Source organism: Rhinatrema bivittatum, chromosome 8 (assembly GCF_901001135.1).
Source record: "Rhinatrema bivittatum chromosome 8, aRhiBiv1.1, whole genome shotgun sequence".
Classification (NCBI taxonomy): Eukaryota; Metazoa; Chordata; class Amphibia; order Gymnophiona; family Rhinatrematidae; genus Rhinatrema; species Rhinatrema bivittatum.
In genome coordinates this window covers 129,236,528-129,813,243 of record NC_042622.1, presented here as the reverse complement: position 1 = coordinate 129,813,243, position 576,716 = coordinate 129,236,528, and the positions used below count along the sequence as shown (strand labels likewise).

Genomic DNA, 576,716 nt, shown 5'->3' with positions numbered 1-576,716 from the left:
TAGAAAGACTAGGGGGCACTCCATGAAGTTAGCATGGGGCACATTTAAAACTAATCGGAGAAAGTTCTTTTTTACTCAACGCACAATTAAACTCTGGAATTTGTTGCCAGAGATTGTGGTTAGTGCAGTTAGTATAGCTGTGTTTAAAAAAGGATTGGATAAGTTCTTGGAGGAGAAGTCCATTACCTGCTATTAAGTTCACTTAGAGAATAGCCACTGCCATTAGCAATGGTTACATGGAATAGACTTAGTTTTTGGGTACTTGCCAGGTTCTTATGGCCTGGATTGGCCACTGTTGGAAACAGGATGCTGGGCTTGATGGACCCTTGGTCTGACCCAGTATGGCATTTTCTTATTTTCTTATGTTCTTAATAAAACATAAATAATAAAATGACCGTTGTATTAAGGAAGAACCATGAGGAGTGTCAATTAAGGATCAAACTTGACCCCAAACCTACTGACCACTTCTTTAAGTACAATAGTATAACCAGCCATTACTGGAGAGGGATAAACTTGCTGAGTCTTACTTCTGTAGCACCAGGTGGCCTCAGATTTGTTTATTCAGAGTGAGCCAGTTTGGGATCCCAGAGAAACGTTTATTAAATTCTGTCAAAGATTTTGGATTTTTGGAATCAAGAGGCCAGAATCTGAATATTATTTGCAAAATATACCACCCATAACCAAGGCTTTCTATTACAGTAGCCAGAGGAGAGATATAAATAGGGTAGGGGATAGAATAGCCCCTTGAGAAAGTTTCCCTTGTGGAATGGTCCTGCTCCTGGCCCTTCTACAGTGAACACAAATATCTCTATTCAGTGTTCACTGCAGAAGGGCCAGGAGCAGGACCACATAAAACGAACACAAATAGGATGAAAAATGAAGTAAATCTCAAATGATTTTCAGAAAAGTGTTTGTGAGGAGCTAACTCAATTTAAAGTAGATAAAGCGATGTGGCTGGATGAGATACGTCCAAGGGTTTTAAAAGAACTTAGAGAAGTTCTGGCATCTCCACTGGTTGACCTTTTCAATACTTGTTTAGAGTTGGGAGTAGTTCCAGAGGACTGGAGATAGGTGGATGTCGTATCTATTCACAAAATAAGGAGGAGGCTGCGAACTACAGGCCGATTAGTCTGACCTCTGTGGTGAGCAAATTAATGGAATTGCGGCTAAAATAGAGGATAGTGCAGTTTCTGGAATGCAATGGATTACAAGATCCGAGGCAGGATGACTTTATCAGAGGTAGAGCTTGCCAGATGAATCTGATCAATTTAATTGATTGGGTGATCAGAGAATTGGATCAGGGGAAAGCACTAGGTGTAGTAGTGTACCTGGATTTCAATAATACTTTGACTTATAAATAAATTGAATACCCTTGGTATGGTCCCTAAACTGATTGAATGGGAAGCAACAAAGGGTAGTGGTAGATGGAGTTCACTCCAAGGAGAGGGATGCTACTAGCAGTGTGCCACAGGGCTCAGTCCTTGGACCAGTTCTTTTTAACACTTTCATGAGCAACAGTGCGGAAGGATTATTGGGAAAGGTTTGTCTTTTTGCCAATGATGCCAAAATCTGCAACATTTTTAGCTTGGAGAAGAGACGGCTAGACTGATAGAGGTTAATAAAATAATGAGTGGAATGGAACAAGTAAACATTAATCAGTTATTTACAAAGACCAAGGGACACACAATGAGGTTACTAAATAATACATTTAAAACTAATAAGAGAAATTATTTTTTTATCAACGCATAATTAAGCTCTGGCAATGTGTAGCTGTGTTTAAAAACAGTTTGGACAAGTTCCTGGAAAAAAAGTTCATTAATCATTATTAAGGTAGCGTTGTAGAAATCCACTGCTTACTCCTGGGATAAGCAGCTTGGAATCTATCTACCCCTTGGGATCCTGCCAGGAACTTGTGACCTGGATTGGCCATTGTTGGAAACAGGATACTAGGCTTGATGGACCCTTGGTCTGACCCAGTTTGGCAAATCTTACGTTTTTATGTTCTAAAAAAAGGAGCTGATCTTGCCCCTGTATAGGTCCCTGGTGAGACCTCATTCGGAATTCTGTATACAGTTCTGGAGACCACATCTTCAAAAGGATATAAACCGGTTGGAATCGATCCAAAGCATGGCTATTAAAATGGTCAGTGGTCTTCATTCTAAAGCATATGGGGACATACTTAAAGAGCTAAGCATGTATGCCCTAGAAGAAAGGCAGGATATGGGAGATATGATAGAGATATTTAAATACCTTCAAGGTTTCCAATCACAGGAGGCAGGCCTGTTCGAAAGGAAAGGAGGCTCTTGAACAAGGGGTCATCTTGGGATGAAGGTGAAAGGCGGTAGACTCAGAAGTAATCTAAGGAAATATTTATGTACGGAGAGAGTCATGGCTGCACGGAACAGCTTCCCTGTGGAGGTGTGTGAGGGAGCATGTAAGGAACTCCCTCAGAGCATTTTAAAGGACCGGGTACAGCTATCTGTACCGTTCCTCCTTAAATCCAAACCCAGCAAGGGATTTTAGGATAAGGTGGATCACTGCAAGCGGAGATAACAGACCAGGGCCAGAGAGATGAGGGAGGCCCAGGGAAAGAGATAGAAGCCTCAAGAACACGAACTATAAGTTACAGTTATTTTGTTGAAGTGCAAAAACCAGCTAACTTGTTTTGTTTACTATTGTTTAATAATAAAGAAGCTTACAAAGATTGTTACCAGAGTCCAGCCTGTTCTCTGGCTAGTCGTGACCACTCGGCATCACAAGGTGATGGAAACTAGGATGGTGTCTGAACTCAAGAAAACTTGGAATAAACAGAGGATCTCTGAGGGAGTGGTAGGGATTGTAAAGCTGAATGGTGGGTATGGATAGGCAAACCAGATAGGCCATAATGATCTTTTTCTGCCATCATGTTTCTTTGTTTTTTCATTTTCCAGGATTCGACTGAAAATGCATCTAAGGAATGCTTGAAATCAATTGTGTGAAAAACAAAGAACAAAGAGAAAAACAAAGTGAACAGAGAATACAATTAAAAAGACAGGACAGAGAGAGAGAGAGGAGAGATGGAACAGAGATACAGATCAAGTCTGCACAAAGAAGGCAGAGAGATCTTTCAACAGCTGCCTGCAGGCCCTGACTTGTCAGAGGAGGGTTTTCCCTTGGACGCAGAGCAGAGGAAATCTTCGGCAAACCAACTCCTCGGTGTTGTGAATGAGGCAGATGTCCGCCAGTGTATCAGAATGAGCCCCCTTCAGGAGGATCTGGGGAGAAGGTTCCTTGGCACACTGACTGTAAAAATATTGAACTGACTCTATCCTGCCTGGGAGGTGCTGGAAGGCTTCCTCCACCCGCCCAGCACGTATGCTGGTTTCGGGAGTATGTTTATAAAACGAAGCCAGCCTGTGCCTACCTAAGAAAAGACAACACACGCGTGCAAGCGCGCACACACATGCACGCAGGCCTGCATGTACAAACTCAGTGCAGGGTTCAGGTCGCTGCATTGGTCTGGGAAGAAGAATATAGGTTGCCATGGCTTTTAATGAGCCAGTATAAGTGATTCAGAGATACTGTACAGGAGCCTTTCAGACCATCAGCAAGGGTATGCATGGGGGTTGGGGTAGGGAAATAATTTACCATCCCCCTTCCCTCCTCCCGGTTTTTAATGACCAATAGTGTTTGTAACTTTCTATAATTTTGTTTTCCCACATCTTTCTTTTTTTTTTTTTTATTTCCCCTGCCCCTTCCCCCCAAAAAAAAAATTGTCTGCGGGCGCCCCAGACCACCAGATCCATGCATCAGTTTCACGCAGAGCCTGCAACCCACCAAGAACAACCCGACATTTGACTGTGTGAGAAGCAAAGAGAGAGACACGGATGAGAACGGCAGAGGGGGATGCAGTCCTAAGCAGATATCAAAAAGCAAGGGAGGGAGGCAGGGCTAGTACAAGGGTTATTGGGTATCCTAGGCTCCCCTCCCCTCCTCCTGGCCCAAACACAAGTAAAATGAATGCATTTATAATAGATTTTATATGAAAAAAATATTCAAAGTAAAGTTTTTTGAGATAAAATGATCACAGCAGTGCATAGTTATATAATATTCCAGAAAACCCCGCTAAAAGGCAATCAAAACCCTTGGAACCCATATGCTATTAGACCTATTGTAATGCGTGTTGGGTGTAGGCTTGGTACTCAAAGCCATGAGTCAAATATAGTAAACCTCCCACACTGAAACAGCACTAAGTACCAGCACTCAAACAGTAACAACCCTACCCATGGAAAAGCAATGCTGTGTTTCCTCATACGAAATGGTTAAAAGATACTGTTCTGAAAATGTAAAAATGTTACCCCTGAGCCTGCCTCCGATTCACAAAGTATGTTACATTTCCTCTCAGAAACACACTGTTGCATCCCAGAAAGGAGAGGTCGATGTTCTAACTCCTTCTCATGGGTGAGATGTTTCAGCCTTATTAGAAAATTCTCAGGTAGATATTGTTTCAAGGGAAACCTTACCCGTAACTTTTGCATTGGAAACGGAGAGAGATCTGGTATTGGAATTCTTTTTCTGTAATAGATCGTCGCTTTACTGGGAGAGAAAGTTAAATGTTTTACCTGACTTTACTAAGCAGATTCAGGTTCAGAGGAAAATCTTCTCTTCAACTAAAGCCTCAAGTTCTTGACTTGGGGGCTTCTTTCTTTCTCAAATTTCCCTGTAAATGTATTTTAATTTATCAGGGAAACAGATTTGCTTTTTATGAACCTGCTCAACTAAAAAGATTTCTGGAGGACAAGACAAGGTCAGTCTAAGATAATAAGTTAATTTTGGAAGGTTGCATCGATCATATTATTGAATCTTACTTACTAATCAGATACCCTCTGTCTCCTCATTTACAGACTATTGTTCCATCATGCAAATTATATTTTGTTGTTTCTTGCTTTCCATATTTGAAGTATTGTATTCTTATTACCTGTCATGATTAGTACTTTTTAAATACTACAAAGTATTTTTTTTTGTTTGTACTGTTTTGAAAATTTAATAAATAGATGGCTAAAAAAAAAAAAAGGCAATGGTGTTTTTTTACACCAGGCCCTAAAACACCAATACACCTGCTAATAGAAACAGAACAAGCCTAGCTGGTATAGAACCCTATTCAGAAGCTATGTGCTAGCAGACTAATTCAAGTTTGAGCATACATGCAAAACCCAAATAAAGAATAAAGAGTGAAAAATAATTTTCTTCCATTTGTTTTAAATGAGCTACTTGCTAACTTCATGGAGTGCCCTCTAGTCTTTCTATTATCTGAGAGAGTAAATAACCAATTTACATTAACCTTTTCAAGTCCTTTCATGATTTTAAAGACCTCTATCATATCCCCCTTCAGTCATCTCTTCTCAAAATTGAACAGCCCTAACTTCCTTAGCCTTTCCTCATAGGGGAGCCGTTCCATGCCCCTTACATTTTAATCGCCCTTCTCTGCACTTTCTTCAGTGCAACTATATCTTTTTTGATATACGGTGACCAGAATTACACACAGTATTCAAGGTGCGGTCTCACCATGGAGCAATACAGAGGCATTATGACACCCACCGATTTATTTGCTATTCCCTTCCTAATAATTCCTAATATTGGGTTTGCTTTTATGATCGCCACAGCACACTGAGCCGACAATTTCAATGTATTATCCACTGTGATGCCTAGATTTCTTTCCTGGGTGGTAACACCTAAGATGGAACCTAACATCGTGTAACTACAGCAAGGGTTATTTTCCCTATATGCATCACCTTGCACTTGTCCACATTAAATTTCATCTGCATTTGGAAGCCCAGTATTTCAGTCTCTCAAGGTCCTCCTGCAATTCATCACAATCCGCTTAAGATTTAACTACTCTGTATAATTTTGTGTGAAAATTTGATCACCTTACTCATCATACCCCTTTCCAGACCATTTATAAATATATTAAAAAGCACCGGTCCAAATACACTGTTTACCTTTTTCCACTGTAAAACCAAACCATTTAATTCTACTCTCTGTTTCCTGTCTTTTAACCAGTTTGCAACCCACAAAAGTACATTGCCTCCTATCCCATGACTTTTTAGTTTTCTTAGAAGCCTATGAGGGACTTTTTCAAACGCCTTCTGAAAATCGAAATACACCACATCTACCAGTTCACCTTTGTCTACATGTTTATTCATCCCTTCAAAAAAATGTAGGAGATTTGTGAGGCAAGACTTCCCTTGGGTAAATCCATGCTGCTTATGTCCCATTAAACCATGTCTATCTAAATGTTTTGTGATTTTGTTCTTTATAACAGTTTCCACAATTTTTCCTGGCACTCAAGTCAGTCTCACTGGTCTATAGTTTCCCAGATCACCCCTGGAGCCCTATTTAAATATCTGGGATACATTGGACACCTTCCAGTCTTCAGGTACAATAGATGATTTTAATGATAGGTTACATATTAATTGTAATAGGTCTGAAATTTCATTTTTTAGTTCTTTCAGAACCCTGGAATGTATACCATGCGGTTCAGGTGCTTTACCACTCTTCCATGTTCATTTGCTCTCACACACGCCCTCATTCACTCAGACAGGCCTCCTTCTCACACACACACAGGGCCGGATTTTAAAAGGTTTACGCGCATAAGGTACGAGCGTAACCCTTTTAAAATGCCCCTGCGCGGAGCCTATATTGCTGCTTGAATAGGCTTCCGGCGCACGCAAAGCCCCGGGACGCGCGTAAGTCCCAGGGATTTTTTGGGGTGGGCGGGTCGGGGGTCGTGACGCGGTCGGCGCGTCATCGGGGGGCGTGTTGGGGGAAGCGTGACGCGGTCAGCATGTCATCCGGGGGCGGTGCTGCGAGCGTGGTTTCGGCCTGAGGGTGTTCCGGGGGCGTGGCCGCGGCCTCCGGACCAGCCCCCGGACCGGAACATGGCACGCGGCAGCTGGCCTGGCACGCGCAAAGCGACAAAGGTAGGGGGGTTAGATAGGGCCGGGGGGGGGGGGTGGGTTAGGGAGGGGAAGGGAGGGGAAGGTGGGGGGAGGTGGAAGGAAAGTTCCCTCCGAGGCCGCTTCGATTTCGGAGCGGCCTCGGAGGGAACGGGCAGCGCGCACAGGGCTTGGCGCGTGCAAGTTGCACAAATGTGCACCCCCTTGCACGTGCCTGGTGCGCGAACAAAAGTACGTGCGCGCGCTATGTTTTAAAATGTACCCCACAGGTTCCTTGTCTCATTCACACATGCACCCTCACAATGGCTCCTTCCCTCTCGCTTACTATCACCATCACTATCTTGTACACACACAATCCCTCTCACACACCCTCATACAAGCTCCCTCTTTCTCTCACTCACATACACATTCCCTCATAGAGGCTCCCTCTCTCACACACACACACACACACACACACACACACCCTTACACAGGCTCCCAGGGCCAGCGTGTCCATTAGGTGGGACTAGGTGGTCGCCTAGGGTGCCGGCAAATGAGGTATGATGAGAGCAGTCATGGAGCATGAGCCACAAATGAGGCGGCAAGTGTAACATGGCGGTATAGAGAGAGAGAGCCAGAGCATTATAAGGAGAACATGACTATATATCTACCATTGTACAAGATCCACCTTCAACTCAGGGTGAGTTTTGAGGGGGCAAGGGGGCAGTATTACATTGGTCTGCCTAGGGCGCCTCAGACCCTTGCACCAACCCTGCAGGCTCCCTTTCTCTCACACACACATGCACTCTCACTGCCTCACACAGGCTCCCTCTCTCTATCTCTCTTCTGCCACGGACGGGATGTTCTCCACCCATGCCCCTGCTGCCACAAATCTTTGACCACGAGTGGGATGGGCTCTACTCGCAGCCCCCTGATTCTCTGCTCCTCTTGGCTGTGAGTGGGATGAGCTCTGTTCACAGCCTGCTGAATCTCTTCTCCTTTTGGTTGCGAACGGGATGGGCTCCACTCGCTGCCTCACATGGCTGCTCTTTGCGCCCCTTAATGGTTGGCGCCCTAAGTGACCGCCTAGTGGATGCACCGGCCTTTTCTTGGACTCCTTTCTCTCTTTCCCCACAAGATTTACTGTGGTGGGCTAGAGTGGAAGCTATATGAGTAATATTGGAAATTTATCAACTATAACATTTCTGTTTGAAAAAAGTAATAAAACTCGTCTCAACAGGACAGACGCTACCCAATTAATCTTATTCTCAAGGCCAGATGCTGCAGTTCCCATGTGTTGGGATGTGGGATATAATATTGTATATGTTACCACAGTGCCCTCTTGTGGCAGTGACTGGTATTCCTGTCGAATGCCTCCATCCAGCTTCTGTGAGCACTGGGTATTCTGCTATCTTGTAAGCTCATTAAGTAAAAATAAAAAAAGTAGAATAGGGGTATGTGTATATTATGTAGCAGAGAGATGAAGGGGTTTTCCTTCTTTTCACTTTTGATTCCAGGCGAGGGGAAAGAGTCTAAATTTAGATGTTGTCAAATAGAAAAAAAAATATGGCGTGCCCTGTTCAAGATACGCGTAATACTTTCAATGAGCTAAGGCAGTTTTGTACAGTATACACAAATATTCTTCGTCTAAATTATATTTATATACTGATACTTATAGGTATCATCCAATGCTACAATATTCAATAAAATATTGTGCCAAAAAATAATGCTAATTAACTTTTATGTTATACATTTCATCCTAACATGTTCTACATTTATAGCATCGAATCATGAATGCAGACACCTCTGGGTTGGAAACCACAGAAATTAATTTCACTGACTGAGCACAATATGGCTGCTGCTAAAAGAGAGGAAACTGAATATAGAAACAGAGAGCATGTCAGAAGATAAAGACCATATGGTCCATACAGTCTTCCCATCCACACTTCCTAGTCAGTTTTTTAGTCCCTTCCTTTCCCTCAGAGATCCTCTGTGCTTGTTCCATGTTTTCTTTAATTCTGATATGGTCCTAGTCTGAAGTTGGGTAAACTGAGATAGTAAAGAGATCATGGAACTCATTCCGGGGTCATCCAGTCAGTGACACAGCCACATGTCAAGTGTATCTTAAGAGTCCTAACTCTTATCACTTCACATCCACTCTGCCACAAAAGAATGTTTGTTAACCTACTCAGACAGTCCACAAGTTCTCCTAGAAGTCCACATACCCTCTTTCTCTCTCTCTCACACACACACACACACATGAGCTCACTCACAAACATTTGTGTGTGTGTGTGTGTGTGTGTGAGAGAGAGAGAGAGAGAGAGAGAGCCTGCTGTGTGTGTGAAAGAGAGAGGTGTGTGAGAGCATGGGCATGTATATGAGAGGAGTATGTGAGAGAATAAACATGTGTATCTGTTTGTGAGAGAGGGTGGTGTGAGAGCCTGCATTTGTGTATGTGTGTGTATGTGTGTGTGTGAGAAATAGAGTTCCTATAAATGTGTGTATGAAAGACAGACAGCCTGTGTATGTGAGACAGAGGGAATGTGTGTGAGGACATGAGCATGGGTATGAGAAAGGGAGTATGTGAGAGAATGAACATGTATGAGTGTGTGTGTGTGTGTGTGTGTGTGTGTGTGCATGAGAGACAGAGAAAAGATAAAGTGTGAGCAACCCCACCTCTCTCAAACCACAACAATCTCATGGTAATTGGAAATCAAACGATCCCAGTATGGAGAGAAGGAGATGTTTTACATCCTTATTAGTTTTAATTTTTGGGTATTTGATGTTTCTGCTGTTTTGAAATATTTTATTGGTGTTTTGGGAAATTATTAACTTTTAAAATATTAAATGTTTTATTCATCAGATGTTTTGAAATATTTATTTTTATTAGTATGGTTTTGCTATTATGATTCATGATTTATATCTCTTGATTTTATTGTTTTAAGAGAAATGGTAATGTTGCACTTAGGGGCGGCTCAAGGCAATCTGCTGCCTGAGATGAAGGATGAAATGGTGCCCCCAATCACCGAGTGCCAGGGCAGGGGGAAGGCAATGGAGGATGAAGTGACTTACCCAAGGTCACAAGGAATGGCAATAGGACTAACCTTACAGCCTTTCATTCCCCCTTCCCTCCCCTCCCCTCCCCACACAACTGACGGTATATAAAAACCAAAACTAATCAATCAATTAATTAATTAATTAATTAATTAATTAAAATGTATGCATTCTTTTCCATTTTAAAATTTATTAACTTCCCCAATCTAAAAAGGCAGATTGCGTATGAAAAATAGACATTCAAAGTATAATCTTCTGAAGTAAAAATATCACTTACAACATATATATTATATAGGCATATACTGCAAAAAAATCCACACGTTCAAAAATAATAGTTTAATAGACTTAATAAACTACCTTTCTCATAATAATCAAGGCAGTTTACTAGATCCCATATGGTATTAGGCATATGGTAAAGACTTGGCCTACAGAATGCCAGGAATAAACTGAACTACAATTCCAATATAGTAAGCCTTCCATATCATAACTGCCAGCACTCAACCTATGAAAAAGCCATACTGCAAATATTCCATCAGGCCCTAAACACCAATACACCTCCTATTAGGAAAACAGATTAAAGCCAGGTTGTTGTAAATCCCTTCACAGAAACTACATACTAGCAGAATACCTAAAGCCTCAGTCACAGAAGCAGAACACAGATAGACTCTCACCGAATACAGAATAAAGAGATCATAAAATATAAATTGAAATGTGCAGACAAAAACTGAACTGGAAATCGCAAGAAGCCAAACTCTGTAAGCAATGCAAACACAATCAAGAAATATAAAACATTAAACAAAACAATAAAAAGAATGTCAAATCTGCTGATAAATTCAGCCAATTAAAAACACATATAAAAATGTTTAAAATATTACCAAACACTAATAAAATATTTCAAAACAGCAGATGCATCACATCCAATAATTAAAACTAACAATGATAAATAAAAAATCTCCCAATCTCCGTACCTGGGAACTTTAGATTTCCAGTCCTCCTGAGAATGTCGTAGATTGGAGGAGGCTGTACAAACTTTAACCTTTCTCACACACATAGGTACAGGTACTCTCACACACATGTGCACAGGCACTCTCCCTCATAGACACACACATACATAAATAAACACAAAAACTCTCTCAATTATACACATACACACACAAACACCCTCTCATATATTCACTTACATACACACTTCCCACCATCAACTCATACACACAAATACCACCCCATCACCCTCTCTCACACACACATCACCACCCTCTCATACATACACACATCCCCACCACCAACCTATATACACACACACATCAACCCCACAACCCTGTCATACACACACACACACACACTCACTACCTTCTCATACACACACACCCTCATCCACATACACCCCCTCTCATATACACACAGGCTCTCACCCCCCTCCAACACACACACAAGTAGTCACCCATCTACCCAGGCAGGCAGTCACCCTCCCGCACACACATACAGGCAGTCACCCTGCAGGACGTCTGCATCGCCTCCTGCCCTGAGATCCCTCGAGGACTTGTTGGAATTGGCTTTAGAAAAAAGGAGAGTGGCATTTCCTGCACCTCAGCATCCTGCAGGAAAAGAGATCGCCTGGCATCACAGGTCCCTAACCCCGGGCAGCTGGAGTCGTGTTTATCCCAACATCATCTCCTGCTGCTGGGGGCCCTGCAGCTCCGACCTAACCGTGGGGCCCTGCAGGGGTCCCATCCCTCCTGGGCTACCGATCGCAGTCTCTTTTTTTCTCTCTTTCTCACTCTGCCCCTTTGACTGACAGGTCGGAGCCTGAGGTGGTGCAATCAGTAACCCAGGAGGGATGAGACCAATGCAGGACCCCAAGGTAAGGTCGGAGCTGCGAGGCCCGGTATTGGTTGGGCTCCTGGCAGGTCACCGTCCCATCCGACACCCCTGCCCTTTGGCGAGCCCTAATCTCAGGACCACCAGACAGGGCTGTGACCTGTGTCACTTTCATCCGGGGCACAATCTCTGGCCGTGGGGGAGGTAGAGTGCCAGGCAGGTGTTTGTCTTCTGCCGTCCCTTTCCTGGGAGAAAGGGTCAGGTGTTTGGGTCTCTTATGCCTGGCCCGATAGTTAGGGGAGGGAAAATAAGATGCTACATGGAGAGCTGGGGAGGGCGTGACTGGTAAATTGGGGCGGGACTTAGGGCAAGTTTCATTGATGGGGCAGGGATAGTGCGCAGGGGAGATTTTGTAGAGGCAGCGTGGATAGTGCAGATGCTACGGGGAGGAGTGGAGTGGGTTTCGTTGAGGGGGTGGGAATAGTGCACAGTGGTTGTGTTTTCTTGATGGGGTGGGGATAATGAGCAGGGAGGGGATATCATACAGATGGCCTAGATAGTGCACGTGGAGAGTGGGGAGCTGGATTTTGTTGATGGAGTGGGGATAATGCGCAGGGTTGGGGGTTGGGTTTCATTGAGGGGCGGGGATAGTGCACAGGAACTGGCCCCTGGCAACAGGAGATGACATCAGGATAAATACAACTTCTGCTGCCCAGGGTTAGGGATCATCAAGGTAAACGTATACTCTGGGTAAATAATCTCAAGATCTCTCCCGTTACTTTGATAACTAATACACACAGGGAGTATTCTGATTTTTCAACATTTATTTATAACAAACTTTTTATTATCATCAATTCTATCTAGACAAATAAAAACTCACTACCACACTCAACACATCCACACACACACCTAAAAACATGTTAAAAACATTTACAATACATTGTGATTGCAAAAATACTTTTAACAATTTCTATAAATTTCAATTTATCATAGCACCATTTATTATATTAACAAATCTTTATTCGCCGTTCACAATGTTCATTTCCATCAAAATGTATCCTCAATGTTAATCGCAATATGTCCGACAAAAGATCTTTGTTTCTCCCCTCATGGGGCTTCTTCAGGGACTTATGTTCCACTTAAGAATAATTCACTTTTCAAATAACGATTACCATTGTTCATTTCGTAAATGTGATTGACGTTACGTTGCGTATGCGCCGGTTCGACGTATGGTTGTATGCGGTGGCATACCCTACACAGAAATTATGAATTAAAAAAATTTTTTGGAAAACGCAAACATGATGAATTTGAGGAGAAGATTGTGGTAGAAGTTACTTTGAAGGTTTACGAAATGAACAATGGTAATCGTTATTTGAAAAGTGAATTATTCTTAAGTGGAACATAAGTCCCTGAAGAAGCCCCATGAGGGGAGAAACAAAGATCTTTTGTCGGACATACTGCGATTAACATTGAGGATACATTTTGATGGAAATGAACATTGTGAACGGCGAATAAAGATTTGTTAATATAATAAATGGTGCTATGATAAATTGAAATTTATAGAAATTGTTAAAAGTATTTTCGCAATCACAATGTATTGTAAATGTTTTTAACATGTTTTTAGGTGTGTGTGTGGATGTGTTGAGTGTGGTAGTGAGTTTTTATTTGTCTAGATAGAATTGATGATAATAAAAAGTTTGTTATAAATAAATGTTGAAAAATCAGAATACTCCCTGTGTGTATTAGTTATCAGGGTTAGGGATCGGCAGGGGTTTAGTTTATCCCTGCCCGATCCAAAGCTTGAGTTTGGAGGCAGGGTGAGGCGGTAGCTGCGGTAGAGGTGTTTTGAAGGGGCAGTTTTTGCCGCTTCAAAATTCTGCCACCCAAGGCCGCTGCCTCACCCTGCCTCATGACAGAACCACCCTGGTTGCACTGCATACTGCGTATGGCTTTTTACGATTGCCAATTCAGTTTTTGTCTGCACATTTCTATTTATGCTTTATGGACTCTTTATTCTGTATTTGTTTCCAGCAGTCAACTAACATCTGTGGTTATATTTTGTGTAATCTATGAGATACTAAATATCATCTGAATAAGATCTTGTATCCATTTTCTAAAATTGTTGATGCAATGCTGTCAAATGATTTAAAAAATAGTTTTTTGGGGTAGGCTGTCTTTATTGTATTGCATATAGGGCCCTTAGGAGTAGTTCTTGTAATGTCTTATAGCCAAGTTGCCAGATATAGTTATTGGCAGGTCAAGGTATGCATAATCTATTTGTGTGCTCTACTTCTTGGTTATTTAGACAAAATTTGAAATTTGAGTTGGAAATATTTTGGCTCAATTCTGTTGGTGATAAGTGATCCAAAGATACGCGATTGATAGAAAATGAAAAAATGTGCCTATATCTAGAGAATGCGTATTTCTGTATTTCTAAGGGCCAGCACTGGAGTAGTGAGGGGGAACAGGTCAAGTGCTGAGGTCAGGAAGAGAGAAAACGTGTGCCCACCGTGGCTAATCCGTGTCAGTCTGGGGGGGGGGGGATTTCGCTCTTCTCCCAGTCTGCCTTCCTTACCCTTTGCCCCTGAGTAGAAGGGATCAGTTGTAGGGGGGGGGGGGGGGGGAGGTCCAGAGCACCATCAATGATTTTCACACAGGGCACCATTTGCCCTAGAGCTGGCCTTGAGTAAAGTTATAAAACATTCTGGCCAGTGGAAACAATGAGTGTGTAAGCCATACTCTGCTCTTTTGTTAATTAGCTGATGTAGTTTCTTTCTTAATTCACTTCCAGTTCACACCCATGAGCAGCAGCAGATGGTGTGCAGATTCTGTCTCCCAGTTGTTCGGATTGTGTGATGTGCCCCTGATCTGGATCCATCACAGAGGGGGCTGCCAGTGGCTATAGCCCCTCTCTGCTGGTTTCACTTGATACATGCCCGTTTCTTCCTCTGCCGTTCATCCTTTTCTCCTCCTGATTTTTATTTTGCTTCCTCTTATCTCTGACCCTCCCTCGCTTCCCTCTCCTTCCCTCCCTGCCCCCTCCACCTCACCTCCCTGATCCCCAAGCAAGGTTCAGTTTTAGAGAGGAGCTGAGCACACCGGCATGAACGTGTTTCTCTGCAGTGACAGCCCGATGGTGCAGCACCTGAAACCCCCTTGTGGCTCTCAGCAGGACAGCCTTTATTATACAGAGACTGCAGTCGTGCTGCCGCACAGCCTGCAGGCTCGCCTTCTCGTAAACTAAAACATCCCTATTTATAAACATCCTTTTCAGAAAACCTGGGACAAAGGGATCACACACAATGGAAGCACAGCCCTAGCCTCAGTGCAGTCTCTGCTGGATGTATGTGGGTTTTGCTGACTGGGATAACATGGAGTGCCTGCTGAAGGCTATGCTCTATGACCAACTGAAGAATTGCCCATGACGCAGATAAAGGTCAAGGCTCCAACACAGCGATGAGATGAAGTACGGCCTCAAGAAATTCCGCATTCCTCCTCCTGCCTGCAGGCTGATCCTTTATTTACCACCCCAGATGGAAGCCTCCTTCCTCCTGCACAGGGTTCCTGAGTCTCCTGCTTGCGGACTTCACATGGGAAAGAGGGACCAGCAGCACCCCCTTGAGAATGGCTCCTTGTGCGGCTGCACTCGTTGCACACCCCAAAAGCCGGCCCTGAGCACGAGAGAAACACCTTGGGAGGAGCCCCTTAATAAGTGAGGTCCTTAGCATTCAGTATAATAGAAAAGGAACAGAATGCAAAATACAGAAATTAGAATTGCCTTTTATTTGTCTTACAGGACATCTCTTGCCATGTGTCAAAAAGATTCTGAGTATGCAGTCAAGTTACCATTCTTTTTTTTTTTTAAACTTATATTTTATTCTAAATTTTGTGTTCATAAGATGACTACTTGAGAATGTATAGGAATATTGTACAATAGAGAAATGATCAGGGGAAAGGGGACACTAGAGGGTACAAATATATTTATCATTGTAGAGGACTGCACAATTTCTGCCCTTAGGAAAATGTCCCTGCCCCTTAGAAAAATGCAGTATGTGGCATCAGCTGGTTTGAGTGCCCTTAGTGACAGAGGCCTTGCTAGACCTTGCCTGCCTGGGATTTCAGTATAGGGAGGGGTGATAGGAGAGTATAAAACCCCTGCTCCCACATGAAACAGAGAGTCCAAGATCTGGAGATTTGTTTGAGGTGTGGGGCTCAGAGGAGTTTGAGGAGAAGGATTCTAGGATAGGAGTTCCTGGAAGTCCAGAAGAGCTGAAAGAGAAAGAGGGTCCTAAGAGCAGGGCTGGAGGGTGCTAGGAGGAGTCAGAGGAGAGGCATCCTGCCTGGGAGTCCTGAAAAGAGAATTTCCCTGGAGAGTGCGTGACTCGGTTTCCTGGGAAGGGCAGCCTGCTTGGGAAAGAGACTGATTCAGCTACAGCCAGCTAAGACTCCACAGGAGGGAGAAAGAAAAAGACAAGAAGCCTAAGGAAGAGACGACAGCTAGTAAACAGCAATTGGGAGGAACCAGGATGGAAGGAGTACCTGTTTGGATGAAGAGCTGAAGAGAGCCTGATTTCTGTTTTTTTGTGATTCTGGAGTGATTTACTGCCCTAAGTGTACTTTTCGGGCTTTGTGTTCTGCCATCAGTTTATTATTAAAGACTTTATTTTTTTAACAACAGCACCATGTGGAGATTGTTGTTTGGGGTTTTTTGTTTTTTTTAGTGCTTGACCGGTGAGCAGGAAGAGTCCCTCTGTGGAAAAATCATAAAGGCCTTGAAAAAAAACCCTCTGCTTCCCCCCCCGTGCGGGAACCTCGGGAGGTCATGGACCAGAACAGGACGGGGGCCACATGATGAAACTACCAGAACAATCTACTGTTAGTAGCTATTTAGGGCCAACTTTGAAAAGTGTAGACATGGGCCTTTTCCCTGCGGACTTTGCATCAAGTCTCAAAGGGATAGACTGCAATGCTTTCCCTTTCAGCACTGCCCAAGGAAGAAGCACTGTGGAGATTTCCTCCTGCTTTTTCTGCAAATACTTTTTTTCAGTGAAAACAACAATCAGGCCGATACAGTAAGAAAAATGTGAGAGAGCGGGCGCTCCGTGTTGTGCGCCCGCTCTCCCGACGCGCGCCTAGGCCGCTCTCCTGGGCGCACTGTATTTAAATGAGGTGGTGCGCGGATCTGACAACCAACACGCTATTTTACTTTTTTTTTTTTTTCAAGTTTTGGTTTCTCTTACTTAATATCGCTAGGATATTATGGTAAGTTGGAGGGTGTACAGAAAAGCGGTATTTTCTGCTGTTCTGTACACTTTACTAGGGATGTGCAGGGAAAACGTTTTCGTTGCGTACGTGATACGTATTCGTGGGGGGTCAATTCCGTTTCATGCGGAAGTATGGAGAATTCCATAAGTTGTCGATCTATAAATACGTTACTACGGTGAGTTAAATTATTGTCCCAGCTAAAATTAAAATTAACTACAACCCCCCACCCTCCTGACCCCCCAAGACTTACCAAAACTCCCTGGTGGTCCAGCGGGGAGTCCGGGAGCCATTCCTTGCACTCTCACACCCTCGGTGCTGGTTTCATCATGGCGCCGATAGCCTGAGTCACAGGGGCTACCGCTGCCATTGGTCAGCCCCTGTCACATGGTCACCGGCCATGTGACAGGTGACAGGTGACAGGTGAAGATCCCCATGCAGCCCGGAGGCTGCCTGTGCTGCCCTTGTCCTCCGTGGTCGGAGCCGCGGTCTTCTTCGGGGCTGGGACCGCCCCCGACGCTGTCTTTTGTCTTCGCGGCGTTTAGGCCGCATCCCCGGGATGGAGCCACCCCTGGGGCTCCCTGCAGCAGCTGGAGCCGCTGCCGACCTCAGGGCCTGCTCCTCAGGCCCTGCCCTGCGTCTGCCGCGATTACGTCGGTGCAGGCCACTGTCCACGGTCCTGCACAGTTCCTGCACTCTCCTTAGGCGCCGGCGCGCGCCTCTCTTCAGAATTTAAAGGGCCAGACACAGGAAGTGTCTTGGCCCCACCTCTGTGACTGTTTCCTGCTTCAGCCCTATAAAGGGCTGCTCCGTCAGTTGTTCCTGGCCTTGCATCGTGGTGACTCCGCTCTGGAGGCTCCCGCCTGCCAGAGCCTGTGTAAGGTCTTCCAGTCTTCAAGGAGCTCCTTGTCTCGTCCAGTTGTTCCATGTCCAGTCTTCGTGCCTGAGGTCCCTGTCTAGGTGTCCTGATCTTCATGTCCTGGTGTCTCTCCTGATCCTCTGTTCCTGATGTTCCTAGTTCCTGGATGTCCTGTTCCTGCACCTCGTCTTCGCTTTTGAGCCTTCTGGTACCGGTAGGCCGGGGGTCCCTCAGATGATGTGTGCCTGAGTGGACTAGCCTGCTGGTGGACGTCTGTCCTGTGCTCCTGAGCCGTCATGCCCTGCCAGCCATTGTGGAGCTCCGGGTGACTTATGGCTCCGTCGTCGTGGTTCCGCCATGACTGGACTCTTTCCTGCATCTGTCCCGTTCCTCTCGTGGTCCGTGACCAGCCTCTTGGGGCTGTGTAGGGCGCGTGGCGGATAGGGAGGTCCACGACCAGCCCATTGGGTGCGCCCATGAAGGTGGGCTGAGTAGGGCGCCCTGAGAGACAATGCAAATGTCTTCCCAGCCATAGTCAAGTTCCAAGTGTCTCGTCTGCGATGCCGTCTGCATTGATCCCAAGTGTCTCATCCGCGATGCCGTCTGCATCGATCCTGGTGTCACGTCTTCAGCCCAAGTGTCTTCGTGCCATGTGATGCCGTTGCATCAATCTCCTTGTCTTCGTGTCAAGGCCCGTCTTCCCTCAACCTCAGGCCAGGCCTGCTGCTCTATGCTGCTCGCAGCAGGTCTGAAAGGGCCCGGAATGGTCGCAGGACCATTCAACTTCCAACGTCCTCGGATGTTGGCCTTGGGAGTTTGCCGGCCTGGCAGAGGGTAGATCATCAGCCTTGCGGAGCCACCGTCAACCCTTGGCTCAGCCCTGAAGGTCTGGGTCGGGCTGAGGCCCATGGGCACACGAAAAACACCGTTCACATAACACTGACACCAGTTGGCAGGGTAATGGTACACAAGAAAAATGCAGAATAAAATTATGAACACAGCATTAACAACAGAAACAGAAAATCTGCTGTGGAAGCAGGATAACAGTGAATAAATAGAAAAACACCTATGCAGACAGGACACCAACATCAGCAACTAGGTGGAGGAACTAACTGAACATGCTCATTCCAAGATGGCATCTCAAACTGTGTGCAAGATGCAGAACATATACACTTGCCCACACTAGTTAAGTCTCAACTTAAACATTTTCTATCCAGCTCCCATCAGGAGCCATTAGACACACCCTCATGTCTCTCCCCCAAACAGTCCATTCAATCTTCTCAGCAAGTTGCTTTTGGTAGTAGCTGCTGCTGAGTGCAGGTTACCATCTCGCCTTCTGTTAAGGGTAGTAGTAACTGCTGTTTCGTGCAGGTTACTCTCCATTCAGAAATGTTACACTAAAGTTAACATAGATTACCCCATTTTCATGTCCATCCTCTAGCCTGTAGAGATCCACAGTATTTTTCCCATGCCCTTTTGAATTCCATTACCATTCTCATCTGCACTATCATCTGCTGGCTCTTCAAACTGATGTGCAGCTCATGTCGTTCCAGCCATAGAAGACTGAAAATGACTGGAAAATGTGATCTGTTAAAATTAAAAACAAAGAGTTTCCTGATGGTCATATATTGTAGTTAAGACCAGAAGTTCCATTTCAGTGGTTACAAGCCCTGATGATAAGGGTGAGCCACCAATGGTCTCTACCCTTCTGTTGTATAGAGACCTGGTGCTGCTGAGCAAACGTGAGGTCCAAAAAACAGACATCAGCATACCATGGTCTCCTGGGCCAATCTGGTGCCACCAGAAGCATCATCCCTCTGTGATTCTTGACCCTTTGAACCATTCTGCCCAACATGGGTCACGGGGGAAAGGCATGCAGCAAATTGTCTTCCAGCCATTCCTGCACGAGAACATCGATACCCAATAACTTTAGATCTCTCCTGCAACTGAAGAATCAAGGAACCTTCACATTGTGAGAAGTTGCCAGCAGGTCAAGAAACGGAAGGCCCCAGTGATCCACTATCAGCTGAATCGCCTCGTCTGACATACCCATTCTCCTGGGTCCAGACTCTGTCTGCTGAGAAAGTCTGCTCTTACATTGTCTTTTCTTGCAAGGCTCCTAGTAGACTCCCCTTTCTGGTTTCCAGCACACAGGAATCTGTTGTGGCAAGATCCTGATCTTCATGAAGATCCAAATCGATTTTGTCTTATGGTATGGCCCTTGAGAGGGCTTGCTTGCTGAAGCGTGGATATTCTACTGCGGTGATTGTCACCTTGCTATGAGAAAGAAAGTTTTCCACTTCCTTGGCCTATGTGCAGGTTTGGCGAGTGTTTCAGAGTTGGTATGAAGACAGAGGTATTCTTCCTCATTCAGTTAAGATCCCGCTTATTTTGGAGTTTTTACAGGATGGATTGAATAAAGGGTTGGCTTTTAATTCCTTAAAGGTGCAAATAGAAACTCTTGCTTGTTTCAGGGGTCAGGTGAATGGTGGTCCCTTGTCAGCTTATACAAATGTGGCCTGTATCTTGAAAGGGGTGAAATATAAGAACATAAGAACATAAGAAAATGCCATACTGGGTCAGACCAAGGGTCCATCAAGCCCAGCATCCTGTTTCCAACAGTGGCCAATCCAGGCCATAAGAACCTGGCAAGTACCCAAAAACTAAGTCTATTCCATGTAACCATTGCTAATGGCAGTGGCTATTCTCTAAGTGAACTTAATAGCAGGTAATGGACTTCTCCTCCAAGAACTTATCCAATCCTTTTTTAAACACAGCTATACTAACTGCACGAACCACATTCTCTGGCAACAAATTCCAGAGTTTAATTGTGCGTTGAGTAAAAAAGAACTTTCTCCGATTAGTTTTAAATGTGCCCCATGCTAACTTCATGGAGTGTCCCCTAGTCTTTCTACTATCCAAAAGAGTAAATAACCGATTCACATCTACCCGTTCTAGACCTCTCATGATTTTAAACACCTCTATCATATCCCCTCTCAGTCGTCTCTTCTCCAAGCTGAAAAGTCCTAACCTCTTTAGTCTTTCCTCATAGGGGAGTTGTGCCATTCCCCTTATCATTTTGGTAGCCCTTCTCTGTGGTTACCAGTGCCCTTGTGGAGTCTTAATCTGGTTTGGATTTCTTAGCGGGCTCAGACTGAGATCTCCTGAAGATGCACTTCCGTCCGTTCCATAAGTTGGTCTATCTCCTGTGACACTTGCTGGCTCTTGGTTCCTCCCTGCCGAGTGATGTAAGCCACTGTCGTTGCATTGTCCGACATTATCCAGACTGCTCGACCCTGCAACCTGCCGCTGAACTGGAAGCATGCCAGCCAGACTGTCCGGGCTTCCAGCCAATTGATGTCCCAGAGAGCCTCTTCTGCACACCAGCATTCTTGCCCTGTCATTTCCTGACAGTGAGCTTCCCAACCCTGGAGGCTCGCATCTGTTGAGAGTACTAACCAGTCCAGCAATTTTAGGGAAACTCCCTTTCTTAGATGATCTGCTTATAACCACTACAGTAGTTGAGAGCAGACCCCCATGGCAGGTGGAGCTGAATCAAATAGTCATAAGACTGAGAGCTCCAACGAGATAGGGAGCGCTGAAGAGGATGCATATGTGCCCTCACCCACGGCACCACTTCCAGGTTCGCTGCCATCAGTCCGAGCACCTGTAGATGGGATCACACTGTCAGGCGTATTGTGTTCATCAACAGAAATACCTGCACCATCAATTTTTTAATACGACCTTCTGGCAGGAAAACCCTGCCCTGCTTCGTGTCAAACTGAACACTGAGATATTCTAGCGACTGATCTGGCTGAAGACTGCTCTTGGCCAGGTTCACCACCCAACCGAGCTCCTGTAACAGGGAGATCACCTTGTGGGTCCCCAGGTGGCTCTCTTTCCAGAGACTTCGCCTGAATCAGCCAATCTTCCAAGTATGGATGTACCAGGATCCCATCCTTTCTGAACACCACCACCACCACCACCATAAACTTGGCAAAAGTTCTGAGCACCATGGCTAGACCAAAAGATAGAGCACAAAACTGATAATGGTATCCCAAACCGCAAATCGCAGAAAATATTGATGTTCTAGTCAGATGGGTACGCCTCGGACAGATCCAAGGAGATCAGGAATTCCCCCGAATAAATGGCCATTATCACTGAGCGCAATGTTTCCATGTGTAAATGAGTCACCTGCAAATGATGGTTGACCCCTTTGAGATCCAGGATGGGATGAAAGGAGACCTCCTTCTTAGGCACAACGAAATAAATGGAATATCGACCCATAATTTCTTAGACATGGGATCTGGAACTACAGCCCTCAGACTGTTCCTGGGGGTGGGTCGGCAAACCTTCATTGGGAGGCTCGGGAGGTTCCACTACCCGAGCCCACGCCTTGTCTGGGCTGTCTGGGACAAAAGGACTGAGACCTACTGAGAGGTTGAGACCTCTAAAAGGTTGCATCTCTGTAGGGTCGAAAGCGCTTGGATCCCCTAGTATGACCTCTCATGCCAAAGGAGAGCGGCGTCTGCTTCTTATCCTCTGGCAACTGAGGAACTGGGGATTCACCCCACTTATTGGTCAGTTTCTCCAACTCGCTCACAAACAAGAGTGAGCCTTTAAAAGGCAATTTCGTAAGGTTAGCCTTGGAGGTTGCATCAGCCAACCAATTTCTCTGCCATAACAGACACCTGGCTGCTATTACCAAAGCTGGCTGAGGTGCGGATTAAATCGCAGCTCACATCTGCCAAAAAGGGGGTTACTGGCTCCATAACCACCCTGGAATTCACTCCAGATTCATCAACCTCCTGAGAGAGAAGTAAACAAGAGTGAGCCATCAGGGAATAACAAGAAGCTATCTGTAAGGTCATCACCACTGCTTCAAATGCCTTCAAATGTGATGGCCTCAATTCTTTTATCGTGCACATACTTCAAGGCCGCTCCTCCCTCCACGAGGATAGTCGTCCGCTTGGAAACAGCACAGACAAGTGCATCTACTTTCGGAAAATGCAAAAGCTCTCTCACCAGTGGATGCAGGGGCTACATGCCTTCCAAAACTCGACCCTCTTTGAAATTAGCCTCTGGGGCACCCCACTCAAGATCATTCAATTCTTGAATGGCCTCCATAAGAGAGAAAAAAAGAGGTTTTACGCAAAGAAACCAAAATGGGATTTTTATTTGGCTCAGATATGGAATCAGGTTCAGGTACTCCCAGGATCTTTAATGATTGGGAAATCAGAGCCGGTAACTCATCTCTATGAAAAAAACACAACATAGTGCTATATGGTTCCAATCCCAGAGGAATTCCCCATCCTCCAGAGTCAGGATCGGCCTCCTCATCCATGCCATCTGGATCTCTGTTGGGAAGACCTGCTGCCGATCTGAGTACTTCTGCGCTTAACAGTAGTACCGGGTGAGTGAGAGGTCACCACCTGCGATTCTGACCTGGCAGGATTGGACAGGGCTGAGGACTGCGCCTGAAGAAAGGATTGCAATCTTTGAAAGAATTCTACCCAAGAAAAGGCAGAAGGATCCACGCCAAAATCAGAAGGCACCTATGCTGGGCTCACTGAGCTACCTTCCCCCGCTGACGAACCAGTTAAGAGAGTTCCAAGGTCAGGCGCCCCTCCTGACATGTCTTTACCCATGCTGTCACCAGGCCGGGAAGAACCAGGCTTAGCAAAATCAGAGGAAGATAATGCTCCCTGAGGCTCTAAGCAGCCCTGGCACAAGTTAGAGGGCACACCAGACTGAGATGCCCGAATATGACAGGCTAAGCATCTTTCCCTCTGTGCTGCCTGTCATATTCAGGCATCTCAGTCTGGCATGCCCGAATATGACAGAGGGAAAGATGCTTAGGTTTCTTAGCCACAGGCGCCATCAGTCTGTCAGTTCGCTTAACAGGAGATTGAAAGTGTGCATCCAGCTGAATTCACATTGTAAAATATATATGCGTCCAAAAGTTAGGTACCCAAAATGTAGGCGTCCCAAGGTTAGATGTCGCAAAGCTAGGTGTCCCAAACTTAAACGCATAACAGTGCACCTAAATTGTGCACAGGCAAGTGTGCACCTAACACGGAAGCCGCTATCAGCTGGACGCTCAAGCAGGCGGCTGACTAAGCGTCCAAAAAAAACAAAAAAACTGAGCGCACAACCTGGACGCACAGCCAAACACACTTTCACGCAACGCCGGTCCTGAAGAGGGCAGCCTAATGCGCAGGAAAAGGCGTGCAAAAATGCTGCCGCGGCCTACCACGTGGCACACAGAGAAAAGCCTAACAGCAGGGCCTAGCCCACACGGGGAGCTCAACCCGCCAGGCTGCCCACATCCCTTAACCTCCCTCAGGAACAGGAATGAACGTCGGAACGGCATGCCAAGCACGGAGAACAGAGGAAGAGGGAGGCCTTACAAACAACTCTTCTACTCTGTCTCTGTCTTTCTTTTTCTTTAAGCCTTACCTGAGCTCAGCCCTTCCCAGCTGAGTACAGAGATGGTCTTCAGCTGCAGGGGAAGAGGGCATGTACCCTCACCGCCATGCTCAGCTTCCTGCACCCGCTGCCTTTCAGCTGTTTTAACAGCTAAGTCCACGCCGGCTGAGAAAACCAACTACCGGACCAAGGCACTCTTCTGAAGAACTATAGAAATCACTCAGGAATTCTCAACTGGGGGAGGGACCATTTGGTATCACCGCAGGAAAGCAGGGCGAATTAAATTTCCTTTCTTTATTTCTCCTTCTAAAACCTGAAGCAATCTCCAGTAGGGAGATGCACTTCCACCAGCTGCTGGAGATGGAGAATAGTGGCGGACTGATGTCACTGCAGGAGTATATATTCTGTGATGTCAGCTTTGATCCATCTCCATCTGCTGTAGAGGTTCATAACCCACTGGTTGTGGATTCATCTGACTAGACGCTAAGAAATGGATTGTTGTATTTGTTTTCTCTTTGCAGATGCTGCTGATTACTGCTGAGAAGCCTAGCTGCTCACTCCCCTGTATACATTACTCATGGCAGCAGAAATCCGACATAATGAGGTGCACACGGTAATAGAAATCCGACATAATGAGGTGCACACGGTAATAGAATATACATTTGGCATTTTGTAAAGTTGATTCCACTGCCTTGACTGCTCTAGAGGAGCACTATAATATTTGTCAGAGAAGGTTGCAGATATCATCATGCTATGCCGTATGCTCTACAATATTGTCCAACAGCATGGCATTCAGCAAGGCATGGATCTGGCCCTGCCGCAGATGGCGATAGTGCAAAAGAATGAAACCAATCTGTTGTGTATTGTTCTCCTGCCTTATTATCATGTATTCGCTTTTCCTTAGCACTTCCTGGTCTTTTATTCCCTAATGCCCAGTCATAGGACACTGGGTGCAGGGAGCTCTTCTCTTAAGCCTGGCTTCTTGTCTGTTTAGTTGTTTCAGAATAACCCAACCCTTCTTTCAGGGCCAGTGTAAGAGTATTAGGCACCCTAGGCAAACCTTACAGCCTTGTGCTCCCTCCTACCCTAAAGATCTCCCAACACACAATTAAAAATTATGCATTTATAGTAGATTTTACATGAAAAAAATGAAATTTTCAGGTAAAAATAATCACAACATATATATTATATTTACATGCACTAATGTGGTGCCAACCAGAAAACCCTGGGAGTGATGTTTGGAACTCATATGGTATTAGGCCTATTATAACATATGTTGGATATGAACTTGGCACTCAGAAAGCCATGAGTAAACTGAGTTACAATTTCAAAATACCAAAAATGCGTTTGACAAAGTTCCTCATGAGAGGCTTCTAGGAAAAGTAAAAAGTCATGGGATAGGTGGCGATGTCCTTTCGTGGATTGCAAACTGGCTAAAAGACAGGAAACAGAGAGTAGGATTAAATGAGCAATTTTCTCAGTGGAAGGGAGTGGACAGTGGAGTGCCTCAGGGATCTGTATTGGGACCCTTACTGTTCAATATATTTATAAACGATCTGGAAAGAAATACGACGAGTGAGATAATCAAATTTGCAGATGACACAAAATTGTTCAGAGTAGTTAAATCACAAGCAGATTGTGATAAATTGCAGGAAGACCTTGTGAGACTGGAAAATTGGGCATCCAAATGGCAGATGAAATTTAATGTGGATAAGTGCAAGGTGATGCATATAGGGAAAAATAACCCATGCTATAATTACACGATGTTGGGTTCCATATTGAAATCGTCGGTTCAGTGTGCTGCGGCAGTCAAAAAAGCAAACAGAATGTTGGGAATTATTAGAAAAGGAATGATGAATAAAACGGAAAATGTCATAATGCCTCTGTATCGCTCCATGGTGAGACCGCACCTTGAATACTGTGTACAATTCTGGTCGCCGCATCTCAAAAAAGATATAATTGCGATGGAGAAGGTACAGAGAAGGGCTACCAAAATGATAAGGGGAATGGAACAACTCCCCTATGAGGAAAGACTAAAGAGGTTAGGACTTTTCAGCTTGGAGAAGAGACGACTGAGGGGGGATATGATAGAGGTGTTTAAAATCATGAGAGGTCTAGAGCGGGTAGATGTGAATCGGTTATTTACTCTTTCGGATAGTAGAAAGACTAGGGGGCACTCCATGAAGTTATCATGGGGCACATTTAAAACTAATCGGAGAAAGTTCTTTTTTACTCAACGCACAATTAAACTCTGGAATTTGTTACCAGAGAATGTGGTTTGTGCAGTTAGTATAGCTGTGTTTAAAAAAGGATTGGATAAGTTCTTGGAGGAGAAGTCCATTACCTGCTATTAAGTTCACTTAGAGAATAGCCACTGCCATTAGCAATGGTTACATGGAATAGACTTAGTTTTTGGGTACTTGCCAGGTTCTTATGGCCTGGATTGGTCACTGTTGGAAACAGGATGCTGGGCTTGATGGACCCTTGGTCTGACCCAGTATGGCATTTTCTTCTTTCTTCTTATGCCAGTACTTTATTCCGTAACAATTGTACTTTTGAAAAGGCAACACTGCAAATATTACACCAGGCCCTAAGACACCAATACAACTCCTATTAGGGAAACGGTACAAGTCAGGCTGTTATACATCTCAATACAAAAAATACACGTTAGCAGAATACCTTACTTTGATCACACATACTGAACACAGACAGACCCTCATCAAATACAGAATAGAGACCATAAAGTATAAATAGAAATATTCACACAAAAACTGAGCTGGAAACCACAAGCTTGACTCTATACAGTGCAGCAATGGAAAAACAGAATCGACCAACAGTTCTCATGAAATATCAAAAATCAAGAAACATAAAAAAATCATAAAGTAAAACCATACTATAAAAATTATTTCAAAACAGCTAGCGAATAGAATAAGAGGTAATGCAGGATAAAGTATTTCAAAATAGCAGACACAATAACCACCAAAATCAAAACTAATAAGGATTTTAAAAATCCCCTGGTCTCTAAACCTGGGAACTTTTGATTTCCACTCATACTGAGATTGTCGTTTATTAGTGAGGGGTAGTTGGAGGCACAAACTTTCTCCTCTCTCACACACACCCGCACATGCTCATGCTCACACATACATACACTCATGCTCTTGTTTTTCTCACACATACACACACACTAATGATCTCACACTATCACACTCCGGGGGATGTGAGTCCTTGGGCCGCTGCTAGATTGATGCAGCCTGGGGTGTGTGAATACGGACCAGGGCAGGCTGAAGTCAGGGCTAGCAGTGTAAAGCAGCATCGAAATCAGGCACGGGTCAGAGCTAGTAGAGAACTAGCAAGGCAGGTGTACAGGCAGGGGTTGAGGCAGGCAGAGATCAAGCAAGGTCAGAAGACAGTTCATGTCAGCAACAGAAAGGTCCGAGGAAAGACTGACTAGAAGACAAGGCAAGGCGAAGCAGGGAAGGGGAACAAGCGAGGGCTGCAGGGCAAGAGGCAAGGCAGGAGCATGGCAAGGCAAGGCTGGACAAGGCAGGAACAGTAGCGGCCTAACATGGATGACTAGCACAGAAGACCTGTTGCTGAAGCTCTAGATGGCTGCAGAGGACTTCCTTATTTACTTAGACAGGATGTGATGTCCATACCTGGGAACTCTCCAGATTTGACCGGGAGATTCCGGAATTCTAATGGAATTGCCAGGTCTCCAGATCAACAGCTATAATCTCCTGGTGTCCAGCAGCCAACTTAGAAAGCGTCTCATTGGCTTACACGGCCAATTGCCACCTTCCTTTTTCCTGCCCTGTGACCAATCAGAGGCCTCCTTTCTTCTTCCTGAGCCTGCAGACCAATGCTGGCAGGTAGGAAGGGCGGAAGCCTCCAATTGGCCTGTGGGAACAGGAAGACTGAAGGAGGCCAGTAGCCAGTAGTGCTGATCATCAGAGCCATCCTCTGTCAGGATGAAACTATACCAGCTCTGACGCCTCTCAAGATGCCAGTTCAGTGCAGCACCTTCGGGCCCCTCTAACGTCCCTGGATCCCGAAGGCTTGCTCTTTTCGAGATGACCCATGAGAGCTCCTGCTACCTTGCGGAGTCGCTCTGCATTGGGCCACCTCTCAAGAGTCTTGTCCATTCTATATTTCCAGCTCTGATTAACCAGCAGAATCCTATCCAGCTCCATCATGGAGCTGTGTAAAGACCGGTCCGATAGGGCCTCGCCCCCCCCCCCCCCCCCCCCCAGGTGAAAAGGACCGGGATATCTCCTTCTGGTGCGCTGGAGGAGATACGAATGTCCGCGGGCATTGTACCGTCACAGGATTGTACACTATTGCTAGTGGTGCATCTTCCCCCTGGGTCCGGTTGTGTCTCTGCCCTGACGGCGGTGTTTCAGTTTACGTCAGCAGATTCGCCGGCTACCACTGAGGGGAAGGTTGAGCAACCGGTTCTGGGTCGGCGATAGCCTTACCCATATTCCCGTTGCCATCTTCCCCGTCACCGGACTGGGCCAGACCCACCCTCCCCCCCACCAGGGCCGGGTGCCCCAGGGATAAGCCCGGGGTCAAGCCTGGCTCCCCGCCTTTACCAGGCTCCTCTCCCGAGGGGGTCCCCCTCCCTTCTCCTGATGTGGCACTAAAGCCGTGCTCCGCATCAGGTGGTGACGAGAGGAGAGAGGGAGGAGGGTCCCTCAGGAGGTCGGGAAGAGGACCAAAAAGGAAGGGTGTATTCGTTACCTCAAGTTCAGGATCCAGGATGGAGTCACAGCTCAGATTCGGACAGGTCAGGGCTTCCTTCCCCGAAGACGTGGTCGGAGTTAAGTCTGGCTCCCACAGGTCTGTACTCAGGGGTTCGCCTGGAGTGGGTATCAGCGTCTTCCTTTCGGCCTTCATCCGGGCTTTGGCTTGATGGTCACTTTTACAGGTTTTTGCTACCTGGGCTATGGGTCCTACTACGGTGTACTGATGCCTTTTCCGCAGACGTGGTAGTGCGGTACCAGAGATGCCGTCAAAGGAAGGAGCTGAAATGACGCCATCCTGTGATCCTCCAACCGGTGGCATCAGTCCCGACCTATGTTTCTTCACCGTAGCCTCTGATTCCTTTTTCCCACATTCTTCATGCCCTTCCGAGATGGGCTGAATGTCCCCGGGGGACATTGTGGGGTCAGTCTCCCCAGGATTAGTAGGCTGGATGTTATTGTCGAGGGGGGTAGGCCCTCGCCTCGACCCTGGATACTAGCTTTTGGGGAGGAGTCAATTGGTTTGTCCTCGGGGCGGGGAGCCCTCCCTTAGGTGTTGCACCACCCGAGTCTTGCGCACCTTGATCCCTGGTCTGGGGTCTCGGGTGCTCCTGCGATGTTTCTGCTAGGGGAGGGGTAGGGCCTTCTTGGACTCTGGCGTCAGCGACAAGGGAGTCAGCGGGCCCCGATCTTCTTTTGCGGGACTGGGCACTCGCAGATGTTACAGCTGGGGCTGGTGTCGTGGTGATGGTGGGGGAGCTAGAATCCCTCCCTGTTGTCGAAACGCCGGTTTTCTGACTGCGCCTGGAGGGGTCCGGGATTTTTGCTGAGGGGCTGGGCGGGCCACCGTGGCTGATGTGCACAGTGCTGCAGCCGTAGAGAGAGTAGCCTTGTTGGTGGGTTTGGCCAAGGGGCACGCCTTGCGGGTGTGCCCTACTCCCTTGCAGGAAAAGCACCTCGCCTCCCCTGCCACGTAGTACACTCGGTACGTGAATCCGTTATAGGGGATGATGAAAACCCCCTTAGCCTCCTCTTGCCCTTCCTTCACCTTGAGAACTGCTTCCCCCCTGTACGATTCAATGTGCTTCAGGGCGCGGTTGGTATGTCCCATTGGGATCGTGGAGGCTTGGTACTTGAGTTCCCCGAGGGAACTGAGATGCGCTGCCAGTGTTTCGTTTGGAAGAAAGAGAGGGACATTAGACAATATGACTTTGGTCCCAACTCCATCTAGGGGTTCCAAAGGGTGAAAAGCCCCGTTTACCACCAGCCCCTCCACGAGCGCCTTATGCGTAGAGGCAAGGTTTGCTAAAAAAATGATAACCTTGCCATACATCTTCCCGCAGGATACTTTGCTCCTAGGGCCCACCAACTTCGCCATCGCCGACACAGTCCTGGGTCTCTTCTCCTGGTCTTCCTATCAACTCCAGGAGGAGGTTGCCCCTACTGTTGAGTTTAGGGTGGGGAGAGGTAACCAGTGAGAGGGGTATTTGTGCATGTGTGTTTGTATATAGATGTGAGGGGGCACGTGTGTGTGTGTGTGTGTGTGGATGTGGATGGGTGTGTGCATGAGGGAGGGAGTATATCAAGGGGAGGGGAAAGAGCATGTCGGTGAGAGTGTGTGTGTAGGAGGAAAAGAACTGAAAGTGTGAATGAACATGGTGTGAGGGTGAATGGGCATGTGTGGGTGTGTGTGGAAGAGGGAGAGAAGTGAGTGAGCGAGCATGTGTGTGTGAGAGAGGTGTGTATGTGGGAAAATGAGAGGAGTGAAGCTATGTGAGCATGTGAGAATGTGTCAGAGAACGAGGAATGAGAGCATGTAAGAATGAGCATGTGTGTATGTGGAAAGTGATCGTGAACATATGAGTGCTAATTTGTGTGTGTCATGAAAGTAAGTTTGTGCACATTCAATCCCTCGCCTCTGCCCCCCATTGCATTCACGGTAATCTCAGGGTGACTGGAAATCAAAAGTTCCCAGGTATGGTGATGTCATCAGCCAATGCCCCAAGAAGTCCCAGAAGCAGGGCCAATAAGAGGCTCTCCTGGCCGTTGGATGCAGCATGAAGCATGATGCTATCCTGGAAGCGCTTGGAAGTAATGGGTGTTACACACACACTCTCTCTCTCTCTCTCTCTCACACACACACACACACACACATACACATACACACACACTTTCTCATACTCTCTCACATTCCTTCTCTTCCACTTCCTGGAATGCTTAAGCTGCGGCAGTAGCAGCCTCATCATGGGCAGGGTCCACAGTCCCAAGATCTTCTCTCTCTCCTGTTTGCAGCTGCATAGGCCCAGCTGCTCCTTCTCCTGCTCAGTACTCTGCCAGTGCTTCTTGGGCCACCGAAGCTGCTCCTGTTCCTGTTCGGTGCTCCTCTTCTGCTGCTGTCGTACAGGCCCAACTGCTGCAGCTCCTCTCTTGGGCTGCTTGGGCAGCTGACACTGCTCCTGCTCCATGCTCCTCTTCTGGCTCTGCCTTCTTCAGCCACTCAGGCCTCACACTGCCCCGCCTCCAGAATCCTTTCTTCTGGCCCACAGGACTAATGCCCTTCCTGCTCCTTAGTGTCACTGCGATTGATCCTCCTTCTTCCTGCCCCTGCAGCCCAAGCAACATGACTTCCTCATCTGATAGCCAGGGTGGGAAGAAGAAGATCCAATTATCATAGTCCTGCCACCAGCCAAGAGTCCCAAGGTTGTTCAGCTTTCTAAAGGTGATGCCTAAGCAAACAGAATGTTAGGAATTATTAGGAAGAAAATGGCAAATAAAACGGTGAATGTCATAATGCTTCTGTATCGCTCTATGGTGAGTCTGCACCTTGAATATTGTGTGCAATTCTGATCACCACATCTCAAAAAGGATATAGCTGCACTGGAGAAGGTGCAGAGAACGGCGACCACAATGATAAGGGGCATGGAATGGGTGCCCTATGAGGAAAGGCTAAAGAAGTCAGGGCTGTTCAGTTTGGAGAAGAGACAACCAAGGGGGAATAAGATAGAAGTCTACAAAATCATGAAAGGTCTTGAACAAGTTAATGAAAATTGGTAATTTACTCTCTTGGATATTAGACAGACCAGGGGGCTCTCCATGAAGTTAGCAAGTAGCTCATTTAAAACAAATCAAAGAACATTCTTTCTCACTCAGCACATAGTTAAGCTCTGGAATTCATTGCCAGAGGATGTGGTTACAGCAGTTAGTGTAATTGGGTTTAAAAAAGGTTTGGATAAGTTCCTAGAGGATAAATCCATAGACTGCTATGATGGTAATTAAGAAGCAATAGTAGCTTGTGATTTATCTAATGTTTAGGGACTTGTGACTTGGATTGGCCTCTGTTGGAAACAGGATACTGGGCTTGATGGACCCTTGGTCTGACCCAGTATGGCATCTCTTATGTTCTTAAGTTCTGGTAGAAGTACTAGGTCGCCCCCAAACCTATGATGCTCTAGGTGGCCACCTGATCTGCCTATTGCTTCCATGGGTCCTACCTTCTATGTAACCAGCTGCTCCAAACAATTGGAGCATCTTTCTATAATTTGACAGTGGCAAAACAATTAATAATCTCCTAAATCAAAACACTAAAATGAGTGCATTTGGAAAAGTGGGTGCAAGACCCCAGAAAGAAGAATGGACTGAGGGTAGCTGTAATTTTGGGCTGGGTTTGGTTCTACTTGCTTGGACCAACGGGAAAGCAAAAGATTCAACCGAGTGCTATGTCAGTCTCTGGACTGAGGGTGGATGAGGTGGTGCAGCTCTGCTCTTGGAGCTGTTAGTGCAGCCGGTGGGCATTCTTTGTTTTAAATACTTATATGCAACCCTATCTCCAGTTCTAGGCAGGTGGCAAACCCAAATCTATATGACTCAATGAGCAATCACAAAATCAAATAAATTAATTTAACAATCCGATGTGGGTAGTTTGGAGAGTTAGAGCAAGGGTAAATAACGCTTCTCTCCTGCCTGCAGTTTGTATAGGTTTCACCAGTCCAAAATATACGTCAATAGCATAACCCCTTGCCTTCAGGTTATGTGGGGATTTGTTATCCCTGACAAACGTTCTCATTTGATATTGATAATGCTGTTATTTTTTTTGTCCATTGTATTTGCTCTATGTGTGTGTGTGTGTGTGTGTGGTGGTGGTGGTGGGGGGTGGGCGGGGACATGTGGAGGAGATCATGGAGCACAAGGGAGTGAGAAATAAGAACCTGAGGGAGGGGAGGTGCACGGCGATGTGCAGAGCAGCAGCCCAGTGATGAAAGCATCACAAGGACTCGGTGATTGGTCTGTTAACCTGTGACGTCCTAAAGACCATCTTTCGCTTCCCTATTGTCACCCCCCCGTTTCCAGCCTCCCTCCTCCATCCCTTCAACACCCCCCACCCTTCACCATCACACACCTTCATCCTTCTCGCCTCCTCCTCCTCCCCGCAATCAGCTGAGAGCAGTAGTCACGGCGCAGTCTGCAGTAAGAGAACAAACAAGGGATCTTACCCAGTCCAGAAGCAGCAGGCACCATGGCACCCATCGGGCTGAAGGCTGTGGTGGGAGAAAGTAAGCGGATCTCTTTCTGTCTGTTCCCGGTGCGATTTGTGTTTCCGATGAGAGATGCATGTTTTCGCGGAAGTTGGGCTGTGTGTGGAGCGGGCGGGCGAGAGGGAGGGGGTGAAATAGATGTATAGGCAGAACCCTTCAAATCCCACCCCCAGAGCAGACCGGCATTTTTTGGATGGAGATGGAGAAATTGTCCGATGTGAAAAGGAAGGTGGAATTAGCTGGGGTTTGGAGATGGAGTCGGGTGCGATCTGTTCTTTCCGCTGTCAGATTGGAGGGGGGGGGGGGGGGGGGGAGACAGCACTGCAGATGCGCCATTCCGGCCGTTTTACGCAGGATAAACGCCCAGATCGAGAAGAGGGAGACTGCAGCTCAGTTTCGCATAACGCAAGGAAAAAAGGATGTAGGGGCGAAAATATATAATTAGGATCTGATTTGTAGAAACGGAAGATAGAAATGACAAAGGTGTTTTTTTTTCCTTTTCCTGGTGTGGTTTATTGGGTAGGCTTTACTGAAGGGGGAGGAGCGGTGAATGGTTTTGACCAAAATTAAAAAAAAAATGCAAAAATAAATAGCAGAGAGAAAAAGAGAGAGAATATCAATCGAGGTACCTAACAGCGAATGGGGATTATTTATTGTTTCTGCAATGACATACAAAATGCAGGGAGATTTTCACCCTGTAGCAGAGATGCCTGAAATCTGTATGAGAGGGAAATCTAGGGGAAAATTCTGCTAATTATGCCCGAAAATTGAATTAAAATTGTGGCGACTCTGAGGATTCTCAGCCATAAATCACACTGATTTCCCTGTCCCTTGGTTCCTCCTGCACACATTTAACCCATCATTTACTTGAAAAATATTGAAATTCCATATTCCTTGCACTAGTGCTATAAATAACATAATTTCATAATAGATTTTTTCGTTGCCGACTACTTGTGCAGAAATCTTTCACCATCCCTTATATTCCCAGTGTCAGATAGGAGCACTGGAATTTAGCTCCATAGCTCCACTTTTGGCACTCATTTGCCCGTGGCTGGATGGGGAGCACTACTGGATTGATTCCATTTGCTTCTTGCATTGTTCCCAGTCCCTTGAAAAGGACCAAGGGCTCTGCAGCCAGGTCCCCAGATATTTGTGCTGTCACCAGAGCTTTACCTATGGGCTATTCTTCCAGTCTGGACAGAAGGAAAGTGAGGCAGAGTTATTAGATGTGCAGTCTGTGAAAACATTGCCTTTTTCCTTCCCTCCCTGGAAGTGTATTGCAGGGAATCTTTCATTTTTCTCCATATCTGATTGTGTTTCATGTAATTTCTGCTTTCATCGGTGCATGTGGTCTACAGAGGTTAAAGGCATGAGTCTCAGGCTCCCTGTTTGCTTTCTCTCTACTCTGCCGGGTATATCCCCAGCTTCTTGTGCTGGCTGGGCACCATCTTTACCTAAATCATGGTACATACCCCTATTCTGTAAAAGAGCTTCCTCCTACCCCCACCCAATATTTTCCTTTTCTTCCTTCCTTATTGAAACTGTATAATAATAATAATAATAATAATAATAATTAAAAAAAAAAGACAAAAGTCCTCTCTGGCTCTTGCAAAGGATTTCACAGCAAAGTGGGAATTACGGAGGCAAGAAGCCTGTCTTAAAACAATTCCTTCCATGATGTTAATTTATTTGGTGCCGGTGTTTCTAAATTTCAATGAGAGCAGTGGTGCCTGCGAGTGGGCTGGCCCTCTCTTGCCTGCTTCCAGAAATGCCTCTCACAAGGAGAGTCCCTGGATCAGACCACATGCTCATGTGACCCAGAGGCAGGGGGTGTGGAAATCAGGCACTTGTTAGTCAGCCGAGAACCTCCTGAAGTGCCTCAGGCATATCCGAGGGTTGGTTACCTTTGCAGGAGGTTACCACAGTTATTTCACTTTTATTTTCACAATTAATTTTGGATTTTAGCGCACCTTTCTAAAGGATGCTCAAGGCAAATTACAGCACTATAAGAATTCAGGTCCAATAATCCCCTTCCCTGAAATAGAGCCTGAAATAAAGAGACTTGACCAAGGAGTGCCCATGGGAGAAGAAGGATTTAAACACTGGTTCTTAGCCCATTGGTCTAAGCATTGGGTCATTCCTTCTCAACAGTTATTACCTGATACGTTGGGTATTATTGTTATTAATTTGTCTATATATTTTTTTTTAATTAAATGTGAGTCTTTAGCAGCAGTTGGAGAAAAGTTTGCTCACTAATGTCTTCAGTGTAGTAAAGAATTGCTATTAGTGGGCTGAGGCCTTCTGGTAAAGTATAGATTTGCATATCCAGTACACCAAAATATTAAATATCTCTTAACGTTGACCTGTTAGAGACATTCACAGCACTGAATCAGGAGAGCTAATGATATTGAAGAGGATGATGTTACCAGAGTCCTACAGAGTTGACTGATGTGGTAGGATTGGCAATTACGGTCTTCATAGGATGTGGACCTCAAAGTGAGAGTGAGGAAAAAGGACAGAGATGATATATACTCCGGGCAAGGGCCAGTGGAAGCACTAGGTGAACTACACAGCTGCATAGAGCACTGGGGGGGGGGGGGGGGTGGGGGTGGCGCCATGCATCCTTTCCTTCCCATCCCCATGGCCTAGAAGAGGACATGGACCGCGCGCGAGATAAGATCACCACTGCCCTCAGACACAGGAGCACACTGCAGCATTGGCAGTGTGACGGAGAGGAGACGTATCGGGTCACACGCTTAGCAGGAGGAAGAGCGAGCTGGGCCTGTTCAGCCGCTGGGAGCAAGAGGAGCAACCTGCAAGGCTCCAGGAGCAGGAAATATGGGCCGGGCCTGCATGACCCTCAGGAGCAAGAGGAACAGCTGGGTCTATCACACCCCCTTGGGAGAAGGAGGCAGAGCGGCATGTGCACTGGCATCCGGAAGAAAGGAGAAGAAGAGTTCGTTGGCTGTGGGGGCTGCAGGAAAGGGCGAAAGTCAGTGAAAGGGCGCGTGAGTGTGCGTATCAATGAAAGAGCGTGTGTGATTTATCACAAAACATAAATCAAGAACCCTTGAATTTAGAATCAGATAGATGATCATTAAAAAATTGCTAACAAAAAACAAATGAATAAAGAAATACACCCAAATAACCATCCATATGTAGCCCACAAATGGGGGAGCAAATGCAAGTACATTTCCAGGAAAAATCCCAATTGATTCTTATTAGTTTTAATTATTGGTTGTTATTCTATTGGTCAGCTGTTTTGAAATATTCTTTTTATTAGTTCATTGCACTATTATTAATTTATATTTCTTGATTTTATTGTTTGATGTATGAGGAATGGTAATGTTTCTGTTTTTCTATTGTTGCACTGTCTACAGGACTTGGGGGTCATTTACAAAGCATTTTTCCCATAGAAACAAAATGGGAGAAAACCTTTAGAAAATGACCTCCCTTGGCTTGTCGCCATTTCTAGTTGTCTTCATGTTTCTGTTTATACATATGGTCTCTATTCTATATTTGGTGAGGGTCTATCTGTGTTCTGCACGTGTAACCAAGGTGAGGTATTCTGCTAGCATGTAGTTTCTGTGTAGGGATCTATAGCAGCTTGACTTGTTTTGCTTTCCTAATAGGAGGTGTATTGGTGTTATAGGGCCCGGTATAATTGCAGTGTTGCATTTTCATAGGTACGGTGGTAGTTTGAGTGCTGGCAATTAGTGCCGTTTTGGTGTGGGTAGTTTACTATATTGTAATTGTAATTCAGTTTATTCATAGCTTTCCTAGGGCCAAGCACACACCCAGAATGTGTTACAATATGCCATATGGGTTCCAAGTGTCTTTTTTTTTGCAGGATTTTCTGGTTGGTACCACAGCAGCACATATAAATAGAATATACATATTCCAAATATTTTTAACTCAGAAGACAGTACTTTGTTCTTTTTCTTGTAAAATATGTTATTATGAATTAAACTTGTTCATTGTGCATGTGGAGGATGCCCAAAGCTGTAAGGTTCACCTAGAGTGCCTAATACCCTTGCATTGGCCCTGCTCAAGACTAGTGCATCTTGAAGCTGGGTGGTTGAGCTCCTCCTGAACCTTCTGGATTTTACGTAAGAACTTAAGACTTGCCATACTGGGTCAAACCAAAGGTCCATCAAGCCAAGTATCCTGTTTCCAACAGTGGCGAATTGAGGTCACAAATACCTGGCAGAATCCCAAGGGGTAAATAGATTCCAAGCTGCTTATCCCAGAGTAGCAGTGGATTTCTGCAACTCCACCTTAATAATGGTTTATGGACTTTTCCTCCAGGAACTTGTCCCAACCTTTTTTAAACACAGCTACACTAATAGCTTTCACCACATCCTCTGGCAATGAATTCCAGAGCTTAATTATGCATTGAATAAAAACATATTTTCTTCATTGTCTGTCCCCTGGTCTTTGTACTCTTTGGAAGAGTAAACAACTGATTAATGTGTACTCTTTCTACTCCATCATTATTTAATAGATCTCTATCATTATAGACCTCCTGCCCCTTTGAGCTCCCAGCTCAGCTGAAATCAGCTTTTATCAGGCTATGCACCATGAGCCTTCATTCCCAACTACCTGGGGATTTTTCCCTTACTTTATAACTCCCCAGCTCACTTTGCCTAGTCATTACATTAATAGCCCTTGGCCAAGGGTTGCGCACCAGGGCTGTATTTTGGAACTCTGCAATCATAGATCCTAAATCTGATCACTGAATGTTGCCATAGCATGACTGGGACTCTTGCCCCGGGGCTGTGAATGCTACTTCTGCAGCATCTCCAGCCCTGAACAGCCCTGGGAACAGAAGACCTAATCCTGAAATGGAGCCTAGATCCTCCGCATGACAGGATGCAGTCTGCTTCTGAGCCACTAGGTCCATCCTGGATGCTGGTTTTATTTACAGTATTACATGATATAGAATTTATTCTAACCATTGATTTCCTTGGGTGCTGGAGGCCCTCCTTTTTATATGTGCAGGACAGGACCATTTTCAGATTGGCCAGGGCACCACATCATGAGATCGTGTACCAATGCACCCATGATCTTTTATAGCTTGCACAAAAGATAGAGAGGGCAGCCTCTAGGTATCTCCTTGATTTCCTGATGGAGCAGAGAAGAGATTTAGCCAATCAAACTGATATTACACAAACGTTCTATACAGATCAAGGCAAAACTCTGCCCTGAAAGGCAGAAAATATTTCCACTGTGTTGTATCATGCGCCACCTTACAAGAGACGTACTCTCCAGCAATTATAATGGAGCAGAGGGTGTAATATAATATAATAGAATGCAGAAAAGAGACAGACACAGCTAGTAATTACACAGCAGGACTGAAGAGAGAAGTTCTGAGTAGTGATAAGAAAAGGAAGACAGAATTTCAGACTTCCAGTTCATTTTTAAGAATCCTTTGTAGGATTTTTTTTTCCCAAATAGCAATTTAACATCCCCTCCTGGCATCTTGTTACACAAGGAGAATGTGGGGCTTCTTTTCTTAATTTGGGGGGGGGGGGGAGGGGAGGGAGATTAACTCTCTTAAGACCCTCTAGTGAATTGTAGGCTTCTTAAATAAGTTTTAGTTTCATTTTCACGATCAAGACACTGCGCACAGAATATGCCATTCTGAAAACAAAGTCTTTTTTACTTGATACAAGTGACAAAGAAACAGCATCTATACACTTCTCCTTAAAAGGAAGAGTTCAACACACAGGTAAGCTACTTCAGAAAGGTCATTCCTTTTCTTCAGCAAGACTTCTACTTCTCACCGACCCATGCAGTAATTTCTATTATTTGTTTATGTATTTATAAAATTTATAGACTACATAATCTATAAAAAAAAAAAAAATTAAAGTGGTATACAATATCACATACATAACGATAAATACATAAAGAACAATATACAAACTATGTACACCATGTTACATAAAAAATACACAAAAAAAAACAACAAAACAGATAGTCCCTTGCTGCTCCTACCAAACTCTCCATAGGTCCTTTTTACCACCTTTCCAATTACAGCCCTCCCCAAGATTTCCAGATATAAATTAATCCCCCCCAATACAGCCTTAGTATCAAGTTTCCGATGGAAATAATAGTTCTTTCTTTTGAAACTTCAACTAATTTAGCTCACCTCACACATAACTAGGGAACATGTTCCAAACCTGAGGCACTGCCCCAGCAAATGCCCGCTTGTTCTGGATTTACACATCTGATCTATATTCAGCTGATAACCCTGAGATGATCTAAGGGCTTGACCCAATTTATACCAACTGAGGGCCTGATTTACTAAGGCTTTTCTTCTATTCTGTGACTATGGGAAAAATGCTTAGTAAATGAGGTCCTAATTGTTGGAGAAAAACTTAGGGTCACTAGCTCTCGTACAATGGAAAACCACCATTAGCAGTATGAACCGAGCTTGCTCTACTATTGGAATCCAACGTAGAGCAGCAAGCAACGGGGACACTCTGTTATATCTGGTCCTACCACATACCAATCTATCTGTGCTATTCTGGATCAACTGAAGCCTCCTCACCAGCCATGCCAGCAACCTCATCAATAAAAAATTACACTAATCAAGAATTCCTATTACCAAAGCCAGCTTTAGTGTCCAAGAAGAGGCGTAGTTGATGAACCATTTTTAACTGCAAATATGTTCAGTGGCAAATCTGCCCAACAGAAACCTCCATCGAGAGAGCAGAGTCGAAAATCACCCTTAGACTCTTAACTTTGGTTGAGATTGCCAGAGAATGAGCGTCCAGTATTGGCTGCACTAACAACTGTGGTGGAGTCTCAAAAAGTCATCCTACTTCCCGTATCTGTTTTTGACTTGTTTAACACCAGTTTATTACTCTGTATCTACGCTGCAATCTTTACCAGACAGCCATTCAGAAAACTGACTGCCTCATCTACATTGGACTCTGTTGAAATCAGAAACTGGATGTCATCAACATATATATATAATATATATATAATATATAATATATATATCCTGTGATACCCAGCTCTTGCAAAAGCTCTGCCAAAGGTCTCATAAAGATGTTAAACTGCAAAGAAGGATTATCTTCAATCCGCTTGAATACTCAGGGGATTTGGCAGTTTTTCCCAAGCCAAGACTATTAACAAGTTATTCAGACAATCTGTAATCCAAGGTGCAAGATATTTACTGATCCTGAACTGGAGAAGTCTAATACTAGATGCAGTTTACTCCAAAGACAGTCCTCAGGGCAGGGAATTTCTGCAGGCATAACTGCTGCAAATAAACTGATCAGATCAGTTCTCTTCCTCTCTCCTCAAGGGCATTACTAGGCACTTTAAAGATCTAGGGCACAGACCTCCATTCCCCCACCTCCCCAAGCTAGGCCTCAATTTTTGAGCTGGGGGTAGTTCTTTCCTTGATTCCTGCCACTTCCCAGGTGGCTGGCAGATTGAACTGCAGCCTAGGAAGCCCCACCCCTGGAGTAGGGACCCAGCAGAGCACAAGCGGCTTGACGTCCTTAAACCATCCCTGATATTGGAGCAGAGCAGACCAGAGCAGCAGAGCACAGCAACAATGGATAGAGCATGGCTGCCTGCAGTGGCTTCCTGCAGGCAGGATAAGTTGGGCACTGAAAAAATAAATTTAGCAGCAGCTGTGGCTGAGACTTTGGGCATTGATCTTTGGACTCGGAGCATGGGCCTTGTATGCCTGATGCTAACAACACCCCTGTCTTTCCTTCAGTCTCTGGAAATTGTGAGGATTTAATGCTCTTTTGCCAGGGCAACCTCCAGCTCCTTCATCAGCTTTATGGAAGAGCAACTATCTTTCCCGTGGTGAGTGGGACTGATTTAAGGTTTAGTTTCTCTTCTAAACCAGGTGAAAAATCAGGCTGAGGCTCTCTCCTTGAGAGCTCAAACTCGACCTCCATTCTCAACTGTTTTACTTTCAGAAGAGCTATTTTTCCACACTCTGGATCTTTGCACTCTCTCTCTCAGAGAAATAGCAGAGCCCATCATTCCTCTTCCAGGACCGGCTTCAGAACCACTAACACTCCTACTGCTAAGTGTATCTCTCCACTCCCTCTACTGCAGGGATCCTCAAGGGCCACAATCCAGTCAAGGTTTCAAGATTTTCACAATTAATATGTGATCTATTTGCATGCATGGTCTTCATTGTAAGTAAATAGATCTCGTGATTATTAATTGTGGAAATCCTGAAAACCCAGTTGGGTTGTGGCTGTCAAGGTCCAAATTTGAGGATCTTTGCTCTACTGACAGATCCAGATGACATCACTCCCAAAGGAGGAGGTGCAAAACTAGAGCAGTCTCTTTACCAGTATTTCTCAAGCCACCCTCCTGGCCATTCTGGTGCTCAGGATAACCGCAATAAATATGCACAAGATAGATTTGCATGTAGTGGAGGTAATACCACTCCATTCCTATTAAACATAAGCACATGACCTGAGCTTCCTATTGGACTCTGCTTTGTCCTTGCGCCCACAGATTAACTCTCTGGTTCAATCCTCCGATTTCAAACTGCAGCTGCTACGCTCTTTTAAACCTTTCCTTGAATTCTCTGATTTCCGGTTAGTCATCCAGTCTTTGGGTCTCTCTGTATTGGATTACTGTAATGCCCTGTTTCTAGGCCTCCCACATTCACATCTGAAAGTTCTGCAACTAATTTGGAACTCTGCTGCACGGCTCATCTCTGGCACTCCCTCACGTGAACATATTTCACCTGTGCCGATCTCCTTACGCTGGCTTCCTGTGGAGTAGAGGATCAGATTTAAGGTTCTCATTACTGACCATAAGGCCTTGCACAACTCAGCTCCCCCTTGTCTCCGACTTGACCTCTTCCGATATGCTCCCATGTGCGTCCTCTGCTTCTCCTCTCAGCACCTCCTTGAAGTGCCTACGATGAAACATGCTCATCTGGCTTCTACCAGAGAACTGTATGTTTAGTATAGCTGGTTCGATTCTATGGAATGAACTGCCCGAGAAGCTTAGAGCTGAAAATGACCTGCTTCGCTTTAGGGAACAACTTAAAACTGTTTGCCATGGCTTTTGCCAAAAGACAACCATGTGCAGCTCTCTGCTTCAACGGCAGGAGGGATGAAAAAAAGAGGATTTATATTCAAACAACCAAGGACTAAATCACACAGGCTGGGTAAACAAATAGACGTGGGAGTAGCTTGCTTATTGCGGCGGTTACTACCACTAACCATTTAGGCTTGATACTTCACATTGATGCAGCTCCAGCACTGCTCTCTACATCAATAGCAGGGGTGGAAGGAAATTAGAACCAAAAGGTTACCAATAAGGGTCCTGACCTCAGCAGTCAGAGTAACAGATAAGTATGAGAAAAATAACTACGAAAGCTTGCTGGGCAGACTGGATGGGCCATTTGGTCTTCTTCTGGCATCATTTCTATGTTTCTATGTGATTGTAGTCTAGGATCCTCTAAGCTTGGTTACACAGCCACTTTATGTTTCATTATGGCTTTGTTGTACTGTATTGTATGCTGATATGTTTAGTTGTTTGTTGCTGTTTGATTGTATTTTATGCGTGTATTTTCTGTTACCCGCTGAGATTTGTGGATCAGCAGGATAGAAATTGTATAAATAAATAAATCTCTGCATCTGGTGGAAGGGGGCCTGTGGTACTCACCCTTCTAGGAATTGATTTGGATAGATCCTCCAAGATGGAGATTTCCACTGCACGCTCTTCCTCCTCCTTCTCTCTCTGCTTGACTTTGTGAGAGTATCTCCAGAAACTTCCAGACATTGCCCAGCTAAACCTTAGGTTCTATCAGTAGGGGTCTATATTCAGGGGAGTAGTGGGACAAACCACTTTAACCAGGAGTTGCACATGCTTTGAGATTTACAGTAAGCATATCACACTCTGAATTTCCTACTTGTGGTTCTAGCATGAAGGATTCTAGGCTTCTGCAACCTTCATCTCAAATAAAGCACAGCAGGTTAGTATTGTGATAAAATTTTATTTTGTTCATGCTAAAAGTAGTCAAGACATAACTAAAGCAGGATGATCAGGTGACTCCAAGAGCACTGGGACAAACATCCAGTCCTGTTCCACTAAATGTCCAGCCAGAGTTTTTATTTGCCCTTTTGAAGCAATAAGACTACAACCCCCAGAATGCTTTGGGATAAGAATTGAAACAACACCCTGATACTCATAGAGACATTTAGGACCATTTTCATCCATTGTTAGGCCAGCAAAATTAGCTGGATAAATTTATCTGGCTAACTTTGGCAGGGTATTCAGTGGCTAAGCCACACCATTGAATATACTTGACTATCTTAAAATTAGCCAGATAAGTTTATCTGGCTATCTATAGGACTGCTCTATGGCACAGAGTTAGCTAGATAAGTGTTATCTGGCTAACTCTGAATATTGGAGATAGCTGGAAACATATCTGGCTAACTTAGCTCCTCCTCAAATGCCATTGAAACGTCTCTGTGTTATCTTCCTAAATTTTGGCTAGATAATGAGTTATATCAGGATAAAATTTAGCTGGATAAGTGGCAGAAATATTCAAAAGTTGGCATTTAGTCAGATAACTTACAAGTTATCAGACTAAATGTCCCTGAATATGGGCCCCTTTGGTCATGCTGAAGTAAAGACATACTGCAGACAGCTTTTATCTTTTGGGGGGTAAAACACACCTGGGTTTGACTGAGTCATATTGGCTGTTGAGTTAAAACAAACTCCTGGCTTTGACAGGGACTTGGAGGCTGGTGGAGGATTACCCCTGATTTCTTAACGTTCTGTATGAGTCTGCAGCTAGCGTGACTTCCACTGAAGATGTGAAAACGCAGCAGTGTGTCTTGGATCTATGTCTCACTCTCCTTCTCCTCCTCTCTCGTTGTCTGTATTCTCTGCTATGGTCCAGGTGACCTACATTAATGAGTAACCTTGAATGTCTTCCTCCTGTAGTCAGCAGAGTGTTCAGCATGGCGCAGTCAAGAGATAATGTGACTAAGCTGAAGGGCGGTCAAAGAAGTGGAAAGGTGACCATTAAAAGGTCGTCATGAGCCTCCTGCTGGCTGAATGTGGAACAGCACTGTGAAGTTTCTATATGTCCTCCCTAGCATGGGTTTAGGGTGGAGGGCACCATGGACAGGGTTGTAAAATTCTCCCCATAGTCATGTTTTTCATCCTGTCCATGTTGTGTGAGGATGCATTTGAAAATGTCTGTAAAATTGAAGAAACTTTGCAAAATGCCAGTGAAAAGTAATAACATTAATCCTCCCTGTTTGCAGAGAAGATTCACAGTGAGGTCCAGTTTTCATTCATGCACAAAATGGGACAAACCCATTTGTAATTCTGGTTTATAATGCATACTGAGGTAGAATAAGTGAGCTGTGGTCTTCTTATTTTGATTAAAAAAAAAAAAAAAGAAGAAGAAGAAGAAAAGGATTCATTGTGCTCCCAAAACCTTGTTCATAGTCAATGACAGTCTGCTGCGTCCAGAAAATTAAAGTGCTTAGCTGGGGATTTTCTCGAGCTCTCTGTGACCCATTTAACAACATCTGTGAGTCCTGAGCTTTCACCTGTGTTTAGATCATCTCTCTAGGAGCCGTCTGTCTGTGTGTCGAGCAGACAGTCAGACAGGAATGGTTCTAATTATGTAAGGTGAAGGTGCAGGCCTACCAGAGAGACACAAGATCCTTGGGGAGCACTTTATCACTTTGCTGGAGCTGCATAACATTTGCATAGAGGAGATTTATGTCCTGGGAAAGGCCAGATGTGCTGTTCTGATTGACTAAGAGCACAGCGGGGTATGTGTGCTCCGAAAAACACTTGCATCTGGAATGCCCTTGTAGTAGAAATGTTGACTTTCCTAAGCATCCAATGTAGTGCTTCATGTACTACTTAAGGTTCCTTTCTCTCATAACTAACAAACTAACAAACCATACATAATGGTTACCCATTTTTTAAACACGCTAATCTCCTTACTGCATCCGGCGCTAGTCTAGGGCATCCAAAACATGCGTCCAACCGCGTGTAAACCCGTGCGCTAGTCTGGGCACTCTTTATTGCATCGGCCCCTCAGCGTGCTTTGCAGGTTGCACCATTTTTCGGTGGCACAAATTTTGCCCCGAGCTTTAATGAGGGCCGGTGTTTGACACACTGGGGTTGAGGGCCAAAACGGGCTCAGCCAGGGCCAGGCAAGTTTATACCCTGCCTCAGTGACATCACTCAATTTCGGCAAGGGAGGGGGAGGGGGGCGCCTTCCCTTCCTTAAGCCCCGCCTTCAATATCCTGCAAAAATCTGGAAGGGAAACATTTCCGAGGACAAAATGGTGCAAGCAAAAGCTTCTTCCCAAAATGCTGAGGGACTTCTTCCGTTGAGCACCAGATTTGCGAATCATGCAAACAACTCGCACTCCATCCTGAAACTGGCGTGCAGCTACAGCAGCCTGCAGGGGAGGCCAGCCCTCCAATGCCCAGGAGTCATGAAGGGAGGACTCGATCTGCCCCTCCTCCTGCCTAACATGGCTTTGGCAGCAGGCCCTGCGGACGGCTTTCATGCGGGAAAGCCGTTTCACCCTCAGCCTGCTTAGCCTTTTCAGACCCCCATCCGGCGACGCGATATTGTGGACGATCGCGCCGGCGGAAGTCTTGAGCTAATCTGATGAAAGACAGGCCCCTCTTTGCTAGGGAGCTCGGCTCTGGAAGCTCCGAGCAGGGCAGGAATGGATCCAGCTCTGTGTGCTGTTTAACAGGCAGCTGCGAGAGTCTCTTAGGCTCTAGCCAGCAGCCGTGCACCTGCTTCCCTGTGCCACTGCAGTGGTGGAAAAATTGCTGCATCCCACCCTGAGGGCAGCAGCAGGAGGAGGAGGTGGCGGGAGGGAACAGACCTCATCAGTCTCTCCAGCCCTTTTCTTCTTCAGCTCATCTCTCCAGGCAATGCAGCGCCGCAGCGGAGTCGGTGCAGGTCTAGCTCTGGTGCCCGGCAGCGGCTCCCTGCACGACTGAATGTGCCCAGGGTGAACAGATGGACAGGACAAATTAGGATATGTGTGACCAGAGCGAATCGGAATAATTTGCAGGTTGTGAAACATTTATTGGACCACTGAGCGTGAGCTCTTGAGACCACGAGTGTCCCGTCCTCAGGACCAACATAGCTACTCAGCCCTATCCTCTTCACAGAGGAAAGTCTGTTCGTCATTTTTTCCTCTTCTTTAAGATGGGGGTGATTGTCTTATTTAATACGGGATTCATGCACATGACCAAAGCAGCACAAAAAAATAAATGGAATGACGGTAAAAAAAACACAGAAAATCCAGCGTTAGTGGGCTGGCTCAGCGGCAGGAGCTGGCTGGGTGCTGCCATGTGGAGGACGTGGCTTCGATTCCAGAGTAAGGTCTTCCGTCCTAGCATCTGCGGCGGCGGCGGCATGCACAGCTTCTGGGGTAGAGGGGATTGTCCCAGTCATCACGAGATGGTGACCCCTGGCAGCTATGCTGAGGCTCTGCGTTAGATGAGCTGAGGAGGGAGCTGATATTGGTGCTCTGATGGCTTGGGCTGGAGAGGGGTGGTGAGTACAATATGAAACAAAGCCCAAGCAGCTGTGCATGAAGGTGAGTGGTAACAGAGCACAACAGAAGCCACCTCTGAGTAAGCTAGAAGTCACAAAAAAAAAAGAACATTCAGACATACTGTAGTATGTGACGTCCTACAGCAGATAGCCCTGTACACTGAAACTGCTTCCCCGGGTGGCATTAACTACTCCAGGATTAACAGAGCTACCTAGTTCCAGAAGAGTGACCTTTTTGGGGGCCAGCCCTGGTTTCGAAGTTGCGTTCCAAAGCATGCTGGTGTTTGTAGTCCCTGATTTTATCCATTGAATTCAGTGCTGCTGGACCCACAATGTACCAAGATGTGGTTGTCAGAAATCCAGAACTGGCCTAGAATCTCTCTCTTGGAACTGGGTAACATGGCAGCTCTGGATTAATGTGGAACTTGCCTCCTGATCTCCTTCTAGTGTGACTGCAAGCAGCAGTGAGTCCAGAGTGAATGCACAGTCGCTGCTGATTTAGAGGTGAGTGTGAAAAGAGCAGAAAAGAAGCAGGGCGATAATGCCATGGGGCTAAAACCAGGACTATCCTGACAACGTGGAGCCGTCATCATATGCACCCTTTTTAGAAACAGATGCCTGTGTATCTGATAACTAGCTCCACATAGATTTAATCCAGCCCTTCTGGCTTCACCTGAATTCAGCTCCCTAATAGTCATGAGGGAGTTGGGAGCAGGGAAGCGATCCCATAAGTTTTATGAAGAGAGACTTCAGGACTTAAATGACAGAGAGGAGGGGGCTGGGAGATATGATAGAGATATTACATTGCAGCTGTTACAGAATGCAGCTGTTTGCTTAGTTTCCTGCTGCAGAATTAGAAAGCAGATAACACCTGTTTTGTTTGACCTCCACAGGCTTCCTGTTCAGTGGAGGATCAAATTTAAATTTGCAGTGCTCGTGCACAAACTGTTACCTCTCCCTGGATTAATGCCCTACTTCGGGAATGTAATCCCATGAGGACTTTGCAGTCATCACAACAGGGCTTATTGGATGTGCCATTGGGCTCAGCTGGCTGTCACAAGAGAGCATGCATTCTCTATTGCCGCTCGCTGCTCCTGGAACTGCGAGTGACGGGCTGCTACAAAATCTTTAAGAGCATGCAGAAGACATATTTCTGCTGGCAGGCGTTTCTGTAATTTTGAGTGACCTTGTACAGGCAGGATGGCTGCATCATGGATTTTGTATTATTCCTTAATCCTTAATCTTCTGTTTTAGTCTGTTTTGTTTTACTTATTATATATGTTTCTTGTATGCCGTTTAGGCATAGGCGGTATATATATAATTAAATAAATATTCAAAGATGTAAGTAATGCACCAAATGCAAGCATTTTTAAGTGGAAAGGGAATTGTAGAACAAGAGATCATGGTATGAGGCTGGAAGAGGCAAAATTCAGGATTAACTTAAGGAGATACTGCTTCATGGAAAACATGGCAGATGCACGGAGCAGCAGAGTTGCTGAAGGCAAACACAGCATCACATTTTAAGAAAGCCTGGCAGAAGCACAAAGGAGTTCTGACTGGTGAAAATGAGGGTAAAGCTGGAGATCCGGGACGGCCTGCAGTATTCAAAAGGAAGGGAAAATGATCAGACCAGATGGGTCTTGTAGTCATTACATGCCACCATATTCCATACTTTCTATGTGGGGGCACAGCTAAGGAGGGAAAAACATTTTTTTTTACTTTGCTCCAACCCCCCATATTATAGAGAAAGCAATTGTTTAATAACAAACTCTTTTCTCCTCCTAAAGATGTAGTGCTGCAATTTGGTCTTACACATCTGCTATATGGCGGTACGGTATTATTATTCAAAGTTAAAATATAACTGTGTAACCCCCCTCTGTGGGGTTGTCCTGAATAGGGGGGTACACGGCTGCCTCGGGGCTACAAACTCCCTCTCTTGCGCACTTCCTCCTTTATCTCACAGTCCACAGGTCCCGGGTGCTGGGGTTCAGTTTGGTGGGCGGGGGGGGGGGGGAGAGGGGGGAGCAGAATTCAAATTCCAATGCCCAAGGCAAACAGGGGGTGTTAGCATATAGTCTATCTGTCTCTGTCTCACTCAGATATACTCACTATTCGGATGTCCTTGCTTTAGGGGTACCTTTGATTCTCACAAAAGATACTAGACATGCGGGTGGGGTGTTCCAACAAACATTTTTACTGCAACTCAAAAATATCTTCAAGCCAATTAGCAGCAAAAATCTCCACTTGATTTTTGCAAACTCCAAAATGTACTTCTGGTCTTCATCCTGCACAGCTAAGTTAGTGTCCCTTCAGGTGGCAGGCACTAGGCAAAGACTCAACACTCTTAGAGATAGAATGTGGGTTCCTAGTGAGGCGTGGGATCTCTTGATAAGAACATAAGGTTTGCTATACTGGGTCAGAACGAGTCTATCAAGCCCAGTACCCTGTTTACAACAGTGGCCAATCCAGGTCACAAGAACCTGGCAAAATCCCAAATTGTAAATAGATCCTATGTGTCTATCGCACATATTTGAACAATGACCTGAGAGATTTCAAATGCACATAAGTTTGCTTTAAAAATACCTGGTAAAGCCTGCCTGTGCAATGTACACTCACACTTCTGTGGCTGTGCAGACTGTAATAAGATTGCCTTCCCTGTGAGGTGAGGAGATGGTCTTGTTCCCATATGTCAACATTGGTTAAAAGAAAATAATCGGTGCGATCACTACTTCAGTTGTAGGTTTCCTGGGATGACCATAAGGCTCCATGACAAGATGGCTGAGCAAGTTTGGAACTCTAGTTCTGATTTCCATAGTGGGTCCTTCTGGTCATCCCAATGTGCCAGCAGTGCAGGGATGTTTTGATGCAGTCATTTGAATGACTTCCTGCATGTATTTTCACATGTTGGGTTTTACCTAATTTCAGTTACCAGTATGTCTTGTAATTTTATTTATTTTTGTTATTATGAAGAGTATGAAGCCTCCCTCATTCAACAACATGGGGAGGGTCACTTGCTGGGAAAAGTTCAGGATAACTTGCCCAGATAGCTCTATGTAAACAGGGTATTTCTTCTCTCCTGGTTTTACAGCTGTTGCAAAGCATTCTGGGGTTTGTAGTCTGTCAGTCATTACAGAGAGAGTAATTTTTAAAAGCGATTCTACAGGGAAAAGAATGCTTTACCTGTAGAAGTGACACTTTTGAAAATTGCCCGCTTGATATGTGCATAATTTTATGCACATATTGGGGAGGTGTTTCTGGTTTGGAGTCCGGGGTTTAGATTTATGTGCATATGTTTCGATTGTGAGAAGGTGCCTAAATTTTCTTGGAAAAACTCCCTGCACTAATTAGCAGGTGTAACTTATGTGGGGAGTTTTGCCAGGAGCATTTTCAAAGCAGAATGACGCACATAGCTCTGCTTTGAAAATTGGTGTAATTGGTGCATGAGGCGGCCTGCTAATATATGCAGGCTATTACAGATTTACACTCTTCATGGAGTAGATTGGCAATTGTCGTGCTAATATAAAGTTTCCTGAATCTGATACAAGCTAAACTACAATGATCGGCTTTCTTTGGAATGAGGCTTAACAAAGCAAAAGAAAGTTGGCGTAGGATTTCCTGTTCTTCTAGAGTCTTCTGGCCACCCTGGCTTGGAGAATTACTACTACGAAAGAGAGGGAGACAGCCAGAAACCATAAAGGCAGTGAGGTATCACTACCTGTGGTGTAAATGGAGGTAAAGGGCAAAATGCAATTATTAGGCTTAGGATTGGCGCTTCTGTCTATAAAGGTCCTGGTGCTTTCTTGCTTTCCATACAACAAACAAGATACAACTACACATCAGGATCTCCTTCCAATGCTATCATTCAAGACTCCACTGCTGGGCATCTTGCCCTCTTGGTTTTGCCCCATTCTGTGTATGGATTTGTGCTTCCAATTTCTCTTAGATGCGCTGGACTGCAAAGTCCATGGATGGGACAAAACTAGGGCCAGCTCAGCTTACTCCTGATAATTTGTGCCACTGGTCACTTAGCAAGCCAGGTGTCCTGTGTGCAGCCTGCAGTCTCATTGCATGTGAGGGAGGTAAAGAATTCAGGGCTTCATTTACTAAGGCTTTATTCCCATTCCCTGTCTATAGGGGAAAAAAAAGTTTAGTAAATCAGCACTAAACCTATTAAACGATTTGCTGTAATCTGGGTCTATAGATGAAAGGGCCTTCAGAAGGACAGAACAAAAGGAGCATGTTCCAAGAAGGTTTAGTCTGTTGCAGGCAGCTTGGTTTCTGTGTAAAATCATCAGAACTAGTGGCTACAGGTGAGCTAGTGCTCTCCAAATGCACTCTGCTATGGCTTTTCTACTACACAAAGAAAGGACTACGACTACCAGAATGCAGTGGGTGCTTAGATAACATAGCTCTAGCTCAGTGGTTCTCAACCCTGTCCTGGGGACCCCCCCAGCCAGTGGGGTTTTCAGGATATCCACAATGAATATGCATGAGAGAAAATTTGCATGTTATGGAGGCAGTGTATGCAAATTTTCTCTCATGCATATTCATTGTGGATATCCTGAAAACCCGACTGGCTGGGGGGGGTCCCCAGGACAGGGTTGAGAACCACTGTAAATCTAGCTGTTCTTTCCAACATAAAGGAAAGAACATGAGGTCAATTTGTTGGCATGCAAAGCAAAGCTGCAGCTAGTGAGACAGAGCACCAAGAGAAGAAGGGCACAGAATAAAATTATCCACATCTAGGACTGGTTCTCAAACTGGAATGGGGGGTAGTGGCAGCCGTAGAGGATGGAAAACTGGGCAACTGCCCAGGGCCCCAAAATTTTTCAACACATTTTTCTTTTAGTGGAGGGTGGGTTTTTTTTTCCCCAAGAAAATGGCTCTATTTGCATTTTAACATTCAATTATTTATCTTGTTTTCCTGTGTAGCAGTTTTTTGAAATTTCACTTTCATGACCACAAAAATCTCTGCGTTCTTACTTTGCTCCTCCTTTTTCTGCAGATACAGGAAGGTGGGCCCAAATGACTCTCTTGCCCAGGGCTTCAACAGCCCTAAAACCACCACTTGCATACCTGGGAATTCACTGGATTACACCCAGGCTCAGAGAATTTACATCAATTGCCAGGTCTCCCAGGAAACACCAGAAATTTCTGAGCATCTCTGTTTCTTGCTCCAGCTCTTCACCTTCAGGAAGCCTGCAGGGAACAGGCAGTTAGGAGTGAGTCTGGAGCAGACACTGCAGGCAGCAATGTGGAGAGAAACTGGAGAGGGACTGCAACATACACAACTCAGTCTGCAGCTGTGATTCCAGAACTCGTGATTCAGCTGAGGGACAGAGTGAGTGAGCAAAGAGTATTGGAGTCAGAGAGAGAGAGGAAGGGGAAAAATGCTGGGGATCATCCTTGGAGGGGGAAAGTAGTGGTGGGGGAAAGAAAGTGTGGCTTAATGGGAAGATTGAAGGCTCATACGCAATATTTCCTCCTCCCTATCACAGCAATCCCTATCACAGCAATCTCAAGGTGACCACGACTCAGAAGTTCCCAGGCATGTCTGTTTGGGAACAGGAAGGATCATGTTTGGTTGGATGTAAATGTAATTGCAATTTTAAACAAAATAAATTTTTGGGCAATGGCTAAAAGTATCACATAGAAGAAATAAGGGGACATAACTTAAAAGTTTCAGAAATCCTGATCTAGCGTTCTGCCTCCTGGACATGACTTTCTTTACAGCAAATACTCCAGCTGATATAGTATATGGTCAACTGGTCATTTGTTTCAACACAATAATTTTTTTATATTTTTATAATTTATAAATTTGTAGGACCGACACTTTAACAGCTTATAACATCCCAAAGCTGTTTTTAGTTTAACGTCCACTTTACTATATTATTCATTCATATCTAACTTTGTATAAAAAATACTTAGTAAACAGTCCAATCCAGTTAGCAATAATAATCACTCCTAGCAATCCCAATAACGGGAGCAACTCCAACTTAAAAATTACTTATCTTGCCACAACGTAAAGATCACACACCCCAACATGGATCCAAGTCCTCGCTGATCACTTTACTTTTACCAGAGCTTAGTCCATTAATCACCACGCTGTGGGTTCTGGTTCTTAGCCAGCTCTCCATCCAGTTAACTTTCTGTCCTATTCCCAGACTAGCTAATGCATTTTCCAGTCTTCTTTATGAAACCATATCATAGGCCTTACTGAAATCCAGAGACAATACTCACTGTACCTTCTTGTCACCTCATCAAAAACATGACGTTTTTTTGACAAGATCTTCCCTTTCTGAACTTATGCTGTGCAGAATCCTGTAATCTATTTGTTTCAAGGGAGTTCACTAGCCTTTTCTCTAGTAATGTTTTCTTGACTTTATACACTATTTTTTAATTTTTTATTTATGTAAAAATTATTTCTTAACTGCACATTCCGGTGATCACAGTGATATATAACTAAAGACATACATAAAATAAAATAAATACATAACGTAAATACCAAGAACTCAGCCAGAACTTAATTTGTTCTACGGTTCTATTGTCTTCAGTCAATTTACACACATTCCAAATTTGCTCTACTCTAGATCCCGAGCTTCCTTTGTTAATTTTCTGTTCTGAAGACCTGCTAAAAAAAAAAATCATGTTTTCAGAGATTTCTTAAAAAGCTTTGTAGCTGTCAGAACCCGCAATTGCTCTGGCATGCTGTTCCAAATTAGAGGGCCAGCTACAGAAAATGCTCGCAATCTATCCTCTCCAAGATTTATTTATTTATTTATTTATAATTTTTATATACCGATGTTCCTGTATACAATACATATCGCACCGGTTTACATGATGAGCCTGATGAACTGTGGGGACTTCTAATAGTCCCTTATTTGCTGACCATAATGCATATTCAGGGGATTATAACCATAATGCAGTTCTAAGCCATAAAGGAGCAGCATTATAGATAGTTTTGTGGATTAACAGTAATGTATTGAATTCTGGAAGCTATCTGTAACTGAAGTTAGACCTGCAGATCAAGAAATTACTTGGCTTCTCTTTGTTCCCATTTTTATGGACTGGAACTATATCCACTGTCCTTCAGTCCATCAGAATCTCCTCTGTCTCTAAACAGCTGCAAGGGTGCAGTCAATTCTTCTTGCCTTGTGACCTATCTTGGCCACCTGTCTTGCCTTGTGGCCTACCTCGGCCTCCTATCTTGTTTTGTGGCCTTCCTTGGCTTTTGTCCTTGCCTTGTGGCCTTCCAGGTCTCCCTGCCTTTCTCTGTGGCCTTTCAGGAAAATGGAAGAAAAAAATCATTGAAAATTATTAGAAAACTATGAAAGATAAGGTCTTTTACACTTATTTGCTGCTTATTCCTTACTGCATGCTGTTGCCTTGCTATCTACAGACCGATACTGCAACTTTTAGAGAACAGTTTTGGAAGTCATTTACCTGCATAAATTGACCTGTCAGTCCGGCAAAAAATTCACTTAGACTTCTAAAGCATCTGCATTTTTAGCCGGATTGTAAGGGGGGGGGGGGGGGGGCGTTCCCAGAGCGAGTTTAGATCAGGGGAAGAAAACAGCACGTGTAAATGAATTTTTGACAGTGTGCGTGCTATTCTACTCCCACCCAAAAAAAATTCACTGATGCAAAGTACGGAGGTGTTTTTAATGCACATGCTTTACAGTCATTTTCAAAAAGAAGCTACCCACGTGTCCATACACTTTACAACTATAGGGGCTATTTGAAAATTGTCCTCCTTAAAGCCCTGCTCATCAAGATCTTTACAATCTTTTCTGTTTTTCCAATTCCCGTTCTACCTGGGTACACCATGAAGGTGAGCTTGATGGCTGGTCATAGTGTGTACTGTGGGAGATGGTCGGATTGGTGACTGCTGTGGGATCCTTCAGGTTGGGCAGAGGAATAGCTGCTTCTTGACCTTTTATTTTATTTTTTTTTATTTTTAATTTTTATATACCGGAATTCCTGTATACAATACAAATCAGTCCGGTTTACATGGAACGAAAAGATAGCCCTGGTCTGGGAAGTCAGATCAGGGTTTTTTTACAAAGAACATTGAACAATAACATATAATACATTCATAATACAAAGAACATTGAACAATAACAATAAATCCTTAAATATTTTCGTAATTTAATTAAAATTAGGCCAATGGCATGTTGAACTTAAATTAAATGTAAGGTAAATTGAAATTTAATTTTGCATAAAATTGCATATTATTAACTGTAACACAGAATATTCCCAAGTTCAATCAGGATGCGGCGCTTAGTTACATTCTGGAGATTGGAACGCTTGCCTGAAGAGCCAGGTTTTTAACTTTTTTTTGAACTCTGGTAGACTGGGTTCGAGGCGAAGGTCAGGGGAGAGAGCGTTCCAATGGTGTGGTCCTGCAGTTGAGAGTGCTCTTTTTCTTAGTAATGATGTTGCTGGAGGGGTGAATAATGTGCCTCTGTAAGCGCTTCTGATGGGTCTGGAGGATAGGTGTGGACGAAGTTGAGTTTGGAGTGATATAGGTGCGATGTTGTGTATTGATTTATGAATAATGGTGAGGGTTTTAACCTCACCATTATTGACAGATGATCTCTCTCTCTCTCTCATATGAAATCCCAGAATAGGCTCTGTTGAGGTAAGTGGGATGGGCAACTTGAGTGCAAAACAGGCAAAGCTCAGGGAAAAAGAGAAAGTGTTGTGCATTTTAAAAATATATTTATAATCTGAGCGACTTTGAAATAGGGACAGACAGGCAGCTGAAAATTAGCAGGAGAATATCGGCTGCCCTGGGGAAAGACACTTTCAAAATGTTTCTAGTTAAGTTATTGATCATCCTTGGAGCATTCAAAATAGGTACAAAGGGATTTTTAATTAGAAATAGCACTGGACAGAGAAAATAGGCAGCCGTTGAGTACGTTAGAGACCCTGGATCTGGTGGAGTGAGCCCATTTTCTCTTTCTTGCAGAGATTATGCATGATGTGATTCGAAAAGTGAAGAAGAAGAGTGAATGGAAGGTAAGAGGGCTGCGGAAGGTCACACAGGGTCATTTAACCTTGCACCTCTAAACTCTGAGCACTACAAGGGGGTGGGGTGCATAACTCGAACGGACTAAAGGTACATTAAGGCTGACTTTCAAAAGCAGCAGAATTTGTTGTTTCATTTTGTATCGTTTCTGATCCAAAATGACACACACAGAAAAAGAACTTTGTTTCGTTTCATCATTTCATTTTAGCGCACACTAAAACCAATCAAAAATGAAATAAATAAAAAACAAACAAAAAAGAACATTTTCTTTCCATGCACATGCCCTAAGTATATGTCCTGCACCCGGTCACAGAACAGAAAGTAAAGGATTCTCTTATGCCCTCGGGTTGGAGCAGCCACACTAGGGTAACCAAGAAGCAATACAATACAGAGAGGTTTCTGTGATAATGGCTTTTAACAAGCCTATCCAGAGTTTCATCTCTGCTGAGGGCCTAATTTAAAAACGGGGCAAAATCAGTGCACAGCATCAGTTTAGTTGTGTTAATTCTATATCTATGCACAGGAAACACCGTGGGACTCTGCCCCTAAGCGCTATATTTAAGGATTGTGCAAAAAGTTCTACAGTGTTTTTTCCTATATTTTCTGTTTAATTTTTTTCTGTGAAAATGTTCTCGTCCAAAATCTGTAGAAAATTCCAGCCTTGGGCAAAAGATGTGCGATTTTAAATTTATGCAAGCAAAGTTACTTATTGGCCTTTTGTACCTGTTTTTTGCTCTTCATTTGTGTGATCCTTAAACATGGCCAGTAGTCTCTGTTGGATTACGGTTGCCACTTGGCTAATCCAATCCTGGTTTTTACCATATTGAATGCTTGGACTTGTGTTCAGATTTTCCCATTCATTTACCTAAGAAAATCAGAACTAGAAATCCAGGCCAATATTGGCGAAGGAAAGCCCGCCTGCTTCTTATGACATGGAGCCAGGTCACAGCGCTACTGTGGAAGGTAATGCCAGCTGCTCACTGGGAGAGGAACTTTTGAAAATCAGGGCTGAAAAATTGGGTAAAACTACCTGTGCCACAAAGGGGTGGGGCTGGGTGAATGTGGATCTTGCCAGGAACCTGAGGGATTTCGTTTTTGTAAAACCCACGCTGCTTTGCAGTGTAGATTTTTCACCTGCACATTCCATGGGTAATAAAGCACCCACAGCACTACAACCCTGGAATTTACAACGGGAAACCCAACCACAAAGTGGGCCTGATTTTAAAAGCCCTACGTGCGGAAAACCACGGGATTTATGTGTGTAGGAGGCCTTTCGGACACTGGGCCTATTTTAAAAGGCCCAGCCAAGCGTGTAAAGCCCTGGGACGTGTGTAAGTCCCGGGGCTTCAAAAAAGGGGCGGCGAGGTCCGTGGGGCGGGGCGGGACTAGAGGGCCTCGGCACAGTGGCCATTTGCCACTGTGCTGGAGGATCACATGCCGGCAGGCTGCTGGTGTGTGCAACCTGCGCCTGCTTCGAGCAGGCGCAAAAGGTGAGACAACTTTTTGGAGGGGTTAGGATAGGGCTAAGGGGCGGGAAGGTTAGGGGAAGGTGTAAGAAGGATAGATTAGGGGGTAGGGAAGTTCCCTCCCAGGCCGATCCTAAATTGGAGCAATCTGGGCGGGAACGGGGGAAGGCTGCGGGCGTCGGCGTGCACAAGTTGCACTAATGTGCACCCCCTTGCACGCACCGATCCCCCAATTTTATAACATGCGCACACCTGCGCGTGCATGTTATAAAATTGGGCATCCGTATGTGCATGCCAGGTAGCGCGCACACATGGACATGTGCACTCAACCTTTTAAAATCTACCCCAGTATCTGCAGATCCACGTAAATTAAAAAAATGATTCCTTTTATGTATCTAGGCATACAGGGTGTATCTGTAAACTGAGCATACTGGATGGGCCCAATGGAACTTATCAGACATTATATTCTGCATTCCTGTGTCTATAATACAGCTCTCTGTTAGCCTGCAAATGGGATAAATCAGCCCCCTGCTACCCCCTTAGCCTTTTTGGCTCAGAGATTTGTTTTGTCCTTTCTAGGTGCTGGTGGTGGATCAGCTTAGCATGCGGATGCTGTCTTCCTGCTGTAAAATGACCGACATCATGACAGAAGGGATAACAAGTAAGTTTGTTGTCCAAAGTTAGTCGGTGGGACTTTAACCCTCTGCTAGTTCTTACCTTTCTCACAAAACCAATATCAAACTAATTTTAAGGATGTCATCAATCATTCATCTGGGTCCAAAAGCCAAAGAGGTCAATTTTCAAAGGCTTTATGCTCCTATATTAGCCTTTTGAAAATTTACTAGGGCTGAGTCCCTAAATTTAGGATCCTAGTTTCACTAGGCCCCTACATTTAAGAGCCTTTAAAAGTGAGTGGCTATAGGTGTGGCATTAGGGCTTAGGGACAACTTTTAGCACTAGGCACCTAATATAGTACCTGATTTACTAAGGCTTTTCCCCATAGACACAGAATTAGGTTCTTAAATTTAGGAGCTCAATTTCTTTTGAATATTGACCTCTAAGTTCTTTTTTTCTGTTCTATTAATTCTTGTAATTTGCATCTTCACCATATGCAGTACAGGATCTTATTCAACTTAATTTTTGCACAGTAGTAGGTCTAGACTCATAGAGGTACATATTCCACCTCCATGCAGCTCTGCTAGTTAGTCAGTTATACTTAACCGACTAACTAATGCTGTATATTAAATGGCACAGTCGTGCCAATGAAGATATCTGTATAACCGGCTAACTTTAGGACAGCCCTTTGTTCTGACCAGAGCTGGCCAGCCAAATCAGCAGCTAACTCTGAATATCGAGTTGGCCATTCAATTTATCTGACCAACTCGACTCTTCCCTGATCTGTTCATTCCCTGCTTCCGTCTTAGCCGGCTAAGCCACTTAATCCAACTAAGTAGTGCCTGCTGACCATAGCTGGATATTCAGCAGCACCACATATTTGACAAAGTGACACTTAACCGGCTAAGTGCCATTTTTAATATGAGGCTCATAATTTAGGCCCTTTCTGTTATTAGCTTACTTAAGAACATAAGAATATAAGACTTGCCATACTGGGTCAGACCAAAGGTCCATCAAGCCCAGTATCCTGTTTCCAGCGGTGGCCAATCCAGGTCACAAGTTCCTGGCAGAATCCCAAAGGGTGGATAGATTCCATGCTGCTTATCCCAGAGATAAGCAATGGATTTATGCAACTCCACCTTAATGATGGTTTATAGACTTTTCTTCTAGGAACTGGTCCAAACCATTTTTAAATGCAGCTGCGCTAATAGCTTTCACCACACCCCTGGCTATAATTAACCGCCTCTGAGGATTTCTTGGTCAATAGCCCCAGAGTATGGTCCTTTGTCAGTCGCACCCGAGTAAGTAAAGGTCTCAGGTACGAGTTGGAGCACTTGAAGCGTAACGTCATGTTATGATTTTATATTATCACATTCCTAGATATTAATTCTTATCCCCCTTTCTGTTTTTTTCCCCACTGTAGTTGTGGAAGACATCCATAAACGAAGGGAGCCAATCCCAAGCCTGGAGGCCGTGTACCTCATTACCCCTTCAGACAAGGTAGATTTCCCATTCGACCTTTCTCATTGCAGTGGGGATCACAGCTGCCAGCCTGCACGTCCACAGATGTATCTCATGAATGCTGTTCGTAAAGATACCCTGAAAACTGGACTTGAGTAAACTTGAGGATCAGGTTGAGAAATATTATTGTAGATGACATTCCCCTCAGTCCTAGCAAGCCAAGTTTCAGGCAGGAGGCAGAGGAGAATGATGGGGAGATACCGACTGTGGAGTCGTAATAGTATTGTCTTGTCAGTGCAGGTTAGAACTGCAGCAGTGTGAGCTTCCTCGCAGCAGTGTCCTGTTAAAGCCTTTCCCTGACTGGCATACCATACTGACACCACAGGAATTTAAAAAAAACTGTGGGCTGGCTGCCCTGATCTCACGGTGAATGAGATCAGCACAGCCGGTCCGTGGGTTTTGAAAATGCTTGTTGTGCCAGCATTGTAAACCAGCTGGAGCATCATGCACAGCGAGGCAGGAAGATGCAGGATTATATCTCCCCCTCCCCTCCCTGGTTGATTTCTTAGAGGGGGGGGGCACCCACCACCTTCCACCCCCCCCCCCCCCCCCTACTCCCCAGCAACTTTCTCCGGAGGTGTCATGGGCTTTTGGACACTCTGCTAGAGAATGCTGCCAACCTTTTCTCCGCTGTGTCTTGGCTCTGGCAGCTGATGTTATAGTAGTGTGAGGTTCCACATGAAACTGCCATGACAGATTAAAGGGAGGACCAATTTTCCAAAGACCTTGTATGGGTAAATTTGTGTTTAACTGTGCGAATCGGGTTTTACAAAATTGCCTGGCCTGGAGGGTCATATGAGCAGACGTGCCTGCTCTGAGCTCTTTGGGGCTTGGGAAAATATCCTTATTAATTTGCTGTGTATTTGCACATATCTTCTAGGCTAAATATGTCTGAGGAGACTTCTAAAAACTGTCTTCCTGTTATGTGGGCTGATCATTCTGGTAAAGCTCAACAGACAGGGAAAAAAAAAATCACGCCCTCAAACAGGCCTCAGATGAAGAATGGCCTGCTCCATCCACTCACTTCCTTACATATGGCAAAAACATCACAACATATGTTTGAGACATTCTTAGATAAACTCACTACCAGCATTATTAATAAACTAGGAGTGGTGGTTGAGGTAGTGGCAGCATTGGTAGCTAGGGTTGCCAACTGCCTGGTTTTGGACCGGACAGCCAAGTTTTCAGCTGTGCTGTACAGTGTCTAGTCAGAAGTACTGTCTGGACATTGAAACACTGAAAATCTGGTTTTTGTAAGAGGCTCCTTCTCTTTCCCACAGCTTCCTGGTTACAGGGAAAGACAGAGCCAAGAGCTGAGCTGTGTCCCTGCTCGCTTGCCTCCTTTCCTGTGTTGTGATTGCATGGGATGGAGAGAGGAGGCAGGGCGCAGTCCAGCTCTCAGTTTCCAGTGGCTCCACAGATCTCTGCAGCAATGCTTTCTGGGTCCCTCCCCCTCCCTCTCTGAGTGGTGGGCCAAGACCTGAGGGAGGGACTACAGCGAGCCAGCCAAGGGGATACAGTCACAGAGGAGGGGAAGGTGGAGAGAGAGAGAGTCACAGGGTAGGGAAAGGGGAGAGAAAGAGGAGACACAGGGAAAGGAAGATAGACACATGGGGAGCAAAGGAGGAAAGAGACACAAAGGGGTATTGAAGGAAGGAAGGTCTCAGGGAAGGAGAGAGGCACAACGGGAGGATGAGGGAAGGCAGGAGACATAGATGGGGTAAGAGAAGGAAGAGACAAGAAGCACAAAAGAGACAGGGATACAAAGGAGGAAAGGAGATAGAGAAAGAGGAAGACACTGGGGAGGAGAGGGAGACAGGAGGGAAGAAGGAAGGAGAGAAAGACAAGAGCATGGGGAGGGATGTGATTAGAGACAGGAGGACAGCATGAGAGGAATGCACAGACGAGGGAGAGCATATTGAGAGACAGGTGGCACAAGGGAAACACATGAAAAGCTGGAAAAATGTTAGGGAAAGGGAGAGTGAACCATGTGTTTGAGAGAGGAGGCTATGTGTTTGGAAGTGTGCCCGTATGTATGAGATAGGAGGATGTATGTTTGGGCGTGTGTGTCTCTATTTATTTTTTATTTATTTAAGTTTTTTATATACCAACATTCAAGACAATAGTCCCATCATGCTGGTTCACATGAAACAGGAGTGCAAAATAAGCTTAAACTTGAACAATTGTGCGGAAAAAGCAGTTACATGTAACAGGGGAAATTGAACTTGGAGTAAGAAGGAAAAAAAGGAAAAGGAAAACCAGATAATTACATATAATTACATTGTAAGAGGTAGCTAATAGTGATATTGATGGTGATGTGTGTTGATTGTTATGAGTTAAATAAAATTGGAGATATGGAAAAGCCTGCATGAACAGCCAGGTCTTGAGTCTTTTCTTGAAGGTTGAGAGGCTGGGTTCCATTCTAAGATCTGGGGGGATGGAGATATAACTTCCCAAAGATATAACTCCCAAAGATATAACTTCCTCTATGAGAGAGGAAGTTATATCTTTGGGAGTCTGCATGTGTATATGAGAGAGGAGGCTGTGGATTTGGGAGTGTGTGTGTGTGTAAAATAGGAGGCTGTGTATTTGTGAGTATGTGTATGAGAGAGGAAGCTGTGTGTTTGGGAGTGTGTGTTTGTGTGTATAAGATAGACTGTGTTTATGGGGAAGTATAGAGGAGGGTGTGTATTAGAAAGGCTTTAATTGTGATAGAGAGCAAAACTGCATCAGAGAGGCTTTGGTCGATGTGTTTATGAGGATAGTTGAAATAACATTTTATACAACAAAGTATATTGAGGGGGGTGCTTGAAAACCAAGTAATGAGTGGATTGACTACTGACAGTAGTCTGTAACCTTCCGTCCCCCGCCTCCCCTCCCAAAGCATGAAGTTTAGCGGGATGTCCAGTTATGCTCCATGGAAAAGTTGGCCACCCTATTGCTAGTGTCAGTGCAGGAGAACTCTATGTGAATTGATGCTGTGATGACAAGAATGAAAGAGCTTGAAGTTTCACTGACCAAGACTCACAGAAAAGTAGATTTTCTTGAGAGGCAGTTGAAAGAAATGTCATACAAGATTGATGACATGGAAAATCATGGCCATCATAAGAACATCCCTATAGTGAGCCTACTGGAGGGGGAGGAGGAATCTAACCCAATTGCCTTCTTTTCGTGATGGATCCCTGAAATTCTGGGATGCAGGTGAAGAACAATCTTCTTAAAAAAAACAAATATATCGTGCACTAGCCTGTCCCGGTGGTTACCCGTATGCAGCTGAATTGCTTCCCTGATAAAGTAAAAATCATAGATGTTGTATGCTCTGAAGAAAAAATTCTTTACAAGTATCAGAAGATCACAATTTTCCAGGTGTTTTCAGTAATTTTTCAATCAAAGAAATCAAGCTATGTGTGCCCATCAAGAAAGCTCTGCAGCAAAGAGAGCTATCATATATATGCCTTAATATACCCTGTTATATTCAGAGTCCTTGATAACAACAAGCAGCATTTTTTCAAATCTCTGGATGATGTTTAGTGCTTCCTAGATCAAGCAGGAGAGGCCAAAGTCATTAAGAAAAAGAAGACAGATGGCAGATCTAGCAGAGAGTGATAGCATATGTGATCATCTGGTGACTGTGCATTATACTGGGGCCTAGGTTGTTTGGAGCAAATCCTTTAATAGTGTCCCTTCAGTTAGGCTATGAGTTCACTGTTGTTTTTTCATTATATATCTGGTTTGTGGAGGGGGGGGGTGTTTCTGATTACCTGTTCGATAGTTTGTGTGGGATAGTCTGGGAGGGGGTGGATAGGATAGGAGGGGCAGTGGGGGGATTGTTACAGTGCAAATGCAAATTTACCGCATTGGTAAGAACATTTCAATATGGAGGTGGTCTGAGCTGTCTGCGTGCATTTACGCAGTGGCCTTATTCCTGTGGAAAGTAGAGAAGTGCAGTACCCAGATGGACGCTGACTTATGGTGTCTCTACTGCAATGCAGCTCAGCACAGGCATGGAGGCCTGACATGGTGGAGCACCAAACATGCTTTCATTCACCAAGTCTGGGTAACAATGAAACTGTCTTCCTTTTTAATTTTTTCTAAACTGATAGCTCAGTTATTGAGTTTCCAGACTCTTTCTCACTAATCTACATACTACATATAAGGAAGTGGTTCCATTGCTGTGAGAAGTCACTGGAATTCCTATTGAATTGCAGATTAGCCTGTACTTCTCACCTCCTTGCGACTCAATACTACTTTAGGGTAATGCCTTGAGTTAGTAGGTGTAAAGACCCTTTGGATCTCCGCTAAATGGCCCTAGTTCCACAATGGGGTTAGAGAGCTTAGGAGAGAGGCATACCATTCAGAGCAGCAACCTCCATGAGGCTGACTGGAATGGTGAGCTCCAGTTTCATAAGAGAGGAGAAGTTTAGGTAGTAGTGTAGCATTTTAGAGTTTCTGTTGGAAGGGTCAGGAGTATTTTGGTGTTCTTTCCAAATTTAGGCCCTATAAAAGTTGGCTGACCTGTGGGCTATATGTCACAGAATACACAACACACTTATTCACAAGTATAGACGTTTACTTATAAGTATGAGAATAAACAATAAAAGCATACAAGATTAGAGTTTTGCATTAAAGAATATACACAAAAATACTTCCCCTCACAGTTTCCAATGTGAGTCTGATATATCTTTGTGAAGACGGAAACACAGTGCCGGGAAACCAGGAAAACTTCATCAGTCACTTCATTAACCACTGTAATGTCCAAAAGCTTTTCCTCTGATCTGTTCTTTCTCTTATTTCAAACAGTTTCTCATGTTGCTCTTTTTAAATTAATTCTTCTGATTTTTGATCTAGTTTCTTCTCTCGTGAAATTAGAACATGTGTTCTTGAGGTCCCCATGTGTTCTTGAGCTCCCCACTGTCTGACCTTATCACATCAGCAAATGGTTAGGTGTGGCTAAGTGGCTACTGTCCTGTTTTCCTCTGATATCTGGACAGTTAGCCTCCTGAGTAACTGCTTTCTAATATATCTGATCTCATGACTTGTTTCTTATTACGAGCAGGTTAAGAAAAATGGCATATTTATTCTCAGAATTTATATCAAATAATCATACTAGTTATATCAATGATTCTCTGCTCCACTAATTTCTGTTGCGGTACAAAGTTCTTTACGTAAACTAAATAGCTCCTTGAAATAACTTCCCACAGGCCCCTGCCTAGATCAGGAAGGGAGAGGCACTGCCCTGCTAGCTTTTTTACAGGGCAGAGAGTTTTTCCCCTTTTTCTGAGATTTTTGGAATCCTTTTTCTGTGCCTTACTGGGAAGCTATTCCCACTGCCTAGGATTGCCAAGAGGATCCTGCATACCTCTTCACTGAGATCAAGAAGATGCTGTAGTGACCTCAAGGTAAAGAGAGAGACCAAGAGATTTTTTTTCAAGTTTTTGCTTTTTTCTACTAAGTTCAGGGAAGGAAGTTTGTTTTTCTGCCGCCATTCCTTACCCTAAATCTGGGAAGATTTAACAACTGTCTTCCAGGGAAGGCCTTTCATCCAGGGATGTCATCTACTAAAGAGAGTTTAGAGAGAAGAATTAAAGAATGGAGAAGAATATTTGGAGATTCCCAAAGGGATCTTCACCCTGGGTCACAGAACACTGACAGGTTTTGAAGAGATGGAGTACACTTGGACCTCAGATACGTCTAGGACCCCTCTATGCCCACTTGGGATGCTTATCATTTCACTTCCTGGAGGGTAAGACAGTCTCAGGATCCAGCACTTCCACAGGGATAGGACACGTCCACAGAGCTAGAGAGATATTAAATCTGTTCTCCAAGAGAACAGCTAAACCTGGATGAAACCGGACATCACCTTGTTTATGCAATTTAATAATTCTGCATCTAACCACAGTAAACTTTTTTTTCATTGAACACCCTACCAGTTAGTCCAGACTGTTCTTTCAGTGTACCTGCCCCAAGAAGCTGATAGTAACACACAAAAAGGATTCTGCTTACATGCACTGGACCTAGAAAGATATCCTTCCCCCTAGAGATCAAGAACCCACACCCTAGGGCAAAAGGACTAGTAACAGTAACATTGGGACCCAGTCCTGGGATTTTTATGGCCCCAGTGGAATTCAGCACCCAACCTGATTTGAGGTTACTTAGGGAAGTCTGGGTGAGTACTTGGGGAGGATTGGAAAACAAGGAGAGGGAGGAGGAAGGGGGATAGGTGGTGGGAAGTGTTGAGACTGTGCCCTGAGGGTTCTCCTAACCAGACAATCTGCTTCTTTTCTGTTGTGTGGGATATTTACTTCAGGTTGTAGATGGTCCTGGAAAGGATAGGAAAGAGGTGGTTAGTAGTGGGGAACTCCTGGATATCTGTTCTAGGTCTGGAAAGTTGTGCTGGGAATGGGGTTTAAGGTGGGTTCAGGAGGGTGGAGGGAGTTATGTGGTGTATATATTATTAAGCAAGTATATTTTGTGTGCTGCAAGTGCAATTTTTCTCTAGCTGTTTTCACAGTTAATTCATGGTTAACATCACATATATAACCTTTACTGTTCAAATGACTAGAGCAACAGTGAATTTTATTACATTCACTGTGCGTGGCATATTATCACACATAAAAAGGAAGAGAATCTTTCAATTTTTAAAGAACCATAAAGCAAATATAGCTGTTTGGAGGGAGACAAACCTAAGAGTGAACATGAGAAACTCAAGAGACTGGATTGGGCAAATTTATGCGTTACATAACTCTAGCATAGGGAGTTATGTATCTTGTTGCATAAAGCCCGTTCCACACGTGATCCAAATGGCTGCTTAGTTTTATTAGGGGGAACACTGTATGAATAAAAATTGCATAAGTGAATATTTATGGACCAAACAAACCACAACACTTTTTATCAGCATATATTACAAGAAATAACTGAGTTTACATCCTGTCCTATAATTCCAGCCAGTGATTGGAATGTCTGTGTTTTGATCCCCTGTTAGATAGGTCTTCACATGTTGTGCTCCCCATGGAACAAACAAAGGAATTTGTTGTTTTCTCAAGAGTCTGGGGTTTCAGGATGTGTGTCAAGTTCATTACCCACATAGTAGAAACTTCACCTTCTTTTCTGCAGTACATAATTCCAGGAGCATTGCTAGGTGCTTCAAAGATACAGGGCATGGGTCTATAGGTCCTTTGCTCCCCACCCCAACCACAATCGTGTTCCAGTTTCCATAGGCGAGGACTGGACATTTGAGGACTGGAGAGAGGAAAGATACCTGGCCCTCCCCTTATTTGCATAAATGTGCCACCACTGCCCCTGCCTTCTCTCTTTTGTTCCTCTGTTCTTTCTATTCTAGTATCCCCAGGATGGTGGCAATGGACAATCTACTAATAGATCAACAGAACCAACAGAGCTATCCATGATGAATGATTCACTCATGAATCTATTTCAAACACCATAAGAATGATGGAGCATAATCTGCATAGATGCATGCATTCTCCTAGGACAAGCAGGATGGTAGTCTTCACACATGGGTGACATCATAGATAGAGCCCAGCATGGAAAGTTTCTAGAACTTTGACTAGGTACACTGAGCATGCCCTATACCATGCATCCTATACCATGCCCTATACCATGCATCCATGTGTGGTCCCTCTTTAGTCTCTTCTTTTCTACGGAGCATTCACATTGCGGTTTCTCTGAGCTCATGGCATTTTTTCATAAATTGCCTTGGAAAACATTTTGCACCAATTTTTTTCAGTCTTTTTCATGTCTCTTCTCAGCACAGGTCCCTCTCTGGTTCCTCTTTAGCTTCTAGCTAGGTTTTTTGGCAGTTCGGTAACTTTTGTTTCACTTCTGTTCCCCCTGTGGTGGCGGTGCCTCAGTGCCCACAAGCATCAGTGGGCTGCCATCACTGTTCTCTGTTTCCCTCTTCTTTTCGCTTTGACATGGTCGCGTCGGATTTCCGTTGATGCCCTCAGTGCCCGAGAGCTATGTCCATCACAGACTCATACAATGTGTGTATCCTCTGACTGGGGGCATCACACAAATTCGGGGGTGCCACTTGTGCAACCATATGATCCCAAGGGATGCCGCGCTTGCCTTGACAAGTTGGAAAAGCTCTTCGGAGCAAGAAAGTCTGAGCCATTGAAATCGGCATCGGGAGCATCAACGCCGAAGGACCTTGGAACTGCACCGATGGACATTGAGCCATCGACATCGGCAGGGCTGTCGGTTCCATCATTGCTGCCGGCAGATAGGGGCACCAGGGACCGGCTTCTGTCAGTCTCATCCAGGTTGAAGACATCGGGTTCAATGTTATCGATCTCGACACTGAGGAAAGACCAGCCGAGCACTGTTGGAAATCGAGGAAGCATCGGCACAGGTCACCTTCGATGCATGGTGCTGGGCTCAGGAAGACACTGGCTCCTGCCGTAGTGCCTATCCTCCATCAATACATGGGTTCACAACAGTTTCCACCGGTCCTGGTGTCAGTTGCCGACCCACCTTGGGGATCCGAGGAAGATCTGGCTTCCCCTTTGCCTCCCAGTCCATATTGGCATTGGCAACTTTCGAGGAGGAGTTGGAGCAGAGAGACCAGCTGGCAGTCAATCGGGCTCTGCAGAGCATTGAGCCAGTTGCAACGACGGTATCAATGCCCACATTCTCCCTGCTGGAATCGCTGCTGGAATGGCTCAACGAGCTCATTGGTGTGTCACTGACCCAACTGGTGTCAGTTCCTGGGAGGCCACCAATGCCCAGCGGGGCACTGATGATTCCATCAACCGATGTGGTGCTCGTTGCCGATTCCTCTGAGGAGGAAGCTCCATTAAGGCTGGCAGTGGCACTGAGGCCTGCAGCTCACCGTCAGGCTTTGCCAGGGCTGGTACCGGTGCCTAAGCTTCTGGAAAAGGCATTGCCTTCTACCTGCTCCACATGAGCCAGTACACTCACAACCTCTGGAAGCAGGTACAGGAGGCGGCCGAGCGGTTGCCTCCACAGTAGCAAAACTCCTTCTTGTCGCTGATGCGTCAGGGCCTGGAGTGTGGAAAACACTCGGTGCGCTCCACCTATGATGTTTTTGAAATGGCAGTGAGAGTCTCTGCAGCAGGAATCAGCGTCTGCAGAATGGCATGGCTGTGGCCTTAGATCTCCGATCACAGGTACAGGAAAGAATCGCCGACCTGCCATATCCAGGAGAGAATCTCTTTGGAGATAAGGTGAGGGATCCGGTGGCCCAGTTACGGAATCACCATGAGACTCTCCAGCATCTTTCCACTGGCACTTCAGACCCGCCCTCCTCAGCTAGGAGGTCTGAGAGGCAGAGTCAGATGAGGTCTTTCTACCACCAGAGGAAGTACTATCCTCTGGCCTCTCACTTCCTTTCACAGACGGTGAGCTCCCAAAGCTGCCTCAGGCAGCAGCGAGCTCCCAAGCCCCAGCCGGCGCTCCAGCCAAATCCTGGAATGGGATTTTGATTGAATTGTAGGGAGCATAAGCCAGCCACCTGTACCCAAGATGTAGGCTACGGTTCTTTGCGAATCAGTCCAGTATAACCTTGGACCAGTGAGTTTTGGCCATCGTTCGCCAAGGGTACCGATTGAACCTATTGGGTGTCCCGCCAAATTCTCCTCCGTGTCTGTTTTGGGAGTCGATAGTACATCAGGAGGTACTCTTACAGGAGCTCTCCACCTTTTTAATGGCCAGAGCAGTCGAGCCTATCTCACCAGGGCAAAGAGGGCAGAGATTCTACTCCCAATACTTCCTGATTCCAAAGAGAACAAGGAGACTCCATCCCATCCCAGACCTGAGGGCCTTGAACAAGTTTCTAGAAAAAGAAAAATTCAAGATGGCTTCTCTGGGCACCTTGGTTCCCCTCCTGCAAAAAGGGGACTGGCTATGCTCCCTCGATTTAAAGGATGCATACATGCACATCGAGATCTTTCCAAGTCACAGGAAGTATCTCAGATTTGTGGTGGGAAAACAGCACTTCCAGTACAGAGTGTTGCCGTTTGGGCTAGCGTCGGCCCCACGTGTCTTTACAAAATATCTAGCCATGGTGGGGGCACACCTCCGTAGGCTGGGAATGCATGTTTTCCCTTACTTGGATGATTGGCTGGTCAAGAGTACCTCTCGGGCAGGGGCAGGTTGGTCCTTGCACTTGACCATCTGGGTGCTGAATTCACTAGGGTTTGACATCAACTACCCGAAGTCCCTTCTCGGCCCGTCACCTCAGTTGGACTTCATAGAAGCCCTGCTAGACACAGCTTAGGCAAAAGTCTTCCTGCTTTGCTCCAGGGCAGTCACCTTAGCCTCCATAGCGGCAGTGATTCAACAGAGCTAGCAGGTGTCAGCTCGGCACATGTTGAGGTTGTTGGGCCACATGGCCGCAACCATCCATGTCACTTCCTTGGCACATTTACACATATGCAGAGCCCAGTGGACCTTAAGGTCACAGTAGCGCCAGGCCACCCAGGACCTTCAGGCTCACATACACATCACTCCATCTCTCCGTGACTTTTTGTCCTGGTGGTGAGTTCTCTCGAATTTGGAGCAGGGAATATCTTTTCAAACTGCCCCTACCCAAATTGTCTTTACCACGGATGCATCTACCCTGGGGCGGGGTGCCCATGTAGAGGAGCTTCATACTCAGGGCCTATGGTCCAGCCAGGAAGCACAGTGTCAAATCAACTTTCTGGAGCTCCAGGTGATCAGGTATGCTCTATGGGCTTTAAGGGATTGGCTATCCAACAAAATTGTCCTGATCCGAACAGACAACCAAGTAATGATTTGGTATGTCAACAAGCAGGGAGGCACAGGGTTGTACCTCCTGTGTCAAGAAGTGGTCCAGATCTGGTCATGAGCTATGTCCCATGGGATGGTGCTCCAGGCCATGTATCTGGCTGGAACGGAGAACGTAATAGCAGACAAACTGAGTCGGGCCTTCAGGCCCCACAAGTGGTAGCGAATTGGATCTTCCACCTCTGGGGAAATCCTCTGTAACAGGAATGTGACTCAGTTCTTCTTCCTGTACAGGTCAGTCAGCAAACCAGCCTCGGATGCCTTTGCTCGCAATTGGGGCATGGGTCTTCTGTACGCGTATCCTCTGATTCCTATCATAACAAAGATTCTCCTGAAGCTTCAAGAGGACCGAGGGACTATGATCCTCATAGTGCCTCATTGGTCGAGATAGGTCTGGATCCATTCCTTCAGGCATTGCCCTTCCGGAAACCAATCAGCTTGGGGACTTCCCCAGATCTCATCATGCAGGATCAGGGAAGGCTCTGGCATCCCAGCCTCCAGGCCCTGTCGCTCACAACCTGGATGTTCAGAGGCTGATTCTGCAGCCACTTGATCTTTCCGAAGATGTATCATGGGTCCTGGTAGCTTCTAGAAAGCCTACTACTAGAAAGTCCTAAGGGCTGAAGTGGCGGAGGTTTTATGTGTGGTGTGAGCAGAAGGCCCTAGGTCCGTTCTCCTGCCCCACACCAAAACTGCTTGATTACATTCTGCACCTATCAGAGGCTGGCTTAAAAACCAACTCTGTTAGAGTCCATCTAAGTGCCATTGGCACGTTCCATCAAGGTGTAGATGGTACGCCCATCTCTGTACAGCCTATAGTTGTATGCTTCATGCGGGGCCTGCTTCAGTTGAAGCCTCGCCTAAGGCCTCCTGCTATATTTTGGGACCTCAACATGGTGCTCGCTTAGTTGATGAAAGCTCCTTTTGAGCCAGTGTGCATCTGTGACCTGAAGTACCTAACTCGGAAGGTCATATTTTTGGTGGCGGTCACTTCAGCATGCAGGGTCAGAGAGCTCCTGGCCTTAGTGACTTATCCACCTTATACCAAGTTTTATCATGACAGGTTGGTGTTGCATATGCACCCCAAGTTCCTGCCTAAGGTGGTGACGGATTTCCATCATAGTGTTATGGCCAGGCGGAACTGCATCTTGGGGGTCATGTCAAGGCTCATTCTGTCAGAGCGATGGCAGCATAGGTGGCCCATTTGCGAGCAGTTCCCATAGAGGAGATCTGCAAGGCTGCGACGTGGAGTTCTCTCCACACATCACACTATTGTCTAGATAGGGATGGCCGGCGTAACAGAAGGTCCAGCCAGTCTGTTCTCAGAAATCTCTTTGAGGTGTAGAAACCAACTTTCCCTGCCTAGGGCCCATTGTTTGGGTTCAGGCTGTCCCCGCCACTGTTGCCAACAACACTATGGTTGTTGTGCCCATTGGCACCTGGTTGGTTTCTATTGGTCCCCTTTTTGTGTTGGGAAGCAGCCTGTAGCTAGAGATTCACCCATGTGTGAGGACTATCTTCCTGCTTGTCCTAGGAGAAAGCAGAGTTGTTTATCTGGGACAGGTGTTCTCCTAGGATAGCATGATGTTAATCCTCACAAAACCCGCCCACCACCCCACAGAGTTGGGTTTCTCCTGTTGTTTATTATTTTATTTTTATCGTAATTCTATGTTACGAGCCTGAAGAGGGACCCTGCTTGGATGCGTGGTGTGGGGCATGCTGGGTATGCTCAGTGTACCTAGTCAAAGTTCTGGTAACTTTGACACAAGTTTTCCATGCCAGGCTCCATCCAATGATGTCACCCATGTGAGGACTAACATCCTGCTGTCCTAGTAGAATACCTGGTACAGGTAAGCAACTCTGCTTTCATTAATTGTGTACGCACATGTGTATTATGGGTCCATTGATCATTTTTCCCAATGTTATGGAAATATGAGTGGATCAATCATCCACACCTTTCATTGATCTCTTTTCAAAATGCATTCATAGCTGGTTGAGGGACCCAGATACAGCATAGCACAGCACTTCACAGGCAGTGTACAGTGGCAGGTAGCGTTCAAGCGTAGTCAGGAGTCAGGCCGAAGTCAGAACAGAGATCCATCCAAGGGCAGGTGGGATGGACAGGCAGGCAGATAGGTGAGGAACAACACATGTGGGCAGGCAAGGACATTGAAGACATGAAGAACTGAAGACTGATAACAGACGAAGACCATGGAAACAAGGAATAAAGAAGACCAGGAACTGAAGAGGTAAAGACCAGGAGCAGATGATACGAAGACCAGGAACACTGAGGCAACTCACTCTACTTCTCAGTAGTGGACCTGTTGCCAAGGCAAGGAGGAACTGCAAGTAGTGGCCTTTTATAGGCCTACATCTGTGAGGTCATCATCGGGTGCTGCTGGCCTTTTTCCGCCGCAGCCCTTTATGAATAGCGATATTGGGTGCACATGCACCTTAGTAGGGCTCGGGGAAGCAGCGGCAGTGCATCAGGAGCAGGAGAACATGGCAGTCTATCATGTGTCCTTTTGAGGGCCTTCCCTGGCATCAGGGCTTCTTCCACTGGGCTCGGGGCTGGAGGTAAGCTTGGCGGTTCACGGGCCCATCCTGCAGACCACCAAATGCAACAATACGCCTACCGCACATAAGAGTTCTCCTAATTTTAAGCCGTTACTCAAGCAAACATACTTAGGTATCTTTCTTTGGTCTTTGTCGGCTTTAACACACACAGATAAGCGGATTTTAAAACATGCTCGCGAAAGACATTCCCAGTTTTACCAAGTACTCCATCAGTTTGCCCAGTCTATCTCGAGGTCATTCTAGACCCTCTAGTAGTTCTTCAGCCTACAATTCCCCCAGCTGACTCGGACCCCCTCACCCTGTCATGTTAGGCCTAAAATGCAATTTCTGAAGATGTACACCTCATCAGGAGCAGCAGTAAATATATGCGGCTAACAAGCCGCCACGTGCTGCGGTCTCCGGTTTCAAAATATGGATTTACTTGCGTAACTGTTCACCTTGCCCCAGAACAGCCATGATCTGCCCATGCTCTGCTCCTTTTCCTCCCCTTTTTTTTTAGCTTGCTCACATGCATATGCACATGTAATTAGTGGCTTTTAAAATTCACGTCGCTCATGCTTGGCCCACACACTTGCTTATATCAGCCTTATAGCATGAGCAATGCTTTAAAAATTTGACCCAAAGTATCCATTTATAGTTGCAGGACAGATTTAAAGATTAAGCTGCTGCACAGGACTTACAGATGTCCACTGTTTTGGACAAGATTCTCCCCCTTCTCTTCCAAACTTTGTTGGAGAGGCTGTGGGCAAGAAGGATCCTATCTTCATATGTGGTGGACATCCCCTCTAATCCTCTAATTAAGGTCTTCTGGGCTCAAGTAGAAGCAAAAATAGGGGTCATTTTGGGGCTGAGGGTAAATTTCCTTCTGACTCTATGTCTCTATCTGGAAGGATAGCACATCAGATATTTTGTGGGCAACTGATTCACACATCTAGATTCACGATTATTATCTTCTGGGAACTTACTCCTTCGCTGGTGCACTGGAACAAACAAGTACATGAAATTGCTCTATTTGAGAAACTTACATTCATGCTGCAAAATAAGAGTGCCATATATGATAAAAATTTGGGGCAAAAACTAATCATATATTGGACTTTAAATCATATTATTTAATTGTTCCTGCTGTAGAGAGATCTTTCTTGCCTGTTCACTTCATTCTGTATGCCACACTCCTATTTGTTTCTGTATAATCGTGCACTGATTGTTATTGTGTTGTTGATTCTAATACCTCTACATGTTAAATAAAATGTTAAAAAAAATTGATTAGTTTTACTGCAGGTAAAAGTCTGTGCACTGTGTACTTGGTAGAATGAATCAGGAAAAAGATCTGGACTTATCAATACATAAGAACATAAGAGGTACCCTGTTGGGTCAGACCAAGGTCAACTGAGCCCAGGATCCTGTTTCTGACAGTGGCCAGTCCAGGTCACAAGTACCCAGCAGATTCCCAATTGTTAATCTTTTTCTTGTATCTCATTCCCAGGGATAAGCGCTGGCTTTCCCAAGTACACCTGGCTAATAACTGTTTATGGACTTTTCATTTAGTAACTTGTCCGATCCTCTTATGAACCCACTATGATAGTTGCCTTGACCACATCCTCTGGCAACAGATTCCTTAACTTGATTGTGCCATGAGTGAAAAAATACTTCCCATGATTTGTTTTAAATGTTCTGGTTTCTAGTTTCATGAAGCATCCCCTAGTCCTAGTGTTGTTTGAAAGAATAAATAACCATTCACTATTTATCTTTTCCACCCCACTCATGATTTTATAAATCCTAATCATACCCCCTCTCAGTCGTTTCTTCTCTAAGCTAAAGAGTCCTGTCACAGGATGGCTGGACTTGGCAATCAGGCCTGCCCTGAAGGGAAGGTGTTTATTTGGAGAGGCAGAGTGGAGACACTGTGGCAAGGTGAAGAGCTGGAGAGACACCAGGAGAAACACATGAAACAGGAAGTCTGGATCTGGACACAAGCAGGACCCTGGAGACTGAACTGTGAAGCGGAAGCTGGACGTGCAGGAGTACTGTACATAGATCCAAGTGCAGGAATCTTGGAACACAAATACGTTAACCAGAGGAAGGCTTGAATACTTAGACAAGGCAAGGCTTGGAATTCAGGAAACTAGCCACAGGGCACATACCAAGATGGCTATTGAACCAGCACTGTGTGTCCTCTGAGCATGCCTTATATACCTCTGCGACAAAAACACTAGAACTCCTGGGAAAGGAGGCAGGTTCAGGGGTTCACATCCCATTTACCCTGACAAGCCCTGTCTTTATCAGAATGTTTAATCACCTAAGGCTGTACTAAGCGATGTACATAAAACATGCATAATAAATAACGTAAAACCAAAATAACAGAAATACATAAACACATATAAATATAACACAAAATTTGACATAACTTAAAACTAAGGGAGCTTTTCTTTCCCCTTTATCATTTTTTGTTGCCCTATTCTGTACCTATTCTTTGTCCACTATGTCTTTTGGGTTGTTTTTTTAGATATAATGAGCAGAACTGCACACAGTAGTCAAGGCATGGTTGCACCATGGAGCTATACAAAGGCATTATGATATTTTCAGTTTTATTCTCTATTCCTTTCCAAATATTCCTAACATTCTATTTGCCTTTTTGACCACTGCCACACACTGAGCCAAAGATTTCAAAGACTCCAAGGTCCTTTTCCTGGATGGTGACTTCTAACACAGAATCAACTGAGAATGAGTGCACCAACTCAAAGTGCAGCAGTCAAAGTTTGGGGCATTTTGGTATGCATTAAACAGGGGATGGAAATTAAGGAACAAAGATGTCAGCCTTCTATTGTACAAGACAGTCATCGAGCTATATTTGCAGTATGGGGTTCAGTTTTGGATCCCCATTGTCAAAAATATATCCAAATGTTGAAAAAGATATAAGAAGGGTTACTGAACCAGTAAAGGAGATATGCCAGCTTAGGATCAAACCAGCAGCTGGGTCTGTCTAGTAGGTTGCATGTTCTATAATTAACTAGAACAGGGGGACCAACTCTGGTCTTCAAGAGCCACCAAATAGGATTGGTTTTCAGGATATCCACAGTGAATATGCATGAGGTAAATTTACATACAGCAAAGGCAGGGCATGTAAATCTATCTCATGCATATTCATTATGGATATCGTGAAAAACAGACCTGTTTGTGGCTCTTAAGAACTAGAGTTGGCCACTTTTGATCTAGAAATCCTAGTACAAAAAAGGCAGGTACTCACATAGCAGATTCTGGCTGGCAAGCTACGCAGAGATCAAGGAGGCCAATTGTTTGGGGATCAGGCTCACTAGTACTGCTGGCTATTTAAATTATTCCAGAGCTTTATGGTTAGGCATGAGAAAGATCGGTGCTGGAGGGAACTAAATGGGTATCATATACGCACTTCTACCCAAGATGGTAGAATACAAAGAAGGGAGATGAAAAAAAAAGTCTATCCTGGATAAGGAGAAACCTTGTAAGTGCTCACACTCTGTGGCTGAGAGCTGGGATGTATATTTAACAAGTGGACAGAATAACCGGTCAGACTGGATGGGCTGGATGGTCTTTTTGTACCGACATTTGCTATGAAAGAATGTCCAATCTTACAAGAAAATAGTTGAAAGTGAATTTAGTTGCTCTGAACAGAGCTTTGCAGGTTATCTTTTTACCCCAGGAGCAACCAGCAAAACAGAAGGACATTCTCTCAGACATAGGGGAAAATAGGCTTCAGCCTCTTCAGGGGAAAAGATTCTTCACTCAGACAGGAGTGAAATTATCTTGCCAGAGACAGTCACTGCTACGATACAAAAGAACTTGAAAGAGAATTTGGACATGTTGTTGGAGGAAAAAAAAAGATATGGGCTAGTGCACTGGGGCAGTTGAATTTCAGGGAGGGTTCTGATCCAGGAATGCAATCCGGTCAACATATTTGGCATTGGTGACGTTTCTGCATTTTGCGGCAGAACTGGCTACAGATGGGCCGTGTAACGATAACTGTTAGACAATTAAATAAATACATGCCTTCAAAAGGTTTCTGGTCTTCTGTCAACATAAGGAACTATGGGGTCAATATTCAGCAGCTGAGCAGCTAGTTAAGTTAATCAGTTAGCTACAATACAGCTGGGTAAGTTGGGGGCATTCCGGGACAAGCAATAAGCGTTTCTGGGAGGAGTGGAGTTAGCTGATTAACCTAACCGGCTAACTCTGGCCATGCTGTAGGGCAGGTCTAAAGTTAGCCAGATAAACCTATCTGGCTAACTTTAGATAGCTGGGTGTATTCAGCGGCTCAGCTGCGTTACAGAATATCCAAGTTAAGTTAGCTAATCGGGAAAGCTGGGAAAAAGTTTTAAATTCACGGTTTGGCCATTTAGACAGATAACTTTTCACTTATCCGTTTAAATGGCTTTTGAATATCTATCGCTATGTAACTAGTTTGTGAATGGATGCATCAAAAGATTCAATAACCGCTCAAAACATGGATGATTATTTTTATGACCATTGAATATTACTGCTTTAATACAGCTAGCTAGTACTGCTGCTACAAGGCTGCTGGTAAAGTTGAAGCCGCCTTACCCCCTGTATGTATAGGGTAAAATCTAAACCACCTGGCAGCCCCATGAATTCATTAAGATGAATCACAGGACTGAGACCATTACCAACTTGTAGGTCCTAGAATTGTGAACCAGTTCATTGATATTTGGTGCATTCCTGTCAACAACTGGGAACTTGTTAAGAGAGATTTGAGAGAAGAATAAAGTACAGTACTTACTCCTTCAATGTTTTTTATTGGAGCAAAAAAAAAATATTGTTACCCATCTCTGCCCTCTCGTCCTCTCTCCCTCTGACCTCTGCAGGATATTTTGACTAAATAAAAAGAAGTCTCCTTGCTGAAGAGAGAGGCAGGATAGCAGTTTTATTACCTTAACTGGTAAAACAAATGGAGCCTGTATTGGCACCTCTAGATCAAATCCAGCTCAGGCTGGTGGTAATGAAATTCCTACTACCTCAGATCCATTCCTTGGCCTATGACAGATCAGTCAGTGGTCTCAGTCCAAGTCCCAGAGGAGCAGTTCAAACCACTGTAATCGGCACCCTTTTTAGCTATCTCAGCAGAGAGGCCAAGGACATCGTGGACATGGAAACTGGATTACCCCTTCACCCCTTCCAGTTAGTTCTTCCTTCTGAAAGAAGGACTGAGGCACATTGCCAGGGTAGCCTCTGGACGCTGGCAGTGCTGGTTTCTATACCATACCTGTGCTGAATTAGTCATGAAAGGAAGACTTCAGCTTTCAGTGTTGTTACTTTGATCTCTTTCAGAAGCACTAAATTCACTAGGAAACACTGAAAAAAATGTCTAAATAAAGTCTGGTGCTAGCTATCAGTGAGGAGCTGCACTGCCTTTGTGTGTCTATTAATCTTAAATGTGCTTTTTGTTTTTCCCTTACTCCAGTCTGTGCATTCCCTCATTAGCGACTTCAAGGACCCTCCTTCTGCCAAGTACAGGGCGGCTCATGTCTTCTTCACAGACTGTAAGTGCTGCTTTAATCGTTGTCTGTCTACATGGCATGCTCTATATCTTTATGGACCAGAAGGGTACAGCCATCTCCCTTTCTTCCCCTCTACCCCTGTCCTTTGCCTAGTGCGGTTCAGGCCCCCTTTTGCTTTCTGGACAATTGATAAGTGCATGTGATGTATGCTTCAGAAAAGAAAGCAAACCACATTAGCTGAATTTTGCCTATTTTTTGGTCTAACCTCTTCCCAACCCCCTCCCACATTTTCTCTTTCCTTTTCTCTTCAAACTCTTCCCATAAAAATGACTCTTTCCTCCTTTCTGGTGGGACTCTGTGCCTTTGCTACTGTTTAGTCTGCATAGGCATCATTTACATAGATTGCTTTATCCTCCTTTTCCTCCCCCATTTTGTCTGGCAAGGTTCAGTTCAGCTGAGAAGTCAACTTCCCTATTTTTTTGTGAGCTGGATCCGAGGGATACTTCAAAACAGAAAGAAAATTATGCCCAGGGATAACATTACAGAACTTGAAAGCCATCTAGTGCTCCAGAATTCAGGCAACAACAACAACAAAACAAAACTGTTTTGAATCCAGGCACGTCCCTTTCTACCATCTCTTTCTCCAAGTGACTAATACAGTCATTGCGATCTGAAAGTCATTTGTTGGCCTATGTGGAATGAGTTGGTGTTCTCAGTCTGACTCAGAGGTGCGCACAGATGTTCATAACGCTCAAATCCACCACGACAAGTCATACTACTTGGAGTGCTTGTTAGCAATCACAGCAGAGAAGCCAAGGATTGAATACAGACCAAATTACCCCTTCACCCTTAGATGTAGCCCCCTCCTGCTGAACACGGCCAAAGCACGCTTGTTGAAGCAACGTGGGGGAGGTGTGCACTGCTATTGCAGAACCAGCTTTTTGGATAAGTTGAAGACTTTGGTCTCTGGTACTGTCGGTTCTCTTCTTAAACTTATGTACCACTCTTTTATCTGAGAGTCAGAGTGGTTTACAACACAGTAACAAACAATAATCACAGAGTTTACAGTAACACGAAATGCATCAAATATATCAGCATAAAATGCAGTATTCCAATAGAAATAAGAAAATATAAAGCACACTAATAATCAAATTGTCCATAAATATCTAAACTAAAATATGCCAATTTATATATACTAATTGTATATAAATTGGCCAATGCTGCAAACCTGACTCAGTCTCTCAAAACAAGGACCCAAAATTAACATCGGTTGTCCAAATCTCCAGAGCCCATTCTTTTCATGACTCCTGCAGTGGCTTGTCATACCCCTTTGATGCTGGCCCACCACCCTCAGTGGGCGGGAGCGGAGCTGGTTGGCTTGGCCCTTCCAACCAAAAAGGTGTTCCACTGCCCCTGCCTGGTGCATGTTTTGAGCTCCTCCCAAGAAGCTCTCTTACACGTTCCAACCTCACAAGAAGCTCAGCTCACTAGGACCAGATAGAAAATCTGCTCATTTATGGAATATTTACCTGACAAAATATGATTATGCTAAGATTTCTGGGATTTTATAAAGGGTCTGAAAACTTAGCTTTTTAAAAAGACCTTTGATTTTGAGATAATGTGGTCTAGGGATTGATAACATTTATTGCAGACTTTTTTAGACAGTAGAGTGAAAGATAGTCAGGCATGTGTTGGGGTGGGTTGATGAATTTTGGCTGTTGTAAGATTTACAATAAGTTATTTTTATATGTATATGTTTTAATTATATGACTGGCCACACTGATAGTATTTAATTGTCTAAAAGAGGACATTATTATTTACTGTTCTTAAATTTTGGATCCTCACTATTTTGCATCACAGTTGTTTGATATTAATTATATGTTGTACATCTCTTAGAGCAACGGTAATGTTGATAGTGAGATAGATAACTATTAAAATAAATGCACATTTAAAACTTTGTCCTCTAATTCTGTTATCACCATTATGTTCTAGAGCAGTGGTTCTCAACCCTGTCCTGGGGACTCCCCAGCCAGTTGGGTTTTCAGGATATCCACAATGAATATGCATGAGAGAAAATTTGCATGTTATGGAGGCAGTGCCTGCAAATTTTCTCTCATACATATTCATTGTTCTGAAAACCTGACTGGCCGGGGGGTCCCCAGGAAAGGGTTGGGAACCACTGTTCTAGAGAGAAACCCTGGGTTGACCCTAAACCCAGAAAGGACATGCTTAAAACAGAGCCCAGTTTTCTTTTAATTACAGGGCAGTTACAGCCACAACGAGTCCCTCTCCTACCTTTCAGTTCTAGTTTGTCATCTTACTCTCAGATAGGTGACCACTGCCTCCCCCCACTACCTTGTCATAATTTCTCTGTATCTTCCTTAAAGGAGACACCACAATGGCATATATAAGTATTTTTCTCTTTTCATCTATTTTCTTACCATTTCTGTTTGAATTCAGCTTGTCCGGATGCTTTGTTTAATGAACTGGTGAAATCTCGTGCATCAAAAGTCATCAAAACCCTCACAGAAATTAACATTGCTTTCCTGCCCTATGAGTCCCAGGTGAGTTTCATAAATGAGCAACCAGAAGTCATTTTTAGCCTTGGTTCAATAGAACAGTTAGGTTTATGAGATGGCAAAATGTCCATGTGTGCTACAGTTTGTGTCTTTATGTGCGTGCTTCCCAGCACCAAACTTTCCCCCTCCCATAACCCCTCATCAGAAGTGCTCCCAATGATTTACCTCCACACAAACAGGTTGATGCAGAAAGGTGTGGCGAACTGCGCCAGATAGCCGGAGAAGTACTGACTTATCTGGCTATCTGGCAGCTGTTACCCTCTGCCAGACAGCCAGATAAATCAATATTTACCTGGTGAGTGGCAGCTGCTGCCGCCACTTACTTAGAACCAATCTACCTGTCAGTGACGCTACCCCCTCCCTTTCTCAAGTGAAAATGTGCATTCAGCCTGTGCCAAGCATATTTTCCATGCCTAATGCATTAGCATATCATTAGCTTGCTGTATGAGGAATTCATAAAAAATTTTAATCTGAGCATTGAAAGTGTGCACTGAAATCCAGAGAAAATTGCTTTAACACCAAGAGCAATCTGCATCAACCTGTTTGTGTGGAGGTAAATCATTGGGAGCACATCTGATAAGGGGTTATGGGAGGGGGAAAGTTTGCAGTTTTTTCCTAAGAAATATGCATGCCGCCCCCCTTACAACTTTCAAACAGATGGATCTAGCTCTACTATTCTTGGTGCGGAGATGTCCATTGATGGGGACAACAAACTTTGCCACGTTCAAAGTTGGTGAGTGATTCGGGTGGGAGCAAAGGTAGTGGGCAAAGTTATTATGTTTAAAAAAATAAAGGCATGGAGGAAGGGGGGAGGGTTTGAATAGAGGCTATCTAGAATTTTAAATCTTCTAGGTGATGTAAAACCATGTTACTTCCAGGCTAAGAAGTAAACCAGCAGTGACATGTTCATATTCAACCTGATGTTCAAAAGCATTTACTTGCTTAAAACTGCGCTTAAGTGGAAATGTACTTTACTTGTCTAAGTGAGCTTTTGAAAATTGCTACAATATTTGCCATTGAATTGTCCTTAGGTTTTATTTGCATAAAGTGCACTTACGTACATGGGTAAATGGCTTTTGAAAATTGCTAAATAAATAGCCACAGTATAGCGCTAGAAAATGTTAGGATCCTTGAAAAATCAATCAGTGCCAAGGTTCAGTCAATGAGAAAGCTAAGAATTCCATCTTTTATTCAAAAGTGCAGCAGATTTCGATCTCCTGACACAGACTGTGTTTCGCCACTTAAGCTGGAGGGACAGAAGCCCAAAACTGCCAACAGATAAAGGGAGATAAAGGGATATTTAGCATCCCCAGATACTAGCAAAAAAGGGGAGGGAAGGGGGGGGGCGCGGGGGGAAAGGGGAGGGGGAAGGAAGAAGGAGGGAGGGAAGGCAAGAAGGAAGAGGGGAGGAGAAGAGGAAGGAGCAAGGGAAAATAACAGGGAAAAGGGCATACAACAGTGTATACAATGTAAAAAGCATACAACGCTATTCATTTGAAGCGTCTCCAAACACTAACACAAAAAGGGGGTGGGGTGGGGGTGGGGGGAGGAGATCCAGGCCCGCACTATGTTGGCGCGGATTTCCTTATAAACTTTTGAAATGGGCTACGAAGCGTGCATAATACACCAATTGTGAACTTCTGTTAACTCCAGGGAACAGGTCCTCATCATCTGACACTTGGGTTCTCCCTTGTTTTACCAAAGTAGGCCGAGTTTGCTCGCTAACATGTCAGTTTTAGAATGTCCTTTCATCACATGCACCTCTCCCGTTTTGCACTCACTCGCGGCCGTGACCTGCGGGACGTGCTAGTATCATCTGATCTACATGCTGTACAGATGGACGCTTCTGACTCCTTTGGTCAGGCTCCTTCTGGCTCCCCTGCTGTCTGTCCCTTTTCAGAACGTCTACGGGTTTTCAGCCATCCCATCGCCGGCCGGGATTTTCCCTAGGCCATGCCTCCACTTGCTGTACTACAGGCAGGGTATACCTTGTTTCTTGCCTTGCCCATTATTTTATGTGGGTAAAACCACCTGGGCACTGAAAACCCACATTTTTTAGCACATAAGCTGCATATGCAACGCTCGTGAAGAAGCCCCCTTAGTCTTGCACTGGCGCGATTCTCATCACCGCATTGAAGATCTTTGTTTTTTTGCCATTGAAGTCCCCACCCCACGTTCCCTTGGAGGAGAGTTTGTTAAATGGCTGATCCAAAGGGAACAGTGGTGGATTTTCACTCTAAATACTGTACAGCCCTCTGGTCTTAACCACAATATTCAATGGTCTGCCTTTTTTGAACAAGCTCCGTTTATACTTTCTGCCCTCGGGGTTCCTTCTTTTCAGCTCCCTTGCAGCATTTCTGGATTACTGTATATTTACCCTCTTCATTGATTCCTTCCTGTCTTTCTCTCTTTTGACCTGCTTTTAATGCTAGTCCTGCCCCCTGTTTAAGCCTTATCTTGCTTTCTGCTGTCACTCAGGCCGATACAGTACAGCGTGCTCCGGCCCTCCCCTCAGCAGCCAAAAGTGTGCACATTGTGTTGGGCTGGAGGAAAAAGGGGCAGGAAGGAGGGCAGGGGAGATGAAGAACGTGCGGGGATTTCACTATGAAATCCCTGCATTTCCTTTGTTCCTGCTATAAAGCAGATGTATCGGTGGAGCGCAATGTTAGCCGGCATTTGGACGCACGTTTTCGAAGCGCTAGCTTTACCCCTTATTCAGTAAGGGGCAATAGCGCGTCGAAAACGCTTGCCCAACCCCCTCCCCCCCCGAGACTAATAGCGCCCGCAACATGCAAATGCATGTTGATGGCTCTATTAGGTATTCCCGCGCGATTCAGTAAGTAAAATGTGCAGCCAAGCCGCACATTTTACTTTAAGAAATTAGCACCTACCCAAAGGTAGGCGCTAGTTTCTGCCGGCGCCGGGGAAGTGCAAAGAAAAGCAGTAAAAACTGCTTTTCTGTGCACCCTCCGACTTAATATCATGGCGATATTAAGTCGGAGGTCCCAAAAGTTAAAAAAAGTTAAAAATTTAAAAAAAAATTTTTTTAAATCAGCCCGCGGCTCGCGGGTTGAAAACCGGACGCTCAATTTTGCCGGCGTCCGGTTTCCGAACCCGTGGCTGTCAGCGGGCTCGAGAAAGACGCCGGCAAAATTGAGCGTCGGCTGTCAAACCCGCTGACAGCCGCTACTCCTATCCAAAAAGAGGTGCTAGGGACGCGCTAGTGTCCCTAGTGCCTCTTTTTACCGCTGACCCTAATTTAAATATTTTGTTTTACTGTATTGCACGCACAGGACACTGGCCTGTGCGCGCGCCGGGAGAGCGGGCACTCGCCCGCTCTCCTGCGAACTTTACTGTATTGACCTGACTTTTATATGCTCTCCGTTCACTTGGTTCACTCGGTCTGGAATCCTCCCAGCGGTAGGTTTATCCTTTTCCGTTTCTTTCATGCTTCTGCCCCCTGCCTCCTTCGGGGCTGTAATCTGTTATGCTTAATTCTTGGTTTCCCTTTGCAGGGTTGTTCTATTTTGAAGCACGGGGCTCCTTTTTACAAGGGTTTTTAAATAACTGCTGACACCCGCCTCTGCTTCAATCTAATCTGTTTCGCGGGATCTACCCCTCGTTACAAACTCTTGCATTTCTTCATCCATTTCTAGCCTTTGGATGAATGCCAACTGCAGGCTCACCCAACCTTTTTCGCACTCCAACTCGTCCTTCTGATTAATGCTCATATCAGAGCCATCCTACCCTTCTCAGTCTTATTTGAAATTGTCGTGCAGCTATAAAGTAATAATTGGAGGGCATCCTTGTGTTTTCATTGACAAAGACCATTCCATTGCATATTGTGTTTTAATCTGGATATGGGGCTTTACAGTGCTGTGGTACTGCAAGCACATTTGTGAGTGGAGGGGTAGCTTCTTAGTGGTTAATGCAGCAGGCTGAGGACCGGAGAAGCCAGGCTTCAAATCCTTGTGACATTGTTTGTGATTGTGGGCAAGTCCCGTCACCTTCCATTTGCCTCCATTACCAAGGCTTTTCTCCCATTCTGTGTCTGTGGGAAAAGTGCAGATGAGGCCCTTAGATTGTAAATCCTTTGGAAACAAGGAAATACCTGCAGTACCTGAATGTAATCTGCTTTGAAGTAGCTGGCCAGTCACAAACAGTGGAATAGATATCAGAAATTAAATTAAAATCCGTTTAGCTGCTGGGGAACACTGCTTGCATGGATTTGCGCCTGCTGTAAAGGAGGCGCTAAGGTACCCAAAGAAAGTACGTGCAGGGCTTTTGAAAGTGAAAGCCCCAGGTGTACTTTCCCCGTCCTTGCTCCTCTTTTGACGTGGGTAAAAGCACCTGAATGGGGGGAACTTTTAGCAGGCTTTATACATGGGTAAAACCATTCATCCGCACAAAGGGGGTAATTTTCAAAAGCAGTTACATGCGTAAATGTAGCTACTATTGTAGCAATTTTCAAAAGCCATTTACTCAAGTAAAGCGCACTTATGTGAGTAAATCCTATAGACAAGTCAATGGCATATATTGTAGCAATTTTCAAAAACCCACTTACTCAAGTAAAGTGAATTTACTCCAATAAACCTGGTTTTTACTCGAGTAAATGCTTTTTAAAATCAGGCCCTAAACGTTTAGAAATGTACCCTCTCTGTGTCCAGAGGCTGATGGAGCTTTGAATTTGATGAGGTACCTGCAATCTGTCTGAGGTTTCCAGTACACATGTAGAGGGCAATTGGCGAAGAGATTTACCCAGCTAACAATACAGCTCAATACAGTAAAGTGCGGCCGCGGTTACCCTGCTCCTAACCGGCTTTCTACTCACTTTTCGGCCGCGTTAGTCCAACCTGCGATACACTATCCCCTTTAACCTACTCCTACCGCGTCCTAAAATCACCGGGCAACCCCTTCCGCACGCGGCATGTATATTGCATGTAAACGATCGAATTAGCTATTCCCTACCATCCAGTAACGCGCGCCCCGATTATCGCTACTTTACCCTGCCATTTTTCCGCGCATTTAACCTGCTAACTTACCGCCTACCCTTACCCCTGCGTTAGAGGCAGGGGTACGGGTAGGTGGCAAACTTTCCCCCAGCCCCCGCTCACCTGCCCTGGCTGCGTTCATGGGTGCTGGTCTCCGGGGCAGCCCCAGTCCTCTCCCCTCCTCCCGAAGCAAAAAAAAAAAAAAAGTGAAAAAAAAAGTTGCAAGAGAGCGAGGGGAGAGAGGACGGGCAATCCTATGCTCGGGATTGTCAGCCCTCTCCCCTCCTCCCGAAGCAAGCAACCAAAGCGGAAAAAACGAAAAAAAAAAAAAAAAAAAGTAGCAAGAGAGCGAGGGGAGCAGCAGCCACCCTCTGGACATCGGAGAGGACGACCGCGGCTCCCCTCCCCTGCCTCCAGCTGCCCGCGATGATGGACACCAAAAAGTGAGAGAGGGGAGAGGACGGGCAATCCTACGCTCGGGACTGCCAGTCCCCTCTCCCCTCCTCCCAAGGCAGGCTCGAAGAGCAGCCTTGCTCCGGGAGGAGGGGAGGGGGGACTGGCAGTGTAAAGCGACGAAGCGACTTACTTTTTGCAGCCCCCTCCGGACATCGGCGAGGACGACCCCCTCTCCTGCCTCCAGCTGCCCGCGAAGATAGACGCCTGCACGGGCGAAAGCGGCCCCTGTTCGTGCAATTGGGCCGCTCAAGGCGTGACGTCACGTCTTGAGCGGCCCATTATAAGAATTTTACGTCTCCTTGATTAAACATTGAAAAGGACTATCTTGTGGCATCCACTTCCTGGTACCTGTCATTTCAAATGTTATTTGAAATGACATTTGAAATGACAGATACCAGCGTGGCCGTGAAGCGTTAGGCCCGCGCACCCAGGTTACTGTATAGGCGCTGTATAGCGCTCTATACAGTAAAAATGGGTTGCGCGGGCCTAACGCTTCACGGACACGCTGGTATCTGTCATTTCAAATGTCATTTCAAATAACATTTGAAATGACAGGTACCAGGAAGTGGCCAGTTCTCCGACGCTCGGGATTGTCAGCCCTCTCCCCTCCTCCCGAAGCAAGCAACCAAAGTCAATCCAGTGTTGGGCTGGAGGAAAAAGGGGCAGGAAGGAGGGCAGGGGAGATAAAGAACGTGCGGGGATTTCATTATGAAATCCCTGCATTTCCTTTGTACCTGCTATAAAGCAGACGATACTTTTATATTTGTGGTCCCTGCTGGCCCCAGGTTGGGGGTGGGGGCACGGTGCAGTCCATGGGTACAAGCTAGCTGAAGGCATAGAATTTACCTGTGTGGTTTTAAAAAATACAGCTGAAAGGCCTTTAAAAGTATGTTCAAGTCAGGTAACCAGAAACGTGGTATGTCAAAGAAACATTACTTACTGTGTCCAAAAAAACTCCAAGTGTGTCCCCGACAGGGTTTGTGTTTCGCAATTGTTGCATCAGCTACAGATGATTCTAAAACAATATGCAATCGTCAATACAACGCTTGGACAGTAGAAATCACCGACCGCACATGGTGGCCAGATTTAGAGCCCGTATTACGGGGTACCTGAAGAATCCCTTGTATATGGCTCCAAGCCTCAGGACTGTTACTGCAGTGACAAGATGAGGAAGAGTGGGAGGGTCTATTCATATAGGGAGAAAAATCCCCAGGGAGTTATGAATGAAGGATCATGGTGCCAGGACCCCAGCCCTGGTTTTCCAGCTGAGGAGGAATAAAAAAGGAGAGAGGAGAAACTACTGGGCCAAAATAATTGTCTCCATACAGTATTTTTTCAAATACTTGATCTGTCTCATCTTGCCCAGGTTTTCTCCTTGGATTATCCTGATTCTTTCCAAAGCTTCTATAGCCCTCACAAAGCGCAGATGAAGAACCCAATCTTGGAACGTCTGGCTGAACAACTTGCCACCTTATGTGCCACACTGAAGGAATACCCAGCTGTCAGATACAGAGGGTAAGGTCAGCATAGTGCTAGATTTGGATGGCAAGCTCACTGTTAAAATCCTGATTCCCCTGTCCACACCCTTAAACCATTCCATGTAATTGGGCAGAAACGGACTTGAGAGTCTGAGTTGATATGGAGATAATATTCCTCATTCCTTATAAAGAATCTTGTGGCTAATCCTTTCTTTTTGTGGTTTACACTTGCCAGGGACTACAAAGACAATGCCATGCTAGCCCAACTTATCCAGGACAAACTGGATGCCTACAAGGCTGACGACCCTACTATGGGAGAGGTGAGCATCTCATATGGTATTGGAGTTAAATAATTTTGCACTAAATAGGCGATCTCAGCAGCCCGTAAGACCTGGAGTAAAAGCTTAGATTTGGATTTTGTTTTTAAAGAGGACTGGAATATGTGAACAAGTATGGGTGTGACTGAAGGTTTGTGTGGCACCCCAAATGCATGATGACCCTGCTCTTTTTTGCATTGCAACTTAGCTGCCAGAGGCATCTCTGTGGCTTGGTGGCAGTGTTGTGCACTGTTGCAGCCCTGGACCTGGTCTGATTCCCAGTTCCCTGTACGCACCCAGATCAGTCCAGACTTCTTGTTTTGGCCTCCCTGCCAGCAGATGGAGGCAGAGAAAGTTTAACTGACAGTGTACATAACCCAGTGTGCCACCTGCAGTCCCTCAGTATTTCTCTGTCTCCGGCAGATGGTAGATGGTGTAAACCCTGCAGTCTAGAGAGAGAGAGAGAAAAAAGACAACATTTCTGGATCCTCCCAGGGGGTTGTGAGGTCCTGGTGGGGCCATCCCCCCTGATTTGAGGTGGAATAGCAGAGGATTGGTGACCCTTCTGATAGCTCAGTCCAGAGGTCCATGGGGGTGGACATCTGGTGGTCCAGATCCCTCATCCCCCATGAGACAGTGGTGGAATCTGCTGGCAGTTCTGCACTGCAAACCCCAGTGGCGCAACTATGTATCTCTATCAGTCCAGACAGTGGGTTGAGCCTCCTGTCCAGCAGATGGAGACAGAGAAAAACTCAAAGGGTATCTTATATCAGGACAGTGCTCCCCCTGTGTCCCTTCAGTGTTTCTCTGTCTCCAGCAGATGCAGATAGCAGAACCTGTGGTTCCCCTTCTAGTAGCAGTTTCTTGGATTGGGAAAGTTTCTCTTCCTTCCATTCTTTACTTTTAAAGGATCAAGCAAGTATTTCTTCATCTCAACCTGTTAAAAAAAAAAAAAAAAGTTTCTTCAGCAGGAGCAGCAAGTCCTGTCTCCTCGCTCTTACTAGGGCCTAGGGGGAACCCTGTCCCCTTGAGTACTTCAGCCTAGGACCCTTTCCCGGTAGCCCATTGCCTGGCTCTGGGGTGATACTGGTGGTCCAGTCCCTCCCCCATTGAGACCCCTGAGAAGATTCATGCCTCGGGTCTTTGGCTGACAGAGAAGTTTATTCCTCTGTTTTCTTTCAGCTGCTGTTTCTTTAAGCTTTAAAAAAAAAAAAAGATTGCACGGGAGACTGTTTATTTTTCAGTCCTTGGATAACTACAAGCAGCTTCGGGGGAAGCAGAGCTATTTTTACCCTCTCTCTCTCTTGCAGACAGGCACAGGGGACCTTGCCGTTTTTTTCCCATGGCAGCAACCCCCCTCCCCCCCATGCCAAGGTCTCCATTTTGTAAAGCTTGTGGAGAGCCTGCCTTGAGGGTTTCCGGTGAGGGAGTTTGCTCGAGCTGTTTACCCAGCGGGGAAGGGCCATTGGCAGTGCAGGAGAAATCAGCTGTTTGAGGCAGAGCTTGCAAGCGCACTGCCAGGCCGGCCCCATTCGCAAAAACCGCGGGAACGGCGGACATTTTGTCGGCATACACCGAACCTGTTTCTTTACCACAGGGGGGAAGGGATTTGGAATTTCCTCTTCCCCCCCCCCCCAATTTAAGCCCCGTGGGTCCTTCTGATGTGGTCCCTGACCCCCTGATCGAGGTACCCCCTCCTTCAAGGCCAGGAAAAGCCCCCACTCATTTCTCCACGGATTTTGTTCTTTTGCTATATAAGGCTTATGTGGCCAGCTTGCTGCAGCAGGAGGAACCCTGCACAGACCCTGTGAACCTTCCTATGGGTCCTCCATCCGCCAAAGTGCCCCGGGTATCTGCAGACCAGGGATCCCAGCCCCCGGTCTCCCAAGGGACCACTCGGATTAGGACCATACCTGGGGGGCAAAACCCACCGGATCCTCCTACAGCTCCCCCTCAGATTCCAGACCCTGATCCGGATGCTGATGCTCTCACTCAAAACCCGCCGGTCGAGGGGGATGACCCGCGGGTCTTACACCTGTTCCAGCGGGAGGAGCTGGACCCGCTTATACCTTTTGTTGTGGCCGAGCTGGGCATAGATGCCCCTCCGGAGGAAACACCGGCTACCCTGGGTTCTAGCAACGTAGACCCTGTCCTGGCTGGTTTGAGAGCCCCTCCGCGTACCTTTCCTTTTCATCGGAAGTTGGAGGTTCATCTCAAGAGGATTTTTGAAGACTTAGCTCTCGGCGTTCGGGCGACAGTCTGTTGCGCAAGGAAGTATCTCTTTTATACGGTTTGTCCTGGGCTGGGTCGCTAAAGTTTGGTGAAAGTAAATGAATATAGCCAGTGATCAGGCTCTTTTCTGATCTGTCATGCGGCCTGAGCTCCTGGAACCTAAACCTCTGCACCAAAGGAAAGTATTGATTTCTCTGTATCTTTATTTGTTCTCAGAGAGTAAAAAAAAAAAAAAAAAAAGAACAAGGAATCAGTGAAGCAGCGGTTCCAGGGGGGAAGCTACCTTAGCAGCTCAGGGAGCTCAGCATGAGGTTTTTCAGCAGCTTCTCTGCCCGCAGAGGAGACCGGGTGTTGACTCCATGGCGCTGAGAGAATGTTCCCCTGCTTGCCGCTGAGGTGCTGGTGGTGCCGCAGGTGCAGGGAGGAACAGCGTCTGCGTGCAGCGTAAGCGGCATGGCGTTTGGGGATCTGTGTCGAGCATGACCGCACCTGTAGAGCAAGCCTTGCGGGTGACGGGGTCCACTGCTGAGGCTTTCCCCGTCGGCACAGAATCGGCAGCCATTTTCGATTCCCTAGCAGCGTTGGTGGGAGAGGCAGGGGAATCTACCCCTCGACTGTCGCTGGCAGTTCCCTGTCCCGCAGAGGTACAAAGAGGCACTTGCACTGAGGTGGAGTCTCTGGTTCTGGTAGAGGTCTCCTGCCGATTTTAATTTGCTTATTCACAAAGCGTGTTTAGCGGGATGCTGGCTCTTGGCCCCAGTCTCCATGGATTCTCGGCCAGTCAAAAGACCTAAACTGTAGAAAAGCTGTTCAGGCCGACGATTTTTGATGCCAGATGTTAAACGTATCCGGACCTAAACACGCTGAAGGTGCAGGAGGGCTTTGCTTAGCCATGTGGTAGGCTGCAGCAGCGATTCTTTTCCCGTGTGTGTAGGCATGTGCGTGCATTCTTGCCATGTGGCGGTTACATGCACAAGGCTGCGGCCTAGATTTAAGCGCATAAGTCTGCACCTAGATTTGAGCGCATATTTGCGCAGGTACTTGAGCGCGCATTTGCGTAATTACATGTGCATGTAAGGCCGCGACCTAGACTGGAGCACATATTTGCGCATGTACTTGTGCGCATACGACCGCGACCTAGTCTTGAGCATGTATTTGCGTGCATCCTGGAGGGGTATGCGTGTATGCTCGGGTGGTATTAGTGTGCGCACAGGAGGCTGCCTAGAGCCGAAGTTCAGGAGAGCTAGGTACTGGGGACGAACAGGTCCGAGCGCCTTACTAACTGTGAGGCTTGCCATTTGATAGCAATTCATTCTTTACTCTCTCTCTCTGTTTGTGTCAGTGCTGTTTAGAAGCTCAAAGCAATTTGACTACTACAACTTTTGCCCATGTTGGAACATCCCCTGCCCTATAGTGTCTCTGGAGGGGAGTGGAGTGGAGTGGGAGGCGAGGCAATGGTCAGTTCTCCTCCTCCCTTGTTCCTGAGAGTAGAAGCTTCACAGAAAGAAAAAGGTTGGAGAGAGCAAGTCTGGGCTATGGGCTCTGGTATAGATCCATCCTCTTTTTCCTGGGTGCAATGTTTCCAGAGCCTGCAGACCTTTCTGCAGGGGCACCCAGCAAAGCCGAAGCAACCTTCTATATAGGGATTGCATGCTTGGGCCTCCCATTTATCAGTCATGGCAGGCAAATGCCGCAGGGAAGCTGTTCCTGGTAATGTTCAAGGGGGTGTGGATCATGGACGTCAGAGGATTCCGATAGGGCATTAGCTTTCTCACCTCTAGAAGAGGGAGAAATTGCGTATGATTGACAGCCGCTTTGGACTGTGCTCAGATTTTTTCTTTTTTCACAGGGATGTCTTGCTGAGAATGTTGGCTCAGATTCTAAACACGCTCGGCGTGACCAGAGTCTGTTGGCTCAGACCCTGAATACACTTATTGGGGTCAGAGGTAAATTTGAAGTCAAATGTCCTGTTTCTTTTCCCTCCGTATCTAATTCAAGAGATATTGGATTTAAAGAAGGTAAACTCTGAGGTCCAACTCTGAGGTCTGTCTTAGAGGCAGTACGCAAGGGATACTTCTTGGCACCTCTCGCCTTGATAGAGGTGTATCTGCACATAGCCATCAGGCTGGAGTATCAGAGATTCCAGAGTTCATGGTCGTAAGGGAACATTTTTGGTTTCGAGCCCTTCCCTTCGGCTGGCGATGGCTCCATGTTCATCAAGGTGATGGTGGTGAGGGTGGCCGCATTGAAAAGGAGGGTGTGTTGGTGTATCTGTATCTGGATGACTGGCTCATTCATGTGTAATCAGATGAACTCTGTTGACAATCAGTAAAAAAGGTACCGATAGCTTGAAGTCTCTAAGATGGTTGGTGAACCTAGCAACGAGCCATTTAGTTCTCTTACAAATTCTGGAGTATCTGGGAGCTCAGTTCAACACAGTAGCAGAGAGATTGTTTCTCACTGAGAGAGACTGGTGAAATTGCTGAGTCAGATTAGGCTTCTACTAGAGCTTTCGGTGCCCAGGGTCTGGGACTATTTACAGGTCCTGAGTTCTATGGCATCAACACTGGAATTAATGCATTGGGCGTTTGCACATATGTGGCTTCCGCAGGGGGCTGTTCTCTCCCGCTGGAGTCTGTTATTAGAAGAGTTTCATCTTCCTCTTCTATTAGAGAAAGAAGCCAGGGACAGACTTTTGTGGTGCTTACTCACACCAATCTTGAGCGTGGTGTGGAACTGGAGATTCCAAATTGGATAATAGTCACCACCGATGCAGGCCTCTCCAGAAGGAGGGCAACGTGACAAGATCAGTCGGCACAAGGCCAGTGTTTGAAACAGGAGGCCTCATGGCCTATCAATCGGTTTCAGATGAGAACGGTGCATTTTGCATTGCTTGCCTGTCTGCCAAGGTTACGTGACCATCCACTGCAGATCCTATTGGACAATGCGGCAGCAGTGGACTACATCAACATGAAGGCAGAATCTAGAATCAGGCAGTGACTCGAGAGGCCCCAGAGTTAATACTCTGGGAAGAGCAGCACTTGGAGTGTCTCACATTGCTGGAGTTAACAACATTCACTTGGATTATATCAGTTGGATAAAGTTAGACCCAGGAAATGGGAGCTGACAGAAGCAGCAATGTCTCTCATTCACGGAAAATGGGGGTACCTGACCAAAGAGAACACCAAGGTGTCACAGTTTTACAGCCCCCAAACAGAACACGGTAGAAAGGAATTGGAGCTCTGGTGCTGCCATGGACTCGAGGGATTCTTCTTTGTCTTCCCTCCCATGGCCTCTGGTGGATAAGGGATTTTTGGCGGATAGATCAACATGGCCATAGATGGGCCCCTGAGGTCTGGACATTGGTCGACTGTTTTCCATGAGAGCCCAATAATTTTGGGTCAGGTGGCTCACTTCTGTTGCGTGGCTTCGCTTCTGAGAGGAGACATCTGAGATGGAGGGGATATTCCGAAGTGGTTATTTCCAACTTATTGCAGGCTCGGCGATCTTCTATATCCTTGACATATGTATGAATTTGGAGGATCTTCAAGTCCTAGTCTTCTGTTGATGAAGTGCAGCCTCAGTTGGTTCAGGCTTTGGTGTTGCATATTTGGGCTTTTCTACAGAAAGGTTCTGGTCAAGGGACTGGCCTATAACTCTCTGAGAGTCTAAGTAGTGACACTAGGTTGTCTCCGGGATAAGGTGCAAGAGTATCCTCTGTCCTCACATCCGGATGTTATACGGTTCCTTCAGGGAGCTAAGAACTTGTGTCCTCAGGTGGTACTTTATATATAGTGCGAGTTATTGGAGATTTTCAATGCGGATTGCTTATGTTAAATTTGGGAAACGAGTTTTTCATTGTCTTTTTGGGCAACTTCACCTTCTTCCGACTCATTGGAGGGGAGTGAGTTTGCTTAGAAATTTATGGTTGTTACTGTCATCTTGGCTTGGGTACAGGTCAATACTGAGGGACTGCAGGTGGCACACTGGGTTATGTACACTGTCAGTGAAACTTTCTCTATCTCCAACTGCTGGCAGGGAGGCAAAACCCAGGAGTCTGGACTGATCTGTGGTACTACAGGAACGAAAATTAGCAGATAAGAACCAATTTCCTATTGGTCTTCCACTCCCAGCACCAGCCAGGCAGGGGATACTGTGGAGGCAGCATTCACAGCCCCTCAGGGATGGGGTGGAGTGGAAATAATGGTCATCAATGAAAGCAGCGCCTGGTGGCTAGAGATGTAGAGATGATAGTGTATGACCTCCGGCCTCAGGAACAATGAGCAGACTACAGTGGGAGAGAGGGTCTTTTAAAACCCTGAGATATTTGTGAATGAAGGCTGATGACACCAGACTCCCAGCACTAGTTCCGACTGAGCTAGAACTGGGTCCAAAAATAAAATCTTAGCTGATAACCCTTAACCACTCCTCAGACTTCTTTAGGTGACTTCTTATGTTGTCTACCCCTATTCACTGGGAGTGTCCACTCTATTGTAGATCTTAGTGCGATCTTCGAAAAACAAACGTTTCCTATTGGGGATTTCACAGTATCATCTGTACACCCATTTCTACGTGACAGTAGTTTTGTGTCTTCAGAGGTTACAAATGTTTGAACCGGGGGGTGGGGGGCAGGAGGATCAGTCATGAATTTTGTCCATTTTTTTCTATTATTTTTCTAGGGTCCAGACAAAGCTCGCTCACAGCTTCTCATTTTGGACCGTGGGTTTGATCCAAGCTCTCCAGTGCTGCATGAACTTACTTTCCAGGCCATGAGCTATGATTTGCTGCCTGTTGAAAATGATGTGTACAAGTGAGTTGCAGGATGACGTGCCACAGGGCATCATAACAGGATTTGACATGTCATGAGACGTATGTATTAGGGAGCCTTTAAAATGACTTAATGTAACACAGGGCAGAAAGATTAGAGTGTTTCTAGGAATACTGTATTAGATGTAGGGTTAGTAATTTTCTATTACATCCAAAAAACTCCGATAAAACACACCCAATGGGAAAATTGAGTTTTTTGCTTTTAAGTAACCCCTCCAAAAATAAACCTACCGTGTGGATTTCGATGAGGTCATCCGGCCACTGCAAGTCAAGAAGAGGCACAAGAGCAGCAACCAGCTGACTTCATCGGAGCAGGCTGGTGAGGATCCAAAGCCCTGTCAGCCCAAGAAAAAATGTGATGCCGATGAAGGAGCGGGCCGCCGAGGAGCCCAAACTCCGCCGCTCCAAAAAAAGAAAGAGGCACGGAGGGAGGAGCAGGCTGGTGAAGAGCCCAAGGCCTGCCAACTCAAGAAAGAAAGAGGTGCTGTGGGATGAAAGGGCAGATGGGAGTGGAAGTAAGTTGAGTGGGGAGGTGACGGGGAGTTGGAGGAATGGTTGAAGAGGGTGAAGGGGAAGTTTGAGTGCAGTGGGGATGGACCATCCTCAGCCACACACACCAGCTGTCTCCTAGCCACACACACCCTTACCCCATGCCATCCCTGAGCAGCACACACATCTACCTCACCCCACTGCCACCTCCAAGCCACAAATATCATCTCTACCCCTAATCCATAGCCAATCCCCAGCCACACACTTACCCCTACCCAGCCACATATAACCCCCACATACTGCCACTGCCCCAGTCACAAACAACCACCCCACACCCCACCCACTCTCACTACCCCCCCCCCCCCTTCCAATATATAATCCTCTCTTCTCCACCCTCACCCTTGTTTTGTTAAAATTTATGGTAGGCTTTTGTAGGATTCCTTTTTTTTAATAAAGTGAATCAACCTAACAATGCCCCAGAGGTATTGCTTGTTACACAAAAACACAGATAAACACCTAACTGTCTGAAAAATAAGCACCTAAATTTGCAATTTATAAACCCTTGGGATGAGAACCCCTAGTTTTATGATGCAGGGCATGGAGTTGAGAACATTTCCACATATTTTTGTGGTGACCTCCATGAGTTGACTCCTTTTTTTCTGGGTTGAAATGTAAAAACCATTTGGGTGGGGGAGAACCTGGCCTCATCATGTTCTGACATTAAAATATGGGTTAAATAGTTATCATGGAGTACCACGAAATGACCACTGGATGGCATTTTAAGGGAATGAGTCAAGATGTACATTTGTTTACTTAATGCTCTGGCATTCTCTTATTGGTGGATTGTAGAGATCAGGCAATATAGAGGGGGAAAGTTTTGGTGGAGTTTTTTCCCTTTCCTTCCCTGCCCTCTCCTGTATAGGATGGGAATTAGGGACCTCCAGCTATGTAATCGCCTGGGGGATTCTGCCTGTGGGGAGTGGGACCCTGCAGGGGCTCAGAGAAGGCATGGGGTGGAGTCCTTCCTCCTTCATGGTTAGACTGGAGCAGAGGAGTCCCGGAGTGGCAAGGAGTGGGTTCTTTCCTCCCAAAAGGAGAAGTACAGGAGAGGGTGAGTTAACCCACTGAGGAACTGTCTTAGTGTGTTCTTGATGTGTGGGGTCCGGGGAATCTAGCACAGACGGAAAGGCAAAGTTTCCTCCACCCTTACCGTTGTGGTGAGTCGAACTGAGGTATTGCCCCAATATCTCTTTGCTAGTGCTGTGTTCGGAGAAACCAGCACCGAAGAATAGTAATGTGGAGATTTATAGAAAGAGGTCCAGGACCAATGTGAGGTATGAATAGTGGCCTGGAAAAAGTGATGGTGTACCAAAATACCATGGCTTTTTAGAATTACGTATTTGGTAGCCATTGGATGAGAATTTTGTTATGGGTATGCCTGAAGGAAAAAACCAGCCCTGCCATAAGGCTGAAGGAGAGAAAAGACAATGGAGAGGATAAATAGATTGACACTCTTATCGTCAGCAGGAATTGTAATATTCACCGTATGGAAGCCCATGATTTTCTGACTTGTTCAGTATGTCATGAAACACCTTCTCAGCCATGTAAATAGTTCTTGGCTGGCTGGATAGTCCAGAAAATAAAGTTGCAGTTTGCTGTTTGGAATTTGATATAATGTGTCAGTGTCCATTGCGGAGCCAGCCTGATCTGATGGACGTAGTCAGAGATCATGGAGGGCAAAAGAGCCAAGGAGGGTTTTGGTAAGAGCCTGCTGTCCCCATCAGGTCAACTCCATCATGTGAAAAACCCACGCAAGAGATGGAAGGGATGACTCAGAAGCAACAGGGAATTCGCCCCGATTATTTTATGTACCCCATCAGGGGGTTACATTTTTAACCTTGATCATAGAGCCCAAGACTTAATGGCCCCCTTCAAAGCTGTAAGGACAGATGTACTAAGGGATTTTTCCCATTTTGTGCTTACAAGAAGACTGCTTAGTTCACCTGGGCCCTTTAAGCCTTCAGACTTCAAGAATATGCCACTTGTTGGTTTTTGATGATCTGATGCTATTCTAAAAGACTTGAAATGGAAATGTGATAGATACATGGGACAAAGCTGGAAAAGATGGCAGTAGGACGGTAAGAGGGGATGCTTGAGGGCAAAAAGATGGAAGTAGAACAAGCAAGAAAAAAGAGAACCTGCAAAAGCTGGCCCACACGAAAATATCAAAGCATCAAATAAGGATACATGGCGGACAGCTAGGATTATAACTGTAGAGAAATGATCTCTCGATTAGGAAGGCAGCCTTCCTAATTCATTTGGAGATTTTGATGTGAAAGAAGAGCCTTACCTGAATCAGATAAGTCCCCCTGATGCAGGAGATCCGAAACGCCAGCTGACGTCGGGATTTTGTATCTCTTACATCAGGCCAATTTCTCTGAATTTTATGTACACTTGAAAATACTTAAAAACATGATTTCTCATTACTTTTACTTTGTTGTTTCTACATTCTTTCTGGGTGAATGATTGAAAGGTCCGGGCTACCGCCTTATAGGTGGTTTTCCACCAGCTCCCAGCTTGCTGACACCCTTCATTGTTAAATTACTCATTTCCCTACAGTTATATTCATAGCTGTCCGCCTTGTATTGCATATTTTTTTGTTGGTCCTTATTTGACGCTTTAGTAGAAAAGGCAAGGCAGTGGTGTGAAGTATCAAGACAGAAGAAATAATATGGTGGCAGGGATCAAGGAAGTGAGAGGAGTGGAATGAAGAGGATACTGGTGAAAAGGGTGGAGCAATGGTGGAAGATGGTGGTGCGAGAGACAAAAATGGGAGAAGGCCAATGGTAGGAAGAATGGAAGCAGAGAAGTAGGATGGTCGTAAAAAGGATGCAAATGACAAGAGTGAAATGTTTTTGATTTTGAGCATTCTATCTAGGTATGAAACGAGTGGCATCGGAGAGCAGAGGGTAAAGGAAGTTCTGCTGGATGAAGATGACGACCTCTGGGTGACCTTACGCCATAAGCACATTGCAGAAGTGTCTCAGTATGTATTCCTATCGCTTCTTAGGAGTTGAGTGTCTCAGGTCGTAATACAGAAGTCCATCCGGACCTCCTGAGCAGTTTGTCGCACCCTGTTTTATACAGAGAACCTTTCAAAGATTGTATATAACACGTCTCTAATACCACTGAGTTATCAAGGACCAAAGTGTCGCCAGCTTCTTTCCATGTACTTTTCCTGTAGGGACGGCCATGCTACTGACATTCCTTCCTTCAGTTCCAGAAACAAATCAATTTATTTCCTTCTCTCTGTCCTTTGTGTGCAATACAAGCTTATCTAGTATGTGTTAGAAGGAGAGTGGCTGAGTTCATCAGAGCTGTAGCTGTAAGAAAAAGTACATTTGATATGAAAATCTAGATGGGGTGTGCTGAACAAATCCAGTCTCCCTTCTGAAGAGATCAGAAACTCTGGGCTTCGTGGCACTAGAGAAACAGAAACAGTGGAAAGGTGCTACAGAACTAAGTCACTCTTTACAGCAGGGGTAGGCAACTCTGGTCTTGAAGTGCCACAAACAAGTCTGGTTTTCAGGATATCTTCACAGCCCAGATGATATGGGTAGGATGGCATACCTACCTTCCCACTCCATGCCAATGGCAGAGAACCTTCTGTGCCCGACCATCACAGCTTCATTACCTAGGTCCTGGAATTCTGCATCTAGGTGTCTCAGGTAGATCCCGGTTCAGGGACTGAAAGTCCCAGTAATCCTCCTTAATTCAATAAGCAGAGCCATGGATAACTCTTTTCATTAAAAAATAAAACTTTCTTTCCTTTATTCAGGGAGGTGACTCGTTCACTGAAGGATTTTTCGTCCAGCAAGAGGATGAACACAGGCGATAAGGTGATCCAACATTTCTTAAGGTGTTGATTGTGAGATAGGATCTCCCAGCTCAAAATCAGAGGCTGACAAGAAGCTCTTCAGTTTCCATGTAATCTTTATTCCTGCATTTCAACCAGTTGGAGGGCTAGGTTCTTCCTGCTATACACCCTCACGTAGTCCCTATCCATATCGACTCCGTTCTATGTTATGGAGCTTCAGGAGTTCTTTATGAGCCTGAACAACCCTAGGCCATCTAATCCTTTTATCAGGGACTGAACAGCACTGAAAGTACCAGAATGTATTTGAAACAGAGCAAGAAAAACAAGTGCACCTGCTAGCCATTACAAAAAAATTGGTCAAGCACATTTCAGGTGGTCTGATATAGTTGAGTCTTGGACTCTTAACCATCACTGATAGTATCATCATGGATAATGGCAGAAAACCATCTAGTCCATCCAGTCTGCCCAGTTATTCTATCCATACTGCTAAGGATACAACCCAGCTGCTGGCCACAAACTGCGACCACCTGCAATTTTTCTCTTATCCAGGATAGGCTTAGTTCCCCACTTAGTTCCCTCCAGCACCCATGTTTCTCAAGCTTTGTAATAATCTAAATAGCCACCAATAATAATGAGCAATATATGTGTTCACTCATGGCCTTGCTAAGTGGATAACCGTGGTGACATGACCATTGTCAGAAGAATAGGTGTGGAACACTTACACAGAACTCTCACACCTTCAGGGAAAACCTATTCCTGATATTAGCATTTTTAGAGTTCATATAGTGCTCTTTTGGACATTTTTATTGAACTTTTCCAACATATTAAAAATAAAGGTAGCTTTAGCATCCCTAGTAGAACTTAATGTATATATTTAATTTACACTGGAGTTCACGTGTATTAATCTAATATACTACAGCAAGTTGCATTGTCTTGTATGGATACTTTTGTAGAATACGCATGAATTTTTTAAACATGACTTCGGTGCAGCCAATGAGTTCACGGAAATTTGTGGAAATTTGTTTTCTAGCAGAAATGATTTGAATATACAGTTTAAATAAGATTTGTAAGTGGTAACCAACTGGCATTAGTGAACTGTAACAGAAAATAAACTAACATTTTAAGGAACTGCAATTCCAGTTACCCAGAATTTCTGCAGATGCAAATAAGTACAAATGTCCTTTCACTCTTGTTCAGTGAATTATTGAGATTTTTGGACAATTGTTAGATTTAGATTGTGTAAAATATTCTTGGGATGCATAATTGTGTAGTCTGGGTTATCCATTTTAGACCAGTTGTGGCTTGCAATATAGGACTTAAAAATTTGCTGACTTCCCTTTTTATAAAATTTAGTTATTTGTGCCAGTGAAGTTATTTATCACTATCTCTCTTTTTGAGTGTGTTCTAATATTATCAGACATTTTCTCCTTTTTTTAATTGAATGTTTTATCAAATGCAACATTCCCATGGATTCCAACATTTAAGCATTAATCAACTTCACTCATTTTCCAAATGGATAAACCCTTGACAGTTCTAATATGTTGTCAAAAATAAACTATATGACTTAACAAACAAGGCCAGCACTGAGTTTTCCTCTGCAGTGATGAATTAAATGGTTGATTCTTGATTGAACATCATGTTCATTTAGAAGAGATAAGGGGTTTCACTATGTTATGGATGTGAACCCTTGGTCCAAGATGAGGTTGATGCTACCTGCAGAGAGGAGCCCTGAAGGTCCTCATTGTCGGCAGGAGGAACTGATCGGTGCAGAGACCCAACAGGACCTTCACCAATACCAGCCCTAGTTCCCCGCAGGTTGAGCCCTTTGGTGCCGGGGCTGGCTGGACTTAGGTGCAGGTCTCCAATGAGGAGGAATCCTACAGTGAACGGCAAGCAAAGTCAAACCGTTCCAGGGGTCAAGGCAGCTGCGATCAAGCGAAGTCCAAGAGACGTGCCAGGAGTTGGCAGGTGAAGATCAAGCGAAGTTCAGGAGTAGTACCAGGGGTCAAGACAGGCAGCGATCAAGCGAAGTCCAAGAGACATACCAAGGGTCAAGACCAAAGAAGCAGTCCAGGAGGAAGTCAAGACAAAATCTGGGAGACAGGAACACGGAGTCAGGAACAAGCAACCAGCTACTCCTAGGAATTCAATCTGTTGCTGAGGAGTCTACTGCAGGTCTGACCAGGCCTTAAATAGGAGGGCCTGGGTGACATCATCAGAGGGCGCCATGGGAAGTTTCCTGCTGTGGGCTCTTTAAATTGGCACGCCTAGGAATGTTCACACAGCTGAGCAGTGTTCCTGGTGCGGCGTGGCCCTTTGTGCACAGTAGCCTGCTGCATCTGACGCCGGGAGAGCGTTGCAGCATCGGCAGTCTCCACGCTGCTCGGGAATCCCAGGTAAGCGCAGCCGACTGTGGGGTAGACCCGATGTAGAGTGGTGCCAGTCTCATAGAGGGTACTCTTAGCCTGATATAGTGAGTATGTAAACAAACCCTGTCCCAATCTTGAACTTTGGGGCAGTTTGTCAGTGGGTGTCTGACGTCTCCTTTGCTTTCGAGGCAGCTCTCTAGATCATCGCCTCTGTTCGAACCCACAACTTCTGAAGTTCCTGTGCTGTTAATTGGGGTTCTGGGGACGCGACAGACAGCGGAATCGGAAATGGAGGGGCCGGCTGCCACCCATATACTATAAAAAATGGAGATGATCCGGTGGCGGCATTCACGTGAGAAAATTCCCACCACGGGAGAAGAGTAGTCCAGTTGTCCTGGTGTTCATTGATGAATGACCTGAGGAAGGTTTTTAGAGTGCGGTTGGTCCATTCCACCTGACCTTTGGCTTGAGGGTGGTATGCTGTGGTAAAATCCAATGTAATATTGAACTTACGGCATAAGGAATGCCAGTATTTGGCAGTAAATTGAGTGCCTCGATCCATGCAAGCGGAAGACATGGATGATAAACAACCTTGCCAATTTGGGTGTAGATGGTAGGCCAGGAAGGGCAACGAAGTGGGCCATTTTAAGGAAACAGTCAATTACGGCCCAGATAATACGGCAGAGAGGGGGAGGTCCACCACAAAGTCAGTGGACAAATGGGTCCAATGGTTCCTTGGGGGCTGGCAATTACTGTAACAGCTCCCAAGGTCCCACCAAAGGTTTTTCCTGGGTGCAGGTCAGACAAGAGTCCCCATAGGCCTTGAATTCCTTTTGCATCTAGGGCCACCAGTAATACTGCTGGAGGAGTGAGAGAGTCTGGGCCAGACCAGGATGGCCAGCGACACGGGAATCATGGGACCATTCCAAAACCTTTTGACAGAGTCTGTATGGAACAACCGTCTTTCCTGGAGGGACGGTCATGAAGGTAGCCAGGAGGATTTACCCTGGATCAATGATGTGCCTAGGAGGGTTAGGTGTGTCTTCTACCTCGAAGGACTGGGATAGGGCGTGTTCTTGTTTGCCAGCCTATATCTCACCTCAAAGTCGAAGTGGGTGAAAAACAAGGACCACCGGGCTTGGTGGGCATTCAAACGTTGAGTATGGCGGAGCTGTTCTAAGTTTTATGGTCAGTGTAATCTGCAATGCGATGTGCTCCTTCCAACCATTGTCACCATTCTTTATGGCAAATAATTCCTTGTCCCTGATGTCGTAGTTCCATTTGGTAGGTAAAAATTTTTAAGAGAAGAAGCAAGGAGAAAGGACCCCTGTATCTGAGTGTTGACTGAATATGGCCCTTATTCCCACGGAAGAAGCGTCCACCTCAAGAATAAAAGGACGTGTGGGATCAGGATGACAGAGGCAGGGTTCTCGAAGAAAGGCTTGTTTCAGTTTGAGGAAGGCATTGACTGTCTCTGGGGGCCAGTCCTTGGTATTTGCCCCTTTCTTGGTGAGTACCATGAGAGGTGCGGCAATCTGGGAGTAATTGGGAATAAAGTGTCAATAGAAATTTGCAAATCCCAAACACCTTTGCAGGGGACGAAGGCAGGTGGGCTGTGGCTAGTTCTGAATACAGTCTACCTTTTCAGAGTCCAGGCGAAAGCTGTGGCTGAAGATTATGTATCCTAAGAAGGGTAGACTCTCCTTTTCAAAGGAATCTCGAGTTTGACCTACAATTTGCTAGAGCATAGGCATTGAAGAGCTTGCCTGACATCCCGGCGATGAGAAGAAAGATCTTTGGAAAAAATGAGAATATTGTCAAGGTAGACTACAATGCACACATACAAGAGATCTCTGAAAATCTCAATCACTGTGTTTTGAAATATCCTGGGGGTGTTGCATAGACCAAAGGGCGTTACCAGGTATTCAAAATGGCCATCCCATGTGTTGAATGCCATTTTCCATTCGTCACCTGGCTTAATGTGGATAAGGTTGCACGCACCTCGGAGGTCAAGTTTTGTAAATATCCTGGCTCCTTGAAGGTGATCGAGAAGTTTGGAAATAAAGGGTAAGGGGTAACGATCCTTCTTCATTATTGTATTTAGTAGGGGTGTGCATTTGTTTGCAACGTATTGGCAATCCGCAACGAATATGCCATATTCGTTGTATTCGTGGGGGTCACGAAACGTATGGCGAACCCCCACAAATACAACGTTTCACTAACGAATAAATCCCTACCCTCCTGACCCCCCCAAGACTTGCCAAAAGTCCCTGGTGGTACAGCGGGGGTCTTGGAGCAATCTCCTGCACTCGGGCCGTCGGCTGCCTGTATTCAAAATGGCGCCGATAACCTTTGCCCTTACTATGTCACAGGGGCTATCGGTGCAGTTGGTCGGTCCTTGTCAAATGGTAGGAACACAAGATGGCGCCGGCCGTCCATTGTTCCTACCATGTGACAGGAGCGCCAATTTGAATACCGGCAGCCGACGGCCCGAGTGCAGGAGATCGCTCCAGGACCCCCGCTGGATCACCAGGGACTTTTGGCAAGTCTTGGGGGGGTCAGGAGGGTGGGGGGTTGTAGTTAATTAAATGTAAAGGGTTGGGATGGGGTTTTATTTGGGAAACGAATGCATATGTAACTAATGAACGGATCGGGGTCCCCCGAGAACGGATGCAACGGATTTGGGTCTCGACGAATATGAATACCGAATGGGACGAATCCATCCCTGCTGCACATCCCTAGTATTTAGACCCCTGTAGTCTATGCACAGTCATAATGTACCATCTTTCTTTCACACAAAGAAGAATCCTGCCACAGCCGGGGACTTGGATGGTTGAATGAACCCCCTCTCGAGATTTTCCTGGATGTACTGAGAGATAGCCTTAGTTTCTGGTAGAGATGGGGGGTATACCCATCCCCGAGGTGGGGTAGAGCCTGGAAAAAGATTGATGGCGCAATCAAAGGATCAATCTTCCAGTAAGGTCTCTGTTTTCTTCTTAGAAAATACATCCTCAAAAATCAGTGTACTGCAGTGGCAATCGCATGGAGATCAATGCTAGCAGAACATGAGATAAAGGCCAAACTTGACAGAGGCAAGAGGTATGGCATTGAGGACCCCACTTTGCTAGTTGCAGGATTCCCCAGTTGAAAGTGGGGAACGAAGCTGCATCCAGGGCAATCTCAAAGATGAACAATGTTATCTCCTCTAAATGTAGGGCTCCAGTGTGGAGGCATAATGGGGTGGTCGATTGAAGTGATCCTGCCCGGGAGGGGCTCCCCATCAAATACATGATCTTCCGAAGTGATCTCCACAGGAAGAGTAAGTTGGGGAGCGGGAACAGTATAGCCTAGGGACATCTCCCCACTGGTTCCTAGGCTCATCAGTTTCCCTGTTTTACAAGGCATTTTGCCAGAAGATACCCCTTCCCTGTGCAGTAAAAAACAAAGACCCAGGGTACAGTGACACTGCTTCTTCTCTAGTGTGATGTGGCTCTGCCCAAGCTGCATGACCTCCTCCAGACGGACCGAAGCAGGCATTGATGCCAAAGCTGGCGTACGAGGATATGAGATTGACGGAGCCAATAACACCTGCCTGTGTGGTACTCGCAATTCCCAAGCCCACTGTTGAAGCCGCCAATCAATCCTTCCAGTCAGATCAATGAGAGTGTCTAGGGAGTCAGGCAGTTCTTGGGCGGCTATTTCATTTTTAATTCGGGAGGGGGGGGGGGGGCGGAAATCCTCCTGCCAATCTAGTTCCGTGGCCATAGTGCGGAACTCGATGGCATAATCCATCAGGGATCTGGAACCCTGCCGCAAGTGCAGAAGATCCGATCCGACAGTGGCTTGACATCCCGGCTCATCGAGTACCTGCTTATAGGCCTTGAAGAATTTTGTAGGTCTTGAAGTAATGTGTCTCCATACTCCCTGAGAGCGGAGGCTCAGGCTAAGGTCTTCCCATCAAGAAGAGAGAGAATGATCGTGGTTTTAATAGTGTCGCTGGAAAACTGTGCAGGCTGAAGAGAAAAGTGCATAAATCACTAATTTAAAAATCCACGGCATTGTTTAGGATCCCCCACGTACCTGGGTGGTACTGGGAGACGTACCATTGGGGAAACCACCATGGTTACAGGTGCCGCCGAAACCCCGGCACTTGTCAAGGTGGTGGTGGTGACAAGCTGGACGCTTCGCCGTTCCATTGAACTTGCCAATGCTTCCAGGAATTGTTGCTGCTGCTGGATCTTCTGAGCCAAGACTGGAATGGCTTGGAGGCCTGAGAGCTCTGCCGGATTCATTGCCTTGGCAAACTGTTACGGATGTGGACCCTTGGACTGAGACAAGGTTGACACTACCTGCAGGGAGGAGCCTTGCAGGTCCTCGTCATCGGCAGGCGGAACTGACCAATACAGAGACCCAACAGAACCTTCACCAATAGCAGCCCTTGTTCCCCTCAGGTTGAGCCCTTGGGTTCCAGGGCTGGCTGAATTTAGGCGCAGGTCTCCGACGAGGAGGAGTCCTAGGTGAACGGCAAGCAGAGTCAAAGCGTTCCAGGGGTCAAGGCAGGCAGTGATCAATCGAAGTCCAAGAGACGTACCAAGGTTCAAGGCCAAAGAAGCAGTCCAGGAGGAAGACAAGACAAAAGCCGGGAGACAGGAACATGGAATCAGGAACACGGAGTCAGGAACAAGCAACCAGCTACTCCTAGGAGTTCGACCTGTTGTGGAGGCATCTACTGCAAGACTGGCCAGGCCTTAAATAGGAGGGCCTGGGTGACATCATCAGAGGGCGCCACGGGAAGTTTCCTGCCGCGGGCCCTTTAAATTGGTGAAAGATGTGCGTGTGCCTAGGAACTTTCACACAGATGAGCGGCATGCCCGGCGCGGCCCTTTGTGCGCGGTGGCCTGCTGTGTCTGATGCCAGGAGAGCATTGCAGTATCGGCGGTCTCCCCGCTTCTGGGAATCCCAGGTAAGTGCGGCTGACCATGGAGTAGACTCATGACCAGTCGAGCGAAACACACTATTTTTATCCCTTCTCCCCTCCCATTATCATCTACATTTCACAGCAACAGTTTTTGGTGGGGTACCACACCCTTCAGAACTGGGTATGGTACCTTACCATGCACACCGGATGTGCATGCTAAGTCTCAACCGAAGGCGTTGCTGTCACATGGAAACATAGTAACACAGTAACATGGAAAATGATGGTAGATAAAGACCAAATGATCCATCCAGTCTGCCCAAGAAATGGCTTATGGTAGTAACTGCTATTCTGTGCAGGTTACCCCATGTGGAAATTTTACACCTAAAATTAAAATATAGATTACTTAATATCTTCATTTCCATTCTTTAACCTCTAGGGATCTGCAGTGTTTATCCCATGTCCTTTTGAAACACAGAGATTATCAACAGAAAAGCACCATTTGATTCATCCAGTCTGCCTACCATGCTGATACAAGTCTTACATTGCCTGTTGTACAATGGCTGGGGTTTCCCTTCCACCCTTGGGGCTGAACCTAACTCAGCTCTCCCATAGTACTTTCACCGATGCATTGGGCGCAGTGTTTGCCTGTTTTAATGTAAACCTTTTTTCAAGTCTTTGATTACACAACAGACTAAAAAGCCTGGAAAGTACAAACTTAAAATGGAATGTAACGCCAGTTACTTGTAATCCCTGTAAATGCAAATAGATGCAAAGTTTGGGCTGAAGGAACCGCTCTCAGAGGACACAGGTCCTTTGGTAAGGTGGTATCCCTCATCAAGTGCCCATTGTCAAGACCTCCGAGTGACCCCCGGAAAGAACTTCCACAATTGTGCGTACAGGCCAAAGAATCACTTTTTATCAGGGTGAAGATAACCGAACCATATGAACAGTAAACGATTATATAATTGAAGTCATAAAAACACATGCTCGGTCCTTTATATGAAGTCTGATTACAGTCTACACAAATGTATGTAGAAAAAACAATGAAAGTATAAATAATGGAAACAAAAATCACCATCTTGTCTTCCTAGACAACCATGAGAGACTTGTCCCAAATGCTGAAGAAGATGCCCCAGTACCAGAAGGAACTCAGCAAGGTACAGTGATCAGACAGAGAGAGATTAGAAAGAAGGCCTACCATTATTATTATTACTCATTTCTATATTATTTAGCAGTACAAACCGTACCATTAGTGAAAGAGTGGCAGTTCACAGGGGGGACTTGAATCTCAGGAGCTGTTTCAGATGCATCCGATCAGGGGTGATGATGAGAAAGATGAGGGAATCAGCAGGATAACTGAATGGCAAAGACATTGAGGGCCAGATATACTAAAGGGCTTTTCCCATTTGTAGGAGGATTCTCAAATGGTTCAGGCTCCTAACTTTGGGAGTTAAGGGCCTAAATTGGCCCCTTCGAAAACTAAATAGGGCTGAATTCCTAAATTAAAGGGCCTAGATTCACTTGGAACATAAAAAGAGGGCAGGCGTAGAGGCAAATTTAGGGCAGGAAAAAGGTTAGGAGCTTACCACTGATTTTCAGCATCAGACACCTAACTTACAGGGTCATTTATCTTTTCACGTTAGGGCCTTAATGCTAGCATAAAGGCCCATTTGCACACGATAACACTGTAACAGCAACGTGGGTTTTAATGCTGGAAATAACTACACCTTTTCTCTGTGTGTTGTGACCTCGTTAGTGACCAAAAAGGTTTTTATCACAGGTGTCGGGAGGGCTGGGAGGGGAGAGAGAGAGAGAGACTAATATGTAACTTTACTATTTATACCACAGTAAGAGGAGGCACTTTTAACACTGAATTGGGTAGGTTGGGGGGCAGTTTTGCGTACACAGTCAGAGGTACAAACAGCAAAGTTGACATCACTGAAGATTTTCTGTCATTTGGAGCAATGAAAGGTAAAAGAGTTGTACAAGTCTTCAGTGATGTCAACTTTGCTGTTTGTACCTCTGACTGGGTATGTAAAACTGTCCCCCCCTAACCTACCCCACCCCCAAACCCCACCCCAAGTTAAAAGTGCCCCCTCTTATAGTGTGTCTCTCTCCCCCCCCCCCTCGAATGGCATGTGCGATAAAAACCCGAGCATGGAAATTAGTCTAACCATGCCCCCCTTTTTTTTTTTATCTTGGGCGCTATTTCGCTATATTTATAGCATTTTGATAAATCTAGGCCTTAGGATCCTAAATCTAGGCAAATGAATAATAATCCTAAATTTGGGAATCCTAAGTTTTAGGACCCTAAATTTAGGTGGATTTTGAGCTGATAACTTTGGCTCCTATGTTTGGCTGAAAATAGGCACTTAACTTCGATGCCTAAATTTAGGGACTCAGCCTTTTTTGCATATCAATTTCTTTGTATTTATGGGAGAAAGGAAAGCTTAGTACATCTGTCCCTAAATATACTCTGTTGATAATGCACACAGTTTGAACTTAAAAAGCAAGAGGTGATTGATCTTCACCCGCATGAATCCATGTAGCCTTCAAGGTTAAATGGTGGTGCACAAGGTCATGCAGTAATATCTAGTAACTCGGTTCTCAAAGCAGCACACATGAAAGCAGCATTAGTGCTAAGTATATCTTGTCTCATGTAAAAACAGCATACAGAGAGGACACGTCTGAGAGTGATTTATCTGGGTAGAGTGTCCTGTTAGAAAATTACCCTCCCACATCCCAGAGCAGGGGTTAATTTCTGAGTAGTCCAAAAAAGTGAACAGGAAAGCAGAAAATGCTGCTTTTCTGAAAATCCTCCGACTTAATATTGTGGTGATATTAAGTCGGAGAACAAACCGGTTTAAAAAAAAAGTGCCAGTGGTCAGGTTAGAAAAAGGGACGCTCAATTAACGAGTGTCTATTTTCCTAAACCATGGCTGTGCACAGGTTAGGAAAACGGATGCTTCTTATAAAATGCGAGCTAGGGGAGTGAAAAGTTCTAAGACGTTCCTGGAAATATGGGGAAGTTACATACAGAATCTGCCAAAATGTATTCGAGATACACTTTGCTTGTGAGATATCTTCTAGGAGGGATTTATGAAAGATTCACTATGTTTCTTTTACTTATTTGCTGGGGGTTTTTTTCTTCTTTTATATCCAGCCGATGGAATATCTCTGTTCTTACAATTGCACTATGTTTCTAAGGTTGGGTTTTCTTTCTTTTCTTGGGGTATCATCAGGCTCTGTAGTAGTGAGGAGGCTGTCTGACTTTGTTACTATGCTTCTCACTAGGGGTGAGAGGGAGGGGAGATTAATCAGAAGGGCTGCCATGTATACAAACATTTGGATATGTTTCTTTTTCTACAATTTATTTTGTGATTTGTGATTTGTATTTGGCTTATTTAAAATATAAACACATTTATAAAAAAAAAAATTGGAGCGTCCGTTTTTCTAACCTGCTGATAGCCACCTCTTCTAGGAGCTGTCAGCGGGTTAAGACATGTTTGTCCCTAGCGCCTCCTTGGCAGTGCGACCCCTCAGGAGAGGTGGCTGGGCACACGTTAGGAAAGTGGGCGCTCAACACTGAGAGCTCGTTTTCCTCACGGCTTTGTTGTATCGGCCTGTTTGAAAATTAACTATAAGAAATGCAAGTGTTATAGTGCAGGAGTGCTCTTCAATCCTGCAGGCTGCTCATAGTTGCCCCCCCTATAATGTGTAAACTCTGTAGCCCGTGTAAGTACTAGCAGGTACCATCTGAAAGGTCCTGGCGTTAGTAATGCACTTGTATATCCTCAGTATTCGACTCACCTGCACCTGGCCGAAGACTGCATGAAGCATTACCAAGGAACAGTGGATAAACTCTGTCGGGTGGAACAGGTGCGTCTCCAGTAATGCCATTCGCACTATTGTTTTGAAATATGTTATTGATATTTGGGGAAATATTAAAACAAAGTTATGCAAATTTTTAACTTGTTGGCTGTTTTTAAATATTTATTCTTTTTCATAGTATGGGTTTACTATTATGAATGATGTTTTATATTTCTTGATTTTGTTTGAGGAATGGCAGTGAGTCTTCCTTCCATTGTTGCACTGCATAATACAGATGGGCTTGTTGCAGTTTCCAGTTTAGTTTTTGTCTGCATATTTCTATTTCTACTTCACGGTCTCTTTTTTTTTTTGTTCTGTATTTGGTGAGGGTCTGTTTGTGTTCTGCATGTGTGAGGTATTCTGCTAGCGCACAGGTGTCCAACCTGTGTCGTGTGAGCTTTATGCACTGGCTGTGGCACCACTGAGTCTCCTGGAGAGTGTGGGTGCCAAGAAGGGGTGGGAATAGAAAAGGGAGGGGCTACTGCAGACTGTAGGACTGGCAGCAAACAAGAACTTTACATAAAGTACTGGAGCGAGGAGCAGTACTGGAGTGAGTGAGCACATGAGTACAGCAGCACAACATCAGAATGTGCCTGTGTGTGTCTTTGTGTCAGAGAGAGAAAGAGAGTGGGTGTGTGTGTCTTTGTGTCTAAGAGAGTGAGTGTGTGTGTGTGTTTTGAGGTCTGAAAGAGAGAGTTAGCCTTTTTTGTGTGTGTGTGTTTATGTGTGTGTGTAGGGAGGAAATGGCTGGTGAGATCTCTCTCCTGCCTGTGAAAGGCATGGCAGCTCTCTGCCTTTGTGAATTGTTTTTATTGGCTCTCAACATGTGAAAATTTGACCACGCTGATCTTGTTGCGCCGGAGGTGGACCCTTGGGCCGAGGTGGGGTTGACGCTACCCGTAGGAGGGATCCTATGGGTCCCCACCATCGGCAGGCAGAGAGAGCTGACGGACGGAGGCCAGATGGCACTTCACCAAAAACCAGCCCTCGTTCCCCGGGTTGAGCCTTTGGGTGCCGGGGCCGGCTGGACTTAGGTGGCCTCCTTCAGTGGTCGTCGATGGGTGGATTGAGGTCAGCCCAGAGACAGCAACTAGTATAGGTATCAGTCTGTACTGGATGAGGCGGAGTCCCGGAGACCCAGGCGCCAATAGGAACACAGTCTGACAGGGGGCGCCCGAACAAGAGCAGGCCGAAGCCTAAATGAACTACGTCCAGGACAAAGGCTGAAGAGGTGTCTTTAAGCAAGCTGGGTTCAGGGCTGGCGGCAATCTGGAAGCAGTGGCAAGCAAGGCTGAAGTCTAGATGAGGAGAGAGTCAAAGGATGGTCAGACGAAGCAGGGGCTGGAGAGAGGCAACGGAGTAGTCAGGCAGTGCAGAGGTCAAACCAGGTTAGCAATCCGAAGGAGAGACGAAGGAACAGGAACACAGGAACAAGGAAACAGGAACGAAGGCAATCAGGATCAGAAACCAGGAACTGAAGAGGCAACGAGTACTCGATTAGCGAGGGGTCCTGTTGCAAAGGCAATTTGAGAGAGCGGAGCCCGGGCTTATATACCGGAGCTTAGCTGACATCATCAACCGGGGCTGCGGCCAGATTCCCCCCGCGGGCCCTATTAAAGGATTAGCTGTGCACGCGTGCACGCCTAGGGAGGGGTGCGGGGCTGGTCAGGACGGCGTCTCTCCGCCGGCCACGCAGAGAGGCCCGACGCGGAACATCAGGAACTGTAGCAGAGCCAAAGGCCCCAGGGGCAGCCCAAGGACGGAGCTGGCGGCCCACAGCCGCCAGAGACAAGGGACCAGGTGCTGGATCATTTTGAAAGAGGTGAGGGGGCCGAGCCGCGGGTCTGCTGCAGCCGGCGCGTGTAACAGATCTAAGTGGTTAACTAGGGATTACTTATACGCCTGTATTCTGGATGTGAGAATTGCCATAGGCAGAGCGGCCAAATATGATGCCTACGCTCGAGTAGTTGTTCCCAGGGGAGTGTATAGTCCGGGGAAGAAGAATACACCTGTAGAATTATTATTATTACATAAGAACATAAGAACATGCCATACTGGGTCAGACCAAGGGCCCATCAAGCCCAGCATCCTGTCTCCAACAGTGGCCAATCTAGGCCATAAGTACCTGGCAAGTACCCAAAAACTAAGTCTATTCCATGTTACCGTTGCTAGTAATAGCGGTGGTTATTATCTAAGTCAACTTAATTAATAGCAGGTAATGGACTTCTCTTCCAAGAACTTATCCAATCCTTTTTTAAACACAGCTATACTAACTGCACTAACCACATCCTCTGGCAACAAATTCCAGAGTTTAATTGTGCGTTGAGTAAAAAGAACTTTCTCCGATTAGTTTTAAATGTGCCCCATGCTAACTTCATGGAGTATATTAGTATATTAGTATTCATGTATCTGAATACTAATAAAGCTCAAAGGTGACTTGAGCATCATTTGGAAAGACAGGGTAAAAACCCAGAAATTATTATAAAAATATAATTATATTTTCAATTCTATGCATGTCAATATTTATCTGAAACCCAGGGGCGGATTGGCCTATCGGGGGATCGGGCTTCCCCCGGTGGGCTGGTCACTCCCATCACGTGATTTTTTTTTTTTTAACTTCCCGGCTAAAGACAAGAACAGGGTCTGCTGGCGCTGCGGCCCGAAGAGAAACCTGCGGGCAGGGCCAGTGGAAGCACTAGGCCTGGGCCTGGGGCGCCGCGGGCAGTGGTATCCCGAGGGGAGCCAATGCCCCCGGCACAAGGAGGCTCATGCGGCGCTGCGACAGGCAGATGGGCAGGGCCGTGGTGAGGCTCACGTCACCACGGCCCGAAGAAAAAGATTGCGTTTAAACGCGCTGATGCTCCTCCTCCTTCCTGCCTGTGCGGCCCCGGAAGTAAACGTTGCCGGAGCCGCGTGGGCAGGAAGAAGGAGGAGGAGCATCAGCGCGTGCAGAAGAGGAGCAGCGCTTACGGGCCGCCGTGAATCCCAACGGCCTGAGAAGAGGAGGAGGCCCGGTAGCAGGGCCCCCGCGGCCCGAGAAGATCAGAGCCGCTGCAGAGCCCATCCTGCGGCGACCCGCGAAGAGGAGGCCCAGAGGTGAGAGAGATGCTGAGGGTGTGAAGAATGTGTGTGTGTGTGTGTGCGCGAGATGAGTTGAGAGACTGTGTGTGGGAGTGAGGACCTGAATGTTTGCAGAGACAGCATGTGAGAGCCTCTGTGTGTCTGAGAGAGACAGCATGTGCCAGTGAGAGCCTGTGTGTGTGTATGAATGATTGTATGAAAGAGAGCATGTGCCAGTGAGAGCCTGTGTGTGTGTATGAATGATTGTATGAAAGAGAGCATGTGACAGTGAGAGCCTCTGTGTGTGTGTATGAATGATTGTATGAAAGAGAGCATGTGACAGTGAGAGCCTCTGTGTGTGTGAGAGAGAGAAATGCATGTGAGAATGAGAACCTCACTGTGTGTTTGAGGGAAGAAGATGGAGAGAAAAGAAATAGAAAAAAAGACAATATAAAAGGAATTGGCAAAAAAAATAAAAAAGGGAAGGTGGAAAAAAAAGCCCGTAACCAACCAATTAGAAAACTAAGATCAGACAGCAAAGGTAAAAAAAAAATAAATTACATTTTTCTGATTGGCACAGTAATCTTTGGGAATGTGCAAGAATAGCACTTTCTCTATGCGGATCTCACAATGTACGAGATCAACATGGAGGAAGTGGAAGCCCACGGGGCCTGCACAGAGGAGGCAGCAGAATGGGCTTCAATGTCAGTAGCAGCAATCGGCACCTCCCCAATAGCCATGTGGCAGCAGTGACAGTGGCAGCAGAGGAATGAGAGAGGTTACGAGGTTGCTGGCAAAAGAGAGGGGGGTCTGCCTTTAGTGTGTGCACATGTATGAATGGGACTGTGTGTGTGAGAATGAATGTGTGCATGCCTGGGGGATGGGGAGGGAGTGGTGTGAAAATGAATGGGAGCCTGCCTGGGGGTCAGTGTGTGTGTGTGAGAATGACTGGGAGCTTGCCTGGGTGTGTGTGTTTGTGTGTATGTGAGGGAGCCAGTGAGTGTGAGAGCATGAGTGTGTATGAGAAAATCCAAGGGAGTAAGAGTTTGTGTGTGTGTGGGGGGGGGGGGGGGGGAGTGTGGAGGGGGAGAGAGTGTCTTAGAGCCTGAGAGTGTGTCAGTGTCAGTGAGAGTGAGAGGTTATGGTGGATATAAGAGCATGAATGTGTATGTATGTGACAGTATATGTGTGAGAGAGAGTGGATAACCTCCTAATCCTCGACAATATCAGGGTGACTGGAAATCAAGAGCTCCCACAGAAGGGGACAGCAGGGGCTTTTTAAAAACCTTATTAGTTTTAATTATTGAATATTTTTTGATGTCTGCTCTTTTTGAAATATTTTATTGGTGTTATATACAAATTTTTGAAAATTTCCCTGAGTTAAATTACTGGAGGTTCTATTCATCAGCAGTTTTGAAATATATATTTTTAGTATGATCCTATTGTGATGTTTTATAGTTCTTGATTTTATTGTTTGATGTTTTATGAGGAATGATGGTATTTTCTGTTTTTCCATTGCTGCATAGCATACAATCTAACTTGTTGTGATTTCCAGTTCAGTTTGTCTGTGCATTTCTGTGTATATTCTATGGTCTCTTTATTCTGTATTTGGTGACTCACCAAATTGTATGTGTAATTGGGTACCCATAGGCCAGTATGGAGAAAAATCCTCTGGGCCACTATTTTCCCACAATCCACCCCTGCTGAAACCCCAGCCACACAAATAGCAGCTGCTAAGTATATGGGCACTTTTGCAGCCATATATCTTTAGGGAATTCAAAATAAAATGAACCAGGTAGTTTCTATTCAAAAAGCTTACTGAAATTATGCAAGTACAAACTGCCCATGTGCTTTGTCGGTATGCAACTTATTCAAATTTGCCCCTATGTATTTTGAACACATACACCAGACGGAGGGTAATTTTATAACTCCCCACATAGTGGTAAAGTCTGCATATACAGTGTACACAAAGGCATTACCGAAGATTTTGAAATCCTTCCTTAATTGTCTGGGTGTGCATGAAATCGTTCACGCACAAATTTACAGCTACTTCAAGCAGGGTGTTGTAATTAACACGCACACTTTCCAAAATACAAAAAGCACGTGCATAAGTTGTAGCCTCACCCCATCTCCACCCTCTGGAAGGCCTGCTCCCAGTGCATGTAAAAGTATGTGTGAAACTGCGTTACATTTTACACACCCTGGTTGAGTTTTAAAGCACCACTTACAGACATAAAGCGGGGTCTTGTGCATGTAAGTCACTTTGAAAATCTGGCCCAGAAAGTTTATGACCAGGATTTTGGCTGACAATGGATTTTTTTATATTTTACAGATAAAAGGACAGCGTGATGTATTTGGGCATACTCATAGGTCTAATATAAACTGTCTTTCTAGTAACTAAAAAAAATATTGCACAGCTCACTGGCAAAGGAGAGGGACATTGGAAGAGGTAATGTTAAAGACTGAGGCCCACCAGATCCTAGAAACCTTGACTAGGAGGGCAGATAAGGACTTAGTCCACTGCTTCCCAAACCTGTCCTGTTGACCCCACAGCCAGTTGGAGTTTAAGGATATGCACAATGAAGTTCTCCCTTCTCCCTTTTCATCAGCACCCTAACGATGAGCCTAAGAGCAAATAAATGACTTGACACTATAACTGTGGTGACCTAGTCCAGGGTAGCGCTCTGCAACTTCTTACTCTTAAGTAAATCAGTGTTTGGGTGTGCCTTCCTCTATTTTTTGCAGGACCTGGCCATGGGCACAGACGCCGAGGGGGAGAAGATCAAAGACCCAATGAGAGCCATAGTGCCAATCTTGCTGGATGGAAATGTCAGCACCTACGATAAAATCCGCATCATCCTCCTCTACATTATCTTAAAGAATGGTAGGAAAACCAGTTTGCTTAGGGTCCAGAATTGTTGGCTGAAAAAGGAGATATTTCTGTTTGTGGGGAAGAAAGATAATTAGTCCCAAACTAAAAGAAAAATGATCCAGGAGAGGCAACCCACTGGCACAATGGGACAGACCAAGCAATTTAAACTGATTAATAATGTGAATTCAACTGTTGGGCAATGAAGCAGACACACTATATTATTATAAAGGAAGTGGCACAATCACATGCCATGCTTCTTGACTTTTGGGGCTGCTAAAGAACCAGTGTGAGCAAAGGTGATATAAGGGAACTAAAAGTAATTGGTTTAATTGGTGCTCTCAGGTGATAGTGATGGTGACAGAAGGTACAGTAATTGTTGCTATGATGATGGGAGATTACAATGATGGTAATAGCTGGTGATCTGGATATGGCTTCTCCGTGATTGCATTCCTAGGCATCACCGAGGAGAACCTGAACAAACTGATCCAGCATGCCCAGATTCCCCCAGAGGACAGCGAGATCATCACGAACATGGCTCATCTTGGAGTGCCTATCATCACAGATGTAAGCTCAGAAAAGCTTATCCCGCATAAACAAAACACTCTTGACACCTGATCTGGATCCTACTTTAAGGTCACAGCCAATGACACTGCTTAACTGCAGTAACAGAATTCAATAAAGCCTGCGCTAAGCACAGAAAATCCTTAGATGCAAAGACGTGAAGGGTAAGCCAGAGATTAACTGGGATTTATGGCATTGCAACAAGAAGTGCATTGGGCAGACGGGTTGGGCCTTATGGTCTTTAACTGCCTCCATACTCTATATTCCTATCAGATGTGTGTCTCTTCAGCATCATTTATTGGCTCTTCCCAGTGCTGGACTGTGTTTGCTGTGGGCCAGTTTGGTTACAGTAAACATTGTGTCATCACGTACATAACAGAATATGCAGCTCTTAGTTCTAATTGTAGCTGTTCAGAATTTATAAGGGATTCAGGAAATGGGCATACTGAATCCTGATAGGCTGTGACCTTATTACAGTAGGCCCTTGCTAAAGTTGTTGACCTATCATTTGTAACCCTCCCTTCCATCACACAGAACTAAAGTGCTGAGAAGCTGGGCAGTCTACTGTTAGTGATATATCCAGTAACCAGTTTCAAACATCGGTGCCCATCACAGATAGCAGGGGTGGCCAACTCCAGTCCTCAAGAGCCACAAACAGGGGGTAGCAGGGGTGGCCAACTCCAGTCCTCAAGAGCCACAAACAGGCCAGATTTTCAGGATATCCATAATGAATATGCATGAGATAGATTTGCATGCATTGTCTCCATTATATGCAGATCTATCTTATGCATATTCATTATGGATATCCTGAAAACCTGGCCTGTGTGTGGCTCCCGAGGACCGGAGTTGGCCACCCCTGACATGTCAGATGGAGGTACAAAGCACAGACTGACGTAGCATATGACATGGTGGTAGGCATACTGTGGAGATTTAATTAGGTGCATGCCCAAGTAATACTCAGTTTGAGATCTAAACTAGGCAATCCCTTTAAATGATAAATTACTGGTCCTGAAGGGAGTGGTGGACAGCAGATGGCATTGGCAGGGCTCTCTTTTTTCTTGCAAATGTTTTCTTCCCCAAGTTTAACATGGGAGAGTCCAAAGGACAACCTTGTGTGTTTCCCTCTACAAAGATGACTCTTTTTATAGGCTAGATTGACAAATTTGCCATCCCAAAGTCAGCTGGAGAAAGACCTGGGTTGCAACCAATGGTGATGGAGTTGGGCTGGTTTCAGATGGCTCTGTCTTCCAGGGAGACCACCCTATAACCCCAGGGATTGTTGATGAGATCTTCCAGTGATTTACTCACAGCAGGCGCTGCTGTGATACCACATACACCACTGGAGCTTCAGGGGAAAGGCACTGGTGAAAAGCTGGAGCTGTGCCAGATGTTTTGAATCAAAGTATGTTTGGGGGAGGAGGAGTACTCTCCCACACAGCTAGCCCCAAAGTCGGTGATATGGTTGAAGGAGCTGGAGCTAAGATGTTACTAACAACTTCTATTTCTAAGGGTGAGAACAATTTGGGATCTGGGATGGAAAGCTCTCCCCTACCACCCTATTTTCTTAAGTTGGTCTCTACTGTGGACCCAGCCCCCAGAAAATCTAATTGGAGGACATATGGAAGGTCATTAGCTTCTCAAATTTGAATCTGACTACTTCCATTGTTGATTCATTTTTGCAAATATCAAAAACTAGAACTGTTATCTCAGCTCCATAATACTTATCTTAAAACTTTGGAAAGGAAGACTGAATAGCTTCCAAAAACATGAACAGCTGATTGCCATAGGTAATCAAGTATTTAAAAATTTTTTTTTTAAAAATGCAATAAAAATATAGGGGTAGATTTTCAGAGCCCTGCTCGCCTAAATCCGCCCAAAACCGGGCGGATTTAGGCGAGCAGGGCCCTGCGCGCCGGGAAGCCTATTTTACATAGGCCTCCCGGCGCGCGCAGAGCCCCGGGACTCGCGTACGTCCCGGGGTTTTCGGAGGGGGGCGGGCCCGGTCGACGCGGCGTTTCGGGGGCGTGTCGGCCGCGTTTTGGGGGCGGGTACGGGGCGTGGCTACGGCCCGGGGGCGTGGCCGCGCCCTCCGTACCCGCCCCCAGGTCGCGGCCCGGCGCGCAGCAGGCCCGCTGGCGCGCGGGGATTTACGTCTCCCTCCGGGAGGCGTAAATCCCCCGACAACGGTAAGGGGGGGGGTGTAGACAGGGCTGGGTGGGTGGGTTAGGTAGGGGAAGGGAGGGTAAGGTGAGGGGAGGGCAAAGGAAAGTTCCCTCCGAGGCCGCTCCGATTTCGGAGCGGCCTTGGAGGGAACGGGGGGAGGCAGCGCGGCTCGGCGCGCGCAGGCTATACAAAATCGATAGCCTTGCGCGTGCCGATCCCGGATTTTAGTGGATACGCGCGGCTCCGCGCGTATCTACTAAAATCCAGCGTACTTTTGCTTGAGTCTGATGCGCAAGCAAAAGTAGGCTGTTCGCGCGCCTCTTAAAATCTACCCCATAGCGTAGTTCAAACACTAGTACAAATAAAATAAACACTTACATATGCACTGCATCATTGTTTTCTTCTAAACACACAGGGCGCGCGATATTCAAAGTCTGTGCAGCACTATTTAGCCAGATAAGCGGGACTTATGCTGTTAAGTAGCAGCCACTGAATCTGTGCCTATGTTCAGCGGCTGCCGCTTAGCCGTATAAGTCCCTTATATGGCTAAAAGTTAAACGCACAAAAAGTAGGCATGTACTGGGCAGATTAGAGGCAGAGCAAGTTAGCCATATAACTTATACCAGTGGTTCTCAACCTTTTTTCTGTTGGGACACACCTAATAGATAGTTCCCACAAGTGTGACACATTGAACACATGACAGTCACAAAGCTAACCCCACTCCCACTCCCACCCCCAACCCTCAGCAATGGGTATAGAGCTGAACTAGAACATTCCCCGTACAACTCACCATACAAAAAAGATATTCTGGTGTTATCTCAGTTCTAGCAACACAAACTCCCTCTACTACCAGGCACAATAGCCCTACTTATAAAAAGACAGCAATTCACCACCAATGCATGTCCTATTGAGAAAACACAACAAATAAGGTGAGGTATTTTCCTAGCCTACATGCTAGTTAAATACCTCACCTCAGCCATACACACAAGATCGACCTTCACCAAATACAGAAAGACCACAAATTACAAATATGGAGACAAACTGGAATGAAAACCCCAAAAAAGCCACTCTGCATGCAGAGGAAACTTGGAGAAATAGAAACAGAAATCTAGCATTTAACAAAGTCCCAGGATCAGCAATAATGCACACAAACTAATCCGCACAGTTATACCTGCATTATGGCATGCCCTCAAATGGAACAACCCTACCTATAAAAAGGCAACACTACAAATATTAAACCACAAATATTAAGCTGCTATAGATCTCCACACAGAAATAATTGTAAAACTATATGAATAAATCTTTCAAAACAGCTGATGAACAGAACAACATCTAACAATTAAAAATTCTACAAACGCCAGTAGCCAATAATTAAAATGGCAGTCAATCAAGAAAAATGAACTTAAAAAGCCACCTTTATTTACCCTCTCCAGCAGTTCTCCTACTCCTTTCCCTTGGAGGCCACACCAGAAGCAGCAGTAATTGCTGAAGCTGTCCTCACGGTCCTCTTCCTTAGGGACCACAACCAGTCTCTTCTCTCTTGCACACACACACACATACACACACCAGTCACACCCTCAGGACCAGTTTCTATCTCTCACACACCAATCATCTCCCCGACCAGTCTTTCTCTCTCTCTCACACACACACACACACACACATACCAGACATCTCTCTGATCAGTCTTTATCACATACACACGTCACCTCTCTGACCAGTCTCTCTCAATCACACAATGCTCTCTCTTTCTTACTCAGGCTTTCAATCACACTCATGCTCTCTCTGTTTCAATTACACCCAGGCTTTTATGTTTAAATATTTTTATTAATTTTCACAAATAATCAACCACACTTGCATGTCACAAGGCAAACACTGCAACGATGAGAATACAATACAGAAGGAAACTTGGCGATATATGCCTAACAGATCCCAACATCCATCCCCATAGCCCCCCCCCCCCTCCCTTGAACATACCTGGTGCGAAACACAAAATACGTGGAGAGGCTGAAGGGTCCTTCTCAGCCCCCCCCTGTAGAGCTGTACCCCCCCCCCCCCCCCCTTGGCAGTCACCCAGCATCCCACCCACCCACCCTGTAGGCCCAACTGAGAACTAAGCACCATAAACCAACAGCGTGAGGAATCTAAGAGGCAAAGTCGGTGGACATATTGTTCAGTATTAAACTACATGCCCCGTGAGGCAGCGACTGGATATAGGCGTCCAAGGTGGGAAGAAAGGGCTTAGATTTACGAACCCCATCAATGCGTTCCGCCACCTTCCCCGTCAGGCATAACAGGTTGATTTGATTTTTCCAAAGTGTCAGGGTAGGCAGGTCCGAGCCCACCCAAGTCAGGAGGATGGATTTTTTTAGCTAAGAATAGGACTTTCCAAATCCACAGCCGGATGTATCTCTGTCCCAGTGCGATTCCCCGCAGCTGATCAAAAAGAAGTACATGTGCCTGGGCCAGTAACTGCACGTTAGTCACTTGGAAGATGTAGGCTCTAACCGCTCGCCAGAAAGTCTGAATTTTGGGGCATCCCCAGAATTTATGACCCAAGGTACCCGGCGCAAGCGCACACTTCTCGAAGATAGGGGAGTTAGTAAGACCTATAAGCTGCGCTCGGGGCTGAGAGTTGTAGTACGCAAGAGGAATTTGTATTGTGCTTCACGCAAGTCCTGGCCTCTCACCAATGTAGGTATGCGCTTGAAGCTGAGGGCGTATTGTGCCGGAGTCATATCTAAGGGGAGCTCGCCTTGCCAGCATAGGAGAAGCCCCTCGAAATTTAAGGAGGGCTTCAATTGCATCAGATGCTGGTAGTAATAGGATATAGAGTAGGGGCCTGGGTCAGCTGTGTCCAGGACATCAGACAGAGAGTCCCGCTGGGCACTGTTCCAGTCGGGGGTTCGGAGCGTGCGAGCATAACTGCGAAGCTGTAATTAAGCAAAAATTTGCGTCGCGGGAAGACCAAATTCTGCGCATAGTACAGGGAAGGTCTTGAGCTCTCCATTCTCCGTGAAGAGTTGTCCCACCCATTCAAGCCCGCATGCGGCCCACTGTGAAAAAGGGCTCCTGACCATCCCAGGTACAAAGGCAGGATTGTCACATATGGGGAGATAGTGGGAGGTTGTGCTGTCGAGCATGAAGGCCTTTCATAAATAGCGCCATGCCTGAAAAAGGGGAAGATATAACAAGCTGCTGGTAAAAATCCCGAAAAATCCGGCAAATGTCTGGGCCCGAATTAACCAATTGCCCCCCGTCCAAGCGCATAGTGGTCAGTAGAGAGATCCCCTTCGCCCGTTTTGTTAGGTTGACTAGCGTTTTGCCCACCTTATTGCTGTATAGGAAAAAGTGTCCCTTGTAATACATCAAGCCTTTCTTCGCCTGTTGGTGAAGCAGAGTGTTCAGAGTGGCTTGGATCTCGAGGAAGGCTTTTTGTTTAGTAGGCACGGGGTCTGCGTCGTATTGCTGTTTGGCCACGTATAGTTGTTTTTCTAGAGTGAGTATTTCTGATGTGAGTGCCTTGCGTCTGTGGGCCGCATACGAAATTACGTCTTCCCTGAGCACTGCTTCTGCGGTTTCCCAGAAGAGGACAGGGGAGTCAACATGTGCCTCGTTAAGCTGCGCATAATCTTGCCATTTTTGCTTTAAGTAGGAGCGAAACGCCTGGTCTTTCTAGAGATATCGCGGAAAATGCCATATGCGCTGGGTGGAGGCCTCTTGGAAGCCATCCAAATCCATCCAGACTGAAGCGTGGTCAGATATAAGAAGGGAACCTATCTGGGAGTCCCTAACTTTGGGGAATGTGCCCCTATCTACTAGCGTATAGTCCAGGTGAGACTGGAATGCGTGGGCTTGTGATAAATGTGTATATTCCCGCTCTAGGGGGTGGAGAGCCCGCCAGCTATCTTATCAAATCCAGGGTGGTGCACACGTAGGGCACCTCTTTGTGTGAGTGCTGGGGGGGTGGGGGGTTGGTGGGAGGATTGTTCTATCCAGACTGTCGTCCCCAATTGAAATCCCCTCCCAGCACTACGGACGTGTGGTGATATGGGGCTAAACGTTTTGTGAACTGGGTGAAGAACGTATGGAATTCTGGTTTGGCACGTAGATGTTGCAGAGGACCAGCGGCCTCCCCCCTAGAGTACTCTCCACCATCACGTATCGGCCCTCTGGGTCAGCAAGCACCTGCGTCTCCTGAAAGGGTACCACTTTCCCAATTAAAATTGCCACCCCCGCTTTCCCTGACATAGCGTGTGCAGCAAACACCTTGCTCACCCATTGACGGCACAGCTTCTGGTGTTCAGCTTGGGACATATGAGTCTCCTGAATCGTTGCGAGCTGTGTTTGCCAGCGCTGCAATGCTTGCAGTACTTTAAAGCGTTTCGTGACACAGCCCAGGCCACACACATTCCAAGTGACCCAGGGTGTTGGGGTAGTCATCAAGGGATGGCCAGGAGGTAAAACTTAAAAGAGATAAAAACACTATCGAGCCTTGTCTGGACCAGGGTCCCCCAGCCTGGACCCCGATTCCCTCCCCACAAGGGATTCGGGGAAGCCAACTAGACGGAGATTGCTCCGATGGGAGCGGTTCTCTAAGTCCTCCAGCTTACCCTCGTGTCTGGCTAAAGCAGCTCGCACCGTCTGTAGCTCCACCTCCAGGGCCTGCGGCCCACAGACGCAAGGCACTCACATCAGAAATACTCACTCTAGAAAAACAGCTATACGTGGCCAAACAGCAATACGACGCAGACCCCTAAACACTAAACAAAAAGCCTTCCTCGAGATCCAAGCCACTCTGAACCCTCTGCTTCACCAACAGGCGAAGAAAGGCTTGATGTATTACAAGGGACACTTTTTCCTATACAGCAATAAGGTGGGCAAAACGCTAGTCAACCTAACAAAACGGGCGAAGGGGATCTCTCTACTGACCACTATGCGCTTGGACGGGGGGCAATTGGTTAATTCGGGCCCAGACATTTGCCGGATTTTTCGGGATTTTTACCGGCCCCAACTCGCGTCTCTGCCTCGGTCAGCCGCCGCGTGTGTTCCGAAAGCAGGGATTGCAAATTGTCAAATCGGGTGTGTAATTTGCCCAGCTTCTCATCTAGCGCGGTTAGGATCGTGGCTGCGAGGGAACTGTTTCCTTCGGGCGGCTCGGGAGCAGACGCCGGAGGGCTCGGTGGGACCCCCATAATGGGTCCCGCGGCTGTCTTCGTTTTGGTCGCCATCTGATAGGTTTTTCGACAGGCTGCAAGGCACACTATGAAGGAAAACAGCCGGTGTCCAAAGGTAGGGAGGTTGGCCACCACTTAGCTAGTGAGAGGATGATGGGTTGCGATGCAGGGAGTGGGGCCCCGGAGCGAAGCAGGAGATGTCCGCTCGCTCTCACTGCATCAAGTGACCTCCCTGATATTTTTATTTATTTATATATTTTATTTAATTTATTTATTTAATTTTATATACTGACATTCAATCTGACATATCACAGTAGGTATTTCCCTAACCCCAGAGGGCTTACAGTCTAAGTTTGTACCTGAGGCAATGGAGCCTGAGCTCCAGCGCACGCTCACAGGTTCTGCAGTGGCCCCAACTTTTCATGAGTTTCTGCGGCAACAGGAAGGCCTCCATGAGGAGGGATTGGAGTCACTGCAGGGCCTGTGAGCTTGCATTGGTTCCCAGGCCCAGTGCCGACTTTCATTACTAAGGCTCCTGCCACTTGCATTGTCGGGCTGAGGAGGGGAGGGAAGGGAATGGTTGAATGCGCATGAGCTTATGAAGATTACCAGGGCGTCTCTCCCCTCACCCACATGTCATCAGCCAGCCCTCTCTTCCCCACCAGTTGTCAGCCACCTTTAGCCCAGGACCCAAAGAAAAATGTTGCCACTGGCCCTGGCCCAGCAGGATGTCCTGAGAAGGGTCTGTCTGATGGGTGAGATCAGATGCAGAATGGGTTTGAGAGTTGGCTTTGCGGTAGAGGGGTTGGCTGTGGAGGGTGCGAGAGGATTGACTGGAAGATATAAAAGAGGAGCTGGGGCATGAGAGGGGATCAGCTGGGAGGATATGAAGGAAGGATTAGAGAGGAGAAGGTGAGGCTGAGCAGTGATAGGGATGGGGAGAGTGAAGGTGGAATGGAGGATGGGGTGAAAAGGAGGGTAAAGCAGAGGAACAGTTGGGGGTTCTAAGAAGGGTTTGTGGGTGAAAGAGGATCAGCTGGGGGATGTGAAAAGGGCTGGGAAGGTAAAAGGAGCCGGCAGATGTAAGACGTTGGGAGAGGGGATCAGCTGGAGAGGTGCAGATTAAGAGAGGCGATCAGCTGGTTTAGAATGCAGGTCCTCTGGAGAGCAGGGGGGTGAAGGTTGAGAGGATCAGCTGGAGGGTGGTAAAGGTGAGGCTGAGAGTGAAGTGCTAATTTGTTTTGGCCATTCTCTGGAGTCATGTGAATTTTCAAATGCTAAATTAGGGTCACATTGGCTAAAGGTTTGAGAAGCCTTGCTCTAGAGAACTCTACCTGACTGAGGGGCCGATACAAAAAAAGAATGCGGAAAGCGGGCTCTGAGTATTCAGCGCCCGCTTCTCTAGCGTGCCCCCCGGCACCTCTCCACGCAATATTTAAATTAGGGGTCGCGTTGTCAAGGAGGCGCTAAGGTCACTTGCGCGCCCCTAACGTCTCCTTGACAGCGGGAGCGCGCGAGCAGTCGGCTGTCAGCGGCCATCCACCGGTTAGGAAAACCAATGCTGAATTTATCGGCATCCATTTTCCTAATCGGCGCACAGCCACGGGTTTGGGAAACGGACACTTGTTAACTGAGCGTCGGTTTCCCGAACCTGTCTGCTGGCACTTTTTTAAACTCTTTTTTTGTAAAACTTTTTAAGTTTTCCTTCCTCCCACTGCTTTTCTGTACAACTTTTGGGAGCGCTCAGCAATTAACACCTGCTCTTGGCAGGCATTAATTTCTGAGCACAAAACTGTGCGTTTTAGACGCACATTTTTTATATTTGCATTTCAGGTGGTAAACTAATAGCCTCATTAGCATGCATTTGCATGAGATGAGCGCTATTAGTTTCACTCTTATTGCATAAGTGGATTAGATAGTGCCTTCACAACCCGCGTCCAACTGCAGGTTAAACAGTGCTCTCGGCTGAGCGCACTGTATTGCATCGGCTCCTGAGGGTCTTATAATACCAGCAGAAACCCTTCCCCCACCAACATCTAATGTGTGTTACTTGCCCTAAGTGAAGGAGAATAGAAGTGAGCCAGGCCCCTCAGTCCTCATAAGACACCCTTAATATATGCAATATACTGGAGGAATCCAACAGTGATCTAGCATCTAATTCTTCTCTGATAGTTAATTTTATTCTGGCTCCAGACAAAGGGTGGGTTTTAAAAATGGTTTTCCTGCCATATGTTCAGGGTTTCTCTGATGTTTTGAAGTGACTCAGAAAAGGTGGAAAAGATTTTTGGAATTGAAGTCCAAAGTTTTACTGCTTAGGGCAGGTGTTCTTTTAAGATTCCCATGCAGATGTCTCCTGATATAACAAGAGAAGCTGTTATGTTTTCTGTAGACCGAAACAATTGGAAGCTTTTCTATGAGACAAGACTATGTAGTGTATTATCTTCCTCCTTTAAATTCTTCCTAGGTCCAGCTATTAGCGTGAAATTTAAGGTATAAGCTATGTTCTCCCTGTGCGGTTATGCTTTTGTTTCTTTGTATAATTATATTCTTTTACATTACAAGTTGTCCCCCTGAAATAGTGGATCAGTTTTAATGACTCCAGCTTTCAGTAGGAAAAGATAATTATGCTGGTTTTTGTTTTGTGTATCTTGATTTGTTTTCCTTTCATTTTGTCTGGAGTCTGTTCCTTTGCTGATGGATATGATATCTTGAGTTGTTAACTTCAGAAACGTAATAAATAATTTTTTAAAAAGGATCAGTTCCCCTTTGCTGATTAGAATGTGGCCTTGTTACATCCCAGTGTGGGGGAACTGATCCAGTGCAGAGCTCAGTAGCAGTTGTGCTTGACTGGATAGTCGGTCACTGCGGTGTCTCGGGTGTGCATGGCATGGTGTTGCCTATAATAGGCAGCTTTCTAAAACTTTTACCTTTTATTCTATGGTTCACAGTACAGAACTTATCCCAATTAGCTGTGCTGCTGATCACCCATTACATATTTGTGTAATAGATAATTTGACATGCCTCATTTAATGCAGTCACCCTTTTGGGCACTTCTCTCTCCAGGCTATTTTTTAATATAAGAGCAGAGAAACCAACGACACCTGCATCTGGCGAAGTGGCCTCTTGCCCTCGAAAGCTCGCGCCTCAATAAATCAGTTACTCTCTGAGGTGCCACCAGCCTCTGCATCGTTGGCAGAGCGAGAACTCCAAGTCTTCCTGTTTTTGATACCTGCTTCAGTACTCCAGAGCCTGCTTTAATCACCAGTTTTGGCTTCACCTTTTCAGCATGAAATATTCTCTCTGCTTCTCCCAGGCCTTCTTGAATTCTAGTTTTACTCTCAGCAGCTCCATTCTTGTTTCCTCACACGTCTGCTGGTTGGTGGAGTGAAGTGGGCAGAATAAGCCCTCTTACTAACTAAAGGTTTCTTTGGGGGTCTGCATGACTGAAAGGGAGCTATACTATACTATCTATATTACTACAGCTACTTATTCTTTTTATATTACTACTAAATGTATGCAGTGCTGTACAGACACACATAGGAGAAGGTCCTTGCTCCGTAGAGTTTACAATCTAGTCAAGACACATACACAAGAAAGAGGAGGAGACCCAGAACTGAATCCTTGCAGGACTCTTGACTGCAGGAGGAAAAGGATCAGAAAAGGAGTCATCATAAAATAACAGAGAATGAAGGATTAGATAAGATGCAACCCGGTCAAAGACTCTTCCTGATATTCTCAAGGGAATGATCAGCTGTGTCAAAAGCCGATGACACATCTAGCAGGATTCGAATGACAGGAGATGGTTAAAACAATAATTGATGAAGGCCAGACTCAGCCCAAAAGGGATCAGGAACAAAGAGGGGGGAATAAAAGTCAGGGCGCTAGCAATAAACTGCAAGACCCTGTAACTTTAGAAAGACGAGAAATACTTAGAGTACCTGACTGTAATTCACTTTGAAGTGCTAAAAAGCGGAATGTAAAATAAATAAATAAAAATAGGACAATAGTTAGAAATGATGCAATGAGACAATTAGGGGAAAGGAGGCAGAGCCCAGAGGTAAGAGAAGAATGGAAATAAAACAAGGATTGAAGGAGGAAAATGTCAAGGTTGGGTGGCAGGACAGGAGTCAGTATGGACTCAAATGGCCAAGTAGAAGGGATTAAAATTGTGACTCCACTGAACTACTTGCATAACAATGGTTTGAGACACACTACAGCTCCTCATTTGTCAGTTCTTCAACAGATTTTCTTTTAAAGGTGGGTATTTTTTGTAAAATCTGTGCAGTGCTAGTGCCCAGCAAAGGGGGAGAGGTGGCACCGAAGTCACAGGCTTATTGTGCAGAAAATCCATAGACCTGTATAGAGTTGCAAATCATTGTCTTGGTTTTGAGGCCCTCAGCTTTACTGAACCTTTCTTTGTGTCCAGTCCACCTTGCGTCGCAGGAGCAAGCCAGATCGGAAGGAACGCATCAGCGAGCAGACCTACCAGCTCTCGCGATGGACCCCTGTGGTTAAAGACATTATGGAGGTGAGTGCAGCAGGATGGGTGGAGCTGGCTGACCTGTAAGCACGCAGCATGAACCACCCCATCAGTCCTTTTTGCTCACTTTGAGAAGGCTTTCCAGTGCATTTATTAGCTGTAAGCCCAATAGATTTTAGGCCACTGGTTGCATGCACTCTAAGGCAGGGCTTCCCAAACTGTGGGGGATGACAATCACAATAGTGTAGGGCCATTGATTGAATTGAACATGGCAATGGACCAGAGAATAACTCAAGGGAAATCTGAACGCGCTGTACTGTGAATTGAACCCCTGCTGCAGCACAGACAAAATGTGATATCACTTCGGGCAAGTCACTCTTTTGGTGAAAGGAATCCATCTTCCCCCTAAAGATATGCAGGGAAGTTATTTACATGCTTTCCGATTTTATTTGCAAGATAAAAAAAATGTTAAAAAATGAATAATCATTTTTACCTCATATTGAAGTGGACCAATGATTTAAAACAGGATCCGAATACGCTTTAAAGTTGAAAAATCATTAAGTAACTTGAGCATAGGTTTATGATCGTCCTTCATGTTACAAATTATATATTACATTGAACGTTTTGATACTGAATGCTCACTTTGGACAGTTTTTGAAACAGATTTGAGACGAGCCATGAGGGGAGGGGAGGGCCGGGTGTGCATGGGGGTCAATGGACGTTGCCACTGCTTCTTTCTTCCCTCTCCACCGCTGAACCTACTCAAAGAGAAAAATGTTCCCCCTAGAGGATGGGATGAGAAGATCTGTTGGGGGTTAAAAGAAGGGCTTGGGGTGAGAGAGGATCAGCTGGGGGAATGTATAAAAGGCTGGAGAGTATGGGTGAGGAATGGAGGGGAGGTTGAGAAAGGAGACCTGCTGGAGGGGATGGCGGTTGAGAGAGAAGGCCTAGGTCTGAGGTTGAGAGGGGAATCAACTGAAGTGCAAGGAAAGGTGAGGAGGCGTGGGTGATTGCAGAGGAGGACTGCACTGCTTCTAGTTTGTTTTGGTCATCTTCTGGGATCATATGAATTTTCAAGTGGGAAAATGGGGTCACGTTGGATAAAGGTTTGGGAAGCCCAGCTTTAAGGGCTTTTTGAATAATATGTAGGCAATTTTATGAATGCTGCTGTGTTCCATGGGCCCTGTAGTAACCTCAAGATAGGAAAGAGGGACACCAACTTCTATATCGATAATTATAAAATTCTGATCAGAGATCTTTAAGAAGTGGACAAAGTAGGAACTTGAAAAGCCAAGTAGCGCGGAAAAGTCAGTATGACAGCAGAAATTGGTTGGGATGTGGAGAAGTTGGGGGGGTGGAGATGAAACACTATTTCTGGTTTGCAGCAGTTTTATGCTTTGTGCGTCACTGCGCTGGGCGCAGCAGTTACAGGAAAACATGGATCTGTCGCCCTCCGAGTCTCAGCAGGCGGAGCACCCGGAGGCCGCGGTCACTTATGGTGCAGTAAAGCTTACAGTCACTGTTAGATACTTAGTAGGTACTTAAAGAATGAAAGCATGTTTCAGCTCTTTTTGTACTCTAGTTACCTATGTGAGTGGAATAAATGAAAATGAGACTGTACATGTAGTGCAGGTTACTCTGAGACAGAAGCACTTCAGCCCCAGTACCACAGAGAATAAATGTAAAAAGCAGTAAGATTCAGAATTAAACCGTGTCCAAACATTAACATGTAGAAAGAGCAACATATCACAACTGTGCTGAGCTGCTCCATCCTTTGCACTGTTCTTCAGTAGCTAGCGGTATTCTTACTGAACTATCAGGGAGAGTCTGAGGGGTACTGCCAGTGTCCGGTCATGAATGAGGTGGATATGTAGCACTTCTGCTCTCGGTGAAACCAGAACGAGTCCCTTAGTGCAGGGTGATTCATCTAAACCTGCCACCTCTTGTCCCTGAAGGCATCATCTAGTAACTCCACAAACAGTAATGGTAGTAAATAAATATGGGGAACAAATATATTTTTGACCTTTTCCCAAATGCACCAGACATTCTCCTGGCTGCAGTCTGATCTCTCTAGTTCATCAGAGAGCAGGTGGTGGAGGAAGATCTTTTCAGCATTTTTACAGTGTTGCCAACTCTCCCTTTTCAGGTGCAAATTCCCTCTTTTTTGTCACAAGGTTACTGTTTTACCAGCGTCTGTTTCTTCTTGAGCTTGTCCATTATTCAGGGTTTGTGCTGATGTGGTTCACTGAAATAAAATGCTTAAAGCCAACAGCTGTGAAGAAAACAAACTTATTTTATTAGAATGTTACAAAATAATATAAGGTATACCTTGGAGAGAAAGGCAGCATGCTAAGCAAAGCACCAATATAACACTCTCTCTCAAGTGATTTTACTGATAGCAAGACTATATATAGGATTTCTACTCTTGTTTCATCCACTCTTGAACTAGGTTACATAATTGCCAAAATTTCTACGATTGGTTTTCTATTATAAACAAATAATCTAAATGGACAAATGGTAATTTGCTCTCAGTCTTCATGCTAATTATCATCGCCTCATATGTAAATGATGTTATCTATGGCTCGCAGTTAGATGGAATGTCCTCATCGCTGTTCAAAAATGTTCTGTAACCTTGTAGCTCAGCATCTTTATCTAACTTGCAGCATCTGTTTATCTAGGAAAACAAGTACAAGACTGAAGCACAAATGTCATGCTTATAACTTAGGAGAATAAGAACAACGACTTCATTTGTAACATGTCAAAAAGTGTTTCACTGCCTCTTTACCGTTGTCCTTTACAGGTCATGTCTGTAATGGGGTTGTAAGCACCACAACAGTGCTCCCGGGTACCTCTTGGTACACAGTTTCCAGTCTTGAGACCTGGCCCGGATTTAGGCACAGGCAACACAGGTTATTTGCCTTGGGTGCCAAATACCTGAGCCAAAGAGAAGCCTACTCCTGCTTGCTTTAGGGCAATGTTCCATCATTGATTCAAAGGGATCCTGCTGTAACACTCTGGCCCACTCTCCATCTCCCTGCTGTCTGGTGGAAACCACCAGACAGCAGGGAGACTAGAGACTATCTAGTCTCTAGTCTTGCCTATGGCCTCCAGATCTTAAATCTGGCCCTGGTTGAGACCATAAGCTTTAACTCCACCTCTCCCCTAAAAAACTCTTTCCCCCAAGCTATTTCCATCAATGATCAAGAAATTGTCCTCTCTACAGCTTCTCGTGCTGGTGTGTTTAGTCTTTGGGTTCAGAAAGCCTCCACAGTGAGAGAGAATGGACTCTGATACAGTCCAGAGGAAACTGGAGGCCTTGCCCCAAGATATACCAGTTTTAGTGCTCAGTGTTGCAGTCTCAGATTGGTGTGCACTGCTCCATTTTGACCCCTCATCTCTTGTTTCTCTGCACAGGACATCATTGATGATAAGCTGGACACAAAACACTATCCCTACATCTCTACCCGCTCATCCACCTCCTACGGCACCACTGCTGTCAGGTAAGTATCGCTGGAGCGCACTCACTGCTCTGCTCGTACCTGGGCATTGTGGAACTGTTTTTACTGCATTTGGGCAGCTTGTAAATTTACTCTCCTCTCAGGGTAAGTTTGTCCTGTGACTCTTATCATGGTGTTACTGCCTCTCCTTAGGAAAGACCTGTTCTCTGACTCTTGGTCATGGGACTACCGCCTCTCCTCAGAGAAAGTCTGTCCCGTGACTCCTGGTTATGGAGCTATTGCCTCTCCTCAGGGAACATCTGTCCCATGATGCCTGGTCACAGAGTTACTGCCTCTTCTCAGGGAACATCTGTCCTGTGGCTCCTGGTCATGGAGTTACTGCCTGTCTCCTGGGAATTAGTTTTGAAGTGGTGTCAGTGCAGAGCTCAGTATGTAAGTGACATTGCATTTTAAATATTGATGAGTGAAATCCCATATGTCTAACTGGCCTTTGCAACTGCAGCAGTTCATTGACCATCATGACAGGCAGAACATTAATAGTAATAGTTGTAAAATACTGTCAGTGAATACAGCACTGTACATGATAAATCCCATAATAAAACTCCCTGCTCCATAAAGCTGCCATCTAAATTTCTGAAGGTTCCCTGAGAAGGGTGGAGGTAAATTTCTGAAGGTTCCCTGAGAAGGGTGGAGGTATGTCTTCAAATTTCACCCCTGTGCATCACTGCCAGTATAAGCTAATAATATCAGATGTGTCTACTGCAGTAGTTCTTAAAGTCAGACCTGAACACTTTCAGCCAGGTCTGCTTTTTTAGGGTAAATAGAATGTGCAAATTACCCTAGCCAAATATAGCTTCTGAATATACATTATGAATGTCCTGGAAACCAGACCTTTTTGAGAGTCTGGAGGACATAGTTTGGAAACAACTGCCCTAGGGACAGATGACCTGAGGTGAGGATCTCGCCGCCTTCTTTGGGCCTTGTTCTTTGGAAGAGAATGAGCATTATCTTGTGCTTTCCAAACATTGTTCTGTGAGGTGACTGTGGCATTAAATTTGACCTTCAGTGCTCGTTACGGACATTGGCACAAGAACAAGGCCCCTGGGGAGTACAGGACCGGGCCCCGTGTCATCATCTTTATCCTGGGAGGCGTGGCCTTCAGTGAGATGCGTTGCGCTTATGAGGTGTCGCAAGCCAATGGCAAGTGGGAGGTGCTAATAGGTGAGTGCCCGCCAGCGGAACGCAGAGAGAGGCGCAGCTTCATGAAATTCAGGCTCATCACATCGCTTCATCCCATCCTGTGCCGAATGATTTTATTTTTTTTAACGTCTTTCTGTGGCTGCTCCTCGCTGTGACAAATCCAGTTTGCAGACTTGGGCAGGAAAAGATGCTGGGTTCAATGTATCAAAAGTAAAAACTTTTTACAAGGAACATTTCCTGGTCAGGAGGTGGGGTCTGGGTTGGAAGAGAGGGAAGAGTTATAGTGCTACAAAAGTGGCAGAATTCCATCTGTTCAGAAGTCAGGTAATGTCTGGTGTATACAGTTAGTTCAAATGAGACATTTTCCCTGCATGACACTGCCACAAATTATAGTAGGACCTCTGTATATCTAATACTTCCACTAACTGTGGAAAGCCTTCTCTATATCTGACAATGACACAGACTGCCAGAGTCCCTCATTATACCATACAGTAACAGATAGTGGAAGGCCCTCCCTATACCTGACTCTAGCACAAATTATGGCACTATCTATACCTGATAGGAGCACAAAGCATAGAAAATGCTCTGTATTCCAGACAGTAGCAAAGACTTCAGGAAAACCTTTCTAAACCTGACAGGAGCACAGGCTGTGGGAGGTTCTCTCTATACCTGACACCAGCACAGGCCACAGAATGCCCTCTCTACACTTGACAGTAGCACAGGCCATGGGAGGTCCTCTCTATACCTAACAGGAGCACAGGCTGTGGGAGGCTCTCTCTATACCTGACAGGGTCACAGGTCACAGGAGACCCACTTTATAACTGACAGTAGCATAGGCCACAGGATGCCCTCTCTATACTTGACAGTAGCACAGGCCATGGGAGGTCCTCTCTGTATCTGACAGGAGCACAGGCTGTGAGAAACCGTCTCTATACCTAACACTAGCATAGGCTGCAAGAGACCTTCTCTAAACCTGACAGTAGCACAGGCCACAAGGGGCCCTCTACCTGACAGGGGCACAGCCACAGGACTGTAGGTTTGCTGCTGTCATTTGCAGAGTCCGTAGGTGCAGGGCTAGTGAGAAGGCTGAGAACGGGTCCTAACTGATAACTAAGGGCTCTGCTTCTTCTTTGCTGTACTGCTTGGCCCGACAAAGAGGTGATACACTGGCAGACTCTGCCTACCTTCTGTCTTCTGCTCACTGGATTTTGATGGCAGGGACTCGCTATCATGTATCTGATGATTTCAATACCATTTCTCAGTGCCGTCTGATATCCTGTCGATGTTCTCATCCGAGTTTAATGTCCGATGTGTGAGTTCTGTTAACTAAACCTTGCATGTTGTGATAAAAGCATCTTGAATTCTCCCGGGGTCACAGCTGCTTAACCCTGGGCTGCTCCCTCGCTGTTTTAAAGGCCGATTCCCCGTCCTCTACTTTTCCCTTAAAGAGATTCAGGATGGTGAGGCTAGGCGTATCTCTGGGCTATTCTTTAGTCACCTACAGTAAGTCCAATATGATAGATCAGTAACTGGCCTGGGCACGTTTAAATTGCAACCAGAGAGACCTACTCTCCATAGGTCTTGAGCACAAACAGTAAATGGTATCTTTCTACTACCATTATTCCCTGTTCTCCCATTCCTCAGCATGCCCTCCAAGTCTCTGGAATATTTATCCCATGCGTTCTGCAGTTTGCTAATCTTTCATAGGGGTACACTACAATTATCATATATATATATATATATATATATATATATATATATATAGCTCCAAGTCCGGGGGGGGGGGGGAGGGGGGGCTGGGGAGCTGAGCCTGCCCTGGTTCTTCACCCAGTACAAGAAGGGGCTTATAGCTCCTGCTTCTTAAACAACTGAAACTACAAATCCTTGCCTGCACTTTGTGTAAAGCCGGGACTGATTCAGTTTCTCTTTGCTGACATGGAGCTGTGTGATCACCTTTATCTTTCAGCATGGAGGGGTCTATTAATATAGCTCCGTCTCCCTCAAACTTCCTGAGCACCTTCTATTGTGAGCTGAAAGCTGAAGTATATGCCCCAGGAGAGATCCTTTCCTGGCACCAGTAAGAAAAGCAAACTCCCCGTAGGTAGAAATGAGTATTATGCTGTGGGGGGTGGGGATTCCAGGATACACTGAGACACAGCCCAACAGTACTCCAATTAAAAACAAAATAAAACAAGGACTTTGAAAATAAGAATAAGTCTATTTCTGACTCGCTTTTCCACTGTGGTGGAGAATGATTGCCTGGGTCCAGGTCACAAGGAACAAATGAGTCAATCCATCTCCTGTTCCAAGGGGCCTTTTATGTATTCAGAATCTCCCAGAAAGTTTGGGATTGACTCCCAAAATCTCCCAGAAAGTTTGGGATTGACTCCCAAAATCTCCCAGAAAGTTTGGTAACATTCAGTGATAAAAAAACGGCTTCTCTGCTCCTTAGGAAATGGATCCTTGGACCCTATCAGGATGAGACCCCCACCAGGATAAACCTGGAATCATGTTGCTCCCCTTATTTTAAAAAGACAATTGTTTTTCAGTTCCGTTTTTTTCATTCTTTTTGCCAGCATATTTTAGGGTTTGCAGTCCTGCCTTCTCAAGAGGAATAGCGGCGCCGGCAAAGCCCAGAATACTTAGAAGTGGGAGCTGAAAATTCAGAAATAATAAAAAATAAATAATAAATAATCAGAATAAGTTCTTCCAAAGAGTAATCTTCTCACCTTAGTCAAAGTCTGCCAGGATCTCTTTAAAGCAGCTTGAGGGAGCTCCACGGGTAAAGCGCAGAAAACCCCGGCTGGCTTCATCCAAGAGCGCATGAGCATTGCTTCCACATGTTCATTCTCGCTGCGCGTGGGTCTGTCGGTCTGTCCGTCTCTCACATCCTCATCGACGTCATGGTATCAGTAAATAAAGCGTTAAGAGCAAAGTAAGTTATGGCATGCTGGATCCTGATGTCTTTCTCTGCAAAGAAGTCAGCCCGCCTCTGTTCTCTCACAGGTTCTACTCACATTCTAACTCCCACCAAATTTCTCATGGACCTGAGACACCCAGACTTCAGGGAGTCCACTAGGGTGTCTTTTGAGGATCAGGCTCCCACAATGGAGTGAGAGCCAAAAGAGAGAAAAAAGTAAAAGAAGCTTTACTATGGAAAGAAACTCTTCCACTCTGAAGGCGTTTCTTTGACTATTCTGTCACTCTTGTTCATTTTTGGTCATTTCGATGAGAAAATGCTTGCGGTTATTTTGCTTTTATTTATTTATTTTACTAGTGATTGAAAATGTGTCAAATGATGTATGCCTATCACCCTGTCCTCAAACCGTCTTCTGCTTACCCTTTGCTTCTTAGTTTATTGGAGTAGCTGGAGAGTGACGGGCGTTTTGGAAGTGGAGGGTTAACAAAGTAGGTTGCCCTGTTGACCTATAGATGTGAGGAAGCCAAGCAAGTAAGAGCAGGGAGCAGCTGAGGTCAGGCTAATAGAGGGTGCAGGCCATCATGGGCAGCTGTAGTTGGTCCTGGTTTTCAGTTCTGCTGAATTCTACAGAAATGCCTGGATGCCGTCTGCTTGTGTAGGGTGCTCACCTCTGGCAGGTCAACCTGAACAGACTGACTCAGACCTAGCTCGGCTCCATTGCATGCTTGGAAATGTAGTGTCTACATTTGATAGGGAAATCAGAACTACAATTCCATGCATACAATGGGGAAAAACCAGAACTGGCTCAGCTTGTTCAAGTTGACCTGGATGAGCTAGCAGCACCAGGCATATGTATCTCCCATGTAAAATAAACAGGTGTGATTCACCCAAATTTGAGCCTTAGAAAGATTTTAGAAAGAAAGATATAGGATGATCTTGAGAAATAAAATTATTTAGATTTTATGTTGAAATAGAGCGTAGAAACCCTGTTTCTCCTGGGAAAACCAAATGTATGTCTTTGGAAAACCAAATAAACTCCCTTTACTCAGGGTTTAGACTAGCTCTCATTTGGATCTATTTAATACATTATCATCTTCATTATAATATGTCAGGGATGGCCAACTCTGATCCTCGAGAGCCACAGACAGGCCTGATTTTCAGATTATCCACAATGAATATGTATGAGATAGGCAGTGCATGCAAATCTATCTCATGCATATTCATTATGGATATTCTGAAAACCTAGCCTGTTTGTGGCTCTTGAGGACTGGCGTTGGTCACTCCTGCAATAGGCACAAGCCTCATTATCCCTTTCTAGGATTGCCTCCTGATCCAAGCCAACCCTGGCAAGCTGATCCAGTCCTGGTTTTATCCCCCTTGGCATCTGAACTTGTAGCCCTATCTGTCCTATAAAAATAAGAGAAATTGCTCCCAAAACCACATGGAATATAAACTGGGAGGAATAGGAAAAAAGTGAACAATAAGAAATTTAAAATAAAATAAAAAAAAGAATAATAAAGTGATTACTAAAAATGAAAGAATAAACATGCACATTTTATATAAATATTTAGACATATATACAAGAATGAAAAGCAAAAAAATACAAAAAGAAAAATATAAAAGAATGCAAAATAAAAATTAATCAAAATTTAAAAATGAAAATAAAATAAAAAAAATATATAAAATATTTTAATAAATAGCTAGAAAATTTTCCTCAAAATGAGAAAAAAAACTTTAGTATATGAAGTCACTAGAAGTCTTTTTCATGGGTAAAAATAAAGTTAACTGCAGAAATTGTCCATATGTGGGAAAGTGGATTTTCAATCACTTTCATAATGTGCACAAACTTGGCCACGTAAAAAAGAGGCTTTTGGGGAGGTGATTTATTAGATGTACGCACATACCTTGCATTTCAAAAGCTATTGGCCTGATTTTCAAAAGCATTCACACACTTGAAACTGGGTTGTACATGTGCAAATGCACATTACCATTACCTCCCCAAAAGCCTCTTTTTTACATGGCCAAGTTTGTGCACATTATGAAAGTAAGCTTTTGAAAATTGTTATAATAAATGCCATTGAATTATCAGTAGGTTTTCTCCACATTAAGTGCACTTAACATGGATAAATGGCTTTTGAAAACTGCTACGAAAGTATGTTACATTTACATGTGTAACTCCTTTGAAAATTCACCTGTATGTGCATAGAGAGCATGCTGCTAACACATCTAGCTTTATACATAGTAACATAGTAAATGATGGCAGATAAAAAAACAGAATGATCCATCCAGTCTGCCCAGCAAAGTGTTTAGCTGCTCTAGGCAGTTTACCCTTCTGTTTAGGATTACTTTCTCTAAATGTATGTGTGCATGGTTAGCTGCTTAACAAACTAATTTTCACTTTCAGTTTTGTACTTGAAAGTTGGCTTGTTGTGTGTGGGCTTTAAAGTACAACTACTACTACTTAACCCTTCTATAGCACTATTTTGATATATGCAACACTGTAGAAAAAACATATAAGAGACAGTCCCTGCTCAGTAGAGCTTACAATCTAATCAAGACAAACATACAGAGCAAAAGAGACTTGGAGAATTTCATTTATTAAGACAATGATTAAAAATTGAGGCTGTAAATGGTTCCCTGTCTCACGGAAGTGCAGAGAGGTACTTGCACCGAGGAGGAGTCTCTGGTTCTTATGTGCAAAGCTTGTTTAGTGGGATGCTGGCTCTTGGACCCAGTCTCTATGGATTCTCGGCCAGTCAAGAGGCCTGAGTTGTTGAGAAGCTCTTCAGGCCTTCAATGATTTCTGGTACCAAATGTTGAACGGATCTGGACCTAAATGTGCTGAAGGTAGGCTGTGGAAGTGGTTCTTTTCCCGCATGCATAGGAGTGTGCGTGCATTCTCACCGCATGGCAGTTGCATGTGCAGGGACCTGTGTGCGTAAGGCTGTGGTCTAGACTTGAGCACATACGGCTGTGACCTAGACGAGCATGTATTTGTGTAGAACTTGTGCATCTAAGGCCATGACCTAGACTAGAGCGCGTATTTGCGCAGGTACTTGTGCGCATGAGTGCAACCTAAACTTGAGCGTGTATTTGCACATGTACTTGTGCGTGTACGACCGCAACCTAGTCTTGAGCATGTATTTGTGCGTGTCCTGGAGAGGGGTGTGTGTACACTCTGGTGGCAATGGTGTGCATGCAGGAGGCCGCCTAGAGCCAAGGTTCAGGAGAGCTAGGCGCCAGGGACAAATAGGTCCAAGCATCTTGCTATTTGTGAAGCTTGCCGTCTGATAGCAATTTAGTCCTCACTCTCTCTCAGTTTGTGTCAGCGCTGTTTAGATGCTCAAAGCAATTTGACTCCTACAGCTTTTGCCTATGTTGGGACATCCCGTTGGCTTATGGTGTCTCTGGAGTGGAGTGAAGTGGGAGGAGAGGCAACAGTCAGTTCTCCTCCCTTGTTCCCGAGGGCAGAAGCAACCCCGAGAGAGAGAAGTTGGAGAGAGCAAGTTTGAGCCTATGGGCTCCGGCATAGATCCATCCTCCTCCTCCTAGGTGGAATGTTTCCAGGGCCTGCAGACCTTTCTACAGAGGTGCCCAGCAAAGGCGAAGCAACCTACTATGTAGGGATCGTGTTCTTGGGTCTCCCATTTATCTGACACCATGGGCAAATGCCGCAGGGATGCTGCCCCTGGTAATGTTCAAGGGGGTGTGGATCATGAGACATCGGAGGATTCTGATGGGGAATTGGTTTTCTCACCTGTTGAAGAGGGAGAAATTTCATATGATTGAGAGCTGCTTCGGACTCTGCTCAGATTTTTTCTCAGAGATGTCTTGCTCAGTTTGTTGACTCAGAACCTGAACATGCTCAGCGTGGCCAGTCTGTTGGCTCAGACTCTGAACAAGCTTAGTGTGGTTGAGGTCAATTTTAAGTTAAGCGTCCTGTTTCTTTCTGTTCTGTATTCAATTCAAGAGATATTTGATTTAAAGAAGGTAAATGCAGCTCTCAAGGTTCCCCATTTCCAAATGGAAACTCTGAGTTCCAACTCTGAGGTCCTTCATTGTGGTGGTACGCAAGGAGCATTCTTGGCATCTCTCGCCTTGATAGAGGCATATCTGCCCACAGCCATCAGACTGGAGCACCAGAGATTCCTGAGGTTCATGGTCCTAAGAGAACATTTTCGGTTTCAAGCCTTTCCCTTTGGATTGCAACAGCTCCAACAAAATGATAGTGATGGGGGTGGCCGCATTGCAAAAGGAGGGTGTGTTAGTGCATCCATATCTGGATGACTCGCTCATTCGTATGAAATCAGAGGACCACTGTCGACAATCAGTACAAAATGTACCAAAGCTCTTGAAGTCTCTAGAATGGTTGGTGATCCTAACAACGAACCAATTAGTCCTCTTTCAAACTGGACTATCCAGGAACTCAGTTCAACACGCTGGCAGAGAGAGTGTTTCTCCTGGAGAGAGATTGCTGAAATTGCAGAGTCAGATTAGGCTTCTGCTAGAGCTTTCGGTGCCCATGGTCTGGGACTATTTACAGGTCCTGGGTTCTATGGCATCAACATTGGAATTAATGCATTGGGCGTTCGCACATATGCAGCCTCTGCAGGGGGCTCTTCTGCTGGAATCCGTTATTGAAAGAGTTTCATCTTTCTCTTCCGTTAGAGGGGGTGGCTTACTTAGACCAATCTCATTATGTGTGATGCGGAATTGGAGGTTCCAAATTGGATAATAGTCACCACCGATGCAAGCCTCTCCAGATGGAGGGTGATGTGGCAAGATCAATCGGCCAGTGGTCGAAACAGGAGGCATCATGGTCTATCATTCGGTTAGAGATGAGAGCAGTGCATTTCGCATTGCTTGCCTGTCTGCCAAGGTTACATGGCCATCCAGTATGGATCCTATCAGACAATGTGATGGTGGTGACCTACATCAGTCATCAAGGTGGAAACAAGAATCAGGCAGTGGCTCGAGAGCCTGGGAGTTGATTCTTTGGGCAGAGCAGTAATAGGAGCGGCTGGCAGCATCTCATATCACCGGAGTGAACAATGTTCAGGTGGATTTTCTCAGACAGAGAAAGTTAGACCCTGGGGAATGGGAGCTGTCGGAAGCAGCAATGTGTCTCAATCATGGAAGATGGGTGTATCCCGACCAAAGAGAACACCAAGGCGTCACAGTTTTACAGCCCCTAAATAGAACACGGTATGGAAGAAATCGGAGCTCTGGTGCTGCTGTGGACTCAAGGGATTCTTCTTTTTCTTCCCTCTTTGGCCTCTGGTGGACAAGGAATTATGGTGGATAGAGAAACATCCAGGCGCTCCAGAGTGGCCATATCAACCTTGATTCCCAGATGTAATCAGCATGGCCATAGACGGGCCCCTGAAGTTCAGACATCACTTGACATTTTTCCACCGGGACCCAATATTTTTGGGACAGGGGGTTCACTTCTCTTGCAGCTTTGCTTCTGAGAGGAAATGGCTGAGATAGTGGCGATATTCCAATGTGGTTATTTCCAACTTATTGCAGGCTAGGCGACCTTCTACATCCTTGACGTATGTGCGAATTTAGAGAATCTTCGAGTCCTGGTCTGTGTTAGGATCCCCGGCCTTGTGAGACCACGACTGGGTCCACTTACCTGGGCAGGCAGGAGGCCCGTTCCTGCTCGTTCCGTCACCGCCTCCCACTGCCAATGCCGACCACCGCTACAGCGGCTTGCTCACGCAGCACCTCCACCTGCCGCCGCCAAGTTCTGCATCCTGCTCCCTAGGCACGCGCGTGTGCCTCTGCAGGCAGTTTAAAGGGCCAGTGGCGGGAAAGTTCCCCATGGCCCACGAAGATGATGTCAGGGAGGTTGGGTATATATACCCTGCCCTGCTACCATCACTTTGCCTCAGCAATAGGTCCTGCTCATCCATTGAGTGCAAGTTGTCTGAGCATTCCTGCCTTGTCTCCTGCTTCTGACTCCTGGTTCCAGCGTTCTTGTTACTCGCCTCCAGTCCCTGCCTTGCTCCTCGTCCCTTCGGATTGATCTTCTGGTTCTGACCTTGCTTCGCTTGATTGTGCTTGACCTCCGCCTGCCTTGACTCTTGCCTGGTATCTCGACTCTGCTTGATTTCTGCCTGCTCTGACCTTCTGCCTGTCCTCTTGTCTCTGCTTGTTCGCTGCCTGCCCCAACCTCTGGCCTGTTCCTGTTTCCACTCATCCGCTGCCTGCCTCGACCATTGGCCCATCCGACACTGCTTCAGCTTCTCATCTTACAGTTCCACGCCTTGAGAGACCCGCGCCTAAGTCCTGCCGGCCCTGGTACCAAGGGCTCAACCTGTGGGGAATGAGGGCTGGTATAGGTGAAGGTCCTGTTGGGTCTTCTTCTCCTGAACCGCCTCCCGACAACAAGGACCAACAGGGGCCCTCTCCTGGTGGTAGCTACAACTTCGTCTCGGCTAAAGGGTCCACCTTTCCAACAGTCTGCTTTGACAGAGTGCAGCCTTAGCCTGTTCAGGCTATGGTGTTGCATATTTTGGTTTTCCACAAAAAGGTTCTGGTCAAGAAACTCTCCTTTAACTCTCTGAGAGTCCAGATAGAGAAATTGCATTGTCTCCAGGATAAGGTGCAAGGGTATTCTCTGTCTGCACATCCAGATGTTCTATGGTTTCTTTGGGGAGCTAAGAACTTGCGTCCCCAGGTGTGGAACATATGTCCATCTTGGAATCTGAATCTAGTCCTTAGAGGTCTGTGTGATGCTTGGTTTGAACCACTAAAGAGAGCTACGGTTAATGACTTGACTCTTAAAGTGGTTTTCTTGGTGGCTATTTGTTCATCCAGGAGAGTTTCAGAGCTCCAGATGCTGTCTTGTTGAGATCCCTTCCTACAGATGTCTGATTCGGGGGTATCTTTATGCATGGTGTCTTCTTTTCTGCCTGAGGTACTCTCAGTGTTCCATCTTAGTTAGTCAGTGGAGCTTCCAGATTTCCAGATTTGGATTCCTCTACGCCTCATGTGGGGGAGCTTAGGCTCTTAGATAGGAGGCGTGCATTATTGAGGTATCTGAAGGCCACTTATGATTTCTGTAGATCGGATCACCTCTTTGTACTGTGGAATCATCCAAAGAAGGGAAATAAGTCATCTAAGGCTACAATTGTGCGGTGGCTGAAGGAAGCGATCGAGTCAACTTACGTTTCTAAAGGGTGCCCACTGCTGGGGGTTTAGGGGTGCACTTGACATGTTCTCAAGCGATTTCCTGAGCTGAGTCACAATAGGTGTCTTCGCATGAAAGTTGTTGCGCAGCTACTGGGAAGTCGTTGCATACTTTTGCGAAGATTTATTGCTTAGATGTCGGGGCTCCAGCTTCCATATGCTTTGGTGAGAGTTTTCTACGAGCAGAAATCTCCAGATCTCACCCCGAGTTAAGGGGAGCTTAGGTACATCCCAGGTGTCTGGACTGATCTGGGTATGTACAGGGAAAGGAAAATTGGTTCTTATCTGCTAATTTTCATTCCTGTATTACAACAGATCAGTCCAGAGACCCGCCCATTTACTGGGGAGGAGAGTCTGCCACTTGTACTGTTGCTTTGTATATAGTGTAGAGTTGTTGGAAGTTTTCAATGCTGATCGCTTATGTTAAATTTGGGAAACGAGTTTTCCATTGACATTTTGTGCAACCTCACCTTCTTCCAGCTTGTTGGAGGGGAGGAAGTTTGCTTACTATTTTATGGTTGTTGCTGTCATCTTCTCTTGGGTACAGGTCAATACTGAGGGTCTGAAGATGGCACACTGGGTTATTTCCAATGTCAGTGAAACTTTGTCTCCATCTGCTGGCAGGGAGGCAAAACCCAGGAGTCTGGACTGATCTGTTGTACTACAGGAATGAATATTAGTAGCTTAGAAGCAGTTTTCCTATTGTCAGCATAAAGATGGTATTGAAAATCATGAGAGTAAATTAGAGCATCAAGGGAATTACTATACAGAGAGAAGAGAGCCTAGAATAGAACCCTGAGGTACACCAATTGATAATGAGTTGGCAGTAGAGGAGGATTCACCAGAATAGACACTAGAAGTGTGATGGGAGAGGTAAGAAGATTATAATGTTGTTACATGTACATACTATATATGTTTTAGCCTACAAACCATTCTGTTCTTTTCTTGGGAAGGACGGTATATACTGTAAATACCTGTACATAAATAAATAAGAAGAGAACCAAGACAAGACAGAGTCCTGATATCCAAGTGAGGACAGAATATCAAGGAGTAGGTGGTGATCAGTAGTGTCAAAAGCAGGTCAAGGAAGATAAGATAGGTCAAGGAGAATAAGGACTGAGTAAAGGCCATTGATCTTAGCCATAAAAAGGTCATTGGAGACTTTGGCAAGGGCTGATACTGTGGAATGTAGAGGGCAAAAACCATACTAGAGTGGGTCAAGAATGGCTTGAGATGAAGCAAAGTCAAGACAACAGTGATGAATGGCATGTTCAAGTATTTTTGAAGCAAAAGGGAGATGGGACAATAGTTGGCAGGACAAGTAGGGTCCAGTAAGGGTTTTTGAGGAGTGATGTGATCACAGCATGTTTGAAGGCTGCAGGAACAGTAGCAGTGGAAAGTGATAAAGATGTGAGAGATGGAAGGGTTGGCTGCAGTGGAGATAGAGCTGAGAAACTGGGTGGGAATAGGTTCAGAGGAACAAGTAGTGAGTTTGTAGAAGAAGGGAAGATGGGCAGTTTCCTCCACTGTAACTTCAGAAAAGGAGGGGAGAGAGTGGCAGAGGCCAGGGGAAGGGTAGAGGAAAGAAGTGGACAAGAGGGAGGAAGATGTGACCTGGTTGAGAACTCAAGACTAATTTTATGAGTTTTGTTATGGAAGATGTCAATCATGGTCGGGGCAGAGAGTGAAGGGGAAGAGGGAAGCAAAGGAATTAAGGAGATAATTGAGTATGGCAAAGAGAAAGCAAGGGTTGGATGTAAGAGAGTATGTCAAATGGACGTAATAGTCTTGCTTGGCAAGTGCAATAGCAGACTGGTAGGAGGTCAGCATGACTTTGAAATGTATGAACATTTTAGTCAAAGATGTTCTGCAGAGCAGGCACAGGAACTTTCTAGGCTGGGGTTTACAGGACAGGTAAGGAGAGGGGTAAGAGTGTCTAATGCAGAAGAGAGTATAGTGTTGTAAGAAAAAACTGCTTTGTCAACTGAATCAGACAATGTAGTGGAGGAAAGGAGAGATAAAACAGTAGTGGAGTGGATACAAGGGTTGATAGCTTGGAGATTCCTGAAGGTGTTGGTGGTGACTGGACAAGGCTATGGGAGAGGGTAGTTAAGTATGAAAGTTATCAGATGATGGTCTGAGATAGGAAGAACTAAAGTGGACATCAGTTGGAGGAAAGAACTAGGTCAAGGCAGTGGCAAGGCTAGTGAATAGGGGCAGTAGAGAAGATTTGGAGGTCAAATGAGGAGGTTAAGGAAAGAAGTTTTGAGGCATAAAAGTCAGAGGCGTCATCAACATGGATTTTAAAATCGACAAGAATAAGGGAAGGGTAAGATGGTTGAAGGAAGAAGGAAAGCCAGGAATTAAAATCAGTGAGAAAGGAGGGGGATTTATTAGGGGGTTGATAAATGACAGCTACCTGGAGAGGTAGTAGGATGAATAGGTGGATGGAGTAGGCCTCAAAGGAAGAAAAAGAGTGGGATTGAGATGAAGAAGGGGTTGAAACCTACAGGAGAGGGAGAGTAGCAGTCCAACACCACCACCACAACCTACTGTGTGAGGTGGTAGTGCTGGACTGCAGTTAGGTACCCTACTGAAATATAGCCACTTCCCTGTCCCAGTTACAGAATTGAAGTGAGCAGAAGTCACATTTAGGGAGTCATGGATATTTGAAAAGGAGCCATGATGGATGCAATGAAGTACTCCACACAATGGGTTGGGATACCTAGTGGCTTGTATTTTATTTTGAGGTAGCTATTTACATCAGTAGGAAAATAAAGTTTTTTATAGGAACAAATTACAATTCTTGAGAAAGAGATACTTCCTCTTAGCAGGGGCATCTCCTCTTCATTATGCAGGGAAAACTTGGAAATATCAGGGCTCGGATGCCACCACAGTACTAGCAAGGTTAGCCAGCTGGGGTTCAGGCCATCTCTCATGAGGCGTAGGACTGCTTCCAGTTGAAGGGTACTGCTGGGGAGAATGGGTTATGAGGTCCTGTGGAATCCCCACACTTGCTCCTGACTTCTCTGGCATCTTCTGTCTTAGAATTCTTATCAACAGTTCTTTTAAGGAAACACACTAGAATTATCTATGAAATCCCAGTTAGCTCCCCTCCATAAACAGCGGAATAGGATGGGTCATGGCTCAGCCAACTTTTTGCTCCACATGGTATCAGCAACTAGAAAATTGGGTGTGGGGGGGGGGGGCAGGGGTGGTGGATTGCTTATATGGCCCCCCCCATCGAAAAAGATGTTCCACTGCCCTGACTCCCCTTGAGGGAACGGATCACATATTTATTGTCCCATGATTGCTTTAATTTAGCTCCACTCTATCTCTGTTTTATTCTCCATTACTTTCCTAATTCCTAGCATTTTATTTGCTTTCTTGGCTGTTGCTGCACACTGAGCAGAAGATTTCAATGTAATGACGCCCAGATTCTTTTCCTGAATGGTGACTCCTAATGTGGAACCTTGCATTGTGTAGCTATAATTTGGGTTACTCTTCTCTAAGTGCATCACTTTGCACTTGTCCACATTAAATTTCATATGCCATTTGCATGCCCAGTCTCCCAGTTTTGCAAGGTCCTCTTGAAATTTCTCACACTCCTCTTGTGATTTAACAACTTTGAATAATTTTATGTCACTGGCAAATTTGATCACCTCACTTGTTTCCATTTCCAGGTTGTTTATAAATATATTAAAAAGCAGTGGTTCCTGAACAGATCCCTGGGGCACTCCACTATTCTCCAAGGACAAGCAAGATGGCAGGCCTCACATATGGGGGTGACATCATCTGATGGAACCCAGCATGGAACTTTGATCTCAAAGATTCTAGAGCTTTCAGCTGCTCTACTGAGAATGTGAAGCTGTAGCCCCCTCCCTGTTTCTCAGGCGGAGTCCCTCAGTCTTTCTTTTTCCGCGAAGCTGTGTGGTCGTGGGTTCAGCTTTGCTCTCCTCACAGCTAAGGCTGTGATCCTTCTGGACCTGCAAGCAGCTGTTTTTTTCAGGCAGAGCCTTGGTGTTTTATATTTTGCCTTGTGGTAGTCTATGTTTAATTTGTTTTCTCTCTCTTTCAAGCACCTCTCTATTGGCTGCATGGTGGTCCTTGTGCACTGTGCAGCCGACAGAGGTTTTTCTCCTTAATAAATAATGCAGCATCTGCAGCTTATTGCCTATTCTCTCCTTAACTTTTTGCCTTTGTTAGGTGCTTATTCGGGCTGGCAGTGTGCAGTCTACTATGGTCAGAGTAGGCTGCTGGCCTGACTTACCTGGTTTCCTACCCAGGCAGGAGTTCCAGGAAATTATGTGCAACCGCTGGGTATCAATGGAGGCTCAGACCATGGAGAAATACAGGACCAGATGTTCCCATGGAGAGGAGAGCTCATCCTCCCCACACTCTGGGGAACTAGTCTTTTAGGCAGGTGCTCTGGATGATGTGGCCTCCCCTCCTGCATGTCAGATCAATCTGGTAATTCATCTCCTTCGGACAGAGGGTGAGCAGCAGCCTTGGCGATCAGCTTTGCCTATGCACCATCAGTACCATACACTAAAATTCACCCGGTGTATCTTTAAGTATTTTTTATGCACGGGTGACCCTCTATATACCAGCTCAGCAATGTTAATGATAATAATTTCTCATTCTATATAAAAGATTTTTTTATATCTTCAAAAAAATTTTTAGGATGGCAGGAGATGGTTTCATATATTATATAACACCATCCAGGTGTCAATGTTTTTTCTTTTAATCATTAACACACCTAGTTAGATTGTCATAATATGCACCATCAGTGCCATGCCTGGAATCGATTGCCTGTGCACATGCATGCCAGAGCACTAATGGCCCCAGGAGTGCATTGAGTACCAAGGGTGCAGCGGCTGCCATTGAGCACTGAGGGCATCATTGAGGGCTATGGCTGCCATCAAGCTCCATAAATGCCGTTGAACGGCATGGGTGTCATCGAGTACCATGGCATGGCGGCTGTGACAGCATGGCGCCCTCAATGCCTTCGAGCACCATAAGTACCTTCAGGTGCTTTGGGCATCATAGATGCTAGTGGGTGCCACTGGCACTATCAAGTACCATGGGAGCCACTGAAGCCATCAATGCCATTGAGCAGCATTGTGCCGTTGAGCACTATAGCAAGATGGCCATCAAGCCATTAATGCCACAGATGCTATTGAGCACCATGGGGACAATCGAACACTGTGGGCATAATCGATGGATATTATCAAGCACTATTGATGCCTTTGGGTTGAATTCCATGGACACTGTCGATGCCTTTGGGTCGAGTACCATGGGCATTGGCAAGCTCTGTGATTTCCATCCATTGCCATAAAAGGGGCAAAGTAGCATCATTGGATATGTCCAGATGGGCACCGAAAGTGCCATAAAAAGTCATCTTGTCACACCTGCCATTGAGCGTGCTATCGTTGCCTTTGGCACCATGGAGGCCCTTGACACTGTCAAGAGCCTTGACTGCCTTTGGGCACTAAGGTTGCCCTCACTGCCATTGAGCACCAGGGGCACCATTGGGTCTCCATCAGATGCCTCAATATTGCATGCCTTGGACAGAGGTGCCATGGATGCCATCAAGTGGTGTGGGCAGCTTTCATACCATTGGCCACTTGTTTATTTAGATATCTATTCCACTTTCGCAGCACTTCAAAGTGGATTACATTCAGGTATACTGTAGGTATTTCCCTATCCCCAGAGGGCTTACAATCTAAATTTGTGTCTGAGGCAATGGAGGGTAAAGTGACTTGCCCAAGGTCACAAGGACGACAGCAGGACTCAAACCCTGGTCTCTGGTTCTTAGCCCACTGCTCTAACCACTAGGCTAATCCTCCACACTTGTGGTGCCATTGTCTCCAATCCTGCACATAGGGCACCATTTTCACCCCAAGCACCTGGGCACCGAGTGCCAGGGCTGCTACCATGCACCATGATCACCTTGGAGCACTATGGTTGCTATCACATGCCATGGATGATGTCGAGCACCATGGTCGCCGTCGTATGTCAGACACGTTGATGGGTGCTGGAGGCATCTTCCACGTCTTGAGTGCCACAGGTGTCCTTGTCATTGGGCGATTAAGCATTGTAGGATACCAGCAATGAAGGGGGCACCATGGAAATGCCACCTGCAAAGGGCGCCTCCAAGTGACGTAGGGCGAAACAGCACAGTTGCCCTTGTTTGCACTCTTTGAACACTGCTGCTGCCATAGTGTGTCATCGAGACAGTGGAGCACTGGCAGTGGGGTTGCAATTGGTGAGGGTGTCTATGCCTTCATTCGCACACTGCCGGGGCGCTACTATCACTGTCAGCAGCATGGAGTGCTGGGGTGCTGTGAGTGGCGGCACTACCATATCCCAATATCAAAAAAACTGGTGAAATATGTGATAGAATACCAACAAAATACAGAAAAATCACATATAACAACGTGAACTTATCAAAACGGGCTCACCCTCATATATGAGCAGCTATACATATACGCTGAAACAGCGTTTCAAATCTTTATGCAGTTATTATGAATGTGCTAGCTCGATTTTTATAATTATAGGGTGTCCCTGGTTTTTCTTTTTTATATCCTTTTTTTAAAATCACGTTAACATATGCCGCTAATATAAGCACAGAAGTTTTTTGAAAAAGATGCCCTTTTTTTTGTATAATATAAAAGCTTTAACTCCAATCCAGTGCAATTTAATGAAGGAAAAGTCCACTTATCTTTTCCAAAGAAAACAGTCTAGAGCAAAAAGCTTGTCAGCTTTGCTCTACCGAATGCCCGACACCACTGGTGTTTCGAAAATCTCTTCTTCAGGGGCTTTAGACACTAAAAGAAATATCAAAAGCATGTTAAGCACACACTCCATCGACCATTGCCCAAAAATGTTATCAAAACTTACAAATTAGGAGTCAAAAAGCAAATTCCTATGTTGTACGGCATAGAGTGGGATTCGCCATCTTGTAACTGGTGCATTTAAAGCTGCATACAGCTTCAAATACCGGCCAATCGGATTTAAAACCCGGCAAACAAAGAGATGCTATTGGAAGATTAAACTGCCCTTTAAATCAATGAAGTCCACTCGATGGCTTCGTTCATGCCTCGAGGGAATTCCGTACCAAGTCTGAAAATCCATCTTTGCTCCCTGTAATTCAACAGGGACTTGGTGTCTCCCCCTCTGATATTTTCTGGGAACATATCCAAGAGGGTCCACCGGAGGTCTGAAAAATCATGGCTGGCTAGCAGGCAGTGTTTCACAATTGGTGCTTCCACATTGCCTGTGTTGAGTCTACTTCTATGTTCCCTTAAACGCGTTCTAACAGGTCTCGACGTGCGACCAATGTATAATAGAGGACAAGAACATTGTATCAGATACACAACATGGTGCGAGTCGCAATTAGTAGAAAATTTCTTTTTGTATTCAAATTTGGTAATTGGATCCGTCCAAGTCCCACCAGTCATTGCATTCTGACACATGTCACAATGACCGCAGATTTCGTGATGGCCAATTGTACATGTTTGAAAAGAAGGTGACAGAGCTGCTCTCACTAAATGATTTCTAATATTGTTTCCTCTCTGGAACGAAATTAAGGGTGATTCCTTAAACATAGGGTGAAGTTGAAGGATGTGCCAATGTTTGTGTATACTTTTAACTATGTCTGATGCATGATTGGTAAATTGTAGTACATACACTTCTCGAGACTCAGTTCTCCATCTTTGGTACAATAAAAGTGCCTCTCTCGGAGAATATAGCACCCTTTTGTAAGCCTCTCGGATAACCTGTAGAGGATAGCCTTTCTCAAAAAACCGCTTGGCCAAATCATATGCCTGATGTTTAAAGTCTTTCAAAGATTAACATATTCACCGTAGGTGAAAAACTGGCCCACTGGGAGGCCGTTTTTGAAGGCCCTTGGATGAAAACTCTGGTATTTCAAGAGATTGTTCCTGTTGATGTCCTTCCGATAGAGAGTGGTGCAAATCTGGTTTCCATTTTTGATAATCATAATATCTAAAAAAGATAATTGCTGATTATCCACTTTCGATGTAAATTTCAGGTCACTATCTATTGTATTTAACCAAAGCAGGAAACGCTGCAGGTCTAATGGATCTGATGTCCAAATGAAAAAAAGATCGTCGATGTAACGAATCCATAGGCATACATTCTGAAAAAAGGAGATTTATAAATAATCTGTGTCTCAAGTCTATTCATCACCAGATTTGCAATCGTGGGGGCAACTGAAGACCCCCATTGCTATTCCATGGGTTTGAAGAAAAAATTTCCCTCCAAAGAAGAAATAATTACGCTTCAATACTAACTCTGTTAGCTTTAACAAAAATGATGTTGGAATCCGATGGACCAGAGTGGATAAAGTTTCTTGCACCACATCTAAAGCCACTAAAGACACGTTTGTATATAGTGAAATTACATCCATTGAAACTAATTGTATTTGATGTGACTGGCACCTGGGGGATGCAATTGAATACCAGTTGTGACACCTTACACATGGCTGTGGCATGGTCTGCTAGCCCCATGGGTGCTGCGTCTTTCTGTGCATGTGTGTCGCTGTCGGCTTGATGGAGTACCGCAGCGAAGGTGCCCAGCACTGCTGTTATAGGATGCAGATTTAGCGCAGGTACCACCATTACTAGGTACAGTCTGGCGTGTGTGCATGTGTTCTTCTGGTGCCAGCAGATATCCCAGTAGCCGGTGTGCTGGGAGGTCTTGGCTGAGAATACAATCCTATTCACTCCATTTTGGGATGGATACCATGGTACCTTCCACTTTCAGGAGGGGACAGGACCCTTACGGGCTTCCAACCTCATTGGCTTCTGCTCTGAATCCCCTTTAGGGGGAACCTCCTGGACACATTCCCTCTCCGGTGCGTGATACCGACCAGGGTGATGCTATAGCCTTTGATTTGCATGAATCAGTGCAGCAACGTGGACCATTTGGGTCACTTTCTGGGTTTTCCGGTGCCTGGTTGGCCCTATGGTCCACCTAGGCGTCTACCAGCAACTGTTCTGGTCACCATGAAGACCTCATAGGTCAACAATTGTGCCCGATTATCATCCGGAGAGTGGAAGAGTTTCTGGAATCTAACTGATCTGATTGAACAATGCACTCTCCCCCCCCCCACCTTGGGGGTGAGAGGTCTGACTTTTGACTTTGAGAGGTGTCTTCAGTAGGTTCCCTCTCAGTGCCTTGCTTTCTGTTCAAAGAATGGATTGTTTTTCACATCCCATCCTCCAGGTTGGCTTAGCTTCTGAGAGGCAGCTGCCCTCTGGTTTCACACAGGATCCGAAAACCGCCCATCAGGAGCTCTTGCTTCCCCGTTGCACTATTGCGCAGCGGGGGTGTCTTGTGGTGGGCAATGAGCTACCCAGATCAAGAATCCTTATAGAGTCGGAGATTCCCTCTCCTGGAAATCTACTCCCCAGTAGCAGATGAGGATTCCTCTTGCATGGGTGGAGTGCTTCTTTGGATACCTGCTGAGCACAATCTACATAGTTTCATTTCATGCCACTTCTACTCTTTGATGTTGAGTTGGGTGGCACTCTATTTCTAAGCAGAGGTTTCTCCTCCCTCTATTTCTTCACTGGCAGATTTGCCTTCCGACAGCTCACTCTATCTTGGGCAACTTGGATCAGGGATGGAGGATCAGGCAAAAGCGGCTCCCCACCCATATTGCAGTTACTTGCGGGCTCTTTTCTCCTCTTTTAGAGATGACCCTGTTGGTAGACTCGTTCGTTGGTAGACAAGGCAGTCCTTATCCATGTGGTCGGTTCTGCTGATGTGCCACGTAGTTATTAGTTGGAAAAATGGGTAATCTTGGTCCATAGGTTTGATACCTAGTCTCAGTTGGTGAGCAATCTGCTCCACAGATCAGACTGTTCCTTCTCTGGTTCCCAAATCAGTGAGGAAGTCCTCTTCCACAGGGGCTGCCTCTTGCAGCTTTCCTGCTTTTGCTCTCAACAGAGAGATTTATGGACTTCTTCCTCAGGTTGTTCTCATCTTGCTGAAGTCTAGGACTCTCAGTATCTTTACTGAGGGGAGATGGGCCCTGTGGACTGTATCTGCCTCAGCGGCAAAGCCTTGCTGGGATTGGCAGGGGGTTCGTATAGTTGGAAAGTCTCCCATATGTATTTTTTACAAGCTAGAGGCTGTACCCTTTGTCCAGCAGCCCAGGGGTCTGCCTCCTTGTGTTGTTGTTATAATTCTTCCCTGTCCGGGCAGTCTCTCCACCTTCCTTTCATTTCTTTAGCAGCCCAGGGGCTGCCGCCTTTCTCAATTTGCGGCTGGAGCTGTGCTGCCATCTCCCAAGGCCGCCGACATGTTTTCCACTTTTGGCGGCAGGAGACGTGCTATTTTTATCTTCAGCGGTTGGGGGCCACCAGCGTTGTCACAGCGTGGTAGGAGTCGTGCTGCAACACCCAGTGCGGTCCGGAGCCGTGTTGCTGCATTCTTTTGTGGCTCAGAGGCCACCAACGTACCTGGGGCCTTCTGGGAAAAGAGGGCCTGAAGCCCCAGACTTTCCTGCGGCAGGGAGCTGCCCTTCCTCCATCTTCAGCTGCAAGGGAGCCGCTTCCGGTGTCAAGTCCTGCCCTGAGGCCTTTCTTCAGCTTCTTCAGCATTCGGTGTGTAGCAGGGCCGCTGTCCAGGGTCCTGCACAGCTTCCTCCTTCCTCCTAGGGGGCGAGGCCGGCTTTTCTCTCCCTATTTAAAGGAACAGCATGGGAGTGGTGCACTGCTGATGTCATCAATGGATCCGCCTCTTCTGCAGTATAAAAGGCTTCAAGCTTCATTCCTTCCTTGCCTTCGCAAGGAGCTAGTCCTCATTAGGACTCTCGTCTTCCAGCTTCTCAAGGCTTTCGTTCCATGTGGGATCCCCCTTGTCTCTGACTACTTGTTCTTCGTTCCTTGGTCTCTTGTCTCGTCAAGCTTCTGTGCTCCAGATGTCTTCACGTAACCTGACCTTCATCGCCAGATGTCTTCACGTAACCTGCCTTCGTTATCACGAATGAACTCTATCCTAAAACTTGTTCCGTCGGTGTGGTCCGCACCTGGCCTTGATTGGCTGTGGAGGGCGCCCCTCGGAGCAGGCCTTATCGGAGTCTTCGTTCAGAATCTTCTAACAGTCTGTATTGGGAACCATCACTGTGGTCCACAACCAGCCAGGCTTGGCTGGCTTCCTAGACAGTATTGTGGACACTGTGACTCTGAGTCCTCCTATTTTTAACCTATCTGAGCCCTGCCTCTGAACACCTTCTTCAACCTATCTGAGCCCTGCCTTAGACCACCTTCTTCAATCTATCTGAGCCCTGCCTCAGACCACCTTCTTTAATCTATCTGAGTCCTGCCTCAGACCACTTTTCCTACCGACCAAACTTATCTCACCTTCTCAACCTGAGTTCATCTACCTTCAATCAAGTACCCATGAAGCCCTCTCATTTCCAGTCTTCATCTAAATGTCTTCATCCGATGACCACCATTCGCCCTGTTGCAGTTGCTGCTCTGTGCGGCAGGTCTGAAAGGGCTAGGAGTAGTCGGAGGACCACTCATGAGACCAACATTGCATTGTTTGGATCTCTTCTGCTGCGTATAGGTGCGTCGGTGGTCAAGGTCAATCTTATCAGCCTACACTTGGACGCGTCTCACCTGCTGCGGTGCTTGCTGGAGCTCCTCTACAGCTGCGTCGTCGCCCGAGGGCACACGTTCCACCAGAGATGGGTCCGCTACCGGCGGTCCCACAACAGTTGTTCACCTTATCTGACTTTCAGTCAGACAGTCCAGGAGGAAACCCGTGGTTGCATGGGAGTGGTCATCGCATATACCTTCACAGAAGAGTATATGATCCTTTCCCTGCTTTGGCTAGTTCACTGGCTGAGGTGCTTCCCTTTCGCCTGGCATCATTCAGCTGAATTTTGGCAGTGTCTCAGTGCCCTGCTCAGCATCTTGGTGTGGGGCTCCCTGAGGAAGAGTAGCCCTTCATGCCTCAGCACTCGGGGGTTTTATCCCATCTAACTTTGGAAGTCAGATCTTGCACTTGTAGTGTCTGCTGCAGACCCAGATACTTCTTGATGCTACTTCTCTGGATGAACATGTGGATTACATGCTTGCTGTTCCTTTTGGACATACTGTAGGCATTGCTCTGCATGCCCAATCCTTCTTGTTATTCAGTTGATGATAAACCGCAGTTTTCTTCTGCTGGGCTCTCCAGTCCCATCTCATTTTCAGTTGTCTTGTGACTCATACACACAAAAAAATCTTTGCAGTCTTGATCCAAGTACTTTTTTCTCTTGTACTTGGAAATTTGTGCCTCTGCTGTACCCTCTGGTCCTAGGCCTACTGGTGCTAGTCAGAGTTCACTCTTAGGAAGCTCTTGACTGTGTTCATTTTAGTGTGACTTAGTGGGCTTCTTGCCCCTTGCTCGCATTCAGTCCCTGTCTTCAGACACCTTGCTGAGTATCGGAGTTTGTCCAGTCTCTTTGAGGTGAAATACCCAACTCTTTTCCCTCCTAGAGCCTTTATGGGTCGGCTGCTTCACCAAAAAAGGGAGGAAAATGGTGATGCTTTCCCCCATTTTTCCTGTTTTCCAGCAGCCTCTAGCTTGGGAATCACCCATGTGTGAGGCCTGACATCCTGACTGCCCTCGGAGAAAACAGAGTTGCTTACCTGTAACGGGTGTTCTGTGAGGACAGCAGGATGTCAGTCCTCACGAAACTCGCCTGCCTCCCCTGGGAGTTGTTTTTTCCATGTATCTGCTGTATCATGGTCTGAGGGACTCTTCCTGAGAGACGGGGAAGGGACTACAGCTGCACAAGCTCAGTAGAGCAAGGTGGAAGCTCTAGAATTTATGAAATCGAAGTTCTGTGCCGGGCTCCATTGGATGATGCCATCCCCATCTATGAGGGCTGACATCCTGCTGTCCTTGGAGAACACCTGTTACAGGTAAGCAACTCTGCTTTCACCTTTCTCCATAGGGAAAATTTAACATTTAGTCCTTCTCTCTGTTTCTATCTTTTAGTCAGTTTGCAATCCACAATAGGACACTGCCCTCTATCCCATAACTATTTAATTTCCTAAGAAGTCTCTCATGAGGAAATTTATCAAATGCTTTCTGATCCTTTTTTAAAACATGGCGTTACATTGGCAATTCTTCAGTTTTCAGGTACCATAGACGATTTTAATGGCAGTTTACAATTTACTAATAACAGGACCTTGGAGTCCTTGTGGACAAAAAATTGAAAATCTTCTGCTTGGTGTGCAGCAGCGGTTAAAAAAAGCAAATAGAATGTTAGGAATGATTTAAAAAAAAAAAAAAAAAAAAGAAAAGAAAAGAAAACGGAAAATACAATGTTGCCTCTGTATCGAGCCAGGGTGTGACCATTCCTTGAGTACTGTGTGCAGTTCTGGTTGCTCCATCTCAAGAACGATATAGCGGAACTGGAAAAGGTGCAGAGGAGGGCAACCAAAATGATAAAGGGAATGGAACCTCTCTCCTATGATGAGAGGCCTCGCAGACTTGGAAAAGAGATGGCAAAGAGGGAACATGATAGAAGTTTATAAAACCATGAGTGGGACAGCATGGATAAATGAAGGACGGTTATTTACCCTTTCAAATAATACAAAAACAAGGGGACACTCCATGAAACTAACAACCAGCAGATTCAAAACAGATTGTAGAAAGGACTTTTGCAGTCAGAGCATTTTCAAGCTGTGGAATCTGTTGCCAGCGGATGTAGTCAAGGCAACTAGCATAGAGGGATTTAAAAACGGTTTGGACAAGTTCCTGGAGGAAAAAATCCATTACACAGCCAGGTAGACTAAAAGTAGCTATTACTATCCCTGGGAGTGAGTAAGAGGAATTGGACTACTTCATGGGATTTGCCAGGCACCTGTGACCCGGATTGGCCACTGTCAGAGGCAGAATGCTGGGCTCACTCGATCTTGGTCAGACCCGGCCTGGCAATCCTTATGTTCTTATAGTTCCCAGTTACTGTGTACAGGCAGTGGCCCTTGGCCATCCGATTTGTTATCTTTTTGCAGAGGGAGTATAAGCACAGAGCAGAACTTGAGGAGTGGCTGGTATGGGGCTCATCTTGGTTGTCAAGATTTTAGTCAGTGCTTAAAACAACAATCGGTAATGATGCTGCCTCCTCATCCAATGTAGAAAGTAAAGTTAGCCTCACTGTGGGGTGGAAATGTTTTATTTTTAAGTGCTCCAGGTAATCAACCCAGGACATATCTCAAAAAGCCATCCTCTCCCAAGGTAGCAGATAATGTGTCTTTTCATGCTTTAAAAAAAGCAAAGAAATGGAGTGCTCTGCCACCAGTAGACATCCTGCCCTCCCTCTTCCCCTCTCCCACCCCTTCCCTTCTGGTTTCCTTGTAGCTAAAGGACACACATTTTCAAATTACTTTTGTTTGTATTTTCCCCTCCTCAGACACTGGTTTTATTTTTTTTTCTCTTTGCCACCCAGGATGACTTTCTTTTTCACACACCCCACTGCTGCATGTGTCCATGTTCACGCTGCACTCCTCCCCCTCCACTGCCACTGCTCTTCCTCACACTATGGGCCTTTTTCTAGTCCACGTCCAAGCCATCAACACCATGCTTTTTATTTTACCACACCTGGTTCTCTCCAGTGAAAAGGCCTGGCATATACCTATTCTTTTAACAGCAATACTATAATTCCATGGGTCACAATTTGCAAGCATTTCCAACCTACTCAAAACTCTGTATGGGTGGGGGAAGAGTTTGGAGCTTCCAAGCATGTGGGGAGCTCCATGTGTTGCAAGGAATTATGGGTAATGTATGTAAGCATCACTGCTGACTTTATCTAGGGATACTTTGATTTTCACTGCTAGAATGATGACATGTGAATGGACCTGTGGTGGAGGTCCTACTCTCACGAAGCTCCTGTCCCCATCAGTTAACGTCTCGGTGAACCTGACCTGTGAGTTGTGTGTAAAGCCTGACTGGGTATGTGCACACTGGTGAAACAGAAGCACGTCTTCATCTTTCTTTCATGCCCCTGAACCTGATCCAAAGCCATTGACTATAATAAGATAGATACACAAGGCCCACGGAGCTTCAGCTGTTATGCCCACCCTTTTTGTCTGAGAAGTCCTATTCCCTGCCACCAGACATTTCAGTCCCTGTAGCCAAAGAACAGTAGTTAAAAAGTACTGTTTCAAAGCTGCACCCTCTTCCTTTCTTGCCATTTGTGCAGAATAGCAGATTAACTCTGCACTCCCCTGCAGCCCTTGGTGACTCTCAGTTCTCCTCAGGCTGAGAGATTCGGTGCTTCATTTCAGTGTTGCACCGTTTCCATCGTCTCCTTTATGACCTAGAACTCCCTTTCTTGAATTTGAGCTCCCCATGTAGACACGTCACTGCTCCAGACTGATCCAGCGTGCTCTCTCTCTAACCTGTAACCACTCGCACATGCAGGACTGATGCCTGCAGTACTTCCTATGGTGACGGCTCACCTTCTCTGGTCCCCCTACTCTCAGGACCTGTAGCGGCACCACTCACATCCTTGGTGGATTATGAAGGTGGTCCTCATTTTTCAAACCTTGTCCATCTGAAGCTTTATTTTTTTGTAGCAATGCTTCGATGCAATTTTATTTACAGGTTTAGTTATGAGGGATTTCAAATATTAAAGTCACCTCAAAATGACCACTGTTATGCCTCTGAGCAGTTCTCCCCCTTCTCAGAAGTGTGCGGTGCATATAGCGAGAAGGGATGGAGAGAGTTAGTGAGGTGTCTGTTGGTGACATGCAACATAGCAGGCACCATTTGGAAACTGCAAGTTTTTAAATCCTAACGAACAAAACTGTAAAAAGAAAAAAAAACAAACATTCAAAAAATGTGTTGGGGCTGGTTTACAGCCCAATTCATTCATAGTGGCATGCCACTGATGGATAAGGTGCGGTAAACATGGGGCCTCATTGAAACAAACCAGTACCCTTCTGTTAAGGTTCTTATTTTGGTTGCTGCTCAACCCGAGGTAAAGGAACTGGGAGGGGAGAGTATCACTTAAAAATCCCGTTGATGTTTCTGCGCCAGTGGAAATTCAGACTCGTAGAGCACACACACAGTCAGTTTCCTAGTCCATAATGCTTTTCTAAATTTCCTGTGTACCCAATTAATCACTTTCCCCACCATGGGTCACCTGAATCCATGAGCCGGTAAAAAGAGAATATCAACCAACTTCAGAGGTCACGTAGGCTAGGAAGTGCGCGTAGGTGGTTCCCCTTTCTTCTGTCACCCTAATCAACGTTACTGGTAGGGTCCAATAGCTGTATACTGGAACAGTAAATGATGACTTTCACTAAACTCTGACTCAGTCTTGGGGGAGGGAGGGCAACTGAAGTAACCAGCCTTTTCCGAGACGTTGTCGGTTTGCCTGAGAGCCGCCGTGCATACGATGGAATACGTAACTCATAGGAGAGTGCTGCCAAGCCCATGGGGATTACTCACCCTCCTCTCCTCCCTTCTTCCCCTCCAGGTTCCACTCACATCCTCACCCCACAGAAGCTCCTGGATGCGCTGAAGAAAATGAATAAAACAGACGAAGAGATCAGCGGTTAAGCGCTTCCCTCCCAGGGCTCCACGCAGCCCCCTTTCCCATCCCAAAGGTTTATGTGGCCCATCGCTCCATCAAACAACCCCCCCACCCCCTTCCTAGTGCCTCTCAGCCTCTTTGTGTCCATGGAAAACCCACCCCCTTTCAGTTTCTAAAAAAAAAAAAAAAAGAAGAAGAAAAATCTGCAATGTGAATCTAATGCATATACTGTGTTGTTAAATGCAAAGAAAAGTCTTTTCCCTATTGTTGCTATAGTCTTCTTTGGATGAATGGATGCAAACAACTATTTATATGTGACCCTGTAACAGGAATGCCTGCAATGAAAATAGCTAAAATCATTTTGATTTGTTACTGTGCATTTACTGTAGATTTTATGTTCAAGGAGGAATACGTTGAGCTTGGGACTGTTCATTTCTTTATGCACACCCCTGCATGCACCCACCTGGGCCTCATCTCCTCTGATTTCCTGCCCAAATCCTTTCCACATAGCTCCATGTCAAAAGAACAGTCCCCACCCCTTCCCACTGCATGGTACTGGGGACCTGCTTTTCTTAGAGAAATCAAAAGCACATCTCCCAGCCTGCAATGGGGGTACAGCCTGGGCTGGCTCAGCTCTGGCCTTTTGAACATAAGAGCAGGGGGTGACAGGCCTGCAGCACAAGTGGATTGCTGTTGGGGGAAGGCAAATGGGATTAAGGTTTCAATCCTTGCATCCCTCCCCTCTTGGCGAGTATACTGCCTTGCTAGAGTTGTCATGCAAGCCCCCATGAATGGTAGAAGAATTTGCAAAGCACTGGTAGAACAGCAAAAGCAGGACTCCGAGGCAGGCTGGGATTTCTCACTGGGCCCGTGCCTAAGGCTGCCTGCTCAGTTTGGGTGGCCCTTGTCTGTCGATAGGCTGCCACTCAGCTAACTCCGTGCCTGAATGTTGCATTGGAGGGAGGGCTGCCCTTTGATTGTGGCAGTGAGAGAGAGAACTAAGAGAGCCACTATCTTCGGAAGGAACCCCCTTCAGCTTCCTGAGGGGGTGCCAGCAAGGGGATAAGGCACTGAAGATCCCGCAACTAGCAGTGTACATAAGGCCCTGATCATAGGGCCTTATGTACTAAACTTTTTTTTCCCCATAAACACAACATGGGAGAAACCTTTTGTAAAAAGGCCCCTTAATTAGTAGCATTAATAGTAGCTGTTCTAAGAAATAGTGATTGAGTGATTAATTAGGGTGAGGGAGTCAACCGTATCCAAAGTATGCAGATTAGTCACCTAATTCCTTGCCACTTGATCATTCTATATCTTCCTATCTCAAATATTCCGGATTCTGTGATCTTATTCCTTATTTTCTGATTAGGAGAAGCAAAACTACATATCCTGGAATCCTTTAAGATGGGTGTATAAAAAAAAAACAACACCCAGTACTGAGCTAGAGGTTTAATGATGGAGAAGACAGGGAGCAGAGTTAAAAAGCCAGGACAACCCCTAACATTTCCTCCTGCAAGTTGCCCCCTTCTGAACATTCCTTTAATTTTTAATGTATCGTGTCAAATGTCAATTGTTCGTGAGAGAAAAAAGATCACCAGGAGCCATTTCTATTTCAGTATTGACGTGAAAATGATAACAATATATATTTTAAAAAACTGCTGTTTTCCACTCACCCTGTCCCTGCTCTTCTTTGCCCCACTTTAATTCATGCTTTCGTTGTCCCGTTGTGACCCAGTTTTGACTGTGAATGTTGCTTTCCACAATCCCCAAGTCCCAGTATTTCTTTTTGCCTTGAGGATCATATGTAAAATACTAATTCTGTAGATGTGATGTCTTAAGCTCAGTGTTGTAGTTTGTGAAACTTCCAGTTTATTTTTGGACTTCAGTCTGGGATCACTACTTCAACCAGCTCAATCCCCATCCTGATTTTGGCTCCTCCCTCCCATAGAGCTGTAGTTCTGATTTCCCAAAGAAAAGTGTGAACTACATCTCCCAGCATGCAATGGGGCAGAAACAGATCCAGATCAGCCTGTTGTGTGTTGGCCTGGGCGAGGCAGCAAACTTACTTCCTTTCTGTCCCTCGGTTCCTTTTACACACACTGTGATGGTTAGGCAAATTGAAATGTCAGGAAGCCACATGGCTACCATGAGAACCAGTTGCCAAATGTCACATTAAATTGCAGAGAAATCAAAGCAGAGGTACCTGGTATTACATGTAACAGCATATGGAAGGAATGTGTTCAGAAAAATGACATTGAGGGCCTGATTCCCATTCTGTCTCCATGGGGCAAAAGGTTAGTGAAATAGGTAAAAAATACAATTTAACAAAAGCTGCTGAGAGCATTGCAGAGGAAAAGCAGCAGACTCTCTCACATCGCTTACCACCCAAATGATGTGTTTTACTATTTGAACAGTAAAAATGTTTTGAGTTTTCCTGCATTGCTGGCGCTGTAGTATGTCCGGTGTTTTTGTTTTGGCAACACACTCTGCAATGATTCCCTTTTCTTTCCTCTCATCCTTTTACAAGCATTGAATTTCTTCTTCCCGTGGCCACCTCACTCAGGTCAACCCACACAAGCTGAAGCCCTCTTGGTTTTGCCCCACTGCATGCAGGGAGTTCCTCTGATTTGCCTAACAAAAATGGAACTACATCTTCCTGCATGCAGTGGGGCAAAATGCAGACTGGATCAGCTTGCTTGGGTTGGCTTGGCTAAGGTGAGCACCCTGTCCCAGCTCCTTATTCATTCTTCATTTCATCTCTTTCCCCTCTGAAGTGATTCTCAGGGAAAAGATGGTAACAGATTTGTTATTACTGAATTAATTATTTTACTTTGAAATGGTGATGCAAATGCTTCCAGATCTTTCTTAGTGGATGTCGTTCCTCCCTTCCCCCCATTATCTCTGTTGCAATTATTTATATATTATATATAAATATATATATATATAAAAATATTTATGAGAGGAAATTGAATTAAAAAAACCCAGCTTGTCTGACTCCAGTTTTGTTTATTTGAAACCTTAGGATATAAATGTTCAGTGTTGAAGCACAACGTGTGTCCTATCATGGATCTGCTCTCTGTTCTTTTCCAGTGTACTCTAATAAACACTTGAGTTCTCATACCTAGTGTTGTGGGCTGTACCTGTCTGTATAGACATCTCCCTGTGCATGTATCTCCATGTCAGTGTTTGTTGGCGCATTAACCTTGCAGAGCTTAAACCTTTCACAAATGTTCATCGAATAGGATCACTTAGCAGTTCAGTGCAGAGGAACCTGGGATTGATTCCCGGTACAGGTCTTTTACCCCTGGGGTTGCAGATGCTGCAGAGATAGAGCTCAGAGCCTCTGCAGGGAGAGAGCGTTCTATTCATTGCACAACAGTGACACCTAGTGGCCAGATTTAGGGCCCATGATTGCAGGGTTTAGGAAAGAGCCAGTTATGGGCTCCAGCTGAGGTCTGGAATAGATATAAACAAAGGGGAAAAGACTCCCAGTTAGTTGTAAACAAAAACTCCTGATGGGGGCTCACAACCTGATTCTGACTGAGGTAGAAGCCCAAAGGAGCAGAAAGAAACTGCTGGGTCAAAAGAAATGCTCATCAAACCCTGTAAAATATAGGTGCATCATTGCTAGCACAGAGGACTGCTGTGTATCCTCATCTCTGCTCGTGCACAGATGTTCTGGCAGTGTGTGTACAAAGGCTTTATGTGTACCCCTTATTTGATTTTGTCCATTGTCCATGTGCCCATGTACATGCAATTGCAGACAGATGACTCTTGCGATGTGCTTATAGTGTGAAATCTTGTACATTTGGATGTTTGATAGCCTGTGTGTCACTGAGTTACCCATACTTACGTCTTTATCTGGGTCCAGGTTTTTGCATATATATATGTATGTGAGTTGTTCTGTGTTGAACTGTCCAGCTGTACATGCACTTTTGTTTTCTCTGCTGTCTTGATGAATCTTCCTTTAGTGAAAAGGATTGCCCTAGACAAACTGGAACGCAAGAAGCAATGGATTGAAAAATGGTGACAGCAACGTAGGGGGTAAAAAGCCCTCCCCATTTCTGGTTTCTGCTTTCCAAGGTTTCCAGCCTTGAGATGCCAAGTCCTAGAAATGAAATGCCCTGTATATTTAAAACACTTTCCCTAACTGGGGGTTGAAAAAGTCATTTCCCTATGTTTTCCTTGTGTAGCACTAGAGGGGAGCATATACCTTCCATACAGACAGGCATATTGCTTATTAAATTACAGAAAATCACATCACAAACAAGTTTAAAGTTGAATGGAAGATATTTCGGGCTGGTCCTGTTGGGTTTCTAGCTTTGCTGTCTCTGAAGAAGAATCAGGATTACGAATGGTCCATGGCTTGATGAGCCACAGGAATTAAGGATGACTGAAGACTAGGAAAGACTTTGGAGAATTGTCATTGAATGTCCACTGGAAAGAGTACAGGGTAGCAGGCTGGCAAGCCCCATGGGAGAAAGCCTTTAGTAGTGACCCAGGCAGCTGCGTGTGACAAAGCTTGCGGTGATGGCTCAGGCAGCCTCATGAAACAGCTTATAGTGAAGGCCCAGGTAGCTTGGCAAGAGAAAGCTTGTAGTAGGTCAGAACTGCAAGGGAAGGAGGCTGCAGAGCAACCCACCAGAGACAGGCAACAAAACCTACCTCAGAGCAGCAAAGTGGGGAGAATGGTAAAATGCACAAAGGCAGTTTGGCACGATTCCATAGCAAATTCCTTGGGTACATGCAGGACTCAAGAGAAAGGCTGGCTGGGGGCCTTGGGTACAGGACTCCAAAGAAAAGATGGTAGGTGGCGCCTGGTCCTAAAGACTAGGAGCAGGGATTAGCAGCTGGAAAGAAAAGCCAACTTTAAAAGGCATTTCCATCTTATCCTGCTACGCTAGTTCAGCCCTTGACAAGTGGCTTCCAAAGCTTACTCTGGCTTGCTGGATAAAGAAGACTATTGTCTCAGCTTTTGGGCTGGACTGGTGTAGCAGGACTAATGGAAGAGAAATTAACAGGTAAAATTTCTCCTCCTTGACCAGGTAGTGAAAGAGCCACTCTGAAGTATGACAGCTCTTTCAAGTAAGGTATGGATTAATATCTGCCTCAGTTATGTACAGAGGCTTGCTGAGGATTTTACCTGTGCTCAGGGGGGAAGGCTGATAGTGTGGTCTGTCCTGTAAAATGGGCAGAGTCCCAGAACCATTTCTGAAATGTCCTGTGCAATACAGTGAGGTGCAGTATGTTTACCTATAGCTCCTTGGAAGCCTTTTTTTTTTTTTAATGCACTGGTTATATTACAACTGAGTAAGGCCTGTGTCTGTGTAAAAAAGCTTGAGGCATGATATAGTGTGTTTAGGGATGCAACTTCATCCCAGATCAACCAAACAGGCTGATTCAGTCATGGTTTGTCCTATTGCATGCAAGGAGTTGTAATTCTAGTTTTATCAGGGAAATCAATGGAAAATAAAATCAGATCTACACATCCATATGTGTAATGGAGAAATTTCATTACCTGTTAAATTTCCTTTCCATTAGTCCTGCTATACCAGTCTAGCCATGACAAGTGGTTATTGCCCACTGATAATAGAGGAAGACCATACTGTTTTCCTGTTTGACATCAAAGCCACTACTTAGGTGGTGCTAGCAGCAGGAATCCAGTATCCTGACAAAGCTTCAACTCAGATCCCATCAAATGAAAAACAATCCAATGTCAACCAGAAAATTACTACAAAATGTCCTTATAACCTGCATCAGGAGGAAAATGAGAAAACAGGCAAAGCCAGGCCAAAAATACACAATGTGATAGTGAAAATGAACTGTTGGAAATAATACAGTCTCATTTCCCAGGTGGGTCCTGGACTGGTGTAGCAGGCCTAATGGAAAGGAAATTACAGGTGAGGAAATTTCTCCTTCCATCTCGTCCTGCTCCATCAGTCCAGCCATGCCAAGTGGGAAGTACCAAAGCTTCATCTACCCCAGTGGGAGGAACATAAGAAATTGCCATGATGGGTCAGACCAAGGGTCCATCAAGCCCAGCATCCTGTTTCTAACAGAGGCCAAAACCAGGCCACAAGAACCTGGCAATTACCCAAACACTAAGAAGATCCCATGCTACTGATGCAATTAATAGCAGTGGCTACTCTAAGTAAACCTGATTAATAGCCGTTAATGGGCTTCTCTTCCAAGAACTTATCCAAACCTTTTTTGAACCCAGCTACACTAACTGCACTAACCACATCCTCTGGCAACAAATTCCAGAGCTTTATTTTGCGTTGAGTGAAAAAGAATTTTCTCCGATTAGTCTTAAATGTGCTACTTGCTAACTTCATGGAATGCCCCCTAGTCCTTCTATTATTAGAAAGTGTAAATAACTGATTCACATTTACTTGTTCAAGACCTCTCATGATCTTAAAGACCTCTATCATATCCCCCCTCAGCCGTCTCTTCTCCAAGCTGAACAGCCCTAACCTCTTCAGCCTTTCCTCATAGGGGAGCTGTTCCATCTCCTTTATCATTTTGGTTGCCCTTCTCTGTACCTTCTCCATCGCAACTATATCTTTTTTGAGATGTGGCGACCAGAATTGTACACATTATTCCAGGTGCGATCTCACCATGGAGCAATATAGAGGCATTATGACATTTTCTGTTCTATTAACCATTCCCTTCCTAATAATTCCTAACATTCTATTTGCTTTTTTGACTGCTGCAGCACACTGAGCCTACGATTTTAAAGTATTATCCACTATGATGCCTAGATCTTTTTCCTGTGTAACTACAGCAAGGGTTATTTTGCCCTATATGCATCACCTTGCACTTAATCTTGCAGTCTTGCAAGCTCCTCTTGTAAAGTATCACAATCTGCTTGTGATTTAACTACTCTGGATAATTTTGTATCATCCGCAAATTTGATTACCTCACTCATCGTATTCCTTTCCAGATCATTCATTCATTCATTCATTTATTTATTTAGTGTTTTTCTATACCGGCATTCGCAAAGGATATCACGTCATGCCGGTTTACAATTAACAAAGGGGGTGTAAAAAGAAGATACAATAAGAACACTAAACCTGTGCGGAACGAAAAACATTGCAATTACAATAAAACAGGGAAATACACAACTGGGAGCAGTGAAAAATATAAATATATTGAAAAGCACCGGTCCAAGTACAGATCCCTGAGGCACTCCACTGTTTACCCTTTTCCGCTGAGAAAAAGTGAGGGCTGCAGTAGGAATTGTCATGCCGTAAGATGAATCCTCCAACGCCATCACGTCCAGCCGCTAATGCTTCACGAAGGTGTGCAGTCTGGACAGAGTGGCCTCCCTGCAAATGTCGGCCGGCATGAGTGCATGCACCTCTGCCTGAGACTTGGCCTGGGCCCAGGTGGAATGCGTGCGAAGCAACTCCGGAAGCTTCAAGCCTTTCCACACGTAAGCCAACTCTCCTTTATACAGTCGGCCAGCTCCCCTTTACATGGACCTCCAAAAAGGACAATTTGACCAGCGGAAAGCATTTGTGACCTCCCAGTACTGCAGAAGTCTGTGTACAATTTAAGCACCTGAGAGAAAAATATTCTGGTCCACACTCCTCCCAGATGAACGTGAGAGAGCTCATCTGATTGATATGAAATGCCAAATTCACCTTTGGCAGAAAAAAAAAAAAGACACTGGTCAAAAAAACCACCGCATCTGATGAAATCACAAGAAAAGGGCCCAGACAAAAGGCTTACAGCTTCAAGACCCGCCCTGTGGAACAATCAAAACCGGGAAAGCTGTTTCGATGCACCCCCCAAAAGCGCTGTCTTCAACAGACAAAGCCCCAAATGCAAAGCCGGCAAAGGAAGGACCTTTTGTTTACTTTTTTTTTTTTTATCCAACCGCAGGAGCTGGAATGAGAAAAAGGGGAGGAGGGAAACGGGAAGAGAGCAGAAACAGGAGGAAAACAGGAAACCCTCCCAGAATAAAAATAAAAAAGTAACTCACTTATGAGGCACTCTCTTTTTGTTTTTTAAGCTGCTCCTCCGCCAGGCTCAATCAAAACACCCCAATAAAGGCTGGGAGCCCCGGAATGGGCTCACACTGCTGGCCTAAGCCAGTGGCCTGAAGCCAAAGTCTGATCACAGATGTATTGACGAGCTTTTGCACCTCCGCCATCTGCCGGAGACAGAGTAAGACTGAGGGAATGTGGGTGGCACCTTGGTATATATGGCAGGGTTGTTTAAAAAAACTTCTCTGTCTCCATCTGCTGGAGGGGAAGCAAAACCCAGGTGTCTGGACTGATCCAGGTACGTACAGGGAAACCAGACTTACCAAGTCCCGGAAGCGGTTCCACCACCACCGCCCAAGTAGCGGCTGTGATGTCACACAGGAAAACAGTGTCGACAGCCTCCATCTGCTGGTAGAGGGAAATAAGCCATTTGTCATGGCTGGACTGGTGTAGCAGGATGAGGTGGAAGCTTTTGTTTTACTCCGCCGAGATCTGGTTAAGGATCCGTGGAATATAAATGATATTAACTAAATAAATGAATGCAGCGGGGCAAAACCAGAACTGGATCAGCCTATTTGGCTGATCTGAGGCAAGATGGCAACCATTAAGTGCACATCTACCACCAGAAAGCAAGGAACAAGGTTTTGCAGTTTTGTTTTTAAAAATATTTATTTAGTAAAAATAAGTATTAATTATATTATCTCATTACAAACAAAAAAACAATATAGAAGTTCAGAGAGCAGCTGTATAGCTAGATCATTTTTTGCATTCTGTACAAACAGACATATTCCCAGCATGCAGAGATAACTGATGCCACATTCTTACATGTACCTAGCCTTCATTCAATCCCCGGGATATTTGCCACAGTCTTGCCAGAAGAAAATAGGATAAAACGGGTGCGAGTATTTTCCTAGTTGGGTTACAAGGTTATCCGAATGTGCCATCTCAGCACTTCCTAAGCCAGCAGGCTGTGCAACGGACAAGCACTGTATTTAGGGTTGCCAACTGTCCTGATTTTTCTGGACTGTACAGATTTTTGAAGTACTTTAAGGAAAAAACAAGAAGTGCTAAAATGTTTGGAAATGCCTTGATTTTACCTCTGAGATTACACCGTACAGTATGTGCATTGCAAGCTACTCTATATTCAATGTGTTGGATTAATTTGTGTCACTTTAACAGAGACATCAGTCCATGATTTAATCAGAGGCCTACAAGAATTTAAAATACAGTAGTTTAGTCCCTGGGCTGGTAAAAGCAAACCTTTTTCAGAGTAAAATCCTAGTGGTCATTCTATGAGGCTGTAAAGGTGTAGACTCAGGAGTAACATTAGAAAATATTTCTTCACAGAAAGGGCAGAAAATGAATGGAACAACATCCCAGTGGAGGTGAAAGAGGCAAAAATAGTAACAGTTCAAGAAAGTATCAGACCAATACAGAGGATCATTAATTGCAAAGAAGTTAAGGGAAAGCCAGAGATCAACTGCGGTCTATGGAATTGTTGCAGGAAGTAAACTGGGCAGACTACATGGTCCTTATCTGCTAATCTGCTATTATGGTCCTGTGTTTTTCTAATGGTGAAGAATGGCAACACAAGCCCGTTAGAGAAGCTATTAAACAGCATTTATAAGTGTTTGGAAATTTGATGGTTGAAAGTTGGCAACCCTAGCTGTATTGTGCCATTGCACAAAAAAGGAGGCATTGCTTGCTGCTTATTTTAATGTAGTTAATAGAAATGGACCCAGTTGCTAACTGATGGAGGCTTTTGTCTATCTATCTGGAAATTCTGATCTCTTCCTTTCTGCTTTATGAGATGCTTCCAGAGGACACTGCCCAAACCACTCAATGTTTCACAATGTAATAGAGCCTGAGTCTACCAATACTGCTACTACTACTTTTTATACTAGCACCACCAGTGGGCACAGTATTGTACAGGATAATGATCACACTAAGTGGTTTGATGAGGGAATCATTCTGAGGTTTCAAAGGGTTCTAACCACTAGAATTCACCAATAGCCCAATATGTATCCTCTACTTTTTCCTGGTTCTTGTGTCGGCAACAAACCTTTTACTAGCCTCCAAAATAATTGGTACAATTCCATAAAATTAATTACTTTTATGCTGGCCATCCCTGTTTGATTAAAAAGTCAAACCTGCTTCAAGATCAGACATTTGCATTTCTAGTTTGGTCCCCACTACATATAAAAGTTTAAGGACAATTGCTTGAAGATGGGCAGCATCCTCCGGACATCCTCCTGGGGGTGAAGGAACTGGCCCCACCAGTTATCTACCCCCAGCAGCGAAAGGACCGAGCCAAATCAGGATCCCAACCTCCTGCTCGTCCACCTCAAGACCAGAAGAGATGGTCCCACCAGGACCTGCCAACCTTCTGGGAGGAAATCCTCTTCTTTTCTTTTCCCTCTCTATTTTTCTTACTATTCTGGACACATACAGGGAAGGAGAAATAGGACATGAGGTTCAGTTACTTTGAACTCAAATGGACGTTCCTTCCTGTTCATCATCTTGATCTCTCTAAACACACAGTTGCCCCTTTCTCTCAGTATGTATCACAGAAACAAATCTGTCATGTAACTGGGGGGACTACAGCTAAAAATGTTTTGTTATATAGGGTGCTGTCTCTTTTCTTACCATGGGGATTCTCTAGCCGAGGACATCAGGTTAAAGACCTAATGCCAGTTCTTGGTGGGCCAAGGTTTCAGCCCTAAAGGCTCTGATGGATCTGTGGTAAAGATGGCCATCTATGATCTTCTGCTCAATGAAACCAAAGAGAAGATAATGCACTGTGACATCAGGTTAAAAAAAAAGAAATGGAATAAGACGTATGCTGCCTTCTTTACTACAGATTCATATGAAATATTGACAATGGACACTGTTCTTCAAAAGCATTTAATTAAGATACACTTCATTTTGTAGTGAATGAGTGTGGAACTAAAGTTATAGAATACCTGAGGTCAAGATGTATCAAGCTTTTAAAATGTTATGAAGCATCACAGTGCAATCTGTGCCATTCAAAAAGCTTGCGTGAAGGTATCCCTTAAACAGATGCATCCCTAGGGACATTTCTTCATTTAGTTCCTGGGATACATCAGTACACAGTACTAGTGCTGATGTAAATCAAGTCTAGCTCATATCACAAGAGGCCCCCACAGAGACTACCATACCTCTGGCATTGTCAACTTTTTTCAGATCAAGGCTTTTTCAAAAATTAAATCTCTAGCATCCAGGGGTGGGACCCTGTCACTTAGTGGCCCATTGTGCTGCTATCCCAAAGAAGGAGGGCTTCTGTTGTTAATAAGCCCCTGCTGGCAGAACCATGACATCAGGTCTCAGGAACATATTCCCAAGGTTGGTGGTCGGAGTAGCCTTGCACAGTGCTTTTGGGAGTACAACATGACTTGCCTTGGCCTCTGGCTAGTGATACATCAGGTTCACAAATCAAGGCACAGAGCAAATTGCTTCCTTCAAATCTGATATTTTCTTTTGCAAATAAGACAGCTTTTGACAAAGTAATAAATTAAAAGAGACTATGAGAAATACAATCAGAAAAACATTTGTACCATTCATAGAACAACAAATCTGAAAGAGAATATTTGGTCACTTACAAAACTCAGAAACTTAGAAAACTTTAAATAATAAAAAACCTAAAAATGTCATTTCCAAAAATTCACACACTGCTACAAGCTAAAGCATATTTGGTTAAAAAAATAATATATGAAAAAAAACTTTGTTCATGCCCCCATTCCTATGCAATAATGATATCTGGGGTACTTCAGGTCTCTTTCACATTCGTCTGTAGAATTGTTCTCTTATTTTATTTAAAGAGTGCAGAAGGCCTGAAGGTACTTAGATTAATGAGTAGTACGGCAGCAGAGAGATACAGGACCTGGGTCACCGGGGGTTCCAAGAACAGAAGGAAGACGTTTCTCAGTGAAATAATTCTGCATGGAAGCAGCGATATAAGGTTTGATATAAAGGAGATAATTCACAGGCGGCAGCATATGAATATCTCACTTTACAGGAATGGGGAGAGAATCCAAAGAGCAGGAAGGAACAAGAGAGGAAAGAAAAAATAAAGGAAGAGAGAAATGGGAAGAAAGAGAAACAGACAGAGGGAAAGGAGAAGTAGAAATGAAGAAAAATGGCTCGAATCTAGCTGAGGTGGGTCATCACCAAAAGTCATTTCCATCTGAAAACTGCTGGGAGGCCTGCTTGAAAAAAGTTGGTGGACTCAGTTCATGTCACTACAGCACCACCATTATAGTTTGGCACTAATTTGCACCCTAAACAAGGAGCCCAAAGATCGCACCCTCTCACTCTTAGAGGGGTTCCTCCAGAGCAGGATCAAGATGTTGGCAAGGCAGGGCCGTGGAGCTTGTGCTGCTGCTGTCAGAGCTACACCTGCTCTGTGGATCAAGAGAGGACGCTGGCGTCCAATGCTGTCAGCACAACACCTTCCAGAATCGCTGCATTCAGTAAGGGGGGAGAGAAAGAGGAAAAAGATAGAGAAGACAGAAGAGAAGAAGACCTCTGAAGGACATTAAAAAGGTACACATACTTTCTTCTAGTATGTGTACCTTGCCCATCTGAATGCCACTACACACTGACCCCACAGATTTGGGGCAACTGAAAAAAATCCCATCTGTTATTCTGCTCTTCTTTCTATTTCAAAACTGCTGCTGCTGCATGTTTAGCTGCCTGTCATCACCAGATTAAGACAAATATAAAAACAAACTCAGTCTTTATAGGGTTTTTTTTCCCATCTTTAGGATGAAAATAGAAAAATACTGAAAAAACCTCAAAAAATCTTCTATTACAAGCTCTGAGGCAAATATTGTTCCAAATGCCATCTCAAGTGCGTACTTATTGCAATAAGAAACACCAAAGCAGGATACGGCTTACCATGTCCCAGCCTTGTGCTGCATTATCTTAGAATTAGTAAAGGGTTTGGAGCACTGGAGTAACCCGATAGGTCAATGCACATCCCAACCTGTGCCAACGCTGCTGGAGAAGCGAGAGAGTATTTGAACAACCAGCTCCTGCCATTGGTGTGCCTAGGTTTAGCACCATGTTAATGTGGATGAGGGGGCCTTCCTTCCACCCTGCTACCACCAGCTTCATGCACCTTACTTCGAAAAAAAAAAAAGGCCTCAAAGCAAAGTTGCAGCAAATGGTTCTGACGGCCAAAGTAGATGCGGCAGGTCCCTCTTATGACCAAAAGACCTCTACCAGCTACGGTGACGCATTATTGATTACTGGGGGAAGGGGGAAAGGAAAAGACAAAACATGGCAAGAGTATTGTTAAAAATATTGATCTTCCAGTATTCACCCTGCATGAAGCCATTAACTTGTCCAGGAGACCATCTTAGCTGCTGAAGGTTTCATTCACGGCACGCTTAAGGCATCCAGCAGGCTGCCTGCATCACAAACTGGAGTGCACCAACTCCCATGGAGGACAAGACATTGCATTAAACTGGTAGCAGCAGGGCTGCAGTTGTCAAAAATGTCCCTCAGGAAGTACTTTCATGGAGGTATTTTTGTTTTTAAATTACAAAAATAATAATACTGTATCATTTGTAAAGGCAAAAGATTGCATTTTGAATGTAAGGTCTTTTTTCCCCTCAAATTTTTGAAAATGTGTACATTTTTTTGGAAGTAAAAAAAATATTACTAAATTTTGTAGCAAAAAATATGTATTGCCACTGGAAAGCCAGTATGAAATGAGCCAATCTAGCCCTTCTACAGACAGTTCTGAGGAGAGAATCAGCTTCCGCAGATGAGGAACCAAGCTCTCCTGTCTTCAGTAGTCACCTAGACTGCCTGATAGTCCCAACCCTTTAACCTTGCCACCTGGATACAGCAGCTGGGAGTGGTACATGGATATTTTATCTCTGAATCACACTAAAGTAAAAAGGAATAACCCTCATAGGCTTCCTGAAACCCAACTGCATGTGAAGGCATGGAAGACCCTCAATTCCTTGCCCTAGTAAAATCCATTGCTGCCATGTAGTTTTCTTTAGAGCAGCAGCACTGCCTATGGTACACCAGCCTGGCCGCAGGATACAGATAGAGGGAATATCCATTTTATAAGCATGACAACACACCATCAGGGGACGTATAACCTTGGAGCCTGATGCAAATATGAGGACGAGGAGTGTGGTTATCATAGCATGAATGTATACACACATCCAAGTGTTATTGCTTACTATTAATCCAGCATAAAAACCTCCGCCCCACAGGGAATTCCTTGCAGGGACCCAGTGACCCTAAGGCCCTCTGGGGCAGGTAAAACGTCATTAGCTAAAATACAGGTTTGTCAGAAATGGAGGTAACCAAAGAGAGGAACCCTTCTGTGGAATGTAAGAACTGGTTCTAGAAAGCAGTATAACAAATTAAAAAGTGCAGAGCAGACTTTGCATTGCCTCCTTATACGGGGAGGATGCTACAGCAAAGTCTCCCTAATGCCAAGAATCCTTAAAACAAAAGCCTCTCACCAAGCTTCCCTGGCTTCACAGAAGCGGACAGGCTTCACAGTTTTCAAGTCTTCATCTAGTGCAACAAGCTCAGCCTGCTCTGCTAGCCCTGAGATAGTGGACGTGCAGTAAACACTGCACCATTGAAAGCCATCCGTGTCATAACCAAAAAGTGGTTTTTACTACAAATGGCAAAAAGGATGTGAGAAAGGGAACCCGCAACAGATGAGAAGAAAGGTCAATCCCAGACAGCAATGACTTTTTCCCAGTACAGAAGTCATCCTGGGAGGCTTTTCATCACAAGCCACAGTCTGATGGGCTTTTCTGCTGCAGAGAAGACATTCAGGACCTCTGCCACACACATGATGGAAAGAATGAAGCTCGTTTCTTACTCTTGACAAATGGCTTCGGTGATCAAGAGGTTTGTCCATGACCTTCTCTTTTCAACAAGTTGCAGAGAAATGGTAAAAATGAGTGCCAGGGAAAGCTTTCTGGCCCCCTTCAGAAGAGACAGGACCCTCTCAAGCTCCGGCTGTAGCTCAGGTCAGAGGTGAGAGAGTGGCTTATTTTCTTTGTTGTCCTTCTCACGCCCTTTGCAGCTTCTAAGGCTTGGCTCAGAGACCAGCTGAGCTCCTCCAGGTCCTCAGCACCCAGCATCACGGACTGACGGTGCTGGCGGGCGGCTCGAGGATGCAGCTCTGTCACTTGGTACCCGCTGGTATAATAGCGATGAGAAGAAGCAAGAGGGGGTGAGGTAGATGCTGGTGCAGGAGAGTAGCTGAGGGAAGAAGAAAAAGATAAACAAGACAATAAACAGAAATGAAGGGCCAATTCTTTATTAAATGCTGAGTACTGATATCCACACCACCCACAGCCCAGCAGGAATGTATTCACCATTAACGTCCATCCACTCATAACACAGGTTAGGAAAACTTTTTATAAGACAAATGATGTGATTGGTCAGGAGACCTCCAACCATTTGTGCAATATAAACTTATTGGGAAGGTTCAGTATCGACCACCACCAATTTGTAGCTGGGCTTCAATGGAAAGTTTGTACAACTTACAAATTTATCTTGGACCTCCTATTTTAGACATCCATTATTTTGCTCCAAATATTGACCTGCTGGTGGTGACTTGTGTGCTATTGTATTCCACCTTTGGCAAGTTCACTGGAAAGGGAGTCAAATCAATAATTAAAAAATTAAAGCTCTGGCATTAAAAACAATAAAAGAGACCTCTGCAGACCCTGCAGGACTAAGCACCTCTTCCCACCTCACCTCAGGTTTTATGACTCAGATGTAAAACACACCCTGCAGCAATACAAGTAGTGAGGTGAACCTAAATGTTTCTTATTCCTGAGAAGTCCGCTCATCTGAGATGTGCAAAACCACTCACCCTGCTCATTAACTAAAAGAGCTGGGGGGCAGGGGTGACTTCCCAAAACAAAGAGGGAGATTTCATCCTTGTACTGCGCTAATGCCATTGCATCATGAACATTTGCGACACCATCAGGACTGCGACGTGACTTGAGGTTTGAAGGGAGACTTCTAGCCATTTGCGACTGGTAGTCCCATTTCTTCTAGTTGAAATAAACACTAAAAAAAAAAAAATTAACATGGTGCAATAATAGGATGGCATTAAGAAAGCTAGAACTGGGCAAAGGCCTCCCTCTAAAATCTGTATCGCATTACATCCCTGTAACACTGACGTCTACTGGTCGGAGGTCCGGAGAAGAGGGTGGCAGGGTGGAAGAGATGGGAGCTGGCCTGCAGGTGCTGGAGAATTGCCAACAATCCTACATAGACTTCCTTCCATTACATAGAATCCAAACTTTCTAGCACATGTAAAGCAGGAAGAATACCTACCCCAAGACAAAAAAAAAAAAAGGAGCTAACCCTTTTTCAAACACTCCACTTAAAAGAAATATATATGTATATTTTTTTATTTATGCTGAACTGAACAGTCACACCGATGGTGGCAAGCGTTTCACATTAACTGCTGCTTCAGGGTGTTATATCTTTTAGGTGGAATATGTTCCACAAAATTCAGCACATTTATTTTTTTTGTACATGGAGCTGCTCACTCTCTAAATCATTTAGAGAGTGAGCAGTAATCAATTGTGCTGAATTTTGTGGACCATATTCCGCCTAAAAGATATATCATCCTGAAGCAGCAATTATTGCGAAACGCTGGCCACCGTCGGCGTAACGGTTCAATTCAGCATAAAAGAAATATCTGCATCCATGAAAGAGATAAGTCTTAAAAAATTTTTTTTAATATATATCAAAAAATCCTAAAAAATTGTTTGGAACAATAAATAGTCTGTATTGGAGGTTTTTTGACCAGTGATAAGATTATCTCAAGCAAGCTAAAAAATTTTACTTGCCAGATTCTGAGGTCTTTTCCTCCATTTATATAAACTTGTTTTCACCACAAAAATATTAATTAATCAATAAATATTTTTCTTGGGAGTTCTATATAGAATTGTGTGTTTCACATATCTCCCTTCTTGCCTACGTTAGGTAGAGTTTTTATCTAAATATCTAGTATAAAAGAAGTGATCCCACTGTAAAAATGTAGTTCCAAACATGAAAGTACCCGATCCACAAAGGCTCTTCCTTCATTCTGTGTCTAGGTGAAAGAAGGATGAATCGGGTCCTAAATTTGCCGACAGTTTTCACAGCTCTGCTCCTTTGGGTTTCAGTATTTAGAGACAGGTCTATTAGTCACTGCTGCTTTTATACTTCATGTGCATTTCCAATCATTTTTTTATTTTAACTTTACAGCAGGACATTTTAGACTGAACTGGTGAGAGAGTCAGGAAGCCCAGAAGAGAAGGGAGGCTAGCTGAGCAAACAAAACCCCCAGACCCTTATCACCATGTGCTACATTTAGTAATAGACAGAGCGGGGAGGGGGAGGGCAAACAAGAGAGGAAGAAAGAGAAAGACAGAAAGGAGGGACAAGGTGAGTAAATAAGAGAGGAGAGGGAGACAGAAAGACAGAAGGGAAGGACAAAGGGAATAAAGAAAGCATGAGAGTGGGGGGGGGGGGGGGAAGGAGGAGGTGAATAAATAAAAGGGAAGGGAGAAGGTGAAGAAGCTAAAGAGAGACAGGAAGGCATGTTGTCCAGTAGCTGCTAGACAATGCAAGTCCAGCTTGTACAGTTAAAGGACCAGAAATATTCAACCCAACACAAAAAAGATCACCAGGTGGAGATGTTCCCTTTTCTTGGACATTACAAATTTCCTTACAAAGATTCAATAACTGATTGCCATCTTTAATCTGTCTCTTTAGAGGCCTTACAATTAATTTTGGGCCTGATTTACTAAGCCTTTTTTCTTCCCATAGCCACAGAATGGCCCTTTGGGAGGTGATGACAGAACAGAATAAGGGCGAGGGATCGTCTTCATAGCCGCTGATGCTCAGAGGACCCTGTAAGAGGTGGAGGCCCCTACACTCTGTGGGCAATATCAACATTGTAGCAATGGGACCCTGTGCAGAATAAAAAAAAACCAAAGTGGACCATGTCCATCTCTTACACTATGTGGGAGGAGTAAGGCACAAGTGGAACTGTTGGGATATAACTCATGGGCGTAGTCGCGATGGGAGCCCCAGGCATGAACCAGAATCCACATTGCTGCTGCTGCTCTTGCTGCTCCTTCTCAGCTTTTTGATTTGATCTGGAGATCTGAGGGGACGTGGAGTCTGTTTCTTCATCTGGCGCTGCTCAGAAGCAGAGGAAGGGGGCACAAAATCAAAATCACTTTCAGCCAAATACTAAATGTTCTAAGAAGTTATCCAAGAGCATGGAGGAGGCACGAGCCCCTCTTACTGTACTGTTCCCAAAAACAAGACTTCCTATAAGGAATTCTTAAAGGCAGCGGCTGGAAATGAAGGAGACTAAACTTCTTTCCCAACAAACTCTGCTACACATTCATTACAGTGACTCCTACTGAGAGAGACTGAAAGTGAAGGAGCAATGACCACATCGATTCACTCAGAGCACTTCAACACCACCCCGCACAGTGCACCTTCACCTGGGAGACACCGGACCTGCCGGAGCGGTAGGGGCTCTCAGTCAGTACCTTTCTACCTCTCCCCACAGAGCCTGCTCCTGGGAGACTCTGGGACTGTAGGAGGAGCAGAAATAGGGGACCTTAGTCAGTAGTCCTCCAGCAAGTATACTTAGACAAAAGTTTATAAACTTGGGTAAAATCTCTGAAAATACCCTTTAGAGGGAGCAAACTGGTATCTCACCACGTGCTGGCTTCTCGCTGGTTGTCCTGGTGGCATCAGTCTTGCTCCCCCTGCACAGTGGACATGATGCTCTCTTTGGAGTGCTGTGCTGAGCAGATCTCCTTAGGTCTCCCATGGAAACAGACCTTATAACTGGTAGAAAAAAAATTATGGGTTAAAAGCCCTAGAAATTTCATGCACTGCAGAGAGAATCCCTATGCCCAGGTCCTACCTGGGTAGTTTCCCTTTGAAAATTGCCTACCGAGTACCCATGGACTTGGCACCTCCTGTTTCAGCAGGTCAGCAAACCAAGGCACAGCAGCGCATGCAAATGTGAAAAATTAAATCTATGCATGTTTTCCTATCCCCTGCCCTGCAAGCTAACCATACCCCCAGGGAACACGTTTTTTTGAAATCTGGCTAAAAGTACACACATTGTGAAAGCCACTGCATACCTTCACCTGCTGGGGGAGGACAATTTTCCAGCAGGAAAATCCAACTTGGTAACAAGATAATTTTGAAAGCTATCCTGTAAAGGAAAATTGGTCTTACCTGCTAATTTTCATTCCTGTAGTACCACAGATCAGTCCAGACTCCTGGGTTTTGCCTCCCCTCCAGCAGATGGAGACAGAGAAAGTTTTACTGACACTGCCACTTAACATGAGGTGCCCCCTGCAGTCCCTCAGTATTGAACTGTACCCAAACCAGACGAAGAAACAAAAGCAACACCTTAATTAACTAATTTCCCCCTAACGTGCAGTGGGAAGAGGAAACCTAAGAACGCAAACCATACCCCCACAAACCCTGTGTAGGATCAACAAAAAGCATGTGCCATTCTTCAGAAAAATCACAAAAAGCAATTGAGCGGACTCTCCAATGCCCCCTTTCTTCCTGTGGGCAGGAACTCTGGATTGATCTGTGGTACTACAGGAACAAAAATTAGCAGGCAAGAACCAATTTTCCTTTCCCTGTACGAACCCAGCTCAGTCCAGACTCCTGGGATGTACCAAAGCTTCCCTAAACAGGGTTGGCCTGCGAGAGTCCCACTCACAGTACACTTTCACCAAAGCCCATGGCTGTCGGGGCCTGGACATCCAAAGGGTAATGCTTGTGAAAGTGTGCAATAATTTCCAAGTAGCCACTCTACAGATCTCCTGTAGTGAATGCACTCGCAGCCTCTCCGGAACAGGGCGATCTCGATAGATATATGCAGAGCAAATAGCCTCCTTCAACCACCTCTCTATTGTGGCTCTTGATACCTTATGACCCTTTTTGGCACCACTCCAAAACACAAAGATGATCCGACAAATGGAAGCCGTTTGTGACCTTTAGGTGCTGCAAAGCAGCACGCTTAATGTCTGTCTTAACTCTTTCACATTTGCAAGGACACTCCCGCATCAGAAATTCTCAAAAAGGGCTTCCTACATGATAAGGCCTGAAGCTCAGCGTTTCAACGAGCTGAACAAATTGCCACCAAGCGACCACTTTTTGAGATCCTTCATAGTAGTTCGCTTCAGAGGTTTGAAAGGAGGTGCACACATGCTCTTAAGTACCACATTAAGGTTCCAGGAAAGGCAAGGTTTCTGAACTGGAGGGCGCAAATATCTCGCTCCCCGAAGAAAAACGCACAACATCTGGATGTGCCACTAGAGATACTCCTCGAACCTTACCACGAAGGCAGCCTAAAGCCGCCACCTGAACCCTGAGGGAATAAAAGGATAAACTTTTAACCAAACCCTCGTGTAGAAAAGGCCAAAACATCTACCACAGAGTCTTGCCTAGGATCAATGTTCTACCCCATACACCAAGTATCAAAAACTCTCCAAACTCTCACATACACCAGGGAAGTGGAAGTCTTTCTAGACTTTAAGAGGGCAGTGATGACCCCTTCCGAATAACCCTTATTCCTCAATCGCTGCCTCTCAAAAGCCAAGCCACTAGACAAAAGCGATCTGCCTGATCCAAAGAAACGGGTCCCTGATGCAGTAGATTGGGCAGATGAGCTAGCCGTAATGGACCATCCATTGCTAGGTAATCACTTCACCTGGATGGACCTCTATGAGTTGCGAGATCTTGCCTACCAACAGCCAAGGAGGAAACACATACAGAAGGACACCCGTCGGCCAAGGCAGAACTAAGGCATCCACTCCTACTCCCGTTTCTCTTCGTCAACTGAAGAACTGCGGGGCCTTGGCATTGACAGAAGTCGTCAGATTCATGCACGGCATTCCCCACCTGCAGCGGATAAGGCATATTGCCTCCTCGGATAGCTCCCACTCTCCTGGGTCCAGCTGGTGTCGGCTCAGAAAATCCGCTTGAACCTTGTCCGTGCCCACTATGTGGGAGGCCGCTAACTGCTCCAGGTGCTGTTTTGCCCAGCCAATCAAATCCTGGGCTTCCTGAGCCACTGCCAGGCTTTTGGTGCCCCCCTCTTGATTGATGTAGGCTACCGTTGTCGCATTGTCCGACAAGACCCTCACAGACTCCCCCATCACCAGGGGCAGAAACGCCTGTAGAGCTAAACGTATGGCTCTTGTCTCCAAACGACTGATGGACCACAAGGCTTCCTCTGGCGACCACCGGCCTTGCACACAGTGGTTCTGACACACCGCTCCCCAATGAGAGAGACTGGCATCGGTGGTGATGATCATCCAGGTCGGGATCTTCAAGTCCATCCCTCGCCTCAACTTGTCCGGCTGGAGCCACCAAGACAGACTGGACCGAGCAAATTCTAAGCGGAAGAGGAAGCTGAAATTGTTCTGACAACAGGTCCCAGTAGGATAGTAAAGCTGACTGCAGAGGCCTCCTATGAGCAAATGCCCATGGAACCAACTCCAAAGTGGAAGCCATAGACCTGAGAACTTGCAAGAAATCCCAGACCTGCGGTACTTGCATCTGCAATAATCCGTGAACTTGCTTGCAGCTTGGAAATCCGGTCTTCAGTGAGGAAAGCCCTCCCCACCTTGGTCTTGAAATGCCCCCCCCCCCAGGAATTCCAAATTCTGAGAAGAAACAAGATGACTCTTGGCCAGATTGATTATCCAACCTGGCGAGTGCAAGCGGTCGAGAACTACAGCCACTGCTTTCAGACAAAAAATCTCCGACTTTGCCCGAATCAGCCAGTCATCTAGATAAGGGTGCACGAGGGCACCGTCCCTCCGGAGAGCCGCTGCCACCATGATCATCACCTTGGTGAAAGTCTTGGGCGCCGTCACCAGACCGAAAGGCAGGGTGCAAAATTGAAAATGCTCCCCCAGAATCATAAATCCCAGAAATCTTTGATGATCGGGCCGGATTCCTATGTGCAAGTAGGCCTCGGTCAAATCAAGAGATGCCAGGTACTCCCCTTCGTGAACTGAGGTTATCACCGATTGCAGGGTTTCCATCCGAAAATGAGGACCTTTTAGAGCTACGTTTACCTTCTTCAAATCTAGGATTGGACAGAATGTGCCCTCTTTCTTGGGGACTATAAAATAAATGGAATAATGGCTCATCCCCTGCTCTACCAGGGAACAGGCACAATGGCCCCAAGCTTGCAAAGACGACCTATGGTTTCTCGCACTGCCAACCTCTTTTCTCGATAAGTGCACGGAGAGACAAGGAACCAGTCTCTTAGCAGCCAAGCAAATTCTAAAGTGTAACCTTGAGTTATCACGTTTAAGACCCACTGGTCGGAAGTGATCTTGGTCCACTCCTTGTAGAACAGAGCCAACCAGCCCCCTATAACTGGAACCGAGGAGTGGACCAGCATCACTTCATTGTGCGAATTTGGCTCCACCTCCGCCAAGAGAAGAGCTATCTCTGCCTGTCCTACACCCCCGAAAGGTCAGGTTCCATGACGGATACCTAGCTGAGGACATGCTCTGAGCGGCCAAAACCGCTGATTCCCTCTAAAGTGGGAATGGGGATGAAAGGAGCTTTTCGTTTTGGGCTTATCTTCCGGCAATTTATGGACTTTATTCTCACAGAGAAACTTAATCATCTCCTCCAAATCTTTATCAAAGAGCAACTTCCCCTTAAAAGGCAGAGCTCCCAACTGGGACTTGGACGAAACATCAGCCGACCAGTTCCTCAACCAGAGGAGTCTATGAGTCGAGACCGCTGACATCATAGTCCTGAAGGAGGTCCTGACAAGATCATATAAGGCATCCGCACCATATGCCACCACAACTTCCAGATGTTCCGCTTGTCTCGTCTCCGATTCAGACAAGGACATGTCAGCCTGTAACTGCTGCACCCAGTGTAGGCCGGCCTTCAACATAAAACTGCTAGACATAGCAGCTCCAACACCAAGGGCCGACACCTCAAAAATCATCTCGAGGTGGACCTCCAGCTTCCTATCTTGAAGGTCCTTCAAAGCCACAGAACCAGCCACCGAAATGGTTGTCTTCTTAGTACCTGCCGAAACCGAAGTATCCACTTTCGGGAACTTCAGAAGCTCAAACGTATTCTCTGGCAAAGGATATCCATGGCCCTACTGACTTTCAGGCCTGTCGAGAGTATCCCACTCCCTAAACAGCAAGGTGCTAACAGACTGTTATAGTTTCGAGGTATTTGAGTGGATTCTTGGGTACTGTGGGAGATGACCATGCCCACAGGGAGGAGCCCCGTGGGGTGCCACAGTACTGGGCTAGACTCGGGACACACAAACACCCTGGGGGTCCTCCTCAGTGCCTGAAGGGGGCCCTCCAGCATCTGGACCTCCCCTGGAGGTCCCTGCCACCAGAGACAAAGACAGAGGGAAATCGCTCTCAGCGGCCAGCGAGGCATCCCTGAGATTGGTCAATATGACTGCCATTTCTGCACTCAGCAGGAAGGGATCGCTGACGGGCTGCTGTGCTGGCGAGAGCCTCCCAGGCTCACAGCGACGGACCTGCCTAATCTCTGCCGCGCTCCCTGAAAAGCATCCCCACTGGAGAGGCACCAGGAGCATTTTCCGTCATAGGATAGCCATGCGCACAAGTCCCCACATGCTGCGCAGCATGAAGACAGTCGTCAGAAAGCAGGAACAGAGTTGAAAGCCACAAGAGGAAGGGGAGAATAAATAGAGAGCCACCGGAATGTTAAAACAGCCGAGCCAGGGTAAAGTTGTGCCGTCCCACGGCAATTACCCACCTGCTTAAGAACATGCCATACTGGGTCAGACCAAGGGTTCATCAAGCCCAGCATCCTGTTTCCAACAGTGGCCAATCCAGGCCATAAGAACCTGACAAGTACCCAAAAACTAAGTCTATTCTATGTTACCATTGCTAGTAATAGCTGTGGCTATTTTCTAAGTCAACTTAATCCTTTTTTAAACACTGCTACACTAACTGCACTAACCACATCCTCTGGCAACAAATTCCAGAGTTTAATTGTGCGTTGAGTGAAAAAGAACTTTCTCCGATTAGTTTTAAACGTGCCACATGCTAACTTCATGGATTGCCCCCTAGTCTATTATCTGAAAGAGTAAATAACCGATTCACATCTACCCATTCTAGACCTCTCATGATTTTAAACACCTCTATCATATCCCCCTCAGCCGTCTCTTCTCCAAGCTGAAAAGTCCTAACCTCTTTAGTCTTTCCTCATAGGGGAGCTGTTCCATTCCCCTTATCATTTTGCAGATGATGTTTTTTTCTCACCTCCCCACGCCAATCCTTACCAGCACTCTTAGCCCTTTTTCAAATATATGAAGCGCTTTCTGGTATGCGAATTAACTGGGACAAATTTGAAGCACTAGCCTTTCCGGAGACCCTTCGGGAGAGATGGGGGGGGGGGGGGGACTAAACTTTAATATACAAGAAAGTAACACTTCCCTTAAGAATGGCTGCAGGCTCAGGCTGATCCTCAGGTCAATAGAACTGGGACTCCCAGTTGTCAGCCCTGTCAAGCTAAGAAGGACCGAGCAATAAAGGATCCCTGACCCCCTGCTCGTCCACCTCAGGAACCAGGGGGCTGACCCCACCAGGATCTAACAACCCCCTGAGAGGTAATCACTCCTAATCTCTGTAAAATTTGTCTTCTCTCTTTTTTTTTTTTTAAACCTTGGACTGCAGGCTTTGCACCTCCACTATCTGCAGGAGACAAATACTGAGGGGCTGCAGGTGGCACCTCGTGTTAAGTGTCAGTAAAACTTTCTCTGTCTCCATCTGCTGCAGAGGAGGCAAAACCCAGGACTCTGGACTGATCTGGGTACCTACAGGGAAATGGGAGGAGATCTGCTAATAAGCAAACACATTACCACTCCAGATTACAATTTTTCCTAATAACATATCTAATTCAAAACTGGCTGGGTAATACAGATGCAAATTCCCCTCCAGTGCCATGGTTTCCTTTTCTTGCTCCACAAATGTCTTCTGTTGTCTCACTTTCCCAATCTCTGTAAGAAACAAAATCTGTTTATTGAGCAAGAAGGACAGTGCAACAGATCTGAACCCTTTTGTTCAATTAACATGTTATTTCTTACGGAGATCTGTATATATTAAAAAAAAAAAAAGAAAAAAAAAAAAAGGGAGCGAACATGAGAATTGTCATAATGGGGAAGAGGCACAATCCATCTTGCCCAGCATCCTGCCTCTAATGGTGACAAACAGGGGTGCTTAGAGGAAGTCTATAAGGACAGAGCATGTGTAGGGTGGATGGTCCCTTATCAGACCCATCCAGTGGTCAAGTTTTCAGGATGCCCTGAAGCTCTTATCTGGCTCAGCAAACCTCACTTCACAGTGGTGTGAGTACAAGCCCATGATCTAATTTGTGTTTTACCCCTGAAGAGAGTCTCTCTCACAGAGGTAAAATCATCTTCAAAAGCACTATAATGCATTTTTTAAATGTGTAAGAACCCAGGCCTAGCAGACTATCAAAGTGGGTGATTGCCTTCAACAAAAGTCATCATAATGCTGACATAGAGCTAGGAAGTGCAGGAGGAAGGTGAGTTTATAATCGCACTGCCCAACAGCAGTATATAAAATATCAGTCACCAAGGTGAGGATAGGACATGACAAATAGCTTCTCAGCTGATGCCCTTGCTCTAATCCGGTGGTTTTTACATAGTGGAAACTGGGAATAGCAAGGAAAGTGTGCATTACAGCTACAAATAATTGCTACAGTACTGTGTGTTACAACTTACACATTGTTCTGAATAAGAGAAGGCATGCATGTACCACGGGGATGAGCAGATGCACGAAAGACACATGGCTGAATACCTATAAAAAATGTGCTTCTATATGGTAATAGCAGGACATATGGTATATTTATGATTCCTACAACCTGCCCTAATCTTGGTACCTACCTTAAACAAGCCTTCAAATGACCTGGACCATGCCGAATACCCTTATACAGGACAATGTACTCCATCAGCATTCTTTAATCATAGGTGGTTCGTTAAAGGAAAATTGGTTCTTACCTGCTAATTTTCTTTAAGAACATAAGAAAATGCCATACTGGGTCAGACCAAGGGTCCATCAAGCCTAGCATCCTGCTTCCAACAGTGGCCAATCCAGGCCATAAGAACCTGGCAAGTACCCAAAAACTAAGGGGTAGATTTTTAAAAAAAAGCACGTTCGCGTACTTTTGTTGGCGCACAAGGCGCAAACAAAAGTACGCTGGATTTTATAAGATACGCGCGTAGCCGCGCGTATCTTCTAAAATCCTGGATCGGCGCGCGCAAGGCTGCCGATTTTGGGCAGCCGGCGGCCTCCGTTCCCTCCGAGGCCGCTCCGAAATTGGAGCGGCCTCGGAGGGAACTTTCTTTCGCCCTCCCCTCACCTTCCCCTCCCTAACCCACCCCCCCGGCCCTATCTAAACCCCCCCCTTACCTTTATCCACGGATTTACGCCTCCCGGAGGGAGACATAAATCCACGCGCGCTAGCGGGCTGCTGGCGCGCCGAGACCCGACCCGGGGGCGGTTCCGGAGGGCGCGGCCACGTCCCCGGAACCGCCCCTGAAACGCCGCGCCCCGCCCCCAAAATGCCACGTCGTTCGGCCCCGCCCCCGACGCCCCCTTCAAAAAACCCCGGGACCTACGCGCATCCCGGGGTTCTGCGTGTGCCGGCGGCCTATGGAAAATAGGCGCGCCGGTGCGCAAAGCCCTGGCGCGCCTATTTTCCGGGCGGATTTACGCGAGCAGGGCTTTTAAAATCCGCCCGTAAGTCTATTCCATGTTACCATTGCTAATGGCAGTGGCTATTCTCTAAGGGGTAGATTTTCAAAAACGGCGCGTTCATGTACTTTTGTTGGCGCTCCAGGCGCCAACAAAAGTACACGGGATTTTAGTAGATACGCGCGTAGCCGCTAAAATCCTGGATCGGCGCGCGCAAGGCTGCCTATTCCGTGTAGCCGGCGCGCGCCGAGCCGCGCAGCCTGCCGCCGTTCCCTCCAAGGCCGTTCCGAAATCGGAGCGGCCTCGGAGGGAATTCGCTAACGCCCTCCCCTCACCTTCCCCTCCCTTCCTCTACCTAACCCACCCCCCCCGGCCCTGTCTAAACCCCCCATACCTTTGTTGGGGGATTTACGCCTCCCGGAGAGAGAAGTAAATCCCCGCACGCCAGCGGGCCGCTGGCGCGCCTAGACGCAACCCAGGGGGCGGTTTCGGAGGGCGCGGCCACGCCCCCGGACCGCCCCGGGCCGAAACCACGCCCCCGGGCCCGCCCCTGAAACGCCGCATCGCTCGTCCCCGCCCCCGACACGCCCCCCTCGGAAAACCCCGGGACTTACGCGAGTCCCGGGGCTCTGCGCTCGCTGGTAGGCCTATTGAACATAGGCGCACCGGCGCGCAGGGCCCTGCTCGCCTAAATCCGGGCGGATTTACGGGAGCAGGGCTCTTAAAATCCGCCCCTAAGTGAACTTAATAGCAGGTAATGGACTTCTCCTCCAAGAACTTATCCAATCTTTTTTTAAACACAGCTATACTAACTGCACTAACCACATCCTCTGGCAACCAATTCCAGAGTTTAATTGTGCGTTGAGTAAAAAGAACTTTCTCCAATTAGTTTTAAATGTGCCCCATGCTAACTTCATGGAGCGCCCCCTAGTCTTTCTATTATCCGAAAGAGTAAATAACCGATTCATATCTACCCGTTCTAGACCTCTCATGAAACAGGAGAGTTAGGGCATCCCAACAGAGAGGTTCCATTAAAAGCAAACATAGTCCATATGCCTATATGTAAAAAATCACCAAAGCTAATGATTTCCGAATTATCCCTATCAACTGAAAAGCTTGTTAATACAAACAAAAAACACACTTTAAAATGTCTGTATTCCAATGCCAGAAGTCTAAGTAGTAAGATGGGAGAGTTAGAGTGTATAGCAGCAAATGATGAGATTGATATAATTGGCATCACAGAGACTTGGTGGAAGGAGGATAACCAATGGGACAGTGCTATATCAGGGTACAAATTATATCGCAATGATAGGGAGGATCAACTTGGTGGGGGTGTGGCACTTTATGTCCGGGAGGGTATAGAGTCCAACAAGATAAAGATCATACAAGAGACTAAATGCTCAGTAGAATCTATATGGGTAGAAATCCCATGTGTTTTGGGTTATAGTATAGTGATAGGAGTATACTGAAACATGGCTGAAATATACAGACATTGCCCTAACCAACCAATTATCACTACAGCTCTACGACATATTCTCAATACCCAGACAAAAAAAAAAAAAAAAAAGAGGTGGCGGCATACTTTTTGCTGCGAAAAAAGAGCTAAGATTAATTCCTCAAAATTTGAAAACTGTCTCCAGACTAGAAATTGGCCTCTTCAAATCCAACCAACTACAAAGCTACCTAATCTACTCCCCCCTGGGCTCCTAGACTCAGACCCCTTCCCTCTCATTGAACCCATCGCCAAACACGTCAACACTGACTCCCCAGCTATCATCTCGGGGGACTTTAACATCCATGTAGACATGACGCCACCGACTCCCAACTGCGAAGCCCTATTATCCTCCTTCAAGGCTATGGGATTCAAGCAAATCATCAACAATCCCACCCACAAATCTGGCCACACCCTGGATCTCATCTTCATAAACTCAACCCTTCAAGCAGGAAGTTCGCATGCGTGGCATTTTAGAAGTTGGTGGCACGAGGATTGGTCGAAAATGATATATGTAAGTGTTATATGCTAGAGTTGATTAATCGAGAATTTCTAGTAAAATGTTTATGCTGAGTAAATTTTGATGTGGGGCTTCGTTGGCACTTTACAGTCGAGAAGTTTTCGTTGCACGCTGAGCATATTTTTGATGTTGGATCTTTCCAGCAGTTTACAACTGAGAAGGTTCCGCTGCACGCCGAAAAGTATACATTGGTGAAGCCTGGAAAGGTTAATAATGTCGGCGCAGCTTGCAGGCGCGGTATTGCTGAGAATTATTGTGTCGGGGGAAATATTATTAGAAAACTGAAGAACAAGTAAGTTGTTATAAAGTTGTTTGGGTAATTGCCAGGTTCTTGTGGCCTGGTTTTGGCCTCTGTTGGAAACAGGATGCTGGGCTTGATGGACCCTTGGTCTGACCCAGCATGGCAATTTCTTATGTTCTTATTTTAAACATCTCTATCATATCCCCCCTCAGCCGTCTCTTCTCCAAGCTGAAAAGTCCTAACCTCTTTAGTCTTTCCTCATAGGGAAGCTGTTCCATTCCCTTTATCATTTTGGTAGCCCTTCTCTGTACCTTCTCCAATGCAATTATATCTTTTTTGAGATGCGGTGACCAGAATTGTACACAGTATTCAAGGTGTGGTCTCACCATGGAGCGATACAGAGGCATTATGACATTTTCTGTTTTATTCACCATTCCCCTTCTAATAATTCCCAAAATTCTGTTTGCTTTTTTGACTGCCGCAGCACACTGAACTGACGATTTCAATGTGTTATCCACTAGGGATGTGAATCATTTTTGAACGATTAAAATTATCATCAGATAATTTTAAAATAGTCCAAAATCGTTAGAGTGCACGATACAATACAAATGCCCACGATTTATCGTCAGGGGCATTTGTATTGTATCGTTAAATAGGGCACACCAAAAAAGCCCCTAAACCCACCCTGACCCTTTAAATCGACCCGACCCATCGCTAATTATTTTTTTACGGAGGCCCGCGCCGCAAAAACCCCCAAAAAAACCCATCCGACCCTTTAAATCGACCCCCCCCCCACCCCCCCCAAAACCTTTTAAAGTTACCTGGTGGTCCGGCGCCATCCAGTGCTCCTACCATGTGACAGGGGCCGGCCAATGGCACGGATACCCTGTCACATGGTAAGGGCAAAGGGGCATAGGCACCATTTTTTTTTTTTTTTAGAACAGGTGATGCCTGGGAAATCTTTCCCCGAGGCCCCCCTGGATCTCTCCTCTCCCCGAGGTCCCCCTGGATCTCTCCCCGAGGTCTCCCGAGGCCCCCCTGGACCACCAGGTAACTTTAAAAGGTTTTGGGGGGGTCGATTTAAAGGGTCGGATGTGTTTTTGTTTTTTTTTGCGGTGCGGGCCTCCGTAAAAAAAAAATAATAGCGATAGGTCGGGTCGGGGGGGGGGGGGGGTTGATTTAAATGGTCGGATGGGTTTTTTTGTTTTTTTTGGGGCACGGGCCTCCGTACAAAAATAATTAGCGATGGGTCGGGTCGGGAGGGGGGGGGGGTCGATTTAAGGGGTCGGATGGTTTTTTTGTTTTTTTTGCGGTGCGGGCCTCCGTAAAAAAATAATTAGCGATGGGTCGGGTCGGGAGGGGGTCGATTTTAAAGGGTCGGATGTGTTTTGTTTTTTTTTTGCGGTGCGGGCCTCCTAAAAAAATGTGAATTGGAATCAGAAACGATTCCAATTCACATATCTTAACGATCAGATTCGAGCCCCCCCGCAGCCGAATCTGATCGTTAAGACGATCTGGCACACGATTCACATCTCTATTATCCACTATGACACCTAGATCTCTTTCTTGGGTTGTAGCACCTAATGTGGAACCCAACATTGTGTAATTATAGCATGGGTTATTTTTCCCTATATGCATCACCTTGCACTTATCCACATTAAATTTCATCTGCCATTTGGATGCCCAATTTTCCAGTCTCACAAGGTCTTCCTGCAATTTATTACAATCTGCTTGTGATTTAACTACTCTGAACAATTTTGTATCATCTGCAAATTTGATTATCTCACTTGTCGTATTTCTTTCCAGATCATTTATAAATATATTGAAAAGTAAGGGTCCCAATACAGATCCCTGAGGCACTCCACTGCCCACACCCTTCCACTGAGAAAATTGACCATTTAATCCTACTCTCTGTTTCCTGTCTTTTAGCCAGTTTGCAATCCACGAAAGGACATCGCCACCTATCCCATGACTTTTTACTTTTCCTAGAAGCCTCTCATGAGGAACTTTGTCACAGATCAGTCCAGACAGAATAAGCGCACCACCCTAGGGTCATCTCTTTCCATGACGGGAACCTCGTCCAGATCTGATAATTCCTTATCTATATCAGATACCTCGTCTGCCAGCGCATCCGCAGGATCATCTGGACTATCTCCTGGATCATCCCCCAGATCAACTTGTCCCACATCCAAATCATTTAACGCAGCCTTCTCTTCTCCTGAAACCCATCCAAGCTCCAGGAGATGAAGAAGCCCCACTGACCTTGTCGGCATAGCCAGTCTAGCCTTCTTAGCCGAGTGGTGGGACTTCTGGGAGGTCAGACACTTGCTCCCTGCTCCCCTTATTGCCAAATAGGTCTTATGGAGCAGCAAGACAAAATCTGAGGAAACCCTCTCTGAAGCACTGGATTCATCACCTATCACATCCTCATCTGGCCCCTGCCCCTCCCCCCCCATTCCTTCCCAGTCCTCCACTGAGGAAAGACCCACTGGAGAAAGTGGGGGAGGGGAGTCCTTGGGCTTCCTTGTAACTGCATGCTTCTTGCCACGTGGAGGCAAGTTGGCTGCCGTTTCCCCAGCCCACCCAGGGCTCACGGAAAACAGGACCTGCCAACTGTATAACCTGCTTGCCGTTCGTAGCCTCCGTGCAGGTTCCTTCCTGAGCTATGGCTGGAGCACAGCAAGGCTGCATTGAGGCAGGATTGCCGGCACACTTTCCCACACCAAGCGGCAGCTGCCGTAACGCAATTACTTGTGCTGCGGTCACCCTAATGTCGGGAGCAGAGCTAAGAGCCATGCTCCCTGTTGGCGCGACAACGCGCCTTGGTCGCTGCCCTGGGAACCCAGTGCTGCCTTGGAGACAAAAGTGCCTGCTTTTCATCCCCTGCTGCTTGGCTCCCAGCATCCGATCAGCCCTGCACTGCTCTCTCAGCTTTTTATTTTTAAAGGAACAGTACCAGCAGTAAACAAAGAACCCAGTAAAAATGAAGGGTATACTTTCCTGCTTTGGCTGCCAGCTGGGGGAGAGAAGACCTCAGAGGTAGGGAGGGAACCAGGACTCCTGGGTTTCACCTTCTCTGGATGCTGAGGGCAGAGACCAGTCAGGGATCACCAATCCCCCGCTTGCCCTGCTCTACCTGCTATTTTTTCCTTTTCCTTATTTTCTTCATTTCATTTTTTTTTAAATCTAGACTGCAGGTTTGCACCTCTACCATCTGCTGGAGACAGAGAAATACTGAGGGACTGCAGGTTGCACTCTCAGTTATGTAGCAGTGCCTGAAAAGTTTTTATTCTCTGCCTCCATCTGCTGGTAGGGATGCAAAACCCACTTGTCTGGGCTGATCTGGGGGTATGAACAGGAATTACAGATTCATCTGAAGGAGATAAAACTGGAAGATACATGAAGTGTGCCTTCTGCAGGTTGTGGAGAGAGAGTTACCTGGAGGCTGTGTTCCAGTGCCCTGACAATGAGAACAGGAGATAGGGTCTAGGTCCTCTCCGGGGCTCAGGGAACCAGGAGCTTGCATCTGGTACTCTGTTCCTGTGAAACACATAGGGAACACAGTCAGCGAGGAGAGAAAGTAACAAAATGCCTTTGTCTCTCACACTCCTGCTATAGATAGAGGAGGAGAATGTATGGGGGTGTCTCTACTGCAACAGGCGAGTGTGAAGTAATTTGGATTGAAATACTACCTGTGTAAGGGCCCCTGAAGATGAACGTGTCATGCAGTCTTTGGGGGTGCTGCTCCATGGACCATGCCTTTCTGTATTTCCGATCTTGAGGCCTCAATAAGGAGCGATCAGATTCCGAACCTGAACCAAATCAAAAACAAAAAATTGAGAAATGGCTTTGCAACTGACTTAATCACTGTAGGAGGCATGTGCAGCCCAACTCTTTGAGCCAATGTGCAAATGAAGGAATGCAGGTGTGCAAAGAAGGGCAGTGTTTCCAATAAACAAACACACATGATTTGAAGGAATAACGTTTAAAAACTATTCCCACACAGTGGCGGATTCCCAATGAAGACCGGCCTGGGGATTCGCCGCCCAGGCAATACCACATGGTCTGCCAAGCGCGGCTCTGTCACGGCTGTGCTCGGCAGACCACGTGACTAGCATGACCGGCCCACCGGGGGATGCCCGATCCCCCCGATAGGCCAATCCGCCCCTGTTCCCACAGGGTCTACATGTATAGAACTTACAAACCGACTAGGAATCTAAGGTCAGCTGGACACTGCCTCGTCGATGTTCCTTCAGTGAGCTCTGTTCATATGGAGTTTTGGGAAGGAAAACACAAAAACAAAACCCCCCTTTGCAGTTGCTGGTCCTCTATAATGGAACTCTGTGCCTGAAGAGCTCTGGAAGGAGCCCTACATTTTCTACATTTAAAAATCACTTGAAAACTTTTCTGTTTAAAGAAGCTTTTGGATTGCTGTAAATTCTTTGCTCTCCACTAGTCCTGGATCTTATGAGGACCACAGTGCACTTTAGTTCAGCATGGCATTCAAATACAATAGGAGGCTTTTATTTTATTCTGCAAGCTGAGTAATAATCTGTTAGATCTGTTATTGTATAATTTTGTAGTCTTGCTGCAACTGTTTATGTTTTATTGTAAACTGCTTAGAACCCTGGATTATGCAGCCTGTAAATATTTTAAATAAATACGTGGGAGAGGTATTTGTTTGCGATGGTAAGGACTAAGTTACTTTCCCAGGTAGTAATGGTTTTTATGTCCACAGAAACTGTTTTGTTCGCATGAAGCCCGGTTAATTTAGGTAGCCCCTGCTAATGCCGACAGACACGTAAGGCAACAAACCTGAAGTAAAGACTAGCGAATGGCATTCCCGCAGAACTTTTCAGCTATCACATTAGACTATGCCTCATCCCTGCATGTGCAATCTCAAATTTTTCCTCAGTTTATTCTCTAATTTGTCTGCTTAACTGAGGTCATAGACAAACAGACGGACTGACATGATCTACTCGCTAGGCATTAGTTCTTTTACTTTATAAATAAACTGGATGCATGAAGATGTCATCCTCATTAAGGATGTTCCTCTTCCCACATCCCTCCTGCCTCTTTCACAAACACTGAAGAGATTTTATGTCACCATGCTTTGTATTATCTCCCATGTGGATAATTTTGGGACTATTCACTCTGTTCTGTTGATTCTGTGTGCAAAAACTTTACAAAATTATTCTAAATTCAAAAGCCATCATACTTACAGTGTCTCTCAGTAAGTTAAAGGTATATGTGTATGTAACTGTGGATGAGGTGCGTTGGTGGCAGTTCTGTGCACTGTAACACTACGACACAGGTACACAGCAGTATCCTGGGATTGGCAAGCTGTTTTAGAGATAAGAAAATTGGTTCTTATCTGCTAATTTTCGTTCCTGTATTACCACAGATCAGTCCAGACTCCTGGGTTTTGCCTCCCTGCCAGCAGATGGAGACAGAGAAAGTTTCACTGGCACTGTACATAACCCAGAGTACCACCTGCAGTCCCCGAGTATTGACCTGTACCCAAGCCAAGATGACAGCAAGAACCATAAATTTCTAAGCAAGCTTCTAAGCAAACTCCCTCTCCTCCAACAAGCTAGAAGAAGGTGAAGTTGCCCAAAAAGACAATGGAAAACTTGTTTCCCAAATTTAACATAAGTGATCAGCATTAAAAACCTCCAACAATCTGCACTATATACAAAACAACAATACAAGCAATGGACTCTCCCCCCCCAGTAAATGGGCGGGCCTCTGGACTGATCTGTGGTACTACAAGAACGAAAATTAGCAGGTAAGAACCAATTTCCCTTACCCTGTGCATACCAAGTTCAGTCCAGACTCCTGAAATGTACCTAAGCTCCCGTTAACTTGGGTGGGACCTGGAGCGTACTGCTCATAGAATCTGTCACCATAGTACATGGAAACTGGAGCCCTGACATCCAAGCAATCATGCCTAGCAAAAGGGTGCAACAAATTCCCAGTAGCCGCCCAACAAATTTCATGCGGTGATGCCTGTTGTGACTCAGCCCAGGAAGTCGCCTGAGAACATGTCGAGTATGCCCCTAAACCCCCGACAGTGGGCGCCCTTTAGATATGTAAGTCAACTTGATTGCTTCCTTCAGCCACCACACAATTGTAACCTTATGTTGCGCCGGAGGTGGACCCTTGGCCCGAGGTGGGGTTGATGCTACCCGCAGGGCAAGCCATATGGGTCCCCACCATCGGTAGGCAGAGCTGGCTGATTGATGGAAGCCGGCTGGAGCTTCGCCAATACCAGCCCTCATTCCCTGCAGGTTGAGCCCTTGGGTACCGGGGCTGGCTGGTCTTAGGTGGGTCTCCGTCTGAGGTCTTCCTGGACGTGGTGAAAGAAACAGCCAGAGGTCAGCAGCGGTAGCTTGGGTAGGAGGACAAGTCCAGACGAGGCAGAGTCCTAGAGACCAGGGTGCCAAAGGAGAACAAGTAGCAAGACGGGATGCCCAAGCAAGAGCAGGTCGAAGCCTGAGAGGCCAAGTCCAGAGTAGATTCAGCTGAGACGTAGAAGATGAGGCTGTGGTCGGGACAGGTGGCAAGCAAGAAGAAGCGGTAACACGAGCACAGATCAAACCAGGAGTCAGTCCGAGAATGGTCAGGCAAGGCAAAGGTCAAACCAGGAATCAAACAGGAGCGTAGTCAGATGAAGCAGGCGTCAAGCCAGGAATCAATCAGTAGCGTGGTCAGACGAAGCAGGGGTCAAGCCAAGAATCAGTCAGTAGCGTAGACAAAGCAGGGTAGACCCGGAACACAGGAACAGGGATGGGAACGGATACCAGGAGCAAGGCAGGAACAGGAACCAGGAACCAGGATCACAGATGAAGCACAGGAACGAGCAACTAAGCACACGACTAGCATGGAGACCTGTTGCCAAGGCAAGGAAGCACTGGCTGGGCCCAGCCATAAGTAACGGGACCCGATGACGTCATCATCCGGGGCCGCGGGGTGGTTTCCCACCACGGCCCCTTTAAAAGTAGAACAGATGCGTGTGCCTAGGAGACGGCGTGGTGCGAGACAGTGGCATCTCCCCGCGGGCCACGCAGGGAGACCCGCCGCGGAGCTGGGAGATCCGCAGAGGAGCCGGGAGAGCTGGAGGCAGCTCGGGTGCACAGGCGGTTGCCTACGGCCGCAATAGAGGAGGAACCGGGAGCTGGAGCAGGCAGATGGGGGTAAGTGGGCCCGCGGCCGGCACACGCAACACCTTAGACGCAACACCTTCCCTTCTTTGGACCACTCCACGTTACAAAGAGGTGATCTGATTTATGGAAATCATAAGTGACCTTTAGAAACCTTAATATTTATTTATTTATTTAAAAACTTTTCTATACCGTCGTTAAGTTGGTTAACCATCACAATGGTTTACATAGGGGCACAACAATAAACATAATAATAATGCATGCCTCCCATCTAAGAGTTAAGCCCCCCCCCCCTTGTAAAGCGTAGAAGAATCCAAATCCAGAAAAGGTGGAAGCTCCACTGTCCAACCAAGATGGAAGGCCGAGACTACCTCAGGCAGAAAAGAAGGCATCATGCATAAAGATACCCCCGAATCCAACATCTGTAGGAAAACCTTCCCCACCTTGGTATCAAAACGCACTCCTAGAAATTCCAAATTCTGAGTAGGGGAAAGATGACTCTTGGGCAGATTGATTATCCACCCCAGAGATGTGGGGAGGACCAAGTACAATGCCTGCCGGCAAAGGACTTCTGACTTTGCCCAAATCAACCAGTCGTTCAGATAGGGATGAATCAGGATGCCTGTTCTTCGGAGGGCCACAGTCCTGGGAGCCATCGCCAGACTGAACGTAAGGGAACAAAACTGAAAATGCCTTCCCAGGCCATGAATCTTAGATATCTTTGATGATTGGGCCATATTCCTATATGCAAGTATGCCTCTGTTAAATCCAGGAAGCTAGGAATTCCCCCTTGTGCACTGCTGCTATTACAGAATGCAAGGTCTCCATCGAAAAATGAGGCACCTTGAGAGACATGTTGACCTTTCTTGGGGATGACAAAATAGCAGCCTGTCCTGCATTCCTCCAGGGGGACCGGAACAATGGCCCTGAGCATCTGAAGGCAACTGATGGTTTGCTGTATCACCAGCATTTTTTCCCTCGTAAGTGCATGGGGAGACCATGAATAAGTCTCTTTGCGGATGAGCAAATTCTAAAGTGTAACTTTGCCTTATCACGCTTAAAATCCACTGGTCCGACATGATCTTGATCCACTCCTTGTAAAAAAAAAAAAAAAAAAAAGTCAACCGACCCCTGGTAGCTGGAACAGAGGAGTGGACCAGCCTCTCTTCACTGGGTGGATTTGGCTTCACCACTGCCCTAGCTAGAGCAATTTCTTTTGGCCTTCAAGCATGAAAGGACTGGTTCCAGGACACTTGCCTCCCTGAGAACTGTCTCTACATGCCACTTGCAGCCCTGTCAGGATGAAAACACTTATTGCCTCTGAAACAAGAGCATGAAGGAAAAAGACCCTTTCCCTTTCGGTTTATCTCCAGGCAGCTTATGACCTTTACTTTCCCCCAGGTGTTTAATCAATTCCTCCAAGACCTGACCAAAAAGCAGCTTTCCCCTAAACGGTAAAGCTGCCAACTGAGTCTTGGATGGCACGTCTGCCGACCAGTTCCTCAAGCAAAGGAGTCTCCCGGCTGATACCGCTGACATCATTGTTCAGGAAGAAGTCCTAATGAGGTCATATAATGCATCATCTTCATAGGCAACCACAGCCTCCAGCAACTCTGCCTGCTTCGCTTCTAAGTTAGACATGGACTTGTCCACCTGCAACTGCTGCACTCGGCGCAGACCCGCCCTCAGCATAAAACTGCCACACACCGCAGCCCATATGCCGAGGGCAGACACCTCAAAAATCTTCTTGAGGTGAACTTCAAGCTTCCTATCCTGAAAGTCCTTTAGCACAGCAGCACCTGCCACCGGAATTGTCATTTTCTTCATGACTGCCGAAACCAAAGCATCCACCTTCAGGATCTTCAGGAGTTCAAGTGTGTCCTCAGGCAAAGGATATAATTTGTCCATCACTCTGCTAACCTTCAAGCCAGTCTCAGGAGTATCCCACTCCCTAAATACCAATTTTGACTGATCCTCACCTCCGGAGATGTAGCAGGAACAAAGATCGCCACAGGAAAGTCGTGCACGCGCTTCGCTGCACACCATGTAGCATGATGTCGGGGCAGCGGGGCTGCAATTACAGTCAGGCACCCAAGGAACGGAACAAAAAAGGAAGCCGCTTCAGCTCCTCTCATGAAACACAGCTCCACTGCCGATTAAAGAAAGGAACACTGCAAGACTTCACTTTCTCTTTTTTTGTAAACTTTACCAGTGCACAGCAGAAGAACAAGAAATTACTTCTCTGAAACCTGAAGAAAGGCAGCAGGCTTTGTCCGTCCTCCAAAGGGTGAGGGAACTGGAACCACCAGCTTTCAACCCTGGGTGATAAAGGACTGATCAATGATGGGTCCCCAACCCCCTGCTTCTCCGCCTCAAAAACCAGGGGGAATGGTCCTACCAGGACCTACCAACCACCTGGGAGGCAATCTAAGAAAGATCAAAACTTCTTTCCCTACATTTTTTATTTATTTATTTATTTTTACAAAAACACAGACTGCAGGGTTTGCACCTCCACCATCTGCTGGAGACAGAGAAATACTGACGGACTGCAGGTGGCACCTTGAGATATGTGGCAGTGTCAGCAAAACTTTCACTGTCTCCATCTGCTGGAAGGGAGGCAAAACCCAGGAGTCTGGACTGATCTGGGTACATACAGGGATAGCACCTCTGCCTTCCAACTGCCAGTGTTCAGTATTTATTCTTGTAGTGGGACAGCACTCACAAAAGACTCTACCCTCCTAACTGAAACCCCTTATGTACCGTTATCCAAAACTCATTACCCATATAATGTAGGTAAAGCTTGAATGACTCTTCTGAGAGTTGCCCCCAATAAGCAAGTGCTGGAGAGGCAGAAGAGGTGGGGGAGCTCTGGGCTGGGGCCTGAATTATCTGCATGGTCAGGGTGAAGTTCTCCATGGGGACTCAATATAGATGATAGCACATTGCAAAAATTGTGTGCGAAAATGATTAGCCCTGTTGGTCACTTACTCAGGTCCAGGTTCAGTTCTGGCCCATTCGGAGGCAGCATTGGTAATTGCCCCTGTTCTTCCAGCTTTATCGTATGAGCAGGCTGCCTCATCTTTTCTGGACCCGCTTCAGTGGATTTCCTGTCAAAAGAAAAGGACTATTTTGCTTGTACTTTGCTTGGGAAGACAGGAAAGGAGATACAGAGAAAGAGGATTTCAAAGGGAAAGAAAAAGAGCAAGTACCTGATTTACTAAAGTGCGCTACTGTGATAAAGGAAAATTGGTTCTTACCTGCTAATTTTTGTTCCTGGAATACCACAGATCAGTCCAGAAAAGTGGGCTTATGCATCCCTACCAGCAGATGGAGGCAGAGAACAAAACTTTGAGGCCCTGCTACATATCTGAGTGTGCCATCTGCAGTCCCTCAGTATTGACCTATACCCAAGACAAGATGTCTAACCCCAATCTCCAAGACCTCTTCCTCTAAAAAAGCTGGAGTACAAGTTGCAAACTCCCAACCAAACTGACCCCAGAACTAGAGGCAAGAAAAAATAAATGTTGTGTCTCAAACAAGTGAGAACTATATACATTATTATTCTTCAGCACACAACTTAAGTCTGCATCACCAGGAGCATCCAGAATCAGGAGAGGTCTTTCGAAAAGCATTATAATGGGCCGGGATTCTGGACTGATCCAGATTCCAGGAACGAAAATTAGCAGGTAAGAACCAAATTTTCCTTTCCTGTTCACAGTCCAGGCAAGTGGGATATACCCAAGCCCCTCTAACCTGGGTGGGATCTCAAAAGACTTGCATGCAGTACACTCTCAAATGAGCCCTCCTCTGAGGCCCTGACATCCAAATGGTAATGCCTGGTAAAAGTGTGCAAAGAGGACCAAATTGCCGCCTGACCGATCTTCTGCGGCGATAACAACTAACCTTCCACCCAGGAGGCTGCCTGTGCCCTAGTAGAATGTGCACGCAATCCCTCAGGGATTGACCGACCTTTACTAATATAAGCCGAAACTATCGCCTCCTTCAACCAATTAGCAATTGTACTCCTAGTCGCTTTGCAACAATTCTTTGGTCCACTGAACAAAAAAAAAAAGATGGTCCGAGCACCAAAATCCATTGGTCACCTCGAGATACCTAAGGAAAACCTGACGCAGATCCAAAAGATGAAGCTCCCTCGCATGGGGAGAATTGGGCATCAGGTGGAAAAATGGCAGCTCCACCATCTGGTTAAGAAGAAAAGAAGACACTACCTTGGACAAAAAAGAAGGAACTGCCCATAACGCGACCCCCCTCATCAGAAATTCGCAAAAAAGGCTCTCTGCACGATAAGGCTTGAAGCTCAGAAATCTGTCTCACCAAGCAAATCGCCACCACGAACACTGCCTTCAAGGTAAGATCCTTCAAAGTAGCCCTTCGCAAAGTTTCGAAGAGAGGACCACACAGTACTCGTAGGACAAGTTAAGATTCCAGGACGGACAAAGTCTACAGACAGGAGCAAAGCATTTGCTTCCTCCATTCAGAAAACACACTATGTCCAGATAAGATGGTAAGGGTCTTCCCTGCAATCTCCCTCTGAAACAACCCAAGGCAACCATCTGGACTCTGAGAGAATTATAGACCAAACTCTTTGACAAGTCCTCCTGCAAAAAGACCAAGACCTGCATCATGGACCCCCTACCAGGAATGAAACTCTCTCCAGACTCTGATATATGCCAAAGTAGAGGATCTTCTAGCCTGAAGAAGATTAGTAATCACCGGCTCAGAATATCCTTTCAAGCAGAAAAGTCACCTCTCAAAAGCTGTTGCGTCCGTTGGTCTTAGACTGCTTCACCCCGCCTACCTCTCTCTACACTCGGATCCTCCTGCTCACCTTGGACTGATGGCCGCGGCGGCATCTGCTTGCCGTTCTCTCCAGCGTCCCCAGACTGGCTTTGGTGCTGCCTCCCGCCATTCTCCTTCAAGGTATCTCTAGGGCGCGCGCACGCATGCCGCTCTCATCTTTAACTTCACATTGGCGTGAACCTGTTCTGACGTCACGTCTTCCGGGTATATCTGCCTACAGTATTTACTAGCTTGTTGAGTTAGCAACAGGATTTGTACGGATGGGATTCGCTCTCCTTTCCTAAGCTACTCTGCCACTCCAGTGCTATCTGGAACTCTTACTACCCTTCGGGGTCTCTAACGGGGTACCTGGTCCTCGGGGGCCTCTCTGCTTCTTTCAGGTGCTATCAGGAAACCGGTACTCGCTCCGAGGGCCATGTTCCCTGAGTCGCTGCCTGCAACCTCTAAGCTTCTGCTTGGAAGAACTGACTTACAGTTACCATCAGTGAGTACAGATACCATCTCTCTCCACAGTACTGCTTCACTGGAATCAGGTCCTCGCTCCGAGGGTCTGCTCTCTACTCCGGTGCCAGACCTCTAGTCTAGTGGAATCTCTGCTACTGCTAAGTGAGTACAACACTATCAAGTCTCTCTGCTCTAAGGGATCAGGTACTCACTCCTCGAGGGCCTGCTCTCCCTGTCTCGGAACTTCTCCTATTTCTACATTGGGACTCTGAATGTTGGTCTTATTGTGTGCTCATAACTCTCAGTCTCTTTCCACTACAGCACTGCCTTGCAGAAGATCCGCTGTTCCAGCGTTCTGTGAGAGACGCGCCCAGCCGGGCTCTACAACCACTACTCACTACCGCCACCTCTGGTGGTTAAACTGTCTAATAAAAGATTCAAAATCTGTGTTTGTCTGTCCGGAGTCTAGCCTGGCACTGTGGTCCCTCACAGGACTGCCCCCTTTGGGCGAGGTCAGCTGCCACAGTGTCCAAGGATCCACCCAAACACCATTAACCATAACAAAAGCCAAGCCGCTATCTAGAAGCAATCTGCCTGCTCTGACAAGATGGGTCCCTGACATTGCACTCCCCTCAAGAGGCTTAACCAAATGGGCCCATTTACCGCTAGCTGAACCAGATCTGCAAACCACGGATGGCACCACTACTCCAGCATTACCAGGATTACTCGTCCCTGATGCCGCTTGATGCGACGCAACACCCATCCTACGAGCTGCCACAGAGGAAAGACATAGCAGGAGCCTTTCTAGCCATGGCTGAACTAGGGCATCAATCCCTGCGGAGTCAAACTCCCTTCGGCGGCTATAAAACTTAGTCGCCTTGGCATTCTTCCTCGTTGCCATGAGACTGAACTGGGGTTCGCCCCATCTGTGCCAAATGAGCACAAAAGCCTCCGCTGACAGCTCCCATTCTACTGGGTCCAGCCTGCACATTGTCCAACCCTGCCACGTAAGAGGCTAAAGTGCTGCCAGATGAAGTTCCGTCCAGGCAGAGTTTGTGAACCTCCTGAGTCACCAAGCGACTCTTCATTCTGCCCTGTCGATTGATATAGGCCACTGTCTATGCATTGTCCAAGAACACACGTACCAGCCGACCCTGAATCAGAGGAAAAAAGAACAGCACCCTCCGGACTGCCCTTGTTTCTAGACAGTTGATTGACCAGGACACTTACATCGGAGACCACTGCCTTTGGGCTGTAGATCCTTGACATATCGTTCTCCAACTGCTCAGATTGGACTGGGTGGTAGTAACCACAGATGCCAGAACCTCCAAATCCACTCCCTTCTCCCACGACAGCCACCATGAGAGACTGGACCTGGATTCCTCCTGGAGCAGTAATCTCAGCTGAAACTCCTCCGACATCGGATTCCAAACGGGACAGGAGTGTCTTCTGAGGTGGACACGTGCACAAACACTCATGGCACCAAATCCAGCACAGAAGCCATAGACCCTAGCACCTGAAAATAATCCCAGACCTTGGGGACAGACAGCCGAACCACTCGCGACTGCAACTTGAGTATCCTTTCCGGGGTAAGAAACACGTTGCCTAACCAGGTGTCAAATCGTGCTCCCAGATAATTCAAGGACTGGGAAGGTTCCAGATGGCTCTTCACCCGGTTTATAACCCAGTCCAGGGACTCCAAGCACTCCATCACTTGCCGAATGGAACAGAAACACTCCACCTCAGACTTCTCCCAGGTACTGATGCACCAGTATCCCTTCTCTTCTGAGGGCCACCACCACTACCACCATCAGCTTTGTGAATGCTCTCGGAGCAGTAGCTAACCTGAAGAGCTCAAAACTGAAAATGCTCCCCTAGCACCAGGAAGTGTAGAAACATCTAATATTCTGCTCTGATGGGAATGTGAAGATATGCCTCCGTAAGATCCAAGGAAGCCAGAAACTCCACTTTGTGCCCCACTGTAATCACCGTTCGTAACATTTCCATCCGAAAACATGGCACCCACAATGCTGCATTGACCCTTTGCAGATCCAGAATGGGCCAAAACGAGCCCTCCTTCTTGGGAACCATGAAGTACACAGAATACCTTCCCTGACTGTGTTCCTCTTGCGGCACCAGGAGGATGACTTCCAATCGCTGCAGCCGCAGCAGAGTGTCCCACACCACTGCCCGCTTGCTGGGCGTAGCGCAACGGGACACAAAGGCATCTTTGAGGGGGGGGCGAGAAAATTCTAAAACGTAGCCTTCCCTTATTACTTCCAACACCCACTGGTCTGAAGTGATTCTGGTCCACTCCCCAAAAAACTGGGATAATCTTCCTCTGACTGCCATCAGGGAGGAGTGGACCAGCCTGCATTCATACCTCTGGAGCCCTGTCCGGAACTCTCTCTGGCTGGTCTACGGGTCCCTCAAAAGGACTGCTGCCTTCCTGAACCCTGCTTCTGCGTAAATCTGAAGAACCTCTGCTGGAGCGAAATCTCCTCATTTCATGGAAGCGAGTGTGAGGCGGGAAGATCTTCTTAGTTCCCTTATCTTCCGGCAACCTATTCCCTTTAGAATCTGCCAAATGCTTCATCAGCTTCTCTAGATCCTCCCCAAACAATAACCTTTCTTTGAAGAGGAGATTGCAAAGCTGCACCTTTGACTAAACATCCATCGACCAGCTACGTAGCCACAGAATCCTTTGAGCGGCTACCGCGGACACCATATTCCTAGCTGAAGCGTGAAGCATATCAGAGGGCATCGGCCACATAGACCACGCCCGCTTCCAACCAAGCATTCTGGCCAGGCTCCGCAGAGGTTTCCGCTGCTTTCACCTACGCATTCTGCACCCAGCACAAACAGGCCCTCTGCATTAGACTAGCGCAGACTGCAGCCTAAGGCTCAGAGCCGAGACTTCAGTCTCTTCAACAGGATCTCCAGCTTCCTGTCCTGGGCATCATTCAAGGCTGCCAACCCTACCACAGAAATCTTCAGTTTCTTTGTGACTGCTGACACCGCCACATCCAGTTTTGGCAGTTTCCACAGCTCTAACGCGTCATCTGGCAGGGGATACAACTTGGCCATAACCCTGGCCACCTTCAAACCAACTTCTGGGAAATCCCATTCCCGGTCAATCAGCTTCTTTATCTGCTTTGGCAAAGGGAATGCCCTTGGAGATCCACGCAGTCCCTCCAACACCAGGTTTACCCCTTCATTGTCTGAATCCTCCCGTACAACCTTAATCCCCAGCTCCTCCAGAACCTGAGGGATGAGAGGCCGCAATTCCTCCTTAAGGAATAACCTGACCACCCTTGGGTCAACCCTTTTGCCAGAGGGACCTCATCTGCATCCGGGTCCCCCAGTGGATCAGTCACTGGACCCACACCCTGACCAGAGCCCTTACCCACCTGCAGGTCCTTCAGCGCCAATGGAATCCTCGGAAGAAAGATCCTCCCCTCACGATCAATCCAGACCCAACAGATATAAAATGCCCCCCGTCCTGGGAGACACCTCAGCTTGGACCTTCCTGCCTTGCCTCGGATCATCTGAAAAGCTGGCCTCTTTGCCGCCAGCTCCTGCCTAGCAAGGTAGGCCTCATGCATCAATAAAACAAAATCTGCGGAAAGTCCGCAGCAGTCTACCCTCTCCATGAGTGCCGGGTCCTCCCCTGCATCCGCTAGCACATCTCCCCCTCCTCCAGGCCCCTGATGCAAAGGAGAAAGGGGGAGGGGAGTCCCTGCCTTCCCCATCCATATCAGGGCTCCTGCCATGTGGAGCTAAAATGGCCGCCATCTCTTTCACCCCCCTGGGGCCTTCTGCACAGGACCTGCAGCACATGTGCAGTATCTGCCCCCTGATCCTTTTGCCGAGGCTCCCTCGCCGCCAGAGGCATAGGCAGGGCAAAGAAGGGCCGCACTGAGGCAAGAGTGCCTCACCCCACAGGTGTTCAAGGAGTGGAAAAGGTAAAGAAAGGGTTAATGTTCCCAAATCCGGTTCTTGGGGGCTGCAACCCAGTCAGGTTTTCTACTATAATTATGCATGAGATCCACCACCTCCACTGTATATGCAAATATACCATATTCACTGTGGAAATCCTGGAAACCTGACTGGGTTGCAACCTTCAAGGACCAGATCTGGGGATCCCTGGCTTAATGGAAAGGGAAGGGATAAAGAGAAGAGTTTAGAAGACAGCATACAAATGCAGGTATAGGAAACAATGAGGTAAAGGGAAGGTTAGGAATTGGAGGCTCAAAAGAAAACTTGTGAAAGAAAAACTGCAGAACTGCAGGTTCAGCACCCTGTGTCATCTGGTGGAGACAGAAAATACTGAGGAACTGCAGATGGCACTGGGGTTTATGAAGTAGTGTCAGTGACGTTTTTCTCTGTCTCCATCTGCTGGCAGGGATGCATAAACCCAGGCGCCTGGACTGATCCGGGTACATACAGGGAAAGGGAAGGTTAGGAATTGGAAGGGTGGAGACAGTGCATGAATACATCTTGGGAGAGAAGAGCAAAACAGAATCCTCTCACCTACCTGAAGGGTGTGGAGCAACCAGGTGACAAGGATTCCCCTGCTGGCTGCCCCATGGTCCCAGAAGTCTCTGCCAAGTCACTCTGGGATCTATACAGACTGTCCTCCAGCCTCCGTTGGAGCCGTGACACCTCAGTTTGTAGGGCTTGGATAGCCTGGCTGTCAAGTGGGGGAGGGAGGGGACATGAAGAATGCACAGACATCAGGCTGAGAATTTGCTTGTACTGTACCTAGACACTACGCACGTGACCCCAGAGCACCTGAGAGTCACCACATGCCCGCTTGCTCCCACAGAGTCAAGAAACTGCAAAGAGCATCTAAGCGGAATCAAGGTTTGCACTTACATTTTCTAGCTACGAGGGAATAAAAAGAAGTTTCTCATCACAACATTTAAAAATGTCCCAGTGTGCTGAAGAATGGGCTTCAAACTTTATTCTTCCCTGGCTCAGGGTGGAACTGCTGTAGATTTCTTCTTCTGTCTGTCTTACCAAATGTAAAATTTGCTTCAGATTTTTCTTAAAAACTTTCTGCTAAAAATTCCAGGATATTTCCAGTGATAAATGTGGAGCAGAGCTTGGCCCTCTCAACACCCAAGACTACCTTTAATTCCCTTTCACCCAACTTTGCAGAAAAGGTGACACCAGTTACTGCAGACATTTTGGCACAGGGCACCTGCGGCATTGTTTCATTCTTGATGCTTCGTTCTGGATGCGTTTTAGTCTACTCAACACTTTCAAAATGAACCTCAAAGATCACATTGAAGGGTCCTGCGTGAAGTGTAAGCCTAACAACTGAGCAGGGAGTGATTAGAGTTGAAGGACACTACGGTCAATTTTATTTAACTCCCAGAGTGGGAATGCTTTTCTCTTGAATTTACTGCTCTCCTGTACTTCTCTAGGTTTACTCAAACCCTGCTATTCATGGAATTGTGTTAGTGCAGTCCCATGGAGGTTAGGGCTCTCTCACTTCTGAGGTCAGAAAATCTGGACAGTAATCACACACACACACACACACACACACACACACATACCCACCACAGTCACATACATGAAAAGGGTGTGCAGGTCCTGTGATTCTGAGCACCCTGTAGTTCCTCAGTAGGACACCCCAGTCCCCCCCCACCACATCCTTCCCATCTTGATGGCAATTTTCAGCCATCAGCTCTGGTATAGGAATGAATCCTTTAGATTCCTGGAAACCTCAACCTGAACTACCTGTATAACTAGTACCAACCAGTTCCTGGCATTCAAATGGAATATGCACCACAACTCTGAAAGACACTGTGTGCAAGATGTCCTTTTTATAAGTGTCTCAGCACTGGGCTCACAGTTTAACCAGCTGCTCTCCTGTGAGCCACTAATCTGGCTGTATCCAACACAGCTGTATGTCCTAACAACTGGCCCCACAGTTACGTTTGCCAAGGACTGTGCAATGGAGTTGGTATAAAGGAAGGGCCTGGCACTGCAGACCTCCTCCTGCTCTGCTAATCCCCTCAGACAAGCCCTGCAGAAAGACTCTTCTCAGCTCAGCATTACATGGCTACCAGGCTGCTTTCTACAACAGAAAGGGATTTCACAAAGGCAAAAAGCCTGCAGCCTGATCACAGCTTACCCCTTTAGGCTTCCAGCTGTGCACAAATAGCCATAGTAGAATGTGTACGCGCAAAAGAGCGAGGGTGTCCGAAAAAGACTGGAAGTCAGTACAAAACATTTTTGTGAACTGGCGCCCCTCAATCCCAGTCGTCAGGCCTACTGGTCGGTGAATGGCTCGAGATGTGTGTCACATTTCCCTGCCATATACTGAGAACAACAATGTACAGAAGAGCCCATGTAGACAGCACTGATGACAAGGAACCAGCAGAAATGGGATGAGGTAGAACAGAAGAGAGCACATGACTACCAGCAGACTTACTCTCGAGCCGAGCGGGAACAGAGGACATCGGCTCGGATGCCTATCCTCCTCTGTGGCGGGGAAGGTGAAGGGGTCCAGGATGTGCTCCGCGATCTTCTGCTGTCAGGAAGGGGTTCACAAATGCTGGTTCCGCTTTCTGCCTCCTCTTCTGAGTCCGTGTGAGCTGCAGCAAACGTGGGGCAGAGACTATGTTAATAATGAAGGCAATTTTCAAACTGCCTACATTCCTGCTAGCTTGCGGGAGCTTTTTACCCATGATCTTTGCACCAGTTTTCAAAATGAAAGCACACGTGTACTTGCACTTTGAAGACTGCTAGGAGCAACAAGCATCTGCAGACATTTATTTGCACCTGTTTTCCTGTGGATACATTTTACATGGAAAATAATGTGCACCCGTTTGAAAATGCAATTGACATGCATTATTTTCCTCCCTTGATCTAAACACGACCCCAGGAACACCTTCTCCTGATGTGGCTAAAAGAACCTGCACTGTGGAAGCCTGCACATACTTTTAGCCTGATAAAGGGTATTTACCTGAGAAAATGGGTTTGTAAAAAAATTTTTCTTGATACGATTGCAGCGTGTGCAGTTTGTAAGGCTATCCACACTCTCCAGCACCAAGATGCAATGTCCAGGCTTGGACATCGCCCACTTCACTCCATGATCCTCAGGTAGCCTGGACATTGTGCATCTGTTCACTCCTAGACAGCCCAGAATGCAGCAGTGGCCACTGCTGCATTCTGGGACCATCTCATTCAACAACCCTTCCCTCCGTGACATTGAATGAAAGAATACCCAGTCTGGTGCCAACTCAGACCTCCCCTTGTTTGTCTACCTCCCACCAGCTGCCGTACACAGGTATCTTGTACTCACTGCTATATGCGTGCTGCCCCATTTCGCTTCCCGCAATGCTGTTTGTCCAGTGGGAAGGAGAGCTCTTTTGGCATGGATTGCTCACTAGAGTAGTATCCCGTGTCACGCTGGGCCTCTGGGCACTGGCCCTCGGATGGGTGCTCCTGACTGCAACTGATGTTTTCACTGGCTCTTTTGCAGAATCTCCCGGCTGAATGCCTTGCCTGGGAAAGGTCTGGCGTGGTGAATTCGTGGACGTCTTGACCAATCTGTCTGCCAAACTGGGGATTCTGAGAAGGAACAATCAGCTGTAATTGACAGTGTATAATGGAGGGTTGTGCTTAGTGTGAAGGCAGATATTAGCAAAAAGGGAGAAGAAAGAAAAACAAGGGAGAAAGGGAAAAGGAGACAAAAAGAAGGAGAAAACAGAGAAAGGAACAAAACGAGAGAGGAAAGGACGATGAGCAGAGACAACAGAAATCAAAGGATGAGGCATGGAGATGGGGAGACAAGGAGGAGGTATGGAAAGAGTCAAAAGAAGGATAAGAAAAAAAGGATGAAGAGAACAAAGCAGAAGGAAAAAAAGTGGAGCGAGGAAAGTGTTCCGATGTACCTGGCATGAGAATTTCGATGCTCAGGAGTCTGGCTGAGGGGAGATAGCCTGCTGCTCTCTGACCCCACAAACCCACTGTCCGTCTCTGGAGACACAATACGCTCCTGAAACAGAAAGAATTTCAAAACGGAAAGAACTGAAATCAGACACTTGGCATAAAAGGAGAGAATTGAAATGCAAAATTTTGATCCATGATATTTCCCATCAGGCTGCATGGCATCTGGATCTCCAATTGCTCTTGGCTGGGATACTAGGAGCTTCCCCAGCTATCCCTGGATCTGTCACCAGGGAGATCCTTTGCTGCATGCAAGTGCGATACTCAGAGGTAGAAGACTTACCTCTGAATGGAGCATCTTAGCTTGTGGGAAAGCTTTATGATGGAGACTCTGAGAAACAGGACTGCCCGCCATGCTGCTCTGATGGGAGACGCGTCTTTGCGGGCTCTGGGATGAGGATTTGGGATTCACAGTTAGGGCTCGTGCATTTGTTGCAGAGCTCTGAGGAAACAATTCTTTTCCCTCAAGGGAAGGAGGGTGGCTATTTTTCAATACAGTCTCTTGGCTTTCTCCCAGGGGACTTGGCTTCCTCTCCATGGGCTGCCTGAAAAGGACAAAAACAAGGAATCTTCACTGGCAAAGAACTGCCCTGCCTAACCACTAAATTAGAATCAGTTCTCTATTTTGTAAAGTGATATCAGAGTTCAAGATGCAACGCTAATATTGGGTAAGGAGGGTGCTGGGGGTACAGCTCATCTGTACCAAGGTGTAGAGTACAAAGGAGGAAGATGATAAAAATTGTTTTGCATAAGGAGCGATATCTTACAAATGGTCACACTGTGGCTGGCAGCTGGGCTATATCCTTAGCAGAATGGATGGAATAACTGGGCAGATTGGATGGGCTGGCTGGTCTTTTTCTGCTGTCACGTATAATTTCATTATGTAGGGAAGGCTTGGACTCTACTCTTCTGAGCCTGAAATGCTTTGGATGACAGATATCATAGTGGCCTTTTCCACGACACATATAGCAAATCTTGTGATGGTCCGTTATGGATATTCTAGGCTTATCCTCTAATCACCTCTTAGTAAGTGCATTACCCTTTGACAGACGAGTGCTTGTCACATGATCTGGCAAAGAGTAATGACCAAGTCACTGTACATACTAAGAGCTGACAAAGAAGTGAGAGGAAATGGATTAGAGGGTTAGCCTAGAATGAAGACAACTATAATAACTAGGGATGTGAATCGTTTTTTGACGATTTAAAATATCGTCCGATATATTTTAAATCGTTAAAAATCGTTAGAGGCGCGATACAATAGGAATTCCCCCGATTTATCGTCAAAAATCGTAAATCAGGGGAGGGGGGAGGGGAAGGGGGAGGGCGGGAAAACCGGCACACTAAAACAACCCTAAAACCCACCCCGACCCTTTAAAATAAATCCCCCACCCTCCCGAACCCCCCAAAATGTTTTAAATTACCTGGGGTCCAGTGGGGGGGGTCCCGGTGTGATCTTCCACTCTCGGGCCATGGCTGCGTTAATAGAAATGGCGCCGGCACTACCTTTGCCCTGTCATATGACAGGGCAAAGGTAGCGCTGGCGCCATTTTGGTTCCTGTCCCCCGACGTCACGAGCGCAGGAGATCGCTCCTGGACCCCCGCTGGACCCCCAGGGACTTCTGGCCAGCTTGGGGGGACCTCCTGACCCCCACAAGACTTGCCAAAAGTCCAGCGGGGGTCCGGAAGCGACCTCCTGCACTCGTGCCGTATTGCAAAATGGCGCTGGCCGTATTGCCGTATTGCAAAATGGCGCCGGCTGTATTTTGCAATACGGCCATATGGCACGAGTGCCAGCGCCATTTCTATTAACGCAGCCGTGGCCCGAGAGTGGAAGATCACACCGGGACCCCCCACTGAACCCCAGGTAATTTAAAACATTTTGGGGGGGTTCGGGAGGGTGGGGGATTTATTTTAAAGGGTCGGGTGGCTTTTAGGGTTGTTTTAGTGTGCCGGTTTTCCCGCCCTCCTCCGATTTACGATTTAAACGATTTAAAAAAAAAAAAAAAAACCGCGACGATCAGATTCCCTCCCCCCCCAGCCAAAATCGATCATTAAGACGATCGATCACACGATTCACATCTCTAATAACCACATAATTTTGGGTTTTAAAAAGTATGCACATAAGTTATGCCCTTTAAAGAGAGGATGTAATTTTATTTGCGCATACTGGTTTAATTATCCAAACACTTTCAAAGTGAATTTATGTGCATAAGTTCACTTTAAAAGTGTTGGCTAAAATCTGCAGGCCCGATATTCAACAGCCACTTAGCTAGCTAAGTTAGGACTTATTGAGACTTATCTGCTAAGTTAGCTGGATAAGTTAGACTTGCTATTGAGCAGGTCTAAAATTAGATGGCTAAACCTATCTGGCTAGCTTTAACTTATCCATATATATTCAGGGGTAGGGCCATGCCACTGAATATTCCAGACAAGTTAGCTAGATAAGTTTATCTGGCTAACTTATTCAGCCGGATAGCAGCTGAATATCAAGCCCTGTGTGTACAAGTTGCATGCAGACTTTATCTCTGCCCACACAGTTATAAAATGACCCTCCCTAAGCAGACTAGTGAGCTGTGCATATAAAATACTCATTATGTATCTTTGGTGTACCTTCTAATTTGCCAGGTCTCTCATATTGAAAATGGGAACTCCAGATAACTTCCAATTCTTCCCTGACTCTGCCCCGGGGAAGCCTCTCTGCAGTTTGCATAAAAGTATGTGCAAAATTGGGTTATGGGCATACTTTTATGTGAACTGAGCCCTGGGCTATTTTATAACAGCCATTTTCGCACATAAAAACAAGAGTTTTATGCATGTAAATGACTTTGAAGATTACCTCCTCATCCTGGCCACAGAGCTTTTTGGGTTAAGGCAATGGAGGGCTTTGGTAGTAAGTTCTTTCTCTTGGTGTCATACTCTCTGCAGTATACTGTACTATTTTCACTTTTCAAAGTCTGGAGCGGATACTCACGGCTGGGGGGCTCTTCGGCTTCTCTCCTCTCTTAAAGATGGCTGCCTGGAAGACCTCCGGCTCATCCAAGGATCCCCTGCAAAGTGACATGCTTTCTGTTGGTTACCTCGGTCTTCTTGGCCCTTCCCCAGATCTACTGCATCTGGCAGCGTCTTGAAGTTGTTGTACCTGGTGTGCGACAAAGGTTTAGTGCAAATATTTTGGCAGCTGGAAACCCAGAATTACTCAGATATGACTCAGGGAGGGCAGTTTTCAAAAACATTTCCACAGGTAAAACTATTTTACTCGCAGAAATGGCCTTTTTTTTTTTTTAAACTGTCCACCGGATATGCAAGTAAATGTATGCATATGGCCTGTTCAAAGGTTTACACGGCCCGAGTGGAGGCATTCCTGGGACCGACGTTGGGGAGCGGTTTGAACTTGTGCACATAAGAACTGATTTTCAAAAGCATTTGCATGCTTAAAACTGGGGTTTTTTTACATATATAAATGCACTTTACCCACATTTAGGCCGATGCAATATCTGTGAGCCTAAAAAAGACGCTCATGTTTGAGTGCCAACTCTACCTCTCCCGGGTGCCCAATTTAATATTTAAATGAGCTGCCACAGTAAAAACAAGGCACTCAAGGAAATTGTGGGTCTCTAGCGCCTCCTCGGCATAGGGTGCCATTTTTTTTCCCCCCCTTACTCCTTTTTTCAGTTCCTCCGACTTAATATCACCACCATATTAAGTTGGAGGACCTTTATGGGCTCTGAGGCAGGCGTTAATTTTTGAGAGTAAAAATGTGCGCTTCGGGCACGCTAAACCCCAGGAGGCTGAATATTTAAGTAAGTAACATGCTGATATGTTTAAAGGTAATTTTTGATCTTTATAAGAACAAATAGGAATACAAATGTTGGTTTCTTTTCTTCTAGAATACATCTGGCAGGTTAGTTAAAACGAAATAATTGTTGCTGCAGTGATCATGAAAAACCACGTTGGATTAGTGAGCTTGCCACGGCAAGGAACACTTATATCTCGGTTTCATGTTTTGTCAGAATTCTATGATGCAATGGTCTCCTTCATGTAAAACGGATGTATCGTGTTGTAATAAATGCTGTATTGGCAGTAAGCATTTATATGTATTAATGATGTTGCAATTGTAATTAATGGAGTTGCATTTCCTTGAGTATTTTTCCTGTGATTCTTCTAGTACTTTGGTAAAGCAGTCTTGAAATAAGCCTTCAAGAAAGGGGTAGATGCAGAGGCGAAGTAAATCAAACACAAATTCAGGATTTACTTTAATATTCTGAGGGTAGGTAAGCTTTTATATATACGCTTTGAATATACATTTTTTGAATCTATTTTTTCAATATGCTTTTCTCTGTTTTGTTTGTAATATGTGTATTAAATTAGTGAAAATAAATCGCATACAATTCGCAACACAGAGTACATTACAGCTTATTACATATCTCAGATAACAACACTAACATTTCAAATTCTGAAAGATTATGAACTCTGAAAGATTTTTCTTTAATGAACCCATCTCCTTCCCAATCCCTTTCCACCCACCCCGGCAAGTGTATCTAACCAGATAATGAAAGAAATAACCTACCCATGGTAAAGGGAACACCCATATTAAATTTGATAGGACTATTTTTCATACAATGAATACACTGCAAAAAAATCATTAGCATCAGAGGCTTTCTGACAAATGAGATTTGAAACACCTTAACAAATGTAAAACTTCTTACATAACGATGAAGTATTCCTATAATCCTTGACATTAGTGAGTATCTTTCTCTTCATAGGTAGAGGGATGCCAGATTGCCTGACATCTAGCATCAGATTTCTCCAGCTCTCCCTTAATGAGACTGGTTTCTAACAAATAAACATCTGTAAATACAGCCGTCCACCTTTCCAAGGTGGGCCCTGAAGGTTTCAGCCAATACTGTAGATTTAGTCTCAGAGGTACCATACATCTTTTGATGAGTAACAAGATGTGTCGGGGGGGGGGGGGGGGGGGGGGGGGGAGGGTGCATCAGAATATGCTTGTCTCATTTTTTAATATTTCTGTATATTGTTTTTCTTTACAGTTGATATAGTAAGCATATTTATGCAGAAAATTTACAACTAAAGGAACACTTGGATTCAAACATACAAAACTGTTGTTTCAAAGCATTGAGACAGGAAGATGTAATGAGCTACATCTATTTAGATACTACTTGATGTTATTTTAGGATATAGAATTTTAAGGATGGGTTTTCCTGAAGAAGACGGCAAACAGCCATCGAAACTAGGTTCCTAGTTGGGATTGGATATAGGGATTGGTTAGATGTGGGGTTGTTTTAACAGAGGTTGCTGTTTATGATTAATCACCGTTTTTAAGAATTTTGTTGGAATAAATAAAAGAAAATTAGTTTCTTACCTGATAATTTTCGTTCCTGTAGTACCACGGATCAGTCCAGACACCTGGGTTTTGCCTCCCCTCCAGCAGATGCAGACAGAGAAGTTTTTCAAAACAACCCTGCCATATATACCAAGGTGCCACCCAAAGTCCCTCAATCTTACTTAATGTCAAAGCAGCATGGAATAAAACCAAATTATACACGTAACTATCATAAGGCTCAGTTAAACCCCCAACTGGGAACAGAACCAATAGAACAAGCGATAATATAGTGAAAATAGCCAGAAAAAAAACATTATACGAGCGGACTCTGTTACTTTAGTGTACACAGCCGTCGGCAGGGCTCTGGACTGATCCATGGTACTACAGGAACGAAAATAATCAGGTAAGAAACTAATTTTCCTTTCCCTGTACATACCCGGATCAGTCCAGATACCTGGGATGTACCAGAGCCAACTTACCGAGGGGGGGGGGGAGCCAGAGAGGCCCGCTCGGAGCACCCCTTCTCCAAATCCCCCGGAATTCGAAGCTTGAACATCCAATCTGAAATGCAAATTTACCCACACAAATTGACAGGCCAATACAGTACAATGCACTCCGACGGAAAGCACTGTTAGCCTGCTCTTGGACGCACGTTTTCCCTTACCCCTTATTCAGTAAGGGGAGGAAAACGTATGTCCAACCCGCGGCATCTAATAGCGCCCTCAACATGCAAATGCATGTTGATGGCCCTATTAGGTATGCGTGCGGGATACAGAAAGTAAAATATGCAGCCAAAAGAATAAATAAATAAATTTGAATTCGGCCCGCGGCTGTCGGGCCGAAAACCAGACGCTCAATTTTGCCGGCGTCCGGTTTCCAAACCCGTGGCTGTCAGCGGGCTCGAGAACAGACGCCAGCAAAATTGAGCGTCTGCTGTCAAACCCGCTGACAGCCGCCGCTCCGGGCTAAAAGGAGGCGCTATGGACGTGCTTAGTGTCCCTAGCGCCTCCTTTTGCCCGATTCTACTGCACCACCTCATTTGCGTACTGTATTGCGCGCACCGGCAAGTGGCCGGTGCACGCCGGAAGAGCAGGCGTTCGTCCACTCTCCCGCGTTTTTACTGAATCGGCATGTGAGGTAGGCAAAAGGAAGAACTTTTGATCAGCTAAGATTTACCTAATAAAACTCATTTTTAGCCAGGTAAAACTTTTGACTATTGATCTTACGGTAGCACGTGCTTAAATATAGGGGAGCATGGATAGGACTACAATAGATGGACAGGATTAGTATCTACTTACTGGTCCAATAGATTATCAAACTCTTTCTCCATCCGAAGCTGTTTGTGCCGTAAGGGTCTGGGCAGCCCTTCACTATCCTCACCTTTGCTGCTTTCAGAGCTCACTTCCATATCCACCTGGTCTTGGAGGAAGCTCTCCTTCAGGTCAGCATTCTAGATGAATGGGAAGGAAAGGGGGTCAAAGGTCAGAACCAGTCTCTCAGCATGTGGCAGTGTAGGGATTAGTGTGGGAAGCCTGCCCAGGCACTGCATGGTGGCATAACGCAGTTGCTTTTCCCTCCTCTAAGGTTTTCTAATACACTGGTCACTGTTGGGAATAGCATAGGAACACTGGCTGTTGGAGAGCCCACAGGTATTCCAGCTCATGTAGGGAAAGGTATGTGAGTACTGGCTGGCAGGAAGATCATAACTGCTTTAGTCCCTGCTGGAATATTTTACAGTCTGCTAATTTTAAATAGAAAGTTCCCTGTATCAAAGTTTTTTTCATATTGAAAACATCTGCAAATAGTGCTTGAGAGGTTTCCTGACAAAAGCAGAATACTGAACAAATTGGGAGAGATTCATAATACTGTACCTCAGGATAGGGAGTGCGCAGTGCAGGTATGGGTGTTGGGGGTAATGGTGTCGGGGGCCAGGCCATGGCATCAGAGACCAGTGTGACCTCCAGCATGCGGGATGGCATTGGCTCTGGACTAACTCTTTCAGGAAACTGGCTCTGTATAGCGAGGTCAATCCCTTCCTTCAGTTCTTCCAACTGCATTCCCAGACGGAATATCTCTCCCTCAACCAGTCTAAAAGAGACCAGACAAAGCACAGATAAGTGAGCCTGCAGCAGATGGAGTATTTCAATCATTTACTGTTCTGAAAGGCACCAGGTTATTGACAAATGAGCCAGGAAAGACCTAACAATATCTTACCTTCCAGCATGCTGACAGAAATCAGGTCCTAAAGAAGTTATTTCATCAGGTCCCAGAACACCAAACCATATCCATGAGAAAATCTTGAGACTGATATTCAGTGCCATGTAACCAGTTAAGTAGTGGTATCTGAAAACTGGGTCATGCTGACCAGCTGACATTTAGCCAGCTCTTTAACCAGCTAAGCAGTTAGCCAGATAAGAAGGGGTGGGATGGGGCAGGAATATTCCAGGGAGGAGCTACTTATCCAGCTTAGGCCTGGATTTATCAAAATGCGGTAAGTACTGCATGCGAGAGCAAAAGGGGTGTGGTTTATGCAAAAATTCAGTTTATCGCAATTTGCGCTAATTAGCTATGCGAAGAGCTAAGTTAGTGCACATTGCGATAACATTATCTGGCCTGGCCATAATGTCATCCCCATAGGTAGGTATTTGTATCCCTATGGTAGGCCCAGCTAGTAACTCGAGGTGGGGTTTAGGTATGAGTATAGGGGGTTAGGGGCCACTTTGACATTCTATGTGACACATACGAACAGAACAGTGGTCTCTTGTGAAGACTTGATGACCTTCGGAGTGAGGAAACTCACTCCAAGATGAGATTTGTGAGGTGTTCTCGCAACCTAGCTTGATGGACTCTCTTCCTGGGTAACATCAAGCTAGGTGGAGAGAACATTGCCCAAATCTCATCTTGGAGTGAGTTTCCTCACTCCGAAGGTCATCAAGTCTTCACAAGAGTCCACTATTCTGTTCGTATGTGTCACATAGAATGTCAAAGTGGCCCCTAACCCCCTATACTCATACCTAAACCCCACCTCGAGTTTCTAGGTATCCCTATGGTAGGCCCACAATACCTACCTATGGGGATGACATTATAGCTAGTCAGTCTCAGTCTCTCTCTAAAAAGGCTCTGGACCCTTCAATTCACCTCAAATAGGGCTTACGGGAGACATCGCAAAAGGCGATGAAACCTTACCGCACAGTCACGGTAGCTATCGCACAGCCTAACACAATTCAAAGAGGTGTAGTTAAAATCAGCATTACAGCTGTGCAATAGCTCTTCACAGACAGGCTAACCCAGCCCACTCTCCGCCCCTAACTCCTCCCATTTTCTGAATTTGCATCACACCATACGATATGGTGCTATTGCATGCTGTAAGGGCCTATTGCATACGTTAACGGGGCTTTTCGCATGCGATAAGCCCTTAACACATGTGAAAATGCCTTATCGCATTTTGATAAATGACCCCCTTAGCTGGCTAAGTGCCAATTTTTGGCCTTCTGCTTAGTTAGCCAGATAAGTCTAGTACACCAATTGCAGACCTATAGTTAGCCAGATGAGTATATCCAGCTAACTGTAAGATTGAGATAGTATACTCTGCTGCCAAGTTAACTAGATATAGTTATCCAGCTAACTTCCTGACCCAGATAGTGGCTGAATATTGGCCTCCTCATTCTTTATTACCCTGCTAGTCCAGACCAGACTAGATGTGGACTTACGCTATCTAACTATAGCAGATAGAGAGCCAAAACTGTTCAGCCAAATCATCACTTCTAAAAGGAATGGTGCAAGTGAGGCACTTGCCAGTATTCTCCGTCTCCCGCAGATGGTGGCATGTGCTGGACTGATGCAGGATTTCTTGGTTCCCAGGCTTTTGTCCGTCTTCAGGCCTCACCCTAGTGGAATCTTTAGACTGCTTCTCTTCGCTAGGAAGTGAACCAGAGGTTTCTCTGGTTATTTTCTTCCCTTCTAGTCCATAATAGAGTTCTGAGAAGGGGATTTTTGAGGTGCTCTCTCCCATTGGAAACTTTTTATGTTTTTGAGCTGTTTCTATGGTTTTGTTTTCACGGGGGGGCTGTTCGTTGACTCCATTGTTTTGACATAAGGATAGTGGCAAGTGCCTCGCCTGCACCGCTCCTTATACCAGTGATGATGTCATCAAAAAGATTTAGCTATCCATCTCCATCTGCTGTTGAATAACACAACCCCACACATCTGGACTGCTCTAGCAGGATTCAAGGAAAGGAAATTAACAGGCAAGACATTTCTCATTGGAAACAGTTTTAGGGATGTGAATCGTTTTTCTAACGAATTGAAATATCATACGATATTTCTAAATTCATTAGAAATCGGTTAAAAGAAAGAAACGATCAATTTTACCCCCGATTTTTCATAAAAATCGTTTTTTGGGTTAGTGCGCGCTAACGGGTGTTAGCGCGCACTAACAAAAAACTGTTTATTTTTGTTGCTTTTCTTATTTGTTACCTGTCCCGAAGGCGTCGGCGGTTTTCCCTGATGCTGGCGTCTCTTGCAGTGCGGCCCCGCATAAATCGGGGCTTGGCCACCCCCCTTATGACGTCAGACGCCGGCGGAGGTCGGACAGCGCGAGAGATTTGCCTATTTATTGAGAACCTCTTCCCTTTCACCTTGCTTCTGCCACAAGTGTGTTGGGGAGTTTCTCTGCTGTTTTTTCCTGCTGCTTGCTGCCTGTTTGACCCGGACTGCCTTCTGGTTTACCCTGTTCGCTGCCTGCCCTGACCTGGACTGTCTCTGGATTATCCTGTTTGCCACCTGCCTCTGGATACCTGCCTTGGTTCCTGCTGTTAGCTGCCTGCCCTGACCTGGACTGTCTCTGGACTACTCTGTTTGCGGCCTGCCTCTGGATTCCTGTCACCGCTACTGGCTTACCTGGGATATCCTACCCTGCGTCACTCTGCAAGTTTCCAGTTCCAAGTGCCTCATCTACTCAAGGTAAGAGGTCACCGACCCTGGTTCCACGAACCAGTGTAACATTACTATTTTTGTTAGTGCGCACTCACATGAGTTAGCGCGCACTAACCCGAAAAACGTTTTCACTAAAAAAAAACCAAAACAAAAACCAAACGGGGAAACGCGGGAAAACAATTTTTTCCCACGGCCAGACGATCCCGAAAGCGGGAACGATCGGGCACCCGATTCACATCCCTAAACAGTTTCCTATACTGTGGTTCTGTCCTGTTTAGACACCTGGTCAGGAAAGGAAAAATTTGCAGCCTACAAGGAGTAAAATCTATATTCAGAAGGGAAAAGCTTTACAACCCCTGAACTGTCCATAGTTATCAACAGCAAGAGGGAGAGATTGTGTGTTCTTCAGGCCAAGATATGAATTCAAAATGAATTACATTTTACTATCAAAGGGGCCTGTGTAGTAAAGGACTTTCCCAAGGGGATCTAGTCAACTAACAAAGAAGTCAGCCAGCTAGGTCCTTGGGTTTCAAAACTGAACCCCACTGAGTAGCAAATCTAACCACTATGGCTTACTGGACAGTTTTACTTAGCCCCTTTTAAAGCAGACATTCCCAGGAGCATTTGAGTCAAGGGAGTAAACTATATGCAGATAATTGAAATCTCAAATATACCATGCAGTGCATGCAGAGTTCTCCCCCCTCCATTACCCCAGCCACAGAAACAAAAGGGGCACGATAAGTGGGTACCTTTATACCTGCATAACTTGAACAAATTTTCAAAGAAACTGCCCAGCGTACCTTGCTTGCAATTTTCAAAATCAAATAAAGATTAATCCAAGTAAAATTTCTTGAACATACCCAGATAAGTCCAGACAAGTGGGGTTTATATCCCTACCAACAGATGGAGGCAGAGAACAAAAAAACTTTGAGGCACTGCTACATAAAACGAGAGTGCCTCCTTCAGTCTCTCATTATTTCTCTGTCTCCAGCAGATGGTAGAGGTGCAAACCTGCAGTTCTAACAAAGTTGGAGATTTGAAAAGTTTGGATCAGCTCCCCGAGGTGCTAGGTTCCTTTGTGGGCCACCCCTTGGGTTGAGACAGGTGACTGGGGGAGTTGGATACCCCTGGCTTTGTGGCCCACAACCTCTGGGGACCTTGATAGCCAGGGGACTGGCTCACTCTGGGTATCCCAAAGTTCCCTCCTACCCGCTGCTGTCTCTATTCAAGGAAGTACCCATTTTTTTTCTTTTGTATTATGTTTATTTTAGTTAAAAAAAAACAAACAAAAAACACAACAACAAAGGAGGAAGATTGCCTTGAGAGACAGGAGAATTGGCCTGAGGCGCAGTGCCGGGGCAGTTGACAGCGGGAGCTGCCAGGTTTGGCAGGTGGGTGAGAGTGAGGGCTGCCGAGTGTTCTTTAGTTTTCCCTAGCGGGAAAATCTCGTGTACACCATGCTTGCCCACAGTGCTCGGGCCACCGCCGTTGTTTCCTGCGCGCTACTTGGATCGACGCAATAGCACCACTCAGCAGGGAAGTTATGTAGTGCAGCCTTCCTCATGGCGGTGTGCTCGGGCTGCGGGCCTCATGGTGGATAAACCGTACATGGAGGCTTGCAGGACCTGCAGGCTCTGGTCGGCCCGATTGAATATAGTTCCCTCTGCACAGGTTATGCCTGGGGGAGGAGGGTTCTTCCGTGAAGGGGTCAAAGGCCAGGAGGATCTCCCAATCCACGGGGGCTGTGGCAGTCACCAAAGGGGGGGGGAGGGGTCTCCGCTGCTTCTGCACCCATGAGGGATTGCAGCCAGGGGTCCCCAGCCGTCCAGGAATCTGGTGATTTTCCTCCTCCACTCTTGCGGTGCAGGGGCCTGAAGGTCAGGAGGAGGGGGCAAACTAGGAGTCTAGTCTCCTGCAGCAGGGGGTAGAAGATCCGGAGGGGTTTTCCTCCCAAATTTGTCCTGTTGATGCACCAGGCTTTCCTGGCTAGGAAAGGTGCTGATGAGAGGAGATCCAGGGAGACACACCTAGTGCCGCCCAAAAGACCTAGGATGGTTTCAGCGGGCATGTGCTTAAGCGACGGGGGTTGTGTGGTGCTGGTGCAGAGGTTGACCCCAGGGACCTGGATGATTCATGAGATGCAGCAGGATCCGGCGTCTCTGCAGGGGGCGGACCCAGATGTGGGTCAGACCCACATCTGGGTCTGACCCACATCTGGGTCTGATCCGGAGCTCAATGAGGGGCCCGGGACGGAGGGAGATGTCCCTCGGGTGGTCTGCATGTTTTTGGAGAAGGACCTTCGACCCCTCATTCTTCAGGTGTTGGAAGAATTGGGGGTGAAGATAAGGCAGGAAGAGTCTGACAATGAAGTTGTTAATCCGGTACTGGATGGGCTGCGGGGTCCGCCTAGTGTCTGTTACCTAAAAAGATTCAGAAGCTGATTAGCTGGGAGTGGAATTTCTCGGAAGTGGGCTTGAAGGTTGGTAGAGCTATGGCGAAACTTTATCCCTTGATGGAAGAGCATTTGGATCGCCTGAAGAATCCTAAGGTGGATGCGGCGGTCTCTGCAGTGAATAAGATGACCATGATTCCGGTGGCAGGGTCCACCACTCTGTAGGATGTTCAGGACTGCAAATTGGAGATTTATTTGAAGCACATGTTTGAGGTATCAGCTTTGAGTCTGCAAGCCACAGTGTGTGCCAGCATGATGCAGCGGGCTTGCTTGTGCTGGATTCAGAAGCCCCAGGAGCAGGTCACGTCCAGTGTGCTCACCCCCATTCAAGTGGTTCGCCAGAAAGCTGGGGTGGCTTATATGGCGGATGCTTTGTATGCTTTGGTGCTTACATCTGCCAGGAGCATGGTCTCTGTGGTGGCTGCGTAAATGGTCGGCAGACATGTGATCCAAGACTCAGTTATGCAATCTTCCTTTTAAGAGGAAACTGCTTTTTGGGGAGGAGCAGGATCAGCTGATAAAGTGCCTAGGGGAATCCAGGGGGAACAGGCTGCCTAGGGGAATCCAAGGGGAAGAAGGTCTTTCCAGTCCAGTCCCGTTTGAGATTCAAGGAGTTTTCGATCAGGGAGAGAGGCCTCAACCTCGGGACATCAGCAACCCTTTTGAGGTTCCGGCAGGTCGGTCAGGGGATCGGAGGGAGTAAGGCCTCTCAATGAAGCCAGGCTCGCCCAATCTTTGCTGGAAGCAGTAAGGGGCAGGTTGTCCTGTTTTTATTAGGCATGGGCCAAGATTACCTCGGACCAGTGGGTTCTGAAGGTTGTAAGAGATGGTTATGTCTTAGAATTTTCACACCCACTCAGGGAAGCCTTTCTAGAGTTCACTGCTCTTCTCAAAGCAAATGGGAAGCAGTAAAGGGGATGCTGCAAAGGTTATTAAGCTTAGAGTCCATAACTCCAGTTCCATGGAGTGAGCAGGGGCAGGGGAGGTTGTCCATCTATTTTGTAGTACTAAAAAAGGATGGCACCTTCCATCCCATCTTAGATTTGCAAAATGTAACCGTAACCTTGCGAGTACTGCGTTTACGTATGGAGATGTTGTGTACGATGATTGCAGTGGTCCACAAAGGAGAGTTCCTGGTGTCCTTGAATTTAACTGAAGCTTATCTACATATTCCCATTTGAAAGGACCATCAGAATTTCTGCAGGTCAAGTTATTGGGTCAGCACTTCCAGTTTCAGGCCCTTCCCTTTGGGTTGGCCATGGATCCCCGAACCTTCACAAAGGTAATGATGGTAGTGATGGCAGCCTTGAGATGAAATGGGATCCTGGTCCATCCAAACCTGGACGATTGGCTTATTTGAGCAAAGATGGAAGAGGACTGCAGTTGGTCCGTGCAACAAATGATGAACACCCTTGGCTCTCTGGGTTGGGTGATCAATATGGCCAAGAGTCACCTGGTTCCGTCTCAATCACTGGAGTATCTAGGCGGTCTGCTTTGATACCCAGAAAGGCAGAGTGTTTCTGACAGCGGATACGTTGTCCAAGTTGCAGGCGCAGGTGACATGGCTCTTGCGTCTGTCAGTACCAAGAGTCTGGGATTACTTACAGGTGCTGGGGTCTATAGCCTTGACGTTGGATTTGGTTCCGTGGGCCTTTGCTCACACATACCCATTTCAAAAAGGCGTTTTTGTGGAGGAGCAGGAGGAGGTGAATTTAACTGTATTGCTTGATTCGCTGGAAAGTGAACTGTTTTTTTTCTTGCCTACCTTGCTGAGGTCAGTGATTGCTGGAGGGAAAAGTTGGTGTGAGAGGGCTCACCAACCTGACTGATTAACAGCTGTTTCCATGTTCAGCATGAGAGGATGGACCCGGACTCAAGCCTAATAAGAACTGGCTTTCTTGCAGCACTGCTTGAGGAGCAGGAGGTGGTGAATTTAACTGTATTGCTTGATTCGCTGGAAAGTGAACTGTTTTTTTTCTTGCCAACCTTGCTGAGGTCAGTGATTGCTAGAGGGAAAAGTTGGTGTGTGAGGGCTCACCAACCTGACTGATTAACAGCTGTTTCCACGTTCAGCGTGAGAGGACAGACCCGGACTCAAGCCCAATAAGAACTGGCTTGACTGCGGCTTGCAGCCGACGCCGATGTGCCGCCAAAGCCGGGCGAGTGGATGAGCGGCTTAGCCCGGCTTTGCCTGGACTTTTCAGCTGTTTCCGCTACTCCTCATGTAGGATATTAATTGTGTTTCTTGCACCTACCTGCTCTCCTCCATAAGGATATCTCTCTGAATGTTTGAATTGTTATGGTCCATTTTGAGAATCTAAGAAGCCCGGAGAAATTGCTCTTCAAATATGCCTCACACTAAAAGGAAGGCCAAATTAAGGCTTTCCTCAAATTTACCAAATGTTGATTCTGGGTAACGAAGTGTATCAGAATGGCTAGGATCTCCAATTGTAAACCCCGATGGACTGACCGCATTGGAGGAGGGAGTGGAGCGAATCCCTACATCCATGGTCTTAGAAACATCATTGAGTCCGGGGGCACTGGAGACACCGCCCCCACCCGGTAGCGAAGGGAGGTCCCCTCCGGTTGTACCGGGAGGAAATGAGGAATTGAAAGATGTAAAATCCCTACAGACTGAAGTACAAATGGCACCAGCCCTAGCCAAATCATTGGAAGAATTCGATATTGATATCTCTTTATCATCTCCAAAAAAGGAAAGTATTCCTATTGGGAAATTAATTGGAATTAGGGAACGGGACACTGTTAGATAAGTGATATTAAAGCCTCCTACCATTACTTTAGAAAATCTATGGAATTTTATAGCAAAGTTAGATGGTTCAATAGGAAAAATTATGGAAGAAGTTAAGGAAATAAAGAATTCCCTAAAGATCAATTTGGAGAAAGTAGAGGAACAACAAAAAGAAATTAAAGATTTAGATAAAAGATGTGTGCAGATAGAGAAAATTCAACATCAAATTAAAACGGAAGAAGAATTCCAAAGGAAATTTGAGTTTTTGGAGAACAATATAAGGGCCTTAAATCTAAGGGTAATACATTTTCCCATCATAGATCAATTGGGACCAAGGGAACTGTTTAAAGAATATATCATGCAAATTCTAAATATTCCAGAGGTTAACCATCCAGTTATAGTAAGGGCTTTTTATATAGGCATAAGGAAAAAAGTTCCAACAAAATTAGATCAAATACAAAATTCTCAAGAACATCAGGAATCCATAGATATTTCTGATCTGTTGCAAACATCGCAAGGAAAGATAGAAATAAAAAATAGAGGCACATTGTTGTTACAGTTTGCCTTTATTACTGATAAGGATGTTATACTTAAATCGTTTTTTTGCAATAGATCAAAAAACTTTTATGGACAAAAAATATGGATCTTTCGAGTTTTCTACTACTTAGAAAAGAGGTAGTGGATAAAGGAGGATTCTTTTTATTAAAATACCCCTGTAGATGTATCATCAAGAGCGAGGAGAAAAATTACTCATTCCTAGAACCAGAACAACTTAGAAATTTTTTAGGGGGGAAAACAGCCGGTTAATATAGATTGATGGAAATCCCATAACATTTTCTGGTTGGGTTAAGATTTCTATTAGATTTTCGCTTATAAAAAGTTTCACAGAGGATATCCTTAATTTTTCCTGTAGTTAGGAGGAACAAGAATTATTTTTATTGTATTTCAAACAATATTATGTATATTTCTTATTTAATATTTCTCTCTTGTTCTGCTATTACTGTCTTGGTAATTATGACTGTATAAATTGAAAATTCATAAATAAAAAATTGAAAAAAAAAAAGGCGTTTTTGTCCAGGTGGAATCCGATGTTGGAACAGTATTATCTGCCGTTGCTTCTTCTAGCAGAATCCAAGTCCAGTCTGTCTTTTGTGGTGGCTGACGAGGAGCAACCTGGAAAGGGAAGTGGACCTGGAGGCTATGGACTGGGTGGTGGTAACCACAGATGCCAGTCTCAAGGACTGGGGAGCAATGTGCCTGGGTCATTCTGCCCAGACAGCAGCGAAGGAGACCTGGTCCATCAATTGCCTGGAGACAAGGGCGGTGCACAGGGCCCTGGAGGTATTTCTGCCTTTGGTCCAGGGTCAAATGATTTGAGTGTTTTCGGACAATGCGACAATGGTGGTGTACATCAACCACCAAGGGGGAACGAAGAGTCATACTGTAGCTCAGGAACTTCAGCTATTGTTTGTGTGGGTGGAGCGTAAACTTGAGGGAATTACGGCCTCCCACATAGTAGGAATAGATAATGTGTAGACAGATTTACTCAGCAAGCAATAGCTAGATCCCGGGGAGTGGGAACTGTCCCCGGAAGCCTGAAATCACACTTGTGCCAGATGGGGTGTTCCTCAGTTGGACCTCATGGCGACGCAGGCCAATGCAAAGACGATGAGATTCTTCAGTCGCAGAAGAGAAGTCAGGTCGGTAGGACTAGATGCTCCTTCTGTATGTGTTTTCTCCTTGTCCCCTCATAGGTCGAGTGTTACGGTGCATACAGATGCATCCAGGGACAGTGGTGCTGGTGTGGCCACATCGTCCTTGGTTTGTGGACCTAGTCTATCTGGCGGTGGATGAGCCTCTTTGGTTGGCTCATCTTCCGGGATTGCTGCAACAAAGAACAATATTTTTGAACCGGGGGGGGGATCAATTTTGTCTAGTGGCTTGGCTTTGAGAGGTGGTCTTGTGCATGAAAGGATATTCAGAGCCAGTAATTTCCACCCTTCTCCAGGCTAGACGGCCTGCTACATCTATGGCGTATGTCAGGGTTTGGAATGAGTCCTGGTGTCTTAGCAGCAGCTGGATCCTCTGTTGGTGTTGGTACCTCATATTTGGCAGCAGGGCTTGTCCAAGGGTTTGGCCTATAGTTTGCTGCATGTTCAGATTTCCACCTTGGGTTGCCTCAGGGGCAAATTACGGGATAGGTCTTTGGCCCCTCATCCCGATGTCGTCTGTTTCCTGAAGGGTGTTAAGCATTTGCAACCTCCAGTTCGGAAGATGTGTCCAGATTGGAACCTCAACTTAGTCTTGTGGGTTCTCTGTGAGGCCCCTTTTCAGCCTCTAGGATGAGCTTCTTTGAAGGACCTTACGCTGAAGACAGTTTTTCTGGTTGCGATTTGTTAAGCCAGGAAGATTTCGGAACTTCAGGTTCTATCTTGTTGAGATCCTTTTTGCGTATTTTGGATGACAGGGTGACCTTGCGTATGATTCCTTCCTTTTTGCTGAAAGTTGTTTCTGCCTTCCATGTGAATCAGACAGTTCAATTACCAGGGTTTCCAGGATAGTCTAGAGATTCGAAGGATAGCGATCTACATCTTCTGGATGTACGTCGCACCTTGTTGCGTTATTTGAAGATCACTAATTCTTTTCAGCGATCAGATCTTTTTGTGTTTGGTGAAGCGAAGAAAGGAGAGAAAACTTCTAAAGCTACTTTGGCTCGTTGGCTGAAAAAGGCTATTTGTTCGGCCTATATTTGTAAGGGCCATGCCATTCTGATGGGTCTTAAGGCACATTTGACTACAGCACAGGCAGCTTCTTGGGCGAAGTGTCAGTTGGTGTTTCCCCCCAAGAGATCTGTAGGGCCGAAGTTTGGTCCTTGTTGCATATTTTCACCAAGCATTAGCGGTTGGATGTTCGGGCGCAAGAGGATGCAACTTTCAGTGAAAGTGCATTGAGAGCGGATCTTTCGGGTACCCGCCCAGTGTAGTGTTGCATTGGAATATCCCACTTGTCTGGTCTGGGTATGTTCAGGAAAGGAAATTTGTTCTTGCCTGCTAATTTTCATTCCTGTAATACTACAGATCAGTCCAGAGACCCGTTATTGCTACCAAAAGACTGATTTTCCTGGTATTTTATATGCTGTATATAGGAGATTATTCTCACCAATTGAACAGTTATGTTTGTTGAGTTAAGCAGCTGACAGACAATTTTGGTACTGGAGTTATGTTGACTTCTGGTTCAGGGGAATCAAACCCTGGGTTTTCTGGTTCGCCTTGGGTAAGGGAAATGCTATCTACTTATTGGCTTGGGTACAGGTCAATACTGAGGGACTGCAGGTGGCACTCTCATTTATGTAGCAGTGCCTCAAAGTTTTTGTTCTCTGCCTCCGTCTGCTGGTAGGGATGCAAAACCCACTTGTCTGAACTGATCTGTGGTATTACAGAAACGAAAATTAGCAGGTTAAGAACCAATTTTCCTTTCTTTCCTATGCCATGCTAAAAGCAGAAATGAGTTTCCATGGCAGGTATCCTTTTTCCTTGATTGAGGGGAGGCAACAGGGCACTGACTGAATTTTTAAAAATCTATGCACACTGTTTACAAATGAAGTTTCTGCCCATGGAAAAAGCAGATGCAAAGTCCACAGGTCCTTTGTATTTGTAAGCAATATTCAAAAGAGAAATTACCCATATAGTTTCCCTTTGAAAATGAATTAAAGGTCTGCAGGTACTTGGAAGCTAGGTGGGCTGACTGAAAATTGCTCTCTTTGAGGCCAATTTTGAAAGTGGCTGTGGTGCTGTGAGCCAGCAAGCAAAGTCTCAAAAGGAAAACGTCTGCAGAGTTTCCCTTCAAATATCCACTGGTAGACCAATGCCATGGGGATCTCTAACCCCCACATGCCGGTGTGAAGTAAGTGGGGGTAAAGAAGGATAAAAAGTACATGGGTGTTTCAAGGGCCTGCCCTAACCCCAACCCCAGTGCCATCCCTTTTCCCAGGAAAGGAGAAGAGGGATAATATTCAAAAAGGAGTTTTCTTATGCTTAGTACATGTGGCTGAAAGAGGAATTCCAAGTTGAATTAGTTCCACTCATTTGAATTAAGATGGATGAGATCACAAAGACAGCTTTTTGTCAATGAAACGCCATGTCATTATGAGATTCCACAGCTACAACAATTTCCTGCTTAAATGCATCTAAAAATGGCAACACTGGCTTTGAAGGAAGAGTGGTTTTGTGAGTTTAGATGAATACTCAATGAGTTAACCATATGCAAGCACTCACTGGCTCTTCAGCATATCAAGACAAGAATGCTGTACGGAAGGAGGAAAGCCTTCTCCCACCAGTGGTTAGAAGTCCAAAAATGTTATGGTCTTCCTTTGCATAACACACAGGAATAATACTGTTCGTTAGGGAGACAGATTTTGCACTCTCTCATGGGATGCTGCTTTATTTTTTTTATCCATGTAGATAATTTGTGGAATGCATACCTGTCTGGATCAAATTCCTCAGGGGGCTCTGCGGTGCCTGGATGTTGCTGCAGGTGGCGATTTTCCTCACGAGCCTGGAGATAAGCCCTCTCCAGGGCATCCTGTGCTTCCGTCAGTCTCTGGAACCCCTGGATCACGGTCAACATACAAAGAGTTCTTAGAGGTCAACCATATGCCCACACTGTGCAACCTTGGCAATGGTCCGAGATAGAATAACATACGGGCCGATACAGTAAAGTGCGCTCCGGTGGAGCGCACTGTTAGCCCGGGTTTGGATGCACGTTTTCGAGGCACTAGCTTTACCTTTTATACAGTATAGGGTAATAGTGCGTTGAAAATGCGCGGCCAACCCCCCTGAAACTAATAGCGCCTGCAACATGCAAATGCATGATGATGGGCCTATTAGACATTCCCGCGCAATACAGAAAGCAAAATGTGCAGCGAAGCCGCACATTTTACTTTCAAAAATGAACACCTGGCCAAAGGCAGGTGCTAATTTCGGCCAGCACCGGAGAAGTGTACAGAAAAGCAGAAAAAATTGCTTTTCTGTACACCGTCCGACTTAATATCATAGTGATATTAAGTCGGAGGCCCCAAAAATTAAAAAAAAATATTAAAAAATGTGCCCGCGGCCCGGAAGACGGACGCTCAATTATGGCGGCATCCGTTTTTCGAACCTATGTCTGTCAACGTGCTCGAGAACAGACGCTGGAAAAATTGAGCATCGGCTGTCAACCCGTTGACAGCTGCCGCTTCTGTCAAAAAAGGAGGTGCTAGGGACGCGCTAGTGTCCCTAGCGTCTCCTTTTACTGCGGGCCCTCATTTAATTACTTGATCGCGCACCCAGGAGAGTGGCCTGGGCACGTGTTGGGAGAGCGGGCGCTCACCTCAGAGCACTGGCTCTCCCGCGGGTTTTACTGTATCGGCCCAACAGTAAATAGGAGATAAAAAGCCAAGCCACAAATGTGACAAAAGGCTAATCCTGAAAGCAAAGCGCTGAGGAAGGACTGCACCAAAAGTAAACAGCCAACTACCTTTAGCTGGTCCAGTGGTGTCAGCTTCTTCATTTGGATCAACCTTTCAAAAGACTCCACCTGCTCAAAAGGAAAAGGTGGGTCAGCAATGTATACTACAGGAACACAGTACATAGCACAGAAGTAAAGCACCCAACATTAGACACTAAGAGGATGACACTCCAGAACACACACTATGGGGTAAATAAAATGTGTGCATTGTTACAAATGCAAAGGAAAATTGGTTCTTACCTGCTAATTTTCATTCCTGTAGTACCATGGATCAGTCCAGACTGCTGGGTTATGCCTCCCTTCCAGCAGATGAGTCAGAGAAAACTGAAAAGGTACAACCATACATACCGGTATGCCACCTGCGTCCCCTTCAGTATAATCAATATCAAAGCAGAAAGAAGTCTGTAACTAATGACTAGATCAAGTAAAGCAACCTGCCTTAGTAAAACAGATTGAGATTAAAAAAAAAAAAAAAAAAATTATATATATATGTTAAACAAGAACAAAAGCAACCATGCATGATTAAACTGTAGGAATGTTGTCCATAGAAACATCAATATCTGCGAATGGAAAAGAGAAATACCGACAAGCGGACTCTACTGGATGAAACGAAATCTTGCTGGGCGGGCATCTGGACTGATCCATGGTACTACAGGAACGAAAATTAGCAGGTAAGAACCAATTTTCCTTTCCCTATACGTACCACGATCAATCCAGACTGCTGGGATGTACCCAAACTGCCCTAAATGGGGTGGGACCCAGAGAGTCCCGCTCGAAGCACACTGCTGCCAAAAGAATCGACATCCGGAGCTTGGACATCTAAGCAATAATGTCTAGCAAAAGTGTGCAACGATTTCCAAGTTGCTGCCCTGCAGATTTCTTGAGGAGAAATGCATTGGCTCTCAGCCCACAACGCCACTTGGGATCGGATAGAATGAGCTTTAAGCCCATCCTGTACTGGACGTCCGTGACATATGTACGTGGAAGCAATAGCATCCTTTAGCCAACGGGCAATAGTGGCCTTTGAAGCCTTACTACCCTTCTTCGGACCGCACCATAAAACGAAGAGATGATCAGACAGTCGAAAAGGATTAGTAACTTCCAAGTATTGAAGAAGAACCCGGACATCCAGCTTCCGCATCTCCCGACCCTAAGATGAATTCTTATCCACGTCTGGAAAAGCTGGTAACTCACAGACTGATTGATATGGAAAGTCGAGACTACCTTCGGAAGAAAGGAAGGCACTGTACGAAGAGAGATGCCAGAGTCCAAAATGTGTAAGAACGGCTCTCTACACGACAAAGCCTGGAGTTCGGAAATACGCCTGGCCGAACAAATAGCTACCAGAAAAATAGTCTTAAGAGTCAAATCCTTCAATGTGGCTCGTTTAATAGACTCGAATGGAGCATTACAAAGACCGCAGAGTACCAAATTCAAACTCCATGAAGGGCAAACAGCCCGTATCGGCGGGTGCAAATGTTTAGCTCCTTGTAAAAAAATGAACCACATCGGGATAACAAGCAATGGAGGACCCGTCAATCTTACCTCGTAAGCAGCCTAATGCTGGTACCTGCACTCTAAGCGAGCTATAGGCTAAACCTTTCTTCAAACCGTCCTGAAGGAAAGTGAGAATGTGAACTACGGTGGCCTTTCGCGGGGACACCTTCAACCCGCTGCACCAAGAGTCAAACACTTTCCACACTCTGACATAGATAAGAGATGTAGATGTCTTACGAGCCCTCAAAAGAGTAGTAATAACCGTCTCAGGATATCCTTTCTTCCTTAATTGTCTCCTCTCATAAGCCAAGCCGCTAGACAAAAGCGATCCGCCTGATCGAAAGATACCAGACCTTGGCGCAGTAGATTCGGTAGATGACCCAGACGTAGAGGCCTGTCCACCTTTAAGTTGATTAGGTCCGCAAACCATGGTCGCCTTGGCCACTCCGGGGCCACCAGAATGACTGGCCCCCGGTGATATTCTATGCGCCGAAGAATCTTGCCCACCAAGGGCCACGGAGGAAACACATATAGGAGAATGTCTAGGGGCCACAGTAGGACCAGAGCATCCACACCTTCTGACCAGTGTTCTCTTCTGTGGCTGAAAAAACGGGCCACTTTGGTGTTCAAGCGAGTTGCCATCAGGTCCAGTTGAGGGATTCCCCACCGGCATGTGACTAGCCACTTTGCTTCGTCAGACAGTTCCCATTCTCCGGGATCTAGCCACTGCCTGCTGAGGAAATCCGCCTGAATGTTGTCCACCCCGGCTATATGTGACGCCGTGATGTGAGACAGGTGGCGTTCTGCCCAAGCCATCAACTGGGCCGCTTCAGAGGCTACTGGGTGACTCCTGGTGCCCCCCTGACGGTTGATGAAAGCAACGGTGGTTGCATTGTTGGAGAGTATCCGAACCGCTCGGTGACGAACAAGTGGCAGAAATTGGTTCAGCGCCAACCTGACTGCCCTGGTTTCTAGCCGATTTATGGACCACTTTGCTTGGAGCGGGGTCCATTGGCCCTGCGTCCATCGGGACTGACAGACCGCTCCCCAACCTGTCAAGCTGGCATCTGTTGTGACTATGATCCATTGGGGAGTTTCCAGGTCCACACCCTGTAGTAAGTGATGTGGAACCAACCACCATACCAGGCTGGACCTCGCTAGTTCCAGTAATGGCAAGGGCAGATGAAACTCCTCCGACTTGGGGTCCCAACGAGAAAGAAGTGCCCTCTGCAAGGGCTGCAAATGAGCAAAAGCCCACGGTACCAACTCCAGGGTAGACGCCATAGAACCAAGAACCTGCAAATACTCCCACACCGTTGGCAAAGGTAGATCCAACAGGGTTCTTACCTGGGTCATCAACTTCTCCATTCGCACTAGTGGTAGGAAAACTTTTCCCACCACTGTATCGAAGCGCCCTCCCAGAAATTCCAGTACTTGAGACGGAATCAGGCGACTTTTGGCAAAGTTGACAACCCAGCCAAGAGAGTGCAGGCGATTCAAGACCGACTGAACCGCTGCCTTGCAAAGATCCTTCGATTTTGCTCGAATAAGCCAGTCATCCAGGTAGGGATGCACCAATATCCCTTCCCTTTGAAGGCTCGCCGCCACAACCACCATCACCTTGGTGAACATGTGTGGGGCTGTCACCAGGCCAAAGGGAACTGGTAATGTTCTCCTAGCACCATGAACCGCAGAAACCTTTGATGGTGCTCCTGTATCCCTATGTGAAGATAAGCCTCCGTTAAGTCCAAAGAAGCCAAAAATTCTCCCTTGTGGACGGCTGCAACGACTGACCTCAATGTCTCCATTCGGAACCTCAGGATACATAACTGTAGATTGACCTTCTTCAAATCCAATATCGGTCGAAATGATCCTTCCTTCTTGGGAACCACGAAGTAAATGGAGTAACGACCGGTCCGATAGCCCCCAGCGCCCTCAGCCGAGATAACGTCTGGCGAATAACCTGTTGCTTCTCCCGAGGCCCGCAAGGAGATACCAGAAAACAATCCCGAAGTGGGCGAACAAAATCCAAAGCGTAACCGTAATTTATAATATCTAGGACCCACTAGTCTGAGGTTATCTTGACCCATTCCTCGTAAAATCAGGATACACGTCCCCCGACCATTGGAATGGAGGAATGGGCCAGTGCCCCTTCATTGGGAAGGCTTAGTAGAGGTGAAAGTATGGGAGGCGCCACCACTCTGAGGTCTCCTGCCAGGAAAGGAATGCACCCATGTCTGAGACCTGGTAGGTGTCTGCCGGGAAGTAAAGGATGCCCCCTTCCCGGCACGAAAATGGCGTTGTCCCCGAAAACGTCCCCGGAAGGCGCCCGAAAAACGTGAAGCCCTAGGCTTGTCCTCCATGAGCTTGTAAACTTTATTGTCTCCCAGGTCTTTAATAAGTTGCTCCAGCTGTTCGCCAAACAGCAGCTTACCCTTGAAAGGAAAGGAACCCAGCTGAGACTTAAGACGTAGAATCTGCCGCCCAATGACGGAGCCACAATAGCCTCCTGGCTGAGACTGCCGAGGACATCATGCGCGCAGAAGTCCTGAGAAGATCGTATAATGCGTCAGCCGTGTAGGCAACCGCCGACTCCATGCGGTTCGCCTGTTCAGCCTCACCCGGAGAAAGTTCCTGTGATGTGAGCAATTGTTGAACCCAGCGGAGGGTAGCTCTCTGCATATGGCTGCTACAGACAGCTGCTCTTACCCCCAAAGCTGAAACCTCAAAAATACGTTTAAGTAAAATCTCCAATTTCCTATCCTGAAGATCCTTGAATGCTGTCCCTCCAGTCACGGGGATCGTGGTGTGCTTGACGATAGCCATAACAGCCGAGTCCACCTGAGGGATCTTGAGGAGATCTAAAGATTCCTGAGGTAACGGGTAGAGCTTTTCCATAGCTCTACTGACCCTTAAGGATGCTTCAGGCAAATCCCATTCCTTAGAAACAATCTGAAAAAGTTTCGGATGAAAGGGAAAAGTTTGAGGTGGAGGTCGAAGCCCTGACAAACAGAATCCCCCAGGGAGGGGTCCAGGGTCATTGGGGGGAGGGGAACTTCTAGCTCTCGGAGCACATGCGGTATCAGGGGATCCAACTCCTCCTTACTGAATAAATGCAGCACCTGTGGATCATCTCCCTCCACTGGGGCAGCAGTATCTACATCAATATTCACATCCAGATTGGCCAGGTCCGTAAGGGAAAGATCCGAAGGTGCCGAGGGCCCGGGAATGTCAGGAACCGCAGCAGGAATAGAGAGACTCTGTCCAGAAACCTCCGGGTCCGGAACAGGACTCAAAAGTCTGGCTGGGGTAGCCCCTGAATTATTTAAGTCCGCTTCAGCCTCTAAGTAGGCTTTATGCATTAAGAGAATAAATTGGGAGGAAAAGGGGGGTTGTTTCTTTAACGGCCCCCCCGAAGGAAAATTCGAAGGAGGGGCTGTAAGAGGGAGCGAATCGCGCTGCCTCTGGGGGCTTAATGCCGGCGGGGAGAGAGGAGGAACCTCCTCCTCCCAGTGCTGCTCTGCATCGGCACCCGATGCAGACAAAATGGCCACCGCTTCTTCCCCCGAGCGTGCCCGGCCTGAATAGTTTGGCTGCTGGCGCCTCCGATGCGCTGCGCGAACGGGAGCTCCTCCCAGACATTGGCCTCCGCGAGGGTCCCTCGCCCCCGGAAGACAGCATGAGCAGAGACCCTTGCGGGAGAGCAGGCTCCCCGACTCCCCACAAGCATGTCCACGCGGCATAAAAAAGGCGCAAAGGAACTGCTTTAGACTGGGTGCGAGAAGTCCAGCCCCTCCGGAGGCCCGGGAAACGCGGCAGGTGTAAGTGCTGACAGGAAATAACAATGAATATTTAATAATACCTTGCTCTTTATTTTATTATGCCTCTTGATTCTCCTGTTTTGTTTTTTTATCTGTCATAGCCACCAGAGGAATAAGCGTCTCTGGTCTAAGCAATAGGCAGTGACCTGGCCAGAGGAATGACCCTTCTCTGGTGCAAGGTAGAAAAGGGGAGAAAGTGACCGGCCCACCGGTAAATAGTCTTCTCAGTCACCGGGCTAGCAGCCAAAGTCTCTGGGTATAAAGGCTTAAGGGCAATGCCCTGCCTTAGAGAGAAATTCTTAAGTGTCTTTCTTGTTTTTTGTTTGTTTTTTTTAATTGATCTAGTCAAAGGTAATAGACAAAATATCAATAACCAAACCTGGTCATGTCAAATATATGTAATTTGAAAATTTGATAGGGATCAGGACCGCAGGTCATGCCTCTGCATCTGCTGGAGTCAGAGAGATACTGAATGGGACGCAGGTGGCACACCGGTATGTATGGGGGTGCCTTTTCAGTTTTCTCTGACTCCATCTGCTGGAAGGGAGGCATAACCCAGCAGTCTGGACTGATCCTGGTACGTACAGGGAACAGGCACTATTTATCTTCAAGGTTTGCACCAATAATCAAAGGCAAACTGGGCTGGTAATTTTGCTTTATTGACCAAGGAAAATATGTGCACAGAGCTTTGTCTGCTTTCTCTGCACAAAACATGCATTGCTCAATTCCCTACCCTCTCTCGACTCCAGGGATTACCTTGGTAGTCCATGGTTCACATGCATTGTTCAACCATGTGCATACTCTTACCCATAGATAGGCTGGGCAATTTTTAAAGCCCTGATTTCCACTGGTAAAATGCTTTTTAACTTGCGGAAAGGGCTTTGAATATTGCTCTCCCCAGGAATACAGGGGTTGATATTGCAGGGTTTGTCTGTCTAATTTTTGGAGTTAACCAGACAAATTCTGAGATCCAAATATTTTTCCTCACTCCCTGGCTAAGTTTTGCCCTGGCAGTTTGCTGCCTCCATAAAATTTACCCAAGTAAAAAAAAAGCAGCATTAGAGGCATTCCTGGGGGCATGGTTTCACTTTCTCCATGCTGCCCAAACAAAGGAGTTGTCTAGTGGTTGGAGCAGTGAACTGAGAATCAGGGAAGCCAGAGTTCAAATCCCACTGCTGCTCCTTGTGACCTTGAGCAAGTCATTTTACACTGCATTACTTCAGGGACAAACTTAGGGACTCGTTCACTAAACCAGTGATGGCGAACTCCAGTCCTCAAGTGCCACAAACAGGCTGGGTTTTCAGGATATCTACAATGAATATCCATGAGAAAGATTTGCCACTGGACTTACATGCATTAGCATCCCAATGCTCCTGGGGCAAATAATGCAGCTTGTGACTTTTCTGGCAAGCTGCGTTATTTGATTTTCATCGTTTCAGGTATTTATGACCTGATTTAGCAAGCATTTGCAGGCTCATCAGCTCATTCAAGTACGTGTGGTGCTGGGGTTACAGTAACATGAGGTATTTGAAACTAGAGATGTGAATCGGAACTGAAATCCGAACCGATTCTGGTTCCGATTCACATCTCTATTTGAAACACCTTGTGTTATTCCTGCTTAGGCCATTTACCATCCAGTAAATAGCCTAATGAAGCTTAGCAAATGAGCCCCTTAAATTGTAAACCCTCTGGGGTTAGGGAAATATCTACAGTACCTAAACAATGTGCCTGAAAGGCATAATATAAATCAGATAAATAATAAATGTTAGTCAGGTAAGCATAAACAGACATCCTAAAAGTTACCCAAATAACTGAGGTATATTCGGTTCTACTGATTATCCGATTAAAGTTAACCTGATAACTTTACCCAGATAACTCTTGTTTGCTGGCTTACTCAAAATGGACTTCACAATGCTCGGCAACATGCACAATAGTTTTCAGAAATATTTGATTCATTGTTTTTGGAGAAGGCGCTCTTCCAAAGCGCTAACTTACCTGTCTCTGGAACTTCTCTGCCTGTTCAACCAGGGTGTTTGTCAAAAAGTCCCCTGGAGATTGTCCATCAGTAGAGCCTCGTCTGCCCGCTGCCAGGAAGTCTTCACCTTGGGAGTTAGAGGGTATGGAAGCACTGTCCTCTCCAAGAGCAAGGCGAAGGCCTGCAATAACCACCAAGCGTCATCAGAACCTACCAACGGTAGAAGTCGCCTCTCTGCAGGACCCTGAGAGGGAAAGGCAGCACTTCCTGATTTAACGTGCTGTAGGCCAATCAAAATCGTTTGCTGGACAGCCGCAGTTGATAAGAGCACAGGGGACAGTGTCTGGAATGTGGGGTCTTGAGTACCATGATTTTGTGGTTTCTCTTTCATATGAAAGTGGGGATATCAGTTTCAATCTTTCCTCTTCCTACCACCTAGTCCTTTTTTTTGTTTCAAAGGATGAAATCCCAGCGCCAAGAAAGCAGTCCATGGGTTCTTTTCTTTACGGACTTTGCACCAGTTCTCACAAAATATATGTGTGCTTTTCCTTTGAAAACCTCCTGGGGAAAAGCCATCCACAGAAATTTGTGCCTGTTTTTTCTGCAGATAATTTTCCCCTGAAAAAAACTATGTGCATTACTGTCTTCCCCAACTTAAGCTCTCCTTTGAAGCCACCCACATTTTCCCTGCAGGAAGTACGTGCATTGGTGATCCTTGCACATACCTTTACCCGACAACAGTGTCCACACTATATCCAGACCATACAGGGATGGCCAGGTAATAGAGTGTCCAGTTTATTCAGGGGTGCTTGATGATAGATCATGTCCAGGTTATACAGGGATGCCAGGCATCTAAGATATAAAGGGGTGCTAGGTGACACTACTACTAATTATTTATATAGTGCTGTCATTAGATATACGCAGTGCTTCGAGAATGCATGTCCTGGCTACATAGGACATTGCTTCAGACTCTCCAGCACCCTAATGGTATGAGAATTCCAGTTCTAAGAAGGTGGTGCATAATGTTCCTTGATTCTTCTCATCAAGATAAGAAGGGAGCAAGAATGTTTGCCTGTACAGGCTGGCACCCCCTCATCCTTACAACCAGGGTGGCCAACTTTACCATGGGCCATAACTGGACACTCCACTAAACTTCATGTTTTGGGAGGGGAGGCGGGGGACGTAAGGTTACAGACTACTGTCAGTAGTCAATCCACTCATTACTTGGTTTTCAAGCACCCCCCTCAATATACTTTCTTTTATAAAATATTATTTCAACTATCCTCAAACACATCGATCACAGCCTCTCTGATGCAGTTTTGCTCTCTATCACAATTAAAGCCTTTCTAATACACACCCACTTCCATACTTCTCCATAAACACACAGCCTCCTCTCTCCTACACACATGCACTCTCCCAAACACACAGCCTCCTCTCTCCTACACACATGCACTCTCCCAAACACACAGCCTCCTCTCTCCTACACACATGCACTCTCCCAAACACACAGCCTCCTCTCTCCTACACACATGCACTCTCCCAAACACATAGCCTCCTGCCTCAGACACAAGTGGTTCGCTCTCCCTTTCCTTAAAAACTTCCCAGCCTTTCATGTCTCCCTTGTGCCCCTGTCTCTCAATATGCCCTCCCCCTCTGTGCACTCCTCTCTTGTGCTGCCCTCCAGTCTCTAGTCCCTCCTTTCCTATTCTCTTGTCTCTCTCTCTATCCTCCCCAGTGCTTTCCTCTTTCTCTATCTCCTTTCCTTGTGTCCTGCTGTCTCCTTTGTGCTTCCTCTGTCTTTCTTCCCTTCCCCATCTCCCTCCTTTCCTCATGCTCCCATTGTGCCTCTCCCCTTCCCTGTGATCTTCCTTCCTTCTATACCCTCTCTGTGTCTCTTTCCTCCCTTGCTCCCCATGTGTCTATCTTCCTTTCCCGTCCCTTTTCTCTGTGTCCTCTCCTTCTCTCCCCTTTCGCCATCCTGTGACTCTCTTTCTCCATCTTCCCCTCCTCTGTGACTGTATCCCTTGGCTGGCTCGCTACAGTCTCTCTCAGGTCTTGGCCCAGCACTCAGGGCGGGGGAGGGGCTTGGAGGAGGTCATTGCTGCAGAGATCTGTGGTGCGCTGGGAACAGAGAACTGTGCTATGCCCCGCCTCCTCTCACCATCCCATCCAATCACAACACAGGAAGGGAGGCAAGTAGGCAGGGACACAGCTCAGCTCTTCTTTCACTGTAACCAGGAAGCTGTGAGAAAGAGGAGAAGGCCTCCTGCAAAAACCGGATTTTCAGTGTCTGGTCAGTACTTCTGTCTGGACACTGTTCAGCAGAGCTGAAAACCTGGCTATCCAGTCCAAAACAGGGCAGTTGGCCACCCTACTTACAACACACCTGGATCCAGACTTGTGCGACGCATTTGACTTGGTGTTTGACTGAACTCCGCTGTTCTGGCCTGTGGGATGGTAAAGGCCATGACCCTGGATCCCTGAGACACTGCACCCATTTGTAGACTCTGGCTTGGTTTTGGTGGGTCAGCATACAAATTAACCTGAGGGAGACAAAGAAGAGCTAGAAAAACACACTGAAAGAAGCAAGGCCAAGAGCTTCAGAAAGCAACAGCAAGCACCCGAAGTGATGGGGATAGTTTTGCAGTCTTTATTTTTAAAGATCTTTCTTGTCCAACCTTTGCAAGGAAAGACTTGACTTTCTATTAATTCCATCCCAAAGCCCTTGCACAGAAGTGCTTTTCTGCATAACTGTATCCTTTAAGTCTGCTATTTTAGCTTGGAGAAGAACTTGAGCCACTTAAGAGTGGCAGGCAGGCAGCCTCCAAAGCCTTTTCACCCTGCACGGGTCTCTCCTCTCCCTCCTCCCCCAGCCCCTCGGAGCTCAGCAGCTCTCCTCCGGGGCGAGACTAAGCCAGCTTAGAACAACACGCGCCATCTGCTCTCCTGGAAGTGCAGAGCTGAGGAAAAATCTGACCTTCCTGTGTATAAACAGAATGTTTTCCTGGCCCTTGATGGTCTGCAGTTTCTCTCCTTATGTCGCAGGGCTGTGGGCAGGAATTGATCTACGCTGGATTTCAGCCAACAATTTATCTCTAGCGATGTGCAAGCCCTCTCATTATTCCAGTGGCCCGCTCCCTCATGGTACCTGAACCACATCGCAAAACGCTTCTCAGACAGGAAATTGTGACATCCTACACGTTACACATATCAGTGAATGACGTGGGCGAGATCAGAAGACTAGGGACAAAAGAAAGCGTTTCTTATACACACTTGCTCAAAAAAAAAAAAAAAAAAAAAAATCAGCAGTGAAGGGGAGAAAAAAAACAAAATAGATATATTTATTAAAGAGCAGTTTTATGGTTTTTCCCTCTTCTGAGGCAATTTTCAAAAACTGCATTTTGGTGCAAAGTCCATGGTACTTTTACCTGTGGACTTTGCACTGGTTCTCAATGAGAAAGTCTGTGCGTAATTTCTTTTTGAAGACTACCTAGGTGAAAATGTTCCCACAGAGATTGGAGCCTACTTTTTTCCTCAATAACACACTTCGTTTTGAAAATGAATGGTCTCATTCCCTACCCTAACCTTGCATGCGGGAATGCCTCCGCCCAATGTGGGTAAAAGCACGTATGTTATGGGTCTACTTTTACCTGCATACCAGAAAACACCTTTTCCACAGGTGGACGTTTCTCTGCACAGAAATACTTCTTTTCGCGCTTGTCTCGCTGCAAAATCAGTTCCCTGTACGTACCCAGATCAGTCCAGACTGCTGGGTTAAACAATCCCACCTGCAGCTCCTCAGTATTTCTTTGTCTCCAGCAGATGGAGGTGGTGCAAAACCTGTGGTCCTGAACCACTTTTGGGTTCTTTTATAAAACTTTTATAACTTCAGAAGAACCAAACTTCAAAAAGGGAGAATTTTTTCCCCAGTGAGCAGGTGTCCGGGCTCCAGGGCGCAAGCCATCAGGCTGCTAGCAGGGAGAGAGGGAACAGTGGCCATTTTGGATTCCCTCACCACTGCCATGGAGGCAGCAAGGGGAGGAGGGGATTTCCCTCCGGTGCTCTTGCCAGCGGATCTGAGCCTGGGTGGTCCCCAGGCCCCTTTTGATCAGCTTCTTGACGATGGCCCAGGTCCCCTGGGAGGGATTTCAGGGGTCCAGCCAGTTTCTCAGTGGATTTTGTGCTCCTTATGCACCAGGCCTTTTTGGCCAGCCAGACACAGCCCGGGGGGCTGTACAGGCCTCTGTTTCCAGAGGAACCCCCTAGGAAGGTCCCCAGACGTCTGGAGCCACATGGGTCTATCCAGGTACGGAAGGTCAGGGGCCCCTCGGAGGTTCCTGATGCGCTGGACCGAGATCCCAGGATTGCCTTGGAGGATGACCCTTCCTCTGCTCCTCATCCTTCCTCAGGAGCGGACCCGGATGATGTGGAAAAGGTGGTATCCTTGGAGTGGGATGATCCTAAGGTAGTTCGTCTTTTTCAATGGGACAAACTTAATCCTCTCATTCCGCATGTCCTGGCGGAGCTGGGAATCGTGGTACCTCTGGAGGATCCCGCCCAGGACCTGGTGTTGGCGGGGTTCGAAGACTTTTCTCTTCCCTGCTCTGGTTAAGCAGCTGATGGTCCGGGAGTGGGATAATCCAGAAGCGGGCCTGCGGGTAGGAAGAGCGATGGACAAGCTCTACCCATTGCCGGAGGAGACTCTAGAGCTGTTAAAGTTATCTAAGGTGGACACCTCGGTGTCAGCTGTCACCAAGAGGACAACCATTCCAGTGGCCAGGGCTGCAGCCCTCAAGGACCTCGAAGATCGTAAGCTCAAGATACTCCTTAAAACGCATTTTTTAGGTCTCGGTGCTTGGTATTTGAGCAGCGATCTGTAGTAGCTTAACGCTTCAGGCGAGCCTGCGATGGGTCCAGCAGCTTCTGAGTTCCAGAAGCTGCCCCACAAGTTCCAGAAGCTGCCCCACAAGAGGCGGCGCAGTCGGAGCTCTTGGAAGCGGCAGTGGCCAATGGGGCGGATGCCCTATATGATCTTCTGCAAACCTCCTCCAGGACTATGGTGTCTGCCATTTCTGCTTGGCGGCTTTACGGTTGCGCAATTGGGCAGCGGACGTTTCCTCCAAGGCCCAGCTTAGTGCACTTCCCTTCAAGGGGAAGTTCCTCTTCAGTGAGGACTTGGAGCAATTGATCAAGTCACTGGGGGATAACAAGGTTCATAAGCTGACGGAAGACAGGCCCAAGGGGCCCAGACCCTTTCAGCCGACCCGCTCTAGGTTTCGGGGTCAGAGACGATTCCAGTAGAATAGACCGTCTGGGATGGGCCAATGGCAAAACTCGGGGAGGTCTCAGCCTTGGTCTCAGTCCTTTTGTGGCCAGCGAGCAAGCAGAGATCCAGCTGGCCAGGGACCCTTCGCCAAATCCTCTCAATGAGATGCGGCCGGCCCATTCCTCCACCTCGGTTATAGGCCAGCTACAGGTGGAATTATTTAACCCAGCAGTGTGGACTGATCCATGGTACTGCAGAAACGAAAATTATCAGGTAAGAACTAATTTTCCTATTTCTCTTCAGGAGCAGTAAGCCCCATAGCCACGTGTTACACGCTGAAGTGATGGGCCAAAGGAAAGGGGCGGGGCTGGAGGTGGCCGGGGAAGAGAATCCTGGCATGTGCAAGTTGCTACTGCTCAGTTGGCGCAGTAAGCAACAAAAGAAAAAAGAAAGGTAAGGGTTTAGGGGGTGGGGAAGTTCCCTCCCAGTCCGCTCCTTAGTTGGAGCACGCATGTTATAAAAATCGGTCCTTCCATGTGTACATGCCAGGAAGCGTGCGCATGTATTAAAATCTACCCCTTAATATTTAGCTCTCGCAGAACATGCAGGATCAAAGACTACTGGTCTTCCCTGCGGATGAGACGCACCACCTGCTCAAGAACATAAGAAATTGCCATGCTGGGTCAGACCAAGGGTCCATCAAGCCCAGCATCCTGTTTCCAACAGAGGCCAAACCAGGCCACAAGAACCTGGCAATTACCCAAACACTAAGAAGATCCCATGCTACTGATGCAATTAATAGTAGAGGCTATTCCCTAAGTAAACTTTATTAATAGCCATTAATGGACTTCTTCTCCAAGAACTTATCCAAACCTTTTTTGATCTCAGCTACACTAACTGCACTAACCACATCCTCTGGCAATAAATTCCAGAGCTTTATTGTGCGTTGAGTGAGAAATAATTGTCTCCGATTAGTCTTAAATGTGCTACTTGCTAACTTCATGGAATGCCCCCTAGTCCTATTATTCTAAAGTGTAAATAACTGATTCACATCTACTCGTTCAAGACCTCTCATGATCTTAAAGACCTCCATCATATCCCCTCAGCCGTCTCTTCTCCAAGCTGAACAGCCCTAACCTAGTCATCCTTTCCTCATAGGGGAGCTCTTCCATCCTCTTTATAATTTTGGTTGCCCTTCTCTGTACCTTCTCCATCGCAACTATATCTTTGAGATGCGGCGACCAGAATTGTACACAGAATTCAAGGTGCGGTCTCACCATGGAGTGATATAGAGGCATTATGACATTTTCCATTTTATTAACCATTCCCTTTCCTAATAATTCCTAACATTCTGTTTGCTTTGACTGCTGCAGCACACTGAGCCGACAATTTTAAAGTATTATCCACTATGATGCCTAGATCTTTTTCCTGAGTGGTAGCTCCTAATATGGAACCTATCATCATGTAACTACAGCAAGGGTTATTTTTCCCTATATGCAATACCTTGCACTTGTCAACATTAAATTTCATCTGCCATTTGGATGCCCAATCTTCCAGTCTTGCAAGGTCCTCCTGTAATGTATCACAATCCGATTGTGATTTAACTACTCTGAATAATTTTGTATCTTCTAAGAAACTTTTTTTTTTTTTTTTTTTAATATGCTTCAGAATCCATGTTTTACACCGCTACAATCTGCTGGAGACAGGTGGCACACTAGGATAAATGGCAATGTTAGTGACATTTTTTTCTCTGTCTCCATCTGCTGGCAGGGAGGCAAAACCCAGGAGGCTGAACTGATCTGGGTATGAACAGGAACAGATTTCTATTCAGGAGCAGTAAGTCCCGTAGCCATGTCCCAAATGAAGCACATGCTGGATCTTCTGCACGAGTTTCCACACCATCTGTGTTGTCAGCAGCTGTTCAATATGCTTTTCTTTTTCGGGGCAAGGTTAGAGGGTGCTGGGCTATTCATTTTGAGAATTTTCTTCAGTAGGAAGCTCTTGATTTCATAATTCACACCAGACAAAGGAATGCCATTAGGGCAAAAGCAGAAACCTTCTCCATTTCCAAGCGGTTTCCACAGGCGAGAAGAGTCTTATCCACTGTAAAACTGGAGTCTATGCGTTCCTCAACACACTGCCTTTTAACAGTGTTGCGAGGCAGCCTTCCCAAGGGCGCACTTAGGTCAGGAGAGGAAAGCATGTACATAGATGACTTTTTCAAAATCCTTGCACAAACATTTCCTGCAAACTTCGGTCTGCATAAAGAGAAGCTGCAAATGACCATGTGTACTCTGCGCCCATGGTTAAGTTTGAAAGCAAATATATGTGTGTCCCTTCACTCTGAAAAATTGGTGCAAAGCCTAAGAGCAAAAAGAGGAGGCATGGTCTTTGCTCCAGTGCACACCAAAGGGCCTTGGAAAGCATAGAATAAGATTCCAATGTGCCAGAGAAAGGAAGGAGTAAACAGAAGATGCCAGTGCCTCCCCTCAAGTCCAAAGGAGAATGAAGGCTTCCAAGGTTCCTCTTCCTGCTCGGGTCCCACCCTCTCTCCTATAGCAGAGGGAGGATATTCCTGGAGTCTAGATGTACTGACACACTGGATTAATCATCACCCTCTACACAGGAGCTGAAGGACCCGGCAAGACTAGGCTTGTTCTCATCACAATGCAACGCTGTAATTAGTCACAAGGTGAAGATTTCAAAGTTACAGAAGCCACTGTTTCTTCCAGTCTCCGGGCCACCTCATGGCTGAGCCAGACCACTGTGAGCAGGCAGGGATGGGAGGGGAGTGTCACATCTAAGCTTTTTAACAGGCAGATGCACTCACAGAAACAGGCAAGACAGAAATGTGCAATAAACATCACCCATTGGCTTAATAGTCACTGAGAATAAAAAATTCTTTTCACAACAGGTCACATTCTCACAGGATCAAATACCCAAGGAGAGTGTTGCTTGTATAATTTACTCTTCCCCCATCCCACCCCCGTCGGGCCATGCCATCATTGGAGTGGATAGCAGGCAGGGTCAACTACAGGGGCTTTGAAGAGGGCACCGCAGCCCATAGTGTTCAAGGACCTTCTATCTGGTTATGTACTGGGAAGATGTTTGGTTTTTTTCAGTTAGCTGCTCTAGCCATTTTACATTTTTCTTTATTTCTGTTTATATTTTTCAGCCAGTTCTGTTCATTTTTGCTAACTTATGTACTGTTATTTATTTCATATTTGAAAAGTGCTCTGGGCACCTTAACACCTCTGCTCCCTCCTCTTCTGCAAACAAATGCAAAAGTTGGAAAAGGTTTAACTAATGGTCTATACAGAATTCCCAGAGCCATCCTCGGACCCCATGGCCAGGCAGTTTTACAGAACACACATTGGAAACCCAGTATATGCAGATTCTTATCATGCATATTCATTTTTTATATCCTAAATATCTGATTGGCTGCAGGGTGCAAGGACGGGTTTAGGATTACTTGTTAAACCCTTTCCAGATTTTGCATTTGTTTGCAGGTTGTGGAGTCTCCAGGACAGATCTGGGAACCATTAACGTCCCCAACAGCAGTGGTTCTCCACCCAGTCTGATTTCTCAAGCTGTCCATAACTGATATGCATAATATGTATTTGCATATAGTGTGCATATGCTTTGGGGCAGCCTGAAAGGCAGACCAGCCAAGGCGCTCACTGGAGACTAAGTTGAAAACCATTTTTCTAGAGGCACTCAAACTCTGGTCCTCAAGGGCCACAACCATGGCTGGTTTTCAAGATATCTGCAATGAATAGTCATGAGCTTCATTTGCAAGCAGGTGTTCTTGTTTATTGTCGGTTTCCATATTTTGGTTCATGGTGAAACCAGATGTGGTTGCAGACCTTGAAGACTAGACTTTGGCACCCCACTTTAGTCAGGCGGAGCAGAAAAATTACAGCGTGGGGGAAAGGTCTCTGGTTCTGTTTAGTTTTTTTTCAAGAGCTTGCAAAACTGCAGTGCAATAGTGAGGTGAATTTGGCTCATTGCAGCAAGGAGCCTAAACCACAGGTTTTAGCAGAAAGAGGAAGGAAGTAGGCTGAGCCACAGCCAACATGGTAGAACAGAAGCAGGGGAAGTTTTAATGTGAGGACCGAGGTTCAAAGGACTTTAAACACTGTTTTGCTCTGAACAACATTTGACCAGTTTAATGATAGCGGCTCAAGAGAAACCCAAGTTCCTTCTTTGGTGTGGAGGGGGGCAGAGGGAAGGGCTAAATCCTCTCGCAGCCATTGCCGGCTTCCTCTCAGTTCTAACACCGAGAATAAGAGCACTGGACCTAGGAGGCTGCACTTCGAGTGCACATCTGATGTGCCGTAGCCAGTTTCCTTTTTTTTTTTGGGTGAGGAGCGGAAATCAGACGAGAGGCATGCTAAACTGTTGCAGCAGCCGAGGTCTGCTCAGTGATCCAGCCGCTCCTGGCGTTCTGACTCTTCGGAAGCAGCATTGCACAAGTTAAGCTGTGCTGTGTGCAGAGTTGCCTCCTCAAGCTCAACAAGTTGGTTCAGTCTTGATTTGGCCCCCCCGCTGCATGCATGAAAAATATAGGCCCACTTTTCCAAAAGGAAATCTGAACTACAACGTAATGCATGGACCCACAGCAAAACTAGGAATGGACCGGCCTGTTCAGGTTGACTTGGGCAAGGTAGCTTTTCAAAGCCATTTCTGCAGTTAAAACAGTGCTTTCCCCACAGAAAAAGGCTTTTTTTTTTTTTTTTTTTAAACTCGCCCTGCTCGTGTGCAGGTAAACTTATGTGCGCAGTGCCACCACGCATGGAACCTTACCCGCAGGGAGCAGGTGTTCCCGGAGGAGGGAGAAGGGAGGGGCTTGCACTTATGCACAAGCTTTGGAATTTTCAAAAAGCATGCAAGATTTTTCTAGGGGAAAAACTGCCCACACAAATTAGCAGCTGTAAATGGCTGCAGGTACCTTCCTGGGATCATTTTCACCTTGAAAACAGGGGCAGAGCCAGCAGATAGAAAGTATCTACGGACTTTGCACCAGCACAGGCACTTAGAACATGAATCCCGTAGTGGAGAAGCTGAACCTAGCAAGAGGCGATTAAGAGACAAGGCTGCGTTAGTGTGGTCACAGGTTTCCTTTTTGATTTTTTTTTTTTAACACAGGTATGTGGACACATGTTCCCCAGGAGTTGAAACTACCAAACAGCTTTCAGATGGCAGCGCCCTTTGCAGTTTTCTTCTTCCAAAAAATAAATAAATTCATATTTAACCTCTACAAAAGACACTGTTCTGTCTCTTCCAAGCCTGTTCCACGACATGGGGGAGCAGAGGCCAAGAGCACTGGGGTGGGGGGTGGAGGAAGGAAATGTTCTGCATTTTCAGAAGACAAATTTTCAAAGCAATTTATGCAGATAAATAGTGATGTATGCACCTCACCTGGCCATCTGAGAATGCAGCTAAAGTCTGGGGAGGGCTGCTCAACACGGGCACGTTTAGGCACACGTAGAGGAGGCATTCCCGGGCACATTTAGAATGGGAGAAGAAAAGTATGTGCGTGCTTTCATTTTAAAAACTGGTGCAGAGTCCACCGGTAAAACATAGGCAAGGTCTTTGGTTCAGTGCGGACAGTTTGAAAGTTGCCCATACTGGAAGGGAGGAATAGCCTTTTGGGGAGTCTTGACAAAGAAACTAGTGTAACTTGATTTTTTTGATTAGAATGATTTTATATGTACAAGTTTATGTAATTGTATTGTGCATGAATTTTTATATATTGTAACCTGTTCTAAGTGGATTAATGAATAGATAGCCTAGCAGTTAGAGCAGGCGGTTGTCAACCAGACAAGCCAGGGTTCAAATCCCTCTTCCACTCCTTGTGATCTTGGGTATGTTACTTCACTCTCTATTGTCTTGGGTACAAACTCAGATTTTGAGCTCTCTGGAGCCAGGGAAATACCTCCAGTACCTGAATGGAATCCATTCTGAAGTGTCTGAAAGGCAGAATATAAATAATCCTTTTATTGGCAGGAGCAACCCAATAACTTTGACAGCACCTGGGAAAATAAGTTACATAAGAACACAAGAAATGCCATACTGGGTCAGATCAAGGGTCCATCAAGCCCAGTATCTTGTGTCCAACAGTGGCCAATCCAATACTGTTGATTTTATTTCTCCAAATATGAAACACAAAAAGCCAGCATCTAAGAGTGCATGGTTCCTACCAATGAACTCTCAAACACAGTGGGAGGGACTGCACTGGTAGAGAGACAAGATCACCACACACACACACACACACACCATTATCTTACCTTGGCTCCAAGCCGCAGTTGGTCAATGGTGTTCTCAGCCTCGGCATATTTAGTCAGCAGCTTGTGGTAGTCTTCCTGAAGGGAGAGGGTGTGTCAAACATGCAGACACAGATTTGGAGAAAGAGGGATATCCTACAAGTGGTCAAACTTCTACAACTAAATAGTATGGATTGGGCAGACTGAATGGGACAGTTGTTCCTCATCTGCTATGTATACTGTATGTGATTGGAAGAACACAGCCCACAAAATGAGAAAAAAGGGGGCCGGATTCATTGGCAAAGTGATTTCAAGAGAGAGGCTGACTTCAGAACTGGCTTCAGCTGAAGTCCCCTCTCTCATACTTCTTGAGAAAGGGGGGTAGAGTACAACTTCAGAAGGAAAAATTAACCCAACGCTTAGGAGCCTGGCGCGTGCCAAAAGAGCTCTTGTCCTATTCTTGAGAGCAATGCAAAAAGATGCACTCTGTACAGCACAGTTTTAGCTGCAGTTGTGTGCATATTTTTGTTCACAAATGTTACTCCAGACACAGTGAAGAGTTTTGCACACAAAAAATATGCACGTGCTTTAACACCCTCACATGGAAATCCCAGCAAATGAAGGCATTATTTATTACCCTGCACTGCAGAGAGGTGCATAGGCTTAACTCGTTTCCCTAGCACTGGAAGTTTTACTTCTGGTTAGAGGTAAAGTTTCCAGCACTTGTGTCAGTCTATGGGCAGAAGCTGAAATTCCAACACCAGCACCTGTAATGAGGCACACACAAAGTATGTTTCTGCATATAAATATGATTTGTGCGCCCAAAAAAAGGATTTTCTTTTGCACTGAAAGCATTTCTATGTGCATAAATCATTATAAGGTGTAGAAATCATATTTTGTGTGCATCACATCTGAGAGACTCTCCTGCTCCCTTCCCTCCCCCCACCCAGTTAAATGTGCGTTCAGCATAGGTCGAACACAAATTTTTAACTCTGGTTAGTCAGCACACCAACTCCTGATGTATTAGCATAACATTAGCTTACGGCATCAAGAGTTTAAAGAAAAATCTGGACCTGCAAAAACCACGTGTTATTGCATCAGCCCCCTTGATTGCAGTCCAGCTCCCTTCTAAGCCTATGCAGGGGCTCTCTAATGGGTTCAGTACATGGCTGGAGGGCAGCTGTGTGTTGGAAGAAGGCCTTAGATAACAAAGAAAAAGAAAAAAAAGTTGATTTTCTATGTAATCTTCTCTTTTCAGGCTGTAGAGTGCTAGAATGTATTATAGGGTTCCACTCGCATGGGCAAGAGGGAGCGTCAACTAAGATGATTTTTCATTTGGCTGCTGAAAGGTTTCTCTAAGCGACTGAGCAGAAATTCCTGTCCAAGATGTGAACATCGAGACCAGAGGTTGGCTTGGTACCAAAATACTGGCAATAGTACTGGTGGGGGGTATTTCCTTCACCTGATCTCAGCTGATCAGCAGGGCTTTCCTGTGAGTTTAAAAATGTTTGTGGTGCCGGCTGGGAGAGCTTCACACATCATGTGGTGCATGTGCTAGGTTTTGCCAACCTCTGATCTCAACATCATTTCCCTGAGCATTGCATACAGAAGAAATCTGAAGGTTGTTGTCCAACCTCCCTGCTTACATCTGTTGTATGCATCTGGGGAGGGGGGGGGAGCTCTGATGTTGGAAGGTCAGCAACTCTGATGCCATTAAAAACAGTAAAAGTGAAATTCTAACATCTCTAAAAACTAGACATGTAAACAAAACTATTATAAAACTAACCTCCTACAAAAACACATGATGTACTGTGATACGAGCACCACGTGAATGGATTTCTGTAGGAGTGATCATATGAAATAATCTGGTTCTTCCTCATCACTATGGCAAAAACAAGGCTTGGTACTCTGACCCTGATGCTATGGAAGCTTTGGGACTTATAGACCAGATCTTTTTATAGAATGATACAGATTCAACACATATCTGATCATTTTCTCCAGTGAGACGGATGCCATTAAGGTTTGGTACCTCAAAGTGCTGCACATTATCTCCATTATCTCAAACTGTTGCCTTTTTATTCACACTGTAATTTTAATGCTATGCCAATGCCCACACTCTTCTCCCCCCCCCCCCCCCCAATTACCTGGAGCTGATGTACCAGCTCAGTGGCTTGTTGAGGAGATTTGAATTCATCAGGAATCCTGGCACCAGAAGAGTCCAGTTTCTGGGGAAAACCTTCCCCGCTGCTCAGCAGAACCTCCCTCACAATCTCTGCAGGGGACTTAAATATCAGAGGATTCTCCGAGCTGGATGGTCTTATGGATCGGCTGCGGGCTCTGGGGGGCTGATAACTTTCCCTAGGGAACTTGACACGGGGTTCCACCTTGGAAAAATCTGGTAGAGGATAATTTAGCTGTCCCTGGCCATACTTCATGGGCTCTGTGGAAGTCCTACAAAGAGTCAGTTTTGGAGAACTTGATTGTGCCAGGTTCCACTTGGGGCTGAGTGACCTGGATTGTCTGATGTGTTTGGAAGGAAGCACAGCAGGAATTGTCTTCTTCAGCTTCTGTACCTGGTGCAGGTAACTGGTGCCCACCTGCTGAGGAGAAGGAGATGGAGGACCCCGGACACTTCCCTCACGCTTCTTAAGGGGTTTGCTGGCTGACAGTTGAGAGAGAGATAGACTGGCTCTTCGTATAGACATCCTAGGGACATCTGCATTGGATTCTTCCACACTGTCAGCAAAAGAGATTTCAGGAAAGGTCTCTGCATCAATGCCGGGTTTCTCCTGAAGGTCCTCCATAGACAAATGGTTCTTGAGGCTCTCTGTCAGGTTCCACTTACTGGAATCAGTCAATGGGTTTGGCTCTTGCTTCTCCAGAGCAGCTGGCAGAACGCTTGGAAAGGCCATGGTGTCACCAAGCTGGCTGAGGCTTCCAAAAGCACTTGCTGAAGTGTTACTGGAGCCCTCGTCCAACTCATTGAAGCTTTCTGTGGACGTTTTGAATGGTCTGAGATTATTTTCAGAGCCCATGTCAGACTCATTAGAAACATCTGCAAGAGCTTTGGGCTCACCAGATCTAGTGCCAGAAGGCTCCCAAAGCTCCTCATCTCCATCTGTTTCGAAATCAAGTGTCTTCCTGTATTCCTTGTACAGAGCCTGTGAGTCCTGGATGGCCTCAGGACTCAGGCTGTAGTCTGACTCATAATGCCCATCATAAAGGAGATATGGACCCCTTTCTTCACCACTCCCCATCTCATCATAAACTTTCCGCCTCTCCAAATCAGCAGAGCTGCCTCTTTCCTGCTCATCCTCAGTTATGTCCAACTGCCTATCCCTCACTGGCTGCCAGTATGGCGACGCAGTTGAGTCCTCCAATATCCCATCATGCCCTTGGGTGGCATCTGAAAAGTAATATAAAGATAACATTACGATCTGCACAAGAGATATGTAAATAGTTCTATCAATATGCTCATTCATGTGCTGTTTCATTAAATACAGCAGGACAATTTAAACATTTTTTAAAACAGGTTAAAATTAAACAGTTTGTCAATTACAGCAGACATCGGTGAGCTGATCTTTCTATATTAGGTGCTGAGGCAAAATAAGCGTGCAAAATTATTCATAACTGCCACTTTTGTCGCCAGTTCCAACATTATGGATAAGCTGATCATAGTGCTGCATGCTGTTTATCATCAGAAATCCATCACAGAGTCATCGTGAGAGGAAGCAAAAACAAGTTTGCTTACCGTAAACATTGTTTCCGTAGATAGCAGGATGAATTAGCCATGCTGTCCTGGGATCTGTCAATCAGGTCCGGGAGGCGGAGCTTGATAAGCAGAGGTTAGTTTTTTGTTCCCTCTGCGGCTGCGCGGCTGTTCCCGCGCAGGAAGTACAGATTCTCCTCAGTCTGTGATTAAGCAGTAGATGTTATGGATGGAATTCGTGATTGCTAGGGAGGAGGGTGGGTCAGCATGGCTAATTCATCCTGCTATCTACGGAAACAACATTTACGGTAAGCAAACTTGTTTTTTCCCGTCGATAGCAGGGCTGAATTAGCCATGCTGTCCTGGGAATCACAAGCTCCCAATCACGTTCGAAGCTATTCTCTAATGGAACGTGATAGTAGAGAAGTGGCAATCACCTTTACTGAGATGATACGGATTGTAGGATTACTTGTCCTAATTTGGTATCCGCAGTGGCTTGCTGATCAAGGCAGTAATGTGAAGTGAAGGTGTGAAGAGATGTCCATGTAGCTGCCTTGCAAATGTCTACTGGTTGTATATTTCGTAGGTGTGCCCATGAAGTGGATAGGGCACGAACTTGATGAGCTCTGGGTTTCTGCGGCAGAAGTAAGTTTTGTTTTCCGTAACAGAATCGGATACATTGGACTATCCAGCTTGATATGGTCCGTTTCGTCACTGGTGAACCCAGAGCTTTGGGGTCAAAAGAAAGAAAAAGTTGAGACGGACGTGATGGTGTGGACGTCCTATTTCTGTAGTATGCTAGTGCCCTTTTACAGTCCAGGGTGTGAAGTTGTCTTTCCCGCTCATTGGTATGTGGTTTCGGAAAATATATCTGTAGCTCGATAGTTTGATTAAGATGGAAGTGAGAGATTACCTTTGGCAACAAAGCGGGATGCGTTCGAAGCACTACCTTTTGATGAAAAAACTAAGTACGGTTCATAGTGTACCAGTGCTTGTATCTCACTGACTCGTCTCGCCGAGGTGACTGCGACAAGAAATACTACTTTCCATGTCAGGTATTTTATGTGTGTTGTCTCCATTGGTTCAAAGGGGGAAGCATCAGTTGCTCGAGGACTGAATTGATATTCCACGGAACCGCCGGCTTCGTTACAGGCGGTCTAAGGTGTAGTAGTCCTTTAAAGAAAACGAGAGAGGAGTGGATGAGCCGCTATTGTGACATCATTGTATGGCCTATGGTAGGCCGCGATGGCACTGAAGTGAACGCGAATTGAAGCCGTGGCTAATCCATCGTCGTACAGCCTACTTAGGTAATCCACCAGTCGCTCCGGTGGACAATCCAGTGGTGATATGTTTTCGGATGCACACCACGTAGAGTAGCGTTGCCATTTGTAACTAATTCTTTCTGGTGGAGGGCTTCCTGGACTCCAAAAGTATAAGTTGAGCCTGCTGAGAAATGTTCTGTTCTGTTAATAACAGCCGGTCAACCTCCACGCTGTTAAGTGGAGGGAGGAGTGCAATGGGTGTAGGAGCGTTCCGCATTCCTGAAGTAGAAGGTCTGGTCGATTCGGAAGACGGATTGGTGCGGCGCTGGATAAATGTAGAAGGTAAGTGTACCATGGTTGACGAGGCCAGGCCGGGGCGATCAGGATCATTTGAGCCCTGTCCATTATGCACTTCTGAATTGTCCTGGTGATTAAGGGTATGGGAGGGAAGGCATATAGGAGACCTGTCGACCATGATATTAGAAACGCATCTTGAGCTATCCGAAGATTGCTGGGTCGTATGGAACAGAAGGTTGGAACTTGTTTGTTGAGTTCCGTTGCAAACAGATCGATGGATGGTGTCCCCCACCTGTGGAAGATACTGAGTGCTACCTCTGGATTGAGGGACCATTTGTGGTGATGAAAGATGCGACTTAACCTGTCAGCCCTTGTGTTTGCGACGCCCGGCAGATAAGTGGCTTGCAGGTGTATGCAATGCTGGTGTGCATTTTGGAAGATGATTAACATTTCCTTGCAAAGAGGCCACGAGCCCGACCCCCCTTGCTTGTTGATATAGAACATCGCAACCTGATTGTCTGTGTACACCATCACTCTCCGGCCTTGCAGAAATTCCTGAAAGGCCTGCAGGGCATTGCGAATTGCTCTGAGTTCTAGTAAGTTGATTTGTAGATTCTGTTCCGCCCGGGTCCAGACACCTTGTGTCTCGTGTACATCTAGATGTGCTCCCCAGCCCTTCCGTGACGCATCTGTAGTGAAGACTGTATTGTGGATAGGCGGACGAAACAATGCTCCTTTCGCCAATGTGGACCGTAGGAGCCACCAAGAGATGTCCTTTTTCATCTCTATCGTAAGGACGATTGGTTGTCTGAGAGGTTGTATGTGTTGCTTCCATTGTCGCTTCAATCCCCACTGTAGACGTCGCATGTGTAGTTTGGTATTTGGAACCAGGTAATTGGCCGCTGCCATATGACCTAGAAGCACTAGCACCTGTCGTGCTGAAGTTATTTGTTTTGTCTGCAAGCTCTGTAGGAGTTGTTGCAATTGAGTTTGTCTGACCAGTGGAAGATAGGCTCTGGATTGTCTGGTGTTCAGATAAGCGCCTATGAATTGTAGTTGCTGAGTTGGCTGTAGGTGAGATTTTTGGAAATTGACTACTAACCCCAGCCGGTGTAGACATTGGAGGATGTGGTGGAGTTGACGCAGGAGTAGTTCCTTGGTCGAGGCTACTATTAGCCAATCGTCCAGGTAGGGGAAGATTGTTATTCCTTGTCTGAGATGAGCCACCACCACTACCATGCACTTGGTGAATACTCTGGGTGCAGCTGATAATCCATAGGGGAGTACTTTGTATTGGTAATGCTGATGTTTGTAGCGAAAGCATAGGAACCGCCAAGAGGAGGGGTGGATTGGAATGTGAGCGTATGCATCCTTCAGATCGATTGAACGCATCCAATCGTTTGGTTGCAGCAGTGGTAGTATGGACTTAAAGGTTACCATCTTGAACTTTTCCTTGATCAGGAATTTGTTGAGTTCCCGAAGATCTAAAATGGGTCGTAGACCTCCCGAACGTTTGGGAATCAGGAAATAAGGGGAGTAGAATCCCTTGTTGTGTTGCGCTTGGGGGAGAAGTGCAATGGCCTTCTGATGGCGTAAAGTGGAGAGCTCGAGCTCTAGTTGAGGTTGATTCCTGGCACTCCGTGAGGTGGACAAATGGGGTAAGTTCGGTTTTGTCTGAAACTGAAGACGATACCCGTGCCTCACAATATCCAATACCCACTGGTCTGATGTTATTTGCTCCCAGAAATGAAGACGCGTCTGAATTCTCCCTGGTGGTGACGGGGGGTGTGGTGGTGGCTTGAAGTTCAAAAAGACTGGGACGCCTTAGGTACAGGGGCTTGTTGCTGGCCTTGCTGACGCGGCGTACGCGGTTTACCCCTACGAGGTATCTGTGATTGATGTTGGCTAGTTTGTGGTCTCTGATATGTGGAATACGATTGGGGGCGGTATCCCTGATATGACCTGTAAGGTTTTCGGCCAAATGGTGTTCTGCGAGAATACGAGTAAAAATGCTTGGAGGACTGGAAAGACGGTTGAGATTGCAAAGATTGCACCACCAACGCCTCATCCTTCAGTTTACCCACTGTTTCTTGCAGTTTTGTGCCAAAAAGATTTTCCCCCGTACATGGAAGGTTAGCCAGTTTCTCGTGGACGTCCTCCCTGATGGAACTGGAGCGAAGCCACGCTGTCCTTCATGCCGCTATGGCTGTTGCCGACGCCCTGGAAGAGGGCTCCATGCCCTCATACACAGATCGGAGGAGATGTCGGGTGCATGCCTCCATGTCATGTAGAGTACTAGGTGGTTGGTCTCCGGTAGTGGAGAGTAAACCTTTCATTGCCTGGATGCACTCATACAGGTACTGAACCATGTAGAACTGATGATGCATTATCCTTGTGGTGAGTAGCGCATTCTGATAAATTTTCCGCCCTACTTCATCCAGGTATCTGTGGTCCTTATTTGGTGGGTAGGTGGCGTGAAGCTTGTTTTTCTTAAAGCGGTTCATAGCCGACTCCACTACTACCGATTCATGTGGCAGTTGCCGAAGTGCATAAGGCATGTCCTTTTTGATTCTGAACTTTGTCTGATTTGCGGGAAACCGCTTGTAAAGACTGAGGTGTTTCCCAAGATTTCAGAAGCAGTCGATGCAGCATATCATTCGGAGGAAGTGTGGTGGGTTCCCCGGACACATCAAAGATTTTTAATAATCCTAGGGTTTCCGACCTAGGACCAGGTACCTTTTGGATCTGTAGCTGCAGGATATTACCCATCTTCTCCAGGAATCTGGGATATGACAGGTCCTCTGGTGGGGAACATGGTTCCTGGGGGGCTTCCGGTGTGTCTGAAGGAAACCCTGTAGATGAGGATGGAGATCTGGACGGGGAGAGAGAATCTGTATGAGAGTGAAGAGGCGTCAGCGAGTGACACGGGGTTATCTCCTTTGGTGAGGAAGGTGGAACAGCCCCTGCGGCCTTCAGAGGTGTAGTAACCTGTTCAAGAACTGAATCTGGTGTCGATTTGTCTAACACAAACGAGGTTTCTAGAGATTCGTAAAAACCAGCTAAGGATTGAGACGAGCCAAAATGCGTCCTTTGTTGCCTGAGACATGGTGGTTTTACTCTTGCCCTGTGGTTCCACGTTTTTGAGTGGCCGGGGTATACCTGCTCGCCTTCCTGAGGCTCTCGCCGAAGACGAAGATGATTGTGACGAGGTGAGGCAGATTGGTGAATGATGGCGTCTTGTGTGATGATGTGACGCCCCTGAGGATCTAGAGGTAGATGGACTGACGGCTCTAGATTTGTGTCCTGATGGCATCTCCTGGCTATGCATACGATGTCTACGCTTATGTGTATCTCGTCCTTTGAACTCAGGCGGACTATGTGTGACCTTCGATCGTTTGGAAGAGGTGTTTGACGTTCTATGTCTAGAGTCACTGGAATTAGAGTGTGATCGTGCGTGGTGTTTATGCTTATGCTGTCTTTTGCATTCGTCCGGGTCTTGTACTGGTTTCCCCGATAAGGAGTATAATTCTGGTCTGTGACCTGTCTTGACTGCGACCATAGTCCTTACTTGATTCGACAAAGGTTGTGGGGCCGAAGGACTGATCACTGTTGGTTGCAGCGTCGAGGTGTGTGCCCTCGGCTCCGGCACAGTTTTGCGTGCCGTGTGTTCCGGCGCCGTCTTGTGCGCTGTGTGCTCCGGCGCCCTCCTATGCGCCGGCACCTTGTGCTTCCACGGGCACGGCGCTGTACTGTGTGGCGCCCTATGGCGCGTGGAAGATTCCGATGGCGCCTTATGGCGTGGCGAAACATCCCGCGTCGACGCCCTCTTGGGAGTAGAGTGATCGGAGTGACCGGACGAAGGAATCTGACCTGGGGAGTCAGAGCCCTGCTCTCCCTGAAAATTTTGTCCTACCTCCCACGAGGCTGCTCTCTTTACCGAATGTGGAGGTTTCTTTACCGGGCCCGGCGAAGAATGGGCCTCCGATGGGTCCGAGGTGCTCAGCAGCTCTTTCAATCTATAGGCCCGTTGGCGTTTGGCTCTGGGCGACATTCTGGTGCAAAATTCGCAGTTTGACATCATGGCCATCCGTGACAGACATCACCTTGCCGCAGCAGCAGCGCTTAAAGCCCGATTTGGACATGAGGAGAAGATAGCTCCGCATGCGATCCCGCGCGCGGAAAGAACAGACTGAGGAGAATCTGTACTTCCTGCGCGGGAACAGCTGCGCAGCCGCAGAGGGAACAGCATGGCTAATTCAGCCCTGCTATCGACGGCAAAAGACAGTTGAACGATTTTACAAGAAGGAAGGGCCTTTTTCTTTAACTTAGCAAGGACTTTGTGTATAGTAGAAAAGTTACAAAAATATATAGGGGCAATTTTGAAAAGCTCACGTTATATATAATGTATGTGGGCACATTTAGCCTGCATAAATCTTCTAAAGGAAACTACCAACGTTGGCTCCCTTTGAAAACTTATCAGCTACAAAATATGCACACTACAATCACCCGCGGATTTGCACAGTTGACCAAGCAAAGGCAAAATAGTGCGTGTAAAAATGTACACACATTCTGTTTTACTTACCCAACATAAATACCCCATCTCTACCCAAGAAACACCTCTTTTTAGTGCAGCTAAAAGCCAAGCAGAAGAAAGGCAATTTTCAGCCAAGTCATTTTACCCGGAAAAATGGGCTTTTAAAAAATGTCCTTGTGAATCTGAGTGAGGTAGAAAAACGAGAGTGCAAGAGAACGCCCCCAAAAATGGATTGTCTGAGTCCTGATACTTAAGAAAGCCCGTATGAAGCCACGGCTTTCTGTAGACCCTTCCATGGCCATGGCTCAGTGGGCATTAATACAGGGCACATATCTCCAAGCTAGGAATTTCCTGTGCTGCGCCTGCTTTAAAAAAAAAAGACACATTCCTCAGCAAATCTGCAGCAATAAATAGAGGAAAGAAATTGTAATTCTGTTTAAAATCTTTTATGGAAGAGGCGTAACTAAAGCAACTAAGCCACTGAAGTGGGAGTTTGATTAGCAAGCATAGAACGGTTTATTTGGGACACTCCCCAAACACATTTCTTTACATTGTGAAATCAGTCTGGATAAGAGGGACAGACCGCAGCAGGAAATCTCTATTCCGCCACAATGGTGTCTATGAAAAAATTTTAATTATACCTGCTTGGCTGACAGCAACAGAGGATCAGATTGGCTAGCCAAAGGCAGGCAATATACGGCTACCTGAGACTAGCTAGGTCTCTTTCTTGTTTGGGGGGGGGTTATTATATACTTTTTTCCTAAAGTCGCCTATGGCCAATAGCTTTGCTTCACCTTTGACTCTGTTAAGATGGTCCACTGGCAAATAAGGTGCGTTATGCAGGCTTCTTGCAAAATTTAAATTTACCAGCGCTGTATGCAGATGTTCGTGTATATGCACGCACGATTGCGTGTGATAACTGGAAGTGCACACATGAAACAAAATGAGAGCAATAAAATTATACTACCGACAACGATGGGAATCCCGGGATAATTAAAAAAACAAAACAAAACAAACAACTTTTCATGCAGGTGAACAGGCATTTACTTCTGTAAAAAGATTAGGAAACTGTCCGCCCTCCTCCCCCTCAGTGTGGGTAAAAAAAAGGTACGCGCACTGTTCACAACATGCATGCTGTTACCTGCGGAGGAAAAAAGTGGCAGGATTAGTTAGGGAAATGGAAGAACATGCGTGAGGATTTCATTTTTTAAATTGCTGAGTATAATCTCACACACACACACACATACACACTGCGCCTGCTTTATGCAAATTACAAAGTAGCGGGAAATCCCCGGCCAGGCCCAAAATTTCAAAGGGAAACTCTGAGGGGAGAGGTCTTTGGCGATGAGCATGCAGGTCCTCTTGGGCCTCTCGGGCATTGAAAGAGTTACCCCCTGAATGGAACTGGGCATGGAGACTGATGCGTATAGAAATGCCTGCAGGGCTTGGAGGCCCACGGGAGCCTACAAGCTAATTTCTTTTTTTTTTTTCAAATTGTACTTTATTGCCACAACATCAAGCAGAAAAATAACACATTACAAGAATGCAAAAACCAAACCTATATATATTTGTAGTAAAACTTTTCCATTACATAAAAGTAAAATGAAATATATAACAAAGCATAACACGTTCAAACCCCCCAGACCCTCTCCTTTATCAGATCAAGAGTCGAAATATCAGAGAGCACGTCATAATAAAAGCAAAGCTGTGATTTACATTTCACAGAAACCATTGTAAACTGAAAGACCCAACTAATATCATAATTAAATAAAAGTAATTAAAGATAAATAGATGGGCAGTCCCTTAACAATATTAGAATGAATTACACATGGTCAGCTCTAGATTTAAAAAAAAAAAAAAAAAAGGAAGAAGAATCTACACACATGAGGAGATCCAGCATACAAAAGGATTCCATATAACGTTTAAACCTTGGTGAAGTATGATTTTGCAATGCTGTCAGTTCATTCAATTCACAAATCTCCTGCTGCCTCCACACCACAGCTCATACTCTTGGTGCCTCTACTAACTGCCACTGAGAGGCTCTCTTGCAACCTTGCTGCTATTACCACACCAAATCCTAACCACCACTCATGGTCAGTCTCCAAATTTGGAGGCAAATTTCATATCCCACTTTCACATTTCAATGAAACCATCACCCGAGTTATCTCCTTAATAAGTATAAAGACCCCCCCCCCCCCCAAATGATACAAGCTAATTTCTAAAGGTAACCTACCTACAGATTTACACGGGTAACCAGATGTTTCCCCACAAAGGTGGGTTTTGAAAGTTTGCCCCTTAATGCTCACTTTATCAGTGTTCCAGTTTCCCCAGTCTCTCATTTTGCCTCTCGTGTGCACTTCCAGTTAACACCCAAGCTTTGGTTTATAGGTGGCAGTCACCAAAACAAATCTAAAATGCCCTTTCGTGTTGGTGTTCATGTGGTAAGCCTGCTGGGCCCGGGTGTCGCCTGCTCATTCCCATGAGACCCAATACTGTCCCACAGCCATCACTCGCGCAGTAGGGAGGAAGCATCCATGGGTCACAAATCAGTATAGAAAGGAAAGGTAAGGAGGAGGGATCACTCCAGTGGCAGCGATATGGAGCCGTCAGCCTAATGATCTCACTTTAGCTCCCCTTTTCATCATTCTCGCAGGCTGATGCAGAAACCTGTGCACTGCAAATCAGCACATGGTCTCCTACTGCACAAGCTATTTTTTTTTTTTTTAAACTCCTGATGCAATAAGATAATGGCATGGTAATCCATCAGGAATTTAAAAAAAAAAAAAAAAAGGCAGGCTGCATGTAAAATGTGATTCAGCAAAGGTAAAATGCACATTTTAACTCAAGAAGGGGGGCGTCCCCGACACATAGATCATACAGTGGCAGCCATTGCTACTTAGTCTGATAAATCTGAACTTATGCGGCTATCTGCCGAGGTTCATGACTGCAACTTAACCGGATAAGTCAGTGTTTATCTGGCACGGCTCGCCACTACTTAGCCAAATAAGTACTTATCCGACTAAGTAACAACAGCAAATAGCCAGATAGCTGGATAAGTCCATACTTATCTGTGAACTGATTTTGACATTTTTTTTTTTTTACTGGTTTTAAGTGGCAGTGCAGTAGTGCTGGAAACTTAACCCCCATCTCTGACCCTGGAGTTAAGTTTCCAGTGCTAAGAAAATGCCAGCTGGGCCTACACACTGCTCTACATTGAGGAGTAATGCTTAATGGGATTTCCATGCAAAGGCACTACTTCCACTTTAGCACACATTTTGCGAGCGTAAAACTCCTTACTGCATCGGCAGTAAAGTTTAAGCTCACAAAATGAGCGTTTAAATGCGGGCAAAACAGTGTATTGGCCAGCGTGCACCTTTCTGCATTAGACAGTTTGCGACTTTAAACACTTCACTTAGGGGCCTACTAAAGGTTTTCTCCAGTTTTGTTTCTACAGGAAAAACTGCTTAGTAAAGCAGGTCCCCTAACCTCCATGTGTGCTCATGGACAGAGTAAGTTCTTTGAGGAGGCAAATTGTTTTGTACAGTGCTATGTAAACTGATGGCCCTATATAAATAAAACATTAACCACTCTGAGAATGAGCACATGGAGGATTCACACAAAGGCAGTCCAAGCTCTCCCCCAAAGACTTCCCTTTCGCAGCTTTTCCAAAATGTTTAAATTCCAATCTTACTATTTATTGAATTCTATCATCACCCTTTCGCCAGCAGCAGGGGTGGGGGGAAAATCAGAGGACAGAACAATCTTAAATTAGATCAACGGCCACCAAGTTCCAGGTGTCTGGCGGAGGCCACACAGCCAATTAGTAGGGGCAGAGCCTTGGCTCTTCTGGATAAGGGCTGATAGTCTTAGTGTCCATCCTGTTACTACACATTACACGTTGCACATTAAATTCTGCTGCATGGACATAATCTAAATTTACTGGTGTACGACAGTTTCAGGCACTCTAAATTAACAGTTCAGGCGACTGCAGGTCACAAGGCACTGTCTCGCCACTTGATCTCTACATTCAATTATATTTAGGGTGGTAGTTTATGGGAATGAGAAGGGGGGGGAGGGAGGAGGAATCTGTGCTTAGAGCTGACGTTTCTCCCTCCTTTTGCAAGAAGATCAGATTTGTAGCAAACTTACCATCAGGGTATCCCCCAGCAATGTAGCCACCTCGGGACTCTGTAAAGAGGAGCAGTTCCGAATCCCCCGGGTCGCTAAGGTCAAAGCTCCTCTCCTCTTCTGCCCCTGATAGGTCCTGCGGGGAGTAGGGCTTCTTGCCAAAGCTGATAGCCTGTTGGCGATGGAGGTCCTGAGGGGACTGTGGGTAAAAGCTGCTCTCTTCCTCCCAGCCTGCAATGGCATTCTCGTCCATTCCCAGGGCACTCTGCTCATCCATGTACCTCTCCGAGTCCCTCTCATCTCCTTCCTCATCTTCATCCTCCCAATCCCCTGGCCCGGTGTCATCATTGGCATCGGATTCTCCCTGTTCTGCCAGTGGCGGTGAGCTGCTCATGGCATTTGTCCTCACCAATGAGGCCTTTGGCGGTGCACGGCAGGAGAAGAGATGCTGGAGCGTGAGCCTTTCACTCGTGTCACTTTATTGGGCCATTGTGGGCATCCAAGTTCTTTCCACAGGAATGTGGGTCAGCGACCGACTGCCTCGTTCAACCCAGCCGCATCCTGCCTGTGACCAAAGAAAGCGCCAAATCAGAATAAAGAGGTCAGATCATGTAAAGTTCCATTCAAACAGCTCTAGACAAAAAGCGCAGATTAACAATGGACACACTTCCCAACCGAGGAGCCTTCAAATGTGCTGAATGTTGTCCCCAGGGATTGAAGGACATGCTCAGTGCATCTGGCCTGCCTAAAGAGTTCCCTGGCAACCAGATTCTGGGTTCCCCAAAGACTGAACAGATTTATAGGATCCCATGAGGTGGGAAGCATCAAGCTTAGGATGTATCCCGGGTTAAACAATTATTTTACCTTACAGGAACAATTTCAGCAGGGGCTGGAATGAAGTAGATTGATTAAGATCTGCATTCCTACTCTTCTTTACAGTCTACTTCATTCCAGCCCCTGCTGAAATTGTTTTAAATAAAAGCTAAAGGATCTTTCAGGCTCTCACAAGAAAGAACCCCACTTTAAAGCACTGGAAGAAAAAAAGCACTGGATGCTAGGGCACAAACACATCAAAAAGCAATTTAAAAAGGATTGCATTATAAAGGATAAATTACTACTTACCTGATAATTTCCTTTTCTTTAGTACAGGTAGGTGGATCCAGAACCAGTGACTTATGCACCTCTACCAGCAGATGGAGACGGAGCAATGCTGACGTCATGGTATATATACCCCTGCACCGACATCAGTCTGCCAGAATTCTCTGCAAAAGCCAAATGTGGACAAACTAACAAAAACTTGATTATTAACAACCACTCCAGTACTCAGCCAACAGGAAACCACTGAGCTCGGACAAGGAGTGCAATAACACTAGTTTAGGGACTGGATGGACTATTACCAGTACTCCCTGGAACATGCAGCCATGCAGGAGGACCATAGCACAACCATTCGGCAGCCAAGGACGGGAAGGTGGACCCGCTTGTCTGTATTAAAGAAAAGGAAATTATCAGGTAAGTAGTAATTTCTCCTTTCCTAGCGTTCAGACAGGTGGATCCAGAACCAGTGGGATGTATCAAAGCTACTCCTGAACAGGGCGGGAGGCTGCCCACTGTCCAGACAAAATCACAAGCGCGAAGGCTGCTTTCTCCCGGGCCCACACATCCAGGAGATAATGCCTGGAAAAGCTGTGTAAAGAGGACAACGTTGCAGCTTGGCAAATGTTGACGAGAGACAACAATCTAACCTCCGTCCATGACACTGCTTGAGCCCTAGTGAAATGAGCTAGGCAATAGCTGCTCAGCATCTATATACCTGGCCGTGACTACTTTAATCCAGCAGGCTAATGTAGTCCTCGATGCTGGCTCGCCCCATTTACTTCTACCATGGAGAACAAACAGGCAATCCGTCTTCCTGAAAAGTTTAGCAACATCCAAATACCTCAAGGTAGGCCTGTAACAGGCAATATGCCTCCACATCTCTTTCCCTGTACAGAGATGGCAGGGAAATGGACTAAATCAAGTGAAAATCCAAGACCACTTTTGGCAAAAAGGAAGGAACAGTACACAGCTCTATTGCCCCCACAGTCACTTGTAGAAATGGATCCCAGCAAGAAGAGGTCTGCAGTTCGGATACTCGACACACAGAACAAAATGCCAAAAGTAAGTGTTTTCAAGGTCAGTAACCTCAAGGAAAGGTTACGCATCGGTCAAAAAGTAGAATCCGCCAAAAAATCCAAAACTAGATTAAGACTCCACAAGGGCGCTGGTAAGCACAAGGGAGGACAAAAATGCTTCACTCCTTTCATGAAATGGGCAACACCTGGATGAGCCGACAAGGGTCCAACATTCACCTGACCTCGGAAACAGGCAAGAGCCGCCACCTGTACCTTTAATGAATCGAGGGCCAACACTTTACTCAATCCATCCTACAAAAATTCCAAAATGAGCGTGATCTTAACTGAGCGAGGAAGAACACCTCAATCGCCAAACCCACTCATAGGCTAAGGAAGTGGAGAGCTTTTGCTCCTAGCAAGGTGGCAATCACCACAGTAGAATATCCATGCTTCAGCAACCAAGCCCTTTCAAGGGCCAAACCATAAGACACACTAGAGTCAGATCTTTGGAAGAACAGGCCCTTGCCATATCAGATCTCTGTGTGCTAGAAACCAGAGGGGAGAATCCATCAGGAGCCTTCACAAATCTGCATACCACAGTCTCCAGGGCCAATCTGGTGCCACCAGAAGCACTATGCCCCTGTGACTCTCGATCTTCTGAATCATTCTGTCCAACATGGGCCACGGGGGAAAACCATACAGCAGCTTGCCCTCCAGCCATTCCAGCACGAGAGCATCAATGCCTAAGGAATTTGGATCTTTCCTGCAACTGAAGAAGCGAGGAAGCTTCGCATTGCGAGAAGTTGCCAGCAGATCCAGAAACGGAAGGCCCTAGCGATCACTATTAGCTGAAATGCCTTGTTTGACGATTCCCATTGTCCTGCATCCAGACTGTTTGCTGAGAAAGTCAGCTCTTGCTTTGTCTTTTCCTGCAATGTGTGAGGCTGAGATTTCCTGAAGATGCACTTCTGTCCATTCCATAAGTTGGGCTATTTCCTGTGACACTTGCTGGCTCTTGGTTCCTGTCAATCGATGTAAGTCACTGGCATTGCATTGTCATACATTATCAGGACCACTCGACCCTGCAATTGTTTGCCAAACTGCAAATATCCAACTGGACCGCAAGGGCTTCCAGCCAATTGATGTTCCAAAGACATTCTTCTGCACTCCAGAGCCTTTGCGCTGTCAGCTCCTGACAGTGAGCTCCACAACCATGAAGGCTCACATCTGTCGTGAGTACTAGTTAGTCCACTGATCTTAGGGAGACCCCCTTTCTTAGATGATCTGCTTTTAACCACCACTGCAGGTGAGTGGTGACCTCCATCGGTAGGTGAAGCAGAGTCAAATAGTCCTGAGACTGTGAGCTCCAATGAGAAAGCAGACTGCATTGAAGAAGACACATATGCATCTTCGCCCATGGCACTACCTCCAGGCTCGCCACCATCAATCCAAGCACCTGTAGATAGGACCACACTGTTGGGCGTACTGTGTTCATCAATAGATGTACCTGCATCATCAGCTTCTGAATATGGCCCTCCGGCAGGAACATCCTGCCTTGTTTGATGTCGAACTGAACACCAAGATGCTCTAGCGACTGTAATGGGTGAAGATTGTTCTTGGCCAGGTTCACCACCCAACTGTTGTGTTTGAGGCATTGTGGACCCTTGGTCGCAATGGAGATGACTCCGCCCACGGGGAGAAGCCCCGTGGGGAACCACTGCGATAGGCTGACACAGTTAGCAGACACATAATGGATAGAGTCTTTTTTGTACTGCTGTAATTAGATGGTGAAGCAGGAAGGTAAGGCACTGATCCATGAAGTGCGAATACATTCAACAGGCTCAGAAGTGTAGTCTCACCCAGATGTTCATGATAAGCAGGAGCCCGCAGTGCGGGTAAAGCTGCGGCTGGTGGGTGGAGTGGGAGTGCCGGATCGTAGAGGTACTCACAGAGTGAAGGCGTCTTCCTGATGGTAGAATGGTGGGACCGTAGGTCCGTGGTGCAGGATATGAAGTAGATAGGCCCTCAAGGAGTGAGTACCCAATGGTCCAATATCCTGTAAATGAATAGAGAGAAAAGACCCCCCGAGGAGCAGTTGTTTTGGTTAGTGAGGACCCCGAAGGGAAGTTGGAAGCGAGAGACCCCTGAAGAGCGGGTGTGTAGAGCTTCTGCTGGAGTGAGGCCCTTAGGTGAAAGAGGCATCTAAGCGTGCAGCTTAGAGCAGTCAGAGTAGCGAAGCGAAGTCTTTGCTAACTCAAAGTGGTAGCGGAAACGGAGGCTAGATATACCCGGAGGTACTGACGTCATGTGGTGGGGCCGCCCCCGAGGTTCCCACCATGATGTGTATTTGAGCGTCGGAGATGTGCATGCCACGGGAGTGAGCATGGCGGATGGGGATGCCCATGCTGGTCTGGAAATGCTGAGGCCCTCGGCACCGGAGACAGCCACCTTGCCCAAAGAGAGAGAAAGGGGAAAAAAAGAGGCAAGGCAGAGTGGTCGCAGCCGTCTGTGACCGACGGATGCAACACCAACCTAGCTCCTGCAACAAGGAGATCACCTTGTGCGAAACTGGAGGCTCTCTTCCAGACTCTTGGCCCGAATCAGCCAGTCACCCAAGTACAGGTGTACCAGGATCCCATACTATCTCAACTCCACCACCACCAACACCACAATCTTGGAAAAAGGCCAGGGCATAGTGGCCAAACCAAAAGGTAGTACTGGAAACTGTTAATGATACCCCAAAATCGTGAAACATAAAAATCGTTGCTGCTCTAGCCGGATGGGAATATGCAAGTATGCCTCGGACAAATTCAGAGACATCAAAAGCTCCAACTGTTCTACCACTACCACCGAGCACCAGGTTTCCATGCAAAAACAAGTCACACGCAAATGATGATTGACTCCCTTGAGATACAGGATGAGGCGAAAAGAACCCTCCTTCTTGGGCACGACAAAATTAATGGAATATCGGCCCATATTTTCTTGAGATGTAGACACTGGAAACACAGCCTACAGAGTGAGAAGTTTTGACAATACACACTCCACTGCCTGTCTCTTCTGCGGAGAGTTGCAGAACATGTCCCAAGGAACACTGCAAAACTCCAGTGCATAGCCATCTCGAATCACCTCCAGAACCCACTGGTCTGACATGATTTCAACCCACCTCCGATAAAAGAGAGACGACCCCCTATCTCCTGTTCCCAGGGAGGGTCAGCACACCTTCATTGGATGGCCACTATTAACGAAGCCACCCCTCTGGCGAAGTGCAGACTAAATCGCAGCCTGCATCTGCCAAAAAGGCGATACAGAGGCATTATGACATCCACCATTTTATTCTCCATTCCCTTCCTAATAATTCCTAACCTTTTGTTTGCTTTTCTGATTGCTGCAGCACACCGAGCTGATGATTTCAATGTATTATCCACTATGATGCCTAGATCTCTTTCCTGGGTGGTAACGCCTAATGTGGAACCTAACATTGTATGGTATGCATGCGTTATTTTTCCCTATATGCAACACCTTGCACTTGTCCACATGAAATTTAATCTGCCATTTGGATGCCCAGTGCAGTTTTAACTTATTGTATCGGTTAGAGTTGACTATTTTCGGGCGGGGGGGGGGGGGGGGAGGCTGGGTTGTTATTTTTTCAAAGCTTGGAACCCAGCTTGGGCATCCAGTTTTCCAGCAACACCCACTTCCTTTGGTTGCCAGTACCTGTGGCAGCACAGCAGTTTCCCAGTTGAAAGGAATGTGCTGCCACAGCTATCGGCAGCCGCAAGAAGTCGGTGATACTGGGTAGCTGGCAGCTCGGAGGTTCACTTTCAGCTCTAAGCCTTGTGAAACAAATAACCCTGAAATTTGTCAGTTATAAGCCTAGTACACATCCAGGCTAGGTGTTGGGACACAGCACTAGCATGATACTTAAGGGGGCTTCAGCAGTAAGAAAGGGATTAAGATTCTTGTTATCCTCTCCTCCCTGCCCTTCCCCCAACTAATCCTAACCAACCTCTAAAAAGCACATATTCTACAGGTCACCGAAATGAGGCAGAGGCAGGATCAATGCTTAGCAATTCAAGAAGCTGTTACAGGATGAGGGGGATGGGGGGGGGGGGGGGCGGATGAAGGAGATGGTGATCTCAAGGGAATTGTAGGTGTCAAAATGGAGGTTCTTTCTCCTGGAGATTTTCCTGCCAGTCCCACTGACCATCAGCACTCGCCTCTGGCCATGCTGGATAGGCGGGGCAGTAATGTTATGCTGTTTATTTCCCCTAGCAGTGGCCTATTCGGCTGAGTCGGCTCCTTCTCTGCCTCCCTCCCATTGTTCCAAGGCACACACACAGGACTGTGTTACATGCAATGACATCAGCGCGGGCAAGAAGCCCCAGTGGTAAGATTAACATCCTGTCACCATGGAGACTGAACCTCCAAAGTATTGGGTTTAGTCAGCAGTATTAGGTGCAGGAGCACAGTTTTGAAGGGATCCCCTCAGCAGCGACAGGGGAAGTATCTGGAACAGGGGGTGCTCTCAGCAGATACAGGAGCAGTCTGTAGGCCAGGGTTAGGCAACTCCTGCCCTCAAGTGTATATTCATTGGGGATATCCTGAGTACCAGACCTGTCTGCGGCAAATTGACTACCCATGTGCTAGGGTATTCTTGGGGGGCAATGAGCGCAGGAACACTGTCTCCAGGACACTCAGGCTAGGCCAACAATTTAACAGCATTGCTGTGTGTTGCCATGCAAGAGATGTGGATTCAGATACAGAGTCCTACTTCTCTTCTGTGCACCAGCCAGGGCTAAAAATGCTGCAGATGCAACGCTCACAGCCCAAAATTGACCAGATTTAGGGTGCATACATACCAGATGCTGGAGGAAGCTGTATTCTTTAGTGCCTGCCTGAAAACCATCACTTCAACAGCTGGGCTAGACCAGAGGTTGGGTGTCAAAATGCTACTTTCCCCGGGATTCATCATTCCACTATAAATATTATAGCAGAATGATGGTCCGAAGGGAAAAAAGGGGTGGGGAGAAAGTATGCAGCCGGCCGCATCGTGGTGGTGCGTTTTGGCCACAGGTGCGGCCGGACTGCACACTTTCGCCCCCATAGCGCCATGGGAAAAGGTTATTTCCCACGGTACCGCCAGCGATAATGTGGAAAACATTAATCACCCGCAGCAATGCCAGGCCATAAACCCGCTCACACTCCTCCCCTCCCCCCCCCCCCCCCCCCGATTTAAATTGTACCGCCAGGTTCTGTCCGGTATCATGTGCGTTAGGGCCTTATTAGGCACATGGTAACAGCACATCGCAGTTTAAAGAATGACCCTGTTTGTTAGCTACTAGGTGAATTTTCAAAGGAGTTACTCATGTTAATGTAAATACAATCTTAGCAATTTTCAGAAGCCATTTACCCGCATTATGTGCTTAATGCAGATAAATTCCTATGGACAATTCAATAGCATATATTGTAACAATTTTCAAAAGCCCATTTACACGTGTAACGAGCATTCACCCATGTGAAACCTAGTTTTAAGAGTGCAAAGCGTGAGACCTGAAAGACTTAGGGCCATAATAGTGATCCAGCATTAAAAGTACATCACTTGTCCTATTAGATGCAAAAGGGTGATCGTTCTCTAAGCAGCTCATTTACCCACCCACATGCCAGCAACCAACACAGGCCTACCAGCTTCAGCATCCACTACCAGGCTGGAACCATAGCAACCAGAACTGCTGCTGCCCTGGCTCAATGGCTGCAGCTTGGAGCTGACGGGTTCCGCTCTCTTTAGAATGCGGAGTGATGGATGGGGGGAGTGAAACAGAATGACTCAGAATAGCTGGCCACCAGTTTATGGCCTTGTAGCTTTCAGAGGGCTTAGCGGCATATTAAAAAAAAAAAAAAAAAAAGAAAGCCTAACCTCAGAAGGCCAGCTCAGCCCTAAATAAACATTTATACCCACTTTTCATTAGTTTATGGATTTGCTGAGGGAGGGAGGAGGGAAGGAGGGCTGAAGTAGTTCAAACAGTTCTAAACTGTAAATGGGGACATTCTGGTGGATGGGGAGGGGGGAGATAGCCCCTTTCTATATTCCCTCAACATGTATGTAAACTTCCCAGCTAGCCACAACAGAAGGCATTGTCTTCCTTCCCATGACATCTATAGGCAAGCTATCCCCAAAACAAGTCTCTCAATAGGGCCAGGTATTAAGAGTGTATGGGTCTGATCAGTTCTGGGCACTGTGCTCAACATCACAGCAGACAAAACCAGAGGCAAATGTTATAGAAATAGAATGAATGGCAGGAAGGAGACAAGAGAAGAAGGAAGATGAGGAAAGTTTGGGAAAAGAGCTATGGAGTGCAGAGATGTGAATTGGTTATTTACACTTTCAAATAATAGAAGGACTAGGGGGCATTCCATGAAGTTAGCAAGTAGCACATTTAAGACTAATCGGAGAAAATTATTTTTCCCTCAACGCACAATAAAGCTCTGGAATGTTTTCCCAGAGGATGTGGTTAGTGCAGTTAGTGTAGCTGGGTTTAAAAAAGGTTTGGATAAGTTCTTGGAGGAGAAGTCCATTAACTGCTATTAATCAAGTTTACTTAGGGAATAGCCACTGCTTTTAATTCCATCAGCAGCATGGGACCTTCTTAGTGTTTGGGTAATTGCCAGGTTCTTGTGGCCTGGTTTGGCCTCTGTTGGAAACAGGATGCTGGGCTTGATGGACCCTTGGTCTGACCCAGCATGGCAATTTCTTATGTTCTTATGGAGAGTAGTTGGACATCAGGCTGATCACGAGGTCTGGGAATACTGGTGGTATCCGACACAGAGAGCAGAGCAGCGATTGGCGAACTATGGAAGTATCCAATGTTTCTTTCAGCGACAGGCACTTTCTCCCGATACTTACATATATGTCTTGACAATAAAAATGTCAGTGTGCCATGTGTACCAAATACAGAGGACCAAGCAGGCCTGAATTCTTAGGGGTGGACAACTGCAGTCCTTTAGCACTACAAACTAGTCTAGTTTTCAGGGTATCCACAAATGAATATTCATTCATTGGAAATATCTGCACACATTTGGTCTGTGACCAGGTTAATTTGTATACTTTGCATATGCTATATAGCAGACCTGTTTGCAGCTCAAGAGAAGATGCCTACACCCTTATTGCTGTACACAGAATAGTCAAACAGTAAGCACAAACTACATCAGACACGCTCATGTACAGGTGAACACACATATCAAGTATTTTCATACTCTTTCTACCTCATGTGGACAGCAAGCAGCCCATTTTTCACCCTACTTATGATTTCAATGGTCAACACCTTCCAAGAGAAGGATGTTTTTACTCAAAGAGGTAGAACTAGAAGACTGGGTGAGGTGTAACAACAGTGGGCCAAACTAAAAGGAGCAATTACAAAGGCAACAAATCTATGGTAGAAAAGTAAACAAAAGTAAGAGTAAAAAGAAACCCATCTGGTTCCCTAAGGAGGTGACTGAAAAAAGAAAGGCAAAAAGAACAGCGTTTAAGAAGTATAAATAATCCCAAAAAAGAGGAACACAGGGAAGAATATCTGGTAAAACTGAGGGAGAGAAAGAAAGAAATCAGGAATCAAAAGGTCAAGCATTTTTTCAGATATATCAGAGAAAGAAGGGAGAGCAGAAATGGTATAATGAAACTGAAAGGTGACAAAGATGAATCAAGACGATTCTGTAAGCTCCTCAGGAAAACGAGTGCTATGTGCTGAATGCCCGCTCTCCTAATGCGTGCCCAACCACCTCGCCTAGGTACCTGATCCTGTGTTTAAATGAGGGGTCGTGCTAAAAGGAGGCACTAGGAACGATTACACGCCCCTAGCGCCTCCTTGGCCCAGGAGAGGTGGCTGTCAGTGGGTTCTGAAAACCCATTGACAGACATGGGTTAGGGAAACTGACACCAGTAAAATCGAGCGTCCGTTTTCCTAACCTGACTGGCACTTTTTTTTTTTTTTTTTTTAACATTTTTGGTTCTCTGACTTAATATCGCTAGGATATTAAGTCGGAGGGTATATAGAAAAGCAGAAAATACTGCTTTTCTGTACATGTTTTGGACTTCTCAGAAATTAACGCCTGCCTTTGGGCCCTGAGCGTAAAATGTGCGGATCAGCCACACATTTTTTTTCAGTATCCTGGGCAAATTACTAATAGCCTCAACGTGTATTTGCATGTGATGAGCACTAAGTTTTCAACGTATTAAACCCCTTACTGTATAAGAGGTAGTGAACAGACATCGAAAACATGCATCCAACTGCAGGTGTGCTCAGCCAAGCGCACTTTACAGTATCGGCCTGAATGTGTGGAGAGAGCAAAGAAATGGCAGAAATATTAAACAAATACTTCAGTTTCATGTTCACTAAAGAAGGATGGAGAAGGACCATCGCTGATTGACAAGATGGTAGATAGGGGTGGAGTAGACCAGTGGTCCCCAACCCTGTCCTGGGGGCCCACCAGCCAGTCGGGTTTTCAAGATATCCATAATGAATATGCATGAGAGGAAATTTGCACATTTCCTCTCATGCATATTCATTATGGATATCTTGAAAACCTGACTGGCTGGTGGGCCCCCAGGACAGGGTTGGGGACCACTGGAGTAGACGAAACTCTGATTACAGAACAGAATGTATGGGAAGAACTAGAAAAACCTAAAAGTGGACAAGGCCATGGGGCCGGATGGGATACACCCCAGGATACTGAGGGAGCTCAGATGTGTTGGCAGGTCCACTGAAAGCCATGTTCAATAGATCCCTGGAAACGGGAATGGTAAATCCAGGGGAAGGTAAAACCCAATATGCGCATCGGTAACCAATTCTATGGCAGTGGAAGAAATTCTTTCCTGATCCCAAATATGGCGATTTGACTCAGAATCGCTGGATCAGAACTTTTCCTCTAGCACAGGAGTGGCCAACTCCAGTCCTCGAACCACAAATGGACCAGGTTTTTCAGGATATCCACAATGAATATATGCATGATCAGATTTGCATATACCTCCATTGTATCAAAAGCTTTACTAAAATCCAAGCAAATCTCATCGAGTGCTAGAGGAAAAGTACTGATCCAGTGATTCTGAGCCAAAATCGCCATATTTGGGGTCAGGAAATAATTTCTTCAAGGGCCATAGAATTGGTTACCCATGCACATATTCGTATCCCCTTCCCCTGGATTTACCGTGTACAGAAAGCTGTGTTAAGACTGGACTAAGTGGTGCTCTGGTCTTTCAACCTAACCAACTGCATAACTATGTAGCCAGCACACATATACACTAATTTTGGAATAAACACGCATACTCCACACATACCTGTAGGTTCTAAAGTTTACTCACACAAACAAAGTGTAAACACTATTAGAGAGGGAAATATCGAAAGGTGTTGCTTCTGTTGAGTGGTTCTAAAGTTTATACAGCTGACTTTCTACGTACAGAGCCCGTTTCCAAACCTCGCTCAAATGTAAGGCCTCTGCACCTGAACTCCCACGTCCAAGCAGCCTCGTCATAATTCCTCCTGCTCTAAAAGCCCAACAAAGCGTCCCCGATGGCTTCTCTAAAATCATTCTGCCCGTCCTTACCTGATTAATCACAGATCTCTGCGCTGTTTGAGCAAATCCCCGCGCCGCGATCACAGGCCCCCTCCTATGTCTTAAGATCATTACAATCCAGAGAGCGTGCACAAGTTTTCCAGGCAAGAAGCCAGGGAGTTACTCCGGACCAGAGATGCTGGCAGGGCTGTGCCCGTTTTCTGTGCGTTCTGGTACGTCTCCTCCTTCACCCCCCTTTCTGAGCAGAGGCCTGCTCCTCTCCTCCGCCAGGTCTCCGGAACTTCGCGGGCGGAGAAGCCCTTTGTTGCAGTCCGTCATTCTTTTCTCCTCTGCGACTCTCTTTCTTGCCCCGTCATCTCTTGGCTGCCCTTAAACAGTGATCTGTCTGAAAGAGGCAGAACCTCTGCAGGCTGTTTCCTTCACCCCCTCATTCTGAGGCAGAAGCAGGAAGAACAAATGTGAATTTCCTCTGGCTTTTAAAGCGTGTAAACTTGCTTTTTTTTTTTTTTTTAACCCTGCGGAGGCCTCCAAATGCCTACAGCTGGTCCTCCTCCCTCTGAGGGCGCCTCTCTCACGGCTCTGCCCGCACACAGTCCACCCATACATACAGAACTGCCTTTTCTGCTCCCCCTGGATCGTGCCTGTCAGTGCGCTTCTCTTTTGCTCCTTTTTAAAACTTTAATTTTAACAAATACAAAAATCTGAACCTCAACACTGAGCCCCTTTTCCTCTGTGCGTCTCTGACCGAGGTCTCGTTTTTTAACTCAAAGCCTATTTGTTTTTATCCGTGAGTCTTGTCTGTCTGTCTTGACTAGATTGTGAGTGGGAACCGTTTCTTATGTCTCTCTCTCTATATAGTGTTGAACATGCCTGGAAACTTTACACAAAATGATTAATAATATAACACATTATTATTATAACACTGCTCTGACCATAAAACCGGAAAGGACAACGGCGCTTTGGGTCATAATTTCTTCTCTCTCCTGCGAGATACCGGCGGGGCATGTTCTACTCAAGTTTCTTTTATACTAAAGTAATGTCATCTACCCAGTCAGGTTTTCAGGATATCCACTATGAATATGCATAAGATAGATTTGCTTGCACTGCTTCCATTGTATGCAGATCTCCCTCATGTATATTCATTGTGGTTATCATGAAAACTGGATGGGTGTGTCCCCAAGGACTGGATTGAGAACCCCTGTCCTAGCAGACTAATAGGAGGCACTAGCATCCCTGTGCATGTTTCACTATGTGCTTCCTTTGGGGGATGGGTAGGGAGTTTGATCTGTTTTATGCTGTATGCCAATCAATAATTAAAAACAAATCATAAATAAAATAAATAACCTGAATTTTTTTTTTAATTTATACATCCAGCAAATCTTTTCAGCATGAGGAAACAAATTCTAGTGAAATTCCATGCATTAATTTAGATTCAGGCCGATACAGTACAGTGCGCTCCGGTGGAGCGCAATGTTAACCCGCATTTGGACATGCGTTTTCGACACGCTAGCTTTACCCATTATTCAGTAAGGGGTAAAAGCGCGTCGAAAACGCGCGTCCAACCCCCCCGAAACTAATAGCGCCCGCAACATGCAAATGCATGTTGATGGCCCTATTAGTTATTCCCGCGCACATTTTACTTTCAGAAAACGCCTGCCCAAAGGCTGGCGTTAATTTCTGCCAGCGCCGGGGAAGTGTACAGAAAAGCAGAAAAAACTGCTTTTCTGTACACCCTCCGACTTAATATAGCGATATTAAGTCGGAGGCCACAAAAGTAAAAAAAAATTAAAAATCGGCCCGCGGGTCGGAAGACGGACGCTCAATTATGCTGGCGTCTGTTTTCCGAGCCCGTGGCTGTCAGCGGGTTTGAGAACAGACGCCAGCAAAATTGAGCATTGGCTGTCAAACCCGCTGACAGCCGCCGCTCCTTTTACCGCGGGCCCTAATTTGCATAGGCCACCCTCCTGAATCGCACGCCAAGGAGAGTGGCCTGGGCGCACGCCAGCTCTCCCGTGCGTTTTTCTGTATCGGCCTGATTGTAATGTAGGGAAATATTGAATTAATTTAAAATAATCTAATGTATCTGGATGACAGTACTATTAGCAAGCTGCTACTATAACATAACAGTTTGAGAGATTTTCCTTGTAGCAGATAGCTAGACAGTCTGGTCATAAACTTCCAACTTCTCTAAGAACAGCAGAACTGGCTCAGCTTGGCTCTGAAGAAATGGAGCAGCTTCTAAGCACATGTGGAATGGGGGGGGAGGAGCAGAGATTCCACATGACCCAATTCAAGAAGGGAAGCTGGGGTTTTTTTTTTAATGTGGACCTCAATGCATTGTGAAATGTGTAGTCCTTGATTCTATCATTTGAAATCAGCACTGCATGTGTAATGAGAACTCAAAACCAGGACTAGCTTAGCTTGGCTCTTAAGATCAGCAGCAAGTTTCGTTATGCTGGGAGGTGGGGTGTGGGGAAAAAGGGAGAGCAGAGCCACTAAGTGATCCAGTTCAAGGAGAGAAGCTACTGGCCTGGCCTTTAAAAGATGCTAGCTTCAATGAACCACAAGTGGTCTAGTTTTTAAAGGTATATCTCATTGCATTGTGGGATTTGTAGTCCCTGCTTCTATCATTTGAAATCAGTATTGCAGAAGCCAGATTGCATCAGGCTAGGACTGTCAGAAATCCAGGACTGGCCTAAAATATACCCCCTTAAACTGGGTCTTCTTGAAGCTCTGAGAGAGGGAGGGATGTTATTTTTTCCTTTGGAAGACTTTCTGGTTCTGGGTATTTATTATTCAGCCCAGAGCACTTATCAGCTCATTTCCTTGTGAGAGGGAATATAGAAGGAAAAGATATTTTTAAAAAGCACCAACCTGCAGGGTATGTGATTTGTATTTGAAGAGCAGGAACCACAAGAATAAGGAGAGAGGCCAATTTCTCAAAAGCTTCTCCCCCCCCCCCCCCCCTCTCCCCACACGTGCATGGAGTGGATAAAAATCATAAAACAAAAGTAAAAAGTGTATTTTGGCAAAGCATTTTGCTATGGTCGGTCCCTCTTTTCTAGAAAATTATCCATCACAAAAGACTGTGCTTTGAATAATTCTGATGGAAGGACAAGAGAGTGTTAAAAACTATCAAGCCTATGCCAGGCGATGCACCCAGCACAGCTGGCAGAACAATGGGTGCGTAATGCCAGGGCACAAACACTTAGAAGCACAAGCAGGATAATTATGCCGTGAGAAAAGATACCCACAGAGCACAAAAGCTAAATCACAGAAGTGGATGATGCCCTCGAAATGGCCAGGTCTCCGCACAAGGATTATTAGGAAGTCACAGGGTCAACAGACACTGAATGGCTAATCAGTGCCACTACTGCAGAGCATCAGCATAGATAGATAGCATCTTGTACATGGATGAGCAGGGGTCACAGCAAGAGCTGAGAAGTACTAGCCTAGCCTTTTATCTATTCATGTGGAGAAAATGAAAGTAGCGTTACACTTTAATGGAGAAGAATAAGCTAACTGGCAGAATAGGAATATACCCCTCCCCCTCTCAAAAAAAAACAAAACAAAAAACTAAGGGGAAACAAACCAGGTCCACAAATGGATTTGGAGCATTTTCAATGTTTTACCATCTTGAAAATGATCCAATCCACATCAAGATCAAATCACCTTCAGTTGAGTGAGTCACCAGTAGAAAATGTGCACAGAAAAAAAATGTCATTTTGTTTTGGGTTTTATTGCCAGGATATCATTTTATTTAATGTTTATTTGCTTTCTATGGATTACAGAAACAAAATACAAATTTAAAAAAACAACAAAAAAGGGACCTCCCCAGGCTCCCCTGTGACTTCTCTCCCCCCCTTCCCAAAAATTGCCAGGGCCAGGAACTCCCCAGACCCCACTTTCCTTGTCCGTGGGGGGGGGGGGGGGTTCTGACAACACAACTGGCCCGAGATTCTGTCCCATTGCCGAGACCTCAGCTTTGGCCCAGACCTAGACCCAGACCCGATGCCGGGACCGGCCAGAGGTTGGGTCCGATTGCAGAGGCCTAGACCCAGACCCGATGCCGGGACCGGCCAGAGGTTGGGTCCGATTGCAGAGGCCTAGACCCAGACCCCGATGCCGGGACCGGCCAGAGGTTGGGTCCGATTGCAGAGGCCTAGACCCAGACCCGATGCCGGGACCGGCCAGAGGTTGGGTCCGATTGCAGAGGCCTAGACCCAGACCAGAGCCCGTGTCCCATCACTGAGGTCAAGGCCTAGGCCCAGGCCTCAATGGTGGGTGGGCCCTGTGGGTGGGCTCCTGTGGGGTGGGCCCCACAGGAGCCCAGCACCAGAACCGGGCCTGGCACTTGGTTCCTATCGCCGACACCAAGGCCAGGCCCAGACACTGGATCCTGTCGCTGAGGCCTCAGCCTAGGCCCAAGCTCAGGCCCAATGCTGATACCCTGTCCGGAGGCCAGGTCCTGTTTCCCAGGCCTTGGTCTAGGCCCAGTCCCAGGCCTCTTGAAATGATGTCCTCTGGACAGGGTAAGCGGGAGCCCAGGAAGTTCCTGTCAGTTTATGAGGGGGTGGCTTGAGGGGTTTTCCCCCCCTTTTTTTCCCCAAAACAAAATTAAAAAACCAAAACACTGATATCTCATTGGGTTTTTTTGTTTCATTTTGAAACATTATAAAATGAAATAGGAAGTGTCATTTCATTTCCTATGTTGTTTCAAACAAATGCACGTCCCTAGGGGATTCTCTGATGTGCGGAGCAGAGTGATGCCTCATCAATCAAAGAAATGCTAAGAAAGTCCTCAGTAAATCTTACCCTGCTGATGTCCAGCCCCCCAGTCGAGAACTATTACTGCAATGACTGGGCTAAGGGAGTCGGGAGGGGATAAAGAATAGGGGAAAAATCCCCTGGTAGTTGTGAATGATGACCCATGGTGCTGTAGTTCAAGAGGCACTGGTTCTGACTGAGCTGTATATCAAAGGAGCAGGAGGAAACTGCCAGGCCAAAACAACCCTCCTTCCCATGTTGTTGCTTTAGGCCTAAATATACATGCAGGGATTTCCTTCTTTACCACTGAAATGCAGCTTTGAAGATAGGTGTCTGGCACAAATGGCAGAGCAAATGCCAGTCCTGTGCTCTGTGTGTAAGCGAAAACGATAAAATACATGCAGCAAGTGTCTGTACCCTGTATACATTACTGCTAAGATTTTTGGTTTCTAAACTCTTTCCACCTCTTTCCCTGTGATTCCCCTGGACCCAAAACAAACCCAAGTGTCCTCAGAAAGGGCAGGAGCTGCTTGTTTCAGGCAACAAATATGGTGCCGTATCTAACCAGTTAGGTTCAGCAGCTCTGTGCAACACAGAGCTCTAACAGCTGTACTAACCCAGGACAGAACTGAAGACTTTGCAGGTTTTGATATCTGCAAAGACTGCAGTCCCGTCCTGGGTTGGTACAGCACTGGGTTGGTACAGGAGCTATGTCAGTCCTCCAATTTCCTCTTCTGACCTTTTAGTTTTCAAACCTATTGCTGCATCCAAAGAGGCAGTGGCTCATTGCCTTCTGGTCCGCACAGGTCCTTTCTTCCAATGGGACAGTTAGGACCCAGAAGGAAAGCATACACACGTTAAAGAGAAGAAATTAACACTGCACAGTAGAGATCTGCAGGAGATAAGTAATGAGTGGATGCTGGCAAATTTGCAAAAGTTCATTATTGTGGGTATCAAAAGTATGGTAAACAAGGGAATCCGGAGAAAGGTGTCAAAGCAAGGCCTCATCAGAAGTGAGAACTGAAGATGATTAAAGTTACCTTAATGAGTCATACACCAAATGCCCTGGCTCAGTTTGTTATTTTTAGAATCTCTAGTATGGACAATAAGTGGACCTTCAGTAGAAGAAGCCCAACTATGGCCTCAGTATAGCACATGAGCAGGGGTGGATTGCAGGAAAATATCAGCCCGGGGGAGATTTTTCAAATCCGGCCCACAGGATATCTGTGACTCACCCGTACACTTTCTGTGCAGCACATGCTTCAACAGCTCCCAAAACCACACATCTTACCTAAAGAGGTACATCATGTGACCTGGAGCCTGGCAGAATTGAGACAAAAAATCTCCAACAAATTTCATATTTTTCCTAAACAACTAACAGCACACCTTAGACCAGGGAGAGCAAAATTAGCTGCAATCCCCCTTTCATCCATATATATATATATATATATATATATATATATATATATATATATATATATATATATATCCTGGTCTGGTGTTAAAGTTGCTTGCCAACAATCAAATGTTGAACCAGTTGCAAGTAATGAGTCAACCACACTGCCAACCAGTGGCTCAGACACACATACATTTACTGTTGTGCTTCTGCTCATGTGCTCACTCAGCAAGTGCATTCCTGCCCCAGCACTGCCACATCATATGTAAAAATTCTTACTTGTTGCCAGCCTTTCCTCAGCCTCCTCTCTCTTTCCCAGTCTCTCTTCTCAGCACCCTCTCTCTCCCAGAGACTCACTGATTCCATAGCCAGCTGCTCCCATCAAAGCCCACCTCTGTTAGAAGATATACCAACACCAACGCTGCACAGGCACTTCTTTCTGGCTCACCCTTCCCTTACTATGCCAGTAGCTTGCTTCCACTTCTCAGGGCCACTCCTCAGCACATTCATAGACCGTGTGCCACACAGAATGCTGCTTTTATAATCCCGTAGGCTCTGCTCTGCCAACTAATTCCAGGGAAGGGGGAACCAGAAGTGATCCATGCTGCCAGCTTCCTCCAAGGCTTAAGAAAAAGAAAATAAAATATAATCCTGGCCAAGAGAGAGGCTGGGGAGAGCTCCAGATGGAATCCTGCTTTCCCATATCGAGCCAGTGCAGCCAGAGCTAGACTAGTGTAAGAGTATTGGGCAACCTAGGCAAACCTTACAGACTTGCACCACATACTCACACACCCAGCCCCAAACTCTCCACACACAGTTAAAAATGATGCATTTATATTAAAGTTTACATGTATATTATATTTACATGCACTGCTGTGGCACCAACCAGAAAACCCTGCAAAAAAGGAAACAAGGCAACTGGAACTCATATGATATTAGACCTTTTGTAATAGGTGTTGGGTGTAGGTTTGGCTCTTAGAAAGCCATGAGTTAACTAAATTACAAAATAGTAAACCTCCCAAACCAAAACATCACTAATTGCCAGCACTCAAACAGTAACAACCCTACCTATGAAAAGGCAAAACTGCAAAACCCCAAAACTCCAAATCACCTCCTATTAGGAAAACAGAGCAAGCCAGGCTTCTAAAGATCCCTACAAAGAAACTACACACAAACAAAATACCTCACCTCAATCACACGTGCAGAACATAAAACAGACTCATCAAATGCAGAATAAAGAGACCATAAGGAATAAAAAGAAATGTGTAGATAAAAACTAAACTGGAAAATATATCAAGCCAGATTTTGTATGCAGTGCAACAATAGAAAAACAAACATTATTACTACTCATAGAATTTCGAATAAAAACTAAGAAATATAAAACATAATAGTAAAACCAAATCAATGAATACTAATAAAAAGAACAAATATTTCAAACATTACTATTTTAAAAATTTCCTAAACACCAATAAAATATTTTGAAAGAGTAGATAAAAAAAAAAAAAATTATTGGGTGTTATTTGATGTATCAGAAAAAAAAATGCTGCTTTCCATACCCAGGAACTTTTGATTTCCAGTCATCCTGAGACTGAAGAATGGTGTAAACACACAAGCTGCCTCTCACCCAGGCACACTCTGCCTCTCACATACACACAGCACCCAGGCACAAACTGCCTCTCAGTCACACACACAGGCACAAGCTGCTTTCCACACACACACACACACACACACACACATCCTACTTCTCACACACATATACCCACAAGCTGCAACTCACACACACCCAAGCTGTCTCTCTCACGTGAAACCTCTTCTCATTCTTTGGCCCAGTAGGCCTGGGCTCCAGCAGCAATCCGCAGTCACTCTCCATTCTTCAGCCGCCACTGGCCTGGTCTCCAGCAGCGGCCTGCAGCATATCTGCACTCTTCAGCCGCCACCGGCCTGGGTTCCGGTGGCGGTAGCTTGTAGAATCTCTCCAGCCGCCGCTGCCACCACTGGCCTGGGCTCCAGCAGCAGCCCGCAGTACCGTCTCCTTTAGGCTCTTCTCTCTGCACACCAGAGCGCGGGCACATTGCATAGCAGAGGAAATACTGGTGTCAAAGCCAATCCGCTCCTGCCCATAAATGAATCATCACTGCAGATAGTAGGAGAAGCAGGGGCCTGCAGTTGTAAAGTGGTAGGAGGAGCCCAGCCACAACGCTTGGAGCACCATCTGGTTGGCAGCAGAGGGCCAGGGTGAGATCACTGTCTGCATCACCCCCCCCCCTCCCCCCTCCCCATCCCTTACATTACAGTGCAGCCTGGCCTGGGCCTTGCTTAATTGGAAGATACGCTACAGAAAGAGAGACCTGATCTTGGTGCAGCAGTAAGTAGAGAATGCTGCTGTTTTCTTATTTATTTATCCGTTTTGGGACATTTGTCCAATTAAAAGCTTCATGCAACTTACAAAATTTGCCTATAAAAAAACATACATAACCATCACCAATGGAAAATAACATACATCAAACAGAAAGACAATCAATATAAAATTCACAAGCATAAAAACAAATTGTGCTGCTATCAGAGACAAGAAGGAGCAACTTGTGTTTTGAGGAGAACAAAGGACCCAGCCCATTAAGTGGGGGATTTGTTTGCTGTTCTAATAAGCAGGGTACAAATAAGATCATTAGCAGTGACTGGCCAGTAATGCTTTTACAGACAACTATAAATATAGGTACATTTGGATTGTGACCTCTCTACTCCTTCCTCCAGGAAGAAGAAAATCTTGGTGCCAGCTCATGCATCTGATAAAATCCATTGCTCAAATGTTTGTCTCCTGTCTTTATTCTACTGATGCCCAGGCCAGGATCAAGCCCTACATCTCTGTGAGCCTGAGAGGGAGAAGCATGAATATCTTCAGGGGTCTATTTATTTATTTAGGCGTTTTATATACCGTCGCTCCAACGAAGATCACAACGGTTTACAAGATCCGCACACATATTCATGGTCAATGACCACATACTGTGTGTTAGCATTCAACTTCTAGTTCGAGACCCAACTGTATACATTTTCCGGTTCATAGTCATAAATATTCTAGGAAATTACACTAGCTACTATATATTCTAGTTCATATCTGTGCGTTTTCATGATCGATTTCACAGGAATACAGGTTCTAATCCTACATCACATCATTCATTACTTATTCCTCCTTCCCTTAATATCAGTATGCATAACATCATGCATTTCTTATTGCTCGCTCAATCTATGGCTCTGATGTAGTTGTTATAAGATTATTGGTCTCGTATGTTAAATCGTATGCTTTTCTAAAGAGCCATGTTTTCAGTTCACGCTTGAAATTCTTTCTGTTATCTGGCGTATTGACTCTGGAAGAGAGTTCCACAACTTGGGGCCCACTATGGAGAACATTTGGTCTCTTATTTGAGTTAGGTGTGTGTTCTGAGTTGAAGATACCATAAGCAGTTCTTTGTTTTGTGATCTTAGGGCTCTCTGTGGTGTGTAGAGTTGAATTTTCACTCCTAATAAGCATGGGTTAATGTGATTATACTGAATATTAGAGATAAAACTTTATGGTGAATTCTGGATTGTACAGGAAGCTAGTGCAGTGCAATCAGTGAGGGGGTGATGTGCTCGAATTTCCTTGCTTCTAGTAAGAGTCTTGCAGAGGCATTTTGAAGTAGCTGAGTGGTTTTAGTAGACTTGATAGAAGGCCTGGTAAGAGAGAGTTGCAGTAGTCTGATTTAGAATATATTAATATTTGTAAGACAGTACAGAAGTCATGAATAGTTATAACAAGGGTTTCAATCGATGTAATATTCTGAGCTTGGAGTACCCTGTTTTGATTAATTTGCTTATGCTTTTTCATAGTGAAGTTCTGGTCGATCTGAATTCCCAGGTCTCGTACTTGATCTGAGGGATTAATATTAGTGATTCCCAGGTCTAGGGTTGGTGGTTTGATTATCATGTTGACTTTCCTTAACCAAACTATTTCAATTTTTTGGGGGTTTAGAGTTAGTTTCAGTTGAGAAAGTTTTTGTGTGTCCTTCATGTATGTTGACAAAGACGACACAGTTTTTGGGAATGTTTTGTCAAATGGGTTATAAAATTGTATTTCATCTGCATATAGGAAGAAGTTAATTCCTAGATTTGCCAGTAATGAACATATAGGTAGCAGATATATGTTGAATAGTGTGGTCAAGAGTGCTGACCCTTGGAGGACACCTGTATTGATAGGGAAGGTGTCTGAAATTTGATTACCCACTTTTACTTGGAATGTCCTTTCTTTTAGGAAGGATGAGAACCATTTGTTAACATTTCCATCTATTCCAATTTCTCTTAGCTGGTGGCATAGAAGTGTATGGTCAACTGTGTCGAATGCTACCATTAAATCAATTAGAACCAGGATATATGATTCATTGTCCGATAATCTCCTGGCTCCGGGTCCCCATGACTCCCCCTCCCCCACACACTTTCTTTCTCTTTCAAAAGGGGAAGTACAAGGCAGTGAGGAGGATCAGGAGGAGCAAAGAGGTGAGTGATGTTGGAGAGGGGAGGGCCGGAAGTAGAAAAAGAGAGAGAAGAGCCTTAAGAAGGGGAAATAGAGGAGAGGGAGCCTTAAGATGGGGAGACTAAAAGAGGAGGAAGGAGCAATCTGGAGAGGTGGATGAGGAACTTGGTCAATGGGCAATGAGTAAGGTGGAAACTAAAGGGGGATGTAAGTCAGAAGAAAGGTGAAAACAGATGAAAGCAAAAGCATGCGAAACACAAAGGCACTGATGGCCAGACTGTATGTATGCGTTTGAGGGAGAGAGGTTTTGGCTGGATTGCATATATTGTGGTTCTAAGTGTGTCAGAGAGAGAGAGAGAGAGAGAGAGAGAGATTGTGGCTGGGTGTGTGCTGTCCATAAGATAGAGAGCATGAGAACTCTGTATGTTTATGTAAGGAATGACATGTGTCTATGTATATAATATCATATGCATGTATTCATTACCCTATCCCCCTCCTCTATCCCTATGGAATGCCGCTCAAATTTCCAATAAGCTTGCTTACATTCATGACTTCTTTCTCTCTCATACTCTTCATCTGCTCATCTTGACTGAGACTTGACGTTCCCCAAAGGACTTTTCTGCAGTTGCTGCTGTCATGGAGGTTATTTTTTCTCATATGCACCTTGCCCAGTAGGCCATGATGGTGGTGTTAGACTGCTACTCTCCCCCTTCTGTAGGTTTCAGTCCCTTCTTCCTCCTCAAGCCCATTGTTCCTTTGAGGCCCACTCCATTCGCCCATTCACCCCACTACGACTCCAGGTAGCTACCATTTATTGACTCCCTTCTTAAGTCCTCCTCCTCCTTTCTTTTTCAACTTTATATATATTGAATTTAAATTTTCATAACAAAGCACACACTTGTAAAAGAAAAACAATAGGAACAAAATATTTAGGTAATCGAAACTCATCCATTAGCCCACAAGCTCAGGGGGAGGAGACTTATATTAAGAGGAAATGGTAACTCACGTCATTTACAATTAAATTGATGGTACATTAGACAAGATAGTCGGTATCAACAATTTTTTTAAGTCAATGAAAGTTTTTAACTATTCTGGAACAAAAAATACAAACAATCCTGTTGTATTTTACAATGCGTTTGCCAGGATATTTCAGAAAGAAGGTCGCCCCTATAGCAAGTGTTTTCCGGCATAAAGCCAGGAACCCTTTCCTTCTTTCCTGCATAGCTCTAGAAAGATCTGAGTAATCCTCACACTTAAACCCATAAACTGAACATGAAAATTCTTAAAATAATTCTTCTTTACCAAACTTAAATCATACTCAGAAAAAAAGAAAAAGAAACAAACAAGGTTGCCCTCTTTGAAATTTCATAATTTGAGGTCTTTAAAAAATTAGACAGATCTGCACCAAAAGGTGAACTCTGGATAGCTGACCCTGATGGTAAAAAATACACCTTGTTTAAGGAGGAGGTGGATTCAGAGGATAATGCAACACTTCATCTCCTTCTCAAAACTCACTACTTGTTCCTCAGTTCTATCTCCACTGCAGCCATCCCTTCTAACACTTTCCCAGCTGCCTTCAAATATGCTGCGATCACACCACTACTCAAAAAACCCTCACTGGCTTACGTCTACCCTGCTATCATCCCATCTCTCTTTTTCCGTCTGAGTGCTGTCTTGACTTTGTTTCATCTTAAGTCATTCTAGATCCACTTCAGTCTGGTTTTCACCCTCTACATGCCACAGAAATAGGCCTTGCTAAAGTCTCCAATGACCTATCTTCATCTGACACTGTTGATCACCATCTGCCTCTGTCCTGGTTCTCTTCTCACCTCTTTTAATGTGTCCTCCTCTACTGCCACCCACTATCAACTGGTGTGCCTCAGGGCTCCCCCCTGGGCCATTTTCTCTTCTTTCTCTATACTCATTCCTTTTGATGCTCTGATCTCTTCTCATGGCTTTCAATGCCATCTTTATGATGATGATACCCAGATCTACCCCTCTATGCCAGAAAGTTAATCAGGATCTCAACTTGTTCATCTAATAATATGGTGAATATTCCACCACCATCTTCAACTCTACATGGCCTTATTGTTCCCCCCACACCTACTTTCCCTCTTTCCCCTTTCTCTATGACTGTGGATAACACGGTCATCAATCCCATCCCCTCTACCCGTAACCTTGAGATCATCTTCAACACCTCTCTCTCTTTCTTTACACATATCCATGAACACTGCTAAAATGTGTCATTTCTTTCTCTATAACATCAAAATACATCCCTTCCTTTCTGAACATACTACCCCAAACCTTTTATCCACTCTTACATCTCGTCCCACTTACATTCCCTGTGAATCATCTCTCTCCACTACAATCTACCCAAAATTCAGCTGCACGACTTCTCTTTCACCAAAGTTACTACAACCATATAACCCCTCTTCTCAAGTCACTACATTAGCTCCCTGTCTGTTTCCACATATAGATCAAGCTTCTCTTAGTACTCACTTACCAGAGTCTTCACTCTGCAGCTCCTCAGACACTACTTCATTTCTCCCTCTACCCTCCTCATGAGCTCTGCTCATCAGGCAAGTCACTCTCTTCTATGCCTTCTTCTCCACCACCAGCTCCTGACTCTGTGCTTTCCATCTTGCTGCACCATATCCTTGGAATAGACTTTCTGAGTTGATGCATCATGCTCCCTTTCTGGCTTTCAAATTCAATCTAAAACTCAAATCATTTTGAAGCTGCTTTTAACTCTTAACCCCTGATTATCCCACTCACAGTCTTACTGATTAGAACCATTTCATAATAAATTAAATTCCCATTTTGCCCTGTAAGGTCTTTGTTAGATTGTAAGCTCTGAGCAGGGACTGTCTCATATGTTTTTGTACAGTGCTGCAAATGTCAAGTAGCACTTTAAAAGTGATAAGTAGTAGTAGTGGTAGTAGTAGTAGTAATAAAAGAGCCTGAAAACAAAAGGTGTAAAAAAACTACTTTTGATTGGGCAGGAATAACACCTTTAGTGTACAACACAGCATGCGCTTTTGTAGCTATTCTGTGTTCTGCAGATATTCTGTGTCACTTCCATAGACCAGTTCAGTCACAGCCTTACACCATTTTGTATAAAATTGTGGTTTGGCCCCTGGGCTAGTGAACGGATGTGTTTTGCTTCCTGGGTTGTCCTATCCTGATGTTGCTTTTAAGAACAAAAAAACAACCCATCAGAATGAAAGCATCATCTACAGATCATTTTCACGTTAACCCAACACAAGGCATCGGAGCACACAGAGACAACAACTTCACAAATTTGGAACACATGCAGTCAGGTCCCCCAGCAAAGGATTAGGGGTCTTGGCTTAATTAAAAAAAAAACCCCTTCATAACATTTCGATATGTTCGGCTTCCTAAATATACTTTCTCATTTGCTCTTTCAGCAGTTCACAATCAGACAGAAGGAATGAAGCAGCAGCAAGAGTAAAGCAGAAACAGAGAACAGCATGCCACTGGGGGAGAGAAAGGAAGAAATCATCAAGGGGCCATTATTTATCAAATAGCTCATTAGAGGAACCCTCTCCTAGAAACAAGTGGCAAAACATTTCCTCTAACATAACTGTGTCACCTCCAGGGCCATCTCCATCACAGCCAACTGTAGGTGAGGAGGCTGCCTGCAGAGGCAGGGTGTTGCAGGGCAGAGCATGCCTCCCTTCGCAGTGTGGGACAGGGAACAGTGGCTAGACGGGCAAGACAAAGGAAAAGCATGCAGGGCAGTGCCAGTTCAGCCTTGAAGGCAGGAAATGTCCCAACCCTGGATGTCGTATCTTAAAGCCATCAATCCTGTTGAGAGCTCTGGCCCTAATCCCTGCCACTGACAGAACCTGGGAAGAGGCAAGAGTAGAAATATGCACCAGGTTTAAAAGTGTCTCGTACACTGGGCACCTCATTGATGTTAAGGACATCAGAGACTCAGCAGTTCTCTCTCATCAGGCCTTGGAAAACTTCAACCGTAAATTCTCTCTACTGAGTCTTTTCCCCCCCCTCCAGTCTGTGTTAGGATTCGTGGGTTTCGTGGATCCTTGGCCTGAGGTGGAGTTGATACTACCTGAGGGGAGGGGCCCCACAGGTCCTCACCGTCAGGAGGCGAGGTCAGCTGCAGCGGGGGACACGACTGTAGTTTAGTAGAGTGAGAACGCCCTGCGTCACTGCCACGTGATCGCAGGTACCTGCACTGAGATATACTGTGAGGCGCCCCGAGGAGCGGGGCGAAGAGGCACAGTTCAGAGGGGTCACAGTATTTAGGCAGGACTGAAGAGACGTTGTACCAGAGAAGGAACCTCCAAGGCAAAGGTGCGCCAGACAGGCCCCGAAGAGCGGGGAGACAGGATCCCTGAAGGAGTGGTGCAGAGACTGTCCCGAGGGGCGGGACAGCGTAGCAACAGAGTCTCTGGTGTGATGACGTAGGGGCTGCCCCGAGGAGCGGGGAAGCGTAGAGTCAGAGTCTCCGGTGTGGTAGGATAGAGACTGCCCCGAGGAGCGGGGAAGTGTAGAGTCAAAGTCTCTGACAAAGCGAAGTACAGGCTGCTCCAAGGAGCAGGGAAGCGTAGAGTCAAAGTCTCTGATATAGTGATGTAGAGGCTGCCCCGAGGAGCGGGGAAGCGTAGAGTCAGAATCTCCGGTGTGGTAGCATAGAGACTGCCCCGAGGAGCGGGGAAACAGAGATGGGATCTCTGATAGGCAATGCTGAGGCCACCCCGAGGAGCGGAGGAGCGAGACGGCAGGATCTCTGGTGAGGAGCACAGGGGCTAGCCCAAGGAGCAGGGAAGCCTGGAGACCAGGTCTCCCAAAGGAAGCGCAAGCAGGCCCCTGAGGAGCAGGTACCCGAGCCAGAGTCCAGATCAGCAGGCGGAGATCCAAGGCAGGAACCACGGGTCCGGAGAGACAGGAACAAGCACCAGTGAGGCGATGGAACTTGTTGTCAAGTCAGTTTGCATAGGCGAAAGGAGGTGCTTAAACATCCCAAGGTAATAATGTCATCAGTCAGGGACAGCCCAGGGGTTTCCGCCATTGGCCCTTTAAATAGTGAACAAATGGCACGCGCGTGAGCCTAGGGAGGCCTGGAGTCAGATCGTGGGCCGGCGGCATCCCAGCTGCCATGTGGAGCAAGGAGGGCCAGGGACCGTGCGGCGACAATGGCTGGCCAGAGCCGCGAGTTCCCCTGGAGAGGAGGGCCAGACATGGCAGGATGAGAGTTGGGTCGGCCGCGGCTGCCCGCAGCCGACGGTCATAACAGTCTGATTTACAAACATCTTGAGCAGGTGTAGTGAATCTTATCACTACAAGCAGGCTATGGGAGGGAGGGTGGTGAGGAAATGATTTATGGATTTGTGCCTTTTGTTACCCACATCACCACCACCACCAATTCAGAATAATGTGAAAACCAGCAAAGAAAAAGCTGTATCCTTTAAAAGGGATTTTTGTACAATATTTTTTAAATTTGTGTTTCACAGGTCTTTCAACTATGTAGAAGACCAAGTTTTATTTTCATTACATTTTAAATATTTACAGGATTGGCCTTTGCAATGTGATATTATCATTGGCTTAGGGCAGGCTCTGATTTTTAGCAGGACAAGTAGATCTTGTCCTCACTGCATGCCAGGAATTGTAGTCCTGCCTTTTTTTGAGGTGGGGGGGAGGTGTAGAGGGAAATCAGATCTACTTTTTAGACCAGGCTTGCAATTAGGTAAAACCAGAACTGGATCTACTTGTCCCGTGAATAGACTACACCCAGTAAGCTAAACTGATGATGGTAATACAAAGAGCAGTTAATGTGCTTTAGCAGCTGCATGTGATGGGAACTAGCTCTGATGCAACTCTTATGAAACATCCCTCACACCAAGAAAAGCTGTCCGGTCTTAAGCATCTTAATAGCCTGAAAAAGAGAAGCAGCTGCCTCCTCTCGGATAGACTACACTGTGTAGGTATAGTGCTGCTCTAGCGCCACTGTCAAGACGCAGGTACAGCCCCGCATTCCACCCCGAGGCGGCTCCTGGCAGAGGCTCATTGTCGCCTCGTTGCCAAGGAAGCCGCACACAAACCAAAGCCAAGCCAAAAGTAAAGAGAGGCAAGGCCAGCTCCTACCCAAGGCACAGAGAGAGTCTGGGGGTCCCCACACGGGGCTCACTGACCCCCAGACCCCAGCCAGTGTGGGGGCTCAGGCCAGGGGCACACGCATTGACTGCACACCCCTTACTGCAAAACATGGTTCCGCAGCACCCCGAGCTCCGATCCAAAGTGTAACAGAGTCCGGGACCTCTGGACACCATGCATTCCCCTTTCTTCTCCCTCTTCCAGATCTTACCCCCACAGCATCCCCGAGCTCCGATCCAGCACCTAGGAGAGAGCGCGGCCTGAGCCTCCCCCGCCCCTGCCCCGGGCACAGGCGATCGAGCACACGCACCCCAATCCTGAGCAAGGAAAGCTCCTTCCCTTGCCCTATGACGCTTGATTAACTTTGTACGGTCGACTGTTCCGTGCCTGCTGCTCACCTGCGGATGCTGAGAAATGAAAAGTTTGCTCCACGCCGCGGAAGTCCCGCGGCTCACGCTGCACCCAGACACGCATACACAGCAGCCCGCAGCTAGCAGCTTGCTGCCTCTGAGACTGCCAACCTGCCTTTTTAGCATAATCTATGGTATATGCAGCTCCGGAGGTCCGGATTGGGCAGCCCAGAGGAAAGGGGCGGAGTATCGTGATTTAAACACCCCCCCTCCCCGCTCTTTTCGCTTCTGCTCAAGGCTGAGCGATAGCATGAACGAGTATTTGTCAAAAGTTCTAGCTGCCAGCACACTGGGAGTTTGACAAAAAAAAAAAAAAAGCCTCTTTCACTTTCTGTTTCCTAACTAAACATTTTTTATAGATAATTTTTATTGTACACAGTGATTCAAAATTTTAAAACTCCTCCTCTTGGCTGTTTGCTTTCTGCCGATTGCTTCACCTGGATATAAATCTGGGAGAGCCAAGATTTACAGAAGCATAAACCGGAACTTTAGTAGGAACAGAGGCGTCAGAACAGATTTTTTGACTGGACTCAAGGGTAACACGGGTGGGGATTAGGCATACAGATCTGAGCCAATCACCTGACAATGTTTTTCTCAATAATCCTCTCTACATTTGTCATACTTCTAATATTTTAAACTCAATGACTACAAGCATTTACCATGTATATAGTTATGGAAACATTATAATTATTTTTTAAAGCTGTCTCATGAGGCAGTATCATCCCATAACTTAAGCATAACCAGATATTAGTCTGCTAGAAAGAAAAATATCTCAACACACATCACAGTATCCTGCAAGGTGTTTTAAAACGCTGTGGGCTGTTAATAAAGGACCATAGTACCACTAGCATAAGGTATTCATTCTTGTCCACCTTTAGTGCTCAGTGTCCACATGAAGATTTGATATAATAGTGCATGCCATTGGGACTTTTTAATTTGCTATTTATAGCCCAATTTTCCTTTTGTTTTTTCGTTCTTCTTCATGGATTGGGGTATTGGAATTTCAGTGTTGTGTGCTTGAAGTGTGGAGCTGTAAATGATTGTTTTGATTCTAATAGAACATAAGAACATGCAATACTGGGTCAGACCAAGGGTCCATCAAGCCCAGCATCCTGTTTCCAACAGTGGCCAATCCAGGCCATAAAAACCTGGCAAGAACCCAAAACCTAAGTCTATCCCATGTTACCATTGCTAGTAATAGCAGTGGCTATTTTCCAAGTCAACTCAATTAATAGCATGTAATGGATTTCTCCTCCAAGAACTTATCCAATCCTTTTTTAAACACAGCTACACTAACTGCACTAACCACATCCTCTGGCAACAAATTCCAGAGTTTAATTGTGCGTTGAGTAAAAAAGAACTTTCTTGGATTGGTTCTAAATGTGCCACATGCTAACTTCATAAAGTGCCCCCTAGTCTTTCTACTATCCGAAAGAGTAAATTGTAGGGTATTGATTTGCTTTTTCTTTTTGTGGCTCCCTCACTATCTTCGGAAGATGTTTTCTTGATGTATTTTTTGAAAATGAATAAAAAAATAAATTGAAAAAAAAATTTATTTTTACTTGCACATGGAGCGTATGTCTCTGCAGAACCAGCAACTGCAGAGTTAATAAGGTGGACTCTGGGGCAGGGCCGCCAAAGTTCCCCCATGAACAAAGACAGGCAAAAAAAACCCCAACTGCTTTTCTGTACACCCTCTGACTTAATATCATAATGATATTAAGTTGGAGGCCCCCAAAATAAAAAAAAATTAAAATTCTAAAAAAAAAAAAATTAAAAATCTGCCCGCGGTTGGAAGATGGATGCTCAATTTTGCCTGCGCCCGTTTTCTGAACCCGTGGCTGTCAGCGGGTTCGACAACGATGCCGGTAAAATTAAGCGTCGGCTGTCAGACCCGCTGTCCACCGCAGGCCCTCATTTAAATACAGAATCACGCGCCCAACCTTGGAGCGTCGGCTTTTCCACAAATTTTACTGAATCGGCCCGTAAAGGGCAGCCAATCCCCTCCCTCCCCAGCACTGACAGGCCATATTCAACTACCTCCCCCAAAACCTTTTTAAAGATTGAGGAAGTGCCCGGCGTATGCCAGGCTCCACTCCCCGGTCCCAAGTTTCAATCATGCAATCAGGCTGCCTCCCCACCTTCCCCTTTAACCACCCAGAAAGAAGAATCCTGGTGCCAGGCCCCCTCATCCCCTGCACACTCCCCATCCGGATAATTACTTATCTGGCTATAATTTAAATGGATAAATGCCACATTTTCCATTTATTTTAGACGGATAACTTTTGTGTTATCCGTCTAAATGGCTTTTGAATATTGACCTCATACTAGCTGATACCTGGTGAAATTACCCTATTCACACCCCTCTCTTCTCCCCCTATCCCAGCCTAACCTCAGAACTCTCTTTCCCACCCTAACTTAAGCCTAGAACTCTCTTCCACCCCTCCCCAGCACACCTTACCCATTCCACCCCTCTCCTCAGTATGAGCCCAGAATCTCTTATCCTCTCCCCAACCTGATCCTAGCACACCTTACCCACTCCACCCCTCTCCTCAGTATGAGCCCAGAACTCTCTTATCTTCTCCCCAACCTGATCCTAGCACACCTTACCCACCCCATTTTCCCTCCCATGACCTCTGTCCCAGCCTGAACCCAGCACTTTCACTCCTCCCCCTCCCTGCTGCAATCTTGCTATTTTTCCTCCTCCTTCCCACCTGGGTGCTTCTCAACGGTTCCGTGGCCCTCTTTTCCAGGCTGTGGCTCCATTTGGCAGCCCACCAATATCCACATCAGCTGATCTCACAGCGGATCGTACGTGCGTACCTTGTTTGCATACGTGCATACCTCGTGTGTAGGCTCCTCAGTGGATCATAGGATGCGTAGGTGCATGTCAGCATGCAGGCACACGCCATCAATTGCCAACAGCCAGACACCGTCTGGTGGGCTAAGTGCATTATATGCTGTACATAGCAGATATATATGAAACAAAATTTGATATTTAAATGTATGGCAGCAAGTCTCAAAACGGTACATTTTGGTTCAAATTCATGGGTTCTTTTACCCCCAGACTTTGCACCACTTCTTAAAGGAAAAGTATGAGGCACACTTTCCTTTTGAGCCATGCATAGTTTTAGAAGCTTTTGGGGTGGACAATTTTCAAAAAGCCCTTTTACCTGTATTTATCCTCATAAGTTCCTTTTGAAAATTGTTCTATGTCCAAAATCCTGCCAATGTGAGATTCAGAGAGCTTCAGTACCAGAACCAATATAGCCTGTGCTGGAGCCAGTGCTGCCATGGGAGGGAGCCGCTGCCAATAGGTAAGTTGGGGAAAGGGACACATGACCGAAGGTTCGCCTTGGGTACCAAATGATCTTACACCGGCCCTGGTTCTGGGGGGGGGGGGGGGGGGGGGAGGGGGTCATCATCATTGTTGAGTTTAATTATCAAAATCTTGAAGGATCAGGGGTAGCCTATGGTCCTGAAAGTTAATGGCAGGGGGAAACTGTGTCACAAAAGGCTGAAGGTTCGCCTAAGGACAGTGCCTAATAACCTTTGCACCAGTCCTGTTTGTGACTGGTTTTCAAGAGCAGTGCTCCTTTCAACTGAATGAACTGTGCATGAAATCTCAACCTACAAACTACAGGCTGCATCACAGTGGCAGTGTAGCAGGGTTTTTCAAAACCGTGATGCACTGTCAAACCCCACCACAACCCCATTCTCATGCAGCTTGTAATTTACCTGTCTATTTGGCCAATAAAATCCTTAATGCATTCTGCGCTGACTTGATAAAAGAAGTAGGCTCTCAAAAGCTGGTCCCAATATGTGTTAAATTAGTCCCAAGAGAAGGCAGCAACTACACACAGTTTTGTAATCTCTAGGTAACCAAGTGGACTAGCAGGGCGGCCAGACTGCTTTGTAATTCTATCAAGGTCATGATCCTGGTGGTTTTTTTCTGATACACTGACTTTGTTTAAAGAGAGGCTACTGCCAGGACTTCTGTGCTTTGCTTTCAATTACACATTTTTTGCTCCTTGCAGCTCAGCATCAACAGGGGACCTTAGGCATTTATTCAGAGAAAAGGAGCAATGATTGAAGGAATCTAGAACATTCCATACAAGGCCCTTTCAAGAGGCCAAGGCACTCCAGCTAACTGCTTATGGAGTTGGATGTCAACAGTTCTTCTCCCTGCCAGAAATACATTTTCTCGCAAAACACACAAGCTCTTGCTTAGAGGGAGCTGCCCAGCTGGATGCAGGTTTGTCTGCTACACCTGCTGCTGGTGATTTCATCTTTTGCAGAGGAGCTCAGCCAGCAGTAAAACCCTCCCATGCTGCGGGGGGAGGGTAGGTGATAGGCACCTGCAGGCATAATAAGCTCAGGAGGGAATTCTGTGCCTTTCCAAGATATTATTGCAGGTTTTTCAGTCCATCAGACACATTAGTACTTCCCAATTTTTGGAAACCCTCCTTAGTTTTTAGCTTTTCTGTCTGGGATAGTGGTAGGTACCTTGTTCATTTTTCACACCTAGGTGATCACAGCACACGACATTAGGGGTGTGCACAGATTTCAAAAAAGGAAACAAAATGGGTAAAAAACAAAAGAAAATGAAAGAATATCCGGTCTGGGTATCTCCCTGCTGGAAAAAAAAAAAGCATTTTGTAAATTAAAAAACCCCCACCCCATCCACAGGTCTGACAGAGCAGGAACGATCCCTAGTCAGTCCTGCCCCGCTGATGCCGTTTCTCAGAATAGCACTGGCTGACCCAAGGCCGGTGCCACTGTATGGCAAAAATTCAAAATGGCACCGGTCTTGGGTCAGCGCTAGTTTGAGAAACAGCACTGGTGGGGCAGACGCGACTGGGGATTAATCCTACCCATGTGAAGATAGGGTAAGAGACCAGAGCCAGATGTGGGGCTGACTTAAAATGACATTAAAAATGAAACATCCATTTTTCAAAATGGAATGAAACAAGGAAATTTAGAGGTCCATATTCCAAAAGCATTCAGCCGGCTAACTCAGAGGTTAGATGGCTACATGAATATTTGGGCACATATCCGGCTAAATTTTAGTCGCTTAATAAGTCAGGCGGCTAGAATTTAGCCAGCCAAGTTAGGGGCATTCCAAGGGCATAACTGGGAGGAGTTGAGTTGGCTGGATAAGTCCGGGCGGGCCTAAGAGCTGCCCTAAAGTTAGCCACCTAACTTCAAGATAGCCAGCAATATTCAGTAATGCAGTTTCACTATTGACCATACCTCCAAAGTTAGTCGGACTGTGTCTGAATATGGACCTCTTAATTTCCTCATGAGCATGCTGGAAAACTGCAGAGGTTTTACCTTTGCCATCTGCAGTCCACAGTATCTGCTTTTCCCTGGTGGCCTCCCATCCAGGTACTAGTCAGACCTAATCCTGCTTAGTTTCCAAGATCTAATATGCGTAGGCTCATCCAAGGTGGCACTGGTGGAGCTAGTTGGCTTCTCTTCCCTTATTTAAATATCGGAGCTTCTGGAGAAAGGGTGCGATCCTCTCCCACTCACAACCTGCTCAGCAACGCGGAGATCCAGTGAACAAGCATGGAAAGGCTCAAGGTTTTTATTTTTTCTAATTCAGCAGATTTATTGAAAAATTAGACTCACAAGCTCTTTATATAAATAGTGTGATTCTGCCAATAATGTACAAAGCGCGCCGTGAAACTGTACAACGCAGAAGATGGGACTCGGGCGCTCAGAGACGAACGAGCCGGGCCTTGATGGAATGGCGGCAGTGAGACCCAATGCCAGACAGGTAAATGTGACAAAACGGAAACAAAATGTCAGAAGGGAATGAGATGCTCCGGCATCCATCGCCATCCTCCCAAAGAGAAAGGGGGAGCTCTCTCTGCTGTGCTACGGCATCCTGTGCTGGGTGAGATTCTTGTATGGAGCAATACCAGTGCACAATCTGTAGCACTAGATCAAATTAGCAGCGCTGCTCCCCTGTACAGTACTGAGTCTTTGACCATGATAAATTTATGGTGGTGGTGGTGGGGGGCGATGGTAAGGGGAGGTGGGGGAAGAGTTTCCCTTGTCCTTGTCAAACAGCATCTGTTGTCTGAGCAAGAGAAGATGCCCCCCCCCCCCCCCCTCTACACACTGGGGCACCCAACTGATGTTGTCTTCCTCCTAACAAAAAAAAAAATAAATTTAGAACAGAGGGGAAGGGGGAGGAGAGCGGTTGTCTTTGTATAAGATTCAGTTTATTGACGAGCAGAACGTGCGCAGGATCCCAGGAGCGTGGTGGTCAGGCCGCTCACCCAGAATTTCCCTCAGTGACTTCAGGTACAAAAAAATAGATTTTGCTTTTAGTTAAAAAATACATTAGCAGACACATGTCCTCTTGTGTTAATGCGCACACAGCAGCACTCCTACTTATCCCAACTCTGGGGAAAGAAGATGGAGTCCAGTAAGGCAAGGGTGAGAGAGTAGGGTTGCCAGCTGCCAGCAAATTTACTGGCAGTGAGTAAAAATAAATAAATCAATTTCCTGAGCGATGGGGCCCATGTCTCTGGTGCCCTGGGCTCAAGCTCCGAATCCTGCATTAACTCTGGAGCCGGGGACTAACTCATGGTGCGTAAGGGGGCGATGCTGGGCATGGGTAAGTCCAGCTGTGCAAAAACAAATGTGACAAGAAAATGTGCATCAATAAAAAAGTTAAGTTGTTGGGAAAAGTCTGGCAGACTGTTAGTAAAAGATATTTTTTATGAGCTGGCAGCCCCGAGAAAGAGATATTGAGCAGAGAGTGAGACAGGAAGGGAAAGAGGTTTAAGAGATGGAAAATAAAGTTAAGAAGGTATCAGCATGGAAATGTTTTAGCGACAGGCGGTCAGAGACATGAGTCACCTCAGAGGTGGAGGAGTTGAGTGCTGGGCCTCTCCTAAGCAAGCAGCGACAAGGATTGGGCAGAGAACAGTTCCTACGGACATTGTGATTTAGGTCTTGTCAGCAGATAAGGAGCCGTAAGCCTACCCTTTCTGCCCAGATGCCCGTCCCCAGTGTGTCACTGTAGAATTCTTCCTTGCCCTCACCAGTCTCCCTCCCCCTCGGTATCCTTCCTCGGAATTTTACCTTGAAGACCTGCTGAAAATGTAATCTCCTTCACAAACTCAAGGGCGCTGGGCAGATCTAACGGAGGTTTCTCAGGCGATGCTTCATTCTGAGCACAGTCCTGCAGAGCCATTCTCTCTGATAAGGATTTAAGGCTGACTAGACCTTACTATACGTTTAATGGTGCAAACCTTCAACAATGGGAGGTTTCAAGGGTGTAGCCCAAAGATGTGAGTGATAGAAAGGGTCAAAGATCCAAAGTTTTACAAACTGGGACTCCTACAGGCACTGAGAGAAGCTTTCCAGGAGAGGAAGTCAAAAGGGCTGCGTTTTTTCAGGTTCCAGGGAGGAAAAGGACACTGCCCTTCTCATTTAACAGGAGAAAGGTGCTCCCTTTCTCTTAAGACCTGGGTTCTGACTCCAGGTCTTAAGAGAAAGGGATTTCTCCTGGTTGCAGGCCTTCAGCAAATTATTTGAGAATCATTTTTGAAAGGGAGAAGTGGATTTTCCTGACATTCTGGGGATCCTAAGGGAGGTCCAGGTGTTCTGCTCAGATACTCAGTTTGTTTTGAGAAGATGTTTGCTATTTAGGGACTCTATCTCTCCGTCACCTGTTTTTCTGCCTTGCATTCTGTACTCAAACTGCTTGGTTTTTGGCTTTGCTAAACTTTATATTTGTTTTGGAATACAATACCTAGTGCATGGGTTTTCTTTTGGAGTGACCAACTGTGATCCCTTTGGCCTTTTCAGCTTTGCTGCCTCCCCACAGCAGAATCCAGATTCCAGAGCTGCACTGAGTTAGTGAGTGCTCTCCAGCATTTGAAGGTGACTCCCTTGCTCTTAGTGAGTGCCCCGGTAAAAAGAGGGTTACAAGATAGGCCCAAGGACACATTTGCACACCCCAGTCTGGTCTTCCCGACATAAAGGCCTAATCACCCTTCAATGCACTGCACTAGATGAGTTAATAGCTCCTCCACTCTGCTTCTTAGTTTAGGGGTCACAGGGAATAATCTGACCAAGGGAGGGGGGGGAGAGAATCCAAAGGGAATACTAAGTGCCCTTAGGGCAAAGTTTATAAAATCATTGGCTTCAGTTTAGTTTCAGTGCAAAAAGTGTCCCAGCTTTAGCAATGAAACTATCCCTTCAAATTAAGAGAAATACAGGGGTGAGGAGGGGGTAAAACTAGGACAGTGTTGGCACAGGAGCGAATGATTTGTTAAATCTGCCCCTCCCTATAATGTGGTCAGGTAAACACTCTCTATCCATGTCTGCTCCTCTGTCTCTCTAGTGCTTTGTATTTTCAGTTGCTTTAACCCTCTTCTCTTTCATCATGCAGTGCTTCCTGTAGCTGGATCTCTGCTGCCAGTTCATGATACTGCGGTACTACATAGCAATACTTTCTTTTCAATATATCATCTTGGCAACCATGGGCATCCTCCAGTGAGCCACTTCAGCTCCTAAATGATTTGTGCAAGGCTCAGGAAAACTCTGCCCTCTTGGACAGTACCCTAAGGTGGCACTCGGCAGCCAGGTACTGGACCAGAATATTGGATGGATGCTTTGGGGCTTGGAGGATTGGGGGAGAAAGGGGCAGTGGAATGCATGTAGGAAGGTCTGGATGCAGACAGGCAGATATGCAGAATTTAGCATTGGGATCTATGCTCCTAACACATGGTTTTGATACAGCAGGACTTTTCTACCCCTTCCTGTTTTGCAATCCGAACCCTCATAGGCCACTCAGTCTCCCAGTCTCTTTGCAGCCACATCTTCCCTAAAGTGCAACATTGAAGTCTGTAACCAAAAAATCAATATAATCTTTCTCTTTGGACTTGAAAGCTTCAGCAATGATGCGTGCAGCTTCCCGATGCTCCTTTCCTCGCATGGGGAATCCGTTCACCTCCAGGATCACATGACCAACCTTCAGCTTCCCACAGTTGTGTGCAGAGCCACCCCGCTGTCATTATGCAAACAGAAGAGAAAAAGAAAAGCTTTAAATTGGGAACAACATGTACTAATTCCCTGTCTAACACAGATACAGCCTCATGGAGGCCCTTCCCCCTAAGGGACACCAGCACATAAGAACATAAGATATGCCAAACTGGGTCAGACCAAGGGTCCATCAAGCCCAGAGACTTGGATTGTTTCCAACAGCGGTCAATGCAAGTCACAAATAGCTGGCAAGAACCCAAACATTAGATAGATCACAAGCTACTATTGCTTATTAATTACCATCATAGCAGTTTATGGATTTATCCTCTAGGAACTTATACAAACCTTTTTTAAACCCAGTTACACTAACTGCTGTAACCACATCCTCTGGCAATGAATTCCAGAACTATGCGCTAAGTGAAAAATAATTTTCTTCGATTTGTTTTAAATGAGCTACTTGCTAACTTAATGGACTGCCCTCTGGTCCTTCTATTAACTGAGAGACTAAATAACAGATTTACATTAACTTGCTCAAGTCATTTTATGATTTTGTAGACCTCTATCATATCCCCCCTTCAGTAGTCTCTTCTCCAAACTGAACAGCCCTAACTTCTTTAGCCTTTACTCATAGGGTAGCCTTTCATGCCCCTTATCATTTTGGTCGCCCTTCTCTGCACTTTCTCCAGTGCAGCTATATCCTTTTTGAGATATGGTGACCAGAACTGTACTCAGTATTCAAGGTGCGATCTCACCATGGAGCGATACAGAGGCATTATGACATCCTCCGTTTTATTGTCCATTCCCAACATTCTGTTTGCTTTTTTGATCGCCACAGCACACTGGGCCAACGATTTCAATGTATTATCCACTATGACACCTAAATCTCTTTCCTGGGTGGTAATTTATATGATAGAACCTAACATTATGTAACTACAGCAAGAGTTTTTTTCCCTATATGCACCACTTTGCACTTGTCCAAGTTAAATTTCATCTGCCATTTGGAAGTCCAATCTTCCAGTCTCGCAAGATCCTCCTGCAAGTCATCACAATCCACTTGAGATTTAACTACTCTGCATAATTTTGTGTCATCCGCAAATTTGATCACCTCACTCTATGTACCCCTTTCCAGATCATTTATAAATATATTAAAAAGCACCAGTCCAAGTACAGATCCCTGAGGCACTCCACTGTTTACCTTTCTCCACTGTGAAACTGAGTATTTAATCATACTCTCTGTTTCCTGTCTTTTAACCAACTTGCAATCCTCAAAAGGACATCATTTCCTATCCTATGACTTTTTAGTTTTCTTAGAAGCCTCTCATGAAGGACTTTGTTGAACGCCTTCTGGAAATTCAAATATACCACATCTACTAGTTCACCTTTGTCCACATGTTTATTCACCCCTTAAAAAAATGGAGGAGATTTGTGAGGCAAGATATCCCTTGGGTAAATCCATGCTGGCTGTGTCCCATCAAACCACATCTATCTAAATGTTTTGTGATTTTATTCTTTATAACAGTTTCCACCATTTTTCCTGGCACTGAAGTCAGGCTCATCGGTCTATACTTTCCTGGATCACCCCTGAATCCCTTTTTAAATGGTGGGGTTACATTGGCCATCTTCAGGTACCTCAGGTGATTTTAATGATAGGTTACACATTTTTACTAATAGTTCTGAAATTTCATTTTTTAGTTCTTTCAGAACCTTGGGGTGTATACCATCCGGTCCAGGTGATTTACTACTCTTCAGTTTGTCAATCAGGCCTACCACATCTTCCAGGTTCACAGTGATTTGGTTCAGATGATCTGAATCATCACCCATGAAAACCTTCCCCAGAATGGGTCTCTTTCCAATATCCTCTTCAGTAAACACAGAAGCAAAGAAATTGTTTAATCTTTCGGCAATGGCCTTATCTTCTCTAATTGCCCCTTTATCCCCTTGATCATCCAATGGTCCAACTGACTCCCTTGCAGACTTTCTGCTTTGGATATATTTTAAAAAGTTTTTATTGTGAGTTTTTGCCTCTATGGCCAACTTCTTTTCTAGCCTGTCTTATCAATGTCTTACATTTAACTTGCTAATGCTTATGCTTTATCCTATTTTCTTCTGATGGATTCTTCTTCCAATTTTTGAATGAAGATCTTTTGGCTAAATTAGCCTCTTTCACCTCACCTTTTAACCATGCTGGTAATCGTTTTGCCTTCCTTCCACCTTTCTTAATGTATAGAATACATCTGGACTGTGCTTATAGGATGGTATTTTTTAACAATGACCACGCCTGTTGCACATTTTTTACCTTTGTAGCTGCACCTTTCAGTTTTTTTCTATTTTTCTCATTTTATTAAATTTTCCCTTTTGAAAGTTTAGCGCTAGAGCCGTGGATTTGCTTACTGTCCTCCTTCAGTCATTAATTCAAATTTGATCATTTTAATGGTCAGTATTGCCAAGCAGCCCCACCACAGTTACCTTTCTCACCAAATCCTGCACTCCACTGAGAATTAGATCTAAAATTGCTACCTCTCTCATCGGCTCCTGAACCAATTGCTCCATAAAACTGTCTTTTATTACATCCAGGAATTTTAACTCTCTGGCATGCCCTGATGTTTCACTTACCCAGTAAATAGGTAACTGAATTCTCCCATTATTACTACTAGTTTGGTTAGTTTTCCTAATTTCTCTTAGCATTTCACTGTCCATCTCATAATTTTGGCTAGGTGGACGGTAGTATAATCCTATCACTATTCTCTTCCCCAACACACAAGAGATTTCTCCTCATAAAGATCTGATTGTACATTTAGTCTCATGCAGGATCTTTATCCTGTTAGACTCTATGCCATCCCAGACAAAGTGCCACCCCACCACCAAGATGCTCCTCTCTGTCATTGCGATATAATTTGAACCTCCGTATAGCACTATCCCATTGGTTATCATCTTTCCACCATGTCTCTGAGATGCCAATTAAGTCAATGTCAATATTCACGGCTATACACTCTAACTCACCCATCTTATTTATTTTATTTATTTAATAATTTTTATATACCGTTTTACCAACAATAAATGTCGACCAAAGCGGTTTACAATATTTCAAAGCAAAATTAAAAACCAGAAAAATAAAACTTCAGTAGAAAACACATAACAATAAAATAAAGCGGGAATAAAAATACAATAATAATAATATTATCAATAACATAAATAAATAAGGTAACATAGTATAAGAAAATTGGCTATTAATACTTTAAAAAAAACTTAAAGAGTAGAAGTAAATAAAATAATGGGCTGCAATAAGAGCTAGTCTGTTACAACACAAGTTCAAATACTGGTATGGATCAAAGACTAGAAAAATTCTAAAATTTCTAAAAGAGGGATACAGCTAAAAGCCTACATGCTATGGGGTGTTCTCAATGTCCTTAAATGCTACTTGGAACAAGTGAGTTTTCAATGCTTTTTTAAACTCCTTCCGATTGAATATGTGCCTTAAAGGGTCAGGCAAAGCGTTCCACAGTATGGGACCTACAACTGAAAACGCTCTATTTCTGGTCACATTTAGTGCCGCATTTTTTGCAGAAGGGACCTCTAATAGGTTTTTACCCGCTGATCGGAGTTCTCTGTGAGGTTTGTAAATACGTAGTGTAGTACATAACCAAGTGGAGTCAACGTTGTTTAATAAGGAGTGAGTTAACATAATGATTTTATATTGAATACGGTATTTAACAGGTAACCAGTGCAGCTTATGTAAAATTGGTGTAATATGCTGCTTAAAAGGTGTGCCTGTAAGAAGTCTTGCAGCAGAATTCAAAACCAATTGCAAAGGCTTAATAGTGAGGTTCTTAGACTTCTGGCATTAGCATACAAACATTTCAAAGTGTGTGTTTTGTTTCTATTGATATTATGCTTTTCAGTTGACAGGGATACATTGGAATTTTTTTAGCTCAGGTGAGTTTTTAATTATAGGCACTTGGACTACTTTTCTTATTATTGGAACCTCTCTGTTGGGATGCCCTAACTTTAATGCTTCATTAGTATCCTTCGAAGATACCTCCCTCCGAACCATGCGCTGCTGAGGGACTGTCGGCTTTCCCTTTTATTCTAGTTTATAAGCTGCTCTATCTCCGTTTTAAAGGTTAGCACCAGCAGCCTGGTTCCACCCTGGTTAAGGTGGAGCCCATCCCTTTGGAAAAGACTCCCCCTTCCCCAAAAGGTTCCCCAGTTCCTTACAAAACTGAATCCCTCTTCCCTGTACCATTGTCTCATCCACGCATTGAGACTCCGGAGCTCTGCCTGCCTCTGGGGACCTGCACGTGGAACAGGGAGCATTTCAGAGAATGCTACCCTGGAGGTTCTGGTTTTCAGCTTTCTACCTAAGAGCTTAAATTTGGCTTCCAGAACCTCCCTCCCACATTTTCATGTCATTGGTCCCCACATGTACAGTAGCACAGAGGTAGATACCTACCTCTGTGTTACTGTACTCTTCTTGTGTATTTTAGTTAATTTCTGCCCCTTTACTTTATGGTACAGGAAAATTGATTTTTACCTGCTAATTTTCGTTTCTGTAGTACCACGGATCAGTCCAGACCGTGGGTTGAGCCTCCTGTCCAGTAGGTGGAGACAGACCAAAACTGTGAGGTTATCCTATATCAGGGCATAGCCTACCCTACACCCCTTCAGTATAAAGTACTTTCAAAGAAGATATAATTTCCCAAAGATCAAGCAAGCAATAAGAAAAAACGAACAAATTGAACACATGAACAATTGAAAGGATTCTGTATGAATAAAAACGCTCTTGCATACAATTTTATTTTCATCTGTTAGATGCTTCCGGTGCCTTTAGTAATAGTAGTCAACAAATCAGATATTTGAAAAAACCTGTAGAAAAAGACAAAACATTCGAGCGGACGTATCAGATTTAGTACAGGTGGGTGTCTGGACTGATCTGTGGTACTACAGGAATGAAAATTAGCAGGTAAGAACCAATTTTCCTTTCCCTGTACGTACCCGGATCAGTCCAGACCATGGGATGTACCAAAGCTTCCCTAAACAGGGTGGGACGAGATACCGTCTGCACATCCAGACGGTAATGACGAGCAAAAGTATGCAGGGATTTCCAAGTAGCTGCCCTACATATTTCCTGCGGAGAGACCGATTGACTCTCCACCCAAGAAGTAGCCTGAGACCATAAGGAATGAGCTTTTAAGCCTTCCGGCATGGGCCGACCCTTACAGATGTAAGCTGACGCAATGGCCTCCTATAGCCAACGCGCAATAGTGGCCTTGGAAGCCTTATTACCTTTATTTGGCCCAATCCACAGAACAAACAAGTGGTCAGAGACCCGGAACGCATTTGTAACCTGAAGGTAACGCAGCAAGACCTGTTTCACATTGAGGCGCCGCAGATCACCTCCAGCTGTATTTGCTACTTCGACGAAGAAAAAGCCGGAAGTTCCACAGACTGATTGACATGAAAAGAAGACATGCCCTTTGGCAAGAAAGAGGGTACAGTCTTAAGGGATACCCCTGAATCCGAGAAACGTAGAAAAGGCTCTCTGCACGACAACGCTTGGAGCTCTGAGATTCTTCTGGCTGAACAAATGGACACCAAAAAGACAGTTTTGAGAGTCAAATCCTTAAGCGTAGCCCTCCTTAAAGGTTCAAAAGGAGCTTCGCAGAGAACCCGGAAAACCAAGTTAAGACTCCACGAGGGACAAGTAACCCGGACCAGAGGATTCAAGAGCTTAGCTCCTTTGAGAAAATGGACGACATCTGGATGAGCCACCACTGAGTAACCGTCAATGGTACCTAAGAGAGAATCGAGAGCGGAGACTTGCACTCGCAAGGAACTGAATGACAACCCCTTGGCGAGACCGTTCTGGAGAAAAGAAAGGACCTGGGAAACAGGAGCCTTAATAGCCAAGATACCCGAGGCGACACACGCATTTTCAAAAACCTTCCATACTCAGACATAAGCAAGTGAGGTAGTCGGCTTCCTGGCCCGCAATAGAGTGGATATAACTTACTCCTTATATCCCTTCTTTCTCAATCTCTGCTGTTCAAAAGCTAGACAGAAGTGATCTGCCTGATCGAAAAATACAGGACCCTGCTGTAGAAGATGGCTAGATTCACGAAGTCCGCAAACCACGTTCTCTGAGGCCATTCCGGAGCCACTAGAATGACAGGCCCATGATGAAGCTTGTACAGTAGAATGTCGCGGGGCCAGGGAAGGACCAGGGCGTCCACCCTTTCCGCGCAATGTTCCCGTCTGCGGCTGAAGAACCGAGGAGCTTTCGCATTGGTCATGGTGGCCATCAGATTCAAGTGAGGGGGACCGCAACTGCAGATGATCAGGTTCTTCACTGCATCTGACAATTCCCACTCGCCTGGGTCTAACCTCTGGCGACTGAGGAAATCCGCTTGAACATTCTTCTTCCCCGCAATATGGGACGCCGCTAAGCGCTCTAGGCGACGTTCCGCCCATGCGAAGAGCCTGCTGGCTTCCAGAGCAACTAGGTGACTCCTGGTGCCCCCTTGTCGATTGATGTAGGCTACAGTGGTGGAATTGTCCAACAGGACCCGCACTGCCTTGTGGAGGAGTAGGAGAAGGAAAGCCTTGAGAGCCAGTCAGACCGCTCGAGCTTCCAGTTGATTGATGTGCTAGTGGGATTGGGTCGGAGACCAATACCCCTGAGCAGACTGGGTCTGGCATACAGCTCCCCAGCCGGAGAGGCTGGTGTCCATTGTTACCATGATTCACTGCGGTGTCAGAAGGGACATCCCCTTCTGAAGATGGGCAGGTGATAGCCACCACTGCAGTTCTGCGAAGGTAGACTCGGAGAGCGGCAGAGGCATCTGAAACTGTTCCAGTACCGGTTTCCAGTGGGATAGCAAGGCTTTCTGTAACGGACGCATACACGCAAAAGCCCAGGGGACCAGATCGATAGTGGAGGCCATGGACCCCAGAACCTGGAGATAATCCCAGGCCATTGGCAGGGTGAGAGAAAACTGCACACTTGGCCCCTGAGTTTGAGCGATCGGTCCTCTGGAAGAAACACCCTGCCTACTCGAGTGTCGAATCGTGCCCCCAGGAATTCCAATGTCTGAGAGGATTGAAGCTTGCTCTTGGGAAAGTTGATGACCCACCCCAGAGAGGTCAGACACGACATGACCTTGCTGACCGCCAGCTGGCAAAGAGACTTTGATTTGGCCCAGATGAGCCAATCATCCAAGTAAGGATGGACTAGGACTCCATCATAATGCAGCTGGCCGAGACCGCGAAGACCATTGCCTTGGCTTGCACTCCCAGAAGATCGTACAGGGCGTCCGCCCTATACGCAATTGCTCCCTCCAAGCGATCCGCCTGCTCCGCCTCTGCAGATGGGAGGTCTTGGGTGCTGAGTAATTGTTGAAACCACCTGAGGCTTGCCCGCTGCATGAGACTGCTGCAGATTGTCGCCCGAACTCCCAAGGACAGGACCTCAAATATGCGTTTGAGATAAAATTCCAACTTGCGGTCCTGGCATCCTTTAGAGCCGTAGCCCCAACCACCAGGATGGTGGTGTGTTTGGTAACCGCCGTGACAGAAGAATCTGCCTTGGGCATCTTAAGTAGATTCAAACAGTCCTCAGGAAGGGGGTAGAGCTTGTCCATAGACCTCCCAACTTGGAGTCCCACCTCAGGGGACTCCCATTCCCTAAGGAGCATCAGCTTATGCATAGGGAGAAAAGGAAAAGTACATGGAAGAGTCCTAAGTCCCGCCAGGACCGGGTCCATGTTGGCAGGCATTGCGGCCGTAACCGTATCCGCCGGGGGCAACTCAATTCCCAGTTCCTGCAAAATGAAAGGAATGAGCAGTTCTAGTTCCTCCTTTTGAAATATGCGTAGCACCCGAGGATCCTCCCCCTCGAGGGGGAGTTAGGAAGCAGCGGGTCAACATCTGGATCTGGAATTGGGACCGGTGGCTGCTGTGGTGGATCCGGAGGCGGCGGGACCCCCGGGACCATCCTAACCCTAATCGAGCCCTGGCTCTCCGGCACCTTCGGAGGAGAAATTCACGGGTTTTTTGGTGGGGGGGGGCCAGGGATGGATCTTCATCTTGCTTTAAGCTGGCTAAATAGGACTTGTGCATAAGAAGCACAAACTCCGCGGAGAAACAAGTCTTAGACTTCGCAGGGGGGGGGGGAAGGGAAAGGTCAGGCACCCCTTTTGGGGCATGAGGGGGGCTCAAATCCGGAGAAGAAACAAAAAAAAAATCGGGCTCACCTTCCTCCTGCACATCCGATTCTGCATTTGATCCTGCTTCCAAGATGGCCGCCGTTCCCGTGGTTTTCCGGGCCGGGAACGGCCTGGCCACACGGCAGGGAACTCGCCCCTGGGTCGCTGCGGGCGAGGGGACCGATGAGGGACCCTCCCCACCCAGTAGGCACCCTGAACAGAGGCCTCCGCGGGAAAAACGTGTGGCAGACTCTCCACATGATTTACAGGCGCTGGAACGCGGCATCAGCGCTGAAGAAAAAAAAAAAAATCGCTAAAAAAAGTAAAAACAGCTGAGCTGTGCAGGGCTGAAGTCGGTCAGCGGAGGCAGCGACTGAACTCTGCATGCTGCCGGAGCTGTCCATAGTTCTTAAAAAGTAAAAAATACAAATAACAAATTCAGCCCTGCTTGTACCCTTTTTTTTTTTTTTAAACTGCTCAGCTAAGCCAAGGGAAAAACACTCCCTGAGAGGTTACTGTTTTACAGTGGACAGCTAGATATTGGGGGAGGGACTGGACCACCAGAATCACCCCAGATGGTCCCCGGGAAAAAAGGGCAAGCCCCCCCCCCCCCCCCCCCCCTCAGGCTCCCAGCAGAGCGAAGAAACCGAACCGTCTCTGTGAGGAAAAAAAAAGGGAGAAAACTTTCAAAGTCCTCTTTTTTTTTTTTTTTTTTTTTTAAACAAGAATTTAATACTTGCTTGATCCAGACCAAAAGTAAAGAAAATCTCCTCAGGGAAGAAGAAGGAGAACTGTAGGTTCAGCTGCCTGCATCTGTTGGAGACAGACGAATACTGAAGGGGGTGTAGGGTAGGCTCTGTCCTGATATAGGACACCCTCACAGTTTTGGTCTGTCTCCACCTGCTGGACAGGAGGCTCAACCCACGGTCTGGACTGATCCGGGTACGTACAGGGAAAGGAAAATTAGTTCTTACCTGTTAAATTTTCGTTCCTGTAGTACCACAGATCAGTCCAGACCGTGGGTTGAGCCTCCTTTCCAGCAGGTGGAGACAGACTAAAACTGAAAGGGTGTCCTATTTGAGGACAGAGCCTACCCTGTAACCCTTCAGTATAACCATTGTCAAAGCAGAAAACAACAAACCCAGAACAGGATCAAGCAAGTAACCATAAAGCTCAATTGAGCAACTGTAGAACAATGTAAGAAACATGGTATGACTAAGCGCTCTTGCATATACTTGGTACATGAACAACCAAGGCTTCCGGTGTAATTGCTCAGTATTCTTGCAAAGAATGAAGTATCAAAATCTGCGAATCTGCAAGAACAAGCTTCGAGAGGACAGAAAAGAAAAGACAAAACAGGGAAGGGCGTCTGGACTGATCCGTGGTACTAAAGGAACGAAAATTAACAGGTAAGAACTAATTTTCCTTTCCCTGTACGTACTCGGATCAGTCCAGACCATGGGATGTACCAAAGCTTCCCTATCCCGGGTGGGACTGAGACAGTCCCGCTCGAAGCACTTGCCGCTCGAAAGAACCAAAAACCGGTGCTTGCACATCCAGACGGTAGTGTCGAGCAAAAATATGCAGGGACGTCCAGGTGGCGGCCCTGCAAATCTCTTGCGGAGAAACCGATTGGGTCTCTGCCCAGGAAGTAGCCTGAGAACGTAATGAATGAGCCTTTAAGCCTTCCGGAATAGCCCGTCCTTGGCAGCGATAAGCCGAGGAAATGGCTTCTTTCAACCATCGTGCAATAGTGGTCTTAGAAGCCAGCTTGCCTTGATTGGGACCACTCTAGAGGACAAAAGATGGTCCGAGACCCGAAAGTCATTGGTAACCTGAAGATACCCGAGTAGAACACGTTTGACATCCAGTTTATGAAGGTCGCCTCCAGCGGTACCTGCAATTTCCTCCAGAGAAAACGCTGGATGCTCTACCGACTGGTTGACATGGAAGGCGGAAAACACCTTCCGAAGAAAAGAGGGCACCGTTTTGAGAGAGACACCAGAGTCAGAAAATCGCAAAAAGGGTTCCTGACAGAACAACACTTGAATCTCAGAGACCCGCCGAGCGGAGGCGATCGAAACAAGAAAAATTGCCATGAGCGTAAGGTCCTTTACCGTAGCTCGACGGAGAGGTTCGAACGGAGCAGAACAGAGGGCCCGGAGGACCAGATTGAGACTCCACGAAGGACAAGTATTGCGAGCGGGCGGCCGCAGGTGTTTGACTCCCCTCAAAAACCGAACGACGTCTGGGTGAGCCGCTAAAGGATGACCCTCGACCCATCCGAGAAGAGAGCCGAGAGCAGAAGCTTGCATGCAGAGGGAACTGAAGGAGAGACCCTTGAAGAGACCCTTCTGCAGGAAAGAAAGAACTAACAAGACCGGGGTGGAGCGCGCTGAGACACCAGACTCCTCACAAACAGTCTCAAAGACCTTCCAAATGTGCACGTAGGCTAGAGAAGTTGACTGCTTCCGGGCTCGAAGCAAAGTAGAGATGACCTCTTCCTTGTAGCCCTTATGTCTCAGACGCCGCCGTTCAAAAGCCAGGCCGCTAGACAAAAGCGATTGGCCTGGTCGAAAAATACGGGCTCCTGCCGCAGTAGTCGAGGAAGATGGCCTAGCCGTAGAGGTCCGTCCGTCACCAGGTTCACAAGATCTGTGAACCATGGCCTGCAAGGCCATTCGGGTGCTACCAGAACCACTGGCCCCGGTTGGAGTTCTATTCTCCTGAGAACTTTTCCCACTAGGGGCCACGGAGGAAACACATGCAGAACGTCCGTGGGCCAAGGAAGAGCCAGAACATCCACTCCCTCTGAGCCGTGGTCCATCCAGCGGCTGAAGAACCGATTGGCCTTGGCATTGCGCATGGTCGCCATTAAGTCCAGGTGGGGAGGACCCCACCTGCCGACGATCAGATACATGGCTGCTTCCGAGAGTTCCCATTCTCCCTGATCGAGTGATTGGCGACTGAGAAAATCAGCCTGAACATTCTCCTTGCCTGCAATGTGGGAGGCCGCCAGGCAATCCAGGTGTCGTTCTGCCCAGGCGAAGAGGCGGCTGGCTTCCAGGGCCACCAGGCGACTGCGGGTGCCCCCCTGACGATTATTGTAAAACACAGTGGTGGAGTTGTCAGACAGCACTCTCACTGCCGTGTCTTGTATGAGGGGCAGGAACTCCTGCAGAGCCAGACGCACCGCCCGGGCCTCCAACCGATTGATGTGCCAGCGAGTCTGAATGGGTGACCAGATCCCTTGAGTGGACCAGGACAGGCAGACTGCACCCCAGCCCAAAAGACTGGCGTCCGAGGTTACTATCATCCACGTGGAGACTGAAGGGACATTCCCTGGAGAAGATGGGGGAGCGAAAGCCACCACTGCAAGTCGGTGACGGTAGAGGCCGAAAGGGGGAGGACTATGTGAAACTGTTCCGACATTGGCTGCCAACGGGATAGCAAAGCTTTCTGTAACGGTCGCATATGAGCAAAAGCCCAGGGAACTAGGTCGATGGTGGAAGCCATGGACCCTAGGATCTGCAAGTAGTCCCAGGCCGTTGGCAAGGGCAACGAGAGCAGATTCCGAATCTGGCTGATCAACTTGAGGGCCCACGCACAAGGCAAGAAGACCTTGCCCACTCGAGTGTCGAAGCGGGCTCCCAGGAACTCTAACTCCTGGGAGGGCTGAAGGTTGCTCTTGGAGAAATTCACTATCCACCCGAGAGACTCAAGGAGGGCTAATACCCGATCTACCGCCTGTTTGCAGAGAGCCTCCAACTTGGCCGGCACAAGCCAGTCGTCCAGATAGGGGAGAACTAGAATGCCTTCCCGATGAAGGGCTGCTGCCACCACCACCATGATCTTGGTGAAGGTGCGAGGTGTGGTCGTGAGGCCGAACGGTAGGGCCCGAAACTGGAAATCCCGGTTGAGGATGTGGAAACGAAGATACTTCTGGTAATCGCAGTGAATCAGGATATGGAAGTACGCCTCTGTCAAATAGAGCGAGGCGAGGAACTCTCCGGGGCGAACTGCCGGGCTGTTCAGCTTGGAGAAGAGACAGCTGAGGGGGGATATGATAGAGGTCTTTAAGATCATGAGAGGTCTTGAACAAGTAGATGTGACTCGGTTATTTTCACTTTCAAATAATAGAAGGACTAGGGGGCATTCCATGAAGTTAACAAGTAGCACATTTAAGACTAATTGGAGAAAATTCTTTTTCACTCAACGCACAATAAAACTTTGGAATTTGTTGCCAGAGGATGTGGTTAGTGCAGTTAGTGTAGCTGGGTTCAAAAAAGGTTTGGATAAGTTCTTGGAGGAGAAGTCCATTAATGGCTATTAATCAATTTTACTTAGGGAATAGCCACTGCTATTAATTGCATCAGTAGCATGGGATCTTCTTAGTGTTTGGGTAATTGCCAGGTTCTTGTGGCCTGGTTTTGGCCTCTGTTGGAAACAGGATGCTGGGCTTGATGGACCCTTGGTCTGACCCAGCATGCCAATTTCTTATGTTATGTTCTTAATGACTGCTCGCAAGGTTTCCATGTGAAAACGTGGGATCTTGAGAGCTCAGTTGACCCGTTTGAGGTCTAGGATTGGTGGAAAAGCCCCGTCCTTCTTGGGAACCACGAAGTAAATGGAATACTGGCTTGTGCCGAGCTCCTTTTCCGGGACAACTGCGCCCAGACTCAGAAGTCTGGCGAGGGTTTGCTCTACCGCTTCTCGTTTGGAACTCCCGCATGGGGAGACTAGAAAGAGATCCGGTAGGTTGCGAACAAGTTCGAAAGCGTACCCGTCTCGTACAATGTCGAGGACCCACTGGTCCGACGTGATTTTGACCCATTCCTTGAAAAAAAGGGAGGCGGCCGCCCAGTAAAGGCACCGAGGAATGGGCCGACTGAACTTCATTGTGTGGCAGGCTTAGGGGTGGAGCGCACGGGCTGGCCCTCGCGAAAGGGCCGACGCTCACGAAAGGGCTGCGACCAAGACTGAGAGCGGGAAGAATAACCCCTCGAGGAGCCACCCCATCTGCGTTGGGTATACCATCTCTGTCCCCGAAAAGGTGGACGAGAGGGTGTAAAGGAGCGTGATTGTTTCGGACGATCCTCCGGGAGCTTATGGACCTTATTGTCCCCCAAGGAATCCATAAGCTTCTCAAGGTCCTCTCCAAACAGCAACTTACCCTTGAAGGGCAGCGAGCCCAGCCGTGCTTTGGAGGATGGGTCAGCCGATCAATTGCGTAGCCAAAGGAGTCGTTTAGCGGACACCGCCGAGGCCATCGCTTTCTCCTGGACTCGGAGGAGGTCGTAGAGCGCATCAGCCCCCTAAGCGATGATGGCTTCCAGACGTTCGGCCTGCTCTGCCTCCACCGATGGGAGGTCCTGGGTGCCGAATAACTGCTGAGTCCACCTGAGACCTGCCTGCAGCATGAGACTGCAGCAGGCAGTCGCGCGGACCCCCCGGGCCAGGACTTCAAAAATGCGTTTCATATGCGCCTCAAGCTTGCGGTCCTGTCCATCCTTCAGGGCCGTCGAGCCCTCCACAGGGATAGTGGTGTGCTTGGTGACCGCGGAGACGGAGGAGTCCACGGAGGGATTTTTCAACATTTCCAAACATTCCTCCGGGAGGGGGTAGAGCTTGTCCATAGCATGCCCCACCCAGAGTCCCGCTTCGGGAGCCTCCCATTCCTGCAGGAGCAATAGCTTGTGCATGGGATGAAATGGAAAAGTGCTTGCCGGAGCCCTGAGTCCCGTCAGGACTGGGTCCATATTCTTGGGTAAGGAGGCCGTAAGGGTATACGTGGGGGGCCCTTCCAACCCCATTTCCTGGAGTACAAAGGGGATGAGGGGCTCCAACTCCTCCCTTTTGGAACATACGGAGGACCCTGGGATCATCCCCCTCCAGAGGTGGGCGGGTAGCAGTGAAATCAGAAAAAGGGTCAGGATCTGGAAGTACCAGGTCCACTGGGGGTTGGGGGCACACCCGGGACCACCCGCACCCGAACAGACCCCGGAGGCTCCGCAGCCGGGCAACCAGTCAACGGCGCGGAGCATGGAATTTTTACCGGGGGGGGGGGTCAAGGGGGGCTTCCCCCTCCTCCTGCAGGCTAGCTAAATAAGATTTTTGCAGGAAGAGGACAAAATCTGGAAAAAAAATGGGCCCTGGATTTCCCGGAGGGGGGTGGGTGGTCAGGGACCACATCCTGGGAGGCCTCGGGGCTTAAATCGAGGAGTAAATAAAAAAAAATTTGGCTCCCCAGCCCCAGGCAGCTCCGAAATGGGAGCTGCTGAAAAATCCAAGATGGCCGCCGTTCCTGGGCTTTGCCGACCCGGGAACGGCCTGGCCACGTGCTGGGGAAGCGATCCCCGGGCAAAATTTGCCTGTCCTGCCGAGGAGGGGCCTTCCTCACCCGGCAGGCAGGCAGGCTGAGCAGAGCCCCTCTCGCGAAAATCGCGACAAGGGCTGCCCACAAGCACGGCAGGCTGCCTGCCATGGCATCCGCTATGAAGAGGAGCCACTCTGAAGAAAAAAAAAGCTAAAAATAGAGTTGACTGGAAGCCCACCGGCAGAAGTGAAGCAGGGGAGAAAAACTGCTGACTTCTGCCTGTCTGCCTGTCGGTTTGATCCCCGGTAAGAAAAAATGTTAAAGTGCTGTTGTTTAAATTAATTTAACCTGTATTCTTTGTTTGTTTTTTTTTTTAAACACAACTGAGCACAGCACTGGAGCTCTGAGCTCCCTAGGCAGCCAGGGGGGGGGGGGGGAAGGGGACGAGAACTGGACCACCAGACTCGGTCCCCACACCTGGAAGCAGAAAACGGACTCAGGCTATGCACTGCACAAGGGGCAAAGCCCCCCCTGAGTCTGGCAAAAGCCAGGAGACGGGACCGTCTCCTACACAGAAAAAGAAGACTAACTCCTATCTTTTTATATTTTTCCAGAGAAAGCCAATTAAAACCTGAAGTACTTGCTTGATCCAAGGAAAAGGAGATGGCTGACTAGCCTAAATCAGAGAGACCGAAGGGTGAGCTGATCCACCTGCTGGAGACAGACAAATACTGAAGGGCTACAGGATAGGCTCTGTCCTCATATAGGACACCCTTTCAGTTTTAGTCTGTCTCCACCTGCTGGAAAGGAGGCTCAAGCCACGGTCTGGACTGATCCGGGTACGTACAGGGAACTTCAGTTAACTTTTTTAAGGTTCCTTTGTTCTCTCTCCCCTTGATCTTGTTGCTCCCGTTTCCCCCTCCCTGTTCCACGTATTTCATTGAGTTCTCTGTAAACTGATATGATGTAACCACGAATACCGGTATAGAAAAGTTTATAAATAAATATACTAGGACAGCCGGATCCTCCCCAGCACTGTCTAAAATCCTATCTAGATGACGCGTGATGTCCGCCAACTTTGCACCAGATAGACATGTTACCAGGTGGTCCTCATGCCCACCACTCACCCAGCTGTCTACATTCCTAATAATCGAATCACCAACTATGACGGCCAACCTAACCCTTCCTTCCTTGGTAGAAGCCCTGGGAGACACATCCTCGGTGCGAGAGGACAAAGCATCACCTGGAGTGCAGGTCCTTGCTACAAGATCATTTCCTGCTGCACCAGGTTGATGCTCTCCGATCATGAGACCTTCCTCATGAACCCCTCTTCTGGTGTAAACTTCCCTTTAGTAACTACTCTTGATGGCAGCTGACGTGTAAACTGGACAATAACCATGGACATGTGCTCTCCGCTGCATTTCTGAGATAGTGACCATCTGTGGCGGAGGCTGCATTACTCTTGCAATGAATGTCTATGGCAGAGGCTGTGGACAGTGGCTGTAGTACCTGGATAGTGACTACCCGTGGCAGTGGCTGTCGTGTGTTGGCCCCTCCTTCGATGGCGATGCCTAGCGTTGGTGCACTTTTTCCAACTCGAATTACAGCTGCCGTGGGCTCCAGCAGACCTGGCTGTAGCATGAGACACAGACAAGGTTAGTTCCTGTCACTAGGGACATTGTAAACTACCCCCTTCCAAAAAAAAAAAAAAAGGGGCAAACCTTTTCATGATATTTAGTGTTAAGTGTATCAGAAAGGAAATTAAAAGGACAAAAGAATTTAGAAAGATTGGGAGGAGAAAGGAAGATGGAATATGAGTGGAACATTTAGTTTCCCACTCCTCTGCGGCTCCCTGCCTGAAAATTTTAGTTCACTGTTACCAAACTTCTTAAATTATCGTTTCACAGAACTGGACCAACAACTGAATGAACAGGTGCCGTTTTAGTGATGTAGGGGAAATGTTTCAAGTAAATATTTGCCATTCTGTGTTTTTCCCTTGGGACAGTGTGTGATGTTCTTCTGGGATCCCGGCTTCCCAGAATGAGTTTCAGCCCTGAAAGGTGACAGACAGAAAACTCATCCTACTGCCGATCATTTTTGCAGAGCTGCTAGACATATGCAGTGCACATATGGCCCATGCTCTGTGAAGCTCACAACAACTCCTGTTATGCATGAATAAACACTGAAAAACTTTCTGCAGCTCTGCTGAAAAGATTTTTTTTTGGTGTACCAGCCTATGTCCAATGACACTCCAGCCCTATCGCCCTTCTTTCTAATCAGTTCCTGCCTTCCCTCTCAGCTTGCAGCCATAAGAAAGGAAGGTCCGAAATGGGATACTAAGACAGACCTCCCTAGGTGCTCCTCACGTCCTCTCCTCTGGAAGATTCCACCAGATGCTGCTAAAGAAGATGTTACAGACAGCTGGAGATGGAATAAACAGGACCAGTGTTAAAAGCACTGAGGTCCAGCCAGTGCCAGCTGCCCTGAAGCTGTGCCTCAGTGACATCTAGGGCTCACCCTAGGGCAAACTCCAGTCCTCGAGTGCCACAAACAGGCCAGGTTTTCAGGATATCCACAATGAATATGCATGAGAAAGATTATATGCAAATCTTTCTCATGCATATTCATTGTGGATATCCTGAAAACCTGGCCTGTTTGTGGCACTCGAGGACTGGAGTTCGCCATCACTGCCCTAGGGGGTGATTCAGCAATCAGCCAGAGCGGGGACCCTCCTCCACCAAAGACTGAAGAGCAGGGGGTGGGGAGGGCAGTACAGCTGTACCTCCTGACCTGGCCCATTGCAGGCTGACCCCATTGCCTTCTTGATCCTCTTCCAGTCTATGCAGGCTGAAACAGAACAAGGCTATTCCTGGCCCAGTGATTCTCCTGACTGATGCCAGATGTCAGGATGATAGCACAAGGCTTGGAGCAGTAGACATGTTTACTCAGCCCCCAACCCAATGCTAGCCCAGATGAGGGGCCCTTGTGGTGCTGGGACTCCAGGGAATTGCCCCGCTCCCCCCTCAAACCAGCCCTGGGGGTAAAACATCACAAATGACATGTCATTTACAGTGTTTCTCTTATCTTTTTGAGTTTTGTTAATGGGATTTATTTTTTTAAAACTTTTAATAGTTTCATCTCTTCTTTCCTGGTTTAGGGGTCACTACAGTCTGCCCTTCGCTCCACACTGGAAGCCCTGGACATCTCCTTCCCTCCTTCTGCTTTTGCTATTCCCAATCACCTTTCCGTGTTCGGGCCCTGCCCTTGTTCTGAGCTCCATGGTCATCTTCTGTTTATAACTAATTCAATGTAATATCTTTAGTGTTTATAGTGCTTGCTACAACACCTGTGAAGGGCTCACTTAACACCGCTGGAAACTCTCCGCTGAAAGACGCAGCCGAGCATGACAAGGAGCTTGGAAATGGAACTCCATGCTGACCGTTTTCTCGGCCGACTGCCTCTGGGGCTCTTTCTCACTGATTCAATCCTTGGTAGGGGGGGTGGGGAATTCACCAAGACTGCCAGCCAACAGGGTTTCTGAGTAAGGCCAAATCTGGGTTTTAATAATACGGATGCCGGTTCATTGGGAAATGGATTAAGACCGCCAGGTCATATGATAGGGTCCCCTCCCCCCCCCACACACACTGTATTCAACTAGTATTGATCTTTGGCTCTCCTTGCTAGTTGAGAGGCCACCTCAGCCCTTTCCCATTGCTGCCCATTTCTCTTAACCTGGTCCTCCTCCTCGGTCTTACAGCATTACATAGCTGGTTAGGTTGGAATAAGACGCCAACCTCCTTTCAATTGCTAGTGGTTGGGACTTTCTCTATTACCTCCCTGCCTCCCCCCCCCCCTTACGTCGCTTCATTTCCTCCTTACTGGTTTAGAGGCCACCTCCGACTGCCCGTCACTCCTGGCTGGGTCCTTGCTGCTCCTCGTTTCAGCAGGAACAGGGCTGCTGCCTTTGCTGCCGTCCCCGTTTTCTCCCAGGTCCACGCCGCTGTCCTCGCTGAGGGCCTGCCCACTGTCCGAGAGCTGGGAGAGCGTGGAGGCCGGGGGGGACACCGGGAACACAGCTGTGACCAGGGAGGGGAGAAATAAGAGCTGGGTCAGTGTACCGTCCATGTCAGCTTCTCAGAGAGGACGGCAGCATGAGGTCCGGACAGGCTTTGAGTCAAGGGCGGATCCTAAGTGCTGCGCTTCCAAACAGACACAGAAGGCCAAACAATCTGCAAGAAATGGCTTAAAATATAAAATAATTATTATTTAAGTGCTTAAGCAAACCTGTTTCCTCCTGTTCCTCTGGGCTTCCGCCTCAGTTGGACCTGGCTTCTGCTGAACAAAGATTTGCAAGTACAGGGGGATTCTTCCCCCCCCCCCATTTTATATCCCCTTCCCATTCACTGACCTAGTCATCAGCTGGGGGCCAATCTTGGACCCTAAATCCAGCCACTAGGTGTCACTGTTATGCAATGACTGGGACTCCCTCCTCCCAATCTGCAGCATCCCCAGCTCCTGGGGGGATGGGGGGGAGGGCACAGAGACTGGACCAGGCAACTGAGCCCAGGACCTCCGTGCACTGCCACTGAGCCAGCCCATGAGATCTGTCTATTGGGTTTGTTCCAAAAGGCATTGGTTCTTTCTGGTTTGCTCTAGCACTTATTAATTATTGTTATCAAATGCTGCACATTTCTTGAGTTGCTTTTTTTGTTTTGCTTTTGTTTTCTTAAGTATTACCACCACGCTGCACTAGGCTATGCACCACCAGCTATTTTACTTTCCACTTATGTTTTCCTGCTCTAAGAAGGTAAGCAGAAAACAAACAGAGAAAACAGGAGAGACAATAAAATCTTCTGGTTTCAGAGAACAGTGGAGAAAAAGCCCCTCTCTGTAACATTTTAGATGGCAATCCTTCCTGCCTTAGTCGTGTTTTTTCCCCCATGATCTTTTGAAGCTTTGGCAGTTTCCAAGCTGTTGTCTTGGAGTAGAGGAGGAGCCTGGTGGTTAGCCCAGCAGGCTGTGAACCAAGGAAACCAGGGTTCAAATCCCACTGCTAATTCTTATGACCGTGGGCAAGTTACTTCACCCTCTATCGCCTCAGGTTCAAACTTTGATTGTGAGCCCTCTGGGGACAGGGGAATACCTGAATGCACTCCTCTTTGAAGTGCCTGAAAAAGAAGAATATAAATAATAATACAAAAAATGTGCCTTTTCTTTGCTGGGTTGCTTCCCCTTGTGGCTTACTCCCCAGCACCTCATTCTAGGCCAGGAATAGGCAACTCTGGACCTGGAGTGCCACAAGCAGGTCTGGTTTTCAGGATATCCACAATGAATATGTATGAGACATATTTGCATACAGGGAGGCAGTGCATGCAAATGTACCTCATGCATATTCATTGTGGATACCCTGAAAACCAGACCTGCTAGTGGCACTCCAGGACTGGGGTTGTCTACCCCTGTTCTAGGCACTTTGCATTTAGTTTCCTCCTGGTTTAAGACACATGTCCCTTGCCTTCTGATCTAAGATTACACAATGTGTGCATATAGCTTAGACCAGTGCAGTGTGAATGCTGTGGGACCTGGTGTAGTCCCACCTTCCTAAAGATGACCCTGCATGCAGCCGGGTCACAAGCATGAAAAATGAGGAGAATCTGGCACTGAACCCTTAAAAGGGCATAAGGCAGATCACCATAGGTGCCAGCTCTGAGGATGCAAACTCAGCACTGAGCAAACTCCCTCACTGTGTGCTCCTTTGAGATCACTAAATGTTACTGGACCTGCTGTAGCACTATGGGAATGAGTGCCCCTTGCGCCCTAGCTTGTCAGATGACTACGGAGGCTCATCTTTTTTGGACTTGGTTGCCAGTTCTGTCGGAGCTGGCCTCTATTGGGCCATGGCACCACAATGCTTCAATCAAAAACTACCCCAGTTTTTTGCTTTATTTTTATAGCCTGGCCATCACAGCGACTGTCCACAACCTGCAGCTCCCTCAGGAAGCTAGCTAACGTGGACCCAACTCTGGTGCCCCTACCACACACCCACACAGACTTTAACCTTCTCCTGCCCCCCCCCCCCCCCACCTTTTGTCTAGCAGTGACAATCCTTTATCCAGTAGCCACAATAAGGAACATCTTATGATTACTTTGGATAGACACTTGAAACTTCATGATGGAAAGGGGGGAAATGAAGGCAGATATGGAAGCCCCCAACCCATCTTCTCTAATTGCTGCAATACCACAGACTTGACTTTACCCTAATCCTCCCATCTTCTCTCTGTACTCGCCCCAAACTTCCTTGAATGCTGATACCAAGCTCCACAGTCACATGTTTGGCAGGCTAGGTTTAAAAATCCCGCCAGTCTGACCAGGTCTAGGTCAAGGGTATGCTGGGATGGAGGTGTGTTATACGGCAGCGGAAGAGCAGTCCTAAAGATAGCCAGGTAAATTTATCTTGCTAACTTTAAGATGCATTTCTTTATTTAAAATGCTTATTAACCACCTACCCGACCAAACATAGGCTGCCCAAAGCAGTGTACAATAAAAGAATAACAATGAAATAATATAAATAAGCAGTACAAAAGCATTGCCACCAAGAACAAGGATTTTCACACACTCCAACCTGCTAAATCTCATGATTTTAGCTGCTCCCTAACTGAGTTCCAGTCTAATATGTAAAGGCAGCTGATTCTGGAACTGCAGTATCACAGTGGAAAACATCCTATTGCGCCATCTAACTTTTTTTCATAAATTTCAAACAGGGCCATCAGGGACTACCTACATCCTCTACCGGAACAGTATCAGTGAATTCTCTCCCCAAGACAGGAGGAACCATTTCTTACAGCACCTTAAAAGCTACAGTCAAGACCTTAAATTGCACTTTGGTGAAGACAGGGAGCCAGTGCAGCCAATGTGGTTCAGTGAGGACAGCCCCAGATAACACCTGCAGCCACATCTTGTGCAACTCCTAGGAAGTCCAACCAACAGACTATTACAATGGTGTGTAATGAATGGAAAAGAACTCCTATCCAAAAGTGAGCCAAACAACAAATTACTGCAGGAGCATAAAATATATTATCTGAACTGTGTGCGATAGGCGTCCATCCAAGGTCACTGCAGAATCAAGTCAGACCCCCAACTTCACGTTGTCCAATTCTGGAACCATGCGGGCCCCAGTATCTACCAAGCATAGATCCGCCATAAGATCAGAGTCTTCTACCAACAAAATCTCAGTTTCTTATCACCGAGGACCAGCTAAGTTAAGCACATACGTTTTAACAGCTTTTTCTAGCCACTCAGTGACTGAATATGGACCTATTTTTATCCCCCTCATCTCCACGAAAGACTTTTAGCTGATAAAAAATAAACGGATGCCAGCAAGCTCTATGATGGTACAAAGGAAGCCACTCTGAAAGGCTGGAGCGAGGGGAAGTTGCAAAGTCTGGTTCCAAAGCTTTCACACTGTCAGTGATTACGCAGCATGTCACTGCCCACATTAGGTATTAGGTATGCTCAGATCTGGAACACTGTGCACATTTTATTAATTACACCTGACAGCAGGCTTCCGGCCAGAAAATTAAACTGCAGACATCTGTATACTGATATTGTGATATTTGGGGAGGATCAGGCGGGCAATAAGGAATTTTGTCGGGAGCAAGCATTGGGAACCAGACTCTGAAGGAGGCATTTTGAGCAAGAAAAAGTAAAACCTACATTTGCTCTGTACATGAGATTCTGAGATCCTATCTCCAATGAATTTGTGTAGCTTACAAGAGGGGTTTCCATTCAGTATTTTACCCTTCACAGCTGCATCATGTGCAGCACTATTTTGGGAAGTCAGATTGTCCCTCTATACTATTTACGAGAGGAATGTTTGAACGAGAGGAATATTTGAACATGTGAGGGGACATAATTCCAGGGTATATACAGAGGGTGGCCTGGAGAAGGGAAGCTCGAGTCCACATTCTGTATATGCAGTTCACGATTCCACCACAAGAGGTCAGGTGACCACTGTAGCATGTTTGGGAGCATCAACCAAATGTTTTACGGAAAGTCTAGTCAAGATTTAACCAAAAAAAAAATAAATATATATATATATAGAGAGAGAGAGAAAACATCAGTAGGAAAAAAAGGTGTCATCTTATTTTCAGGAGAAAATAAGATGTGAACAACTTTTCACTGCTTATTCCAACATTTTGGAGGCTTTGTAAAGATAAGATATATTATTGGTGCCCAGCTACAGATGAGTTCTTACAGGTATGACAACACTTACCTGCAGTCTTAGAGTGAGAGTACTGATCAGTTAGAATGAACACCCTAAGAATGAATATAAGCACACTATTACAACTGTAAGAGTGCCTCATTGTATGCTGGCAAGTGAAAATAAAATTTAAATATTTTCAGATTGGTGCAAGAGCTGCTCTTATGTTTGTACACTGTATGTGCAGAAAAATGGAGCTGAAATCTGGGCAGGCCTCTCCTTGGAGTCTACGATGCAATTAATCTTTGAAAAACAATTTTTTTTCTTTTTTACATTTCTAAAACAAAGGAACAGACATATTATTACAGAGAGCAACTATGGACCTTTCATCCTTCACTATTGGCTAGTCCTGTAGGCTACCACCACAGTATACAAACCAGAAGGTAGAACAAAAGGCACAAGCCAAACACAATGATCACAATTTAAAGTGCCAACGCAAAAATGCAAAAATATTTTATTAAACAAATATACACTGAAAATTTAATGTGTACACCAACAAACAGATATGGCTGTGCTCTGCAGTTTTGGAAATCGATAGGTAAGCAAAAATGGCCCCCACCATATAAGAAATGAACATGGAACATCACTTGTTCATCTGAAACATGGTGAACCCTGTCAGCAGAGGGTGGGAGAGTCCAGCATGCAGAATATTACCTGATTGGTCCATTCTGGCTGTGATGTCATAAATGACATCATTCATCACCTCGTGGGTAAGCCAATCTGAGCTACTCTTCCAAAAGCAGCTGCTCCCAGCACGTCAGGAGAGCTGCCTGAATCATTTCCATAATTACAACAAAGGTTTCTGCTTAATCAATACAGGATGTACATACTTTCTGGAAATCTGGTGCTATACCCCATGGGTAGAGTTTTCTTTTAAATTAATGTATTTGCTGGGAATTTATTAGTAACTAGCAGAAACCACTTCTGGCTTTATGACCCCTGTGTTTATTGGTCCTCAAAGTCCTGTAGGCTATAATACCTTCATCATAAACAAGAAAGATCTCTAAGCACATTACATGAGGAATTATAATTCCAGTGCTTCCTATATTTTCCTGCTTGCTTGCATGGCATGTCCAGACTTAAGATGTTTTCTCTCTGGTGCTACTGCGGGATCACCAAGTTCTCCCTGCCAGATACTCGCGCATACTGAGGGAACTCCTCTCCCTCTGTCTGATCACAGGCATTGGAAAGGAGTGGGCTATATAGGCCATGGCCTGACTATCTTTGGGCAAAGAAGCATTAAAAAAAAGTGTGCTGCATGGGATCTTTCATATGTAAAAGCAGCTGTTGAGCAGGGTAGGAACCTGGACCATAAAGGCTGGCTGGGTGCAGTCCTCCCCAACACATTTTTTGTTTTGTGCCATTTGACTACAGACAACCCCCCCCCCCCCTTCTGAGCAGCCAATACATGTTGCAAATTATTATAGGAGTAGCTTCCACTGTCAGCTGGCTGCTCAGAAAGGAGGATTACCTCGTGCAGGAGTTGCAAGCCACTGCCTCAACAGAGTTTGAAGGATTGCTGTGCCAGACCCTGCTGCCACCACCAGCACTTCTCTGCTTTCAGCCCCCCCCCTCCACAATCCCCCTTCCCCCCCCCCCCCCCCATTACTGCCTGAGATGCAGCGGGCAGTGGGATGATGAGGACGGAGCAAAGGCGATGACTGTGAGGGTGGCAAGATAGGGAGGAAAGGAAGCTGGAGGTAGTAAGAATCGGCGAGGTGGAGGGGGCAGATATTAGTTGATTTGGGCTCTTCCCCCCCCCCCCCCCACAATTAAATAAAAAAAAAAAAGGCATTCCACTACAACCTGTGAATGAGACTAGCACGGACCAAGGGAGCTCCTCTTAGAACTGCCAATAATTCCATGTTATATAAGTGCCAGGCTGATCCAGTCCTGATTTTACCCCAAGAGACACATGGCACTGTAGCTCTGATTTTCTTAAGACTGGCAGTCCTACAGTTTCATGCATTCAATAGAGTAAGACTAGGAAGGAATCAGGCTCTGCCCTTGGACATGGAATTGTTGGCTTCCCTCTCGCCCTTACTCAGACTGACGTATCGTGTTTGGTATTAAGATTCTGAGTCCTTTATGTCAGGCAGTAGCATAAACTGAGAGAATATCTGTCCCTACTATGTACCGAAAAGGTCACCAGATACATTTCTGTCACCAGGGCTGTGTTTAGGCCGGTGTTAAATGTCACTGTGCCAGGTCCCACAGTGTTTGAACCACACAGGCCTAAAGATGGCTCTGTAGCAGGATTATGGAGATTGGTCAGGCTCACAGGCCTCCCCCCTTTCCCTATAGCAGCAGGGGAAGCTGTTGGGCCATTTTTGGGTTCAGCTTCTAGAAAAGCACAATGGCCACTGGTTATCAGAGAACATGGGGCCTATGAAGCAGGAGATTCTCTTTATGAGCGGTCTTGTAAATGACTGTAAAATAAATAATAAATGAAGAGCCCCCCATGTTTCATTACTGGACCATAACCCCTTCCCCACCTAATCATGGCCCTGTCAGTGAGCTTCATTCATGACTTGCTGCAACCCGTTTGGGGCCTGATCTCAGCAAATATTGCTATTAATGCCCAAACTATTAGAGACTATCAGAGGAAGATGCCACAGACTCACTGCACATGGAACCTGTGGACTCTGAACTCGGACTTCCTGGTGTGTAAAGGCAAATAGGTGGTGAGATGAAGGCAACACACTAGAAAGTCAGAGTTGTTGATGCTGGCACTTCTGCCGCCCCTCCTCATACCCTGACCTTTGAACCCTTCCCCCAAACCCCCAGTAGACCACCAATCACGACTACTCCCACAGACCTCTCATCGTTCCCCTTCAGCGTGGATCTCCAGTCACTTCCACACCCAAGCCTCCCTCCCCACCCCACCCCACCCTGACTTCCAATCACTTCCATGCTCCATCTTGGACCTTCAGTCACTTCTCTCATCCAGAGGCTGAGTAAGCACCTGGATGCTGAGGGGGCAAATCCACTGCTGATATGAGCGTGGACCGACAGTCCCTGCATTCACTGAACCTGCTGTTGGTACTGCCACTGCTGCTGGAGTTAAAAGGGTGGTGAAGGGCAGCAGAAGCAGTGTCACTAGATTCACCGTGAAGTCTCCAGATTGGGTAAAATGTAAATAGAGCCACAAAGCTGGGCAGTGGCACCAGCATAGCTGGGAACCTTTGGATGTTTGTTACTCTAGGACTGGTGAAGATTGGGGTGGGGAAGGGAATGTGTGTGTGTGTGGGTGTGTCTCAAACAAACACTCTCTTTGAGACACACATAAGAATATAAGATTTGCCATACTGGATCAGACCAAAGGTCCGTCAAGCCCTGTTTCCAACAGTGGCCAATCCAGGTCCTACACGTACACTTCCGCTGCTGCTGACTGCTTACTCAGAAAATGCCCCCCCCCCCCCCCCGTCTCCCACTCCAGGGCTAACAAATAGCACTGGGGCATCCTTTAACGTTCTTACATTTGCTGGCACGCCTTCTCCCTCCATGACACTTCCTGAGCCCAGAAACCTCCGACAGCAGAGGCATTTGCTCCACCATTCCTTTTACTAGAGTTGCTTTCTATTTCTCCCACCCCCAGTGCTTTCCCATTGGCTGTGTTTCACACTGTCTTCTGACCTGCTGGCCCTTTTCTCATGGGATTGGTTGGTGAAATGGAAGTCACCAGGAAGTCCAAAGAGGCTGGGCACTGGTTAATCCCCCCCCCCCCCAAAAAAAAAAAACAAAACAACAAACAAACCCAACAACCTAGATTTTGCTGCTTCCTGTCTGCCTAGTCAATAGAGAAGTGCTCACAAGTGTGCCATGGAAGATCATTACTACCTGATGCTCAGATCCAAACCAGCAACAATGTGATGTACGGCTTCCTAAGATTAAGGAGGCTAATATATCATGTGCAGATGAGGCTGATGATTTCTTGAAACAATCATTACAGACTTCTTTAAAGTTGCCCCTATGATGTACAAGAAAATTAAGAGATACCACAAAGCCCCATGGTTTGGCCCTGAATTAATTTCCTCAAAACAACCATTGATTCGTATTGGAATGCACTTCCAGGAGTAATCAAGGAAGAACAATCACTACCGAAATTTTGCAAATTGATAAAAGCACATTTATTCCAACAGGCTTTCGGTGTGTGAGGAACTTTGGCTGGAGCTAGTGATGACCTATATGGTTTGGCACTGTGAGTATGGGATCCTGTGATCTCCTTTGGAGATATTTATTCATTATATTGTTTGGCACTGTGGAGAAAGGGGTATCGTAAGAACATAAGAAATTGCCATGCTGGGTCAGATCATGATGTGTTTTATTGAGTGAAGGGCACAACGATAAGCATTTTTACTATCTATATATCTTTTTATTGTCATGTTGTTTTTTAATTGTCTTAATGTTAGTTTTTATTATTTTTGTTACTGTGGTGTGGTTTGCTTAATTATGGATGATATTCTGTACACTGCAGAGCAAAGTAGATATGCGATTTGGAAATCTGTAAAATAAATAAACTGGGCTCTGCCCTAGCACCTCAGAGCAACCAGCAGTGGCTCTTAAATCCGTAGGAGCTCCTTTCTGAGAACATGTGTAATCTTGCATGCTTCTTCTTCCTGGCTACAGCTTGAGCCATGGACAGCAACAGGGCACGATCCCCCGACTCCGCTTTGTTCAGTGCACACATCTTTCCTCTCCTGAGCTTCCTCCTTTGACTCCTTCAAGCCTCTGTTTGATCCTCAGGCTGAGTGAGGCAGGGAGAGCATGCACGGGGCACTAGATATGACTCATTCTCAAGCTGATGCAGTAATCTGGGTGTAAAATACTGTGCACTGGATTTCAGTGCCCATTTTTCATGCCCAGATTAGATAAAATTTTTTGAACTGCAGGGACAGGCAGATGCAGGGCATCCCGGACAGTCCCGTTAGCTGCTGCCACTGCCACTTTTTTTTTTTTTTTTTAACTTGCTGTCCATTTTAGAGGGTTTCAAGTAGCACTGGAAACTTAACGCCATCTCTGACCCTGGAGTTAGGTTTCCAGCGCTAAGAAAGACTGCATTTGGCCAGTGCATCTCTTTGCACCGGGAAGTACTGATTCATGCCCTCATTTGCATGGGATTTCCATGCGAGGACACTAAGTATTACTCCCATTTTAGAACGCGCATCGGCAGTAAGGTTTACACTCACAAAATGAGCCATCAAAGGTGGGCAAATTTGCAAGTTGGTCTGACCGCACCTTTTCTGCATTGAGTGTTGGAAGCAGCAGCAGTGGAGGAGCTCTGGCAGCCACATGTTAATTACCAGAGCTGGCTGGCCACATCATACAGGCTCCTCCCTTTTCCTGCACTTCTACATAGTGGGAACTGGTTCACTGTGATGAGTTCATGTATGTCTCTGTACCCTCTCTCTTTTGTTTAAAACAATCTGAAAAAGATTGGTGGGGCTTTCAGTGCTTCCCTACCTCTTCTTCTGACCAGGAGTCCTCTCCATGTCTGCATTGCCTGCTCTGGTGTGCCACACAACATTTTTCTTAGTGTAGGTGTGCCTTGGGCTTAAAAAGTAGAGAACCCGATGGAGAATATAGAAATGTGAGAAAGTGGCCAGATTTATTGCTAAGTGCACTAAAAATGGTTAAGCTCCCTGTTACCTTCACCTTCATCCAGCAGATTAAAGAAAGTCACCATATCTAGGAACAAAATTGTTAAAGTTGAATTTATGTTACTGTGTATTTAGCTCTTGCCTTTTTCATTGGTAGCTCAAGGCGAGTTACAGTGAGGTTCAGTAAACTGGCGATACCGGCTGAGAGGGAAGCAAATAGAGGTCTGCACAGGTGGAAAGGAAGTTATTGGAGTTCCTGTGTGAGGGGTGGAAGTGAGTGGAGGTCCGCACGAGCAGGAGGGAGTTAATTGGAGGTCCCTCCAGGGAAAGGGCTACATTTTGCCACCTTTGGCAAAGGCCTCATAATCAATGCACACAAATCCATCACAAAAATTAGTTGTGATTATAGTTAAGAGTAGAGTGGAGGAGTAGCGTAGTGGTTGGAGCAGTGAGCTTCAAATCCCACTGCTGCTCTTTGTGACATTGGGCAAGTCACTTTACCCTGCATTGCCTCAGGTACAAACTTAAGGCCTCATTTACTAAGCATTTTCCCCATAGAGAGAGAATGGGAGAGTAGCCTTAGTAAATCGGCCCCTTAGACTGGGAGCCCTCTGGGGCCAGGGAAACACCTCCAGTACCTGAACGTAATCCACTTTGAGGTGGCTGAAAGGTGGAATGTAAATAAATAAATAGATTCAGAGTCCACTAATGGAGAAACTTGGAAAGACAAGACTGAACCAGAACAATTCTTATACGGGTTAGGCTGGTACATCTGAGATGTAATAAAAAAATATGCTGCATATATCTCTGTTACTCCACTCTGAACCTAATTACCTCAAATAAATACACTAGCCCACTGCGCCTGCCCTGCTGAAAACCTTTCTAACAAAAATGTTAAAGGGGCGAGCCTTGAGGTTCAGGAGATCAGGACCTCCTATTGCATGAGGCCAGCTGGGCCTAGGTGTGCCGTGGAGGTGGTGCTCTTAGGAAAAGAGGGTGCCCCACTGGCCTCTTCAGTGGCAACCCCTATTGGTCAGGTGGTGTTGAGGGCTGCCCCAGAGACTGCAGCCCGCAGGCCAGTGGGGCACTGTGTGGCTCGTGACCTGCTGCCTGGGAGAAGGTAACTGGGGATAGGATTTCAACAGAGATCAGAAAGCAAAAAAATACCAATAAAAATGGGAGAAAATCTATGGCAGATCCAGCAGAAAGTGGCACTCACCTCGGGTCTGGGGCAGGGACCTCACTTCATTCACGTCAGGTTCGCTGTCCGGGCGGTGCACTTCCACCATCACATACTGGTGACTGTTTGCTAACTGAGGACTTGTCCTATCCGGAGGTGGAGGTGGTGGAGGAGGAGGAGGAGGAGGAGGGGCTGGGTGTGATGGAGGGGGAGGAAGAATAGGAGAGGAAGGTGAAGAAGGGCTTGGAAGGCCATTTTGAAAGGTGACATCAGGAGATGCAGACTTCAGCCTGCTTGGAGACTGTACTCTTGGAAAAGGCCCGATCGGCTGCTGGGTGACCAGTGAGAGTTGGGTGGCTGCTTGTCTCCTGGAACTGTGGTTGGCATGAGAGACGGAGGCATAGACGGGGTTGGTAGATCCTTCACTAGGTGACACAGTTGATGTTGATGCCACGCTGGCCGTGTCTCTTTCGGAGCGACTGACAGGTGGGGTCGGATTTCGGGGTGCCACAAAGAAGAGCCCAGATTGGGATGAATCGGAGGAAGGCCGCTGGGACTGGTCCTTCATGGACTTCCTGTGCAGGGGGAGGCCGGGTTCCAGCACCGGAGGCAAGGGCACAAACCGATAAATGGAGGTGTCCTCAGGGAAAGACTTAACATCATCCTTGTAAGAATGAGGACAAGAGGAAAAGCATGAGGTGACAGCTCAGAATCCCGCCCCGCCACCCCCTTTGTGTCATATACTCCGTACCTTGCAAATCCCGTCCTCCTCCCTTCTTCTGCCACACACCCTACAAATGCTGCCCTCCATTCGCCTCCTGTCACGTACCGCAGACCTCACAAATCATGCCCTCTTCCCCACGTTTGCCTCATACTCACAACCTCATAAATCCTGCCCTTCTCCCTCTTGTGAAACACCCCACACCTCAAAAAATCCTGCCTTACTCCTCTCTTGTAGCACCATCTTACACCCCATAAATTCTGCATTCTTGCTACGAATCCTTCCCTGTCCCCCCTTCTGTCACATACCCTGCACTGCCGCCCTTTCCTCCCTTCTGTTACACATCTCGCACACACCTCCCACTTCTGCCTTCTCCTGCTGTTTTGTCACACAATCCACACCTCACAAATTCGGCCCTCCCCCTCCCTTTCTGTCAGCCACCCCCACCCCTCTGCTCATCACATATCCCACACCTCCTGCTTTTGCCCTCTGCCTGGACCAAAGCTTATTTAAAAAAAAAAAAAAAAAGTGATGCTCGAGTGACCGAATCTCCTGTGATGTGTCCCAGCTTTTAAACCTGACCGTTTTATTCTGTCAGCGGACTGTGGTGATCTATTATACGTCCTGATGGATGTGCTGGGATCTGCATGAAGAAGGGAGAGCTATGCCCCACAAGCACAAGCACTCATCCCCCCCGCCCCCGGAGAGATAAGGCAAACAAAATGTCAGATATAGTTGCACTTTTATGCCCATGCACAAGCAGCGCTAGGCTGATTTCCATTATGTCCAATAGGAGCGTGAACTCAGACTGCCAGGTCTCAGCACACCGACTCTACTTAAATGAATTCAGTGACAAAGACTGCAAGGTTCCCACAACTGATTTTCTGCTGCTTCAGGCCGATACAGTAAAGCGCGGCCGCAGTTACCCCGTTTCTAACCCGCTGTGTACTCACAATTTGGCCGCGTAAGTCTAACCCGCGATTCACTATCTGTTTTTACCGATCCTTACCGCTTCTTTTACTCAACGCGTATCCCTTTCCGCCCGCGGCATGTATATGTATGTAAACGATCCGATTAGCTATTCCCTCCCATACAGTAACGTGCGCCCCGACTATCTCCTTTTTAACCTATCTTGCCGCGTCTTTTACCTGCTAATTTACCGCCTACCCTGACCCTGGCGTTAGTGTGCACGCCAGGGTCAGGGTAGGCGGTAAATTACGAAATTTCACACGAAAATTCACAGTCCCAAACCAAACCAAACCAAACCAACCCAATCCAAGCCCCAGCAGAGAGAGACGAAATTTCAGTCCCAGGCAAACTTTCCCCCAGCCCCCGCTCACCTGCCCTGGCTGCGGCCACGCAAGCCCCCAGCAGCAGCAGTAGAAGGGCGGCGAGAGAGAGCGGCTTCAGCGGATCGGGTGCTCCCCATGCGAGGCGGCTTCCAGCAGCCCCGCCGGCGAAGGTGAATACGTGCACGCCATGACCTCCGACATCCAGCCGGGCGCTCAGGTCACGGCGTGCGTTCATGCGCCTGCTGCCTTGAGCGCCCATATTGGACGTACAGGCGTGCCCATATTCACCTTCGCCGGCGGGGCTGCTGGAAGCCGCCTCGCATGGGGAGCGCCCGATCCGCCCCGGGCTGCTGAAGCCGCTCTCTCTCGCCGCCCTTCTACTGCTGCTGCTGGGGGCTTGCGTGGCCGCGGCCAGGGCAGGTGAGCGGGGGCTGGGGGAAAGTTTGCCCGGGACTGTGAAATTTCGTCTCTCTCTGCTGGGGCTTGGATTGGATTGGGTTGGTTTGGTTTGGGACTGTGAAATTTCGTCTCTCTTGCCCGTCAGAAGGAGGGTGGTTTGTTGCGCTCCCTGCCTCCGATCGCCAGCTGCTGGGGCTTGCTGGCGCCGGGCGCTCAAGGCAGCGGGGTCTGTAGGAGAACCAGCCACTTCCTGGTACCTGTCATTTCAAACGTCATTTGAAATGACAGGTTCCAGCGCACCCAGTAAAACGGATTGCGCTTCATGGACGCTTCTTGGACGCGGCTTGCATTTGCATGCCATTTAAATACTGTATCGAGCGGTATGTGATCTGGACTGTGCGCGTGGCAAACGAGCGGGTGCCCGGCACTGTCGCACTTTTTCTTACGCGCCCTTACTGTATCGGCCTGTGCTTGAGTCTCAGGCAGAGGACAGGAAACCTAACTCGTCAGTGACCTTGCCAGGTTGGACACCCCACCCCATGTCTAGGATTGAGGCACTCACAAGAGTATGTTAATGAAGCCAGGTGTCTTACCAAGGAAACATCCGGAAGGGTGTTCATGCTGGTCTGAAGGTGCTCCCCGTTCCCCTCCACGTCCGCTGTATTCTGGAAGCAAATACAATCAGAGAAAGGAACTAAGAGGCGAAAGTGTAAGCCATTAGTGAGCAGCCTGGAAACCGAGGCCAGGGCACTGGCTGAACTGAGAAGTGAGAAACTGAAGCTGCCACTGGGTGCACTCACTACATGGTACATAAATCACAGGGCGACAGGGGAGGCTGCTGTACTGGTGAGGGAGCCGGTGACTAGGGGCAGGAGGACAGCTTAGTGCCTGAGACGGGTGCAGCACAAGAACATCAGGATCGCTGGGAAACTGGGCACTTAGGGGACCTGGATGCGGATGTACATGAGGGGAGGATGTCTATGTGGGTGGCGATTTATGTGTGTGAGGGCAGGGAGATGCCTAACTACAAAGTTCTGTATCAATGTAAATAGCCAGTGATGCTAGTGTGGCTGTTACCTAAACATCCAGCATCCCAGGTCCTCTGCATAGCCTGCCAGAGAGACCCAGCTATGGGGGTACCCACATTTCCACTAGTACTTCTAGTTATTACAGGCTGCCAAACAGACTTCTAACATTTCATATGTTAGACAAGCCTTGTGCTCATTTTAAGCATTAGCAATTGAATTATAGATTAAGATTTATTTATTTTTAAAACTTATACTCTGCAGTTTCCAATGAAACAGTGCTCGCTGCAGATAAGTATTATAGTGGTGGCTGCCAGAATGAATTTTGGATGCATCAATGAGTTTTATATGCAATTCAAAACAAACTGTCAAAAAAGCAGAGACATTGTGGACCTATATATTAGAACTGAAATAAGGCAATCATTGGGAAATGTCAGTTGGTTCTCAAGTATGATAGTCCTTTGGTTACATTTACTTAAGGAAGTATTCATTAAAATTACTTTCAGGCCGATTTAGTAAAGTCCGCGGGAGAGCTCCCGGCACGCACACAGGCCACTCGCCTGTGCGCGCAATGCAGTATTTAAATTAGGTCCGGCGGTAGAAACGGGCAAAAGGAGGCGCTAGGGACACTAGTGCGTCCCTAGCGCCTCCTTTTGGCCCGGAGCGGCGGCTGTCAGCGGGTTTGACAGCAGACGCTCAATTTTGCTGGTGTCGGTTCTCGAGCTCGCTGACAGCTACGGGCTCGGAAACCGGACCCCGGCAAAATTGAGCGTCCAGTTTTGGACCCGACAGCCGCCGGCCGACTTCAAATTTTTTTTCTTTTTTTTTTTTTTTTTACTTTTTTTACCCTTCAGGACCTCCGACTTAATATCGCCATGATATTAAGTCGGAGGGTGCACAGAAAAGCAGTTTTTACTACTTTTCTGTGCACTTTCCCGGTGCCGGAAGAAATTAGCGCCTACCTTTGGGTAGGCGCTAATTTCTGAAAGTTAAATGTGTGGCTTGGCTGCACATTTTACTTTCTGAATCGCGCGGGCATACCTAATAGGGCTGTCAACATGCATTTGCATGTTGAGGGCGCTATTAGGTTCGGCAGGTTGGACGCGCGTTTTCCGCCCCTTACTGAATAAGGGATAAGGGAAAACGCGTGTCCAATGACAGGTTAACAGTGCACTCCGTTGGAGTGCACTGTACTGTATCGGCCTGCTTGTAAGGAAGAGGTCGATATTCATCCATGGAGCAGCTAGTTAAATAAGCCAGATATAGCTATCCGACTAACTTAACGCTGAATATCTCTGGCTTTCTTAAAGTTATAAGTATATCCAGCCAACTTCAGGACAGCCCTACAAAGCGACCAGATTTAGCCTCATAAGTTATGTGGCTAACTCCAAATATCAGAGTTAGCAGGACAACTTACGCGGATAACTCTGGCCCACCCAAAAACACCTCCCGCCTGCCCATGGAATGCCCCCAACTTATGTGGCTAAAATTCAGCTGCATACAGCTTAAAATACAGCCAGCTAGTCATTTAGAGGGATAACATTTTAATTATCTGTCTAAATGGCTTTTGAATATCGACCTCAGCATTTTTTGGATGGAATGTTGTGATTGAGCAAGTATAGTTTTTTCCATCCTACTGTGGATTTTTTTAAGTGGTAGATATACCACTTTGCCACGCATTCTGGCAGCCTGACATTCCTGGTTAAATCAGGCAGTATGAGACCATCAACACTGAAACATGTGCTGCTAGGTTGTGCTTTCTGCTCTCTACAGCTGTAGCAAGGAATAATCATTTGTGCATATCCCATGCATGAGAGCAGCTTATGGGACTGTAGGGAACTTTCGGTTTCCCGAACTGCACCAATTGTCTGGGAAGGTTCTGTGTAGAAATTTGTGAGAAGTCAGGGTTTTACTCCCCCATGTGGGAACAGCAGATGGTGTGTCCTAGCTGTTTATCATCCCAATGCACCATTTATCTTAGTGGATTTTCAGTTGCAGTTTCAAGCTGACAGGAGGAGCCCTTTGCCTCCCGCTTGCTATTTTTCTCCTAAGTTATGGGAAAGGAGTAAGGCAGTTTTCCCATTTCGGGGTCAGCCTCCCGTGGGCTTGTCTATCCAGCCTTTAAGCTTGCTTTGGACTCATGTAAGCCAATTCTTGAGAATCCTTCTGGGAGAGCCGGTCCCCCTTGTTGCAGTGGATTGGGGCTGGATCTGGGGTAAGGAAGGCCTGCAGTGAGCTCTCTCTCCATCAGAGGACAGACCTGCATCAGGTCACTGTCAGAAGAGTTTCATCTGTGAAGTAACTGTCTCTTTGCACTATCTCCTCTGTTGGGAGGCAAGGAAGATTTATTCCACCCTTCCTGCTTCTTGCATGATTTTTTCCCCTTTTTCGGGGTTCAAACACTATTTTTGTTCCGCTGGGAGCTGATGGTACCCGGGTTTCAGTAACCAAACCATTGGGAGAGTGGAGTCTTTCGTTCTGAAAGAAACAGAAGTGTGGATAAAGTCATCTAGAAGAAAGGATCCTATCAACTGGCAAAGTGAAGGAAATTAAAGGATACAAATTGTTGCTGCTATATTAAGGATTACACAAGGGGAGTAAAGTGTCCGTCATGCGCTACCTAAGGAATTAAAGGACTCGAGGATCTAGGAAATGTGTTAAATCTGGGACTAAGTTCTGATAAACTATTGGGACTGCATTCTAACCACCTTCAGTGGGAAGAGCAGAGGATTTAATTGGGGCCTGAGGTAGGACTGAACCGATTTCAACCTGATTCACTCAAAGAATTTGGAGTAATTGGGAAGAAGAAGGAATTCAGTGTAAATAAAAGAGAAAAGTAGAGACTTTGCTAAGGAAGTGGAGTCACAACTTTATTCAATCTTTCTGCTGTCTTATTATTTGTTGACTTTACCCAATAAATGACTTGAAGCTGAACATATTATTCAGTCATCTAATCAACTATCAGTAAAGAAGTTGGAAACCCCCAATTTTGTCATGTGTGTTTATTGGAGATGGAGACAGTGTTAATTATCAGGGTTGTGGAGAAAGGGCTGGTCTTACAAAAGGAGGGCCTAATAACTACTGTTCAATTCATCCCCACCCTGGAATCCTGGAACTCAGTGAGTTAAGCTATTTGTGGGGGGAAGGAGAGACCGAGAAACGTTGAAGGAGTTTTGGGCAGAAAGGGTCCATCTCTTTTCTTTTCTATGTGCCCCCGGGTGTAAGTCAATGGATCCGTCCTGCCCAGGGGTTACAGGAGTGTGTGTGGAGGAAGAGAGTGTGGCATGTATGTGTGTTGGAGGTAATAGTTATGGTGGGGTGCTATGTGTGTGTATGAGGGGAAAGGGTTTGGTGTGTGTTGCTAAGGAGGGAAGTATTAGTATTTTTTCACAGGGGAAAAGTGGTTGCAACATTCTGGACTTAATACCCCCAGAATACATGTAGCAATTGTCATTCACACACTTTCATACAAATGTAAGAAACATCATAGTGAGCACTGGCCCAGTATCCCAGCACCCTGTCCCAGAGACAGTAGAAGCAGCAGGTGCTTAGAGAAAGTATATAAGAAATAGGGCAAGTGTAGAGTGGTCCAAGCCCTGTCATATGCTCCCAGTTTCCAGCACTCATGGTTTTGGGATGTTGCAAAGCCAAGATGACATCCCTGCCTGGAAGATTTATTAGCTCTCTGACCTATCATCCAATGAGCTTGTCCAACTCCTTCCTGAGGCTGGTTATACTGCCAGCTTCAATAATCTCTTGTTGCAATGAACAAGGCCTTGGCTGTCAGTAAAGATAAGGGGAGAAGGACCAGGTGAGAATAACTAAATATCCCTTGACATAACCATTGGAGGGAGGACATTAAAGAAATACTACTGCAGAGTCATTTAACTTCAAAAAAGGAGATTACAATAAAATGAGAAAATTAGTTTGAAAAAAGCTAAAAGGAGAACATAAGAACATAAGAAATTGCCATACTGGATCAGACTAAGGGTCCATTAAGCCCAGCATCCTGTTTCCAACAGTGGCCAATCCAACTACAAGTATCTGGCAATTATCCAAACACTAAGTATTATCCACACTACTGTTGCTAGTACTAGCAGTGGCTATTTTCTAAGTCAACTTGATTGATAGCAGGTAATGGACTTCTCTAAGAACTTATCCAAACCTTTTTTAAACCCAGCTACACTAACTGCACTAACCACATCCTCTGGCAACAAATTCCAGAGCTTAATTGTGTGTTGCATGAAAAGGAATTTTCTCCGATTAGTTTTAAATGTGCCACATGCTAACTTCATGCTACATGTGCTACATGCTAATTCATGGAGTGCCCCCTAGTCCTTCTATTATCTGAAAGAGTAAATAACCAATTCACATTTACCCATTCTAGACCTCTCATGATTTTAAAGACCTCTATCATATCCCCCCTCAGCCGTCTCTTTTCCAAGCTGAACAGACCTAACCTCTTTAGTCTTTCCTCATAGGGGAGCAGTTCCATCCCCTTTATCATTTTGGTCACCCTTTTCAGTACCTTCTCCATCGCAACTAAATCTTTCTTGAGATGCGGCGACCAGAATTGTACACAGTATACAAGGTGCAGTCTTACCATGGAGCGATACAGAAGCATTATGATATCCTCCATTTTATTCACTATTCCCTTCCTAATAATTCCTAACATTCTGTTTGCTTTTTTGACTGCTGCAGCACACTGAGTGACGATTTTCAAGTATTATCCACTATGATGCCTAGATCTCATTCCTGGGCGATAGGTCCTAATATGGAACCTAACATCGTGTAACTACAGCATGGGTTATTTTTCCCTATATGCATCACCTTCCACTTATTCACATTAAATTTCATCTGCCATTTGGATGCCCAATTTTCCAATCTTACAAGGTCAGGAGTGGTTACAAAAGTTAAGTTTGCATGAGGCATGACATGATTTAAAAATACCATATTGGAAGTCCAGTTAAATTGTATTCTATGCATCAAAAAATTCAATGAAAGACCAAACGATTACCAGCATTGTTAAATGGTGAAGTGAAAAAGGCAGTTAAAGCCAAAAAGATATCTTTCAGAAAATGAAAAGTAGATCCAAATAAGGAAAATAGGAAAGAGCATGACTACTTGCAAAATAGATGTAAAACATTAATAAGGAAGATGAAGAGAAAATTTTAAAAAGAAGCTTACCATAGAGACAAAAACTAAAAGCTTTTTCAAGTATATTGAAAGCAAGAAGCCTGTGAGGGTAAATAACCAAAGGGTACAAGGGTTGCTCCGGGATAACAAGTGTTGTGGTGCTTACAAGTCGCCCATTACAGACAAGAAAGCAGTGAAGAAGCAGTTAAACAATTTTTGACATGTCACACATGAAGTCATTATTCTGGTTCTCAGTTTTTGGTTTTTGATCATAAGTAGTTTTGTAAGTACTAACAACATTATAACCTTGTGCTTCTTTTCCCCAGACAAAGAGACTCTATAAGTTAAATAAAAGATGCTGAACTACAAGGATATAGAACATTTTTGAACAGATACGAGGCCAGTTGACATTCCAACTAAGATTAAAAATTTTTTGAACAGAAACAAGGTCAGTTGACATTCCAACTAATTGCAAGCCATAGATAACCTAATCTATATACGAGGTAAGAATATTTAGTGTGGAAGCCAAGAGCAAATTACCATATGTCCACTCAGATCATTTGTTTATAATAGAAAACCAATCATAGAAATTTTGGCAAGTATGTAATCTAGCTTAGGGGTGGATGAAACAAGTGTAAAAATCCTATAAATAGTCTTGCTAACGGTAAACTCTAAATAAATAAATAAAATCACTTGAGAGAGAGAGTGTGTTATATCAGTGCTTTGCATAGCAAGCTGCCTCTCCAAGGAATACCTTATATTATTTTGTAGCATTTTAATAAATAAAATAAGTTTGTTTTCTCTACAGTTGGTGGCTCTAAGCATCTATTTTCAGAGAGCCACAACACAAGCCATAGCAGAAAAACTAAATTAATTCTTTGCTTTGGTCTTTAATAAGGAGGATATTAGGGAGATACCCACATGGAACCACTCTTTGATGGTAATGAAGCAAATCACTGTGTAAATGGAAAATGTAATAGATTAAATTGATAAGCTAAATAGTAACAAATCACCAGGACCAGATGGTATTTACCCCAGAGTTCTAAAATAACTCCTATATGAAGTTGCAGATCTGTTACAAGTAATCTGTAACCTATCATTAAAAATAGCCCTATACCTGACGACTGAATGTGATGTCAATTTTTAAAAGGGCTCATGGGGTAATTCGGGATACTACAGACCCATGAGCCTGATGTCTGTGTCAGGCAAAATGGTAGAAGCTATTCTTAAAACAAAATTAGTGGTAACATGTACAGAGATGGCCTATTGAGAAAAAGCCAACAAGGATTTAGCAAAAGCATACCTTGCCTAACTAATCTATTGGATTTTTTTGAAGATGTTACACATGTGGATAAGGGTGAGATAACTGATATTGTGTATCTGGATTTTGAAAAGTTCCTCATAACAGACCCCTCAGGAAATTAAAATGTCATAGGATAGGAGGGAATGTGCTATTGTGAAGTGGTAACTGTTAAAAGATAGGAAACATCAGCAGATTGTGAGGAACTGCATGTGCGTTCAGCGGTCTGCAGGCTAACCCCATGAATCACTGCTCTTACCTCCAGTTCCAGGCCAGCCACACCATTGCCTGAGATGGGGAAACCCTGTCGGGCTGCTGCATGGCAAGACACCGCTCTCCAATGCAGTAAGAAGTCGCTGGCCAGTGGCAGAATGCCGCTGACTCTAGCATGCCACGCCTCCCCCAGGCGCATGTCTCTCCTCAGCCTTTAAAGTGTCTGTGGAAGGAAAAACACTGTGGCCCCTGGAGATGACATCCCTAGTGCTGCCCTATAAAAGGCAACTCGCCTCAGCAACAAGTCCAACTACTTGCTAAGTAGCGCGTGTTGTTTCCCAGCATCCCAGTCTTTGTTCCAGCATTGCCTTCTGTCCCTGTCTAGCTGTCTTCGGTTTAGCTTCATCTTCGTCTGTTCCTTCCATGTTGTCTTCCTGTTCTTGTCCTCGCCTACCCGCCCTGCTTATTTATCCCTCTGATCCTCCACTCTGACGGATACCTGGTTTGACCTCGGCCTGGACCTCGGGTATGCTTGACTGCTGTCTGCCTCTGACCATTGCCTGGACTGCTGCCTGCCTACGACCCAGCTAACTACGGACCTCTCCTGCCATCAGTAGAGACCCCACCTAGGGCTTGCCAGCCTCAGCACATAAAGGCTCAACTTGAGGGGAATAAGAGCTAGTATAGGTGAAGGGCCTGATGGGTCTCTGCTTCGCCTGGGTCCGCCTGCCGAAGGTGGGAACCTGCAGAGCTCCTGCCTGCAGGTACAGCCAATCCCACCTTGGCCCAAGGGTCCACAAATGGATCACTGCCGAAGATGAAATTTAATGTGGAAAGTGCAATGTGATGCACGTAGGGAAAAATAATCCCAACTACAGTTACACAACGCTGGGGTCTGAACTAGAAATCACCATGCAAGAAGAGGACCTTGGAGTCCTGGTACATTGAAATCCTCAGCACAGTGTTCAGCAGTGGTCTTCAAAGCAAAAATGAATGTTAGGAATGATTTGGAAAGGAATGGAAAATAAAATGGAGAATATCATAATACCTCTTTCTTGATCCATGATGTGAGCACACCTTGAGTAGTGTGTGCAATTCTGGTCATCCCATCTCAAAAAAGATAAAACGGAACTAGAAAAGGTATAGAGAAGGGTAACAAAAATGATGAAGGGGATGGATTGGCTCCCTTATGAAAAAAGTGTAAACAGGTTACGGCACTTCAGCTTAGAGCAAGGAATGAGGGAAGATGTGATGAAGGTGTACAGAACAGGTATTTACACTCTCAAATAGTACTAGGTTTTATGTAAGGGCTTTATGTAAGGTTTTATGTAAGGGCTCCGCCTAAAAGTTTTTGTTTATTGTGAACCGATGCGATGTGCGAACGGACATCGGTATAGAAGAGACTTTAAATAAATAATAATAAATAAATAAATAGGTCTAGGGGACACGCCATGAAACTGGGGTAGCAGTTTCGGAGAAAGTGCTTTTTCACTCGGTACACAATCAAGCTGTGGAATTCATTGCTAGAGGACACGGTCAAGGCGACTAGTCTAGCCGGGGTTTAAAATGAGGTTTGGACAAGTTCCTGGAGGAAAAGTCCACAAAGCATTATTAGCCAGGTAGGCTTGGGAAAGCCATCGATGTCCCTGGGAGTGAGCAACAAGGACTGAGGTTATTCTTTGGGATCTGCCAAGTACTTGTGACCCAGACTAACTATTGTTGGAGACAGGATGCTGGGCTGTATGGATCTTTGGGCTGACTCAGCATGGCACTTCTTGTGTTCTTTTGTTCTCTCTCCCCCAAATCATGATTTTAATGATCACCCTTCATACCATCAACCTCCCATCAGAAAGGAGGCTTAAGGTGAAACAGCCTCTTTGCCAGAGCCCTGTATCTTGAGTGGCACTTTCTTGGGCTTGCATTCCCAGGGCTGGGTTTGGGATTACAGCATTTATAGACAGGACTTGGGGGTTAGGGGCCCAGTTCCCTCTTAGAGACTGGAGAATGAGGGTGACCCCTCAGGGACTGGAGAGTGTGTCGGGGTGGGGTCCTAGTTTTTGGATACCTTTGAAATTTGCTGCCCTAGGCATGCACCTGTGCCTAAATCTATCCCTGTCCAGTCCCTCTGCCTGCTCCCTCTCCTCCGCAGTCTCTATCCTGCTGCTCATAACCGGGAACTCTCAGGATTTCACCGAGACTCAGGAAACTTGCATCAGTTGCAGGGTCTCAGGGGAAACACCAGAAATCTCAGGGACTCTCTGTATACAACTCAGCCACTCCCCTTCCTCAGTAAACCTGCAGAGGATAGGAGAAATGGGGCGAGCCTGGAGTAGACACTGCAAGCAGCAAGTGGGGAGAAACTGGAGAGGGGCTGCAACACAGACAAAGCTCAGTCTGCAGCTGTGATTGCAGGTCTTGGGGACTCACTCAGCTAAGGGTAGAGTGAAGATGCATAAGTCATGGAGGGGCAGGGAGCAAAGACAGTGCTGGGGTCAGGGAAATGCCCCAAGTCTCCTGTCCTATATGTTTGTCTTATTTGATTGTAAGCTCTATAGAACAGGAACTGTCTTTTTATATGGTTGTACAGTGCTACGTATGTGGTGTAGCGCTACAAACATGTTACGTAGTAGTAGGGAGAGATGAAGGGGAAGTATGCTGGGTTGTCTCTGGAGGGGGGCCAAGTGATGGTGATGGGTGGGAGAAAAAAGTGTAGATTAGCTGGGTGGGGGAGGGGTGGAAGAGAGAAAACTGATGCATATTCCATTCCTTCCCCCTCCCCCCCCACCCCACCCTCTGCTAATCAACAGCAATCTCAGGGTGACCACAGCTCAAAGGTTCCCAGGTATGCTGCTGCTCCCAGAGCGTTGCCGCTATGCTAACAGGCACCAGATGCGTTCCCTTGTAATTATCAACATAATGACTTTGCAAAGAGTCAAAATATTCTGTGGAACGCTACAAAGATGGTGGGAGGGGTGGGGAGAAGCAGAAATGAAATTACTTGTGTTTATTAAATCTGCAAGGACAGGAGGAAAGTAAATAGAGGGCGAGAGTGTTAATCTGCAGCCCAGGCGCGGAGAGTGCATGTCCACACAGCTCTCATTAGAGGCGGCAGGGATGCCCTTTGCATGCAGGACGAAATGTTGTCAACATCTTTCTGTCTGCTATACGGTAGAGTGGCACTGTGCATACAAAACACATGGCTGAGGGGGTGACAAAAGCCATGGAGAGGGCGGCAGGAACCCTGGGTGCAGCACTCGATATCCAAGGACACTGCTAAGGAGCAAGGCTGGGGCTGTCCGACAGCTCCATGTCAACAAGAGAGCCTCATCCACTTCTGGTTTTGCCCCATTGCACCTATGGCCTTGTGGTTCCATTCTTTGCTTCAGACAGGCAAAACCGCAAGTCCACAGATGCTGTGGGTGCAAACCAAACCAGAAATGTCTCAGTCTCTCCCTGGTGACACTGAGCAACCATTCTGAGAGGCGGTGAAGGCTCAGGGTGGGTAGGGAGTCTTTAAGTGACAATGGGTGTCTGATCCCACTGCATGAGGGAGAATGAAAATCCAAGAAAGCAGAGAACAACAAACCCAGATGGAGGCAAAAGGTGAAGCGAGGAGAGATGCATGCACACACCCAGGCGAGAAAGAGAAGCTCTGGGACATTCGGAGCTACCAACTCACCACCCTTTATGTTTGGCTGAAACATATACGAATAAAAGTGGCCAGCCACCTGGGCACTGTAAGGGTAGATAAATGCATCACCCTCCAAATCTCCCTCTTAATTTTGGCTCAGAAGGAATCCAAGCAAGAGTTAGAATGCCCCAGGTAGCAAACTTCCTCCTCCATGTTCGTTCTCTCTCTCTCTGTCTCAGTGTGGCAAGAGGATGCCCATCTGAAGACAGTCAGGAAATCAAATTCAGCTTTCTCTCCTCAATTAGTGCAATCTGTGCCAAGCACATTGCCGAGGTAGGTGGAAAGTTCAGAGTGTGACAGCAGGCGGGTGCTGAATGGGGGAACAAGCAGTAATCTCCTGGAATAAAGCTTCATGGACGCCTCCTTTTCTAGGGGCTTTCTACCTTCCTCCCCACTCCCTCTCAGCACGCCCCCCCCCCCCCCTTCCAGTGCCGCTTGCCAACATGGGTTCTCTTCCTTGCAGGGCTTGTTAGAGGCCCCTTCTGGCTGCCTGCAATGGGATTGTAAAGTCGTTTCTTTCACACCCTGGCAGAAAGGCTCTGACTGCTCTCTTTGCCAGGGGAAGCTCATGTGTATTTGGCTCACGCAGCTGAATTGTGATTGTTCTTATAATATAGACTTCTGCCTCCCCCTGGGTCACTGCCAGTAAGAGATCTTTGATTTGATTTGAATCCTGGCCACCCAGAACAAGGCAGCCCAAGCCGCCCCATGGGGGCAATTAATGTGCTATTATATCTGCTGTTCTCAGCTGGCTCCAACAATGTTAGGAGCATCAGTCCTTTAAATCAGACAGATCCAGAAATAGGCACTGAAGATATTTCCGGTAAAGGATGTGAGAAAAGGGCTCATATCTCCTGGAAGAACAGAGGTGCTGATATAATGAGTTATAAAATAAACAGGCTTTACTGGACTATAAATAGAAATGGTAATTTCCAGGAGATTTGCTTAGAATTGCAAACAGTGGGATGTAGAGCATTGTTTTACTGAGCAGAGAGAGAAAGATCAAAGAGAGCAGAGAAAACCCCCCCCCCTAAATCACACAGTCTGGGGCTGAGCAGGAGAAGAGCCCTCAATCATAGCCTGGGGCTGAGCAGGAGAAGAGCCCTCAATCATAGTCTGAGGATGGGCAGGAGTTTCTGGGGATTAGCCCTCAATCACATAGTCTGAGGATGGGCAGGAGTTTCTGGGATTAGCCCTCAATCACATAGTCTGAGGATGGGCAGGAGTTTCTGGGGATTGGTCCTCAATCACATAGTCTGAGGTTGGGCAGGAGATTCTGAAGATTAGTCCTCAGTCACAAACATTCTGAAGCTTGGAGAGGTGTTTTGGACAATTAGCCCACAGTCACATAACTACAGGAGAAACTCTCTGTTAGCTTACTGAGGGTGTGATGCAATATTGTGTGCTCAGGCTAGCATACAGTTTAACCAGCTAGGCTAACATCCGATGCAATAAGGGGATTAGTGCGTCTAAAATGTACGTAGCTAACAGCGCTCATCACATACTGCTATTAGCTATTACCCTGATGCAAAACATAAAAAGCTGGTGTCCTTTTTAACCCGGCAAATTTAACGCCAGCTCCAGAGCTGGCGTTAAATTTGCTTTCTGTGGTTTCCCCCTACTTTTAGTATCATCGCAATACTAAGTAGGAGGAACCACAGAAAGCAGCAACATTGAAGAAAAAAAAAAAAGTCTTGAGGGTGGCCAGCTTAGGGAAACGGACTCTCAATTTACCAGCGTCCGTTTTCCTAACCCGTGGCTGTGCACACAGCCACATCTCCTGGGCACCCAATGCCAAGGACATGCTAGGGATCCCAATTGATTCCTAGCGCATCCTTTTTAATACAGCAACTCGTTACCGTACTGCATCGAGCGCCCAGGAGATATGGTTGTGCACACGTTAAAAAAAAACAGGCAGCCAGATTGGACGCATGTTTTTCCGCACGGTTTATTGCATTGGCTCCTGAATCTTTAGCTAAGGGGGGCAAATCCTGGTTTTGCCCAAGGCCCTGGACTTGAACAGCTGTTTCTGAGTTGCAGATGTAACAAAAGCCTCTTTAAATGGTGGCCACTATCAGAATGCTCAGGGTTGCTTTTGTGAGCAACCCTGAGCATTCTGATGGCTACCGCGTTTATCTTAACACTTCCAGAAACACTAAGAAGATGGTCTTTTAATGGGAAATGAAACATTTGGTTGCACTGCCAGCTGGCTGGTGCACACACATTCATAATACTGACACAAAACAATAGTACATGATGGGAGAAACATCACAGAATCAAACAAAAAGAAATTCCATAGCAAGGCTGAACTTTATTGCATTCCTCAGACCTACATAACACACAGTTATTAAAAAGAAATTTGCGGAGGTAAGTCACAAAGTGTTGGGAGTAGCAGTGGAAGAGACTGAAAGGTTTAATTCAATGGCCAGATCGCAGGGGGTGCTGGATGAAAGTATTGGGGTGAAGTCACAAGGAGTAATGTTGGCAATGGCTAGAGTGGAGGTTTCATTGCAGGATGAGTTGCATGGAGTGCAGCACAGTCCCTGGGGATGCTGAGTGACAGTATTGGGGTAGGAAGTCTCACTGCAGGGGTAGATCACAGGGAGTGCAGTACAGTCCCAGGGGATGCTGGGTGACAGTATTGGGGTAGGAAGTCTCACTGCAGGGGTAGGTCACAGGGAGTGCAGCACAGTCCCAGGGGATGCTGGGTGACAGTATTGGGGTAGGAAGTCTCACTGCAGGGGAAGGTCACGGGGAGTGCGGCACAGTCCCAGGGGATGCTGGGTGACAGTATTGGGGTAGGAAGTCTCATTGCAGGGGTAGATCACAGGGAGTGCAGTACAGTCACAGGGGTTGCTGGGTGACAGTATTGGGGTAGGAAGTCTTACTGCAGGGACAGGTCACAGGGAGTGCAGCACAATGCCAGGGGATGCTGGGTGACAGTCAGGGGCGGATTGGCCTATCGGGGGATGCCGGTCTAACTGGTCACATGGTCTCGACCACGTCGCTAATGGTCTCTTGCAGCCTGCACTGCAGTATCTTCCTCAGCCCAGCCTCAGCCTCAGCGCCTCCCAGCCAGCCCCCGCCAGAGACCAAGCTGGCGGGGGCCGAAAAAATGAAGATGGGCACCGCCCAGCCAGCCCCCGCCGGAGACCAAGCCGGCGGGGGCTGAAGAAATGAACACTGGTGCTGCTAACTGCCGCTGGAGACCAGCTGTTCAGCTGGGGGCCTTAGATCAGAAGGGTGCTTCTGAGTGTGTGTGTATGTGAGAAAGGAATGGTGCTTCTGTGTGTGTGTGTGTGTGTATGTGAGAAAGGAATGGTGCTTCTGTGTGTGTTTGTGTGTATGTGAGAAAGGAATGGTGCTTCTGTGTATGTTTGTGTGTATGTGAGAAAGGAATGGTGCTTCTGTATGCTACAGGGAAGGTGCTTCTGTATGTGTGTGGTGTATATGTGAATCAGGGACGGTGCTTGTGTGTGTCAATGTGTGTGTGCGAGAGAGATGGAGCATGTTTTTGGCTGGCTTGTGGCTGTGAAAGAGAGGGCATGTGTGTGATTGAGCCTGTTTGTAAGTGAGATAGAACATGTGTGTGATTGAGAGCTTGTGTGTAAGTGAAATAGAGAGAGCATGTGTGTGATTGAAATCCTGTGTGTAAGTAAGAGGGAGCGAGAGCATTGTGTGATTGAGAGAGCCTGGCCAGAGAGGTGATGTGTGTATGTGTGAGACTGATCAGGGAGATGACTGGTATGTGTGTACCTGTGTGTATGTGTGTGTGTGTGTGTGTGAGTGAGAGAGAGAGAGAGAGAAGAGACTGGTTGTGGTCCCTAAGGAAGAGGACGGTGAGGACAGCTTCAGCAGCTACTGCTGCTTCTGGTGTGGCCTGCAAGGGAAAGGAGTAGGAGAACTGCTGGAGAGGGTAAGTAAAGGTGACTTTTTAAATTCATTTTTCTTGACTGACTACCATTTTAATTATTGTGTAGTGTGTGATGTCTTCTGTTTGAAATATTTTATTGGTATTTGGTAAAGGTTTCAAAATTTGCTTGAGTCTTTAATTATTGGATATTCTATTCATCAGCTGTTTTGAAATTATTTTATTAGTATGATATTATGATTCATGATTTATATATCTTGATTTTATTGATTGTTTCATGAAGAATGGTGACATTTTTGTTTTTCCATTGTTGCACTGTATAGAGTCTGGCGTGATACATTTTACAGTTTAGTTTTTGTCTGCACATTTCTATTTATACTTTATGTGGCTTTATTCTGTATTTGGTGAGAGTTTGTGTTCTGCATGCAAAGACTGAGATGAAGCATTCTTTTAGCATGTGGTTTCTCTGTAGGGATCTGTAGTAGCTTGGCCTGCTCTGTTTTCCTGATAGGAAGTGTATTGATATTTTAGATTCTGGTGTAATATTTGTGGTATTCTTTTTCATAGGTGGGGTTGTTATTCTTTGAGTGTTGGGAAATAGTACTATGTTGATACGGGAGGACCATGCCGAAATATAGGGGTGTGTACATATATATGTAAATTATATTGTATATGTAATTGGGTACCCATGGGCCAGATGGAGAAAAATCCCCCAGGCCATTATTTTCCTACAATCCGCCCCTGGTGACAGTGTTGGGGTAGGAAGTCTCATTGCAGGGGTAGGTCACAGGAAGTGCAGCTCAGACCTAGGGGATACTGGGCAACAGTGTTGGGGTAGGAAGTCTCATTGCAGGGGTAGGTGACAGGGAGTGCAGAACAGATTTAAGGGATGCTGGGCGACAGTGTTGGAATGAGGGGGTCTCACTGTAATGGGAAGTCACTAGAAGTGCACTACTGAAGTGTGTGGATGGTGCTCCAATTCTTCAATACGGTTCTGCAGCATTTTCTTTTCTTACTGTGGACTTTTTATCTCAAAGTTACTCTTTCTCAATGCGGTTCTTTTTACAAGAGCGAGACACAACCTCTGACAGGTTTTGTAGCTGCAATTGGCCTGCAAAATACTTTTCTTCCATTGGCAGATAGGACTGTTGGGTCATCTAACTTCTGGTAAAACCAAAATTTGCTTGCTGCCAATTCAGGCCAAAACCAAAAGAAGAAAAAAAAGGAAATTAACCCCCAATGTACCCCAGAAATTAAAGCTAATTAGGGAATTTAACATTTCATTTCAAATTCCTGTACTTTTTGTTGTACAGGAATTTTGGTGTAAGGTCATCAGTTCCTTCTTATTTTAATTTTTAAGCAAAGTGCACTGGTGGCCTGAATGTAGCTGAACCAAATTTCACTGAATTTACCAAGAAGTGTGTGCATTCTGTGGGTGTAAGGGCAATCTCTCAGTCTTATGCTTTGTACATAAGGTCAGCTCAGTTATATCTCATATCTTCATCCATTCATCTTTGCATCGATACACACCGACATACACTCATGTATAGAGCCACCACGCGGTAACTGTGTGTGGTCCGTCACCTTTGGTCCCCTTAAGGCTCACATGTGTGTGGGCAAGGATGTATGAATGAAGAGGGAGAGCAGATGGAAGAAAGGACAGGGGAAAGGAAGCAGACACATGCAGAAGAGAAATCCTCAGAAAGGCTACGTGCATGAGATAAGTGCAAGAGATTAAACAGAAAGGAAGCGCAACCCGCACACAGAGCGTGAAGTGACTCAGAAACGACGCTCCAGAAATAGATCTGATCTATTCAGATGCTTTCATTGAGAAACAGAAGCACAAGGTAGGTGGGAGAGATCAGTTTCAGGCATTTGGCAGCAGACAAGCTCATCGTGCCTTTCCGATCCTACACAAACACACTCCCTGGACTTTACTGTGGAAACCATGGCACTCAGCATCACAACCCCCACCCCCCCAGCAGGATAAAGGCCATACCTCAATAAGGTCTATTAACCACAGGAGCCGCTCCTGGGAATGGAAAGGCAGAGCAGAACACAAAAGAAAACTAAACGTTAGGCAGGATGGATGGAAATGATCCACAACAGTATTTTAGTTCTTTCATGCCACACGGGTGAACGCCAGCATGGAGGCCTAAAATATACCCAGAAGAGTTCTGCTCAGAGTCAGCTATCCTGTCAGCAGAGGGGCAGGCTGGAGATGGCCCAGATGCCGGGGGTTGTTCTCAATATACATGGCAGCCAAAGGATGGTTCCCTCCTTCCCTGCCCCCATAATATTTCCTTCTTGGCCTTTTCACCACTTTTCCAGCCTACACGTACACGCCTCTTCACCACTAAAAAGCTTTTGAGAGGGAAATGAAGAAGAAATGGTTTCATGGTCCATGAAAAAATACACGGCTGACTAAATTTGTTACAGGAAAAGGTTAATTTCCTGCTAAGCAGCATCCAGCCTGCTTCAACCTGTACAGAGCTCCCACTACGTGCAGAGGGCTGCCAGTCAGCTCGGGGCTTTCCCACAGTGGTAAAGGGTGAGAGGGCCCAGCTGAGCCCAGAAAATGGCCTGCAGCATCCTGAGTTGGGGGGAGGGGGGGGGGAGGGTTTATCTCTTCAGCTGCTTTTTAGGTTGGGGTGGGGGGGACACCTCCTTCATATCCAAACAGAGCCATCTCCATAAGGTTTTTATGTGGTGCTACCCAAAAAACTGCAGCCTGACCTGCCATCCCATCCCTGCTTGCTCCCCTCCTCTGCCGGCTGCCTGCCAGGGAACGTTCTGCTTTTAATAGAGGTTTTAATGCGTAAAGGCGGTTAATAAACATACACTGAAACCGATTTTATGACTGGGAAATTAATTTGGGGGGTTTGTGCTGCTGCACACTTGCTGATGATTAGGATAACTTAATTAAATTGTGTGCAAAAAAAAGTCCCTTAGATCCTGTAACGGTGCCGCTTAGCGAAGATGGAGTGAGAGCTGTGGCTGAATACAGATGGGGACAAGTAGCTTGGCTCAGCAGCAGGGTGCGGGAGGGAGGCAGCAGCATGTGAGGCACAACTCACTCAAGCCAAGGCTTCCAGGCCCACGCAGGTGAAAATAGGACAAGGAGGGACAACTCACTCCTTTCATGTTTCGTTCTCTGCCCCAATGTTTTCTTCTCTTACCATCTGCCACCCTATTTCCTCTCTCATAGGCTAAATCTCTTTCATTCCCTGATTTCTTCTCTATCCATTCTCCACCTCTTCCCCTCCCCCATCCTTTCTCGACTCTCCTTCTTTCTCCTGCTATGGCCCGTGAAACGGACAGGGGTGGGAACAGAAGCCCTAACCGCCTGGTGCTGAGCCAGTCCAATACACGTACTCCTGCTTCCCCTATGGGTACAGCAGAATGCCTGATCAGAACGGGCCTTGAGGAGAGATACCAGCAGATCAGGACCGACTCGGCCTATCTCTTCAGGACGTGCCTATTACACGTGACATTGCCACTGAATGGTCATATGGAAAGAGGGGGGGTCATCAGGAGAAGCCGGGAGCATTAGATTTTTATTGGACTTCTCAGTATGTACAAAGGCAGCCCACCAGTAAAGTATCAAGAGTAGCCAAGAGAAAATTCATCACGGTACTTACCCGCGCCGAGCCCACAGTGGTGGATGTGGCATGGCTGCTCGAGGAGGACGCCGTGTCACTGAAAGACATCATGGAATAGGAATCGGTGCTGGCACCAGCGCCTTTGCTGGGCTGCTGCCGCGCTTTCATGGATTCGATCTCCCGTTTCAGAACCAGATTATCGAAGCGATCAAGGTCCTGAGGAAATATCACTCCCCTCACCTCCGAAAGAAGTGAGAACTGGAAAGAAAAGAAACAGTTGGGCTTGATCAGCTGGGGAGCAGGTAAGACTGAACAAACTGGGTCCCCCCCCCACACCCCAAAGAGACCCCATCAAATTAAGGGGAGAAATAGGGCAAGAAAAATGTGTGAAAGATAGTGCATCTGTTACCCAAGGATTTCATTTGTTCAATTTCTGGATGGGGAAAAAAATTGCTAAAGGCAATATTCATGCAAGCAACATCTTCCTGAAAACACACCGGAACTTTCACCAGGTTTTTAAATTTAGCCCTTTTGGGATAAAGTCCCACAGAGCTTTTTGAAGTGTTTGGTGGCATAATTATTTCCTGCGAATGTTGCAGAAAATTAAATAAAGTAACATAGTGTTATCGGCAGAAAAAGACCAAATGGTCTATTCAGTCTGCCCAGCAAGTTTTTTACGGTAGTAACTGCCGCTCCTTGCAGGACACCCCATGTTTCTGGTAAGGGTAGTAACTGTCACTCTGTCCAGGTTACCCCCATGACTTATGTTATAAGGGTAGCAATATTTACAATCAAAACCAAGGAACTGTCAAACCTTAACAAAATTGCTGCTAGCAATGTTTTTACAAGGTGAGCAGCCTTCTTGATAATTCAGACAATGCCGCTTGAACATGCTTTCCTTTTGGACTTGGCCGTAGAAGCAGCCCTGTGCTTTATCCCTGATGTCATCGTATCATTACCCCAGACCGTAAAAGTCAGGGCCCAGCGTTGGCTGTCTTCAGCATCCAATATCCCTTCCCCCCTCCCCCCACCTGCCATCAAAGCAATGAGCGTTGAACTTATGGGGAAATTCTATCAGCAAATTTACTTGCATCCTTTTTGGCCTGCTTCTGCTAGAAATGAAAATCTTTCTCTGAAAGTTCATAGGACAGATTGGCCATAGTTTTTGTTGTTCCTATCCTCTTTCTACGTATCAAGGATTAGGTGATCACATCCCCACCTGGTATTGGTGACCTTGTCCTGGCAGCATACATCTGAGGTTTACCATTACCTTCTATAGCCCACAACACTTAGTTTTCCCTAGTAAATCCCCCCTGCAGCTACTAGCCAGACCCAATGCTGCTTAGCTTTACAGATCTTGTGGGTTTGGACTCTCCCAGACAAATGTTGCTGGAGAGGTTTGCTACTACTACACAGAAACCAAAAGCAAGAAAAACAAAAGCAAGAAAAACACAAGCAACACTATCCCTTTGATGTCACTAATCATTATAGAAGTGCTCCAACTTTGATGGGTCTAGATCACTCACTAAAGGCATTAAAGATCTTGGCTGTACACACAGAATCAAAGCACGCCTTTAGCAAATCATATACTTGTGGCCATTCTAGGGGTTCATACAATCTCTAACCTATTTGTATCTGACAATGTATTTTTTTTCTTGGAATGCTGGCATCTCCTACCTTGGCATGAGTGTTCAACAGCTCGAAGAGCGCCATGACCAGAGCATCTACAGGAATGTGATTCTCTTTGTATTCATCCAGGTAGTAACTCATGGTGGATCTTTCTTGTTCATTGAGCAAGTGGCGAGCATGTTCTTCCAACATGACCCATGTCTGATTCACCACACTGCTAAGTGTCACCTGAGAACCAGCTAACCCTCGGTAAAATACAGGCTGAAAGGCAGGAAAAGCAGGCGATATAGGAGTTATTGACAAAGGGCATAAGGGCAAAGGAAAGAAAACTGTACAGAATGTCTAATCACAAATGATCCATCACAAACTTACATGCCAGAGCAAAAGATTTCCCTAGAAAAATACTCTGTGGCAACTAACACTAGGATACTATATAAGAGCATAAGAAATTGCCATGCTGGGTCAGACCAAGGGTCCATCAAGCCCAGCATCCTGTTTCCAACAGAGGCCAAACCAGGCCACAAGAACCTGGCAATTACCCAAACACTAAGAAGATCCCATGCTACTGATGCAATTAATAGTAGAGATGTGAATCGGAACCGGAATCGGTTCGGATTCAGGTTCGGATTCACATCGTGTTTTCTTTTTCATCCGGCCCGATCGCGGTTTTGTTTATCGGCTGCACCCGAGCCGATAAACAAAAAACCTACCCTGACCCTTTAAAACGAATCCCTTAGCTTCCCCCACCCTCCCGACCCGCCAAAAAACTTTTTACGGGTACCTGGTGGTCCAGTGGGGGTCCCGGGAGTGATCTCCCGCTCTCGGGCCGTTGGCTGCCACTAATAAAAATGGCGCCAATGGCCCTTTGCCCTTACCATGTGACAGGGTATCCGTGCCATTGACCGGCCCCTGTCACATGGTAGGAGCACTGGATGGCCGGCGCCATCTTTAAAAATGGCGCCGCCATCTTTAAAAATGGCGCCAGCCATCCAGTGCTCCTACCATTCTCATCTCTTCCTTCCATATAGAAAGCCAAAAATGCCCATGGTGACGTACAAACTAGATAAATGCAATAAAAACATATGAGCAATTACATACTACACTAGGGATGGTGAACTCCAGTCCTCAAGGGCCGTAAACAGGCCAGGTTTTCAGAATATCCACAATGAATACACATGAGAAAGATCTGCATGCACTGCCTCCATTGGGCGCAAATCTTTCTCATGCATGCTCATTGCGGATATCCTGAAAACCTGGCCTGTTTGTGGCACTTAAGGACTGGAATTTGCCATCCCTGTACTACACAATCAAACAAAACAATAAATAACCAACATCACAAGATAAAATTAACAATCATAACCTAACAATACAATAAAAATAGAAACAATACCACAACAAACTAAAATCTAAAAATAACCTCCTTTTTGATGAATTTGGAATATATTTTTTCACTCAGTACACAATCAAGCTATGGAATCTGTTCCTTATTATCTAGGTAGACCTGGGAAAGCCAGTGCTTATCCCTAGGAGTGAGATACAAGAAACAAATCAACTATTGGAGATCTGGCCGGTGCTTGAGACCCAGACTGGCCACTGTCAGACACAGAATACTGGGCTCAATGGACCTTGGTCTGATCTAGCATGGGACTTCTTATGTTTTATGCTTTAAGCCAAGTAATGGCTCAGTAGAACCCTGATAAAGCATGGCAGATCACAAGGCTTCTCCCGCATTAGACAAAAGAACTGCTTGGGGCCTTGTCTGCATTGCTTCTCTTTGTTTTTTACATTTTTTTTTTATTTACCCTTTCCATTAGGTATGCAGGATGAATCAATAAAGCTCTGCTTTCAAGAGGATCCTTAAGCAACAGACGGACAGAGTCCCAGAACAGGTAAAATAATGTTTTATTACATTAAAACATGCAATGCATCACACAAATACCAAAGTGCTCTGCAGAATGGAGATCAACATTTGTTTTTAAGTAGGTTTTGGGGCATGTTTCAAGTTTCATTGATTTTAATCTGGTCAGGTATTAAGTGGGATCAATACAGACGTGCAAAAAACCCCTAAGATGATTTTGGTCAAAAGAGCCCACCTGATCTTTTTGGTGGAGGGGTATGGCAGAACATCCCATAATTATTTCCTGCGGGCTATTCACATGGCAAGACCTGGAGCTGCCAGCATTTGAAAGTTCTGAAGAGGAAGATTTTAAGGGGTCTTGAAGGACAGCCCTTTGATCTCTCATTATTAGATGACTGCACTGGATGAAATGGACTCTCTTCCTCGGAAGCTCATGCCTCAATAAATCAGTTCTCTAAGGCACCACCTGCCTCTGTGTCCTTTTTGCTGCCACAGACTACGCTGCTCCTCCTCTGAAAGTTTTCATCCCTTATTGTCTCAGTGACAACACATAGAAATATTCCTTTTTATTGATTTTGTCGCTGCAAAAGCATTTCCACTGGTCCAAAGCATTTAAAAGGTGGTATATGTGTGTGGGGGTGTTTCCTCATTTACCGCCTTTCCTAAAAATATGTTTTTCTAGGGACCATAGAGCTGGACTACAAACCACAGCTCTCTTTTTTTATCAAGCCTCTCCCACACAGTTCTGCCAGGGTAAATCAAACCTGCTCTGGAGGGATCACCTCTAAGGGCAAGAAAATAATGTCCTCATGCCTAGGCAATCTTTGGAATCTCTGCAGAGACTGATAATATTGGGGCCAAGTGTGACAGAGGAGCTTTTTTTTTTTTTTCCTGTGATCTGGTCTCTTGTCTGCTGGGAACTGGACTGACGCAACCAACTCAACTCACACAGGCTATGTAACAGCTTTCAGATGGCCGTGAATTTCTGTTACTATCGTCCTAAACTGCATTTGAACCAGTCACTTAGAGGTGAAAGTGGCCCAGAATCAATATCCTGCCTCCTTTTTCAATATATCAAGGATGTAAAATGACTGCAGCTATAGAGAGAACTGGATCCCGAGTGCAGGAACTCTTGGAAAGGTTAAAGGTTAAAGTTTTCTGCTGTGCAGATTAGTTGAATGTAGTGTGGAGCAGGTCAGTGATCATGGGGCTTAAAAATCGTATAGCTCTCCCCTGTCCTCTGTGCGGACCTTGTCCAGCCTGGGCCTCTGTCAATCCCATTAACCTACTTCAAGATCAGGGAATTTATCCCATACCAATTGCCAATGAATATACCCATTAGAAACATCTTTTTTTCTGAGTTCCTTATTCTGAAGGACTACATTTATGAGATATGAATTCCCCATATACTATACCTGAGGGATGAGTAGATCTGAGTTTGCATTGACATTTGTTCAACAGTGACTGAGGCATGTATTGGAAAGGACTTTATCTGTTATCACTTTAGAACATTGTGGCAGTGCTATATAACCTGAAAATACAGAAACTGGTATATATGCCAGACTCAGGTGCACACACTGGGTGAAACAGAACTATTTTCTCTATCTATATATAACCACACCAATTTATAAGAGAAAAGCATACAGTTCTATTATCTCAAATTTTTAAATGTTTTAGGAAATGTGTCCTAAAATACAAACACTCACACACACTCATTCACACTCTAAAAACATCCCATCAGATACAAGGCAATAGTATTGCCTTGTATCTGATGGGATACAAGGCAATAGTATCTGATGGGATGTTTTAGAGTGTGAATGAGTGTGTGTGAGTGTTTGTATTTTAGGACACATTTCCTAAAACATTTAAAAATTTGAGATAATAAAACTGTATGCTTTTCTCTTATAAATTGGTGTGGTTATATATGCCAGACTCACCATCTTCTAGAAAACTGACAGGCAAGATATATCCTCATTTTACAATCTGTCATGCACATTTATTGACTCCAGTCAACTTTTAGTTTTAATATGTTGCTGAGTAAAGGGAGTTATAAGACAGGTGGCCTTGTTTTCAATTGGTCTCAGAGGCAAGGGGGAAATTGTCCTGCCTCCACAGGTGTTTTCTTTTAATTCATCGTGTCTTGCTTTCACAATGTCCTACTTCCACAGCAGCCTGTTTCTTTTTCTGTTACTAATGCTGCTGTTCATGATTTTTTCTGCATAGTTATTTGTTTCTGTTATACTGTCTGCATGTTCACAGCTTTTGCTGCATTCAGTGCAGCTGGCTCTGAAGGGTAAATCTCTGGCTTGGAAACAGAGGATCCTGGGTGCTTTTACTCATGTTTTTTTAGTAATCTTTGGTCAGCTCAGCCCTGCAGAATTATCCTCATTTTATCTGTCTTTATTTCTGTGGCCCACACTGCGCTGGTGACTGTTATCTCCAAAGTAAGATTTTGTTTTACTTACTAATAAAGTTTTGAGTTGAAGAAGCAGCCTCCTCTGTCTGTGAGTCAAGACTGAGCTAAGCTATCTGTTCAAGTTGTGCATAGGAAATCCTTAGTGGAGGCAGAACAGTAAAATGAGGGATTAAACCATAGGATTAGTAAAGAAGCAGTAGCCCAGAGGCTCCTACAGCAGATTCACACCTGTAGCTACATCTCTACAGCAAGGACTCTCCTTCATGGCCACACTTCAGACATACAATCAAATCTAGGAGCAGAGCATGGATGGACTCCAGATACGCTGTTCCACTGACCGCTTTGACTTCTCAGCCAGTATCCAGTTGATTTACAACAGAACTTTAAGCAGTGCCTTCTGTCAGCTTTCATCCCTGCCACAGACTAATAAACAGTGTATCATGATAGCATCGAAGCGCACAGACAGCACTACTCTTTCTCCAGAAACTACGAGGCTGAAATCCTGCCTCAGAAAATTCAGGAAAGTGAAAGACCTAGGTGGACTGTGATTCTCACATAGAAGCCCAGAGAAAATTAAGAAATTGTCAGATATCAGTATCATAAGAAATTGGACAGGCATTGATAGAAGAAGTGGGCCCACCACGTTCTGATGTCACCGGAGAGCCAATGAATGTTGGGGGTATGCTGCTGCAACCAGGACAGCTCCAAGATGAGGGGAGTTTTGGACTTTTGAGGTATGTACAAGGAGATTAATGCCTGATGTAGCAGTCCCACCTTGAGCATCAGGAGCACAGTGATAACTTGAATACTTCTCAGCAGTGGCACACTATACATGGTGGAAATGATGATTGGACATTATCAGAATGCAATGTTGTTGAACTAGAGCTTCCTTGATTTAGTTTTCATTGGCTCCGAAGTCAATGAATGCTGGGGTGAAAATTCCTCCAGTGTCCACCTCCAGATATGCTGGTAGCATCAACTTAGAGGAAGGGGAGGGCAAATGCCTAGGGTTGCCTCTCCAACCAACCCTAGGCTCTGGAGTTTTCCCGCTTTTTCCGGGCAATTCAAGTTCCCTGAACCAGTACAGTAGAGGCAGAGATTATGGGCCTTGCGTCAACATATTTCTTTCTTAGATATTCTAGAGTGGTCTAACTGAATGGGCTCCTCTTCCATGGCAGATAGACAAGAGCATCTGGTCAGATGCTTTATTGGTCTCTGGAACTTTGGTACCAGGCGTATGGACTGTTATAGTGATTCCCACTCTCAAGATCTTTCCTGGAAATGTAAGTCTACCTTGATACATAGGAAGATTAACTCATCTAAATTGGAAGGTTTTTCGCAGCTCATCAGTTCATTTATTTATTAGATTCAAGTGGCCCTGCCAGAAAACAGCAGTCTGGGTTTCTTCTTCCCACCGGAGCTCCGAAGCCAAAGTGTGGAACTGGACTATGTACTGTCTCACCATCTTGAATTCTTGGTGCAAAACAAAGTAGATCAGCAGTGGCTGAAAAGGATCGGCCTGGCTCATCAAAGATCTTCTAAATAGGGCTAGGAACTCTGCAAGGTTGGCAAGAATCATGTCATTCCTCTTTCATAGGAAAGATGACCAAGCCAATGCCTGGCTGGACAGGTGTTGCAGAGCACGCTCATCGGGACCGAGCTTATGGCCTTCGGGTACTGTTGCGGAGCACACCCTCAGGCCCGGTCAGGAGCTTGGAAGCGCGATCCATCTGGAGAGGAATGTGAGCCCTTGAGCCACGGCCTGACTCAGGGAGAAGCCCCAAGACACACCACGGGAGGTGAGCTGGTACCAGCACGGATGGAGCAGGAACAAGGCTGGAGCAAAGACAAGGGGTGGAATATCCGGGACGGGAACAAGCTGAAGATACTGACCCTCCACCGGACCTGCACGCTACAAGAAGACCAACAATGCAATGGTGGTCGATGAACAGTTCTCCGATCATTCCAAGCCCTTTCAGACCTGCCGCTGGGTAATGGCAAGAAGTGGCAGGCCAGACGGAGGCCAGGCAAGACATGGATACTTGGACAAAGACTCAGGTGAAGACGTAGGTACTTGGACAAAGACTCAGGCAAAGTTGAAGGTACTTGGACGAAGACTCAGGATCAAGGTTCAGGAGATGAAGACTCAGGTTCAGGGTTCAAGATCAAGACAAGTACTAAGTTGAGGATGCAACGCAGCGCGCCTTACACAGCCCACCCGCGGGACTGTTCACGGACCACGCTTGATGCGGGGCAGACTAGACGACATAATGGAGCAAGTGAGAAGGACATGTCCCCAGAAACTGAGAGGCCTGCACTGGGGCGCACCCAACACAGCCGTTTGTGGCTGGTCGCGGACCACACTTTGCCGCTGGAGGTACCAAACAGAGTCCAACACATGGACGGAGCAGACACAAGGAATCCGAGGGCCTGCAAAGTTCAAGACACAGGACCAAGACAGGACTTGGCTTCAAACAAGGATTACCCTCCAGAGGCTTGCGCTTCGAACAAGGAAGGGTGGACATCAAGGAACCAAAGGTACCGGACATCAAGGCTGGATCACGGAACATCACGGATGTCAGGACTGGATCATGGGATATCAGGAACATCAGGGCAGGATTGCAAACATCAGGAACATCAGGAAACACCCCAAACTACAGACTAAGGAATTCCGACAAGGGACGAGACCAGAACATCAAGATGAGGAGACCAGAAACATCAGGATCAGGAACATAAAGATCACTGAACACAAAGCCATCTATGCAATGAAGACCTCGGAGAATCTGGACCAGCTGACAGAACACAACAATGTGCAAACTGATCCAAAGGCCTGGAGTGACTGAAGAGGGGCCCTTTTATAGGGTTACAACAGGAAACTGTCATCAGGTGGGGCGTGGGGCATATCCGGCCATGGGCCCTTTAAATACCCAGAAGAGGCACGCGCCGGCGCCTAGAGGCAGGAAACAGGAAGGAGCAGCACCATGGACAGTGGCGTCCCTGCCGCATGGTGAGTAGGAGCAGGCTCTGACAGCTGCATTAGGCCGCGAAGAGAGGTGAGCCCGGGGGCAGCTTCCAGGCTGCAGAAGGAAATCCCGGTGGGGCTTCCCCACCGCAGGGGTGGCATCAGCAGCGGCAGCTCCAGCCGCAAAGATGGAGGACATCGGGCAGGGTCGGCCTGCCGTGAAGGATGGCATAGGCGCGATGGTCCAGGCTGCGAGTGCAGCAGCAGCGGCGGCCTCCTGGCCACTTAGGTGGTTCCGAACGCGGCAGTCCAGGCCGCGAGTGCAGGAATATCAGCGGCTTCCCAGCCACAAGAGGTGTCCCGGCAGTGGCACTAGGCCTCAGAGGAGCGGCAGAAGCAAGGTAGGTGGAGAGGTCTGCTCGCGGGATGGGGTCTGTGGGCAGGAATTGTAACAACAGGAGCAAAATAATAAGTCACTTTGGCCCGGTCAGTAGAGAAGCTGGCGGTCTGTAATTTAAATTGTATGAGGCATTGGTTAAGAAAACTCCAGCAGGCTTTGAGGTCACCATCATAGTGAGGCGTAGGTGAGAGACGAGGAGCAGGGAAGGGTTCTTGCATGGGCGGCTCCATCACAAGAGGCAGGACTAGAGAACTGGTGGCCTGTGGGTTGTCCAAGTGGTTGGCAAGGACTTGCAAGGGGCCAGTTAAATGCTCGAGCTGGCCTTGTTTCTGCTGGATCCTATAGGCCAGACTGTGCAATAACTGAGGCATAGGAGATCACCTCAACTCATGGACTCAGCAATCTGTCATGTTCTGGGGGATGTTCTTGGACTGCTGCTAAGCTGACACAGCCTGAGTCATTCAAACACAGACTAGGCACTAGCAGGCAGCAACTGACACACAAGACAAGGTCTTCTGCCTGGCTAGCCCCTCCCCTGGAGTTGAGCCCACAGATTCTAGTGGCCGATAGGACTTCTCTGGTGGGGTGTGAGGAATGAGTCATCAGAAAGGACTAAGGCGGCTGGATTCATGGCCAGCAAAATTCAGGTGGCATTAAGAACAGGCAAGAGTCAGGGCTGGCAGAAAATTTAGGAAGGTCAGTGTCCAGGCAGTGGTCGAGACAGGCAGAGATCAAGCAAGATCAGAAGACAGTCCAGGTCAGCAACAAACAGTCCAAAGAAAGGCTGTTGGGAAGGCAAGGCAAAGTGAAGCAGGACAGTAAAACAAGGCAGGACAGAGAGGCAAGGCAAGGCAGGGCAGGGCAGAAGCAAGGCTGGACAAAGCAGGAATATGGCAAGCGGCTGGTCAAGGCAGGAACATGGCAAGGCAAGGCAGGACAAAGCAGGAACAGTAGCAATGTAGCACCGATGACTAGCACAGGAGGACCTGTTGCTGAGATGCTGGCTGATTGCAGAGGACTTCTTTATATGTCTAGACAGGAAGTGATGTCATTAACCAGCACCCCAGAAAGTCCTGGCTGCAAGGCATATAAGAGGAGCTCCATGTTGCAGGAAGTACTATACACAGCCCTTGGATGCTGCATGGAGCAGGACGCTATGCTGGAAGAACTTGGAGGTAAGAGATGATTCACTTTGGCAAAAGTCCATCATCAGTGGTGGCTACCTATGGACTCAGAAGAACAGCACAAGAAGGAATAATTAATATGGTACAGATGTGAGAGTGTTTGTGGAAAGGGACTTTTATATGTATGATGGACTCAAGTCTATGCCTACAGAGGAAGAAGCCATTGACCTGCTGACAAGGACACAACAAATGTTAGCCATCCTAACTCAAGAGTGCACAAAATAGCTTCCAACAGTGCAAAGGTAATGAAGGTGTTCCCTTCAGATGACCATGCAAAGGATCTAAGGGACCTAGACCTAAAAGTTGACACACCACCAATTCAGCACAGCCTAGGTCTCAGCTGGGATCTCAGGAAAGGCGCATTCACCTTTCAGGTATCAATCCAGGAAAAACCATATACCAGATGTAGGATCCTAACAACAGTGAACAGCCTGTATCATCCACTTGTTTTGTAGCCTCAATCACTATGCAAGGGAAGCCTTTGATAAGGGAGCTTTCAGCAGAGACATGAGAATGGGAGGCCTGCTGCCCCTAAGCAAGCAAGTGGAATGGGAGGCATGGAGAGTTTCTCCACAAGCTCTTGATCAGTTCCAGATTCCATATACGTATACCTCTGTTTTGCTTACTACAGCACAATACAGGGAAATCTGTGTCTTTTCAGATGCCTCAGGGAAAACCATAGCTGCAATGGTCTACTTGAAGATATTAGAGAAGGTACGCCCCATGTGGGATTTATCCTTAGTATGGTTAAATTATCTTCACAGACTAGCCACACCATCCCAAGACTTGAATTGTATGGGGCAGTGTTAGCAGTGGAAGTTGCTGAACTAATGAAACAGAACTTATAACCTGCCATGGTTAAATTTTACACTGACAGTAAAAGGCTACTGGGTTACATAAACAATCAGAACAGGAGGCATGTATATGTGACCCACAGGATTGAACATATCATAAAATCAACCTGGCCAAAACAATGGGACTACATTCCCACTGAACTGAACCCTGCTGACCATGCCACAAGGTCCATCACTGCATGCTCACCTAATGCAGACTACATGGTTGACAGGGCCAACATTTCTTTGGAGCAGAAGCGAGATAGCACCAAACTAAACAGTCTGCTTTGAACTGGTAAATCCTGAACTGGATGCAGAGATCCATTTTCAGGTGGCTGCTCTGGTAACTAATGTTCCAAGTGTAATCCTTTATTGGAGAGAGATACTTTCCAAGAACACACAAACTAAGTTTTTTTTCTCTGGGGCAGCTCTGGCTGGCGCTTTTCCTTTCTCTCTTCATCCCAAGGGGGTGGGTACTTTTTGTGGAAGAAAGCTTAAACTTACAGCCCAGGTGGTGGTGTGTGGTGTGTTTCTAGCTCCTTCCTTAGTGACTTTAATGCTGTTCCTGAGAAATACAGGCAGGACAAAGTACTGAGTGTTAAAATAAAAATGTAGTGATACTTTAAAGTTAAAGTCCAATTTATCCAAATGGTTGATATTACAGATGCCTGGTTTACAGTTGTTAATCTTTCTTTGGGTATGGTCCTTTCGCTCAGGGTCCTGGGGTTAAGTTTACACTTTTGTTCTATCTGATTAAACTGCCAGAGGGGGCCAGGGAAAACCTACATGTGGAAATTCCCCTTAGACCCAGAAAAATCCTACCTGAGTACAGATATTAAACACGATCATCCAGCCTGTGTCCTGGTCCCTTTGGGCAGAGATCCTGTGGAAGGTATCCATGATCTTGGTCTGTGACTTCTCAGAAAGAAAAGTCTATAGCGGACAGGAAACTGGCTGTCCCAGCCCCGTGTGCCAGTGAGGAGGGGTGGATCAAAAACCCTCCCCACAAACAAAATGGGAATGCCTTTTTATTTTCAAAAAACTCTCTGTGGCTGATGTTATGCTTTCACTGGTGCTTGACTCTTCTAGGGAGTAGAAAAAGGCTCACAGGTCTCCAGCCCTTGTCCTTTGGGTTCAAGAAGTTGCCTTCTCCAAAAGGTCCAAGGTTTAAACAACAGTCCCAATCTCAAAATTAGAATAAGTTCGAGCCACCAAACATCCCACGCTGGGAAGTGCTGTCACTGGTGCTTGCCTCCCCCAGGGAGTAGCAGGATGGCTCACAGGTTTTCGCCAGAATGAAAATCCAAAAATGATTCCATCAAAAATCTCTCTCTTCCAAATTTAGGCAGGACCTCTCAGACAGGGAGTGTACTGAAGAGAAACTCCTGGGGAAAAAACTTTCATTTGGGCAGAAGGCCCAACTTAAGAGGAACCAAAAGAGTTCTTGCCTTGCCATAACCTAACTCAAGATTTCCACACTGTTCTTACCGATTACCTCACTAAGTACTCTGATACAACCAATCTCAGCTCTTCAGGTTGGAAGGGGTTGAAAAGGAATGGAAGATTCACTAAGCTGTGCTTCTTGATAAAGGATCTAGGGCCCTTTGGTGGCGAACCAGGAGGTCTGCCACACAAGCAAAAAGCAATGGTTTCAAGATGGACAATGCTCATTCTGACCACTCTGATGGTTGTAGTCTCAGCCATAATTAATGGCAGACTCTTGGTTCCTGTACCAACAGAACCGGCATAGCCAACCATCCTGACTCTTGCTACAATTCTTACCTCTTGCAATTTCTCACAATCTTCTTGCGATTTAACAACTTTGAATAAATTTTTTGTCATCAGAAAATTTGATCATCTCAATTGTTCCCATTTCTAGGTTTTTATAAGTATATTGAAAAGCAGTGGTTCCAGAACAGATCTCAGGAGCATTCCACTATTTGCCTTTTGCCATTGGGAATATTTATCATTTAGCCCTACTCTCTGTTTTCTATCTTTTAATCAGTTGGCAATCCACAATGGAACACTGCCTCCTATCCCATGACTTTTTAAGATATTTCCCAAGATATCTCTCATGAGGGACTTTGCCAAATGCTTTCTGGAAATCCGGATACACTATATCAACTGGCTCACCTTTATCCACATGTTTATTCATGCTCTCAAAAAAATGCAGCAAATTTGTGAGGCAAGACTTCCCTTAGCTGAATCCATGTTGACTTTGCCCCATTAAATTATGCTTATCTATATGTTCAGCTATTTTGTTCTTTATGATAGCTTCTACCATTTTGCCTGGCTCAGATGTCAGACTCACTGGTCTGTAGTTTCCTGGATCACCCCTTGATCTCTTTTTAAAAATTGGCTTTATATTGGTAACCCTCCAGTCTTCAGGTACCATAGATGATGTTATTGATGGTTTACAGATTTCCAGGAGCAGGTCCATAATTTCATTTTTCAGTTCTTTCACCACTCTGGAATGTATAACATCTGGTCTAGGTGATTTGCTACTCTTTAGTTTGTCAATTTGCGCTAGTACATCTTCCAGGTTCACTGAGATTTGTTTCAGTTCTTCTGAATCATCACCTTTGAATATCATTTCTGGCATGGGTAAATCTCATACATCTTCCTCAGTGAATACCAAAGCGAAGAATTCATTTAATCTCTCTGCTATGGCTTTCTCATCCTTAGGTGCTCCTTTTACGCCTTGATCATCTAATGGTCCAACTGACTCCCTTGCAGGCTTTTTACCTTGAATGTACCTGAAAATGTTTTATTATGAGTTTTTGCTTCCATGATATGCTTTTTTTTCAAATTATCTCTTTGCCTTCCTTATCAGTGCTTTGCAACTTACTTGCCAGTGCTTATGCTGTTTCCTGTTTTCTTCATTTGCATCCCTTTTCCATTTCTTGAAAGATGTTTTAGCTATTATAGCCTCTCTCACCTCACCTTTTCACCGATCCGGGAGTTGTTTAGTCTTCCTTCCACCTTTTTTTTTTTTTTTTAATAAATGTATAGGTAGACATCTGGATATACATTGTAATCAATTTTAAAGGAAAATACTTATCCTGAAAGAAAAGTCCATAAGTCCAGTCTCTTTTTCTCATATCATAACTTGTTAGGCGAAAATAAACCATTTATCATCTACCTATTAAACATCTTAACAATGTTACACCCAATAGGTAAAATAAAGGAGGAGGCAAGGGAAAACTAAGTGAGAGAAGATGTAGCAATTACGCATATACATAGTGACATTAACATAGCTGGAGACATCACATTTTTAATAACCCTTTCTTAATCAATCGGAGAAGAGGTGGTAGGCCTACGGGCTTCCACAAATTGTCGAAGTTGTTCTATCTGAAAAAATATAAAGCAGTCATCTCCTTTCTTAAGGATACACTTACAGGGATAGCAAAGTATAAATGTAAATCCCAGAGAAACAACATCCTGCCTTAAAGACAGAAATTCTCTTCTTCTAATTTGTGTTGTCTGAGCTAAATCCGGATATATTCCTATTGCCTGACCATACAACATTAAAGGAAATTTTCTGAAGAAATTACGCATCACACTATTCAGAAATAAACCTTCCACCTTTTCTAATTTGTGGACTACATCTGGTCTGAGCCATCCAAGATGGTATTTTTAAACAATGTCCATGCCTGAGCTAAACTCTTAACTTTTGCAGTTGCTCTTTTCAGTTATTTCCTAACCATTTTTCCTCATTTTATCATAGTCACCTTTTTGAAAGTTGGATGCTGTCACAGTAGACTTCTTTTTTTGTGCTCCCTCCAGTTATTAAGTCAAATTTGATAATGTTGTGATCACTATTGCCAAAAGGCTCCAAACACTGTTACCTCTCGCATCAAATCCTGTGTTCCACTAAGGGCTAGGTCTAAAATAGCTTATCCTCTTGGTTCTTGTACCTGCTGCTCCATCAAGCAGTCATTTATTTCATTTAAGAACTTAACCTCTCTAGCATACCCCGATGTGACATTCACCCAGTCAGTACTGGGGTAATCGAAATCACCCATTATTGCTGTGCTGCTTCCCTTATTTCTTTTAGCATTTCATTGTCTGTTAGTTCATTCTGGCCAGGTGGACAGTAATACACATCCTCTATTATTTTATTCCCTTTTTCACCTGGAATTTCTATCCATAAAGATTCAACATTACATTTTATTTATTTATTAACTTTTTTTTATACCGACATTCGTGGGGAACATCATGCCGGTTTATAATATAACTGAGAAAGACGGAAAATCCAAAAAAACAAGGGGGGGGGGAGGGGAGCAGTAAAGAAGAGAGGAGAACGAGCTACAGCAGAGAAGGAAAGCCGAAAGGATGAAAGTAAAAGGAACAGTACCTGCAGAAATTTTATCCTGTTTGACTCAAAGCTTTCTTTAACATATAGTATCACCCCTCCACCAATTTGATCCATCCTATCATTTCGATATAATTTGTGCCCTGGTATCAGTGTCCCATTGGTTATCTTCTTTCCATCAGGTCTCTGAGATGCCAATTATATCTACCTCTATTCATCCAATGCTATGCACTTTTAACTCTCCCATCTTATTTTTTTAGACTTCTAGCATTTGTATACAGACATTTCAAAGTATGTTTTTTGTTTGCCAGGAGTAATTTGGAATCTTTCTGCACTTTACTTAAAGACATCTGGTCCACTTTGGAATTTATTGCAACCTCTCTACTGGGATGCCCTATTTTCCCTGTTCTTTTAGTATCCTTGAAAAATGCATGATTTTGAATCATGCATCTGTGAGTGACTGTCAGCTTTCCCCCATCATCTAGTTTAAAAGCTGCGCTATCTCCTTTTTAAAGGTTACTGACAGCAGCTAATTCTGCTCCTCCTGGAAAAGCCTCCTGCCCACCCCAGGAACATCCCCAGCTTATGCGGTTAAATTCTGGCTGCATAACTCATTATGCAGCTAGAATTTAGCCACATATGGCTTTCAATATTGCCTGGTAGTCTGTGGCTTTTGAATATCGACCTCAGAGTCTTTTCCTTCTGTGATAAAGTAACTGTTCGTAACGTCATCCACAAGCCTTTTTTCTGCATACTGGCACAAAGCAAGGGAATAGGCTGTCCATCCTTAACCTTATGTCCATCCAGCATTGTGTTCACTGTAACACCACTAAGGAATCTGGGAGATTGCTGACACCTTTCTCACTAGCAAATGCACTCCAGCTCTCCTGTGGTTTAAACTTCATAGGACCGGTAGCTCCTACAAGCGATGGAGCCCCATGCAGTTTGAACTGCAGGACAACTGGAGTGCTAGCAGAGAGGAGAAGTTAGTCTCCTGTGTGTCTTGGTGGGGTTACTGGAAAAAAGCTGGAAGGGGGACAGGTATGGTAGGGCCAGACCGGGGTGAAGTGGGGCATGAGAAGTGAGATGGTGATGGAGACGGGCTGGTGGAGTTATGCAGAGCGATAAGGGGATGGGTTGGGATCCATGAAACCTTTGGAGGTTGAAAAAAAGAGTTCCAAACACTCAAAAAGGGTGGCAACCCTCTTTTTTAAGGTGTGTGCAAGCTCTCTTCCAACGTTAGTCAAGCGCACACCAGCAATTCCTTCCTACATATTCACCAATGAAATTTGGGTCCTTGACCCCAGCCTCTGGAATGAATGACTCAGGTAAGGTCTGTATCCTCACCTCTTGTCTCATGGGTGGATGGGGAGGTGCAATTTGCTCAGCAACAAGCCTAAGGTTTCTCAACTGTAACTCTCGAGCACACTGACAGAAATGATGCGCTCATAAAAATCCCACTGTCAGAAAAGTTTTGTAAAACCCCAGAACAAGCCAGTGAATAGGCAGTAACCACAGGACAGCAAGCAGTGCTGCAAATGCAAGTTATGGACTACACAGGAACTCTTAATGTGTTTCCTGGCTCTGTCCTTAGACAGTGTGCCAACCAAGTCTAACCTGCTTCAGAGGAGCAGAGAGATTCCAGTATGTTAATCGGCCTTTTGTTATCTTTGTTCTTCTATGGGATATACATGATGTTTATATGTTAATACCACTTGTTATTATCACTTGTTCAAGGTGCTTTGTTGTGTTCTCAATAAACTTTAAATATATATATATAAAAAAAAGAGGAGCAGAGAGATGGGTGAGCTCAAAAAGCAGTTGGGAAGAGAGAAGGCACATTTTTTCTTGTAATCATTTTTTGTGTAAAATTTTCCACTTCAAACAGAAAGTTAAAAAGTTGGAAAGTTTTCAATATCATGCAATACAAAGAGAGACTGTGATTGATAAAAAAATAGAAAATATGGAGAACATGATTAGAAGTACTAACATCAGAGTCTTAAATTTCCCTGTGATTTCTCATATAATGCTGATGGAATTGTTTAAAAAAATACTTAAATGTTATTTTGAAAGTTCCTATCGAGGCTGCTCCTTTAATTACTAAGGCATATTATATGCCATCAAAGAGATAAGAACAGCAAAATCAAGTGCAGCAGGCTTCATTGAATATCACTGATATATTGGAACTCTCACACGAGGACATGGTTCAAGAGAGGGGAACTTTATTTGTATCCTTTGCATTCTTGTCTGAGAAGAACAATATATTAAGGCTATTTTTCCGCAACAGATCTATAGAATTCTATGGCTCAGGACATCACGAGTTGACCTCGTGATGTCCTGAGTTGACATCACGAGGTCAACTCAGGAAAGGAGGAAAAAATTTCTGCAAATGAAAGAAGAAGTGATGGCTATTTGTTCCAAGTTTCTGCTTCGTTACCCTTGCAAATGCGTAGTCAAGTATATGGACTCCATATATGTTTTTTTCGAACCATCACAACTTCGTTTCTTTATTGATTCTCACCAATTATCTGCGACATAGCCAGTAACAGTGGGCGCTAAGTAGAAATGTATCGGTTTGGAATCGGCCTCCTTAATATTTCTTTTTTCTTATTACATGGAAGTATTTGCGCTCCTTAGAGTTTCCACTACTCCCCCATATATTGCTTAATTATTTGTTGGTTATTGTTATATATTACATTTTGGGATAATTTTCCTATAAGAGTGAATACTATGTAACCACTTTTTCAATCTCAATGGTTTATTTGTGTATTTGTGTAAAATCCAATAAATAAAAAATTAAAAAAACAAAAAAAAAATTTCTACTTCAGAAGAGAACATCGTCCCTTGTGACCCCCAGTTATCTGTATGCTGTGTGTAACTATGCTGACTTTCACTGATACACCAACAGAAATTAGTGAGGGTCATCCATATATTGAACAGCCTTGCCCCAGGAGCCTTAGATCATAGGATGCTCATTGCTCAGTTTTTAAAGCAGAACACCTTGGAGGGTTTTCGCCATGATTCCTAAGTATTAGCTTTCTCCAGGAGATGGGGGTGGGGGTAAAGGCACTTGCAGAGATTTCTGCTCCCATCCTGCAAATCATTCTAAAATAACACATCGGCTCTGGGGCTCAGGCAATTCAAGGAGTAGAAAAACTGCAAAAAATGTGAAATATTTGTTTGCCAAAGCGAGACTATAATAGGCTCTTATCAGCAGAGGCCACCTTCAAAACTTGGTGACTGATTACCATTTAAAAGGAGAACTGGAACTAGAGTGTACATTCAAGGAACAGCTCAAAGGGAAGATGACGACTGGGGCTTAACACGACGCTTTGAATCCTGCTGATGGGGAAATTAGCATCAATGCATTTGAGGCCGACAAGTGCAAGATGGAGAGGGCACCGCTGGGAGGAAGCTCCCACTCTAGAGGACGAGGCAGCAGAGGAGAGTGCGGGAGGGAGCTAATCCTTACAGAGAATGAGGCAGCTGATCAAAGCTGTGAGGTGCTCATTCTAACAGAGCTCCAGGCAGGAAGGCGCTGGGAGGAAGCTCCCAATGATCGAGCCCGAGGTAGTGGGGCATTGCGGAGAAGAGCCTCACAAGGTCAGAATCTGAGACAGGAAGCTCATTGCTGGGTATTGTGTATTGGATGGCACTGGGAAGTTGTTCATAGCACCAAAGGATAAAACGGGAGTGCTTACTTACCTGAACACTGTCAGATGTACATATGTCAGTCCTGCTTTTGAAAGCCCGCACTAAGGGGCGGATTTTAAATGCCCTGCGCGCGTAAATCCGGCCGGATTTATGCGCGCCTATTTTGCATAGGCTGCCGGCGCGCGCAGAGCCCCGGGATGCGCGTAAGTCCCGGGGCTTCGTAAAAGGGGCGGGGAGGGGGCGTCCCTGAAATGACGTGGCGTTTCGGGGGCGGGCCCAGGGGCATGGCGCCGGCCCGGGGGCGTGGTCGAGGCCTCCGGACCAGCCCCTGGGTCGGGTGATGGCGTGCCAGCAGCCCGCTGGCGCGCGCAGATTTACATCTGCTTTTAGCAGGCGTAAATCTGCCAACAAAGGTAAGGGGGGTTTTAGATAGGGCCAGGGGGTGGGTTAGGTAGGGGAAGGGAGGGGAAGGTGGGGGGAGGGCAAAGGAAAGTTCCCTCCGAGGCCGCTCCGAAATCGGAGCGGCCTCGGAGGGAACAGGCAGTGCAAGCAGGTTGCACAAATGTGCACCCCCTTGTGCGTGCCGACCCTGGATTTTATAAGATACGCGTGGCTACGCGCGTATCTTATAAAAATCCAGCGTACTTTTGTTTGCGCCTGGTGTGCGAACAAAAGTACGCGATCGCGCAAATTTTTAAAATCTACCCCTAAGTGTAAGAGGGCTCAGTTTTCATGCTCAGTTAATCTTTGGCCTCTCTGTCAGAAGGCCAATTAATGCTATGTGTGACATCAAATCATTTCAAACAGGCACAGTAGCCTCGGGAACATCTGTTGGATCTGTGCTGAATTCGAACTCACAACCTAGCGATGAAAAGCTCTGTATCCTTAAGCCAATCCTCAGAGCTGTCTATTTCCCTCATAGGGTACATCTTTAGAGCTGGCTAGCTGTAGGTCTTCAAGGGCTGGAGATAAGGATGAGGAGCCTCAGCCACTGTGTTCCTGAAAGCCAATTCCTGATGACAGTTTATAAATGGCACTGCTATAACCTGATGCAGATATTGCTTTAAGTTGGAAGCAGTCTGAAAAATGAGACAATAAAAGAAACAGAGCGAGAAAGATTTGAAATGCAGAAGGGGAGGGCTGGTGAGTGAGAAAGACAAAGTGCTTTTACTGCTCTCTCTGTTTATCTGTAGGGCTCCTGTTTACTGCCCAGTTTAATAGACTTTTGAGTGCAATCTAGCACAATACCTAACCAGATGAAGCCTTGCTGCAGGGCCTCAGTGCCTGCCTGCTTCCAGATTTTCTCCACTGAGACTGGACTAGAGACCATGTCCTCCATCAACAGCATTTCCTGCTGGTCCTGGTTGTTTGTTTTTTTTTTTTCTCCTGGGCTTCATTGTCTCTTTGATTGCTTTGTTGGATGTTATGCACTGCAAATCTCCAAATGCCTACAGCTTGCCAGAGAGGGGAGGTTTAAATTGGTACTTGCTGTCAAAAAGGAGCTCATGGACATGTTTTTGCTGACTGCTCTCTGTCAATGAGTTTCTAAATCAAGCTACCAATGTGAAAAAAAGAGGTAGATAAGAAATGGGAGCTGAAATGTCGACCAATGCCCAGACTTTCTTACACCAGAACAGACTGGCATGATTTGACGTAGATGATGTCAGAATAGTTTAAAATGTCATGTGCAGGAGAAACATTAGTCTAGTGCCTCCACCAATGGTATAGCCAGAATTTAATTTTTTGGGGGGGCGGGCAATAGACATAAAGGTCTAGGCCCTACTAGTTTATTTATTTATTATTTTTATATACTGACATATCACATCGGTTTACATTCAGGTACTGTAGGTAGTTCCCTCTCCCCAGAGGGCTTACAATCTAAGTTTGTACCTGAGGCAATGGAGGGTAAAGTGACTTGCCCAAGGTCACAAGGAGCGACAGCAGGACTCGAACGCTGGTCTGGTTCATAGCCCACTGCTCTAACCACTAGGCTATTCCTAGTTATACTCTTATTGATAAATAATGCCTTAGCGGGCACCTGTCAAGGGATTTCTAAACAGTTTTTAATAGTCGTCATGCATCATGAGTGACATTTTTAAATATTTTAATTCTATTACTTCAAGCACTAACACACATTAAAAATGCCTTATTAATCTGGATTAAAATTATATTTATTGCAGTTTATAAATACACAATGGGGCGGATTTTCATACTCCGCGAATAGGCCTACTTTTGTTTCCGCTCCAGGCGCAAACAAAAGTACGCTGGATTTTAGTAGATACGCGCGGAGCCGCGCGTATCTGCTAAAAACCTGGACAAACTCCCTCTACTGCCAAACACTTTGTGAAGTAACACAAACCTCTACAAAAAAATAAAAGACGACACCTAGAACCTTGCCATACCATATGATACAAGCAATAACTCTCAGAACTCAAACAGCAGCAACCTTATCTATGAAAAGACAGCTAGGCAAACATTACATCAGACCCTAGAACACTAATATACCACATAGTAAGCAAAGAGAACAAGCCAGACTGCTACAAATCCCTGTAGAGAAACTACACGCTAGTCAAAATACTGCATCTCTATCACACATGTGCACCACAGACAGACCCTTATCTAAAATAGAATAAGAGACTACAAATTAGGAACAGAAACATGCAGACAAAACTGAAATAGAAAGCCAGAAGAGACCTGACTCTGTGCACTCTGGAATACTGAAGAAAAAGCAAAATACAAATATATAAGAAATATTCCCAAAGATGGCATATTCCAATCATTGAAAGGATGGGGTCCACCGACGGCCTTGCAGGCCTGTTCCCCTGGATATGCATGCCCAGTGTGTCTGCTATGGCCCTCCAACAAAGCATCTCTTTTTGGGCTGCTGGGCAACGCTGATTGGGTGGTCTTGAGCACAAAGTGGGTGGGCCCGAGCACAAAGCCCACTCAGGCTCATCCATGGCTATGCCACTGGGCTCCACTTATCTATGCTGGCACAGGTAAATGAACAAATAGGCTAGTGCTATAATCATCCTAGACTGGGTTGAATAGATGAAGGCCTGAGATAGTGCCCACATTTTCATGCGCATATGAAAGGTTAAGTCAGCGGCAGGGAAATGATTTAAGATCTGGTGCTGACATAACTCCCTGACCAGGTACCTAAAATGATGGAATGTGGTTTCCCTATTGTTTAAGGGTCATTTCTTCCAAATGTATTTATGTATTTTACAAATGTATAACCCGCTAAACCACAGACTTTAGCAGATAACAAGAATTACATACATAATAAAACAAACAATACAAAAACTAATACAATGCCTAGACTAAACAAACAAAAAATTAAATTAAATAGATTAAAATCTTAAACACAACAGGAAAAAACTGCTATTCATCACCATAGTAAGGCATATTATAATCTCTTGCTATAATCCCTTGAGATAACTAGGTAGGGAAATCTTTGGAAAAAAGATAAGTTTTTAACATCTTTCTAAAACATAATAAGTCATATTCCATTTTTAGTGGTTCTGGGAGACTATTCCAAAGGGAGTAACCTGCGATGCTGGAAATACAAGAACGTTACTCAGCTAAGCAAATGGATTTATCTGTAAGGATCACCAATAATCTATGATCTGTAGAGCGCAAATCACGAGGAGGACATTAGAAAACATGTTGTGGAAAAGAAGAGGGAACAAGGTCCTTAATGGCTTTAAAAATCAGAGTAAGTATTTTAAATTGGATCCACTGCTCTAATAGAAGCCAGTGGAGTGCGGCCAAAACGGGGGAGATAAGTGCAGGTAACAAAGTGCTAGAGACCAGGCGGGCTGTTGAATTTTAGATAAAGTGTAGTATATGAATGGTGTTTTTTTCAGGCCTAGATAGAGAGGATTACAGTTCTCTAGTCAGTGAGTTCATGTTCAATGTTTGAGTTACCAGTTTAAAATCTGAGAGATTTAAGAATGGTTTAATGAAGTTTAAAAGATGGAATTTATGGAAAGAGTCCCTCACCAAAGATTGTATATGGGGATGTAAAGAAAGCTTAGAGTCAATCAAAATGACCAGGTCTCTAGCTTCAGACCTGATAAGAATAGCAATGCCATTAAATAGCCATCTATCTGGGAAATTGTCTGGTTCGGAACAGAGAGTAACACAATCTCCATTTTATTAAGATTCAAGGCTAAATTATTATCAGAAAGCCATTTGCCAATGTGATAAAAGTTGAACTGCTATGAAAATCAGAAAGATGGCTGTGTCCTATTGATGAATTTCATTGCGTCTGATTTCCTTTCAAGTTTGAGAAAGTATTCCATGGAGAGCAATAAGAGCAGATGGCTTTTGGGTAATCTGCTATTTTCTTGTGAAATCCTACTTGGACGTTTGTCCTGATAGCATGATTTGAAAAGAAGATTTATCATCATCATTTTTGAAGGGATTGACTACCTTTGGGATCCAATGTGAGACATAAGAAAAGTGACGATTTGTCCCTGTGATAATTTCTCAGAAAGACTGTTTATCACGTGAATTTTCTGGTTCTTCAGTGGAACTTTTTAAAATGTATTAATCTGATTAGAAGAGTGAATGACTCTCTATATTGAAGCTCTTTTGCAAAAATCTATTTTATAAAAAGTTGTTTACAACCCTGAAGAAGCTAATGTATAGCAAAAAAAGTTTCAAACAGTTAACTTTATTTTTTCTGGATGAGTCGGTCAGCAACTATATACAGGTTACACTTTGGATCACTGAATACATCAGAAATTCATGGGCTTCCAAAAAGTCAGAATAATGTAACGTCCCAATTTGCTTAGGAACAGAAGGGCACATTCCTGCTCTTCAATAACTTTTCTCACACAACTTCTTTTCCATGGAGCAACCTGAATGGACAGTCTACCCCCTCACATTTCTGTTAAATAGTACCAGACTCCGAACCCTGTTAAGGATAGGTGTTCACCATTTAGCACACCTATATCAACATTCATTCTCAATGGGGACCAATGCAGCTCCCTGTTATATGCGTTACTCCCACTCCTGAGGTCTTCGACCTCCCTTAGATTTTCACCCACCTTCCCTGGACACCTGCCACTTCAAGGCATACTCTAGGGCACTCCTCCTCTGGGATTCAACCCACTCCTGAACTCCTGACCCATTTCCTCTTCTTCCTTTCACTTCCTCCTCACCTGCTGTTTAGTTGCTCGGGAGGGCGGAGGAGGAAGAAACCCACTCTACTCCACAGCTATGGGCCTCTTCTTTAGAGGGGAAGAGCACCTTCCGGGCCCCGGGCCCTGCCAGCCATATGTTGGCTACTCTAGCCGGTCACATACTGGAGATCCCTATTACCCACCCTACTTTAAAAAGGGCAGGAACCAAAGGGCCAAAACTTGCCAAAGGTTTCCACTTTTATAGCTCCAGCTAAACCATGATCACCCAATCATAACAGCCCAAAGACTTAAAGAGAACATTCACACTATTTCCCCAGATAACACATCATCCATTGGATCTAATGCACATACCTCTACAGTGCTATCTAGTGGTCTTTTAGTAGTAGTACACAACGGATCTATAAAACATTTTTCAGAACATGGATAACAGTCACAAGGGGCATCTCCCCCACTCAGAGTCTCTTGCACAGCCTCAAAAACAGTGCACTATACTGGGGTCTATTTTAGGGGTCTCCCTTGACTGGAAATCGGGTCCCAGTGTTAGTAGACCTTCACCAATTTTTAATACAAAGTTTCGCCTAGTAGATCCAATCTCAAGTGTCAGTGGGCCTGTATGACAAATTTACAGTCGCTGGACTATAGGAATACTATGACCCATATTAACATGTACTGGTACAGTAGTCAGTCAAGGCATCAGAGATCGCAAAAGGTTAGAATACTGCTAGGCACACTAGAATGAGTAAGAGTGTAAGGAGAGGGGAAAGAGGAAAAACAAACAAAAAAAAGAGATGGCGCATTACAATAACAGCATCAGCTTATAAAATGGGAATGGTCCAATATTCTAATATTAGACTGGACTTCAAAACCTTGACCACAGGCACCAATGTAAAGCGTAAGTCCTCCTCTGTCGGGTGATGAATTGCTGCCTGGTATTTATTAGAATTAAGCCAGCATCAGAAGCAAGCAACATGACCAAAGCTATCATACAAGAAGTCCTAGAAGCCTTACCTTTGCTGTTGGCTCTGTTGCGTGATTCCCAGTGAGCCTGCAAAGCAAAGGAAATAAGCATTCTAGCTGTGTCTACACACCCTGTGTGAAAAGTAGTGCTCAAAGGCTTATTTATCAGTAAAGGGACGCATGCTTCTTAAAATGTAAGTGGATGTGGAACACTACAAAGGTTCATCTGTAGGGAAGCCACAGGTTTGTCATGTTTTTTTAAATAACTATTTTAAAGCATCCTGGGTTTTTGGGTTCCTTTTCTTCTGAGACAAAACCAAACTACTGTAGAAGTCCAGAATGGTTTTGGGCACGGCCGGTTCTTTCATTAGGTGAACTAGACAGTGGCCTAGAGTGGCAGCATTTTTAGAAGGGAAGGGCCAGGTGCTGCCTACCCACAGCACCACAAGAGAGAAGGGAGTAGATGCTGGGTAGATGTAGGGGGTGGAGACAGAGCAAGCTAGGTGGATGGGGGAACTATGGAGAGAGAGTACTAGGCAGGTGGAGAACAGAAGAGAGAGGGTATTGGCAGGGGAAATTGGGGTGGAGAAAGAGAAGCAGGAATTTTGTTGGGGGTGAGCATGAAAAGAAATGATCATGAAGAACTTGGGCAAGCCTCTGTTTCATTGGAGTATAGCACATAATCATTTGGCTCAGTAATTAACTGTATTCATGACTTTCTAGGGACTGGGCCATTAGACTGTCCATTGGGGATAGGACAGGACTCAGTAGGGGCAGGTCCTATGATAGAAATTAATGAGAATGTACTGGGTTCTTATATTACAGTAAGCGTAGGATGTCAAGTCCCAGGACAGGATATAAATACTCCTCAGGAGATGTGGAAGACTTTAGATTCCAGGCCAAGAAATCAAAACTGTTCCCTCTGGGGACAGGAATTGATAAGCAATGGCCATTAATCTTTATATAGGAATCAAAGGCTATCCGGTTCTAGGAGATATGTATGAAGGGTTCCAGGGCTATTTCCCCATGACCTATAGCCCACACTTTGGTTGGGATGATGGCCTGGGAAACAGTAGTGGTGGTGTTGCTCTAGAACTCTTTCATGAATATTCCTACCCTGTTGAGGAGCTCACTAGAGTATCCCCAATTTGAGAGCTCGCTATCCACTTGGTCTCATCCACAGTAGTGCGGGCATGTGGCAGCCTCCCGACGTCTTTCACAGTCATCATGAGGTGTTGTGATGATTTCAGCAGCTTCACAGCCTCATCATGAGGAATGGCCAGGAAACTCTGCCCATTCACCTCCAGGATCTGATCTCCAACCTGAGATGAAAAAAACAGGCAGAATTAGGTGCACCATAAAGAAGAGATTGAGTTGTCAGCCAGTTAATGCTAGGAGTAAGAAAGTCAAGAGAACGATGTGGGGTTTGAAGAAAAAAAAAATGAGGCAGACATTGTCTCCAATTTATAAGCTCCCCGTGTTTGAGCAATCTGTGAAAAAGAGGCCCTTGAATTGAATATGCATCAGCAACAATACAGAGGTAGCTCTCAAAGTGCCACCAAGCCTGATGCTACCATGATCAACAAAGTCCATCATTCTAACAACCTGGTGTACGCAGTAGAGGAGGAAGCAGGAATCAAGAATCACTGTGCACACAGAATTAAAAACAATCTAGTAAGTACAATCTTCAAAACATTAATTTGCCTGTTTCTTGACTCTATTGTTGCTTCCTTTGGTCTTATTCTCAGGCATCTGTCCTTTTTTGTCATAATATCTGTTTCTTACATTTTTCTGTAATAAAATATGCATCTTTTATTATAACATACCCTATTTCAAAAGACTCCTTTCCTGATTCCTAATGGGGGCTAAGAGGATCTTATAGATTGTAAAAACTAATATCACATCAGGAATTAAGCTTTTTTAATTTCCAACTGAATTAACATTTTTTCCACTAGAGCTGTTACTTTAAGTAATTATTTTAAAAACTCATTATAATTCAGAGCACATCCTGGGATTAAAAAAAACCTCTCTCTCTCCAAGGCTAAGTACTGCATTTAATCTGTTTATTTAGTATTTAGCAAAGAATCATTTTAAAATTTTATTTCATGCCTATTGTGGTTTGATTGCAGAATTGCCTCACCTATGGTGCTCACTGCATTGTTCATGCTGAGAGCTGAATGTCTGCTTATTCTATTATCTCTGGGTTATATTTGCTCAGGGTATTTCACTAGAGATCCTACTTTAACTTGTCCTTTTCCAGATGCTTCCCCAGATGATCCCAGAGAATCTAAAGTGTAGAAGCTTGATGTCTGTGGAATAATAATTCAAGAACTTTTGGCGCGTAGAGACTCTTAGGTCTCCACTAGATGGCCCTAGATCCCTACCCTTGAATTTATACAGGAGGAAGATACCATCCCCACAGCACCTCCCCTGAGGATGGCTGAGGTGGCAGAATCCCAATTCTGAAGGAGGAGTTAGTAGAGATTCTTTTGAGAGAGGAAGTTGTGTGTCAGTGTGCTCTCTGAAGTTACTGTAGGTCCCAGCCTAGCCAAAGAAGGGGGAGGCACTGCCCTGCTGTTATGGTTGGTGACTCATGGGACGCCCTCGCAATCGGCCTCATTCACCCCTGACACCGCTCAGAATTGTTGCGGCACAGATGCCACCTCCTCCCGCTGCTACTACTCAGCATGGCATGGCTGATTGCCAGACCCAGCTGCCACCAGCGCTCCTTAGGTGTGTGCACACCCAACTTTTCTGCGCTTAAAGGGGCCATGTTGGGAAATCCTTCCTGGTGCCCCTTCAGACGCCTTCTCCTATTTAACCCCTGCATGGAGACTTCCTCAATGCCTCAGCCACAGATCTCCTGATGTCTTATTGTCCCAGAGCGTGTTGCTACTTGTTCTATACTCGTGCCTTACTAGTCTTGTCTTTTGTTTTGATTGTTGGTTGGTCATTTCCCGGTTCCTTCTCCTCTGTGCCTTGGTTCCTATTCCTGCCCTACTTCACTTGTCTTGTTTGTCCTCTTGCCGTGTTTGTCCCTGGATTCTGACCTCGGCCTGGTTCCTGTCTTCTGTTGTCTGCTGCCTGCCCCGACCTCTGGCCTGGTACCTGTTCTGCTGCCCGCCACAACCCTTACTTGGACAGGACACTCGGCCTGGATAGCCCCAGAGATCCACTTAAGTCCTGCCGGCTGCCAGAACCCAAAGGCTGAACCTGCAGGGGAGGCAGCTGGTATAGGCTAAGCTCCAGTTGGTCCCACCTATGGGCTTTCTGCCAGCCGCTGGTGTGGCCTAGTGAGATCGCTTGTTAGGATGCACCAACTGCACTACAGCAATAAGAGTCCACTTTCTCCATCGGATTTACACCTGCTAGCACCCCATTAGGGACTGAAGGAAAAAGAGGGAGGAAGGAGGATTTTTGCCCTTTTCCTGAGTTAATTCTTTTTTTTGTGAAAACCTGTGCCTTGCTGGCAGGATGCTTTCCCCTGCCCAGGAGGTCAGGAGGGATCTGTATACTTTTTCATTCATCTAAGAAGAGGTTGCAGTGACCACCCACAATCAAGAGAGAAGTTTTCTCAAATTGGTTTGTTTGATTTTTGGAAGGACGATTTTTTCTGCCCACTTCCTTACCCAGTTGCTGGAGCTTAAAAAAACAGTTTCCAGAAGGGACCGTTCCCACAGGAGGGTCTGCAACTATTCAAGGGAAGAGGAGTCCAAGGGAGAGAAGAGAACAAGGGGGAAAGCAGACAGTCGCTCAACATCGCATGGTTCGGAGGGAGGTATCTTCAAAGGATACTAATGAAGCATTAGAGTTAGGGCATCCCAAGAGAGAGGTTCCATTAATAACAAAAGTAGTCTAAGTACCTGTAATTAAAAACTCACCTGAGTTAAAAGATTCTAATTTATCCCTGACAACTGAAAAGCAGAATGTAAATACAAACAAAAAACACACTTTGAAATGTTTGTATGCTAATGCCAGAAGTCTAAGAAGAAAGATGGGAGAATTAGAGCGTATAGCAGTGAATGATGTCATAGACTTAATTGGCATCTCAGAGACATGGTGGAAGGAGGATACCCAATGGGATAGTGCTATACCGGGGCACAAATTATACTGCAATGACAGAGAGGAGCATCTTGGTGGCAGGGTGGTGCTTTATGTCCAGGATGGTATAGAGTCCAACAGGTTAAAGATCTTGCATGAGACTAAATGTGCAAACGAATCTTTACAGGTAGAAATCCCCTGTGTGTTGGGGAAGAGAATAGTGACAGAAGAATACTACCATCCACTTGGCCATAATGGTGAGATGGACAGTGAAATGCTAAGAGAAATTAGGGAAGCTAACCAAATTGGTAGTGCAGTAATAATGGGAGAGTTCAATTACCCCAATATTGACTGGGTAAGTGAAACATCAGAGCATGCTAGAGAGATAAAGTTCCTGGATGGAATAAAAGACAGTTTTATAGAGCAATTAGTTCAGGAACTGATGAGAGAGGGAGCAATTTTAGATCTAATTCTCAGAAGTGCACAGGATTTGGTGAAAGAGGTATCTGTGGTGGGGCCGCTTGGCAATAGTGATCATAATATAATCAAATTTAAATTAATGACTGGAAGGGGGACAGTATGTAAATCCACGGCTCTAGCGCTAAACTTTCAAAAGGGAAACTTTGATAAAATGAGAAAAATAGAAAAAAATTGAAAGGTGCAGCTACAAAGGTAAAAAGTGTGCTACAGGCATGGGCATTGTTAAAAAATACCATCCTAGAAGCACAGACCACATGTATTCTATGCATTAAGAAAGGTGGAAGGAAGGAAAAACGATTACCGGCATGGTTAAAAGGTGAGATGAAAGAGGCTATTTTAGCTAAAAGATATTTATTCAAAAATTGGAAGAAGGATCCTTCAGAAGAAAATAGGATAGAGCATAAGCATTGGCAAGTTAAATGTAAGCCATTGATAAGAGAGGCTAAGAGAAAATCTGAGATGAGGTTGGCCATAGAGGCAAAAACTCACAATAAATACGTCTTAAAATATTTCCAAAGCAGAAAGCCTGCAAGGGAGTCAGTCAGTTGGACCGTTGGATGATCAAGGGGTTAAAATATAAGGCCATTGCGGAAAGCTAAACGATTTCTTTGCTTCAGTGTTTACTGAAGAAGATGCTGGAGAGATACCCGTTCCAGAGAAAGTTTTCATAGGTGATGATTCTGATGAACTGGATCAAATCACGGTGAACCTGGAAGATGTGGTAAGCCTGATTGACAAACCCAAGAGAAATAAATCACCTGGACCAGAAGGTATAAACCCCAGGTTCTGAAAGAACTAAAAAATGAAAATTTCAGAATTATTAGTAAAAATTTGTAAACTATCATTAAAATCATCTGATGTACCTGAAGATTGGAAGATGGCCAATGTAACCCCTATATTTAAAAAGGGATCTGGGGTAATCCAGGAAGATATAGACCGGTGAGCCTGACCTCAGTGCCGGGGAAAATCGTGGAAACTGTTATAAAGAATAAAATCATAAAACATTTAGATAAACATGGTTTGATGGGACACAGCCAACATGGTTTACTCAAGGGAAGTCTTGTCTTACAAATCTCCTACATTTTTTTGAAGGGGTGAATAAACGTGGACAAAGGTGAACCGATAGATGGGGTATATTTGGATTTCCAGAAGGAATTCGACAAAGTCCCGCATGAGAGGCTTCTAAGAAAATTAAAAAGTCATGGGATAGGAGGCGATGTCCTTTTGTGGATTGCAAATTGGTTAAAAGACAGGAAACAGAGAGTAGGATTAAATGGTCAGTTTTTACAATGGAAAAAGGTAAACAGTGGAGTACCTCAGGAATCTGTACTTGGACTGGTGCTTTTTAATATATTTACAAATGATCTGGAAAGCGGTACGACGAGTGAGGTGATCAAATTTTTGGGCTACACAAAATTATGCAGAGTAGTTAAATCTCAAGCGGACTGTGATGAATTGCAGGAGGATCTTGTGAGACTGGAAGATTGGGCTTCCAAATGGCAGATGAAATTTAACATGGACAAGTGCAAAGTGATGAATATAGGGAAAAATAGCTCTTGCTGTAGTTATACAATGTTAGGTTCTATCTTAGGAGTTACCACCCAGAAAAGAGATCTAGGCATCATAGTGGATAATACATTGAAATCGTCAGCCCAGTGTGCCGTGGCGATCAAAAAAGCATTCAGAATGTTAGGAATTATTAGGAAGGGAATGGAAAATAAAACGGAGGATGTCATAATGCCTTTGTATCGCTCCATGGTGAGACCGCACCTTGAATACTGTGTGTAATTCTGGTCACCATATCTCAAAAAGGATATAGCTGAACTGGAGAAAGTGCAGAGAAGGGTGACCAAAATGATATGGGGCATGGAACAGCTGGCCTATGAGGAAAGGCTAAAGAAGTTAGGTCTGTTCAGTTTGGAGAAGAGACGACTGAGGGGAGATATGATAGAAGTCTAAAAAATCATGAAAGGACTTGAACAAGTTAATGTAAATTGGTTATTTACTCTCTCAGGACCAGGGGGCACTCCAGGAAGTTAGCAAGTAGCTCATTTAAAACAAATTAAAGAAAATTCTTTTTCACTCAGCACATAGTTAAACTCTGGAATTCATTGCCAGGGGATGTGGTTTCAGCAGTTAGTGTTACCGAGTTTAAAAAAGGTTTGGATAAGTTCCTAGAGGAAAAATCCATAAACTGCTATTAATTAATAAGCAATAGTAGCGAGATTTATTTAATGTTTGGGTACTTGCCAGTTACTTGTGACTCGGATTGGCCACCTTTGGAAACAGGATACTGGGCTTGATTGGTCTGACCCAGTATGAGATATACGAGACGCCCTACATGCGGTGAATGTCGCTGTCTAGGCCTGATGCTCCCTAGGCACACATGCAACTTACTTTAATTAAAGGGCCCATGGTGGGAAAAAGCCCCATGGCGCCCAGGGATGATGCTAACATGTTGGCCTTAAAAGGCTCCTTCTAACATTGCTCCAGTGCCTCGGCAACAGGTCCTCTAATTCCTTAGGTTGTGTGAGTTACCCCAGCATTTTCAGTCTTCAGTCTCTGCATCTCTTGTCTTCAATCTTCAGTTCCAGCCTACATAGTCCTCCTTCAGTTCCCATGCTCTTCAGTGTCTTTGTCTTCCTGCTCCTGTGGTTCCCATCCTCTTTGTCAAGTCTCCGTGATCACCTCTTCGGTTCTTCTGTGTGCCATGCATACCTATCTGTCCCATCTTTCCATGGGCTGACTTCCTGGTGTTATGACTGCTGGCTGCGGCCGCCCGCGGCAAGCTCAACTCACGTCATGTCATGCTTGGCTCTCTACCCCTGGTGCTCTCGTGGCGGTGGCCAGTCATTGCCGCCGCGTTCCTCCTGGCTCCCTGCACTCCACGTGGAGGCTGGGATGCCGCCGACCAGCATTCTGATCCTGGGCATCTCTAGGCGCGTGTGCGCCATCTGTCCTCCCTTTAAAGGGCCAATGGCGGGAACTCCTGGCTCGTCCCCAGCTGATGACATCACTGTCCCGGAGTATTTAAACTACACCTTCAGCCTCCACTAACCGACTTGGCAAGGAGTTCCATGGTTCCTTTTGGCGCCAGTTCCTTTTCCACGGACCACTTGGTTCCTGCCTTCGGATCTCTGCGCGTCTCCTTCCTGGTTCCTGCCTCAGCGCTCCCCTCTCTGCGGGCCCTGGCTCAGCGCTACTTCACCTGGACTTCCTCTCAGCGCTTCCCACACCTCGGGGCCAGGCTCAGCGCAACTCCACCCGCACTCTCTCTCAGCGCTGCCCGCTCTGCGGTTCCTGGCTCAGCGCTACTTCACCTGGACTTTCTCTCAGCGCTTCCTGCTCCTCGGGACCAGGCTGTTATTAGAGCTCTGTTGTTAAAGCTGAGAGATAGCAATCTGTTATTAATGGAGTTGCTGGATATAGCAATCTGTTATTATTTAGAATAGTTGTGGGTGGATCCTTGGACCAGTGGCAGGTGACCACGCCTTCGGGGGAGATCCCAAGAGGGACCACTGGTCAGGCTTAGTTTAGGAAACAGACACACACTAGTTCTTTTATTAGACAATATATTAAACCACCAGAGGTGGCAGTAGTGAGCTGGAGGCACCCGACTGGGCTGTAGTCCCTCAGGTACTGGAACAGCGATCCCAAGGTGGCTGAGCTGTAGAGAAACTAAGAAAGTGAGTAGGCAGTATATGCAGAGTTCTGGAACAAGTCCTTGATGGTAACACTCACACAATAATCTCTTGAAGCAGCTCAGGAGTTGGGATGCAGTAGGCCCTCGAGGAGCGAATACCTGGTCCCAGGGAAAGCTCTGAGAGATAGATGGAAACTCACTAATGTTGTAAGCAGCAATGACTTCTTAGCAGAAGTGGTATTCAGGAGCTAATCTGGGATGTGGGCCCTCGAGGAGTGAGTACTGGTTCCGGACTGCGACCTGAAAAGAAAAAGAGAGCGCGAGGCCCCCGAGGAGTGGGTACCTCTAGTGAAGTCCGAGGAGGCAGAGTAGCTAGTTTTGCAGAAAGTGAATCTCATCTGCAGCGACCAGGAGGAAGCGAACCCTTGTTAACTCGTCTTGTTAGCGAAAACTGAGACCTTAAATAGCTGGAGCTGATGACATCATCTCAGGGGGACACCTCTGAGGTTCACGCCAACGCCGGTACATCAGTCGGGCCGCGCACGCCCTTAGGCATCTGGTCAATATGGCGGCTTGCAGCGTCGAGCCGGTCCGGGGACGCCGAAGGAGGACAGCCTGGAGACACCGCAGCAGCTAGCCTTCCATCAACCCTGGAGGGAGTTGCCAACGAGGTAAGGTGGGCGGAACAGAGACGTCGGACAGCGAAGGACAACACAGGCTCAGCGCAACTCCACCCGGACTCTCTCTCAGCGTTTCCCACTCCATGGGTCCAGGCTCAGTGCTATTTCACCTGGACTCTCTCTAGCGCTTCCCGCTTCTCGGGGTCAGGCTCAGCGCTACCTTACTTGTGAGTTCCTTCCGCAGTGCCCTCTGCTCCTGGGGACCCCCATGGTCTTCTCCTTGTGGACTTTGCTGCAGTGCCTGTTCTCATCAAGACTTGGCTCAGCACAGTACTCCACTGGACTGTGTCTTGGCGCCTCGCTCCTCAGGGCACTCCCTTGCACTGCTACTCACCAGACGTCAGCTAGAATGGGTTCCCACTCTAGCCCTTACTCTGCATACTACAGTTCGTGTCTCTGCACCTGCACCTCCTCATTCCAAGGTCACTCCCCTGTGGTCTTGCTTTTTTCCTTCAGAGTTACAGTGGTCTTGCACTCCCTGAGACTCCTTCTCCTCCTCCCTCTGAGAGTGCTCCTGTCTCGAACTGTGCCTAACCTCTCTGATTCTCTCTGCACTCACTCGCCTGCCCTCTCCTGGACCAGCCACACAGAGGTGCTCCTAAGTCCTGCCAGCCCTGGCACCCAAGGGCTCAACCTGCGGGGAACGAGGGTCAGTACAGGCGAAGTTCCAGCTTGCCTCTGTTCCTGGACAGCCTCGCCTCCCGACAGTGGGGACCTGTGGGGCCCAACCCTTCAGGTAGCAACAACCCCACCTCGGGCCAAGGGTCCACAATTCTTAACACCTGGTACTGACCTCGGCAAGCTTCTTGGACTCTGCTTCAACTCTGTCTGCCTTCGACTCCATCTTCACTCCAACCCCGTCTACGGATCTTCAGTTATTGGCAGAGGCCCCACCTAAGACCTGCCTGCCCCGGCACCCGAGGACTCAACTAAGTGCAGGGCCATATCCCAGGAGGCCAACTTAGCTGGTATTACCATTTTAGCCAAGGGGGGGTCGAAGCCCCATGTTGTGCGATCCTACTGCCCTATCTCACTGATCAATATTGATTTAAAGCTTCTGGCCAAAATACTGGCTACTAGATTTAGTTTTATTGCAACAATCAATACACAGATTGATATATTGACTCTTACTGCAGTGAGAGTATGTTTACAGCATAAAGGTAATTATCTCCGTTCTTTACATTTATATATAATTTGCTATTTTGTAATATGGTTTGCATAGGTATGAGAAATCGATAAGTATATCTCTAAGATTTTGGTATACAATATAAAAATGTTCAAATATATATGTCATAAATAGATGTCTTTACATCTTTATGATGGTTCATATTATGAAATGTTTTTAATATAAGTATTTTAAAATAAGTATTTCTCTATGCTTTTGGCATATTGTATAAAAATGTTTAGACATGGATGTTGTAAGAAAATGTTTTTTATGATAGATATTTTGGGACTCCATATAATAATGGTTACCAGAAGTTTCTTGTGATATTTTTTAAAAAAATATGTATTGTTTTTTAACCTTTTAGCCCCTGATGCAGCCTTGTTGGCGAAACTCAGTTCAAGTCGGGCACCTCTAATAAAATCTTCCACGGTGTAAGGTAGTCCCCTTGTTGTTTTTTGCAGTCCATATCCCAGCCACCTATCTAGCTCTCTAGCAACGCAAACTTTTCCGGTTCATATGGAGGCGCAGACCGCCGAGGGTGGCCCGGACTACTCTATATCAGGACAAATTGCGGGGTGGCCTACAGGTGCCAAACCTAGATTGGTATTTTAGTGCTTCCCAGTTGAGTGCGCTCATTCAGTGGCATTGCCAGGTGAATCCGAAATCCTGGGTTAGAATGGTAGCTGACGGGGCAGGTACCCACCCTTATATATCAGGGCATGGCAGAATGGGAGGCTGGATGTTTCAGGATTATCCCCCCACTCACAGTTGATTTTGACAATATGGGAGAAGTGGCGGCCTAGCCTAATTGGTGGGAAAACTGCCTTTTTTTCTCATATCTGACAAATGCTATCTGTTGTACCTTATTTATCCTTGTCAAATCGCATTACTTTCCGATCTGCTTCCAAGCACACACACTAACTCTGTCATCTGCTTACTGAGTCTGATTATTATGTTATTAAGATAGTTATCTAACTAACCACAGTTTCGCTCTCCCTGTGATTGTTATTATTTGCTTAGATTTTGCCTTAATTAGCTGCAATTTCCTGACATTTGTAACTGCACTCTCACTGACATTTCTGCAATTTCCTGACATTTGTAACTGCATTCTCACTTAACACTCACAGAAAAATCTGCACCCTTGTAGAACGCTTGCACCTCCCACATTCCTCCTCACCGATTCAGCGCCATACAAACTGATATGTGTCACCCTACTATACCCATCCTACACCACCCTTCCTTGCGAAAAACCCTCCCAACACACCCACACCCCCACTTCCTTCGTAAATCCCTACTGCCCATCATGATCACACCCCTGACACAATTCCTAGGCCTAGCCACCCTAGCCATCTCCCTATTCAATGCACAATCCATTCTTAAAAAAGCTCCCATCCTCCATGACCTCCTCACAGACTCTAACCCCGACATCTGTGCAATCACTGAATCTTGGCTAAAAAATACTGATCATGTCTTCATCAACCAGCTCCCTCTACAGACCTACAATATCGTCTCTATCCCAAGACCCAAAAAAAGAGGAGGAGGGATACTTCTGGCTGCCAAAAAACACCTTAACCTCATACCTCAAACCACCTACCCTCCCCTAGGTTAGAAATTGGGCTCTTTAAATCTAAAACCCTGCTGGTCTGCCTCATTTATGCCCCACCAGGCCTACTCAAACATGACCCTTCTCCTATCATCGAATACATCACCGAAAATATTAAGCCTGACTTCCCCATAGTGATACTCGGAGACTTCAATCTCCATGTGGATGTCCATCCTGTCATACCTGCCTGCGAGATCCTCCTGGACACCCTCAAGGCCTTAGGCTTCAGGCAACTCATCTCTGTGCCAACGCATAAAGCAGGACACACCCTCGACCTTCTCTTTGTCAACTCCCACTTCATAGCACCCAAGGCCCCTATAGTCACTCCCATCCCTTGGTCCGACCACTTTCTCATCAATGTCCACATTACTACCAATACCCCCTCTCCAATCTCAAATTTACATAGTAAAAAAATCTCTTTCCGCAAACCTTGTCCTGCAGAGAACCTCGCTTTAGCATTCAACAAAGTATCTAAGAACCTTGACCTCACTAATCCAGATGCTGCCCTACTTTCCTGGAACAATCTCACTACCAAGGTAGCCGATGAATTCTGCCCCATAATCTACAAAGAAATACCCCTTTCACAAACAGAAAAGAAACCTTGGTACACCAATGATCTAAAAAAATTAAAACAGGACCTTAGATCTAAAGAACGCACTTGGTGTAGACAACCATCATCTACTCATAAAGATTCTTACAAACTTACATTGCATGCATACTGTCAAGCAATCCTCCAAACCAAACGAGATTTCTATGCTTCAAAAATTCATGACTATCAATTCAACTCCAATGCCCTCTTCACATATGTTGCAGAACTTACAAAGCCCACTCCCGCCCCCCCTCCGCACATGAAGAAAATACCAAAGATAAATGTAATGAACTAGCAAAGTACTTTAAGAACAAAATCGCCAACGTCCTCCTTCGACTACTCCTCTCCCTAACAACAATAAAATCACTCTTAGGTCCCTTGACCTCACTACAAATATGGAGATTGAATCCATACTGAAAAAGATGAAACCAGCTACTCTACATTAATGGCGGGGGTGGAAGGGAATTAGAACCAAGAGCTAAGAGAAACAGATAAGTATGAGAGAAAAAATGAGGGAAGCTTGCTGGGCAGACTGGATGGGCCATTTGGTCTTCTTCTGCCGTCATTTCTATGTTTCTATGTTTCTATAATTTAATTCGGTTACTTTTCTTTCCCTTCCTACTCTCGTTCTTTCTCTCTCCTATATCCTTGTTCCTAGCCCCCCCCCACCCCTTTTCTAACCTGCTCCCTTCCCCTCATCCTCTTTCATTGTAATTTCCTTTCTTCTAGTTAATTGTAAACCGGCTTGATGTGTCCTACGAATGCCGGTATATAAAAGTTCATAAATAAACAACTAACTAAATAAATAAATATCATTCTTGTTTGATAAGTCCTTCACGCCAGGAACAGTCATACACAATAAGGTTTTGGCGCGACAAGGGGCTTTATACCTGGGAGCATCTCTGGAATGGCCACTTCCTATTACCCTTTAGTGAATTACAAAGGACACATTCTCTCTCTCATAATGATTTTCTCACGTACAATCAACTTTTCCACTTCTATGCCACAGCGCACCTGGGGGGGGGGGGGGGGGGGCTCTTGCACAGGGGAAACCTCTATTTGAGAATTATTGCTCTCATGCAGAGAAGATGGTTAAGCCTATATCCAAAATCATGACACTCATCAAAGGGGTGCCACAGAGTAAGTTAAAATTTCAATTACCCTGGGAGACGGGACACAGGGGAGACACTGGCAGATGGCAATTGGGAACACTCCTTCACTGCAACTAGTAGATGTTCGATGTCCTCAACAATTAAAGAAAATGCCTATAAAGTATTGTACAGATGGTACCTCTCCCCGGACAGATTGTGCAAGTTCAGAGGGGGAGGGTAGCAACCTATGTGGAAAGGTTGTGGTGCGACTGGTACCTTTTTTTCACCTGTGGTGGGCCTGCCCCAGCATAGCCCTATTATGGAATGAGGTACTCAATTTTGTTTATGAGGTAATATACATTCGCATACCTAGAGATCCCAAACACTGCTCAATTTATTCCCAGCCCCAGAACCCAGACCGGTGATCGCTGGATCCAACAGGTAGTTTCCTCTGCCAAGTGTGAAATAGCGCTTTGGTGGCGCAAGCAGGGGTCTCCCTCCTTGGGTACCGTCCAATCTAGACTTGATAGGATCTATTACATGAGTAAACTCACGGCAGCCCGTCATGATAGAATGGCTCTCCATAGGGACACTTGGTCTCACTACTTAACATGGAAGCTTGGTAATATGCCCAAATCGGTTGATTGAGCACTTCGAGTAAACGTGCCACATAGAAATTTAAGATCAGTGAACAAAGCTCTCTTAACCATTCCATCTGTGAAAACAGCAAGACTAACCCAGGTTAGGGAGCGTGCACTATCACTGGCTGGTCCCATATTATGGAACACTATGCCCCTCAATCTAAGACTCCAGAGAAATTATAAACTTTTCAAAACAAACCTCAAAACCTGGCTTTTCAAACAAGCCTTTTACAAAGAGAACGGCGCAAGCAAATAAATAAGGAAAAGCAGGCATAGAGCACCCAGCACATAATCTCCAGATACTACCTGGAAATTATTTTTACCTCTCAGATAATTGTAATCAATAATCCGAAATGTTGAAAATCAACGCATATACTCTCCCATGAGAATTTCATCAATGAAAATTCCATGCCATAAACCATATAGTACTTAATGTTTATTTGTTACTGGATACTATTGGCACCCTTTCTGTAAAGTATGATCTATTCCTTGCTATTCGTGCCCTGTTGCAAACCGTTATGATGGTAAATAACTTAATGACAATATAGAAAAACATTTAAATAAATAAATAACCCAGCATGTCTTATCATACCTATATATCACTCACAGCATTGATGACTGGGGGAGGGGGGAATCCAGACGACACCAGTTTATTTAAGATTCTGCGATTCATTTATTGTTCTGTACCTACTCAAGGTGATCTGTATTTACTGATGTTATTCTGAGCATATGGTACTGCATTCCAAATTGTTGATATGTTCTTTTGAATGAGTTCAATAAAAACTTTAATTACAAAAAAAATGAAAGGAAAGGGGAAGTTATGATACAAATATCCAAATATCTAGCAGGCTTCAATAAAGTATCAGAATGAAGCATTTTCCATGGAATGAGAAGCTCAAGGACAAGTGGTCATCACATGGAATTGAAGGGAGGAAAGTTCAAAAAGAATATGGAAAAAATACCTTTTCATTGAGAGGGTGGTGGATACCTGGAACAAATTTCCAGCAAAGATGATAAGAGCCAAGATAGTGGCAGAATTCAAGCATGCATAGGATAGATACAAAAGAACCTTAGTAGGAGAGGGAGAAAGAAGATCACAAATCAAGAAAAACCTGCAACAGCCCAATTGGCAGCTATAAATGGGTAAACTGGGTGGACCAGCTGGCTCCCTTTCTATCACTCTCTTCTATGTTTCTAATTAGCATTAATGTCTTGAGTGACAACTAGAATTTCAGAACTGCAAAGTGACCCAGTACAAGGAGAGATTTGTAGTCCCTATTTCTTCCATTTGATATCAGTGCTGCAGGCATCATAATACATCTGTATGGGGTTGTCAGAAATCTAGGACTAGCCTAAAATCTTCCCTCTTTGAACTGGGTCACTTTGCATCCATTGCATGGGCTTGTAGTTCCATTGTTTTTCCCTAAAAAAAAGCAGGACTAGGCATTTATAGTTTCGATGGGGTAAAATCTAATCCATTCAGAGCTACTGAAGACAGGAGTCATACTAAAACAGAGGCATGCATGAATTGGGAGAGGACTAGAGCAGGAAATGCCAGGTGAAAGCATAAGGCTAATGAAGCAACGATATGTAAAAAAAAATAAAATAAAAATAAAAGATGCAAGACCCGCCCTTGATAAAAGGTCCATCTTCTTTAATGTCCCTCCATAATGAGACACACATATGTAATTATCAACCGGATCTATAAATTGATCTGTCAGGCTTCACCTTAATCTTTGGCCTTCCTCTGTTTTGTTTTGTTTTTTCCTTATAACACAAAATAGGAAAAGCCCTTTAGAACATCTGGTCCACAGTTCTTTAACCAAAGCCAATCCCTGGACAGTTTCCTTTTAAAAAAGGTTTTTCAAGTATTGGCTCTGAAAATTTAGACTTAAAAAATATCATGAAAACATAATTTTCCTCACGACTAATTCCAATGACTGCTACAACCTTCCATTTTCATACCCTAACCATCCTTTCCTCCTAACTCCAAAACAGAATTTAAAAAAAATACAAAAGAAAACAAATTTTAGAGTTAGAAAATGTGTTTTGAAATGCTCTAACACCCAAATACCCAGGACAAGACTATTTTCTAGAAATATGATACAGTGTCCAATATTGTCTGCATTGCTCAGGGGCACGTGGGAGGGAGGTCAGCAAAGGAGAAAACAATAAAAAGACAGTTTTATTGTTTCCTATAGACAGCGAGAATTTTGTACTGGGAATGATTTATGGGCTGTGACTATTGAATGTGCCCTTGAATCACTGAGAGGGAACAAGGTAAGAACCCTATGACCCCAGAGTGAAAAAAACAAGTTGATACCCAGTCACAGGGCAGGAAGAGGTGCGCCCTGGCTTTGAAAGTGCAATAGTATGAGGCCCAGCTCCATATACCAAGAAGATGTCCCTGAATCAGACTCGAGGAGCAGGATCTATGCACACACACAGGGAAAGGGTCAGCCTCTTCATACATACAGAAAGCAGTCACCTACTGTTCCCTAGACCGGGAGATGGTGGGCGAGATGATACGTTGGTTCACAGCCTTAAATATCAGCTCCTCTTTGCCGGACAGTAGGTATCACAAGGTGATATACAAACTTTGGTTACCCTCCCTCCAGTCACTCAGTGAAAGGTTTGAAGGCTTGTGATGGGGACTTGCGCTTTGCTGAGGTGAGGGTCTGAGAAACCTGATTTGTTTTGTAACAAGGGTGGATTAATGTCAATGCAGACCTGTCATGCATTATTTAATCTGATCAAGGCTGGAGCACAGGGTCCTTCTTTTTCATATTCTACGGTACACTGTCTGCAAAGTTGATCGTCCAAAGAGTCTGACATGGAAAAAGAAGGGATCCGGAAGGGAGTAACCTGAGGGGTGGGCTGGGGAGGGGGAAAGAAATGACAGCTGGGTGAGTTGTGAGGAGGAAGTTATAGAGAGATTCTGGAGAGATGAGATGAGGCGCTGGATAAGCGTATGAATCCATTTTTTTTTTTGACAGAATAAGAGGGTAATTTTCAAAACTATGCAGGTAGGTGCCAACTCCATAGATAACTTTTCCCCATGGACTCTGCATCAGGTCTCAAAGGGAATGACCACATGTACTTTCCCGTTGAAAGCCTCTGAGGGAAATAGCATCTGTGGCAATTTCCACCTGCTTTTTCTGCAGATACTTATTCCCTAGTTTTGCCGTGTAGTGTTGTCTAAACCCGCCTCCAATCCCACCTGCTTTTTCCGCAGATTAAAGCAGTCATGCTGTTGATCCCTCCGCATGCTCTTGCCTGCGTATGGGGTGGGTAGCTTTCAGACTGCTGATTGACCCCAGTCAATGGCCTTGGAAAAACCACCCTCCCTTTGTATTGCAAATGCATCCGATGAATACCACTGAAAACCCGCACCTGGCTGAGGGCCTTGAAAACCACATTTGGGAACCACTGCTCTCATGGAAGAACCAAGCAAAAGTGGAGAGGGTAAGGCCTGCCCCCTTTATACCTGTTACAGGTTAAATATCTTTCACATACCTTAGCTGGGATTTAAAAAAGGTAGATGCCGAAGCATCCGAGTGCCTCTCGCAAACTAAAAATAATCACAGCCCTCTCTCCCAATGGGGTCTTACTGTGCATTTCATTCTGCTATGGAGAATGGTCAATGACCTGTCTTAAACCTTCCAAAACACATAATTCATTTTGCTGTGTGTGTGGCATTGATTTTTCAGTTTTCTAACTCAGGAACAAGGGAGAAGGAGAAAGGGGCGATAAAGAAGTCTGTCAGGAAGTTTGCCAGGAAGAATTTAATGGAAGCGTGCATTGTGAGGTGTTAAATAAACCCATTAAATTGTGTCTTGTCAGCAGGCTAGGTGGCTTGTCTCACATTAACCCTGGTCATGCTCAGCCAGTCAGAATAATCTCTCATTTGTAGGTTAAAGGTGCAAAAGCTCTTTTTTTATTGCCTCGCCTGACTTAAATGCCTTCCAGAAAATGTTTGGGATGCCCATTCATTCTCTCTTATCAGTGTCACATCACAAACGCTATAATTGCATACCCATCCTCAATTTTAGTCCTATTTTTACCCTTAAAGCTTCTCTCATCTCTTTTGGGCTCCCATGCTTGTAGAATAGTTCACAGTACTGTATTTATGAAAAAAGTGAAAAAAACACAAACAAAAAACAAGTAAAATCAAAACATACTCACATCATTTGAGTTCTGGGGCACCGGTGAGGCCTCGAGCAGAACTGTAAAGATTTATATTTGTTTCTGTATCATAGGGGGATTGTCTTCAAGTTGGTACATTTAGTTTCGATTTTTGCTATTAAGGGAAAGATCTAAATGACCATAATATGCTATATCAGACGGCATTGGGACCAGCTTGTTCCGTGCTTGGGGCAGATATTCAGAATTACCGGTGGCTGCTGCAGCACAGCACTCTCTTCTTTAGCAGTGAAGGACTAGCTGTTCCTCTGCTGGCATTGGCTCCACCAAAGCACTCCTCCTCGTTCTCCTCCACTCTTTCCCCTGCATCTCCATTTTTTTCTCCCCCACTCCATTCTACTCCATGCTCTGCATCCCCATCTGTCTCTCCCTCCTCCCATTTGCTTGCCTTGGATCCCCTTCTTTATCCCCCTCTATGCATAATCCAGTAGCACCTACCTATTGCCTAACAGCTTCTCCTCTCTCTACCACCCATCCTTTGCCTGGCAGTCTGCCCCCTCTTTTCTCCTCAGCACTTGCCCAGCAGGAGTCCCCTCTCCCATCACCTCTGGCCCAGCAGCCCCTCTCTTGCTCAGTAACAGAAACCCCCTCTCCTCTTAACCCTCTGCCCAGCAGCAGTGGCCCTTCTCCACCACTTCTCTGCCCAGTAGTAGTAATAGCCACCTTGCTCTCTGCCCCTCAACTTCCTACCAAGCAGCAGTTCCTTCTCTGGCTCCCCCCTTCAGTCCCTACCTAGTGGAAGTCCCCCTTCTTTGTCCACCCTCTCACTTTCTCTCTCTCTCCTCCCTTCTACACTTCTTGGATCACAATACTGTAGGTCTTTGTGCAGCAGCAATAGCTGAACATTTTGAAACAAAATCAGCAGGGGGGGCTGTGAGCCAGCACATGTTCCCAGTCCCTGAGGCAGCCACAATCCTTCTCCCACACAGGCTCCTTCATTGTGGATATCCTGAAACCCTGACTGACTGGGGATCCTCCAGGACAGGTGAACCTTAAGCCTTGTGCTCTATCCCCAGTGAACTTTCAGGCTCATAGAGTCACCCTGAGATTTTAATAATTAAACTCAACAATCATTATGTTCCCATCAACCTTCCCCGAACAATTCTGCAAAATTACATTCTTTCTCCACATCATACTTTAAAATATTTAAAAGTCCTTCCATTCCCAGGCTCTTTGTGAAGTTAACACAAAACACTGCAGAAAAGTCACTCAGAACCTATATAGCAAACCTATAGCACTAACTCCCAGAGCTCAAGCAGCAAAATCCCTGTATGAAAAGGCAACACTACAAATATTCCACCTGGCTCTAATACATCAATATACCTTCTATTGGGAAAACAGAACAAGATGGATTGCTAGAGATCCCTACACAGAACGTACATGTTAGCAGAATGCCTCACCTCAACCACAGACACTCACCAAATGCAGGAAGGATCAAAAATTAGAAGTAGAAATACGCAGATAAAATTGCATTCCTCTTTGTTCTGCTATTCACCCTAGCTTCACCATGCCTCCCTTTCTGTTCCCCTGCCAGGGGCAGATTGGCCTATTGGGGCTTCGAGCATATCCCGGTGGGCCGATCTGACCAATCTCTTGGGTTGGTGTTGGTCACAGCAGACCCATGCTTGCAGAGTCGCTGTGACCAACACCGGCTCTGCAATAGCAATTCTTAGGCTTTCCGTGGTTTACTTTTTAAGAACATAAGAACATGCCATACTGGGTCAGACCAAGGGTCCATCAAGCCTAGCATCCTGTTTCCAACAGTGGCCAATCCAGGCCATAAGAACCTGGCAAGTACCCAAAAACTAAGTCTATTCCATGTTACCGTTGCTAGTAATAGCGGTGGTTATTATCTAAGTCAACTTAATTAATAGCAGGTAATGGACTTCTCGTCCAAGAACTTATCCAATCCTTTTTTAAACATAGCTAACCATATCCTCTGGCAACAAATTCCAGAGTTTAATTGTGCGTTGAGTGAAAAAGAACTTTCTCCGATTAGTTTTAAATGTGCCACATGCTAACTTTCACCTCCCTTTTTAACCATGCCAGTAATCGTTTTGCCTGCTTTCCACCTTTCTTAATGTGTGGAATACATCTGGATTGTGCTTCTAGGATGGTATTTTTTAACAATCACCACGCCTCTTGCACACTTTTTACTTTTGTAGCTGCTCCTTTCAGTTTTTTTCTATTTTTCTCATTTTATCAAAGTTTCCCTTTTGAAAGTTTAGCACGAGAGCCGTGGATTTGCTTACTGTCCCCCTTCCAGTCGTTAATTCAAATTTGATCATATTATGATCACTATTGCCAAGCGGCCCCACCACCGTTACCTCTCTCACCAAGTACTGTGCTCCACTGAGAATTAGATCTAAAATTGCTCCCTCTCTCATCGGTTCCTGAACCAATTGCTCCATAAAGCTATTATTTATTCCATCCAGGAACTTTATCTCTGCAGCGTGTCCCGATGTTACATTTACCCAGTCAATATTGGGGTAACTGAAGTCTCCCATTATTACCGCACTACCAATTTGGTTAGCTACCCTAATTTCTCTTAGCATTTCATTGTCAGTCTCACCATCAGAGAAAGCGTACTGTCGTTGGCCGGGCCAAAACTCTGGAATTCTCTCCCATCCAATATACGATTAGAGGTTAGCATACAGGCATTTAAGAAACAGGTAAAAACATGGCTGTTTCAGCAGGCTTTCATTAAGACCATTAGTTAGATCGGAGTTTTATGACCTGATACTATTTAGTCATGAATATACAATATTATTACAGTTCTATGATATTATTTATATATTTGATAGTATTCAGTCCTGAGTACATGTTATTATTATTATAGTCCTGAGTTTATGACCTGTTATTAGATAGTTCTGAGTTACACTTGCCTCTGGCTCTTCCTCCTCCCAGTTCGAGTGCCCCTGTTTTATTGTAACTTTTCGCCTTATTGTTCATGTTGATGTTAATGTTATTATTATTGCCCCATTGCTTCTTGTAAACCAATATGATATGATTGGTATCATGAATGTCGGTATAAAAAAAGCACTAAACAAACAAACAAACAAACAAATAAATAAATAAGCAAGCCAGATTAACGCCTTCAGCGACTCCCCCTAGGAATTCATAGCTCTAGACAAAAATACCTAGTATTTTTTAACTTTTAGTTTTATATGATAGAACCATTATGTATGGTTTTATTAAATTTTAAATTGTATTTTATTATTTTGTAATTTATAGTTAAGTATGTTATTAGGAGATATAAATCCATAGGTCCTTATGGGGTTTTAATTTAATTATTTTTAATTTCATTCTAATTTTATTTTTTTTGAGATAAAGTATTAATGTCTTGTCCAACTTTTATGTAAACCGACGTGAAGTGTATATGATATGTTCGATATATAAAAATGCCTAAATAGATAATAACTTCCCAGTGCACGCCCTCCTGAGTGTCCTTCTTATAGTTTACAGAGAGATAGATTTGTAAGCCTGATACCCTTTAGGGGCAAAAGAGCTTTCACCAGGGGACCAAAGACCCGTGAGCCCACTCTAAATCCTGGGTGGGCAAGCACCAGTGAGGGATCCTGCTGTGAGAGACAGCAAAGGCAAAAGAGATATCCAGTTTAAGCTTTAAAGTATTTTTTTGGACAAGAGTGGGGAGGTTTTTGAATCGCCCTTCCCCACTGGGATTTCAGAGTGGTAAACTTGCCTGATCCCACTAACATTTCCCCAAGAGAAGCTCCCCAGAAATATCAAAGAATAAGGTTGAAATAATCTTTAAGGAAGAAAGAATAAGAGCAGGAGACCCCATCTGGATCTCTATAACTGGAGGACCAGGATGGGTGGGGTGTCTGAGATGATGTTCAAAGGTAAGATTTTCAGTAAAGTTGGGGACATCTTCACCAGGATCCTCGAACAGCTGCTGGGAGAGTTTGTACATTTAAGATCAACATGGGCTCTACCCAAAGGTCTGGTAAAAGGGCACCTACCTACCCAGAATTTTACCTGTGCTATCAGTAGGATGAAAATTCACACTTCTGGATAATGGACTTTAATTTATGAATATTAATCAGTAAACATTTATTTAACACCCAGACCTGTCTGAGTTATTACAGCCTGTTGCCTCATGGGAAGCACCAATACAGTATACACACACTGGGAACCTTCTAACATTATCTGGACCATAAGCGAGAGTTTCCCCCCCACAAAAAGAATACCCCCAGGGATTGAGCATCAAGCTTGGGATGAATTTGCTAGCTAGAGTAGCCCCTGAATATATAAATTAGTTATGTGCCCTAAGGAGCCACAATCCTTCAAAAAAAAGACATGTCAGCAGATTTTCAAATCACCAAAAGGGCCAGAATCCAACAGGATCTCCCCCCGTGGCCTTCTTGATGATTTGACCTGTGTGGGGGTGGGTGAGGGGAAGCGCCATCACATCCCTCGCTTGGAAAGCAGATTGCCTTGAGATGACCCTGAAGAAGGCAACAGAGAAAGGGTCCTGGGTCACATTGGAGGAGTATACTGGTGGAATCCTCTGACTGGCTGGACCCCATTTCAAATGGCGTGGACTAGAACCAACTCTAGGGGGTTTTGATGGACAGCCCCAGTATCCAAATAGGGGATACTGGGACTCTTTTTGAAGGAATAAATCTGATATCCTGGAAAGAAGAGGTTGGAAGGTACCCTCCTTATTTCTAGCCACTACAGAAATAAAGAAATCCTTCATCAATTCCGCTATCTGGTCAAGGGGTTGACATGCCTTTTGATCCGGCATTGGTGGGGGACCATTCTCTTCTAATACCAGAATGGAATCCTGCATATCTTTTGTACTGTGCAAAATCTGAAATGAAGGCCATTAGATGTGAAAGGTACCAGAGAACAAATAGGGTCTGGAGTCTCCAGGCGTAGCCCTTTTTCCATTAATTTTAATGGTGTAAGAGCTTTGGTAATTGGAGGGGGTATAAGAACATAAGAAATGCCATACTGGGCCAGACCAAGGGTTCATCAAGTCCAGTATCCTATTTCCAACAATGGCCAACCCAAGTCACAAGTACCTGGCATGTACCCAAACATTAGATAAATCACATGCTACTATTGCTTATTAATTACTGTAATAGTAGTTTATGGATTTAACCTCTAGAAACCTATCTAAACCTTTTTTAAACTCAGTAACCCTAACTGCTGAAACAAACCATATCCCCTGGCAATGAATTCCAGACCTTAACTATGCACTGAATGAAAGAATTTTCTTCAATTTGTTTTAAATGAGCTACTTGCTTACTTCATGGAGTGCCCCCTGGTCCTTCTATTATCTGAGAGAGTAAATAACGGATTTACATTAACTTGTTCACGTCCTTTTACGGTTTTGTAGACTTCTATCATATCGCCTTCTGCCCCTGACAAAATTCTGTGCAGACTAGCATATAGCTGTGTTGGAAGGACTGCAGCATGATGTGTCGAAAATGAAGCACTTGCCCTGATAGTAAAGGTACTGAGGCCCAATGCATTTCATGCTTTGACAGCGCTTTGGACTTATGTGTGCAGAGCATCGTGCGTTGACAGCGCCAATGGTGCCAATGCACCTGAGACTCAGTGCTTTTTTTAAAATGTATTTCATTTATGTATTTATTTATATACTGGTTGATATAATTCATATAAACGAAAACACAGAAAAAAACAGAACATCTTCAAATATAGCATAACACTATATTAAACTGGAAAAAAACTATATTAAAAAAACCTCTCAAACTGTACCCACAACTATTTTAACTTGACCTACACAAATGGATGTACATGTCACATCACATAAACACAAGACATCCAGGCACACTGCCACATTTATTCCAAATGAAATTAAACAAAATGATAGAGTTTCTTACTAAGTAGAATTCCATTGTTTAGAAAAAACTAGTGAACTCTCTCACTCTTGCAAAGAATTTGGTAAGGAATCATAAAACTTTTCCCAAGCCCCTATATAGTCTTTAGGCAGAGAGCGTTTCATAAAAATAGCATCTAACCTCTCAATATGCATCCACTCCACCATAATGTTATGCCAAAGTGAAAAAGATGGAGGATCTGGTTGTAGCCAATGCTTCAAAATGGAAAAATAAGGTGTTAATAATGCCACATATACTATTTTTTGCAGCCCTTAGAGAGAAGAGAATTGAATTGAGAAGATACAAGCAGAATCATCCTACCATCAAAAGAGGGATGCCAGTGAGTTAGCGCTGCAATAACAGAAAATACTTTGTCCCAAAAGGGAAATATCAAATGACAGAAAAGACATTTATGAAGCAAAGAACCTTTCTCCATTGCACATCGATTACATCAATTATTCTCAGCAGTAGTCAGAAGCAGAGTTCTATACCCCAAATGATATAGATAAGTAAGGTATAGGGTATCACAAAACAAGTTAAATCATTGTAGAAGATCTAATGCAAGGTTTATTATATAAAGAAGTCCAGATTTCAAAAGGTTGCTAGCAGAAATCCTGAATTAAACTAAGCAATTTACCAGATTTGTTACCAAATCAAAACATTTTACCACAAAATCCATAATAAGATCATAAGGCTCGTTGATGGAGCAAATGATTCAAAATACACCTTATATCATCAATTTGAGCCTTAACAGAGGTTTGCAAGACAAGTTGAGAGAAACATTGGTGAGAATCAGAATAAAAAGAAAAGTCTGATTCCCTTGGATACAATTCCCTCCAAATATCTGTTTGTAATTTTTTATGTTCAACATTAGAATATTAGATGAGTTTCTTTTCTGTGCAGGTTACACCCATGTTTCTCGGTAGTAACTGCCGCTCCGTGCAGGTTACCCCCATGTTTTTCTTAAGAGTAGTAACTGCTACTTCGTGCTGGTTAAGCTTTTTTTTTTTTTATTTATTCCCATCCTCTAGCCTTTTAGGGATCCACATTGTTTATCCCATGCCCCTTTGAAATCCTTCACAAGGATCCCATGCCCCTTTGAAATCCTTCACAAGGATTTCAAAGGGGCATGGGATAAACAAGAATGGAAAAGTCTCCCGAGTTCCCTATTAACACATACACACACTCACTCATTCTACACACAATAACAAAGACAAACATAAACCACCACTCTGCAAGGGACTATATTTTCTTGTTATCCTTACCCTCCCTACAGCAGGGGCCAGATATGTCAATTTCCCACATAACATTAGCAAAAACCAAAATTGAATTGCTATTATTATGGAAAATTACAAAAAGTACAATAACATTACAGGACAGTTTAACAATGGCAAATAATGTATGGATAACAAAGTGATAATCATTAACAAGCATCAGCAAACAGAGCCATGACTAACCACAAATGAAATAGAAAGAGAAAAGGAAAATTAAATTAAAAAAAATAATCCTTAGATGCTCCGGGGTAAGCCAAATACTGACGAGACAAAAACATAAGTAAATAAAAAGAAACCCCCCCCCCAAAACAAATGTCTCATGATATATCTATCAGCCACTGAATGTGCAGGAAAAAACACATTATGGCTTCCAAAATGTTCATTCAGGTAATGCAGATAGCATAGACAACTCTAGTGTCAGACTCTCTTAGTAGCAATTGCATAAGTCTCCAAAATAGTAATAGAATCACATTTTTACTATTTCAAAGCAAAAAAAACATTTTTAAAAAACCAAACCTTATATGTGCAGGCAAAAATGGTTAAAGACTCTCCTTTCCCAGATCAGTCATAAAAAAAATGTGTAGTAAAGCAGTCAGATATTGCACAAAGTGAAAGGAGATAATTCCTAGGAACCAAACTTCCAAACAGGTGACAAATAGAACCCATCCATCGAATTGGCCAAAGCTGAAACCAAAAAGGATATTAACAGAAGAAAAAAAAAATAAACTAATCACTCCTGAACAATGCTATCTTGCATCAGGAAACTGAGTCTCTCACCAAGTCAAATCAACAAAATATTAACTGCAACACAGTATCTTAAAGTTAGTGCTTAGCCATCTCCAAAAGGAAATGAAAAAAAAAAAATACCCACTGATAATTACAGGTCAGGATAGGTGGAAACTCCTCTCTCCAATATCATAATGAATCAAACAGCGAATAGTTGTTATATATAATGTTACGTTGCCAGGGATTGCATATATCAGTCAATGTCATCCTTTATGGTCAATGTAATGGGACCTGTTGCACCAAAGATTTTCAGTTTTGCTGAAAATAAAACTGCAAATCTGATCCCTTTATTAACCAGTTCTTTGCAGTTGCAGGTTAAGCGCCCTCCTACTTGCTGAAACCTTTGCAGAATAATCGTTAAAAAAGAAAAATCCTGGTGCCTTGATATTCAAGGGATCCTATCTTTTTAAAAAGCAGCATCAATTTAGCTTTAATGGCGTAGTTTAAAATCTTAGCTACAATTGGGCTAGGGCTTCTCAAACTGTCGGTTGGGGTCACAAATACCTCAAAGGTCAGCACTTTTCAGGCAGCAGCAGCATTAGAGGAAGAGGGGGGCTGAGAAGAGATCAGCTGGAGGGGGCAATTTGAGAGAATGGGATGAGAATGAGAAGGGAGGGGAGGACAGGAGGATCAGCTGGGGCTTATAAGAAGGGCTTTGGGGAGAGAGAGGATCAGCTGGGAGGATGTGAAATGGACTGGATGGAGCGGAGGTTGAGAGAGGGGATCAGCTGGGGAGGGGGAGGACTGATCATTGGAGGGAGACCACAGGCCTGCTAGTTGTTTTGGTTGTCTTCTGGGGTCATGTGACTTTTCAAGTGCTAAAATGGGGGTCGCATTGGCTAAAGGTTTGGGAAGCCCTGGTCTAGGACATACATTCAGATCACTGACCGGACCCTATTCAATGTACCCATTCTGCCACCACCGACTCAGATACTTTTGAGGAGTTCCTGCTCAAGTCAAGTCCTGGAGAGGCAGATGAGGCTGCGTTCTGGGAGGAGGATCAACTGTGGCTCCTGAGAGACGTAGTTCCTCCATTTTCCAGGTCTTTGTTTTCTGGATACATGGGGACACCTATCCACATTGGTAATTGCCTGGTCGGAGTCCAAAGGTAAGTGGGGCAAGAGCACTTGGGGATCAATTTAGGCATTTTGGACTTGCCGTTGGGGGTTAGATATGTCCAGGGGATGTGTAAATTTTGAAAGTTTGGATCGCCGGAGGAAGCAGGGCTTTTTTTTTGTGTTGGGGAAAGGGAACCTTGGACAGAACATAAGACTGACAGTTTCTACTGTGTGCTTGTTATTGAGAAAATAAGAAAAATTCTGTGTTAAAAAAAAAAATCAGAACAGGGAGGGTAGGTAGGGTAGGGGGCAGCACAGTAATGGTTCACACAGGGGAGCAAAAACGCTAGCACCAGCCCTGTTCAAAAGTGTTATTGTGGAGGGGCTATCAGGAAAGGTTTACCTTTTCGCAAATGATACCAAAATCTGAAACAAGGTAGACACTCTGGAAAGTATGGAAAACATGAGAGATCTCGTGAAGCTTGAGGACTGGCCTGAATTTGGCAGCTAAGATGTAATGCTAACAAATGCAAGGTCAGGCATTTAGGTTGTAAAAAAACTCAGGGAGTGATACAGTATAGGGGGTGAAGTCCTGTATTTATTTAATATATATTTCTATACCGGACTTCACGAATAGAATTCACATCAGGCCGGTTTACATGTATGCATATCTGATGATGTTAAAGTGGCCAAACATGTAGACAAAGCAATGGCAAAAGCCAGAAGCATATCTGCATAGGGAGAGGAATAGCCGGCTGAAAAAAGAAGACAATATTGGCTTTGTATAAGTCTCTGGTGAGATCTCATTTGGAATACTGTGTACAATTCTGGAGATCGCACCTTCAAAAGGATATAAACCGGATGAAGTCCGTCCAGTGGGTGGCTACTAAAACGGTCAACAATCTTCATTATAAAGCATATAGGGACAGACTTAAACATGTGTACCCTAGAGGAAAGGGGAGATATAATAGAGACATTTAACAACCTCCAAAGATCAAATGCACAGGAGGCAGGTCTTGTTCAAAGGAAATGAGGCTATAGAATGGGGGGTTATGAGATGAAAGTGAAAGAGGGTAAAATCAGAAGTAATTTAAGGAAATATTTCTTTACAGAGAGGGCGGTGGACACATGGAATGATCTTTCAGTGGAAGCGATAGAGATGGGGCAGTGCAATGGTATCTGAGTTCAAGAAAGTATGGAACAAAAACAGAATAATACTGAAAGAAAGGAAGGGATTATAAAGCTAAGCATGAGGTGTGGGATGTTCTATGTTTCTATAGTGTGCTGATCACAGATTTTAGATCAGCGCTTTTCTAGAAGTCACCCTGAAGCTCTGGCTCAATATACCCTCCTTCCTGTTTTATCATTACAAGCACTGAGCTGTGCCTGATCAACCAAGGCTTTAACCATGCCAGAAAAGAAAGGCTCAATTGGCCCAAGGATGTCACTCCCTCCACTTTTCATACGCTGTCCCGTCCCATTCACCGATTTCATCTCCCAATGTTATAATACAGGAGGAGTACGACAAAACATGTCTGGACTTGGAATAAAGGGCATACAGAGTGCCAGCTCCCAACTTTTCTTTAACGAGCTGACACAGCAATATGAAAACATAGCTTATAGCTAAAAATGTTTTTAATAGATTGTTCTCTCTGCAATGTAGAAACAATGAAATTTCAACTCTATTAAAGAGCTATATTGCAATTATAAATCTTTAATAGTTTTCCAGATAGAGGATGAAATTTTAATGTTTTTGCAAGAGATGGCACTGCAGTTTTAATGAGGCATGTCCTATCGCTTTTTCATTCCAATCCAAGAGCGGCTGCGGTTCTCTGATCAGAAGCCTGGGAGTTGGGCGTGAAGGCAGGCGACACTGGAACAGTCCGAGACAGTAAAGTAGCAGTTACATCTAACACCTGATGGCTTGGTTGCCCTTTAGCCACCTGTACTCTGCAAGGAGGAGAGGTGTGGGGCAAACACATGTGGCCCCTTCGGTTTGGGTGACATAGGGGTTGGGGTTGTACTCTGCGACATTGGCCATGATCAGGCAGATGTTGGCAAGTCTATCATTACAGACGCTGGGGCTTCAAACTGAAGAGCACTGGATGCAACCAGTATGTGCCCAGGTACAGCATGCACCGTTACCATAGAAACACTTATTTCTATGTCCTATTTGCGCAAATCTCAAGCTTTGGTCTAGAAGGACAAGCTGAACATTAGAACACAAACAATTTATTTTCACCCCTTCAGAAAAGCGTTTGGAATTTATGGCCTGCTGCGTATACAAATCAGGCAGAACCCAGGGTCCCGAGCCCATCATTACAGGAGCAAAAGCTCCCAACTTGCATTAGTTATCTGGAACTCAGCAGCAAAACAAAATCAATAAACCAAAAACTTAGTGGAAAAATGAGTCTCAGAACTGTGCTGAAAGAGAAGAACATATAAGGGACACCTGCTTAACCCTAGCATGATCAACAGCAGGACAGAGCATGGCTGGAACAGATGGCACTTTATATTTCTTTCTTTTTCTCTCTACTGCTGCAGTACAGTAGTGTACAGAACAAGAGAATGGGATAGAAAGTGAAAGATGTTTTAAACTATAACCAATGTGGGGGGACATGATCTGCAGATTTACCTGTTTCTTTCTCCTCTTCCAAGCCTTGCTCTGTTGAGCAAGGAACTCATATCGGAGGTGTGGGTTTTTTTTGACCCAGTAATTACTTCTTTGGGCCTCTAGCTCAGTCAGAATGAGTGCTGAGATCCTGGCTCCATGAGCTTTCTTTTGGAGCCTACCTGGGGAATTTTTCTCCTATTTTAATTCCCCCTTCCAACCCCAGTACCCCCCCTCCCCCAATGTTCTTAGTCTGCTCATGGCAGGGCTGGGGGCCACGCACAATCCTGCAATCTTGGGCTCTAAATCTGACTACTAGATGTCACCCTTAAGCAATGACCACAGCCAGCTGACCTGGGAACTGAAATGGGGACTTTTCACATGGCAGTACACATCAGTGACCCTGAACTATGGGGTCAGCTCATTTCAGAGGTGTTATTTGAGCTTTACATAGAAATATCTGGCTGAATGCTGGAAGGAAGGCTGATTCTCAGATTTAAATAAACGGAGTCCCAGACAAACCCAAAGAAATTGGAAGAGAAAAAGCAGAAAGCGCAATGTGTGTGCAAAAGGCAGACTCTTCTATTCTACTCATGATTTCCAATATTTCCTTCTGGGAGTCAGTATTCATAAAGAATGGATGCCAAGGTATTATCATGCCAAGCACACTGTACAGCTAGTGGCCAAAATAGAGAATATCAAAAACAGTGTTAAGAATTAATGCTAAAAAAAAATAAATCACAAAACAGAAAAGTAAAGGGTGCCAAGGAGAAGCATCTTAAATCAATCAAAACTGATAAACTGTCTAGAACATTAACTCGGCCACTGAGAATCCAACAATTAAGTAATGTGTGAGAGATTATTACCAACTCATTGACTGAATGAGATAGGAACTGAGAAATTACTGAAACAGAATCTGATGGCAGATTAGGACCCTAAAGCCCATCCAGCCTGCTCACTTCCTTTAGTACATAATCAGTCCCAGTACTGAGAGAGCATCAGGGCAATTATTATTCCATCACTGACTGTACCAGCTTTGTGATAGCATTACTGAGGTTATTACCCAAACACTGGGCAGTGCTGAGGCTGTATCACTGAAAGCCCAGCACTGAGTCGGCATTAAGGCCATTATTACCCCATCACTGACTGTCCCAGCCCTGAGACATCATCAGGGCAATTATTACCCAGATATGGGTGGCCCACTAAGTTTCAGGTAGCAAAGAAGATAAACTTTAGGGAGATTAACCTTTGAATACCGAATGGTTTTCAGAAAAAAAAAAAAAAAATCAATTTGAGGAACTTCAGCGGCGCGATGGAGGCTTGGGTGATACTAGTCCTCGGCTCTTGACATCCCAGCACTGGGTTTTAGGAAGCAGAAGGAAGGATTCATTCAAGGAGACTGTACAAAGCCAGAAATGGCAGATTCTGCGACTTGTCTGTGAGCACTTTCCCCAGCAGGTGCAACAATACCCCCGAGCCCTCTCACTCCATTACAGCGCCTTTACAATTTACTACCTCTTGCTAAGCCATCTGTTTTAATGCCTGCTCAGAAAGCACTTGCTCCACTGTTGGCAAACACTGAGTAGTGCCTATGACTTTATATGGCACCTGAGGAGATCTTTATTCTGATGAAACCTGCCCAAGTCAGACAAATGGTGAAGCAGATGCAATACTGATTAAACTAACCCACAGGTCATCACTGGGGAGGGGAGTGCGACGGAGGAAAAAAAGACACCAGCTGAAAGAGGCTAAGGATGGAAGAGACAGACTGTAAGAGTAGGGGTGTGCAGGTAAAAACTATTTTGTTGGTTTTGTTTTCAGGTTTTTTTGTTTAATTTCATTTTCTTAGCACACAGTAAAATATTTTTAGCACGTGCTAACGCCATTTTATGCTGTCTACGTGTTTTAGTGCAGGTGAAACGAGAGGAGAGCACAGAGAGAGAGAGAGAGCCAATGAAAAGCAGAGAAATCAGGAGGCGCAACAGCATCAGGAAGCGCCATCAGGAATCCAGGATCTGAAGCACACACAGGAACTGTGGGCAGCAATACAAGAGAGCAGAGAAAAGGCAAGAAGTCTCTGTGGAAAGAAAGGAGAGACCAGTATGTGAGATCCTCTGCGGCAGTAGCAGAAGTGTTAAGAGCAAAAAGGCTTGCACTCAGAAGACAAAACACAGAATCGGATGAAGCTGGGCTGAATTATCAAGAAGAATATAGGGAGGGCGCAGAGATGAGAAAAGGCCGCAACCGAGGAGAACACTGCCTAGTTGTCAAAAGGAGATAACATTTTCTTTAGATTTTAAGGGAGGGAGGTAAAACCAGAGGAAGGAACTGCAAAGTTAAAAGGATAAAGTGGGGTTAGTAAGAAAGGGGACCAGTAGAAGACAGAAATCTTTAAAATAAAGTTGTTAAAAACACATAAATAAATAAAGGAAAGCTAAGTGTATGCTTGGATGCTTACACAGAACTGCATCAGCAAGGAAATAGGATTTAATATGGTCCTTATATAGGGCACCAGTGAGACCCGCACCTCAAGTACTGTGTTCGGTTCTGGAGGCTTTGTCCCTTTGTAAGGATGTTTTGGGGGTAATTTGCAAAGCCATTTGTGTGCATAAAACCCAGTTCTGTGTGTGTAAGTAGCTCTCTGAAAAGAGCCTGAGCAGGTACACACGTGACCCAGTGGCACCCGCATTTGACATGCCCTCGTGGGAGATGTCCTGGAAGGGGAGGGAGGGAAGATAGAGCTTCACACGCAGACTTTTGGATTTTCAAGTCTGGACCTAAGTTTACATGCAGAAGTTATGCACTGCTGGCACCAAGTCTAACTTCCTGTGTGCAGCTTGACAACGTACTAGGGCTACTTTTGCCCATGCATTTTCAAAGTGATTTTATGCGCATAAAATCGCTTTGAAAATTAATGGCAAAGTCTACGTGTAACAGGTATGAGCAGACCTTACCACTCTGTGTGGTGCGTGTAAAATTGCCCTCTGAAAGGATGGAAGCGGGTCAGAGCCAGGACATCAAAATGGTGCAGGGTCTGCAAAACAAACCCTAAACAGGAAGGCTGAAGTAATTCAAACTTTAGCTGCAGGAAGAGAAAAGGGAGGACATGATGAAGAACTGAACTATTTAGTAGCTTTTAATAAATGACAACAAAGAGGGCATCAATATAAAAGGAAATTGAAGGCCAAGGGATCATGATAAGAAGTTGGTTCAAAGGAAATATAAGGAAATAGAAATACTTCTTTACTGACAGGATAGTAGATGCTGAAATAGCCTACCAGTAGAGGTCATTGTACCCAAAACCGTGACAGAATTTAAGCATACTTGGGACAGACACAGATGGCAATGCTAACAGGGCTGGGGGAGAGGACAGACTAAAGAAAATGGAGGCCTAGCTGATGGACTAGGTTTGGAAAGTTGTACGATTACCTACCTGAATTGGTTGAGGGTCAAAAAGGAGAGAGGATAAAAGACAGTACGGCTGCATCAGATATAACCAAGGGAAGGTGGCAACTTTCCAACACTTCCCAAGTAAGAATCGGAGGAGAAGGAGCAGTATCCTGTAAGCGGTTAGGCTTGTACAACTGACAGGTGGGAGATAGCCTTAGATAGAGCAGGCAAGGACAACAAGGCAGATAGGATGGGCCAAATGGACCTTATCTGCTGACAGCTACAGTATTATATTTAGGAAAAAGAGAGGCCATGAGAGCATGAGACAGAGACCACAAAAGCAGTAATGGCTCAGAGAAAGTCAGACAAACAAAAACAAAGAGGCAGAAAGTAAGAGAGGCAGGGGTTCTAGTCTTTGGTAATTTACTTCTAATGCTATTTCCACTTCCGGGAAACCCAGAAACTCCAGGCCCGACAAACTGAGGATATGGGTAGGGCTGGCCGGAGTGGCTCAGTGACAGTACAGTGCACTGCCACGCTGAGGGGCCAGCCAGGGATGCTGCAGAGGAAGTGTTCGCAGCTCCTCGGGGGTGGGGCTGGGCATGGAGGCTCAGTCATCATGCAATGGCAAAACCCAGCCGACAAACCGAGAGACCAAGCTAGTGAGGGTTCCGGAGGAAGTTCTGGTGCGTGGCTCCTGGCTGTGTTACTCCAATGACTGGCCCAAGTGAGTGGGGAGAGGGTTATACAATAGGGGAAATAAAACTGCAGGCGCGTGAAGGCTCATGGCACCTTAACCCGGGGGAGCCTGGCACTGATTGAGCTGGAAGCCCATAGGAGGAGGACGAAACACCGCTTCAGGCCAAAGCAAAAAAAAAAACCCCAAAACAAACATTTGACCTTCATAACACATGAAAGCAAAGGAAGAAGCAGGACAGAGCTCTTCACATTCTGCATAGCTTCCTTCTCAGGGATGTGCGAGGAATTATCTATCAAGGAGCTCTCGCTTAAAAATAATCACAAATAGTAATGAAACAATTTGTCTGTAGCACAATCTTTAGTGTTTGGTTTGAAGGAACAGGAATGGTTGGGCCTGCAGTTTTCACTTCTAAAAAGAAGTAAACAAAATTGGAGGAACATTTTACCACATACATCTCTTTCTGTTTTCATGATATGAATTTGAGAAGGGGCTCTCGGAAGGGCAGATGGGTTAAATGTACGCATCCATGCACCACAGAGGATTCCTGCCTCTCCAGGATATCCAAGCTGAGCATTTTTTCTTGGTGCATTTAGTGGTTGTGAAAAGTATTGGACTCTCTGAAAGAAACTGAAAAAGAGTTCCTTCTCGTATTATCTGAAGAGGACGAGTACTAGTGTTGACAGAGCAAGCTTCCCCGTCACATGGTCCTCAGCCCTGTCCCAAGAGAGCCGGCTCTGAGAGTAAGAGGACACCCAACTCGCACACAAGCCAAAGCCTCTACACTGAGACTGCCAAGAAGGGTGTCAATTACATTCCACTCTAGTGTGCAATGAGTTCTAGTGGGTCTCAGCCTATGTCATGATGGAACCTGTATATGGAATGAACTCTGATGGGTTTTTATCTGCCTTGTTGGTGCATCAGGTTCCTGTCTCAGCCTACGTCACGGTGGACATCTCTCTGTTTGGGAGATTCTGTCTGACTTATGGTAATTGCAAGTTGCCTAACAAGCAAATTTCTGGAGGAACATGAACTGTTTATGCAGCCTGCACTTTCCTCTCTCTAATTCCTTCATCAAGAAATGATTGTGCCCTCTTCTAATAACTCAGTGGGAGGGGTCATATGAGCCTCTCTTCAATCAGGGTTTTACAAATTCACATGACAGACAGGGTCATCAACAAGAAAACAAGAGGCAAAATTACAGCCCACTCATTCACTCGCCATGCGCCGCTACCAGCCTGGGTACAAACCCCTGCATATACTTCTCTGCCATTCTTGATTCAAACTCCAGCTGTGTCTTCACTAACATAAGCTTGGCAATCTCAGCCTAGTCTTTAGTCATTTTATTCACATCACAAAGTCTCCATTCAGTCGAGCTTAATTATCAACATGTGCTCAGAAGATCTGCATATTACAATAGCCTCAGGAGTTGCAGGGCTGGGTCAAGGTGCACTGGCAGAGCTATGGGGGTGGGATCTCAGTACTGGAACAGCAATAAGTGCAGGTCAGGACTAAAATACATTGGAAGAGCTGTATATGAGAGGTGTGGTCTCCCTACTGGAATAGCCCAGGGGGGGGGCTGCTGCAGGTCAAGAGTGAGGTATATTGACAGAGCTGGGTGATTGTGTGTGTGGGGAGGGGATCTCAGTACTGGAATAGCAGGGAGTGCTGGTCAGGACTAAAATACATTGGAAGAGCTGTAGGTGCTGCAGGCCACAAGCAAAATGCACTGGTAGAGCTGTATTTGTGTGGAAGGGAAGGGGGCAATGTCAGTACTGAAACTGCAGGGTAATTCTCATTTAGTTATAAACATCAAAATATTTACAAATATGCAATATTTACAAGTACTGATATTATTATTACATGACATGTGCTCCTTTAACAGCAAGATAATGCTCTCCAGATTTGGGGGGTGTATTGCTCTTTTTCTGTCCCTGATTTCCCAGACTGTGCTCATGACTGAAGCCACCACTTAATCGGGGTATCAGTTTTCCTTAATACTAAGGCACACTGAGCCAGCCATATTTTGTACTTTATAACCATGGTGATAAGCCACAGAGTGCAAGCCCATTGAGATTTACTGGGCTGTAGCCCAATGCCATACATCCTATCCAGATACCCAGTACTTGAGAGGATACCTAATTTAGTCCTGGGGGAATTCTGCATTATTGCGGAGCGCAGAATTTGCATAGAATTCCCCCCTGCGCAGAATTGCCTAACTCTGCACAGAAACTGGCAGAGGAGATCCCGGCATGCCATGAATGGGGCGCGCCGTTTGAGGCAAAGATGATGGCCCTGGCATGCCGTGGTACGTGCTCTGCTTGCCGCGAAGATGAAGGCCCAGTGAAAGTGAATGTGTGTAGAGAGGTGTGTGTGTGAGAGGGGGGAGGAGGGGAGAGGGTGGGAGAGAAAGAGAGCAGGCGGAAGAAGGAGGGGGAATGGGTGTGAGAAAGAGAGTGAGAGCAGGGGGGAGGGGGGGAGAGAGAGAGCAGGGAGGTGAGCAGGGGTGTGTGAAAGAGAGCAGGGGAGGCAAGAGAGCAGGGAGATAAGCAGGAGGGTGTGAGAGAGAGTGGAGGGGTGCTGCTTGAGTGTGGGTGCCAGAGAGAGGGAGCCCATATGAGGAGATCCTTTGGTTTGGGTGCCGTTAGATATTAACCAAGTGCAAGCTCCCTCCCTCCATTTCCACATCCATCAGGAGGCCTCTCCCTGGACACAGCTCTAGCACCTTCACCACAGTCAGGTTTGTGGAGGTGAAGTGAAGCGCCCCACCTCGCAGTACACATCCTGCCCGACTGACCACAATGAGAGGCCGTCTCTCCACTCTCACTTAGCAATGGAGATCTCTTTCAGGCTGCACAGTCTGGTCTCTTGCAGGAAGCCTATGTCCCATCTCTCTTTCCTCAGGCAGCCATACACCGCATCTCGTGACTTACTTGTCTTTATACTGTCACATTCCATGCGGCACTGGTAAGGTTGTGAAGTTGACATATTTCACAGAGGTATTTTATTTTTTCTTCATATTTACTCTTTTTACCTACAACTTCATCCTCTGGTAAAGATTCCACAGAGGGAATTGTCCATATCCTCGCTCTCAGGTTCAGCGGTGACTACTGTCAGGGGCTGTGATCTCCGCGTGGGCTCCTTGGTGTTGGCCTCAGGAGATTGTGCTGTCCCCTGCTCAGAGGGGGAGGGGGGGGGGGAGTTTCCTCAATCTGTAGTGACTGGAAGCGATTAGAGGTGGAGATGGGACTTTCAGATGTAAGAGAGGCTTTATATTGCTCTCTCTTTCCTTCTTCTTTCCTGATGCCTGAGATTTCGCCTTCAAGGCTTTGCTGGCCTTCCTCTTCCCTTTTTTTTGGAACATAAAAAGGAAGGGGCTCCAGTCCTGTCAGGCTGTCATAAGGAGTTGGAGTATCACCCCAGGAGATACCAGGCTCTACTGCCTTGGGGGGGTTCAAACTCTTGTTATATCCTGGGAGTCTCTTTTCCCACCAGCATCAGTGCATTGGGAGGTTTCTGCTGCCATTTCCTCCTCTGAGTCGTCTCCATCTAGTCCCAAGAGTCTCATCTCCTGCTCACATGTATCAGGCACTGCAGCCTTTGCTGTATAGGCTGGCTCACAGCAGCTTTTTGCACAGGCTGACACTCTGCTTCCTCCTGCAGCATTTGGCAGAGCAGCTGCCTTGCACTGGGTTCCTGCTCTGGCTGGGGCTCCAGCTGAGTTTCTTGCTTCTCATCAGGGACTCCCTCCTGGGGGTCATTCAGAGCGAGGCGGCAGCTGTGATACGCCTCAGAACAATGCACATACACTTGGCCGTCCACCCCACACAGATTGCATTTCACTTGTTCACTAGTTTGGCCAGACTTTTTGCATCTCCCACACTTTACAAATTTGCAGGTTGAGCTGAAATGCTCTGTAGAGCCACATTTAAAACATGTTTTTTTATCTGCCCAGGGTAGAAAACAGGAGCCTTTCTCCCTTCCAAGCATGAAGCTGTTAGGCAGGTGCTGTAGAAACGTACCACTGCTTTCCAGTCTGCAGTCCAGACCAGGCCATGGCTCTTCAAGCACCGTGCAGAACCTCTGCAGCCAGATGCGCATCCCACAGGCCTCAATATCCTCAGTTTTAAAATGCACATTCGCTGTTCTCACCGTGTTCTGTGAAAGGATCTTTGCAGTGAAAACCCTCCACTCTGGGGTGTCCTTCACCTGTTCATACCGGTTCCAAAAGGCCAGTAACTGATTCCCAGCTCTGACAGCTTCCTGAGGTATCAATTAAAGCCTTCACATGCTGGGGGGGAAACTTTCCTTTAATAAAAATAAAAAATAAATAAATAAAAAGCTTTTCTTTAATAAGAACATAAGAAAATGCCATACTGGGTCAGACCAAGGGTCCATCAAGCCCAGCATCCTGTTTCCAACAGTGGCCAATCCAGGCCATAAGAACCTGGCAAGTACCCAAAAACTAAGTCTATTCCATGTAACCATTGCTAATGGCAGTGGCTATTCTCTAAGTGAACTTAATAGCAGGTAATGGACTTCTCCTCCAAGAACTTATCCAATCCTTTTTTAAACACAGCTACACTAACTGCACTAACCACATCCTCTGGCAACAAATTCCAGAGTTTAATTGTGCGTTGAGTAAAAAAGAACTTTCTCTGATTAGTTTTAAATGTGCCCCATGCTAACTTCAAGGAGTGCCCCCTAGTCTTTCTATTATCTGAAAGAGTAAGTAACCGATTCTCATTTACCCGTTCTAGACCTCTCGTGATTTTAAACACCTCTATCATATCCGCCCTCAGCCGTCTCTTCTCCAAGCTGAAAAGTCCTAACCTCTTTAGTCTTTCCTCATAGGGGAGCTGTTCCATTCCCCTTATCATTTTGGTAGCCCTTCTCTGTACCTTCTCCATCGCAATTATATCTTTTTTGAGATGCGGCAACCAGAACTGTACACAGTATTCAACATATTCTCGTCTGGAAGGCCAGCAGTGAGTCCCATATAGTGGAATCTCACCACACATCTTGCTCTATTTTGCTGTTTTCTAGGCTGATTCTGTTGATTAAACAGGTCGGAGAATAAAGGTTTACTTGCATTTTGGTTACCTGCACAGCTTCCTGTCTTTGGCTTACTGCTTTTCTCTCTTTCAAAGTGTTTACTCCAGTTGCAGGCATAATGTCTGGTCTTTGGCTTTCTCCTTTCATGTTTTTTCTAGTTTCAGGCACAAACGTCTTTCAAAGTATTTTCACCATTTTCCAGCAAACTTACTTCCAGCTCTATGCGCTCAGCTGCAGCCACGCCCATGACCTCTGTGCACTGAGTTTCCATTCCTCACACCACCAGAGCAGCAGGGGGTGCTTCAGAGCAGGACTGAGGTGCATTGGCAGAGCTTGGAGGAAAGGGAGGGAGGTTGGTATGGGGGGGTGCAGTATCTTGGGCTTAAGGAGTTTGGAATATGCACAGTTCCTGATTGTATAATGTCATGTAGCCAGTGTCATAAGTCCCTTTCCTAAACCCTGGAAGTTGGAGGCAAAAAATAACAGATCAGTTTATCATGACCCTGAAGTAGTTGTGTGGCACTATGATATCAAATGAAGGCTGTGATGCACCTTGGAGGTGGCTGCACTTGGCACCTGCACTTTTTTGTAGCGCATGCAGATCTTTTTCAAATCATGATTTAATACCCACTATGTAAATAAAACACTCATTCACTCTCAGCTCTGCATTTCCCCTTGAGGCCTGCAACTTGAAGAACCAGATCCATACACAAAACTCTCCTCTGTATCTCAACACTTATGGTCTATATATATTTATATATATAATTTTTGTAATAGGTTTTACCTTCAGGCCAGCACTCTCTGCTTCAGATCCCCTGTCCACGCCTGTGATGTAAATACCAAGGGCATATTCAGCTCCTCCTCGGATCATAAGTCCCAGAGACCGCCCTTTGTCCAACACCAGATTCACCTGTGGAGGGCAATTGGCAGAGCTAAGCCAGTGAAAGAAAGAAATGCACTTCCAGAAGGGATAGGGCAGCCATCAGATCAAAATGGCGAGACTAGAGCACCACCAGGACCTCCCCTGAAACAGTCAGAAACCCTCCTTTTCACAAGAAGACAATGTGTCCCCCTCCCCCATCCACCTCGCACCAAACTCAGCAGCAGCCATTTCAGTGTGGTGGTGAGCAGTCAGACAGTGCTACTACAATCAACAACATCTGCCCATGGGAGGCAGTACATGTAAAGCAGACACAAGTCATATAGCATGAGAGAGAGAGCACATCTCTGGTCCGGGGTAATGGTGAGCGCTATTTATTTTAAGTTGATTGGGTGGGTTGAAAACACACCTGGCGAGTTGACATAATGAAACTTTTAATTTAACTTTGATGGTCCGGTTTTTGTTTTTAGCATGGGTTTTGATTATGTTTGTATGTATTTTTGTGAACTACTTTGATTCTGTGGGATGCAAGTTTGTAAAATAAATAAATGTGGATGTTTGTAGGTGGTTTCTGGACTGTATGCGGGCTCTTGGGGGGATAGACTCTGAGAGGCAGCAGCAAACAAACTACCATAGGGAAAGGTTCAATTCTCTGACCTACACTATCCAAAAAAACTTCCAAAGCTTATTCAGCTTTATTATTATTCACTTGCAGAACATTTAACATGGGGGGGGGGGGGGGGGGGGGGTCGGTCTTGCAATATGAACAGAAAGTATTTAGAAATAAGGTCTATTACTTGACAAACAGGTAAGATTGGAGAGCTAGCTGTTCTCCTTTCCACTTCTCTATGCTTATACAGTATATAGAAGAATTAGGCTCAGTATTTAATACTTAATAAAAAAACGGAAAGCTGATAAGCACCAATCCAAAAGAACAAAATTTTACAAAAGTAATAATTACTCGTGTATGCGTGTGCGAGCCTGTGAACCTGTGCATGCTTGTGTGCACTTCTGCCTATTTGTATGTGTGTGGGGGGAAGGCCTGTGCCTGTGTGTGTGTTTGGGGGAGGCTATCTATCTGCGTGTTTGCTTATGCGTTTGCCTGGTATCTGAGCCTGTATGTGTGTGTGTTTGTGTGTGTTTGTGAGATAGGGCTTTATAAACAGAGCATATTGTCTTTGCACAGCGCACCTTCCACTGTTCCGGGTGCCACCTGGTGGCCACTGACAGACATGACAGTGTGACTGGTTGACCAACCAACACAAGCCTTTTGTAGAGAGAGAGAGAGAGAGAAGACAGATAAAAGGCTTGTGTTGATCACACTACTGTAGTTGTCTGTGGCCACCAGGTAGTGCCCGGACCAGTGGAAGGTGCATTGTGCAAAGACAATATGCCCTGGCTGTAAAGCACTGTCACACCCACACGCACACACACACAGGCATATACTAGCACACACACAAGCAGGTGTAGGCATCCACAGATACATACACAGGCAGAGACATACATGCATGCACAAACACACACAGCCACGCGCCCCCCCCCCCCCCTTCCCCAACATACACAGGCAGAAGCACTCTCACCCATAGGCACAGGCACACAGAAGCACAAAACAGGCACAGGCACACACACTTAGGCTATTATTGATCAGACAACCCAAACAATGCTGGGTAATGTTCGTTAATATGCTTAGTCTGCCAAGCCCTGTCTCTCATGCTCCCACACACAGGGACAGGCAGGCAAGGCTCACACACATGCATACACACACATACATGAGGGGTATCCTGGATTCCTGGCCTGGTGTCAAATTCTCTTGCCAACAAATCAGCTCTTAAACCAGCTGTCAAGCCATCGGGTAGCTTCACTGCTATCCTGCAAGACAAAGCCCCCATTTTGTTTCTCTTCAAGTTGCTGAACAGAGCAAGCATACAAACACACACACACAGAGGCAGACACCGCACATCCAGACAGAGAGACACAGGCAATCCACAACCAGACAGAAAGACAGAGACGCCTCTCACATACACAGAGTCATAGACACATCACACCCAAACACACCGCACTCAGACATAGAGAAACACAGACATATACACCCAAAGAGAGAGACACATACATGCACAAACCATAGCACACCAGACACAGACACACTCACTCGATACCCAGAGACGCCATACTCCACAGAGAAATAAGGGGTGGAACATTCTCCAAAAAACTCAGGTGCCAGCCAAATTGTTTAGGCTGGGATCTGGGAAAAACTCCCTCACACTCTGCCTAACAATTTTTTGTGTATTTTTACTAATTGTTCCTCTTTTTCTGTTTATTTTTGTATGTTTTTCTTAGTTGCTCACATTTTTTTAATTTTGTATTTATTTATTTATTTTTTACATTTTGCCTTTTTTTTATCCCTCCTTCCCTTTTCCCCTGTCCACTTCCTTCCTCCCTCTGGCATCTCTGCTCATCCCCTTCCCCTACCTCACCTCTTCTTTTCCCCTGGCTGGGCAGCAGCTGCAATCTCTCTCTCTCTCTCGCTATAGAGCTGGCAATGCAGAAACTCCTTCCAGGTTCTGGGCCTGAAGGTGGCAGCTCTTCCTGGGCTGTGGGATTATCACAGCAGATCCTCCCCATGTCCAGGCCCACTGCAGTGAAAGTCGCCGTTCTCCTGGGCTTAATGAAAGAGGTGCACGGCGAAGCCCTGGCATGCTTATGACGACATCGCTGCGCTCCTGCCCTCCTGAACGTGCAGTGCTCCTTTGGCACTGAGCCTGGATAGAACAGCCATGCTTTTATTTCTTCGATCAACCAGCTGGCACGCCCCCCTTTAGAGCCATTCATGCCCTCCCAGGGGGGTCTGCCCCCATATTTGAACACCCCTGTATAAAGAATGAGCAGTAAACTCTCTGGAGAGGGCACAGGCCAGCTGGAAGGCAGAGCAGCCCTAGTCTGTCTGAGGAAGTCTGTTGCCAGTAATGTGTGAGGCAAGGAGACATTTTTGATTCGTCAGTGGGTCCTAAAGCAAGGGAAAGGGCCATACTGAGGACCTGAAAGTTAAAAATCTTTACTGGGACCATACTCATGAGACACTGAGTAACTATTTTTTGAACTGCTGGGAATGTCAGAAAAGCTAGGTTTTATTTTTCCTGAATTTGGGGAATGCTGTGCTCGTTTTTTCTGCCTTTTACTGGGTCCTGATTTGGAGGACTCTAAATAAGCTCCGTGCCTTGTTTTGAGACAAAAACTCTGGATGCGGACTATGAAGTCCCCTTGGACCTTATCGCAGAAGCTATCCCCCCACTGGATGAATCCTGATCTGAGTCTATTTCATTTATTTGTTTTTCCTAACCCTGCGGCACCCAAAGATGGACCCTTCCAAAGGGGAGGGGGAAGGGTATTACATATATCTGATGAATATTCACGGAGTCTATCCTGAAAATCAGATTGGTCTGTGGTCCTCAAGAACTAGACCTGGCCACCACTAATCTAGAGGGTTAAAACCCACCTTTTTTTGTGTTTCTTAAAAAGAAAACCCAATTTAATCCCTGGCACAGCATGCTGCTCTGAAATGCACTGTGTCTGATCTTTACAATTTTTCCCTGGCTTGTTTGAAAAATTTCATTAGCAGGGGCTACACTCTGCAGGAGAGGAGCTGACAGGTGTAACAGCCGTCTCCTGTAATTTGCCAGGCCAGTGAAGTTCCTAGGATTCAACTGAACAGACGCATAAGAAACAGGCAAAGTGAACAACAGAGGGAGACAGATAGGAAGAGACCAAAGGCAAGCAACACAGGGGAAGAAGAGAGAAGAAGAGGCATAGAACAGCTTTAATAATATACCTGCCATAAGCTGAGACACCCCCCCCCCCCCAACATTGGTACAGGCTTAGATAGGTCAAGTGAAAGAGCAGTGTGAGCAAGTGTCTTTGGGGAGGGTTGTGGCAGGAGGGTATTCTGGAGAATTTTAATTGTGCATTTGCAACAGCTCTGAACAGGGCGAAGAAATAGGCGGACTGAGGGTTGTCAGTGCAAAGAAACCCTTTGACCAAGGCCCCAGAAAATGCTTCATGTCCTGCTCAGATATGGATTAGGTACTGGAGCTTCAAATTAAGCAGCGTACCTATCTGACAAATTAGCAGTGAGGGAATGCTACAAAGCTTCTGACGAGAGAACCAGAGGAATGGTACACGGAAGGAGACGGAAAACATGGACTGAAACCAAATAAAAGCCTAGCAAGGGAGTTGAGCAAAAGAGGGAAAGAAAGCAGGAGGATGGGAACAATCAGTGGAAAAAAAGAGAGAAAAGGAACTGGAACAAGAGGTGCAGCGAGAAGGAGGAAAGGAGAGAACGGAAGGAAGATGGAAAGAAAGCAGGGGCACTCATTTTCTGTAACAAAAAAAAGGGGCCACTTTTCACTTTTAGCCTTCAAGTGTTCCTCCGCTAGTCCAATGTAGGTTTCTTTGGCAGGTGAGGACATGTCCGACGTCCCAAAGATTTCTGGCTTTGACAGCATAAAGAAGCAGAGGTTACATGGTGAACATCAGAAGGCAGAACCAAAGGGCCATGCTACGAGGCACAGCCTTCTCCGTGCCAGCAAAGTAAACCTGGCCATGTGGAGCAGGAGCCCAAGGCATGTTCTAAGAGTCAGTCGGGCATCTGCCTGCTCTGCGGCAAGTCCTTACCTCAACTTACAGTTTACGAGACGGCTCCCCGGGCACGTCTTCTGCTTTACAGGCTGCCTTTACGGCTGATTCTTCATTTATTAGTCCACCAATGCCAAGTCCTCGTGATCTAGCCCATTTCTTATACTGTCCCTCGGAGCCAATGGCGGCCATGTGCATGTTAATGAGCTCTGCAGAACTGTGTCAGCTGCTTCCTGAGCTAGCAAGTCAGTCTCTCTAGCAGGAGTGGAAAGGAGGGAGGGAGGGAGGGAGAGGAGCAGAAGAAGAAGGATGGAAGTCAACGAGACTGCTGTACTGCTTGAACATAAGCTTCGTCCACCTCTAGCCCTTCCAGGAGAGGATCTCAGCTGGGTCAGCAACATTGGTTGCAATCACTAACGTAACAGAGGTTTCCTGCCTGGAATGGGCATTGAGCACTAAGGCATTCCCGGTCACCTTGCCTCCCTCCCCCCATCTCTCTCCTACCACTACCATCCCACTGCCCTCTTTTTTGCATCACCTTGTGAAGGCAAAGCGCAATATGCTCTAACATGTAAGAGTGTGATTTATGTTTCGTCTGACTGAGAGCTAAAACAGTCAAGAATAGAAAGCAAAAAAGGCAGAGAGAGAGAGAGAGAGAGCAGGAGAGAAAGAGACAGCCGAGGAGAGTGAGAGTGAGTTAGTTTGTAAAATAAATAAAACATTCATTTTGATTCTAGCAGTCTGGGTTTAGGAAATGAATTTCCTACACATAACCTGTTTCACTGACAATTTATATGGTGTATCTTTTAATGATACTTTATAGAAGCAGCAAAAAAACTTTAAAGGCCTTAAAACACACTACTTTTGCTTATAATCCCTTCTGGGATGGCTACAGACTGTCAATAAAAATTCACAACCCACCACACGATAAAGATTTAACTGCCTATAAGCATCCTTTTCATTAGCAATTATTTCTTCAAGGATGCCAAATATACAATATTTGAACAGAGAAAAGTCTTATAAAGCTGATGCAGCCACTATAAATGTCATTTTTAGGATGAAGCAATGGGTGGGTCCACACACACATGGCAAGGGAGGAATTCAACAGATCAGCTCGGGGCTCTAGTGCTACGCCGCAGAGTCTGCTATCCAGTGGGACTACCTGGGCTGGGTGCACCAGGGAGAATATTCTCTTAAGCCCAGGGAGAGGAGATGGCTGCAACTATGGTGCAGCCCCTCCAGTCTTAGGGCAGCGCTGAAGGATGGTCTCTTTTGACTCCCCCGTTGAGGGCTGCTGTGACCTGAGTACTACTGAAGTTCCATCAGAGTTTTGCTGGTGTCCATCTGGTTCCTCACGTGTTCAGGTGGCCAGGGAAAAGCTATAAAGGGAGGCAACTTTCCTCAATAATTGCTAGGAAGTGTATTTTACTTAAATGGATAGAAGAGGATGTACCATTTAAATAAGTGAGTTCTGAACATCCAGTCCAATACTCACACTCCCAACACCCATTCCTCCAGTTGAGAATGCGCTTGTTTAAATGGATTCTGAGTGGGTGAATATTGAATGAGTAATAGGCCATGGTTGATATAAAAAAATGATGGCCATGCAAGTTTCTTTTGGCTCTTTTTGATGCCAGTTATACTATGTTATGTATAATGTTATACTTCATGTGTTACTGTATTGTGCGGATGCAGAATAAAAATTGTTTAAAAAAAAAAAAAAAAAAAAGAGGATGTATCCACTACAGATATGTGGAGATGTATTATGCTGAAAGTTTTTCAAATGGAAAAGATGGAATTATGGCGAGGTACATCGCAGGAATTTAAACAATTTTTGAAACAATGGAAATCGTTTTTAAAAGATCTTCTGTTGGAATTCAAAACTACAAAAGCATGGTTATGTAAGCAGCACAGGAGGCAGCATAACTGATGAATGTGAGCGGGGGGAGTGTGAGAGGAAGCAGGACGAATGTGTTTGAATGTGGAGTTAGAAACTGAAAACTCACAGACTTTTTTGTATGAACATATACATCAAGCAAGATGCTGAGTTATATTTATTTATTTGTTTGTTTAGATTTTATATTCCGCTTTTTGGCACTTCCAAGTGTACATCGAAGCGGTTTATGTATATGTTGCATCACTGAATGTTGCTGCATTGACATGGAATACAGAGTTTGGTTCCATTTTTTGCTGTATATTTGAACGTGCATTTTGTTACTGGATATTTAGTGTGAATAAACAGTTATTTAAAAAAAAAAAACAGGCAACCTTCACTAAGCTGACTAGTGGCAAGGTATGAATGCATTTTAGTATGCGTGGACCTCATAGTGAATTTTCAAAGGGAAACTACCCAGGGTCAGTAGTGTCTCTTTGAAAATTTGCTCTGCGTATTTTTGCACCAGCTATTTCTGCAGGCGAAAATGCAAAAAGGTACACTCGCCCTGACCTAATCCCTCCCCCACCCTGGGAACACTTCTTTTTAATCCTGCTGAAAGGAAGCATGCCATAAAAGCTTGTGCCGAATTGTAACCATTCTAGGGGCAGTTTTTTCCTACCAGGGAAATCTAGATAGGTAAGTCCAGAAGTTATTGGCTAAAATCCCTTTGAAAACTGTCCTCAAAGATGTCAGAGGCTGAGGTCAGTGCTCGCATTGCCACCAGATTCGTCATCATCGCTAACCCTATCAGGACCAGTGCAAGAGTATTAGGCTCTCTAGGCGAACCTTATAGCCTTGTGCCCCTGCTGCAATCTCTCTCCCCCCATAGCCCTCTCCATACACACAATAAAAAATTCTGCATTTATAACAACAGATTTTACATGAAAAAGGACATTTAAAGTACAGTTTTCTGAAGTAAAATTATCACTTACAACACATATGTAGGTAACCTTTGGTTTCTCTAAAAGGAGTGCACCAATTGATTGGGGAGGTTGTGTGTAGAAATTAGTAAGAACATAAGAACATGCCATACTGGGTCAGACCAAGGGTCCATCAAGCCCAGCATCCTGTTTCCAACAGTGGCCAATCCAGGCTACAAGTGCCTGGCAAGTACCCAAACACTGAGAGAGATCTGAGTTGTGCTCCCCCATGTGGGAACAGCAGATGGTGTGTCCTGGCTGTTTATCATCCCAATGCACCATTTATCTTAGTGGATTTTCAGTTGCAGTTTCAAGCTGACAGGAGGAGCCCTTTGCCTCCCGCTTGCTATTTTTCTCCCAAGTTATGGGAAAGGAGTAAGGCAGTTTTCCCATTTCGGGGTCAGCCTCCCGTGGGCTTGTCTATCCAGCCTTTAAGCTTGCTTTGGACTCATGTAAGCCAATTCTTGAGAATCCTTCTGGGAGAGCCGGTCCCCCTTGTTGCAGTGGATTGGGGCTGGATCTGGGGTAAGGAAGGCCTGCAGTGAGCTCTCTCTCCTTCAGAGGACAGACCTGCATCAGGTCACCGTCAGAAGAGTTTCATCTGTGAAGTAACTGTCTCTTTGCACTATCTCCTCTGTTGGGAGGCAAGGAAGATTTATTCCACCCTTCCTGCTTCTTGCATGATTTTTCCCCCTTTTTTGGGTTCAAACATTATTTTTGTTCCGCTGGGAGCTGATGGTACCCGGGTCTCAGTAACCAAACCATTGGGAGAGTGGGATCTTTCGTTCTGAAAGAAACAGAAGTGTGGAGGAATTCATCTGGAGGAGGAGGGGATCCCATCAAAGGTCACTAAAGGAAATAAACTAAAGGATTCAGAGGAAAGGTAATCAGAACTTTGTTGCTGATTACATGAGGGGAAAGAAAGGTGCCCACCAGGCACTGCACAAGGAGTTAACTGATTCAAGAGGATTTAGGAAGAGTAAAAAATCTGGGACTAAGTTCTGATAAACTATTGGGACTGCACTCTAACCACCTTCAGTGGGAAGAGCTAAGGAGGCCATCGGGATTTCGAAGGAGGATGGAACTAAATTCATTCTGATCAACTCGGAGAAAGTAGTAATTGAGAAGGAAATTAAGTATTAAGGAAGTGCTTCCAGTATAAGTAGAGACTTTACTAATGAAGTGGAGTCACAAGTTTATTAAATCTTTCTGCTGTCTTATTATTTATTGACTTGAACCAAGAAACAAATTGAAGTAAATGTTATCCAGTCATCTAATCAACTATCAGTAAAGAAGTTGGAAACCCCCATTCTTCTCATGTGTGCTTACTGGATGCAGAGACAGCGTTAATTATCAGTGCTGTGTACAGTGGAGCCAGAAAGGGCTGCTCCTGCAAAGAGCAGGGTACAAGAACCATTGTTCATCCCCACTTTGGAATCCTGGGACTCTGGTGGGGTGAAGGAGAGACCGAGAGACGGTGAAAGAGGGCTGTGCAGAAAGGGTCCGTCCCTTTTTCTTATGTGCCCCTGGGTGAAAGTAAAAGGATCCGTCCTGCCCAGAAGTTACACATCTTTCATATTTACTTTCACTACAGTGCGGCCAACCAGAAAACCCTGTAAAAAAGACACTTGGAATCCAAATGGTATTAGGCCTGTTGTAACAAGTGTTGGGTACAGGCTTGGCCCTCAGAAAACTACAAGTAAATTGAATTATAATTTTAATATAGTAACCTCCCATACCAAAACAACACTAACTGCCAACACTCAAAACAGTAATAACCCTACCTATGAAAAGGCAACACTGCAAATAACATACCAGGTTCTAACACACAATTACTGGGGGATTTTTTCCCCCCCCCATTTTATATCCAGCTCAGCCATCACAGCAACATCCTCAGCTGTGACCTGAAACCATGGCTCCTTCCAGAACCTGGCTTTCATGGTCCTCGAGTCTAGCCACTGTCGCTGTCACATGATGACTGCGTCCCCTCCCCCTAGCTGCTGTGAACATTGCCTCAGCAGCATCCTGCAAAAGCTGATTGAGGGAGCAGAATACGTGACCCAGGAATCAAAACCAGGTTTTTTTGCATGGCAGGGCATAGCACTTGCGCTGAGCCATCAGGTTAGTCTCAGACAGTTGTCTTTGATGTTGTGCTCAAAGGCTTATCCATTTCTCTCTGGCTCTTCAAGCCTTTTGTCCTCTCTTACAGATGAGCCGCCTTGTTTAATCTGCTAATAAGTCATAGCAGTATCATTCCAGGAAGACAGAGTGCAAATGGTGGCTGAGGAAATGGTTCAGTAACACTGATAACACCTGACAGCTTAGTCACACACACTCCAACCTTGAGTTTAACCTCACAGAAACCACAAACAACAACTTAACATTCCGGGGAACTTGGCTGCATTCAGGATCCCAAATTTCATTCCCCCCCACCTCATTTATTGGGTTTTTTGGTCAGGGGCCAAAGGTGCAGTTCTGAACCACTGACTGAACTGCGGCTGGTTAAATCATCCTCCCCCGTTCATTTTTCTAAATGTTCTCAAAGGCCATCTTGCTTCACCCCAGGCTGGCAAACAAAATCAGTGCAAGAACGTGTTCCTGAATTCTCCCTCAAGACAAACGTGTCCTGGCTTTCCTGGGTGATGGAAGGCTGGCAGGGCAAGGACTGATCTTCTCGCTCTTTTGGAGTACGGCACTGGCAGGGTAGCAGCGACGGGAGATTGCTCCTGCCTCAAGTGGACCCTGGGGAGGGAGGCCAAGGCGGTGGGAAGGAAGCCTGGGGGTGATTTTTAGAAACGTTTAATCGGCAGGAGGGGTGGGGGCAGAAGTAAACAAAACAAAATCTATTTTATTTTAAATGAAGGCATATCCCTAGAACCAGGGCCGGTGGTGCCTGTTTTGCTGCCCTGGGCGAGTGACTGCTGCACTCCCTCCGCTCTCACAGCTACCACCAAACCCCCGTGGATTCTAACAGAACCATTCATAGACTTCTTTTTCATAACAATAACTTTATGTCTGAACATTGTTTACAGGTGAGGTGAGGCTAGAGTAAGGCCACCAGATTTCAGGTGTGTAAATTTGGGACCCTTCTTCCCTGTCGTGTCAGTAGTGGGTAAATACTTCATTTATAGGGCGTGGTTATCTGGTGGAGTGTGCCCATGGAAAATCGGGGTAAATCGACTCTCAAAATATACCTAAAAAGCAAAATATTTTTATTTTGAAACCGATAAATACACACACAACATACGCTTCTTCTCATAAACATGCTCCCTCTTTCTTTCTCTCTCACCTGGCGCCCTCCCTCTCTTTTTCCATTGCAGTCTGTGGGGGCGAGGGGTCCCATGGCCTCCTCCACACTGAGGCCGCTGGTTGGTTAGGATGGTCGGTGGCCCTGGGGCCTCCTTTAGACTTTGGCCACCAACGGGATGGGATACACTGGCAGCACCGTGGCATCTTCCTGCTTAGCTGCTGGCGGGATGGGTTGCACCGGCAGCCCCAAGGCTTTTTTCTGACTTCGGCCACCAGTGGGTTGGGGGTGAATGGCAGCGCGGCATCTTCTTCCTGATCTTGCTCGTTGGCAGGCTGGTGTGCACCGGCGGCTCCATAGCCTCGTCTTGATCTCGGCCACCAGCAGGTTAGGGTGCGCTGATGGCCCTGCAGCCTCTTCCTGCCTTTAGCTCCCAGCGGGTTGGGGTACGCTGATGTTCCCAAGGCCTCTTCCTGACTTTGGCCACCAGTGGGTTAGGATCTGCCTGCGGCACCCACACTGCTGTCCCCTCTAAGCCACTGCCGCTTGCACAATGAGTTGCGCCGGCCCTGCCTAGAACCAGCTATTGCGTAGCTATCAGCGCCAATGTTCCCTTTTTTGCAACAGTTTTGAAGGCAATTTTCAAAAGGTATTTACCCGGGTAAAAATGACCTAACTGAAATCAGTCCTTCTCAAATGTACCTAAAAGTAAGCACAGGTTTCATTGCACATGTCCTTTTAGCTAGAGGAATAAGAGCTGTGAGCTCATTTAGGTTGGGGAAGGAAAACAGCCTCAGCACATTGGAGAGTACATCTGGACTGTGGTAGTAGCATCAAAACTGCCTCAAGGCACAGATAAAGTAGATGACTAAAGTGGCAAAAGCTAGATGTGTGCGCCTTATGCATTCAGCTGACCCGATCTATAGCCCAGGCTCCAAGGTTTCAAGACCTTGGCTGTCATTTCTGTCTCCTTCCTTCCCTCCACAAATTGTGCTTCAACTGTTACTTCCCAAGTAGCCGTCAGGTCTGGCCTTTGACGTGGGGGTGAAAACTGTAAGTAGTGCTGGCAGCAGCTGAGGAGGACTAGGCCCACGTCATACAACTGCTCCTTCAGCCAAGCCCATTTCTTCAGCTGCTGTAGTACCTCCTGTTGTCTTCTCGTTAACCCCTTCTTGAAGGGGTATCATTGCAAGAAGCAGCCCTGAGCACAGCTGATAGTGTAAGGGCCAGCAGCCCTTGGTCTCTCAACAGGAAGATTGTGAGCCAGCACGTAGTGGCCCCCTCTCTCACCGTGACATTGGACTCCTGTCTAAACGAGAAACGCACAGAAGAAGGAGGCGTGGCCACCACAGGAATTGTATGGGCCAGCTTACAGTCACCACATTCAAAGACTGAGGGTCAGCTGGAGTCAGGACCTTCTGAGAAGGTGGCACCGCTTCGAGAAAGAGTTGCTGAACAGGAGAGGTGGTTATGATGTGGAGGGCAGGTGAGGGTGGAGGAGGGGGCCAGAAACCAATGGAAAGAGAGGAAAATATGTGATTTGCCCAAAGCAGCAGAAAACATAGCCATATTGAGCTACATGGAGGTTCAATCCTAGACCAACTGAGAGGATTCAGGAGTATTATATGGGGATGAACAGCTTCTGATCAGCAACAAGATTCACTGGAATTGCTGTGCAAAAAAATCAAATCAGTATTGGAGTAAGAGGGGGTCATTTTATTAAAATAGGATTTTTGATGCACTGACTTAGCTATAAGGGGCTTTAGTACAGAAAAAGGAGGTGCTGTAAATGCCTTTTCAGAATTGTTTTGGCACGGAGTGCTGGAGCGTGGATAAGCAAGGAGTGCTGGAGGTGCTATGGTAAAAGGTACTGGCTGCTGGGCAGGGGTGCTTCAGTCCAAGAGCAAGGCACCTGGGTAGAAGCAAATGCGGGGGGGGGGGGGAACAGCAGGAGACATTGCTGTGCTGCATCCTGTCTCTCAAATAATCTTCAACACAAGGGAGAAGACTTTGCTTGCCTTTATAGACTTCAGTAGCACCAAACTGTGCTCCTGGTGGGTGTGTAGGGAAAGCTTGCACAACATGTTCCTACTCAGCTGTATCAAAGAGAAACCCACTTCTGACTCTCTGAACAAGCTTGGAACACAATAATGCAAGGGGGTCATTAAAGAGCGCTATGAATTTTTTACTAATCAGGGGGATAACTTACATCAAAGTAAAGGTTCATGACCACAGCTACTGAAGTTGGTGTTGAGATGGATCTTAGACAATGGTGCTCCTCCCTCTCCCTCCCAGCCTTTTCAGCTGTGGAGCAGAGAATCAGCCAGTGCATCCCTGTTTCAATGGCAGAGTTACATTAGCATAACGAGGAGCTTCATTTTCATTTCCACTTCAGGCGGGAGATGACACTTTGATGTCTGAAGTAAATGGACCTTGACAGCAGCTGAACATGTCCCTGGAAGGGGAGGGGAGGGGAGTGGTGGGGTTGAGGTGGGGGAGGGTGTAGGAAGAGGAAGGCAGGTCACAGCAGCACACACCTAAGCAGAAATCAAATCAAACATGCCTGGCCACAGAAAAAGAAACATAGATGGATCCTTGTATTTATTGTTTTTTTTTACAGTTGTTTTTAACGTAAGTGTCAAGCTGGGTCAGACCTATAATCCATCGAGCCCAGCATCCTGTCTCTGACGGAAGCCAATGCAAGTGACTTGGAGGTACCCAGCAGATCCCTAGTGCTCATTTCCAGAAAAGGCAGAGATCCTCAAGTCTACCTGGCTAATAACTGTTAATGGACTTGTCCTCCAGAAACTTAATTGTGTTTTGACTAAAAAAAGTACTTCCTTCAATTTGTTTCAAATCTGCTACCAGTTACGTTTCATGGAAGCCGATGCAATAATGTTCGCGGAAAGCGGGCGCTGACTTTTCAACGCCCGCTTTCTTAATGCACGCATGGCGCCCGCAAGGGGGGCACCGTGCAATATATAAATTAGGGGGTCGCCCTAGGAAGGAGGCGCTAGGGTCGCTTGCGCGACCTTAGCGCCTCCTTGCTAACGCGACCCGCCGCGGCTGCCATTTATGAAGACCGACGCCGGTAAACTTGGCCTCGGTTTTCATAACCTGCCTGTCTGCCAGTAATGAAAACGGCCGCCAAGTTTATTGGCGTCGCTCTTCATAACTCGATGGTCTGCCGAGTTATTATTATTATTTTTTTCTACTTTAAAAAAGATGTACAGAAAAGCAGTTTTTTCTGCTTTTCTGTACTTTTTACCTGCGCTCCAGGCAGGCGTTAATAACTGAGCGATAAATGTGAGTCTGAGATGCACATTTATCTTTTTGCATTCGGAATGAATAAGTAATTGGCTCATTCACATGCATTTGCATGTGATGAACACTATCTCATTCACTCCGCGTCAATAGGCGCTAATCCCATTATTGCATTAGGGGGTGGATTAGCGCCTATTTATCCCGCGTCCGACTCTCGGGTTATACAGTACGCTCGGCTGAGCGCACTGTATTGCATCGGCCCCATGGAGTGTTCCCTAGTCCTAGTACTGTTTGAGTAAATCACCTTCTCTATTCAGTTGTTGTACAGCAAGCAATGTTATAAACGTCTATCGTATCCCTTCTCAGTCATCACATCTCCAAACTGAAGAGCCCTAACCTTTTAGCCTTTCCTCCAGGTCCTTTATTATCTTTACCACCGTTCTCTGTACCTTCTCTAGTTCTGCTATATCTTTTTTTTGAGATGGGGGTGACCAGGACTGCACTTGTTTTTCAAGGTCTGATTGCACCATACATTTATACGGAGACATAATATTCACAGTTTTGTTTTCTGTTCCTTTCTGAATAGCAATCTGTTTGCATTTTCAGCCCAGCAGAACACCGACTGACTCCAAGGCCATTTTCCTGAATGGTAGTTCCTAATATGGAACCCCGCATTGTGTACAGAAAGTTTGGATTATTTTTTCCATATGTATCCCTTGTTTATATTAAAAATCATCTGCTGTTTTGTTACTCAATTCCCCAGTCTCACAAGGTCCGCCTGCAATTCCTCACAGTCCACTTGTGTTTTAACTACTTAAAATAATTTGGTGTTATCTGCTGATTTGATCTCCTCACTTATTGCTCCATTTTCTAGATCATTAATGAATATTTGAAATAACACTGGTCCCAGTACAGATCCCTAGGCGCTCCACTATTCATCTGTCTCCATTCAGAAAACTGACCAGTTAATCCTAATTTGTAAAATGTATCCTTTAAGCAGTTACCATTACACAATTCTATCCCATGACATTTTAATTTCCTATGGAGTCTCTCATGAGTGACTTTATGAAATGCTTTCTGAAAATCCAGATAAAATGATATTAATAGTCTTGCCCTTATTCCCATATTTTACACCTTCAAAGAATTCTAATACGTTAATGAGGCATGACTTCCCTTTGCTAAACCCATGCTGGCCCTTCCCATTTAAACCATGTTTATCCATGTATCCAGTGTTTCTATTCTTAAGAATTACTTCCAAAATATTGCCTAGCAATAATGCCAGGCTCACTGGTCTATAGTTCCTGGAGCCCTTTTTAAAAATTTACATTACAATGGCCACCCTCCGTTCCTCAGTTAGACTGGCAGATTTTAATGATAGGATTATTCTCTCTCTCAGTCTATGGGAAGACCAATCTTTAGGCTAAGATCAAGTTTAAAGTCAAATATAGGCTGAGGACAGTTTGTCATGGATGTGAGCCCTTGGGCTGTGGCATGGTTGACAGCTAGTAGACTCGCTCTTACTGGTTCTGGAGCTTTACCTATACCAGCCCTGTTTTCAGCGTCAACACAACCCAGTCTGCGAGCCGTGCACTTGCACAGGGCGGTGGCCTGAAGGGGGGCGGCAGCCTGAGGACGAGCGAGCTGCTGGTGCCACTGTTCGGCAGCGTGGCGATGATGATGAGGAGGAGCACAGGGCTGCACAGCGGTTCCCAATCCGCCACATGGCGAACAAATGGAGGAGGACAGGGCTGCGCAGTGGTTCCCAATTTGCTGCATGGTGAAGAAGAGGAGGAAAGGGTCGCGCGGCGGTTCCAAATCTGCTGCACGGCAAACAAGAGGAGGAGCCACAAAGAAGAGGAAGTTGCAGGGCCATGTTTGTGAGTGTGTGTATGTGTGTGTTTTTGAGCATGTCTATTTGAAAAAGAGGGATCTTGTGTGCATATGTGTATGTAAGAGGGAACATGTGTGTGTGTGTGAACATGTGTATGTAGGAGGGATCATGCATGAGTATGTGTGTGAGCGAGAATGAGTTTAAGAGAGAGCATGTGCATATGAGCATGTGTATGTAGGAGGGAGTGAGCATGTGCGTGTATGAGGGAGAGAGCATATATATGCATGTGTATGAGAGAGGAGAAAGTTTATGCATCCCTCTCTCACTGATTCACAACAATGAGTGGCTGGAAATCAAAAGTTTCCAGGTATGGCGAGCATGAATTATTTTATCCTTATTAGTTTTAATGTTTGGATGCTATTTGTGTCTGCTGTTTTGAAATATTTTATTGGTATTTGAGAAATTTTAAACAAATTGTTTTTAATTAATGGATCTTCTGTTTTCCAGCTGTTTTGTAATATTCTTTTTATTAGTATGTTTACACTATTATGATTAATGTATTTATTATATTATATGATTTTATTGTTTAATGGCTGAGGATTCGTAATTTTTGCTATTTTTCCATTGTTACACTGAATAGAGACTGACTTGTTGCAGTTTCCCTATTCAGTTTTTGCCTGCATGCTTCTATTTATACTTTATGGCTTCTTTTTCCTGTATTTGGTGAGAGTCTGCCTGTGTTCTGCACGTGTGATTGAGATGAGAGATTCTGCTAGCATGCAGCAATTTATAACAGGTTGGTTTGTTCTGTTTGTAATTTGAGGTGTATTGGTGTTTTAGGGCCTGGTGTAATATTTGCAGTGCTGCCTTTTCATAAGTAGGATTGTTAGATTTTTAAGTGCTGGCAGTTAGTGCTGTTTTGGTGTGGAAGGTTTATTATATTTTAATTGTAATTTACTCATGGCTTTCTGAGGGTCAAGTCCACACCTAACATGCATTACAGTAACCCTAATGCCTTATGGGTTCCAATTGTCTTTTTTTTTTGTAGGGTTTTCTGGTTGGCACCAAATAATTGCATGCAAATACTTGTGATATATATATTTTTTTACCTCAGAAGACTGTACTTTGAATATTCTTTTTCATGTAAAATCTATTATAAATGCATAATTGTTAATTGTGTATGTGGTGAGAGCAGGAGGTGAGGGTGCAAGGGTATAAGATTTGCACCTAATACTCTTGCACCAGTAATGGGTTCCAGGGCAGGGGGTGAAGACCCAGTGAGTAGAGGGGCGACAGTCTTTAAAGTTTAGGTCACTGGAAGGAACTGGGCTTTTTTGGCAGGCCTGAGACAGAGAGTGAATGATGTGGAGGGGGGCGCCACAATAATTGTTCGCACAGGGCAGCATAAAAGCTAGCACCAGTCCTGCCTGTTCCCTGCAGGTTGAGCCCTTGCATTTCAGGGGCCGGCAAGGTTTAGGTGAAAGTCCCTTAAGGAGCGGTCAGACAAAGTCAGGGTATGGGCCAAGGTCAAGGCTGGCTGCGAGTAGACAGGGTCCGGGTCCAGGTCAGGGCAGGTAAGGAGAATCAGTATCCGGGTCCAAGCCAAGGTCAGAGCAAAAGAACATAAGAAATTGCCATGCTGGGTCAGACCAAGAGTCCATCAAGCCCAGCATCCTGTTTCCAACAGAGGCCAAACCAGGCCACAAGAACCTGGCAAGTACCCAAACACTAAGAAGATCCCATGCTACTGATGCAATTAATAGCAGTGGCTATTAATTGCATCAGTAGCAATTCCAAAGAGAAGTCCAAAGAGAAGTCAGTGTCCTTAGCAGAGGTCAGTACCAGGCGGTAGGTAAGAGGGTGGTCAGGTCCAAAGCAGGGGTCAGTACTGGGAGACAGGCAAGGAGGACGGACAGGACAAGACAAGGTACTGGGATGAGACACAAGCAGGACAACCAAGGCAGGGCAGGACAAGGCAATGAGGAGGAAAGGAGACAAGGCACAGGAGCACAAGTAGCAACACACACTGCAAGGCAAAGGGACCTGTTGCTGAGGCACCCACTGGGGTTTAAATCCCTAGCCTGCCTTGACTTCATCTGCCAGTGCCACTGCTGTTGTCCCACTGCAAGGTCCTTTAAGTTCAGAGCACATGCCTAGGGAGAACAGAGGAGGGAAGATGGCGGTGTCCAGACTGCGCCTGCATCGGGGGTAAGTGTAGTTGGTCACGGGGCTACCCTGCAGCCGGACAAACAGTCCCCTCTAAGCATTTTGGCCAAGATTCAAATGTAGGGTCTGCGCTATTGAGCTGAGGAAGAGCCTTTAGGCTGAGATTAAGAGTCTGTACAGTATGGGGTGTGTGTGGGGTCAATTCCTTGCCACATGACTCCATTGGGGACATGATTACATTATGATCTTCGCCAAAGCAGGAAGAGTAAACCTCCTGTTTAAAAAAAATACCACAAAAGAGGCGTCTAGCAAGGCTTATTCATGTCATGGAGGGTGATACTCTCAAGTCCTGAGAAAAAAGGGGAAGGGGGAAAAGAACCTACTTTATCTCTTTGTTTTATGTTACTCACTCCTGCCTATGCTTGCATTGACATCTGTTGACTGTAGAACATCGATGCTTTACACAAATAAATCCAAGAATATGGAGGAAAGGGCACCAACAGGCTCATTAACAGTGGAAACGTTTCTTTGAGCCCTTGGCTAGCAGGGGAGATGTGTTTGGTCCAGTATGGCTTCCAAGTTGAGGAGGGAGCGAAATGAGGCAATGGAAAGCAAGAAAGGAAAAGACATTTTTGAAACAAAAAATATGGGCCTGCCTCTTTAAACAGTGACACATTTGGTCCATTTGGGGCTGCATCAGTATCGCTGGTCCCATGTTAGGTTTGAGTATATTGCCTAGGGTTGCAACTGGCTCCTGACTTTCAGGACAGGCTGATCCAGTCCCGGTTTTACCCCATTGCCTGCATGGAGTTGTAGTCATGCTGTTCTAGGGAAATCAACAGGAAGGCCAGAACTACAAGTCCATGCCAGCAGTGGAAGTAAAACCAGGACTGGATGAACCTGTCCTGACAATCTGGAGCCAATTGGCAACCCTAATATTGCCACCCTCTGTCTCGCTTACCTTCTTCTCGTCCCCCTCCTGTAACAGCTGCAGATTGCTTCTCTTCTCATAGTCCTGCTTCCTCTCGGAGCTGTTCTGTTGCTGAAGGAGGCTGGATGGTGGAGACACACTGCGGCCCTGTGGATCCACCCAGGTGTAGATGTGGTTGGTGACATAGCCTCCTGGGATCCTCCCCACCGAGTGTACAGACAGCACCAGCTTTCTTGAGCCTTTCAGTGCCTGCAAACAGGTGAAGCCATTTAAGTAGGAGGCAGGAAGGAACAGGGAGCGATCATGACAGTCCAATAGATCTTTGAATGGTTCTGCTTCTCTACCTTATAAGTGAACCACAAAATGTATCGCAGAGAGAGAGAGAGAACACACAGTCACCTGCCAATATTCATCTTTTAAGAGAAACGATGCCAACAAGAGAACTTTACCAGCTCATTCTATTACCCTTTGGCATTCTCTGAATCTGCAACACAAGCTCTCACTTGTGAAATGCTCATGATAATGTATAAGGGATTTAATACATACTTTCCAAATTACTCTTCTGCCCTTAATCTATTGTCATTTGTACTAGTTGAACCCATGTCAAATTTCACAGTCAGAGCCAATGGTTCTTCTCCCACCATGCCCATTCACAGCAGTCTCTTCTTTCCCATCAGCCCCCCCCCTCCCCCACCTTATAATGGTTCTTCTCCCACCATGCCCATTCACAGCAGTCTCTTCTTTCCCATCAGCCCCCCCCCTCCCCCACCTTATAATGGTTCTTCTCCCACCATGCCCATTCACAGCAGTCTCTTCTTTCCCATCAGCCCCCCCCTCCCCCACCTTATATTGCCACCCTCTAGCTGCTGCTGGTATTACGGTCTCTAATTAATCTATTATATTGACACCTTGTTACTGCTTCTATTGCAGCTTCTCACTGAACAGAATGACATAGGGGACTTTGTACTAACGGGCATTAGTGCTAACACCCTTGCACTACAGCCCTTACGCAGGCATGATAGTTAATACCGGAGAGTTCCTGGCAGTAACACTTAATGCACATGCAAATGGGGGGCTTACTAATCAAATTATTATGCCCTCATCGGGAATTAAATGCTGGATGTACCGTCCACCTTTAATACTTGTGAGGCTAATGGAGCCGTTCTACACAAGACTTTTAACTATACCTCAGGAAGGGTAGTTAGGTGTCACACAATAGGCAAATCAGTGCCGCTTGGCCTCTCAACTTAAACTCCAGCCCTTGCCCCAAGAAAATTCCTTGTGGTGGTGGTGATGGAGTTGGCATGCGCCCACTCTCACATACTTCCAGGAAGCTGCCAGTCCTCACTAGTAGAAGGCAGCTGGTTTCCCTCCTGCTGGCCTGGCAACACATTCAAAATGGCACCATGTGACCTCATGTCATCCTCTGACCTACACATGTTTGTTGTGGAGGAAGAGTGCTTACCAGTACCAGGAGGCTGGGATGGGGAGTGTGTGGGGAAGAAGGAGAGAGAGCCCCTGCATTGGTAGAACTTCCCTGATTCCCTGTAGCCTGCATTAACCAAATTTCTCAGGACCATCCACATCCAGGTTAACACAGCTATTTTAAAATGTCACCACATTCTGCATCTTATTTGTTTCGTACATCCCAACAGCTTCAAAAACATGTTAGTACATAGACTATTAATACAGAGAATACCACTGCCTAGGATTCACATATGTACTGAAATAAAACACAATGTGCACATGTGAAAATCTAAATTCTATGCACATATGTGCTGTATGTAAATTTTATAGTGTGTGCATCTTTGACCATACTCACATTCGCCTATGCATCTCTCTGCCCTAGGTCACTGTGATTCCAAAATTCCTCTCTAGTGGATGCTCTTTTCAGTTACCCTGAGCTACGACCTCAAGGACTTTTTCTCCCTGAACAGGTTAGTTTTCTAAATGATCTCAGGTGCACACAGAGGTTAAGCTCTGATTTTCTTGGTTCAAAACAAACATTTTCAGCAGTTCTGCATTTTCCCACAAAAGCTAGAGGGAGCAGGGACCTATGGAACCCTGGATCCACCTTTTATGCTAACTTTTGGCATTACACTGATTTACATTGACTCTGTAGAATTAAACTATTCATATTTATTTAAAGGAAGGTAAAGAATTATGCTGAGGCAGTATAAAGAGATATTCTCCTATTCTGCTTGTCTCCCTACCCTAGCTTTTTCTCTGTCCAATGCTCAGACCATGAATCTGTGCTCAATTTTACTACCAAATTACTGAAGATAGCTTGTGGATTTATGTAACCTAATTTGCATTATGCATATTTCTCAGCAACATTTCTGAGTAGATGGCAGGTTCCCTGTGAAACCCCCCTCCCAAGGGAGAGAGGGTAAAGAGCATGCTACCACTTAAGTGAACTGCAGCAGAGAAAAAATAAGGACAATGCAGCTATGTAACCTGAACCGCCAGCCCAGGAAAACCCAGAATGAGACTGAAAAGGTTACCAGATCCCTTACTGTGCTTAAATGACCATTGAATAGATGAGTCAGAGACTCAGGTAGGGAATTTGCATGTCACAGTCCCCTGGACTATTGTTGGTATCTTGCCATGAAATATCACTTCAAATCATACAAAACTATGACTGGAAAATTCCTACATTGGAGAATTCTGAATGAGAGAGGGATTTGTATGAAAAATGTACTGAAAAAGAGTCCTAGGAAGCAAACAGATTCACCCTGACTAACAAGGGGAGTCAGACCCTTGGGTACCCAGTTCTCAGGCAAAGATAAAAAGCCAGGCAGGATGGAAGGGTGTGCATATATTCTCTTTCTATGATCCTGCCTGGGTCTTGGCCTTTTGGCTGAGAAACTGTGACCCATCCAGGCTAGGTAACTTTGAATATCTGGCAGAGCTAAAATTGCTAAAAGCAGAGACTGCAGAGGGCCTGAATTACTAAAGGTTAAATTTATTTATTTAGTTAAATGTTTTATATACTGTCATTCCATGTGAGAATCACTAGATCATAATGGTTTACATTTAAAGCTTACAAAATATAATGTGTGTTACAAGGTAGATATCAGACATGGATTATAGGGGATTGCAAGGAGGGGTTATTGTACAATATTGTACTAGCCGTTAAGCCCGTAACAACGGGCTACATTTAAAAAAAAAATTTCGGTCCATTTCCTTCCCACTCCCTCCCCCTCATTCTCCCTCCCCCCTCCCCTCATCTCACCCTCTCCTCCCTCCCACCTCTCCCCTCTATTCTCCCTCCCTCTCACCTTCCCCCCTCCCCCCTCACTCTCTCCTCCCTATCCCTCCCCCTCTCCTCCCTCCCCCCCTCCCCTCAGCTCACTCTCTCCTTCCTCCCCTCACTCACTCCCCCTCTCTCATTCCCCTCCCCTTTCAGCTCATCCACAACCGATAACGGGGGCTGTCCCTCCCTCCCTTCCTCGCGCCGCCACCGCTACTCTCCTCCCGCTCCTGCTCGTCGTCGCCGCTGCTACTCTCCTCCCGCTCCTGCTCGTCATCGCCGCTGCCGCCGCCGCTCCTGCTCCTAGCAACCCAGTGCCATTTATTTTCGGGCACTCTGGCCAACGTGCTCGCCCGCGCATGCGCGGTAGAGCTGCTCTCTACTGCGCATTTGCAGCACGTCGGTCATGGCTCCCTTATCTAGTAGATGGTTATCTGATTCATGGGGAAATGGATGTTTCTGTTAAATGGAAGACATTTTGGAATAGCCAAGTTTTTAAGTCACTTTTGAATTTCTTTCCATCTGTTAATGTTCAAAGCTCTTTTGGCATGGAATTCCAAAGTTTAGAGCCAGCAATTGAAATCATTCTATTTCTAGTTAGCGTTAGATGGGAGTCTCTTAAGTTCGGGATTTCGAGGAGGCCTTTGTTCTGTGATCTGAGGTTTGCAGTGGGTTGTGAGGTTTAAAAGATATTCCTAGCAGATCATTGTTATTCAGGTAAATGTTATTGAAGATTATTGTTAGAACTTTACAATGAATTCTTGACTGTATAGGAAGCCAATGCACAGCCATCAACATTGGAGTAATGTGATCACATTTTCTTGCTCCAGATAATAGTCTACTTGCAGCATTTTGTAGAAGTTGCAGGGATTTTAAGTGGCTAGTCTGAAGACCTAGAAGTAATGAATTAGGTAATCGAGGTTAGAGAAAATGAGGGATTATAAAACTGTTCTGAAATCAGTTGTGTTTAGTAGAGGTTTTAATCGGCTCAAAATCTGAAGCTTGTGGAAACCAGATTTGATTAGTTTGCTTATGTGGATTTTCTTTGTTAAATTTCCATCAATTTGGACCCCTAGTTTTCTCACTTGAGTTGCAGGTGTTACTTTGCAGCTTCGGAGATCTATCCCTGGGGGCATAGTTTTTTGTGGGTTGTGGCTCAGCCAGATTATTTCAGTTTTATGGGGGTTCATTGAGAGTTTCCATTGAGTTAATTTTCTTTTATTTTCATCATATATTCAGAAATTAAAGATGTTGTATTTTCAAAAGATTTTGTTAGAGGGATAAAGAATTGTAGATCATCCGCATATAGGAAAAAGTTTAAACCCAGGTCTGTTCGTAATTTGCATATGGGCAGCATGTGGATATTAAATAGTGTTGCTGATAGGGCTGATCCTTGTGGTATACCAGTTGTGCTTTGGAAGGTGTCAGACAATTAATTGTCGAGTTTTACATGGAATGATCTGTCTTCAAGGAAGGAGATGAACCATTTTAGAATAATTCTATGAATCCCAATGTTTTTCAACTGCTGGTAAAGCAGGTTATTGTCAACAGTATCAAAGGTACCTGTTAGATCAATCAGGACTAGGCAGTACAATTTGTTTGAGTCAAAACCTTGTTAAATAAGATCAGTTAAGGACTGAAGAAGAGTTTCAGTTGAGTGTTTTTTCCAAAATCCAAATTGTTTAGGGTAAAGTATCTTATTGTCTTCAAGATGATTTTCAAGTTGGGTAAGGACTGCTTTTTCAAGTATTTTCACAATGAAGGTTAAGTTGGAGATTGGACGATAGTTATTCCAATCATCAGGTCTTCTAGATTTAATTTTTTTTTAAATTGTAGCAGATTTTAGTTTGGCAATAATTTTGCTTATCTCCAGTTTCGATACTCTGTCAAATGATGAACATTTATCTTGTGCTGATAGATCTTCTGTTGCTATCAGAGGGTAGGAATAAATGATTTGTTGATTCAACATTTTGATTTTTGCTATTAGTGCTATTGCATAATCATTATATGAAGCTTTTGTAAAATTAATGTTCACTGCATGTTTTGAAGAAGGGTCTTTAATTAGACTCTTAACTGTCTCAAACAAAAGGTTTGAGTCAAAAATTACTCCATGTATCTGTTTTGCAAAGTATTCGTTTTTAGATTTATTCATTACTGTGTGGTAATGGGATAGTTGAAATTTGTATATTCTTAGTGAGACATCTGTAGGGTATTTCACCATCTTTTTTCTAGTTTTCTTAGTAGTTTTTTAGACTCTTTCAGTTTATCATTATACCAGGGGTTCATTTTTCTCAGATTTTCTTTATTTTTGTTTATAATTTTTGTTTGTAATGGGCAATGTTCATCTGCAATTTCTTTGATCATATTTTCCCATAAATTAGATGTGTCATAGCAGTTGTTTAGGTTTAAATCATTCATTTTGATCTCTAATGCATTTGATAGTGTTTCAATTTTATTTTCTTTCTAAATGTTATGGTGTTTTTCATCTCAGAGTTTTTAGTCATTGTTTTTTTGTAAATTAGATCAGCCATGATTAGCTAGTGATCAGACCATGGGATTATCTTGTGTTTAGTGCTTATATTGAAATAATTAGAATTTGCGAATATTAAATCAAGTATATTGCCAGCTATGTGGGTGTCTTCAGATATGTGTTCATTCCATCCTCAGGCCTCCATGGCATCAAGGAACAAGTCACAAGAGGGAGATCTTGGCGAAATGTTAACGTGTAGATTAAAGTCTCCTAAGATTATTGTTGTTTCAGGAATACGGAATTCTTTTGCGAAAAGTTCAATAATGGGTGAGCAATCTTTTTGGATTAAGCCAGGTGGGCAGTATATCAAACCGATATTAATTTGTTTTGATTTTAAAATAGCTACTTCATACGGAGGGAAATTTTTGATTTTTTAAATGTTGATTTAAGTTCTTTTTTGCAGATTATTAGTAAGCCTCCACCTTTTCTTTTTTCTCATGGTATATGGAAAAGATCATACCGTGTTTCCCCGAAAATAAGACAGTGTCTTATATTAATTTTTGCTACCAAAGATGCACTAGGCCTTATTTTCAGGGGATGTCTTATTTTTCCATGAAGAAGAATTCACATATATTGTTGAACAAAAAAATGAACATTTATTATATTCTGAATAGTTGTCTGGTTATGCTGGTTTGTGATGCAACTAACTGTGAATCCTGCAGGGTAAAAAAAATCACAGCTGCATGCTCTGGTGTTCTGTGCGATGGGCATGCTCCCAAATAAAAACTTTGCTAGGTCTTACTTTCGGGGGAGGTCTTATATTTAGCAATTCAGCAAAACCTCTACTAGGTCTTATTTTCGGGGGATGTCTTATTTTCGGGGAAACAGGGTAGCTAAGATGAGAAAATTGGTTTAAGAGAACATTGTCCTTGTTGTTTAGCCATGTTTCAGTTATGCAAAATATTGTAGTTGTTCATCAATAATATCCTTGATAAGTGGTATTTTTTTTTTTTAAAACTGATTGAGCGTTCAGTAGAAGTAGGGTGAACAGAATGCATGTTTTGATGTTCTGATTATTGGAGTTAGTCATGCATTGTAGAAATTTATCAATCTTGATAAGGTTTTTGGTTTTGTTTGTCATGAGGTCATCACTTTTTCCTTTTTCTGTTATTGGATCTAATTTGATTTTTGGATCCATGTTAGACCGTGATGTTTCAGAGTTGATAGTGGGAGAAAATGGAGCAGATGAGATCAGTTGGTTTTTAGTGAAAGGTTATGTTAGGGTGTCTTTATGTAGTGGTGTCCTTGGGCGGTGTCTTATGGTGGTGTGGTTTAATTAGGTGTTACGAGTGCGCGCGGGCGTGGTCGTCTCGAGCTGGTGGTGAGCCCTTGGGCCACGGCAGGACTCAAGGAGGAGCCCCAAGCCACACCGTGGTAGGTGAGCTGGGCAGGCATGGTGAGCCAGGCGGGTACAGAAGCAGGGAGTCCGACCCTCAGCCGGACCTGCACGCCCATGGTAGCCAACACTGGGAAGTTGACTGATGAACGGTCCTCCGACTGTTCCCGGCCCTTTCGGACCTGCCGCAGGGAACGGCAATGGGCAGCAGGCCGGACAGAGGCGAGGGCAGACAGAGTCCTTACAAAGAAGATGTCAGACGGGGGCTGAAGCAGACATCTAAGACAGGCTGAAGCAAGACGATGAAGAGGAGGGCTGGAAGGAAACATGGCACTGTCCATCAGGGCGCCCTACTCAGCCCACCCACGGGACTGAGTCGCGGACCACCCCGTCCCAGACGCGCCCTACACAGCCCAGGAAGGCTGGTCGCGGACCACGCTGAGGAAAGGAGGGTGCAGGGAAGACAAAGCGGAAGATCCAGGCGAACAGGAACTTCGATGCTGGGATACTGACATCCGAAGCCCTTTCGGCTGGCAGGCAGGGAAGCTCAAGGGCCCGTGGGACGAATCCCTCCTGTTGGCCACTCCAGGGCCCAACAGGACAGAAGGCTCAGGAACCAGACAGGACGTAGGGCAGAAGTGAGCAGAACTGGATCAGGACATCAGGAACACATCAAGGCAGACATCAGGAACATCAGGAAGCAAACATCCGGACAGAGACAGGACAAGGAGCCATCAACACAAGGCAGACCACGGTGGACCTGGATCGGCAAGGTTACAGACGACTGTAGAACCCGATCCGCAGGCCAGTTGCAAATGACAAGGAAGTCCTTATATACTGGAGGTAGAAGGCAACTCCCTGGGAGGAGCTTGCCAGGACCGCCCACCGCTGGCCCTATAAATAAGGAGGAGAGCTGCGGGCCGGCCCCTAGGAGAAGGGCGTCGCCAGACAGGAAGTCCAAACGCTGGCAAGCAAGCCACAGGCACAGCTAGGCCTCTCAGGCCCTGGAGCAAGTCCCGGATGGAACACAGGCGAGGCCCTGGCTTCGGAGCGGCCTCCGGAGGAAGGTGAGAGACCACCTGTAGCGCAGCAACAGGGGGGATCGCAACATTAGGTGGAGATTTCAGGTGAAGAATTTGTGCTGATGTCGGTTAAAACAGATGGTGAATTCAGGTTGAGCCATGTGTCTAGAACTGTAAACCCAAGCTAGGAAAAGCTCTCTTACCAAGGAAGAGGCACCAAAGGACAGCAGCAGATCAGGAGGCAGAGTGTTCCTCCTAGGGGTGCTATACCTGGGTATAACTTTACTTTTGTTAAATAGCAAACAATTTCTGGGCACAAATGGAATAAGAAAACCTAGATGCAATCATTTTAATTTCAGTTTGTTAAGTATTCCTGAATATTTAGGAAGCAATGTATGAATATTATCCTGTTAAGAAGAGAATCTGTAATTTCTTTTGGCTATCACATTGTATGAAAGGCTCAAAAGTTTTGTTTGGGATATGTAAACTTATTTTTAAAAAGTTTGCAAACTAGTTGGATGAACCTGAAAGAAACTGGCAGGTTTGTGTAATTTGTTCAATCCCCATCCCTATCTCCATCCCATCCCTCCACTGCACATTCCGACCCAAAAGCACGCTGCAACCACTTCAATTACTCCAAAATGCTGCTGCCCGGATCCTAACTAACACCACAAACGCGACCACATCACCCCTGTACTGCATCACCTACATTGTCTCCCAGTCACTGCAAGAATAGCTTACAAATCTCTCACCCTAGTCCACAAAGCCCTCCATAACCAAAATATGCACTGGCTAGAAGAACATCTTACATTCCACAACACAAACAGACCCACAAGACAGCAACACAGAGAGACACTGCATATCCCACCACCCAAAGACTCTAAGCTCAGCGCCACTAAAGCTCGGGCACTGTCATTAGCTGCGCCCCCCCCCCCCCCTTTGGAACAAACTCCCCCCCTCACTACGTCAAGAATCATGCCCAAAAAAATTCAAACAGGACCTGGAAACCTACCTTTTCAAACAAGAATACTCTGATCAGCACACCTCCCTCTCTCCCATGAAGTCTACTCCCTTCCATGACACCCACTCCCCACTGTCCATCACAACATTCTTGTAAATAGTGATATTCTTGTAAATAGTGTTATTCTTGTAATTAATGATATTTTTAAGCTTCATATTTAAAACTTTATGGGCTTATAACTTGTAAATCGTTCAATGTTACCCTATCTTTATATTCACATGTTCATTGTTTCACTGTAAAGCGCTTGTTGCTGATTTTCGTTTAATGTGAACCGATGAGATGTTCCCAGCGTTCATCGGTATATAAAAACTTCTAAATAAATAAAATAAATAAATATGATAACGTAATCCCTGGGCTAATATCCTCTTTAAGGGTCTAAAGGCATACACTAAATCCTGGGACTCCCACTCCATCTTTACTTCCCATGCAGTCCATTAGCCCCAGGTTCTCCAGGATTCTCCATGGGGGGGGGGGAATACCCTCCTAGGCCCTGGGCATTGATCTTTCTCAGTCTCCAAACAGTAAAAATCATGCTGGACCTCAATGATAAGGTTCCACCATAACTTTGACAGGTTGTGGTAAGATGGATTTGGCACTGTTTCTTCACACAGTCCATAACACAAACATTACTGAGGGTAAATCTGTGACTCTGAAGATTCTTAGGGACAGCATCCTTGGGTGGCTACTCTGGTGAAGTGAAGGATCAAATTCAAATGCTCATTTACAATTCTTTTGATCAGATGTTTTGGGATTCAAGTCTCATGCTCATGTAGTTTCTCTCTCAGTCCTTGTACCTGTGGGCTACTTGTCCAACTCCTCTTCTTGAATATCTGGTAGATATTTGTAGTGGATCTACACCATTAGAATGTCACTCTTCTCAGTCCTTCCTCACACAGGGAGAGACTCAAATGAAATAAAAAAAATAACCAACTAACTGATTCCAAAAGAGAAGAAAGTAACTTCTGTCAACTGAATCCAAAAATAGGGAAAGGCCTTTCTATCTCTAGAAAGGAAATTCACTCACTCTAGTATTGCTATACCCCAAAAGATAGGGCTAGAAGTATCTCTCTTGTTCAACAAGGTAACAAAATGAAAAAAAAAAAAAGGAACTATAAAGAAAAGCTCCTTCTCCTTCCAGAACCAAACTAAAAGTCCACACCCTTACTGTCCCTGTCTTTTATAGATACAGGCAGCAACCACTGCAGCAGCCCATATAGGGAGCTAATGGAATAGTTCTTAGTAGAGATCTAGTGGGGCTCTACATTAAGAAGATAAGAGTTGCCATACTGGGTGAGAGCAAGAGTCCATCAAGCCTAGTGTCCTGTTTTCCCAACAGTGGCCACTCCAGGTCACAAGTACCTAGCAAGGATCCCAAATAGTAGCTCCATTCCATACTGCTTATGCCCAGGAATAAAAGAGGCTTTCCTCAGGTCTACCCAGTTAATATGTTTATGAACTTTTCATCCAGAAACTCGTCTGCACCTTTTTAATATCCAGCCTTGCTATCTGCCATTTGGTTGCCCAGTCTCACAAGATCTTCTTGTAAATTTCTCATAATCTGTTTGTGATTTAAGTGTTATCAGCAAATCTGATCACCTCAGTCACTGTTCCCATTTCCAGATCATTTATAAATATATCAAAAAGCACCACTCCCAGTACAAATCCCTGGGGCACTCTACTATTTACCTTCCAGCTTTGAGAAAATTGATTATTCAGTCCTACTCTCTGTTTCTTATCCTTTAACCAGTTTGCAGTCCACAACAGGACATTACCTCCTATCCCATGACTTTATCATTTTCTCAGGAGTCTCTCACAATGAGGGACTTTGTCAGAGGCCTCCTGTAAATCCAGATGCTCTAATTCCACTGGCACACCAAATAAAAGTATAGCAGATTGGTGAGACACGAATCAGTGAACCTGCTTCAACTCTGGTTACATTTTTGCAAATCTGGGGACAGTTTTAAGAATTCAATTGAACCAAGCTTGCTTGGACCTGAAATTTTCTGCAGATCTCTTATTGTTCTTAAATTGTGAAACAATCTAATCTACCCAAGTAAAAATGATCACCATCTGTTTCATAAGCAGGTATGTAGTAGTACTTCAGAACGCACATCAATAAAATGGATGGCTATTTGCGGAAGGGCTGGATCTGATTAGTTCAGCTAGGACCCAATCTGCTCACTGAGCACAGCTATGGAAGGTGAAGGAAAACTTTATTAGAGGAAAGAATGCTCTTGAATAAGTGGCCATAGTGGAAACTCCATTGGGACAGATTTCAGAGCAACACCAGGAAACATTTCTTCATGGAAAGGGTGGTAGATGCACGGAATGAACTCCCAGAGTAGGTGGTGGAGATATAAAACAAACAGGAAACCTGGGGCACATAAAACAACAAGAGGCTCTGACACCGTTTGGCACTAAGAGTCTATCTCTCTAATTTTTAGTCATTCAGGTGGCGAAATGGACCCAAGCTAGAGACAGTGAGGTGTAAGTTCCTCCTCTTGAGCTGAACAAGGAAACCTTCCCTGGATCTCCCCTCTGAGAACCCTGACCCTCCATATGATTCTGGATGTCACAAAACACCAATCTACATCAAGGTATAATGCAAACCATGAACTCTTTATTTTCTGGGATTTCCAGCTGACAACTATTTACAATAGATCAGAGGGAATACAAATTTGCTGAAAAACTCAATGTTCACAGGATACTCAGTCATGGTATGAAATACAGTCAATTAACTGGTATCACAAGGCTTATGACACCATCTACATACAATTCTCCCTTCTCTTCAAAACTCGTTTCTCTCTTACAACCCAATTCCTAAATGGGACATGGGACTCGTATCCCTAAATTACTTCACCAGCCCTCGGGCCTCTCTCTCGCCCCTAATACACTTCATCCCCTTCTTATTTATTTTATTAAATTTTCTTCTTCTACTCACAAACTCTTCAGAGTTCCTCTGACTGAGGCACTTATGCTACAGGCCCCCAGGCACCATCTCCATCCTGGTCCTGTGCCCTTTTCTCTGCCACCAGTCTTAGCATCTCCCTGGTCTCTACACTCTGCTTCTTCTTGGGGGCATTCCTCCTTTTGGAAGACCCTGTCTCTGGCAACTCCTGGTCAGTTTCTCAGGGGGAGGAAATACTTCTTCCACTCCATGATTTCAGGCCTCTCCCCTGGAGGGGTCCCTGAGCCCACCAGCTGGCCTTTCCAGGTGCCCCACATCTTGGCAGTCCCTCTCCTTCTCAGAAACCAAACTCAGTAGAGTGGGCCCATCCCGCCAATGGGACTGGGGTTTTATAGTCTGCTAGGCCATTCCCAGGGAATTATTTCACCTATCTCTCTTAAGGGGAAACCCTCACCAGAATCCCTTGCTAACTTCAAGCTGAAATATTCCAACAAAACACAATACAACCCTAAGCTCAGTGCTGTATTGGAAGCCTCCCAGTGGCTGTTCAACCGTACTGCATGCTCAATAAACATTTACCCAGATCACAGACACTCCAGGTCTCCCCTCCCAAAGTTCCTTGAAACAGCGTACACGTGAATGAAGCACTAATAGTGATCCTGTCACATGAGCTCAGAGCTGTGAAGAAATGAAGGGAAGACCAGAGGTCAACTAAGGCCTATATGGCACTGCACCAGGAATGAACAAACTAGATGCCTTGATTTTCTAGTTCTTATCTGCTGCCATATTCTATATTTCTACGCAGAAGACCCAAGTTTGATTCCCAAACCCTGCTTCAAAAAGTAAACCAGATCAATGAAAAAAACAAAACATCCCTTTTATTGCGAACACAGTGGTGGCTAATGGTCTCAGCTGGAGTAAAGGCAATTTTAGTCTTCAGCATTATCACAAATCCTGAGCTGGGTAGGCAAATGAGCTTGTGTCCCTTGGATGCACTTATTTCTTCCTTAGCAGTACAACAAAACTCAGATGCTTCAGCCTTAAACCCTTTACCCTGAAGCTGTTAGAAAACACCGCATACAGCACAAAAAAAAAAAAAAGCATAAGTCCCTGTAACACTTTCTTTACACAAAATAAAGAGGCTTAATAGCCTTAAGGGAACTGAGCTGTTCTGCTCCTTGGGTCTACAGAGGCTGTGGATTCTGTGATGAAAGCTTTCATAGCCCCCAGGCAGAAGGAAGGGAGGGAGAGAGGAAGTCTTATCCTCACTCAAGAGTGTCATGTAGGGATTTGCTCCAAAGTACATGCATGTCAGGTTCCAGAGGGGATCTGCGGTCTCAATCTTTCAGCAAGGGCTGCAAAGGCCGAGCTGGACAAAAAAAATGGGAAAAATCTCACTCCCCTCCCAACCAACCTCCCACCCCCACCTATATAGCTTCAAATGAATATTCATTACATCAGCTCCTGCTGGGGCAGGCATCTCCCAGGGGAGATGGGGAAGAAGAAGTCTATGAAAGTCATCATAATCTCATACAACTGGGGCAAAGGCAGCTCTGTGAACCCCACCCAAGGCTCCCTTATTCACAGGCCGATACAGTAAACATCACAGGAGAGCGGCAGCTGTCGGCGGGTTTGACAGCCGACGCTCAATTTTGCCGGCGACGGTTCTCAAACCCGCTGACAGCCTTGGGTTCGGAAACCGGACGCCGGCAAAATTGAGCGTCCGGTTTTCAACCTGCGAGCCGCTTTTAAATTTATTTTTTTTTACTCTTTGGGACCTCTGACTTAATATCGCCATGATATTAAGTTGGAGGGTGCACAGAAAAGCAGTTTTTACTGCTTTTCTGTACACTTTCCTGGTGCCAGCAGAAATTAACGCACATTTTACTTACTGAATCGTGCGTGAATAACTAATAGCGCCCGCAACATGTATTTGCATGTTGCGGGCGCTATTAGTTTCGGGGAGGGTGGGGGGTTGGACACAAGTTTTCAACGCGCTATTACCCCTTACTGAATAAGGGGTAAAGCTAGCGCGTCGAAAACGCACATCCAAACGCAGGTTAACAGTGCACTGTACTGTATCGGCCTGTCAGTAATTTCCACTCAGACCAAATTTTGAGAGTATAGAATAACTGGGCAGACTAGATGGGCCAATTAGTGCTTTTATTCTGCCATCTACTGTGCTTCTAGAAGGGACATATTGATGAAAATTGTTCTTTCAGCTTCCCTTCCTTCATTTTGTGTTGCTTGAAACATTCACCAATGGTCTCTGTCCAAGACTAAAAATTAAAAAGGGACACTACTGAATTGGTAATTGAGAACAGTTAACAACTGTAGTACAACTGCAAGTATGTGCATATTAAATCCTTTTGAGGTCCAACAATATTCTACAACTAGTCTAATACTTTCTAATTTACAAGAACAATAAACAGAAAACAAAATAGCTAAGGAAATTAAAAATGAATAAGATAAGGACTGCAGGATCCTTCTTTTCTAAAATATGTCTCTGTATCCTCCCTTCACTAACTGTCCTGGATACGAAGGCAAGGGAAGGGAGCAAAAGGAAGCTTCACGTCTAGGTTCATCAGATGTAGATACTGAGACTCACATAGCCCTCCTCACACACAAGATCTGTGCTCCATTGAAGGCTTTACTGTAAATAAATATCTTTAATGGGAACAATTTTGCATTCAATGCATTTGAGGGGAAGAAACTGTAGAATGCATTTTTCACATCCACAGCACTCAAGTCCATAATGATTTGTTAAAGCTCACTATGGTGGCGACTCCCACTGACTCTGATTAAGGGAATTGCTTTTGCCCTCTTCAGATACCCTTGTGCCAGGAAAACCTGCTCCTCCACATGTTGCATCTCTGCAGCCAAGAATCCTCGCCTCATATTTAGTCCCTTTCTGGCATAGCTTCTCTCCTTTCAGTGCATGGCACCAGTTTACTACGCTTTATTCTTGCATTCACAGCAAATGTTATTAGGTTGCAAGATTCCTTCTGGTCATGCTAGTAGAACTCTCTGCTTCCAAAAGTAAGATCCTTCCTTTCCCTGAGGATTCTGCAGGCAAGATCTTTCTCCTACTCCTTTATAAAAGCTCCTGCTCTTTGGTTCTATACCTTTGGACACTCCAAAATACTTTGGAAAGGAGAACTTCTACTTTTACTTCCTCCTTGAGTCTTTACTAGGGATGTTTGTGTGAGAATCTTTCCCTCACAGTGGGAGAAATCCTGTTCCTTCCTCTACTCTGAAGGAACTTTCTAGAACTACCAGAGTGTTGTGGCTCCGATCTGGGAGGAGCGTGGGGAACACAGAGTGGTGCAGGATGGCAGGGCGAGGCTGGAGCAAGGCTTGAGCAGTCTAGTACGGCTGGAGCAAGGCTTGGAATGGAAAGTAGTGCAGGTAAAGCTGGAACCAAGGTTTGAACTGGAACGGAGTGCAGACAAGACCTGAACTCAGAAACAGTATGCAGGCAAGACTACAACTCAGGCTGGAACATAAATGGCCTAAGACAGGACAGGAAAAGACAAGGACAACACAGAACATGAAACATAAAGGCCTGAAAGCATAGTTAAAGGAAAGCCCTGAGGGACCAGACAAGGTAAGGTCTAGATAGGCCACAAGGCAAGACAAGGAAAGGCCTGAGGAGGCCACAAAGCAAGAATAGGTAGAGCAAGGAGTCAATGGAGACTAGATGCAGAAGCATCAAAGCAAGGGACAAACAAAGTTAAATAGAGCTGGAGTCTGGTTGTGGTGCAGGCAGGAAAGGAAAGAGGGGCCTGGCCGGCCTGAAGGGTATGCTCGCTGGGGTCCCCTGGTGGAGGAGAGGCTGCACAGCAGCTGGAATGGTAACAGTATCTCCCCTTTAAGACCCCCTCCTCCTGGGTCCCATTTTCCACAGGGGTCATAGCAAGATAAGGCTTGGTTGAGAAGTTGTTTGCCAGAGTAAGCACCTCTTGCAAGGCAGACTGACCGTGGCAGTGAATAGGCACCCCCTGCTGGGGGACTGCCTGTGGACAGGCACCCCCTGCTGGGCTTGCTGCATCTGGACAAGATCCCTCTCCTGGGCTGACTAGGTCATAACTGGAGCCCATTGCTGGGCTGAGGGAGTGGATAGTGCTTTTTTTCTGAGTACTGGGTGTCTGAAGCAGGCTCTTCTGGGTCTGGACATCTGGATTTTGTGTGTGTAGCTTAAGTCTGGCCAAAAAGGACATGCTGATTTCAGAGGCTTCACTGAAGAGTTCATGAGCAGCTGCTGGATTGCAGCTGACAAGGACTGAGCTTTGTCTAAGTTAATTAGTCCTTTCTGCTTCAGATAGCGTTTTCCAACTGAACAGGGAAGCCATGGAATTACTGCAGTGAAGGTCTGTGTCAGTCTTCATTAGTAAAGACTTTAAGTTACCTTAGTAAGTAGTTTTTGTTGTGTTTGTACAAGGAGTAAAAAGCAGGGGTTTTAATTCAGGTGCAGGTTTTGCGTCTGGTGATGCAAATCATTCACTGGGTGAGCTATGGTTGGTACATGAAACCAATATTGAAACAAGTCTTTCTTGTAAAGCTTTTGGAAGAGCAGGTATTCTATCAGAAATTGATTTAGGAACATCACAGTTAAAACAAAACCCTAGACATGGGATTTATACCTTGGCATCCCCTTGCCCTCCCATATGGCTGGATTGGGAGATTCTGGGTTCTCTTTTGCAGCTTTGAGATGGAACTTGGCTATAGCTAGGGAGCAGTTAAAAATAGAAAAATCTTCCTAGGACTCACCAGGCTGCCCCTATGCAGGAAGGCAATGATAGACTTCTGCCTCCTGTTGTGGCTCTGGTTTGGGTGGAACATGGGGAACACCATCTTCGAAGTGGCACAGGATGGCAGGGCAAGGCTGGAGCAAAGCTTGGGTAATCTGGTACAGCTGAAGCAAGGCTTGGACTGTAATGAAGTGCGGGTAAGACTGGAATCAAGGTTATGACTGTAATGGAGTGCGGGTAAGACTGGAATCAAGGTTATGACTGTAATGGAGTGCGGGTAAGACTGGAAACAGGAACAATGTGCAGACAAGACTGGAACTTAGGAACAGCGTACAGGTAAGACTGGAAGTCAGACTGGGACAGGAACGGACTAAGACAGAACAGGACACGACAAGGACAACACAGAACATGAAACATAAAGGCCCGAAGGCAGTCACAGGAAAGCCTCGAGGGGCCAGACAAGATAAAGCCTAGATAGGCCACAAGGCACAGATAGGAGCAGGAAGGCCCTTAGGCCACAAGGCAAAAATAAGAGCAGGAAGACCCTTAGGCCTGAGGAGGCAACAAGGAAGAATGGCTAGAACAAGAAGTCAATAGAGACTCGATGCAGAAGCATCGAAGCAAGAGACAGATAAAGGAGAGATGGAGTCTGGGTATGGTGCAGGCAGGAAGGAGGGGCCTGGCCAGCCTGCAGGGTATGCTCACTGGGATCCCCTGATGGAGCGGAGGCTGCACAGCAGCCAGAACCATAACACAGAGCATGATTAAATGTACTTTGGCTATAGGGGTGCTCTAAATTATAGCCTTTCTGAAATCAAATTATGACTTATTTAGATAAGCTGCTGGGTTGTACTATTTCTTGGTCTGGGGAATTGGGTCTATCTATGCTTCTGGAATAAAGTGTGTCTGTTACGCCAAGTGGGTAGGAAATTCTTTGCGGTCGCCACCCTCCTCGCCAAAACGTCTGTTTTGATGAATTGGAAATCGGTGGAGGCGCCTTCATTTCTTCAGTGGAAAAAAATGATGCATCATACAGTGCAGTTGGAATTATTTCGGAAAAGAGATTTGGCAACCCAAAAGGCTTTTCTCTTCCTGAAAGGCTATTTTACTCTCTGGGATAAGGTCCTTCTTGCCTGTTAAGAGTGTCAGTTGAGTCTGGACACATGTGCCACACTGTCTCCTTCAATATGACGTGAGCTGTACTCGGTAGCTGTGTGAATGGGTGAGTATGAGTGGGTGTGGCTGAGGCTGTGAATGGATTAGGATTATAGTGGGCGGTTTCTGATTGGGATGGGGGGTGGGAAATTCTAAAAGATGGGTCATTACAGTTGTATTGTGAGCCAATGAACCTGTTTTTGGCTGTCTTGTGGTTGTATATTTAGTAACTCAATAAAGACGAATTAAAAAAAAAATGTACTCTGGCTATAACACCAGGGGTTTCTCTCTCCCCTTACTGGAGCATTTCACACTGCACGCTTACAAAATCAGTGCCTTTAGAAATGAAATATACCAAGTCACTCCTTATTCTGGACAGGTCCTTCTGCTAAAGACACCTCTATTAATTAGAAATCTAAAAAGGGGCCCTATATCGTTTTCCCAATTATACCACCTCTGATGATGCTTCTTTAAATTCCAAACCCCCGGTCTGCCCATTGGCTTTGACTGTACATGCACTCCACTGGGTAAAAAAGTCGAGGTGAAATCTGAACCATAGAAGACTGGGGTAAAAGAAGCATTCAAACATCTTTTCCTGTGGAATTCAGGCCTGTTTGCTTTTTATGTTCTTTGGAGATAAATTACAAGGACATGAAACATCCCACAGGGTTATAAATCTTACAAATGCTTTTATTGAAATCCAATCTAGAATCTAATCATGTTCTGAAAGGTTCCATAGGGAATGCCAGATAAAAGATATTTGACAGGTACGATGAACTGTTTAATTATGCTGCATCCTTTTCTCTCTATTTAACTGGACCTATGGCAGGTGCTGTTAACTTCTGCCATAACCCCAAAGATAACCATGTAACCTTAATTTTAAATGGATATTAGATTTAGGGAAGATGCTGCGGTTATCCTTTATACATCTCACGATGAACACTGAATTCAGACAGAGACAGCAGCAAAATATTGGGGGACCCAGAACTTTGAAGGGATCCTCTGAGCATTAGCAATAGGATGGGATGACGGGGGCCTGATTAGATGCCTTAAAATGCCCTTTTAGGCTACAACTGGCATTATATTTAAAAAGACATCATATTGAATTTCGTCTCTCATTATGTACATCGATGCAATACAGCTGAAGTTTAGTACCCAAAGGAGGCCATGAGCTATAATCGTATCTTCAAACAAACTAGCAGTAGTTAGTCCTGGGGGAATTCTGCGCAACTGCGGAGTGCAGAATTCCCCCCCTGTGCAGAATGGCCATTTTCTGAGCAGAATTGCCAGAAGAGACCCCGGCAAGCCGCCAACAGAGCACGCGAAGACGAAGGCCCGCGTGTGCTGCGGGACACGCTCCGCTCGCGGCAAAAATGAAGGCCCAGGCGCGCCAAAAATGGAAGGCCCCGTGTGCCGCAGAGTTTGCTCCGCTCGCGGCAAAGATAAAGGCCCCGGTGAGAGAGAATGTGTGTGTGTGAGAGGAGAGGGAGAGGGGTGTGAGAAACGGGAGGGGGTGTGAGAGCAGGGAGAGGGGTGAGAGAGAGCATGAGAGGTAAGAGAGCGGGGTGGGGGATGCTTGAGTGTGGGTTTCAGAGAGAGGCAGCCTATATGAGGAGATTGTGAAGGAGTGTGTATGTGTGTGAGAGACTGGGAGCTCGTGTGTGTATGAAAAAGGGATCGTGTGTATGTGAGGGTGCTAGCCTGTGTGAAGGGATTGTGTATGTGTGAGACAGAGCCTGTGTGAAGGGGTGCGTGAGAGAGACACATAGGTAGCCTGTGTGAGAGAGAATGGGAGCTTGTGTGGGTGTGTATGCAAGAGAGATGGCCCTGTATGAGGGGATGTGTGCGTGTACGAGAGAGTGAGGGCGCCTGTATGAGGGTGTGTGTATGTGTACTAGAGAGGGAGCCTGTGTGTGTGAGAGGGAGGGACAGAGGGAGCCTGTGTGAGGGGCAGTACTGAAAGAGGGGTCAAACTCTGGGACTGGCGAAAGCGTGGAAGGGGTTGAGCCTAGAGGTGGAGGGGAGAGATACTGGCAGGTGGGAGAGTTGGGGCCTGAGAGGGCAAAGTGGCCAGGGGAGTAGGGAGAGTGAGTGGAAGGGACACTCTTACAGTGAATTTCTAGGGAAATTCTGCTCAAAATATTTAAAATTCTGCATCTTTAAGTAATAACTTCTCTCTATTAATTTAAAATGTAATTACTTAAAGACTGTCATGTAAATTGTGTCAGTTTGACCAATATAAAGTTTGCAGAATTTTAAGTTTTTGTGCGCAGAATTCCCCCAGGAGTAAGTAGTAGTTAGATCAATTACTACATTACTGCTACCTGCAGATTTTCATCTATGAAGATTGCTGTAACATCCCCTCCCCCGGCCCCCCTTCATCAGAGGTTACCTTCAGCAGCTTCAGGGTTGTGAGTGAGACTTCTGCAGCTTCGGAACAGATTAAGCCAGGGTTCAAATATTTGGGGACCAGCAAAAGCTGGAAGGCTCAAGGGAAAACTTGTACTTCACCCCCCAAAAAAAGCAGGTCCACACCCAAGGGGTTGTTCCAAAGCAGAGAAAATGTATTCAGAGAAGAGAAAAAACCCACAAAGTCCAGCAAAAAATAGGTAGATTACAGTACAGAAAAAAAAAACCAGAGCAGAATCCTTCAAAAGCTTCCCAGTTATTCATAACAGTCCTTCCTTCTCCTCCAGACCCTCTGAAGGAAAAACACTCCTGGGTTTGTTTCTCTCTCTCTCATTAACTATGGCTTCCCCAGTCACGGGGGGGGGGGGGGGGGGGCTACAAATAACCCCCAACTGTGTCCTTTGCATTTACAATTAATGTCATTCTTTCATACATTCTTTGCATAAACCATATAATGTATAAATGATCATTATTATAACAATGCTAATTACAAAATAAAGTTACAAACATTACACTGTGCTCAGTGGCCCCAACACAATCCCTCTCCCTCACAAGTAAAACAGTGAAGGCTCAGCAACACCAACATAAAACCCACCCCTTCCCCAAGTCAAATAAAATAGGCTCGGCAGACAAATTAATACCACCATCAAAAACAATACACATGCTCTCCTCTCCCTTCAGGCCCAGTTTCCTCCTCTCTCTCCCTTCTACTGCCAGCCCTCTCCTCTCCCCCACCCCTCTTCCTCCTTCAGCCTCTCTCCCCCACCCATCCCCTCACTCTCACCTCCTGCCCTATCCTCTCCCCTAAGCTGCCTTTTCTCCCCTTTATTCCCCCTGCCTCCACCCTCTCCATTCAGCCCCCATCCTACTTTCCCCTTTCTCCTCTTGCTCTCTCTCCCCCCTACTGCCACCCATTCTCCCTCTTGCTCTCTCCTAGCTCCCACCCCTTGCACCCCCAGTTCTAGAGATGTGAATCGTGTCATCGATCGTCTTAACGATCGATTTCGGCTGGGAGGGGGAGGGAATCGTATTGTCGCCGTTTGGGTTTTTAAAATATCGTGAAAATCGTTAAAATCGTGAACCGGCACACTAAAAACTTGGCTTTTCAAAAAAGCATTTCCAAGCCTTGAATAAAACCTCCACCCTTCAACACAAACTCGCATGCAATAACTGGATCTAAATAAGAATCCATCTACCATAAACGTACACACATCATTACCTGCTGTGTTTTATCATATCATTATCATTCACTACTGTGTCATATTTATTCTCTTGGTTACTTATTTTACCGTTTCATATTTATGTACCGTCTCATTTATTCACATAGGCTTATTTATTCACTCTGCGATACTACTACACTAATTGGCTGAAATGTAAATATTGCATTGTTCAATCTCTCCCCTCTTCCAGCTCCAAGTTAATTTTCCCTGTTTTATTGTTTTATTGTAACTTTCTCACACCCTTCAATTGATTCTCTGTATTTAAAGTTCACAGTTCTATTGGGAATATTGTTATCACGTTACCTTATGCTTTTCACACATTGTTAATTGTAAACCGGGTTGATTTTATTTATTTAGGGTTTTATTTATTTATTTATTTATTGATGTGATGTGATGCCAGTCATGAAACTCAGTATAACAAAAACAATAAATAAATAAATAAAACACCCTAAAACCCACCCCGACCCTTTAAAATAAATCCCCCACCCTCCCGAACCCCCCCAAAATGCCTTAAATTACCTGGGGGTCCAGCGGGGGTCCGGAATGACCTCCTGCAGTCGAATCGGGTTGTCTTCGGCCGGCGCCATTTTGCGCCGCCATTTTGCAAAATGGCGCCGGCCGTAGACAACACGATTCGACTGCAGGAGGTTGTTCCGGACCCCCGCTGGACTTTTGGCAAGTCTTGTGGGGGTCAGGAGGCCCCCCCAAGCTGGCCAAAAGTCCCTGGGGGTCCAGCGGGGGTCCGGGAGCGATCTGCTGCCGCGAATCGATTTTCGTGCGGAAAATCGATTCGCGGCAGCAGATCGCTCCCGGACCCCCAGGGACTTTTGGCCAGCTTGGGGGGGCCTCCTGACCCCCACAAGACTTGCCAAAAGTCCAGCGGGGGTCCGGAACGACCTCCTGCAGTCGAATCATGTTGTCTACGGCCGTCGCCATTTTGCGCCGCCATTTTGCAAAATGGCGGCGCAAAATGGCGCCGGCCAAAGACAACACGATTCGATTGCAGGAGGTCGTTCCGGACCCCCGCTGGACCCCCAGGTAATTTAAGGCATTTTGGGGGGGTTCGGGAGGGTGGGGGATTTATTTTAAAGGGTCGGGGTGGGTTTTAGGGTGTTTTAGTGTGCCGGTTTTCCCGCCCTCCCCCTTCCCCCGATTTACGATTTTTTGACGATAAATCGGGGGAATTGGTATTGTATCGTGGCTCTAACGATTTTTGACGATTTAAAATATATCGGACGATATTTTAAATCGTCAAAAAACGATTCACATCCCTACCCAGTTCTCCCCTAGCTGTCCAGGATGACTTACTTCTATGTCTTTGAGTTCTTGTGGACCTTGGTGCAATCCTGGACCCTCCCCCAAAGTCTCCTAGAAGCAAGGCGGGTCCACCCGCAGCTGTGTGGGAAGGCAAGTCTGGAAGGCACCTTTGGTAGCGGCAAAACAGGTCCAGCGGCAGCAAGAGAGAGAGCCCAGGTCCAGCAAGGTCTGCAGCAAAGCAGGGTACAGCAGCAGCTGCTGCTGCAAGTGAGAGGGGTCAGGTCCAGCGGCAGTGGGGGCAAGAGCGAAGAGACTGCAGCAGAGAGGGAGGTTTGGCAAGGAGAAAGAGGCCAGGTCCAGTGCTGAAGAGGCCTCCGGCAAAAATGGTCTGTATGCGTTGATGTTCCCTTTTATGTGCAGCTTGCTCATGATGGAAAGTGGTAATCCGGGCTGGGTTTTCCTTCTTACTTTCTAGTCTTACGGTTGCTTCTTTTAAAATAACTTGCCAGCTAGCAGACTTCACCATCACACAGGGTTTATTGTACTTTGTTCTCTCTGTGTACCCTCAGAGGGTGACAGCCCATTTCTCATGAACACAGAAGATTTACTGCAAACAAGCAGTTTCAGCTGCCAGTTTACATTAGCTAGCATTTCCTGCCAGCTCTGGGACCTTTCCTGGTTAGGCTCTTCTGGTAGGATTCCCAGTTGTCCTTAGCCAGACTTAGCTCTCTGTGGCTTAGGCCTGAATTTAGATTGACCCTGCCTCGCTCCTCTCTTCCTCCAGGCTGTCACATTTCCTGCTTCCGGGTCAGTCTGTAGGGCTTCTCCAATGAATCAGCAAGTTTCTCTTTAAGGTGGACCAATCTATTTCTTGTTAAGGGTATCTTCCCTCACCCCTTTATTCCTTATATGTGTGTAACCCTATCACTGGGTGCAGGCTACACCGATGGGGCCATAAAAGAATTTCTGTCTCTTTTTAGGGCTGGATCACATGGGCTAGCTCAAACACAAGTCTCTTTCCCCAGGGCCTGAATCCTTTGTTGGAAGGGGGGTGGGGAAGGAAACCACCTTTTAGGGCCTGGAGTGGATCCCTAAAGGCTAGAGGATGGAAATGGGGGTAACTTGCTGGTGTGGTGGTTACTATCCTTAACCAATAAACCTTGATACTGTTGATGCAACTCCATCATTGCTCTGTGCTTCAACAGCAGTGGGAAAAGGGGACAGCAACCATCGAGAGCCCCGCCTTTTACGGTTTGGGGAACAAATAAACATGGGGGTATTGTGCTGATGTGACCTTTACTACCCTTAATCAATAAGCCTGATACTTTTGATGCAATTCCAAATCTTTGCTTCCACGGCAATGATTAAGGGAAATTGGATACAAACAGCATCCAAGAAGGGCCTTGACTTTTACCGTCTGGGAAACTGATGAGCATGGGGGTAACCTGCACAGTGCAGCAGATGCTGGCATAAGCTTGCTGGGCAGACTGGGTGGATCATTTGGTCCTTTTCTGCCATCATTTCTGTTTCTATGAATTCCTTTCCCGGGGAGATGTATAACTATTTAAATGTTGTGAGTGCTCTTAAGTGCCAATAACACATGGAGACCCAGTTGGATTGTCCAAAAACAAATACCATATTTTTCGCTCCATAAGATGCACTTTTTTTTTCCCCCCAAAAGTGGGGGGAAAATGTCTGTGCATCTTATGGAGCTAATATTAAAAAAAAAAAATAAAAAAATTAACTACAACCCTCCACTCTCCGGCCCCCCCCCAAGACTTGCCAAAAGTCCCTGGTGGTCTAGCGGGGGTCCCAGGAGCAATCTCCTTCTCTTGGGCCGTCGGCTGCCAGTAATCAAAATGGCGCCGGTGGCCCTTTGCCCTTACTATGTGACAGGGGCTACTGGTGCCATTGGTCGGCCCCTGTCACATGGTAGGAGCAATGGAAGGGCTGGGGTTTTGTTTTGGTTTTTTTTTCCACGAAAGAGAATGATAAAAGTTTTCTGATTCGGGGAGTGGACTGAAATGGCCCTCCCCAGACCTGAAAACGAAATGGGGACAAAAAAAATTGTATGCTCACCCCCTAATTTGCTCCATAAGATGCACAGATGCCCGGGAACAGAGCCGGTTTAGCATACCATTTTTTTTTAAATTTTCCCCCTCTGAATCCTAGGTGCATCTTATGGTCAGGTGCGTCTTATGGAGCGAAAAATAAGGTATTTTACTGCAGGTAAAACAGATGAAGTAATGGCACAATTAACACAGTCCTCAGCACCACAGAAGATCTTTTTCCCAGTTACTTTCTCTCCTCTATCTGTGCATGGGTTTCTCACTATCAGGGCAGGAAAGCACTCACCCTCCAGGGCTTGGACAAAATAATACTTCCAAGTAGTCAGGGTATCCCTTGTATGGGCGGGGAAAAAGAAGCCCTTTCAGTCAGTCGCCCGAGTACATTCCATTAACTGGAGAAGTTTGGACTTACCTGGTTATGTGGCAGTGTCCAAAGTGGCTTTAATTGAGGCTTGCCCTTCAGTAAGAGCAATGAACTGTTCTGAGAGACAAGATGCATGACATGGACAAGGTACTTTTCAGAAATGCTTCCTGGTATTCCCCCGACAGAACTGCGAGGCAAATTAAATCTCAATTTAAATAAAAAGTTGTGTTTATTTATGTGGCCCCACCCTGGAGTGCAGGTCCAGCACGAGTGAGGCAATAAAGTTATTTATACTCTTTGGGGCAGGAACCCTGACTAGCTCTTCAATCTCCCTCACTTCCCTGGGTGAGGATTCTGTGACTAGGGGTAGAAAGGAGTCCTCCCAGGTCCCAGTGCAGGGTGACTAATTTCCTGTGCTGAACTGGGTGCTGTGTGCCAAAGGAGACACAGGGACAACTGAGATAGGGTCCAAAATAATTCTTCACTGGAAACAGCTGGTTTAGTGGCACAATAAATATGATCTCCAGCTCCACAGTTCTCTTTCTTTCTCTCTATCTGTGCAAGAGTCTTTAGTAAGGCAGGAATCCAACCATCCTCCTGGCTTAGGTTGAGCAGCAGTGCCTTAATGTTAGGGCCCCTTTTGTGGGCAGAAGCCCCTTCCAGATCACAACAAAAATCTGTCTTGGCACAGAGAGTTAACGTCTCTGTCTCCCCAGGGTTTCAGAGATTTCAAATGGGTGTCCTCCTGTTAGATCTGATATTTACTCACAGGTAGTTGTCCTTTCTCTGGATGAGGATCCCGGTGGGAGGGATCCTGGATGGAACTGCAGGTCCACCGATGGGTAGGAAGAGGGGCAGGAAATCACTTCCTCCCAGGTCTTGAAAATAAATTGTTTCTTCCCTAAAATAGATAACACCGGATGTCCTCTGCATAGGTCACCACCACTTCTGAGTCTTCAATTCAGGATTTCCCAGTCCCTGAGTCTCTGAAACGCCCAGGCCTTCAGCAGGGCTCCAAGGCTCCAGGTAAGCTCAAAAAGCAACTAAGGATAAACCTCCAACCTTCCTCTCTAACTTACAACTTAGACTATCCCCAGAGTCCTTTGCGAAACTCTGCTATTAAACTTCCTGTCAGGGATATCCATTACAGCCCCGCAATGGGAAGGCTGCCAATGAATGGATCCTACCCCTAGTTATATTTCTCTAACTGAACCAACAGGTCCATTCCTGAGGCTTAATGGTAACCTGGAAAGATGCCCAGGTTACATTTACTGAAAAAAGTATCTCTCACCTGCTATTCCACCGATCGTGGTGAGTTACAAAATAACATGCCCAATAATCCCTGCACAGTACATAACATCATTGCACAATACATAAACGTAGACAATGCAAAAATAAATACGAACATAAAATAAAACGTGTTGAGTTAATTCACGCAATCAAATCTGCCCATTATTGATGAATAATGCTATTGGTTGGCAAAAGCTTGTTCAAACAGCCATGTCTTTAGACTCTTTCTGATTTTAGTATTCGTTATCAGTCTGGGTTGTTCTGGCATCGTATTCCAAATTATTGTCCCTGCTACAGAAATTGTACGTTCACGTACTTCTCCAAGATATGCCTGATTAATTGTTGGAACAGCAAGTAAGCCTTTGTTTTATGATTGCAGCGTTCTTTGAGGAGTTCAGGAAGGCAATTAAAGCTTTACTTTTTAAACAGGCATTTAATAACTCCCTGTAAACAGGTATTTAAGATCTCCCTGCAAATAATTTAGCTGTAAATAGGTAATAACATTTTCCTGTAAATTATATATATTTTTTTCATCGATGTGTATACTATTTCTGTTTTGGTTTGGTTTTATTTTCGGTAATTGTATTAAGAACTGCTTTTTGATTGATTGTGATTTTAATTTAGTTTTATTATATTCCCCTTTTTTTTAACTTTATTTTATCCTTTTTTGTTTTTACTATAATCGCTGTTTGGTTAACATGCTTTACAAGCGGTATATAACATTTTAATAATTAAATAAAATGAGTGAGTACATGGAGTGTAGCACCTAACCATAATGAGTTATTATTTGAAATGATTTTATGAATAATTGTCAGTATTTTTATATTGGGTTATGTAGTGTATTGGTAACCCATGTAGAGAGGACAGGATGAGAGTGATGTGATCATATTTTGGGCAATCAGTTAAGACATGGGCAGCAGAGTTTTGCAATAATTGGCGTGACCTTATTGTGCAGTCTGGTAGTCCTAACATGAGAGAATTACAATAATCAAAGCCCGAAAATATCAGTTGTTGCAGCACTGTTCTAAAATCATTCGGTTCTAAGAGGAGTTTCAAACTACGTATGATGGTGGCAGTAAAATATAAGGATTGAGTGCAACTCTGCAATAATTCACTACAGACCAACAAAGCCAGGCTAACTTCAACACCTAAAAGATGAACTAGGTACAGGACTTGAAGAGCATTCCATGGCTCAGCTAAGCATCAAGATAATTTAATTCAAGCTACTGTATTATCCCACAGCTAAAATGGATACTAGGAAGACCCAGATGATATCAAGATTGTTGAGTGTTGGAGTAATCATGGGTTTGAGAATGGTCCAAGGAAGAACTAGCCTAGTGGTTAGAGCAGCAAACTGAGAGCCAGGGTTCAAATCTCACAGCTCGCACTGATGCTTCTTGTAATCTTGGATGAGTCACCTTTAGGTGCAGAAATACAAAGGGGCTGTATGCAGTAATGGGGGGGTGGAGGAAGGGGGCAAGAGTTTGATGTGCACTGACCAGGAGAGAGACAATGGGGTGATAGTGTCTGATGATCTCAAGGTGGCAAAACAGTGTGACAATACGGCTGTTAGAGCCTGAGGCATGCTAGGCTGTGTAGAGAGAGAAAGAGAGAGAGGCATAGACAGAAGGAGGTGATAATCCCTGGTATAGTTGTTGTTGAGATCTTAGAATACTGGAAGCTGTACCTCAGAAAGGACAAAAGAACATAATATAAGAAATACAATACTAGGTCAGAGCAAAGATCCATCAAGCCCAACATCCTGTCCTAGACAGTGTCAGACGTACCCAGCAGGACAGAGATAGGCTAGAGACGGTCCAGAGAAAGGCAACCAAAATGGCATGGGGTCTGCACCAAAAGCTCTGAGGACCTAAATACCTCAAAAATATTAATAATGTACAAGCCACAAACCTTTTCTATTGGTTATGGTATGAAGCTCCAAGGGGTAGACTCAGGAACATTTGGAAATATTTTTTCATGGAAAGGGTGATGGAGGCCAGGAATACCTTCTCAGAGGAGTTGGTGAAGACAAAAATGGTAACAGAATTAAAAAAGGTATGTGATAAACATAGAGGATCCCTAATGGGAAGGGGATGGAAATGAAGCACTGGGGCAACCTGCACAGAGCATCAGTTCCAACCTTAAACAGATATATATATTTTTTTAATAAATCTCAGGAAGAGAATGGCAAGACATGATGGTAGGTCTCAGCTGAGGCTCAAGGGAGTCTGTTATCTTTTTAATTCAACAGCCTAAAACACTGAGGAAAACAAGACTATAGGTACCATCAACAAGACAGGCTTGGCTTTCTCTAACAATAGGCGGTTATCCTTCTGGAGGCTGGAGAAAAATTTAACAACATTCTTTCACCCTTCCCATCCATGTGGAATTAGCTTGAATTTCACTGCTATAAACAAGAAAAAAATGTTACCAGCTAGTAAAGTGTTACATGCACAGAGATTTTCTGCATCTTACCAGGCCCATCCCACAATCTCCAACAATGTGGAGGCCAGTGCTGATTAATCCTCTGTCTTCCTCCTTAATTCAGGGGGAAGGAGGAGGGAATGCTGGAACTTTGCCCTCCCTTGATAAAATCCTCATCTTTTACAAATGACTGTTTATTTACTTCAAACTGCACCATTAGAGCAGGCAAGTTAATTACTAGAGAGGGGCTGATAAATGAAATTTTCTACAGTGGAGAGTGCCTCCGGGCCCACCCCAGGCAGCGAGAGATACAGAGCTATTACTGTTCAAGAATTCATTGATCACCTCCATGATCAGAATGGGCTGTAATCACCAGTCTTATCTGGAACTAACAAGAGCAGTGAGTCTACTCACCCCTCTCAAAGCCCAGAAAGATCAGAGAGCTTCCCTATCTGTGTTCAAAGCAAATAGTGCAGAGCTGGCAAGAGATTCAGCTTCAGGCCGGAGACTTTTGAATTTACATCCCAGTTAACTGTGATAATATTTGGTTATTTAAACATTTTTTATACTTTGCTTCTTCCAACTCATTGATCGGTGCAGAGCACATATTGTACATTCATAATTAAGTCAAACATATTTAGCCCCTGCTTCTACCATTTGAAATCAGTGCTGCTATGTACCAGAATTCATCAGGATGGGAGTTGTCAGAAATTCAGGACTGGTCTAAAATCTTCTTCCTTGAACTAGGTCACTTGGCAGCTCTGGTAGTGAGGGTGCAGTACCTGCAGAGGCTTTTTAGAAAAATATGTCCATTGGCAACTAAAACGCAATCATTCAGATCCCATCCGCCTACATTTCTTCAATGTATATTTAATTCCTAAGGGGACACTGGTCAAAGCTGGCAAGTGCTCCAGGTCTAGTTCCTGAAGGAAGGCTTTGGGCTAATCCTGGCTTTTTCACAGCCTCTCTCCCTCCACACCCCCTACCCAATGCATTCTGGAATCAGCAGTGCAGACAGCAAATTGAAGAAACAGAACTACAAATCCCACAATGCATTACAGCGTAACATCAAAAACCAGGAAAGGCCAAAAACCTCTCTCCAAAAATCAGATCACTTGGCAGTTAACAATTATGGATGCTTTACCTCTTTAGTCATTTTCAGCGACATGAATCTAAGGCAATTGGAGAGCTGCTGTGCTTTCTTTTTACCAAAATCATTGCCATCACACTGATAGACATGAAGTATGAATATAACAGCTGCTGAACAGTAGACTCAAAAGCTATGATCATAATGAGAGTTACATAACTTTTAAATGCCCTAAAATATAAAACCAAACGTAAAGGCAAAGAGTGATCATTCCTCTTCATAAAAGTGGCAAGAAGGAGAAGGCTGGTAACAGCAGGCCAGTTACTTTCAGCTCTGGGTTGAAGGAGAGAATGGTGGAATAGCTTGAATTTGGAAAGTTCCAGGATTGAATGTGGCATGCCTTTGTCAGAGGAAGATCATGTCATTGGATTGATTTCTTTGATTGGGGGATGAAAGGATAAGATCAGAGGTGAGTCCTGGATGGGGTATAGGTAGAGTTCAATAAAACTTTGAACACCATTCCATGCAGGAGGCTCGAAAACATGGGCCTCACAGCGAGACTTACATACTGAATGCAAGTAATTCATATCACAGAAAGAGTATGTAACCCCCTCTTTCGTGGGGTGTACTGAATAAAGGGGGTCACAGAGTTCCCCAGGCTGCCTCGCAAAGTCCTGGACCTCTCTCACTCTCAGATATATCTTACTAAAGTCCTTAGAAATGCCGGGGTTCATTTGGGGGTGGCTGGTGCTATGGTGGGTAACACACTCTCTGTCCTTATCTAGCGCCCCAGTTGCTCAGTATATTCACGGTAGAGGATGTCTTCTGATAGGAAAGGCACACTGATGTGCGGAGTCCAATGGTGGTGTTCAACTGAAAAAGCTTTATGGTAACTTAAAAAGAATGCTCCAGGATAAGGTAGCAAAAATCATAAATAACAAGATGAAAATCATGACAACAAAAGCTTTGGTTTCTTTATTCATGATGCCACATCTACTCTCTCTCTCTTGGAACCGAACCAGTGTCCGCCGCTTGGGGGGTAGGATGGTCTCTTTCATTTCCAGCATTAAACAAGGGCTGGATGGCAAAAACCCCTCAAGCTCCAAAACTAGAGAATTCTAAAAACTCTGAAGACAACAAATACTCAGGGTCTTCTCCTCTGCTGTTATCTAGGCACAAAGGCAAGAAATCCCCCAAAATTCAGCTCTTCGAGATTGTGGGGATGGGGAGTGTCCCTCTCTCAAAACTTATGCCACAGTCCAACACTAACAAAAAACTCTCCAAAATCTTCCAGTCTCCATGCTCTTCCAAACCCTCCAAAAATGCTCCAGAAATATCCCAGCTCTCACTTCTTGCTGTTAATTAGACACAAGGGTGAAAGTCAGGAACTCAGCCCTTCAGGATTAGAGGGTTTGCCCTTCTTTCAGGAGCTGGTAAAACATCAAAACAGCAACACTCTTCAAAACTCCAAAACCTGACTCCTCTTGATGATCTCAGATTCGTCCAAAGAGCAAAGACACTCTCCACACTTCAGGCATGCAGAAAGACCCTCACTTTCCAATACTGCCTGCCATCTGGCCCTGAGCATGCTCATGGGGACAATTTATATCCTTAAGCCACAAACCACCAAAAGGTGCAGATAAAGCAGGAAGAGGACCTCAAACATGCAAAAAAAAAAAACCCTTAATGCTGACAAATAGGACAAAAAATAGTAGCAGATGCTAACCTAACATAGCAACATAGTAATGAGAGCAGATAAAGACCAAATGGTCCATCCAGTCTGCCCAGTAAGAGGTCCATGGTAGTAACTGCCACACCGTGCAGGTTACCCCCATATGTTCTGTCGAGGGGAGTAACTGCCGCTTTGTACATGCAGAAATGTTACACCTAAAGTTAACACAGATTATCCCTTTTCTTCATCACAAACTTCAAGCCTTTAGGGATCCGCAAGGTTTGTCCCATGCTCTCTTATATTCATTTACTGTTCTTGTGCTCACCACCTCTTTCAGGAGGGCACTCCAGGCATCTACCACCCTCTCCATGAAGAAATATTTCCTGATGTTGGTTCTGAGTCATCCACCCTGGAGTTTCATATTGTTACTCCAAGTAGTTTGGGGGCATTCTGCCAGGGCCACTGTTGTCTTTCTGCCACAGGCTGCACTGGATCCCAAATGTAGCCCAGGCTAGATTTTTAAACTTCTCACGTTGATATTTTAAACCATAAGGAATAATGGTTCATCCCGACAGTGAGGTTCCAATAATAAGAAAAGTAGTCCAAGTGCCTGTAACTAAAAACTCACCTGAGCTAAAAAATTCTAACTTATCCCTATCAATTAAAAAGCAGAATGAAAATACAAACAAAAAACAAACTTTGAAATGTTTGTATACTAATGCCAGAAGTCTAAGAAGTAAGATGGGAGAATTAGAATGTATAGCAGTGAATGATGACATAGACTTAATTGGCATCTCAGAGACATGGTGGAAGGAGGACAACCAATGGGACAGTGCTATACCGGGGTACAAATTATAATGCAATGACAGAGAGGAGCACCCGGGAGGCGGTGTGTCCGGGATGGCATAGTGTCCAACAGGATAAACATCCTGCATGAGACTAAATGCAAAATTGAATCTTTATGGGTAGAAATCCCTTGTGTGTCGAGGAAGACTATAGTGATAGGAGTATACTACCGTCCACCTGGTCAAGATGGTGAGACTGACAGTGAAATGCTAAGAGAAATTAGGGAAGCTAACCAAATTGGTAGTGCAATAATAATGGGAGACTTCAATTACCGCAACGTACATATAGTGCAGATGAATGTTAAATCCTGACAAAACTGATTTAAACAGTCATATAAAACAGAATGTGTTTTATTTTTTCAATATGGCAACTCCACAAGTTTGTACAAGCACCGGCTTAATGGCGTCCCCCGACACGGTCCCGTGTTTCGCCGCGGGCTGCATCGGGAGGGATCGCCACCGCTGGAATTCACACAGAAGCTAGAACATAAAAAAATTAACAGAGAGTCAGAATAACAAAAGGACTTACAACCAACCATAATGAGTTTCACAAAAGCATAACATACCTGACAGCAGCGTTTAGACAGTGACAGGGAGCGCAATGCCCTTCAAATTTGACAGGTATTTAAAGGAGACGGAGGCGCCAAAAACTATAGGGAAGGGGAACCACGTGAGTAAAAGAAATGAGTCCATTGGTTCCCGTTCCTGTAGTGCACCAAAGCAGTAACCAGCCTACCCTGCTAGGTAAATAGAAACCATTCGATTTCCCGATTTAAACCTTTTGGGGCCACTGTGTCTAATGTGAAAATCCAGCGTTGTTCAATCCTGCCCAAAATCTCAGCATAATTGCCCCCCCGTGAAGGACGTGAAACAACTTCAATTACACAAAAGGACAGATCAGAAAGGGAATGTGACTGTTTTAGCCAAAGGTTCCTTCTCACGCTGCAGACGGATGTTAGAACATCATCATTTGTTCTTTGGTCTTGGATTACCTTTGGTCTTTGGGCTTCAAATGGCAGCCGACGACCATACTTTCAGCTACTCGGAAGCAGACCTCAATGCAGTCCTCTCTGACCAGCTGTTTTTTGACGATCCTCTTCCAGCGTCCTCGCCCACCGTATCTTGGGCCGATGTTATAGACATTCAAAAACGTCTTACCCGTGCAGAACTTCATGCAGCAACTCTTATAGAATACTGCCGAGTCCGCCGCATCCCGCGGGGGCTCCGCGTTCAAAAGGAACCTCGCCTACACTGTTTAAATCAGTTTTGTCAGGATTTAACATTCATCTGCACTATATGTACGTTGCGATATTGCTTGAAGTGCAGCATTTGCTCATCATTTGTTCTTTGGTCTTAGACTTCAATTACCCCAATATTGACTGGGTAAATGTATCATCGGGACACACTATCAGAGATAATATTCCTGGATGGAATAAATGATAGCTTTATGGAGCAATTGGTTCAGGAACCGACGAGAGAGGGAGCAATTTTAGATCTAATTCTCAGTATGCAAATCCACGGCTCTCATGCTAAACTTTCAAAAGGGAAACTTTGATAAAATGAGAAAAATTGTTAGAAAAAAAACTGAAAGGAGCAGCTACAAAAGTAAAAAATATGCAAGAGGCGTGGTCATTGTTAAAAAATACCATTCTAGAAGCACAGTCCAGATGTATTCCACACATTAAGAAAGGTGGAAAGAAGGCAAAACGATTACCGGCATGGTTAAAAGGGGAGGTGAAAGAAGCTACTTTAGCCAAAAGATGTTCATTCAAAAATTGGAAGAAGGATCCAACAGAAGAAAATAGGATAATGCATAAATGTTGGCAAGTTAAATGTAAGACATTGATAAGACAGGCTAAGAGAGAATTTGAAAAGAAGTTGGCCGTAGAGGCAAAAACTCACAGCAAAAACTTTTTTAAATATATTCGAAGCAGAAAGCCTGTGAGGGAGTCAGTTGGACTGTTAGATGATCGAGGGGTTAAAGGGGCACTTAGAGAACATAAGGCCTTCGTGGACAGATTAAATGATTTCTTTGCTTCGGTGTTTACTGAAGAGGATGTTGGGGAGGTACCCGTACTGGAGAAGGTTTTCATGGGCAATGATTCAGGTGGACTGAATCAAATCACGGTGAACCTAGAAGATGTGGTAGATCTGATTGACAAACTGAAGAGTAGTAAATCACCTGGACCGGATGGTATACACAGAGTTCTGAAGGAACTAAAAAATGAAATTTCAGACCTATTAGTAAAAATTTGTAACCTATCATTAAAATCATCCATTGTACCTGAAGACTGGAGAATAGCTAATGTAACCCCAATATTTAAAAAGGGCCCCAGGGGCGATCCGGGAAACTACAAACCAGTTAGCCTGACTTCAGTGCCAGGAAAAATAGTGGAAAGGGTTCTAAACATCAAAATCACAGAACATATAGAAAGACATGGTTTAATGGAACAAAGTCAGCATGGCTTTACCCAAGGCAAGTCTTGCCTCACAAATCTGCTTCACTTTTTTGAAGGAGTTAATAAACATGTGGATAAAGGTGAACCAGTAGATGTAGTATACTTAGATTTTCAGAAGGTGTTTGACAAAGTTCCTCATGAGAGGCTTCTAAGAAAAGTAAGAAGTCATGGGATAGGTGGCGATGTCCTTTCATGGATTGCAAACTGGCTAAAAGACAGGAAACAGAGAGTAGGATTAAATGGACAATTTTCTCAGTGGAAGGGAGTGGGCAGTGGAGTGCCTCAGGGATCTGTATTGGGACCCTTAGGGGCAGATTTTAAAAAGTACGCCTGATTTTATAAGATACGCACGTAGCCGCGCGTATCTCATAAAATCTGGGGTCGGCGCGCGCAAGGCTGCGCAAAATCGGCAGCCTGCGTGCGCCGAGCCGCACAGCCTGCCTCCATTCCCTCCAAGGCCGCTCCAATTTCGAAGCGGCCTCGGAGGGAACTTTCCTTCGCCCTCCCGCACCTTCCCCTCCCTTCCCCTACCTAACCCACCCCCCGGCCCTATCTAACCCCCCCCCCTTACCTTTGTCGGCAAAGTCACGCCCCCGGGCCCGCCCCCGAAACGCCACGGCCCGCCCCCGAAACGCCGCGTCAGTAGGCCCCACCCCCGACACGCCCCCGACATGCCCCCTTACAAAAGCCCCGGGACTTACGCGCGTCCCGGGGCTTTACGCGTGCCGGCGGCCTATGCAAAATAGGCGCGCCGGTGCGCGCGGGCCTTTGAAAATCCGCCCCTTACTTTTCAATATATTTATAAATGATCTGGAAAGAAATACGACGAGTGAGATAATCAAATTTGCAGATGATACAAAATTGTTCAGAGTAGTTAAATCACAAGCGGATTGTGATACATTGCAGGAAGACCTTGTGAGACTGGAAAACTGGGCATCAAAATGGCAGATGAAATTTAATGTGGATAAGTGCAAGGAGATACATATAGGGAAAAATAACCCATGCTATAGTTACACAATGTTGGGTTCCATATTAGGTGCTACAACCCAAGAAAGAGATCTAGGTGTCATAGTGGATAACACATTGAAATTGTCGGTTCAGTGTGCTGCGGCAGTCAAAAAAGCAAACAGAATGTTGGGAATTATTAGAAAGGGAATGGTTAATAAAACGGAAAATGTCATACTGCCTCTGTATCACTCCATGGTGAGACCGCACCTTGAATACTGTGTACAATTCTGGTCGCCGCATCTCAAAAAAGATATAATTGCGATGGAGAAGGTACAGAGAAGGGCTACCAAAATGATAAGGGGAATGGAACAGCTCCCTTATGAGGAAAGACTAAAGAGGTTAGGACTTTTCAGCTTGGAGAAGAGACGGCTGTGGGGCATATGATAGAGATGTTTAAAATTATGAGAGGTCTAGAACGGGTAGGTGTGAATTGGTTATTTACTCTTTCGGATAATAGAAAGACTAGGAGGCACTCCATGAAGTTAGCATGTGGCACATTTAAAACTAATCGGAGAAAGTTCTTTTTTACTCAACGCACAATTAAACTCTGGAATTTGTTGCCAGAGGATGTAGATAGTGCAGTTAGTGTAGCTGGGTTTAAAAAAGGATTGGATAAGTTCTTGGAGGAAAAGTCCATTACCTGCTATTAATTAAGTTGACTTAGAAAATAGCCACTGCTATTACTAGCAACGGTAATATGGAATAGACTTAGTTTTTGGGTACTTGCCAGGTTCTTATGACCTGGATTGGCCATTGTTGGAAACAGGATGCTGGGCTTGATGGACCCTTGGTCTGACCCAGTATGGCATGTTCTTATGTTCTTATGCACAAACTGGAATGATTAGAACATGGACGAGACCTTAGATCTAGCCAGAGAGCTCTCCTGCATGTTCCCTCAGTGCAGGAAGTGCAAAGAACCCGTTTCAGAGCTAGGGCCTTTTCTGTAGCTTCACTGCCACTGTGAAACAATCTATCATTTGATATCAGAATAGAATTTAATTATTTAGCTTTTAGGAAAAAAATTAAAAACTTGTATATTTCCTTTCATTCATTGCTCTGTGATAAGAGCCATAGAGTCCTGGTTAAGGGTAGTGTGAGTATAGATTTCTAATATAACTATGTGACCTTTTGGGGGGTGGGAGGTGGTTGGCATCAGGATTGTGGCTATCCTGGGGTGTGATCTGAGTGGCACTACTGTTTGTTTTTATACAGTGGCTAATAGTAAAAGCCCGTCCAAGGATGGGGAAATACTATGAAGTATAGGAAGTGCCTAATTGAAGTGTGTGGTTCAAAGTGCACCATTCAGGACCTGGCAAGGGAGGATGGAGGATGTGCCAGAGGCACTGTGCCATCCACCTCCTCCAGTTTGGTCAATAGGAGTTGGGAAGTGAGGGGGTAAGGGGGTAAGGAGAGGAGAGGAGGGTAGATTGAGCTGTCCACTTCCGCCTATATATCTCTTTCGGGATGGGCGGGTGGGCGGGAGAGGTTAAACGCGTCATCCACCGCCATAAATGTTTCTCTTCCAAGGTGGGCTCAAGTTCCATCCAGAAAGAGAGGAGCAGAGCAGGAGAGTACAGGGAGGGAGGAGTGGAGCTCAATTTGCATACTGGTGATGCAGGCGCAGGCAACTTTCCTCTTTATTATAATTAGATTTGTATTTAATGTTGTTGTTTTATATTGCTTAATTGTTTTATGATGATATTTACGGTTTTGTATTTGTTGCACATCACTTTGGGTATTTGTTTTTAAACCAGAGAAGCTGTATAAATATCAAATAAATAAATAAGTTAAGCAGCTGAAGGCAGGGTACTAAGATGTTAAACTGGGTTAGGAACTTGTTGAGTGACTGGCCCAGTGAGATGTGGTAGATGTCCCTTCACGTGGTGTCTCTCACAGGATGAACGAATTGGCTCTCAGTGTGGGATGTAACACGCTTGCTAACATGGTTACTAAACTTATCAGTTCTGAAACTTTTTAAACAGCTCACTGCACCTGGTTTGAAGTTTCAGTACTAACAATTTAAAAAGTGACATTTTTAACCCACACCGCTTGGGCACTAATTCTCGGGAATGTCTGCAGTGCTATCTGGCATATGATAACAAGAGTTTTCCTTTATTTACCAAGGGAAACGCCTATAGGTGACATCTGTCTACATGTACCGCGAGTGCTGCTGTGGCCGTTGATGAGCTTCCTGCAGACAAAGATCAAGCTCCTAATCCAAGAATGTTGTTTCTAAGTGTACATCAGGAAGGTCTTTGTCCGTCCCCATTTATTTTCTTTTGTTCCAACTGAACATTAATCACTGTCCCTGCCTTGCCGTGTTTCTCGGTGTTCTGTGGGCCCAGAAGGTTCAGTTGTGTGTTACTTACTTGCCAGCAAAGTGTTAGAGGCTAATTTTCTCAGTCACTGAACCATAGTATTGACATCTGTCACATGTTTTTGTCAAAGGGGAAAAAAATGCAAAGGAAAAGGGCAGTGTAGCTGTGTTCCTTGCAGCAGTCTTCCTTTTAATGAGCAGCTGACATGTGAAGTTTTATTACTAGAGTGCACATTTATCCCGGAGGAGAGGCAAGTATCTAACCAATGGGTTGTACAGAGTGACAGGAGCCCTACTGCAGAGTCAGTGGAACTCTTGACTTATCTTTCGCACTATAGTTTTTGGTTTTTGGCTTTAGGCTTTACCATTGCCTGCAGAAACATGTGACGACCATCTCATCTATTCTGCAGGCTGTATTACCCCAAGAAGATATGGAGATGTCACATCAGACTAGTCACTATGGTTCTGCTGCTATGGTATCCAAAAAGATAACATTATGAGAGGTCTAGAACGGGTAGATGTGAATCGGTTATTTACTCTTTCGGATAGTAGAAAGACTAGGGGGCACTCCATGAAGTTAGCATGGGGCACATTTAAAACTAATCGGAGAAAGTTCTTTTTTACTCAACGCACAATTAAACTCTGGAATTTGTTGCCAGAGAATGTGGTTCGTGCAGTTAGTATAGCTGTGTTTAAAAAAGGATTGGATAAGTTCTTGGAGGAGAAGTCCATTACCTGCTATTAAGTTCACTTAGAGAATAGCCACTGCCATTAGCAATGGTTACATGGAATAGACTTAGTTTTTGGGTACTTGCCAGGTTCTTATGGCCTGGATTGGCCACTGTTAGAAACAGGATGCTGGGCTTGATGGACCCTTGGTCTGACCCAGTATGGCATTTTCTTATGTTCTTATGAGATGGCAGCACCTTCTGCTCCTGAAAGTCAGCTGGGTCAGCAAAGTTTCTGCTTTAGCTCTACATCTGATTCTGTGTGTCAGGAGCTACTTCAGGCAAGATACACTTTTCTAATATAATTAAACCTGAATATAATATTCATGACCTTTGGCTTAAATTCATTAGCTCCGTCTCTCTGCCTGGTCCAGTGAGAGGGTACCTATACCTCTGACCTCACTGGATGATGCAACAGATCCACCTCTGAACATGGCTGAATGACTGAAAGCAAAATGAAATCAGTCCTGAATAAATACTGCAGATCCCTAAAGGCTAGAAGTTGGAAATGAAGAAAAGGGTGCATGGGGGTAACCTGCATGGAGCAGCAGTTACAACCCTTAATACAATGCACGGGGATTACTATCCTTAACCAATTAGCCTTGATGCTTTTGACACAACTGCAACATCGCTCTCTGCTTCGACAGCAGGGGTAAAAAGGGGAATTGGATTCAGACAACAGTCAATGCTGGGCCCTGACTTTTATGGTCTGAGGTGCTGATACACTGACATTAGGGATAAAGCACAGGACTGCTTCTACAGCCAAGTCCAAAAGCAAAGCATGTTCAAGCGGCATTGTCTGAATTATCAAGAAGGCTGCTCACCCCATACAAATGCTGCTAGCAGTTATTTTGTCACGGGTTTGACAGTTGCTTGGTTTTGATTGTAAAAATTACTACCCCCTTAACATAAGGCATGGGGATAATTGGCACCCAGCAGCAGTTATCACTTTTAATAGAAACATGGGGGTAACCTGCATGGAGCAGCAGTTACTAGTATAAAAAACACTTTCTGGGCAGAGTGGATGGACATTTTGTCTTTTTCTGCTGTTATTACATTTGGAAAACATTATATTCCACTTCTTCAGTGTTTGGTTTGTGTCTGATGTTTCTCTTGGTCTATTCCTTCGAGGGAGGAAAAAACAAATAAATCTGAAACAAATCTGATTGCTTGCTGGTGTGGTGGAGCAGTGCTGGCTGTTCTGAGCATCTCCACTGGTGGCTTTCTATGCAAATGCCAGACTTGTGTACATGTTACCTAACATTTGCATGGATATGAAAGCACAACCCCAGCAAGGTTATTTGCAGGGCTGACGTGACCCCCTGTGCAAATTGGGCATTTGCATAGGGCAGCGGCTCCAAAGGGGGTGACATCACAAACCAAGGAGTCTAAGCAGTGCAGAGCCTGGCTTATCCTCTCCACTATACCCCTCCTGCCCCATCTGTCAGTAGGAATAGTGCTTAACACAGCATCAACTTCCTGTACTGTGAGGGACCAGTGTCAGGAATATGAGACATAAGATCTATAGAATCCATGCAGCTCATATCATGAGACTAAACCCACACAATACAGGAGGTCGACACTGGGTTATGTGCTGCTTCTTCTGCTGAGCAGGCACGATTAGGAGGAGGCAAGCTGTACTGGGGATTGCAGAGCAGAGAGGATCAGAAGGAATTGCATGATTTCCCAATGATTTCTCTCTTTCTCTTTCTGCCGCCCCCATCCCAGGTTCAATCTTCCCATTCCCCGGAATGCTTTCCCCACATTCCCTCTCCTTGACCCCGAAAAAGCTGTTCCCACATCCTCCTCTCAACCTTAGAAAGTTCTCTCCGCATATCCCCATCCCACCACTAGAAGGCTCTTCCCACATTTCCTTCCCCTGAAAGCTCTCCACACATACACGCCGATGCAATATGGGCGCTCATGATTGAGCGCCCGCTCTCCTAACATGCGCCGATCCACCTATCCTGGGCGCCCGATTATATATTAAAATTAGCTGCCATGGTATAAAGGAGTGCTAGGGGAAATTGTGCATCCCTAGCACCTCTTCGGCATTGAGCGCCCAGGAGCTGTGCATTGGCTGCCAATGCACAGCTCAACATGTGATTGGGTGCGTATTTTAGACGCGCATCCATAACCCCTGATGCAAAACGGGGGTTAGCGCGTCCAATCAAGCGTGTAGCTAATAAGCTCATCACATGTAAAGTACATGTTGATGAGGCTATTAGCTAATCTCCACAATGCAAAAATGTTCCTGCTCGGCCAATGCGTCCTTGCAATGAGGCAAATTTTACGCTGGCCCGTGGCTGGTGTACAAGTCTGCCACGTTCGAGGGCGCATTGTAAAATCCCCAAATTCCTGCTTTCTATGATCCCTCCTAGTAGTATTGTTGCAATACTAAGTCGGATGGACCACTTAAAGCAGAATCATTTAAAAAAAAAAAAAAATTTCTGGGCACCCAATATACATGGTCCAGGCTGTGTATATTGTGGTTGTATATTGTGCTGGTAGCCACCTCTCCTGGGCGCTCAATGCCGAAGAGGTGCTAGGGATGCACAATTTCCCCATGCACTCCTTTATACCATGGCAGCTAATTTTAATATATAATCGGGCGCCCAGGATAGGTGGATCGGCGCATGTTAGGAGAGCGGGCGCTCAATCATGAGTGCCCATATTGCATCGGCGTGTATGTGTGGAGAGCTTTCAGGGGAAGGAAATGTGGGAAGAGCCTTCTAGTGGTGGGATGGGGATATGCGGAGAGAACTTTCTAAGGTTGAGAGGAGGATGTGGGAACAGCTTTTTCGGGGTCAAGGAGAGGGAATGTGGGGAAAGCATTCCGGGGAATGGGAAGATTGAACCTGGGATGGGGCGGCAGAAAGAGAAAGAGAGAAATCATTGGGATTAAGGAGAGGGAAAAAGGTCCCATGATCGAGAGAAGGAGAGAGAGAGAGAAAGGCTCAGGGACTGAGGGATCGAGGACTGGAGATGGGGGTCAGGGGCCAGGAGAACTGGGGACTACAGAAGAATGTGAGGGAGAGAGAGGAAGAGGTAAAGGGGACTGTTTATTGGGTAGAGGGAGATGGAAATAGGACCAATTATGGGGGACAGGAAGGAAGAAGAGACAACCAGGGATGGGCTGATAGAGGACTCTTGATTTGATGGACTGGGGGACAGGGGGAAGATAATTTAGGGAGAGGAATGAAGGCGAGAACATATGAAAAAGAGGAGAAGAATAGGGAAAAGCAAGTGGGCAGGAAGAATATGAAAAGGAGATAAGAGGGAAGAGAAGAAAGGAGAGAAACAGGAGAAGAGAGAAGAAAGAAAAGGAAGAGAAAGTATTAAAATATTTACTTTGAAGAAAAAAAATAAAGAAGGGAGAGAACTAAAATAGAAAAAAAAAAGGGATACCAAAGAGAGAGAGTACAAAAAAGGTAACAGAACCAAGAATGGAAAATTTTAAAAAAGAGAATCTGAGTCTGAAAATGTTAGCCAGAGAACCAAATGCTGGAAACTATTTTATCTGATTGAGAATCTTAATAACATAACTTTAGAATATCTTGGGACCCAGTTCAAAGCCTCTGACCTGGACATGTCTCTCACACAGAATGTAAATGTTAATAACGGCTGGATTTTGTTGTCTGATTTAATTACTTTTCTGGTGCTTAATTAATTCTTTGGTATGCAGGACATACTCAACAGTACTGAAGCTTTTGCACTGGCTGTGAAATATTTTGTCAATACAAAATTAAAAGAGAGTAGAAATGCTACAGTTTTCCTTAGGGACAGTCCACCAGACGAAGCTCCCCAGCCCCAAATGAACTGCTTGATCACGACTGGTCTGGCACTAATGTGAACCCGTGTCCCAGAAATCTGGCATCCTTTCTTTAAGCCCAGCACAACTGTGAACAATGTTCAGACATAAAGTTACTGTCGGGTCATTTTTATTGTTTTACTGTTTTGTTGTTTGAGTCACATAGAACTGTGGATAGGAGGGCTAGAAGTGGTATTAGTTAATTGTTGGGGGGAAAAAAAAGAAACCCATGATGGTCCCATTAGAATCTGTGGGAGGGGCAGCATGGTAATCGTTTGCACAAGGCAGCACAGGTAGCACCAGCCCTGGCTATACGAAAACAGCAGTCCCATAGGCCAGTGCTTCTCAACCCAGTGCTAGGGGCACACCGAGCCAGTAAGTGTTCAGGATATCCACAATGAATGTGCATGAGATAGATTCACTTAAGTAGTGCAAGAAAATCTCTCTCGCAATACCTTAATGGAATCCGCTTTGAAGTGCCTGAAAGACGGAATATAAAATAATAAAATAAATAAATATATAAATACATCTCATGCATATTTATTGTGGATATCCTGAAAACCTGACTGGCTGGGTGTGCCCCAAGGACTGAGTTGAGAAGCACTGCCATATATTCACCAGTTGCACTATCTACTGGTGAGTCACTGCTAAATAGTATAGATTCCTGTCCCCTCCTCCATCAAAACCTGACATATTCTGTGTTTCTTTGGCAGCCTCCTGAAAAGAAATATCAAGTAACTTTGTAGGTGTTAGTGTTCACGGTAGTTGTGGGTGGATCCTTGGGCCAGTGGCAGATGACCACGCCCCCGGGGGAAGATCCCGAGAGGGACCACCGGTCAGGCTCAGAGTATGGAGAGAGACACACACTAGTTCTTTTATTATACAGTATATGGAACCACCAGAGGTGGCAGTAGTGAGCTGGAAGTGCCGGGCTGGGCTGTAGTCCCTCAGATACTGGAAAAGCGATCCTGGATAACTGAGCTGTAGAGAAACTGAATATAGTGAGTAGGCAGGGTATACAGAGTTCAGGAACAGAACCTTGATGGTAATACTCACACAATAGTTTCTTAGAAGCAGCCCAGGAGCTGGAATGAAGTAGGCCCTCGAGGAGCGAGTACCTGGTTCCAGGGAACGCTCTGAGATAGAGATGGTAACTCACTGGTGTTGTAGGCAGCGATGACTTCCTGGCAGAAGTGGTATTCAGTAGCAAGTCCGGGAACGTGGGCCCTCGAGGAGTGAGTACCGGTTCCAGACTGTGATCTGAAAAGCAAAAGAGAAACCGAGGCCCCCGAGGAGTGGGTACCCCTGGTAATTCCGAGGAGGCAGAGTAGCAAGGTATGCGGAGAGCGAATCCCATCCGCTGATACCTGGAGGAAAGCCCTTGCTAACTCGATTAGTTAGCGATTTCAGAGATCTTAAATATTGGTGAGGATAACGTCACCTCAGGGGGACGCCCCTGGGGTTCGCGCCACTGCTGGTACTTGAGTTGGGGCCGCGCCACGTGCGCTCCCTTAGGCTGCTGGGAAACATGGCGGAGTGCAGCGTCCAGCCGGTCTGGGGACGCCGGAGGGGAACGACATGATGACACCGCGGCAGCCAAACTTCCAACAGGCAAAGAGGGAGTCGCCGAAGAGGCAAAGTGGGCGTAGTGGAGATGTCGGGCAGCGACGGTCGCAACAGTACCCCCCTTCAAAGGGCGATTTCCTCTTTGGGTACCAGGCTTGGTTTTGAAGGATGCGCGAGGTAGAACTGACGAAGCATTTCTTTGTCCAGAATATTGGTCTGAGGCTCCCAAGAGTTTTCTTCAGGGCCGAAACCTTCCCACTTCAGAAGGTATTCGAAAGTATTGCCTCGTTTATGAACATCCAGGACCTCTTCGACTTTGAATTCTAAGTCATTTTCTGCATTGATGACAGGTGGATCTTGAGGTTTGGAAGAAAATTCGCTGAGTATGAGTGGTTTCAGAAGTGAAACGTGGAAAGCGTTATGAATGTCAGCAGCAGTGGATTGAGCTGCTGGAACGTCACTGAGCTTCAGTGGAAATGGCGGTGTTGGAGAACGTCCATAGCCCACTTCAAATGACACAGTAGTGGATCTTTCAGCTTGATGAGGGAACTCCTTAAGTCTTCCACTAGACGTCTGAGAATGAAGTTGCCTCCTGCCCCTGAGTCCACCAGGGCAAGAGTCTGAATTGTGACCAGTCCGTAAGTCAAAGAGACTGGAAGAGAAAGCGGAGGAGAGGGCGCAGTATGGCCTAAGAACAGTCCTCCTGCAGGACTTAGGCCCATCCGTTTTCCAGATGAATGGAACATGTAGAGACATTATGGCCGGGCTGACCACAGTACATGTAAAGGCCACGCTTTTTCCGAAGTCTTCTTTCTTTGGAAGATAAACGTCCATGACCAAGTTGCATCGGTTCATCCTTATCAGCAGCAAGAATTATTGGAACCATCCGAGGTGTGGATATAGAACTAGCCTGTTTCAACCCAGGTAACACCTTAGGCCGGGGTTCCTTCACCTTGTCCCGGAGCCGGTGATCAATCTGAGTGGCCAAGGCTACTAATTCGTCCAGCGAGTCAGGTGGTTCACGAGCAGCCAGCTCGTCCTTTAAACGGGTATCCAGGTCTCTGCAAAAGAGTGTCTTGAGACATTTGGGGTCCCAGCGGAGTTCTGCCGCAAGAGTTTTGAACTCGATGGCAAATTCAGCCAATGATCTGCTGCCTTGCTTCAATTCCACCAAAGCAGAACCGGCTACAGCAGTTCAAGCAGGGTCATTGAAAACGGATTTAAACAAGTCCATAAATCCTTCTATGTCTTGCAAAATGGGGTCCTTGTGCTCCCACAAGGTAGATGCCCAAGATAAGGCCCTACTATCCAGGTATGAAAGGATGTAAGTAGTCTTGGAAAGAGCCATAGGAAATAAAGATGGCTGTAAGGCAAAATGCATGCAGCACTGGTTTAAGAAGCCCCGGGCCTTCTGAGTTTCCCTGGAAAAGCGGGTTGGAGCTGCCAGTGGTACAGCAGTTTTTAAAGTTATCTCCTGTAACTGACCTTCATGGTTGGAAGCTGTGCCTTGAACCTTCTGTGTGTGTGTAGCTGATGAAACGGTGAAGTGAGTTTCGCCAAGGCGTCGTGCTGCTCCACAATGCACTGGGCCAGGCCCGGTATGGCCTGCAAGGCATTAAGTTGTGCCGGATCCATGGAGTTAGCAATCTGTTAGTGTTCGTGGTAGTTGTGGGTGGATCCTTGGGCCGGTGGCAGATGACCACGCCCCCGGGGGAAGATCCCAAGAGGGACCACCGGTCAGGCTCAGAGTATGGAGACAGACACACACTAGTTCTTTTATTATACAGTATATGGAACCACCAGAGGTGGCAGTAGTGAGCTGGAAGTGCCCAGCTGGGCTGTAGTCCCTCAGATACTGGAACAGCCATCCTGGATAACTGAGCTGTAGAGAAACTGAATATAGTGAGTAGGCAGGGTATGCAGAGTTCAGGAACAGAACCTTGATGGTAACACACACAATAGTTTCTTAGAAGCAGCCCAGGAGCTGGAATGAAGTAGGCCCTCGAGGAGCGAGAACCTGGTTCCAGGGAACGCTCTGAGAAAGCGATGGTAACTCACTGGTGTTGTAGGCAGCGATGACTTCCTGGCAGAAGTGGTATTCAGTAGGAAGTCCGGGAACGTGGCCCCTCGAGGAGCGAGTACCCCTGGTAAGTCCGAGGAGGCAGAGTAGCAAGGTATGCGAGAGTGAATCCCATCCGCCGATACCTGGAGGAAAGCCTTTGCTAACTCGATTCATTAGCGATTTCAGAGATCTTAAATATCCGGTGAGGATGACGTCACCTCAGGGGGATGCCCCTGAGGTTCGTGCCACTGCTGGTACTTGAGTCGGGGCCACGCCGCGAGTGCGCCCTTAGGCTGCTGGGAAACATGGCGGAGTGCAGCGTCCAGCCGGTCTGTGGACGCCGGAGGGGAATGGCATGATGACGCCGCGGCAGCCAAACTTCCAACAGGCAAAGAGGGAGTCACCAAAGAGGCAAGGTGGGCATAGTGGAGATGTCGGGCAGCGACGGTCGCAACAGTAGGGACACCCATGGTCCCTCAAATAACTTGATTGCATATTCCTGCTCATCTGGCCAACTCTGGTCCTTGAGAGCCACAAATAGGCCAGGTTTTCGGGATATCCACAATGAATATGAATGAGAAATTTGCATATGCTTTGTATGCAAATCTCTCATGCATATTCATTATGGATATCCTGAAAACCTGGCCTGTATGTGGCTCTCGAGGACTGAAGTTGGCCACCTCTGGCTTATAAGATACTCTAGGACAGAGCTTCCCAAACCTGTCCTGGGGACCCCAAAGCTAGTCGGGTTTTCAAGATATCCAAGATATGAATGAGATACATTTGCATATCATGGAGATTCAGTATATGCAAATTTATCTCATGCATATTCATTGTGGATATCCTGAAAACCTGGCCTGTGTGTGGCACTCGAGGACTGGATTTGGCCACCTCTGGCTTACAAGATACTCTAGAATAGGGCTTCCCAAACCTGTCCTGGGGACCCCAAAGCCAGTCGGGTTTTCAAGATATCCACAAATAATATGAATGAGATACATTTGCGTATCATGGAGATTCAGTATATGCAAATTTATCTCATGCATATTCATTGTGGATATCCTGAAAACCCAACTGGTTGTGGGGTCCCCAGGACAGTTTAGGAAGCCCTGCTGTAGGAGGAGGGGTAGCTTTCTTGGAATAGCATTCTTGGAAACAGCAGTTCTGGAAGTGTTTAAGGGAGGCAGCATGGGTGCTGGCCTGCTCTCTGAAGGTCATTTTCTGCTTGCAGTGGGAAGGCCACTTGTCTTATCACACAGAGTGGGCCTATTCCTTTACTTTTTTTCCTCCTAAAGTTTGGGAGTGGGACAGTTATCCCTTTTTTTTACAAAGGGAAAAGAGCTCAACCCTCTATAAATCTTCTTTTTTTTGTGATCAAGGATATCTAGTAGTGTGCTAGAAATCTACGGCCATTTGACTGCAATTCAGTTTTTGAGATAGAAGAGGATTTTTCTATCTGCATTTTCTGAGGAGTCTACAAAGACTGGAGGCTATCTACTCCTAAGAGAGGAGAGAAGAGCCATTCTGAGAGGCAGCAGAAAAAGCAGGTATCAAGGAAAAATCTGTAATAACAAATGAGAAGCCTACATTTGTTCTGGGAAAATCTTGGAAGCAAGGGAAGCTGAAAGAAGGTGGGGTACATTCACAGCATGGTTTTCTGTACTTTTGCTGGATTGTATCCTTGCTTTGACTGTGGAAGAAGATTTATGTTACCTCATACCATTTTTACTTGCTTCAGTAAAACTTTTATTTATTGGAACAGTTGACGATGTGGAGAACTTTTATTTGAGTGACTGTAATGCTGATCGTTCTGGGCCTAGAAGTAATTGCTTCCCCCATCTGGAAGAAACACCCAAACTGTAGTGAGTTTGCCTGGCATCAGCAATGCCCCTCTATTTAGGCAAGATGTGAAAGAAGAGACTACATTTGTGTGTTCCCTTGTGCAACTTGATCACTGCTGATGTTTCATCACATGATCTTCGTACGCAGTAATCCCAGAATCACAATACCAGTCTATAATTCCATTAGCTCTGCATGAAAAAATGGCTGCCTCCATCCATCTTGTGCCCTCATCCTGGTTAGCTCTTGGACATGGAAACATATAGTGATAGCCCCAGCCACGGACCATGCTTGGCCCCATGACCTGCCGAGGTTCCTGCACAGGGGGAGAAAGAAAGCCTTTTTCAAGGCCCTTAAGGTTTTGCTCTCTCTTTGGGGGTCATCTGCACACCAGTCCAGTCACACAAAAATCTCTCTTCACACCAAACTATTGTTCAACATAAAAGGAAACAAATTAAAGTCCAACAGCACACTAGAGATTAGTGCATCATACTGGACGCAACGTTTATACCTACATACATATCTCAATCTCTTCCACACACTCCTTCCCACCAAGATACGCTCTTTTGAACAGCTACCCCAGTGGCTTAACCAGAACTGAAGTTTTGGAGCGGCCCAAGGTTAACATGGGGTGGGGGGGTAGTAGACATACAGGTTTAGGCCCTACTAGTTGAACTCTTATCGATAAATAATGCCTTAGCATGCACCCTACAATGGCTTTCTGAGTAGTCTGCAACAGCCAACATGCATCATGAGTAACATTTTTAAATATTTTAATTCTATTACTTCAAGCACTTACCAACATTAAAAATACCTTCTTAATCTGTATTAATTTAATTTATTTTATATGTATTGCAGTTTATAAATGCACAACATCATGTGGAAAGTAAACAAAGAACACTTAACAGAAACATCAGATCCAATTACAATAAAACAAATATCAATATATTCTTTTATGAATCCTCTTTCCAAAAATGCATAAAACTACAATAAACAGCAATAATCATAATAATCATCATAAAGATTTGCAACAGGTACAGAACAGAACTAGGACGTGCAAAATAAATTTCAAATTCAAGTGTCACCTCAGTGACAGCAAACCAAATTCTCTTTACTACCAAACACTTTGTGAAGTAACACAAACCCTGAATAAATAAATAGATACCTAGAACCTTACCATACCATAACAACAGTAACTCTCAGGACTCAAATAGCAGCAACCTTATCTATGAAAAGGCAGCAAGGCAAACATTACACCAGGCCCTAGAACACAAATACACTACCTACTGGGCAAACAGAACAAGCCAGACTGTTCAGAGAAACTAACACTAGCCAATACTGCATCTCTGTCACACATGCGCAACACAGACGGACACTTACTTAATGCAAAATAAGGGAATACAAATTAGAAACAGAAATATGCAGACAAAACTGAAATAGAAAGCCAGAGAAATCAGATAATGAGAACTCGAATACTGAAGAAAAAACAAAATACAAATATATAAGAAATGCGCATTCCCAAAGATGGTATATTCTAATTGCTGAAAGGCAAAATAATTTTTTTTTTTACCTTTGTTGTCTGATCTTATTTTTCTAATCGATTGGTTCCAGTATCTTTTCCCCCTTATTTGTCTTTTATTCTTTCTGTTTCTTCTCTCTCTTCCTGTCTTCTTTTCTTCCTCCTTCATACACACACAAACACACATGCTTTCTCTCACACAGGATCCCACTCTTCCATACTCTCTTTCACATACACATAGGTTCCCACTCTCACACACGGGCTCCCACTCCCCTCCCAAGACAGGTTCTCATTTTCACATGCTGTCTCTCACATGCAGGCTCCCATTCTCCCCACAGGCTCTCTCACATGCTCACATACACAGGCTCTCATATGCTGTCTCCCATTCCCCCTCACAGACACACACAGGCTCTCTCCTTTGTATGTTCTCTCACACATAGCTTCATATACATATACATACAGGCTCTCACATGTTCTCTCTCACATGCAAGCTCCTGCTACCACTTCCAAACATACATACACACAGGCTCTTACTCTCATATGCAGGCTACTACTCTCACACATTCCCCTCACAGACACACGTTCTCACTTCCACATGCTCTCTCTCTCTCATTCCCCTCCCCCACCCCCCAAGCAGGCTTCCATTCACAATCACATCCCCATGTAGACTCTCATTCACACACACACACACAACACACACCCAGGCAGGCTACCATTCACACACACACAAAACACAAAACAAAGGCAGAATCCCCATCAGAAGAAGAAGGGGGAGCCTGTTCTGCTGCTGTTCCTCGTGTGGCTACTGCAGGGAATATGTAGACATTAATCTTGAATCTGGGTATAGGGCAAGGGGAAGTGAGGTGGGGGAGGCGAGGAGGTAAGTACTGACCTATCAAGGGTAAAAAGAGCTGTAGGGAGACCATTGTAACTAATAGTAAAATAAAACCATGTGTTAATACATTGGTCAGCAGCAGTAGTGAATGCATCCTGTATGGCTTGTCTGGTAAGCAGGGGATCAGCTAAAAAAAAAAAAAAAAAAAAAAAAAGCTCTCCAAGCTCCTTTTTCTCTGAGACATTTTCTGTTCTATATTATTACTGACACAGAGTGAGCTTGGGCTAACACACTCAATAACAATACGCATCAGAAATCTGAAAACAGACTTTAGTATATAGGGCTTTTCATCTTATTACAGTTTGAGACAGCGAGTGAGTAGCATCTCCTCAGAAAAAGTTCAGTAAGATTAGTAATTAAAAAGAGGCAGCAGGAGAAAAACATTGTCCCCCTCCTCACTTGAAACCCTCAAAAAGAGCAGTGCCACCTGCTGACCTTACTATAGATTGCACTCTCCTTAATATAGTAGGCTTTAACTTACAGCTGTTGCATATCTCAGAAATAAACAAGATTTTAAAGACATTTTTCTCTGATATTTATTTTTAACTTACAAACTAAAGTGGGATTTGTAGTTTTGTTCCCCAAAAGAAAACAATTGTTCCCAGCCAGGTCAGGGTTCTGTTTTTGGATGTTTGTGAGTTTACCCCATTGGCCAAGTTATGTGAAAACAAGGGAATGTGACGACTGAATTCCACTCTCATCTTTCTCTCCCCACACAATGAAGAGGCATTCTGTATTAATGTAAACAGCTTAAAACACACATTTTTGAAGGGTTACACTAAAAATGTGAGGCAGGACCAGTTCCCTCTGGCCTGAATCCCACCATGTAAATGGTAAATTCCTCCATTGCCCAAGGAACTGACTCTTTAATCACCTGAGATGTACTTAAAGTAATAAAATAAACGTAAGCACAGAAGCCTGTAAACCAGAGTGCTTGAAAAAGAATCTGGAAAGTCAATGAGTCATAAATGTGTGTGTACAGTGCCCTGGGTGGCTGCGAGCTCTCTTAAATGGACTTCACTTGCCACACTGCCTTTGATTTATTATGTGATCAATGCTTGTGACGTATTTCGCCTGTCAAGATAATCCATTTACATCCATATTGCTTTCTACATCCGACAATGCCATTAATTAATTGCAAGGTTTGGTCACCCCCTGTCTGTTCTTTTTCAATGTTTAAAAAAAAAAAATTAAAAATTGTTATTCTTGTTCTGCCTTTTCATACAGAGGCTAAAAAGGTGGAAAGAGATGTCAAAAGTTCTCATGCTCCAATGGTCTGCCAGCAGGAGCACAGCAGATGTCATCAGACAATGGAGATTAATCACCACTGGTTTCCTGGGAAAGAGTCCACAGTACCTAGTGATGTGGTTTGCCCGCTGTTCAATATTAATGGAATGAGCTAGCGCCTCCAATTAATTACAGTTTGCAGGGCTGCTGTGGATCACCCTCAGATGCAAGAGGCATTTTCCATATGTTCTCTATTTTGTATTTTTTTTTTTTATCTATGTCTTATGAAAACAGAGGGCATGATGTTCTAAGTATTTTTCCCATAGACACAAAATGGGAGAAAATCTTTAGTGCATCTAGCCCAGCGTCTAACAGTTTTTGGGATATTCAGCGAGGAGATCTGCTGATGGTCTGCGTTTAGTGTTGCTGCAAAGACAGCCATGCAAGGGTCGAGGGCCAGTTTCACACTGGCCGATTAATGTTCTGAAGCTGGAGGCAAAGCTTTAGACAAGAGAGACAGAGATAGAGGCAGAGAAGCAATAGACAAACCAGGAGTGGGGACAGCAACATAGAATGAGAGAGAGAGAGAGTAAACATGGAGAGTATTACTATTGACTTCCACATCATTCTAGTGGCCAATGCAAAAAGCAAGTTTTCTGCGGATAGCATCCTGAATGCAGGTCCCAGTACTCCAGCTTCTGCCCACAGACAATAGTAGCCCTGACAACTTTATTCCACCATGGACTAGGAGTTAAGTTTCCAGTGCTAAGAGAAAATGAGGTAAGCTAGGGCACCTCTCTGCATTAGGGAGTTATAGCTAATGCCTTCATTAGGATGGAATTTGCATGAGAGGGCCCTAAGGAATACTCACAGTTCTATGCGCATATTTGTCTGCATATAACTCAGCAGTAAAATTTGCACACAATAAATGTGCACACAACTGCAGGTTAAACTCTGTGCTCTATGGAGCGCACCTTAATGCATCGGCCAGTAGGACTGCAGAGCTGCCAACTGGCCCAGTTCTGGAAGAAAACTTTAGGCAGGTGGCGATTTTTCCACGCTCCTTCCAGGTTGCATGCTTGTATCTGTTGTGCTGATTTCAAATGAAAGAGGCAGGACTATAAATTCACAGTGCTCTAGGATGAATAGTCAAAGCCCAGGACTGGTGAAAAGTCTCTTCGGACAGTGGGGTCACTTGGCAACTTTGGAGTCTTATATGTGAATTTCTCTTGAACCTCACCAGTTATTCCATGTGAAAAGTAAGGCAAAGGTATTTGAATAAGGTGAAACACAAACTGCAAGAGTAGAACCACTAGTGATGCCTGCACCCTCACTCTTCCCTCAGCTGAGTCCCAAATCCTGGAATCACAGCTGCAGGCCGAGCTGTGTGTATGCTCCAGGTTCACCCCTTCTAGTCCCTGCAGGCTTCCTGAGGATGCAGAGTAGGGGGACTTGAGGTTGAAACAAAGATTTCAGAGCAGAACACAATTGCTTTGCTCCCTTCTCTAGTCCCTTCTCTCCTGTTCCCTGCAGAGGAGTGACTGGAACAGTAAATAGAGAGGTCAGAGTTTCCTAGTGTTTCCTAGGTGACTGATACACATTCCACAAGTCTCTGGGTGAAATCTGGAGAGTTTCCAGATATGCGGACATCAGGGGTAGGCAGTGCCTCCATTTTATGCAAAAATATCTCATGCACATTCATTGTAGATATCCTGAAAACCAGACTTGTTTGTGGTACTCCAGGTCTGGAGTTGCCTACCACGGGTTTATATTTATTTCCTGCCTTCTCTTCCTTCCAGCTTCATGCAAGCCTCCAAGTTCTCTTACCCTGTTGATTGTAACTTTTTTGACTCATTCCTACCTATTGTTTACCTTTCGTTTACTTGAATTGCTACCCCAGTTATATTCTTGTTTATTGTAAACCGATCCGATATGGTTATTTACTATGAAGGTCGGTATATAAAACTGTTAAAATAAAAAAATAAAAAAATAAATTATTTGCTGTTCAGGTTCCCTGAAGCTCCAGATGCTATGGAGGCAGGCAGTCCCAGCCTCCCACCCAGTGAGAGTGGTGGCAGAATCCCAACTATTGTACAAATGAGACCTTGTGGTCAGACTCAAGATGCACATGGATTGGGTTCTGGGGGATAGTGGGGGAGCCGCAGTCTGTGACCTTTTGCCAAAAACTGTCTATGATGGCTGGCCTAGACAAAAGTGGATAAAAAAAATCCAGGTAATGCAAATGAAGGCTTATGGAACCAGAGCCTCAGGAGAGACTGCGTCCAATTGAATTGGAAGTGCAAGGAGTAGGAGTAAACTGCCAAGGAAAAAAAACCCAAACCCCTCTATAAATAAAAGAACCTGAACTGGAGTCCCACCTGGAAATGCAGTTCCCTCCCTGGGCCTCTTTCAATCAAACAGTAAACCAGGAAAGAGATTCTTGTATCTTTGATTACTTTTCATCATGTCCTTTGGGCTCTCTGCATGCTGCCGAAACAAAAATGGAAATTACGAGCGGAGTGCCAGAGCAGAGAGGACCCCCAAGGACGTTTTATCATCTGCTTGTTAAACATTTCTAAAGATCTTGCATCTTACCTTAGAGCCAGATCCAGTAAAAAGAGGCTTCGTGGATGCCCCCAGCCACAAGATAGAGCAGACAAAGCTAGGCCGTGCTGATCAAAGGTTTGCTATCCTCCTGTAGGCCAGCCCGAACATGTGGTGAAAAGAGAGGGGGGAGAGAGTGGGAGGCATGGACCCCTTCTGAACTGGGAACCATCTCTCTAGGGCAGAGCTCTCCAAACTTTTCATGTTGGTGACGCACTTTTTAGACAAACATAATTTCACGACACGGTAATTCAGTCTACCAGCAAACCAGAGGTTAAAGGTTAAACGAACACAACGTATTTTGACAATTTATGTATGTTTCCTTAAATATATACATAAATACAATGTTTCACGAAACAACCTATCTCATGAAAACCTTTCATTTATATTAAAAATATATAATATTCCAAGATTAATGTTATTGTTATAATTTGAGTAACAATAATAAAACAAAATTGTCTGTCCCCCACACATTCATCTCTCTCTCCCCCCAAGCACATCTCTGTCCCCCACACACTCATCTCTCTCCCCCCCCAAGCACATGTCTGTCCCCCACACACTCATCTCTCTCTCCCCCCAAGCACATGTCTGTCCCCCACACACTCATCTCTCTCCCCCCAAGCACATGTCTGGTTCCCACACACTCATCTCTCTCCCCCCTCAAACACATGTCTGGCCTACACCCACTCATTTCTCCCCCACCCCCCCCCCCAGCACATTACTGGCCCCCACACTCATGTACCTCTTCTTTTTGATTGCTGCCAGTTAAGTGCTTCACTCCCTTCAGGGTTCAAGCCTGCCATAGTGCATAACACCTTCCATGATCACCAGACACTTTTGCTTGCAGTCAGTACTCCTTGTAGCCAGGCCTCATTGGCAGCAGAAGCCAATGACAGGGACAGCTGGGCTCAAGTCCCACCCACCAAGCCCAAAAAACCCCACAATTGACAGCAAAAATCGCCCAATAGTAAGCAACCCACGAACTGAAAAAAAAAAAAAGTGAATCACTAGAAAAAAAAAGCCCAAACTCGCGGTGGGTGACCAGGCTTGTGCGACTCACCTGCACACTGCAGGCGACACACTAACGTGTCGCGACACAGTTTGGAAAGCTCTGCTCTAGGGCATCCTTAAAGTACAGGCTAGTTCCAGAAACAAGTGGAATTTGTTGAGTTAGAATTCAACCACAGAGCAGAAAACTCTGAAGATTATGCTACTTTTTTTTTTCCTTATCGTAACTGTACATAGGGGTGGGGGTTAAGAACATAAGAACATGCCATACTGGGTCAGACCAAGGGTCCATCAAGCCCAGCATCCTGTTTCCAACAGTGGCCAATCCAGGCCAATAGAACCTGGCAAGTATCCAAAAACTAAGTCTATTCCATGTTACTGTTGCTAGTAATAGCAGTGGCTATTTTCTAAGTCAATTTAATTAATAGCAGGTAATGGACTTCTCCTCCAAGGACTTATCCAGTCCTATTTTAAACACAGCTACACTAACTGCACTAACCACATCCTCTGGCAACAAATTCCAGAGTTTAATTATTTCTTCTGAAAGCAAAAGACTGACATGGCTACTTTAAAGCCTGACGTACTTCAGGCAGCGCACTTCCCCATTTAGCCCCCGCTTCCTGATCTGTAACACCCTTCAGTCCTGGGCCTCTCTTGAGCTGTGCTAAGTTGTATGGTGAGTTTGTTTTTCATATAAACAAATGCTTTTTGAGCATTTGGGGTATTTTGTCCAATGTTATTTCACAAGGGACCTAAGCCAGCTTTGAACACGGAGGGCCAGTATAAGGGTCTGGCGAGAATGTCATTGTGCCATTGATCCCAATGCTTCTCCAGCCCACTGTCCTTCTCAAACATGGCACAAATTTGATAAAGATTCAGACTAACCATATGGCCCACATGTGATTGTAGATCTTGGATTTTTGTGCTAAAAAAAGCTAAACTGGACTATCTGATTGGTAAATTTGACCTTTTCAGGTAGACAAAAGCCAAGATGAGTGACTGTGAATTGGCCTTGAAAACATTTTGAATGACTCCTGTTTGATATATGTATGAAGTTTAATTATTAAAAAGATTAATGGAGAGTATATTAAGTGGACCGTGGTCTGGCTAGGGCTAGAGCATCATTAAGCACTGTGCTCTGCAGCCTGATTGTCTAAAGTGTCAAAGTGACCCTGAAGAAGGCTGAAGGCATAGGAGACAGCTTCTGTTATACATACAAAGCTCCAATAATCTGCACTGACAACAGACAAAAAATACAAGGGATTGCTAACGTTGCCCCAGTCAGTTAACAATTCTCCAGTTAATGCTGTTCTCTAGAGCCGTAGCCGGGCAATTTGGCAGCTATGACCAAGTGAAAAACTGCCCCCTCACCCATTACACAACATATCACATCACGAGTTGTGAAACTCTGTTAAATGTTTGTATGGCAATGCTCAAGGGCCAGTGCAAGGATATTAGGTGCCCTTGGCAAACCTTACAGTCTTGCCCTCCCCCAACCTGTGATGCCCTCCCCACACACATTATGCATTTATTATATATGCAGTTATTAATAATTTATAATAACAGATTCAGAGTATAAGTCTTTTAAGATGAAAATATCACTTACAATATGTATTTTATATTTACATGTATCCCTGTGGTGCCAACCAGAAAACACGCAAAAAAGCTAAAGACACTTGGAACCCATATAGTACTAAGTGTACTGTAACACGTCCTGGGCATGGGTTTAGCCCTCAGAAAGCCACGAGAAAAAAATTACATTACAATAAACTTTCTATATCAAAACAGTACTAATTGCCAGCACTTATGCAGCAACAACCTTATCTATAAAAAGGTAACATTGCAATTATTAGGACTCCAGAATCCACCATGCTAGCGAGAGACAAAGCTGCCTGGTAATGTCGACAATGTTGAACATTGGATGATGGGCCTGGGACCATTGGGACTTTATGGTCCATTGGGTTACCTTCATGGCCAGGCGAGCCATTGGAGTCACATGTACCGAGGACACCATGTGACCCAACAAGGTGAGGAAGCGGCAAGCCGTCATGAATCGACGAGTTAGCATTAGTTGCGAAGGTAGCTAGAGCATGCGCATGATCCCTAGGGAGAAAAGCTTTTGCCTGTATGGTGTCTAAGTCCGCTCCAATGAAGGAGAGGACCTGTGATGGAACTAGATTGCATTTTTGGTAGTTCACTAGAAATCCCAGTGACAGTAGTAGCTGTAGGGTTAGATGGAGGGGGTGTAGTACCTCCTTCTCTGATGGGGCCCTTAGCAACCAGTCGTCTAGGTAGGGGTAGACATGGATGCTCAGTCACCGAAGGTGTGCTACTACTACCGCCAGACATTTAGTAAAGACACGAGGCGCCGATGCTAGGCCAAATGGTAATACCCGATACTGGAAGTGTCAGCGTCCGACCAGGAAACGGAGGTATTTTCAATGAGATGGTGTTATCACTATATGCGTGTACGCATCTTGTAGGTCTAGAGAGCAAAGCCAATCTCCCTTTTGGAGAAGAGGGAGCCAAGGTTACCATTCTGAACTTTTCCTTTTTTAGATATTTGTTTACGGCACATAGATCCAATATTGGACGAATGCCTCCTGATTTTTTGGTATTAGGAAATATCGAGAATAGAACCCTTTTTCTCGTTGTAGAGGGGGCACTGGTTCTATGGCGTTGGATCAGAGGAGGTGTGTTATTTCCTCCTCCAGGATTGGTGAGTGGTTGGATAAACCCCACCCTGGCCGAGGTAGGGAGTCCGATGGCACTGAAAGGAAGTTGAGATGGTAACCTTGAGATACTACTGAGAGGACCCATTGATCCATTGTGATTGTGTGCCAGATGGTGGTGAAATGGCACAAACGGCTACCTACTGGCAGAGATGGTAGCGGAGGTTGACACTTGCTCTCTATCTGGGAGTCAAAACCCCGACGTGGGTCCAGGCTGCGGAGTTGGCTGGGCCTTCTGAGTCCTGGACTGGCGAGTCTGACCTATCTAGTATGGCCTGGCTGGGCGACTGCGAGATGGGGGAGGATAATACCTACAAGCTTTATAGGTTGTCCTCTTAGTCTTCCTTCTGAACAGCCATTTTGAAGTGGAGGGAAAATCAGAGGGCACAGACGAGAGCTGGCGTAATGTCTCATGGTGGCCCTTGAGCTGTGTGACAATCTCTTGAATCTTATCCCTGAAAAGATTATCACCAGTACAGGGAAGGTCTGCCAATCTCTCCTGAACTTCAGGTCGTAATTCTGACGATTTGAGCCATGCCCATCTTCTGGTACTTATTCCAGCTGCAGCTACTCTGGAAGATGTGTCGAAGATATCGTATGCTGCATGGACCTCATGCTTTCCAGCATCAAGGCCTTTTTTGAGGATAGCATTGAGTTGCTCTTGGAATTCATCTGGCAGGGAGTCTGAAAAGTCCTGGAGAAGTTTAAAAATGTTCCTCGTGTACTGCGTCATGTAAAGCTGGTGAGCTGCAACATGAGAAATGAGCATGGAGCCATGAAATACCCTGCGCTCCCGGGGCATCCAGGAACTTCTGCTCCTTCCCAGGAGGTGTAGAAGAATGAGGTCTAGGTCTTCTTGTCTTCTTCTGAGCAGACTCCACCACCACAGAATGGTGCGACAGCTGGGTCTTTTGGAAAAGTAGGTGGCATCGGTCTTACGATTCACTGGGGGCACCGTACCTGGATGTTTCCAGTTTTGTTGGAGAAGTTCCAAGAGGACTTTGTGCACAGGTATAGACATCACCTCTTTGGGGGCATCCACAAACTGGAGAACCTCAAGCATTTTGTGTCTGGAGTCCTCTTCAGTCTGAAGCTTAAAGGGAATGGCCTCGGACATTTCCTTAATAAAGCTAATGAATGACAAATCCTCTGGGGGAGAATGTCTTCTCTCTTCAGGAGGAGATGGCTCAGAAGGAATATCCTCAGCATCCTGGGATTCCGAGGTATCATCAGACCAGGGCTGATATGGCTGGTCCCCTGCATCAGGCGGGCCCTCCTGAAGGGAGGAAAAGGCCTATCCCCGATGGATCCGGTCTTGACATCGAAGGAATCGGAGGTGGCACCGATGGCATCGGAGGAGGAACCAAAGAAGGTCGATGCGCCACCAAAGAAGGGATAGGCACCGGTGGTATCAGTGATCTTGGTGGACGCTTCAGTGGAGGAATCCCTGATGGCCCTGGGACCGGATCCGGCATCGGTGTTTCTTCATCCTCTGATGAAAGGGGGATCGGCGTTGATGGGTATACCGGTGCCTTCGGAGGCACCGATGGAAGCGCTCCGATGAGCGTATCCAACCTGCCCAGTGGTGGAGCCAGTACCATGGGAATCGGGTCAGTGATTGGAACCGGAGTCTGTGCCGGTGCCGATGGAGTCCCTGCAGTCATCCAGTCCCTGCAATGCCTGGATGACTGCCTCTTGAACCATCCAGTTCAATTCCTCACAGAAGGTTGGCGCTTGGAGAACCAGTTCCGGAGTTGGAGGCTGCACTGGAGTTGCCGGAGGGTCCACCAGGAAAAGTGGAATCTCGGCTCCCGGCACCACTGGAAGTGGGGAACGCTTTGATGACCCTTGCTTGGAGGAGGATGGCGGCTCATCTGTGCAGGTCTTTTTCTTCGTTGGCTCCGTCGATGCCGATGTCTTAGCTGGATTGGCAGACAAAGCCTTCCGGTGTCGATGCTGATGTTTTTCTCGGTGCTCGGGCTGGTCCGGCACCGAGGACGTTGAGGTGGATTTCTTCGGCAGAGAACCAGGTGGCTGAGAATCTTCAGAGGCTGGTCGGTGCCGAGGCAGTGACAGCGACTGAGTCGATGACGCTGATGATTTTGAAGGGGTAGGCTGCTTAGTCTGGAACAAAAACTCCAGTTTTTCTAAGCGAGCCCAGCGGTCCTTGGGTATCATTTGGGCACAATTGGTACAGGTCACGACGTCATGGGTAACCCCTAAGCACAGGACACATACCTGATGCGGGTCCGTAATGGACATCATCCACAGACAGTTGGGGCACCGCCGAAAACCAGTCGCCATCGAATTTGAAAAAATTAACCGCAATGCGGTCGGTGGCCGTCAGGCCTAAGGGGAACCGTCGGCAACTAACCGCGAAAACGAGGTAAAGCCTTATCTTACGTTAGCAGGTATCGATAGTCGAAAGGGGGACCCCGGATGGGGTGAATTTGATAACATTTTTAAAAAAATTCCTTGAGGAAAAAATCCTGTCAAGAATAGTTGTGAGAGCTCCTCAAACCGTGTGGCTACTGCTGCACAGAAAAAAAAGAGACTGAAGGAGGACCCCTGCTGGATGCAGGGTCAGTGCATTGCTGGGCATGCTCAGTGTGCCAAGTCAAAGTTCTAGAAACTGACAAAGTGTTCCGTGATGATGTCACCCATATGTGAGGACTACCATCCTGCTTGTCCTGTGAGAAATCCCTTTTTAGCCTTTTTTCTGAAAGGGAGGTAGCAAATGAGATCACCTTGTGTGTGTGTGTGTGTCCCTCCCCCAAATAACTTTTACATTTATTGCTGTATCCACATTTAATTTTCAGTTCCTGTCAGGGAATCCAGGGGGGCTCCTGACAGAAGTTTTGTGTGAGTATGCACACATTCCGGACAGTAGGCTCCGTTAGTACTGCATGGAGCTGCCTGGTTTTTTTCCAACTACTTCCACAGCAGTTTAGCAATAAAAACAAGTGTAATTATTGGTTATATTCAAGGAGTGCATCTGTGAACTTTCCTCTACCCATTCTTAACATTACAGATCACCTGAAGAATTATGAAAGAATCACAAGGTGGAAATCCTGCACTTTCCATGCAGCAGGATTAAAAAAGACCGTCGATGAAAGATTTATAAAATGCAGGGCACCTTGCTGTACTCTGAGGCAGAATGGGTGCAAAGGCAAAGCTGTTTATCTGCTCCTGCGCCATGAAATGGCAGAAGTAGTGACAGAGCTGTAAATGTATAATGAAGTCACTTCACACTGAAAGGTGTGAAGCACTGAAGTGCACATGGTGCCTACAGTCACCAATGGCTAGAGGCCTCAAAACCATACCAGCACTTTAAAGTGAATGTGTTTTTGACTGCTAAGTTAAATCCAATCAATTATGTGTCACCCTCCTCCTTTTTATATCACTTGTGCTAAAATCTCTCTTCTTACTCATCTCTGGGTCATATAGCAATAGCAGATTTCCAGGAGGAATGGTAATAAATCTTGAATTCGTGTTTCTTTCTCCCTATTTAGTGGGGTTTTGTGTCAGTGCTAAAACTTCACTATTGGAAATAATGTGTCTTTTCTACATTAGGCAGTGCTTTGAACCTGGCTGCCTGAGCCATCAAATGAACCATCTGAAAAAGATGGGCAGATAAACCTTTTCAGGCCCAGAGATGCATAAACCTACTAATGCCACCCTATAATCATTGTAAATACAAATAATACTAGAGCAAATCCAGCTCTTTTTGTTGGCCTGAGATATCTCAGGGACATGTTTTGTTTACCAGTAGTTAGATGCTGTTTTAAAGAATGTTTTTATTTGTAGCCAGCCCATTGCTATTGACTGTTAAAAGACTAACAGGCCAATACAGAACAGTGCACACTGTTAACCCGCGTTTGGATGTGCATTTTTGACGCGCTACCTTTACCCCTTATTCAGTAAGGGGTAATAGCATGTCAAAAATGCGCATCCAACCCCCCTGAAACTAATAGCGCCCGCAACATGCAAATGCATGTTGATGGCCCTATTAGTTATTCCCGCACGATTCAGTAAGTAAAATGTGCAGCCAAGCCGCACATTTTACTTTCAGAAATTAGCGCCTACCCAAAGGTAGGCGTTAATTTCTGCCGGCACCGGGAAAGTGCACAGAAAAGCAGTAAAAACTGCTTTTCTGTACACCCTCCGACTTAATATCATGGCGATATTAAGTTGGAGGTCCCAAAAGTAAAAAATAATTAAAAATAATAAAAAAAAAAATTTTAATCAGCCCGCGGCTCGCGGGTTAAAAACCGGATGCTCAATTTTGCCGGCGTCCGGTTTCCGAACCCGTGGCTATCAGAGGGTTTGAGAATCGACGCCAGCAAAATTGAGCGTCGGCTGTCAAACTCTCTCCATATACACAGTTAAAAAGTATGAATTTGTAATAGATTTTGCATGAAAAAAAATTTCAAAGGACAGTCTTCTGAGGTAAAAATAAATGTCATAAGTATTTGCATCCACTTCTTTGGTGTCAACCAGAAAATCCTACAGAAAAACCCACTTGGAACCATATGGCATTAGGGCTACTGTAATATGTGTTAGGTGTGGGTTTGACTGTTGCGCTGTGGATGGACCCTTGGCCTGGTGCAGGATTGGTACGGCCCTCTGGTCGGACGCAGAGAGCGCCTGCCAGCAGGAGGCGGAGCACACTAGGAGACAGAAGCTAGCTGGAGCTTCGCCAATAGCAATCCGGGGTTTCCGCAGGTTGAGCCCTTGGGTACCTGGACCGCCTGGACTTAGGTGGGCCTCAGAGGGTCTCCCGGAGAGGTAGCGGAGAGGTGTGCCCACCACTAGCAATGTTGCGCGGCTGATGAGGAATGGATGCACTAGACCTGGATCTGGATCACTGGAGACCTCCGGAAGGAGACGGGAGGTGAAGGTCTTCCGGGCAAGATAGGCAGTGCCTATGGGTCTAGTTGGAGGCAGGCCACTGGTAGCATCCGAGCAGGCTGGTCTGGTTGTCACAGGAGCAAAAAGAGTATCCGAGTGAAACGCAAGGGTCAAAGCCAGGGTATCAGTCCGAGAATGGTAAGCCAAAGCAAGGGTCAGTTCCGGGATCAGTCCATACGTGGTCAGTGGTCAGGCAGTGGTCGGTTCCAGGCAGCAGTCAAACGTGGTCAGTAGGCAGGCACTTTCTTCCCTGCACTCTGTCTGAGAGGGAAGGGGCTAGAGCAGGAAGCAGAGGGCTGTCCTCTGCACCTGAGATTTGGGGCACAGTTCAACAGTCATCAGGGCAAAACCATTTGTACACATACATAAACCCCCCCCCCCACCCCCTGGTACCAGCTCCAAAATTGCTGCGCTCTAGGAAATCATCTAGTCTGCCTATAATGGAAGAGCTGGCTCTGAGCATTGATTAGTTTGCATGTTAAAAATACCAGAGATGAATCTAGAAGAGCTTTGTGCAATAGAGGCCACTCAGGCATTGCTTAGCAGGTCTTGTTTTAACTTCAGTACTTGTATGGGGATATAGAGGGCTGGCCAGGAGGGGAAGGAACACAGTGCATGAAAAAAAGATTCAAATTCTAGTCACAAAGTTATGCATTTACAAGGTTTACCTGACAGATCTGGTAAGGAGCTTCACTGTCATAGTTAATGATATCACCAGAGTCCCTTTAGTGGAAATACTCTCTATTTTGTAATGCAGCTCTTGTTCTTTATACATTCCACCTCAGCAAATGGTAAAACATCCAAAGGAAAGACCTACTTCAGTCTACAAGCACTGCCTCTCTCTCTCTGTCCTTTGCTCTTCCCACAGTACCTCTCCCTTCCTTTTCTATTTCTTGCGTTCATCCTGTTTTTTTTTAAATCAAGAAAATCCAAATTTTATGCATTTTTGCAGAAATATTTTGAAAACAAGCTAAAGAATCAGGCAGAAAAAGATATCTAGGTGTGCACATTTTTTTCCATTGCTCTGCCATATGCCAATCAGTTGATGCTACTTTCAAGTATGAAATCTGATGACCCGTGATTTATAATGTCCAATTAAATAGCAAAACTGGCAGCTATCTTTATGCAGCCTCAATTCAAATGTTAATTGCATTCAATGTTTTAATCATCAATCCAGATCCACCCCCAGGTATTCTCTTCTTATGACAGGATTAACAAAGTGAAAGGGCAATAAATGACTTTACAAAGACTGTCATAATTAAGCATAATTAAATATAACTATATCAGTCAATTAAACATTTTCCTGATGGATGATATATTGAATACAATGTATACTTTTCTTACAGATGCACAGCTATGTGCAAAAGTTTAGGCATCCCTGGTCAAACGGTATTTTTCAATGACTATGTAAATAAAAAGAAGCTGATATAACCTCTGCTTGGTACAAAGTTAAACAAGACATCTTTCTGCAAATTTTAATGCATAATTGCTATTTATTTGCAGTGTTTTAAAGATTCATACTAGAAAAACAGTGAATTTGGCATATGCAAAAGTTTGTGCACCTTTTTTTTTTGTCTGTAATGCTTCCTTTAGCAAAAATAACAGCTTACAATGTTTCCTATAGCCAGCTAAGAGTTGGGAAATTTCTCCACCTTTTCCTTGTAGAACTCTTCGAGCTTAGAAATATCTTTAGGCCTCCTTGCATGCACTGCATGTTTAAGATGTCCTCACAGATTTTCAATTACATTGAAGGCTGGGGACTGAAGGCCATTTCAAGCCTTCACTTTCTTTCCTGTAAGTACTTCACAGTTGATTTTGAGGTATGTTTCAGATAGTTGTCTTGTTGAAATATTCAACCTCGTTTCAGCGTCAATTTCTTCACTGACAGTAGGACATTAGCTTCTAAGATATATTGATATTTAGTTGAATCCATTCTTCCTTCCACCTACACAATATTTTTTCTGTGCCACTGGCTGTTACACAGCCCCAAAGCATAATAGATCCACCCCCATGCTTAACGGTTGGCAAAATGTTCTTTTCTTCAAATACTTCACCTTTTTTCTCCGAAGGTATCATTTACAGCTGTGGCTGAAATGTTCAATTTTAGTTTTATCAGTCCAAAGCACTTTGTTCCAATGAGATTCAGGCTTATCAAGATACCTGAATGTAATCCGCTTTGAAGTGACTGAAAGGCACAGTATAAATCAAATAAATAAAAATTTTGTTTTGCAAACCTTAGACAATGACTTTTGTGATGAAGTTGTAGAAAAGATTTCCTTCTGACAATTCTGTCATTGAGAACCTTGCCACACAAGTAATGCTTTACTGTGGTCATGTGGATAACTACTCCAGTTGCACTGATTTGTGGGTTCCGTTTTGCAGATCTGACCAGCAGGGGCAGATTGTAGGAAAATATTGTCCTGGGGGATTTTGTTTTGTCAAAATAGACCCACGGATTATATGTCTGGCACTCTTGTGAGTTTTCTGTGCAACAGCTCCCAAGTGCATGCCAAGCTAACCCTTGAGAGGTCCATCACTTGATCTGGACCCAAAATATCTCTATCGTAAATTTCACATTTTTTCCTAAATAACTAAGAAGTAGAGCATACCATAGACCAGGAATGAGCAAACTAAACTGCAGTCCCCCTTCTATCCATTCAGCTGGTTGGTCCCACATCCGTTTGGTTAAATCTCTCATGTATGTATATATATCTCCTGGATTTGTGGCCTGGTGTTGCCAACCAACCTGCACTTAAACCAGTTGCCAAGTAATGAGGCAATTACACTGCTAACCAATGGCTCAGACACTCTCTCTCTCTCTCTCTCTGTCTGTGTCTCTCAGACATAAACACACATTCTGCTGTTGTGCTGCTGCTTATGTGTTCACTTAGGGGCAGATTTTAAAACCCCTGCGCGCATAAATCCGGCCCTTGCGCGCCGGCGCGCCTATTTTGCATAGGCCGCTGGTGCGCGTAAAGCCCCGGGACACGCGTAAGTCCCGGGGCTTTTGAAACGGGGTGGGAGGGGGCGTGTCCGGGGGCGTTCCTGAAACGACGCGGCGTTTCAGGGGCGTGCCGCGGCGTTTCGGGGGCGTTTCGGGGGCGTGGCGCCGGCCCGGGGGCATGGTCGAGGCCTCCGGACCACGCCCCCGGGACCGGAGGACGGAGCGGGGCTGCCGGCAACGCGCGCAAAGTTACGCCTGCTTTCAGCAGGCGTAACTTTGCCGACAAAGGTAAGGGGGGGGGTTTAGATAGGGCCGGGGGGGTGGGTTAGGTAGGGGAAGGGAGGGGAAGGTGGGGGGAGGGCGAAGAAAAGTTCCCTCCGAGGCCGCTCCGAAATCGGAGCGGCCTCAGAGGGAACAGGCAGGCCGCGCTGGGCTCGGCGCGCACAGGTTGCACAAATGTGCACCCCCTTGCGTGCGCCGACCCCGGATTTTATAAGATACGCACGGCTACGCGCGTATCTTATAAAATCTGGTGTACTTTTGTTCGCGCCGGTGGCACGAACAAAAGTACCAGCACGCGTATTGTTTTAAAATCCGCCCCTTAGTGAATATCTCCCACATCATTATGCGGAAGACATTAATTTTCCTTGTTGCTAGCCCTTCCCCAGCCTGCAGCACCCCTTCCCTTTCTCTTCCCTTTCCCACCCCTTCTCTGCACCCTGTCTCTCCAGGAGACTCACTAGTTCCACAGCCACCTCAGAGCTTAGCCCAGCCACCTCAGACACAATTCTCACTAACAATGCAAGACATTTCCTCCTGACCCACCCCTTCCCTTTCTGTGACTGAAGCTTGCCTACACTTCTCTGGTTCCCTCTACAGTGCATTTTCATTGACTGTATGCTACAGAATCTGTTGCTTTTACAGTTATGGTTCTCCAGGCTCTACTCTGTCTACCTACTTCAGGGGAGGGAGGACAAGAAGTAATCCATTCTGCTGGCTTCTTCTGGAGTTAAAAAATGAAAATTTGGCCATGGCTGAGACTGCACATATCACTGCTGCAGTTAGGGCTGGGGACATCCACTGACCCAAAGCAGCACAGTTTGAGATGGAATCCTGCTTTCCCACATGAAGCCAGTGCAGCCAGGGCTGATACATGAATATAAGGCACCCTAGGTGAAACTTACAGCCTCCCAACACACCTTAGATGAACCTTACAGCTTCTCCACACACAATTATAGATTATGTTTAGCAGATTCTACATGAAAAAGTTATTCAAAGTGGAGTCTTCTGAGGTAAAAATATCATTTACAGCAACATGTATATTATATTTACATGCACTGCAGTGGTGCCAACCAGAAAACTCTGCCAAGAAAAAAGAAAGACACTTGGAACCCATATGGTATTAGGCCTATTATTATGCATGTTGGGTATGGACTTGGCCCTCAGAAAGCCTTGAGTAAACTGAATTACAATTACAATATACTAAACCTCCAATACCAAAATAGCACTAACTGCTAGCACTCAAACAGTAACAACCTTACCTATGAAAAGGTAACACTGCAAATATTACACCAGGCCGTAAAACACCAATACACCTCCAATTAGAAAAACAGAACATAGGATCTATAGCATATCTACACAGAAACTACATGCTAGCAGAATACCTCATATCGGTGATATGTACAAAACACAGACAGACCCTCACCAAGCACAGAATAAAGGGACATAAAGTATAAATAGAAATGAACAGACTTGAACTGAACTTGAAACCACAACAAGCCATACTTTTTATGTAGTGCAATAGTGGAAAAACAGAATAGCCACCATTCCTCATACAACATCAAACAATAAAATCAAGAAATATAAATCAATCATAATAGTAAAACCATACTAATAAAAAGAATACACTTTCAATACAACTGAATAAAATATCCAATAATTAAAACAAACATTTTTTTTAAAAATTTCCCAAACCAGAACAAAATATTTCAAAACAGCAGACACATCAAACACCCAATAATTAAAACCAATAAGGATAAAAAATCCCCTGCTCTCCCCTGGGAACTTTTGATTTCAAACACCTTGAGATTGTTGGGGGTGTGCATACACTCTTTTTGCTTTCATATACACGCATTCTCTAATCCACACACATAGGATCATTTACACACTCCTTCACATATATACGCTGACACACACAATCAATCATACATACTTTCACATGCTGACACATGATAAATCACCATATAGATTCCCACATGCTGATACATACATGATCAGTCACACATACACTCACATGCTCGCACACACACAGTCACACATATAATCTCATGTTGACACACATATAATCAGTCACACATACACTCTCAGATGCTAATATATACACACGATCACACATACATGCTGACACACAAGATCAATCACACATACATTCTCACATGCTAACTGACACACACAAATGAGCAGTCATACATACACACTTATACTGACTCTGACTGCTCACACAAATGCCCAGTCATTTATGGACTCTCTCTTCTCCCTCCTCCAGAGTTTAAAAGCTGCAGCAGCTGCTGTGAATAATCAAAACAACTTTATACTCACTTATTGGTGGTAATGCAAAGCCCTGGGAAAACAGTGTCTTGTTGGACTGCCTGTTGCTACGAGAGATTGTGCCTCTTGCCGTGGGAATCGCGGACTGCAGTGCAAGACCCTATACTCTATTTTTTTTTTCTTTTGCCAGGGCCCATGGCAGAGGTTGATTCAGCAGAGGAGACATGAGGTGCAGTTCCCTATCCTCTCAGGATCCTTTCCCCCACCTTCAGCCACCTCTTCTCCTTGGCTCTGCCTCTTGGTTGCCTCCCACCAAGAAGTAGAATCGGAGAGGAGAGGCGGCTGAAGGTGGGGGAGAGGATCTAGGAGAGCTGCAAGAGGATAGAGAACTGCGTAAAAACGTGCAGATGGCAGAAAGGGACTAAGTGCCACTAATCCCACTATAATCATGTTTCTGGCCATCAGGTTTTTTGCCATTTACGGGAGGCCACAGTGCCCACTGGGAATGCAGCAGAATGGGCCAAATATAAATATAGATAACAGGAGGCTATCTATAGTGTGAGAAGCACTGGGGCCTAGTGTGTGTCGCAGCAGCTCCACAGGCATGAGGCCGCTGCAACCAACACCAACCATGTGATTGGGTGGACTGGCCTACTGGGGCATGCCTGAAGCCCCGCTAGGCCAATCCGCTCCTGCTGACCAGTTTTTGGCAGTTCTATTAGAGATATTTCATGGTCTTCCAGATCTCACCCTGATCTCATCAGTTCCATGCAATTTCCATTTCTTAACAATGTGTTTGACAGTTGAAATTAATAGCTGGAAGCATTTAGAGAGCTTTATGTAGCCTTCCCCTGCTTTGTAAGCATGAATTATCTTCATTTTCAAATGCTCAGAAAGCTTCTTAAAGAAGCCCATGTTTGTTGAAAGTAGACAGAACAGCAACCAAAGTCAGGGCATTAGAATTATCTTCACCTGACTTCTGAAGGTCTAACAAGTCAATCAACATTTTCGGCCCTATTAGCAACTTTTTAAAACAATGTAGTAGTGAATCAACTGGAAGGATATGCCACTTTTGTATTAATTTCAATCTGTCAAAATTCTTACATAAATAGTAATTTTGCATTAGACATTGCAAAAAGATGTAATGTTTAACTTTTTATAGCCATAACAGAATGTGGAACAATGAGCAAACACACTACAAACTAAACAGGGACTGATACTTCAATAAATATTTGGTAATCTGGAATTACTGAATCTCTGCTGTTTAATTTGAGTTTCTTTGATGGACCATTGTTACTTATTGTTCACAACACACCTGTTGGACTATTATGTGTAACTTTCTACAATGCCAAAGTTATGTCAGCTTCTATTTACTTAGAGGTTGATCGAAGCATACAATTTGACCAGGGTTGCCTAAGTGTTGCTCACAACTATATAGGCAGGGAATATCAAAGAATCCACAGTAAATTCTAGGAGGGCTAATGCATTGGGGTACATTCAATTGCTACAAAATGGTACATTAGGAAGACGTGTACCTGAAGAGGCTGGATGGCCAGATGAAGGTTGAGCCAATGCCAACAAAACCAGGACTAACTTGGGAGGTGTTTTGTCATGCAACTGTAACATTGAAGTAGCTCAGGATCAGGAACCCAAGTGAGAGAGAAGTGTGGAAAAGGAACACTGGAGAAGAGCTGCAGGGCTTGATGCAGAGCAGGAACAATGGGGTAAACTGCAGAGCTAGACGCAGAGCAGGAGCAAAGCCAGATGAGCAAAGATTCCAGAGGACATATCCCAGGAGTTTGTTGTATCAGCAAAAGTGTGAGTCTGTTGCTCTCCGTAAATACTGTCACCAATCAGGGCACACCCTGTGCTGAACCAATGAAATCTTCTGAGAGTGTGTCTACTTACCTGGCAACTGGAGGTTAAATATCCCCTGGTCTTTCCCTGCTTCTGTATCTCTCATAGCTTCTCTGCAGCTTCTTGGCCTCTGCTTTCTAGGAACCCTCGTTCAAACTCCATCAATCCTAACAATATATCCCTCCTCTCCTATTGGCCCCTTCTGGGACCATGTTTATCCAGATGTTCTTGGCGGAAATGTCTGAGTAGGTCATTGACATGTATGTTCTCAATTAGCTCTCAACCTCAGTCTTCTGGATTATACCCATACCTGGGAACTTTAAATTTCCAGTCACCCTGAGATTATCATGGAGTGGCGGGGGAGGGGGCCAGTAGCAGCATGCTCGCAAACTTTTTCTCTCACACACACACTAACATATATGTTCACTCACATGCTCTCACACACATGTTCACTCTCACTCCTCATTCACCCACATACATACACTCTCATACTCACATGCACACTCTCACTCCTCTCCCATACTTACATGGATACTCATTCCTCTCCCTCTTCCACACACACATGCACTCTCACACACATGCACACTCACTCACTGCTCTCCTTCTTGCATGCACACTCACACATGCACACTCATTTCTCTCCTAAACTAGATCCTCATTATCCACCACAGTCTTCTCTTTCCTCAGGCTCGTTAGACCAACACGCCTCTTCTTCCTCTTTCTGCAGTGTTAGGCTCAACACTACCCCATTTCATTTTTCCTGCATGGGCCTGATGCTGTCACACTTCCTGCATTTGCTCACTGGGGCTGATGCTGCCTGTTTCTTCCTCCCATGGCTGGAGGCTGACGCTCCTGCTCTTCTTCCTCCTGCCACATAGGGACAGATGCTCCTCCTCATTCTCCTCTTGCCACTTAGGGACTGCACTGCTTCAGCCACTTTTTCTTCTGGGCTTTCTTCAGCAGCAGGAAGTTTTTGGGTTTTGGCCTGGAGACCCAGCAAATCATTCAAAATTCTGGAGTCTCTGGGCCAAATCTAGACGGTTCCCAGTATGATTATATCCCTTCCAATCTTCTAGATAATGCAGGTATCCTTAAGAACATAAGAACATAAGAACATGCCATACTGGGTCAGACCAAGGGTCCATCAAGCCCAGCATCCTGTTTCCAACAGTGGCCAATCCAGGGCATAAAAACCTGGCAAGTACCCAAAAACTAAGTCTTATGGACTTCTCCTCCAAGAACTTATCCAATCCTTTTTTAAACACAGCTATACTAACTGCACTAACCACATCCTCTGGCAACAAATTCCAGAGTTTAATTGTGCATTGAGTGAAAAAGAACTTTATTTATTTATTTATTTATTTATTTCACATTTTTCTATACCGAGCTTCATGGTTGAATACCATATCAGATCGGTTTACATCGAACGAGGGATAGAAACTTGTAACCAAAAAACAGAACAATAAGTTATAATCAGAAAGAGAGCAACTTTCTCCGATTATACAGCGCCTATACATTATCCTGGGTGTGCTGGTACCTGTCATTTCAAATGTCATTTCAAATGACATTTGAAATGACAGGTACCAGGAAGTGGATCCCAACTTTAACCAAAAGAAACCAAAAGAAAACCTAAAAACCTAAAATCCCCTCCTCCCGAAGCAAGGCAGGCGAAAAGCGACTCGACATGTAAAGTATTGTGAATAAGTGTAACCAAAGTAAACTTACTTTTTCTTTCTTTCAGCCCTCTCTGCCCTCCTCCGGAGGCACGCACTGCGGCTCCCCTGCCTCCTGGGGGCAGCCGGCGGCGAAAGCGGCTTCCAGCGGCCCCCGCCGGCGAAGATGGATGAACACACGCCCGTAGTGCATGGGCGCTGAAGCCAGCAAAAGCACATGAACGGGTGTGCGTGATGTCACGGCGTACGTTCATATGCTTCGCTGGCTTGAGCGCCCAAATTGACGGGCCCCCAAGTCAGTGAAAGCGTATAAACGTACGCCGTGACGTCACGCACGCCTGTTCATACGCTTTCGCTGACTTGGGGGCCCGTCAATTTGGGCGCTCAAGCCAGCGAAGCGTATGAACGTACGCCGTGTCGTCATGCGCTTCACTGGCTTGAGCGCCCAAATTGACGGGCCCCCAAGTCAGCAAAAGCGTATGAACGTACGCCGTGACGTCACGCACATTGTGGGGCTGTGACAGTACTGGGGGGAGGATTAGCAGGGGGTGAGGGGGGACTTTCTAGGATCAAGGAGTTAGGAGGGGGGAAGGGGTAGGGAGAGGAGGGGAAAGGGCTATGGGAAGGCTTGTTGGAACAGCCAGGTCTTGAGTTATAAAATGAAACTAAATCTATTTAAATATGGAAAACAAATATAGTAGAGCCCCACAGGAATCCCTATTAAGGAGTGTGGCCAAGCAGCAAAATCATTCAGTGTTCTGTAGAGTACCAACTTGGACCCCCCACTGAACCTGCTGCAATGGTCCACTTCAGATTTTGTGGAAGTGTGTGACCCCTCATGTTTAGTGTGAACCTTTGAGTGAGAGTTTGAGAGAGCAGGAGATTTTTTTTACCTCCTTTTCTAAGAAATCTACAGGTCCAAAGCTTTAGAGAGGAGCCTAGAACTTGGGTGAGGGATTTGCTGGTAACTTATGCCCATTGGCTAGTTAGATATTTTTCTCTGTGATTTTATTTTGGAATTAATTTTTTTGTCCACCTTTCTTGTCCAGGAGAGAGGACAGAGATTGCTCAAGATTTGAATGAAAGCCTCTGGTCCCCTGGGGTTCTGGTCCATTGCGGAACAGAGCCTGAAATGTATTTTTGTTAGTAAGGAGTTTTATGTTTGTGGCGGGAGGCTGCCTTTTTGGTTTTTAGTAACTTTACAGTTCATCTCTCTCTCACTGAACTAGAGAGACTCAGTCAGCACTTGGTATATCTTGGAAGAAGGAATGGATACCCTTCTGGTACCATCTGGTTTAAGTGCCACATAGTGATCATTTAATAAGTCAGTCAGTAAAGTTTAGGTTGGAACACCATCCTGGAGGCCTGTTTATTGGCACCAGAAAGATTAGAGAACACATAATACCCTCCTCCACCCCACCCCTCAATAATGGAGGTCCTGCACATGGGGCAGATAGAGAAGGACTTAGCCCCAATGTTGAGCGTGAGCCCTATTCACCTAAAGGGGCGCCCGTATTGGAGTTACATAAGCTTCTGTAGTAGTTCAGTGTAGTGTGAAGATGGAACCATTTTTATGCAAGAAAAAAAAAGCATTCAGGTTATCAATCAAACACTAGGAACAAACTTAAGCTGTAGGTCTCAGTTTTACTTAGGTTTCCTTCTTTTTTTCTTTTTTATAAAGTTACAGTTACCATAAAACATGGTACGCACCGTACTGCACCATAAAACACAAGCATATCCATAGGAAGGGCACCTTAAGTCTGCAATAACTTTTCTTACGTTGTTTTAATGTCTTTTTCTTGGTTGCTATTGCTAATTCCCTCTATTTAGGTTATTTTGAATCTATGCCATTATGTGATATGACACAGGAGGTGTGTAACTCAGAGGGGGGAAGTAAGAAGTAAGTCTACAGAGGGATGAGATTCATAATCCAGGATAAAACCATATTGTCAAACTTAGTATGGTAAATATCTGGAATTAAATAGTCCTTGGTGAAAAGAAAGGAGAACAAGGGTTAGACAGGCAAGCAAGACACACATTAGACATAGGAAAGAGTCAGCTTAGGTGAAGACTTGAATACTTTGTTCATTAAAAGAATCAAAGATGGAGGCAAGACTTGCATATGTGTAAATCTGTAAACAGAATTAATTACAAAGGCACAAATAGCTCCTCCTTCACTAATTATGGGCAAAATGAAAAGAAGCAAATGTTATTCTTCCTTTATTTGGTTTAAAGTTTCTCAATCTGATCTTGAACAATGTTGGTGCTCCTGAGACAGAAGAAAGGATACTTTCTGTGTTCTCAAAGAAGATTTTAAGAAAGAAAGAACTCCTCCGGTGCCACAACAGCACGTCTGAAGCTGGAGAGGAAAGTGGACATGGGGGAACGCTGTGGTGTAGGGTTCAGCTGCAGAGCTCAAAACAGGGAATTATGTGACGAATGTGGGAAGTTCTGATAAGCAAGTCCAGGGGCAAAGCAAAGGTGTTGCTGGGATATTATCTATACAATCATAGAAACATAGAAATGACGGCAGAAGAAGACCAAATGGCCCATCCAGTCTTCCCAGCAAGCTATGCACTTTTTTAAATCTCCTCTTACTTGTTACACTTGGCTCTTAGTACCTTTTAGTTCAATCAGGGTATAAACTATAAAGGGCCAAAATGTATCTAGTGTTTTTCATCCCTAAACTGAAGACCTTGAAATCTAAGGACCTGATTCGTCAAGAGTTTTCTTCTGGTCTTTGTCTGCAGGAAACATCTCTCAATTATGGCAATTATCACTGCTCAATTAACGCTGGATAAACTGAAACGTCTGGTGTTAAGGTGACTTGCCAAAGAACACAGTGCAAGCCATATGGCCCAGATATAAGAATATAAAAGGGTAGATTCCTCCCTGGGATCACGTGGTCTTCTCTAAGAGGACTAATCTCATACTCACGCAGAGAGCCAAGACGAAGAGCTGAAGCTATGTTTATTTAGATTTTTATATTCTGCTTTTTGGTACTTCAAAGCAGATTGCATTCAGGTACTGTAAGCATTTCCCTATCCCCAGAGGGCTCACAATCCAAGTTGGTACCTGAGGCAATGGAGGGTAAAGTGACTTGCCCAAGGTAACAAGAAGCAACAGTGGGACTTGAACCCTGGTCTCTCCAGTTCATAGCTTGCTGTTCTAATCACTAGGCTACTCCTCCTCCCCAATGCAGCATGAAATACAACTAAGCAGCATAATATCAATTTATGTAAACCCAAAAAGAAGTGCCAAGTGTTTTTCTTTCACAAAGTTTTTCCCATTTCCAAGGGAACAGCAGAAAGAGTACTAATTCACTTTTCGCCCACACACACTAATTTTCTTCTGTTATTACAGTTTTAGCTTTAAATGGATTTTATTTATGCTTTTTAATAACAATAATACAAATCAAATTCTTTAATGTGTTAAGACGCCGATGTAGGGCATCGAATAATAAAGTACAAGGATTCAATCCGTAAGAGGTCCTGATGTATAAATTCAGAGACTCAACAGCTAGGTACCCCTGCAGTTTAACTACCAGCATTCGCATTCCCAGAGCTGCCTTTTTATAAGGACAGGAATTCAGCTTCTAGATTCTCTTTCCAGATAACAAATGCAGGACTTGACTGCTTTGATTCTCTGTTTATTTCCAACATTGAAATAACGCCTCAAGCAGGCAGCACCATGTGAACATATTTGTAAGAGAGTTAGGATGACCTGAAACTTGTTGTTGACTCTGGTGATTTGGTCCCCTACTCTTAGTCCTTCCTTGTTTGCCAGAGATCCTGGTTCCACTAAAGACTTATAGATGCCAACCCCATGCTCGGATCTCCCCAGCCCTTCATTGATTTTGTTCCTCCTGAGGATCACCTGTCTAACCTGTTCAAACAGTCCATCCAGGAGTCCATGCAGTGGCCATGGGCGCTGTCCCTTCTGTGATGGTGCTGAAATCCACCTGCGAGCTTGGCAGAGCTACAGACGGAGACCAGAAGGCACTGCAGCTGCTCAGCCAGGGCTGACAAGCTGCTCTCCGGGATCAGAACCTCATATTTGGCTTTCAGGTGGAGCCACTCTATGGGTATTGATCAAGGAGTAGCTGGTTGGAGAGGGGAATGACCAGGTCCAGCATGGGCAACAGGTGCTTTTTGTCTGGACTGTTGATAATTACTTCAAGGGTTTGCACCAGGTTGACACATACCTGCGAGGAGTGATAGACATTCAGGCAGTGGATGAACTGTTCTCTCTCCAGTTCGCTGAGCAGCAGGTTTAGGGCGTTGTGAAGCTTCCGGACATTAGCCGAGAGCAGCCGTCCCGCTGACCCTGAGCTCAGCGAGGTGCTGGGGGAGGAATTCAGGGACAGGCGCTCCAGGTCGGTGCTCATGGTCCACAGCTGCAAACCCAGCCAAAGCAGCCCAGGAGGCAGGGAGTCCTGCCATGGAAGTCAGAGCGTTGCTCTTTAGGTACCCTCAGTACCCAAACAGGCTCTCCTCATGACTGATCAAAAGAGAAGAAATCCCTCGGTCTTCCCACTTTCCAATGGAGCGAGATTTTTCCAGCTTGGGCAGGAACTTGCTGTAAACTGCTGGCAACGGGCAGATCATATAGATCCCCTCCGATGAATCAGCAGGTTCCCTCTCCCTGCCTGGGATTGCTGAGTCTGTCACTGCCAGTTTTTCCTAAAACAGGCAGCAGCCCTGAGACTCCTGCATTTTCATATGGATGCTCTGGTCCTGCACACATCTTGGGATTTAAAAAGCCAACCCTATCTGGAGGTTTATTTTTTAATATTCCTGATTCTTCCCTCGAAAAAATTCCTCATTCTTCTTGTGTGCCCTAATTGCACGCTAGATAAAGGAACTGCGCAGGGGAAAGTCTTTTAGCAGTGGATCTGAAACTTTCTCTCTCATCTTCTCTCCCCCGCTCCTTTTTCGTGTGCCTTGTAGCCTTGCAGGTTTTTTTAATCCCCTTCTTGAATCCGTCACACCTTTACTGAACCGCGGAGTCGAGGCGATGCAACATCAGCGCATAATAAGGGAGCAGGCGCTCAGTCATGAGCGCCCCTTAATGTGCGCACTGATCCACCTCTCCGGGGTGCCCAATGCAAAATGCAAATGGGCTACTGTGGTAAAAAGGAGGTGCGAGGGGAAATTGCATGCCCCTAGGGCCTCCTTGGCAGTGGACACCCCAGAGAGACTGTCAGCAGGTTAGGAAAACGGACGCTCAGTTTTAGAGCATACGTTTTCCTAACCTGACCGCTGGCACACTTTTTTTTTTTAATTTTATTTGTGGGACATTTCTAAATTTTTAACTCCTCCAACTTAATATCGCCATGATATTAAGTCGGAGGAAGTACAGAAAAGCAGCATTTTCTGCTTTTCTGTACACTTTTTGGGCTTCTCCAAAACTAACGCCTGCTCTGGAGCAGGCGTTAGTTTTGGTGAATAAAATTGTGCACACATTTTTTTTTTTTGCATGGGGGGAATAGATAATAGCCTCATCAATATGCATTTGCATGCGATGAGCGCTATTACCTATGTGCGTGATTGGATGCGCGTTTTGGACACGTTAACCCCCGTTTTACATCTGGGGTTATGGACATGCTTCCAAAATGCGCATCCAATTGCGAGTTAAACCGTGCGCTGTGGCCAGTACCGTGGCCAGCGCACGGTACTGCATTGGCCTGTGTATGAGTAGGAACTTGTATCCTTGCCCCTTGTTTCACTTGCAGCTCTAACGTGAGGCAGCCTTTTGAAAAGATCTGCAGTTTCTTGTCTCTCGTGTGCTCCACTCTGAGGATGTGTGTGTGGGGGTGGTAGTGGTGGTGCTGGTGCTGGTGGCTGCCGTATCTTGAAAAGAGTGATGGTGGCTGCCGTATCTTGAAAAGAGCTGTAACCTGTTGTTGCTCTCATGCCGCCATTCCTCCCCTCCTGAGGATTTATAGCTCTAACTTGGAAGGGTCTTGAAAAGGTCCTGGATTTGTTTTCTCTTATGTGCACCCCCCCCCCCCCCCCCAAGAAGCTCCTTAGGATCTGAAAGCTAAAAGTACACAGGCAGGCGCCCCTTAAACGTTCGTAGAGCAACCTTTAAATTGTGTGTATATTGGGGGCTGAGAGGAAAGGTTCAATTTAATACCAGATTGTTGCCCCATGTTCATTTAATGTGAATGGGAGAAGGGTCCATCAAGCCCAGCATCCTGTTTCCAACAGAGGCCAAACCAGGCCACAAGAACCTGGCTATTACCCAAACACTAAGAAGAACCCATGCTACTGAAGCGATTATTAAAATGTAGACTTTTCTAATTTCAAAATAATAGAAAAAATACTGAACAAAAGTGTGCATGTGCTACAGCAGTATTCTCAGAAAAATATGTTTTTTCTGTTTCTATATAACACTTATTTTTGGTGAGAATTCTTTGTGAGAAAATTATTAAAATATAATACATAATATAAGAATTCAATATTGGTATGGGTTGGTACAGAAAACAAATAAGTTTTGACTGACTGTAAAATTTATAGATATGGAACAAATGGATTTGTTAGAAATTTGTCCAAGTATGATTTTTTTCCATTTATTTCTATAGGAATGAAGTATATCTGTTCCACTCTCAGAAAAAAAATTCTAGTTCTTGATTAGTTGGTTGTCCTGTCAATCATTAGTGACAGTTTCTCAGAGCTTAGAAATTTCCAGAGCAGCTTGAAACATTATTTATTGAGCAATCAATCATCTGTGGTCTTTGGACAGTTAAAGCTTGATCACCCAATAAGTTAGCACTCAATGGTAATTTTAAATCTGAAAAGTGACTTGCAGCCAGTGAGGGGTTGTATGTGTGCACCTGGTACAAAGAGCTCCTGGTTCCCAGAGAACGAGTCCGATCTCTGGAGGCTAGAGTGGCAGACCTGGAGGAGCTAAGGCAGACAGAGTTGTATATTGATGAGATCTTCAGGGACATAGTAACCAAATCCAGTCTGGCAGCCCCGGTGCTGCCTTGGATCAGAAAGGCCTCCCGATTGGAGAGCATCACCCTTGTGTAGCAGGAAGTGATCCTGTAGTAAGGACCTGCTCTCCAGGTGATGCATTGTCCTCTCACACTGAGAACGAGTCTCCCAGGCCTACTGCCCAGGAAGGAAGGGTTAGGTCAACCGTCATAGTTGGTGATTCGATTATTAGAAAAGTAGATAGCTGGGTGGCTTGTGGACTTGTGGATGTTACGCCTGTCAGTCGCTGCGACCACTTCTGCTCACCTCTTTCTTCACCTCCCTAACTCCATGGGGTAGATTGGCAGCATCCGCTAGCTACCTACGACCTGCCTACTGCTTCCAGGCCTCCCAGGTCAGCACGGACGCTGCTGACTGCCATCTTGCCATCTGATCTCTCTAGGCGTACGCCCACACCGGTTTTATCCACATCATGGCGGGAACCTCGGGGGTATCCCTTCCAGATGACATCAGGATCTGTGGATATTTAAACCTGCTGGCCCTCTCCAAAGATGATTTGGCAAAGAGTGACATCCTTGCTATTTCCGCCTCACTTCCTGAGGACCCTGCGTTCCAGTTCCAGTTCCGACGTGGACGTCTCAGGTACCCGCTCCTCAGGGGCCTCTCTCTCGTTCTGGCTATCCGCTCCTCGGAGGGCCTGATGTCTGGAACTCTGTCTGCTCCATTCCCCGGGGCTTCCTGGAACCAACTCACTCCTTGTGAGTACTCCTCCCAGCGGATCACTTTCTACCTACCAAGTGCCTATCGGGTGTACCCCACGTTGAGGGCCATTATGATCATTACAGAGAGCTCCATCAGAAGTGCCTGCTCTACGGATATTTCCCATGCTATTGAGGACCTCACAGGTGCACCCTGTCTTGCGGACCGCTACCAGACTGACCGAGGACCCTCACTGGTGTACCCCGCTCTGCGGGCCACTACCATCTCCTTCAAGATCTCTTTGGTGTACCCCGCTTCGCAGGCCACTACCATCTCTAGAGGAGACCTCTCTGGTATACTCGCTTCACAGACTTGTTCCAGCGCTACAGAGGTATTCCCTCAGGGCACTACCTATCTCATTGACCCTGTGTCTCAGGGTCTGTGTGGACTCTCTCTCTCTGGCATCCCCCACTCCATGGGTAGTGCTTCTATGTCTTTAATAAAGACTCTATTCATTCTGTGCCTTCCTCTGCTGAGACCTAGCCTCTCAACAATGAGGCTCATGGGGCTCCTCCCGTGGGCAGTACCACCTTTCACTTCGGCTCAGGGTTCACACCCTTTTTGGTTGGGATGGGGGGCAAGCAAATCAGCCAAGTTATGACCCCAACTCCATCCCCAACTCACCACTAGCCTCAACCTCCCCACAACTACAAGCCAGCCTCAACCCCCTATGATTTCCCCCCAGCCAGCTTTGACCCCCTTAACTTCTCCCCAACAAACCAGCCTCAATTTCCCCCTCATCCAGACTCAACCCTCCTCAACCTCCCCCAAACCAGCTGGCTTTGTTTTCCTCCACCCAACCGTAACCCCCACAACTTCCCTTCTAGCCAGCCACCCTCGATCTTCCCCAGCCAGTTAGCCTCAACCTCCCCACCAGACAGGCAGCAAAATCTCCCCCTAGTCATCCTCAGTCCCTTCAAGCTTCCTCCCAGGCAGCCAGCCTTGATCTCCCCAGCCAGGTAGCCTCAACCTTCCTCCCAGCTAGACAGACTCAATCTCTCCCCTGAACCTCCCTCATGCCAACCACCCTCAATCTCCCCTATAGCTAGACTCAACCCACTTCAACCTTCTTCCCAGCCAGCCAGCCCCCAGCCAACTTTGAGCCTTAGACTACCCCAGACCACTCACCACAGCCTCAAGCCTCTGACCATCCAGCAAGCCTCAGGTCCCCAGCCTCCTGCCTGCCTTGACTGCCATAGCCTTGAGAACCCAGCCAGCCTCCCTCCTTCCTCTACCTCAACAATCCACTCACTTTGTACCCTTTTGAAAGCAAAGGAAAGCTCTCTATACATTTACACTGTATAGATGACTGTGTTCTTGTGCTTTTCTTATGAGACTCAATGTGAGAATACAGGTACCCGCACAGCAAAAGCTTACAGAGAGTCATGCAGTCCCTGCAGCCTGCAGGAGCACTCCTGGGATGGTGGGCCTAAAATTTGGTTAAGCCAGGGCCCAGGTGGCCCTTCCTGTTCCAATGCCTATGCTTTAGCTAAAGAGAGAAAATAGATTAACTATTTTATTACATTGAATTAAATATTTCAAACCATTGTAGCATATGATTCCTTATGGGGGCTCAGGTTTTAATTTGCTGCCATTCAAGACTTGAAATAATTTCTGGTCAGAAAGATGTTTGTCCAGGAAAAAGAATAAACATCATCCTATGTTTAAAAATATTTTTCCAAGATCTTGCATCTCTCTGAGGTGATGCATAAAGCCCATTCAGGAGATCTCCCACTACAAGTAGTGCAGTACATCACTGTTTTTGTAATTTTCTCCTAGAGGCAAACTTGTCTAGCTGGGTTTCAGGACTGTCACAATGAATATGCATGAGGGAGAGTTGCATAAATTAGGTCTCCAATACATGTAAATTTATCTCATGCATATTAATTATGGATATCCTGGAAACCCAGCTGGATAGATGTGCCTCCAAGAGAGGTTTGGGAAAACTGCATTACACTATTAGCCTCATTTTGACACCTGAATCTGTTTGTCCCTTTTACAATATATACATTGTCCCAATGGAAAGCACATTTGGAATGGGGCAAATCAACTACACTGATCATGCTAACATGCTGATGTTAGCATGGAGGAAGGGCATAAAGCAAAAAATGCTTGTCTACATGTCAAACCTTAAACCTGCCTTTTTACTTTTTAAAATGTAGTTTGGCCTATGGAACTCCACAGGAGATAGTAATATAGTAAATGAAGGCAGGCAGAAAAAAGACCAGTTGGCCATCTGGTCTGCCCAATTATTGCTGCTCAGTCTGCTAAGGAGATATCCTAGCTGCCAGGTGTAGACTTTAATCACTTATAGGATATTTCTGCTTATCCAAGTCAGTATTTTTGTCTTCCCCGTTGGTTTTCTGGCATGAGAATGGGAAAGAAGAAAAGTACCAGAAATAATACATTTATAGAAGCTGATGTGCATAATGAAATCTAGTTAGCATCTGACTTGTTTATATATTTTTTGAAGTTCTAAAATATTAATTATTTGGATATGTTATCTTGCTTTTACTCACTTCCAAGGGAAACAGCACATAAAATACACCATTTTCATCACAAATACCATATTTCTTCATTGCCTAGCTCAGATGATTCATTCTCTCTGTTTCACCCCTCCTAGGATAAAATGCCCTTAAATCTCTAGACAGCACAATGCAGAGCAGTGGTGTAGCTGGAACTGTTTTGGCTGTGCCCAAAGTTAACATGGGTGGGCACTAGGCATACAGGTCTGAGCCATGATAGTTATGCTTTTATTGATAAATAAAATAATGTCTAGGGACTTTTGTTTTCAGTTTTTATTGTTCCCTGGGAATTTCAAGGTTTTAACAAAAAAAAAATTAGAGGATATGTTGTGTTCCGCGGCTGTGGTAGGACACGACCGCGGTCCCCTACCTTGCCTGCTATGGCAAACCGCCACGGGAGTCCCGGGGGAAGGCCCTGACTCTAGGCCCGTCACTCCGGCATGGGTCCCTGTGCTGTTCGCCACAGGGGGAGCCGTCCCTGCTCCCCCCCTCGCGGCATACAGCAGCGTTTTCCTCCGAGGAGGAAATTCAAGATGGCCGCCACCATTTTTAGGCGTGAGGCCGCGCCTCCTTGACAGATTTAAAGGGACCTGATCCCTTGAACTAGCTTCAGCTGTTTCCTATCAGCCAGAGCAGGGGAAGTATAAAGGCCGGCTTCCTCTGCTCATTCTTTGACTTGGCAACTTCTGTGGTTAGTCAGGTCTGCTTGCTTCGGTGAGTTCTTGTGCTTTGGATCCTTGTTCCTATTTCGTCTTGGAGTTCCTGGTTCCTGACTTCGGATCGGCTAGCGGTGATTCCTGGTATTGACTTCGGATTGGCAAGCGGTGATTCTCTGGTGTGTGACTTCGGACTGGCAAGTGGTGATCCCTTGGTGTGTGACCTCGGACTGGTAAGCGACGACCCTCTGGCACTTGACTTTGGACTCCTTCTTGACCATCGTCTCCAAGGGCCCGCCTAAGTCCCAGCGGCCCGGGTCCCTACGGGCTCCTCCTGGGGGGACCATGGGCTTCCAGGGGTGAAGCTCTAGTCAGCCCTTGCACCGAACTTCTTGACCTCTCAAAGGTCCACCTAAGTCCCAGCGGTCTGGGTCCCTATGGACTCCTCCTGGGGGGACCGTGGACTTCCAGTGGCGAAGACACACTTCCTTTCTTCGATGTCACGACTCCTCGTCTGCCTCCACAGTCGCCTCTGTCTCCAGTGCCGAGGGTCAGCTGGTCACGTCTTCTGTTCCTGCCTCGCCACCCGACGGGAGAACCTACGGATCCTCTTCCTAAGGTATTCCATCCTCCCGTCGACCCAAGGGTTCACAAGCCTGAGCATAACAGGATAAATTACTTTTCCACTGATTTTTCTCCTGTGTTATAACAAAATCATTTTTCCACTGATTGTTTTGTTGAAATTCCCAAGGAAAATAAAACAACAACTGAAAACAAAGATCCCTAATAATGCCTTAGAATTCATCTGACAACAAATTTCTAAATAGCCTATAAGAGCTATCATACATCATGGGTGACACTTTAAATATTTCAAACTCAATAACTTCAAGCACTTACCAATGCTAAATCATGCATATAATGCATGTTTTGACATGTTAACACTTAACATATCTTTGATAATAGGGGCTATAGTATTTGCTATGACTTTTGAATTTTTTTGACCCTAGCACTATAAAACACATCTAAAACTCTTGAAAGGGCTTTAGTTGTCATGAAAAACTGAGAACCACTGTCCTAGAACACAATAACCTTCCTATTGGAAAGTGCAGATTGGAAAACAGAATAAGCTGGTTGCTATAGATCCCTACAAAGAAACATGATAGAAAAATATCTCACCATCAGTCACACATGCAAAACACAGATATACTCTCACCAAATACAGAATAAGTGACAGCAAATTGGAAGTATGCAGACGCCAGACTGTAAACCCCAAAGTTCAGACTCTACCTGCAGTGTAATACTGGAGATATAGATATAGAAATGCATTTCTGCCTGTAATGTACAAAATTTATCAGAGATGCACATTTCCCAAAACTGACAGAGAAAGTCAAACACTTCTCACAAAAGAATGATCAACAAAAACTCCTGAAAGAACATAACATTCACTTTTATATTCTGCCTTCCAAGGCAATTTACCAGAATATATGCACAACAGCAAGCATAAAATATCTAAAAATACATCAGTAGAAATTAATCTAACCAAGTACCAACCTTAATCCAAAAGTCCATCCATTGTAATATAAGAACATAAGAAATTGCCATACTGGGTCAGAGGGTCCATCAAGCCAGCATCCTGTTTCTAACAGTGGCCAATCCAGGTTACAAGTACCTGGCAAATATCCAAACAGTAAATAAATCCCACGCTACTAATGCCGGTAATAAGTAATGGCTATTTAATAAATCAACTTGATTAAGAGCAGTTTATTGACTTCTCCTTCAGGAATTTGTCCAAACCTTTTTTAACCCCAACTATCCTATGCTAACTGCCTTTACCACATCTTCTGGCTATGAATACCAGAGCTTAATTGTGCAGTGAGTAAAAATGAATTTTCTCCAATTTGTTTTAAATGTGCTACTTGCTAACTTATGGAGTACCCCCTAATCCTTGTATTATCTGAAAGAGTAAATAACAAATTCACATTTACGAATTCTAGTCCTCTCATGAATTTATAGACCTCTATCATATCCCCTCTCAGCCATCTCTTCTCCAAGCTGCACTGCCCTAACCTCTAGCTTTTCTTCATAGGGGAACCGTTCCATCCCCTTTATTATTTTGGATGCCCTTTTCTGTATCTTTTCCAGTGCAAATATATATTTTTTGAGTTGTGTCAATCAGAATTGCACATGGTACTCTAGGTGCAGTCTCACCAGGAATGATACAGGGGTATTATGACATCTACCATTTTATTCACCATTCCCTTCCTAATAATTCCTAACATTCTGTTTGCTTTTTTGACTGCTGCAGCACACTGAGCTGACGATTTCAATGTATTATCCATTATGATGCCCAGGTCCTTTTCCTGGGTGGTAGCTCCTAATATAGAAGCTAACATCGTGTAACTACAGCGCAGGTTATTTTTTTGCTCTGCACATCACTTTTCAATTGTCGCCTTTTACAAAATCAGAGAAACAGCAGTTAAAGTAACAAAATATATTACATTCTGTCTCAAGGCCAGAAATGTAATCTGTCCAGGGACAATATGGACCAACACCAGAACTTAGGAATTGTTCTTTATATTGTCCTTTCTTTAACCAGTAATTTTATGTTTCTGTAATCACTCTTATCATTTTTCACAAATGGTCCTTTTATTTTAACCACTTTATGCAGTACTTTGGCAACACATGTACAAACAATCATGCTAGTCAAGTCTCCTGAATCTTAATTTCTCTTAAGTCTCAACCCCCTGTCCCCAACAGAGTCTCTCTCTCAATGCCCCTCCTCCCCATAATGATAAAGCTTCTGGTGGGGAGACAGGTCATTGAGAGACAGCTAAGGATGGGGGAGACTGGGAGAAGCATGAGGGATGAGAGTCTTATCCCCATCTCCATCCTCTCCTCCCCCCCCCCGCCCCCAGCAGTCTCAGTCTTACCCCCTCCTCATCCCTCCATCCTCAGCAGTTTTGATCTTGTCTCTTGCCCTCCTGCTCTTCCACAGCAGGCTCACTCTTACCCCCCCTCCCCCTCCAATCTCCAGCAATCTCACTCTCGCCTTTCCCCCTATCCCCGGCAGTCTTGATCTCATCTGAACCATTCCCCTATAATGGAGCATTAATTCTTCAGGAGAGGAAGAAGATGACAGGGGAAATGTGGGCAGGGCTCGCCTATAATGACTGACAGAGCTCTCTGAGGGAGGAGACTCAGGTGAGGAAGGGCAGGGACTCCCAGCACGCAGGTGTATTTGAAGAGTGGGGGTGTTGACTCAGAGGGGAAGGAAGGAGTTAACAGCAGCCTAAGAGAGGGCTACAAACTCCCCAAAGAGACTGGAAAATTATGGGTGTCCCAAAAATTCACATAATAAATTACAAACTCTGTGGTTAGCATGCTATGCTAAAGAAGCTTAAAGGCAAGCAGCAAGGGGGTAAGAGCTCCACAAACTGTAAGTGACTCTGTTCAGGCATTGAACAGTGAAATGGTAGCCAGGGCTGAATAGTGCAGACTGTGTGCTGATATCAGAGTCAATTACAGAGGTGAGCTTGCAGTTAGCGAGAGCGTTAAGCTGAACTCTGAAAGCTGTCTTGACTTTTCAGGGGCAGCAAAGACTGGGTGAGGCGTAAAGGTGTTTCTTCTGGGAATCCTTACTGAATGCATTTAGAAATAAAAATAAGAGTAAGGATCTTTGTCTATATGAGCATGTTTTTGGATAAAAGGTTTTGGACTTCAGGAAGAGCTGAAGGACATGAGTCTACTTGCAAAAATCTTGAGACTTCAAGGAATTTCCAGAGGCACCAAGAGAACATAGGAATCAGTTCGGGAGCCTAAATTGTGGAAGTGTTTTATGTCAGAGATTTAATTACACTGAATTGTGTCTTAGTAAGGAGTCTGAATATAGGTCTGGAATACAGCCAAGTCCACAGCAAGGAAGAAAACAGAGTCTTGCAGTGTGGAACTGGCAGGGAAAGTCAAGCCTATGTTTGAGGATCATCCAAGTGAGGATAACACCTTGCTACAACCCCTCCAATCCCCAGCAGTCTCAATCTCAGCCTCCTAGCTTTGGGAGTGAGACTGCTAGAGACTGGAGGTGAGAGGGCTGAGTGAGACTGCTGGGGATTGGTGGGGATGTAACAAGGCATTGTCCTCCAATCCCCAGCAGTCTTGGCCTCCCCCCCCCCCCTTATAGCCCCAGCAATCTTGCTCTCATCTCCCCATCCTCAGCAGTCTTACTCTCAGTCATTTCCCCTCCAGTCCCTTGCAGTCTCAATCTCATCCTTCCCTCCCTCCCAAGCAGTCTGTCTTACCCCTTCCCTCCATGCCTAGCAGTATCAGTCTCATATCCCTTTCCTCCCTCCCCAGCAGTTTCACTCTCACCTCCCTCCCCAGCAGTCAGTCTCCTTCTCAAACATTCTCTCATCCTGGCACGGCAGCCATGCTGCCCTCTCCCTGTGGAGCCCTCTGCCAGTCACAATCCCCTTGCTAGCAAAACATTGTTCAAATGAGCAGCTCGATGCTGCCTTTCCTCTGTATCACTCCTCGCAGATGCTGAGCCTCTGCTAATGGGAGTCCCAATCCCACCGGCACTGGCTGGTTGGCTGATGCTCTCCCTCCACCACGGTACTTTCTCTCAGTTTTCAACCCGTGCATGACCTCAGTGTTGAGCCTGCTTCCTGGCTCCCTGTGACTTGCCCTGCTCAGACGCTCCCTCACCTTTCATTGCCCCGCAGTGCCACGTGCTGAGGCAACCTCCTGCCAGCTTGCTTGCCTTTGGTCTTGCAGCACAGAGGCAAGAAAGAATTGGGTGGGCCATGGCTACACCTCTGCAATCGACAGAGCCAAACTGGAGCTGAACCAAAAAGTCAAGCACAGAGAAAAGAGAGCAGGTAATTCAGACTAAAATAAAAATAAACCTTTTTGTTTGTCTGTTGTGATTTGTTACATCTTTTCTTGGTCTGCTGCAGCCCACTGTTGTCTCTGTCTGCTCATTCCATTTTCACGTGTCTAACTTCTCACTTTTTCTTCCTCTTATTTTTTCTGCCTCTCTTCGGTTTTAATTTTCTTTCCTTTGTTTCTGGTCGCCACATCTCAAAAAAGATATAATTGCGATGGAGAAGGTACAGAGAAGGGCTACCAAAATGATAAGGGGAATGGAACAGCTCCTCTATGAGGAAAGGCTAAAGAGGTTAGGACTTTTCAGCTTGGAGAAGAGACGGCTGAGGGGGATATGATAGAGATGTTTAAAATTATGAGAGGTCTAGAACGGGTAGATGTGAATCTGTTATTTACTCTTTTGGATAGTAGAAAGACTAGGGGGCACTCCATGAAGTTAGCATGTGACACATTTAAAACTAATCGGAGAAAGTTCTTTTTTACTCAACTCACAATTAAACTCTGGAATTCGTTGCCAGAGGATGTGGTTAGTATAGCTGTGTTTAAAAAAGAATTGGATAAGTTCTTGGAGGAGAAGTCCATTACCTGCTATTAAGTTCACTTAGAGAATAGCCACTGCCATTAGCAATGGTAACATGGAATAGACTTAGTGTTTGGGTACTTGCCAGGTTCTTATGGCCTGGATTGGCCACTGTTGGAAACAGGATGCTGGGCTTGATGGACCCTTGGTTTGACCCAGTATGGCATTTTCTTATGTTCTTATGTACTTCTCCATCTCTGTCCATGCCAGTTTTTCCTCTCCTCTGCTTTCTCAGTTTAGCCTGCCTCTCCCCATTCCCTCAAGCCTAAATGATCTCGGCTACCCTTGTATCCTGTTTTCTCCAGCCCAGATGCTCTCTGCTCATCTTCTATTTTTTTTCCTCTTTTCCTCCACCCCATCCTCCCCCCACATCACACTCCACCAGCTCACCCTGTTTTCCTCCCTCTCCTCCCCCTGTTTTCTTCCTTTTTCTCTCCCCATTCATGGTCCTCCTCATTACTTTACCCCCCCTCTTCCCACAGGTAAACTAGTTTTCTTTCCTCAGCGGAAAACACACTCACTTCTTGCCCGATTTCTCCTTCCCCCCTCCCCTGCTTTTCCCCTGATATGAGCGGCCTGCAGCGTGGTTTCTATAGTTCTGAATGGTGCCACAGCCCTCACGCTTGTTAGAAGGCAGCCCACATTATATGAATAGTGAAGAGCCATGTGGTGCCGGCAGAGAAGTAACACTGGACAACAGCAGCAAGAGATGACCTGGTGAAACAGGGCTTGTTGTGAGGATGATGAACTGAGCCAAGCCAGCAGTGGCTGCTAGGTTTGAGCCAGCTGAATTTTGCCAGGTAGAACAGGTCTGAGAGCAAAGCTGTTTATTTTGCTTCTGCTCCATGAAATGGCAGAACATATGATGCAGCTGTAATCACTGTTGCGCGTCCTGGCCGCACTAGTGCCGCGACTGGGCCTGCTCACCTCGGGCTCCCCTCCACGGGCTCCGTTCCATCCTCCTCAGTGGCAGCAGCCAGCTCTCGACGTCCCCAGCGCCTACCCCGAATGCCTCCGTCGTCGCAGGCCTCTCAGCGGAGCTCTCACAGGGGCTCCGCGTCCTCGGCCCCGCCCCTGGGTGCGCGCACGGTCGGCGCTCCCTCATTTAAAGGGCCCAGGGTGGGAACCTTGGGCCGGACGCCTCCTGATGACATCACGTAAGCGTCCTATATAAGGCGAGGGCCTTCCCTCAGTTCCTCGCCATGGCAAACGGGTCGTCACACTTGTGTGAAGCTAGTTGCCATCCTGTGTTCCTTGTTCCTGTGCTTGTTCTAGTGTTCCTGTGTCTTCCAGTGCTCCTGTGTTCCCGTGGTCCTTCTTGTGTACCAGCATCTGTTTTTGTTTCTTGTTCCACGTTCCGCTACCCAGGTTGTACCTTCTCAGACTGATAGTCGGTACTGACCTCAGCTTGCCTCTGACCATGTTTTGGACTGCTGCCTGGAACTGACCTCTGCTTGCTACTGACCACGCTCGGACTGATTCCTGGAACTGACCTCTGCTTGCCACTGACCATGCTCAGACCGATACCTGGATCTGACCTCTGCTTGCTACTGACCACGCTCGGACCGATACCTGGAACTGACCTCTGCTTGCCACTGACCATGCTCAGACCGATACCTGGATCTGACCTCTGCTTGCTACTGATCACGCTCGGACCGATACCTGGAACTGACCTCTGCTTGCCACTGACCATGCTCGGACTGATACCTGGAACTGACCTTCGCTTTGGCTGACCACCCTTGGACACATACCCTGGCTTTGACCCTTGCACTCCATACGGACACTCTCTTTGCTTCTCCTGTGACCACCAGGTCTGCCAGGTCTGATGCTGCCTGCGGCCTTCCACAAGCTAGACCACTAGGCGCTGCCTATCCTGACCGGAGGACCTTCAGTTCCTTTCTCATTCCAGTGGTCTCCGGTACACTCTGTTCTGGTCTAGCTCATCTGTTCTCCACTAACCGCGCACCCTTGCTCTTGGTGGGCACACCACTCCACTACCTCTCCAAGTGATCCTCCGAGGCCCACACAATCCAGGAATCCAAGGGCTCAACCCATGGAACCCCTGGACCATTACTGGCAAAGCTCCAGCTAGCCTCTGTCTCCTCGTGTGCTCCGCCTCCTGGTGGCAGGCGCCCTCTGGGAACCCTCAGAGGGCTGTACCAATCCTGCGCCAGGCCAAGAATCCACCTCCAGCGCAACAATCACGTAATGAAGTCAGTCCACACTGAAAGGAGTGAAACACTCACCTCCACCAACTGCCTATAGACACTAATAGCTAGAGGCCTTCCTCCCTCTCCTCCCCATGTTACTAGTTGCCCCTCCTACAGTGGTATAAAAAGTTGACTAATATTCATGTCTCCCCCAGAGGTACTTTCTCTCTCTCCTGTCTGAAATGGGATGTGTGATTTTTAGCTCAAATCCTATTTTCAGCATAATACCAGAAAAAAGGTGTCGTTATTTCCAGCGTTAAAACCCACAATAACGTGTGTTACGCAACGCTAAGCACCCCTCATTTTAATTTACTCTACCCAAACTCCTCCCATTCAGAAAAATGTTAAAATTTGCATACGCATCTCGCGATGCGTTACTTATCGCAGGCATTATGGCGATATGGTGGGCATTTTCATGAGTGTTAGGGTCCTAATACGATTTGAAAAATGACCCTGTTTGGCGGTTTGCTTTGAAAATGATCTCTAAATGGCCTTAGCATGTGGCCTAAGCTTTGATATATAGACTGTTCATGTCAATGCTGGCCCAGAGTTTACGTGTTTTAAAAACTGATATGAATCCAACTGTCATGCATATCTTTCAGGCATGTGGGTAGGAGATACCGGGGGTGTTGGGAGTATTCATCTAGTCACAAATATTTCCAGTTTCTACTTGACAGATCTAGTAACTTTTCTGGTATAGTTAAGAGAGCCACCACCATGCATCTTATTTTGTATTCAGATATTCAGAGGGATAGCCTGGTTAGTCTAGTGAAGCAACAATGACGTATCATTTTTTCTTCACCAAACTAACATGCTGATACAGTATGGTGCGCTCGGCCGAGAGCACCGTACTGTATCAGCAGGCGTTAAATTCTGGGCAACCTGGAAAAGTGTACAGAAAAGCAGAAAATACTGCTTTTCTGTACGCCCTCTGACTTAATATCCCAGTGATATTAAGTCAGAAGAACCAAAAAAAAAAATCTGCCCGCCAGTCAAGCAGGTTAGAGCAGATGCTCAATTTTACCGGCATCCGTTTTCCTAATCCGTGGCTGTCAGCGGGCTTGAAAACAGACGCCGGTAAAATAGAGCGTCAGTTGTCAGGACCCGCTGAATGCAACCTCTTTGCTAATAAGGAGGCACTAGGGACGCACTATTGTCCCCCAGCACCTCCTTGTTAGCACGACCCCTCATTTACATACAGAATCGTGCACCCAGGAAAGGTAGCTGGGTGCGCGTCGGGAGAGTGGGCGCACAACACTGAGCACCGGCTCTCCCGCAATTTTTACTGTATCAGCCTGTTGTAACATGGCTATCCTTCTGAATATCTGAACCACATGAAAGGCAACAGATTCAGCCCTATGAAACTTGCTCAGATAGAGATGGACTTCTTCTTCCTATCTAAATGCAAACAACAGGACATCATCCCTAAAGGGCTCAGAAACTGTTCTCAGATCATTCTGTCTTCACACTTACCTCAGTTGGCAGTAGTCTGGACTATAATACTGTTATCACCTTGTTTCCACACCCTGCCTGCCTACTCAATGCCTTCTCGTTTTTTGTATCTCACAAATGGGCCGATATAGTATAGTGCACTCTGACGGCACTAGCTTTACCCCTTATTCAGTAATAAGGGGTATTCAGGAGAATAGAATCCAAAGAATTGTAGAAAGCGATGAGTTTGTGCTTTGACACAACACATCTACTCATACTGAGTATTTTTTACTTTTAAGCAGCAACAGATAACATGTAGAATATTAATAATTTTGAACTGATCTGATAAACCTAAGCATAACAATCTCACCTAGCATCATAGAGCTATTATGAAACCCTGCACCGTACCTTACAGGCACCTGCCTAGATGTTAAAATAACACAGTTAAGCAACATTATTTTAAGTGCCTTATTGTTAACCATTGTGACGGCTTCTAGCTTAACGACGGTATAGAAAAGAGTTTAAATAAAATAAATAAAATCTCCCCCCATCCCCATATATTTTACCCACCTCTGTACTTCACTTCACACATCTGAGGAAGTGGACTGTGCCCTTGAAAATGCCTCAATAAATTAGTTACTCTATAAGGCGGCACCTGCCTTGTGTTATTTTTCCTATTTTGTAATGCATCCCACTGAATATAACATAAGAACAGCAGATCCAAACAGCCCAGCATCCTGTTTCTGACAGGGTCAGAAAGTAGTACCCAACAGATCCTAATGGGAAGATCCCCTCACTGTGGTTCACTCCCATTTCTCTTCTCTGATAGTATTTCTATGCTCCAGTTCTGCATATGATGAAACATCTGAAAGAAAGATCCACTTCAGAGGACAGGCACACCCTCTTTTCTCTTTTATGACTCCTTCTCTCTTTCATTCTGAATGTTTTGGTCATGCACAACCAGACTTGATGAAATTTTGTGCACATTTTTACAAGGCTAGGTGGAGAATCTGTCCAAACAGGAAATCTAATTATGCACTTTCCTGATTAAAGCACACTATTCCAGTGTCATAATTGCACTATGTCCCAAAACAAGCAGTATGTTTTGGTTTGAAGAACAAAATTGTGATCTGTAACTTCCGATTAATAGCAAAACTGTCAGCTATCTTTATGCAGCATCAATTCAAAGGTTAATTGGATTCAATGTTTTAATCATCAACCCAAATCCATCCCCAGGTATTCTCTACTTATGACAGAAATAACAAAGTAAAAGTGAGATGAATGACTCTGTAAAGTCTGTCATATAATTAAATATAACCATGTAAGTCAATTGAATGCATTCTGGATGCATGCTGTGTTGGATTATAATTCACATACTTTTCCAGATGCATGGTGAGGACTTATTGTAAAACTCCTCCACTGTAAATTCTACAAGTGCTAAGTGTGTGCTCAACTCCCACATCTGCCTTCTTCTGCTCGGGGGGATGCAAGCCAGTGCTTACAGACCTTGAGAAGGAGGGGGACCCAGCTAACTGTCAGGCCGATACAGTACAGTGCGCTCGCACTGTTAACCCTTGATAGGACGGGCGTTTTCGACGCACTAGCGTTACCCCTTATTCAGTAAGGGGTCGAAAACGCGTGTCCAACCCCCCAGAACCTAATAGCGCCTGCAACATGCAAATGCATGTTGATGACCCTATTAGGTATTCCTGCGCGATTCAGTAAGTAAAATGTGCAGCCAAGCCACACATTTTACTTTAAGAAATTAGCGCCTACCCATAGGTAGGCTCGCAGGTTGAAAACTGGACGCTCAATTTTGCTGGCGTCCGGTTTCCGAACCCGTGGCTGTCAGCGGGCTCGAGAACCGACGCCGGCAAAATTGAGTGTCGGCTGTCAAACCGGCTGACAGCCGCCGCTAGGTCAAACCCGCTGACAGAGGCGCTAGGTGTCCTCAGCGCCTCTTTTTACCTGTTTCTACCGCCGGACCTAATTTTCATACTGTATCGTGCGCTCAGGAGAGTGTCCTGTGTGCACACTGGGAGAGTGGGCGTTCGCCCGCTCTCCTGCGGACTTTACTGTATCAGCCCGTTTGTACAGTGACACCTACCAGGAAAACTCAGGGCACATACCACATACTGTTACTGTATTCTGGGGAGAGCTGCAGGATGATGACTGGGCTGTTCTGGAATGGCTTAAAAACAGCGTGGAAGCTGTCTGTGAAGGCTCATAGTGCCACAGATTTGACTGACTTGGAAGCCTAGAGGAATAGGAGGAAATTGCTGAACAAAATCTAAATTCTCACTCCAGATGTATATATTAGACCTGTTACGAAGATTAGTTTTGCTGGAAGACTTAATTTTCAGCAGGATGTTGCTTATCTGCTACATCAGGGCTTCCCAAACCTATCATGACTGACCTCATAGCCAGTTGGAGTTTCAGGATATCCAAGAATGAATATGCATGAGAAAAATGTGCATGTACTGGGTCTCCAGTGTATGCAAATGTATCTCATGCATATTCATTGTGGATATCCTGAAAACCAGATTGTCTGTGGCATCCCTGAGACAGGTTTGGAAAGCCCTGTGCTACTTCTTACTATTATGTGATTTGCTTATCCATATTGAATATATTAATGAAACAGTGATTATGAAATGTATCTAAAGACAATTCTTCAAAACACACGGGCACATTTATATGTATTACTAGCATGAGAATCCATTGAAAATGATGTGGAAAAAAAGTTATTTATGAACATACATTAAATCCCCCTGTCTTCCCCCCACCTCTGGGAAATCCTCTTTTCTCAGTGGTGGAAGGTCTGTTTGCTATCATACAGCATACTTACTTTTTCCTGCAGGCGGTAATACATCTGCTCTATTACATAAGTGTGCACCCTTTTCACAGAAGGTAAAAAGTACGAATGCTATTGGTGCATGTACGTTGACCTGCGTAGAGGCTGGCAATGTTCATGTGTTAACATGGGTTACCCATGTGAACTGCATCAAAAATTGCTATCTTTATGTATCCTGTGCAAAAATAATTTTATTTGTATTTTGTATTCAGGTAAGGTTGTTATGGGACAATTCTTTCTTTCTTTTTTTTTTTGGCGAGGGGGGGAGGATACCAAAAGTAGACCCTATGGAAATTAAATCAATCATTAAATCTCCCAATAAGGTGAGCAAATTTGCTTTTTAGAGCATGACACTCAGCATGACTAATTCACAAATGTAGCAAATTATATATAGACAGAACAATGAAAGCAGAGCTATTGAAATACATAAAATAAGAATCTGTAATTACTAGGTATACTGGAATGATGGAATCATTAAGCAGAATGAAACATTCAGGCACTCAGTCACACACACGGGGTGTCATTTTGCTGTAGGTCTCAGTGGTACTTGGGGGTTGTTCCTTTAGAATGAAGTACCAATTACCATTAAATATGGTACAAACCAAACTGTAAAATCTTATAATATTCACAAGATGTGCACCTTCAGTCTGCAAAAAAAAAAAAAAGCCACTTTAATTTGATGTATTGTTTTCCAGGAGTCTTTCCTGGGTCTGCTCTGGCACCCTTGCTGTCTCCAGTAATTACATTATTTAATTAGTCTTTGTTCATTAAGAACACACAGGGTTACCAGATGGTAAATATCTGTGTGCATTTCAGTTTGTGTTTTAAGGTGTTTTGTTCCTTCCCTATCATTTTGGAACTACCGGACTCTGGACCTAGCTGTACAAAATTTTGTGTAGAGGTAAGTCCTTGGGAAAGGGGGGAGGACAACATCAGACTTTTCCCACTTTTTGTGAGTGATTTGGAGGAAATAGGAGGAGGAGCACTAATGTTGATGTATTTATTTATTACATAAGATTTTACATTTTTATACCACCTTATTGTATTTATTTATTTATTTATTTAGCCATTTTATATACCATCGTTCCAAGTGACATAAATATTATAGGAACCAATTACATTCACTTGATGTGTTCATATTTCATACAATTTAGGCATAAGACACAATGTAGGGGAAAGACACATACATTGACTGAGGTGGCCAAGTGAAGGAGAGATATGAAGGGATGGGGGAGCAGGGCTGAGTGAGCAATTATAACAAAAGATGCTGGATGGGGGTGTAAAGAAGGGAGTTTAGAGAAGATGTTTCTGATACATGTATTTGGGGTGGGTTGGAAGGAAAGAGGTGATGAGTTCTTTAGATAGGTTCATATTATGATTTCTAAAACACCTTCCTAGCCAAACCATTTGGTTGCACAGGGTGATCTGCAAAGTTAAAATACTACACAATACAATACAAATAAACATTCACCACACAAAATTAAATTAAATTATAGTAAAATAAATTAACAATATTGCCCCTACATTACTACCTGCTAAAGCCTCAAATTGCTCGCCTGATAGAAAAAGCCAAAATTTTGCCTTTGTACAAAATGACAAATTATTCATTTTCCAGAAGTAATGTATGGGTGGTTGAACCAAGATTATCTAAATGCCACACATTCTAATTGTTAAATTTGTGCCACGGTTTCAGTTGGCAAGGAAAATATGCAGAAGAGCTGCTGAATAAGGAAATAGCATATTTTCAAGATCACAGAAGGAGTTGTCTATAGATAACAAAACCACATTAACAGTTAATAAAAAGAAATATGTGGAATTAAACCATCTTTGTTAAAATGGAGAAATGGAATAGAACTGAATTGATCTTCATAGTTTGATGCTGACAAATCTTGGTGCTTTTGACATGAGGGGAAAGGACACTGTATATGATTTCTAAAGTGGAATTTAAGAAAGGAATAGCTCCTACAATTAAGGTTGCCAACTAGCTCCATTTTCTTAGGACAAGCTGGTCCTGGCCTGGTTTTTATTCCATTGTAGGCAGAGACTTGCTATTTTGTTTGCCTTATGTTTTACCTAAGAAAAGCAGGACTACAAGTCCCTGCATGCAATGGGGAAAAAACAAGGGCTGGATCAACCTATCCTGAAAAAATGGCAGCCCTGCCTACAATGCCACAAAACTGGAAATGAAATCTAAGTTCATGGACCTGGGACAACTCTCTTTTTTGTTTTTTCTCAATGGCATGCAGTCCTTCAGCCTGCACTGAGCGCAACTTGCTCATGTGAAGTGACATTTAGAATTCAGTTCTTCAGGAAGTCCTAACCCAGGTATCGTTGTAGCATGCAGCTAGCCATTTGCTGTTTGGAGCTCAGTGAGCCTACAAAGGGAAGAAGTTTTATTCTCTAAATAGAGCCCTTAAGTGGCCTCATCTGATCAGAACAATTAGCCTTACATTTTGTTCAGCTCTGCCTTCAATTCCTTGTAACCTATTTCTTCAAAAGAGTCAGAGATTTAACCCCTGTCTGTCCATCTCCGTGCAAGGTCTATATTCCCCTATCACAGTTAGGAAACTAGCTGGGATGACAACTTTAAGAGAGAGACATCCAGTCTGCCACTCTCAAGTTGGGACTACACTGAAGAGAATTCACTGAATCCTGCAGCAGAGGGCTGAGGTGGAGAGTTGAAACTGTGGAATTTTTACAGTACAGAATAAAATATGACTAAGCAGCATCATACCAATTTATCTGGACCCAAGAAGAAATATAGTGTTTTTCTTTATAAAGGTTTTTCCCACATTTCTAAAGGAACAGTAGAAAGAGGGAGCACAATTCACTCTCCGCCTACACACACTAATTTTCTTCTGTTATTATCGTTTTAGCTTTAAATGCATTTTGCTTTATGCGATTTAATAATAATAGAAATCAAATTCTTTAATGTGTCATGATGGAAAATGAACTTGTTGAATAATAAGTCCCTAAGAGGTCTTGATGCATAAGTTCAAGGATTCAGCAGCTAGGTACCCTGCAGTTTAAGTACCCAGCACTCATGTTCTCAGAGCTGCATCTGTATAATAATAAGAACAGGAATTCAGCTTCTAGTTTCGCTTTCTGGATAACAAGAGCAAGAACTTGACTTCTATGACTTCCCTCATACTTCCCACGCTGAAATAAGGTCACAAGAAGACAAGTGAACATATCTGTAAGAGAGTTAGGATGACCTGAAGCTCCTAACAGTCTTGAAAAGAATAATTTTTGCCTACCTTAACCGCCTCGCCATGGGTCACTCTGTCCAGGGATTTATTGTTGACTCTCACGATTTGGTCCCCTACCCTTAGCCCTTCCTTGTCTGCCAGGGATTCCGGTTCCACCAAGGACACGTAGATGCCGACCCCATGCTCGGATCCCCCTCGGATGCTGAAACCCAGCCCTTCATTGATCTTGTTCCTCCTGAGGATCACCTGCCTGATCTCTCCCAGCAGCCCCTCCAGGGCCCTAGCAGAGGCCATGGGCGCTGTCCCTTCTGTGATGGTGCTGAAGTCCACCTGCGAGCTTGGCGAAGCCGCAGCCTGAGGCCAGAAGGCGCTGCCGCTGCTCAGCCAGGGCTGACGACTGCTCTCCGGAACCAGACTCTCGCCGCCGGGCATCCCATAGTCGCCTTTCAGGTAGAGTCCCTCGGAGGTGTATTGATCGAAGAGCAGCTGGTCCGAGCGGGGAATGACCAGGCGCAGCATGGGCAGCAGCTGCCTCTTGTCCGGGTTGTTGAGAATCACTTTCAGGGTCTGCACCAGATCGTACACATTCCTGCGAGAGTGGTAGACATTCAGGCAGTGGATGAACTGCTCTCTCTCCAGCTCGCTGAGCAGCAGGTTTAGGGCGTTGTGCAGCTTCCGGACGTTAGCCGAGAGCAGGCGTCCCGCTGACCCTGAGCTCAGCGAGGTGCTGGGGGAGGAATTCAGGGACAGGCGCTCCAGGTCGGTGCTCATGGTCCACAGCTGCAAACCCAGCCAAAGCAGCCCAGGCGGCAGGGAGTCCTGCCATGGAAGTCAGAGCGTTGCTCTTTAGGTACCCTCAGTACCCAAATAGGCTCTCTTCATGACTGATCAAAAGAGAAGAAATCCCTCGGTCTTCCCACTTTCCAATGGAGCGAGATTTTTCCAGCTTGGGCAGGAAGTTTCTGTAAGCTGCAGGCAATGGGTAGATTAGTGCAGATCCTCCCCCCCCCTCCCCCCAACCCTGATGAATCAGCTGGTTCCCTCCCTTTGCTTCAGATACATCAGGTAGCAGGGAGAAAGGAGCTCAGTAGCTTCAAATGTTGATCAGCTTTTGCTCTAGATGTGGCTTCTCTTATCCTCCGCGCGATCTGGAGTATAAATGCCAACCCTGTCTGGAAGTTTATTATTAGTAGTAATTTTTTAAAGTATTCCTTACTGTTTGCTGGAAGGAAACATTCTTGCTCTATTCGCATCTGGGAAAAGTGACGGCGGGCAGGGAACGTTTGTGCATGCAGCAGCTCTGAAGTGCTGTTTCCTCTCCTTTTTGGAAACGAAGGTGTCAGGTAGCCCTTTCTCCTAGCCTCCCTTTCCCTTCCTCCGCCTGCCCCCCACACCGCTGCAGGAAAGTGACCCGCTGTTCCTAGCAGGGGATCCAGCTCAGGTCCTCTGGACGCTGCTTCTCCTCAGCTTCAAGTTTCAGCGCTGGAGCTGGTGCTGGGGGGGGGGGGGGGGGGGCAGCCGGAGGCGCGAGCTGCCCGTGATGCCTGGTGCGCTCGGGCTCGCCTCCCCCTGTGCGTTGCAATGTTTCTGGCTCGCCAAGGTTCAGCCCCTTGTCAGCAGCTTTCAAGACGTGACGTGTCTGCTCGCTGCTCCGGTTGCCTGGAGACAAGGGGGACACAGGCCAGCGCTGCCAAGGTGCAGGTGCTGCTGCTGCAGCTGACTCGGCCCAAGAGTTCTCAACTCGCCCTTTCCTAACGTCACTGTCGTTTTTGATCAAAGCTGCATTTGCAGGCTTCTCCAAAATACACCGTGCACGCCAACAAAGAGCATTCTGTTAGGGCTTTACTTTTATTCAATTCATAGTAGAGTTTGAGTGTTTCTTTTATCAAATGTTTTCATTCCCCCCCCTCCCTCCTGGTGATATCAAGGTTTGCCTGCCTGCCTGTAGCATTGTTTGCTCTAAAAGTACATGTGAGCTACTGATCCACTTGCTCCGCTTTTGTTTTGAAAAGGTAGAAATAGTTTCCAAGTTACGCATTCTGAAGCGACATTTGGTGTAAAAAAAAAAATATCACAGTATCAATCCAGTGCAATGCCGATGCACTAAATATGTGCGTCCAAACTGGGCACACTTTTTTTTTTAATGCATGCACAATCACCTTTCCTGGGCGCTCGATGCAATAGGCAAATGAGCAAAATGTATCCCTAGCGCGTCCATGGCATTGGGCACCCAGAAGAAGTGGCTGTGTGCGGGTTAAGAAAATAGACGCTCAGTTTTACGAGTGTCTGTTTCCTAACCCGTGCATAGCCATGGGTTAGGGAAATGGATGCGTGTAAATTTAGCATCCGTTTTCCTAATCTGACCACTAGCAAGACATTTTAAAAAAATTGTTTTTCACGTTGATGCTTTCTGTGGTTCCTCCGACTTAAAATCACCATGATTTTAAGTCAGAGGAACCACAGAAAAGCAGTATTTTCTAGGAATGTGCTTCGTTAAGCCCTATCATCTCAGGCTTCGTTTCGGGGGCCCCCCCCGCAGAAAATTTCATTTTTCGATGAAATTACCTAATTCAGGAAAAACGAATGCACATCACTAGTATTTTCTGCTTTCCTGTAAACCTTTGGGGCTCCTCAAGACTTAACGCCAGCTCTGGCGTTAATTTTTGAGAGTAAAAATGTGTGCATCGGGCGCACATTTATTTTTTATAAATGGGGGTACTAACTAATAGCCTCATCAACATGGCATTTACATTTGATGAGCACTATTAGCTATATGCTAGATTGGACGTGCGTTTTGGATGCACGAAGCCCCTTATTGCATAAGGGGTTATGGATGGGCGTCCAACCAAGGGTTAACCTGTGTGCTAACCTGAGCACACAGTTTTGCATTGGTCTGCTTGTAAGTAGAAAAAAATAAATTCATATTGCTTTCCTTTCTCTGATTTCTTTTATCACTTTAAAAGAAACATTATCCCTGTGCCTGCTATAGTGTACGTCAAAAGTAGTAATGCCCTCTGTCAATTAAAACTTTGGGCCTCATTTACTAAGGGGCAGATTTTCAAAGGGTTACGCGCGTAACCCCCGAAAAGCTGCCTCTTCCACCCCCTGCGCACGCCGAGCCTATCTTGCATAGGCTCGGTGGCGCGCATAAGTCCCGGGTCTTTCCTGGGGGGGGGGGGCGTGTCAGGGAGCATGTCAGGGGGCGTGTCGCGGCCGGCGCATCATCGGGGGTGTCCTGGGGGCAGGGCTGCGGGCGTGGTTCCGGGGCGTGGCCGCGGTCTCCGGACCAGCCCCTGGACCGGAACATGGCGCGCCAGCAGCCGGCCAGCGTGTGCAAGTTACGCCTGCCTCGGGCAGGCTTAACTTGTAAAACAAAGGTAGGGGGGAATTAGTTAGGGCTGGTTGGTGGGTTAGATAGGTGGGGGGGGGGCCCGGAAGGAAAGTTCTCTCTGAGGCCGCTCCGATTTCGGAGCGGCCTCGGAGGGAACGGAGGATGGCTGCATGGCTCGGCGCGCGCAGGCTGCTGATTTTGCACAGCCTTGCATGCGCCGACCCTGTATTTTAGAACATGTGCGCTGCAGCGCGCGCATGTTATAAAATCGGGAGTAGATTTGTTCGCGCCGGGTTGCGTGAACAAAAGCCTTAATAAATGCCTTAATAAATAAGGCCCAAAAGATTGATAAGTCATTATTCTTTAAACTGTTTCTCTATGCATACATATCCTTTGAATTTTCAGGAGTAGCCATGTTCAGAACAATGGCATGAGTTACTTCCTGCTGAATGGGGGCTTGATACATGTATTTTTACGGGAGAGCTGCAAATATAACAACTTGGTTAAAAAAAAAAATATATATTTTTAATTGATACAGGGTGGGTGTTGCAAAGGGTCAGGGGTGCTGGTGGAATATTGAGCAGGGTACAACTATATTCTTTAAAGATAGGGTGGTTCATATAGGTCCTTGGAGGGGTGAATCTGTTTTCCTTGGGGAAAACAGAACTATTTCTCCATGTATGCCTGTGAGATAAAACCCAAACAGGCTCAGACCATTTCTTTTGGCATGGCGTTCTATGGTTCCCTTAATCTTAAAGTTTCATACTGTGCTCAAAACAAGTGCCTAGTCCTGACAAGAAAGGTATTTGGATTATGTCCCATTGATGTTCTCCATCCCGTCTAAAATTAATTCATTAGCATTCTTGCCGGTACTCCCTGGCCTTTGCCAAGTGTATGATTAAAAAGATACCCACCACGCTCATGTGTATTTTTACATAATATGCTACATCAGCAAATTTATCTTCGACTTCTGCACTTTACATTTTTCTCCCAAGATTCCTGGCTACTAATTGCTCTGTGAGCAGAATCTGTCTTCTGTATCATATACAGACAGTCATTCTTTTCCAGAGTGAGTATATATGCTGTGACACAAATGGTCTCAGCTGCTAGCCTCCACACCCCCCATTTTGTGCTCATGGGAATAGACCTCGGTGAATCATCTCTGCGGGACCTCCCAGGCAGTTGGGTTTTCAGGATATCCACAATGAATATGCATGAGACAAATGGGCGTATGTGTGGGACACTTTGCTCAAGGGTAACCACACAGTGCCACTGAATAGGAATGGTTGAGCAGTCTTTTTTTTTTTTTCCTCTCCAGGTACTCCTATCCCAAGCATACCAGAAAATTGGATTGCTGCTGCTTTTTCTGTTGAGAAAGAGGGATCTACAAACCAAAACTGGACTAGAAATCAGAATGCATTAGGACAGAACTTAAATGCAAGCCAGGACCAGGCCAGTTTGTTCCCCATGGTCCCAAGCTCTGGGTTCACCCTCTGCTGAGCAGTGTTATGGGGTTTATTGACATTTGTGGGGCTCAAACTAGCTGTTAGAATAGCACTGAAACAAAAACTGCCTGCACTAAATAAAACATAGACCTGTCACGAGACAAAGAGAAAGTGCAGGTTGGGTTATCTTGGTTAAAGCTGGCTTTATCTACCATAACAAAAAAGAAAAGAAAAACTCAAAAACCTGCAATTGAAGGAACACTGTCAGGATTGGTAATATGGGGATGGTTGACATTTATTTACAACTATGATACAGCAAAAATATAAGAAAGTGAAGCATTGGGGATTCGTCTGCAGCTTGGCAGAAACAGGGTGTGAAGGATGGGTCAATTCTGTTGCTGCAATTTGCATCTACTTGTTTCTGCATCATAAAGAAGTGTTTTCAAGCCAGTCCTGGAGGCACACCTAACTGATCTGGTTTTCAGGATAGCTACAATGAATATGCATGAGAGATTTGCCTACACCAGATCACCAATGTTAGCAAATCTATCTCATGCGTATTCATTGTAGCTATATTGCAAACCAACCTTGTTGGGTGTACCTCCAGGACTGGGTTGGAAAACACTGCCATAAAGGAAAACAAAGCTACAACAAGAGACTGAACAATAGCCATGACGCAGCAAGTAGTTTCTTTCATTAGAATGAAATGTACATACAATTAATTTGCTTAGACATTTATTCACCTTTCATTTGCAATTCAAAGTTTCAAAAATCAGGTCACTTTGACAGGTTCTTTATCTTCTTTCTCTGTGATGCAACAGCAAATATATGCAAATAAAATGAAAAGATTGGCTCATCCTGCTGATTGCCACTAAAATTATAAACAAAGGAGAAGTGGGTGGTCTAACTGTTGGAATAGTGAGCTGGAAACTAGGAGACCTGACTTAATATACATACCTATATATAACTATTTGTGCCTTTTTGTAAACCGTTGCGATGGTACATAACTTAGCGACGGTATAGAAAAGTTTTTAAATAAAATAAATAAATAAATAAATAATATCTTGCTTCTGCCACTGTCACTTGTCTTTGAGAAAGTTGCTCTATCTCCTATTGCCTCAGCTACTCACAGAGGATGTAATTTACAAAAGGAGTTAACAAGCGTAAATGTGTCATACTATCATAGCAATTTTCAAAAGCCATTTACTCGAGTAAAGTGCACTTAAATGAGTAAATCCTATGGACAATTCAATGACATATATTGTAGCAATTTTCAAAAGCCCACATATTCAAGTAAAGTCCATTTACTTGAGTATAACCCAATTTTACTCAAGTCATTGTTTTATAAAATCAGGCCCTTAAGCAGTAAGCTCTTTAGGGAAGGGACTAATTGTATATCTAAGAAATTTGTTGTAAATCAGCCTGGTTTAGGGCACTATATTAAATGCCAAAATAACAATAGCTACTGTAGTGTTCTAACTTATTCAAATAATCCATCATTCTGCTTATCATTGAGAATTGTATTATAGGTAGCTTTATTCATACATGCAGTACCATAAAGTGCTTTAAAAGCTATGAAGAGCTGCAGCATATACCATAAAATCAAGGCGTATATGATAAAGTCAAGGAACGGACAGACGAGATTCATAAATAGTGAAAAGACAATGTAGAAGTTCTCAAGGTCGTACTTCTAAAAAGATATAGACAGAATAGAAGTGGTCCCGAGAAACGTCTGCCTTAAAAGTCCTATGAAATGAGATAAGAACCTAAATATATGTACCCTAGATGAGAAGAGAGATGGTGGGGGGGGGGGGGGGGGCATGATAGAAATGTTCAAATACCTCAATGGTATAAATGCAAAAGAAGTAACAATGGTGTGGCCACTTGGAAATAGTGACAAAACATGATCCAATTTGAACCAATGATTAGAAGGGGGACAATAAGTAAATGTACAGTTCTAGCACTAAACTTTCAAAAGGGAGACTTTGATAAAATGAGGATGACAGAAATAAACTGAAAGGTACAGCTATAAAGGTTAAAAGGTTAATTTTAAAACCTGCACGCAGGCATCCATGAGCGTGCGGTTCCCGGCGCACATGGACGTGCTGATTTTATAACATGTGTGTTGATGCATGAATGTTATAAAAACTGCTACCCACACGCACTTGTGCACCGAATTTTATATCGGTGCACGTGTAAGGGGGTCCACTTTCTAAAAAGCACACTGCGACATTATAGGACCTTTCCCCAGCCCTCCCAGTTCACTCCAATAAAGGAACGGACTGGGAGGGAACTTCCTAAACCCCCTAGCTAACCTGCTTCCCTTTTTTTGTTTCAATACTTGCTGGAGCAGTAGTAGGTTGCGCAGGTCGGCCAACTGCTGGCGTGTGCTTCAGCGGGACAGCGCCTAATGGTGCTGTCCCGCTGAAGCCCACGCCCTGCCCAGACCCTGGCCCTGGCCCGCCCCTTTTTGGTTAGCCAGTATACACTTGCATATGGCTTTTAAAATTGGGCTGTAAGAGTGTACAACGGGCATGAACTTTGTTTAAAATTACCATCTTAGAAGCATAGTCCAGATGTATTCAATACGTTAGGAAAGGTGAAAGAAATGCCAGACGCCTGCCAGCTTGGTTAAAAAGTGAAGTCAAAGCATTGATTTTAGCTAAAAAGACTTCCTTCAAAAATTGGAAGAAGAATCCATCTGAAGAAAATAGGAAAAAACCTAAGCATTGGTAAGTTAAAAGTAAAATAGTGATAGGACAGGCTAAGAGAGAATTTGACAAGAAGTTGGCCATAAAAGCAAAAACTCAAAAAAACCTTTTGAAAATATATAATCAAAGCAGAAAGCCTGCGAGGGAATCAGTTGGACCATTAGAAGATCAAGGGGTTAAAGGGGTACTTGGGGAAAATAAAGCCATCGCAGAAAGACTAAATGAATTCTGTGCTTCAGTATTTACTAATGAAGATGTTGGGGAGATAACCATTCCAGAGATGGTTTTCAAGAGTGATGATTCAAATGAACTGAACAAAATCACAGTGAACCTGGAAGATGTAGTAGACCAGATTGACAAACTGAAGAGTGGCAAATCACCCTGACCAGATGGTTCTGAAAGAACTCAAAGATGAAATTTCAGATCTGTTATAGTAATTTGTAACCTATCATTAAAATCATCCATTGTACCTGAAGACTGGAAGGTAGCCAAAGTAAACCTGATATTTAAAAAAGGCTCCAGGGTTGAGCCGGGAAACTATAGACTGATGAGCCTGACTTCAGTGTTGGGAAAAATCGTGGAAACTGTTATAAAGAATAAAATCACAAAACATTTAGATAGACATGTTTGATGGGACTCAGCCAGCATGGATTTACCCAAGGGAAGTCTTGTTTCATAAATCTGCTACATATTTTTGAAGGGGTAAATAAACATGTGAATAAAAGTGAGCTGGTATTTGTGGTGCATTTGGATTTTCAGAAGACATTTGACAAAGTCTCCCATGAGAGGCTTCTAAAAAAATTAAAAAGTCATGGGATAGGAGGCAATGTACGTTTATGGATTGCAAACTGGTTAAAAGACTGGAAACAGAGAGTAGGATTAAATGGTCAGTTTTCTCAGTGAAGAAAGGTAAACAGTGGAGTGCCTTAGGGATCTGTTCTTGGACCGGTGCTTTTTAATATATTTATTAGGGATGTGAATCGTTTTTTGACGATTTAAAAAAATCGTCAGATATATTTTAAATCGTCAAAAATCGCTGAGTCGCGATACAATAGAAATTCCCCCGATTTATCGTGAAAAATCGGGGGAGGGGGGAGGGCGGGGAAAACCGGCACACCAAAACAACCCCTAAACCCACCCGACCCTATAAAATGAATCCCTTACCTTCCCCCACCCTCCCGAACCCCCCCAAAACTTTTTACAAGTACCTGGTGGTCCAGTGGGGGCGCAGGGACCGATCTCCCGCTCTCGGGCCATCAGTGCCATTTTGGCTGCCACTCAAAAATGGCGCTGATGGCCCGATAAAAAAAAACCCCACCCGACCCTTTAAAAACGACCCCTTAGCTTCCCCCACCATCCTGATCCCTCCAAAACATTTTAAAATTACCTGGTGGTCTAGTGGTGGTCTCGGGAGCGATCTCCCATTCTCAGGCCGTCGGCTGCCACTCATAAAGACGGCGCCGATGGCCCTTTGCCCTTACCATATGACAGGGTATCCGTGCCATTGGCCGGCCCCTGTCACATGGTAGGAGCACTGGCTGGCCGCCGCCATTGTAAAGATGGCTGCCGCCATATTTAAAGATGGCGCCGGCCATCCAGTGCTCCTACCATGTGACAGGGGCCGGCCAATGGCACGGATACCCTGTCACATGGTAAGGACAAAGGGCCATCGGCGCCGTCTTTATGAGTGGCAGCCGATGGCCCGAGAACGGGAGATCGCTCCCGGGACCACCACTAGACCACCAGGTAATTTTAAAATGTTTTGGGGGGCTTGGGAGGGTGGGGGAAGCTAAGGGGTCATTTTTAAAGGGTCGGGTGGGTTTTTTTTTTATCGGGCCATCGGCGCCATTTTTGAGTGGCAGCTAAAATGGCACTGATGGCCCGAGAGCGGGAGATCGGTCCCCGTGCCCCCACTGGACCACCAGGTAATCGTAAAAGTTTTGAGGGGGGGGGGGTTTGGGAGGGTGGGGGAAGGTAAGGGGTTAATTTTAAAGGGTCGGGCCTCACTAAAAAAAAATAACGATGTGAATCGGCACCCCAGATTCACATCACCCCAGATCAGATTTTTCCCCCTTCTAGCCAAACCCGATCGTTAAGACGATCGGGCACACGATTCACATCTCTGATATTTATAAATGATCTGAAAAGGGGATAGAGGACTGAGGTGATTAAATTTGCAGATGACACAAAATTATTAAGAGTAGTTAAATCACAAGCAGATAGTGATAAATTGAAGGAGGACCTTGTGAGACTGGAAGATTGGGCACCCAAATGGCAGATGAAATTTAATGTGGACAAGTGCAAGGTGATGCATATAGGGAAAAATAACCCATGCCATAGTTACATGATGTTAGGTTCCATATTAGGAGTTACCATCCAGGAAAGAGATCTAGGTATCATAGTGGACAATACATTGAAACTGTCAGCTGGAGGAGAAGTCTATGCTGCGGTAGCTATAAAAAACGAACAAAATGTTAGGAATTATTAGGGAGGGAATGGTGAATAAAACGGAGAATGTCATGCCTCTGTATTGCTCCATGGTGAAGACCACACTTTGAGCACTGTGTTAGTGTGTTCTGTTCTGGTCAACACATCTCAAAAAAATATATAGATGCACTGGAGAAGGTACAGAGAAGGGTGACCAAAATGATAAAGGGGATTGAACGACTCCCCTATGAGCAAAGTCTAAAGAGGTTAGGGCTGTTTAGCTTGGAGAAGAGACAGCTGAAAGGAGATATTATGGAGATCTGTAAAATAATGAGAGGACTAGAATGGGTTAATGTAAATCGATTGTTTACTCTTTCAGATAATAGGACTAGGGGCACACCATGAAGTTAGCAAGTAGCACATTTAAAACAAATCAGCGAAAATTATTTTTCACTCAACGCATAAGCTCTGAAATTTGTTGCTAGAGGATGTGGTTAAGGCAGTTAGCTTATCTGGGTTTAAAAAAGATTTGGACAAGTTCCTGGAGGAGAAGTCTACAAACTGCTATTAGTTAAGTTGAATTAGGAAATAGCCACTACTTATTACTGGCATTAGTAGCATGGGATCTATATAATGTTTGGGTATTTGCTAGGTACTTGTATCCTGGATTGCCCACTATTGAAGACAGGATGCTGGGCTTAATCGACCATTAGTGTGACCTAGTATGGCAACTTCTTATGTTCTTAAGTAAACTTTTTTCAATGGGAAGTTCTAGAAGAAGAGGTCATATTATGAAGTTCCAATGGAATAGAATCAGAAGTAACATCAGAATATATTTTTTCATGGAAAGAATGTAGAATATATGAAGCAGACTCCCAGCAGCTGTGGTGGAAGCACGGATTTCAAAAAGTCATGAAATAAGCCCAGTGTTATGCTCCTGCCCGCAAGGAGCGTGGGCAGGCTCTTACCTTCTCACAGCCAGTTGGGCTGCTGACGCTGCTGCTTCTCTTTCTCCCTGAATCAGCTGGGGCTGTCCCCGCAGCTCTTGCCATGCGGTCGGCTCCTCTGTTCCTGCCTTCCCCCGACGTGCTGCTGCGATCCCGGGACCTCCAGTCAGCAGGCCGTCTCTGCCGGTGCCTGCTCAGCCCGGGTCCTTGCCTGGCTGGGAAGCCGTCCCTGCCAGTGCCTGCAGCCTGCTACAGCTCTCTGCCCTGCCTGCAGTCTTACCTCTCCTCCTGGGGCTGTCTTAACGGCATGGAGCCGTTCCTGCAGTCAGCCCTTCTCCTGCTTCAGTCCTTACAGCTCTCTGTTCTCTCTGCCGGTGCCTGCAGCCAGCCTTACCTCTCTCTGCTTCTTCCTGCTTCTGTCCTTGCAGCTGGGAGCTGCTCCACTGACCTGCCTTCACCCAGCTCCAGCTCAGGGCTGCTCCACTGCTTCCTTGGCCTTCCACGTGGCTGAGGACGCCACCAGCTTCCAGCTCTTCTCTCCAGCTCCCTAGGGTGCGAGCGCGCGTCTCTCTACTCCTCTTCAAGGGCCAGCCAGGTGTGGCCCCCTGCTGACCCCTCCCTGGGTGTTGTCCACCTCAGCCCTACTAAAGGGCTCAGTTTTCAGTCTGTCTTTGCCTTCGCAAGGAGTTGGTCACTCCTGAGATCCTTCGCTCCAGGAAGTCGTCCATGTTCCAGCACTTCTGCAAGGTCCTGTGTTTCTTGTTACCTGTCGGAGCTCCTCGTCCAGTCCTGATGTCTGCTTGCCGTTCCAGTCCCAAGGTCTGTCTCCTGTTCCAGTACTTGTGTTCCAATCCTGATGTTCCTGCTGTTCCAGATGTCCATGTTCCAGCCCTGAGGTGTGTCTCCTGTTCCAGTATCCGTATTCCAGTCCTGATGTTCCCGCTGTTCCAGATGTCCTTGTTCCAGCACTGAGGTCTGTCTTAATCCTTGTTCCTGATCCTGATGCTTTAACCTGCCTTAAGCTGCCTGGAGTGCAGCGCATCCTTGCCTTGAGCTGCCTGGAGTGCAGCGCATCCTTGCCTTGAGCTGCCTGGAGTGCAGCAAACCTGCTTCTTCCCTGTGCTCTCCCGCTCTCTGCGTGGTCCGCGACCAGCCTTCCAGGGCTGAGTAGGGCGTGCATGGGAAAGGGTGGTCCGCGACTCAGTCCCGCGGGTGGTCTGAGTAGGGCGCCCTGAGGGACAGTGCCCATGTCTTCCTTCAGCCCTTGTTCCTGACTCCACCTCTGTGCATCCAGTACCTCGTCCTGAGTCCACGTCTGTGCCTGTCCACGTTTATGCATCCTGCACCTCGTCCTGAGTCCACGTCTGTGCCTGAGTCTACATCGTTCCTGAGTCTCGTCTGAATCCATGTTCCAGTCTTCGCTGCCCTGGCCTCCATCCGGCCTGCCGCTTCGTGCCGTACCCTGCGGCAGGTCCGAAAGGGCTAGGAACGGTCGGAGGACTGTTCACAAGACCAACATTGCGTTGTTGGGTCTTCCAAAGCGTGCAGGTCCGGAGGAGGGCCTGTCTTCCATGTCACTCCAGCCCTGCTCCCGTCCAGCCCATGCTTGGGCATGCCACGCCTCCTGCGGCACCTCTTCAGAGCCCTCTGGGGTCGAGCCGTGGCCCAAGGACACACATCACCCAGGAGTGGGATCGCTCTCCTAGCGCTCCACAACACCCAGAGGAGTCTTATTTTGGAAGAAGTGAAAGAAAAGCCAGGGATCAACTGGGGTCTATAACACTGTGCCATAAAACAAAGTAGGCAGACTAGATAGGCCTTACTGCCCTTAACTGTCATCAGATTCTATGTTTTCATGTTTCTAGGATTATAAAGCTGCTTTGTGAATTCACTCGACTCTCTCTCCTTGGCTCTCGTGTATTGTTTTTGTGTATCCTTATTTAATCTTTTCCTCTCATCTCTCTGAGTGGCAGAGAAGAATGAAAGCCCTTTTAGATTACAAATTCATTGGCATTCTCACCCTGGCTTGACCAATGCCTTAGATTCCATCCAAAGCAACAGAGCAAAGATTAAACCTAATTTACCTGATGTATCTGGAGAGTAATTTAAGAACATAATTTGATTCATATTTTCTATGAATATCTGCTGAAGGAATGTAATGACAGCATTAAACACCTTAATGCTGAAAATCTTGCCGAAAAATAGAATTCAGCCAACTGTGCTTGAAATAGTTTCTGGATTTCTTTATGAAACCAAAGTTCATGACCATTCCTAAACAGTGAGGAGTTTCTATGATAATCACATAACAGGAGAAAACACTTATCAGGGTCTGCAGGATGGTAAAATTAAACATGACAGTTTAGCAAAAGAAGAAAATAAAAGTGAATCCTGCAAAGTGGTGTGATACTGAGCCCCTTATGAAATACAGAGTTCACTGGTTCCCAGGAAATGCAAAGGGTTTCTACTCCTAGGGCAGCAGCAGCAGGAGGTAACTGCATGTTTGGACCTATCATTGCCACTACCGATCAGCAAAATGGAGTGTCCTAAGCACAGTCAGGAAATACAATTAGTTTGTATAATAGCAGAGCAGAAAGTTCAGTGCCCTGCTGTAAGGCCACAGGCGTAAGAATGACTGAGACTGCAGAGTTCAGTCAGAAGTGGAACCAGGGTGGCAGCAAGGTTAACCCACCAGTTTCTGGCCAACTTGTGCCTGCTGTACAGGGACAGGATTTATACACAATACTGATACTTTGTCTATTCAAGAAGCAATGGGATAACAGACAAAGTATCCATACTGTGTATTGTCTTTTTCCTCTTTTTTTTTTTTCCTGGTGTCAGCTGACATGGAAGAACGTTCAAACTTCCTTTTTTTTTTTTTCTCTGTAGGAAAAGACAATTGTATTAACATTTTGCTTCTACTGTGATTTCCTGCACATTTGCCTTAACACCATTTTGATTTTGCAGTGGAGCTGTCAAGTTTTGAGCCTGTACTTCTGGGAGTCAAAAGATTAGAGTTCAAGCTTGGCTTTACTCCAGATCGTAACATAACAATAATATCTTGGCTTACATAAAGCAAGTTTCAACACAGCACTGTACCTTTATTTTGCAGAACACTGAGACTCTAAAAAAGAGTGCTAACAAATTAGCACTGAACATAAGTAAAATAGAAGTAATAGTCTTCTCCAGATTCATCAATCCAGATAGGGGAATGTAGAATCCCCATGTCAACACGGATGAGGAACTTGGGAGTCATTTTTGACTCCCTATTGTCATTGCAATCTCAGGTTAAGGCCTTAGTGAAGGGAGTTTTTTTTTATAAGCTGTGCCTGCCATGGAAACTGAAATCATGTTTGGCACCTGAAGATTTTCGACCAGTTCTGCAATCGCAGCTGATATTGGGATTAGACTATTGCAATTCCCTTAATATTGGGATCCGACTGTTAACACTAAAATCATTTCAGATGATGCAAAATACAGTAACACGTCTGTTAATTGGTGCGAGAGGGAGAGACCCTAGATCCCCTGTTTAATGGCGTATTAAGTTTAAGGTTCTGATATTGATTCTCAAAGCACTAAAAGCCAGAGTGCAAGCCAGTATTGGGTCAATACTATGGACATCCTTTCCATTGCATCCTCTAAGTTCACAAGGGTGAAATTTGTTAGATGCTCCATCAATACAGCTGGTGCGTTTATGTGGAACTCATGAACAAACATTCTCAATAGTAGGTCCCACAGTTTGGAACACACTCCTTGATGAATTATGGGTGGAAACCTGTCATAAGATAGTTAGAAAGAAATTAAAGACCCGAAAGGCCAATATTCAAAAAAAGTAGAACCGATAACTTATTCAGTAAAATTTAGCCGGATAAGTTATCCTGGATATTCAGGGAGATAAACGTCCCGCTGAATATCCCTGATTAAAGTTATCCAGCCTGATGTACAGCCACTTATGTTGTGTTGTTGATTTAAAAAAACAAAACAAAAAAAAGTACCTCCTGGGCCTTGGGAGCTGAATCACAGACCCCTGCCCAAGCTGTAAATCATGAGCCCTGCTGGGCTGATCTCCCCTCAAATCTGTCTGAAAGGATTTTAACTCAAAAAGTGAAGGGGTTCGGGGCAGGCCCCCCTCCTCTCCTTGCCTGCACCCCAGCTCAACATGTTATCCCAAAAACCAGCCCTCCTCTGCCTCTCTCTCTCTCTCTCCACCCCTAATCCTAACCCTCCCTGTATCTTTGCCAGTCTCTGTCTTCAGCCGAGATTGTGGTGCTCTGCTATCACGATCGCGGACACCGCTTTCTCACGTCAGAGCCGGGCCCAGGATCAGCGTTAGAATCTCCATGGAGTCAGTCCAACACACACAGCTTATTAAACTACCAAGCATCAACGGATTTCCTACCAGTTCCTCCTCCACATTCCTCATCAGAACCCAGGGAGCCCCTTTTTTTGTACCTGGAGGACTGATCAGGTACAAAAGGATGGAGTTACAGGGCTTAGTGCCAGATTCATGCAGCCCCCTTCTAGTGCGTTCCCCCCCAGAAGCTGCTCAGCGGCTCAAAGGTAAAAACCCTGGGCCTTCCATCCCAGCAGACTGCCAATTCAAAGCCAGCCCTTCCAGGAGCTCAGGGCATAATGTCAAGATAAGTGTGGGGGCTTTGGGGAAAATATCATTCCTCCACCCCCTTTGGGCTACTCATTTATGGTGAATAACTTAAATGCCAGGAGTTCTCTGTGGTGTTTTCGTGGCTGGAGGTTTGGCATCTGAGTGGTATTTCAGGACACAATGTGTGCTTACATCATTAGGAGCAGATGAGGGCTACACTGAGGATGTAGCATGTGAGGAGAGGGCTGACCATAGTCCATAAAACCAGTATTAAATGGTGGCAGAAGGAAAATCAGCATAGGGTATGTGGCTGATTCTTTTATAAATTACTGTCTAATAAAATCATGAGAAACACCTGGCAATAGGAGAATGCAGTCTGAACACAAAGTCTCATTCAGTGTCTCAATTGCCTTGCCGCACACAAAGAATATTCCTGCCAAAGATTTCTTGTTTTCATAGGCACCAGTGTGAGAGGGCACCATTGTTTATTAAACAGATATTGATTCTGGTACTTTAAACAATCTGGTTCTTCAGCAGACCCATGTTGCACATGGGAGTTGAGAAAGGTGGGAGGAAGGCCCTGGCGAGCCATTTTAAGGTACACACATACTTGATTCAGAGTACAGCAACACAAAATATAGCAGGTTGTGTTCAGCAGCACAAATAAGTTTCCAGGCAGCAAACAAACACCTCCAACAGCTTTCTTCAGTAGGAAAAACATATTCCGTACCAGAGAGAAACCATACAGTACCAGTCCTGGGAACAGAAGGCAGCAGTGGCAATGTCTCCTTCAGTTTCTCTCCCCAGTCAAATCAAAACAGTCTAGAACATGGGAGCACCTCAGGGGTTTTACCTTCCTGTAGATACAGAGACTTTTACAGGGCAGCTTGGACTCAGCAAACCCCTCAGTAACAAAGTAAAATGGTAGATGATAACAGAAAAAGACAATTTGGCCAAATCAGTCTAGACAGTTATTCTTGTCCCCACTGCTAAGGAAATACTCCAGCTGCGAGCTGTAAAAGCTTGACTGCTTGCAGTATATTGCGCCTTATCCAAGTTAGCTTTTGTTGTCTTCCTCACTGGTTCTCTACCATCCTTGGCATCCTGGGGCTGTTGCTTGAACTTCTGGCCTCCTCTTTTCCCGTGGACTTGCTGGATGGCATCTGCCATCACCAACTTAATGGCGCTGATCCAGTTGGTTTCTGTGCAGTTGTGGCCTGCTGGTACCAACCCAACTATTCCATGGCCTGCTGCATCACTGTCTGTTTTCTTGATGTGCCCTTTCTTTTTACTTTATCATTTTTCCTCTTGTCTTCTGAGGGAGCGAAGCAGTTTCTCACAGCATAGGGGTAGCTGTTATACCGGTATGTGGAACCAAGGCCGACAGCCGCTTACCTTGAGTAGAGGTTCTTGGAACTGGAGGCTCAGCGAGTACGTTGGGTAGAAGACTTCTGATAGTCCAGGTAGACCAACAGCGAGACTGGATCCAGGCAGGGTGATCCAAGGTCAGGCTGAGAGTAGCGCAATCCAGTCACAGTCCGGGTCGGGGCAGGCGGCAAACAAGCAGGAACCAAGGCAACAAATCCGAAGGCAGGCGGCAGGCAGAGTAATCCAAAGGGCAGTCCGGGTCTGGCAATCAACAAGTAGCAGGAACACAGCAAGAACTCTCCAACGCAATAGTGGCCGAAGCAACACAGAAGAGGAGAAGCTCCCTTAAATAGGCCAAATCTCCCGCGCTGCCCGGCGGCTCCGTCGGCGTCTGACGTCAAAAGGGGTCGTGGCTAAAGCTTCGAATCACGCGGAGCCGCGCTGCGGGAGACGCCAGCATCAGGAGAACGCCGACTCAAACGGCAGGTAACAGGTAGCAACACCACTCTCGGCGCATCTCTCTCTCAGGCTAGGCAAGTAACATTTGTTAAGCCGTCTGAGCCTCTCCCTGCTTAGGGAACCAGTTTCAGCTGAGGTCAGACTACTCTGCAGTAGGGGTGTGGGGGATTTTTTGTGTTGTTTTCATTTTGTGTCATTGTTTGATTTCATTTTTAAAATGGTTGGTATGTTTATTTCAGGTTTCCCTAATTTCGGAATTAGTGCGCCCTAACGGTACTTAGGGCGCACTAACCTTGCAATCTTGGCGGTACAAACAAGTAACTAAGGAAGCAGCCAGTGGGAATGCAGAACCATACCTCTAGCTAATGAACTGCTCCCCAACTGACACTTTTTAACTTATCGGTAACATTTTCAGTTCATGCACATTAAGTTCCATCAGTGCACACTAACACAAAATATCAAATCTTCTGACATTTCTGCATTTTTAATTTAGTTTTGTAGCGCTCCCAAAATTAGCAAAATAGACAATTTCGTTGCGATTGTCTATTTCGTTTAAAATGATTGCACATCCCTACTCTGAAGTACCGATTTCCAAGACTGGATTACATGGAAAAGCTGTAAAACTGGTTTGCTTTCTGCTATGTTGTACCAGAGGTTTATTCATTTAATAGACCCATCCACATAGTGGATATTTAGTGAATTTAGGTGAGAAGGAGTCGTAGTGGAAAAAGTCCCTTAGCAAACCTGACTATTTAGGTTTTGTCAGTGCCTCTGTCACAGACTCTCTGACCTAGGCCAAAACATTAGTGGCATCTATTGGGCATTTTCCAACTTTAAACACTGGGCAAAGTCTGAGGGTACTTTTTACCTGCAGACAGTTTCAAAGAGAAAGCATGCCTGCACTTTTACTTTGAAACTTGCCATGGGAAAAAAGTACCCATGGACATTTTATACCTGCTTTTGTGCAAGTACATTTTCTTCACTTGAAAATACAATCTATGTGCATTATTTTCTAGGGATGTGCAGACTAAATGTTTTTATTTTGGTGTGTTTTTTCCTTTTGTTTTAATGTTTATTTGGTTTTGTTCATTTGCTAAACCAAAGCACACATTTTAAAAAAGCCCCCCCCCCAAAAAAAAAGCAGGGCCTCCCTGCGTCCTCATTGCCACTTCCTGGTGCATTCCTGGCCACCACAATCCCACCCCCTATCCTTGCCAAGATGTCAAGGCTCATATCTAGTCAGCTGGGCTGAGCCAAGCCAGGCCCACTTGGGGCCTCCCCCAGCTCCTCCAATCCCTTCTGCCTCTCAGAGATCAGCCAGGGCCAGGGACCTCCCCTCTCATCAGTCACACACACCAGGCTGCCTCTCTCATACTAGTCACCAACCCATCCAGTCTCTCTTCCACCTGTCACCCCATCCAGTCATCCCAGTCACTCCCCCTCTCACCAGTCATTCCCCCACTCACCAGTCACTCCCCCACTCACCCCTTTCAGTGGGTCTTGGCAGAAGAATGAAGTAGAAACAATCCTTGGAGGTCTTGGAAGGAGAAAGGAACAGAAACGATCCCCGCTCTCTCCTACCTCCCTCAAGACTCTTTAGAAATGGCATCTGGCTCTAAAACTGGTGCCAAAGTGACACCAAAATGGCAGGGCAGGAGTGAGTGGGAGTCAATCCTGCCCAGACCTCCAATGGAAGGGATGTGGGGGCTGGGGAAGTCCCTGGTTCTGGCTGATTTCTCTGGGAGAAAGAAGGGTGGAGGGGGGCCCAGGATGGCCCTGGTTGGGCTTGGGTAAACCCAGGCCTCAGCATCATTGCAGGGAGTGGAAGGTCTGAGAAGCACAAGGAAGCCACAGCTGGGCTTGACTCAAACCAACCAAGTAGGCCATGGTCCTGAATCGGTGGGAATGTGTTTTTAAAAACATTTTCTTGGCAAATAGTTTGCTCTATTTGCTAAAAGGAAAAAACACCCACAAATATTCAGGGTTTTTTTTGTTCGGACCATGCATTCATTTTGGGTAAAATGAACCGAAATGAAAAATGGGCCATTTATTCATTTTAAATAAATGCACAACACCTATTATTTTCCAATCTTGCCCAAAACATGCCCCCAGGAACATCTCCTCTCAATGCATCTTAAAAATCTGCCCATACTTTCAGCCCTATCACAGAAAGGCAAATTTCAGACAGCGAACCTACCCCTGTAATATTACCCTTTGAAAATGACCCTCTCTCTGTATATTTCAGCCTGTACATACATAATTAATTACAATACTAGGACTGCAAGCCATCGGGGGGAAAACTACATTACTATAATATAAACCACCACATATGAGGATGATCAGTAACTAATTTCTTAATAATTACAATTGAAGCCTGTGCCTTTGAACTGAAGGTAGAGCTAATGTTCCCTGGGCAGGATGTCCTTCCAAAGTATTCCGCTGTCTTAGAAAGTACCCAAAACACACATTTTCTCTCTTAGCAGTGTTCCATCTCAGCGAATTATTCATCAGGTTATTGGTTTAGCTGTGTGCTATGTTTAGTTTTAGTCATCTATTGCATCAAAGATCTGAACACTTAAGCACTTTTCAGTCTCCCACAGGGCTATGGTTTCAGAATTGCTGAGACCTGCCTTTCTACAGTAGCAGAAACTGCGGCAGATAAGCTTTGTATATCAACACTCCAGCTCATAGGAGGACGTAGCAAGAAACTGTATTCTCTTTAGTCTGGACCATATCCCCCCTAATTAGGAAGGTACTATACTATTATTTTTTTTTAGAAGTCTTTCTGTAACATTTCTGATAAACAATACCTGGAAAACATGCTAAAGAAACCCATGAGAGCTATTGAGAAAAAAATTGGGTGAATTGGGGTTATGAATTGCAGAGGCTCTGATGCATACACCCACACACTCTCTCTCTCTCTCACTTTCTTCCTCCTGAATTGTCAAAGTCTGTATGTGTCCAGTTTAAAGGATCAAACAAAAAGAAAATCAAGGACTCACAAAAATATCTAATGGGAAAAAGGTATCAGATTATATCATGCTCTTGACAATGTAATCCACAGGTTTTTGCCCACAATGGGCTTCAACTAGTATCAAACAATTGAGCACTTGATTTACCTCATGTATCTTTTCTCATTTTAAAACTGTTACACCCTTAACCCCTATCTAACAAATTTCTTATACTTGTTATTTTATTAAATTACTTTGTAACCTCATATCTCATAGAAACCATCTAATACATTTTTCAAAAATAAACCTAAAAATCAACTTAGCTTATAAACAGTGATCTCGCTCTTTTGTGCCGACTAAAAAGCTGAAGTGCTCAAAAATGGGCCATTTTGGAAAAGCGATCCACTACTACCCATATCACTGAGTTGCCCTCTGATGGTGGGAGTTTCACAGTGAAGTCTGTGGAGATATGTGTCCAAGGCTTCGTGGGAGTTGGCACCGGTTGTAAAATTCCCCAAGTCTTCCCGGTAGGAATCTTGTGTTGAGCACAAGTTGGGCATGAATCAACATACGCTCATATATCCTTACTCATCTCAGGCCACCAATAGTATTGTTGGAGAAGTGTTTGAGTTCGAGCTCGTCCAGAATGCCCGGCTAACTGGGAATCGTGACTCAAGTTTTTACAGTCTTTTCGGTACCACCGTTTTACCAGGTGGGACAGTGAATGTTGCAGAAAGAATAATGCGAGTCGGGTCTATGATATATTGTATAGGCTCCTCTATATCTTCAGTGGAGAAGGTTCGGGATAAGGCATCTGCCTTAATGTTCTTGTTAGCTGGTTGATAACGAAGTTCAAAATTAAAACGCGTGAAGAAAAGTGCCCAACGAGCTTGACGCGGATTCAAACGTTGAGCTTGCTGGAGGTAGATCTAGTTCTTATGGTCCATGTAAACTGTTATGCGGTGTTGCGCTCCCTCCAACCACTGTCGCCATTCCTCAAACACAAGTTTAATGGCAAGAAGCTCTTCGTCTCCGATGGAGTAATTTTGTTCTGCCGGAGAACATTTCTTGGAGAAATAAAAGCAAGGATGAGAAGTTCCCGATGGCTTAAGACCGCTCCTACTCCTTCAGCAGATGCGTCCACCTCCACCTCCACCATGAATGGACGTCGGGGATCAGGATGCCGGAGGCAAGGTTTTTGTAGGAAGGAGTTCTTGAGCGCCTGAAAAGCTTCTTCAGCCTCAAAATGTCAGACCTTGATGTTCGCCCCCTTCCGAGTAAGAGCAGTGAGAGGTGCAGCCAGTTTAGAAAAGTTCTGAATAAAACTATGATAGTAGTTAGCGAATCCAAGGAAGTGCTGGAGCGCACGTAATCCATTAGGCTGGGGCCATTCTTGGATACATTTCAGCTTGGAGGGGTCCATCTGAAAACCCTGTTTGGAGATAATATACCCAAGAAGGGTAGTGATTCGTGTTCAATAACGCATTTTTCAATCTTAGCATAGAGCCGGTTCTCTCTTAGGCGTTGCAAAACCTGCATAACATGTTGCCGGTGTGACTGTAGATTGGAAGAAAAGATCAAAATTTCATCCAAATAGACCACTACGCAGACATAAAGTAGATCTCGAAATATTTCATTAATGTTGAAATACTGCAGGAGCATTGGTCAATCCGAAAGGCATTCCACAGTCGTCTGTGCTTCTTCCTTGATCCAGGTCTTCTGTGGTCTCGCTTGTCTTGACGGCTCCCTGTCCTGTGTCTCTGCCTATTTCCTTGATGTTGGTTGCAGATGTTCCTAGATGTTTTTTCTTGATCCAGTTCCTGATGTTTCTACTTGCTTCAGACTGCCAGGAGTGCAGTAACCCGCTTCTTCCCTGAGCTTGTCCCATTCTCAGCGTGGTCCGCGACCAGCCTTCCTGGGCTGTGTAGGGCACGCAGTGGGACAGGGTGGTCTGTGACCAGCCCATTGGGTCCACTCGGGTTGGTGGGCTGAGTAGGGCGCCCTGAAGGACAGTGCCAATGTCTTCCTTCCCAGCCCTCGTCTATGATGTCTCTGCTTCAGCCCTCGTCTATGATGTCTTTGCTGCAGTCTTCGTTTGTGATGTCGTCTGTGTTCCAAGGACTCTGTCTGCCCTTGTCCTCTGTCCGGCCTGCTGCCCAATGCCGTTACCCAGCGGCAGGTCCGAAAGGGCTTGGAATAGTCGGAGGACCGTTCATCAATCAACATTGCGTTGTTGGTTGCCGTGGGCGTGCAGGTCTGGTTGAGTGTCAGACCTTGTTCTCTAGTCCTTGCTTCAGCCTTGCCTCGCCTAGCCCTCCATGCTTGCACCGGCTCCTCCATGCTTGCACCGGTGTGGCTTGGGGCTCCTCCCTGAGTCTCGCCGTGGCCCAAGGGCTCACTACACCTGCTCTAGAGGTGACAGTGCTCCTCGCGCTCGCAACAGAATCCGAAAGGCCTCCAAGCCCTCGGTTCGTCAGCAGCGTGGAGGACGCGCTCGTAATAGACCTAGGTCTAAAATCTAGTAACTTTACTATTAGATTGGGTTGTAAATGCTTGAGGATTAATATCATCATCAATATTGCAGATTTATATAAGATGAACTACCCCACTGTGCTACAAAAGATTGTCAGCCTAGATAGATGGATTTCATTTTTGATCTCTCTAATTGGATGGTTAACTTGATAAAAATGATGGTGTTGCCAAAACTCCTATACTTATTCCTTGTACCAATCCTAAGAAGGTATTTGCTTTCTTGAAAAGACAGATATCTCTATTTATTTGGAATAAAAAGGTACTGTATATCTGTTAATTACCATGAAACAGCTTGTCCTTGTACTGGGCTGCCTCCATTATCTGTCACTTATCTCTAAAGTTATGCAAGTGAATCACAATTGCGTGTGGCCTTCCATTCCGTTCTAGAGCAGGAATCAAAAAGTGGTGGAGCATGGTCTATTTTTAAGTGGCACCCCTTCACTTATGAAATAACCGGTAGCCATTGTGTGATAAAGGAGGCCATATTTTGCTATCCTGCTTTGTCTGGTACTCCACAACTTGATGTTCCACAAGAATTGGTTTTCTATATCCTTCTGCTGACCATCCTTTTTTTTTTTTGCAGTTCCTCTCCAATACATCTATTTTCCTCTGGTAAATTGTCAGGGAGTCTTCAAATCAGTCACCCAGCCCTCAAGCTGCAAAAACCAGCTCCTAAACCAAGGACACCAACTGGGCACCCTTGTTTACTATGATTTCCAGCTTTATGTCAATCATCTTAGAGATCTTTTCTGTAAATTGACTCATAACCTGCTGGATCTTTTCAGTTTTTCCTGCCTGTACCTCAGGCATATTCCATTATGCCCCTCCTGATGATGACTCATCTACTGTATCTGTATCTCTACTTTCTGAAGTAGGCAAGTCCTCAGCATTTTTAATCTTTGTGACATGATCAGCCCACATTTTGGCAATAGATCTTTTATAATTTTCCTTAGGTTTCTTATAGTCCACTACGTGCCAGCAAAATTTAGATGGAGAAAATAATTTTTTGGAAATAGCAGGAGCCCCCTCACTGTGTATTTTTTCTTTTTTGGTTAGAGCATCATGTGATATCCCCAGGAGTATTCGCTTTGATGTTAACTGTTTTCATTTTGTAATACAGTCTGTTCCAGCTCCCTAGTTAGAGTGTGGGTAGGGGAAGTGTCAAACTGTAGTAAGGATTTTTATATTGATGAATTTATCTTTTTTATGATGCTGTATTTAATGATCTATATTGTTCTATTATATATGTGTGTGTGTGGTATAATGCCTATTATAACATGATTTGGGTGTGGGCTTTCCCACAGAAAGTTGCGAGTAAACCAAAATTACATTACATCTAAAATGCTGTATAGCATAATGGCATCTCTGTTCTGGCCACAATCCAAATCATACCACTGGATCCTATATCCAGTCAGCTCTTTCTTTCATAAGCCCCTATGTAGACTTCAGATCTCTGATGTTGGCAGCCTGAGCTGCTTTCTAAGTACAAAGGTCAAATTGCTTTGTGTAAATCATATAGAGAGCTGTAGTTGAACAAATCAGACCAGCACAAAAGAAACCTTTTCAGCTTTTTAAAGATGGGTACAACTGCTCAAGCAATTGACTCAGCTGCACACTTCTCTCAGCCATTCACACAGTGTGTGCCAGTTAGAAGTTAGAAGTTGTGCACCGATCAAGGAATAAGTATTCCAATGGCCAAACTTGGTCAACTCCTTATGGTTCACATTTTTAAAAAAATGGCCTTTTACATTTAACAGATTTGAAAATAAAAGTTGTAATTCTATATTTAAAATAAAGTCCATCTTTAGGCCTTCTGACGTCTTCAGGTTTCATCCCAAGACTGATAAGAAAAGCTTCCAAGGGTAATACTCCAAACGTGGCCTCCATGCCTCCCTCTGAAATGTTAGAAATGCAGAGCTTGCTCGGATTATAGCTTCCATAGAACTCTCTATGCAGTCCAATAAACATTGATGATTACTATTCACCTTGTAATGAGTGGCAGGAGTTTTCTTGCCATAGGTTTCTAATTTGAGGCATGTGGCTATTGCTGATTTAAGAAATAAAACTTCATGGTTTGAAGAAGCCATGCCACCACAAAGTAATTGCTGTGCAGTGTGGAGTCTAGCAAGAAACCTACCTTATGCTCCAAGAAACCTACCTTATGACACATTGGTTTTATCATTTTCTCAGTATAGTCAGGAGCCCCCCCCCCCCCCAAAAAAAAAGGACTCTTTTTTGGTGTTTTAGAACCACAGGGTATTCTGGGTGCGGGAGAGAAAGCACTTAGCATGTTTGACTTGGTCGGTAACTGTTTTACTAATTTTCGTTGCAGTATCTCAAAATGATCACAGGATGGCCATTGTACTAGAATGAACAATTGGGGAAAAAATGGTGTGTGTTCCTGTTAAATATGTGGAGTTTCCTGACTGGGTGACCAAAATTTAGTGGGAGGTATAAAAGTGGGAAGTTTTGACGGGTTGGGCCTTTTGGTTCCTGCCTTTCTCAGGGTACGGTGTGTGAAAAGGAGTAGCCAGCTTGTGGGCTGGTAGGCCCAGGAATCCTCCCAGTAGGGTCTTGCAGGCTCTCCCCCTCAAGGGGAGAGGCCTGAAAACTGTGGTGTGGAGAGGGGGTTGTCTTCCTTCTCCCGAGGATTTGACCCGAAACCAGGGTGAGATGGCAGTTATTCCTCTCCTTGAGGAACAAGTCTGAGGAGAGAAGGAGTCTGGGGTGAGTGTCAGATGAGGAGTGCCTCAAGTGGTCTGTGGGGGTGGGGATGCTGGGGAAAGCCCATCTGCTATGGGACTGGAAGGGTATGGAAGTCAAGTAATTTCCCTCTCCCCCCCCCCCCCCCACTCACCTCACCCCTCTCCTTCTCCCACTGGACTTACCATGTTAATAATCGCCTAGGATAAATCTCTGTTTATGTATCTTTAACATATAGTTTTTTGTTGATTATATTTATCACTCTTCAGTTGTTTTAGTTTAAAATCTGTCCTGTCTTCCATCTCCCATGTTTTACACTCCCTGTTTAATGTAACTTTACTTTCTACCTAGATGTTAATTGGTTTCCCCTCAGTTATATTGTAAACCGGTACGATAAGACCTGGTCTTGAGTATCGGTATAGTAAAAGAAATTAAATACATAAATAAATAAATAAATAAGTGAGAGATCATAGACCAAGGAGTTGTGAGTAGTTCTGAGAATGGAAATTGCATTGTCCTTTAAGATGAGAATTTTGATATAATTCTGAGGTAGTTCAACTGAGTGAATTGTATTCCTGGAGAGAAATGTTTGGGGAAAATAAGTGGTATGTTCTGGAGAGGTAATGGGTAGGAATGTCTGAAGAGTTCTCAAAAAGGATAGGAGGCTGCACCTGAAAGCCTCACAAGTATTAACTATGGTGAATAAGATGTGATTCTGACTGTTTGATGTCTATGAGTTCTGAGATATTCAGCATGTATATCACTGTAAATAGTTGCTGGTTGGTTCACCCAGAAATAAAGTTAATGGTTTGAAGTTTAAAAGTGGTGCCTGCAGCATTTTCATTGAAGCCAGCACTAATGGAAAGCCTGGGGCCTGAGCTCATGGAGAGGAGTTGTAATGAATCCTCCCTATCCAGAAAGGAAGCTGAATTTGGTACTTTATTCACACCAGCTGTCTCTGTACAGGTCCATTTCACCATCAGCATGACCTACTCTAAGAACTCCCTAAACAAACATCTCCCTATACACACGTAACCTAGGCGTTACGATTGACAATCAATTGAACTTAAAACCATTCGTTAAATCCATCTTAAAAGATTGCTAATTCAAAGTACATGTACTAAAGAAAATGAGACCGCTCCTTCACTTCTCTGATTTTGAACTGTTCTTCAAACCATCATTTTCTCCAAAATTGACTATTGTAACTCCCTCCTCCTTGGTCTCCCCACCTCATCCATCAAACCCCTTCAACTTCTACAGAATGCCACAGCTAGAATTCTCACTAATACACGCAAAAAAGATCATATTACCCCCATTCTGAGAGATCTCCATTGGCTCCCAATTGCTTTGAGAATTTAATGCAAAAGCCTTTCCCTCATACACAAGACTCTGTTCAATGAAAATATACAATGGATAACCGACACTATCCACTTTCATAAATCTAACAGACACACCAGATCAGCTTACCAAGGAATCTTATATATACCTTCTCCCAAACTCACACACCTCTCCTCCACAAGGGCTCGAGCATTCTCCATAGCACGTCCTTCAATGTGGAACACAATGTCCCCCGACCTTCGCATAGAACCATGCATACAGAAATAAAAAAAAAAATTAAAAACATAGTTCTTTAAACAAGCTTCGACTAACACCACCCTCCTTATTCACCCCTGCAACTCCATCTCAAATCCACATACCACCTCCTCCCTTTGATTTTCCACCATAATGTAATTCTCTTACATGTGAATCTTACTCTTCCACCTCCCTACTTTCATGAAATTAGCTTTTAACCAATTTACATTTCTGGCCCCCCCTATCATGTACTCTCTACTCTCCTGAACCTAGTTTCCATTCTGTTTGATTTATTTACCCATATTGATGCTATCTCTATAGGTTCCAACAGCTCCATGGAACTGTTATCCCTTAGTATAATAAGCTCATGTTCTTTGTAAACCGATGAGTTGTACATAGTTTATAATTTGATTGATTTAAAGACTTCTTACTTATACTACACCTAGATGATACCAATTTGCTCCATGTAACTGTTATGCTTCATACTATAAGCGCTATGTTCTTTGTAAACCAATACAATGCTTGTAACTGTTATGCTCCATTCTAGAAGCTCTATATTCTGTGTAAACCGATACGATGTGCAAACGGCAATCAGTATATAAAAGCCTTTAAATAAATAAATAAGACTGATACAAATCCTTGCATGCTAGTAAAGTACCTCATCTCAGTCACATACACACAGAACACAGATAGACCTGTCTTCACCAATATAGAATAAAAGACCACAAATTACAAATGTGGAAACAAAACCTGGAATGGAAATCCCAAGACCACCTTCTGCATGCAATGCAAAACTGGAGAACTGGAAACAAAAATATATTTCCTCTTGCACTAAGAAAGTTCAAAGAGAGAAGAAATGCATATTCACAAAACTGGCATATTATGGCTCATGTATCCCATCACTTCCCTCCATACCCCCATCACCCCTCACTTCTCCCAACTACTCAATCGTCCCTTCACATGCTCATATCCCTGTCCAACATTTCCAACGCCCCCACCCCTGCATCCTGTTCCCTGTGCCGCTTCTCTCCCTTGCTCAACTCTCCCTGCCTTTCACACTCCTCTTCCCTACCCAGCATAACTCTAACCTCCTCTTTCTCACCCCTTCCTGCTCAGCATCCCCTGATTTCCCCTTTCCCCAACCCAGCAGACCTCACATCTCCAGCTCTCTCTCCACTTCCATTGCCTCCCTGTCCAGCAGCCCCCAGCCCATTCTTCCTCTACCTTTCCTTATCTAGCAACCCCAACCTCCTTTCCCCCACTCCTTCCTATCCAGCACACTCCTGAATCCCTAACTCCCAAGGCCTTCCTGCCCAGTACATTTCCCCCTCCTCCTGGCTCTGAGCCAGCATGAAAGCCTTCAGTCCAATCCAGAGTCTCCCTCCCTCTTTATCAGCAGCAGATGAGGGCAAGAAGCATTGAGGAGAGGAAGATGAAGAGGCAGCAGCAGCAGAAATTAACAGTGGATCTAGAGAGCATGCACCTTTCTCCCTCATGCTCCTGCTTTCATGTCCAGGCCCCATGGGGTGAAGAAAGAATCAGCAGCCTCACTGCCAGGCCAGACAGAGGAAGATAAAGTTGGTGTCCTGCCGGGTCGATATGAACAGGAGTTGGTGATATTGTGCTTGATCTGGAACAACCTCCCACCGGCCAGGAAGAGGAGAAAGAAGCAAGAGCAGCTTCCTGTCATACCCAATAAAAGAGAAGTCAGCCAACTCCATCCCAGACTGATGAGGAAAGATCAGTCTTCTGCTGGCTCTGCGACACACCTTCCATGTCCTCGCGACACACTAATGTGTCCTGACACACCTGTTGAGAACCACTGGGCTATAGGAAAGTACAACTAAGTATCTCCTCTCACCTCATCAGCAATGCAGAACATGATATGCCTTATCAGTGGTTACGAGTCTTTGATTTTAAGTAAGTGAAAGTGTCAAAAATAAGTCTAATTGCTACCAACACTTTTACTCTCTAACTATACAGGACTTTTAACTGTGAGTTCAAAATATATTGTGTGTTGAATGTATTTGCGATCATTTGTTTCTTGGCTTTGTTGCTTTTCTTTTCCCTTTAGGGAATCTCCCTTGGCCACAGAATCCAGATGTTAGTGAGGGCAAAATGGGATCTGTGCTCTATATGTCAATTTTTCAGGTGAATCTTGGCTACTGCTGAAAGAAAAGAGAGAGTGAATTAAAATGGTAAACACTTCTACTCACCCTTTCTGCAGGACCGTTTGAGAACAATTTCAGGAGCAGGAATTAATTTGTAGTTGTCTGCTTGGATGCCACCACAGCAGAAAACAGCAGAAAATCTAATCTCTGCCAAGGTTTGCATGGATTTTTTTTTTGTCTCATTATTAGGTAAAGGGGGAGCTACAGGGGTTAACAGACAGCACTATCCTCAAACCTGTTCTCTCTCACCCACCCAAACTCATTACCCTCTGTTCCCTCAAATTCCATCTTCCTTTCCTCCCTAATCAACTCCTCCTGGCTCCTGATAAAGCCAGCATTGTCGGATAGCTCTTCGCTCCTGCATTCAGTTTATTTACTGGTGAATTATCATTTGGCATGAAAAAATTCCAATCCTCTTTATTTAGACCCCCGCCACCAAAATCCCCATACAGTTCTATTTTTTTTTATCCATATTCTCCTTCTGATTTCTGTTTGTCCTTTTACCAGGTCTACCACTTGTATTTTTTGGTCTAACAGTTTTAGACTGCTCCTTTAGGGTTCAGCTCAGTGGGAACCAGCCTCGTTGGTCTAGGCCCCTGATGAGACCTCTACTTTATAACTTCCCAGCCATCTCGGTGACAGTCTTCGGTCAGGGGCCACAGACCACAGCTCTCTCCACAACCCGGTACATGTGGGTCAGTAGGTGTCATCCCTGAGCAAAGACTGAGTTTCTCTGGCCCACCCCAGGGGCTATGAACACTGCCACTGCCGCATACCCAGCCCCGGCTGACCCAGGGAACAGAAGACCCGACCCAGGAATTATACCCAGGTCCTGCCCACTGAACCACATCTTGGCATCGGTCTTCTGTAACACAGTCAGAGACAGGAGGAGGGCAGCGAAGAAGACTGATCAGCACTATCTCTTTCTAGCTTTTAAATGCTATTAATCTATCCTTGTGTTGTTTTTTTTAACAGAGAAACAAAATAATGCGAACATAGCAGAAATAAAAAAATGCATGGCAGAAATCCATAGAAAGACAATCTTTATAATAAACACCATGAAACGGTGCTGACTGCTGAGCTCCCAGTGCAACAGATATCAGGATGCTAGCACAGAGGATGTGCGCTCATAGCACTGCTTTGATCAACTGAGCGTAAAGGGGGGTGAAGAAAAAGGCATCACAATGTTTATCAAACTGTGTGTCACCTGCTAGGTGACTTCCTAAAATTGAGGTTATCGTGCTAGAGATGAATCTGATTGGGGAGTCTACAGGAGTCAGCTTTATAACATCTGCTCACTAATTCTAAAACATAAACAATGAGAATTGTTTTAGACAAAAAAAAAAAAAGAACTGGGAACAAAGCCAACAGAGATAGAAAGCCAAGAAAAAGACAAGCTCATGTTTTGGGGAACTTGCTTGGTAACAAAATGTTACCAAACTTGCAAGGGAAATCACTTGAGCCATCTGTACGCCTTTCTACAGTGCTGACTGAAACAGGCTTCGCATGAACTACTTCCCATCACTTCCAGTCTCTTTCATTTTGTACCTTCTTTGTCTTGTCTCATCTCCATTCCTGGGAACTCTCCGGATTTGGCCTGGAGACTCCAGAATTCTAAAAGAATTACCGGGTCTCCGGGCCAATACCGGAAATCTCCGGGTGCTGCAGCAAAACCAATCTGCTTGGGCCCGGAAAGAAGAAAGGAACATCATTGGTCTTGCGTGGCTGAAAAAGGAGGAACTTGACAGTGATTTCTACCATCTCCGGAACTTTTTAACTCTTAACTTCACTTCCTCGGGACGCCACCTGCTCCTGCACAGCCTGTTTGCTGTATCCAGCCACTTGCCCGCCCCATCCTGTTTGTCTTGGCCAATCGACATTGCGATTTCCTGCCCGTGCATCAAATGAGGAGTAAGAACCAGGCAGCATCCACTTCCGCAGCACAGGAGGAGAAGGAAGAGGCTGCTGCTGCTCCGGGAGCCCAAGTTAGAGTCTGCTGTTGCTAGTGAGTTTTGAAAGGGGGGAGAGAGAATGAATGAGCATGTCTGTGAGAGTGAGAGTGAGTGTGTATTTGTGTAGGAAGAAGAGATCTGAGAGTGTATGTAGGTGAGAGGAGAGAGCTGAGTGCAAGTGAGCATGGGTGTGAAAGTGAGTGGCATGTGTGTATGGAAGAGGGAGAGACGTGAGTGAGTGGTGTGTGTGTTGGTGGGAGAATGGCAGAAATAAAGGTGTAAATGGACATGTGAGAATGTGAGAGAATGAGAAGTGAAAGTAATTGTGAACATGTAAGAGTGTTTATGAGAGCAAATTTGTGAGTATCCGGTCCCAATGTGCACTTGCCCTCTCCCCCCCCCCCACCCCCCCCCCCCCCCCCCCCCCCCCCCACTAATCCATGGTAATCTCAGGGTGACTGGAAGTCAAAAGTTCCCAGGTATGCTCATCTCCCCCTAGCCCACCACTCTCACTTACTTCTCCATGCCCCCCACTCCCCCTGCTCCCCCATTCTCCTTCACTAGGTATCCAGAGCATAACAGTGTGGAGCTTTTGAGCAAATTTTGAAAGCACAATTTTAGAAAAGCGTTCTCACAGAATGCAGGACATAAAGGATTTTGCACATCTGTTTGGCTTTATTTTGATTTTGCCTTAATCCTCATGGGTCTTTTATGCTGGTTGAGTGACAAGCTTTGCTTTCTTTCCAGAAGTGACAAAAACTGGCACAGAGCTAATTATTCATCGACAAGTGTAATTTATTCATGATTCAGGCTCATTTATTCATTCACCAAGTCTGATAATCGATCCTTCTCCCCAGGCAAAGCTTTATTTATTCAGCAGGTTGATTTCAGGGAGCAGGTGTTTGGTTTTAAGGATATTAGTGAAGTTAATGATTAGTAATGACTATTAGTACACTGTGCATACAAGAACACTTTTATCATGCTGCAACTTCTTCAGGGGCCCCTGAATCTGCACTCTCCCTTTCTTATCTCATTTGATCCCACTCAGAAGGCCAGAGCAAGCTGGTGAACCCTAACATACATTCATTCCACGGTTTGCTCTCTAGGACCCAGAATGATCACTTGATCTCCTCTATTCTCCTAACAGGTAGTGCTTGAACAAGATACTATAGCCCTTTTGGCTGAATGCAGCCTGTGAGGTGACTAAGCCTTAATTGAATTCATATTACCTTGGGATTCTTCTTTTTGGAGGAGTAAAGTTCACTGCAGGTACTATTAAGAATACATTTAGAAGTTAAACATCCTTTTGCTTCCAGTTTGGCAAGTGCCCTTCTTCCCATATCTTCCTTAGACTCTTTACCTGGCACTTGCTATGTCTTCCACTCCATATTAACAGTCCTTCTGCTGCCACACATAGAGCTAGCAAAGGGTAGAGAGGAGGTAATTAAGACTTCAAGGTTGACATCCAAAGCTGCTAACATTCTGCTCTGTACTGTTACGTTTGCTGGATCCTGGGAAGTCCCCGTGAGCTGGCGCACTCACCCCCGAACACCGCAACATCAGGCCTCACTTTCATGACACAGATGCAGCCTTCCTCTCATCTGCCCTGCTCTCCTTAGGCATGTGCATGCTCCAGCCACCCAGACTTAAAGGGCCTGTGGCGGGAAGCAGGCTGTGGCACCCTTGGATGGTGTCATAGGCTTCAGCCCTTCAAACGGCCTTTCGGACATCTAGACCTCAGCAATGGGTCTCCTGCATTCCCTGTAGTGTGTTGGCAAATTTCATTCCCCTTCCTGGACTCATCTGTATATGAGTTAGCAAAACTCTTTGTTCAACACACCTTCCACCTGCATGGGTTAGAGGAACAATATCACATCCTCTCAGATTGAGGAATTCAGTTCACTGCCCGATATTGGAAAGACCTGTGCCAAAAATTTGTAATCACATTGGATTTCACCTCCGTATACCGCCCTCAAAACAACATCTACTGGACAAGGCAGCAGAACATTTTAAGAAACAAGCCAACACGAAGCACCACCCGGCATTTCAGCTGCACCCCAGAAACATAGTCTGGCTTAGTACCACGAATCTGAGGCTCAAGATGCCCTCTATGAAATTTGCTCCATGGTTCATCAGACCTTTTCCAATTGACTTCCAATTGGGCCCCATAGCCTACAAACTCAGATTACCACCATCCATAAGGGTCCATGTTGACTTCCACTTCTCTCTGCTGAATCCTGCCATTCTGTCCTGGCCAAGTGGACCGCCCCTTCAGACCACTGAAACTGAGGCAGAGGAAGACACTTCATTTGAGGTCCAGGAACACTTAGACTCTAGAAGAGTTCATAACCAGTTGCAGTACCTTATTACCTAGAAAAACTATGGCCATGAAAAAAACTCTTGGGAACAGGCCTCAAACTTAGAAATCCCTCAACTTATAGCAGAATTTCACAGATGTTTTCCCAATAAACTCAAGCAAAGGAAGTTGGGGAGGGGGTTTTGGAGAGGGGATACTGTTACATTTGCTGGCTTGCAAGACATCCCTGGCGAGCCAGCACACTCACCCCCAAACACTGCAACAGTAGGCCTCACTTTCGTGGCATGGATGCTGCCATCCTTGCACCAACTCTGCTCTCCTTAGGCATGCACATGCGCCAGCCACCCAGACTTAAAGGACCTGCAGTGGGAAACAGGCTGTGGCGCCCTTGGATGATGTCATAGGCTTCAGCCCTTAAAAGAGACTTTCAGACATCCAAACCTCAGCTCAGCAATAGGTCTCCTGCATTCCTCACAGTGCGTGTTGCCAGCATTACTGTTCTTTGTTCTTTCTTCCAGTCTTGCCTGGTCTTCCAGCCCATCCTCATCTTGTCACCTGGTCTAGCCTTGTCCAGCCTGTCTTCCTTGTTCCTGTCTCCAGCGTCTCCTGTGTATCCACCTCTTCCTCGGCTTGCTGATCCAGACTGACCTCTTACCTGGACCTGGCTATGTTTGCTTGGTCCCTGGATCTGATTTCTAGCCTGGACCCGAATACTCTTGCTCACTGCCTGTCCCAACCTTGGCTGTCCTCTGACTTCCATAAGCCTGCTGTCTCTCTTGCCTCTGGTGTGTCTGAGGACTCTAGCTACCACTGCTGCTCTGAGGACCCACCTAAGTCCTGCCAGCTGGCAGAATCCAAGGGCCCAACCTGCAGAGGAGGCGGCTGGTAAAGGTAAAGCTCCAGACTGTCCCATTATGGGGTGCATTCATTAGCTGCTGGCATGGGCCTTGGGGGCTCACCCTCGAGGCTGTGTCAACTGCACCACAGCACTAAGAGTTCACACACCCTGTATCTGTTTCATGTACCCTGCATTGACACCCTGTTTCATCTGCTCCAGGATATGCAATAAAGACTGTGCATATATAGTAGCTATGCTGATGCCTATACATATATACTGTAAAGGCAGGGTCCTGGAAGTGCATTATTGCAACATGGAAGATTGAGTCAGAAGCCAAATTTTGCATATATTAGGTCTTCATGTACAATATATGAAACATTATGATGTAGGAAATGTAAATGTTTGATTTAAAATCCAGGAATTTCATTTGAAAAACTGAATTATGGTTCTGTCATAATGTAAGAAATGAAAAAGCATAAAATGAGTAAATAGAGCCACCAGTATTCAGTGGTTAAAAAAGCCATTGCATGCTCCACTTTGCATCAATGGCTGTATTCCTACTGTACAATATTGATCACACTGCATATCTACAAACCTTGCCATAAATGATAAATTATCACAAATAAACCAATGTCATTGACAGCGGCTGTTCCATTCTCTGTTGTGCCTCAGTGCTTTTATTCCCTTCTCCTCTAATATAGATCACATCGCATTTTTACATATCTGATGATAAATGATAATGGAAGATGATGGATAAGTGACGGATAACAAACAGAAATTAGGTAGGCACCTTGCTCAAGTGAAAGTAACTGAGGCAACCATGCCAGGTCTGCACCCTACTCAAATATCCGTAAACAAAGACAAATACCCACAGTCAAATTTGAATGGAAATAATAAATAGACCCTGACAATGAGTCTACACTACGTACCCGAGTATGTAGTATACTTGTCAAACAGATGATAGTGACCTATGGAGGAGAAAGGAGAACAGTTCCCTCCCCTTTAAACAGCCAAGTGCTCCCCACCCAAGTATATAGGTCCAGGCGATCCAGACTCCCCCGCCTTGAGTTAGCCTGGAAGTGACTGAAAGAGGAGTCATCGGCCTGCCACAAACCATCTTCTGTTCTCTGGACAGCAGATGACTCCAGACAGTTTCTTGAGCCTTAAAGTAGACAGTGCCCCAAATGTAAATATTCTCCCCCCAACCCCACTTTAAGTTCAGGTACCCTACCACAGTACCTGAGAAGCCCAACTAGGCTTGTTGAGGGCTCCCCAGTCACAAGCTGCAACCTGACTGCTTGTCTGGGTTGTATATCAACATCTTTATATCAGACATCTTTATAAGGTGTTAAGAAATAAATCTGCCTAGGTTGGATAGATGCATGCTGTCTGCCTGGAACACATCATTACAATCAACAGATGCCCATTTATGTCTGATGTGACAACTTCCATAATAGATTACGAATTTGTTGACTTGCTGATTGATTTTGGCTATACTTTCCAACACAGGCAGGAATTGATCCCATTGGCGACGAGGGACAATTTTAGATCAATCGATACAGGCTTCTGGCAACCAGGAGGCAAGGAATCCAATGTCATTCCAGATCATCAGCTGCCTGCCAGACAGATCTCCCAGATCATTGCCACCAAGATGAATCATGAGTGTATCCAGGCGAACTAGCTTGACCATCAGCTGATGAACATACGGCGTGAGGTCAACCCAGTGCATACCTCTGTGACCAAACTAATGCACACAAACATCCTGCACCACTGGTTCCAGATGGAGACCGAAGAAGCCAGATTTAGCATGTACTTCTGCCCAGAAGATGTATGAGTGACCCATAATCCATAGTGTACTCTTCCATTGCCAAACTCCTGCAATAAGAGGAAACAATAATCTTAGTTACAACAAAGGCTTGGCAAGTCATCCTCCTGTCTAACATAAGACGTTTAGGCAGCAGAGTGCCATTGACCTATCTGTTAAATGGTCCCAACTGGGATACCAGGAGTAGTGGAGGCTGCCCCAATTCTGAAAGAATGGGTGCTATATCTTCTGTTCTGTATTTGAGCTGCCTGAAAGGCCTGTTTAAGAACAGCAGTGAACTGAAATCTACTCAGTGGTGAACCATCTGTGTGCACTAAGAAATGACTCTTGTCTTGTGGATATAATAGAAGATAATTCCTCACATTGCATACTGGGTAGGAAACCAGGTAGGGTGCTTTGAATAACGTGATATGTTGTCTCCTGCCTAACTGATCCATTTTTGATCATTGTATGCACAAAGTTAGCTTGTTGCTGATTAATGATAAATTATTTGCAAGTAGACTGCATGTATCATCTCTGTTGTGTGATGCCGCTACTGATTCTCCAATTCACAAGGTGGAAAAAAAGGTTAATGAAAAGGCCACTCTGAATAAGGCCATTTCAAATTAAGAAGAGGCTATGGCTGGCAAAGAATACCAAAAGGCCAACAAGTGTTCATGGGTTACCCCTATGAGTATCCAGACTTAGGCCTGTCTCCCTTGCTCACCCTGCCAATATCCTTACAACAGCAAAGTTTTAAGCAGGGTTCAACCAGCCCAGTGCTCTGGTGAAGAAAGCCAAACCTGCCAAGTGAGAACAAACTATGCCCCTGGAGACCCCGGAAAGCTTAGCTTAAATAATATACTTCACCACAAGGAGTCTGGGGATCAGACCAGATGTCATATTCCTGCCCCAACAGAAGTACATCAGTTAGTCATAAACAGTTGTAAACCCTCCAGGTAGCAGAGACCATAGATCCCATGCCTCTAATCTCCAAGTTCCCATAAATGACCTGGGAAAGGGGTTCTGTTCCTCTCTGCTCCTGGGGCCAGCTTCCTGAAAAAGGACCACTGGCAATGAGAAAGAGAATCAGCAATTTGATTTCTGGAACTTGAAATATGACTTGCTCGTGCAGTGATGTTAAGCTGAAAGTACATCAAAACAAATACACTTAACAGCTCTGAAACCAACAGGCACTTCCACAACTGCCATATTGTCACAGCAAAATATCACCCTTCTATTGCTCAAATGGTCCCCCCAGACATGTAGAGCCATCACAATTGGCAGAAACTCCAGAAAAGCAATACTGTGTAAAACTCCTGCTGTCCCCCATTCCAGTGGCCATGTGGCAGTGCACCAAGACCCTTGGAAGAAAGGTATCAGAATATAATTTTAAGTCATCACTACTAACAGGAGGGGGAAGCCACATAAATACCTCCCATATGGAAAGTTGTCACGTATTTGAGCAGACACTCTTATCCGGTGGTGGTTCTTGATAATCACTATAATTGCCAGAGTCAACTGGCACAGAAAAGTGCAACCCATGAGTATGACCTGGCAAGCAAATGTGAAGGATATGATAAGAGACCTCAGTTGCCTCAAAGTAACCTTCCTGGCTGCATTCATGGAACTGACCAAACCGGATAATTTGAGCAACTTGTCCTGCGGACATCTCGACATCATATCTGTTAAGTCAAGCTCAATGCTTAAGACAGTAAAGCATCTAGTCAGGTCCTCAAGTTTGACTCCAGGCAAAGGCACACCAAATTTGGCAGCCAACTTTTGGAATTGGGATAATAGGGTGTGACAAGACATAAATGTGTCAGATCCAGCAAACAAGTGTAACCCTAACTTGGGGTATATTAAGTCCCAAGGGCAGGGCTTCTGCCTTGCGCCCCCCCCCCCCCCCCCCGTTACACCGGCCCTCCCAGTCTTGGCCCGAACTCCTACCTCATTTGCGCTCGAGTGTTGCTTCTCTGGGCCGTGAGCAGAATGGGCACTGCTTGTGGCCCGCCAAATCTCTACTTCTCATTGCCACAAGTGGGATAGGCTCTGCTCGCGGCCCACATGGCTGCTCTTTGGTGCCTCCTAATGGTTGGCACCAGCCCTACCCATGGGCACGCAATCTTATTTATATATTCTGGGGCTGCTCTGTCTAACCGTTCACTCCCACGTTGACTCTTAATCCCTGGGGTGGGGACTCTTTTTATGGCCCAGATAATGAAAAGAGGTTACCAGTGTGTGTGCCGTACTTTAATTGCTGTTCATGGGGTGAGAGGCTGTAAGAACTCAGACAGGACCAGGTCTGGGTGTTAAAATTAAGTTTACTGATTCATAAAGATAAATAAAGTCCATTTGTCCAAAATGATGAGTGTACATCTGACTGTAGTTACAGGGTTTTCTCTCTGTGTAGGTAGGTGTACTTATTACAGACTTCTGGGTAAAGCCCAAGGTGATTTTAAATGCACATAGCACATACTCTCCCAGCGGCTGTGCTGTAGGAATCCTAGTGGAGGAATCCCCTTTACTTTGTAAAAATCCTACCTTTAGAGATCTGCTTTCCCGTGGACACCCAGTCTGTCCTGATTCTGTAGGTGGAAATCCGGATGGGATCTCCTCCTCTTACTCTTTCTTCCTTTTGTTCAGTTTTCTTTTCTCTTAACTGTTAATTCTGGTGATTTCTCTTATGGAAAAATCAGGGGACCAGGCTATTAATCCTGCACTGAAATCCCGCTACTCTTTAGATACAAAAAAATACTTTAAATCTTAATCTGGATAGCTTCTCTGCCCTCACAATCTCTCGCAGCAGGATCCATCACTGGTGCTTGCCTACCCAGTGAAACGGGTAGGCTCACAGGTCTTTGGTCTCCTGAAGAAAGTTTCTTGCCCCAAAGGGGATCAGGTTTAAATTATAAGAGGGACCCTTTGGCAGGGAGCGCATGGTGAGGTATCTCTTCTAAAAGAAAATTCTTTTGGGCAAGGCTGGGAGGCCCTACCAGAGTGTGGAAAAAATATGTTTACTCTACAGCTGCTCTCTCTAACTTAACCCCTCCTGAGTGTTAAAATGGCTAAGCTAAATAGCACTGAGTCACCCAATCAGAACCTCCAGGTGGGAGGGATTGAAGGTATGGGTGTATCCCTTTCAGTGTATTATAAGGACAGGGAAGGTGGCATCTACTGGCCAGACCGGGAGGGTCTGCCACATTAGAAATCATCCAAGTAGTGGACAATATTTGGTGTCCCAGCATGACGAACAGTCTCCCAATGCAGAATTGTGCTAAGTAATTTGAAGTAGGCGCAAGATATAGAACAGCCCATAGGCATGCACTTGTCAAAATAAAATGTGCCCTCGAATTGAAAGCTGAGCAGGCAGAAGCTATCTGGGAACACAGGAAGCAGTCTGAATGCTGAATCTATATCCACCTTGGCCATCCATGAACCAGTTCCGCTCTGCTCGAACATGTCCACAGCATGCATGGTGCACTGCTCATGCTGGATGAAATTAACAGACAGAACTTTTGGGAATGAAAGGTTGTGAATCAGCCAGTATTTGCTCAGCTCCTTTTTGGGCCCAATTGAAGGTGATAATAGCATGTGGTGGAAGGGCCTAGAAAGGAAGGGTCCTGCAATATGCCCCTAGGCCAGTTTGGAGGACAGTTTATCTCTAATTTATCTTTATCATTATTTATCTATAAAAATTTGTTAATCACCTTCCAGATTGTTACAATTTTATTAACACAAATCTGAGTGATATACAAAAAAAAAACAATCATAAAAATTCAAAACACACAGAATAAAAACTCACAATACATAAATCTCTGCATCAAAACTTACATGCTGCTCTGGTCTTAATCATCTTAATTTTACCTATAAAGTAGTGAACAGAGCAAGCATTGGCCACTGAATGTGTGGCCGGCAGACCTAAGCAAGGTACTTTGTGAAACCAGCCCTGAAACCAGAAAGGAAGAGAGAAGCTGCCTCCTTGTAAAGGATATGCAGCCAGGCTGTCCACTATCTGCTCCCTCTCCTTCTCCCAGAGCCAGGGTAAAGTTCCATTATTTGGAGCCACTGGCAAGGGAGCCAGATGCATCTCTTTTGGCGCACTTGTTGAGGGGTTGGCTGGCTACACAAGTTATGCATATGTGCTTGTACTTGCATTTTGAGACTGTGAAACTGTCCCGATTGAACCGCCAGCAGGTATCAGAAATGGCAGTTTCCTTTTACCTGTGCACTGCTGATGGAAGGACCTTGAAAGAAACGGTTCCCGCCCTGCCCAGACGAGGATCCAGAGGTCCTGTGGGTGACCCCCATGACATTTCCAGGGTATCTACCATTCTTTCTCTAAAGTCCTGGGCAGTTGTGATAGGCTGGTTGCTGCCATCAGCTGCCCCAATGTTGCCCCAGCTGTGGAAGACCCTGAACTGGAAGAGGTAGAAGAGCAACTGCTAGAGGAAAAGTCCGAATCAGATGAGTTCCTCCTGTACCTGCTCTTGCACTTCTTTCTTGAATTTACTCCACCCTTTTTCTGACTCACATCCCATAGTTATTGCTGCCTGCCACACCGACTCGCTTCTCTCCTGGGAAGGGGCTGCTGAAAGCTCGGCTATCTGCTGTTGCAGGTGTGCTGCCTGAGTGCCAAGCTACTCCAGGGCAACTTGAAGCACTGTGGCAATGCCATTCCTGGATCTGGAGGTGGTTGTAGGAGTCTATTAGAGTGGGAGGAGGGGGGGGGGTCCAACATAAGAAAAGAACATAAGGAAATGACATGCTGGGTCAGACCAAGGGTCCATCAAGCCCAGCATCCTGTTTCCAACAGTGGCCAATCCAGGCCACAAGAACCTGGCAAGTACCCAAAAACTAAGTCTATTCCATGTTACCGTTGCTAATGGCAGGGGAAACCTATCAGGCACCAAACCGGTGCCTGGGAAGGACCCTGCCATTACTCCTGCACATCAAACATCTACTGGTGCCCAACAGACAGGTTGGCCGAGGATGTGGCAATGCCTCGACAGTGTGATCTCCCCCGTACGACCACTTCTAACCAGGGCTGGCCAATGGTGCTCCAGCCCATCCTCTCTTGAGATAGCTGCAGAGTCCGAGTTGCCCTGCACCCCAGAACCAGCCCTGCCATGGCTAGAGTCCCATCCACTGTGCTGGCCAGCCCTGGAGCCTTAGGGCCCTGCCCTACCTCCTCCCCGATGGCCGCCTTGCTCCACCCCATGTGCCTGCTGTGCCAGCCTCCCTCCTGCTCTGCTGCCACATCTTCTGCTTGGTTTGCAGCCCGCTGGGCCACGGAATTTTTTTCTGCGTGACACATGGCAGGCTGGGGCCACTGAGTCGGACTGATAGGGCCTTCTGGAGACCCCATACGAGGGACCTGGGCAGAACTTACCTGTTCAAATGAAGGCCAGGGCCACAGGAGGAGCAAGGAGGGAAGACTGCTGGGCAACTAGAGGCTGTTGCAACCAACGCACTAAGAAATTGAGGCTGGTTCACACAAAGAGGCAAGTATTCTCTTCTGTGGCCACATAAGAGTGGAATGTGCTCCCTGTTACTCTTAAACAGCACCAGGATTTCAAATGTT

The 576,716-nt window shown here is 45.5% G+C and overlaps 3 protein-coding genes across 8 annotated transcripts; 1 reads left to right on the top strand and 2 right to left on the bottom strand.

The window, feature by feature from the left end:
• The first annotated feature begins 33,411 nt into the window (after positions 1-33,411).
• On the top strand, positions 33,412-162,214 carry STXBP1 (syntaxin binding protein 1). Of its 3 annotated transcripts, XM_029612834.1 has the most exons (20): positions 33,412-33,628; positions 56,140-56,189; positions 58,245-58,326; positions 59,704-59,780; positions 78,616-78,694; positions 81,113-81,216; positions 88,045-88,193; positions 88,392-88,476; positions 95,385-95,515; positions 98,960-99,067; positions 99,860-99,920; positions 108,277-108,342; positions 110,984-111,064; positions 116,861-116,999; positions 117,442-117,551; positions 129,312-129,413; positions 132,780-132,865; positions 133,890-134,044; positions 137,030-137,159; positions 160,657-162,214. In XM_029612834.1, exons 1-19 carry the CDS (start codon positions 33,592-33,594, stop codon positions 137,137-137,139), a joined length of 1,812 nt encoding a protein of 603 aa, XP_029468694.1. In that variant the 5' UTR covers positions 33,412-33,591; the 3' UTR covers positions 137,140-137,159; positions 160,657-162,214. The 3 variants fall into 3 exon arrangements, with proteins under 3 accessions (XP_029468694.1, XP_029468695.1, XP_029468696.1); XM_029612835.1 differs by lacking the exon at positions 137,030-137,159; XM_029612836.1 differs by lacking the exons at positions 133,890-134,044; positions 137,030-137,159.
• A 7,651-nt stretch (positions 162,215-169,865) lies between these two features.
• Positions 169,866-292,888, bottom strand: AKNA (AT-hook transcription factor). Of its 3 annotated transcripts, XR_003858109.1 has the most exons (23): positions 275,602-276,021; positions 263,918-264,461; positions 252,111-253,372; positions 249,991-250,065; positions 240,821-240,977; positions 238,455-238,615; positions 231,151-231,210; positions 230,117-230,244; positions 217,372-217,588; positions 216,799-216,950; positions 213,131-213,298; positions 210,443-210,704; positions 210,105-210,208; positions 209,513-209,781; positions 208,640-208,802; positions 206,732-206,887; positions 199,918-200,036; positions 193,459-193,578; positions 193,205-193,306; positions 179,454-179,585; positions 178,736-178,919; positions 176,259-176,789; positions 175,854-175,970 (listed from the first exon to the last, which is right to left on the bottom strand). XR_003858109.1 is itself a non-coding variant. In XM_029611374.1 (22 exons), the coding sequence occupies exons 2-22, from the start codon at positions 264,288-264,290 to the stop codon at positions 175,694-175,696; spliced, it is 4,641 nt and encodes a 1,546-aa protein (XP_029467234.1). In that variant the 5' UTR covers positions 264,291-264,461; positions 292,775-292,888; the 3' UTR covers positions 169,866-175,693. The 3 variants fall into 3 exon arrangements, 2 of the variants coding, with proteins under 2 accessions (XP_029467234.1, XP_029467233.1); XM_029611374.1 differs by lacking the exons at positions 176,259-176,789; positions 275,602-276,021 and adding an exon at positions 292,775-292,888 and having other exon boundaries at positions 169,866-175,970; XM_029611373.1 differs by lacking the exon at positions 176,259-176,789 and having other exon boundaries at positions 169,866-175,970.
• Positions 292,889-300,766: 7,878 nt separating this feature from the next.
• WHRN (whirlin) lies at positions 300,767-535,922 on the bottom strand. Of its 2 annotated transcripts, XM_029613720.1 has the most exons (13): positions 535,053-535,922; positions 436,675-436,893; positions 417,625-417,750; positions 379,077-379,282; positions 378,012-378,048; positions 354,277-354,489; positions 352,639-352,857; positions 350,997-351,029; positions 334,355-334,426; positions 331,389-332,013; positions 320,192-320,388; positions 317,822-317,944; positions 300,767-301,820 (listed from the first exon to the last, which is right to left on the bottom strand). In XM_029613720.1, the coding sequence occupies exons 1-13, from the start codon at positions 535,773-535,775 to the stop codon at positions 301,638-301,640; spliced, it is 2,976 nt and encodes a 991-aa protein (XP_029469580.1). In that variant the 5' UTR covers positions 535,776-535,922; the 3' UTR covers positions 300,767-301,637. The 2 variants fall into 2 exon arrangements, with proteins under 2 accessions (XP_029469580.1, XP_029469581.1); XM_029613721.1 differs by lacking the exon at positions 350,997-351,029.
• Positions 535,923-576,716: the final 40,794 nt, after the last annotated feature.

Coding starts and splice junctions, on each gene's coding strand:
- STXBP1 (XM_029612834.1), top strand. CDS start 33,592: ATGGCACCCATCGGGCTGAAGGCTGTGGTGGGAGAAA. Junction 59,781..78,615: donor TCATTACCCCTTCAGACAAG/GTAGATTTCCCA, acceptor CCCTTACTCCAG/TCTGTGCATTCCCTCATTAG. Junction 88,194..88,391: donor CCAGCTGTCAGATACAGAGG/GTAAGGTCAGCA, acceptor TACACTTGCCAG/GGACTACAAAGACAATGCCA.
- AKNA (XM_029611374.1), bottom strand. CDS start 264,290: ATGAGCAGCTCACCGCCACTGGCAGAACAGGGAGAATCCGATGCCAAT. Junction 200,037..206,731: donor GGTTGCTCCACACCCTTCAG/GTAGGTGAGAGG, acceptor TTCTTTTGACAG/GAAATCCACTGAAGCGGGTC. Junction 179,586..193,204: donor CACTGGAACACAGCCTCCAG/GTAACTCTCTCT, acceptor TTTTTCTACCAG/TTATAAGGTCTGTTTCCATG.
- WHRN (XM_029613720.1), bottom strand. CDS start 535,775: ATGAGCACCGACCTGGAGCGCCTGTCCCTGAATTCCTCCCCCAGCACC. Junction 378,049..379,076: donor CTAGTGAGCTCCTCAACAGG/GTAGGAATATTC, acceptor TTTGCTTTGCAG/GCTCACTGGGAATCACGCAA. Junction 354,490..378,011: donor CAACAGAGCCAACAGCAAAG/GTAAGGCTTCTA, acceptor CCTGCCTTTCAG/CCTGTATTTTACCGAGGGTT.